Consider the following 575,053-nt stretch of genomic DNA (forward strand, 5'->3'; position numbering starts at 1 on the left):
CTATATCAACTACCACATCCCTACTAGAAACAAAGGATTATTCTGTACAAGGAAAGTAGTGATTGCAAATCTAACACGGAGGAGATGTCAGGACAAAATCTGCTTTTGAGGGGGAGTGTGTGACAAGGTGGAAATCTGTCCAAGTTAGGTATAAATAATTCTAATAATTTTTGAAAATAATTAAAATAACTTATTTCATGTGAACAGCACACACAAAACGCTGACGAAGGGTCTTGGCCCGAAACGTCGACAGTGCTTCTCCTTATAGATGCTGCCTGGCCTGCTGTGTTCCACCAGCATTTTGTGTGTGTTGTTTGAATTTCCAGCATCTGCAGATTTCCTCGTGTTATTTCATGTGAATATCATTTCATGTTGAGAATAGGAATACTACTTAAAGAACATGTAAATGTGCTGAAAATGCTGAGAATCTAAATGCAAGGTATTCTTCTAGAGCACTGAATCAGCATCAACTTGTAAGAGCTTGCATTCAATTTTCAGCACGCGATGGATTGCTCAAGCCTGCCAGAATGCCCGGTGAGAGCTAGTACACGCCGTATTCGTTTTATATAACATATGAACATAGCATATCAATGTTTCATTTGCCATATTCCTTTTTCAGGGGTACTACATATACATGGCATTGAGAGCTGAAGGTAGTCCTGAAGAAGTAACATACAGCGATGGAAAAAAAGTGATACACAATAGGAGGCATCATGCATCTTGCAAGTCAGATCTTACATGATTTAAAAAATGGTTTATGAAGGATGGATTGGTAATTTATTACAGTAATTGAAAGTGAGGAACTTGTAGCTATGGCGATGGTAAACAATAATATCTGAATGCGATCGCTAGTCTTTGCAGTGCTGCCCTACGGTTAGACACTTCATTCATGTAATGTATTTCTGTTCATGTAAATATGGAGAATTTACATATAATTTTCAACGTTAGAGTCTAAACCTAAGATTGCAAAGCTTAAAGCATTCTCTAGATGTGTTTGATAATTGGATGTTTATATTTGTGCTCCAATAAATTCATTTTCATTTCATTTGGAAGCATATTATGCCACCTGGCTGAATTGGAAATCTGTTCTAAATTTCACATTTTGGTAGTTGATAATTGCAAAACGGGGTGCTAAGTGAAACTATCCAAAATCTTAGAACATTAGTCTTCTCTTAGAAAGAAACAGCGCAGAACAGGATCTTCAGCCAATTGTATCAGTGCTGACCATCAACACCCATTTATTAGTATTTATGTGTTCCCGTCAACTTCCCACAGATACTACTTCTTGTCTCTGTAGAAGAGTGCAATAATTAGCACTAAGGTTAGGAGGTATGAGAAGTGGCAGTATATATGGGGCTAAATTTGCAGCTTTCATGCTTCAGTGCAAGTGCTTATTACAGTATTTGCCTGCACTAATTTTCCCTACCAAGAACTTAAATCTGAGTTGGTAACTTCAAACCTGATGGCATGAACATCGATTTCTCTAACTTCCGGTAATTACACTCCCTTCCTTCTCTTATTCCATTCTCTCTTAACCCTTCTCTTCTCAGCTGCTGGTCACATCCTTGTGGTACTTGTTCTCCCATGGTCTTTCACGTGCTGACCTACGTCAATTCCTGGTTGAGCTATGCGTTGATTTTAAAATACTCATTCCCCATCACTTTTCAAAAGATGCCTTTTCTATTTGGTGTTGTACCTTTTGCTGGCTTCAGAATCACAGTCACGTTTATTGTCATCGGTATGTGTCGTGAAATTTGTTAACTGAGCAGCAGCAGCAGTTCAATGCAATACATAATATAGAAGAAAAAATAAGTAAATCAATTACTGTATACATATATTGAATAGATCAAGAATTGTGCAAAAACCAGAAATAATATGTATTTAAAAAGTGAGGTAGTGTTCAAGGGTTCAACGTCCATTTAGGAATTGGATGGCAGAAGGGAAGTTGTTCTGAATCAGAGGTTATTCAGCATTCTGTACTTTCTACCTGATGGTAACCTGGGTACTGGAGGTCCTTAATGATAGACACTGCCTTTCTGAGACACTGCTCCTTGAAGATGTCTTGCGTACTTTGTAGACTAGTGCCCGAGATGGAGCCGACTAAACTTACGACCCTCTGTAGCTTCTTTCGGTCCTATGCAGTAGCAACACCCCACCCCCATACCAGACAGTGATGCAGTCTGTCAGAATGCTCTCCATGGTACATCTATAAATGTTTTTGAGATACCACATATCTTCAAACTCCTAATGAATTTGCTGCCTTGCCTTCTCTATAACTGCATCAATATGTTGGGACCAGGTTAGATCCTCAGAGATGTTGACACCCAGGAACTTGAAACTGCTCACTCTCTCCACTTCTGATGCCTCTATGAGGATTGGTATGTGTTCCTTCGTCTTACCCTTCCTGAAATCCACAAACAGCTCTTTCATCTTACTGACGTTGAGTGCCAGGTTGTTGATGCGACACCACTCCAGTAGTTGACATAATCTCACTCCTATATACCCTCTCATCACCATTTGAGATTCTACTAACAATGGTTGTATCATCAACAAGTCTTCTAAGATCATAGATCCTCTCAGGGAAAAGCAATAGCAGCAGCCAAGTCAGTGGTACTATCAGTGTCTGTCTTGTGCGGCAGGGAGGGTCAAAGTGTGAGTGAGTCATAGTCACAGGGTTCTCTATTACTCGTGGGCAGGGATATTTTTTTTTATGTGACCATGAGCTAGACTCAATGGTGGTGGATTTTCTCTTTGGCGCCAAAGTCAAGCATGTGTGGTCCATTTCCGACATTTCCCTTCCTATTCTCGATCTTGCTGTCCCTATCTCAGGAGACAGCTTTATCTACCGATGTCTATTATAAACGAATGGATTCTCAGATACCTGGACTATACCTTGTCCCACCCTGCTACTTGTAAAAATGCCATCCCCTTCTCTCAATTCCTCTGTCTCTGCTGCATCTGCTCACAGGATGAAGCTTTTCGTTCTAGAAAGAAGTCCTCCTTTTTCAAAGGGGCTTCTCTTCCTCCACCATCAATGCTGCCCTCAAATACATCTCTTCCATTTCACACACATCTGCTCTTACTCCATCCTCCCACCACGCTACCAGGGATAGGGTGCCTCTTGTCCTCACCTACCACCCCACCAGCCTCTGCAACCAGCACATAATTCTCTGAAACTTACACCATCTCCAACGGGATCCCACCACCAAGCACATCTTTCCCTTCCCCCTACTTTCTCCATTCTGCAGGGGTTGCTCCCCAGCAACTCCCTTGTCCATTCATCCCTCCCTACTGAACTCTCTCCTGGCACTTATACTTGCAAGTGGAAAAAGTGCTACATCTGCCCCTACACCTCCTCCCTCACTATCATTCAGGGCCCCAAACATACCTTCCAGGTGAGAGGACACTTCACCTGTGAGTCTGTTGGGGTCATATACGGTGTTTGGTGCTCCCAGTGTGCTCCTGTATATTGTACATTGGGAGACCGCTTCACCAAGCATCTACTCTCTGTCTACCAGAACAAATGGGATCTCCCAGTGGCTACTCATCTTAATTCCACTTCCCATTCCTATATGTCAATCCACGGTGTCCCCCACTGTCGGGATAAGACCACATTTAGGTTGGGGGAACACCACCTTATATTCTGTTTGGGTAGCCTCCAAACTGATGGCATAAACATCGATTTCTCAAACTTCCAGTCATGCCCCCCTTCACCATTTCATCCCCTTGTCCCTCTCTTGTTATCTCCTTGCCTGCCCGTCATCTTCCTCTGGTGCTCCCCCCCTTTTTTCCCTCTTTTTTCCATGGTCTTCTGTTTCTTTCACCAATCAACTCCCTAGCTCTTTGCTTCACCCTTCCCCCTCCAAGTTTCTTCTATCGTCTGGTGTTTCTCTCCCCTCCCCCCACCTTTCAAATCTACTCCGGCAGCACTGGAGAAACAAAAGCTGAGAAGTGTTCCAGCCTGAAATGTTGACCGTAGTTTTGTTCTTAGATGCTACATGGCCTGCTGAGTTCCACCAGCATGTTGTGTGTTGCCAGAATGTGTGGTATTCCTTCCTTGGCAGCTCTATTGCCTCTAATATTCTTATAAAAGGTTTAGTATACTCCTTAATAGTATTTGCCAAGATAATTTCATGGCCTCTGTATTACCCTCCCAATTTGAAATGAATTGAATTTATATTTAAATCTTACATCCGTCCCACAATGTAAGGGAGTAAAAATCTTTGCATTATGACTCTGTCACATGTGAATTTATCAGTCTGATGGCTTGTAGAAAGAAGCTGTCCTGTAGCCTGTTGATCCTGGCTTTAATGCTGCGGTCCTGTTTGCCGGACTGAAGCAGCTGAAACAGTTCATGGTTGGGGTTGTTGGTGTCTCCGATGATCTTCCAGGCCTTTGTTACATAGCTGGTGCTGTAAATGTCCTCAGTGGAGGGAAGTTCACATCCACAGATGTGTTGGGCTGTCTGTACCATTCCCTGCAGTGCCCAGTGATCAAGGTTGGTGCAGTTCCCATACCAGACGGTGATACGGCAAGTCAGGATGCTCTCAATGTTACCCCTGTAGAAGGTCTTGAGGATCTGGGGGCCCATGCTGAACTTCTTCAGTTGCCAGAGCTGGAAGAGGCACCACCATTCTTTCCTGCATTTCCTATAAACCTCTAGAAACTTATTTGATATCAATTTCCTAAATCTGACACCAAATTTCAAAGTTATCCTTTTATCATGATTCCCTAAACTTACCATCTTTGCCTGTAACCCTGCTGACTCTAAGCTCTATTCTAGTTGTGGTCTCGCCAATGCCCTATATAATTGGAGTATAACCTCCTTTTGTATTCAGTAACCCAAACAATAAACAATGACATTGTCCTGTTTGCTTGCTTTACTGCTAAGATTTTGCAGGTACTGAACAGATACCCTGATCCCTCTGCATCTCAAAGCTCTGCAATCTCCCATTTAGAGAGTTTAAGATTTCTATTTGTACTCTATGTACTTCATATTTGCTCATGTAACCTATCTATATTCCCTTGCACCCTTACGACTGCTTTATGTTTTCTACCTTGGAAACATAAGAGAAATGAAATTGAAATGTATTCGAAAGATACAACAAATCAAATTAATATTTTGCCTATTTACAATTAAAACTATTGAACCTTAAAGCTACTGTGTATCCATTGGATGCCTATAGCATAGCAATTTGAATTTCTTTTGCCAAGCTGAAAGTTTGCTGGTCATAAAAACACAACTGACATTTTAAACTTAAATTCACATTGGTATTTAACTTACTATGAACATGTATTTAATTGTCAGAATTAATAATGATTTCCTAATGTATCCTATATTTTTCTAATATCAAAAAGAAATCTGGGGTCAGAAGTCAGCAGTGGGGTTTTTCCACTTCTGACTTCAAAATGTAATATATCAGGCATGATCCAGTTCTTGTGAAGTGGTTAAATCAAAGTTGAGGTTCAACTCATTTACTGCATTGTCATCTACTCATTTAATGATAGTGTACACATTATAGCCCAAACGTTATGCTGCTTACTACTTTTATCAATAGAGGCAAAGAGAAAAGGCTTCACAAGAACAATTTATTTTGTTCATTCTAAAGTTATTACTAAAAAACTTAGTTCCTGTTGAACAGATTGAAGATTATTTTTATCCATTAAAATAATTCAGTCCTTTTAAATAGATAATTTTTCTATCCCATTGTCCTGTAGCTCTAAAGGTTTTTGCTTTACAATGGAATATTGCCATGCTTTTTCCAAGGGTTGGTCTGTTTCTTGTTTGCTAGCATCTCCAAGTCTTGACAAATTCGCTTTCGAGTGGTTGCTGGTTGAATTATATCATCAACAAAACCTGCAGAGAACATAAGCACGTAGAGTCAATTATCACTTAATTAATATAAAAACATGTTTTTCACACAGTTGTCATTTTCTCCTTCCCAGTTTCAGGAATATTAGAGTCCAAAGATTAACAACCGTTTACAGTGAGGAAATCAAAGATACTTCTGAGAAGACAAGTTCATGTTGAATATTTCTGGTTTCCTTATAACAATATAATACTTATGGCAGCTTTGTACAATTCCATCAGTCTCATTCCCTGTAACCTATTCTCCTCTCATGCCCATTAACCTCTACCTCTCTTCACCTCCTTCCCTCACCGACACCCTCCCCCCCCAAAAAAACATATTAGTGGCAATTTACAATAGATAAAATCTACAGGCACATTATTGGGAAGCAGAAGCACCCTGGGAAAATGTGCATTCTACACAAGAGCATCAAAGGTCAGAATTGAACACGAGTTACTGGAGCTACGCTAACTATTGCACCACTGAACTAGAATACTGGGAGGAATCTCCCCAAAAAAGTCTATTTCTTTTGAAATTTTCACAGTGGCAATGTTTAAAGATTAATCTTATGCATTTTTCTTTTATCTTTTTAGAAGCGTTCAGATAACAGATCAAGTTCAGCCTCTTGCGTGAAAGCTCAAGCATGTTCTTCTCAGTCTGCAAAGTTAAGTTTTGCCTTGGGAAAGTGCACAATAGAATTCAATAACAATAACTTTCTTCCATTTACTGAGTCACATTACACCTGGAAAACAGAATTCAGCTGATCACAGAAAGAGGAAGGTAAGAAAGTAGACATTTGTCCTACTCTGGGAGGTAGGGTTAATACTTCCCCCCCCCCACCACCACCAAATCATGGTAAATCAAGCAGCACATTGTTCCTCCATTCTATTTGAGATCTTATGTTTTAAATAATATGTTATAAATCTTCAAATAATTTGCAAGATATTCCAGAGCCTTGAGTTATTGCTGATTTGAGCACCTGTTATGAAATGCCTTCTCAGTTTCCAAACGTATTTGCAAATCATCAAAATCACCAATTTGGAAATTAGTGCAATGGAGGAACTTTAAAACAAAGCATAATTTTAACTTAAATCAATTCACCTAGTTACTATTAAGCAGATGAAGTAGAAAATATTCTAATTACAGTAAATCACTCAAGAAACCTAATGTATAAAAAGTTCCAAAAATAAACCAAAAGGAAAAAGTCTCATTTTTTAAAGTCTCTGAGGGCATGTAAATGAGTTCAATTAACAGCAGAAATTCCAAGGTATGGGCTGTCTTTGGCCAGGACCAGTAAAATAATCGTTTTCAAAACAGCTGTTGTTGGGCTTAAATTTCACAAGTATATGACCATACAAATTTAGGAAAATTGTAACAAAGAAAAAGCAAGCAGAAATTCTAGGTCAAATAAATTTAGAAAATTACTATACCCTCTCCGTAGTACTTGCCTCTAACAGCTGCAGGAAATGGATTTGCAAAAGTCTCCACATATTCCGCCTCTGCTTTCTCCTCATTTCCCTTTCCTTTGAAGATAATCTGCACAGCACCCTTTGAAAGAAAAATGTAAAATATCAAAATTTCTAATAGTAATAGTAGACATTAAGGAAATTAGATTCAACAACAGAATTCTGTACCACTGACATAATCAATCCTTTAACAGCTTGAAACTCAAATATTCAAGTCAATAACTAATTCCTTTCAGCTAATTATCTTCCCATAATGTACCAAGGAAATCTCTGATCCTGGGTAAGCTGCACTACAATTTATTTATTCCTGACACAAAAATAGTAGATTAAGCTAACTATAGGAGCTCAAATCAACTCATTTTGTTCTGTTACTCATTTATAGACTAACCGATGCATAAAAGGTCACAGTGGGTACCATCGTCCCAATGGGTATCGTGCAAGGTACACAACTCACCAACTTTTACATTACTTCGGATCAGATTTGGACTATCAATTTAGCCGTTACATTTTGAAAGGGTAATAGAGGGAAAAGAGGAGTGAAGCCTGCATTTGCCTCCATTCATTCTATTTTTTTTTGCAGGTAATTTAAAAATTGCTATTCAAGTTGCAATAGAACTACAATCATCTATTGGAGCTTCCTTGTCCCTTCAAATGTTGATTTGTTCAGAAGGAAAAAAGGATATTCATCATTTTTTGTAAAAGTCTAAAAGGATATTATTAACATGTAATGTGTTTGTCCAAGCAGGTAATTTAAATTTAATCGGATCAACTTTTACAAATTAGATCTCTAACACTGCGACAGATTTTATTGTGACTAATTATCCAATGAATAGATCTGGACGATCTATCTATAGCTTCAAAGCATGAATATGCAGTGATGTGACTTGCCTTTGCCCCCATTACTGCAACCTCAGCTGTTGGCCAAGCATAGTTCATGTCTCCTCTTAAGTGCTTGGAGCTCATCACGTCATAAGCACCTCCATAAGCCTGTCAAGGAAAATACATTAAATATGCAGTGCACCATTCAAAAAATAATGTGCAGTATATAGCAGTGTTAATTTATTATTACATTAGTACTAAAAGGAAATGACCAATAGGTAAAAGGTCACTGGGTCTTAGTGAATGTTGTTGATGGACTGGTATAATTTCCAATAGAAATAGGCAGACAGGTGATCCAATATTTTTATTGTATTCCTTTAAATATTTCTCTCTTCCCTCCCTCTGTCAGAAGGTATTGATGTTAAGATGCAAATTACAAAATAGAAATTCACAAGGTCTACCTCACATACATACATATGTACAGTTTAAATGGGACATACTCCACATAAATCCAATTTCCTGAAAGAATGAGTATTCAGCAAAATGCAACATTTGATTGATGGATAAAGTTTGTTCCCACTACAGAACAGTCCATTTATTTGGAACAGCCTAGTCTCTTGCAACTCTGTGCAGAGAAACACCAACAACATCAAGCCAGGTGGTATTCTGCACAGAATATGCTGAAGGCCGTATGGAAAGAGATATTGGATTGTGATTTCTGAAGGAGATTGCCAAAGTTACTTTATAGAATGCCTCTTCTCCAGGATTTGAACCAAGTTCAAAGTGTTACTTGGTGGTGGGAATGGCCCACCCATCGGATCTACTGTACACTGCTCAAGAGCCAGCCATTCATTTTATTTCCACAGGAGCTCTGTAAAACACTGTAGTGGTTGATGTTATATTTCCTTTTAAACAACTATATCATGCAAAATTCTGGTTTACAAGCTTCAATAGCGTGGTGGAGAAAGGAGAATCAGAAGCTACAACAATTTGCTGGAGGAACTCAGTGGAACAAGCAGCATCAGTATAAGGAAATAAAACCCTACACCAGAAGTTAGTCATGCAAAAAATCATTTCATCTGCCCAAAACTTGTTTTTTCCAGTCCACAAGTAAATGTTGTAGACTGACATTTCAAGGTGGAGATCACATACTGAGGGATGCACATAAACTGTCTAAACGCAAAGGCGCTGTTCAGGGTAATTAAGATGACAGGTTAAGGCCATCCCATTATCGGTCTAGGGCTTATTTAATCACAAGTACAGTTGGCCCTCCTTATCTGTGAGGAATTGGTTCGAGGACCCCTCGCGGATACCAAAATTCGTGGATGCTCAAGTCCCTTATTCAACCTGGCTTAATGCAATGGATCTTAGGACCCGGCGGCAGAGCTCTGAATCCGCAGTGTTTCTGTTCACAAAAATAATCACGATCACGATTGAAAATAAAGTGGAAATAAGCAACCAGAAAGAGGTGAAACGCTACTGGTCATTGGAAAAGTGTTAGGCTACGTCAGTTAACGATTGGAACAATTTTAAAGGATAATGTGAGAAAGGCTCTGCCCCGATGAAAGCTACAATTATTACTAAGCAGGGCAGTGGTTTAATTATTGGGTTTTGGGTTTTTGATCCTCCACATCAACCCAGCAAGATGGAGAGGGCACTCAGGAGCAGTTTGTCACTAGATCAAACACGGGAACTTTCGTTCCTGAGCCCAGCGCTGAAACATACGTTCTTAAGTGTTTTATATGCACAGAAAGGTAAAATGTATACTATATACTAAGACAAACTTTTGACTAACTGACACTAAATAATACCGGATGTACCTGTTCTGACTTACTTAGTAAGAGAACTTCTGATTTTCTTCCATCCCGATCCACGATAACCCACGCAAATCGTCCCGTATACTTTAAATCATCTCTAGATTACTTATAATACCTAATACAATGTAAATACTATGTAAAATAGTTGTTATACTGCATGTTTAGGGAATAATGACAAGGGAAAAAAGTCTGTACATGCTCGAACAACAAGTGTTGGAAGAGCACTTTCAGATTTTCGCGATTAGTTGAATTCGCGGATAAGGAGGGCTGACTGTATTATCAGTCTGGGGGATTTAGCATAGAAAATAAATGCTGGTTTACTGTCAAGCCTGTATGCAAATTGGACCAACATGGAATGGCAGATGTTGTACATGTTAAATAGAGTTCAAACTATACCAATGAACTTACTTTTTGAATACACTATTACATGATTGCAGCATTAAAAGTATTCTTTTGGGGGCAAAAAAGTTGCAATTTGATTAGCTGAGTCAAGCTTTAACACTAAACCCAAAATTTAGAGAAAAATATTCATGTTATGGGAGGGACATTTCCAATGTTGTGGCCAATCCACGTAATTGTAGTAGCATTCACTATGTACCTAGCAGCACAGAAATTCTTTGGCCAAAGCATTTCTGTTCAGTATCTTAAATTATTAAATAAATTTACAGAATTAACTTCCCAGCACTCCCAAATCAAAGTTTTTCAGATGTTGTTGTTGAGTAGTTCACCAAGCTGGCTTGTTGGCTTGCACGTGTTTCGTTACCCATCTAGGTAACATCAGTGCAATTTCAAATTAAATGCTGGTGATCTACATTGTTGGTCTTTTATGTGTTTGTGTGTGAGTCAGTGTCATTTCTATTGGTTACCGATTATGTAATCCAAGATTGGTTTGATAAAATCCAATTAGGTGATAATTGTTGTCCAGCCCATGTTAGTCACCTGTTATGTAGGATTAACATCATCCTCATTGATTGCCGAGTGTAATCAGGTGTGAAGTAGCTCTTGGGTCTGGACTATGACTTGACACTGAAGTGGGATGCAAACTGGGTTCATTTCAACGTGCTTGTTGATAGAATTCTGTGTGGAGAACAAAGCCTCTAATAATTCTCAGACTTATCATTGATGGGCTTGGCCTAGGAGAGTGGCATTGGTCCAGGTTGAAAAACATCTTTCATAGATGTTTTTGAAGTAGACCCTGTAGAACTCACACTAATCAGGCAGATTTACTGCAGACTTCCAACTTACCTTTCGAGTGATTACTGTAATTTTGGGAACTGTTGCCTCAGCAAAGGCATAAAGCAACTTGGCACCATGTCTGATTATTCCACCATATTCTTGACTGGTTCCTGCATGTAAACAATTGTTATAAATAAAATACTTACAGTAGACATTCCAATATACTAGATTTTGGTATAAGATTTTGAAAATGGACAATACTTGCTGTTTCCTATGGGATTTGCGCAGGAGCATATGATTAAAGATGTATTTTGACATAGTGTCCTTTACAGGTTATGCAATTTTTCTGTTCCTGAGAACTGCCTTTAAGTTGGTTTTCCTAACAGTTTTCCAGTAATCCTTATCATATCATTTTCCATGCCCTTGCCATAATTGTGTTTCATTATGCTATCACTATCTACAATTAAGCTAATGGAATATACTGTATCAAATGAAACATCATGAGCCTGAAATAATGCTTTAAGTGTATGAAAGGATTTGTATAAAATTGTATTTCCACAAGTCATCAATTCTTATACTAGAGCCCCTAAAACTGACATCACCTTCCCCAAATGATAGTGAATGATTTTTAAAGTCTTATAAAATTTGAAGAATGAAGTGCAAATTAAAATACTTCAGTTCAAGATAAAATGATTGACAGTAAATGGAAAATGGGATTAAGTTAGAGACAACAGAAATTACATTTAATTTTAGGAACAGTTGACACCGAGCCACAATATCTTAGCCTATTTTTACTTTCAGGTAGAGTTAATAATAAGTGGTTAAGTATTGCAACTTGAAGCAATCCAAGTGCTTTAATGTTAAATAATTTCTCAAAGAAATCGTGTTTCAGCTTCTAGAGAACAGAGCTTAACCAAGATATAGGCAAATTTACATCAAACTCCTGAATTCCATGCTCAAAACATGCAAACATCATGTTACACCCCAATTTACTTTAAAAATAAGCCGTACTTATTTTTCACTATAAAATCCAGATCAATTCTTTATGTAAAGGACTTTCTGAGGTTATCCAAGAATTACTAATATTCTTTATTCTAATTCTGATGCTGATGTGCAGGCCAGACATTTCCAATTTAATAGGAGGAAGCTATATTGTAGAAGGGGCCACGTGAATCAACACTGTAGTTGGACATTATTATGTAGGTGGTTCAGCATAAATGCAAAAGGATTGACATCATAATAGCAACAGTACTGCCATCATAATAAGAGCCCTTAGCTTCAGTTTAAAAATTGCCTGTGGCCATTTAAGTGAACTCCTGTACCAGTTGGCAACAGCTGCCATGCAATCTGAAGAGAAAGGTGCTTTTTATTAAAAAAAGAATGGAAATAAGTTTTGGACAATTGCTGTTTTCAATTTGAAAGCAGTGCATTGAAGTGCAGTAACAGCATACTGGAACAGCACTACAACATTACACTGTGTCCAAATTATCCAACAGGTTGATGAATAAAACACGAGATACCAACAGAGGATTGTTTCTAAATATATTAAAAAAAGAAATATGTTGGAACTTTTAAGTTGGATCATTAAAATCTGGGCCATTGTGTTCATCAAGTGCAGAAACAATGCTCTGAATCAACCTAGCAAGTATGTAAATCCACAAATTAGACACGACACAGCGTAGCACAGATATGCGTTTGTGGAACACAGTGGGAGTTTGATCAATTCGAGCAATCGTTGAACATGAAAATGAAACATTCTAATGGCTTATGTTATTTTTTATTTTTTACCTGGCAAGAATCCAGGCACATCCACAAATGTAATGATAGGGATGTTAAATGCATCACAGAATCTGACAAAACGAGCTCCTTTAACGGATGCATTAATGTCCAGACAACCTAAAAAAATAAAGTTATGATATAGGATTAATAATTTTCATTATTCCTGTTGTAGATTCAATTTCCAGTGAAGGAGAGAATATGAATAAAGTTGACTAAAGGGCAACAGAAAGGAAATCACTAGATGGCAAGAAACTTAGAATTTGAAGTCTAGTAAAGGTACAAGGAACAGAAACAGATACCAAACTTCAAGATTCTTTGCAAGTGCAAGTTATTACTTAAAAATCAAAATGTCTGTTCAGAAGATTTTCACTATTAAAACTGATATTATCAATACAAGATTCTCAGATCAATTAACCAGGTAGGTGCTGAGAGGATGATTCATCTCATGGAATCTAGAATTAGGGAGTGTAGCCTTAGAAACAATTAAGATGGTGTTTCATAATAAATTAAACAAAAAAAGTTATATCTTAATTCCTAAAAATTTGATGTTCTCAATTATTTGATTGGGCACTTCAGTGTAGGTTCCCTAAACTGAGAGCTGGAAAGCCATGGTGTGTCAACAAAATTCAAGAGAAGTCCACTGGAACCGTAGAAAGATAGTCACAACAGCAGAAGACATACAGTATGTTGTTCCTTGAGCTACATGGAATTTCAATGAAAAGTACAGAGATGGCAGAAATAGAGGTGAGACTGGGATGCATAATTAAAGTGACAAAGTTCAGAGTCATCCTTGTGGACTGAATAGAGACTTTGCAAAGCAGTTACTCCAGTTGTATTTAGTTTCTCTAATAACGAGTCCATGCAACTGCACAAATTGGAAGAGACAAATTGCCAGTTCACAGCAAGGAGTATTTGAGTTCCTGTGTAATATGGGAAGAGATGGTGGTGTGCTAATGTCACTAAACTACGTATTCGCTACATCACATACTCACCTGAAGCCACTTTAGGCTGATTACCCACAATTCCCACTGTGCCTCCATTCATTCTGGCAAATCCGATAATAATATTCTTTGCATAATTAGGCATGAGCTCAAAAAATTCTCTTTCATCCACAATCTAAAACAGAATTTCAAAAAGAGCTTTTTAAACTGTGGTTTGTGTTAAAGTTAATTCAATACTAGTTTGCTTGTTGTAAAACACTTTCACAACTTCAAACTATGTTCAAACAAAGTTGTGTAATGAACAGTATGGTCCTCATAAACCACTTCGGATACTGTTGGAGGGATGAAGTAGCAGAGTTAATTCACAGCAATCAGGTCACTGGCACGGAGTCTGGTCCTGCGACTCAGAAGGGAAGGTGGGGAGGGGTGGGGAGAGAAGATGCAAGCCATGGTGATGGGGATTCATAGTTAGGGAAACAGAAAGTGGGTTTTGTGGTCGAGAACAAGATTTTCAGATGATATGTTGCCTTCCGGGTGCCAGGGTCCAGGACATCCTGGATCAAGTCTTCAGTATTCTTAAGTGGAAGGGTTAACAGCCAGGGGTTGTGATCCATTTAAGTACCGATGGCATAGGTAGGACGAGTGATAAGGTTCTGCATAGGAGTTAGGTGCCAAGTTTTAGGAGAGGGCCTCCAGGGCTTTGATCTCAGGATTGCTACCCATGCCATGTGCTTAGCGAGGCCAGAACTACAAAAATAATACACTTTAACATGTGGCTAAGGAAGTGCTGTAGAAGGATTTTTGGATCCTTGGGTTCTCTTCCAGGGAAGGTGGGACCTGTACAGAAGAGTGGTTTTTGCCTGAAGTGGAGGGGGACTAACATCCCAGCGGGAAGGTTTGCTAGTGCTACTGGTGGGGTGTTAAACCAGAGTTGCAGGGCGATGGGAACCAGATTGCCTAAACAAATAGTAGAGAGGTTGAAGAGACAGATATTGTTAAGACCTCAGAAAAAGTCAAAAAATCAAAAGGTTGAGCATGGTGCGACTAATGTTCTGAGCTGCTTATGTTTCAATGCAAAAAGTACTGTAGGAAGGACAGATGAACTCAGGGCATGGATCAACACCTGGAATTATGATATTGTAGTGAGACTTGGTTGCAGGGTGGATAAATCAATTATTCTGGAGTTCTATTGTTTTAGAAGTGACAGAATGAGAGGAAGGGGTGGTGTTACTAGACAAGGAAATTGTCACAGTAATGCTCAGTATGGACAGATGTCTAGGCAGGCTTTATGAGTGGAACTGAGTAATAAGAAAGGTATGACCATGATAATGAGGCTATACTACAGACCACCTAACAGTCTGCGGGATTTAGAAGAACAAATTTGTAGAATGATCGCAGACTGTTGCAAGAAACAAGGCTGTTATAGTACGTGGTTTTAACTTTTCACATATTGGCTGGAATTCCCAACCTATGAAAGGACTGGATGGGATAGTTTGTGTCAAGTGCGTTCAGGGAAGTTTACTTAATCAGTACGTACAAAAAAGCTGGATGAACTCAGCAGGTCGGGCAGCATCTATTGAAAGGAGCGGTCAACATTTCGGGTCGAGACCCTCTCGACATGAAACGTTGACCGCTCCTTTCAACAGATGCTGCCCGACCTGCTGAGTTCAGCCAGCTTTTTTGTATGTCTTGATTTGACCACAGCATCTGCAGTGCAATTTGTGCTTACTTAATCAGTACTTAGAAGTCCCAAAAAAAGCATGTGCGATACTTTATCTCCCATTAGGGAATGAGATAGAAATTGTGTAGGGGAATATGTTGCATCTAGTGATCATAATGCCATTAGTTTCAAAGTATATATGCAAAAAGATAGCTTTGATCTGCAGGTTGAGATTCTAAATTGGAGAAAAGCCAATTTTGATGGTATCAGAAAGGATCTGGAAAGTGTGGATTAGGACCCATAGTTTTCTGGCAAAGGCATACTTGATAAGTGGAAGGCCTTCAAAAGTGAAATTTAGAGAGTACAAAGCTTGTATGTGCCTGTCAGAATAAAGGTTCAGGTAATAGGTTTATGGAGCCTTGGTTTTCAAGAGATAATTGAGGCCCTGGTAAAGAATAAAATAGTAGATGCATAGCAGGTATAGGCAGGTAGGAACAAATGAGATATGTAGTATAAGAAATACAAGAGAACACTTAAGAAATCAGGAGGGCTAAAATGAGGCATGAAGTTGCCCTAACTGACAAGGTGAAGGTGAATTCCAAAGGATTCTACAGATATGTTAAGAGCAAATGGAGCAAGTGACAAAATTGGTCCTGGGAATTTATCCGTAGAGGCAAAACAGATATTTACTCAGGAGATGAACACAGACTCGACAGAGGTGAGGCAAAGCAGCAACAAGGTCATGGACCCAATACAGATTACAGAGGAGGAGGTGTTTGCTATCTTGAGGCAAATTAGAGTGTATAAATCCCCAAGGCCTGACAAGGTGTTTCCTTGGACCCTGTGGGAAGCAAGTACAGAAATTGCAGGGACCGTAGCAGAGTTATTTAAATTGTCCTTAGCGACAGGTGAGGTACCAGAGGATACATAACATTGTTCCACTGTTTAAGAAAGGTTCCAAAAATAATACACCAGGTAGAAAGGTAGAAATTATAGGCCAGTGACCCTGACATCAGTAGTGGGAAAGTTATTGGAAGGTATTCTGAGGGGCCTGATATATGAGTATTTGGATATGACAGGGATTGATTAAGAATAGTCAGCATGGCTTTGTGTCTTGTAGGTTGTAATTAACCAATGGTCTGGGCGCAGGTCGATGGGACCAGGCAGTTTAAATGGTTCAGCATGGACTAGATGGACCAAAGGGCCAGTTTCTGTGCTGAACTTTTCTATGACTGTAAACCTGCTAGACAACTTTATACAAGTGACTACCAGGAAATTAGATTATTATGGTCTGGCTGAAGTCCCATTTAATGTCCAATGTTCTTCCAGGATTCTGGAAGGAAACCCAGTATGATAAACATGACCTAACAAATCCGGCAAATAGTGACCGGAAAGGTCCATATGTTTAAATTTTTTAAAAAACATTGATAAATCATTATATTTATCTGTTCTTCAAGAGTTGTAAGCACAAAACTAGGGGACAAATACACAAACAAAATTAAAGACAAGGGACCATTGGACTGTCTTCCACAAGAACTGGAATTTATGTTGCAACTACAGAGAATAAATCTGATCCTACAAGACCTCCTACATTTAGTGCTGAATACTGAACCTCAGGTTATCTTATTTGGGAGGAGCATGCAGTACTGCAGTTTCATAAAAATGATATAACAGAGGTAGTATCTGATCTTGTGCTTCTGCTGGTTCTTGAAACAAGTTGTCTAATCAAGTGTTTTTCCCAGTTCTGCCCCAGAACCCTGCAAATGTTTAAAATTCACTTAAATCATTTTTTTTAATGTGGTAGAGTCTGCCACTACCACATTTTGGGTTGTGCAATCCAGATAATGCATGACTTTGTTCTTTTTCTCCCCCTTGGTTAATTTAAACCTGCCTCTTATATTGACTTCTTAGCTTTATATTCAAATCTGTTGTATTAAAGAGTGAGATTACTTTTAGAAGTGCATTTATTTATCAGCTTCTATAGTTAAATTAACCCTAGATTAACCAAATACACTTTGCTCTTAAAAATGAGCTAAGTCTAATGATTTCCCAATCCAATGATGTTCCATAATAATTCTCTAAAATGTTCTCATTGTTCCACATGTTTTAATTACTTGGGTGTATTTGCATGTTAATCTTGCACTTCTGTACAGTACATTGCAATAAATACCAAATATACCCTCAAACTCACAAAATATTCTACTTTTCCTACCTGTCAAAATGAGCATTTTCAAGTTTGCAAACAATGAATGACCACTTAGATTTCTTTACATTCTCCTCCATGTTAATCAAGGTTTTTGTTTCAAGTCTCTGCAGGGATAATTGAACTCTGAAATTACAGCATTGTTGATGGTACCATGGGTGACAATTTTAAGTTATAACTAGACAATAGGTGCAGGAGTAAGCCATTTGGCCCTTCGTGCCAGCACCGCCATTCAATGTGATCATGGCTGATCATCCACAATCAGTACCCCGTTCCTGCCTTCTCCTCCTATCCCTTGACTGCTATCTTTAAGAGCTCTATCTAACTCTTTCTTGAAAGCATCCAGAGAATTGGCTTCCACTGAGGCAAAATGAGCTCACATAGATCCACAACTCTCTGGGTGAAATAGTCTTTCCTGAACTCCGTTGTAAATGGCCTACCCCTTATTCTTAAACTCTGGCCTCTGGTTCTGGATTCCCACAACATCTGGAACATGTTTCCTGCCTCTAGTGTGACCAATCCCTTAATAATCTTATATGTTTCAGATCCCCTCTCATCCTTCTAAATTCCAGCGTATACAAGCCCAGTCGCTCCAATCTTTCAACATATGACAGTCCCGCCATCCCGGGAATCAACCTCTCGAACCTACACTGCACTCTCTCAATAGCAAGAATGTCCTTCCTCAAATTTGGAGACCAAAACTGAATACAATACTCCAGGTGTGGTCTCACCAAGGCCCTGTATAACTGCAGAAGGACCTCTTTGCTCCTATACTCAGCTCCCCTTGTTATGAAGGCCAACATGCCATTAGCTTTCTTCACTGCCTGCTGTACCTGCATGCTTATTTTCAGTGACTGACGTACAAGGACACCTAGATCTCATTGTACTTCCCCTTTTCCTAACTTGACACCATTCAGATAGTAATCTGCCTTCCTGTTCTTGCCAAAGTGGATAACCTCACAGTTATCCACATTAAACTGAATCTGCTGTGCATCTGCCCAATCACCCAACCTGTCCAAGTCACCCTGCATTCTCCTAACATCCTCCTCATATTTCATGCTACCACCCAGCTTTGTGTCATCTGCTAATTTGCTAATGTTACTTTTAATCCCTTCATCTAAATCATTAATGTGTATTGTAAATAGCTGTGGTCCCAGCACCGAGCCACTAAAGTTACGCTGGAAAGCATCCCATTCTTTAAGAGGATGGAATAGTCAAACACAAATTTGCTGAGGCTAGATCAATGTGATGACAAGGTAGAGACTGGGCTTTCTCATCTATTGTAATGTAAATTAAGTATGGTCATATGTTGTTTTGCAAGTGCGAATACTGTATAAACAATATGACGTTCAACCTAAAAAGCGCTCACCGCATGGACAATATCCAACATATCGTATGCCTTTGTGGATTCAAGGGGAACCAATGTATCCAAGCTTGGTACCATCCTGTCACTTTATAAACAGAAAGAACAAAGTTTAAAAAAAAGATTTGTCAACCAATTATTTGTAGTATATATGGTGGTAAATTTGGGCTTCAATCATCATTGACAGTTGTGGATAAGCATTTAAAGTTTTCCACAAGGTTTTGATTGTGAACTACTAATGGAACATAGGATACCACACAAGAGAAAATCTGCAGATACTTGTGGTAGGAGCCCTTTGGAGATGACAAAAGTTGCAAAGAATGATGATTTGGATGTAGAGGCTCATGGGGTGGTAGATAAAGGCCAGGACTAGCTACGAAGTTTAATTTCACACTGCATTGCATATCAAAATTATTCTGCCACACTGTTTTTAAAAATAACTTCCTTCTAAACATTGATAAGCTTTATCTATAAACTGAATACTTCAAATAAAACTGTATTAGATCAGTAAAACTTAACACATTCATGGCTGCTGTCCTCAACAGATCCATGCATTTCTACAGATTCATCAATTTATATTGAACAATGGAAACCCAATATATCTGCTTCAACAATTCTGCTCTGTTCAAAATCAAAAGGATATTTTTCAGTCTTATAAAAATTTGGTCAAGGAGACAAGAACATAATGATAACCTTTGCCAATTCATTCTACATTAGTTCAATAAAACAAACACTCTGACTCTGAAACAATCAATTTCACCTCTAAAATCGTTAAATTCAGCCATAAAGGGAAAAATAAGTCCAAATATCTTACAGGATGTACGGACGTACTACAACACAGACAGCATACATGAGAAACAATTACTTGAAATACCAACTAAGCAGGTACTCTCCTTTTAGAATTTAGAGTTTCAGATTATTTCCAGACAATATCAATTTCTAACATATATAAAACAATTAAAAGAGATATCAAATCTAATTCCAACTTAGTCAATCACAAGGCCATCATCTTGTAATTTACAGTGCAGTACATCATTTTCAGTAGTATAATTCTATAATAGTTACCACCTTGCAGAAAATATACAGCACACTTGGGTTTAGTGTTCTGTAGTTGACACTTTGAACGCAAAATTTCAGATCCAAGAGACACATAAATTAGCGTCAGTTCAGAAGTTTGCCCAAAGTTATTGTCCAAATAAAAATGTGACTGTTATTGCATAAAGTTAATTTACAGCTAAAAGTAACTGAATAATGCATTTATAACAATTTTAGAAAAAATATTCATTTTTGAAATAAATAAAAATGGGTTCTTTGCAAAAATTTGTGATCCAAAAGGGTGCATAATTCAATACGGCCACTAGATGACAGCCTTTCATTTGTAAATAGAGAGGAAAGAAAGCACCATTCCATCAATTGGAGAATTCTCCCTGCAGCCACACGAGGGCAGACTTGGACATTTAAAGAGGAACAGTTGCAGTAAACTCAACACACAAGCATCTCTTCAGATGGAGATGAAATGTTCCTTCATCTTCCAGGCACACAGTTCCATTTTTGTACAATGGAAGATACTGTAATTCCACTGTCAGCCATGATATTTCTATTCAGACTACTTAGTAAGTGAAATATATCCAAATGCTGGCATTCTTTTGCACAATGTACTAACAAACAGTAATTGAATCCTCAAGTTGTATCTGCTAAGAGTTGTATCCTGGCTAACCGTTACCCAGAACAATATTTTCCAGCATTTTTCCCATTAATAAAAAATCTACTGATTCTTTTAAATAGCTTGTTATAAAGATGCAGCCACTGCTTAAATCTATACTTGTCCACAATAGAGTTGCATATAATGGCCTCTGCCGGCAGCTTAGAACCAGAATTAGATTTATTATCACCGGTATGTGTCATGAAATTTGTTAACAGCAGCAGCAGTTCAATGCAATACATAATATAGAAAATAAATAAATAACTCAATAACAGTATATGTATATTGAATAGATTAAAATTGTGCAATATCAGAAATAATATATATTAAAAAAGTGAAATGGTGTTCACAGGTTCACTGTCCATTTAGGAATCGGATGGCAGAGGGGAAGAAGCTGTTCCTAAATCGCAGAGTGTGTACCTTCATGTTTCTGTACCTCCTACCTGATGGCAGCAATGAGAAAAGGGTGCTGGGGGTCCTTAATAATGGACGCTGCCTTTCTGAGACACTACTCCTTGAAGATGTCCTGGGTACTTTGTAGACTTGTACCCAAGATGGAGCAGACTAAATTTATGAACCTCTGCAGTTTCTTTCAGTCCTATGCAGTCGTGCCCCCTCCCCACATGCCAGAGTGATGCAGCCTGTCAGAATACTCTCCATGGTACATCTATAGAAGTTTTTGAATGTTTTTGTCGACATACTAAATCTCTTTAAACTCCTAATGAAGTATAGTCACTATCTTACCTTCTTTATAGCTTCATCACTATGTTCAGACCAGGTTTGGTCCTCAGAGATCTTGATCTTGAAATTGCTCACTCTTTCCATGTCTGATCCCTCTATGAGGATTGGTATATGTTCCTTTGTCTTACCCTTCTTGAAGTCCACAATCAGCTCTTTCGTCTTACTGACGTTGAGTGCCAGATTGTTGCTGCGGCACCACTCCACTAGTTGGTTTATCTCACTCCTGTATGCACTCTCGTCACCACCTGAGATTCTACCAACAATGGTTGTATCATTAGCAAATTTACAGATGGTATCTGAGCTATGCCTAGCCACAATCATGGGTACAGAGGGAGTAGAGCAGTGGGCTAAGCACACACCCGAGGTGCACCAGTGTATATCATCCGAGAGGAAGAGATATTATCACCAATCCGCACAGATTGTGGTCTTACTGTTAGGAAGCTGAGGATCCAGTTGTACAGAGGCCCAGGTTCCGTAACTTATCAATCAGGATTGTGGGAATGATGGTATTAAATGCTGAGACATAGTCAATGAACAGCATCCTGACATAGGTAGTCTTAGGCCATCTGAAGAGCCATTAAGATTGCGTCTGTCATTGACCTATTGCGGTGATAGACAAATTACAGTGGGTCAATGTTCTTGTTCAGTCTAGTCATGACCAACCTCTCAAAGCATTTCAGCACTGTAGATGTGAGTGCTACTGGGTGAAAGTCATTAAGGCAGCTCACATTATTCTTCTTAGGCACTGGTATAATTGTTGCCTTTTTGAAGCAAGTTGGAACTTTGGCCCGTAGCAGTGAGGGTTGAAAATGTCCCTGAATACTCCCGCCAGCTGGTTGGCACAAGTTTTCAGAGCCTTACCAGGTACTGCATTGGGGCTTTCCACTTTGCGAGGGTTCACTCTCTTTAAAGACAGCCTAACATCAACCTCCAAGACGGAGATCACAGGGTCACCGTGTACAGTAGGGATTCTCCCTTTCAAATTGGGCATAGAAAGTGTCGAGTTCACCTGGTAGTGAAGTATTACTGCCATTCATGCTACTGGGTTTCACTTTGTAGTAATGTCTTACAAACCCTGCCAGAATTGTTGTACATCCGATATTGCCATCAACCTTGTTCGAAATTGTCTCTTCGCCCTTGAAATACCCTCTGCAAATCATACCTGGTTTTCTAGTACAGACCTGGGTCACCAGCCTTGAATTCCACAGATCTAGCCTTCAGCAGACCTTCAGCAGAACCTCCTGGTTCACCCACGGCTTTTGATTTGGGAATGTACCACAAATCTTTGTAGGCACACACTCATCCAAACAGGTTTTAATGAAGTTGGTTAACAACTGCAGCATACTCATGCAGATTTGAAGATGAATCCCTGAGTATGGTCCAGACCACCGATTCAAAGCAGTCCTGCAGGCACTCCTGTGTTTCCCTTGTCCATACTTTCTTGGTCCTCGCTACTGGTGCTGCAGTCTTCAGTCTCTGCCTATACTCAGAGAGTGAAAGTACAGACAGGTGATAAGACTTCCTGAAATGAGAGCGTGGAATCGTAGGGTAGGCATTCTTGATGGTGGTGTAGCAATGGTCCAGTGTGTTTACTCTGGTATTGCAAATGATCAGTTGATGGTAATTGTTTAGTGATTTTATTCAGACTGGCCTGGTTAAAATGCCCCCAAATGATGGTGAAGGCATTAGGGTGCGCTGTTTCATGCATTTTGATCCCATTGCTCAGATCATCTAAAGCCTGATTGACATTGGCTTGAGGTGGAATATGTATACTGCTACCAAAATTATCACGAACATTTCCACTGGTAGGTAAAATGGGCGGCACTTAACTGCGAGATATTTCAGGTCTGGTGAGCAGAATGGGGACAACACTGGTATATTTGTGCACCGAGGAGATGATCATGAGGCATACTCCTCCACCTCTGCTTTTGAGAGATCCTGACGGTATATACTGTAGATGATAACTTGATAACTATTTTAAATACTTTTACAAAGTTCATTTTGTCTACTTGGTCCATTGTGTACTGTATTTTTGGACAAAATGAAATACAGTGATAAGCTGAGTGACCTGAGTGCTGCTCTTATTCAATTCTCACTGCATGCATAATCTCAAACATCTCCCAAAACTGCTAAATGTTAACATAGTGGAAGATCACCCCATGATATTGCTTACAGGGAAAATACTATGCAATAAAATAGCTCAACTGTAGTTAACTATTTTAATGCTGAGGCCAATTATAGATATTTATTTCACACAAAAGAATAGCACAAGAAATAGCTCCATGATCCATTTTTGTTAAGCAGATCAATAGCACTGAGGAAGTATGAAATTCTGATCTTGCAATCAGAATGATGCATTATCAGAGTTATACATGTAAGCAGGCCCTTTGTTCCAACTTGTCATACAATCCGAGTGCCTATCTGCACTAGCCCTTATAGCCAAGTCTTGGCCCATATCTATTTTTTCGATCTATGTATCTGTCCAAATGTCTTTTAAAAGCAGTAAAGGCACCTGCCTCCAACATTTACCCTGGCTGTACCTTCCATATACCCACTAAGTACTGCTCACAATACTTCCAAGAGTGGTCTAACCAATGCCTTATAAAAGCTCAACATTACATCCTTGCTTTTATATTCTAGTTCTCTCGAAATGAATGGTAACATTGCGTTTGCCTTCCTCACCATCAACTCCATCTGCAAGTTAACCTTTAGGGAATCCTGCACAAGGACTCCCAATTCCTTCTGCACCTCAGATTTTCTGAATTTTCTCACTGTTTCAAAAATTGTCTATGCCTTTATTCCTTCTAGCAAAGCACATTGTGGTGATATAATGTGCAATGACATGCCAGTTCCTCGTTGGAGAGCACTGAGCATGCGCGGAGCTTGCCAGAATGTTTCAGCATGTGGCGTGGTTAAGATGTGTTTGTTTATTACTGTAAATAAAATTTTTCTAATTCTTCCAGAACATGATTCTTAATTGGTAATCCACGGTATGTTTAATAGAAATAACATAACATGGTGTCAGAAGTGCTTTTGGAAGAATAATATCGGAGAATTGAAGATAATCGAAAAAAAAGAAGAAAAAAGTTTGAACGGTAATTGGTGAAATGGAAGATTTACAACCCCCTCAACAACTGCAGTTGACTGGCAATGTAGCTGAGAATTGGAGAATACTCAAGTAACAGTTTGAGATATATTTATCAGCCATCAGAACTGATAGAAAAGCAGACAAAACCAAAGCGGCAATCCTACTCCACGAATCGGAAATGACCCAGTAGAGGTATACAATAATTTTGTCTTTGAAGATGGAAATAATTTCAATTTAAAGTTGATAATGGACAGATTTGAAGAATTTTGTATACCGAAGCATAATTTAATGTATGAGCAACACAAATTCTTCACATGTGCGCAGAGGGCCAATGAAACCGTTGATCAGTTTGTTACGGAGTTAAGAAAGCATAGTAGAATATGTGAGTTTGGATTGCTCACAGATTCTCTTATCAAAGATAGACTATTTTGTGGCATTTGAGATAATGCACAGAGAGAAAGGCGTTTGCGTGAGCAATATTTAAATTTTGTAAAAGCTTTCACGCTCTGCAAAGCTTCTGAGACCGTAATGTCGCAGGCTGGAGAGCTTTTTGTTGAAAACTGCAATGTAGATGCTGTAAAAAAGCATGAATATATCAAGAAATATAATAATACATCAACAAAAACCGATGGAGAGCAAGACGGCATTTGAAAAAAGTCATGTGATCGCTGTGCGCAGGAACACCATCCAAATCAGTGTTTCACATATGGAAAACTTTGTTACAGCTGTGGTAATATTAATCATCTTTCACGTTATTGTAGAAGTAGAAAGAACAAAAATGAAACAAGTAAATGCTGTGATTGAAGATGAATGTGAGGAATTCTATATAGATGCGCTTTATGAAAATGCTGACATGGAGAAATAAAAGCAGTTGCTGCAGTGTCTGATATGACCAAACAGGAGGCAATTGATGATGAGAAAAAGCAATGGCAGGAAGAGGTTGCTTCAATGCAAACGATAATGAAAGAGACACTGACAGAATATGAGATTCAGTCTAATCACCAGCTAGAGCAAGAAAACACACAGTGGGCACAGTATAAGCAAGAAGTGAAAGCACGTAATGGAATTGAGAAGTTTTATTGAAATGATGAAGTCTCAGCATAAGAAAGAGATTACACAGTTCATTAGATGAAGAAAAGAAGATTTGCATTTCATTACAAATGGAAGTAGAAGAAATTAGGAAAGATACTGTCCAAACAGAAGCAGGGAAGCAGATTGCTGAGGAGGATAGCGTGAACTGCTTACCTGAAATTCCAGATTCTAACCAGGAGATGTGAGAATATACCAAGAGGTTTAGTTGAGATACATGAAGAAAAGCACAAAGCAGAAAAGAAGCACAAGAAGAGTCATGGCATAGATAGCAAAGAGCCAACTTCAGAATTTCAGTTAGCTGATAAGAGATTTGTTTATTAGTTAACGTTGTTATTTGTTTTTCTTTTTAAAGGAAAAAAAGATATGATTCTTCAGAGATTTAGGCTACGTCCACACTAGACCTGATAAATCCGTAACCAAAGCTTTTTCTCTTCATTTTGACCCTCCGTCCATACTGAAAAGGCGTTTCCTCCCCAAAAATCGGAGCTTTTCTAAAACGCTCTCCAGTGTGTGTAAATCTGAAAATGTCAGTTGGGTGATGTAGTGTGCACGGGGTAACTGGAGCTTTTAAAAAATGCTATCATGATATACTGAAACAGGTGGTGGCAGCAGCGCTGCTTTTCATTTTTTTCCTGAAGGCAACCTCCAACACCACAACAACAATGGCGGACACCTTCACGCGTGTTGTTTGTCTACATTAATAGCTTGTTTGGAGTTAAACAAAGGTGTCTACCATGTACATACAGGCAGCATATCTAAGTACAAAAAGCACAATGGCGCCACGGAAACGGAAATAGTATATCATTTCCTCTTCGCTTGTTCTCTGTAGACGTGTCCTACGCATGTCCAGTAGGAGAAGATTTGCCCAAATATTCGTTTTAATGTGGACAGAGGTATTTTCAAATACACCTGGTGTGGACGCCTATCGTTTTTACGCAAAACCAGCGTTTTCAAAATTATCTGGTCTAGTGTGGATGCAGCCTTAGTTAACTGATGCAGAGACAAAACATGTAAGTAATAACAAGGAAACACAAGATCTGTGTCTACCACTTAGAAGGTCTATTTGTGTTTATAAACCCACAGAGAGACTGACAGAGACTTGTTGAATTATGTATTTGTTTTGATTAACGTTGTTAATTGTTTTTTCTTTTTAAGGAAGGGAAGATGTGGTGATATCACGTGCAATGACGTGCCAGTTCCTGATTGGAGAGCACTGAGCATGCGCGGGGTTTGCAGAATATTTCAGCATGTGGCAGGGTTAAGATGCGTCTGTTTATTACTGTAAATTAAAGTTCTCTAATTCTTCCAGAATATGATTCTTAATTGGTAACCCATTGTATGTTTAAATGGAAGTAACCTAACATACATGACCATACATTTTGCTACACTACATTTCATTTGGCACTTCTTTGCCTATTCACCTAATCTGTCTAAGTCCTTCTGCAGACTCCCTGCTTCCTCAATACTACCTGCCTGTCCACCTGTCTTCATATTGTACTCAAACTTGGCCCCAAAGCCATCAATTCCATGATCCAAATCATTAAAATATAAGATGAAAAGTGGTCCCAACACCGACCCCTGCAGAACACCACCAGTCACCAGCAGCCAACCAGAAAAGGCCCCCTTTAATCCCACTCTTTGCCTCCTGCTGGTCACCCAATCCATGCTAGCAGAATCTTTCCTGTAAAATCACATCTAAAGAGTAGAATCGAGTGCAAAGCGGAGTTTTACTTACCATGGATCTTGACATTCTCTTACTGGAGCTGGATCTTTGTTATTCAGTGGTATATAATTAAAAAACTCTCTTAAGTTCAATAAGGCATCAATATCATTTTCAAAAGCCCTGTGTGCAACACCTGCAGCATGAACAACTGAGCATTACTAAAATATACTGCTTAAAATTGGTCAAAGATGTATAATACTTTGAATAATATTTCAAAAGGGGATATTATTGCATCAAGTTAATATAGTTACTAAAGTTTAACTGTTAGACAATCTTTTAAAATCTAACTAATTACAACAAGGCGGTAAAGGTGGATACTGCACTGCATGAATTCTACTGTACAGGTTTAAATCACCATCTCATGTTGAGAGGCTGTTGGACATTCTGTCACAGAAAATTCCCATGATCAGCATAAGTTTCATAAGTTCAATTTGTCAATGCATCTTCTCAATCAGTTCAAATGCAACCCTGTGTTTATACAAAAGAATACTTTTGCTCTTATAGCTGACATAATAAACAACAACATAAAAATAGTTTCTGGGTTTGAAGGCGGGCTGCCTCAAGAAGCAGTGATGGAGCGTCAAAGATTGGAAAAGGCCGTTTCAGTTTCACAGTACTTATTAGCAAATAAAGGTGGCATTTTGACTATATTTTCTATTTAAATATCAGCACCTTTTTTAGTTTTAATCTAAAAACTGATCAGCGATAGTTTACAATTCATGAACTAAAATTTGCCATTCTGTATCACTACTGGCAATTATAAGTGGGGTGGTGTATCCAAATTGGGTTTAACATCTGTGAAGTTAATTATATTTTACTTTGCACATTTTTTCCTTTCTATGGTAAAGCCAGCCCCCCCAGTAAATCATTAAAAAACTCTAGTCTAAAACCTTCTCTATCTCATTGGTTTGGAATAATGATGACTAATTCAGAATCCAAATTAAATCTGTTGTACTAACACTGAATGTCAACATAAACACACAATACAGACAAGAAGTCAGAACTTGCTGATTAACCTAAGGCAGTGGCAGCTCAAGGACACTAGCACAGGAGCTGGTCATTTGGGCCTTCAAACTGCTCATCAATTCAATAGGATGATGGATGATCTGCTCTTGGCCTCAACTTTTCTTCAGTGATAGTTTCCCATCACCCTCAAATGCCCACTCTTTCAAAAACGTATCTACTTCCTCTTTAAGTATCTCAAATGATCTAGTCTTCATAATCTCTGGCACAGAGGATTAGAGAGAGATTTGCAACCCCTTAAGAACAAATCCCTGTACACCTCAATTTTAGACTACACTGCCTTAATTTTGCATTTATGTCCTGTCACTCAAGGTTCTCCCACTCAAGGAATAATCAACATCTACTCTACTATTTCCTGTCAGAATCTTGCATGTTTTAATTAGATAATCCTTTATCCTTTAAATCTCTATTCTTTTCGGTTTAATTTCTTTACTTATTCATAATAGGATAACCCACTGATCTCAGGAACTGGACGGCTGAAGCTCTTTAGAAATGCCAGTGCATCAATTCTTAAATTAAGGGACAAAAACTGCATGATATTCCAGATATTATCTCACCAGTATCCAGTACAATTGTAACAATATTTCTCCATTTTTAAGAATTACCGCCTTTTAATAAAGGCCAACATACCATTTGACTTCCTACCCAATTTTTGTACCTTGAGAAAGACTGCAGATAATTGCCTATTTTAATTTTTCCCCCCACATTACTCCATTTATAAAGCTTTTACCACTCAGTCAGCCCATTTATATCCTATTGCAGAGTCCTAATACCCTTAACTGCCACATGTCCTTCCACCCAGTTTTGTTTAATTTCATTAGCAAATTTCTACCCTTTATCCTTCTTCAAATCATAAATAAATAAATATAAATAAATTGGTGCCCAAGAATTTCCAACCTACAAAAGATCTGCTTATCCTAATATCTGCTATGGGATTTCTAAGATTCAATCCATGCTAATACCCCCCCCCCCATATCATAGCCCCCTATCAAATGCCTTCAAAAATTTCAAATACATTACATCTACTGGTTCCTCTCATCAACTTTGTTTGTTACATCCTCAATGATCAAATACAATTCACCTTTCATACAATGATGTGACTTGATTACAGTAAGGATCTCTCAATGACAAGCAATTTCTTCCTTGATTATAAAGTCCAGTGTCTTGCCAACAACAGAAGCTAAGAGGCCTATAATTACCCAGTTTATTAGTAAACAGTGGAACTATGGAATAGCTTTTGTGGCTCTCCATTCCACTTGGTGAGGTTTTGAAAAACTGCATACAATGGCACCACCATTGCTGCAATCACATCCTATAAAACCTTTAGATGCAGACTATCAAGACATGAAGACTTGTTTGCTTTCAGTCTTATTACAATCGCTATTAATATGCTCTTCCATACGATCTGAAACTAGCCCATAAGAAATCTTTGAGCTGTGACAGTGTCCCTAATGAAGACTGATGCAGGTAAGTATTGATATAAACTCATCAGCCATTTTATCATTGTCCATCATCAAGTCCCAGACTTGCTTCCTCAGGTCCCCAGTTACACATTAGCTACCCCTTCCTTTTTATAAACCCATAGCAGATTTTGCTGGTTGTTTTGATACATTTATCTGTTTTTCCTTATGATCAATTTTCTCTCTCATTAACTTTTGCTACTGCTTCTAGTAAAATTCCCCATCCTCTGGACCAACATGAACCTTTGCTTCCTTGCATGTTCTAGTCTCCTGATCCATATATCTCTTCACCTTCGTTTCCCAGGATCCTGTCAGAAAAATAAACTTGCACCATCCCAGACCTCGACCAGGGACAATAGTCTATTTTCTTGAAAGGCAAGAAATTGCTGTGAGAGATTCAAACCAAAGTAAAGTTCAATTTTCCCTACTATAATTTTTGCTTAAATGCTTTTAGTTATGTAGAAGCAGGTTTAAAGTTTAGGTGTTTTAGTAATTTGTATTTATTAAGCTCAAAGATTTTAATTGTTTAACTGATGAGACAATTTAATATTAAATATTATCACTCTTATATAGTTGCCAAAGTTTGTGAATCCTTTTCAATTATCTGTTTTTCTGCATTAATTATTCATAAAATGTGGTCTGATCTTTATCCAATAATAAACAAACACAGCTGCCTAAACTAATAACACACAAACATTTAATTGTACCTCTTCTCAGCAATACAGAGTACTGTACATCTTTTAAATAAACACAGGCTAGGGTGACGCCTTCAACAAAAGCTATTTGGAGTCAGGTGTTCCAATCAATGTGATGAGATCGGAGGTATGGATTTTAGAGGTGATCTGATTGCATGCACAATGCCTCTATCAAAACAATTTTCAGAGGACCTTAGAAGAAGAATTGTAGAGATGCACAAAGTTGGAAAAGGCTACAAAAGCATTTCTAAAGACCTGTGCAAATCAATCTACAGTAGGAGAAATAGTCTATAAGCAGAGGAAATTCACTGCTGTTGCTAATCTCAATAGGACTAGTCATTCTGCAAGGATCACACCAAGAGTACAACGTGTAATGTTGAAGGAGGTGAAAAAGATCCCAAGGGTAACAGCAAAAGACCTGCATAAATCTCTAGAACTTGCTAAGGTCAATGTTCATGTGTGCACTAAAAGAAAAATACTCCTTTCAGGGTGTTCATTGAAGAACACCACTGAGAAAGCCACTGCTCTCCAAAAAAAGCAAAAACTACCTAGACGTTCTACAACACTTCTGGGACAATGTTCTGTGGACAGATGAGACAAAATTTGACCTTCCTGGCAGAAATGCACACTGCTGTCTTTGGAGGAAATAGGGCACTCCATACCAACACCAAAACCTCATCCCAACTGTGAAGCATGGTGAAGGAGTATCATGATTTGGGGCCATGTTGTTGCCTCAGGGCCTGGACAGCTTACAATTGTTCAGGGAACAATGAGTTCAAAATTGTAACAAGACCTTTTACTGGAGACTGTCAAGATGGCTGTCTATCACTTGAAGCTTAACAGAAGTTGGATGATGCATCAAGACAATGATCGAAATCACAAGAATACATCAGCAACAGAATAGTTTAAAAAGAAAAAAAATTGTGTTTTGGAATGGTCAAGTCAGAGCCCAGACCTTAACCCAATTGAGAAGCTGTGGCATGACCTGAAGAGGCTGTTCGTGCAAGGAATCTCAGAGATATTGATGAATTGAAACATTTTTTTAATGGAGGAAAAGTCTAAACTTCCTCCTCGCCATTGTGAAAGTCTGATCAGCAGCTATAGGAAATGTTTGGAGATTATTGCTGCTAAAGGAGGTTCTACCAGTTATTAAATACAAGGGTTCACACACTTTTTCCAGCCTGGATTGTGAATAATTAAACGTGCAATAAAGACATGCAAATTATAATTGCTTGTGTGTTATTAGTTTAGGCAGATTGTGTTAGTCTATTATTGTGTCTTAGATGAAGATCAGACCACATTTTTTGGGTAATTAATGCAGAAAACCAGATTAAATGCAAAGGGTTCATAAACTTTTTCTTACAACTGTATATAAATAAAGTTAAAAGACTAGACTTAAGGAGTAAACAGTACCAACCTGAAGATCCTTCAACATGAGCAATGCAAGTCTCTGGTTCATTTGTTTATTTACTGTTTACTGTTATGGGTTGTTTCGCTAACTGAATAGATGGTAATATGGTTCTGATTTTTTGTAAATCGTAGAAAGACAAGTCCAGGAAAAAGTGGGACCATAGTTTTAATTTAAGTAATGATTAAGATGAAATATTGGAAAACTGCTGTGCTCACTTAGAAAGTATATCTTCAGGAACATCATCAAGATGTTTTCTAGACAACACAGAAAATGCTGGAGATATTCAGGTCAGGTAGCATCTGGAGATTGAGAAACAAAATTAACATTTCAGGTCAATGAACTGTCATGTTTCTCTCTATAGATGCTTTGACATGCATTATGTGCAGCATTTTGTGTTTTCATTTAAAATTTTCAGCATCTGCAGATTCTTTTCTAGAAAATGCAATGCTTTTTCTAATTTAATCAAATTATTTAATGTTCCTTCAGGGTCCTTTATAAAATACCTGTTATTCTGTATGGCAGAAGATGAATTCAGTAGTTCAGCACTTGCAGCACACTAAGAATTGACTTAAATGTCCCCAGGCAATAAATTGTCGATGGATTTTCACCTGCTTGGAATACAGCTACCAGCATCATTTTCTTTGCTCTTTAAAATCTTCTTTGCTGATATAAGTGTAGGCATTGGGAGTGATAATTACAAGCGTGTATCTGCTTTATACTTTCCTCTCAATTTTTCTCCCAGTAAATGCCCATTACTGAGATGAAGTTGGCTGATTTTATAATTTTATTTTATTTTAGAGATACAGCCCTTCCAGCCTAACGAGCTGGTGCCACCCAATTATACCAATGTGACAAATTAACCTACCAACCTGCAAGCCTTTGGTACATGGGAGGAAACTGGAGCACCCAGAGTAAACCCAAGTGGTGAAAACTTCTTATAGAGAGTGGTGGGAATTGAATCCAGATTGCCAGCAAGCGCAATGATACTGTTACACTAACCACTATGCTGTCATACTTGCTTGCTTTCACTTTTTTTTGAAATGCAAAACAATAACAGACATCCAGTGCCCGAGCCAGACTGGATTGAAAAAAGGTCAGAGTCTTAGCCATTTTCTTCCCTTGCTTTCCATTAACATTTCATCTGATCTTATTGCTTTATCTATCTTTAAAGATACTGAATTGCTTAATATTATTTCTTGCAACTAACACAAAATGCGGGAGAAACTCGGGTCTGGCAACATCTATGGAGGGTAATGAACAGTCAAAGTATGGACTGACACCAGGAAAGAAGGCAGGGAATACCCAGTATCAGAAGCTGGGAGAAGGCGGAGCACGAGTTGGCAGGTGATAGTGAATGCAGGTGAGGGGGAGAAAAGGGAATGATTAAGAGAAGCTGAGAGGTTATGGGTGGAAGAGGCAAAAACACTGATGAAGAAGGAATCTGATAGGAGAGGACAGTAGACTATGGAATAAAAGAAAGAAGGTGGAAAACAGGGAAGGTAGGTAGGTGATGGGCAGATTGTGAAGGAAGGGAGGGGAAAGAGAAAGAGAGGGTGGGGACAGACAGGAGTTGTTACTGAAGTTAGATAAATCAGTGTTGGTTCTGTCAGATTGGAGACTATGAAGAAAGAATAAAGTTTAAAGTAAATTTTAATTATCAAAGTACATATGTCACCATATACAACCCTAAGTTTCATTTTATTGTGGACATACTCAAGAATTTATAGAATAATAACCAGAACAGAATCAATGAAAGACCACCCAACTATTCAACCAGAGTGCAGAAAACAACAATGTGCATATAAAAAAACAAATAAATAAGCAATAAATATCAAGAACATGAGTTGGAGAGTCCTTAAAAGTGGGAACAGTTCAATAATGGGGCAAATGAAGTTGAGTGAAGTTACCTCTTTTGGTTCAAGAGCTTGATGGTTGAGGGGTAATAACTGTTTCTGACCTGGTGGTGCGAGTCCTGTGGCTCTTGTACCTTCAGCAAGAAGAGAGCATGTCCTGAGAGGGCAGGGGCGGTGGGGGGGAGGGGGGGGGGGAAGACATGTTCCTGATGATGGATGCTACTTTCCTGCAACAGCATTGCATGTATGAGGTTTTGCTCCTGTAATTTATGTCTGGCTTCAATTCCACTTCCCATCAGTGTGAGAATGGGAAATGAAATTAAAATGGTTGGATACTAGGAGATGCTGGTTGTTACTGCAGACAGAGCAAAGGTGCTCAATAAAGTGATCCCTCAATCTGTGTCAGATCTCACTGAGGTAGAGGAAGCCACACTGGGAGCAGCAGCTACAATAAGCAACCCAGAGCAGTAAAGTTCTGCCTTCCCTGGAAAGTCTGTTGAGAGCCTGAATAGTAGTGAGAGAAGTAGTGTCGAAGGAGGTCTAACACTTAGCATAGTGGCTGGGATAAATGTGTGAAGGGGAAATCAGTGTTTGTTGTAGGTTTGGATCATGGATAGTTCCACATAGCCAACAAAAGGTAGGCGTAGCTGGCACTCATACAAGTACCTGTGGCCACAACTTTGGTCTAGAGGAAATGGAAGGAGCTGAAAGAGTTGTTAATGGCGAGTACCAATTCTGGCAGGTGGAGGAGAGTGGTGATAAGGGAGAACGAGTTGGGTCTGTTATTAAGAAAACAGAAAGAAGCTCATGTGTCTAACATTATTTTTCACTGTTTAATACCTGCAGCATTTTTTGTAACTCCTAATCTACAATATCTGGATCACTCATTGTTTTTTGTGGTGACAGAAGTATATATTAATAACCATACCCTATCTTTCTACTTCCACAAACATTAATCCTTTGGATTTATAATTAAATTTTACTGTTTCACTCTCTAGATATTTCCAAATGGTGTTTAGGCTTTCTTTGGTGTTAACTTACCAGTACCATATTTTTGCTTCCCTGATTTCCTTTTTACTTTTGCCACTACACTTTGATATTGAAAAGCCATCCTGAAAAGTTTCACCAACTTTGAGAGTTAGAAAGAAATTTTCCAGATTTCTACCCATATTTTTTTTACATCTGCCTTTTCACCAAGACATTAGGTCAATAATTCCTGCAACAAGGATGGAATGTGATATATGTGTCCAGGAACGATTCCTGATACAATACGTAGACAGGCCGACTAGAGGAGAGGCCATCTGGTATCAAGTGTCAGATATTTTGATGGGTAAGCATCTCGGAGACAACTTGCACAACTCCCTGTCTTTACCACTGCCTTGGAAAGGGATTGGAGCAAACAGTATGGGAAAGTATTTAATTAGGGGTGGGGGAATTACCCTATTAGGAAAGAATGTGAGAGCATAAACTGGAGCAGATGTACTGCATGGAATGCACCATGGAAATGTGGAGGTTGTTTAGGGAGTACTTGCATGGGGATTATCAATAGGTTTGTCTCATTTAGGCAGGGTAAGGACAGTAGAGTAAAGGAATAATGGTTGACAAGAGATGTGGAACATCTAGTCAAGTGGAAGCAAAAAACTTACTTAAGGTTTAGGAAACAAGGATCAAGACAAGGCTCTATAGGAGGGATTCTTAAATGGGGTTCAATGGAACCCTAGGGTTCTGCAAGAGATTGTGATGAAAAAGAAAACGTTTTTTTTTAACTTCATGCATCATGCGATGCTAAGGCTTGCAGTGGTAGGTAGTAATCAAGCACCCCCATTAGCAATCTCGTTAAGAGTTCTCCCAGCCCAGTATGGCAGTGCATAGTAGACGGTGTTTATTTCTTCTGAATAATTTCACTGCACCAGTGCAACAACAGACACAAAAAAAGTCCATCTTTACAATGAAAACTACTTATCAACATGTGCTGGTGATCTAAATTGTCTTATTTCATCGTGCCTAGTCTGTGGCAAACAATTTACAAATGCAGCAATGGCTCCAGCAAAATTGAAAAGACACTTAACTACAAATCACAGCCATATGACAGGTAAAAGTGCTGATTATTTTAAGTGGCAATTAGAATCTCAAAACAGAGGAAAGCTTTTGTTAATAAAGTCAAGAAAGGTTCGCTGAAGTTCATTCTCTACTCAAAAGAGCATTAACAATTATTTTTGGATTATTATACCTACTGATCATACTAACGTATCATGAGCTGTAGATATACTAATTTTTATGCATGGATTCCCTGAGATCTGAAAATTATTTCAAGGGTTCCTCCTGGGAAAAAGGTTAAGAAGAGCTTAGAGAATTACAAGGTAGTGAGGAAAGAGCTGAAGAATGGACTTTGGAGAGCTACAAAGGGGCATGAGTAGGCCTACTAGAGTGAGGGTAGGACCAATCAGGAATAGAAGAGAAAAAATGAGTCTAGCTTGGAGGATATAGGTGAGAATACATAATTAATACTTTTCTTCAGTACTCACCAATGAGAGGGGCTTTAATGTTTGTGAGGACAACATAAGAGGCCAAGATGTTATTACATTTCAACATTAAGAGGACGTACTGAAACTTTTGAAAAACATTAGGATAGTTAAGACCCTGCTGCCATACAGGATATACCCCAGGTTACCACAAGAAACAAGGAAAGAACTGTTGGCAATGATCATAGCATCCCCACTGAATGCAGAAGTAGTAACGGATGATGGGAGGGTGAGAAATGTTATTCCTTTGTTCAAGAAAGGCAGTAGAAACATAGAAACATAGAAAATAGGTGCAGGAGTAGGCCATTCGGCCCTTCGAGCCTGCACCGCCATTCAGTATGATCATGGCTGATCATCCAACTCAGAACCCTGTATCTGCTTTCTCTCCATACCCCCTGATCCCTTTAGCCACAAGGGCCAAATCTAACTCCCTCTTAAATATAGCCAATGAACTGCCTCAACTGTTTCCTGTGGCAGAGAATTCCACAGATTCACTACTCTCTGTGTGAAGAAGTTTTTCCTCATCTCGGTCCTAAAAGGCTTCCCCTTTATCCTTAAACTGTGACCCCTCGTTCTGGACTTCCCCAACATCGGAAACAATCTTCCTGCATCTAGCCTGTCCAATCCCTTTAGAATTTTATACGTTTCAATAAGATTCCCCCTCAATCTTCTAAATTCCAGTGAGTATAAGCCTAGTCGATCCAGTCTTTCTTCATATGAAAGTCCTGCCATCCCAGGAATCAATCTGGTGAACCTTCAGGGATAACCTCAGGAATTATGGACTAATGAGCCTTACTTCAGTGGTGGGCAAATTATTGGAGAAGATTCTTGGATGGGATTTATGTGCATCTGAGGAATCATAGACTGATTAGGAATAATCTACATGGCTTTGTGAATGGCAGTTCATGCCTCACCAGATTGAATGAATTCCCTGAGGACGCGACAGAGCACATTGACAAAATAGTGGATGTGGTGCATATGGATCATAGTAAGGCATGTGATAAGGCTCTCCAAGGTAGGCCAATTTAAAAGACAGGGCATGGGAACCAGGATAACATGGTTGTGTGGATACAGTACTTACATGTCATTAGAAAGCAGAGGGTGGTTCAAAATGCAGCATATTCTGCCTGGAGGTCAATGACCAGTGGTGTTCTGCAAGGATCTGTCCCGAGTCCCCTGCTCTTTGTGATTATTATAAATGACTTAGATGAGGAAGTGGAAGAGTAGGTTAAGTTTGTAGATAACATTAAAGTTGGTTGAGTTGTGGATAGTGTAAAGGGATATTGTAAGCTATTGAAAGGATGCAGAACTGGGCTGAGAACTGGCAGATGGAGTTCAATCTGGAAAAATATGAAGTGATTCACTTTGGAAGGTCAAATTTGAAAGCAGAACACAGGGTTACAGCAGGATTCTAAGCAAGAGCAGAAACAGAGGGATTTGGAGTCCCAGGTCCATAGATCTCTCAAGGTTGCCATGCAAGTTGAAAAGGATTGTTAAGAAGACAATGGTGTGTTGGCCTTCATTAGTCGGGGGACTGAGTTCAAAAACCATAAGGAATGCCCTTGAACAGAAAATCTCAAAAACAGTAGTGGAGATGGCCTAATAAATCATAGGAAAAGCTCTCCCCACCATTGAACATATCTACATGGAGTGTTGTCGTAAGAAAGCAACATCTATCATCAGGACCCCTACCATCCAGGCCGTGCTCTCTTCTTGCTGCTGCCACCAGCAGAAGGCACAGGCACCTCAGGACTCACATCACCAGGTTCAGGAACAGTTATTACCCCTCAACCATCAAGTTCTTGAACCAAAGAGGGTAACTTCACTCAACCTACATGCCCCATCCCTGAACTGTTTCCACAACCTATGGGCTCACTTTCTAGGACTCATCTCATGTTCTCGATATTTACTGCTTATTTATTCAGTTTTTTTCTTTTGTATTTGCACACATTGTCTACCCTGTTGGGTGTGGTCTTTTATTGATTCTATTATTGTTATTGGAGTTATTGAATATGTCTGCAAGAATATGAATCTCAGGGTTGTATATGGTGACATACATGTACTTTGATAATAACTGTACTCAGAACCTGGAATACTGTGTTCAGTCCTGGTTGCATTATTATACAGTAGGAAGGACGTGAAATCTTTAGAGAGGGTGCAGAGATTTAGCAAGATACTGCCTGGATTAGAGGGCATATCTTGTGAGGATAGATTGAGTGAGCCAGGGCTTTTCTCTCTGGAGTGTAAAATGATGACAGACATTGCTAGAAGTATACAAAATTATGATAAAAATAGATCAAGTGAATAGCAAGAGACATTTTCTCAGGGCAGAAATGGCTAATACAAGGGAGAATAATCTTAAGGTGATGGGAGGAAAGTCTATCTAGGTAAGCTTTTCTTTAAAAAATTGTTGAGTGAGCGAGTGGAACTCAATGCTAAGGATGGTGGTAGAGGCAGATACATTAGGGGCATTTAGGAAACTCAGGCAGAAGGGATGATAGAGAAGTGGAGGGCAATGTTGGAGGGAAAAGTTTTTATTGATCTTAGAGTAGAACAAAAGGCTGACACAATATTGTGAGCCCAAGGCCAGTACTGTGCTATAATGCGCAAACACGAGGAAATCTGCAGATGCTGGAAATTGAAACAACAACACACACAAAATGCTGGTAGAACACAGCAGGGCAGGCAGCATCGATAGGGAGAAGCGCTGTCAACGTTTCGGGCCAAGACCCTTTGGAGTCCTGAAGTGAAGGGTCCAAAGTGAATCAGGGTCTCGGCCCAAAATGTCGACAGTGCTTCTCCCTATTGATGCTGCCTGGCCTGCTGTGTTCTACCAGCATTTTGTGTGGACTGTGCTATAATGTTCTTTATGACAGTATGATGGGGACTGAAGAGAACAGACTGCTTTCTCTTACTGAAGTGTTTTCTAACATGATTAATGGATACAGTTATTGGGTATGATCGAAAAACCCTTTATACAGCACCCTGCAAATAAGTCACATACCTTTTAATTTGTTCCTCAAGTTCCAAAAAATAATTACATTTTTAGATTAGAAAATTACATTAGAAAACATTGATTTGCAGTATTGTGCAAATACACCAAATATTTGGCATCTTTATAAATATTTCATCCTCAATCCTAGAGTTCAAGGACCCCACTCTGCTCAAGTCAGTAGTTGAATTTACCCCCTTCCTGAAAATAAGTGATAGAACATAATTGAAACAGAGTTACATCTTCCTCTTGCAAATTCTAGAGCAAGTTATTTTGTGCCACTGCAGTTAATTCCTAAAGTGAATAACTATGCACTAAATCTTAATCAGTATATAAATTCAAATGAAGTAAAATTTGAACAGATTCTTCAAACACAAATTTCCATAAAATGATCAATACTCAAAGGGGTAAATAAATAACAATCCCAATGCAGAAATTAAATAAGTTCAACCAGCACATTTCAAATGCAAAATATTGATCATTTAATACACATTCTACTTTCTAAAAATCATCTCACCTGAAACTGCAGTGTGGGTTTTTGCACCACCAAGGTCTTCCTGAGTCACATCCTCGTTTGTAACAGATTTTACCACATCTGGCCCAGTAATGAACAAGTAAGAGGTGCCCTGCAAAACCACAACACTGCTCTAATGGGAGTCAATTCTGATAAACAAATGAGCAGCATAAATTCTGTACGTGTATGTTTATTTTAAGAAAAAGACCTGGTACAAACAGAATTTTCTATTTAAGATCAGATATTTCACTTTCTGTTAAAGTCATATACTCACTTGATAATATGAAGTACTCCTAAAAACGAAGAAGTCAGTATGACTAAACCACAAAACATGGAGAAAGGTGTTTTAAAAGTAAAGAGCTGGGTGGATGACATCATTAATAAATTGGAGCCAGAAAAAAAAAAATCTGTTTTTACTCCAAATCAAATTCTAAGCCATAATTCAAAAGGAAATAAATTTTGTTGCTTTTCACAAAATACCCAATTCCCAAAATGTTACCTTTCCTTTGAATTCATGAGACAGTGGCACAGAGGCAGAAAGAAAGGTAACAATTACAGAAAATTATGCAAGAATTTCTCTAATTGCAGTTGCTATAGGGTTTCATGTTAATGACGTGAAGGACCAAGAACACACTTCCAAAATGACCCTCCAATCCAGGCCACTGCTTGGTGCATGGCAAAACATTTCATTTCTCCTTCCAGAAGCTACTTGGGGAAGTTCTGTGACTAACTGGCCAAAGGAGGAAGAAGGCCGTGTGACATTTTCACAGTCTGTCACGCTGAGGATCTTTGGTAACTTGTAGATTAAGAAACAGTGACTTTAGGCCATCCAGTCCTTTTGAGGGTAGTAGTCCCAAAAGCATTGACTTGAGGTGAAGCTATACTCAGCCCATCTGACTGGGTAGGCTCTGATCTTTCAGAAAAATTTGAAGGTAAGGTCTTGGCAAGAAGTATGTCAATCTACAAATGTATCATCAACCCAATCTACAAAACAAAGAAAGGAAAATGTACAAGTATCAGGAATACAACTGTTATGTACCCCGTAACTGGGTCACTTACCAGCAAAGATAGGGAGGTCCGTTGAGGTCTGATGGTACTATTTTTAACAGTATTTATTGATAAAAATACACAAAAATAATATCAATGCAAACATACAGATAATATACGTCGTCAATACTAAATTTAAAAGCGCAGGTATAATAGTAATTGATAAGGAATAGCTCTATCGTTGTCTAGGGGATAATGTGTTGTCCGATGGAAATATAAAAGTCACTTTAGTTCATTCAAGCTGCAGCTTTTTGGTTGGAGAGAAAGACGGGTTAAAACTTGCCCATTCCTTTTATGATGTCAATCCTTAGAGTCGTTGGGAGTTGATTTCCCCTTTGTTAGCTAAAAACCGTTCTTTCATGGTAAAGGCACACCGATTCCGGGGCAAATGGAAACAGACGCACGTGGCCTTCCCACCGGCTTTTGCTATTACGGGATCGCTAGTGTTTCTTCTGGTGCGTCTGAGGGGCTGTTCCCACAGACCCTCTTTTATCCTGACTCATAGGGTCTCAGATGTCAATCAGGTTGGGATGATGCAATCCCTCCACCAACCCCCCCCCCCCCCTCAGTTCATTGCCTGGGGGCTTCGATGCATCGTACAGGATTCAATACACAAGTCCGTTTCCAAGAGACAATAGCCAGTATCAATGGCTCCGTCTTTCGGAGGCCAGGACACATTCCAACTCTTTGTGGATTCTGCATGTCTTTCTCTCATTTCCTGGGTCTCCTGAACTGACTCAATAGTGATCTTGCGATTCTCAAAAAGAAGGGGGCTACCCTGCACCCTTCGGCCCCTCAGAGCTGTGGCACATTTGTAACACAACTCATTATTTTGCTAAAGTCAATAAGGGTTAGGCTAAGATCATCAACAACGGGTGCAGAGCTGCAAGAGGAGATGAACTACTGCAGTTAAAATGTTGGGATCCAATGCAGTCAAATCAAGAGTTCCCTCCTCCCCTCCAATCTTACACAATTGCTTTATTAAGCTCATTGCCATGTTGGTTAGTGACTACAGTTGCAAGAACAAGTTTGTGAATCCTTCGTAATTACCTGATTTTCTGCATTTACTCACAAAATGAGTCACAAGAATAGGCAAACACAATCTGTCTAAACTAATAGCACACAAACAATTGTACTTCTCATCAATACAGAGTACACCATTTAAAGAATCATAGTGTAGGTTCAAAAAAGTATGTGAACCTCTGGGGTAATGTCTTCTACAAAAGCTAGTTGGAGTTGGATGTTCCAATCAATGATATGAGATTGATGGTCTGGATTGTAGAGGTACCCTGCCCTAGCAAAAAGTCACACAGTTAGGTAACTGACAGAGCCTGCACTTCTCAAAAAAGATCTGTTTATATACATCATAGCTTGAACAAAGCAACTTTCACTAGACCTCAGAAGAAGAATTGCAGAGATGCATGAAGCTGGAAAAGGCTACAAAATCATTTCTACAGACCTGAGTGTTCATCAGTCCACAGTAGGAGAAATAGTCTACAAATGGAGGAAATTCACTACTTTTGCTATTCTCTTTAGGAGGGTCCTGCAAAGATCACACCAAGAGCACAACATGCAATTTTGAAGGAAGTGAAAAAGAACCCAATGGTAACAGCAAAAGACCTGACAGAAATCTCTAGAACTTGCTAAATTCTCTGTTCATGTGCCCACAAGACATAGGAACAGAATTAGGCCATTTGACCTATCAAGTTTGCTCCACCATTCAATCATGGCTGATTCTTTTTTCCCTGCCTTAGCCCCACTCCCCAGCCTTCTCTCTGTAACCTTTTACGTTGTGTCCAATCAAGAATCATTCAAGCTCTCTTTTAAATACACCCAACATCTTTTTTGTCGTGAATTTTAAGACCTCCACATCTGCCTGTGGTAATTCACCAGCCACAAATTCACCACCCTCTGGCTGAAGAAAGTTCTCTGTAACTGTTTTAAATGTATGCCCCCCTCTATACTAAGGCTATGCCCTCTTATCCTAGACTCCCCCAGCATGGGCCATATCTGTCTAGGCCAAGGGTTGGCAACCCGCGGCTCTTTCATCTCTGTGCTGTGGCTCCCTGTGACTTTGGAAAATAAATGATGAGTATTTAATTAAAATGTATTTTATGTTAGTTTGTTAGTTTTTGAAATGTAATTCTAAATTGGAAAATTATGGTGATCTTGTACAATCTAAATAAAACGTTTTTTGTCGCTATTAATATACGTCACCACTGCCAATGCCTGACAGCCGCCAGTGCGCGATTTCTTTTATTTTTCGATCCAAGGTAGGCTAACTATGGAGAATTCTAAAAAAAGAAAAGTGACTGAAGAAAACAGAAAGTTTAATGATACGTGGGCAGATTCATTTGCTTTCACTGCTGACGAGACTGGTTTACCGGTATGCTTAATATGCAATGAGAAACTATCAAACAACAAAAAGTCAAATGTCGCAAGACGTTTCCAGAATAAACACGCAGCCTTTGCTCAAAAATATCCGGATGGAGATGAGAGAAAAAAAAGTGGTTTCAGAACTGATGCGGAAGGTTGATCTGAGCAAAATCATTTCAAGAAGAGGATGAAGTCTGGAAAATCAACTACGTATGCTAGTTTTGCTGCCGCTCAGGAAATAGTCAGGCACGGGAAGCAGTTTACAGATGGTGAATATATAAAAGAATCTTTCATTAAGATTTCAGAACATCTATTCACAGACTTTAAAAACAAGAGTGAAATTGTGCAGAAAATCAGGGATATGCCCCTCTCTGCAAAGACTGAACCATAAAAATGGCAGAAGACATTTCATGACAGCAAATTAAAGACATCAATTCAGTTGTGGCCTACTTGATTGCCTGTGACGAGTCTAAAGACAAAGGTGATATTGAACAAATAACGCTGTTCTGCCGGTATGTAAACTCTGCCGGGCCACAGGAAGAAATGATTGAGTTGATACATCTAAAAGGCCAAACACGGGGGGAGGACATCTGTGAGGCTGTCTTGAATTATATAAGAGCCAAAGGAATAAAGACCACCCACCTGGTGTCAGTAGCTACTGATGGGGCACCAAGTATGATAGGAGCGCACAAGGGATTTGTGGCTTTACTGCAGAAGTCGCTGGACAGAAAGCTGCTGACTTTTCACTGCATCTTGCACCAGGAGGCACTGTGCGCTCAAACATTTCCTCCGGAATGCACAGAAGTAATGGATGTTGTCATTCAGATTGTCAATAAAATAATGGCAAAAAGTTTAAATCTCCGTCAATTCCGTTTGTTACTGGACGAGCTGGAAAGCGCATATTCTGATCTCCTGCAGTCCGGTGGCTGTCCAGAGGGGAGGTGCTGAAATGCTTTGTCGCGTGTCTGGAAGAAGTGAAAACTTTCCTGGGCAGCAAAGGGCTCACCTTTCCTGAGATGGAACAGCCAGAGTGGCTGGAAAAGCTACACTTCATGGTAGACATGACAGCGCACCTGAACACGCTTAAACAACTCTTCAGGGGAAAGGACGCACAGCCTTGCACATGTTGGAGGATGTTTTAGGATTCGAGTGCAAGTTGACAGTGCTTGCCAGAGATTTACAGAAAGGCACATTGTCTCACTTCCCTAATTTGAGAGAGTTCAAACAAGGTCACGACATGATAAATTTGGAGTATTTACATTCTGCAATCATCGCAATGCAAACATCGTTTGGGAAACGCTTCTGTGAGCTCAGAGAGGAAAAAAAAACACATTATCCTTCCCGGTCACTCCCCTAAGCATCGATCCATCCCTACTGAATACGACTGCATTGGCAGGTGTGAGTCAACCTGATCTTGAGATGGAACTGGCCGACATAGCCGACAAAGACATATGGGTGTCCAAGTTTAGACGCTTGACAGCAAACCTTGAAGATTGCCCGTCAGAAGGCCGTTCTTGCTCAGAATCACAAATGGAGTGATATTGAAAACCTCCCCAACCCGGACAAACTTGTGTTCGAAACATGGAATGCTATCCCCGACATTTATGTAAACATTAAAAAGTAAGCGCCTGGGGTCCTGTCGATCTTTGGATCCACATATGTATGTGAGCAGGTGTTCTCCAACATGAACTTTATTAAAAACAAACATTGCGCACGCCTCACAGATGACAGCTTGCAATCCCGTGTAAAGATGAAGGTGACGTCATACAGCCCTGATTTGCAGATGCTGTGCGCTGAGGTCCAGGAGCAGAAATCCCATTAACCAATTATGATAAATATTTTAATTGCCTATTATTTTACGTATATTCATATTTTTTCATTGTTCAGTGAAATAGTCCTTTTATTTTTCAGGTTGACAGCTGGCTGACGTTATTTTTGGTTTGCTGCTGGCGGACAATTTAAGTTCGGCGTTTTTCATAAATACAAGGAGGACTCAAATAGACATTGAGTATTTTACTTAAAAGTAACCTTCAACCCAACGTCTTTTTTTCGGAGTTCAAAATGTTTTTGTTTCATGCAGAAATGTAATTTCGTTTTCTCTGCAGGAGTTCATCGATTTCATAAATGCAACACATTATAGTTTGTTTATACATTGCATAAAGGCAAAAAAAAAAACGTTGTATGCAGTGTTATTTAATTTTAAATGTCAAACGGGTTTTGTGGCTCCCAGTGTTTTCTTTTCTGTGGGAAACGGGTCCAAATGGCTCTTTCAGTGGTAAAGGTTGCCGACCCCTGGTCTAGGCCTTTCAACATTCAAAAAGCTTCAATGAGATCCCCCCCCACCATACTTCTAAATTCCAGCACAAGATAACCATTTTATTCCCGGAATTATCCTTATAAACCTCCTCTGAACCCTCTCCAATGCCAGCACATCTTTTCTTAGATTAGGAGCACAGAACTGTTCACAGTACTCAAGGTGTGGCCTCACCAGAGCCTCATAAAGTATCAGCATCACATTCCTGCTCTTGTATTCTAGACCTCTTGAAAAGAATGCGAACATTGCATTTGCCTTCCTCACCACTGACTCAACTACAAGTTAACCATTAGGATGCTCTGCAAAAGGACTCCCAAACCCCTTTGTATTTCAGATTTCTGCATTTTCTCCCCATTTAGAAAATAGTCTGCACATTTATTTCTTCTACCAAAGTGCATAACCATGCATTTTCCAACATTGTATTTCATTTTCCACTTTTTTGCCCATTCTCCTAATCTGTCCAAGTCCTTCTCCAGCCTACCTGTTTCCTCAATACTACATGCCCCTCCACCAATCTTCATATCATCTGCAAACTTGGCAACAAAGCCTTCTATTCCATCATCTAAATCATTGATATATAGCATAAAAAGAAGTGATCCCAACACTAACCCCTATGGAACACCACCAAATATTACAGTATTCACTGTAAGCAGCCCACAGGACTGCAAGAGTTATGAGATCATCACCCGTGTCCTGCTGCAGTACCCTTTACATGCAAGGTATTGCGAGAGGACACATTGGACTTTCTGTCCTACAGGTTGTTTCCAGTGATACATAACAGAACGAATATCAATTTCTGATGGAAATCTTTCAATTCAGTGAAAGCAGTTCAATGGTCTTTCCAAACTCTGCTCTGAGTTCTGACATAAGGAACTATCCAAGACCTTGTGTTGTTGACTAGCATCATCCAAGGTAGATTCTGAGAGATATATTCAAGGCAAGATGATGCTTTCACAGAGATCCTTCTTGATGTTTGGTGTTGGGATGAGGGGCTACAATCTAATGCCTCCTCACTAAAACTGTTTTGCTTATGTGGTATATTTAGAAAACAAATTTGGTTTTATATACCACACAAATGACTGCAGCTTATGGATATATCGATTTTAAATATAAATATTAGCTTTATTTGTCACATGTACATTGGAACATATAGTGAAATGCATTGTTTGCAGAATGACCAACATAGTCTGAAGATGTGCTGAGGCAGCCTCCGAGTGTCATCACGTGTCCAGCACCAACATAGCATGGGCACAACCAACCCATGCATCTTTGGAATGTGGTAAGAAACTGCAGCAACCAGAGAAAACCCATGCAGTCACAGGGAGAACATAAAAACATCTCACAGAGAGCAGCAGGAACTGAACTCCATTCACTGGCACTGTAAAAAAAGTGCTTACTGCCATGCTACCGTGCCACCTGATATAAGAACATGACCTGTGCATGTATTTTTTAAATGAAATAACACTAACTCTGAAAAGTGGACATTGTCAAATCAACTTTGTTTGTTAATGTAACTCTCACAACAGGATGATGGGGGAAGGCAAGTAGGAATATACAAAATTACACATTAGCCATCAATTATTATTTTTTTTAAGTTTTTCTTCTGTTGCTTAGTGATTTCCACCATTACAAACTGAAACAGAACGGAAGTTTTCCTTGCAAAAGACAACCTTCAAAAGGCATACTTTTCCTTGAATTAAAGCATGTTTATGGGCACTCAAAGGAACCAGATTGCAGAAAACAGCAGCCAAATGTAATTGTTCTTTGGGGTACTGAGCTGCACATCCAGTATTATGTGCATAATTTTTTGTATAAATGTATGTTCCTTCTCTCAGAATAACTTTTGTTTACTTAAACCTATCCAGAAAATATAATGCAGCACTGAGCTAATACCAAGTAGTTCAGAGGATTTCTTGGCAGAATACAAAACAAAGGATTTCTATAATTGATTCACTAATTAATGCACATTACCTTCACCATAAATGTAAAGTCAGTTAAGGCAGGTGAATAGACAGCACCTCCTGCACAGGGACCCATAATCAGGGAGATCTGGGGAATGACTCCAGAGGTCAATACATTTCTCTGCAAAATATCAAGAACACAGTTTGTTAATGCATTACTTCTGGAATACAGTCTATAAGGCAAGCTGTTCATCAAGCAAGATAATTCAAATATTGTTCAGCTAAATAGCCATTAATGCTTACATAAAGAATATTTCATAGATAAGCTGACTTATTGTATCAATCTAAAAACATTACACAACTGGCAGCATATAAGAAGAAAGAATATTGAGGTAGCTGGCTTAATGCAATAAAACTGGCATTTTTAGTTAATACTTCATACATTTCGTAGATTAATAACAATGAAAATGTTATTTTCATAGCATCAGGCAAGATGGCAACAGTGATCAAAGACGACATTGTACAAGGAGCTTACAAAACTACTGGATACTTTTCTTCTGCTAAATATACTTCCTATTCTTCTAAACTGCAGCTGATTGCAGCCTGCAATTTCCCTTTTAAGAATGTATTTTTGAGCCAACTACATGATATGGTACTGCTGCGATCTCCTTGGGGAATCGACGTGGTGCAGCTCCAACCGTTGCTGTGGGGTGATGACGTCAATTCCTAATGGCAGACCACGAACCCGTGGTCAGCTCCATTACTCTGCGCTGATTAAACTATCAAGCAAGATTAAAACTGAAGAGGACAAGAGTGGAAAACAAACGGGTGTCCAGAGCCACCGGCCCGAGTTTGACCAATCTCCCTCTTGCTGCTGTCAGCAGAAGGTGCTAGAGACCTGGTTCCCATGCTGCAAAATTCGATTATCTCTGTGGCTCGTGCTGTGGACTCAAATTCTGTTACGGTTTTATGTTTAATGTCCTCAGTGCTGGCCATTTGTGCAAATGTTTTACTATTTGTGCAATTTAATCAAGGTGCTTCGGCACACAGCTGAATCTGCAGCCATTGACAGACAGAGTGCTGAACTGACTGACTCAGTGGCTGAGGCCGTGGCCATTGTCTCCTTGACTGCCATCATTTGCCTCAGTGCCTCATGGCTGTAGACTCACTTTAGGGGACTCTGTGGTTTGATGTTTAACATTCTGTGTGTTATGTTTGCTTTTTGTTGTTTGCATGATTTGTTTTTTTTTTGCACATTTGATGGTTTTGTTATGTGGGGTTTTTCTTTAAATGGGTTATATAGGCATTTCTTTGTTTTGTGCCTGCCTGAAGAAGCCAAATCTCAAGATTGTACACTGTATACAGTACATATTTTGATAATAAATGTAAATGTACTTTGATCTTTAAATGTATTTTGAAAGAGATCATAGTATAGGCAAAAACTCAAAGCCAAAGTGTGATCAAAACATGACTACATAGTTGGCTTCCAAAACCCAGCAATAGACAATAGGTGCAGGAATAGGCCATTCAGCCCTTCGAGCCAGCACCACCATTCACTGTGATCATGGCTGATCATCCAGTCAGTACCCCGTTCCTGCCTTCTCCCATATCCCTCGACTCCGCTATCCTTAAGAGCTCTATCTAACTCTTACTTGAAAGCATCCAGAGAATTGGCCTCCACTGCCTTCTGAGGCAGAGCATTCCACAGATCCACAACTCTCTGGGTGAAAAAGTTTTTCCTCAACTCCGTTCTAAATGGCCTACCCCTTATTCTTAAACTGTGACCTCTGGTTCTGGACTCCCCCAACATCAGGAACATGTTTTCTGCCTTTAGCATGTCCAATCCCTTAATAATCTTGTATGTTTCAATCAGATCCCCTCTCATCCTTCTAAATTCCAGCGCATACAAGCTCAGTCGCTCCAATCTTTCAACATATGATGGTCCCGCCATCCCAGGAATTAACCTCGTGAACCTATGCTGCACTCCCTCAATAGCAAGAATGTCCTTCCTCAAATTTGCAGACCAAAACTGAACACAATACTCCAGGTGTGGTTTCACCAGGGCCCTGTACAACTGCAGAAGGACCTCTTTGCTCCTATACTCAACTCCCCTTGTTATGAAGGCCAACATGCCATTAGCTTTCTTCACTGCAGTGAACTAAGAAAAGGGAAACCAATAGTCACAAGAAAATTCCTTTTTGTACAAGTCAACCTTCATTGACAACCTTGCTATTTCTCTTTTGCACTATTTTTTATTGTAACTTAGAATAACTATTATGCCTTACACTGTACAACAAATTTCACAAAATAGGTCAGTGATAACAAACCTGATTCTGAAAATTCCAGTCAACTGCTATGGCATTCCAATCCTTCAGTTTTTTTCCCTTAACAACTGGGGTGGGGCAATAGTGGCAGGATAATGTTATAAATAAGAATTGAGTAATTTTGGAAATATGCAAGTATCACATTATGTTGAAAACAAATTAAACTATGTGAAAAAAGTCTACGCTTCTCACCTGGATCACAAAAGTGGCAAACAAATATAAAACTAAAAATTTCCTAACTAAACAAAGCTTATACTTTGCAGTTCATTGCAATATAGATCCACATTACCAGCAAAACCTCTACATCATATTATAAAACTTTTATACTGACTAAATCATGTATCATTTGAGAGCAAGTAATCCATGGCTCTTTTATTGGTAAGGATAATTATCCTTGAATTTACAAATGATTCACTTAATAAATGCAGGTAAAATCTGTGTACAAAATAAAAATAGGTATTTTCTTATCGCATTGGAAATGAAACAAATATCATCTCTTTTTTCCTCCATTCTATTGACATTCAAATTTAAATCCAAGTAAAATGCAAAAGTAAACAAAAATGAATGTTATCATCTTTTGAGTTTTTTTTATTGCACATTGCTAGTCTCACCAGGAAAATATCAGCATAACCAGCCAAGGACTCGACACCCTCCTGAATACGTGCCCCTCCAGAGTCATTCAGACCTATAACTGGAGCTCCCACCAAGATAGCCTGATCCATAATCTAGAAAGTAAGCACATTGATTTATCAAACTGCATTAAAACTGACGGTCCAATATTTACATTAAATGGTTACATCTGCCCTCTTATTTATTATGGATGCATGTAATTTCAGTAGCAGATATTTCCTGCAGACTTCTCCTGAAAGGAGGCAAAGAGTGGGAATAAAGGGCCCTTTTCTGGTTGGCTCATAGTGACTAGAGGTGTTCCACAGGGGTCGGTGTTAGGTCCACTACTTTTCATGTTATATGATCTACATGACAGAATTGATGGCTCTCTGGCCAAGTATGCAATGATACAAAGATAGGCTGAGGCAGAGGTAGTGATAAGGAAGCAGGGTGTCTACAGAAGGACTTAAAACTGATTAGAAGAACGGGCAAAGTGGCAAATGGAATAGACTATAGGGAAGTTTATGGCCAGGCACTTTGATAGAAAGAATAAAGGAGGTGACTCTTTTCTAAAGGGCCACTAATTAGGGATACCCTAAAGGTTAACTTGAAGATTGAGTCGGTAGTAAGGAAGACAAATGGAATATTAGCAGTCATTTTGAGAGAACTAGAACATACAGTAAAAGCACGGATGTAATGCTGAGGCTTTATAATATATTGGGAAAACCACATTTAGAGTATTGCGAGCAATTTTCAGTCTCATATCGAGGAAAGGGTGTGCTGGCATTGGATAGGGTCCAGAGGAGGTTCATGGGAATGATCCCAGGAATGAAAGGGTTAATGTGTGAGGAGTATTTAATGGTTTGCTAGTGTTTAGAAGAATGAGGATCTCATTGAAACTTATTGAACATTGATAGGTCCAGATAGAAAGAACATGGACAGGATGCTTCCAATAGTGGGAGAGTCAGATTCAGAATACAGGGAATCAGAAATGAACAGAAATAAGGAGGATTTTTATTTTAGCCAGAGAGTGGTAAGTCAAATGATTCCCACAGATGGTTGTAGAAGTCAAGTCACTGAGTATATTAACAGCAGAAGCTGATAGGTTCTTGTTTAGTAGGGGGTCAAAGGTTAGAGAAAGCAGGAGAAGGGGTTTGAGAGGGAAAATAAATCAGCCATGATTGAATGGTGACCAGCCTCTGCCCCTATCTCTTATGGTTCTTTTCTTTTTGAAGGATTTTGTGTAGTTAGATTTTCCCAATTTATAAATTATGTATGAAAACATGCAGCACCTACTTGCAGAAAGCGAATCTAAGCAATCTTGGAGTTGTGGTTGGGAACAAGAAAAGCAGAACAGAATAAGACCTAAATTATCACATATCATATACTGCCTTAATTTAATTTAAAGTTTAGATCATTAATAATTTGAACATGTTTATTGCTCAGTTATGGGAAGAACTATCTGTGTAGCTCATCTTACTTGCAATCATATGTAGCTCTAGATCATATACAAAGAGCAGCTTCTTTATCTAAGGGTGTCAACAATTCAGAATGCAACTTCTACACACTTATCACTTTACCTTACAGATTTTTTGTGCATGAGCTCCTGACAAACTTCCTCCAAAGACTGTAAAGTCCTGGCAAAAAGTAAATAAAATTATTGTAAGTATTGTAAATGCATTGGATAAGTGGAAAATACATTGGTTTTCATAAAAGGTGAAATTAATTTGCTTTTAATGTTGTACAAAGTATATATACACTAATGCAATTTCACCTTTATTTAAAAACTTTTAACAGAGATATTTGCCTTAGTGTATGAACAAGAATGTCAAAAAATAAGTTTTTTAAGCAGGGATTAACTGAGACAACTTGTTTCAAAGTGGCACTTTTAACAAAGTATCCTAAAAATAGAAATCACTCAGGAACAAAAATTAGTATCATATTATTCTTTGAACAAAAGGGTAGGTTTTGAGGAGCTCTTAAGAGATATAGAGAGCCAGATATGTTTGGGGGTTTGGGGTAGTGTGGAGTCAGGTGGAATGTACCTTGAGAGTCTTGATAGCTGAAAGCACAGCTGCCACAGAAAAATGGGCAAAACAATAGAATTAAAAGAGCACAGATATTTGAAAATAATGGGGACTGGAATAGGTTAGAAATTAGGAAAGGTATATCCACAAGGTTTAAAAATAAAGATGAACTTTAAATTGTAAAGAAGACTACACAGTTGTAGATACATAGTAAACATCAGAATAAGGCAGAGTATTGCATCACCTTGGCAAATGGAGTATGAAACAAAGGAAGATGGCCAGAGGAACAATGGAGTAATCATGCATAGAGGTAGATATAACAAAGATGTAGGATTCATCAGGTAACCCTCAGCATAGAACTGATCCAAAGGGGTAAAAGATAATCTTGGTGATGGCATGTTCAGGGTCCAAAAGTCATGAGGTCAGAGTGTAAACACTCTGATTAAATTGCACACAATTACCAGGGTGAGAACTGGAGCACAAGTGAATAGAGTTTGTTACAAACAGAATAAAGTGTTTTTTTAAATAGTTAATCCACAATAGTAGAAATAAATTTTTGCTCAACTGGTACTAACTGCCCTACAATTCAGAAAAGCTAACAGGTTCAATACAGGTAGTTGTGTAGTTTAAGAACCAGAACACTAATCACAGAACTCAAAGGGTGGTGAGGCAATCCGGTAGCTGCATAAATGTTGTGAATAAAGGGTCAAATGTTAGAGATAGCTCAGATGCAAATAAATTGGGGATTAATGAAGCAACGGGTGAAAAGGAAGATAATACCAAACAAATATGCATTGCCATTGAAAAATAGGAAATGGCTATACTTAGACAGACTGAAAGCATTAATCCTGTTTCTGTGATTTTCTATTAGATCCAAATTAAAACGTTCAGGTACAGATTCTAAATAATAGCATGTAAAATAATAATATACTAGAGAGCAGTAAAATCAATAACAGCATAAAATCAAAGCATAAATATCAGGAAATGACAGAAACATTTTAATGTTGCCGTGGGCATATATGTAGATATTCACTTGCTCTTTTATTCCAGTAGTATCATACAAAAGAAAACTTATATTTTGTGGAGTCCCATACAATATCCAGTAGTCTTGGTTCATTTATCAAATTGATCAAAAGCTTTTAGGATGATACAACTCCTCAAGTAACAATACTTCTTGGAACGTGGGGAGTGAGGAGGAGAGAAGAATGACCCAGATCAAATTGTCCGGGGAACAGTCATTGCTGATCTTCTACGCAAGTCCAGAACTTCCAAGGCTTGGGAGCATAGTTAGAAAATCAGAAAATCATAGTTAGAAAACCTTACTTACTTTGCAACTTTCTGGCATCTAATGCAGAACCATTCTGAAACAAAATCCATGGTTTGTACCTTATCAATACAACATTCCCAATGACCAGGATTTTTCACTTCCATCGGCAAACACTTTCTGATCCTTTCCCCTGTCCCCCAGTCTCCATAACCCAAGGAAAAACCCTGACCCAAGGCAAAAGCTCCAATCCACTTTCATCTCATGACAATCATTACACATCAACATACAGCAAAGATGAAACTTGAAGGTACAGACTGGCATGCTATATCATTAAGGAAGTATTCAAGGCTATACTGGTAATACAATTGCACTGGTAGAAAGCTTATGTAACTAGACACAATGAAATTAAACTTGCTTTCATGCCTAGCCACAAGCTCAATGCCTTCCTTTACCATTTAAAACCTTCTACCCCCTCAAAAAAAAAAGGCACAGGGCACACTCTTCCATCAAATTTCATCAACACAAATCTCAATCCTTCATTCTTTTAACAAAAAGCAGCATTAGTTAAAGATGCACGAATGCCATGCCAGGCACTTGGGTAGGACAGGAGGTTGCAGTACAAAATCTTTTTTTTGGGGCCCCCAGCTCCCCCACCCCTATCCCTCAGCCACAGTGTGCAATACCATTTGGACACAAGAATTCCCCAGACTACAAACACCCAATTTACGTAGCGACTGTGCATATGAACAAGCATTTGTTACACCAGTGGGATAGATTTGCTAGCTGTTTCTGGTGTACGGGGAACTCAGTTTGCAGCAATATCCGAACACGTGATTAAAATGCCCTGGTTTAACTACACCTTGCCTTTGGTTAGCCAATATTTTATTCTGACTTCAGCTTACAAACAGTTCTTAGAAATGGAGCCCTGTTGAAACCTGGAGAGGGACCTGAATTTGAATGTGTGGTCACTGTCAGATAAAAAGGAGAAAAAAGTCCAAGCTTGCAAATTCTCAAAAAGGTAGTCATCTTTGTTGTACTCCCAATTAAGAAAGAAAGGTACCAATGAGAGCATTTATTTTAGTTTTCGTTACAATTCTTTAGATCAGGTTTCATGTTTCCTTCATTTGAGCTAAAGAGAAAAACATTACCAGTCATTGTTTTGCATTAATGCAACTTTGCCAACCTACTCTGTTCTGGACTACAGAAGAGTAATTGGGTGACAACAACTGTATTTTTTTCCCCAAATCCATTAGACAAATTAACATAAAAATTAACTAATGAGTACCCTTGTTTTCATCCGCAACCTAATGTAAATACACCAATTTCCCAAAATACAATTCCTCTGATAAAACCACCAGGCACCTGGAATGTATGTGTAGCCAGTCTACTTCCTGCATGTTGAACTTGACAGCAACCAGGATTCCGGATCAACTCCACCCTCGAGTGTTCTGAGCTCTTAAAGTACTATTAGTGTTAGTGATTCTTAATCTATTTAGGAAGAATATCAAGTTAAAGCATATGTATTATTACCTGGCTGAAGACATAAACAAGTCGCCCATTAATTTGGCCCTGACCAGTCACCACACTGTCACCAGGAAACTGAAGGATTCATAAATAAGAAAAAAATGATTAGTAAAAAATCATTTTAAATACTGCTAGACAAGGAAAAGTTAATTTACTTGCCAACATCTCTCTCATAAAACATTAAGAAATTGTGACCTTTAGACATAGGAGCAGAATTAGGCTATTCAACCATTCAATCTGTATCATCATTCAATCATGGACTATTTCCCTCATCAACCCCATTCTCCCCATAGCCCTTAGCACTCCATTTCTTCAGACCTCCAGATTCTGTTTCAGCATTTGAATGGATAAAGAAAATAACAACCGTCATACAGTATTTGCAGCCTCTAGCTGCCCCATTAAAGAAATGCACATCCTACATCAAAATAAATCAGTTCAATTTGAAGAACGAGCTTGATAAAGTTTCCTTTCCTTCTGTGCATCCAGAAATAATCAGTATAACAATCAGTATTATTCATTTACTCTTACCTATCCAAGTCAGAAACACACAGAAGCATCAATAGTAGAAGGCTAAGCTATAATTTCCTTTCAAGCACATTCCACAAAGAGGTAGCAGTGATTCACAGAATCACTTCTGCTCATTTTATAGGAACTATCTTAGCACTTCATTCAAGAATGTTCTACCATGTTCTTCAAAGATGCAAAAAAAATGTACTCTAACTCAAAAGTCAACAAATTTAGAGTGAGAAAATCAGATGGGAGGAAAGGTTCTTTATTATACTTCAAATTTCCACTGATTTATAGTCAAGTCGTGGAAAATATTTCTAAAATTTTTTCTGAAGCCATGGAGACCAGGCTTAAAAAAAAATTCACATCTCCAATAAGATTTTCCAGGACCAGCCAACTCCAGGACAAAGATTCTGGTTGGTTTAAAATACTCATTAACCAAAATTGACCAGATGTTGAAAAGAATTGCTCCTTAACCCTAAAACCAAAATTTAAAGATAGACAGACTGTTGCTTTTTGTAATGAGAATACAATCAGATTAAGAATGGGCCATGCCTTATCCAGACAATGCAACATTACCTTATTGTCTTCCATGCCCATACCAAAATCTGAGCACCTGTGTTCGACGAATTTATCATATTCTACGAAGGAGTCAGGATCCAGGAGTAGCTGAATACGTTCCCTGGCAGTCAGCTTCCCCTAGGTAGAGAAGACCATTATTACAATGTCACATGTCTAGATATTACGTTTCACTTTACTAGAGACATAAATGGATAAAATAGAAACAAAATATGAAGATTACCAATGCACTTTTACACGAGAAACTAAAGTTATATGTGTACTGTATACACAGTCACAAATATAGCACCAATACTCAAGCAGGAAATAAAAATCTACTTATTCTCACTATGGTACAGCTGCTAAACAAAGGTTACTCCTCTTCTCCTCACACAGATAATGCTGCAACTTTTATGGATTCAATCCCGGTCAATGTAAAGTTCGCATATTGTTCATGTGACCATGGGAGTTTCTGCTGGACTGCTCCCAGTTTCCTTCCAAACCCAAAAGAGATGTTGGAAGGTTAATTGATAACTGGAAATTAATAAATCACTGAAACTTAACATACAGGATCAAAAAACAGATCAACAAATGTTACATTGGCATTCATTCTAAACAGATTTGAGGACAATATAGAGATATGTTGCTCCAATTATATTGAGACATTGCAAGTTTCTGCCTGCAAGTTTTATGTACAGATCTGGTTTCGCCTACTTCAAAAATATAACCACAAGAAAATGCACTAGAGTTCAGTAAAGGCTCACCTGATTGAACCCTGGAATGAAAGATTTGCAGTCTAAGGAGAGATTAAACAGACTGGACATGTATTCACTAGAGTTTAGAAAAATGAAAATCTCATTGTTTATAGCCTGTCAACTCCAGTAAGAACTTCACAGTTATATTTTCCCAGCTAGGGTGCCCAAAACTAGGGGTCACGGCCTCAAAATGAGTCATACATGAGAAGAAATTTCTTCACCCAAAAGGGGATGAATCTTTGTCACTTGGGAGATGAAGGCTGTAGAGGTTCAGAGTGCATTTATGACAGAATGACAGTTTTTAAAAATATATATATTAAGGGAATCAAGCTTTATGGTATGAAAGCAAGTTGAATGATGAACTGCAATTTTACTGAATGGGGGTTGAGTGGCCTACACCTGCTTTTCACTTTTATGTTCTTCCATTTTTTATCTTTTACATGTACAAAGTTAAAATGCCACTATATAGTTAAATGTATTAGAAATTTATTTGAATGGAAGTTTAAGTCTATATGAACAATGCAAGTCTGCAGCTGAATAAAAGGCTTCAGAAGGCAGTGAAAAAAATGTTGTTAAGCCACCTGCATTGAAAGGTTTATATGAGTTAGCAGTAAAGCTGGTTAATAATACAATAGTCATTTATAATTAGAACTTACTATTCTTAAAATGGGATTACAGCAATGGGAAACAGCATTTGTTGCAGTAATACAGGATTTTTAGATAGTAATTTCAGTAAGAAATGAGCATTTGAACATTTTGTATACCCAAAAGAAATTTGCTTCTTACTACATTCTAAGGATTCTTTATGATGCATAGAACCTCTGCAAGGATTTTGATGTATTCTACTTGCTGTGAATGATTACAGCAGCTAAATTTGTTTTATTTACTGATAATCACCTGTGGGACAGATAAGTGAAGGATAGAGGGCAGAGGGCCGGAAATGTAGATTAATGTAATACTGTAGCGGTGCGCTGCACACAGCACTGAAATAACGACACGGAGTCAGTAAACTGCAGTTAAAGAAGATTTTATTCAAACTTTGCGGCTTTGCTTTAAAGCCTCCCTGATCCCGCCCTCCCCGGGCGAGGATGCTGTAGGAGGCACGTATTCACAGTCCCACGTGAGCTTTTCCCTTTGTTTATGAAGCAGACCTGGCGCCCTTTTGGGACTGGCCTTTATGCCGGCGCGCTGGCTATTTGTGAGCCGGTTCGAGTGTGCTAGGAAGTGGGTCGCCACAATACTACTTATAAAGCCACACATACAGATTTCACACAAAAAAAAAGAAATATGTCGAGGCCATTGAAGCATAGAAACTATATTAACTGAAACAATGGTCACTACAACTGCAGGAATTAAAATCCAGAATATGTACTGAATAGCATCAGACTCAGAGCAAGCAGATTCAATAGCTGGATCATGGTTTAACTGGTCATCTCCTCATGCTCACCATCTGCACTGTTCCTGTGACCATATTTACCATTTTGCAATTTCACAACTTCAAGTCACTTTCAGAGCTTGTTGTTGCCACTAGCTTATGAAGTGTGGGGATAGGCTTTGGTGGGCTGATCCCTAAGCTCTGCCTCTAGACTGCCGCAAAGGCTTGTTCATAAGCAGTGTATTACTAAAAACCTTTGTAAACAGTTCTTAAGTGTTTCTGCTAATCAGAAGTACTTAAAAACTTTTAAAATCTCAAAATAATATTTAAGCCAGTAATAGCTCTGTGCTTTAATAAATTAAAGTAATAAAATTAAAATCATTCGGTAATGGAAAGAAAGCAAATCATTTAGCATTCTTCAATCCAGGTCACCAGTACAAATGCCAGCCAAGATTGTTATGAAACTGAGGGGCAGATATTCAGCCCCTCAAATCAGCACATGCATGGTGTTACACTCCAACCTCCAATTTGTTCTCAATTTCCATATTGTGAAGTCATGAAAGTCAGGTACAAACAGTCATCAAATTGCAGCAAGCTAGAACTTTTTCCCAAGAACCACTAGCAATCATGTATCTAGCCTAATATGCTACATAAGAAACATCTAATCAAAACAGGAAAGAAAGAATTGTAAAGCAAAAATGTCTGAAGTTTCATTTGAAATGATGAGCCTTTGGGCGCGAGTCCATCACTGGAGAGACTGTTATTATGGATTCTAGCCACTCACAGTGGATTTGAACCTCCAGACAGCCAATTAGCAAAAAAAAAGGCTACTTCCCACTGAATTTTACAAGACACATCCTTTCTTTTCTTATGCAAAAAGGTCTAGATCTAGTACTGCTCATTGTCCATCCCTAAGGATCCTTGAACTGAGCCATTTCAAAGTTCATCACAAGGCAAACTGAGAATGACACATAGACCAGTCAAGTACAGATCTCTTTCCCAGACAGAAATAGTAGAACCAGATTTTTTTTTGTTTGCTAAATAACAATCCAGTAATTTCCGGTCACTAAATCCAGTTGATAGTTTCTCCAAATTTTAGATTATTTACCAAATTTAATTTTCACAGCAGCTCGGGTAAAATTTGAACTCACATATCTGAATTGTTAGTCCATCTTCTGGGTAACTAGTCCAATAATACAGATTAACTTTATTTGTCATGTGTACATTGAAACATCAAAATGAATCACTTGAGTCACCGACCAGCACAGTGCAAGGTTGTGCTGGGGGAAGCCTGCAAGTATTATCATGCTTCTGGTGCCAACATAGCATACCGTCAACTTACTAACACTACTCAGTATGTCTTTGGAATCTGTGAAGAAACAAGAACACAGAGGAAACCATGTGGTCATGGGGAGAACATACAAACTCATTACAGTTGCAGGAATTGAACCCCTTTGGCCACTGATATAAAGCAGGCCAACTGCCTCACTAGTGTGTTACCCAACACTACCATTTTTGTAGTACTCTGTTCACCTGATGGAACAATCCATGTACATACTCCCAGGCTTGCATTGTTGATGTCTGAAATTCTGTGGGAAGCACAGCAGCCATATACCTTGATTACTCTTTCCATTGTTCAAAGGTCAAATTTAATGTCAGAATGTATACAATATACATCCTGAAATGCTTAATCACAATGCATTGTGATTAAGATTGCTCTGATTTTCAACATCCTTGCCAAGTAGCTGCAGCAGATCTCTGTGATCTCTCTCAATTTTCTGCTTATCACTGCCTCAGTGGGGCTATATCAAGTATTCACAAAAAAATTATTTCATGGGTGGAACGTTTGTCACCACAGCCAGTAAGAATTGCCACCATTTCTATCTTGTTACAAGTCCAGAAAGCAATTGAAAGTAATCACAAGCCTCTAAAGGAATCAAATGAATAGGACCTTTTTAAATCAACAAAAAAAGTCTCCAATTGTCTAATGTTCAGGCGATACTTTTCCTTCACCATCAAAGCAGACTAGACTCCCAGGTGTTTTTGGTGGCCAGTACAATCTTGGGAAAATTGTGGATACTCTGGACTTCATTGGTTCCTCTCACTAGCACAGAGGATGAACATAGATATCATGAGGATGATGAAACACTAGGACCATTGTTGAAAGAAGAGATTCCACTGCTTATATCAGTTTCAGGATACCTCATAGTATGCACAAGTGGTTGCATGACCCAGCACCAGAACAAATGGAAAAAAAATCTAGTCAAAAACTCATGAGACGCCGAGACAAAAAAAAGCAGCAGTTTTGACAACTGGCATCAGCATCATATCCCAGCTGAAATAAGTGGTCAGACATGATATGAGGCTTCCCTTGTAAGTAATTTCTAAAAAATGAAGTGCAAAATCAGAATTCCCAAAGCCAACCCAAATAGCAGTCTACAACAGGGTTTTTCAACTGGAGTTCCGTGAGAGGTTGCTAACGGCTCCGCAAAAAAGTATTGTTTTTTGAACTTAGTGTAACATGCCACGCTAGTGCTCGCAGTGGTGGTTAGTGACCGAGCAGTCCCATTAGCAATCCCGTTCGAGGTCTCTCAGCCCAGTATGGCAATGCGCAGTAGGACTATATTTATTCTCAAATTTTAATGTGAGACAGGGGAGGCCGTTGATAATTGGTGGACACTGTATTGCACGGAGGGGGACGACAACAGGCTGTTAATTACTGAGCACTGTATTGCATGGAGGGAAAGCTGGTAGGCTGATGGTGAGCGCTTTATTGCATAAAGGGGAGGATGATAGGCTGATCATTGGTGAGCACTGTATTGCACAGAGGGGAGGACGGAGGCCTGGTGAGTGGAGTATTTCGCACGGGGGAGGGGGACAGTAGTCTTAATTGATGAGCACTGTATTGCATGAAGGGGAGGCCAGTAGGCTGATGGTGAGTGCTGTATTGCACGGAGGGGAGGCTAGTAGACTGATGGTGCCCGGAGCATTGGGAAATTTTCATTCTAAAGACAGTCTACTGTGGTGAGTTTTGAAGAACTGTGAGATGGAAGAGGCAGATTCTAGGCCTAGGCCTAAGGACAATTCTGATGTTAATGATGAAGAATTACTTCACTGCAATGAAGTAATGGAGTAAGCCTGGGTGCAAAGAGTACTCCTGGCTCATTAAGTGGTGCTGCAGCTGGAACCTCTCCACTTCCCTGAGCCCCCTCGAAACCCGTGGGATAGGATGGGGAGCAGTCTCCCTTGCAGATAGAGTACCGTGCCCTCCACCCCACCTGTTGAGGAGCACCTTGTCTGGATTAAACTAGACCCAAACCCTCAACAGCTCTCAGTAAAAGTTAGGCAGTTCTCTTAGAGCAGTGCAGTTGATGCTGTCCACTGGAAGCTGAGTGTCCTCCTGCAGGCAGTGTCCCCAGTGGAGAAAGTGTGTCACTGGAGCATGCCATTTCGGAGGGTGGTCGGTATATAGGTATCTCTGCAGGGACGTGAGGCAGAGAGCCGCCAGCACATTACCAATGACTGACCTCTGCAATTGGAAAACCCAGGACTGAAGCAGAGACCCAATGCCTTCTGTTGCCCCAGAAGAATTCCACAGTTCTCTTCTGGGTCCTGGATACAAAAGCAGTGGGCAAGACTAAAGTAATCAGCTGGTACCATATCTTTACAATGAAAGCTACTTATCAATGTATTTTACATGGACTGGTGAACCAAATTGTCCTGTTCCATTGTGCCCCATCTGTGGCAAACAAGTTCCAAATGTAGCAATAGCTCCAGCAAAATTGAAAAGACACTTCACCGCAAATCACAGCCACATAAAAGTGCTGATTATTTTAAACGACTCCTAGAATCTCAAAACAGATTACAGCTTTTGAAAATAAAGTCACAGTCAGTAAAGAGATTCAGGAAGCAAGTCACTTAGTAGCTTTAAGACCAGTTCACTCAATAATGTTTAAAAAGCTGTGTGAAAACCTGGACAAAGAACACACCAATCACCTGCTACATATGGAAATCCGATGGCTTAGCAGCAAAAGAGTTCTCAACAGGGTGCTTGAGCTAAAAGGTCAATTGAATTGCAGGAGTACTTTCAAGAAAATAATAGGTCAGATTTTGCTAAATGCTTTGGAGATGAAGAATGGCTGTAGAAACCAGCCTCCTTAACAGACATTTTTCATCATATGAACCAGTTCAACAAGTCTCTGCAAGGGTCTGGAAAAAAATGTTTTAACTTCAATGATGAGATTCTTGGATTTAAAAAGAAACTGAATCTTTAGAAAAACCATGCTGCAAAAAGAAATCTTGAAATGTTTCCACTGCTGCTTGGGCTTGAGAGTAAGGAAGGTCTCGAGTCTTATTGAAAACCACTGGAAGAACTGCAGAACAGAACTGTACAGTATTTTTCATCCCTTTCAACACAAGTGTATGACTGGGTGAGAGACCCTTTCTCTCAATCTACTGCTCAGTCTGAGAATTTGACTTTGACTTTGAGAGAAGAGAAAGAACTTTGTAAGCTGCAAGTTCTGGCTTTCTGTGAAAGAAGAGTATCCTGCCATTCATAGGAAAGCAATGAACATTTTGCAGCAGTTTTTAAACTTCTTACATGTGCAAGCAAATTTTTTTTCTTTTTTTAACAAGCATCAAGAGCAAGGACAACAATCATCTCCTTTCAGTTGAAGGTGAAATCCGTACATGCTTATCTCAAGTTTGACTCAGAACTGAGAAATTTATTACGTTTGCCTTATGAGTTTTTAGAATTTATGATAGAGAAAGGAAGCGATTAATTTCAAAAAAGGTAAACTAAGCTTTACCTGTTTTTTTTCAAGAAAGGTTGGCTAAAAATTCATTCTCCACTCAAAAGAGCACTGACAATTATTTTTGATTATATTTTAACAACTTTCTGATCACGCTAATGTACTGTGAGCTCTAGACTCGAGACCCTCAGACCTGAAAATAATTTCAAGGGTTCCTCCAGGGCAAAAAGGTTCAGCAAGGCTGGTAACACATTTCAAAGAGTTACCAAAAACATTAAATATCACTAATCAAGGCAGGGGAGCTCAAATTATATTTCTTCACATACTGTGTTGCAGGTCCACCTACACTCATTACCAGAATCAGGTTTATTATCACTGGCATATGTTGCAAAATTTGTTGTTTTCTGTCAGCAGTATATTAATTTTAAAAACTAGGTATATATTAAAAAAATAAGTAAGTGGAACAAAAAGAGAGGGGAAATAGTGAAGTAGTGTTCATGGATTCATCTTTCATTCAGAAATCTGATAGTGGAGAGGAAAAACCTATTCCTGAAATGTTGAGCATGAGTCTTCAGGCTACTGTACCTCCTCCTTGATGGTAGCAATGAGAAGATGGCATGTATGGGTGATACAGATTGATGCCTCCTCTTTGAGGGTGTGTTTGATGCTGGGGAGGTTGGTGCCCATAATGGAGCTGGCTGAGTTTACAACTTTCTGTAGCTTCTTCCAATCCTGTGGTGGCTGATCCATACCAGATGGTGATACAGCCAGTTAGAATGCTCTCCACATACATCTGTAGAAATCTGTAAGTGTCTTTGATGACATACCAATTCTCCTCAACCTCCTAATGAAATATAGCCCGTCATGCTTTCTTTGTAATTACATCGATTAGATGGCCATTAATGAATATCCCATTCAAATTACTGATGTAATACACTTAACCCTTCACACATTAGTGCAATGAGGTAAAAATAGTCACACAGCTATGATGAAAAGGATTGCAATGTAAACATTAAATATACAGGTTGATAATATGTAGTCATTATACGGTATACTATCTTGTTAAACATTAAGCTGAAACAAATTTCTATGTATTACTAATCCAGAGAGAAAACGTGAAATTGGCAGATTACTGCAAAGTGCATAACTTTTGTAGTTGTAATAAAGTCTATACTTCCTCCCGGTGGAATGTGTGGATTTTCCCTGGGTGCTCCAGCTTCCTCCCACAAAGCAAAAACATACCAGGAAGTTTGATTGTGACTGTAACCTGCCCCCTGGTGAGGGTTAACTGGGGTTGTAGAGTGTCTGGCTCAACGAGCTAGATAGATAAATAAATAAATAAATCTCGAGTGTGATTGTCATTTAAATCTACAGAAGACCATTAGTTGTTAGTAAATCACAATCAACATTGAGCCATAAGCAGATGCACAAGGTAATCTGGTTATCCTTTAAAATGCTGCATTCTTCCCTAAAGTCTACTTGTACAAGAAAGGCTGAACAACATGCTTTTATTTTACATTATTCCTTCTCTCAGATCAATACCTACCAGACTACACTTTAAAGTTGATATTCAGCCAATTAAGTCTCATAATAAAAGGAAGTTAAATTGTTTTAACAAGAGTAAAACAAACAATCTGAAGTATAAAAATTGAGTGCAACATCTATGGAGAGTGCAAAAGAATTAATATTTCAACTTAATGACCCTTCATAAGAACACTGTTCCAGGTTGCTGATTTTTCATCAGATTGACGTTTACTATGTTCTCACTGCCACAGAGGTTACATGACCAAAGTACTTTCAAACGTTTCTGATTTTATTTCAAGCTTTCTACCAATCACAATTTGTTGTTTTTGTTTCCCAGAAGCAAATCTAGAAAAGGGGAACAGTATAACAAAAATAAAACAGCTACTGAATCAGAGACCATGATTTGAAAAATTAAAAAAATTAAAATGCTAATACTTCATTTCAGCCATGCAAGCTGTCAGCATTTGGCCAAACAGTAATTTTTTTCTGAATCTATTGTTTCATGGGGAAAAGTTGCATAATATTAAAAGCAGTAATGAGAAGTATTGCAACTTTGATATAAAACACCGCATAGGTTACTTTCAATGATAATTATAGTTGCATTTAATTTCTGAAAGTCACTATAACATAATGGCAAAGCTCCAACTTTTCTTTCCTCTTCAAATTGAAGATACAGAAAGAGTTACAAGCATACAAAAAATTGAGCTTTGAGGAAATTATTATTATAATTTCATATAAACCCCTACAGAATATCAAAATACAGAAATTTTAGCAAATTCCATTTGCCTAAAACATACAGTCGGCCCTCCTTATCCACGAGGGATTGGTTCTGGGACCCCTCACAGATACCAAAATTCGAGGATGCTCAAGTCCCTTATTCAATCTGTCTCAATGCAGTGGTCGTTAGGACCCAGCAGAACCCCAGGTCTTATTTAACCTGTCTCAGTGCAGTGGATATTAGGACCCGGCAGCCGTAGTGTTTCTGTTCACGAAATAATCATGATCACGATTGAAAATAAAGTGGAAATAATAAAGCAATCGGAAAGAGGTGAAATGCCATTGGTCATTGGAAAAGCGTTAGGCTAAGTCGGTCAACAATCGGAACAATTTTAAAGTATAAAGTGAGAAAGGATCTGCCCCGATGAAAGCTACAATTATTACTAAGCAATACAGTGGTTTAATTATTGGGTTTTGGGTTTTTGATCCTCTACATCAACCCGGCATAGTGGAGAGCGTGTTGGGGAGAGGTCTGTCCCGAGTCCTGAGAACTTCCATTCCCGAACCTGGCGCTGAAACATACATTCTTGTTTTAAAACACTTGTTTTATATGCATAGAAAGGTAAAATATATACTACACACTAAGGCAAATGTTTGACTAACTGACACTAAATAATACCGGATGTACCTATTCTGACTTACTTAGTAAGAGAACTTTTCGATCCTGATCCATGATAACCCACGCACATCCTCCCGTATACTTTAAATCATCTCTAGATTACTTATACTACCTAATACAATGTAAATGCTATGTAAAATAGTTGTTATACTGCATAATGAAAAGAAAAAAAAAGTCTGTACAGGCTCGAACAACAAGTGCTGGAAGAGCACCTCCGGGTTTTCGTGATTCGCGGTTGGTTGAATTTGTGCATGTGGAATTTGCGGATAAGGAGGGCCGAATGTCTGTTATTTTTTCCCACCCAAATAACTGGTCATCAAGCTTCTTTCAAATAAGTAATTACAAACCCCATTTCCAGAAAAGTTGGGATATTTTCCAAAATGCAGTAAAAACAAAAATCTGTGATATGTTAATTCACATGAACCTTTATTTCACTGACAAAAGTACAAAGAAAAGATTTTCAATTGTTTTACTGACCAACTTAATTGTATGTTGTAAATATACACAAATTTAGAATTTGATGGCTGCAACACACTCAGCAGAAGTTGGGTCAGAAGCATGTTTACCATTGTGTCACATCACCTTTCCTTTTAATAACATTTTTTAATCCTTTTGGAACTGAGGATACTAATTGTAGTAGATTTTCAATTGGAAATTTTGTCCATTCTTGCTTGATATAAGACTTCACCTGCTCAACAGTCCGTGGTCTCCGTTGTCTGATTCTCCTCTTCATGATGTGCCATACATGTTCAATAGGAGATAGATCTGGACTGGCAGCAGGCCAGTCAAGCACACGCACTCTGTGTCTACAAAGCCACACTGTTGTAGCCCGTGCAGAATGTGGTCTCATTGTCTTGCTGAAATAAGCATGGACGTCCCGGGAAGAGACGTCACCTTGATGGCAACATATGTCTCTCTAAAATCCGAATATACGCCTCAGAGTCAATGGTACCTTCACATACATGCAACTCACCCATGCCGTGGGCACTGATGCACCCCCATACCATCACAGATGCTGGCTTTTGCACCTTTCACTGATAACAATCAGGATGGTCGTTTTCACCTTTGGCACGGAGTACTCGACGCCCGTTTTTTCCGAAAACTAGCTGAAATGTGGACTCATCTGACCACAGCACACGGTTCCACAGTCTTTCGGTCCACCTGAGATGAGCTTGGGCCCAGAGAACTCGCCGGCGTTTCTGCATAGAGTTGATGTATGGCTTCCTCCTTGCGTAATACAGTTTGAAGTTGCATTTCTGGATGCAGCAACGGACTGTGTTAAGTGACAATGGTTTTCCGAAGTACTCCCGAGCTTGCAAAGACTGAGCCTTTGATGGACGCTACTTTTATACCCAGTCATGATACCTCACCTGCTACCAATTAGCCTGCTTAATGTGGAGTCTTCCAAACCGGTGTTACCTGAATATTCTGTGCACTTTTCAATCTTATTTTAACTCTGTCCCAACTTTTGCTGCGTGTGTTGCAGCCATCAAATTCTAAATTTGTGTATAATTACAAAATACAATTAAGTTGGTCAGTAAAACTATTGAAAATCTTTTCTTTGTACTTTTGTCAGTTAAATAAAGGTTCACGTGAATTAACATATCACAGATTTTTGTTTTTATTGCATTTTGGAAAATATCCCAACTTTTCTGGAAATGGGGTTTGTAAAAATAGCTTGTGGCTAAACGTTTAAGTTTAACATAATACAAAGAAAATACCATTTTTACCACAAGGTGCAATACAAGATTGTGTGCTTAGCCCCTATCTTACTCGCTTTATACTTCTGACTGTGAGGCTAAACAAGCTCCAATGCAATATTCAACTTTGCTGAAGACACCACTGTCGTTGGCTAAACCTAAGGTGGTCACAAATCAGCATATAGTAAGGATATTGAAAAATCTGGCAGAATGATGCCATAACAACCTCTCAGTCAATGTCAGCAAGACAAAGGAGCTGATTATTAACTTCAGTTGGAGGAGACCGGAGGTCCGTGAACCAGTCCTCATCAGGGGATCAGAGGTGGAGAGTGTCAGCAACTTTAAATTCCTCGGTGTCATTACTTCAGAGAATCTATCCTGGGTCAGCACGTAAATGCCATTATGAAGAAAGCACAACATCTCTACTTCCTTAGAAGTTTGTAACGATTCAGCATGTCATCTAAAACTTTGACAAATTTCTATAGATGTTAGATGGAGAGCATACTGACTAATTGCATCACGACCTGGTATGGAAAAACCAATGCCCTTGAATTTTAAAAAATCCTACAAGAAGTAATGGATATGGTCTAGTCCATCATTGGTAAAGTCCTCACCATCACTGAACACATCCACATGGAGTGCCGTCACAGGAAAGCAATATCCATTATCAAGGACCCCCACCATCCATGCTCTCTTCTTGCTGCTGCCATCAGGAAGCTGGTACAGAAACCTCGAGACCCACACCACCACGTTCAGAAACAGTTATTACCCATCAACTGACATGCTCTAGAACCAGAGCAGATAACTTCAATTGCCCCATCACTGAACTGTTCGCACAACCTATGGATTCACATTCAAGGACTCTTCATCTCATGTTTTTGATATTTATTGCTTATTTTTCCCTTTTGTATTTGCACAGTTTGTTGTCTTTTGGTCATTGGTCGTTTGTCCGTTCTGTTGGGTGTGGGCTTTCATTGATTCTATTGTGTTTCTTGGATTTACAGTGTTTGCTTGAAAGAAAATGAATCTCAGGGTTGTATTTGGTGACATGTTCTTTGATCATGTTTACTTTGTGAAAGTTGACATCATTTCCAAATTGTTATATCATTTCAACCAATTAAGGAAAACTAAATAATGCAGAATTCAAAAGAAACGTTTTAATGAATTTAATGGAATACATCTCACATTAAGGAAACTTCATGCAGGAAAATGGCAATTTACAAAAAACAAATGAAGTAGAAACTAAGTCCCTTTTGATGAAGGAAAAATGCATTCTGATTTTTGCAAGACAAACTAGCTAAAATGTTAATTGACTTTACAAGTGTTAAAATTTAGTAATACAGTGGATTCTGGCAAACTGGGGCAGCTACTTATTTGGGACACCTCTTATGGGGAAAAAAAAACAAGTGAACAAGTTGACTGGAGAGCATGGGTCGGCTCAATTTCCGAGGCTCCGTTCAAAGCAGTGGCAGTCGGTGGCGCTGAAGTGTGAATGGTGTGGGGATGTTGGGAAATAGCGTAAGTTCAGGTGGTGGGGAGGATCTGCAAAAGGAACTGGAAACGGAGGCTCAGGGGAGTGCAGCTAGGCGGGAGCAGGTTGGAATGAAGTTGAATCTAGATCTGGAAAATGGAAAAGGAAACATAATATTGGAGCAATTTGAAGTAATGGAGAGGAAGGGCAGGATATTTTGGGGGAAAAAAAGGAGATTAAGATATTGTTTAAATTTGACCTGGATCAGTCTTCTTCTGTCAATCCCATTAAATTAACTAGAGTTGAAATCTGCTAAAATGGATATAGATTGTGCTTGTACTTTCAGAGGAGGTAATGTGTTAACAATCTGAAAAGTCAAGAAAGCACGAGAAGGCATTACATTTGAAGACTTTGCTTGGCAAAAAGATAGTATTCATGTTACCTTATAAAAATAGAGTTATTAGGGGGTGATGTTATGGGTGTTCCTGTGGGATTTCAATAGAAGAGGTTAAATCTCATTTATTGTGAGGTAAGGTTAAGAAAGTAAAGAAATTACAAGTAGTTGGAAATGGGGGAGAGGGATGGATAGTTTATCTGTATTGATTTATTTTGATGATGCAAAGTGCACTGATAAAGTTAGTTTAGGGTATGTTATAGTGTACAAGCTTATTTTCCTCTGCTCAGATGTTATAAATGTCAGAGATTCGGACTATTACAACAATTTTTAGGCTTAGCACATTTATATTTAGCAAATGACTTTGGCTACCAGTTATCGCAACTGAATATATATTGTGGATTTGACTTGAAGTGCAGCTCCAAACAATGGGTTCCTAAAAGTCATGAATCTCAGACCAGACAATGGTGATTAAAGTTCATTTGGATGTCTGTGGTGTGCGTGCAAATAGGGAGGTGTGAAGTTTCTGTGTAGTCTCAAATATGGTATTATCCATACTTTGTAAATATGGAGTTGTCCTTTGACGCGTAACACATAAAATACCGAGCCTCATGTTGGGCCAGAAAGACCTTTTGACTGATAGCATCTCCGTATGATCCCTAGTGTACCTTGTTCTGTCGATTAAAAAAGCTGCTTTGTATCTATCAGTACTTTTCTCCAGTGACTTCATTCATGCAACAACAAGGGCATGTTGTGAGAGTATGTTGTGGGAAACTAAGGTTCAGTACGTGTGGCAGGGAACATAAGTGTGAAGACTGTGGAGAAGGCGTGAAGTTTAACTGTTGTCATTGTGGAGAACATACTGCAACTTATAGAGGATGTGAAATGCTTCTGAAGGCAGCTGAAGTTCAACAGGTTAAAGTACAGTTAGGTGTGTCGAGTACAGGGGCCTTGCAGAAATTTAAACTGAACATTGATAAAAGTATTACCAGTCAGAGAATAGACAGTGAAGTAAGTAAATACATGTCGGTATCACAGTTGTCTTTCTAAAGATACATTACTAGTTGATAAAATGAAATTTGTGATGTTTATAATGAATGTGGTGAACTGAACTGCTCAGACATCTAGTCACACTAAGAAAATTAAAATTATGAAAGCTGCTGAAGTATCTTGGTATAACTGGTGTTGGGTGGGAAGCTGTAAATGCTCTGATGTATCTGTATTATAGTATACTTGTGAAGGTAGACACAATGGGATTAATAATATTGCAATGGAATGTGAGAAACCGGATTTCTAATGGTCATGACTTTAAAAAGTTTATTTCTGATCTGTCAAAGCCTCCTGATGTTATATGTATTCAGGAAACCTGGTTGTTACAACATTTGAGTCTTTCTTCGCAGGATTATATTGTAATTAGGCATGAAAGGTTAGTTGGTAGAAGGGGTGGTGTTGCCAGTTTTATATGGAAAGGGATAGGATGTAGAGGTGTGGATGTGAATGAAGCACATGAGGCACATTTAGGAGGTGGGATTTTGGTCAAGCAAATCGGGAGAAGTTTAAGGTGCACTGAAGAGTGTGCAGAGGCAATTAGGAGGAAAATAAGGTGTTTAGGAAAGTTAAGAAGTATTAATCTCTGTGACCTTATTATGTATAAAAGGGCACAGGCTGTGGTGAGGAAAGTGGTTAACGGTGAAAAAGATTTACTGGAGGTCATTGTGTGATAGCATTGGGAGGGACATTATGAGAATGTGAAGAGGGTAAGGGGTACGTGTAGAAGGGGTGGGCGAGGGGTAAGTGTAGCAAAATATGTAGACAGGATCAGGGAAAGGATACGTCACTGGGGAAGTGTAGTAGAACTGGGAAGAGGTAGCTAAAATAAGATGCCAGACAGCATGTGGCAACCACAAAGAAGAGGAACCTTGCGACCACAAGACAATGTGTTCGACAAAGTATTTTGACCTATATACTTATTTCGAGTGTTTTGCTTGCGTCCATACCTATTCCAAGTATTACGCTTGCGTCTATGCTTATTCTGAGTATTTTGCGTGCTTAGCTATGCAATAGCCAATCAATTGATGAATTTGAATCGGTAACCATATTTGCGAATGTAGTACCCTGCTTTTGGGTATAAGTATGACCTTTGTAAACCAACAAATTGAGAGTTGGCTACCTTACGCCCGAAGTGCGTGGGGCTGCAAAATCCTCTCTGAATAAAAACCATTTCAGAGCTAATTTCATGTCTCTGGTGTACTTCCTCAACTGAGCAGGTTAATAATTTCAGGTTGACAATTTGGTGAGCCGAGCCAAGAGCCAAATGGTTGGCAGTTCAAGATCCGGTGTAAGAGATTGGCGGGCAGGTACAAGCGGGTTGAGACGGAAGGGCCCTCCGAGAGATTTTTCTCGGTCTCTCTCTCCCTCCCGGACTCCCCATTCCGACCCCTTCGGCTCCGGCTGACCATCCTACAGCCTACACGGACCAAATGGAGAACCTCAGTTGGGAGACACGGATAACGGCCAAGAATTGCGTAGAAGTTGGGGTTAGAGGCCCCTGGTTTAAGAGTTTGGGGTTCAAGTCCCCTGGTATAGGAAGTGGGGTTCGAGTCCCTGCGTGGGGTTTGGGGTTGGAAGCTCCGGAGCAATACATATTTAATTTGATTAAGGTCTGGTTCCACCATCTAACTGAAACCGCATCCTGCCTTAGACTGGTTGTTAAGAGCAGAAATCTGCCACACGAAGGTCAGGAAACTGAAGTGGATGTGAGAGTAAGTTACCAAAATGGGCCAGACTCTGGATAAATCAGGACCAAATACGCCATTATGGAAAATGTGTAAAGAATTCCCGGAAAACGAGACATATTTATGGAGACTGAGCGCGCGGATGAATAAGAAGTTGGGGAATGAATTTTGGCCATTAGGTGGAACCTGGGATCTTGAGAAGTGTAAGCGAGCAGAGGGACTGGTGTGGCGACACAATGTCTCACAGAAATGGAAAGTTCTAATTACGCGTTGGTATACCGTGGCCAGCAGACTTAATGAGCGCTCCCGCCAGACCTCCTGGGAGGTGAATGCAAAAAATAGACCCATTAATGATAGTGACAGAAAACCCAGGGGCTGGCCGGTATTGAAGGCCTTATGTGAAATCTGTGATGAACAGCGTAGGATTGATGATCATAATGTAAAACTTGCTGATAAAAGGCCGGCACCGGGTATGACTGGGCTGCAGACCCTATTTGACCCTAATGAGGACACTGAGGAGGAGGGGCAGCAGGTCCCTTCACTTGCGGGGGCTGCGAATCCCATCCCGCCTGTACCTTCAGAACCTTCCGCTCCCCATGCCCTTGACCCATGATCGTCCCCCCCCCACCATGCACTCCCAACCCTAAGTCCACGGTTCACTGACCTCATTGCGGCCCGTACCTGAGCTAAAACCAGGAAAGGGGACACACAAGGTACTAAACCTGCTACCCCTAAGAACCTCATGGTTCGTAAATGGACAACAAGACGGCACCTCTATGTGGGTGACAGCCCTTTGATAGACCCCCAAGGGGACGAGCTTGACCCTGACTCAGACTCTACCACCTACCACCTCCAATGATGATACCTACCCCGAGGATAATCCTGACGCAGCCCTTGCTCGAAAGTACCCTGATTGGCCCTACTCCACCAAAGATCCAGGTAGATCCAAGTCCCCCCACCCCCCCCCCCAACCCGACAGATGCCAATGTGAGAGGTTCCTAACTCTCGTCACGATCCAGCCCAGGCTGAGGATGCTGTGCAAAATCCCTTAACAGTTTCTGTGTATACCCCCGAAGCCCAATGAAGTGCTGGTAGTGATGCAAGGCGCCCCGGACCCTGGAGCAATTTATTGAATATTTGCTGAGTACTATTAAGATCTACAGGGCAACCCCAAGGGATCTTTTTTGTTTCCCTGCATCAACCAGTGACGGTCTACTCTTCCAATGTGGTAACTGTCCTTCTAACCATGCACCAACTCAACATCTCACTCAGGCGAGACTCAGCCGCCATGAGATTGCTCTTATCCATAATCCGTTGCTGATGTTCGTCTATTGCACCACACTTAGCCCTGCTACATTTGTGGATCACCCGCCCCACCTTCTATCCGACCCTCTCCACTCCTGCGTAGAGCGAAACCACTTCCTCATTTCCCCACGGCCAGACCTCCAGGACATTGAGTTTGACAATCCGGACCTGATACTTGTGGACGGCTCGTCCTCTGTCTCCCTGGATGGTGTCCGGCAATCAGGTTATGCCATTGTGACCCCACACACCACCTTGGAGGCGGCAGCCTTCCACCCACCAGCCTCGGCCCAACAGGCTGAGCTTTTCGCCCTCACTCGCACATGCATCCTCGCCTCGGGTCAGACAGCAAATATTTACACGGATTCATGCTATGCATTTGGGGTCGCTCACAATTTTGGCACACTATGGGCGCAGCGGGGCTTCCAAACGTTGGCTGGCAAAAGCACTGCCAATGGCCCCTACATTGACAATTTGCTCAAAGCCATACAGCTCCCCGGTAAGCTTGCTATTGTAAAATGTGCCGCCCACTTATCCGATGACTCTCCCGTTAGTAAAGGCAATGCCAGGGCAGACCTGGCAGCCAAGCGAGTCTCCTCCTCTAAAGCAATAACTGTGGATTCGGCCCCACGCCTTCTGCCTGCCAGGCAGCCGGTTGATAGCCCAGGCATATCCGACATCGCGCGATTACAGGGGGATGCCCCTGCAGCGGAGATTGATGTTTGGAAGAAACATGGTTGTATTATTAATAACGCAACGGGCCTCTGGCAGAGCCCAGCAGGTCATATTTGTATTCCTGATACTCTCCTGCCTGTCCTGGTCGACCGCCTCCACTCTGACACCCACCTCGACAAGGAGGGAATGTGTATGTTGTTGTCAAAAACATGGTGGTCCCCCAGTTTGAATGAGGCAACGGAGAGACAGGCAAGAGCTTGCTTAATTTGCCATAAAGTAAACCCAGGTAAATCTATTAGATGTGATAAAGGGTGCACCCCAACACCAGCAGGACCGTTTGACACATTACAAATGGACTTTATTGAGTTACCTAAGGTGAATTGTTACAAGTACTGTTTAGTTATAATTGATGTCTTCAATAAATGGATTGAAGCCTTCCCTACAACGAACAACAAGGCTTCCACGGTAGTGCAAATACTGCTGAAAGAAGTTATTCCTCGTTTTGGTATCCCACAAAGACTCTCATCTGATAACGGTCCGCACTTCATTGGGAAAGTAAACAAAGAACTCTGCGAAATACTAAAGATTGAACAACAATTCCACTGTGCCTATCACCCCCGAGCCGCAGGAATCGTGGAACGTGCAAACCCTGAAGGATAAACTAACTAAATTGACCCTTGAAAGGACTAAATTGGCTTAAAGTCCTTCGCCTGGCATTGTATCATATGTGCATTACACCTCAAACCGGTACCAGGCTAACTGCTGGTGAAATAGTTTACAGGCGCCCAAATAAAACTCCATGGGGCAGTGACCAGAACTCCCCACCAATACAAGTAGATCTACAAATGATGGGCGAGGAATTGCAGTGTTACCTCAAGCACTTAACTTTGTCTCTCAAGTTTCTACATACTCGGGTGAAGGAAGCCTCAAGACCTGTTCCTGACAGAGAAGGCGAGTGGCAGGGAGCAGAACCAGGAGATTGGGTGTTAATAAGGAACTGGGATCGACCCAAGCTGGGACCCCAGTGGAAAGGACCGTACCAGGTCCTCCTGCAGAACCCCTCTGCTATCAAGATGAAGGGACAAGAACGTTGGATTCAACTGAGCGACTGCAAGCATTGGACCTCGGACCCGCTAGAAGCTACAGATAAATGAAGAGACTGATAAATGGACTTGATTGAACTGTTGTGTGTTTAAACTCCTTTTTCCTTGTGGTGCCACATCCTTGAAATTGTACTCTGGTAATGGAAGGTAGGATGCTCTTGGTTATCTATATTCTCTTAGGGATAGTGGGGTATAGGACAGAGGTTGAGGGACGGCTGGTTGAGGAACCAAAACCCGTAAAGAGATCGAAGGGGGACATTTCAAGGCAGAAAAGGGATTGGGGTTTCCCCAAAGGCCCCACCCTTGGAAGATACTCCTCGGGGTTTATAAGTGGTAACTAATTCCAAAACGTGCACAAGTGACTGTATGGCACTACAACCATCGTTTGCTATTCTCACCCCGCCAGTGTCTCCTCGCTCTTTACCATTTTCCCACACTGAGATCGTGCCGATTAGCACTTCCGATGTGCCCCCGCCAGCAAAACATTGCCTGAGGGAAAGAGGGTGGAACTCACCTATGACTCTTCCACGGCCCCTGTCGCGAACTGCCTATTTCCCCCGTCCATCAGTAAGCGGTCAATTCACGGACTCCTTCCGTGGATGAGAAAAGATCTCTGGTGGGAGGGGAATCCCAAACCCCCGAAGGGTGACTGAGTATATGAGAACTGTTACTTCGGAACAGGGTGGGGATGTTCAGACGTGTATGTCTCGAATGACGTCACCTGCCTCTCCAAGCCCTGTAGGAAAAGGGAGTGTCACCCCACCAAGGACCCCTTAGGGATCTCTTGCTCTTGCCATGAGACACAGTGCCAGCCCCTGACCCAGGGGGTGCAACTCCTTTGTGGGGAAGGGAACCGCAGCCACCTCCTGGTCAATGATCATGTATTCCCACTACCTGACTATTGCAGGGGTACCAAACGAGCGTACCCCTCTGCTGGTGTGGGAGAGTGGAGCGACGACAAAAACCTAAAGGGTAAAGGTTGCACTGAGACCATGTATACCCTCCCGGGGTATTTTTTCCTCCGTAATACCTCCCGGGGTATTACGCTTGTGTCTATGCTTATTCCGAGTATTTTGCATGCTTAGTTATGCAATAGCCAATCAATTGATGCATTTGAATTGGTAACGATATTTGCGAATGTAGTACCCTGCTTTTGGGTATAAGTATGACCTTTGTAAACCGACAAATTGGGAGTTGGCTACCTTACGCCCGAAGTACGTGGGGGTGCAAACTCCCCTCTGAATAAAAACCGTTTCGTAAGTAATTTCGTGTCTCTGGTGTTTTTCCTCAACTGAGCAGGTTAATAATTTCAGGTTGACAATTAAGCTTGGAGACATTTGGGAATGATTAAGTAAATGGAGGGGTTCATACGCATAATAACATTACAATATTGATTAAAGAAGATAATATGATTATTACTAAAACAGAGAAGGTTGCATTACTGGCTAGGTCATTTGCCGCAATTCATAATCAAGATAATTTAAGGGAAGAGGTTAAACAAGGTACCATAGTACCAAAGAACATTACAGCACAGAAACAGGCCTTTTGGCCCTTCTTGGCTGTTCTGAACCATTTTTCTGCCTACTCTCACTGACCTGCACCTGGGCCATATCCCTCCAAACCCATCTCATCCATATACCTGTCCAAGTTTTTCTTAAATGCCAAAAGTGAGCCCGCATTTACCACTTCACCTGGCAGCTCATTCCACATTCCCACCACTCTCTGTGTGAAGAAGCCCCTCCCCTAATGTTCCCTTTAAACTTTTCCCCCTTCACCCTTAACCCATGACCTCTGTTTTTTTTTCTCCCCTAGTCTCAATGGAAAAAGCTTGCTTGCATTCACTCTATCTATACCCATTATAATTTTATACAGCTCTGTCAAATCACCCTTCATTCTCCTACGCTCCGGGGAATAAAGTCCTAACCTATTCAACCTTTCTCTGTAACTCAGTTTCTCAAGTCCTGGCAACATTCTTGTAAACCTTCTCTGCACTCTTTCAACCTTATTAATATCCTTCCTGTAATTAGGTGACCAAAACTGCACACAATACTCCAAATTTGGTCTCACCAATGTCTTATACAACATCACCATTACAGTCCAACTCTTACACTCAATACTTTGATTTCTAAAGGCCAATGTACCAAAAGCTCTCTTTACGACCCTATCTACTTGTGACGCCACTTTTAGGGAATTATGTATCTGTACTCCCAGTTCCCTCTGTTCTACTGCAGTCCTCAGTGTCCTACCATTTACCTAGGCATGTGGATGGTAGGTAAAAGGTTTTAAGTGAATACCCTGAAGTGTTGGAAGCCAGCTGTAGCAAGGATAGTATTAGTGATGTTGAGTTTTCTTTGTGTAAATCTAAGAAGGCTATTAATGGTGCAGGTCAGACATTCCTAGGAAAGGATGAATATATTTAAACATATATGTAAAATTGATAACTCTCTTGAAATATTAATTTTTTAAAAATCATATTTGGAGGTTAGGCCTTCTCGCTTCCTCATGAAAAATGGCAGTAGTAGTGCCTATTCTAAAACCTGGGAAACCCCCATTAGCTCCTTCTAGTTATAGACCAGTATCTTTAATGTCCTATTTGTGTAAACTTATGGAACATATGGTAATAGAGCATTTGAATGATATTTTCGAAAAGAGAGGTGATATAGCATTTTATCAGAGTGGGTTTTGGGAGGGTAGAATGACATTGGATTCAATTTTACACTTGGAAGATGAAATTAGGAAAGCACAGGTGTACAAAGTACAGGTGTCCCTCGCTTTACAAGTGTTCGCTTTATGCCACTTCGCTTTTACAAAAGACCTACAATAGTAACCTGTTTTCGCATTACAAGGAGGATTTTCACATTTTGCGAAAGTTTTTCCCATATAAATTAATGGTTCTTCGCTTCACGCCACTTCGGCTTAACAAAGATTTCATAGGAATGCTCTACCTTTGTAAAGGGGGGGGGGGGGCACCTGTAATAGCAGCATTTTTTTGAAACTGATTTGAAACTATATGGTCAAACTCTTGAAGCGTCAGCGATAAGATTTCTAGGCATGTGGATGGTTAATAAGCTGACATTGTAGCACCATACCCGTAAAATAATTGATAAATGTAAAAGAGCATTAAATATTCTCAGGTGTTTATGTGAGTATTCTTGGGCACTACATGAAAATCTTTGTTGGCCATTTATATTTGTTTAATTAGATATGTGCTTGATTCTGGCTGTTTGGCTAATGGATCAGCTTCACCCTCAACTTTCAGATGTTTGGATGCGATTCAAACAAAGGCTTTAAGATTGTGTTATGATGCAGTAACACTGTCCCCCATTTTGGCTTTACAGGTTGAAATGGGACAATTACCCTTACAGTTGCGGAGGTTGAAGTTGATGTTAACATATTGGATTAATCTGAGCGGGCAAAGAAATGCCCTGTTAAAGGTGTGTTGGACAACTGTTGGGAACATCACAAGAAGAGTGTTTTTTTTTAGTTTTGGGTGGCTGGGTTCTTACCATGCTAGGAATATGGGTTTGCTGGATTGTGCAATATGCCCCACTGTAACTTTCTCAGTACCCCACCTTGGTTTTTACCAATTACTTTAGTTGATTTTAGGTTACATGATTTAATGAAGTCTAAGAATTCTGATATGCCTGAGAGTCTATTGGTTCATCAATACGTTAAGGAAAATTATTATGATATGTTAACCATTTTTACTGATGGATCAAAGGATAATTAACTGGGAATGATGGTGTGGAAGTTTTGTGCTTGAATTACAGGTAACAATAAAAAAATCTTATTTATCAGTGAAAACACTATTTATCAGTATATACAGCAGAATTGGTTGCCTTCATCTCAGGCTTACAGTGGGTGGAGAAAATTGTCCTTGCAAGGTGGTAATTTGTTGAGATTCTTTTTCAGTTTTGTTGAGTCTTAAAATTGGTCATTCAAGCAGGAGGTCAGATTTACTGTCGGAAGCTCGTCAAACTTTACTTCATAGTCAACATATCAGTTTACATGTCTCTTCTTATGGGTTCCTGCACATACAGGTGTTGTTTAACTCAAAAAGCTGTTAAAAGTTCAACTGAATAACCACCTTCCACTTAACAAATCAAAATCTAAGGGGTTGATAGGGTTAAGAATTAGGGGATTATGGCAAGACTTGTGGGATAATGAGCATAAGGGAAGACACTTTTACAGAATACACAAAACCTGGGTTGATGGGAGAAGGGGTTAAAAAAACGATTTCACTACTTCCAACAAGTCAGGAACTACTGAAGGATTTAAAGGTACTGATAATCAGCTTGAATGTTACAATGAAAATAAAGATCTGGAGGATACAGTTGTTGAAAACACTGTATGAAAGCTTTTGCCCTTGGAAGGCCAAGTCCATGGTACAAGTAATCATCACTAACTGGGGTCTTCCTTGGTTGCAGTGGATAACCATGTATTATGTGCTTATCATATCCTTCATTCTTCACAAAGCATTGCTGCTGGATCTCACTGTTGATCTCAACCATCCACTCCACTGGAGCTGACTTTTCATGCTAGGACACGCATGTCCCTACTTCATCGGGGTATGAGGCTCAGCAGTTATCCTCAACTGGTTTAGTCCGATGTCAAAGCAATCTGCCAGGGTGTGTTCGCCATTGAATGAAAATAACTACATAGAGCCACAGGTGAGAGCTGAGGGTCTGGTGGAGACAAAAGGTGAGTGAGCTGCTCCAGAATGGACATGACAAGCCCCTTCACCAGAGGTACACTCCCTCCATGGACACCCCATACACGGCAACATACACTGGATGAATTCCTCCGTCAATAACTATTAGGAACTAATACATGATTTTATAGTACTGTAGTAGCACTGGTAGTGTTCTAATTTGTTCCAATTTCGTTTAAATGCATAATTTGCTACTCAGTTATACCTTTAACTACAGGTAATTGGGGCAGCAGCAATTGGGCCAATATGTATTGGTTCCGATGTGCACCAATTAACTGCAATTCCCTCTATTCAGCATTACACATTATTGCTGATTCCATGGTTGACCATAGGAAGAATAATACTTTCCACTTTTAAAAAGTACACAAGTAACAGTTAATGTCCGGTTGAGTTTCCAACAAATAAAAGTAAAATTATCGATTAGGTGCATAATCACTTTATAAAGGAAGCGCTGGCCTATTGTTGGTGAAACCTTCGAATTCAAGAGGCGACTAAGTGTTAAAGAGCAGTAGCACACAGAAAATCACTAAAGTACGTTTTACATCATTATAAGGTCATCATAAACATGCCGGTACAATAAATGACGTGTGCAAAGTAAAGCAGTTGCGGAATACTGGTGAAGGGTGATCCACCTAAAAAGTTAACTTTTTTCCATTCTCTACAAATGCTGACTGGCTGAGAATTTCTAATGCTTTCTATTTTTATGTGCAACTCTTACACAATTGTCATAAAGATGCCTTTCAAGCAATGCAAACAGGAATAAATTCTTACACAGGAAAAGCAACTACCACCATACTTAGCAAATACAGCTAACTCAACATAAGCGATTAACATGATCAATTAATACCATCCAGCTTCTGACATTAGAAAGACTGCCTAGCAGGATATATGCACAAATAAACGGAACGTTTATAAAGGAAGGTAATATTCAAACATACGTCCCCACGAGGACTTCACGTTACTGCCGATACGTCAAACATACCCTCTTGTGTTGGGCATCTATCCGATGTTGACCTCCTCCAAGTATCGCCCTTTGTGATTTCCTCTCGATTCTCTCCTGTATGGTCAAATTGCTAACTGAGGACCACCGCTTCTGCTCCTCGGCAGTTCTGACCATCATGGAAACAGGTAACGTGTAGGTCCTAACCCGCAAGACGCGTGTCAGCGAGCGAGAGCAACCCAAAACAGACAACCCTGCCGCCATGATCGTGAATGGGGCTCCAGCTCCTGGCAAACCAGACTTAGCCCTAGACTCCCTACGTCACTTGGTTGACGGTCGCAGCAACAATTCGGTTTCTACACTGCAAAGGTGCCGACAACTTCGACCAATAAAATAGAAGAAGGCGGGTTCACATATATTGGCACGCATGGTATAGTAAGCAGACGGTACATGCGCATACTAAAATTTAAAAAGAATGCAGCGTTTCCAACAGGCGTTGTAGTTCTATGTGAAGCGTCGCAGTGACATTTTCCGCCCAGATTGGTCAACCAAAACTACAATCCCAGCATGCCCCACAAGCTCGTAGGCGAAGGACCTCCACGGATGCTCGTTATTGGTTACGTGCTGGTGCCCGCCCTACCAACCTCCCTATAAAAAGGAACCACTTGTATCTTTGCTTAGATATGCACCATGCAAAAAGCAGTGTGAACACTTGACAGGAAATTATTCCAAGTTATAGCTTTTATTGCAGCCACTGTACGCAAATAAAACTACAATCGATGATATTTATTTTGTAAGCATCGTCATAAAAAAGAGGATATTAGCAGGGGGAGAAACAAGAAATGAATCGGATCAGGCAATTGGAAAGGCGCTTCGCATTACCTTCTTTTTTCATCCAGTCACGTGACCGGCGCTCGAGCACTTTCCGTTTTTTCCTCTTTAAACGAACGTTTCCACCATTTAAATTTTTTTTGCAGCCCGTCGCCGCCGACCCCCGCGCCCTTATTCGAATCTGGGCAGAATTTAAACAGGGGGCGGGATATAACCGTCAGCGGGCAGCCCGCGAGGCAAGGAGAGTCGTATAGCCGTCGCAGCGAGGGTAATGGTGGCAATGTCGGGGCGGGTTGCGAGGGACTGAGCTGTGTGTGGTTGGCACGCTCATTCCTTCCCCCTACCCCACCCTCCACTCCCCTTCCCCCCCTCTTCTCCCTCCCTCGGAAAGGAGCAGGCGGCCCTCGCCGCCGCTGGGAGAGGGGAGCCGGGGGCCGAGCGGAGGCGAGTTCTCGCGAATGGCGAGAGGCGCGCGCCAAAGGCCCCCCGCGCTCGAGCCAACCGGATCGCGAGAGGGACGCGGAGCCCCGAGTCGGCGCGGCTCGGATGGAGAGGCGGCTCACGGTTAGTCGGCTCCAGCGCAGCACCGCCGCCGTGTTATTATGGCCGTGGCCGAGGAGCCGCTCTACCGGAGACTAGGTCGCGGCAGCGGTAGCGCCGCTCACACCCCGCTCTGTTAAATGGACATTGGCAACGCCGCGGAAACTGGGCGTCGGAGAAAAAACGATCGGAAACGCGCTCGGCGGCGGCGGCGGCAGCAGCAGGAGCAGCAGCAGCAACACAGCGGCCTCCCGGGCCGCTCCGACGCCGCCATGAATCCGGTGAACGCCACCAGCCTGTACGTGTCGACCTGCCGCTACATCATGCAGTGCGAGCCGCAGGAACCCGGCTCCTTCCCTGAGATCTACAAACTGCTGCCTTATCTACGCCAGTCCCTCTCCTGCTGTGTCTGCGGTGAGTGCTCAACGATGCAAAAGAAAAACCAGGCCAAAACATTGAAACCATGAAGGCCTTTTTTATTTCTTTTTCCAGAGACAGGGAACCGAAACATTCTATACAATTATATAAGCAGCTACGCGCTTTTCTGTTATTTTAAGCCTGTTTTTCTCCCTTCTCTATTTTCAGTGCATGTGAACACTTCAAGGAAGGGGTTGTGCATTGCACCAGAGGCCTGTTGTGTTTGCCATCAGAAGTTCGTCAGAATTTGGTTCTTTAATACCTTGCCGATGCAGATGGTGCAAGTTCAGTTGTAAATGTGTGCGTGTGTTTGTTTTGCTTTTGATCAAGTGCAAGTGGCGTAGTCGGCCCTTCCCCCGCCTTTCGCTTGCGCTCGTATATCCTTTCCAGTGCAGTTAAGATCATCATACACCGTCTACGAAGTAAAACTAGAATCAGCATGCTTTGTAAAAATCTGGTCCAGCAATCTTTGAGAGCAACAGTTAGAGCAAAGTTGTTGTTCAATTGGATATTAATGTTTAGGGTAAACAGTTTTTCCTTCCCGAGTTGGGTAAGATTAATTTTGCACTGCAGCAGAGGCCTGTACTGCCAAACCAGCCTTGTGTGATTTAATTGTCGAAGTCTCTGGTTTTGTTATTATTACAGTGAAGCAATTTAAATGATTTGATTATGTTGAGAATAACAAGTGGGTTGTATTTATTAATTGCACTATTGTGCAATGTGCACTCTGAATTTGCAGCCAAGGCCTGTAGTGTTGTCAAAGCTGTGGAGCTTTTCACCCACAGCTTGACCATACGAAATCGTTTTTATTGTAAGGCTTCAGTACGGCTTAAGCAATGACTGTACTGATTGATTGTTTTTCGTTGCAACAGGTCTGTGCTTTTTATAGTATCGATCACAAACACAATTTGTAATTTTCCTACAAGCCTGTAAGTACAAAGATAACATTATTTGAATGTCCTTTTTTCGCCGAACGCCCAATTTATTTTGCACTTTCTTTGTACATTTCTTTGTAATTTGAGATCTAGAGAAATAAGGTTGTAGGTTTGCGCTTTGCTGTTCTGTGGTTTGAAAACAAAAGTCGCCACGTGTTTGGAGAAAGGAATGGTTTCATCGCAGTGCAACAGTTTCTTAAAACGTGCTGCTGCTTTTTTGAGATTAATGGCTGAACGTGATGAGCATAATATTGCAAAGGAAAGTTGCTTTTCTCCCTTTTGCATTGACCAGCTATTGTTGCATAAACTAATTTTAAACGCTTGCCCCATTGCGTCGGCGAGAAGAAGTTATTTTTATAACCAGTTTATAAATACAGAAATTGTAATTCACTACATTCTGTGAACTAATTTGCAGAAAGCTGCAGATACGTTTCAGTCGTCTCACAATCCCTGGTTGCTGATGCATTCTCCCTAAAAGTAAACACGCACACGTGTTTCTCATGAAACTTCGGCCTGCAATGAAGCAAGTTTACCTTGTGAGGAACTCGATTCCAATTAGGTTCAGACACCGTCCATTATAATTTTGATATATTCTGAAGAGTATACTAACTGTCGCTGTATAAGATCTAAATGACATTGCGTGGAATGGTTCTTTTAGATACTTCATGAATGGTTTGTTAAACAGTACCCTCTCTAAGACGGTGTGTTTACTCGTATTTGAATGGATTGAACATTACATGATTGTCCTTCAGCATTTATGTTACACGTACAATTTTATTTTCCCTGAAATCCTTTTGTATTGAGATCTCTCCGTCTTTCACTATTCTTTGCCCAGGATTTTGTTTCCACCAAGGCGTACTGTCGCAGGTCTTGTGCTTAAACATTTTCACTCCCCTTTACAAGGTGGTTCTGTGGGTATTTTTGCTGTTTTGTCTGAACCTTTGCAGTCTCACCAAATGGTAAAAAAAAGCTGCACGACTGCACTTGCTGGAAATGCAGCAAATGGAGCTGCATCTATGCAGAAGTTCAAAGTTAATTTTTCAGATTCATGAGTTATTCATGTTTCTCTGTCCGCAGATGCAGCCAAACATGCTGAGTATTTTCAATACTTTCACCTTTCACCTCTGATCATCATTAGCTGTTTCTCAGATTCTTTTACTAAACCATTTGCTGAAATGTTATTCCATACTGATTGGGTCTTAAATGGCGACCTCTACTGCATTATTCTTTTAATGTCAAGGCAGGATATCTTTAAAAGTAAATAAAAGCCTTACAGCAATGGCTGTTTTGAATTCTTTTTGGGATAGTTATCTTGCATTATGGCTCCTGTAGTCTTGTAAATATTTCAGCATATTTTAATGTGATAAAGTCACCTTTAAGGTTGATTCCTATGTAGAATATTTGCATTAACATTTCCGATAGTGAAATGTTTTTAATTATATATGGGTATTTATTACAAATACTTCCTAGCATTTAAATTGTTTCCTAGACCTGGAAAACAGATGGCAAGGTATTTGTTTCACTGGTGCAATTATTATTGTAATACATAAACTATAGTATTGATAAATGGCAAAGGTGAATGGATGTCCAGGTGTGTGTGTTAGAGATAACGTTTATCAAAATAGTGAAAGTCAGATTGAGGAATATAAGTGGCATTCAGGAAAATATTTTTAATATAAATAATTGGGCTTGGAGAAAGGGGCCAGTGTATTGAGTGAAGTCTCATTGACTGAACAGGCTCGGGTGCTAAATGTGTTTTTGAGTTCAGGTATGTTTCCCGTGTTTCTGTGTAAATAGTTTTGTATACTTGTATATGTTGTGATCTTGAATAAGGCCAATATGATCTATTTTAGTCATTTACTTTCCCCTTTTAAATTCACTCTGGCGTCTGGCTTGTATACATTACAGTATCTGACATAACACTTCATACAACATATTGCAATTCTTTGTCCATAACTTCCTGAATTCATGGCATTATCAAGAGCAGTTAGATTTTGAGAAGTTCAGGCTTCTCTGTCCAATTCTCAGGTAAAGTTTGATTGAAAGGTAGTCATTTTTTAAAGGTACAGGAGAAGAGAGCCTTTCCCATTTGAAATATTTAATTTCCCTTCCTATCAAGAGGTAGCATCCCTAGCTTTAAGAATTAATTATGCAGAAATGAGCTAGATTTCTGAATTGAAGAGTGAGATGAAGAGATTGTGCTTGAAAAGAAAGTTCATATTGCAATACTGAATCCTTTGCATTTTAGTAGTTTATTTCGGTGGGGGGGGGGGAATGCTTGTTTAACATTAAGTTGGGTTGAGAAACTTCATCTCTTTGGTGTTTTGTTCAGGATAAGAAAGTGTAGAATTTGGAAATTCCGTTTCTTATATCATTCTGGGAGAGCATTCCCACTTCTGTTGAAAAAGTAGTTTTGTAAAAGATGGACTATTGGTTGTTTCTTGATATGGTTTGTGATTCTGCCTCATTGTTTGGGTGCTGAGCTCTGGGCAGAGTGCCAAGAGTCAGATCATTTAGTATGCATTATAGAAAATAGCAAAGATAATCTGGAAAATTTGTATGCATTGAGACTAAATCAGAAAATCAAAAGGGAAAATGTATCCAGATTTATATTCTACTGTTACGTCAGTAATTTGTTAAAAAAAAACATGTTTATTACCATTTTCCAGTATTCTAATTGGATAGATTTTTCAAAGACTTAGTATTGAGATGAAGAGTTAAATAGTCTGTGACAAATCGTTCTGATTTGCCCAATAATTTTCATACACACTTTAATTTTTGGATATCGTAAACAGATTTAGTGTCATCTAAATAAATGAGTTTTTGATACAAGTTTAAGAATTTGATATGTTTTTAATTTTTGTAATCAAAGAAAACTTCAGGTGCATTTGGTATGGAGTCTAGAGCAGAACCTAAGATGTAAAATCAACTTTGGATTTAATAATGACTAGTATTGATTTGGTTACAATTGCCATAATACATTGGTTAAACACTCCTGTAGGATTTACCAGTGGAGTAGATTGAGCTTAATTGAAATTGAAACTTTTACAGACCTGATGCTTACTTTGAATCACTTAAAAATAAATTTTAAGTAAAATAAAAAAGTTTAATTACTTGACCAACATACACACACAAAGCTGTAAAAACTCAGCAGGTCAAACAGAACTTATGGAGGGAATTAAGTTTATATACCTGTCAGCATCTTTGGAGAAAGCAGACTTTATATTTCAGGTCAAAGATGCTTCATCAGAATGCTAATATTAAGAGTACGGCTTGTGTTCTGGATTTCGTGTTTAAAATCATTGTGCACATACACTTGATTTATGGGATGATAACTGGATCTCCATTAAACTTTAATGATCTTTAATTTGTATTTGTTAATTGGATTCTTTCTGGTTTCTTGCTTTGTGGCTACCTGTAAGTAAACAAATCTCAAGGTTGTGTAATTTATACATTCTTTGATAATAAATATACTTTGAATCTTATATTTTTAATTTTAAGTGTGTTTTGAACTTTTAAGACCAGTAACATTCTTGTGAGCCATGTTACAACTCTAATGCAAATATATCTTTAATGAGTTTCATTGCTTATAACTCCACACAATGTCTTATTGCTTTTCTAATGTGTGATTTTTTTTTTATCTGAGTGGGTCAGAGTGAAGTAAATTTTTGAGTAATATATACATAATGCTGGGGGAATTCAGCAGGTCAGGCACCACCTATGGAAGCATTTTGTTAGTCCATAGTTGGGTGATTATTCTGTCAAAATTAACTGAAAATTTAAATGTTCTACAGTTGTTAGGTGCAGTATATATTTTTTAAGAAAATGTATATTGCATTTAACTTGAGCAGAACCTATTTTCTGCACTGTTCATTTTCAGATTTCTTTTAATAAGGAATCCAGGTAGGTAGGAGTACCCAGGGAACTGATATTACATTTTATCTCTGACCTGAATGGAAGGAAAAATCATACACTTCCAGTGTAAGTTACGTTGATTTGGTGATTCCAAGAATTGTACTTCAGACTCAATGGCAATCTTTTCACTGTGTAATTGTGGAATATTATCAGGTGTGAGTGAAGTTCTTTATAGTGCACATTTAACTTGCTTTATTGCAAGGTATGTTTTGGAAGGTGTTCATTGATAAGTGGGTAGTGATATTAGATAAGGTTAAAAGATGAGCATTACATGGCTTTACATCATTAAGGAAATGGTCTAGAGCAGGGGTCCACGGAACCCTTGGTTAATGATAAAGGTCCATGGCATTAAAATAAACTCTGGAAAGATTTCCTTGTAAATATATTTCATACCCTGTAGGATTCTATTGTAGACTACTGCAGTGCAAAATGCTATTTTGCCATGCATTTTCCTTTTTAAAATATATTAAAAGAAGCGTGCTATTATTTGAAATGCCTTGGCTTTTCATCAGATGAAGGAGAGAAATATATTGTCCTTATCTGATATGTTTAATAAAAACTATTCATTTTAGAAGGCAAATGTCAAGCAGTTTTGTTCTTTTATTAAGCAAGAAAAAAACTTGTAAATTACTATTTAGAATTTGATCTATGTCCAGCAGCAAGAGCCCATTACAGTAGTTACACTGTGTTAGCTTCTAAATTTATCCTTTAAAATTGCAATACTAACTTTTTTAACATGGTATGAGCCCTTGTACTATGATCAGACATTGATTAATTCATCTGTGATGTGTTTACTCAAGCAACTGATATGAAAGTCCCAGGGTGTTTTGGCTTGCCCTCACCAGGCCAACAATCAGCAGCTCGTTTCTATCCCTTGAGGAAAATTGCTTTTTAAAGAATTTTTCTTTCAAGTTTAGTATTTTCATCTTTTTTTGTATAATACTGCAGTCACTGGGTTTTGGATTTAATTTTGCACATCAAGCATGTTTAACAATTTGTGTAATTTTTTTTTTGTAAATTTGAAGTTTAGATGTAAATGTAAACAATTGCAAGTAAAATACCAGTCCCAATCAAGTTGGAATAGTAGTATTAATGGGTGCAATACTAATCAACCAATTCATATTTCTTTTTACTGAGATTTGTTTTTGAGTACAGTTAAAGAAATCTGCAAGGTCAGATCATATTCATAGTTAGCTGGTAACTCATTAAAGAACTTGGGGCTTCAGGGGTTTCCAGATTTCATTACATGCACGGAACTACAAAATGTGCTAGAGGTCAAAGGCAAATGACCTTTGGACCAAGTACAGGGTCATTCCGTAACTCACTGTGCTGCAAGGCTGGATATATCTTGTAACTGGTCTCACCCTCAGTAATGTGACAGGTATAGCTGGTATATCTAGAATGGCATCATTCATTAATCTTGTTAACTAAAATGCATGCTAACTTTTCAAGTGTTCTGAACTTATTTTTGATTTGTAATTTTTTTTAAATTGATGGTTTCTAAGTGTCTTGGTTAGAAGCAGAGAGAAGGTATTCTAATAGCTTGTACTTACGAAAGATTGTCAAGACAGTCTGCTAGCAGAATCTTGGGTTCCACTGCATGTGGCCCTGTTTCCACTTGGAAAGCACTCCACTTTGTGGGAAGACCTTACCAGCAATGCTGGCAGTGTACTGAGAAGTATACAGCCACACAAGGCAAGTATAACTACAGAGCTCATGAGCAGCAACTGCAAGTTACTATCCAGGTCCCATGGGAACCTGCCCAATCACTGAAACTGTCTTTTAAAGCTGATACTGAAAAATGTACAAGACTGTCTTTTAAAATGAACAAAGGAAAATGTTTACTTTAAAATGTTTTATTTGTCAAAGAATTGTTAATATATTCAAATAACCCATCCGTTTTCTTTTTCTTCGCTGTTCTTCCACATTTTAAATAGGCTAGTGTGTTCTCACGTGATTGATATTTGTATGCTGATGCAACTGTTTGATCATGAACTTGTACTAATTCCTCTCTTAAAGCCATCACACATCAATTTTTTTTAAAAAGTAACATTGAAAGGATTTCTCAGAAAATAGATGAGAAATATATATATTATTGTACTTTTTACAGAAACTTTAAAATTGTATTTAACATTTATCAACATTACTTATGTAATAATAATATTTTCTTTTGCAGGAAACCTACTGAAAGATCCAATTGCTCCTACAAACTCCACTTGCCAGCATTATGTCTGCAAAATGTGTAAAGGCAAAAAAATGATGATGAAGCCTTCTTGTAGTTGGTGCAAAGATTATGAACAGTTTGAAGAAAATAAACAGTTGAGCATTCTGGTGCGTTGCTACAAAAAACTATGTGAATATGTAGCAGAATCCCCAATTTCACAGCACCTCACTACAGTTATGGATGGTGCTCCTGACATCTTAAACCTGCTGCAAGAGGGCCTCTCATTGGATGAAGAGAGGCAAGGGACCGCTGCTTCAGCAAATGCTTTAAACTTATCAAATTCCCCAACCCCGTCAACCTCGGAATGCACCAGTGACCTGGAAATGGCATCAACACCACAAATCATTGAAAATATTCAAGACCGTGAGCAGGTTTCCAGTAATACTGAATTAACGTGCTCTAGTTTCAATGGATTACCTGGTTGCAATGGACTTTCTGTTGGCGAATTCACTGTAAATATTTCTTCTGAAAGTTCAGAAAGGCTCAATACATCCCGTACGGGAGAGGATTTCAAAAAAAGGGACATTTCTGACAATTTGCAGGCAGTCAACGAAGTAGTTTCTTGTAGTAATGTTGATGTAGTAGGTGTTGACATTTGCAGTTATGGTGAGGACATAAAGCCTATTGGTTCATTGTTACTTACTGGTGGACATGTATTTCAAGACTTGGAAAATGTTGCAAATGATCTAGATGCTTGTAGCAATTATTCACAATCGATATCTGAGGCTATTACACCCAATGGACCTCTCTTAGATGCCAAACCTATCTCCTTGCCTTCTAAAAGCAGTATTTTTGTTTCTAGCAATGCACCCCCTCATGGTATTCCCTGTGTAGCAGCAACGCCCAAAATTGTACGAATGAATCGGAAACGATCCCGGTCAGAGAGTGACAGTGAAAAAATTCAGCCCCTACCTATTTCCAGAATTATACATGGTCCGGCATTAGGGGCAGCAGCTCCCATTCCTGCCAAACGAGAGACCAAACTGTCCACCGAAACTGTAGTCACAGTGCCAAATGGGGGCACGTTAAAAGTGGGCAAATCCTTGCTTGCGACTAGTAAAAATGTTAAAAAACATTCAGAACATGGAACAAAGAAATCACACTCAAAAGTAAAGCAGGGAGCAACCAAATCTAAAACCAAGGAGAAGGTTCATAGCAGTGCTATAATGCCTGGTAGCCCATCAAAAATAGCATACAAAAAGCCCCCCGAGAAGAAGGGGTGCAAGTGTGGACGTGCTACACAAAACCCAAGTGTTCTTACTTGTCGTGGGCAACGTTGCCCTTGTTACTCAAATCGCAAGGCCTGTTTGGACTGCATTTGTCGTGGATGCCAGAACTCGTATATGGCCAATGGTGAGAAAAAATTGGAGGCTTTTGCCGTGCCAGAGAAGGCCTTGGAACAGACCAGGCTTACAGTGGGCATCAGTCTAACCAGCATCAGCAATGCGGTGCGAAATGCAAGCACGAGCGCAAGTGTCATCAATGTGACAACTGGGTCGCCAATACCTACTTTCCTAGCTGCCAGTCCACATGACGACAAAAGCCTGGATGAAACTATTGACTATCGATATGACTGTTAGATTGGAATCGATCTGGTAAACCTTAGGCATGCCCCTGTTAATGGGGATAACTACAACTTTAAGGCAGCTATAGTTCTATATTTGGGGAAAAAGAAACTTAGTTGAACTTGCCGTAGTGCTTTGGGTATAGATCACTTGAAGCAAATGTAAATCATCAGGTTTGCCTCCAGAAAACGGGAATATGCAAGTGGTTTATACTGAATGATCTTTGGCAAGAGGAATTTGACCTCATTGTTGCTGCTTATGCATTGTGCATAATCGCAAAAGGTTAAGGTGTAATTTAAAAAAAGAAAATGGTGAACTACAGTACGAACAGTTTAACAAAAACATGTAGAATATAATGTCACTTTTTATATGCAGATTATTTTTGTGTTCTCTAAATCAAAAAAAAAACATTGGTTTTGTTTTATTTTGGTAATGTCATTAGATGACCCAAGAATATATTTAAAACAAAATGCCTCATTATTTTCTAGTGTCTGCATTAGCATGGATCAGTTGCACAAAGCAAAACACTCCCATTACACCTGTGTAGTTAGTTTCAAGTAGAAATGGGGATGATACTTTAGGCACACATGGTATATGCTTTCTTCCCTCAGGTTTGCTTGCTGTATTATTAGAACCATGCAGTGCTAAATGTGTAATTTTTGTCATGAATGGTGGTTGCTGGAAGACCCCAACCCACTGTACACATGCACTTAGATGCTTACAATTGGAGACAGCATTGGACCTATGTTAACAACAGTATGTACAGATGAAGGTTATTGAGTTAGCTAAGTTGTGCACAAATGCTTGCTAATCTAGCCAGAAGTGTTTTGTGCAAGTGTTTCTCTAAGGTATGTGAAGGACTCATTTTACAAACTTAGAGGTGTACAATAATTTGATAACGTGCTGGATTTGTGCTGCAACTTGCCACCGTCTCCATTTGATGATACAGAATGCAAAGTGGTGAAAATTTAACATTTAACCCAAATGTGCATATTACAGCAGTGCCTCTGCATTACTTGTCTGCCTTTGGGTAGCATAGCACTTACTGGATAATCCTGTATTTACAAAGTGCACCTGTACCTTATAGTGACAGATAGTACTGCAGGTAATAGTTGATTATCAACATGCCTGACCAAAATAAACAAATATAATACATTTTAACCACACTGGCAAATTCAGGTTTTACATTGATATAAATCCAGTTGAGTAACCAAACAGATGGCACCTGTGACTTTATGTGCAATTTGTTGCATACTTCACATAAAGTTAAAATAAATATGTACAATAACATTCACTCAGGCAGTTCAAAAATGAGGGCTAGTGCATGTGCTCATCTCCCTCTGGTGTTCCTTTCATTAAAAGCAAAACAATATTTTGCCATTTATTAATATCTCATAACCCTATTACATGTGTCAATGTGGCTGAACTGCTTGTACCACTGTCCACCATTGTAATGATATATATAAAATTACTCCTCAGCCTCACTTATGGTTTGGCACATAGCATGCACAACAATGGTTACTCACATAGTGTAAATGTGCAGGAAAATTTTCACATACAGAAAGAGTTTGAATGGCACCTTTTTGTTTTTATAGTGTAGCTGGTGTCATTTCCTGTGAATGTGGTCAAGTAGCGTTTTGAAGCCATAGGAATAATGTGATGTTTTGTGTCCAGTCTGTATTTTTATTTTGTTTTTTTTTCTTTTTTGTTTTGCAAGAAGAATTGAAACTATTTTTGATAATGAGAGTAAATGGTGGAAAATGCTTCTTCAGTTTTCTTGTCTTTTTTTGGCACCTAAGGCACCTACATTTTTAAATTTTTTTGACATCCGTGGTAAATTAATGTCATAGCAAAGCTATGTTTTTGTATTTGTGTAATGTGATTTCTGTATGCTGACCAAAAATTCCATTAATCGAGTAGGTGGTTGATCCTAACTCTCGCATGAACTTTACGCTTGCTGTTCGAGCATTGAAAACAGATTCTGGTATGTAGCCACAAGAAGTCCGTGGAATCATTTCATGACATTTTTGCAAAGCTGTGAAGCTGTATTAACACTGTTGTTTTCCTGTTATCCGTGGTAAAAGTTGGTCCAGATTCCGTTAAGGAACCTAGAAAAAAATCCTTAATTTCTTTTCTAAATGATGGTATATTCATGCCGTTTTCCGGAACATGTATGAGAAAGTAATGAATAAATGCATTAGTTTTATACTACTCTGGTTTAGCTATATTCAGGTGCAATACTTTATTGGGAAAAAGATGCAAAGTATTTGTATTATAGTATACCTGATCAACTTAATTTTCTTATGGGCTTTGACAAGACTATGTTCAATTTTGTTCAGATTTGAACAACAAATTTGTACTTTGGATCAGTGGGAAACAAACTGTAGTTGATAAAGAACTTGATAAAAGTTGATAACAGTATAGAAATTCTTTAAAAGTCGATTATCACTATCAACTTTACTGTTTCTGTAAATTATTTTGTAAATTACCCAAATTTGTGAGCCGCAGGGAATAACACTTAAGAATTCTTAATAATTTGATAAATATCCTTAATTGAGGGCTCAGTCGAGTCACATCAGTTTATTTGGCTTGTGATATCAAATAGATCCTTTTTTGTGTGGTCTTGATAGTAAAGCTCATCCCAAAATATAAGGGCACACAAGACCATTAGTCTGGTGCACCAGTGCATGGGGAGAATAGATTAATTCTCTCAATTTCCACATGGGTTACAAGTTATTTCTTTTAAGAGGAATATTATTGTTCCATTAATCTTTAGTAGTTTTTCATGATAACCTGCATCTTAGCAGCATGTTACACTTTCCTTTTCAGATGCTAATTTTGCTATATTCACACAAGTGGGACTTCTCCAAAGTTCTATTTGATAATGGCAATCATTGTAACAATCTATTATGTGTAGTCTTTCAGTTTTCTAAAAAGGATGCATAAAAATACAGTACCCTAGGGAAAAGGCTTAGTTGTGTCTTCACAGCTACTATCTCAGCTGAATTAGTTTTTGCATACCCTAAGTTTAGTGGCCTTTTTGTTTTTTGAACTGTTGGAGGAGCTTAAAGCCCCTAAAGTTTGCTTGAGGTTATTTTTTTAAAGAATACTTGGGTGTGCAGATCAAAAGCAAATAACTTTGATGTTTAGAACAACAGTCACCTGTCCCAACATGGCCAAAGATAAATTGCTGGAAAGTTGAATTTTCTATAATTTTAAAGATGGCATTCTATGCTGTTTTAGTTAAATAAGCACAACTTTATTGAACTGCTAGCAATCTTGTTATAGTTACCTTGATTTTTAGATGCTAGGAGAAGAAAGAATAGGAAGTGAAGAACAAATGCAAATGGATGGAGTACCATCAACCAGATAAGCTTCTATCCTCCAGAACCAGCTTTGCCTCCTGCATTTTTAACCATGCGCTCATTTAAAAAAGGGGAGAAATTTTCCATTTATATTATGTAACAAGACTTCACTAGTCTGAGTTACGTTGAATAATATATACCAAGTCAGATGCAACAATGCCCGTTTCATAATGTATTTTTATTCTGAAAGCTGCAGTTTACTATTGTAATTGCTTACATTAAGTTACATCTTAAAATCCTACATATAATGAACTGGTACTTTTTAAAATGAACCATATTCTATAAATTATTGTAGACCTAAGGAGGTAAGTTAAGATTGTTAAATATACTGCAGTGGTCTGGAAGCTCTAAATTCAATTTTTATAGTTGTGTTACTCTACAGGAGATTCTGCTTTTGTATTGTCAGTGGATAATCTACATTTGTATCATGTGCTGGTAAATGAAGTTCCCTCACCATTTACAGAAAAGATAATTGGCAACTTCATTTACAAAAACAATTAACTGACCAGCTAATTGTTTGGGTCACCCTAAGGAAATGCAAGTTCCTTTTGTTGCACTATGTACTGTTTCAGCAGCATCTGCCTATTAGTCTTTTATATTTCATTTGTCTCTCCTTGTTTGTAAAATACCTGCATGAATAAGTCTATTAATAGTTGTGTGTGCTTGATTGCTCACCTTAATATTCAAAATGCAATAACATCTACTGAAGTTTTTGTTACTAAAATTAATCAATTTCCTTTTATAAACATGGATATTCTGAACAGCTTTACTGTTTATTAAGTAGCTATAAAATAGGAGACTATTTGCACATAGCAAGTTTCCATAAATAGTAATCTGATAACCAGATATTCATGGCTTTAATGGTGTTCCTTCAGGGTGAATATTGGTCAGGGTTCTATAGCTATTGATATTGGGAAATATTGCATCTGTGAATTTAAGGGGCAACAGTACAGTGTCAGATTTGAAAAGCAGGACTTTGAACAATACTCATGTCTCCAGGTAAGACATGCCTGTAACTTTTATACATGATTGTGAATGCTATCAATGAATTACTCTGTTGGCAAGCAACATTCTTAAATCAATGGCTAGGGCGTCAATTAATTGCCATCCAGCATATGGATTCTAGGTGAGCAGGATGAAGACTATACTGGATGAATTAAGTTTCTCTCACGTGGGCAAGGATGATGAATCCAGTGACGTGGAGCAGTCATATAAGAATAGTTGTTACATGTTGACAGACATTGGAGAAATGGATGTTTAATCCAATTTAGGGTTAGGGTTCTCGGCTTTTCAGCAATGTTGCACAAAATTTAATGGCTTGGAGGAAATGAAATGAGAACTAGCATTTCTTAGATCAATATGAATAGCTTCAGACTTGTCAAAGCTTGACATCTAGAATGAAACATTTATAAATCTTTATTATAAAACAAAATACATTCTCTCCATCAGTGTTTCACTACAATGGTAACGTGTCTTTTATACATGACTGAGATTTATTACAGCCATCTAGAGTGGAGGAAATTGGATAATTCAAAGCAGATGATGTAGTAACCTTTTATGCGTACATCATTTTTTGGGCCAGTCAGTGATGTATCAGCACTGGACTTTGCAGCACATGGTCCTGAGTTTGAATCTGGCCGAGTCCTAACCTCACAAGAAGAAAGCCCTCGCAATCTACTTCCGTATATTGTCATGAAAACCTTATGGACAACTACACTATCCATAGGGTTGCCATGAGTCAACAATGACTCAGTGGCACACAACAATTTTTTATATGGTTATCTTTCATTCATGTTTTCCTGAAAGTTTTGGGAGAAATTGCTGAGGTTTCAGTTTTTTTTTCCTTAAAACAGCTTTTGAGTGAGACAACATTGCTGAGCAATACGTTTGCCCTACCTGCAGCTCATTGGCATTTGCATTACTGTGAATAAATGCATGCAAAGGTGAACTTGACCTTGCTATCCTTAGTTATGTTTCATCTTGAGTTCAGTTGTAAACAGGACCCGATATCTGACTTGGCTTTTTTTTTCATTCTAATGACAATAATTTGGTGGAAGATGTTGTCTGGGTGAGGAGTGCTACTAAGGAATGTTTAACCCAGTTTTTGCAATCAGACATTGGTCAGAAATTGAACATCAATACATTACGTTGTTAAGTGAGGCTTTGGGCAGTGTGTGAGGTAGGACAGATACGAGGTGCTTGAAAGGCGAGTGCCAATATTGGTTGGATAGAATAAAATGCTAGCAAGAGTGGAAGTGCTTAAGATTGCCCATCACGAAGGAGAAGTTAAATATATTCCAAGATGCAGAGAATTGGTTATATTGGTGCAAATGGTTAGTATGCAAAGACAGTAAGTAATTCTGAATACTAATTTCTAGGAGAATTGAACACAAAAGTAATGAAATTATCCTTCAGCTATAAGTAGCTAGCAGTCTTACAGTACCAATAAAATATATTCATCTCCCTTGGAAGTTTTCATGTTTTATTGTTTTACAACATTGCATCACAGTGGATTTAATTGCTTTTTTGACACTGACACGAAAGTCTTTTTCTGTTGATCAATGTGAAAACATCTCTACAAAGTGATCGAAATTAATTATAGTTATTAAACACAAAATAACTGGTTACATAATTACCCACCCCCTTCAAGTCAGTATTTAGTAGATTCACCTTTGTCAGCAATTGCAGCTTTGAGTCTGTGTGGACAGGTCTCTATCTGGACACCGCAATTTTTCCCCATTTTTATGTACAAAACTGCTCAAGCTATCATGAGTGAACAGACCTTTTCCAATTCCAGCCACAAATTGAGGTCTTGACTCTGACTTGGCCATTCTAGGATATTAACTTTGTGGTTTTAAAGCCGTTCCTGTATGGCTTTGGCTTTATGCTTGGGGTCATTTGCCTTGCTGAAAAAACAAATCTCCCAAATCGCAGTTCTCTCACAGACTGCATCAAGTTTTCCTCCAGGATTTCCTTGTATTTTGCTGCATTCATTTTACCCTGTAACCTTATAGGCATGCCTAGTCTCCTTGTTAGAATAAGGCTAATGCATCTGAAGTAGTTCAGAAAAGATTTACAAGACTAATGCATGGATAGGTGGGTTAACACCGAGACTGAGAGGGGATATAATGGAAATGCAACACCCTGATCAGCCATAATTTTGTTAAATCATATGAGTACTACATTCTTTTTAACCAGTATTAATATTTGGAATCCTGTTCCTAACATTAGTATTGAACAACAAGAGTTGGCAGGACAGAAAAATACCAGATTTAATTTAGTTGGGTGATGGGAAAAAATGAAGGATTGGACTGATATTGTTGATTTAAGAAAGATTGTGTATGGAAGTCTCTCCAAATTACAGATGACTGCAAAAGTGATCTAAGTGAAAGCACTCAAAGAAAGTAATGATCTGATTTGTTACTTGTTTTTATATCAATGTTAAATATCAGAGTATGTATATGTCAGCATATACTATCCTGCATTTCATTTTCTTGTGCGCATTCACAGTAGAACAAAGAAATTCAATAAATCAATGAAAAACTGCACACAAAGACAGACAACCAATGTGCAAAAGAAAAACAAACTGCAAATACGGGGGGGGGGGGGGGGGGGGAGAAAATTAATAAATAATATTGAGAACACATGTTGTAGTGTCCTTGAAAGTGATTCCATAGGTTGTGGAATCAATTCATTGTTGAAGTGAGTGAGAGCCTGATGGTTGAAGAGTAATAACCTTTCCTGAACCTGGTGGCGTGGGACTTAAGGATCCTGTGTCTCATTTTCTGAAGGGAGCAGTGAGAAGAAAGACTGAATATCAATTGTGAAATGTAGTTAAAATTAGTCTGCTGTTTCTAAAAATGTCTATCTTGTGTGGAGTTTTTGCATTATGTCTGTTTTATGTCACTTTAGAGTTCTGTGCATTTATTTTTGTTCACCCCAATGCAAATGAAGTACTACTTCATTACATGTTGCAATCTGCTATGTAGGGTCTGTGTTCTATTTTGGTTTTGAGTTTATTAAGCTGTTTGTAAGCTTTTGATCGTTTTTCAGATGGTATGTATAATAACTAAGGGTGTCACAAATATTTTGTGCAGTTGTTTGGAAGTAATAGTGCTGTGGACTGTTTGAAATTATAGTCCTTTAAATGATTTTTTTCCAGGAATTTTTAGTAGAGTAAATTAGAATCATTAATTGATGCAACTTACTAAGCTAACAATTTTCTCTATAAAATTCTAATACATAATAATACATCTTAATGATTTGTTGACACTTCCAATTGCATGAGCATCTGTTGTGAAGTTACCATAGTATTCCATATGAGCTGTACTTTCCCATAATCAGTTTCAGATTATCTCATGATTCTCCACAAAGCCCCACATCTGGGAATATATATGGTCAACCTAGGAAAGTGAACTGAAATACCTGTGGTAACTGACTAGGAGTTGTAACTTACCTAGAATATTGCATTTCTCAAAATGCCCCTCCAGACTTGCATGAGTTTTAAAACAAAATTCCATTCTTTAGGGTAGCTGGTTACTTTGCTGTCACTACTCTTACAAATGTGTGTTTTCAGTTGTTTCTTCAGAACATGAAGTTTTGTCCCCTCATTACACGCATTTGCAGAGATTTGTCATATTGAGTGGCATTTGATACCACAAAATACCCTCAGATCAGATCAACTGTTGAACTGAATCTGTGGTATGTCATCCTTCCTGAATTACTAGTCTCCCTGAATGGCCTAGTGTTTCAATTTTTTGTCACAGAATGGAGGTTGATGTCAAAGCTCTACATCCCTTCCAAACCCAGAACGGAGGCAATTAAGGGCCAGTCACACTAGTAGATCTGGAGTGACATATAAGCCTAACAGGGCAAAAGCATGAATAAATTGGCATGTTTTATAGTCCTCATTTTTTTTAGATAATGAGGATTAGTTGAAGACTTGACCCACAAGGAAAGGTACATAACCAGCAGGTCTGGCTGTGCTTAAGTTGTAACCTGCTTCCAGCTATGTGGTGCCACTACAGGTTGGTTCCCTTCGCTGTAATGATATTGTAACTCGGTTGTAGTTGTATTTATATTCTTTCTACCATAGTTTTGCATTGTACATGCAGTAATTACATGCATTTGGTTTGCACTACTGTCTGCAAGTGATGTACACCGTACAAAAAAAATGACATCTACATAGAATTTACGTTTTCCATCCAAGCTACTTAATTACTTCAGTCCTGTGATTCTGAATTTGACTTTAATAATATTTAAGATTTATCACCCGACTTTTGTCCATTTTCATCAGAGAAGCCTGAACTATATTCTACGTTCATGTTTCAGAGCTGCAGCTATGCACTTAATGTTGCAGCTGTACAAATTTCCACAGACAGTGTGAAGGTAATAAGAAACTATGTATATATCTATCATCAGCTGACAAACCTTTGATTTTAATTTACCTGAAAGATGGCATGTCTGGCTGCAGTTTTCCTTGTAATATTTCGGTGGAAGCTTCCTTCCCTGAAGTCAGATTTAACAAGCACTCTTCGATACTGGAGGACGTGTACACCGGCGAGTGAAATTGTGATTTTGTGAGTAAACTTGGTGGCCACTTTATTAGGTATACCTGCTCCTGGACACCTGCGTATTAATAGAAATATCTAATGCCGATCTTTTGGGATTTTCACCCACAATCGTCTCTGGAGTTTACAGAAAATAGTGTGGGGGAGAAAAAAACAACCAATGCGAGGCAGTTCCGTGTGTGTGTGGTGGGGAGGGGAAGCGCCTTGTTAATGAGAGTTCAGGGGAGAATGGCCAGACTTGGTTCAAGCTGGCAGGAAGGCAACAGTAACTCAAATAAGCACGCGTTACAACAGGAATGTGCAGAAGAGCATCTCTGAAATCAACACGTCAAACCTTGAGGTGGTTGGGCTACAGCAGCAGAAGAAAGATGTACAGAAGGTGTTGAGTGGATAGAATGTAAATATCTCCAATCAAAAGAGGCTGTGGAAATGAACTGATAAAGTTATTGCTAATATTAATAGAGGTAGTTAGAAAAAGAAAGCAAGGAATATATAAAAGCTGTGAAATGCAGAAAATGCCAGATACACTCGTCTGTGAATGGATAACCTGCCACAGAATTGAATGTCCACTTAGCAGAGCATTCAGTTTGTAAGCGCCTTTGCGCTTCAGTTTCCCATGGCTTTAATTCTTCCCAATCTAACCTACATTTTGTGGTTTCGGCACTGCTTTAACAGGCCACAACATAACCTTGAGAATAGTATCTCATTGTACATTTTGTAACAGATTTCATATGGAAGACAAAGACATTTAAGAAGAAAATGTGGGGACAAAAAAGGAAGGGCAACTTTAAAATAATTTCAGTTGCTAGAGAAAAGGCACTAGTGCCGGAACAATAGTGTGGCATTAGCTCCAGTAATCTAGTTTTGATCCTCTTAACCTGGCCCCACTTCGTGATTGTTGTTTCGTATGGCAGATGTTTTTCTCTTCACACTTAGTCGTTTTTGTCAAGCCACTCCTCCAGCTCGTGACCGCATTGTTAGACCTCGGCAAAGCCTCTCTGATCTTGGTTGAGAGAGCATGTTTGGACCAGGTGGAGGATGCCCTGGATCAGGCTCAATATATATTGAGAAGTAGGTTTGATTCATGATGAAATGTGGGCCGGGAGGAGCAGACGCAAGCACGTCCGTTCGGGAGCCGGGGTTGGATCCAATTTCGTCTGGCATCTCATCCGCAACTGTTCCAACTGTCTGATGGAATCCTTGCAGCACGACGTCTACGTGTAGATCCAGGTTGTGGAGTGTCCCACTGTAGAGTATGCAGGTGCTCAAATTTACTTCCACATCCCAAATGTGTGCTGATGGGTTAATTGGCTACAGTGTTTTTTTTAATGGCCCTGGTATAGGTGTGTAGCAAGGAGATTCACGTGTATTTTAGCATCTAAGTAATAATTGCAGGGAAATAATTTGGGGGAAATGGTATTGAATGCTCTGAGCCTGCATAAAAAATAATGAAACCTGATTTTGATGTGCTACCTCAGCCCAAGTGCTTGCATACTACTGTGATTTAAAGAAGTAGCTGCACCGATGATGGGTGTGCTCTTGTAAAATTTCCAAGATTCCAGGAAGTCCCAGTGACTGGGAAAACTGCAAGTTGTGTTCAAGAAAGGCAACACAGAATTTTAGAATTTTTCATCTTTAAACTGAGTGTATTGCCTTAAATGATCTTACTGCCTTGTTCAGTAAGTCGTCAAGGAGCTGTCTAGCTTTTTCCATAATTCTCAACTTGCTAATTATATCAGTTAATTTAGTTACACTACACTTGGTACCTTCGTTCAAGTAATTTCTATAGTTTGAAAATAGTGAAGCCCACCGTTGAACCTCCCCCCCCCCCCCCATGGCATCTCACTATTTGCTGATCGCCAATCTTCTGTTAATAACAATTCATTGTCCCACCCCATGCACTCCAGTGCAGTAACCTTTTATGTGAAACTTTATCAAGTGTGTGCTCCTAAACCTGGCTGGCATTTATTCTTCAAGTTTATTGCATCCTCAGAGGCTCATGACCTGTTATCTCTTTAATAATGGATTTCTTCATTTTTAGTTTCCTGCTTTCTACCTACCACGATTCTTAAGTGGTAATGTTACATGCGTGGTTTCTCCAATGCTTTTGGAGAATGCTCTTTAGAGTCTAATGAATTCGGGAAGATTGCAACTGAAGAAGCCACTGTCCCAAAGCCATTTCCTTTAAGATGCCAGAACGTGTGATGGACTGGACTGTTTCCACGACATTGTAGGCACATCTGTTCAAGAGCATTGGTATTTCCATATCAGGCCATGATGAAACCAAACAAAATATTTCCCAGCACACAGCTATAAGAAGTTAGACCAAATTTTAAATTACCTGCTCAAGCTTGCAAACTTGTAAGAAAATAGGAGTGCAACTATGCTTTCTTTGTAATGGCACTTGTGTGGTGGACCCAGGGCAGATCCTCTGAAATGATGGTTGGCATCTGTCTTGAAGGACAATGGGTGATCATCATCACAAACCTGGGTGGAAGGTATGGAGATCCTGAGAAGCCCAGTCGTAAGATACCCCTCTTGGCCTCACCGATGTAGTCCAAAGGAAAGCTTATGAAGCAATGTGTTTGGCACCAGCTTGGCTGCAGGAGCTGCCGGAAGGATGTTTAATGATGTCCAGCTTCCTTGAGGGCTCTAATCTGGATTTGCTGTCTGGGTTTACTTCCATAACCTTCATTTACCCATAGCTGGGGATTTGGTTCACGAGCACTAGGACGTGTCCACACCGGTGGACCTGCATGCTATGAATGCAGGGGCCAGACCTTCTCCCTGTACTCTGTAGTTTAGCCTGAGTCCGAAATGGGCTCAGTTTCCACATGTTGCCAGTGGGGAGGCACTGCATGAGGCTCGCTATTGGAGAGGCTATGTGCTGGCCGAGAGAGTCTTGTACATTCAGCTCTCCTTTTTGTAAGATTGCTGGCCAGAGGTGGAAGCTGAAAGTGAGAGCGACAAGCACCACCCACTACACCACCACACCAGGTGCATCACAACAGCCATTTTGACAGCCGAAATGATAATACTGAGAAATTTAGGGTTGCTAACCCTCTCCACCTCTGATACCAATGAAATAGCTGATGGACCTCCAGTTTCCTCCTCCTGAGGACAATAATCAGCTCCTTGGTCTTGTTGACATTGACTGAGAAGCTGTGGCACTCCTCAGCCAGATTTTCAATCCCCCACCCCCACCCCATATGCTGATTTATTGCTACCTTTGATTCAGCCAACAACAATGGTGTCATTGGCAAACTTAAATATGGCATGGGAGCTGTGCTCAGCTTCACAGAAGTATAAAGAATGCAGCAAGGGGGCGAAGCACACAGCCTTGCAGTGCAGGTAAAAATAGTACTTATTTTGCATTACGTCAAACTTAACTTATTAAATAACCACAAGCTACCCAGTGGCCAACCAGACATTGGAAGTTTGGAAAGGGGGGGACTTCAATCAGGTCCACTGCCCGAGGATAAAAGACAGCAGCAGGTTGCAGCAATGTAAAAGAGCTTTGACCAGAGCCAGAGCGGCATCATCAGAGAAAGCAAAGGAAAGAAAAATTCTTTTTTGTCTCTGCTCAACTAAAACAGTAGAGATGACAGGCAGAATAGTGAAATGCTCCTCTTGCGGGATGTGGGAATGCAGGGAGACCTTCAGTGTCTCTGATGACTACAACTATGAGAAGTACATCCAGCTTCTAACAAACCACATTCAGGAGTTGGAGCTGGAACTGGATAAACTCTGAATCATTTGAGAGGCTGAAGCAGTGATAAGTAGGACACAGAGGTAGTTACACCCAAGGTGCAGGACATAGAAACTAGGTGACAGTCAGGGAAAGGAAAGGGGTTAAGGAGCCAGTGCAGAGCACCCTGTTGCCACCCCCATCAAAACAGATATATCACCTTGGATACTGTGGGGGCAGGATGAATGACATAACAGAGGAGTCATAATGGTTGGGTCTCTGGAATTGAGTCTGCCTCTGTGACTTGGAAGGGAAGAGGGAAAAGAGGCATGCTGTGGTGTTCGGAGATTTGTTAGTTAGGGGAATGGACAAGAACGAGATTCCCAGATGGTATGTAGGCTCCTTAAGTGCCAGGGTCCAGAATATCTCAGTTTGAGTACTTGTCATTCTTAAATGGGAGGGTGACAAGCCAGAAGTTGTGCTCCATGGGGGTACCAATGACATGGGTAGGATGAGTGACCAGGTTCTACATAGAGAGTTCAGAGAGCTAGATGCTAATTTTAAGGGTAGTACTTCCAGGGCTGTGGTCTTGGGATTTCACCCAAGCCATGTGCTAGAGAGAGACTAGAGCTAGGAAGATTATACAGTTGGTGTAGGAGGAAGGGTTATAAGATCTTTGGATTATTGGGCTTTCTTCCAGGGAAGGTGGGACCTGTATGGAAGGGATTATTTGCCCCTGAACTGGAGAGGGATGAATATCCTAGCAAGAATGTTTGTTAATGCTGCACAGTGGGGTTTAAACTGGAGTTGTAAGGGGGATGGGAACCTGAGTGCCAGAACTGTTAGTGGAGAGGTTGTGGAGGCAGATCTTGGTGAGACCTCAGATAAACTTAGGAATTAAAAGGTCGATCATGGTGTGACTAGTGTCCTGAGCTGCCTATATTTTAATGCCAGAAGTATCATCGGAAAGGTGGATAGTAGTGTTGAAGATGAGGTAGCTGGTTTGCAAACAAGGTCAATGTGTAGTGTGAAGAAGGTGTTGATCGGGCAAAATTGCAGTCAACAGGATGAGTTGCAATGTAAAAGGCAGACAAAATCAAAAATACAGGACTGAAGGTGTTATATTTGAATGCGCACAGTATACGGAATAAGGAAGATGAACTTGCAGCCCAGTTGCAGATTGGCAAATACGATGTAGGCATCACTAAACCATGGCTGAAAGATTATAGCTGGGAGCTTAATGTCCAAGGATACAAGGATGTGCAAGAAGTCAGAGGGGGCTGTGTTACTCTGTTGGTAAAGAATGAAATCAAATCATTAGAAAGAGATGACATAGGGTTGGAAGGTGTTGAATCATTCTGGATAGAGCTAAGGACCAAGAGTAAAAAGACCCTGATGGGAGGTGTATCCAGATACCCAAACAGTTGTAAGGATGTGGTCTACAAATTACAATGGGATATTGAAAATACATGCCAGAAGTGCAATGCTACAATAGCCCTAGGGGACTTCAATATGCAGGTAGATTAGGAAAATAGGTTGGTGCTGAGTTATATGAGGGGGAATTTCTAGAGAGCACATGAGATGGCTTTTTAGAACAGCTCGTGGTTGAGCCAACTAGAGGATCAGCTATTCTGGATTGTGTTGTGCAGTGAAACAGAATTCATTTGAGAGCTTAAGGTAAAAGTGCCCTTGGGGAAAGAGATCATGATATACTCAAATTTGCCGTGGAATTTGAGAAGTAGAAGCTAAAGACAGATGTATCAGTATTACAGTGAAGTAAAAGGAATTAAAGAGGCATGCAAGAGGAGTTGGACAGAATTGATTGGAAAGGAACACTGGCAGGGATGATGGCACAGCAGCAACAGCTGGAATTACTGGACACGATTCGAAAGGCACAGGATATATACATTCCAAAGAGGAAGTAGAGTTCTAAAGGAATTATAACAGAACCATGGCTAACAAGAGAAGTCAAAGTCAACATAAAAGCCAAAGAGAGGGCATATGATAGAGCAAAAATTAGAGGGAAGTTAGAGGATTGGGAAGCTTTTAAAAACCAACAGAAGGCAACAAGAAAGTAATTAAGGTAAAGTTGAAATATGAAAGTAAGCTGGCCAATAATATTAAAGAGGATACCGAAAGTTTCTTCAGATACATAATGTAAAAGAGAGGTGAGAGTGGATATTGGACCACTGGAAAATGATGCTGGAGAGGTAGTAATGGGGGACAAGGAAATGGTGGACAAACTGAATAAGTATTTTGTATCAGTCTTCACTGTGGAAGACACTAGTAGTATAGTAAATGTTTCCGGTGTCAGAAGGGATGAAATGTGTGAAGTTATAAATGTGGGAAGGATCTTGGAGAAACTGAAAGGTCTGAAGGTAAGTAATTCGCCTGGACCAGATTAGATTCTGAAATGGTTCTGGAAGACTGGGAAATTACACATGTCACTCTACTCTTCAAGAAGGGAGAGAGGCAGAAGAAAGGAAGCTATAGGCCAGTTAGTCTAACCTCAGTGGAGTCCATGATTAAGGATGAGGTTTCAAGGTACTTGGAGGCACATGATAAAATAGACCATAGTCATCATGATTTCCTCAAGGGAAAATCTTGCCTGACAGATCTGTTGGAATTCTTTGAAGAAATAACAAGCAGGATAGACAAAGGAGAATCAGTTGATTTTTGTGTACTTGGATTTTCAGAAGGCTTTTCACAAGGTGCCACACATGAGGCTGCTTAACAAGCTTTGAGACCATGGTATTACAGGAAAGATTCTAGCACGGATAAAGCTGTGGCTGATTGGCAGGAAGCAAAGAATGGGAATAAAGGAAGCCTTTTCGGGCTAGCTGCCGGTGAGTAGTGATGTTCCACGGGTCTGTGTTGGGACTGATTCCTTTTACATTACATATCAATGATTTGAATGTTGGAATTGACACATTGTTGCAAAGTTTGCAGATATATGAAGATAGGTGGAGGGGCAGGTAGTTTTAAGAAAGTAAAAAGGCTGCAGAAGAGCTTAGACACATTGGGAGAATGGGCAAAGAAATGGCAGATGGAATACAGTGTCGGGAAGTGTATTGTCATGCATTTCAGTAGAAGAAATGAAAAGGTTGACTATTTTCTAAGTGGAGAGAAAATGGAAAAAACTGAGGTGTAAAGGGACTTTGTCCTTGTGCAGGGTTCCCTGAAGGTTAATTTGTAGGTTGAGCCTGGGGTGAGGAAGACAAATGCAATGTTAGCAGTAATTTCAAGAGGACTAGAATGTAAAAGTAATATATAATGTTGAAACTTTATAAAGCACTGGTGATGCCTCACTTGGAGTATTGTGAGCAGGTTTGTGTCCTTTATCTTAGAAAGCATGTGCTGAGACCGGGGAAGGCAAGAGATTCGGGCTGAGAGTAAAATTGGATCAGTCATGATGAAATGGTGGAGCAGACTTGATGGGCCAAATGACCTAATTCTGCTCCTATATCTTTTGGTCTTTGCTATTGCTGATTGTGGAGATGTTGCCGATCCAAACTGGCTGAGGTCTGCAAGTGATGAAATCTAGGCTCCAGTTGCACACAGAGGCATTGAAGCTTATTACTTAGTTTTGAGGGAATGATTGTGTTGAATGCTAAACTGTAGTCATTGAAGAACTTTCTGATGTATGCATCTTTTGTCCAGATATTCCAGAGTTGTGTGAAGAACCAATGAAATGGCATCTGCTGTTAACCTGTTGTGACATTTGGCAAATTGGAGCAGATCGGAGTCATTTCTCAGGCAGGAGTTGACATGTTTCATCACCAGCCTCTCAAAGAAATACATCGCTGTTTCTGGACGATCATCATTTAAGCAGGTTACCATGTTCTTCTTGAGCTTCCATATAATTGAAACCTGCTTGAAGCAGTTGGGGACCTCAGACTTCTGAAGTGAGAGGTTTAAGATATTGGCAGAACATTGAAGCCAGTTGATCATCATAGGTCTTTAGTCCTCTGCCTGGTACCCTGTCGGGGTTAAATGCTTTCCTGTTCACCCTCCTGAAGGATGTTCTCAAAGACTGAAAACACAGGGTCATCAGGAGCTGTGGGAGTCCATGTTTTGGTGGTCAATGCAAGCATAAAAGGCATGTATATTATCTATGTCATTTGTTTTCACTTTGTAGGAGATGATTGCATTCAAGCCCTGCCATAGTTGTCGAACATCTTTCAGTGATTCAAATTTGGTCTGGAATTGCAGGTTGGCATATTAGATGGCTTTTGGAGATTGTATCTGGACCTCGTCAGGCTTGACTGTCACTGATCTGGCCCTCAGCAGATTATGGTTTTCATGATTCATCCAGGGCTTCTGACTGTGGAAGACTCTGAATGGTTTTGTGGGGAGACACTTGCCTGTGACTGTTTTTATGAAGTCTGTGACATTCGGAGTGTGACTCTAAGCTGTACCCTTAGCCGCTCTTCTGCATCCTGTGATCACCTCTCTGTTGTCCTTATCCCTGGAGTCTTGCTCTTTAGCCTCTTGTTGGCTTTTAGAGACATAACTCTCATCCCCTGCTCTACTCGCCTTATATTTATGATTGTGAGGCCAAGTTCAGCTCCAATGCTATATTTAAGTTAGCTGACAACACTACTGTTGTTGGCCAAATCAAAGGAGATGATGAAATCATATATAGGAGGGAGATGATGAAATCATATATAGGAGGGGTGCCAGAACATCAACCTCTCAATACCAGCAAAACCAGAACTAATCATTGACTACAAGAGGAGGAAACCAGAGGTCCAAGAGCCAATCCTCATTAGGGGATTGGTGGTGGAGAGGTTCAGTATTTTTTTGATTCCTTGGCATTATCATATCCTGGGAACAGTGTGTATTTAACATTTCAGTAATATTTGAGTGATCTTGTAAATATATTGTTTGATTAAACATTCTTTGTTTATATAATTCATTATGGTTATATGCAAAGATGCATGAATTGCATTCATTATGATATGAGCCTTGCTTAGAGTAAAAAAAACAAAGTTAGACTCACATTCCTAGCTGTGTTTTTGCTTTTCATTAGTTTTGTGTTTTGAAGTTACAAAACATAACAGTGGTGACAAGCAAGTTTTAACTGAACCCGAGACAACTATTTACCAGTTGAAACGCTGCACAATGTTCGAACTTTTTTTGATAAAATAAAATGCAGCATGCTTTCTTCACAAGAGAGAAATGGTCAAGTTTCTTTTTCTAAAAAAAAGTGCGGTCCATCTTTTTTTTCTTTACAATTGGAGAAAGTGAAGTCTTTTTTTAAAAAGGCAGGAAACCGTAGAATTCATGGGTTTATAAAGTGAGTACCCATGATAAAAATCATTTTTAAAAAAGAAAAGAGCAGAAGTGACCTGAATTACATGTTTGATTGCACAATAGATAACTGGATATTGTATATTGGATGGAATGTCAATTTTGCTGAGTGCATTGGATTTAAAAGCATAGTTTGCTTAGGAGTTTGACTGCTCCAAATAAACTGGCCGTAATGAGCTTTGCTGATGTCATGAAAGTAATGCAGGAACATTTAGAGCCGAAACCACTGTTGATTACAGAACACTTTAGGTTTCATAAGTTGAATCAAAAGGAAGGAGAGTCCATTTCAGCTTGTGTGGTTGAATTGGAGAAATTGTCTGATCATTGTCAGTTTAGTAATGGGCTTAATGATGTACTGAGAGATTGTTTGTGGAATCTTGTGAGAAAGCCTTCAAGAACTGCTAACTGAAGCACAACTTACATTTATAAGAGCAGTTGAAATGGCTGTATCAAGGGAAATGGCAGATAGATGCAACTGAGTTGCAGTCAGAAATGAAAGTGGGCATGAACAAAATTGTAATGTCTAACAGAACAGAAACCGGCCTTTCTGAACCAATTGTGTTACCACTGTGGCAGGGGCTTCCATGCACCAGACCAATGCAGGTTTAAAGGTGAATCCTGAAGAAAATGCAGCCAAGTAGGACACATAGAAAGAGCATGTCTGACAGACAAAAGTAAGTGAAGTGAACAGGTGTCGTGGTTTCTTGAAATAACCAGGAGACGCAGAAGATTCTTCGAGAAGTTTAACCCTTTATTTGCAAACAAAAGCTGAGACAATTAATGAGCGTGTCACTAATTGCCCACCGAGCCTAGTACACAGTATTCTTTATAGTACTTTCTTATCTCAGTTATATTAGCATACCCTCTTATCAACTGCACATTAGCTTCTCGATTCGCCACCAGTATTTTTGTTCAGTAGCTTATACTTGTTCTAGTGCCTTGACTCGTTTTCATACCATCACACCACTCCACTACCCTGTCTACCACCGTTATCTCTACATGCTTACTTTCACTGTTAGCTACATTCTTAAGGCACTGATGCATTCAATAGAACAGAGGCAATACAGAGATTACATTCTGGCCAATAAATTGGATACATAACAAATAACAAACACAAGGCTGGCCACACAACAAACAATGCAACTTTATTCTCCAATACAGGAAGAGAAAAAGTCAAGCTGCAGTTTCAAAATGAGCACTAATCTAAGTGCCACTGATGAAAAATCTGATAATAATGAGAGGGACACAGGACTGAGTAGCTTTGAGATCTTCTGTGAAAACTAACTGAACAAGCAATATGGCTTGCATCAGAAGTGAATGGCAAATTAATTAAAATGGAATTGGACACTCAGCTGTTTCAATCATTCCTCAAAATGCTTTTGAACAGCATTTCAAAGATACTGAACTGAAGCCTGCAGACACCCAGCTGAGAACTTTTACTGAGAAAATATCAGTCCTGTGGGAATAGCATTAGTAACAGGGAAATGCAACCAAAAAGCCATTTTGGTTTTCTATGTGGTTTTAAAAACTGGAGGGCCAGCATTGTGGGGGCCATATATGGCTGAGAAAGCCACAACTTGATTTCAGATCCATCCACCATTTGCATGCCACATCCCCTGAAATATAGCCAAATGAAAGTGAATTAAGAAAGGTATTGGACGATGCTACAACTGTCTCCATGCTCTACATCATGAACCATTGTCAAACACAGGGCAAACAGATGTTGGTGCCAACTTTTGTGCCTCCAGTTGGAAAGCATCTTGGCAAGTGCTACACTAGCCCCTACACCTCCTTCCTTATTACCATTCAGAGCCCTAAACAGTCCTTCCAGATGGGGCAACACTTCACCTGTGAGTCTGCTGGGGTTACATACTATGTCCGGTGCTCCTGGTGTGGCCTCCTGTATATTGGTGAGACCCGACGTAGATTGGAAGATTGCTTCGCCAAGCACCTACACTTTGTCTGCCAGAGGAAGCGGGATCTCTCAGTGGCCACCCATTTTAATTCCACATCCCATTCCCATGCTGACAGTTGTATCCATGTCCTCCTCTACTGTTGCAATGAGGCCACACTCAGATTTGAGGAACAACACCTTATATTCCGTCCGGGTAGCTGCCAGCATGATGGCCTGAACATTGATTTCTTGAAGTTCCAGTAATGCCCATTTTCCCCCCATCCACCACTCTTCACCATTCCTCATCCCCCATCCCCTTTTCCCTTTCTCTTCTTATCTCCTTGCCTGCCCATCTCCTCCTTTGGGTGCTCCTCCCCCCTTTCTTTCTTCCATGAGTGTCTGCCCTCTTCTATTAGATTCCAATCAACTTCCCAGCACTTTACTTCACCCCTCCCAGTTTCACCTATCACCTTATGTGTCTCCCTTCCCTCCCCCCACATTTTAAATCTATTCCTCTTTTTTCCCCTCTAGTCCTGCTGAAGGGTCTTGGCCCAAAACATTGACTGGGCTCTTTTTCATATGTGCTGCCTGGCCTGCTGAGTTCCTCCAGCATTTTTTGCGTTGCTTGGACCAAGGAAAGACTATGCTGCTCAGAGGAATTGTGAAAGTGACGAAAATAGTGGTCAGACTATAACAGTTTCGGTAGCATATCTGAGAAAGCTCCTGGTATGATAATATAGTTAATCTGCAAAATGTGGCCTGCTTTCAGGCTGAAAGAGAGTTCAAGGAACTTCAGGAAAGTTGCAAGGATATGGCTTCTTGAATATAAAGACCCAGAACCGTAAGGTTATTGCATGAACTTCAAGTGAGAGACAAAAAGCTACTTGTAAAAGTAGATGCAAAGACCAGAGCTCAGCTGGATGAATGGAAGGGTGAAAAGAAAGGAGGTAAAAATGAGATTCATCCGATGATGTTGTGGATGAGGAAACCAAGAGGCGAGATCAGATTGTAAAGAAAGCACGAGAAGAATTAATAAAAGAATATTCCAGTTGAACTAAGTGCACCTTCCCAAGATCAAGATGTACGAACTAGGAGAAGAAATGTTTTCAGAGTTGTCAGAACCACTTCCTGCGGTCTCAGAGTCAACTCCTTCAACCACCATGGAGGAGGCCCCAGAACTTGACAATGTTTTCACAGCCAGAAGTCTCCCCTGCCAAAGAAAGTCATTATCCAATAAGAGTAAGAAATCCTTCACAGTGACTTAATCTTCAGTCCTGGGTGGGACAATTTACTCTGCTGTGCCTCTCTATATAGAAATTGTAATATATAGTATACAGTATGATATATGTAAGTTGAAATGTATTCTCTATTGAGTTGTTTACAGCTAAGAATGAAGGAGTGTTGTGTATCTAGTATTTCAATATTTGAGTAATCTTGTAAATATTTGTTTATATATTTCATTATGGTTATGTTAAAATATGTGAATTTCATACATCATGATGCCCACGAGCCTCACTTAAAGTTAAAAAAAAAATGAGTTAGACTCGCATTCCTGCTCTTTTCTTTTCACTTTAGTTTGTTATGGATTAGCAAAACATAACAACCAGCACATAAGTGCCATTACAAAGCAGGAATGGCATTGCCTCTTATTTCTGTAGAAAGTTGTGTAGATTTGGCATGTCATCTATAACTCTGACAAACTTCTACTGATACATAGAGAAGAGTATTCTGACTGGCAACATCTTAGCCTGGCATGGATGCACTAATGGCCAAAGATGGAAAAGACTATGGAAAGTAGTGGATACAGCCCAGTCCATCACAGGCAAAGCCCTTCCCACCATGGAGCACATCGACCAGGAGCACTGCCACAAGAAAGCAGAATCCATCACCTGGGACCCCACCATCGTTCTCACTGCTACCATCGGGCAGGAGGTACAGGAGCCCGTACCATCAGGGTCAGAGACAGTTGTCACCCTTCAACCATCAGGCTCCTGAACATGTGCGGATAACCTCATTCACCTCAAAGCTGAACTGATTCCACAACCTATGGATTAACTTTCAAGGACTGTACAGCTCGTGTTCTCAATGGTATTTATAGTATTTATTATTTGTATATATATTTATAGATTATCTTTTGCATTTTAGTTGTAAGTCTTTATGTATAGTTTTTCATTGATTCTATTGTAATTCTACTGTGGATGCCTGAAAGGAAATGAATCTTGGTGTAGAATATGGTGATATATAGTTGATAATAAATTTACCTTGGACTTTGTACCACTCTACTCTCCCTTCACTCATGACTGTTAGCTGGGCACTGCTCAAACGCCATCTATAAATACGTGGATAGCACCACTATTGGCAAAATCTCAAATGGCAATGATGAGATGTCTGAGAATGAGGGATTGGCTGGCAGAGTGGTGTTGCGACACAATCTTGCACACACCATCAGCAAGGCCAAGGAATTGATTCTAGACTTGAGAGAAAGAGTGGGGAGAACACACACCAGTTCCCATTGAAGGATCAGCAGTGGAAAGGGTGAGTAGTTTCAAGTTTCTGTATGTCAACATCTCAGGATCCATTCCATGTCCAACACATTGACACAATCATGAAAAAGACATGCCAGTGGCTATGGCTCATTAGGAGTTGGAGGAGATTTGATATATCATCAAAGGCTTGCAATTTTCTGCAAACGTGTGGTGGAGCATATTCTGACTGGTTGCATTAACACTTGATATGGAGTCTCAAATGTGCAAGATCTAAAGAGGCTGCAGAGTGGTTAGAGTCAGCCAGCTACATCATGGACACAATCCTTCCCACCATTAATGACATCTTCAAAAGACAGTTCCTCAAGAAGGCATCATCCATCATTAAGAGCCCCCACCATCTAGGACATGCCTAACAGTGGGGATTAGGTACAGGAGCCAGAAGACTCGCACTCAATATTTTAGAAACAACTTCTTCACCATGAGATTTCTGAATGATCCATGAACACTACCTCAATATTCTTTTGTGTATTTTACTTATCTGTTGTAGCTTGTACTTGATGTCTTGCACTGTACTGTGCAGCAAATCAACAAATTTCATGACATTTGCCAGTGATAATAAACCTGTTTCTGATACCTAGGGAAACTTAAGTTTTTCTATTTGCTTGATGACTGTCATAATCATTTCTCTCTATATTTTGTTTAGTCATCCTTTGTTTTTTTTAAAAGTCTCCAAATCCTCCAACAAATCACTAATCTGCAGCATTGTATGCCTAGAACTTCCTTTGTTGGATACTAATGGTATGTCCTTGTGGAACATTTCATTGTACATTGAAATATCCTTTTAAATCTCTAACATTACTTAAATATAATTATGCCTTTAATCTAGTTTTCAAGTCCACTTCAACCATCTTATCCTTCATGGTATTGCATTTGTGTTTATTTAAGGTTAGGTTCCTAGTTTCAGACCCAAGATTCTTGTCTTTTTAAACTGAGTTTGCAATGGTGCCTCACCATGGTTATTCTTTCCTTGGGGAATTCTTGCTATGAGAATATTAATTAATTCTGTCTCATATTGTGTTGCTTAAGAAACATTCCGAAATACACTGTATAGAATCATCCTCTTGCCAATCTGGTTCTCCCAATCTATATGATGATTAAAATCACATGATTACTTGCAGCACCGGGTCTCGGCCTGAAACATCAACTATCTCAGCCTCACCTTCTGAGTTCCTCCAGCATTTTGCGTGTATTGCTTTGCTTTTCCAGCATCTGTAGACTTTTTTGTGCCCATCATTTCCAGATTACACCCTGTCCTCTAGTGTGGCTGGTGACAGGGGATCTATATAATACTAATGACTTCTTACTCTTGCCATCATCATAACTTATTATTTCAGTAATTTCCCTTATTAGAGGTTCCTCTATCTTTTCCTATCTGCCTCTCATTCTAAAATATAAAATATCTTCAATATTCTTGGTCAACTTGCAACCCCAGTTTTGTAAAGCTATTAAATTATTTCCATGTAGGCATATGTATGTGTATTAATGTGTATGTATATATATCACATACTCCCACATCTTGCAAATATTGTGTGCATTCAGATAAAGAACATGTACTTTTTGCTGTATCTTACTCTTTTTGTTTACCCGTACTCTAAGATCCTATGTTCCTAAGATCTGCCCTTATTGATAAACTCTGGTCATTGTTACTTCTGTCATTTCCTTGAATTCCTGCCTTCCATTTTCTCTTTTCTTCCCAAATACCTATCTTCTGAATCATATCTTCTATTTCAAACATTTCCTTCAACTCTCAGATTCCAAAGAGGCTGACTTATGAGGCAACTTTGAACTCCTGCTGTCTAAATTTACAAAACTGAGACATGATATTATTGAAGCATAAGCTTTTGAGCAGATTGATAAGGATGTTTCAACTCTTGGAGGGTTATGAATCTCTGGAATTCTCTACCCTAGAGAACTCTTCCTCCTCTCCCATCAGATGTGGGACGTGCAGGTACTGAACGGTTAGCTGTTTTACGTAATACATCTCAGAGTACAAACAATTCTCTATTAAAACATTTTATAAATATTGTTGAAATAAGAGTAGGAAATTGGGTTGCATAATTAATACATGACGACCATAAGACATTGGAGCAGAATTAGACCATTTGGCCCATTGAGTCTGCTATGCAACATATGCCAATGCTTGACTTTTCTAGACTTTGTTCTTGTGTGGATGTGTTTCATTTCCTTTAGTAAATAATGACTGTTGGTTATAATATTGGGTTAATGACAATTGCTGTGTCCGATTTTATTTTTGTTGCTTTATTGGAAGGATGGGTAACAGGGAACTTGGTTAACTTAGTATTGCATACATCTGATCCCTTTAATTGGCTTATCAGATGTGTTGACCATCCCAAATTTAATGCATATCACTGGAGAAAACTGATCCTGTTACTATTTTCCAAATTATTTTAATACTGGAAGTGAGTATTTTCCCCCATCGATGTTGAGCTAGCCAACCTATAATTTCCTGTTTTCTCTATCCTTTTTTTTAAAGCCGAAGGATTACAATATCTACATTACAATTCTTAAACTAATCTAGAGGTCAAAGAATATTGGAGAATATCCATTGAAGTATCCACTATTTGTAGGGTAACTTCATTATGTACTGTAGGGTACAGTGAATTGAAAAGAAGCTTAAACATGAGGGAAGAGATTTGAAAAGTGGAGTTCAATGGCCAGGATGTCGGGTAGATACTTCTGACTTTTGGCACTTTCATCACAGACCCAAGGTGCATAAGGTTTTGCTTTCATCATGTCAGGATAAGCGTCATCATGGAACATTAAAAAAAATTCTGCAAGTGAGGGAACCAAACACATGTGGAAGAAGTATGAGATGGAGGTTGTAGGGTAGGAGTTAGAATTCCTGCATACCAATATGTCAGAGGATCTAGCCTGGGACTGACATGTTGATACAATCATGAATAAGGCACACCGATGGCTGTATTTCAATAAGAGTTTGAGGAGATCTGGCATATCACTAAAAACTCTAGCAAATTTCTACTGTTGTATTTTGGAGAAAATTCTAACTGGTTGCATCACTGCCTGGTTTGCAAGCTTCAATAAATGGGACTGAAAGAGGTTGCAGAGGGCTGTAAACTTAGCCAGCTCCATCATGGGCACAAGGCCACCCACCATTGAGGATATATTCAAAAGGCAGTGCCTTAAGAAGGTGACATACATTGTTAAGGACTCTCAACATCCAGAACATGCCCTCTTCTCATTATTACTATCAAGGAAGAGGTAGAGGAGTCTAAAGAAATACACTCAACATTTTTGGAACAGTTTCTTCCCCTCAGATTTCTGAATGGTTCATAAACCCATGAATAATCCCTCACTATTTTTATGTATATCTTTGGTAGTAATTTCTGTGTTGTACTGTACTGCTGCAGCAAAACAGCAAGTTTCATGATGTATGTTCAGTGATAATAAACCTGACTTTGATCCTGAATTTATGATTAGTATTGTTAAAGGTAGTGATCTACAGATTATTCCTTGTGCCAGGAACCAATGAAAAAAGACTGATGTACTGATGACATGGCACATAAGGGAGTTCTTCAGATTCTGGGGCCATTGTGCTGTGGAGCATATGTTAGTTGTTCTATGGTTTAGTGGTATGTCGTTGTCTATGACACCAATGTTCCTGTTACCATGTTAACATACTACGGGAGCAAAGCTAAAACTAATTTGGTATGGATTTGGGCATCCTGCTGCAGAAGTTAAATGAATAAATAAAAATAAGGTATGGAGAAGGCACACAGAAACAAATAGTTAAAAAAAAACTAATGAAAACCTGAAAAGAAAATAGGAAATGGTGCAAATAATCAGCAAGGTCGCTGAAGGAAGAAATGGGACCTACAGTCTTTCATCAGAAGTGGGAGGATTCAAAGTGAAACGAGGTCTAAGTTGCACAGTTGGCTGGTGAATGATGATGGACTGGAAATGAGACTAAATTACATGAGTGGTTATAACATTAGCTGGAAGTTTGTAAAGGAGTGATTTAAAGCCATTTTAAGGAAAGGTATGAAGGCAATCAAATCAATCCTAATAACAGGAGAGGAGAGAGAAAAATGTAATGTGGGAAATGTGAGAACTAAATTGTTAAATTTGAATTTGAGTCTTGAAGAAATACATTGAGTTGAAAGACAAATAGTTATGTTTTGGTCTTGCTTTGAACTTTGTTTATGAACAAGCTAAAGACAAGTTAGAATTGGAGTGGAATGGAGAATTCAAATGACAGGAAACTGAAAGACACTGTGTCATTCTTATGGACCAATCTAAAGTGTTGTGTGATATGTAATACATTCCTTGTTTCTGTCCTCTCTGGTTTCACCTCTGCTAGAATGTTCATAACTGTCAGTTGTGCTTTCTATTCTGACAGGTTTCATCACATTTAAAAAAAAAATTCTCTCAGAATTATCAATAATTCTTCCCTTTCCCATCTTTTGTGCCCATTTCAGGTAAGAAGTTTGTGATATGGATACACTGAACATTCATGCACTACCATATCGGCAATTCTCTGCTTCTGTCAGACCTGTTCTGGCAATGTCATCTGTTGCAGTATTGCTACGGATATGTTGTTTCCTTTATTTTAATCTCTGCCATATGTCTATTTTTTGCAGTCACCTCATGTGCCAGAACAAAGGTAGTTTTCTTCTCCTTGTCTTCAACTCCACTTTTTGATAGCTCCAATGTGGTGCCATCGCCAGCTACATCTCTCCCTTTCTGCTTTTGGCATTCCTGTGGTCTTGTTCCTCTGTGACACCTTTCATTTCCATCAATGCCCTCTACTGTCCTGGTAGAATCTTCACGAGAGATCTCTTTTATCCTGTCTCTTTCAACCAGGGACCCAAACTCTTGTTTTGGCTAAGGCAACAATTTCACCCTGAGCTTCCTGTGTTCTGTTTCTTTGATTCGCCATCCCACACCCATTCTGACCCCTCTGTTTTTAATCACCTTGTCTGCTCCATTGAGGTTCAATGCAAGATCGACCATTGATGTATGAACAGTACCCCATCTTCCAAGTTAGAAATATTAGAGGCTTCAAGATTAAACAGCAAATGCTATCATTCCAGATAATCAGCCATTACAATTCACATTTCTAGCGTTCAATTTTCTCTCTTCTGTACTGGTATTTAAGATTTCATTTTTTTATATACTTCAAACATATAATTTGTTATTTATTAGCCTTCATTGTTATTTTAAGAGGACCCCTCCCCACTTGTTTCAACCCTATCAGAGATCTTCCTTCTGCTCTTTCAGTCCCATCCCACCCACCTTCCCTGCAGCATAAACTTGCTTTGATTGAGATCCTTTCCAGTTCTGATGGTCATTGACTTGAAATATTTCTGTACGCATTCTCTCTCCACAGATCACAGTTGAACTATAGATTATTTCCAGTATCTTCTTTTTCTGTCATGCATAAATTGTTGGGCCAGTTATTACAATAGTGTTGAAGGGAGTATATTTTCAAAGATGATGGTGTGTGACTTAAAAGAGAACCTGTAAATGATCATGTTTTCCCCTAGGTGGTGGAGGTCACAGATTTGAGAGCTGTTTTTGAACTAAGCTAAGCAAGTACCTGCTCTGCATTTTGTAGATGGTATCTATAGCCACGATGCATTAGTGTCGGAGGCATTGTTTTGGATGATGTGTGGATACCAAGCAAGCCAGCTGCTTTTGCTTCTTATTTGATGCTGTTGATCTTCAGTGTGATTGAAGCAGCACTTTGAGCATTCCGTTCATAGTCCTGCATGTCTTGTAGATGGGGGTGATGATTAGGTAGTATTGTAGGTGAGTTACTTGTCACGGGATACACAACCTTGGAGCAATTGTATCTTCAATATTGTGTCTGTCTTGATTTCATTTCTGGAGGAATTTTCCTTTCCACGATTGATATGATGCAATAAAAACTTGTGCAGTCTGGAGATAATCATGGAAATTTCATGGTCACTCTACACTAACTATGCACTACAAGGCCAGAAATTTTTGAGTGTCTGCTTAGTAGTTGAGACAATACACTCAGTGATAGTGAAAGGTGTTGTCTGAAAAGTATGAATATTGTCTGTGAAGAGAATTTGCAACTCGTCTCAAAATTTGATATTTAAAAGGCGAGCACATACGCTGGGATCAAGTGCCCTTGACCTTGTACCTTTTACCTTTTAACAAATAATTTTGTTAAGCTGTCCTTGTATTACAGAAACAAGGGTTCAGGTATAATTCAGTGGGGCAATAGTCATGAGGTATCAAATAGATTACTCATGTCTAAGCTTTTTATCAATGATTATCAAAGCTGGATCATTTTCCTCCCTTCAGTACTGTACTGTAAACTAATGCTGCACAGACAACTGGCATTCTGTTTGTGTTCAAAAAAATACTCTGTGTATTTTTAACATGACGTTCACCATGTTAGAGCCATATGTTCCATTGTGAGTTGATTTAGTAGTATGATGTTTTCAATCACATATACAGTATATTTAAAAAATAAATATTGAACAATCATACTGACTTTTATATAAAATGTTGCTGCATTTCAAATTCTTGGAACTAAACATAAATATGTATATAAGATGAGATAAAACTTTATTTATGCCGAAAGAAATTATTGTCGCAAGGTTGTTCAGTCAGAAATATATACTTTAAAATACAAAACGTTAGCTTTGAGGTATGAAAAAGAATACAAAATGTGCATTAAAAAGTAATAGTACAAAATACGTGTGCAATGGAACCATATACTTCTGTACTTAAGGAGTTGTAGAGTCTTACAGCCACAGGGAGAAAGGGACAAAGTGGTGCACCTTGGTGGAATCAATCTGTTAACTAAAGGTGCTCCTCTGTTTGTTCAGTATGTCATGGAGGGGTTCATAGCTTCTGCAGCATCCTCCTCTTAGACACAACCGCCAGGGAATCTAGTTCCACCTCCAGAACAGAACCAGCCTCCCTGTTGAGCTCATTGATCTTCTTGGCATCAGCTGCTCTCACCCTGCTGCCCCAGTATACTGCCTCATAGAATGGAATGCTGGCCACCACTGAGTACAGAACATCTGCAGCATAGTATTGCAGATGTTGAATGACCGGAGTCTCCATGGGAAGTACAGTCGGCTTTGTACCTTGTACAAGAGCCCCTTTATTTTCAGTCCAGTCTAGTTTATTGTCCAAGTAAGTTCCCAGGTATTTGTAGTCCTGGACAACTTCCACTTCTGTTCCCTTGAAGGTAATGGGAATGCAAGGTGTTTTCACCTTCCTGAAGTCCACTACCAACTCCTTTATCTTACTGGTGTTGAGCTGCGAGTGATTCAGCTCACACCACTCAACAAGAGTCCCACACTCTTCAGTACTCAACTACAGAAGTTGAGTACAACTACCAAATCATCTGAAAACTCTGCAGGTGGCAGGACTCTGAGTTGTATCTGAAGTCCGAGGTGTATATAGTGAACAGGACAGTCCCCTGAGGTGCTCTGTGCTGATAACCCCAATATCTGATACACAACCCTACAATCTCACAGACTGTGGCCGCCTGGACAGGTAGTCTGTAATCCAGGACACTAGCATCTCCGTGATCTTACTCCCTAGTAAAGCAGGTCATACGGTGTTAAAAGCCCTGGAGAAATCAAAAAACATGATTCTCACAGTGCTGCCTGGGTCATCCAGATGGATGTAAGCCTGTTGAAACAGGAAGATAATGGCACCCTTGACACCAATATGTGGTTGGTAAGCAAACTGCAGGCAGTAAGCAAACTCCTAGATAGAGTATAGCAAATATTCGTGTAGGTATTTGAATTATTGTGTTTTGTATTGACCTGGCCTTTAAAAATTGTAATTAAAACATATAACATCGTTGACTGGGATGTTCCAGTATATTTAATAATTAATCCTTATTCAAGGAATTTTCAAACTGATGATCATATTAAAAAAATATTCAAGATTCATTTAAAAAAAGTAACTTACCAATAAAAGCAAAATAATCTAAATAGGATTAATTTGATAAAAATGCCAAAGTTGTGAAATATTTTTCTCTGGCAAAATTCACAAATAGTTACTTCTTTACACCATTGTATACAAAGTTCACTGCAGTGGAATTTATCTTTAAGGAACCTGAAACTTGTAGAAATTACATAGCTGTAAATTACCAAACCACTCTTCAATCCCTAGAGTCGTATTATTTCCTCAACATGCAAATAAAAGAGTAAAGAACCACAGCATTAATTTACAAAATGATGCTAGTAGTATTTAGTACACAATATAAATTTCAACATTCAATATTTCTAATAAATAATGTTTTTTTCTCAGAACTGGATTAAGAAAGTTTCCTCAGAATACCAATTATCAATAGTATTCATAGTGCATGTTCATATTTTCTTCTTAAGTACTAGACATGCAATTCTTCTAAATTTTAATTTTTTAATTTTTATTTAGTATCCACCTCAGCCCAGTTTCTGAAAATCAACAAGTGGAATCTAATCAATGTTTATATATTTTACTTTATGTATCATTGTAATAGATAATCAAGTGTTCAGCTTTTGTTTACTTCTGCTAAGTCAAATTGTCCCAATAAGTTCACACTCACAGTTATTAGCAAATACACAAAGTTGTTGCACACTAGTGGCTTGTATAAAATTTAAATAAGATTGCAACTGATGTAACATTGGTCAATGTAATGATGTCTCTCGATGAGTGTGGTGCATTCATTAGAAGCAATTGTCCCAACTAAATTTAACTTGGTGGAAGAAAAATTATAAACTAATGTAACTTAATGAAAAGGGCAGTTTTGGTCTTTCAAAAATAGGCTGCTTTAGTACCCATTATGTCCTGTTATAGCATCTTGTTCCCTGTGAATGCCTGCGCTGTAGATTACTTAAAGAATAATGCTTGTTCGGAACTGAAAATGTTTCTCTTTATACAATGCTTTTCCTTTTATCAAAAACAAGAGAAAATCTGCAGATGCTGGGGGAACTCAGCAGGCCAGGCAGCATCTATGGAAAAGAGTACAGCTGATGTTTTGGGCTGAGACCCTTCATCAGGACGGGAGAGAAAAACAGATGAGGAGTCAGAGTTAGAAGGTGTCATTTTATGGAGGTTCTCAGAGAGCAGAGGAAAGGAGGGGTGAAAAGTTTGAAGAAGCTGCTGCACCTGATCAAAACAACTGGAGACAGGTTTGTGCAAAAGTGACTCACATCAAGACAGGACAACCGAGGGAGGATGGTATTTCTTTGAGACAATATAGGTGCAGTTTTCTGCTGGGAGCTGCAGACCTATTAGCAGCTTATATCTGCAGAATGTAATCAGATAATTCTTGTGTACGTAGCAGGAAGCTTGACCAATTGGAAAAGAACAGAGGTGAATCTGGCTGGTGCTTTGCAGTTGCTATGACAACAATTTCCTGCAGTCACACCAATACTGGCAAAGCAGTATACGGGTTGTTATTTATGGTTAAAATTAACTTAATTTAAATTTCACAGGTGAAAGCACAAAGTAGCTGTTTCATTACAATAAAACTACTGCATTAATTAATGAAATGGTAGCCAGATTTCATAGCAGAATTTCTCAAGAATAACTATTAATAATCTTCAAATGCTTGACCACATCTGGTAAACAACAATTTGGTAAATGTACATGCCAACCTTATTTGTTATGTACTTAAAATACGAGGAGAAATTAATCAGAAATGACATTGGAGTCATAGTCTGAATCTGTTCAGCACCGAGGGCCTTTAAAATAGCATGATAAAAATATTCCCATGGAAAAAAATCAACTAGAAAATGCAGACCTTTAAAATAAATGGCAACAGTATATAGAAATTACAAAAGGACAAATACTGTTTCATGCTGAAATTTTGTAGTGTTTCTGAAATTATCTATGGTGCTATAGAAAAACACAAGTTCAGCCATTTTGATTTTGGAGTCACCTGACTACTTCCATGCAACCCCTAGAACCTTCCCCATTTCCTTCACATTTATCAACATAAACGATACAAAATATGACATGATACCTACAGCACAATAATATCTGTATTACTCAGCACGGGGCATGTTGCCAATGTATTATGTCAGGTACTTCATATTAAATATTGTGCTCAATCTGGAATGGTAGGTGGAAATTTCAGGGAGATGAACAGGGTTGCTGACCTGAAATGTTAACTTATTACCTCTCCACAAATGCTGTCTTATTGTGTGTTTCTGATGTTTTGTTTTTATTATAATTATTGTATTTAAGGTGAATAATTTCTGTAATGCACAAATATTGCGCCACACGGTCATGGGCATCAGTTTTCCTAGTATGAGCTACTTACTGTGCGAATTTGTATGATGCAGATTATGAGGGCCCTCATAAGTACTCAGTGACCTGAGTCAGGACAGGACAGGCATTTTCATTAGCAGTTTTACTGCTAATAATTTTCATAGAACCTTCATTAATTGTATAAGTGCTGGGTAACTGTGTCTAAGATCAACTTGACCACATTGTCTTTTCTCCATAGACAAGAGAATCTCATAGTTGGAAAGAACTTCAGCTAAACATGCAAGCAGATTGCTTACATCTAAGGTAAAGGTTGGAGGTTTGATGTGTGTAGTTTATAGTGTATATGCAGGAAAATACTGCACAAGTAGAGTATGATTTTACTTTATTTAATGACAGTTACTCTGTAGATCAATTTCAATCTAGTCCAGTTTAGATGTTAGATTAAATAATTGTTAGTATGAATATTTTGCACCTCAAAAGTGGTCATTGAGTGACTAAATGAAACTTTCACTGGTCTAATGTGAATTAGGAGCTAACATAGTCCACCTGATTCAGTGGGCCCTCTCTGCCATTTAATAATATCATAGCCTACCTAATTATGGTATCAACTATTCATTCTTGTCTAATCAAGCTAATTATTCACCCTCTTAATAATTATAATTTTATCTCTTGCTTTAAAACGATGCTTCCACTGTCCTTTGAGAGAGATCCCAAGACACAACCTGCTCAGTGCAACTTCATATTCTTCAAATGCGATCCAGAGGTCTAGATTCACCCATAAGAGGATCCTGTTAAGCACCAACATGGCTTGTACATTTCAGTCAAGTCCCCTCTCACTCTTCGAAAATTTATCAGTCGCAAATCTAGTCTATCTAAATCCATTCAGATACACTCAGGGGCCACTTTATTGGGTACCTGGTCGGTTGCCCTGTAGCCCATCTACTTCGAAGTCTGATGTGTTGTCTTCAGAGATCCTCTTCCGCACACTGCTGTTGTAACGCGTGCTTATTTGAGTTACTGTCTCTTTCCTGTCAGCTTGAACCAGTCTGGCCATTCTCCTCTGACCTCTCTCATTAACAAGCCATTTTCGTCTACAAAACTGCCACTCACTGAATGCTTTTCTCTCTCTCTTTCTAAACTCTAGAGACAGGTGTGAAAATCCCAGATTAGCAGTTTCTGAGATACTTAAGCTGCCCTGTCCGGCCCCAAAATCATTTCATGATCAAAGTCACTTAGATCACATTTCTTCTCCATTCTGATGTTTGGTATGAACAATGAATGTCTTGACAACACACACACAGGACAGTCCTGCCGAAGACTTTTATCCTGAAATGTCGACTGTATTCTTTTCCTAGATGCTGCCTGGCTTGCTGAGTTCCTCCAGCATTTTTTGTGTTTTGCTAGAATTTCCAGCACCTACAGATTTTCTCGTTTATGAACTTCTTGACCATTCTTTTATGTACTGAGTTGCTGCCACAAGCCTGTTAGTCAAATAACTTTCTGAACTACAAACACGTTATTCCTTAAGTAACAAGATCAACACCATACAGATAACCCAGAGTAGTTTCATCGATGCCCCATATAACTGAAACAAAACTGCTTTTATATTAATTTCCCTTAACAATAAACAGTAACATTTCATTTTCCTAGTTACTTGCTCTACTTACACACAACCCTTTTGTGTATCATGAACAAGGACTCAGATGTGCCACATTGCATTTCTTACCATTTAGATAATATGGCCTTATTCCTCTGTGTAATGGACAATAACCTCTGATGTGGCACCTTGTCAAATGCCTTCAGGAGATCTTGGTTATCCAATACATACACGCAGTGGCCATTCTATTAGGTACACCTGCTCATTAATGCAAATAGCTAATCAGCCAATTATGTGGCAGCAATTCAATAAATAATAGCATATGGACATGGTCAAGAGGTTCAGTCGTTGTTCAGGCTAAACATCAGAATGGGGAAGAAATGTGAACTTAAGTGATTTTGATTCTAGAATGATTGTTAATATCAGACTGGGTGGCCTGAACATCTCAGAAACTGTTCTCCTGGGATTTTCACACACAACCATTCTGGAGTTGACAGAGAATGGTGTAAGCAGGTCAGAGGAGAATGGCCAGACTAGTTCATACTGATAGGAAGGCGACAGTAACTCAAATAGCCACTCATTATAACAGTGGAGTGCAGAAGAGGTTCCACTCCTTTATTAGGTACACTCCTGTACAACATAAAGAACTGCAATGGGTCAGAGAATATTTCCCTTTAACAAAACCATTTTCATATTGGCTGATTACCTTCCTAAAATATTTTCTGTTTAGCTTCTAACATTTTCCTATGATATATTTTGTAAACAATCATATTAATATTGATAGAAACTGCAATCATCTGGAACTTTAACTTACATTTCTAATTGTAAACTTATTGTTCTGCATTCATATAGTTACCAGGAGAGAACAGACCCTGAGGGGTTGCTGCAAGTGTCACAGTGCTTCAGCTGGGCAAATGGGAAAGCTTTTTCTTCCCTAGTTGCTACCTAATGTCTTCTGGTTTAAAAATTAGATTTACTGTAACAATGATGCCTTTAGTTGAATGCAGATACAAATGCAGTGAACTGAATATTTTTAAAAAATACCATTAAATTTACTAAGAAACTTGCAACCTCTTTAAAATTTCTTTATTTAATTTCAAAAAGTGTATGCAAAGCCATGCTAACACAAATAAACAGCTTGTTTCACACCAATGATTATTTTCAGCAACCAAAACCAGCATATGTTTTATTTTAAAACATTTCCATGTTTTAAAACCATTAATAATTACAATAAAAACTTGCGCAGTTTGAGTTGTTTACAGTAGATCACACTTTTCAGAGATGGCGCCATTGATTTTGCATAGAGCAAGAATTACTGTGAAAAAGAAATGTCAACTTTTCATCAAGTTAGTCATTTTGGACAGACTGTGTTACATCTGAATAATGCATATTTTAACAATAATTAAAAAAAGGCCCTCTTACCTATAAATAACACTGGAAAGTGTTACTTAACTATGGTGGAGCTTCTCACTTAATATACAAATCTGTCCAGTTCAAAGAATAATTTGAATATTTAATCTCAATCTCAGTCACTTTCCATTGCTTTTTAACATATATAAAAAGAAAACCCTGTAAGGTAGTTTATAAATTTACAAAGATTCTACTGCTGAGGTTCCTATATTTGCAAACCACGCTGAATGAACAAACAAATGTCAGACATTTTGGCTTATAGTCTTTATATTACAATACTTACAGAAATAACACGTCTCCTATGTGTGTATACTTTAATTCTCTAAAACATTAAGGTTATAAATAAGGCACATTTTCAAAACAAAATGTTAACAAGTAAATGGCAGTTGCAGAATATAGTCTTTGTATATTTTAATGAGTTTCACAAACAGGAAGTACAGATGTAAGCTTTCTAATTAATTTAATTGTTTCTCACAAGCACTGTGTTGAAAGGGAAATGCAGAATTGGCTGGCAAGAGGTCCATGTTTTTGTGGACCCAACACATTGACCAACTTTGGTTGTGATTATTTTGCATACCTCTGCTGAAAATTAGTCTAATCTGGTTAATGGTATAAATTAATGGCAGTAAGCAAGTAAGGGTTATATGGGAAGGTTTGGGGGGGGGGGTCCTCCTTTAACTTAAAAATAAAATGAATATTGACACATTTCATGTTTGGCTTTGTAGCTTCCCTCCAGATTAAGGTCCTAAATGATTTGTATCCTGCTCATGATTTAATAAAAGCATGCAGCTTATGAAACTATAAAATCTATTTGCTTTTGCAAACAAAATAACTTGGAGTTTTCATTGCACATAAGGAAAATAAACATCCGCAAGATTTGTGACAAATTAAAAATTTCTAGGATGTAGGCTTATGCTAGCTAATCTGTATAATACCATAATATTAACTGTGATAATGCAATCAAAATATTATAAATTATAATCCAAAGCACAATCCAAGCACATTGCCAAATCAACATGCTACATAGTTGGTTATCAAAGGAACATACTTTCCTTTGTTATCTGCCTTTTGTTCTTTTGGGAAAATACTACATTTGCCGCTTCTGGCTTTGTTGAATGGAGGAGGTTTAACTAAACCCAGGGCAGTAAGGAACAAGTTCAATGTTATGTGGAGTTCAAAGGATAAGGCTTCATTGGTAATGACTTTGATAATGGCACATGACATACCAGTATACCTGCTTAATATTTAGTATTTATCCAAGATCACCACCCAAAGTTACAATATACAATCATCAGGACACATGAAATACTAGTACACTGAAAATGTTTGTGTTCTTATATGCTTAGGCTGTTTGGTATTCCACCTGCCTAGAGCTAAGAACCAAAAAGTGAAATTTTACATTGTTAATTTTAAATGCACAAAACATCTGTTTTTTAAATTCACTCCACAGAAACATCTGTACATGCTATCTGTGATATTGTATGCTTAATTCTCAAACACTATGGTGAAAATTTAAGGAAAAACAATTAACACATTTCTGAATACAGTAGATTCTGGTTAATTGGGCCATCAGTTAAGTGGGGGAGCTGCTTATTTGGGACAACTCTTACAGAACAAGAAAAACTAATTGAGAAAATAGCTGGGATTCCCTTTGTCTACTTGGGACACTATGCTGCTAAATTGGGACAGGAGACTGCTGCCGAACAGTTTCTAACTAGTGTCACTCACATGCACTTGTGTGGCCATCAGACACTATAGAGCAAAGTTTTTAAATAGCATCAGTTGCATGCTTTTGTGTTCAAAAAACAGTAATTTTTGTAATTGATAGAAATAAGCAGTTAGACAATTCAGAACTGCTTTGCTCATTGTGGTTTCAAGCATTCAAGCTTGGAGATGCCAGAAACAGACAGGAGTCAAAATTAAAGTTTCACTACTTCCAAAAGTTAGGAACTAACTTCAGATTTTGAAGGTATTGGCAATCATCTTGATTGTTACAATGAAAATGAAGATTTGGAAGATGCATTCTTCAAAAGCACTGTATGAAGGTAGAACATCTACACTAGATGTTAGATCTGCACTGTGCTAATTTACAATCAATCAAAAGAATACACCAGCGTACGCTCATTGAATTTCTCCGTCAGTAACCAATACAAACTAAAACAGGTTTTTAGCACTGTAGTAGTTAGGTAGTGTTCTAATTTGTCCTGCATTTCATGTAAATATATTATTTGTTACTCAGTTAAATGGTAGTTTGTCTTTTTATATCTTTTTAACTATTTCCATGAAACTTCGGCTAATTGGAGCTGCTGCTTAATTGGGCCAAAATGTACTGGTCCCAATGTGTCCTAATTAACTGGAATCCACTGAATTTAATAAATGAGTGGTACGGCTGAAGACCCAAATTAAATGGTCTTAAGATAATTTAAAGTTTCCATACTGCTTTCAATTCATTTTAAGTAGACAAAGTCTTTATATAAGTGAGACTAGAACAAAGTACAATCAAACAATTTGTCCTATATTCTAGATGAAAGAAAACAAATTATACTTTTTGTCCAGTCATCCATCTTATCTTAAAATGTTGGGAATCATAGTTCTGCTGAACTCCAAAATAAGCAAACAATTAAAATATCAAATAATTCTTAAGAGTCCAACAATTTGTCATGAAAGATAATTATGGTTGAGTAATCAGTTATTTATGAGATTTCTTTTGTCTGCTTAAATCAGCAACATTGTAAATTACTTTTAATACTTTGTTACTAGTAGCACATGGAGAAAGTATTATTACTTGTCAAACATTGCTTTTGTACTGTACTAAGCCAATGGTATACCACAATTTCAAAACAGTAGTTTTGTATTCATGCTACAATTTAAAGTGACAATATTGTTTATTTTTTTAAAAAACAGGTTTTTGGTTTCTGAACAAAAGCCTCCTGTGTGCTGGAAAATAAAAGACTTCCCACTGTTATTACTCTGTGGCCAAAATACACAATGGTTGTTTCTGTTATCCTAACACCAATCCCTGTATGGAAATATACATTCTTCCACTTCACATACCACTGTGACCAGCATTACCATTTCATTAAGAGTTTGTACTGTAGCTACTAACCCATTTGAAGCAAGAGAAATAATTTACCTCTCCTGTTGTTATTGCTAGGAATATTTCCAAACACTTAATTGTTAATGTTGTAACTCACAAATTCATAATTCTTTAGATATAATTAAAAGCACAGAGCCTGAAGTAGTCCAGTATGAACACTTACTGCTGTTCTCTGAATTTCCTGCCACTTGTTTTGGTTGAAGCATTATCCAGTCCATGTGTTATAATGCTCATTTAGTGGAATGAAGTAGTTCAGTTAAAAGAAGATCCTCAGCCAGGATATCAAATTCTTTCACCACCTCAGAATCACAAATACAATTCCCGAACACATGTTCAAATGTATAATTTTGAGTACACTATACTCATTTGATACTATATGTTATGATGAAGATGATTAAATTTCACTTTCATGGTTATTTTTATCCATATGTTTGAAGATGGACAAGAGAATCTAGAGTAACAAAGAGCATAGTGCCCTGTCTTCCACTGACCATCAGCTGTGTTCTCATGATGTTTACCTCTCCTGAGCAAACATCCTATTCAAAGGTGCTATAATCGCCGACCAGCGAACCAGAATCAGGAATCCCACAATGAGCCCTGACTTCAGTCACAAAGTAGCAACCAGCATAGCCTCTGTAAACAAAAGCTTCCAGTATACTGTACTTTCATGCTATTCCATGCAAGAGTAGAACAGCCATGGAAAATGCCACCAAAAGTCCTCGTGTCCAGAAATTGAAATCCCTTTGATTGTATATTTTCCAAAGCATATTAGAAAATAATTAAAGTATTTGCTCATGCTACTGCGAAGTAGCATTTGATTGGCAATTAATCTAATCAATATTTTCTTACTTGAACATTTTACTAAATGGTAACATGAAAATTGAAAAATTTTTTTTGGATTTGTAAAACATGCAATGCATATACACACCCATGTAAAATTCTTATATTAATATCTAGCTGGAAAAATTGGAATTGAAATATTAGTGAAATAGTTGTATAAAACTAAAATTGAGTAAAATTGAAGTGCGTACCAGTAAATAGAACAACTTAGTAAGAAGTGCAATTCACCAAATGTTGAAATGTTTTGTGATCTACTTACACAACCTTACTCCTCCTTACACAACCCTAGTGGATTTACAGTTTCCATCTATTGTCAATAATTTGCATCAAATATAGAATAACTGAACTCTATCTGCACTTTCCAATAAAACCACTTCAAAAAATTTTATATTTCTATTTAAATAACAAACCGTTTCTTACTTATTTTCTGTGTGTACAGAACAAACAACTAAATCTAATTCCTAGGGAACCTTATTTATGCATTCTAGGTTAAAATTTAACCTGAGAGATGATGTGAGCTTGGCTCAAAGCAACTTCTCAATTAACTCTCACTGGGTTAAATTCCTGAAATAATGACCTGTGTGGAATTTTATGATAATCTGTTTGCCAGTTGGTTTCAACAGAGATTAGATCTTTCCAACACAAGTTTGTTCTTATATATACCAGATGTAGAAAACACATCCCATTCCATTGATTAAAACAAAAGAACCTGGAAGAGACAAGCCAGACCCTCTACTAAAATGAATTAAGTATTGATTACAGCATGCTTTTTTGCTTAAACAACAAAAAAAAGTACCTCTCAAAAAGTTCCATTTGCGATTAGATTTTAGTGCTTAATCTATAATTTTCTCCACGACTATGTTAATACTTCAATGGAAAGATAGACAGGCAATAAATTAACGTCAGTGGTCTGTAGTTAAATTGGTGTTAAGTCTACATCAAAGCTTGTTCTATTTCGCTTGCTAGTAAAGGAAGCTCAATTTCCATTTAAAGGCATTACTGCAGTTCTAGAATTTCAACTGCAGAGGCTAAAAATAATAATTCTCAACTAAAGTATTTTTGATTAAAAAGGGAGTGCATTGTTCCACCGTTAATTCTAAAAATGTATTATAGTTATGTAATATTATGCTAATTGCCATATTTAAATCAATTTCTGAAGTTTGCTCATGTAACGATGAGGGAAAGTGTTTTAAACATCAATAGAGATAAATAGTTACTCAAGGTTATGACAGTATAGTAATTCAATTAGTGTAGTAGAATCTAAAAGCCTATATCACTGACCCAGAGTTTGTGTTTAAAGTTCATTCTGGCACTGAGTGAATTTAAATTACTTAATTATATCTGAAATGAAAAGATTATCACTAAGGCTGACCACAAAATGACTGTTGTAAAAAATCCTCATTCACCAATGTTCTTCAGGGAAGTGTCTGTCCTCGGACTGATTCCAAGCCCTTCAAGGACTAACTGCACACCAGTCTAGGCGTAATGAGGGAGGAGTAATAAATAGCAGCCAAGGGAGTGATATCATTCAGACTTGCAGCTTGGTCACATTTATAGAAACCACGTGTACCTCATATCCATTAATAAATTGTAAATATGATTATATTGTACTTGTTCAAAACAAACTGTGGAAGACAGATGGCGACAATCAGAAAGACAATTTTTTGTCAGGGTTGGTAAACAGCACGTATAAATAAGCCACAAAATTGCAGAAAATGAAAGGGTTTACTCGGGTGGAGATGAAGGGTGGTGTGAGGAAGGTTCACTCAAGTATAAATAAATAGATATATTGATTTGCAGGAAAGCTGCTCAATAGCTTTATATTTGAAATAAAAACACCGAAAACGTTCAAATAATAAATGAAATACAATGGATTCTGGTCAAGTAAGCCATCGATTAATTGGGGCAGCTGCTTATTTGGAACAACTCTTAAGGAACAAAAATAAACAGAGAAAATAGCCAGGATTCTCTTTATTCTTCACTATGCCACTTAATTGGGGCAGGAGATGATCAGTAACGCTCACTTGTGTGGCCGTTAGACACTTGCTCATAGCGAACAGCTGGGTCAGTTGCATGTGCTTGTGTTATGTTTTCCATTTGGGCCAACAGACACTGATTCAAAAAGCAGTAATTTTTGCTTTTTTTTTTTCCCTTGACTTAAAAAAAAATTGATATCCTTACCAAGATGAAAAGATTTGACACTAGCTAAAAAAATTATCCTAATAGACCAAATTAAAAGCCATCTGCCTGACACCAATCATCATCAATTGGGAGAGATAACTGCAGTGCCAAAATCTGCAACTGCATGCTTGATACAGCAGTAAGATAAACTGTGAGAAGAATGGGTATTACGCAAGAGAGAACAAGAAACATCCCAAAAATGAAAGCATGAAGGTAAAGATCCAGATGTTGAAGTGGCTCTCAGTCACCAGTAACTGGATGCAGTGGACCAAGGTCAAAAAACAAGTCAGAGGAGCTAGCTAAGAAGCTGGGGCAGGAAGATTTTAACACAACAGATGGCTGGCTGTCCCGATGGAAGTGAAAGGAACACAATAAATTCAAGAAAGCACAGAGCAAAACAGGTAGTGCTGATGCTGTAAGTGCAGAAACATAGAATTCTACAAATCTCCCCAACTTGCTTCAAAAATGTGCAGATAACATCTACAATACCAATGAAGCAGGCCTTTTAAAAAAAATTGTGCCATGTTGGATGGTTCTCTTTGCTACAGACTGGTAACACTATCAGGTTCAAAGAAAGCAACAGATTGCAAACTATGTTTAACCTTTGTTTAAGGGCTTGAGAATGGAGTTTACCAATGGAGTACTATGCTCATAAAAACGCGCGAGTGACTTCCAAACTTTTCAGAAAATGGCTGATGAGTTGGGATTTGGGGCTACAGCAGAAACCAAGCAAAATTCTTCCGCTTGTTGACAGTTGTGCAGCACGTCCTAATGCAGAATATTTGAGAAACATCCAGCAGGATTTCCTACCTGCCAACACCTGGATATGGAAATGATAAAAAAAAATTAAAGATGTATCATGGAAGGTTGCTGAACCACATTCTCAAAGCAAACGAAGATAATCTAATGACATCTTCTTCAATGGCTAAGGAAGTGAGTGTAGGGGATACCCTTTTTCAGGCAGCATAGTTTATCAGTGACATTTGGAGAGAAATAAGCAGTAAGACAATTAAGAATTGTTTTGCTTACTGCTGTTTCAATCATTCAGACTCAGCTGCTGGAAACGGGTGGGAGTAAAAATGAAATGATTTCATTACTTGAAAAAGTTAGCAACTACACAGAAATTGAAAGTATCGACAATCATCATGAGTGTTACAATGAAAATGAAGATTTGGGGGACGTAATGGTCAAAAGCGTTGTATCACAACATTAAGGTGGGTGGGGGCGGGGAACATGAAGACAACTGATGAAATGACACAACTGAACCTGAGCTAGTAACTACACAGGATGCCAGGGAATTTGTTGTTTATTTACATCACTTCATGCAGGAAGGCAATGAAGAAAGTCTATTATCTGCACTAGGTATCTGTGCAGATTTTGTTCAAAAGAATACATTGGTGTACACTCGCTGAATTCCTTCATCAGTAAACATTATGAATTAATATACAGGTTTAAAGTACTGTAGTAGTTTTGGTAGTGTTCTAATTTGTTCTGCATTTCATTTAAATACATAATTTATTACTCAAATAGTTGTTTGTTTATACTTTTTAAAGTATTTACATGAAACTTCAGATAATTAGGGCAGCCATTTAATTGTGCCAAAACATATCTGTCCTGCTGTATGTAATTAACTGGAATCCACTGTATATCAAGTTATTAACCATTCCTTTCTTTCTGCATATTCTGACAGATCTTCCATTTACTCACAGCATTTTCAGTTCTCTCCTTTTATTGAAGGTATCAAAAACCACGAAAATAATAATGGCTGAGAAGATATTTGAGAAAATAAAATGTAAATAAAAAAATAAACAAATCATTGTTTCCATTCATGTTAATTTGTCACCCTCAAAACTATCTTGCTAAAATTATTATGTTTAACAATTAGGTATTGCTTGACTTTATATTGTTAAAACATCAGTTTGCAACCAAACCCAGAATCTTGTACCTGCTGGACAGCTGAAAGAAAACTCATTAAAACTGAAATGTCTTTAGCCTGAAACCCTAACTCTATTCCTCTCTCCACATGTTGTGTGTCCTGGATTCAGATTTATTTATCTATCACAAGTACATCAAAGCATATGGTGAAATACACTGTGTTAACAACATATACAACCTCAGGATGTGTTGGGGGCAGCCCTTAATTTTGCCTTAATTTACTGTTTTATTTAATTTTCTCAATTATGACAGTGATATCAAGTTCCTACTTGTCATTTATGAAACAGGTAGCTGGCCCATGCTGCAGAATATCATGGGCTGTAGTTAACATTTTATCTCCTCTGCAGTGATAATAATTCCCACTAGAGTCAAGAAATTATGAAATAGCAGGGAGCTATGATCAATTTGAACCAGATCATGAAATAACTGATCTCCATAGCAGAGACAACTGGAGTGCATTAAAATTGCAAATTCAGAAAGCTTGGTACTCAGTGGATTGAAATAGACAGGGAATATATCACATACAACTAAAAACTGGATGAGTGAAAAAGAAATGACTAGACATGCAACATTTCAATTAAATCTGCAAAGAAGCTTGGTACACAACATAAAAAATCAAAATAAAAGTAGGCTACATCAAAAAACATATGCTCTGTGTTTAACTGACTCAAATTTTCCATACTCTTCACCCTGTTACCTATTTCTTATTAGCATCTGCTTTCTTTACAAACTGCTGTTAATATTCAAACAGGAGGCACCAGTTTGGCTATAAAATGATTATTGCATGGTTTGAAGAAAGAAATTCCTTGGACATTGAATCTTTTATCTGCATTCAAAACCACATGAAACCACCTTTGAACAAATGGACCATTGCAGTATCAGAAATTGGGAGTGCAATAAATATTTAAACTCCACGGCTCAATAGTACGCGAATATTAGAATGGATGTTAGAAGGAGCCAGAACAGGGACCATGATAAAGGCTCAGTGATTACTTGAAAAACAGATCAGAACTAACAGCAAGGCAGTTGGCCGTACAAGTCGTTTTGTACTGGTCACCATGACAGTGTAGCTCTTGCAAGAAAACAGCAATTCTCACTTTGTTGAAGCTCCATTAAACTTGTAAACATTTGAAAGGGAAATTGAAAGCAGGCTGCTCCTTTAAGTTTATTATCTTATAACCAATGCCAGTTTGATTCTATGAGATACAATGCATTATATCAAATGTTATTCCAGTGAAAGCATCGGGGATGATGATCTACATGAAATGTCTACATAGTTAATAGTAGTATTGCCAATCTGTGTAGATAACCTATATATTCAACAATTACTGCCTGCTGTCAATGAGAGCAAAATATAATCAGATCTTGAGAATACTAATGAGAGGAAAGAAAGGAATTCTTAATAAGGGACAGATTAAAGGGTGACTTGTCCTGCAAAGATGGCAATCCTGAAATATGAAAGAGAGGGTTGAAAAAAGAGAAACAAAGAACAACCATAACTAAACAGTGTCAAATGCAGTGATGATAGCTAATAAAATCCACATATAACACTGCATTTTAAGACATATTGCACAGAAAATATTTTTTTCATTTTGAATAAAGTCCATTGCACACAGTAAGCATGACTTTGTTCTGATATAAAATCTAGCATATTCTCTTCAACAAACAAATAAACCAACAAAAACTATAAACAATTTCTTTACACTACGCACCCAACTGGGTGCCAGTCAGTCTTCAAAGTTGGTGTGTACTGGTCACCCTGACTGTCCAGCAGCTAAGCATGCCTTGACTTATGTTGGAAGGTCGGAAATGACAAGCTTATCTATCTTGTTGTTGAGTTCTGGGGCAGTGGACAGTTCGTCTGATTCATAATCCTCTTCAAATGAGCTGCAAGAAAGAAGCAAAAGACTGAATTAGAATCCATCCACAGGATAATAATTTTGTACATTATGATTGTAAAAGGAGACAATACATGGTTTAATCCTACAGGTTTCTGGCAAGACTGAGGGGGAAATGGTGGGCAAGTCTCCAGAAATATTCTAACAGAAAAGTTGACATAACGTGGAGGAGTCCTTTTCTAAACATGCAGACCAAGTTTCGATTCCATCAATTTCAATCTGCTAATCTTATTTTAAAACCTAAAACATATTGTAAAATTAACTTTCAAAAGTTTTGTTTTGCATTTATCCTTTGGAATCAGTAAAGTCAAATGTTAAGATTCAAAAGCAATGAATTAAGATGATTTTCTCTATAACACCAGGTGGCATTAATAGAATGGCTAATGTAGAATGGCACTTACCCTTCCTGTAACTGTTCATTGGCAGATTCCTCAGCAACTAAAATTTCATATTCTTCAGCTGCATATTTGTCCCAGTCTGAAGGTTCTGGACCATCACTGTCAATGTCCTAAAAGGAACAAAAGGCAACAGAACATAGAACATTACAACACAGTACAGGCCATTCAGACTACCTTTAAACCTACTTTCTAAAATCAATCTCATCATTCCCTCCAATTTTCTGTCATCCATGTGTTCGATTATCTAAGTGCACCTTAAATATCCTTAATGTATCTGCCTCTACCACACCCCTGGCAGTACTGTCCACACACCCAGCAGTCTTTGTATAAAAAACTTACCTCTAACACCCCGCCCCTATACTTTCCTTCAATCACCTTAAAATTATTAGCTATTGCTGCCCTGGGAAAGTTCTCTGGCTGTTCACTTGAGCTATGCCTCTTATCACCTTGTACACCTCTAGCAAGTCACCTTTCATCCTCCTTCAGACCAAAGAGAAAAGCCCTTGCTTGCTTACTCAATCCTCAGAAGACATGCTCTCTAATCCATGCAACATCCTGGTAAATATCCTTTATACCCTCTCAAAAGCCTTCAAATATAACCTACCAAGTGAATCACTTTACAATTCCCCAAGTTGAACTCCATCTGTCACCTCTTCGACCCAGTTCTGCATCTTTTTAATGCCACACTGGCAACCTTCTACACTATCCATAACTCCACTAACCTTCACGTCATCTGAAACCTTACTAATGCATCCTTCCACTTCCCCATCCAGGTCATTTATAAAAATCACAAAGAGCAGGAGTCCTGGAACAGAACCCTGCAGAACACCACTGGCCAATGACCTTCAGGCACAATATGCTGCATCTACAACCATCCTCTTTCTTCTGTGGGCCTACATAAATATATTTTCTGAATGAATCTACCATGGGAAACCTTATCAAACACTTTACTAATATCCACATACGCCACACCACTGCTCTACCTTCATCGATGTACTTTGTCAAACCCTCAAATTCAATTTGGCTTGTGAGACCTGCCCCTCACACAGCTATGCTGACTATCCCTAATCAGATTATGTTTCTTCAAATGCTTGTAAATCCAGTCTCTAAGAATCTTCTGTAATAATTTGTTAACTTCTGAAGTAAGACTTACTAGTCTATAATTCCCAGGGTTACCCTTACTCTTGAACAAAGAAATAACATACCCCACCCTCTAATTATCTGGTATTGCTCCTGTGGCTAGTGAGGATGCAAAGATCATCACTAAAGATGCAGGATTCTTTCCTCTCACTCCCGCTAGTAACTTGGGGAGTTCCTTCTGGCCCCAGGGACTTATCAATTCTAAGAATTTTCAGAAGTTCCAGCACATCCTCTTTCTTAATGTCAATGACTATCCACAGATTAAATCCTGACTTCAAAAAAAATGTATATAGTTTTAAAAGTATACATACAGCGCACTAAATTTATATATTAACAAGCAAGCCTACATTAATATACTATTAAATGTGCTAGAAATTTTGGAAACTTTCAGTTTAGGGGGAAAAAAGCAATGAATAATTTAATCAAGAAGTTAATGTTATCAAAAAAAGGTACTTAAGGGTACAAGTTTACACTAGGTTATAATTACCCCTTTTTTTTCCCTGTTGTAGATGTTACTGGAAAGCAAACTAAAAATGTTGAGAGACTGAATACGGGAGTTGATGTTGTGTGATATGCTTCCAGAATAACTAAATTCCAAGTCGAGAAAAGTAAGTTTGGTTCTTTATTACAAAACCAGCAAAGACATGATCTTATAGTGATAGAAAAACTTACAAAAATTACCGACATCGCAAAAGTAACAAAGTAAGGACTCCAATTATCATTCAACAATTAGCAAGAGCACCACTGGAGACCTAGGATGTGAATCACTTCCCACACAAACAGCTCATAGCTCAAGTAGCTGCCTTTACCAAAATATAGCCAGTTTGTCACCTGTGGGTGCTTGGATTGGAAAGATGAACAACATAGAATAATACAGCACTAGAACATACCCCTTTGCCTAATATGTTATACCAGGCTAATGTAACTAGTAAATACCTAACTAAACTAATTCCTCTGCTTACACAACAGCCACATCCCTCCATATTCAAATGCCTAACTAAGGACCTCTTAAACATCATTATCGTATCTGCCTCAACTATCACCCCTGGTAGTGCCTTCTAAATCACTCTGTTCAAAAAATGTTTCATGCAAAACTCCTTTGAACTTGCCCCTTATCAAATTAAAGGCATACCCTCTGGAATTAACAAGTATTATAGTAATAAGTATTATAACAAATTAGAGTTCTGTCGGATACACTAACCTGGGGACCACATAGTTAACCCTATGTATCTGTTCAGAGATACTGCCCAGTAACAGGCCCTTCTGGCCCAGGCAGCCTGTGCAACCTAATTACACCCAAGTGACCGATTAAACTGTATGTCTTTGGAATGTGGTAGGAAACCGGAGCGCCCAGAGGAAACCCACACGGTCACGGGGTGAATATACAAACCGTGCTGCTAATCTTGACTAAAATTCCAATGCTGCCATTACACTTACCCTTTCAGTTTCATATATCAGCGCATGATAAGGACCAATCAGTGGAATCAGTTTATCTATCAGTGTCTGCTGAGGCATCAGCTACTTGTGTCAACAATCATTCTGCATAAATCTTGGTAATGATTGCCAGCAGGTTATGAGAGCGTTCATTTACATGCCAAGTAGTATGACGAATATTCTTATAATATTAAACAAACTACCTAGCTTCTGCTTTCTCAATAGGTACAGATCAGAAATAGTCTCAGATGCTCAAAAGCATTCTCTGTCTTCAACTTAAATGCTTTTTCTTCTCTATTGTTAAGTTACATTGCACAGTTGCCCCATTCATGGTTACCTTCTGCACAGCAAATGGATCTCTCTGTTCATGGTCCAGATACTTTTCTAAGTTGAAACAGGTGTCATAAAAAATGTGGGCCATTCGGCACCTCTTTAGATCTCTCATGGTTATTTTACCTGGAGTGAAAAATGATAATTAAAATAAACCAGGAAAACATTAGTAAAACTACAAATATATTTTCATTAACAGATCACTTGCAGCTATAGTCTCAATCTTGGCACTGCATTTTTTCACCCATTCATAAAGTTGTCAATAAATTTCCTCAGCTGACAATAGGACGTTTTTGAGCGTCCATGTTTAGGTGAAATGGTGGAAATGTTCAGGAGAAAATCCTTTTTTTCCCTGAAAGTAGGACTGGCAGAAGATGTCAGTAAATAATGAACAACACTGCAGCTAAACTTGATCTTATACTCATTCAATACTGATATATGTAGGGCTACAGCAACTGGGTTGCGGATTATAGAGTGTAGGCAGAAGGATTAGTTCAATAAGGTGCTTAATCAGTTCAAGCACAAATATTGTGGGTCAAATGGCTTTTTTAAGCTGTACTTTTTCTATGTTCTAGAACATAGAAAATAAAACAGTACAGCAGCAGAAAAGGCCATTCAGCCTACAATGTTGTGCCAAACCAGCTAAAAAGCAAATCAAAGACACTCAAACACTCATTCCTTATACCTACACCATGTTCATATCCCTCCATCTTCCTTACATCCATGTGCCTATCCAAATCTCTCTTAAAACCCTCTAACATATTTGCCTCTACCACCACACCAGGCATCCACTCTGGGAAAAAAAGCTCCAACCCTCACCACCCCCCCCCCCCCCACCTTCAATGCATGCCCTCTGGTATTAGCTATTTCAACCCTGGGAAACAGATATTCCCTGTCTGCTATACTTATGCCTCTCATAAAACCTCTTTCCGATCTCCCCTCAGCCTCCGGCACTCCAGAGAAAACAACCCAAGTTTATCCAGCCACTCATAATAGCTCATGCTCTCTAAACCAGGCAGCATCCTGGTAAACCTTTCCTGCACCCTCTCCAAAGCCTCCATATCCTTTCTATAGTGGGGTGACCAGAACTGTAAGCAATACACCAGATGTGGTCTAACCAGAGTTTTATAAAGTTGCAATGGAACCTCTTGACCATGATGAGCTACTGGAATAACAATTCCAGCTAACTCTGGTCAAGGTGGAGCCAGATGTGATGTTGTGGTTCAGATTTTTTGGGCACCACTTGATGAGTTAGGATCAGATTAAGAAGGGGGATGAAGGAGTGTTAGAGGTCAGGGGCAAGAGCCAGTGCCCATTGTGATCATGGCTTAGATTTACTTGTTTTTCTTGTTGGGGAACAGCATGGGGAGTTAGGGGTCAGGTTAAGGTTTAGGGACAGGAATGAGAGAAAATGAAGAGTAAGGGGCAAGAGCTGTGTTTGGAGTCCACATTGGAATGCTCAGCAGTTGAAGGTCGTGATGCCAGTGGTCATGTCAACAGGCGCTTTGGAAACCAGCAATTTCTAGGTCACTGAATTCAAGCTGTAGGTCCATACGAGTGGGGCTCATGATGACCAGTGACCTCTAGGCCACTGGAATTAGAGGTCCAAGCAAGTCCAGAAATCAAGGCCCAAGGCACTTTGTAGTTGAAGGTCAACAACCCTGAACTTTAGAGTGGTCGAGGCCTGAAGGTGAAACCCATCATCAACCAATCCTGGGGTCAAGACTCAGAGCTCAGTGAAGTCCAGAGGTAGAAACCCCCAAAGATTTAATACTGAAGTCAGCAAGTCTGGAGGTAGAGGGCAAGTCCAAGCAAGATACTGGAGTTTGGAAGCCTGATATCTGCATGTCTAGGAGTCCAGGTTCAAAGACAGGCGGTTGGAGGCCTGATATCTCCATGTCTTGGAGTCCAGGCTGAAAGGTTGGAGGCCTGATGTTATGGAGTTGGAGGCCAGTGTGTGTGATGCGTGAGAGGGTGGGAACGAGGCTTGTTTTGCTGTTGCTGACTGATTTTGTTCTGTGTTGTGCTTTTGTTGTGTAGAACATTTCAGGCATGCAATGTTGGCACCAGAATGTGGGGCAATACTTGGGCTGTCCCCAGCATATCTTGAGTGTTGGCTGTTAATAAAAATGACACCTTTCACAGCAGTGTTTTGATGTTCATGTGTTAAATAAATCTGAATTTGAATTCAGCAGTTGAGACTTCAGTCATGTCTACTTGACTGTAACACTACCACAGCAATGGAGCACCACAGACCACCTCAAGTACTACAATAAACTTGTCTCAGATTGTGTCTTTTTTTTCTGCTGTCTTTTTTCTACTCTCTCTTTACTGACTCGTATAATTTATGTACGATTTATACTCTGTTTTTGATTCTGCTGGAAGCAAGTATTCATCACACCTGTACATCACTGTACTGGGGCAGGTGGCTTGATGTAACTCGTCCACAGGATGTTGCTGATGAGGGATGGTCCACAAGCATGGAATAAACAAGGGATCCACTTTCCCTCCATCAGTCATTAAAAGCCTGCATATCTCAGTAAGTTAATCTGGCCAGGAAGTAGTATTTAAGAGAGAAAAGGTTTAGACTGAACACAGCACAGTACTCATCCCATGATGTTCTGCCAACCCTTTAACCAACTCTAAAATCAATCTGACCCTTCCACATAGAACATAGAATAGGACAGCACATTACAGGCCCTTTGGCCCACAATGTTGTGCTGACCCTCAAACCCTGCCTCTCATATAACCCCACCACCTTAATTTCCTCCATATACCTGTCTAGTAGTCTCTTAAATTTCACTAGTGTATCTGCCTACACCACTGACTCAGGCAGTGCATTCCACGCACCAACCACTCTCTGAGTGAAAAACCTTCTTCTAATATCCCCCTTGAACTTCCCTCCCCTTACCTTAAAGCCATGTCGTCTTGTACTGAGCAGTGGTGCCCTGGGGAAGAGGTGCTGGCTGTCCACTCTGTCTATTCCTCTTAATATCTTGTACACCTCTATCATGTCTCCTCTTATCCTCCTTCTCTCCAAACAGTAAAGCCCTAGCTCCCTAGCTCCTAGCACATAGACTTCCATTTTCCTTTCAGAGAGCATAGAGAGTAACGCTGTTCACAGGAGAAGTAAATACAGTATGCTGGGGCGCCACAGTAGTGTAGCGGTTAGCGCAATGCTGTTACAGCACAGGGTGGACGAGTTTGGTGTTCAATTCCAGCATCATCTATAAGGAGTTTGCATATTCTCCCTGTGACCACGTGGGTTTCCTCCAGGTGGTCCGGTTTCCTCCCACAGTTCAAAGGCATGCTGGTTGGTAGGTTAATTGGTCATTGTGAATTGTCCTGTGATTAGGCCTGATGGAACAGATGGCTTTGCTGGCAAGTTTGCAGTTGATACGAAGATTGGTGGAGGGACAGGTAGTGTTGAGGAAACAGGTAGGATGCAGAGACTTAAGACAGATTAGGAGAATGGGCAAGAAAGTGGCAAATGAAATACTATGTTGGAAAATGCATGATCATGCACTTTGGTAGTAGAAATAAATGTGTGAACTATTTTCTAAACAGGGAGAAAATCCAGGAATCTGAGATGCAGAGGGACTTGAGAGTCCATGTGCACAACACCCTGAAGGTTAACTTGCAGGTTGAGTCAGTGGTGAGGAAGGCAAATGCCATGTTAGCATTTATTTCAAGAGGTCTAGAGTACAAGAGCAAGGATGTGATGCTGAAGCTTTATAAGGCATTACCTTGAGAATTGTGAACAGTTTTGGACCCCTCATCTCAGGAAAGATGTGCTGGCATTGGAGAGGGTCCAGAGGAATTTCAAAAGGATGATTCCAGGAATGAAAAGGTTTTCATATGAGGAACATTTGATGGCTCTGGGTCTGTACTCACTGGAATTCAGAAGGATGGGGAGGAGATCTCATTGAAACTTTTCAAATGTTGAAAGGCCTCGACAGAGTAGATATGGAAAGGATGTTTCCCATGGTGGGAGAGTCGAGGACAAGAGGGCACAGCCTCAGGATAGATAGGCTCCCTTTCAAAACAGAGATGTGGAGAAATTTCCTTCGCCAAAGGGTGGTGAATTTGTGAAATTTGTTGTCATGTGCAGCTGTGGAGGCCAGGTTGTTGGGTGTATTTAAGGCAGAGATTGATAGGTTCTTGATTGGACATGGCATCAATGGTTACGGGGAGAAGGCTGGGAACTGGGGTTGAGGAGGAGATAGAGAAAAAGGATCAGCCATAATTGCATGGCGGAACAGACTCAATGGGCCAGATGGCCTAATTCTGCTCCTATGTCTTATGGTCGTATAGGCTAGGGTTAAATAGTTGCTGAGTGGGGTGGCTTGCTGGGCTGAAAGGGTTTATTCTGCACGGTATCCCTAAATAAATAAATAAATCCAAGTGAACAGAGAGTAGAGAAGCTTCAAGTTCTACTCTACCACTGGAAGCAGGATAAGCAATGCAGGGAGAGGTTAATGACCTACTGGTTTGTAATCTAGAGTATAGACAGGAATGATAAAAATGTTTACATAGTTCAAGTAATCCTCTGCTTAAAGTACATTTTGAAAATGTTGTGCAGATGTATAGGAGCAGAATAACACCATTTGTCCTATTGAGTCTGCTCTACCATTCAATCACGGTTCACTTTCCCCTGTAACCTTTAATACCTCTACTAATCAAGAACCTATCAATCTATGCCTTAAATACATTCAATAACGTGCCTTCTGAGGCAACAAGTCTCACAGAATCAGAACCTTCTGGCTGAAGAAATCCCATCACATCTCAGTTTCAAAGGGAGGGATTGCCTAAGAAGACTAAAGGGAAGAAGGTTTATTTAATGTCCATAAAGATAATGTGATAGCCTAGGAAATATTAGAAAATCTTTTAAGAATGCTTGCATGAGCATTACTGGATACAAAGCACATACAAGCACCGAGCCTGGTGCCAAACCAGTATATTGTAAAACCAAACCAGTGTCACATTCAGTGAAAATTGAGAAATCTCATCAAAGCAGTGCCAGGCAAACTAGAAATGAATTGAGAGTGACTGGATTATGTTGTAAACCAAGTCAGCAGGACTGTTATATCAGTGGACTACCATAAACTGAGCCTTAACCAAGTGATTAGTGTCAAAGTCCTAGTCTGCCCAGTGTCTTCTCTATTGCTGATTGTGAAAGACCTACCCTGATTTAATCTCAATCTTTTCTCATCAGTATTCAAATTTCCACTTAGCATTACAGCTGAGTTTTTCCACCAGTATTTTTCTCCTGCAAGAAGTACTTGTTTATTTGTTTAAATACTTCAAAAGGTGAGTTAGCAGAATTGCTTTTATTTGTCTCCCACTGAGTTGTTAGGATGTGAACCTTAATTTTGTTTCCACTGAATGAGGCCATGACAAACCCAAGTGCGTTCAAAGTCAGTGCACCATGTGCTGCTCTGCTGGGATGAGTCTTGTGATAGTATGTGATGTTACGTGACACCTTAACAAGAAGTTAGCTAAACTTGTCTCTTCAAGACATTCTTAGAATTGATACTTTTTTTCAGTTGCACTGTTAGAAGATCGATGATATTAGGGATTTAATAAATGTTTGATATGGTTGCACCTAATAATACAATCAAAACACATAAGGCAGGAATTAAGGCAATTAGTCTGACACCATTTCTTTGGGTAATACCTTGATTCTATGCTCTGCTGACATGCATGATGCCCCAAGACTGACTTCAATCCATTCAAACAATAGAAATGTTGGTATAACACATACAACAGGCTGGAGGAACTTAGCAGGCCAGCCAGCATCTATGGAAAAGATTTCCAGCACCTGTAGATTTTCTCGTTTGTGGTAAAAAATAATTGTTGATGTTTTTCTGACAAAAATCAAATGTAAATTCTTTTTTTTAATTTTTTTATTTTTTTTTTATTTTTTTTAAAAAAAAACGCTTCACGAATTTGCGTGTCATCCTTGCGCAGGGGCCATGCTAATCTTCTCTGTATCGTTCCAATTTTAGTATATGTGCTGCCAAAGCGAGCACATCAAATGTAAATTCAATAAGTGTAGTCCACACCCCTGTCAAGAGTTGGCTTTTGTCAAACTTCATGCACTATCATGGATTTTTCTCTGATTGTGTGTTTTATTCTTCAGTCTTTTTGCTACTCTCTCTTTACTGTTTTTTTATAATTTATATACTGTGTATTTTCCATACCTACAACCCCGTGGTGTAGATGGAGGTAAGGCTTTCATTGCACCTGTACCTCACTGTACTTGTGTAAATGACTTGTCTTGACTTGCCTAGACAATGTTGTTGTTGAGCGATGGTCAACATATCAAACCCCTGTCAGTGTTTCCTACCTCCAGGAAATAAACATCATTTGGTCCACTTTCCTTCCATTGGTCTTTAAAGGCCTGAGCATCCTCAGCGAGTAAATATCAAAACATATTTCTTAACCTTGTGGGAGCAGGATAAGCTACAGCAAATGGATGCTCTGGCACTAAATAGTGAACTTCAGTACATAATTTCTCCTGTTCAATACTGGTATTTATATGTAAATGGGTGAATGAGTGTTGTGAATATTTAACAGTGTCATATAAGTAGTGTAAGAACATGCTAGTTGTTAATCTGCAATGATGTGAACACCCAAGGTTTAAAGCTCTTGGCAGCTCCCCAAGACTGTGATAAATAGCACCTATAAGTATTACAAGTGTTTGAGGTAACCGGAAAATGAACTCAGCCTTTAATCACTGTGTCTATGTGAAACACTTTTCCAGAGGTAAAACAGCATGCTATATTTGCATGTAAATATGAAAGGATGTTATGTGGGTATGTAAATGTGATGACATCATCACGTACGTGACAAAAGCACAAAGTACTTGGCCTCAGTATGAAATGAAGCTGACACCTATAATTTGAAGCTCCACAGGTCATTACAGATAGCTGTGCAGCACCAAGCTCGTAGACCACTTCTAAACAACATTGTTAGAACACTGGTTTGAAATCAAACTCGCTATACCAGGAACTGAATGCTTTCAATAGCTCTCTGAAACAGTAATATCGTTTCCTAGAAGGCAAGAAAGGATATATTTTCAATTGAAAGACAGAGGCATTTGACCAACTCAGTGGAGAAGCTGTTACTTATCACTCTGCACTAAACCAGCAAAAGCTGGTTAAAATTACATAATTTAGTCACACTTAACATACTTCAGAAACAAATGGTTTAACCTTTATAAATCGTCATTACATTAGACTATTATCCATTTTCACCACTTCTACAAATTTGATGAAAGTTGGCATCTGTTTCAAAATACAGGTGAGGGACATAGGACATAGAAAATCTACAGCACATTACAAGCCCTTCAGCCCACAATGTTGTGTCGACCGTGTAATCTACTCTAGAAACTGCCTAGAATCTCCCTACCGCATAGCCCTCTATTTTCATAAGTTCACATATGACACACATGGGATAAAAAGAAGTTAATTACTAAAACACAAAGTGGCATTTATAATATATCAGAATTCAAATGTTCAAAATACATTTATTATCAAAGTACATATATGTCACCATGTACAACCCTGAGATTCATTTTCTTGCTGAAGTACATGGTAAATCCAAGAAACGTAATAGAATCAGTGAAAGGCCACACCCAACAGACAGACAAACACTGTGCCTAAAAAGAAATAATAATAATAATAAACAATAAATATTGAGAACATAAGATAAAAGAGTCCTTGAAAGTGAATCCATAGGTTGTGGGAACAGTTCAGTGATAGGGCAAGTGAAATTGAGTGACGTTATCCTTACTGGTTCAAGAGCCTCATGATTGAGGGATAGTAACTGCTTCTGAACCTGGTGATGTAGGTCCTGAGGCTCCTGTACCTTCTCTCTTATGGTAACAACGAGAAGAGAGCACATCCTGGGTGGTGGAGGTGCTTGATGATGTAACTGATTTCCAGTGACACCATTCTGTGTAGATGTGCTCAATGGTGGGGAGGGCTTTGCCCCTGATGGACGGGGCTGTATTCATTGCTTTTTGTAGGATTTCCCATTCAAGGGCATTGGTTTTTCCATACCAGGCTGTAATGCAACCAGTCAATACACTCCACCACACATCTACAGAAGTTTGTCAAAATTTTAGATGTCATGTCGAACCTTCGTAAACTTCTAAGGAAGTAGAGGCACTATCATGGTTTCTTCATAAATGCATTCATGTGCTAGGTCCAGAACAGGTCCTCTGAAATTATGATACCTAGGAATTTAATGTTGCTGACCCTCTCTGCCTCCAATTCCCTGATGAGGACTAGCTCATGGACCTTTGGTTCCTCCTTCTGAAGTAGGCAGTAATCAGCTCCTTGGTCTTGCTGACATTCAGCATTAAGCTAATCATTCATTACCACTTTCACAACAGTAACTACCAGTTTTCCAAAACAACGTTCCAGGAAAACACTGATATTGAAACATATTCACTCAATTATGGTTGACTATTCATTTTCTGAAGTGCACTCCCTTCGGAATTTTGCTCCCTGCTAACAGAACAAGATTTACAGAAGTGCTCAGGTGATGCAATTACTTACCTTCACACTCTGGTTTTACTAGATCCAGCATCTGACAGAGGAGATCGTGGAACGGCAATGGCTCGATACCCATTCCCTCCATTCGTTCACATTGCTCTTCGTAGAAGTATTCTAGTTCATACATGGAGAGCACCCCATCCCCATCAATATCCATGGCCCGGAACCAGTATTCCATGCTGGAAGACAGTGAAAACAGGTCCTTACTACCTTATATGCAATTGTTCAATGTTAGAAGTTATTTGCTTCATGGTCAGAAATTCTCTGGGTTCAGGTTCCAATCCATAAAGTGAAACACAAAAATTTAGACTCATACTCTAGTGCAATACTGAGAGAGTACAGCATTGTCAGAATGTTGTATTTTGGCAAAATGTTAAGCTTAAATCCCATACTCTCTTTCACACAAATGCTTAAGATCCTACGGGAGAATTTTGATGCAGCTAGGGAATAATTTCTGGTATTCTGCCTAACATGTATTTTTCAATGAGTAATTTGATAGATTACCTGGTCACTAGCCTGGTGCTGCTTCTGGGAGCTTGGGAACATTTTTTTCTGCACTTCTATTGGTGACTACACTGAGAATGTATTTCACTGTGTGTGAACTGCTCTGGGATGTCCTGAAGTTCTAACTGTAATTACCAAAAGTTTCCTTTTATTAATATGAATTAATTTTGCCCTAATCTGAAAACTTTGTTAGGGAACTTTGTCGCTTAATCTTTAGCAAAACTTCATTATTATTGCCTAACAGCCATTTTCCCCATTCTCACTATTTTCCTATTGATGAAATCCATTTAAATTTTTAATGAGTTAGAAATACAGCTGGATTTAAGGTTAAGATTTTTATAGCCCTTGTCTGATCCAGGATAAAATGATGTGAATTAAAATTATAACGGGTATTCACTGTGCTGGGCAAGGGGGTCTTTTTTTTTTGCCAAGCTCAGCTTTCTATACACAGCAGTTGACACTTGTAAAGATCAAAATGTTGTTTGTGAATACGTTAAACTTCCTACTTATATACTTTGTTTAGCTGCTGGTTTAGCTGCTCCAGGATTGTTTTCAGGCAACCGACTGGCAGGCCCTCTGTGAGCCTCATGGAGAGGACATCGATGGGCTCACAGAGTGCATCACTGGTTACATCAACTTCTGTGTGGACTGCAATGTTCCGGCAAGAACTGTCCTTTGTTATTCAAATAACAAGCCATGGGTAACAAGGGACATTAAGGACATCCTGAATGCTAAAAAGAGGGTATTTAGAGATGGAAATAGGGAAGAGCTGAGGACAACACAGAGGGACCTGAAAGCCAAGATCAGGGAGGCTAAAGACAGGAGGAAGCTTGAGTGGAAACTCCAGCAGAACAACATGAGAGTGGTCTGGAGTGGGGTGAGGACCATCACTGGGTTCCGGCAAACCAGCAACAGAGGAGCTGAAGGCAGTGTGGACAGGGCCAACGAACTTAACCTGTTCTTCAACAGATTTGACACTGTGGCCCCTGCCCATCCCCCACATGATTCATCTGTTGTCAGCCCTCAACCAACATATACTCCACTCTCCCCTCTTACCCCTCCTCACAGCTCTCGTGACTACACCCCTCCCCCACCTGAAACCACCACAGTGGGCTTCACAGCTGAACAGGTGAGAAGACAGCTGAAACGTCTCCACCCAAGCAAGGCTGCAGGCCAGATGGTGTCAGCCCCAGGGTGCTCAAAGCCTGTGCCCCCCAGCTACGTGGAGTACTTCACCATGTCATCAACCTGAGCCTGAGTCTCCAGAGGTTTCCTGTGCTGTGGAAGATGTCCTGCCTCGTCCCTGTACCAAAGACGCCGCGCCCCAGTGGCTCCAATGACTACAGACCGGTGGCATTGACCTCCCACATCATGAAGACCCTGGAGAGACTTGTTCTAGAGCAGCTCTGGCCTATGGTTAGGCCACACTTAGACCCCCTCCAGTTCACCTATCAGCCCCAACTAGGAATTGAGGATGCCATCGCCTATCTGCTGAAACGTGTCTACGCCCACCTGGACAAGCCGGCGAGCACTGTGAGGGTCATGTTTTTTGACTTCTCCAGTGCATTCAACACCATCTGCCCTGCTCTGCTGGGTGAGAAGCTGACAGTGATGCAGGTGGATGCTTCCCTGGTGTCATGGATTATTGATTACCTGACTGGCAGACCACAGTACGTGTGCTTGCAACACTGTGTGTCAGACAGTGGTCAGCAGCACTGGGGCTCCACAGGGGACTGTCCTGTCTCCCTTTCCCTTCACCATCTACACCTCGGACTTCAACTACTGCACAGAGTCTTGCCATCTTCAGAAGTTTTCTGATGACTCTGCCATAGTTGGATGCATCAGCAATGGAGTACAAGGCTTCGGTGGGAAACTTTGTCACATGGTGTGAGCAGAATCATCTGCAGCTTAATGTGAAAAAGACTATTTAGCTGGTGGTGGACCTGAGGAGGGCTAAGGCACCGGTGACCCCTGTTTCCATCCAAGGGGTCAGTGTGGACATGGTGGAGGATTACAAATACCTGGGGTTACGAATTGACAATAAACTGGATTGGTCAAAGAACACTGAGGCTGTCTACAAGAAGGGTCAGAGCTGTCTCTATTTCCTGAGTACACTGAGGTCCTTTAACATCTGCCGGACGATGCTGAGGATGTTCTACGAGTATGTGGTGGCCAGTGCTATCATGTTTGCTGTTGTGTGCTGGGGCAACAGGCTGAGGGTAGCAGAGACCAACAGGATCAACAAACTCATTCGTAAGACCAGTGATGTTGTGGGGGTGGAACTGGACTCTCTGACGGTAGTGTCTGAAAAGAGGATGCTGTCCAAGTTGACTGCCATCTTGGACAATGACTCCCATCCAGTCCATAATGTACTGGTTAGGCACAGGAGTACATTCAGCCAGAGACTCATTCCACCGAGATGTAACACTGAGCATCACAGGAAGTCATTCCTACCTGTGGCCATCAAACTTTACAACTCCTCCCTAGGAGTGTCAGACACCCTGAGCCAATAGCCTGCTCCTGGACTTATTTCCACTGGGCATGATTAACTTATTATTATTTAATTACTTATGGTTTTATATTGCTTTATTTCTTCACTATTCTTGGATGGTGCGACTGTAATGAAACCCAATCTCCCTCCGGATCAATAAAGTATGTCTGTCTGTCTGTTATAAACAGGAGCCAGTCTTCAGTTCTAAATGTAAATGGAAAGCAGTAATAAGTTTGAAGTTAAAAACACAGCATTGAAAACATAAGAACTGTCCATATAATACACTTGCTGGCTTCAAGCATGTGAGCTAACTGCTGAAGAGGTGCAATATAAGACAGTGGGTAATTTAATTTGGCTAGTTTCAAATCAGACAACACTATCTAAGCTGTTTAATTCAAGGAAGCTTGTAGCCAACATGGATAATATCACTTAGCTATTTAATAAGTCTAACCCACTGATTTTCACAGCTACCTGGACTATACCTCTTCCCACCCTGTCACTTGTAAAAATGCCATCCCCTTCTCTCAATTCCTCTGTCTCAGATGCATCTTCTCTTAGGATGAGGCTTTTCATTCTAGAATGAATGAGATGTTCTCATTCATAGAAAGGTGCTTTCCTTCCTCCACCATCAATGCTGCTCTCACCTGAATCTCCTCCACTTCGTGCACATCTGCTCTCACTCCACCATGGATAGGGTTCCTGTTGTCCTCAGCTACCACCCCACTAGCCTCCGCATCAGGCACATAATTTTCCATAACTTATGCCATCTCCAACGGGATCCCACCCACCCCAAGCACATTCCCCCCCCTTTCTGTTTTCCTCAGGGATCGCTCCGTATGATTCCCTTGTCTATTCATCCCTTCCCACTGATCTCTCGCCAGAACTTATTCTTGCAAGCAGAACGAGTGCCACACTTGCCCCTCAACCTCCTCCTTTATTACCATTCAGGGCCCCAAACAAACCTTCCAGGTGAGGCGACACTTCGCCTGTGAGTCTGTTGGGGTCATCTACCATATCCGGTGCTCCTGTATATTGGTAAGACTGACATTCATTGGGAGACCGTTTTGCCAGGCACCAATGCCCAAAAAATTGGACCCCCCCCCCCCCCCACCCCCGGTGGCCACCCATTTCAATTCTACTTCCCAATCCCAGTCCAATATGTCAGCACGCGGCCTCCTGTACTGCTGTCAAGAGACCAAAGTCAGGTTGGAAGAACAACACATTATATGCCCTGAAGGCATGAACATTGATTTCTCAAACTTCCAGTAATGGGCCCCCCCCGCCACCTTCACCATTCCCATTCTCACCATATGCCCTTATATCACCAACCTCTGGTGCTCCTCCCCCTTCCCTTTCTTCTACGGCCTTCTGATATCTCCTAATAGATTCCCCCTTCTCCAATCCTGTATCTCTTTCACCGAACGACCTACCAACTCTTTACATCATCCGCATCCCCTCCTTCCCTAGTTTCACTTATTACCTACTCTCTTGTACTTCCTCCTCCCCTCCTCCACCTTCTAACTCTGACTTTTCAGCTCTTTTTTCCACTCCCGATGAAAGGTCTCAGCCTGGCACGTTGACTGTTTACCCTTTTCCACAGATGCTGCCTGGCCAGCTCAGTTCCTCCAATATTTTGTGTGCATTATTTTGATTTCCAGCATCTACAGACTTTCTTTAGTTTGTGATAAGTTGGAAAGCTTGCCAACTGATGGACCCAAGTGAATCTGCAGATGCTGGAGATAAATAAAAAACACAAAATGCTGGCAGAACTCAGCAGGCCAGACAGCACGTATGGGAGGAGGCAGTGACGACGTTTCGGTCCGAAACCCTTCATCAGGAGTGAAGTAACATGGGATGGTCGAGGGGGAATAAGAAGTGAGGGGAGGGATGAAGTAGAGAGCTGGAAGTGATAGGCTGGAGGGAAATGGGCTGGGGGAAGGTGGAGAATTATGGGAAATAAAAGAGAAAGAAAGGTAGGGCTGAGGGGCAGATTGTAGTGAGGGGGGAAAAAGAGAGAAAGAGAACCAGACTAAAATTATAGGTAGGGATGGGGTGGGGGGGGGGCAGAGGTATCAACGTAGTTCTGTGAGTTGATGAAGTAACATGGGATGGTCAACCCCTGCCCCCCCCCCTTACCCCATCCCTATCTATAATTTTAGTCTGGTTCTTTCTCTCTCTTTTTCCCCCCTCACTACAATCTCCCCCCAGCCCTACCTTTCTTTCTCTTTCATTTCCCATAATTCTCCACCTTCCCCCAGCCCATTTCCTTCCAGCTTATCACTTCCCAGCTCTCTACTTTATCCCTCCCCTCACTTCTTATTCCCCCTCGACCATCCCATGTTACTTCACTTCTGATGAAGGGTTTCGGCCCGAAATGTCGTCCCTACCTCTTCCCATAGATGCTGTCTGGCCTGCTGAGTTCTGCCAGCATTTTGTGTTTTTTTACTGATGGACCATTTGTTTAAAAGGTATTCAAAAGAATATCATGTGTATGAAGTCACGCAAGTGTCAGAGAAATAGTATAAATTTTGAGAGAAGTTCAGACGTTTTAGGAATGCTAATAAAACGACAAGAAGCCTGACAGAAACAGTGTGAATTAACGTTCATCCCTCTGCCTTTGAATTCTACAATGGATGACTGGTTTGTCTGCCACTCATGGGTACATTTGCCTTTTTAGCTTCTTGGAATTACACGTGTTTTGGAATTCCTTTTGTGTTTTAGAAATGGTTTGTAATTTGGAAGTCTTTAATAAGACAGAAATCTCCTGAGTTTTAAATGTGTTTCAAGAACGTTGTTTGAAGTTAAATGTGTATCACCAAAGATATGTTTAAACTATTTTGTTAGCCGGTAGGGAGGGGGGCCCACCGTTCAAACAGCGGATATTGGCAGCTAAGCTTGATGTGGAGGATAAACATGGAAGTGAATTAGTCTTGAAGATTGGGTAGCTACAGTATAGCCTCCCTTTAGTGAGAATACCCGTGGCTATATATATCCAATAGGGCTTAAGGTCTTCATCTGAGTTTAGAACTTCGTGATCAGCAAACTCAATATCATCACAAACTGACCTTTTGTTTAAAGTCACTAACAGGAGTTTATTACAATAATCACGACCTGCTCAACAGCATCATGGAAACGGAGGAAAATGGAAACAGAAGTAGACTATTGAGCATAGAAGTTAGAGTACTGCTTTGCAGTGCAAGTGAGCTGACTACAATTGTGCATTCCTCTGGGTGCCCTGCTTTCTTCCACATTCCAAAGACGTATAGGTAAGTAGGTTAATTGGTCACATGGTATAATTGGGCAGCGTGGGTTTGATGCGCCATATGCACCTGTTACTGTGCTGTATCTATAAGAATACTAAAAACTTGCTGTACCATTCAATGTACTCATGGTTCATCATCTTTCCAACTACGATACTGTCGCTTTCTCCCCATACCCCTTGATACCGCATGTCTAAAAACTACATCTTTCTTAAATATATTCAATCACTCAGCTCCCACATTTAATCATCTTTTTGCTGAATAAATTTCTTCACCTCCCAATTCAGTTTTCCTACTGAAAGTTCAAAGTAAAATTTGTTATCAGAGGACATACATGTCACCACATACAACCCTGAGATTCTTTTTCTGCGGGTGTACTTAGCCCATCTATAGAATAGTAACTGTAAACTAAACATCAGGAACTGTAAACAATGTGCAAATGCAGATATAAATAATGAGCATGAAATAACAATATAACAGAGTCCTTAAATGAGTGTAGCTATCCCCTTTTGTTCAAGAGCCTGATGGTTGAGGGGTAGTAACTGTTCTTGAACTGGCGATGCAAGTCCTGAGGCACTTGTACCTTCTACCTGATGGCAACAGTGAGAAAAGAGCATGGCCTGGGTGATGAGGCTCTTTGATGATGGATGTTGCTCTTTTATGACAATATTTCATTTTGATGTGCTCACTGATTGCAAGGGTTTTACCTGTGAGGTACTGGGCTGAATCCACTAACTTTTGTAGGATTTTCCACTCAAAGGCATTAGTGTTCCTCTAGCAGGCTGTAATACAGCCAGGCAGTGCACTTTCTACCAAGCATCTATAGAAGTTTGCCAAGGTTTTCGATCACATTCTTGAGGAAGTAGTGCTGCTGTTGTGCTTTCTTCGCAATTTTATATGACGGGTCCAAGACAAGTCCTCTGAGATAGTGGCACCCAGGAATTTAAAGTTACTGACCCTCTCCACCTCTGATCCTCCAATGATTACTGGCTTATGGACCTCTGGGTTCCCTCTCCTGAAGTCTACAATCAGTTCCTTGGTCTTATTGACATTGAGTGAGAGATTGTTGTTATTACACACTCAGTCAAGTTTTCAGTCTCCCTCCTGTATGCTGATTCATCACCCCCTTTGATGCAAACCACAACAGTAGTGTCATCAGCAAACTTGTATATGAAGTGGATAACTTCCCACTTATCCATATTATTTTGCACCTGGTATGTATTTGTTACTCACTCAACTTGTCCAAAGTACCACATTGTCTCACCCAGATAACATAGCAGAAACAGTACTGTTTACTGACAACTTCTCAAGTTCAAATAAGGATGTGCAAGAAATACTGAACTTAACAATGAAGTCAATATCTCATGGACACATAATAAAAAAGTGTAAAGATACTAAGAGTCGGGGAAAATTACCTTGTAGGATTCTTTTTATCTTCTTCTGAAAGCAGAAACCATACAAAATCAGCATAGCTCATTCGACCTTCTCTCTGAACACAGTTTCCCCTGAAAATAAAGGAAACCAGAGCTATCTTAATTACCCAAATCAAAGCTGAAGTCTCTTTTCAAAAGGGAAATACAAAATGGGTCTTTAAAAAAAAACTAAAATCTCCAATCTATTCTCAAGACCAGGGCAGATACACCTGACTTTATAGGGTAAGCTCCTTACAAGCAAACTGATAGTCTTTGCACTGTTATAATCTCCATTTATGATCACTTTATGCAAGCAACAGAAAATCAATTTGATTTTCCTTATTGTTGACCCACCAAGTCGGGCAGCAGGCTGCCCCCTCATATAAAGTGGCCACAAGACTTGCAAAGGTTTTGGAAAATCAGATGAATGTTACCCCTGCAATATTACTATATAAATGATTATGTTTTTATTCCTCATATCAAATGGATTAAAAACTGTTTTAAAACAAAATAGTTAATCATTCTTTTTAAATGGAGAGATCCACTACATAGAGAAATGTGCCATACCGTTGACCATGTGCATGGACTATCAAGCACCCATTTGATACAGCCTCCTTTACCAGTACTTGACCTGCAGCTTATACCTTGGCAATTCAGGGACTTCATGAACTTCGACAGTACCTGCCTCCACCACATTTTCAGGCACTGTTTTCCACAATGCAACCAATTCTAGGCAAAATAATTCTTCTTCAGAGGTCCTATAAAATTATTTTGCCTCATCTTCAACCTATACCCCCAAGTCTTTAACACCACTGTATGGAGACAAACTGCGTGTGATCTATCTTATCAATGCCGGTCAAAATTTTGCATTCCTCTATCAGGGTTTCTCTCATCCTCCTGTTTCATTCATGCATATTTATTAATTACCTTCTCAAATAACACAATGCAGCTCCATCACAGTAACACTCTCCATTTTGAACTCATTCAATGAAAAACCTTAATTATATTAAAAAGATGTTATACTTACCTTGTGACTGCTCCAGAGAATATCCTTTCAATAATTCTATTAGAGATGGCTGTGGAGAAATAAATAAAAAGCCAACAGTTCATATTTTGGACACTGTGGGCATTAAATATTTAGGCCTTCAATAAGGGATGAAGAGCTCAAAAAGCATCTCATCATCATTCAAGATTTAAGATTCTTTAATGTCATATCCAGTGCACAAGAGTAAAGAAGAACAAAGTAATTGTTATTCCAGATCTGATGTAGCACAAAACACAGCAAGTTTAAAAAAACAACACAATAATAAAAGCAAACACAGTAAGTATAAATACATTAAATTATTTATATAAATGGAGTGACTGTACGTCCATAAAGTGACGCTATTCTGGATTTAAAGTGACTGACAGGAAATGCTAAAGAAATGGTGGTTGGGAGTGTGGGTTAGTGGGTGGAGGTGCAGATCAGCCTTACTGCTTGGGGAAAGTAACTGTTTTAGAGTCTGCTGGTTCTGGCTTGGATGCTATGTAGCCTCGTCCCTGATAGGATTGGGGCTTGGCTAAGGCAGGAAGCCCAGTGGGCTGGCCTGTACGGGAATACTGAGAGAGAAGGCAGCTTCAGCTCACATCTTTAATGGACCTATCTGTATGCAAACAAAAAAGGACAATGGTGACTTTATCCTTTCATAGTTTTAATGCATTTAAAGTTTATTAAGTAGCATTTAATCAAAAATCAGTGGTAATAGTTCTGGCTCTAATTTATTTTGACAGCATGGCCTGTCTCACATAAATCTTATAATTAATCTTCACAGCACAACATTAAGGCTGACATTTTGAACTCACTTTGACTTTCATCAAAGCTCTCAACTAAGCTTTTCTTCAAACATTTTAAGCATTGATATTGGGTTAATATTTTTAACCAACAAGTCCACGGTGCTGATTGTGGGTAAGAGGTTAAACTATTTACCAAAGGTTTTCCTTATTCAGTTAATAACTGAGAGTAAAATAATGGCTGAAATAATTATGCTGGTACTCCATTGGCAGATGTTCTGGATTAAAAAAGAGAAATTCACTGTTTCATCTGTCAGACATCATTGGGTTTACCTGATACTATAGTAGACAGAAAAAAAGGAAGGAAATTAAGGCTAAAACTTGCAATATTTCCTCAGAGATTTAGCAGAGAGTTTCAATGAGAGCTAAAATGAAGTGACTTCAAAATGTCAACTGTGAAGCTGCATTGTAAAGATTAAACTTGAGGATTTATATCAGGCATCCTGTGCAGTCAAAATCAATTTGAGTCATAGTCATTATCACTGATTCCTTGATGAACTGTTACTTGTTAAAATTAGAATGCATTAAAACAGGGAAAGAACAATAAATGAAAAACAATTATTTGTTTAAATTACTGTTAGGTATTTTCCAGAAGTGATTTTCTGGCTTTTATTTCTTTTGTGATTTTGTTGATATTAGATTCCATTATTAAACAGTTTTATTTTTATTTATATTTTAACTTCTTAGAAACGTTGTTGTGAATTCATGCCCTGTCTGTGGCACTAACTGGAATTTAAGAGGCAGAGCACAATATATAGATAATTGACATGACATATATAGCATCACTGACTGGGGATAAGTACTGTATTTATACAATTTTCCTTCAGAATGAGAATTCAATTAAAAGTGCGAGTGGAGGCAAAGTTGTTTTATTCGCTTAGCTCTTCTGTTTTACTTATTTAGGAATTCAGTGTGGAAAACAAAGTTGCCACAAACTCTAGCCAAGCCTTGAATGTGCCTATTCACATTATATTACCCAAGACTTAAGAAGTATGTCTGATAGAGAAAAGGCCATTTATCCAAATAAATGTATTTCATCCAGACCCCATTTTTATTAGCCTAGTACTAATTATGGTGGAACTTCACCATAAACAGTTACATTGTGATAAAAAAACTCTAAAAATATTGATTAAAATCATCTTAATTTTGTTCCAACTGTGTCACAAGGTTGCTTTATTGATATGGAGCTTGCCAGGGAAGCTGTACGACAGGGGTCCAAGTCTTAAACATATGTGAAGGCCAGTTAATTTTAATTCCTAATTTCTGTGTGAGCTGGAGTGATCAGAAATGGACCTTCAATCACTCCCCCAAAGAAAATTTCAATCCTCCTTCTTTACCACACCCTCCTCCCCCCATTCCCTCTTCTTCACCACGAGCCACAATAGTCTTCCATCCTGCCTGATGATTATTTATTCAAACCTCTTTGTTATCCTCATGGTATATTGATACCAGGTTTAGTTAAGATCTGAAGACTGAACTATTTAAACGAACTACATTCAGTTAAGCATTTCAGGCCTGTGTTTGAGTTTTAGAAGAAAATTGGTGGTCACCCTTCCAATCTCAAGCTTGCCAGGTTAAAATTGGAGTTACTATATTTTGTTAAAAAAAAGCAAATCACCTTGAGCTACAACTAATAATCCATCATCTAAAAATTGTACTGAATCTGGAGGCAAAGACAATGTGATCTCAGGCAAGATTCTGATGAGCAGTCGCTGCATGTGTGACCATACTTTGAACATTGCTCACTACTATCAAATCAAACAGAGCAAAAATGAGTTTCATAGTTGGAAATAAAATAGAAGATACAGCAAAACTGTAACAGCTAAAATTTGCTCAATAAAATTTTAAAAGGTCTATGAATATATTTAACTATTACACAGAATAATAAATAAAAATTAAGATAAATTGTTATGTCAGTTACAGAATTGCTTACCATGGTCATTGTGTCTGGCCAAATCCTTTTGGTCAACAAAGAGGTCATGGTCAGTGTCTAGTTCCCAGAATTTACAGTAAATAACATAGAAATGCTCATAAGAGAAGTAGTCCGTAATTTGGTTTATGTCATCCTCTTCCTCTAGGAGGGCAAGAGTCTAAGAAAACCAAGTGACAAAAGGCAAATATTAGCAACAAATCAGTTGCCTATAATTACACTGATCCTGCATGGCTTGCAGACTTTTAGACAAAGGCCTAAACTTTCTACCAGTAGAGAATAACCAGTGAGGAGCTCTCTGTGGGGCAAGTCATCTCTGATATCCATACCTGCATATTATGGTATGGAAGCCTGAGATGAGCTGGAGTTCAATGCCAAGATTCCTGCTTCAAAGCTGGACTCACCGAGAATCCTGCAACACTAATACCCCGTGAAGCCAGATACAATGCATGCAAATGAGTTTCCCACCTCATTTGAAAAAGTTAAGTGTTCTGGGAGACTTTCCTAGTTTAACTTAATGATTTATAAATAAGCTTATACCATATGAATGTGCTTTAGGTAAAATGATTATTTTAGACTTTTCAACAATTTAGAAGTTCTTTATTGAAGTGTTTTTGAACTATTTTCGTGAATCTCCATTAGAAAAAGCCTAAGCTGTTGAAAGGCCATCAGGGCAATACAAGGACGAGTCTCAGAATCGGTTCTGGTTGATGAGTCAGCTGTAACAGGAAGATTAAAACCCCACAGAAACACAAGGATGCATAAATAACTGTGGAAATAATGTAGGTGGCAGTTCAGAGTAGTGGACAGCGCTGGGGGAAGCATCACCTTGTTTTAGTTAGATAACCTCTTTGCCGTTCTAATGCAATTAAAGACAGATTTTCCAATCTCTTGTTCTGGAATGTGATTTTTAAAAGATCAACTATAGGATTCTAAACCAGCCACCACAGCTGATGTGGATGGAAAATTCCAAAACTGCTCAAATTAACACTCTGGTCATATAAAGCAGACGTTGTTCCTATACTGTATACATTTCCCACATTGTCTTATGATGTAAGAGACAATTCCACTTATCAGAGCAATCACATTCTACTTTCCACATTCTTATGACATAGGGGACAATTCAGTCTATCAGAAAAGTCACATTCTTACTACTTATTTGTTGGTAAGGTATTCACTCTCACATGCCTTGATTCTCCTATCACCCACCTGTACTTGGGATAATTTATCCTAGCCAATTAACCGACTAAACAGCATGTCTTGAGGAATCTGGGAGGAAAATGGAGCACCCACATGAAATCTTTGCAGTAACAGAAAGGACCTACAAATGCCACAGAGAACAGCAGACTTTGGGTCACTGAAGTGGCGATACAGCTGCACTACTTGCTGCAACACAGTGTCATACCTTGCCATTTGTTGTATGATTTCAAAAACAGTCAGATAGTAACAAAAAAAAACAATCATTCTTGATTTACTTTCTTGCTCCATTTTCTCTTCCTCAATCTGCTCTTTGGCCGCCATGGTAACCTAGTGGTTGGCACCACGGTACTACAGCTCAGGGTGTTCCAGAGATGGATTTCAATTTCGGTGCTGTTCTGCAAGGTGTCATCTTACACCCTTGCGCTGGAATTTGTGGGTCTTCTCTGGGATTTCTGCTCTCCTCCCACAGTCTAAGGATGTACCGGGTAGGAGTACTGGTTTTTGTAAATTGCTTTGCAATTAGGTGGGGGTTATATTGGGGTTGTTGGGGGTTGCTGGGGCAGCTTGGCTCGAAAGGCCAGAAGGGCCTTCTCCACGCTGTATCACTAAATAAAATAATGCTACCATCCCAAGCTTCTCATTCTGCACTTGATCTGAAACTACAGTCGCCCACTGTAATTCTCCATCTTTCATGCTTAAAGCCACATTGGTTAAACGTCTATCTACACTGTTAGTTCTATTGTTTGCAAAGTGTTGGATATTCCTATCTACCCCATCCACCTCCCTTCCACCCTTCCCACCACCCCCACCCCAAACTTTGTCTTGTTCTATGGGCAACAGATTTTAACAGTGCACAAAGGCAAATCAAAAGGGAACTCTTCAAGTTCTGGGCCAACATGCTTTCAAATAAAATTTGTGTTATTAGACAAGATCATAATCTTAAAATGATAATCCCTTGCAACATATAAGCATCAAAGATATTTGCTCATTGTTTATTTCTGCAGATTATACTTAAATAAACACACTACCAATATTTCTCACTACACAAATGAATGAAAATTGACCCTATTTATGAATAGGATCAAACACTGAAAGGACAAGTTCAGACTCAGAAAATCAATGACTATATGGAGCATAGCAGACTCGATGTTGTAGGAGAAAATGCTACATGAATACACTTAAATATATTGAATTCTGAATATTCTTATTTTACCATTGGGATTTTGTAATCTAGAATATTTTTTTAATCTATTTGTTGGGTAATCCACCAAATATGGAGGTATCCAGGATTGGGCAGCTGAGTTAATAAAGTGACCTCTTTTTGTATAATGTAAAAAAGATCATCAGAGGTATCCAGTAGAAGAAATGCTGTGATGTTACACACACTTCCGCATTTTTAGCTTTTTAGGTTTTTTTAGGTTCTCAACAGTGTTAACTCGCCGGTCAGCCTGACAAATTGTGAGAAATCTGGATCGTTACATACTTGTAGGAAGTTGCTCTTCCTTAGTTCTGTCAGAGTTATCTTGCCGGACCAGGATCTGTTGACTGTATAGAATATTCTCTGTATCACCTATGGAAAAAAAAAGCACAAATAATCCTCTGTGTTGATTCCTGGGAGATAAGGGAAAGGGCAAACAGGCCGCAGTTCCACCTGGTAGTTTAGACAGCTTTCCTTTAAAAATGACAGCGTAGTCTTGCCAACCTCAAATGCCACTCGATTTGTCTGATCTCCAAGGAGAAATTACCATTCTATATTAAATCACCTCACTACGACTTGTTAACAAACTAGATTAACATTATTCATGTACATTACAGAAACCAATGACAAACTATGTGCTTAATAAGGACAGTCATATGATAGATGTTAGCTCTGAACACTCTCACTCTTTCCGTGACATGCTCATTTTGAAATCCCTAGCACTTACTCATGCATACACAAGTGGCTGCCGTTGTTAGCCCCTTGCTTTTTTGAGAGGTAGTCATATGAATCTGAATTTTTTTCTAACACTGGGATCTAAAAATCCCTCCCTCCTCTTCCTCCTCAGCTGTCACTGAAGGGAACTGCTTTTTTCTGATGCTGGCTATTAGTAAACATGCACAGCATTTAAAGGAAATGAGAGAAAGGAAAAAGCAGCAAGTTTAATTCCCTTGCAACAATGGAAACCAAGGGCAAAAGTGGAGAAATCAGATCATGGGATACCTGCAAGTAGTCTTTTTCCTAGTGGTAAACTCCTAACTGTCAATGACAAAAACAAACTGGTGGGGTGAGAAACCATTTGTTTCCTTTAGTTAGTATAAATATTGTTTAAACAAAATCACCTTGTTTATAAGAAATTATTCCCAATTTAAGAATTGGATGCTGACAGGCCACAACAGATAATAGTTGATCTTGTCATCTGTCCAATTCTATTCTTGAACTACAAGAATCAAAAGTGAAGCACATCAAACTACCGTTCTCTCAAACTGCCTATAGCATTCGCTGAAAAAGTTACACAGCAACAATACAATGCAGTGAACAAATCGGTGGAAAAAAAGAAATATGTTGGCAAGAGCAATTCATAAATAAATATACTTTCATTTAAGACTACATAATACCACCAATATGACTTGCATTCATCTCCTGTAGTCACTTGGCTGAAAATTATAGACAATGACTACATGCAGAATGAGCTCACAGCTTAACAAAGACATATATGTGTAAAAGCACAGCTTGGATGAACTTTAATTCCCAACCTTTTTTTTGGAAGGGTATATCACTTAGGAACAATGTTGGTTGTAGCTGGCTCTCAAAGACACATGACAAATTTTAAACAACATAATTGCTCAGTTAGATAGGCCTCCAAGAGGACTATAACCTTGCTGTAGGGTTCAGCTGCTTGCGTGCCTCAATAATCTGGCTGGAGTCAGGGCTCTTGGTAGGGTCACCCATGCCAAACAGGTCAAAGGATAGAGATCAGACTATTGTTCACTGGTCCTCCAGAATTGGGGGTTCAGCTCAGGCATACAAACCTTAACTAGTAAAACAATACAGCTGCAGAAATATCAATGAAGAATCCTTCTACATCTGAGTGTGATGGTATTCCTGGAACTTGCTTGACTGACAGTAGTGACAACCGAGCTACTGACACAACGAAAAAAGCCCTGAACACCACCAGTGATGGAGGACCTTCACTACTGTCCTAAACACCAGCGGCTTAACAGGTAGATAGGTCAGTCAGACAATACTAAATATTTTTTCTAATAAGGAGTGTGCTAGAAAATTCATGGAAAATAAGCATTACAATGGTAGTCCAAACCCAAACAAGAGAAAATCTGCAGATGCTGGAAATCCAAGCAGCACGCACAAAATGCTGGAGGAACTCAGCAGGCCAGGCAGCATCCAGTCCTGCCAAAGGGTCTCAGCCGAAACGTCAACAGTACTTTTTTCCGTAGATGCAGCCCGGCCGGCTGAGTTCCTCCAGCATTTTGTGTGTGTTACTACAATGGTAAAGTACTATCACTGAGTATTACAATATATTGAGGTACCCTGAACTTAATATAACAATAACCAATATTGTAGTTTGGATATATTTTATATTTATATTTGACTTATTAAGAAACGCATTTTCCATTCCCTTCCCCTGACAGCACTCTTCCAAGGCCACATACCTGAATAGCCAATGTTGGCAGCACACACTGTTGATCAGCGATTGAGAGGAATTATTTAAGCACAGCCTGGTAAAGACTGCTTCACTGTGGAGCACTGTGATTCTATAGGGTCAAAGATTAAAGCTGTACCATCTGTATTTTTAATCCATAATTAAAGAGAGAACTTAAGATTCAGACTGGTGCAGTCTGAGTGAACCAAAATAATGTTGAGTGAGTAGTTCAATTAAAATCAGGTAACATTTACAGAGCTGACATGCATATTGTAAGACTGGACATCAATGTATAAGGTAATTTACATTTCAGGGATTCCACTGTGCTGGCCTCGTTCTAGGGTTTGACTTTTCAGGATCATATTTGTGCCCCTTGATCATGCACAACATTCTGCCTCAAAGAAATGTTCTCAATTTTACTTTCAAAAGGGATGGCATGATGATAATGTTAATGCTAAGATAACAAACAGAAGTAACTTGCCCAATGGCTCCCCACTGAATTACTCTTATTTCCTTCAAATTTATCCGAACATTGAAATGGAAAACTTTACTTAGACTATTTTTCTTTTAATGTAAGGATCAGTGGTAATATTTTGAATTGGCAGCACAATGAAGAACACTCTCAACATATTCAGAATGCAGGAACTATCTCAGTGCCAATCAGGAAGTAGATTCGAACACATTAGTTTTTAATCTCTTTGCATAGAAGAACCCTTAGTAAATATTGCCATACTCTTTGGGAACAACAATGACTTCAGTGAGCATGGGGGAAGGGTGGTGAATTACATACCACTGAGTTGAGAACTTCAAGTTCCTAGATGTAAACATCAACAATTGTCCTGGTACATGCTATGGCATAAAAAAGCAGACCAGTGCCTCTATTTCCATTGAAAGCATCCTATCTGGATACAAGACTGCTTGGTACAGCAGTTCTGCCTGTCAACTGCTTTGCTCAAGACCACAAGGAATTGCAGAAAGTTATGAATACATCATAATCCATCACAAAAACCATTCTCCCATTGACAGCCTCTACTTCCTACTGCTTTGGGATAAACAAGGAACCCTTCCATCCTGATCATACTCTCTTCTCCCCTCTCAAGATAGAAAAGCTTGAGAACATGTACCACCAAGCTCAAGGAAAGCTTCTTACCTGCTGTGATAAGACTCTTAAATGGACCTTTGTGCAATAAAGTTGAACTCTTGTCATCTCAGTCTACATTATCGTAGCCCTTGCACCTTATCTGTCTACCTACACTGCACTCTCAGTAACTGTAATACTGTATTCTAAAATCTGTATTTCCTTTTGTACTAGCTCAATATACTTAGTATAGTACAATCAAAAGCATACAACCAAAAGCTTTTCACGTCCCTTGGTTAAAGTGACAATGATAATCCAGTTAGCAGTAGCCAAATATAATAAAGTGCTGTCATTGGAGAAAATGTTTTTATTGATATATGATAATCAACAATAGGGAAATCAGTTAACAGTTGTCAGAAAGAGATGTCCAAAAATCTTGGAAACTCCAGATTTTCTTAAGGACTCCCTTAGAGACTTCAGAATACCGCAGGGATTCCTACAGGGAATAGGAACCCCACTGTAAAAACGATGATTTGGAAGGGCAGCATATCCAACTTGATATTACCGTGGTAATGTATCTTGAATGGAATTCAGGTGCATCCTTCAAAAACGTTAGCCCTGGATGCGTATCCACAATATCCTGAGAAAGACATTGAAAAAGTATATAATTAACTATTGCATTTTGATCATTCTACCTAGCAAAATTAACATTATTCATACATACATTATAGACCTCGTAACATACAGACAGGCAGACATACTTTCTCTCTCCAGCATGCTATGATATTAGATTAGATAATGGCTTATCTGCAATTCAAAAGCATCATATATAGCTTCTTCTTTTCCTTAATATACTTCACCAATAAAATTCTTTCCATCACAATTTTAAAAGTTTTAAGCACATGAGGGTGGGCGAGTTTGAAAATCTGGTTGGCTGGCATCATACCTATAACCTCTCAACCACTGCTTTAAATATACAGGTTTACCCCGCTATTCGAAGGTACAGCATTCCTATGAAACTGTTTGTAAGCCAAAATGTCGTAAATCTAAGTAGTAATTACCATTAATTTATATGGGAAGAAACTTCTGAGCATTCCCAGACCCAAAAAATAACCTACCAAATCAAACCAAATAACACACAAAACCTAAAATATCACGAATATATAGTAAAAGCAGGAAATACACCCTATATAAAGTAGAAATATTGTATGTACAGTGTAGTTTCACTTATCAAACTTGGGAAGACAGCGAGCCAAAATCGATTCGGAGAAAAAAAATCAGCACGTACACACTTGTGCAAACAACCGCCTGCACAAGGCTTCACGGTCAGTGCAGTCTTTCTCGGGGTAAACACATGTATAAAGCGGGCGTCCTTTTTTCGTAAAAGCGAAAATCCTCTTTGGTTAGCGAAAACAGGTACTAATGTAGGTCTTTCGTAACAGCAATCTGTCGTAAAGTGAATGTTCGAAAAATGGGGGCCACCTGTACTCGATTACTTGGCAACATCCATCCATGGCTTTGAATTCCACAGATTCACCACCCTCTGGCTGAAGAAGTGATAAAACTGAAGAATTTTGCTGACCCTTTTCACCTCTGATCCCCCGATAAGGACTGGCTCATGGACCTGCAGTTTCCTTCTCCTGAAGTCAATAATCATCTCTTTGGTCTTGAATGAGGGGGAAATTAACAGGCTGGCTCGACAAAGTGGATGTTGTTTTGCTTGACTTTTCAGATGGCCTTTGACAAGATGCTGCACATGAGGCTGCTTAATAAGATTAACAGCCCATGGTATTACAGGAAAAATCTAGCATGGATAGAAGACTAGCTGATTGGCAGGAGGAAAAGACCAGAATAAATGCAGCCTAATCTGGTTGGCTGCTGGAGTCAAGTGGTGCTCTGCAGGGACTGGTATTGGGACTGCTTCTTTTCACATTATATAACAATATTTTGGATGACAGAATTGACGGCTTTGTGGTCAAGTTTTCAGATAATACAAGGATAGATCGAGGGGCAGATAGTGTTGAGGAAGCAGGTAGTCTGCAGAAAGACTTGGACTGATTGAAGGAATGGGCAAATAAGTGGAATATTGTGTAGGGAAGTATAAGGTCATGCACTTTAATGGAGGAACAAAGGTGTAGACTATTTTCTGAATGGGGAGAAAATTCAAAAATTTGAGGTACAAAGGGACTTGGGAGACCTTGTGCACGATTCTCTAAAGGTTAATTTGCAGGTTGAAGGCAAATGTAATGTTTCCATTCACTCTGAGTGGGGATTAGAATTTAAGAGTAAGGATGTGATGCTGAGGCTTTATAAGGCATCGGTCAGACTGTACTTGGAGTACTGAGAGCCGTTTTGGGCCCTTATCCAAGTAAAGATGTGCTGGCATTGGAGGGAGTCCAAAGGATGTTGACAAAAATGTTTCCGGAAATAAAAGGGTTAACATATGAGGAATGTTTGATGACCTGTACTTACTGGTATTTAGAAGAATGAAGTGCGATCTCACTGAAACCTATTGAATATTGAAAGGCCTAGACAAAGTGGATATAGAGGATGTTTCCTATAGTGGGCATGTCTAGTGGGCACAGCCTCAGAACATCCACAGAATGTCAGAACAGAGATAAGAAGGCATTTCTTCAGCCAGAGGGTGGTGAATCTGTGGAATTCAAAGCCAGGGATGGATGTGGCCAAGTTATTGAGTATATTTAAAGCAGTGGTTGATTGATTCTTATTTAGCAAACACGAGGAAATCTGCAGATGCTGGAAATTCAAACAACAACACACACAAAATGCTGGTGGAACACAGCAGGCCAGGCAGCATCTATAAGGAGAAGCGCTGTCGACGTTTCGGGCTGAGACCCTTCGTCAGTCATTTTGTGTGTGTGGTTCTTAGCTAGTCAGGGTGTCAAACGTTACAGGGAGAAGGCAGGAGAATGGGGCAGAGAGGGACAATAAATCAGACATGACTGAATGTGGTGACTTGACGGGCTTGGTGGTCTAATTATGCTCCTATATTTTATAGACTTACGGACACATTAAATTGAGAGGAAAGGCTGCTGTAAAACAGGAAAGTACTTCTTTGTCGAGAAAGTGATTACGGTTTCTTTATACCAAAGAAACATGTGTATTTCACTGCAATAATACCACAGTCATTTTGCAAAGTCTGAACAAAAGAAGTGCCTACATGTACAAGAGGTAACAGGAGAATACTGAATGGCTCCTCGTACTTAATTCTTAGTTAGATCAGATCACAGTTTATTTTCCATTCCAGTTCTGTTTTCCAGCCTATTCCTAAATGCCAGATTTCTCAGTTTCTAAAAATTAATATCTATCTTGAATTGCAATATATTCAGTATCTGAGTTTCTCTAGCTCTCTGGGATAGTTTCAAGCAATCACAACCTTTTGAATGACAGAATGTCATGACTTTAGGTTAAATATTGACCACCAGTCTGGGTCTACACCACCCCCCCCCCCCCCCACCGTTTAGAACTCCCTAGCGATGAGAAACAATCCTTCAGCATTTATCTTTTCAAGCTGTTTCAGAATTGTACGGGCTGCAATGAGATCTATCATTCTTCTGAGATTTTAAAATCAATTAACAACCCTCTATCAGTCACAATATGTACTTTTAAAAACATTTATTTATTTTTGTTCATTGAGATACAGCATGGAGTAGGCCCTTCGAGCCACACCACCCAACAACCCCCGCTTTAACCCTAGTCGAATTATGGGACAAATCACGAAAACCCAATTTTTTTATTAAACAAAATATACTTTATTCAAAAATAAATTATATACAATAAACCATTCAATGACTTTCCATCCTTTACAACTGTGTTCATTGCTGTCTCTAAATTTTCACACTTTTTGCCACCCACATGGCACTCTGTTATTCCATATTTACATACACTTGTTTAGGGGTATACACCCTGCCTCCCCCCCCCCCCCCCCACTCCCGTCAGAGAAGAACCCTAGACTGTGGTCCTTCCCCACCGGACCCTTGCGGTGGTTGCACCAAGTTTGAGTGCGTCCCTCAGCACGTACTCCTGCAGCCGAGAATGTGCCAGTCGGCAACATTCCCCCACGGACATCTCCGTGTGCTGGTAGACCATCAAGTTTCGGGCCGACCAAAGAGCGTCTTTGACCCAGTTGATGATCTGCCAGCAGCACCGGATGCTGGTCTCCGTGTGCATCCCCAGGAACAGCCCGTAGATCACAGAGTCCTCTGTTACGCAGCTGCTGGAGATGAACCTCGACACTGTCCCTTCCATCCTACAATAACCAATTAACCTACCAATCTTTGGACCATGGGAGGAAACAGGAACACCCGGACAAACCCAAGTAATAACAGGATGAATGGAAAACTCCTTACAGACAGCGGTGGGAATTGAACCTGGGTCGCTGGTACTGTAAAATGTTGTGCTGTGGCGACCCATTTCCTGGCACATCCGAACCGGCTCACAATTAGATAGCCTACGGGGGTTTGCGAGCACAGAGCTTTGGAGCCTCTGCGCCACGGGGGGCAGGTTGAGGGAGGCTTAAAAGTGAGGCCGAGGATTTCGAATAAAGTTTTTTTCCTTCGACTGCAGTTACCGACTCCGTATCGTAATTTTAGCGCTGCATGTAGCACACCGCTACAATTGGTGACCCCGACGGTCCAAACGATTTTTGGACCAGAAATGACCGACGCCGCCTCTGTTCATGCGGTTTCGTTGAAACTGCCGGGTTTCTGGACACAGCGACCGAACTTATGGTTCCAGCAAGCCGAAGCCCAATTCCACGTTCGCCAGATCACCTCAGAAGACACCCGCTACTACTACGTGGTGAGCTCCCTCGACCAGGACACAGCGGCCCAGGTCGCGGAGTTCGTACAGTCGCCCCCGGCAGACAGCAGGTACACGGAATTCAAAGCCCTGCTCTTCAGGACTTTCAGACTCTCACGGTGCAAGCGGGCTGCTCGTTTACTGCACCTGGACGGCTTGGGCGACAGACCTCCTTCGGCTTTAATGAATGAGATGTTGTCTCTGGCCGACGGACACACACCCTGCCTCATGTTTGAGCAGGCATTCCTGGAGCAGCTGCCCGAGGACATACGCCTGCTGCTGTCCGACGCGGATTTCAGTGACCCCCGGAAGGTGGCAGCCCGGGCAGACTTGCTGTGGAACGCCAAAAAGGTGAGCGGGGCGTCCATCGCACAGATCTCCCAGCCACGCTCCCAGCAGCAAACCAGTCCAGGCCCGGCCTCAGAGCCCACCAACCCCCGGCCCAATGAACACTGGTGCTTCTACCACCAGCGGCGGGGCGCAGAAGCCCGCCGTTGTCGCCCGCCCTGCAAGTTCCCGGGAAACGCCAGGGCCAGCCGCCGCTGATGGCTACAGCGGCTGGCCATCGGGATAGCCTCCTGTATGTGTGGGACAGAAGGTCGGGACGCCGGTTTTTGGTCGACACTGGTGCCAAGATCAGCGTTTTACCTCCGACGAGTTATGACACCCGCAGCAGGGCACCGGGGCCCCCCCGAGGGCTGTGAACGGCAGCACAGTAAGGACCTATGGCACCCGTCAGGTGCAGCTACAGTTCGGCTCCAGCCAGTTCACGTGGGACTTTACACTGGCCGCCGTAGCCCAACCACTTCTGGGTGCAGATTTTTTGCGGGCTCACAGCCTACTGGTCGATCTGCCCAGGAAGAGACTGGTACACGCCGAGACCTTTCAGACGTTCTCCCTGGGTGCAGCCCAGTTGCCAGCCCCTCACCTCGGCTCCATCACACTGTCCGACAACGACTTCACCAGGGTCCTGGCGGATTTCCCATCGGTTCTGGCACCGCAGTTCACAGCGGCCATGCCCCGACACGGCGTACAGCACCACATCCCGACCAAGGGACCACCCCTCCACGCCCGCGCTCGGCGGCTTCCCCCAGACAAGCACCGACTGGCGAAGGAGGAGTTCCAGAGGATGGAGGAATTGGGGATCATCCAGCGGTCCGACAGCCCATGGGCCTCCCCTCTGCACATGGTGCCCAAAGCGACGGGAGGCTGGAAACCGTGCGGCGACTACCGCAGGCTGAATGAGGCTACCACACCGGACCGCTACCCTGTGCCGCACATTCAGGACTTTGCAGCAAACCTGCACAGCGCACGGATCTTCTCCAAGGTAGACCTCGTCCGAGGGTACCATCCAATCCCGATGCATCCTGACGACGTCCCCAAAATGGCTCTCATCACCCCGTTTGGCCTTTTCGAGTTCCTCCGCATGCCGTTCGGCCTGAAGAATGCCGCACAGACGTTCCAGCGGTTAATGGACGCGGTGGGACGGGACCTGGACTTCGCGTTCATCTATTTGGACGACATCCTCATAGCCAGCAGCAGTCGTCAGGAGCATCTGTCCCACCTCCGTCAACTCTGCGCCTGACTGAGTGAGTACGGTCTTACAATCAACCCCGCCAAATGCCTGTTCGGACTCGATACCATTGACTTCCTGGGCCACAGGATTACTAAAGACGGGGCAACCCCTCTGCCCGCTAAGGTAGATGCGGTCCGCCACTTCCCCAGACCCACCACGATCAAAGGCCTTCAGGAATTCATAGGTATGGTCAATTTCTACCACCGCTTCCTCCCTTCAGCTGCCCGGATCATGCAACCCGTTCGCCCTGATGTCGGGTCCGAGCAAGGACATTACCTGGGACGAGGAGTCCGCCGCCGCTTTCGTTCAAACGAAGGAAGCTTTGGCGAACGCCGCAATGCTAGTGCATCCCAGAATGGACGCCCCTACCGTCCTCACAGTGGACGCATCTAACACGGCAGTCGGTGGGGTGCTGGAGCAACTCATTGCAGGTCGCTGGCAACCCCTGCCGTTTTTCAGCAAACACCTGTGGCCACCCGAGCTCAAGTACAGTGCTTTCGACCGGGAACTGTTGGCGCTCTACCGGGCAATCCGGCATTTCAGGTACTTCCTAGAAGGTCGGCCCTTCACCACGTTCACAGACCACAAACCGTTTACCTTTGCGTTTACGAAAGCATCCGACCCCTGGTCGTCCCACCAGCAACGCCACCTGTCCTACATCTCTGAATACACGACGGATGTCCGGCACGTCTCGGGTAAGGACAATGTCGTGGCGGATGCGCTCTCTCGCCCTACCGTTCATGCTCTTTCCTAAGGGGTAGACTTTGAGGCACTGGCAGAGGCACAGCAGGCAGATGAGGAGATTCCGAGTTACAGAACCGCAGTCTCCGGTTTGCAGCACCAGGACCTTCCCGTAGGCCCTGGTCAGAGGACCCTACTCTGTGACGTCGCCACCGGCCAGCCCCGTCCCGTCGTCCCGACAGCCTGGAGGCGCCGTGTTTTCGACTCCATTCATAACTTGGCGCATCCCTCCATCCGGACGACTGTCTGGATGGTTTCCAGCAGGTTCGTTTGGCACAGACTCTGCAAACAGGTCAGTGAATGGGCCAAAACGTGCATGCACTGCCAGACGGCTAAGGTGCAGCGGCACACCAAAGCCCCACTGCAGCAGTTCCATCTCGCCCACCGGCGTTTCGACCACATTCATGTGGATATCGTGGGCCCCCTGCCAGTGTCGCGCAGAGCGCGTTACCTCCTGACTATCGTGGACCGGTTCACAAGATGGCCAGAGGCGGTCCCGCTCACCGACACCACCTCCGAATCTTGTGCCCGAGCCCTGATCACCACCTGGATATCTCGCTTCGGTGTACCGGCCCACATTACCACTGACAGAGGCACCCAGTTCACCTCCAGCCAGTGGTCAGCTATGGCCAGCCTTTTGGGGACTCAGCTGCACCACACAACTGCCTACCACCCACAGTCGAACGGGCTAGTGGAGCGTTTCCACCGTCACCTGAAGTCGGCCCTCATGGCCCGCCTGCGAGGAGCCAACTGGGCGGACGAGCTTCCCTGGGTCCTACTCGGCATCCGCACAGCGCCCAAGGACGACCTGCACGCCTCGTCGGCCGAGTTGGTATACGGCGCGCCCCTGGTCGTCCCCGGGGAGTTCCTACCAGCCCCACGGGGGCAAGAGGAAGATCCCGCAGCAGTCCTGGGCAGACTACGCGAGAAGCTCGGTAACCTGGCCCCCATACCCACTTCACAGCATGGATGGAACCCGACCTGCGTACCCAAAGACCTGCAGAACTGTAAGTTTGTGTTTGTACGAAGGGGCGGGCATCAGCCACCGCTACAGCGGCCATACGAGGGGCCGTTTACGGTGCTCCGGAACAACGGGTCCACGTTCGTGCTGGGCGTTGGGGGGAAAGAGGAGGTTTTCACGGTGGACCGTCTCAAACCGGCCCATGTGGACCTGGCACAACCGGCCGAGTTTCCGGCACCTCGGCGCAGAGGCCGACCTCCCAAGCAGGTTCCGGCCCAGACTGTGGACATTGGGGGATGTATCGCCGGTTCTGGGGGGGGTTATGTGGCGACCCATTTCCTGGCACATCCGAACCAGCTCACAATTAGATAGCCTACGGGGGTTTGCGAGCACAGAGCTTTGGAGCCTCTGCACCACAGGGGGCAGGTTGAGGGAGGCTTAAAAGTGAGGCTGAGGATTGCGAATAAAGTTTTTTTCCTTCGACTGCAGTTACCGACTCCGTGTTGTAATTTTAGCGCTGCATGTAGCACACCGCTACAGTGCCAACCATTATGCTACCTATATACTGAATGTTTTCTGAAAATCGAGATAACTTCCAACTACATTCCCCTCTATGCAGCATGCTAATCATGTTCATCAATCTAAAGAGGATTGATGAACATGATAATGCAACCTCTCATGCATAATGCAATGGTGACACTGTATAATCATAACAATAGTACTTCCATAATAATGAATACATCTTGACTGGACAGAAGTTTACCATTTTCTGTCTCCTCTCATTCTTGAGAAGCAGTGCTACATTTTCAGCTTTTCAATCTGTTGAGACATTCTAAGATTTAAAAAATGCTGATAAAAGTTCAAACAACATATCCAGTTTCTCTGCTGCTACCTCTTAGAATGCTTAGATGTAGAGCAGAGTACCTAGGAGATTTGTTGGCATTTAGTCCCGTTGGTTTTTTTGAATACTTTAAAAATATTTCCCGAAATTAGTTATTTTAACTTCCATTCCTTTGGCTCCCTTCCTTAATTGGAGTGTATTTGTATCATCTGTTGTCAAGAGATACACAAAATACATGTTGAGAAACTCAATTTTACACCTAAGTATTCAAGCATCCTACATACATACAGCATTTTACTTAATAGAAAAACTCTTACAATTCCACATTATTGAATCATCCCAACTTCTTTTAATATTCCTTCTATATTTTCCAAATATCTAATTTCAAACTTCAGTCCCCTTGCAATCAAGCCGCTGCAAAAGCTACGAATTCAGACATTTGCGTCTTTACCTAACTTATTATAAATGGTCCTTGTAATGAGAAAGCAGTTTCCATCTTGACCTTTTTATATTTTCCCCTTTCTACACTAAACTTAAAAGCTTTCCCCCTCCTAACATAATTGGCTCATCAGTATCTGATGGACTGCGATGCTCTTTCCACTTTTACACCCTTTATAACCTTCCTACTTTTTAATTTTAAAGGCCTAACCACAGCCTTATTTACTCAATTCATTCTATTTGAGTAAATATCTGATATATTAGTTTTTTGCCATAAAGGATGGTTAACCCAAATAAAACTTAATTTTTCAGTGGCATAAACAGACAAGCTCTAAGGAAAGGTGAAAGTACCCCGAGGTTCTGTTCCTGCCCGTGTCCCATTTGCAAACTTATCTGAGTTGTTAAGTGTGAGTATCTCAAGTAGAACAATAATCTTCCGGAGGAACTCAGTGGGTTGAGCTGCTTCTGTGAGTGGGGTGGCGGGGGAAAGAATTGTCGATACTTCTAATCAAAACCCTGCATCAGGTCTCTGCAGTCTCACGTCTCCTTATCAAAACTGGAATTGGACAAAGAGTCAGTTCCATCCACAAAAATCCATAGAGAAAACAACTGTTCTCCCTGCAGGCAGGAAGGTCTATCAGGAGCCAGCAGGCGGAGAGCTCCACCAAGTTCTCCCATGTATTCTACATTTAAAAATACAATTACTTTCTTTCTCACTGTGCACTTAATATTAACAGACTGTTGTACATTAAGCCTCTACTGCCACAGCAGAAGCCTTCAGTATATTAAGTATCTCTGATACAGAGTTGCTGAGTTTTGAGGAGAGAATAACTGGTGAACTCCTCCATGCAGCAGGATAACACAAATCGTTGGTCAAATTAATAACTGAACTCTTCCTCTGGTACGCTGCAGGAACAAGTAAATTTGTGGCTCTTTTCACTAATCTATTCAAACTTCTCCAATGCCACCAACACTCGCATGCCCTCACAACATTGCAAATTCATCATTTAAAACTTTTGCAATGAATATGGCTGTGCTTGAGTAGGTGATACTTAGTTTACATGATTCTGTACAGCTAAAAATAAATTGGATCACTATTATTTGGTTACAAGCAGGGCAAATTTCCTTTGGCAAAATTTACATTACAAATTCAGCTGCTAAGCTATTTTAAATATAGTTACTTAACACTGATGTTATGGTAGCATGTTTTTCAGTTTGCAATACATAAAGCGAGTCTTAACTCTATGCAAGATAATCTCAGAAACATTAAGAATGTGATTCTGATGAAGAATAATCCTATTTACCGTAAATAACTTGTGCTATGTTTATTAACAAATGATAAAGTAGATTGATCCTTATAAACAAAAATTATGGAATTTCATTTCACATGAGGAAAAATGGACAGGTTTGTATGTGTTGGTTTTAATTGTATCCAAGGTATTAAACTATTTGCATAATCTCATTAAGTGCCAGTGGAATTAGTAACTTTTGAGTTAATTGCAACTCCACAGTTCATTTTTGATAAATCAAGAAAGCTCTATACAAATCATTTTATTCCTCTCATGGATATGAAAATCTCCAGCAAGGACAGTATTAAATACACATTCCTAATTCCCCTGAAGTGATTGGGACTAGTAAGGTGTGCAGGTAGAGAGAACTAAACAGAAGACCAGGGTGCATGGATCAGATGGGCCAAAGGGCCTGTTTCTGTGCCGTGGTGCTCTATATCGCTCTATTCAGTTGTACCATTACTGAGGCACTTAAGAACTACACATGGTGCTGTGCGTCAGGTTTCAAAAATAGACCAATTCCTTTCTTGATTTCCTGATAGCATTCTCTGAAGGACATTACTGAACCAGATTGGTGTTTATTACTAATACAGTATCTGCAGACTCAAGTGACTTCTTCCAGTTTGTGCATGAAACTGCTTATTCTTGTTCACTTATGTCTTTCTTCTCTTTTCAAGGTTGCTGGGGTTCTATCGGAGTCCGTGATGTACAGTTCAAACAATGGTTCCTCGCAAGCGGAGGGTTTTTGAACTGACTGTACAGCCTTAGGCTTTGCCTTGTCCAGGAATGACCGGGAGGACAGAGGAGGCTGTCAAAAGAAGGCCCTTGTACTCAAGTGATTCCTCTCTCTTTTAAAGGTGAGTGAGAGCCTGTCGGTCCTCAAGGCGGGGGGGGGGGGGGCGAGGGGACTTGGAGATGTGACGCAGAGGATTGTAACATTGGAACAGCAAGTTTGCTGGTCTCCGCTCCCATTGTTGCAGGACCGTCTTCTCTCTCCCTCACTGGAGTGAGAGAGAGACAGAGATAGACACCACCTCACCCACCCCCCCCCCCCCAAAGAGCTGGATTTTGGACTGTGCTTTTGATGGACTCTGTATCATCGTCTCTTTGGGGAGCTTTTGCTGTTATTTGCATGGTGGGAGGGGTTGGGTTGGAGCTTCTGCTGGCGTGAGTTGGGGGAGTTGATGCTTTTGCTGTTGCTTCTGCAGAGGGCAAGGAGAGGTGGGGTTTAGGGGCTTTGATGTTTCTATCATTTATTCTATGGGGTTTGATGCACGTCTGTGAAGAGTATGAATTTCAGGTTGTATACTGTATACATTCTCTGATATTAAGTGAACCTTTGAGCTCTTCTGTTGGGAGTTGAACTGATGGCTATGGTTAGGTCTCGTATTGGGAATTGAACTCATGGTTATGGAATGTTACTCCAGGTTCTGGATTGCTACTTTAAATACTAAAGTAAGAACACTCAGGTCCGGTACTATCTAAGTAGAGAGAAACAATATTAATGTTTCAGGTAAATATGTCTTCATCAGGTATGATCACAAATGATCCCTTGAATTTATAACAACATACACAAAAAATGCTGGAGGAACTCAGCGGGTCAGGCAGATTCTAAGGAGGGGGATAAAGAGCCGACGGCTCAGGCGGAGACCCTTCATCAGGACCCATTGTGTGCGTGTTGCTCTGAATTTCCAGCATCTGCAGAATACCTTGAAATTACAGTTCAACAATTTGCTATTTCCAGCAATACTGGTTTTCATTACAGATTTCAGCATCGATTTTGAATATAAATTCTATACTGCTTCTCCCATTAGATTAACTTCCCATGAAGGCAGGTTGGGAATTTGCACTCACATGAGTGATGATGACAAAAAATAATTAGATAATTCAAGACAAAGATCTTCGAAGTGAGATGCATTTTTTTAGCATTTTATTCCGTTGCACCTTCAGTCTTACATTCTTACTATACCACCCATTTGTTCAGAATGATCACTAGGAACCTTAAACACATTGCCAAAGTTCTAGACCTAGTGTTCTACACCCCTTTGCAAATGGATCTCTGACTTCCTGACCAAGAGGCAGCGATCAGCAAGGAGAGGCAACAATATCACCTCCACAATTATCCTCAACATTGATACTTCATAAGGCTGCATATTTGGTTCCTTACTATACTCCCTTTTCCTCACGACTGTGTGACCAGATTCTGTTCCAACTTCATTTACAAACTTGCAGATGACCGCCATGGTCTCAAACAATGATCAAAAATGAGACAGAATACAGGAAGAAGACAGAGAGCACAGTGGCATATGTCAAGACAAGAACCTCTTTTTCAACTTCAGCAAAATGAAGGAGCAGGTCACTAATTTCAAGAAGTGGGTTGGAGTACTCACCCCTGTCTGTACAAGTCGGTGCTTGACTGGAAGTGGTTGAGAACTGCGAGTTTCTAGGTGTAAATATCACTAACAATTTGTTTGTCCAGCCGCATGGACCATCTGGCAAAGAACGCATCCACTTCCTCAGAAGGCTAAGAAGATTTGGCACATCCCCGATGACTTTGCAATGTTTACAAATGCAACACAGAAAGGGATGTAAAAGGGATGAATTGTTTGGAGTTTGTAAAATGTGTGCAGGATAGTTTTTTTGCAGCAATACATAGAGGTACCAACTAGAGAAGGGGCAGTGTTGGATCTTCTGTTAGGGAAAGAAATAGGTCAGGTGATGGAGGTGTGTGTTGGGGAGCACTTCAGGCCCAGTGATCACAAAGCCATTAGTTTCAATATAATTATGGAGAAGGATAGGACTGGACCCAGGTTTGAGATTTTTCATTGGAGAAATGCTAACTTTGAGGAGATGCAAAAGGATTTTGAAGGAGTGGATTGGGACAATTTGTTTTATAGGAAGGACGTAATAGAGAAATGGCGGTCAATTAAAGGTGAAATTTTGAGGGTACAGAATCCTTATGTTCCTGTTAGGTTGAAAGGAAAGGTTAAAAGTTTGAGAGAGCCATAGCTTTCAAGGGATATAGGAAACTTGGTTAGGAAAAAGAGAGATATCTACAATAAATATAGGCAGCATACAGTAAATGAGGTGCTCGAGGAATATAAAGAATGTAAGAAGAATCTTAAGAAAGAAATTAGAAAAGCTAAAAGGAGATACGAGGTGCTTTGGCAAGTAAGGTGAAAATAAATCCTAAGGGTTTCTACAATGATATTAATAGCAAAAGGATAGTGAGGGATAAAATTGGTCCCTTAGAGAATCAGAGTGGACAGCTATGTGTGGAGCTGAAAGAGATGGGGGAGATTTTGAACAATTTTTTTTCTTCGGTATTCACTAAGGAGAAGGATATTGAATTGTGTAAGGTAAGGGAAACAAGTAGGGAAGTTATGGAAACTATGACGATTAAAGAGGAGGAAGTACTGGCGCTTTTAAGGAATATAAAAGTGGATAAATCTCTGAGTCCTGACAGGATATTCCCTAGGACCTTAAGGGAGGTTAGTGTAGAAATAGCAGGGGCTCTGACAGAAATATTTCAAATGTCATTAGAAACGGGGATGGTGCTGGAGGATTGGCATATTGCTCATGTGGTTCCATTGTTTAAAATGGGTTCTAAGAGTAAACTTAGCAATTATAGGTCTGTCAGTTTGACATCAGTGGTGGGGAAATTAATGGAAAGTATTCTTAGAGATGGTATATATAATTATCTGGATAGACAGGGTCTGATAGGAACAGTCAACATGGATTTGTGCGTGGAAGGTCATGTTTGACAAATCTTACTGAATTTTTTGAAGAGGTTACGAGGAAAGTTGACGAGGGTAAAGCAGTGGATGTTGTCTATATGGACTTCAGTAAGGCCTCTGACAAGGTTCCGCACGGAAGGTTAGTTAGGAAGGTTCAATCGTTAGGTATTAATATTGAAGTAGTAAAATGGATTCAACAGTGGCTGGATGGGAGATGCCAGAGAGTAGTGGTGGATAACTGTTTGTCAGGTTGGAGGCCGGTGACTAGTGGTGTGCCTCAGGGATCTGTAGTGAGTCCAATGTTGTTTGTCATATACGTTAATGATCTGGATGATGGGGTGGTAAATTGGATTAGTAAGTATACAGATGATACTAAGGTAGGTGGCGTTGTGGATAATGAAGTAGGTTTTCAAAGTTTGCAGAGAGATTTAGGCCAGTTAGAAGAGTGGACTGAACGAAGGCAGATGGAGTTTAATGCTGATAAGTGTGAGGTGCTACATTTTGGTAGGAATAACCCAAATGGGACATACATGGTAAATGGTAGGGCATTGAAGAATGCAGTAGAACAGAGTGATCCAGGAATAATGGTGCATAGTTCCCTGAAGGTGGAATCTCATGGATAGGGTGGTGAAGAAAGCTTTTGGTATGTTGGTATCTTTTTTGTAAATCAGAGCATTGAGTACAGGAGTTGGGATGTAATGTTAAAATTGTACAAGGCATTGGTAAGGCTGAATTTGGTGTATTGTGTACAGTTCTGGTCACAGAATTATAGGAAAGATGTCAACAAAATAGAGAGAGTACAGAGAAGATTTACTAGAATGTTACCTGGGTTTCAGCACCTAAGTTACAGGGAAAGGTTGAACAAGTTAGGTCTTTATTCTTTAGAGCATAGAAGGCTGGGGGGGGGGGGCATGATAGAGGTATTTAAAATTATGAGGGGGGGTGGATAGAGTTGACGTGGATAGGCTTTTTCCATTGAGAGTAGGGGAGATTCAAACAAGAGGACATGAGTTGAGAGTTAGGGGGCAAAAGTTTAAGGGTAACATGACAGGGAATTTCTTTACTCAGAGAGTGGTAGCTGTGTGGAATGAGCTTCCAGTAGAACTGGTAGAGGCAGGTTTGGTATTGTCATTTAAAGTAAAATTGGATAGGTATATGGACAGGAAAGGAATGGAGGGTTATGGGCTGAGTGCGGGCCAGTGGGACTACGTGAGAGTAAGCATTCGGCACGGACTGGAAGGGCCGAGATGGCCTGTTTCCGTGCTGTGATTGTTATATGGTTTAAAGCATTCTAGCTTGGAATGGCAACTGTTCCGCCCACTAATCAGAAGAAATTGGGGAGAGTTGTCCTTCATACAAACCAGCCTTCCATTCATTGACTATCTGCATTTCCAGCTGCCTGGGGAAAGCAGCCAGTCTAATCAAGAACTCCACCCACCCAGTCACCCTCCCCTTCTCCCACTGGGCAGAAAATACAAAAGCATGAAAGCATGGACCCCCTGATTCAAGACAGCTGCTATCCTGCCGTTATTAGACTCTAGAGCAGACCCCTCAGATGCCGAAGATGAACCCCTGATCTCCCAATCTATCTCACTGTGGTCCTTGAACTATCCTTTCTCTGCTGCTGCAGCACTTTCGCCTGCACTGTATTTTGCTTGACTTTCACAATGTACTCATAGCTGGCAGAATCTGACTGGAAAGTGATCAAAGGTTTTTGGTATCTTGGTATATGTGACAATAAAAACCAGTACCAGTGTTAGATTTATTATGTGTACCATCACCTTAAAGCCTCATTTTGGTCTGTGGAGCTCTGATGACAGGTGCTAGGAAAGTATTTGCATTCATTTTCTTTCTCCAATTTGGCTGCTAACACTTCGTCAATAACCTTGTGAAGTGAGGGCTCACCTCAAGTGTCCATGTGGGATGCTGCTTCCTCATTTTTTAAAATAAGATGAAAAGCAAAAATTTGTTCTCATCAAAAATTAAACTAGCCTGTGTAAAATTTTGGTGAGTATTGAAGCAAAATAACCTTGAAGGTACAACACTAGTTGCTTTGGAGAAGACCTTCTGTGCGAGGAGCCAACAGGGATATCTCCCCCACAGAGCTCAAGAGAGTAACTTTATAGTTCATTTGCTCTGCAGGTCAAATGATGCGTCAGAAGTACTCACGACTGCACTTTTCCATGCTCAGTAGTAAACATTTGTTTGTTAACAATTTTGTCAGTTGAAGAAAAGATCTCCAAGTCATTTTGATGGCTTTAAATTACATTAATTATCTTGTAAAAGTATCTTCCAATCACTAACAAGGCAATTGTAGCTCAAGGCGATAACGTTATTTTTTTAACCTAATTTGTATTTCAGCGGAACTCCTGCTGTGGTTGGCATACTAATCACTGACATGCTTTGCTTCTGGCGTTTTCTACACTCTCCTGTGTCAACATACCACTTTGGACACCACATTGTATTTATGTCCCAAATGAATGTGGTTCCTCCAGAGATCTCAGGCAGAGTTGCTTGAATCAGTTCACATACTGGGATGAGAGTTATTACACTGTTTTCTTGACATGCAGGCCAAATTTCTCTTTTAAAGCTATGTTAGGCATGACGCTGATCACTGTCAAATTCCACTTTCCAAATTTTCAGCCCCAGAAGTCCAAAGTAAAAACTCAGATACAGCAATTCTGTCCAAAGTTGAAAGGCAATTTGAAAATAAATTACACAAGGGGAATACTTTCAACACCTAGTTCTTACCAACTCTATTGATAACAATAAATCTCAATGAAATGCAGAAATATATATGGAAATATAATAAATGGTTGTAAAGTATCAGCTTTCGTCCCATATTCCTATTTTTTTTTATAAATGCTGAGAAAAGATGTTGTTTGGCATTATATATTTGTTTGTAGGATGTGGCAATAATATCCATTAATTAGCCTTCAAATGAATGACTTGCTTAGCCTTCTCTTAGGGCAGTTAAAAGTAAACCATATCATTGTACATCTGCATCATTTCAGTCCGAATGGTCATTGAGGGCAGATGGATGTTAGTGAACAAGATTAGAGATTGGCTCCCCAACCCATATCTGACAGGATTCAACACCAATACACAAGGGTCACGTTGGGTATGATAAAAATTATTACCCCTCGGCCACTGATAGTATCAGGCCAGTTTGATTCCTCATTAAAAAAAATCATGCAAGTTTTCAGTGTGATAGTGGGAATACTGTATGTTTCCCATCATATTGAAAAATGTGGGGAGTAAGCTAGGTAATAATTCATTGAGTTGCTTGTGGCTCAGTATCAGGTCCGGTACCCAGGGTCTCTCAATCGCAGGTCCAAGCCTATGACCTGAAGCCTTGGGGAGAATGCTAATACAAGCTGATCACAGGGTGATGGAAGTTTCAGTCCAAGCATATTCACTGTGGCACTGAGGGAGGATTGGATGGGTCTTTAATGCTAACTGTGGTAACCTTTTTCCAGGGAACTCCTTCACAGTTCTTGGACCAAATGTACATTGTACAAACCCCATTTCCAGAAAAGTTGGGATATTTTCCAAAATGCAATAAAAACAAAAATCTGTGGTATGTTAATTCACATGAACCTTTATTTAACTGACAAAAGTACAAAGAAAAGATTTTCAATAGTTTTACTTACCAACTTAATTGTATTTTGTAAATATACACAAATTTAGAATTTGATGGCTGCAGCACACACAACAAAAGTTGGGACAGAGTTAAAATAAGATTGAAAAGTGCACAGAATATTCAGGTAACACCGGTTTGGAAGACTCCACATTAAGCAGGCTAATTGGTAGCAGGTGAGGTATCATGACTGGGTCTAAAAGTAGTGTCTATCAAAGGCTCACTCTTTGAAGCAAGGATGGGTCGTGGCTCACCACTTTGTGCCAGAATTCGTGAGAGAATTGTTAGTCAGTTCAAAAGGAACATTTCCCAAAGCAAGATTGCAGAGAATTTAGATCTTTCAACATCTACAGTACATAATATTGTGAAAAGATTCAGAGAATTCAGAGACATCTCAGTGCGTAAAGGGCAAGGTCGGAAACCACTGTTGAATGCGCATGATCTTCGAGCGCTCAGGCGGCACTGCCTAAGAAATCGTCATGCTACTGTGACAATTATAGCCACCTGGGCTCGGGAGTACTTCAGAAAACCATTGTCACTTAACACAGTCCGTCACAGCATCCAGAAATGCAATTTGAAACTGTATTACGCAAGGGGGAAGTCATACATCAACTCTATGCAGAAACGCCAGCAAGTTCTCTGGGCCCGAGCTCATCTTAGATGGACCAAAAGACTGTGGCACCGTGTGCTGTGGTCAGGCGAGTCCACATTTCAGCTAGTTTTCGGAAAAAATGGGCATCAAGTTCTCCATACCAAAGATGAAAGCGACCATCCTGATCGTTATCAGCGAAAGGTGCAAAAGCCAGCATCTGTGATGGTATGGGGGTGCATCAGTGCCCACGGCATGGGTGAGTTGCATGTATGTGAAGGTACCATTGACTCTGAGGTGTATATTAGGATTTTAGAGAGACATATGTTGCCTTCAAGGCGACGTCTCTTCCCGGGACGTCCATGCTTATTTCAGCAGGACAATGCCAGACCACATTCTGCATGGGCTACAACAGTGTGGCTTTGTAGACACAGAGTGCGTGTGCTTATCTATCTCCTATTGAAAATGTATGGCGCATCATGAAGAGGAGAATCAGACAACGGAGACCACAGACTGTTGAGCAGCTGAAGTCTTGTATCAAGCAAGAATGGACAAAATTTCCAATTGCAAATCTACTACAATCAGTATCCTCAGTTCCAAAACAATTAAAAAGTGTTATTAAAAGGAAAAGTGATGTAACACAATGGTAAACATGCCTCTGTCCCAACTTTTGTTGAGTGTGTTGCAGCCATTAAATTCTAAATTTGTGTCTATTTACAAAGTACAATTAAGTTGGTCAGTTAAAACCATTGAAAATCTTTTCTTTGTACTTTTGTCAGTTAAATAAAGGTTCACGTGAATTAACATATTGCAGATTTTTGTTTTTATTGCATTTTGGAAAATATACCAACTTTTCTGGAAATGTGGTTTGTATATGTTGGAATAAGCAAGATTTCCCCTCGTCCGCCTGGCTAACTGATTTTACCCTGAGAGAGCTCATTTCCATTCATCAGACTGTGTCATGTTTCAATTAGCCAAATTCATATTTTGTCCCGAGCAGACTTCTAAACCAGTGAGGCTCTTCCTAACTGTTTAATATTATACAGCACACCGATGTTTTAGGTGTGACAGAGCAACTGGTAGGATTGGAAGGGGTGTTCTCTTTTTATAAAGGAGGACATAATACCAGTGCTTAGAGAGGATATTCTTGAGGGATCATCTAACAAGGCCATTTGGGTAAACCTATAACTAAGTACAGCTGCAATGGAATTTTGCTGATAATACTACTGTTGAAGGACAAATCACTTGTGGTGACAAATCGCCATATAGGAGGGAGATTGAAAATCTGGTTGAATGGTGCCAGAACAACAAACCCTCACTCAAAATCAGGAAAACCAAAGAACTGATTATAGACTACAGGAGATGAAATCAGATGTCCATGGGACAATCCTCATAGGGGATTGAAGGTGGAAAGGGTAAGTAACTTTAAATTCTTTGGCATTACCATATCAGAGGATCTGCCCTGGGACCAGCGCGTACATACCATCACAAGGCGGCACAAAAGTGCCTCTACTTTTATAGAAGTTTGTGCACATTCGGCATGTCATCTAAAACTCTGATGAACTTCTATGGATAAACAGTTGCGAGTATCTTGACTGGTTGCATCACAGCCTGGTGTGGAAACACCAATGCCCAAGAATGGAAATGCCTACAAACAAGTGATGGATACAGCAACCTATCCCAAGCAAAGCCCTCCCACCACTGAACACATCTACAAGGAGCACTACCATAAGGAAGTAGCATCCAACATCAAGGACCACACCATCCAGGCCACAATGCTGCCATCAGAAAGTAGGCACAGGAGCCTTAGCTCCTACACCACCAGGTTTAGGAGCAGTAATTATTCTTCAACCTTCAATGTGGTAACAAAGGGGATAGATGAAGGTGGGGCAGTGGTGTCGGCTATATTGACTTTAAGGACTTTGAAAGGGTCCCATGTGGCAGGCTGATTGGGGAGGTGAAGTCACACAGAATTCCAAAGGAGCTAGTGAGCTGGATTTACAAACAGCAGAATGATAGGAAGCAGAAGGTGACAGCTGAAGGTCAATTCTCTGACTGGAGGTCTGTGACTAGTGGGATGCTCGGGGGTCAGTGTGGGGACTTCTGTTATCCATTATTTATACAAATTATTTGGAGGCTGTACTGTACAAGACATGATCCAGGTCTGCAGCAGTTGCTACCTCATTGGCTCTTCACTCAACCCTGGAACTTCTGGATAGCAAAGATGGATACTTCAGGATATTCTTTATTGATGACAGCTCATCATTCAATGCCATTATCCCCCTCAAAACTAATCAATAGCTCCTGAATACCTCCTTGTGCAATTGGATCCTTGATTTCCTCACTTGCAGATGCAGTCAGTTCAGATTGGCAGCAACATCTCCTCCACAATCTCCATCAACACAGGTGCACCAGAAACCTCTGTGCTTAGTCCCCGCTCTATTCAGTTTACACTTACTGACTGTGTGGCTAAGTACAGCTCCAATGCCATATTCAAGTTTGTTGACGACACCACCACCACAGGCCGAATCAAAGGTGGTGATGATTCAGGATATAGGGGAGAGACTGAAAATCTGGCTGAGTGGCACCATTACAACAACCTCATATTCAATGTCAGCAAGACCAAGGAGTTGATTATTGACTTCAGGAGAAGGTTCATGAGCCAGTCCTTATCGGAAGATCAGAGGTGGAGAGGGTCAGCACCTTTAAATTCCTGAATTATTTCGGAGGACCTGTCCTGGGCCCAGAATGCAAGTGCAATTGTAAAGAAAGCATGGCAGCACCTCTACTTCTTTAGGAGTTTGCGAAGATTTGGCGTGACAGCTAAAATTCTGACAAACTTCTATACACGTGTCGAGAAGAATATCACATCCTGGTATGAAAACACCAATGTAATTGAATGGAAAAATCTTACAAAAAGTAGAAGATACAGCCCAGTCCATCGCAGGAAAGCAGCTTCCCTACCACTCAGGGCATGCTCTTTCATCGCTGCTGCAAGCGAGAAGGTGGTACAGAAACCTTGACTCTCACCACCAGGTTCAGGAACAGTTACTACCCCTCAACCATCAGGCTCTCGAACAAGGGGATAACTTCATTTGTTCCATCATTGAAATATTCCCACAAGCTTTGGACTCACATTCAAAGTCTCTTCATTTCAGGTTTTTGATATTTATTGATACTGTATTATTATTATTTTTCTTATTGAATTTGCGCAGTTTGCACATTGGGTGAATGCCCAAGCTGGTACAGCCTTTCACTGATCCTGTTATGCCTATCAGTCTATTATGAATTTATTGATTATGCCTGCAAGAAAAGGAATCTTAAGGTTGTATACGGTGATATGTATGTACTTGGATAATAAATTTACTTTGAACTTTGATTATCAGGCTTGCTGATGATATGAAATTGAGGGGGGGTTGTTGTTTGAAGCAGATTAAAATAAATTACAATGAGGTCTTGATCAGTTTGGGGAACGAGGTAATGAATAGCAAATAGATTTCAACTTAGTTAAGTGTGAAGTGATGCAATATGGACACTGAAAGCAGGATAGACCAATACAGTGAAAGGTGGGTGGTTACAAGGTTGTGGAACAGAGGGACCCATGAGCACAGGTGCACAGTTTACTGAAGACAGCCATACAAGTAAATGGCATGGTGAAGCAATTACTTAGCATGCTGGCCCTCACTTATTGAGGCGTCAAGTTTAGGAGTAGGGATATTATGTTGTACTTATACAAATCCCTGATGAAACCACACTCAGGGAATTGTATGTAGATTTGGTCACCCTGTTATAGGAAAGAGAGTATCAAGCTGGAGAAGGTACAGCAAGAAATTTACAAGGATGCTGCATGGACAAGTGGGCTAGAGGTTGCCCATGCTGGATCCTTTATTCTTTGGAGTGTGGGAGAATAAGAGCTGTCCTCATAGAAGTTTATAAAATCATGAGTTGTATGGTCATAGTCTTTTCCCCAGGGTTGGATAGTTCAAAGCTAGACAACAGAGATCCAAGATAGGAGGGGAGACCCAAGAGGCAGCTTCTTTACACAGAGGGTAGTGAGTACCCGGAATGAAGAGGGGGTCGAGGAGGGTACAATTGCAACATTTAAGAAGCATTTGAATAGATACATGGAGAAGAAAGGTTTGTAGGGCTATGAGCCAAAAGTGGGCTTGCTATGGCTAGCAATGACCAGTGGGGCTGATTAGCCTGGCTCTGTGCTGTTGACTATGACTCATTCATCTTTTTTACCAAAGCTACTGGCACTAGTATTTAAACAAAATAATCCAAGTGTTTAAATTGTAGAATAATCACCCAGGTCTCTACATAGAACTGCTCTAATTTAACTGCTATACTGTTACATTTCCAAACTGAAGCAATAGTCACAATAACATAGAACAACAAATTAAGAATAGAGGAGAAGATACACAGAACAATGAGTTCAAAAAATTGTTCCCTTAAGACACAATACAAACTTAAAATTAACAGGTAAAACTTCTGATGTATGAAAGGCAACTCAAAATGAGAGATGTACAGTATTTAAAATCTGGACATTATCACTACCACTAATTATAGTGCTTCCTTCATATTAGAGGGGAAGGAAACATTGGCTAATTTTGTACACATTTATCAAAGGTATTTTATGGGATGGATGCTGCAACTTATAGGATCTTATAGCTATTTTAATTATAATCATTGGCTAGTTTACAACTAAACACCTGGTGTCTTTCCAATTATTAAAGTTACAATTTTCTGGGCAGTCTAATGTGTTTGTAGTGAAACAAAGGTGGGGTAATATACAACATGGTGCATCTTCAAATAGAATTGGCTACTGAAAAAAATAAACTGCACAAAGCCTAATGTCACTTATAAAAGTGATAAAAAGGAATTTCAAGATTCCTCTGGCCTTCAATTAAATTTTGGACACATTGCTTTTGGGGGACTAGAGACTAGTAGAGTTAGTGTTAAGAAAAAATTGTAATAAATGCCCAAGAGGGTTTGTTCTTAATACCATCCTTCAACTTGGGAGTCTGTTACTCAGAAACAATGGAAATACTACTGGTGACCAATCTTATTGTAATTGGTCTAACACAAAACATTTTTCAGCTCGAGGAACAAGTAGGCTGTTTTGTGCAAAAGCCTGGTCTACCTAATGGTCTCCATTTGATCAGAACATGCAAGGCTATCTCACTCTCATTTCCAACTTTTGCAATTGAAAAATAATTGCATGTTGTATCTCTCCATGGCTACACACAATTCAAATATTGGTTGTGTTGGTTCCTTAGAATGTTATCTGTAGCATACAATGGATTCTTTCACTCTCCACCTTTTCATGACATTACTATCATAGGCAGGAGAACCAATAGCTACTTTGTATAAATAGAATAATATTATGATGTAACTGTTTCAATGTGAAGATTTAGATTCCTACAATAGCACCACCTGCTGTACAAAATGAAGATAAGAGCCGTAGCAATTGGCAGCAACTGATAGCTGGAACATTAACCGATCCTGATAACCTTTGATTATACCCAGGAAAGCAGATAGTCTGGTAGCCCAAGGAGTGCCAAGAACATGCAATTTCTTGTAATACTTCAAAGTTCTTATTACTTATATAACCAAGTGTTCAAAGTTTCAGGGAAAAAAATAGTTTTAAGAGCAAAAATGGACAATTTGACAATCACACTTTCCATCTCTCAGTCCATAGTTTTCTAGGATACAGTTGTTTAAGTGCTCATCCAAGTACAATTACAGTAAATGTGGATTTTACCACCAGACTCCAGATTGGGTGAGAATTTTTCCTCAATTCCCTTTGATGATATTTGATATAGGTATACGGTAATTGATTTACTTAATTATTATTATTATTTTGTTTTTCTTCTTCTATACTATGTATTGCATTGAACTGCTGCTCCTAAGTTAACAAATTTCATGACATATGCCGGTGATAATAAACCTGATTCTGATTTATATTAAGATTTTAGCTACCCATTTCCTACATCAATTAGGCCTAAGTGTGCAGTGCTTCACTTTAGAGATTAATTCAAGGGTTGCACCCAAATTCCTATCAGCTATTTTAGCAGTTGTTAACCCATTTTGTTAATGCAGGGGTTCTTAGATGGAATGTCACTCCAAAACCTCCAGCAGTTACTCTGGGTGCAGAGTGTTGTTCCTCATACAAGGCCCAGTGCTCTGTACCCTAAGGCAATCGGTCTGTATCCCAAGCCAATCATGGGATTCAGCATGATAGTGCCAACCGGTTCACCTCCATCTGGACTATGATGCCAATAAACAGAGTAACTAGATAGAGGTACGTAAGATTATAAGAAGCACAGACTAAGTGGACGACTGATGCCTTTACCTTAGGGCAGCAATGGCTAATTAGGGGAGATATCAGAGGTAGGTATTTATATTACAGAGACAGGCATAAGTGTTGGGAATACACTGACAGGGGTGGTGGTTGAGCCTGATGCATTAGGGATATTTAAGAGACTCTTAGATAGGCACATGGATGAAGGAAAAATGGAGGGTTATGGGCTATGTAGGAGGGAAAGGTTACATTGATTGTCGAGTAGAGCAAAAGGATGTGTGCCGACGGCTCTCACTATGTTGTACTGTTCTTAAAAAAGGTTGCCATCATCACCCTGAACCTGCACAATAGTGGTCAAAATGCTACATATATTAAGAATGTTAATGCATACGGTTTAACCTTTAATATTGTGAAGTCTTGAGCTGCACTACCCACAAATACATGGGCAGTCCTCCTGCAAAGTGTTGGAGGACTCACAGGAAAACGCCAAGTCACACTGCATCCTCACTTGGAAATGTATGCTCCCTTTCCTACCCGCTTGCTCATTCACTACTTTTGAACTTATCCATAAAGAAGTTCAATCACTCATTAACGATTTTCAAGATCATATTTTTTTTATTTACTAATTAAAGTTTGGTGGTGCACTGGGTAGATCCACAATTATGGTTAGCAATCTAAAGGTTAGGATTTAGTCTACAGTATTTAATATTTGTGGAGACACTTAACTTTTAATTTTGCCCAGGAAGATACATCAATGAGCTAAACTGCTAATGTGTTTTGTTAGTCCTCTACTTCATAGGGCTGGCCAGTGTCCTACTATCTGAGAATGATGATCATCTGATGGAAGTCTATTTTCTGAACAAAACTTGCCAAGGAGGCTTTATGGCTATGTTTTGCTTGTAAACATGTACAATTGTATTGCTATTTGTGACCCCAACGGTTGGAAACTTTTACAATGAAGTAGTTCATGTCACTAGCAGCCTAAAGAAAACAGTTAAGCATTATGGATCTGTAAACTAGTTGAAGAAAATAACTCCTATGCTTTTCCCAAGGAAACACTGTCCTAAACAATAACAGAAGCAGAGTACAAAACAGCGTGACCCAAAACAATTATGTCTGTCCAGCAGGTTTATGAATGATTAGTTCCTGCAAAGATTTCCTTACACTTTCTAAAAATATTTTGGTGCAGGACTAATGAGGAGTGATACAGTGTACATCGCATACTTAATAGGAGCATTTGGATTTAGATCTATGATTAACAAGACTTTCCATGAAAGAGATCTTTTTCTCAATTCACCTTTACATGTCTGCTGTGGACTAATTGAGACTGCTTTTTTACCATAGATAGTCAGCAACTCCATTACATTTTATGGTGCAACAACCAGAAAGATGAATGCATCTCTCCCTGAAACAGACTCACATTAAAAAAAAAGAAAACTGAGATCTTCCAATAAGTTTCAATACTAATCCTTCCACAAGTAGAATACAGTATTGTTATGTCAATTGTTTGTCTCTTCATTGCTGCTGCTTAGCTGAACTTGCCTACTGTTATTTGTTGTTTTACATCCCTTAATTTTGATTGGTTACTCACTGTAAATATTTTAAGCGGAATTTAAATAATTCACATATCATTCACAGCTTTGAGGAGATAATAGTTGAACATTTAGTTACCCAACTTGATCTAAGATTCAAAGAGTTAATGAATGAACCTAAAGTACAACAACCAGGTACAGGTACAACAGGTTATTAATAAGGCAAATGAAATGTTGGCCTTCATTGCTTAAGGGATTGCATTCAAGAGCATGGAGATCATGCTGCAACTATACAGGATACTGGTGAAGCCGCACCTGGAGTATTGTGTGCAGATCTGGTCTACATACTTGAGAAAGGATATGCTGGCTCTGGAGGCAGTGCAGAGGAGGTTCACCAGGTTAATTCCAGGGATGAAGGGGTTAACCTGTGAGGAGAGATTGAGTAGCCTGGGACTATACTCTCTGGAGTTCAGAAGAATGAGAGGGGATATTATAGAAACATACAAAATTTTGAAAGGGATAGATAGGATAGAAGTAGGAAAGCTGTTTCCATTTGTAGGTGAGACTAGAACTAGGGGACATTGCCTCAAGATTCAGGGGAGAAGATTTAGGATGGAGATGAGGAGAAATTGTTTTTCCCACAAAGTAGTGAATCTGTGGAATTCTCTGCCCAGGGAAGCAGTTGAGGCTTCTTCACTAAATATATTTAAGAAACAGTTAGATAGGTTTTTACATAGTAGGGAAATTAAGGTTTTATGGGGAAAAGCAGGTAGATGGGGCTGAGTTTACGGACAGATCAGCCATGATCTTATTGAATGGCAGGGCAGGCTTGATGGGCCAGGTGGCCCACTCCTGCTCCTATTTCTATGTTCTTACGTACAAATTATTAGTTCATGAAATTAAGTACCCATTAGCAAAGATGAGATGCAAGAATAACAAGTGATCTAACAGAGAGCTTCAAATCATGAAGTGTTTCCTAACTCTAAGCTCATATCTGGGTGGCTTTTTTTTACTACATCCTTTTAATATTGAATTTTCCCCAGATAGAAGTCGTTTCTCTTTATTTAACGCATCAAATAAAATTGTACCGTTCAAAGTTCAGTGTATACAACTTAGTTCGTGTACAATAAATCTGTGAGCCCTGACTAAGAAACACTTCCTAAATTACAGTACTCACAACTATACTCACTTGCACATCATTGAGATGTTCCCACAGCCAATTATTTTACTTTAAGGATTCTTTATCTTGTTATGTCATATTCTTGTTATTTCTTACTATTTTGTATTTCTATTTGCACAGTTTATTGTCTTCTGCACTCTAATTGATCTTTCATTGATCCTGTTATTGTTAATATTCTATAGAGTAATTGAGTATGCCCAAAGGAAAATGAAATTCAGGGTTGTATATGGTGACATACATGTAATTTGATAATAAATTTACTTTGAGCTTAAACAAATACTTCTGATTTGATTTATCTAAGTACATGCAGAATTGTAGCAATAGCTACAATCCTTTGCCCTATAAAGCCCACTGATTATTAAGTCCAGCATTCCATTACTCAGTTTAATTGTTCTTTTTCACATACCTATCAATGGTAACACATAGATCCATAAGAATGGACTTCCAAGTCTCTCTGGATCGACATACCATTTGTTGGTTTTCCACTATTCAGCAGCTGCACTAATGTTTTAAGAACTACCGGGACAAGGTTACATTTACATATATATTGAAATCCATTTTCTGAAGTTTTAATAAAGCTTTGCTCCTTCAATGTTGCTTACAACATTGTTTGTCAAGAAACTTTCCCTATAATGAATGGCAATGATTCCAATCGAGTGCAGTGAGCACCAACCCTAATTCTACACTTGTTATTCCACTTGTAGTGAACTTTTCAGATTTGCGGTTTCACTGTATTTATACATTTCATGGTTAGACTTCTGTTCCAAATACTTCATCTAACCACGTAAAATAAACACAAAGTTAAAGAAACTTCTCGTATCTTACAAAATAGGTAAGGCTTTGATTTTATTAAATGCTGTATTGCATTGAAAGAGGAGAGACACCAGTATACAGACCTGTAGAAGTGGGATGAAGTCTTCCTGTTCTAGGTAGTCACAGCCTGGTTTGGCAAGAAGATAAACAAACTTAGATGCATCATCATGACAGCTCTGTAGTATTCTGTGGAAAGATAACCATTGAGTTTATTACCCAAGGGCAATAAAGAATCCATTTCATGTGCAAACATGAACAAAAAGCATTTGCCCAAATCTACTCTTTTCAAACTACTAGTATTTTTGTCTATATTCTATATCACTCAACAATTTGACACAATTCTGTTTTAAAGTATTTCATCCAAAAATATATTATGCAGAGCAAAGGACTAGGACCACTTGATTGGTCCATATCCTTTCTCTTACATTCAAGTAAACCTACACATTACAGTTTCTACTGTCTCCTGCAATGATCATGCACTTAGTAAATGCAAGTTCTTTTTCAGCACCAACTACTGCTTTTTAATTAAGTTCAAGTTCATCATAAAAATAACACATTTTTTCTCTGCTGACTTCAAAGCAAAATTACTTCCACTTAAAGCTAGATCTTGAAAAACTGAATAATGCACTGCTATAATTTTTTCCACATCTCAGCGATGTGATGTTGAAATGAACAAGGAGATGATTGTCCAAGTTATAAAACATTGGTCAATCTTTAGTTGCAGTACAGTGTTCCATTCTAATATTAAGAAAGCTGAGATAGTGCCCGAGAGGTTACAGAGAAAGTTCACCAATATGTTGCCTGTAATGTGGCACTAATTATGAGAAGACACTGGAGAGAAATTTGTCTGGTTAAGAGAGTAAGAGGAGTCACCATGAAGGAACATAATATTATGAGGGGCATCAACAAGGTAGACTACCAACGTCTTTTCCCTTATTGTGGGTGAATAAAACTAAAGGGCATAGATTTACAGCAGAGGGCAAGAGAATTAGAGTGGATCCAAGGAGAATCTGTTTCGTCCAGAGACAAGTACCTGGAATGCACAGGAAAGAGTGGTGGAATCAGGAGTTTCTAATAGCACTTAAGGTGGTGGTGTCTGGATGAGCACTTGAATCATCTAGCTAGATGGATAGGTTCCCAATGGTTAGCCAAACGACCTGCTTCCATGCTGTCCAATTCCATGACTCTCAAGTTTTGAACCAAATGAGTAAAGCAGATTCCTGTTAATTGGGACATATTGGGACCAGTACCTTATGGACCAATGCAGCTACGCCAATTAGCTGAAGTTTAATGGAAATTGTTAAAAAGGTATTAAAAAATTACAAAACTACCATTTAACTGGGTAACAATTTACGTATTTAAAATACAGAACAAGTTTAAACACAACCGATACTACTAGAGTACTAGAAAGCTGTGTGTTAGTTCCTAATAGTTACTGAAAGAAGAATTCATCCAGCTGTGTTTTTTAGACTGACTAGACATTAACAAAATCAGCGCACAGTGCAGATAATGAAACTGCCTTCACATATAATACTTGGCTTTTGCAACTCCATTGACCTAATCCTCAATTTTATTTGATGATTGCTGATACCTTCAAATTCTTCATAGTTCCCAACTTGTTGAAGTAGTGAAATAGTTTCATTTTCACTCTTGGCTGTTTCTGCCATCTCCAACCCTGAATGCTTGAAAGCGCAGTGAGCAAAACAGCTTAGAATTGTCTTACTGCTTATTTCTCGCCTATCAGTGACCAAAATAACTGCTTTTTGAACACAAACACACACAACTGCTGCTATTTAAAAACTGTTTGCAATAAGCATAGTGTAGTGTCTAACCGCCAAGCAAGTGTGTGACTGCTACTGATTAGAATCTGTTTGGCTATAGTCTTCTGCCACAATGAAGCAGCATAGTGTCCCAAATAAAGGAGAGGAATCCTGGCCACTTTCTCGATTAGTTTTTGTTCTTTAAGAGCTGTCCTAAATAACCAATGGTCCAATTAATCAGAATCTACTGGACTCAGTATTATAGTAGATGGGTATGAGAACTCAGTGGTAACAGGAAAGCATTATATCTGCATTGTCATGTCAAGTCAAGTTTGGACTATATAGAACTGCTCGACTTATACCAAACAGTATTGTTTACAATTAAAACATTTGGAAGGCCTCAGTGTGTTCCCATTACTTAAACTAGATGAACAGAACTGAAATGCTGTGTCATCTGTGTAAGGTAGCATGGGAAGGTGATTCACCATTTGATTACAAGTACACACAAATCAGTGTTTTGTGAACAATAGAAAGCAAACAATTTTCCAAAGCCCAGCAAGGGTCAAGCATGTGAATAGGAAATAGACTGGGTAAATTAACCATTGCTTGACACCTTCTGTTCATTTTCCACTAGTTTAAGCAATGAGCTTCAGTTTCCCACTATTTACATTCAACTTCATTTTGAATGTCTTGCACTTTTTATTCTAATAAACTAAATTTCCAAATAAGCATAATATAGAAAAAACATTCTAATATTAGTCTGAAAAACACATACATTTTTAAACTTGTGCATTCCTTAATAAATTAAGTAATACACTGGATGTACCATTAGTTCATGAGTTAGAGCAATGTACTGAGGGAGTAAGCACCGTGATTTCATTGGAAACCATTCTAAAGTGCATCAAAGAAATATTACCAAACAAAATGAGACACTAAACTATGCCTTACGACCAAAGTTTTAATCAGAGGCATGATTTTTTTTTGGATTGGAATTCCGAGATTGGGATCTTGGCAGGTGATGATACCAAAACTACAGTGATTAAGATGGGAGTTCAGAAGAGCTCATAACACGAGCATGGAGATTTCTTGGACTAAACTTCAGGTCACCTTCATAGGTTTTTCTACATCAGAGCAGCTATATTAATAAAAGTTGTTTGCATTGATATGACCTTCTCTGGCAAGTAGTCAGGACTGTACTTTGATGCAATGTTAAGTGCTCCACTGCCAGAAATACCCCTTTCATAAAACCCCAGTGCAGTTTACCCTCTTGGTGATATCCTTTGAAGATCAGGCAACTTCTCCTTGTAGCTTGAACTACATTTACTCTCAACCAAACATCACAAACAATAACTGGTCATTTTTGCCCATTGGTGTTTGCAAAACATTGCTCAGACATGTATGCAAGAACTTTTTTGGCTCCACAAACACTGCCGGCTCTGCTAGATCATGAAAATAAAGAGCCTTTTTATGTGGAAGTGAGGTTGGCATATTAATGTATACTGGTGAGTGTAATAACCGAGTTTAGGACAGAAATAACACTCACTTTCTCCATATGGCTATAAATGGGTGCACAGAGACAAATCCTGTTCGTTCTCCACCAGCAGAAATGAACATGGGGGCCTTCCAGTATAAAGGACATCCACATGCCTAGAGAAACAAAAGACAAGCCAGTAATATCACTAAAGGCCTACATGGAAATTTCTAAAACATCACAACTGGGACATATCTAGTATCAGAGGCGTAACAGTCATACTACACAAAAAGTGGTCCTTCTATCCATTGAGTCTATGCTATCAAAGCATTGATTTACACCAATTCAATTTTATTCTCCCCAAATTTCAATGAATCATTTCCAGATTCTACTAATAATTTACATACTGGGGCAATTCACAGTGGTTAATTAAACTACTAACACACACACAAAATGCTGGAGAAACTCAGCAGGCCAGGCAACATCTATAGAAAAGAGTACAGTCAATGTTTCGGGCTGAAACCCTTCGGCAGGGCTCCTTTCCACAGACGCTGCCTGGCCTGCTGAGTTCCTCCAGCATTTTGTGTGTGTTGCTTAGATTTCCAGCATCTGCACATCTTCTTGTTTGTAATTAAACTACTACTTGTACATCTTTGGGAAGTGGGAAGAGAAAAACCTCACACAATCACGGGGAAAATACCACACAGACAGCAGCAGAAGTGGTGATTGAACCCTGGTCTCTTCAGTCATGAGGCTGTAGCTCTACTGGCTTTGCCAATGTGCCACTCCTTAGGACTGCAACTTGGATTTCCTTCCATAAAATATTTAATGTGTAAAACATTGTAAAAAAAAAAATCCTTAAGGTGATAAGACTGGGTTTCATAGCAAGTTGATAACATTGCCCAGGGAAGGGCCCCCACTCAGTAGCACACTATTTAGTGGAAATTGTGTTCCACAAAGCTTTTCAAGTAGCATATTTTGAAAACAAGAGTCAAACCAACAGCCACTGTTATATAGCACAATTCGTACTACTGATGAAAGATAAATTTATAGTCAAATTTCCATTTGCTCTCTACATTTGATTCAAAATAGTCCAAACCATGAATTCAACCGGAGAATAATTTTTATAAAAGAGGAAATAGTTACGTTATAACTCCAAAACATAAAACTAATCAAAAAAGAAAACACAGAACCGGGAATAAACGTGTGTACTTCACTTCTGAATTTAGTGAGGCACATGCTTATGACCTAGTTTGTAGCTGCATCCACTACAGGCAGTCCCCAGGTTACGAACGAGTTCTGTTCCCGAGTCCATCTTTAAGTCAGATTTCTATGCAAGTTGGAACAAGTACATCCGATATTACTAAGTGTCAGTTATTTAAACATTTGTCTTAGTATATAGTATATATTTTATCTTTCTATGCTTATAAAACACTTAAGAAACGTATGTATTCCAATAATTAAACCACTGCGTTGCTTAGTAATAATTGTAGCTTTCATCGGGGCAGGGCCTGTCACATGCTCCATTATTCTCACTTTACCCTTTAAAATTGCTCCGATTATTGACCAACTGTAGCCTAAAGCTTTTCCAATGACATTTCGCCTCTTTCCAAACGTTTTATTATTTCCACTTTATTTTCAATCATGATCGCTTCCCATCAATGAAACAGAAACAGTGTGGGCGGCAGGTCCCAAGCTCTGCCAGTTCCTAAGGACCACTGCACTGAATTCCCCAAGCCCTAAACTACACTGCACTGAGACAGGCTAAGTGGGACAAGTGGGGGCTGTGCAAGGTTTGGGTATTTGATCCTCCACAATATTCCATGTGAGAATTTAAACTGGAGGTGGCAGTGCTTTTTTTTACGAGGCCAAGTTGCAAGCTCGACATCAACCCGGCACGGATGGACAACGCACTCGGGAGTGGTCTATCACTGGATCAAACTCGGGAACCTCTGTTCTCGAGCCCGGCATTGATCTCACTGTGCCACCAGCCGACCGGAAAAGGGAGGGGGGGGCAGGGTCAGGGTGAATCTTGCTAAGAAAAATTTAAGCCAAATACAAAGTTACACACTCAACACAGTGTCAACGGCAATGACTTAAAATGGCGGACGGCGTTCTCCTTCCTCAGTTTGTAAGTACGAGCTGTTCTTAAGTCAGATGTTCATAACCCAGGGACTACCTGCACTACCAAGAAATTTGTGCCTATGAATGGTCCGGCAGAATCTACATGAATCCTCTGCCAGGGCAATACAGGCCAATACCAAGAATGCAAAGCACTGCTCCTGGCATCTTCTGGACGTGCTGTCATCCTGAACATTGCACAGTAAATTGCTCAATCTGCTGATCTATCCCAAGTCACCAGACAAAGCTCCAAGCCAAGCTCTCATTTTGACCACGCCTAGATGACAGGCATGTAATTCATCCAATACTTCAGCTCTCAGCCTGGATGGTACAATAACTCTCAATCCCCACATAGGACAACCCCCATCAATGGGAAGTTCATCCCAGTGCTGGTAAAAATAGGGAAACTGGAATTTCAGCTGCACTTTCCAGCCATTTTTGGTGGCCATGTAGACCTGAGACAGTGTGGATCTTTTCTGGTTTCCCTTTGGATCATCTCTGTTGTAATAGGGAGACTTCTGATTTGCATTAGGGAGAGTTTGTCAGGAGGAGTGTCCTCTTTTGTAAATTTTTCAGCTGTGTTCTTTTCCAATCAGGATTTCCATGATTAGCTGTCCTCTTAAATTCCATCTTGTAACTGTGTCCTCCAGGAAACAGAGCCCACCTCTGCAGCTGTGAGAGAATGTGATGCAAAGGCTATGGGGAGCTCAATTCCATCATTCACAACATGTGAAATGACTACACCTATAACAAGGCAAGATGTGACATAACAGCTTCACTGGATGATGTGGATAATAACACGTGAGTACAGTGTCTGACATCACCATTTCCTTTGTGATTTGGAAAGCCATCTCACACTGTTTTGTCCATTGCCATTTCTGCCCAATATGTCAATTACTATTCAGGTTCAGGGGGTGGAGCACAGCAGCCAACTTTGGTAGAAACCTGTTATAGTAATTGACAAATCCTAAAAAGGCGTGCACCTGTGACACATCCTTTGCCCATGGGGCATCCACCATTGCTTGAATTTTCTCAGCATATTTATGTAATCCTTGAGCATCAATGGTGTGACCACAGTAAATTATGCTTGATGTAAAGAATTTACGCTTGTCGTATCATGCTCTGAGCCCATAATGCAAACATGAGGAAATGCTGGAAATTCAAGCAACACACACAAAATGCTGGTGGAACACAGCAGGCTAGGCAGCTACCTGAACTATTCCTCTTCCCACCCTGTCCCCTGCAAAAATGCCATCCCCTTCTCGCAATTCCTCCATCTCCGCCTCATCAGTTCTCAGGATGAGGCTTTTCATTCCAGGACGAAGGAGATGTCTTCCTTTTTTAAAGAAAGGGGCTTCCCTTCCTCCACCATCAACACTGCTCCCAAACGCATCTCTCCCATTTCACGCACATCTGTCCTCACCCCACTTAGGACAGGGTTCCCCTTGTCCTCACCTACCACCTCACCAGCCTTCGGGTCCAACATATAATTCTCCGTAACTTCCGCCACCTCCAACGGGATCCCACTACCATGCACATCTTTCCCTCACCCCACTTCTACTTTCCGCAGGGATTGCTCTTTATGCGACACCCTTGTCCATTTGCCCCCCCCCTCCCCCCGTCCTTTCCCACCGATCTCTCTCCTGGCACTTATCCTTGTAAGTGGAACAAGTGCTACACTTGCCCTTACACTTCCTCCCTCACCACCATTCAGGACCCCAGACAGTCCTTCCAGGTGAGGCGACACTTCACCTGTGAGTCGGCTGGTGTGGTATACTGCGTCCGGTGCTCCCGATGCAGCCTTTTATATATTGTTGAGACCCGACGCAAACTGGGAGACCGTTTCGCCGAACACCAATGCTCTGTCTGCCAGAGAAAGCAGGATCTCCCAGTGGTCACACATTTTAATTCCACATCCCATTCCCATTCTGATATGTCTATCCATGGCCTCCTCTACTGTCAAGATGAAGCCACACTCAGGTTGGAGGAACAACACTTTGTTTTGGAAGAAGGGTTCAAAGTCCAAAGCCTTTTGTTACTGTTTATGGCGAGAAACACTTTGGACCTTTCTTCCATCTTTATCTGTAGGTAGGCCTCTGCAAGTCCACTTTGTTGACATGTTTTCCTCCTGAAAGGTTTGCAAAGATATCCTCTATGCTGGGCAAAGGGTATTGATCTATTTTCAGTACTGGGTTGACAGTGTCCTTAAAATCACCACAGATCCTGACAGACCCATTCCTCAGTACTTGTCTTCATTCACTTTCAGTTGACTCTATTGCAGGAGATGTGGCAAGCAAATGGTGGATGGATTTCCAATCAAGTCGTAGCTGTCTCAGCCACTCCTTATCACACAATGCTAGTCCTTCTGCTTTTCATACAAGCCCAATGTGGCTTGTTGGTTGTTGTATTTCACTGTTATGAATGTCACGCCCACAGAAGTTACCTCTCCTCTAGTATAAATTCTTAGTAGGATATTTGTAGGCTTCAGAATAGGATCTCTGAAATGCCATTTATGTACCTGCAGGTTCTCCTTCTCCCTCACTAGTAAATTGTAACTGTGGGGTTCGGTTGGAATCACAGCCCTACCTAAGAGTGACTGGAGAGTTTTCTTGAATTAGTAAACAGTAAGGTGATGATGGAAAACCTGACAAGGGTCAAACAACATGAGAATGCACCAAAATTGTTAGTACTTTCCATTGGAACAGACAACTCATCTATATCACAACAGAGTGTTTACATCAAACACATTTCCTGAGGGAGTACCCGTGGCAATGAATGAATGAATCGATGGCTTCAGTTATAAGGAAAGGAAATTTTCTTCAGAGCGCTGGGGGGCTGAGGGAACGACCTTAAAGAGTTGTATAAAATCATGAGAAGCACAGATAAAATGAATGGTTACAATCTTTTTTTAAAAACCAAGGTACAGAGTCTAAAACATGTGGATTTAAGGTGAGGAGGACAGATTTAAGAGAGTCTGGTGGAGGGTGGTATCGGGGGACAATATTTTAATTCAAAGGGCGACGGGTTTATAGAATCAGTTGCCAGAGGATGCCGCAGAACCATGTATAATTACAATGTTTTAAAGAAATTTAATCAGATAGGAAAAGTTTAGAGGGAATTGCAAAATGCAGACATATTGCACAGACATCTTGGTAGCATGGGTATTAGGGCAGGTCCAAAAGGCCTCCGTGTTGTATGTAACAATAACTACAACTTTCTTGTAATCTGGTACAGGTTCAATATCCTTTATCTGAAATGCTTGGGGCTGTACACGTTTTGGTTTCTTTCCAGACTTTGGAATATGTAGTAAAACAGCTTGGGATTTTCATCATTTCCAACTCTGAATTTATGCATGCGCTCCCGGTAAGCAGTCTTTCTCTTCCACTTGTTCACCACACATATGTACTAAACAGTAAAAAATATTACATCCCATTAATATAATGTGTGCAGGGTAACAAAAGCAACACAGCAGACCTGGGAGAATACCTGAATCAGCTGTTGAACCAACAGACATGCAGACTTTCAGTCTCCACCTACGACGCCATGGCTTGATTCAAAGGTTACAGCACACAGTATCCGTATTTTAGTCTTTTTTTTTATTTTTATACCTCACATAAAACCTATCAGCATTAGATTTTCATCAGCAACAATCTCAGCAAACTCAATGAATTTCTCTGCTACTTTGTGATCAGCAGATGCTTTAAAAATTTAATGCCGTGCTTTTTATAAATTTCTGCAACCAGGCTGCTGAATATTCAATTACCTTCGATTTTCAGTTTGTTATGATAGATCTTCGCTTATTTCATGATAAAAATACCATTAAGTGGGATATGTTCACTCTGACAAATACTTTTTCAATACTTGAGAGATTCATTTTTCACTTTATGCAGTATTTTTCTATTTTTCATTAACTTCTGTTCTTGTGATGTCACTTCTCAGAACTGTCTGTGAAACCTTCCCAGCAACTTATGGTATTTTCTTTTTTGTGACGTCACGTCAGCGCTCAAAAAAGTTTTGGATTTTGGAACTCTGGATAAGGGGTACTCAACCTGTATCCTGCAATGGACTTGTAAATGTTTGAAGGGGATGAATTGATGATCACTCTCCACGGCTTCAAGGCCCTATGTAGGTAGTCCATGTCTCAGAAGCGCTGACCAATAATTGTGAGGTACAAGGCGGATTTAAGGGTTTCATCCTCACAAACACAACTGAAGAAAATGGCAAATGGAAGCTGCCCACACCTCCTCATCTTAGTAGGAACATTCAGCAGTGGGGGACTCTGTTGTTTAGTAGGGAACAGCAACCAGAATCAGACAAAAGATGGAGATAATTTCCTGTGGATAGGAAACTGGAGGACACTCCACAGACTTCAATGATGGAAGGCATTCACAAGGTCAACAAAGTGCAGGTAAAGTATGAAATGGTTTCCTGAATTTCTCATGGAGATAATATCCATTGGGTCTCCAAATGGACAGAATCCACACTAAGATTCAAGGAGAAGCTCCTCAGTGACAGGGAGGAGTAGGCCAAGGAGGGCCCGGCTGACAATGATCACTGTAACAGACAGCAAGTAACTCCCCCTGCTGTTACTGTGCTTGAATTTGTCTCCTTTCTTGAAGATATATTTGATGCAATGTCTTCAAGCTAGAGTTCCAGTCTCTGACAAGGGAAATCTTGTTTGACAAATCTGCTGGAGTTCTTTGAAGAAATAACAAGCAGGTTAGACAAAGGAGAGTCAGTGAATGTTGTTCATTTGGATTTCCAGGCCTTTGGCAAGGTGCCACACATGAGGCTGTTTATAACGATAAGAGCCCATGGCATTATAGGAAATATAACTGCACAGATAAGACGACTGGCTGACTGACAGGAGGCAAAGACTGGGAATAAAAGAGGCCTTTTCTAATTGGCTGCCAATGACTAGCAATGTTCTGCAATGATATTGGTGTTGGGACCATTTCTTTTCATGTTATATGTCAATGATTTGGATGACAGAATTGATGGCTTTGTGGCCAAATTTGGGCATACTATGAAAATAGGTGGCATGCTGAGGAAGCAGGGAGTCTGTTGAGGAAGCAGAGAGGCTAAAGGGCTCAGACAGACTAAGAGAATGGGCAAAGAAGTGGCAGATAAAATATAGTGTGGAGGAGTGTATAATCATGCACTTTGATAGAAGGAAGAAAGGTGTATACTTCTTTTAAATGGAGAGAAAAATCAAAGGGACATGGCAGTCCTCATGCAGGATTTCTTAAATGTTAGCATTCATTACAAGAGGACTGGAATATCAGAACACGGATGTAATGCTGAGGCTTTATAAGGCATTGGTTAGATCGTACTCGGAGAATTCTGAATAGTTTTGGGCCCGTTATCAAAGAAAAGGTGTGCTGGTGTTGGAGAGGGTTCAGAGGAGGTTCACGGGAAAGGTCCTGGGAATGAAAGAGATAATATGTGAGTACTGTTTGAGGGTTCTGGGCCTGCACTTGCTGGTGTTTAGTAGAATCAGGGTGAATTTCATTGAAACCTATTGAATATTGAAAGGCCTAGAATGTAGGACCAGAGAGCAAAGCAGAATGGAGGGGTATCCATTTAGAACAGAGATGAGGAGGAATTTCTTTAGCCAGAGGGTGGTGAATCTGTGGAGTTCATTCCCACAGATGGATGTGGAGGTTAAGTCACTAACTATATTTAAAGCAGAGGGTGATAGGTTGCTAATTAGTCAGGAGTCAAAGGTTACCAGGAGAAAGCAGGAGAATGGGGTTCAGAGAGAAAATAAGTCTACCATGACTGAATGGCTGGCCAAATAGCCTCATTTTGCTCATATGTCATATGGTCTAAGTTTTAGAACCTCAGCAGTAATATTACATTCTCCTGAAACCCATTTACTTTTCACCTGTCATACAGCCTTTGAAATCTCGTCAGTCAAGGGTGGGAGTAGGTTACTCAAGTAAGCAAGCTATTGTGGATGCTGTACATTTCTGGTCATAACGCAATAGTTACCATGCCAGTAACTAGCAGTACAGATACCAAAGATGAGACTAAATGACAATATACATCACAAAACGGGCAATTCACTGTTCTCCAAGATAATAAGAAATAAAAATTATTAGAGTAATTTCTTTAAAATTTGGAACAGCCAGAGAGAAAACAGTGTCATTGAAACAATGAACACTGTAATTTTGTCATCACCTCTCTTGAGAGCCTTTGGTGGATTTTCTCACAGGTGAGGGTACATCTAAAGAAGCAACAAACTGATGGCCTGAGATGGAATGATTGATAAATTGACAATTGGGTGACAAATTCAATTTTTAGCTCAAATGAATGCAGAGAAGTATGTAAAAGCTCAACATTTTCCAGTGTTTTCAGTATTTTTGGTTTCTATTTCAGATTTCCAGTCATTTTGGTTGTTTGCTTTTTGACTTTGAATATTGAATATTTCCATTTTGAGATTAGTGACAGTGTATATTGCAGAAATCCTAACAATACTGACATAAGTAGCCAAGCTATCAAGTAAATAAACCCACTGTAAATTGGCGGCCTGCTTCATTGAGCACCTCTGCTCCATCTGCCACAAGTGGGCCTTCCTGGTGGCCAAACATTTCAATTCTGATTCCCATTTCCATTCTGACATGTCCATGCTCGGCCTCCTGGAGGAGCAACACCTTATATTCTGCCTGGGTAGCTTCCAACTAATGACATGAATATCGATTTCACCTTCCGGTTAAAAATTCCCCCTCACCTTCCTCTATACCACACTCGAGCTTTTACATCTTCTCACCTGTTTATTATTTCCCCCAGGCCCCCTCCTTCTTCCCTTTCTCCTATGGTCCACGCTCCTCTCCTCTCCTCTCAGATTCCATCCTTTCCAGCCTTTGACTTCCCTATCCACCTGGCTTCACCTATCACCTTCCAGCAAGACTGCTTCCGCTCCCCCCACCTTTTCATTCTGGCATCTTCTCTCTTCCTTCCCAGTCCCAAAGAAGGGTCTCACCCCGACACATTGACTGTCTATTCATTTCCACAGATGCTGCCTGACCTGTTCAGGTCCTCCTGTGTTCTGTGTAAGTTGCCAAGCAAAGAACAGCCTTGCTTCCAGATATGTAGGGAAAAAAGTACAGCGGATAACAAAAAAAAATCTGCACATCACATAGCCATTCAGAGACGTTTCTCCCTACCTTTGCAATTTTTCCCATCTCATAAATATCGCATTTTTCATCCTCTAACTCAGCAAAGGCTGCTTCAATCTTGGCAGTGGTCTCTTCGTGATTACTGTTAGCACTTGGAAGTCCCTTAGGAAAGTAGAAACGTGGAATGTTTACTGATGCTGGAGTGCTGACAACAACTTTGCTTGAAGGTTGAGGACTGGGCGTCACGTTTGTTACAGTAGGAGGAGGTGTTCCAGGTTTCTTTTCTTTATTACTTTGGACCTGTAAAAAAAATGGAACATGCAGCTTAAATTCTGCAAAGGTTTCCCGCAAAAGATGCTGCAAAAATTGTTTCACAATTCACGCAAGTTGACTCGTTTCCTTTTTGAATGCCTCACTGTTTCTAGTAATGAGGTATACAACTTGTGATAAGTGTCCTCATCTCTGGACACAAGGTGGGGGGGGGGGGAATAGTTTTAAGAAATCCTGTCTCCCCATCTAAAACTAAGACTTCACCCAAGCAACTTTTCATTAATAGGCAACATTTAGCTCTCAAGGTGTTTGGTCTCTGGCGGGGTGAACAATGAATAAACCAAAAGTAACTAAATTAGTACAGTTCCCAGATATGGGCTTTTGTTTTATAATGTTGCCAAAGTGCACTCCTTTTTGTAAACAAACAGTATCCTCTCAATAGGTGAGGAAAACCATAGGAGATTCACCACCAATCTTACAAAGTCCAAAGAACGTGTTCCTGTTGAGATTGCAACATGTTCTGTTCCTAATAATTCATAAAACCCACCATTCTCATAGCACTTCATTAAATCCTATCTTTTTTAGAACTTACATTTCTGGGCTCTTTTGGAAGTAAATTACGTATACATTTAATACCAAAACAGAATCCATCGTTCCTGCATTGATACTGTCAAGTCAATTTCCCTCAGGATCAATAAAGATGTCTGTCTGTCTGTCAAGACAACAAATACTATATCTGATTTGATGGAAGGGATGAAATTGCAATGCACTAATTAACTAAGAGAACCTGCAAAGTAGTGGAACATAATTTAAATCACTGAAATGGTTCTACAATGCATCGCTGTGATTCAGGTAATTCCCGACAGTTTTAAGTAGCATCATCATCAGGAACATCAGCCACCCATGTCAACCTCTATTCTTACTGCTGCCACCAGGAAGGAGTACAGGAGCCTCATGAACAGTTATTACCCCTCAACCATCAGGCTCTTGAACCAGTGAGGATAACTTCATTCAACTTCAGTCACCACAGCACTCAACTACAACCTATGGACTCACTTCCAAGGATGCTTCATCGCTTCAACAGGCTCAATTTAATGTCAGAGAAATGTATACAATATACATCCTGAAATTATTTTTCTTCTCAAACATCCACGAAAACAGAAGAATGTCCCCAAGAATGAATGACAGTTAAATGTTAGAACTCCAAACCCCCCAGCTCCCCCCTCCCACGAGTAAGCAGCAGCAAAGCGATGACCCCCTCCCCCACCGACAAAAAAGCATCATCGCCCTCCTCCAAGCACTCAAGCATGCAGCAAAGCATCAATGAAGGCACAGACTTGCAGTACCCCAAAGACTACTCGTTCACCTTGTAATTCGACGTAACACAGCCTCTCTCTCTCCCTAATAAGGGAAAAAGAGGTGTCCCTGTTTCACAGTGAGAGGGGAGACGTAACAAAACACTGGTTCTTGATATTTATTATTATTTTCCCGTTTTGTATTTGCAGGCTGTTGCCTTCTGCATATTGGTTGTTTTTCATTGATTTTATTATGGTCCTTGGATTTACTGAGTATGCCCACAAGAAAATTAATCTCAGGGTTATATAAATATATATAAATAAAACACCTTGATGAAGTATTCAGCCCCAACAACTATTTTGAAATTTTACTGTCTCATTTTCTAAATTTAAAATATATTGAAGTAGGAATTTTTGAGCTAATCGACAAAACATTGAACTGCTGCTGCTAAGTTAACAAATTTCACGTCACATGCTGGTGATAATAAACCTGATTCTGATTCATGTCAAATGAAAAGAAAGACTCCAAAACCTGTCAATAATTTACTAAAAATTAAAAACCAAAATTGTGAAGGTTGGAAGATATTCATCCCCTTTGTAATTACTATGCTAACTTTCCTCAGGTGAAATACTGTGTATTATCTGACCAAATCGACCAATCTGTTGATGTAGAAAATTGGAGGATCACCTGCTTTCAATGAATTCGTAAGAATAAATAGCCCCTCTCTCTGTAAGGACCAACAGTATGGTAGATTTTCAAAAAGACCAAACCAAAATGAAGACAAAGGAGCATTTAAGACAATTCAGCGAAATAATAATAGAGAAACCCAAACCTAGGAAATGGTACAAGACCATCTCAAAGGCACTGAAAATACCTCGGAGGTCAGTGCATTTTATCATGGAAAAGTGGAAAAAATATGAAACCACAGCCACACTGCCTACGTCAGGGCACCCCTCTAAACTTAGTCGCAGAGAAGAATGGCACTTGTAAGAGGTGGTACTGTGACGCCAACAGAATTGGAATGAAGGTTTAATATCACCGGCAAGTGTTATGAAATTGGTTAACTTTATGGCAGCAGTACAAAGAAACACATGATAAGTAAATACAGAGGAAAAAAATCTGAATTACAGTATGTCTATTAAATAGTTAAGTTAAAATGAGTAGTGCAAAAAAAAGTAGTGAGGTAGTCACTCTGAGTGAGCTGCTGAAGTCAGTTGCTGCAACTAGAGATGAAATTAAGGGTACGTACTTACGGAAGAGTGGCAAGGAAGAAACCCTGACAGGAAAAAAAAAACCCATCTTTGCCCATAAAGACTTTTTGCTAAGTGTCACTTAGAAGATACTGTAAAGATGTGGAGGAATTTCTTGTGGTTGTATGAGGCTAAAGTGGAAATCCTTGGCCTCAACACTAAGTAGTACGTGTGGTATAAATCTAATGGCTGCACATCAGGCAGGTAACACCAACATACTGTAAGAATGCAATAAGTAGCATTGTGTTATGGGGATGCTTTTCAGCAGCAGGGACTGGAAATCTAGTCAGCATTGACGGGAAGATGAACGCTGCTAAATACAGCGATCCTGGATAAAATGAATTTGCTTGCCTCCACCAGAAAGCTTAGGGGAGGAAATTTGTCTTTCAGCAGAAAAACAACACAAAGCACATGGCCAGAGTCACCATGGAGTGGCTTCAAATGAAGAAAACTTATTGTTTTTCAGTGTTTCAGTCAGAGTCCTGACCTTAACCCGATCAAGCAAGACCTCAAAACTGCTGTCCACCACCACTCCCCAACTAACCTGGCACAGCTTGAACAATTACGCAAGGAGGAATGGGCGAATCTTGCTCCATCACATTCTGCAAAGCTAATATAGACTTATCCATATACACTACTGGTTGTAATAGCAGCGAGAGGTGGTTGAACTAAGTACTGAACAAAGGGGAATGAATACTTTTGAATTGCTGACATTTCTGTTTTTGAGTTTTTAAGTTTTTCATGCCCTAATTTCCCCCATTTTTGGGCTCTACTCTGAAAAAAATTCTCAGTTAACTTCATCAAAATCCTTGGTTGTATCACTCATTTATGTGAACAAAGGTTGGGGGCTGAATACTTTCATAAGTCACTGTATATACTTCAATAATAATTTAGTGTGTGTATGTATGTGTATTTATATATAAAGACAAGCCACCTGACTGCTCACATCTACTCTGAGATTCAATATGATAACAAGATCACAGCTGATCCTCTATCCTCAACATTACTTTCTTGACCTAACCCATAATTCTCATTTCCTTTTCAATTATTTCTCCCCTGAAGTACCCCTCTTCTGCCCATTACACTGCTGGCATCTGGAGCAGCAGTGAAGGTCCTCCATCACTGGCAGTGTTCAGGGCCTCCTTCATCGTGTGACTCACTCAAATTCCGGCTGGAGACTCAGGAACACCTTCACACTCAGACGTAGAAAGATTCTTCATTGCTGTTTCCGTAACAGTTTTGTTTGACCAGTCAGGATTGTTAGCCCTGAGCTGAACCCCCCCCCACCAACCTGGAGGACCGATGGACCATTCTTAGTCTGGCTTCTACCCATTTGGCATGGGTGACCCCACCAAGAGCCAAAGCATAAAGCCCTGACTTCAGCCAACACAGCTCTCCAGGTCATTGAGGCATGCAAGCCTCCAAACCACAAAGTCCTCTCCCAGGCCTCTAAAATGTGTAACTCTGATATTACTCTTTCTACTCATACCTCATGCTTAAAAACAACAGGCAAGGAATTTTAATGTTCTTCCCCACCCCACCCCCACTTAGTGATCATCCCAAAGTCCATGAACTGAAGATACTGTCACAGATGCAATTTAACTGAGTTAAGTTAAATTGTTAACTCAAAAACTTAAAAAGTTAACTCAGTTAACTGAGTTAACTGAGAACAACAGATAAAGAAGGAAGGATATATTAATAACGAGAAACGAAAAACAGGTGCACGTCCATTCTTTACAATCCCGCAGGCTAAACAGCCAGTTTCTGCAACTGTTAATACGATGCAACACTGTACGTGACCTTACTCTGCAGGAAGTTTTTAGCAAAGGTAACCTTTTTATGTGTGACAATTCAATTATATAAAGGCACAACAATCAAATAAGTTATATTTAAATACTATCACATGCTAATATCACTGTTGTCACTCAAAATTTTCCACTTCCGAAGACTTGCCCTTTTAAACAAGTTTGTTTCATTTCGTAACTACAGCTCCGACTACAAAAACAGAGAAAAAAAGACCTGAAACATCCTCCTTCCACAAAAACTACCTGACCTGTTGAATGTTTCCGGCATTTTGTTTTAAATTTCAGATTTCCAGTATCTGCATTTTTGCTGGGGATCACGGAGGTGACAGACATACAGTAAATGTTGTGGATTTGTTCCCGGCGAGATTCAAGTGGACGTGGCAATGGAAGAGCGTGGCTTTGAGGATGTCACGCCTCTTTTTAGGGTGTGCACGAGTGCAGCAGAAAGTGCGAGAGCAAACCACAACAAACCAGAGAGCAGCACAATCACTGGGTTCAGTCTACACTGCAGAAAATCAGTGACCCAGGGGCAAGCGACTGCCTGCCTGTGATCTATCGCCTCCGCCACAAGTACAGATCCAATATATTTCTCTGGTCTTTCTTCAACACGGCAGGCTTTTACAAAGGGGAAAAAAGGATGGATTTGCGGGATTCAATCCAGCGCGAATAAAGAATCAGAAATCTCCCACACAAAAAAATCTGTTCGCTATATCCATGCAAACAGCTGAGGCCAAATTTAAAAGTGGAAGTCGCATAAAACCCATCATAAAATGCCCTTTTAATTATAAACGATAACAGCAAAAGAACTTATCTATGCATCGTCATTGACTCCTGAAAAGGAGGAATGAAACAGTTCCACGGACTTTTAACCCTTCAAGAACGCACTTTACACTTCCACGCACCTTTTTTCTTTCATATAGCATCTGCAGAAATGACTGACTGTAATAAGTTTCGGACGCAAGACATTGTGAAGAATCAAGAGTGTGAACGCATCGGGAGCCTCGCGGACTTTGGGGGCGAGGCGCCACTCCTGCGGCTTGCTGGACTCGGGGCTCTGACAATGTTGCTCATGCCCTCAAGGGGTTAAACATGAATGTACCGAACCAGGTGCAAGACCAGAGCAGGACGTGCTGGATCTGAGCTGCCACTTGTATTGCCCCTAACGTTGTTCGTTCACTCCCTAACACATTGCTCTGCAGACCACTCATTGCCTAGGCAAGATTGAACAAAGAAGCTAAGACCACCACCACCACCACCCCCCTCTCAGGACCCCAGTGTACTACAAAGATGCCTGAATTGAAATTTGGCTTTGACAGGCCCCGACGTCGCTAATTGCCGAAGAGACGCCAATTACACATTTACGGGAAAAATAGCAACTGCAAAAAAAAGTGTCAGACATTTCAGCGTTACTCCAATAACACTCTTTGTGGGAACGTTCCTTTTACTCTCACAGTCGGCAGACTTTTAAAATTCGAGCCTGGCTTAATTTAACAAGGACTGCTTAATTTAACTTCTCTTTTCGGGTTGCGCCAAAGAGTTCTTAAACTAGTGTATACAGGGGTTATCCGGTGAGTTTTGTGGTTTTGCATTTGAAATTAGAAATGCAGTATTGTAGAATTGTTATTGGCTGGGGAGGCCCTTTGACTCATTGAGGCTATGCTAGCTTCTCTTTAGTCATCTTGTCAGTCCCATTTACCTGCCTATTCCATTGCAAATCATTCTTTCCAAATACTATCAAATCCCTCTTTGAAGCTGAAAATTGATTTTGTCTCCCATCACCCCTACAAGCAGTGAATTCCAGCTCCTTACTAGTTCAGGAAATGGTTTTTCCCTCAGTATATTATTTGCTTAGTCAGAAGAATAAGTAAAAGTAGTAGGGTATGAGGTGGTGCTTGTTCTACCATTCAAAAATATCATGGCCAGTCTTTTACCTCAGCACCAATCACCATCCAGTGATTCCATTTTTAGACCCAAAAATGTTAACATTTGTTATGAATATACCCAGTAGCCGAGCCTCTCTTAACTTTATAATGCCAAATATTCAATATAATCTGGATTAAGAAATTTCTTCTCATTGCAGACATTATCCTTTATTTTCTGCTTCTAGACATTCTACTCAGGGAGGCATCACCCTTGCATCTAATTTATCAGCTCTATAATAACATTTCTTATTTTTCTAATTGGAGGGCATGTTGACATTATATGTACAATTTTTCCTCAAGGGTCAACCAGGTGCAGTCTTGCAAGAGCCCTACACAATTCCGGTAAGATATATCTACTATTGTGCTGAAATGCTCCAGAAATAAAGGTACCATAACATTAATTTTCATAATTGCTTTATTTAATGCAAGTTAACTGTCAATGATTTGCGTACAAGGACACCTAGGTCTTTTTGAACACTAACACCATGCGTGTCAAACCATTAAAGAAAAACATATTTTCCTCTACCAAAGTGGATTACTTCACAGTTTTCCACCTTGTATTTAGTCCTGATGGTGCAGTGTCAGGAGGATCAGATGATGATTCTTTCAGTCCCTTTAACACACCAGGGCCGCAGTTTATTTACTTAAAGATTAGGCCCTGCTGGCCCAATGAGCCAGTGCCCAGCAACCCACCTATTTAACACCAGCCTAATCACAGGACAATTTGCAATAGCTTATTAACCTACTGACCAGTAAGTCAGTGGACTGTGGGAGAAGTACCCAGAAGAAGCCCACACAGTCACTGGGTGAACATACACACTCCCTACAGACAGTGTCAGAACTGAGCTCCAAACTATGGAGCACCCCGAGCTGTAAGGAGGTTGTATCATGAAGAGAAAATCTGCAGATGCTGGACATCCAAACAACACTCACAAAACACCGGAGGAACTCAGCAGGCCAGAGAGCAGAGTACAGTTGACATTTTGGGCTGAAACCCTTCGGCAGGATGTATGTTCAAAGTTTGTATGTTTTCTCCAGGACCATGTGTGTTTGCTCCGGGTGTGGCATCCAGTTTGCATGCTCCCTTTAACACACCAGGGTCTTGGTTCTTGCATTCCTTTTGACACACCATAGCTCCAGTTCCTGCACTCCCTTTGACAAACCAGGGTCCAGTTTCAAGTGCTTCCTTGTGACTCACCTCATTTTGTTTCCCATGCTCGCTTTAAGCTTACTGAGTTGAGTGGAAAATTTATACAGGTCGAGTACTCCTTATCCGAAATTCCAAAATCCAAAAAACCCAGAAATTTTTGAGTGCTGACAATGACGTAACAAATGGAAAATTCCATCAGGCACTGGGAAGATTCCCAAGCAATGTGCAGCTCTCCATGCATCAAAGATAGTTCTGAGAAGTGACCTCTCATAACAAATGAACAGAAGTTCATGAAAAATAGAAAAACTGCATAAAGCAATAAATAAAGATCTTGATCATGTATTGAAAGAATGAATTTGTCAGTATTGGAGTGAACGTATGCTACTTTATGGTATGCTGCTCATGAAACAAGCAAAGATCCAGAAAACTGAAGGTAATTGTGAGTATTTGGCAGGCTACTTACAGAAATTTAAGAAAAGGCACGGAATTAAATATTAAAAGTTTTAAACAATTTTAAAGATTGAGCATCTGCTGATCATGAAGCAGTAAGTTTGTGAAGATTATCACTGATGAAAATCTAACACCAGAACAACTCTATAGTGCTGACTGTTCTTATATGTTACATTGAACCTTTAAAGAAAGTAAAATACAAATATGGTGTACTGTAGCCTTTTAATCAAAACATGGCATTGTATTGGAGACTGAAAGTCTGCATGTTTGTTGTTGTTTGACAGCTGATTCAGGTATTCTCCCGGATCTGCTGTGTTGTTTTTGTTAACCTGCACATATTATATTTTCATTATATTAATGGGATGTAATATTGGTAAGTAATAATTATTCTTGTTAAGTACACATGTGTGATAAACAAGTATAAGACGAAGTCTTCTTAATGGTAGCATATAAATTCATAGTCGGAAACGATGGTGTTCACAAGCTATCTCATTACATATTCCAAAATCCGAAAATATCAGAAATCCGAAACCTTCCGGCCATAACATTTTGGACAACGGTTACTATATTCATAGCTTAATATATGATTATTTTAAATTTAAGGCAAAATTAGAGATATTTCTCTGTGTGTTTGTTCAGTTTATGATGTATTTAAAATTATGATAGTTGTAGCAATTGTACAGCTCATATTCACTAGTCCTGGTAGACAGGTTACACTCTTTACAAACTGTGGCAACTTCCAATTGAGTATATGGTTAAAAATAATGGTTTTTGATTAAAAATAAGTTTTTGCTTACAATTTGTACGTAAAAATGTCTTCTCCATTATACATGTCAGAATGGCTTTTATCCATTGCTTTGTATTGTCGTTTTCAACCAACCTAATTTTTTCCAACAATATTTGGGTATAAGCATTCTTCTTAAGGGGGAAAAAGCACTTACACTTGACAAAAATATTACTGGGCAAATGCTGACACCAGAAATTAATTTCATAGGCTGATAAATTAATTGTGCATATCTGGCTCCAAGCTAGGATTGATCCCTTCAAAGTGTGGATAGGCAGGAGAAAGGGAACTAGCATTTAGATGTATTTGAAGTTTCAAACCTTTTCTTAATTTTGATTAGGTTTGAATATGTAACTTTGAATATGTGAGCTTTGGAGTGTATATTATTTTATTCTGAGCTGTTGCTTGTGAAACAAGTAGAGGTAAAGAGAGTTTTTTTATTTGGGGAACAAAGGGTAGTTCACTAACAGGTGTGCCTTCTAGTCTGGTTGACACTGGACAGAAGCAATACTTCCCTTTTTCAGCCAAGGACAAGGGAAGGGTTTTTGTTTTGGCAGCAACAGATGAGGAAGAGCTTGAACTGCATGCCTAAACAGAAATGGCCAGCATTTCACTCGTTTACATGCTGCAAACTTCACCACGGCCATATAATACTATTGTCGTCCTACTGTCTGGAAAAGTAAACTCACAAATCAATCTTGCATAGAATTTGCAAGATGTATATTATTCACTTACTGTATATGCAAACTATGTATACAAATTATAAATTTATTCTTCTCTAACTTCCAATGTCACAACATTGCTTCTCTGTAAAAATGACAGAAAAACATATAGCCTCCTTCAGAGTCGATGCCTCCAGAAGACACGGTACATCATTAAAGACCCCTCACACCCTCTCCATGAACTGTTTGTTCTTCTGTCATCAGGCAAACATTACAGGAGCATCAAGACTAAAACCACAAGGCTACTAAACAGGCAGTCAGACTGCAAAATAGCTGCTCTACCTGACTCTGCTTTGGACACTTTTAACTTGCACTGGACACTTATACCTTGATTTTAACCGACATGTGGCTGTTGTGTTTTACTATTTATTGTTGTTTTTGTTATGTTATGATTGCACTTGCCCCTGGGAAACGCTGTCTCATTTTGCCCTGCAGAGCTGATATATGTATGGTTGGAATGACAATAAAGTTTTTGAATCTATGAATCTTTGAACGAATAATATGTGAAAAGGTCTTCAACTGAGGAAGGGCTTTCTTATCCAAAATAAGTTGAGCATTCTGAACAGTTACTGTTGATGCACAGGGGCTCAAAGGCATGGATAACCAAAAATATGAATGACCTTTTCTTAGGAATCAGGGATATAATGTAGCAACATTATATCGCTCTTTATTTTTATAATTTATTTATTTTATTTTTTATTATATTTGCTCTTTATTATTACTCTTGCTCTTTATTTTCTTCCCTTCTTCTCCTTCACTCTCTGCCCAGGAGCCAATAAGTTAAAATACAATTTGCAATGCAATATTAAAATGAACCTTCCAACTTTTTTGGATGAGGCCAACTCTGGAAGGTTAGCTTCTTGGAGGGACTCAGAACATAGTTGTGACTCAATGCCAGCAACTACCTGTTGCCCCTTAATCCTGTGCCATAGAACAGAAGACCCATTCTCATGCCTTAGAAGCCCTGTTGCCTCTGAGTCAGTTTTGGAAGTTCTGAGAATTTACCGGTTTACATTGGATACAAGCTGGGGTTAAAATCTAGTCACTGCCCACCAGTTAGTTTTCACTGAGCTATATTTAACCTAGCACCTGCCACACACTTCTTCCCAGCTTCAGCATATTCCTCTGCTTGAAAGATGTGATGACGTTATTTGCAAATACTGTGGTGATGTCACATTTTGCAAGTACTGGATATTTCAGGTTCAAATGCTGCAAATAACTAGGTGCTGTGTGACTTGTTTGGTCAGTTGGGATTCTCCAACTTAACTTGGGCATAAAATGGGCCAATTCCCATGTAAGTGCTTTAGCTGCCCATTTCCGTGGAAGACCCACAAATAGCACAGAAAAATTAGAATGAGTCTGCAGCACAGAAATAGAATGCTGACATTTGTGCACCACATAAGCCCTCTCACCTTGGCAATCGTAGGAGTTATGCCCTCTTTGTTAAGGTTTTAATCTTGTTCTCATTAGAAATTGTCCACCATATTTTGTGTATCTGTTTGGTGCAATGTACCCAGTTCTTTTCTCAAGTCCAGTGACAGGTGAAAGCAGGCAGGACAGAAGTAATAGCTGGACATGGAATGTTTGTCCTGTTGCTAATAAATATTCTTTAGCATTGTTACTAGCACTAACAGATGGGACTTCTACATTAACAGACACAGAGAACAATGTCAGACTATTATTAGCAAGCGATCTTTTAATCAGTTATCTCTGCTCATTCAAATTGTGGATCAAATGGATACAATATCTTCACCTTCAGTGCAATCTCCTATGGAGTTTACACATTCACTCTGTCGCTACGTGGGTTGCTCTGAGTACTTCCATTTCCTGCCATATGCCAACGATGTGCAGGTTGATAAGTTAATTGGTTTTTGTAAATTGCCTGTAAAATGTAGGTAAGTGCAGTACTTATGGTAGAATAAAGTGCAATTAATGAAAATGAATGCTTGATTTGGATTTGGTGGGTCGAAGGACCTGAAAACGCACTCTGACTCTATGACAAAATAAACTGCTATTTCTTTAGTCATAATATGATAGACATTTACCACATCTGCTCTGAGAGGAACTGTTAGCCTTTGTGTCTCTGATTTGAAGGTTCCAGGTTCAAGTCTCACTCCAGAAACTCAAACATAACAATTGAAGTAGACACTTGGATGAGTGCAGAGGACAGCAGCACTGCTGTCTATCACGTAGATCTTAAATCAAAGCTGTCCAGATTCCATGATATCTCCTCAAAGAAAACCAGACACTTTCTCCCCTATACCTTCACCAAAACATATTCTCCATTAGTCATCACTAAGACAAATTATCTGACCGTTGCCACACTGTTTGTGGAAGTTAACTGGGAGCTATATTTTTTTACATTACAGCAGTTGATACAACTTAAAACTGTTTCACTACAAAGAGCACAAAAGTACTTTTCCTTCTTTTTAACAAAGGATTTATTACAGTTATTTTTAAAATATCTTTCAGAAACACTCTGCTAACTGTTTTGCATAATGTGTGAGGAAATGAGTCAATATATATCAAAAGTGTAAAAAGGTAAAATTCTACTTGTGATGAAGTCTATAACTTGAGATACAGACCACAGACGCCATCATAAATTCTGAAGTTTAAAGTGTTATAAATTAATTGGGTGGTGTCTGACAGAAGTTTACCTATGGATTTCTTGCAAAAAGCTGATGATGTTTAAAATTAATTTATTTGAGAATGGAGTGTAGTTTCCAGTTAGTTTCTAATGCTTTCTAATATCATTTCATACTGCTTAAATTGATGCAATGGTTTTTAGTTGTAAAAAACTGACAAAAATAATTTGTCAGTTTCAGTATTGTGGAATTGATTGGCTTCTCCATTGTTCTTACTAAATATAATTATAGATAAAATGCAGAAGCATTTTGTTAAAAGCAAATATATTTTTAATTTTAATTTTAATTTAAAAATCACATAATTCTTAGCTGATGAATTAGTGCTCCTCCACATTGAAATACAGATACCAACAAAGACACAGACTAGGTATCTGTCACCTCAATCTGTAAAGTCATATTTCAGCATATCCCTTGTTCTGCTATTATTATCAAGCCAAGGCAACAATCTTGGTCCAATGAAGAGTATCGAAGGGCATGGCGGGAGCAGCACCAGACATATCTCAAAGTAAGGCGACAGCCTGCTGAAGTTGTAACCCAAGAGCACATTCATACTAAACAATAAAAACTGCATCTAATAGAGAGAGAGGAGCAATCTTAGGTTATGAGTGAAGTTTTTCAGTCCTTACACGTATAGATATGAAATGCATAGAAAATTAAACAGCCCATGGGAAAAGGAGGCTCACGATTTCCCCACATGTAATAATCTGCATATTAAAAGGGTTGGAGGGTTTGCAACTATGTTCACCCAGAAATACTCAATAGATAATGGATCCAGGTTTCTTTCTGAGATCCTACCACCACAAAGCCTATCTTTGGACAACTTGATTTACTCCACTGTGATGAATCTGCTGAGAGCACTGGAAACATCTATAGAACAAGGTAAAATTCTAGCTGTATTGCTGTAGACCTGTTTTCCAAAACCAGCCACACCTCTAGTCAAAGTTTTGTAATGCAAAACTGGCATCTGTCGAAAATTGGATAAACCTAATCAATGTACTCCCAATCTTCATCAAACTGGTGTTGTAAACAGTGCCATCAAGTGGCACTTATTTAACAATAACCTCTCGTGAATGCCCAGTCTGACTCAGCTCCTGACCCTATCACAACCATGGTCCAAACATGGGTTAAAGAGTTGATGTTCCAAATTTGGCAGGAACTACCCTTAGGCAGCATTAGTTCTGTGGTGCACTTGAGCTTTTGGAGCTCAAGGATCTTGATAGTAGGGCACTCAGTGATAATAACATGATATAATGGAAAGGGTAGATAATTAGAGTCTCTCCTGTCAAAGGTGATCAGTGCCTGGCAGTTCCTTTAGGGCAAGTGTTACTTCAAACTAATCAATCTATGTCTGAATGTTGCTAGGTCTTGTCGTATGCAGGCAGGTTCTGTTCATTTGCTGCACATGAGGTGGAAAGGAGGTCTTTGAAGAAGACTGTTGGTCCTGGGGAATTTCCCACTGATCTTCTCCAGTGATGACCTGAGGCTGTGATGATTTCCCATCAACAACCCAATAATCTTTCTTTCTGCCTCATTTGATTTCAACCATTGGAGTGTTTTCCCATCGATGCTCAATGACCAGGGCAGGAAAACCCAAACCAGGAACACAAAGATACATAAAGATTAGCTGTATTTGTCGCATGTATAGGGAAATATTGAAACATACAGAGAGATGTGTTGTTTGTGTCAATGCTCAACACAGTCCAAGGATGTGCCACCAGGATGGAATAGTCTCCTCATGTCTCAATGAATGCTGTTCCAATGGCCACGAATGTCATCACAGGACAGTGCAATTGACATCCCCCCCAGGACCCTAAACATCCATTCCTTCTGTAATCACTGCATGGTGGTAGGATGTACACCATTACAAATGAAAAAATACATTTCCGATTTATTTGCCTAAAATACTCTGGAAGCACCTCCCAAGCTTGCGATTGCCGCTCGCAAGGGCAAGGCTGACAGGTGCAGAGTCCCCTCAGTCACATTTTGTACCAGTGGCAATGATCTACACTTTAGGTCATGAGGCTCTGCAGAGGTTTTAAGGAGTTAACAGAGAGCTTAAGAAACAAAATCTCAAAGGTAATCATCTTTGGATTACTCCCTGTGGCATTCACCAGTGACTACAGAAACAGTGCAGCTGACGTGTTTGGAGAGATTATACCTAAGGGAGGGTGTATACTCTTGGGGCACTGGGACTATTTCTTGAGGAGGTACAGTCACATCGCTCCATAACAGAGCCTGAACCTATGTCCTTGTGAGAAGAGGCTCTGCTACAGTAGCAGTTAAAAATTACTTTGGCAGTGGGTGGATGGCTAAAAAAATTGGAAGAAAGATGTAAAGGGCATTGAGATGGATGAACTACATTTTAAATGCAACCAAAGTAAGTGCGAAGTAGGCTTAAGGTACATTCTAGTGACCACTAGAAGCATATTAAATACTGATGGTGACCACAGGTGCAGGTAACACTGTGGGATGATTACATTGTTCCAGTATCAGGGATTTATCTTAAAACTAAAGGCAGGAATGGGTTATAATTATTCTTGGACATAAAATGTTCACGAAGCATGGGGAAGTGAGGAAAGGGAGAGGTATAGCATTGATTAAGCATTGACCACATAATAGGCTTGTCATCTAGATTGAAAGATATGGAATAAATGGGGCTGCAGCAGCAGCATGGACAGAAAATTGATTAACTAACAGGAGTCAAACACTGGCAGTGAAAGCATATTTTTCAGACTGAATGGGAATGTACGGTGGGATCCTACTTTATTAATATGTATTGAGGATTTGAACCTGGGTTTACAAAATACAATTTACACATTTGTAGCTGACACTAAGCTAAAGACCTAGGGAAATGCAATGAAATTAGTAACACACTTCAGAGAATTATGTATGGATTGGTGAAATGGACAGGTGGGTGATTAATGCTGAGCAATATGAAATGTTACAGTTCGGAGAGATGAATGAGAAAAAGCAAAACAAGCTAGAATCCACAATTTTTAAAAAGTATATGAACAGAAATGTACGTGGTTATATGCTCATAATTCATTGAAAGTAGTGGGGCAGGTTGAGAATGATTTAAAAAATAGAATGCTGGACTTTATAAATAGAATATTGAGTACAAGAACAAAGAAGTAATGTGAATCTTTATCATACACTTGTTATTGCCACAGTTGGAGTACTAACACCAGTTCTGGGTCCCATGCTTTAGAAAAGATGTTAACTAATATGGTTTCAGGAATAAAGGACTACAAATTTATATGGATGGATTGGAATAGTTGGAAATGTTCTTCTTAGATAGAGGCAGTTGCAAGGAGATCTGATAGAGATATTTAAAATCATGAAGGATATCAGCAGTGTGGATAGAAGTTATCTATTTCTAGAACTCAGAGCATAAAATGAAGGTAACAGATAAAATAAACAATAACGCAAAAAGAAAAAGAAATTTTTGTATCCAATGATTGGGGCCTGCAATGCATTGCCGGGGTATTAGTGGAGCCACGTTCAGTAGTAGATGTCAAGAGGATCTGGATGCATATTGAAAGGAATATAACTTGCAAGATGATTGGAAGAGGGTAGGGAAGTAGGCCTAGCTGGTTTACTGATGCACGGAACTATACAGACTCAATCAACTGAATGGCCTCTTTCCAGGCTGTAATCAATCTGCAGGTGTGTAACTAAAGAAAAGTGAAGGTAGTCTCTGTTACATCTTTAACCTCAAGTGTCAGACTTGCTTTACAGCCAACGAAGTTGTTTTGGAGCATAATGACATGAATAAGTTTAATTACTTAGTTCATTCTAAACAGCATATCATCTCTCCTGTTCTACTTTGAGGTAAACAATTATCAATTTCTCCTTTCCCTCCACATAAATAACAAGGAAATACTAAGTGTCAAGAAGGTAGAAAGAAGTTTCAGTATTTTAATCTTGTGTTGAATAGTTTTAGCAAAGAGCACAATAACTGTATGAAATTGTTGGAAGTGGTCCATACAGGGTTAATTTACCCTTACTAAGCACTAATGTTTCTGTGGTTAGAGTGCTAGAGCAGCAGGTGCTGCTTTTAGCTTTCCTGTCAGTTTATTGGAACTGGACAGTTTCCATGCAGGAAACATGTGTCTAGAAAATGGATCACATAGCATCACATTCTTGTCACTTGGTGATTCAAATTCTATGAAAATAAAACATAATTTAAAACTGTGGGCATTCTGCATATAGCGAAGTCCACCATTTCCCTTCTGGAAAACTGATGCAGTGCTACAAAGTTGTGATGCACATCTAGACATTGCTTCTATAATTTTCATTATTGATATAAAACTGTTGTCATTTGAAGACCAGTCACATAGAGTTAGACCTCTGCAGCACCTTGAAGTCTGTTCCATCATTTCTCAAAGGGCAGGTCCTTTTTTGAAATGGAGACTTGGTAGGTTCCTGTTAAGTAATTTCCTGACCTGACACCTTCACTGGATTCCCCCATCATTCCCAACATCCTCCTCTCTCCATCCCTTCCCAGAAAGAACAGCCAGCCCCCGATTCCTTCCAGTCCAACTGTGAATTCCATAGCACCTGCATTCCACCATTATTCACTAACTGTAACTGGACCACATAAATTTTACAGAGATTGAGCCTGGGTCTACTTACAAACGAGTGAGTCATCGCCAACCACAAGGCAATGCAAGAGCATTATGGAATTCTCTCAATTGTCTAAAATGAGTGTAACTCCATTAATACTCTGGAAGCTCAACAACTGTAAAAGGTAAAGGACTCCATTCACTACCTTAAGCATGCATCTCCTTCACTATCAGCATATGGTGACCACGGTACAAACCTTCTGCCATTTACACAATATCATAGCCCTCCAGAGTACTTCACTAGCATTTGTTTTAAATTTGAAGGCATAGGTCCAGATATTATTCAGTGCGGGAAAATGCATGTAAGACCAGTGACCAGTAGCCAACACGCACTATAAAATTAAATTGTGAGAATCAAGGTGAAGCAAGCAGAAGAATTCAGCCAGTTTATGGGTCACTGGTTGCAGGAAGAAGAAGAGGTGGGGAGCTAGACTTGTGGGGATGAACATCAAATTTTACATCAGGGTAGTGAGGATAGATGTGTTGCCATTGAGGTGGCTGGTAGTGGTAGGAGATATTAAGTTAGGTTATGGCAGTGGGAGAACAAGAGTGAGATTGACAATGAGGAGTTGTATATCACAGAATTACATAGAATGGAGGCAGGCCCTTTGGCCCAATTGGTCCCTGCCAACCAAGATTCCCCACCCAAGCTAGTCACTTCTTCCAGCATTTAACACATTACCTTCGAAACCTTTCCAATCCAGATACCTGTTCATTTGTCTTTTAAAATTTGTTATTGTACCTGCCTTAAACACTTCCTCTGGCAGCCCATCCCACAGGAGCCTCATAGATACATATGTAAAAATGTTGCCCCTCATGCTCCTCTTACATCTTTCCCCTCTCACCCGAAACCTCAACCCTCAGGGTGGAGGAGCAACACCTCAGATTCCGTCTGGGTAACTTCCAACCCGGTGGCATGAATATTGATTTCTCCTTCAGGTAAATAAATTCCTCACCCCCACCTCCTCTATTCACCACTCTGCCCTTTTACCTCTTCTCGCTTGCCTATTACTTCCCCCTAGGTCCTGTCTTCCCTTTCTCTTATGGTCCACTCTCCTCTCCCATCAGATTTTTTTCTTCTTCAGCCCTTGACCTTCCCCTCAACCCCCAGCTGGCTTCACCTATCACCTTCCATCCAGCCTCCTTCCCTTCCCCCCCCCCAACCTTTTTATTCTGGCGTCTCCCTCTTCCTTCTCAGTTCTGAGGAAGAGTCTTGACACAAAACATCAACTATCTATTTCCATAGATGCTGCCTGCCCTGCTGAGTACCTCCAGCATTTTGTGTGTTTGTATCCCTCCCTCTAGTAATTGATTCCCCAACTCTGGAAAAAAAATGGAGTGCATTCACCTTATCTATGTCCTTCATGATTTGATATATAGGACCTCTATAGGATCTAAGGATTGATAGACGCGGAGAGGTGATCCTATGGAGAACTTCATTCCAAGGAAGGAAACCCTAGCCTGTCCAACCCCTTGCTATAACTCAGGATCTTGACTTGGCTTGGCAACAACTTTGGAAATCTCTTTTGTACTCTTTCCAGTTTAATAATGTCTTTCCTATAGCAGGGTGATCAAAACTGAACTCAATAGAACATAGAACATAGAAAACCTACAGCACAATGCAGGCCCTTGGGCCGACAAAGTTGTGCCAAAAATGTCCCTACCTCTATTTTTCTAAGCTCCATGTACCTCTCCAAAATAGTCCAAGTGCAACCTCACCAGCCTTCTATACAACTGCACTATGACCTCCCAGTTTTTATACTCAGTGCCCTAACTGATGAAAACCAGCATGCCAAAATCTTTTTTCACTAACCTGTCTATCTGTAACTCACTTTCAGTGAACTACGGACTTGTGTTCTAACGTCCTTCTGTCCTACAACATTACCCAGGGCCCTGCTATTCACTGTAAACGTTCTACCTGTACTTGACTTTACAAAATTCAACACCTCACACTTAAATGAATTAATCTCCATTTATCATTCCTTCGCTCATTTACTCACGTGATCAAGATCCTCCTGTAATTTTTGGTAACATTCATCATGCTCTCCATCCTTCCTATTCTAGTGTCATCTGCACACTCACTAACCATGCTTGTACATTCTTATCCAAGTTGTTGATATAGATAACAAACAACAATGGGCCCAGTATCCACTTCAGAGGCACACCCCTAGTCACGGGCCACCACCATCATCATCTACTTTCTACCATCAAGCTAATTACATATCCAGTTTGCCGGCTTTTTCTGGATTCCACGTGATCTAACCTTCTAGAGCAGCCTACCATGTGGAACTTAATCATAAACATCATTGAAGTTCACATATAGAATGTCTTCTACCATGTTTTTACCAACTTTCTTAGTCTCCTCATCAAAAATCTGAGTCCGGTTTATAAGATATGATCTCCCAAGCATAAAACCATGCTAACTACACCTAATCAAACCCTCTCTTTCCAGATTTACATACTTCTATCTTATCTCCTAGAATGCTCTCCAGTAACTTAACTACACAGATGTTAGCATTATTTGGCCTATAGGTCCAAGGATTTTCTTTGCTATCTTCTTAAAATAAAGGCATATCATTTGCTACTCTCTAGTCTACAGGCATGTCACCCTTGGCTATTGATAATGCAAATATATCAACCAGGGCTCCTGAAATTTCTTATCGAGCCTGCCACAGTCTTCTGGGATATACCTGAACAGACTTTGGAGATCTGTCTACCCTTATATCTTTGAAGACATCCAGCACCCACTATACTGTAATGCAGGCTATTCCCCAAGACCTCTCCATTTACTTTTCCTAGATTCCAAAGTCTTCATGTCATTTTCCATGGTTAAAAAAAAGGAGAAATATTAATTTAGGACCTTGCCCATCTCCCGTGGCCGCACACAAAGTTATCCTATTTTGTCTTTTTAGGATCCTGTTCTCTCACTAGTTATTCGTTTCCCCTTAATATAATTTAAAAATCTCTTTGGATTGCCCTTAATATTCGCAGCCAATGCTACTTCATACCCCCTTTATTAACCTGATCTCCTGATTTCATCCTTGAGTACCCTCCTGCATCCCTATACTCTCTCTAGCGTTTGCTTGTATGTATATTTATTAACCGGGAAGGGTAGATGGTGAAATTAAAAGGGATCAACAAGGTGATTCCAAGTGACAGTGTCATTTAGACTGGATCAGGCAGGTTCCTTTTAAGTCACAATAAGGCAGGCCTAGGTAGCATGGTGTAGGTTTTGTTTCCAGCACTAGATGCGACGATGCAGCAGAAGCAGTAACCAGGGATGCATTATAAGCTCTTGGAGGCATAGTGACTGTCTGAACAACTCCCTGCTATGGAGTGTTATGTGTGTGAAGGCCTCAGAAGCATTCTGGCAAACTCTGCAAATGGTGCAGTGCAGTAGGTCCTGATTGCATTTAGCTATTGGGATTTTTTTTGGTTAAATTCATTTGCACAGTGCAAATGTGCTTTGCAAGCTGCTTATTTGGGTGCTGAAGCTACAGTAGGTTAGTACTTATTTTAAATTTACCTTAATTTTAGGAGCTAAACTGCAAAAAATTTATAAAAATCGTATTAAATATGTTTGGCATGGATACTGCAATGGGGTAGTTAGGAAAGCTCTATAAAGGGCAGTCAGAACTACCCAACATATCTCCGGTATCAAGCTACCTGCTATCAAGGACATATACACAGAAAGGTACCGGAAAAAGATCAGTAACATCAGGAAAGACCCCAGCCATTCTTCACATGGGCTGTTTGTCCTACTCCCATCAGGAAGGAGTCTTACGTAGCAGACACCCCAGGACCACCAGCTTCAAAAGCAGTTACATTCTCCAAGCAGTAACACTGATCAACCCTAAAACCCTGCCCTCCACAACCCCACCACCACTACTTTATTATTTCCTGTGCACCCTAGCTGTCTCTGTGTCAATACGCAACCCAGTGCACACCAGGACAGTATGATATGGAGAGCAAGCTGTTGCCCTTGCGACAGGCTCCCCTCTCCACGTAGCTGATGAATCCAAGGTAGTGGCCAGGACTGCAACAGCAACATCAGAGGAGTTGCCAGCCAGTGTGATGCACCATCAATAACTCACTCTGAGACGTAAAGGCGAGATATCGGCTTTTATTGACTGGAAGAAGGAACCAGCAGTGAGTGACCATCATACTACATCCTGGAGACTGAGGCCGAGCGTCAGGCCTCAGATCGCCTTTATACAGGGGTCTGTGGGAGGAGCCACAGGAGCAGTCAGCAGGGGGCGTGTCCAGACAGGCACACGTAGTTCACCACACAGTGTTGAACACAACACTGTAGGACTGACTGCCTTAGGGACTCGAGCTATGGATTTTTCCTCAGCCTGCCCCATGAGTGGGTATAGCAGCAAGGCAGCAGAGGTTTGGGATCAGAGTTTTCCGTCTGCTATATGAGCTACCAACCACAGCTGACGAGACCCATCTGCCCGAAGCGAACTGGTTTTCCCAGTGGAAATAGTCACTTCGCAAATTTCTTCTTTACAGCAACATGAAAACTTTTGATAAAAGAGGAACAGCTTGTATTACTTAAAGTAGTAAGATGACACCTTTAACATATGTGGCAAATAGTATTTTAAAATTCCATTCAACATTTTATTCTTGTCTAAAGATCTGCAAAATGTTATTTCCAAATCCAAGCAAACTCCATGTCTCAATATACCCTGTTCTAGAAGTTTTAAATTGATTGTTTTCCTTGGGATAATTGGGTTAATGTTGTATCAAGCACATTGATTTGCTTAGGAGCAGTGAATATTGCTAGAGTTAGGAACTATAGAAGAACCCGTATAGTTTACCTCTGTTTTTTATACAATCCATACTTAGCAACCATTATTCCCTCAGCATTTTCATTATCACACCTTACCAGCTATAATAAATATGCTTGGAGTTCTTCCGAATTTTCCTTGTTATTTTAAAAGGAATATATTAGCAAAAATATACCCTCAGATCTTCATGCCCTTAACCATAACATTTCCATTTCCTCAAAACTTCTTACAATCCACAATCTTCAGAGTTTTAAAATGTGAGCTTGGCAAATCCTGGTTGCTACTTTGTAATTTACTTCATTCATTTTACAATTTATTTATAGATTTAGTAAAGCTCTTGCTTCCTTTTTAAAAATTGCTACAATCTGTATTTTCTTAGCACACACTGCTATTCATAACCAAGCTCTCTAAAAGTACTTCAGAGCTACTTGATTGGCAGGATTAAGTGCTTTAGAAGTTCATGGGCTTCAATTTATACAAAATATTAAGGGATAGGTAGTTGGCAGTAATTGTTATTAATGGATGGTGGACAACCTGAATCAGTATCCATAGCTCCCATTCACCCATATGTCTATCTCTTCCTAATGGATCTTAGGTCCCTAATTATTCAAAAGGATGAACAACATTATTCTTTACTGAGTACATACTGTATTTTCTCTGTCTTTTCAACAGATCTAATTTTTTTTGCCATTTACAGAGAATTTGCTGCCAAGTGTACGCTAATGTGTTTGATGTGCCATTAACTCTACCTTGTCAGACTATTTGTCCAACATCTGATATTGGATGAGTAGACTTCTCTGACAAAGTGATAGGGGAACTAGAATCATCATCTTTGGTACCAACACAAAGCAGGTTTGCATTCCTCTCCCCAGAAACTGTCTGAAACTGATCAGACTTTTAGGACTCTGGTATCATTTGACCTAAGTTCCAGTTCATATAACAATCCATTATTAGGATTCCAATTTCCAATTTCCATAACATCATCAAACGTTATCCATGCTTTTATTTACCTACTGATATCACGTATGCCTTTGTTACCTATTAATGCAATTATTGCAAGGCACTCCTGGCTGGTCTCCCTTATTTTACCCTCCACTAACTAGAGGTCATACAAAACTCACAAATTGGCTTATTAATTATCACTACAATGACACTTATCCTAATTTTAAAATTCCTCCTGGATCATGTTCCTCCACATCTCTGTAATTCCTCCTGCCCTATAAACATTCTAATATTGGCCACTTGAGCAAATTAATTAATCACTTCACAATTAACAGTTAGATGCTGAACACTGGACCTAAACTTTTATGCCAAACCATCTCTCTTTTCTCCTTTAAGACCCTCTCTAAAACTCATCTCCTTGACCAAGCTTTATGCCATCTGCCCTTGTATCACCAAAGTGACTTATTGCCAGAATTATATATTTTTTGGATAAAACCCCTGCAAAGGGCATTGGGATATTTTGCTGGATGAGAGTTGCTATATACCGCCCGTTGTTTTTGATAATATCTCTGAGTGACTAGATGCTGGTGCACTGGATGACCGTCCCTCCTTGGACAAGTTTGGAAAAACTAAAAACACCATTTACCTCAGAACAGATTTGAATAGTAAGTCCTGATGACATTTGGAGAATTGACTTGCAGTAAAGATTGATGCAATCAGACCAAGAGTTAATGAGCATATATTCACCATACTCAGTGAAGACATTTCTCCTATTGCTCTGCACAGGACTGAAAGAAGCTGCAAAGGGTTATAAATTTAGTCGGCTCCATCTTGGGTACTAGCCTACAAAGTACCCAGGACATCTTCAAGGAGTGGTGTCTCAGAAAGGCAGCGTCCATTATTAAGGACCCCCAGAACCCAGGGCATGCCCTTTTCTCACTGTTACCATCAGGTAGGAGGTACAGAAGCCTGAAGGCACACACTCTGATTCAGGAACAGCTTCTTCCCCTCTGCCATCTGATTCCTAAATTGACAATGAACTTGTGAACACTACCTCACTTTTAAAATATACATTATTTCTGGTTTTTGCACAATTTTTAATTTATTCAATGTACACATACTGTAATTGATTTATTATTTATTTATTATTATTTTATGTTTTACTTCGATATTATGTATTGCATTGAACTGCTGCTGCTAAGTTAACAAATTTCATGACACATGCCGGTGATAATAAACCTGATTCTGATTCATCTCAGTCTGAAATGAATAACCTCTTATTCTGATATTGTGACCTCTGGTTCTAGTCTTGTCCAGCAGGAAGAAACATTCTCCCTGCATCCAGCCTGTTAAGTCCTGTGCAAACCTTACAACTTTTAGTGAAATATCCTCCCATTCTTCAAAACTCTTCAGTATGTAGCCTAGTCCACTCAGTCTCTTCATATACAACAAACACAACAGTTCTGGAACAGCTATTGTGAATCTTGAGTGCCCTCCCTCTATGTCAAGTATATCCTTTTTCAGATAAGGTGACTGAAAACTGCATGTTTCCATATATGGAAACTTCCATATCCGATCTCTCATAATTGCAGTAAAACATCTTTCCTCCTATCCTCCATAAGAATGGCTGATATATTGTCATCTAATTAAAATTCCAATTTGCTCGCTACACCCATTGACATTATGTGACTTGTTTACAAAAACACTTTCAAATCAACAATACTCAATCTCTCACCATTTAAAAATACTTCGCTTATCAGTTCTCTGACTGGCATAAGGCAGAAAGTGTAGGAAACCGGAGTCCAGTGAGAGCTTGAATTCTGCCTCCATATTGTTTCATGATGCGCTCGCTGAAGCTAACGTGCATGGCTTGGGTTAATTACTTGACCCATTAGTTTTGGAGATACTGCCATCTTACACATCAGGTAGAGAGCAATAATATGTCTACATGCTTCTTGGATATTGTGTTGATACTTAAGATTAAATCAGTAAGAAGATGGAGTAAAAGCATACCATCATTAAGGATTCTTTATCTGTTCACTCACCTAAGGGTTGTCTGTGTATGTGCGTACATTTGAGTGATAGAGAGTGGAAGAGTATTTTTCTGTAACTTTTTCAACATGAGAAAATGTCATTCCATGTGATTGTGTAGATATGTAGATCTATCCACATGTTTTTGTCATTCAGGTCCTTCGGCCCATCTAGTCCATGTCGAACCATTTCAACTGCCTTCTCCCATCAACCTGTCACTGGGACCATTGCACTCCATCTCTCTACCATCTATGTACTTATCCAAACTTCTCTTAAATGTTGAAATTGAGCTCACAGGCCCCACGCGCTGGCAGCTCATTTCACACTCTCATGACCCTCTGAGTGAAGAAGTTTCCTCTCATGTTCCCCTCAAACTTTACACCTTTCACCCTTAACCCATGACCTCTGGTGTAGTCCCACCCAACCTCAGTGGAAAAAGCCTGTTTGTATTTATACTACCTATATCCTTCATAATCTTGTATACCTTTTTCAAATCTCCTCTCAATCTTCTACATTCCAAGGGATAAAGTCCTAACCTATTTAATCTTTCCTTATAACACAGGTCCTCCAGACCCGGCAACATTCTTGTAAATTTCCTCCGTACTCTTTCAACTTCATTTACATCTTTTCTGTAGGTAGGTGACCAAAACTTCACACTGTACCCCAAATTAGGCCTTATCATTGTCTTATTCAACTTCAACATAACCTCAATACCTGGATTTATGAAGGCCAATGTCCCAAAAGCTTTCTTAACAACCCTATCTACCTGTGGCACTACTTTCAACAAATTATGGACCTGTATTCCTAGATCCCTTTGTCCTAAATCTCTTTCTCATCACCAAATTAGATTCGGTGATATGGCAGGAATGTCGGTATGTTACCATCAAGCTATTGTGTGACTTGGAGTGGCCTTGCACATACAGGTTATCCCATGGGATTGCTGCCCATGTTTTGGTAGTGGAGGTTGCAGGTTGGAAGATGATGTGCACATTAGTGCACTGCATTTTGAAGATTGTATGCACTGGTTCCAAGGTCCAATGGAGGGAATTAACATTTAAGGTGATGAATAGGAAGAAGATGACACAGGCTTCTTTAGTGTTACTGGAACTGCATTTATCCAGATTGTTGGAAAGGATTCCATCACTCTCTTGACTTTTGCCTTGTGGGTGGTGAAAAGTATTTAGGGAGTCAGAAGTGAGTTACTTACAATATGATACCTGGTTCCTGATCTGATCTTGTATTCACAGGTTTGACATGGTTAGCACAGTTGTGTTTCTGGTCACTTGTAACCCCCGAGAGAAGAGGAATGGTAACTTTAATACTGGGTAGGCAGTTAGATTCTCTTGCATTGTGATTCTCCCATACTGTAAATTCTATGATATGAATATTATTTGGTCTGTAACAGTTTATGTTTGATTGTTGTCCAGATTTTGGTTCATTAACTACGGGTGACCTTTGCGCGATTTGCAATAACTAGCTGCCATAAAAATCACTAGGTAAGCCCGCACCATTTGTAATGTTTAATCACTAAGGATTGAACAATTGTATGTGGGTTATTTCAAATGTTATACATTGGATTATACAGTCGATAGTTAACTAACGGATAAAAAATGCAATTGATTTCCATTTCAAATAAAGTTATGGAAAAAATATACATTTGTCTATCTGGATAGCATACTTACCCTTAACAGAAACAGAATCAAGTCATTCAGAGGGTTTAATAAATATTTCTTCCCAATCCAATTTAGGAATTCTGTCAGTTCTTCGAAGCAACATCTATGGACATAGTCAGTTCTAATTTTGGTCAAAACACTGTATCTGCTTTATGCTTCCATAAAGCTGTCATAACAATGCAAGTTGCTTGGGTATTAGCAATACTTCCACTACTGAGGCACATGACAGGAAAGGTCTGCTTTCCCTTACAGAACCATATTGTTGTCAGCCAATTTATGACTGGATATGCCAGATGCCATATATGTGAATTTAAAATTAACTGAGGAGGCAAAGGAAAACTAGAAACTTCAAAATATTTTTCAGAAAAGATAGATTTATATAATAAAAGGTAACTTCCCAATTATGCACTGAATCAATTTCTGAATGCTTCTCACCATAGATCTCCAATTACAGATAATTACAGATAGCTTCTGTCAGCTTTCTGGGGTCACAGTTAACCAAAGAGTAGCTTCTTTTTTTAAAAGAGTCTAAGCTAGTAAGATTCTGCACTTCTCCAATTTAATCCACCCTTCTAACTGAAAGCCCTTGTCCTTTAGTCCAAGTCTCCACTAAATACTGGTGAGCCCCACTAATATGTGTTGTAAATAATGACAATGTTATCGTTATGGTGGTATACTTGTGAGCTGGGAGCATAATTCTAAGTGTCTGATCCATGGTAGTACAAGGTTAAATAAGCATTAATTATTTCAGCCTAAAACACGTAACAGTTAACATCAGCTATATCTACATTTGAAGTGAATGAGAATAATTTTGTATTGAAGATGAACAGTTGCTATTATAACATATAATGTTTGTTTTTGTTAGGGCTTTTAGCAACTGAATTCTTCAAACAGTATTTTTTGCCACCTATGGTACAATTTAGAACTTGGCTACTTGATAGAAGAAAAGATTAGAAATTTGAAATACATTTTGGGGCAGCAGGCCCTCTGACTTCCCATATTTGCTAGCAGAAATTGCTGGATGATGAAGAAAATTTCTCATTTATATTAGATTCCATGAACACAGATCGTTATTCTTTTTCTGGAACTATTTATTTATTCTGGAATTTACCATAATTTTATGTTTTTGCACCGAATTGCTGCTGCAAAGTAACAAATTTCACATCATATAAGCCAATGATAATAAACATAATTCTGACTCCAGCCGATCTGAAATCAGGGTTCATTGAAATAATGCCCGAATTTCCATGAACTCTGCTTCTGGTCAAACGCTTAGATTGGATTTAGTCTGTCACATGGTCTACATTCACACAAGTCCATTCCAATGTTCTCTATTAGAGATTTCATTCAGAGTGTCGTACACATAGTGTTTAGTCTGGATCAGACCCCATTTAGTGTGGACTCCAATCAGTTATGTGGACAAGGCAACCCTTCAGGTGTCTATTGCACATTGCATATTGTGCAGAATCTGCACTGAATTAGTTAAGTCTGCCACATTTAAGATGGAGAATAGATCTGTATTGTTTCTCAATCTATAAAGAATTGAAGACATATTGTACTTATTTAATTCGATTTTCCACATGGTTATACATATACACGTTAATATGCTGAAGACTCCCTTTATGATGTAGTCTATAATGGGGTAGAGTGCAATTTGTTGCACTCTGCATACCAATCAAGGCAAACATTATCTAGTTACACACACAAAATGCTGGAAGAACTCAGCAGGCTAAGCAGTATCAATGGAAAAGAGTAAACAGTCGATGTTTCAGGCCAAGACCCTTCAACAGTATTACCTTATTATGAATTATATGGTTCTGTTGCCTCTTCAGGCAGTAACAAAAAGATTTCACTTTATAGGAAACAGATTCATGAGAAATCTGAAGTGTTTGAAGTTCTAAGCCTGAAAAAACACTTCACGAATTAACCTGGCTACATACATAATGGGTTTGGCGTAATTTTTATTTGATTTAATTCCCGTGATCCATGTTTTTAACTGTCAAATATTCCTGGGGTTATAGTCAAATTTAGACTCTATTTTTGAGTGAAACATTCTGCAAACAGATGCTTCCATTTTAATAGGAAGTTTCACCTGAGCAGAGCTTTGAAATAAGTTTTATTGATCTAGCAGCAGCCTCCATTTACGATAGCACTGTTGGATAAGTACTTAAGCTTGAAAATGTGAAGTTTATTTCATTTTGACTGGTAAATTAATTCCCTTGATAGGACTAGAGAACACAGCTAAAAGATATACAACCGAGTAAGAGGGAGATTAGATGAATTTTCATTGTTATGATTTGGAATACACTATCTGGAAGTGTGGGGAAAGCAGGTTCTGCATCAGCTTTAAATATGCACAAATATTTGAAAAAAAGGAGAATAATTTGCAGAGCTTTGGGAAAACAGTGGGAAGATGAAACTACCTGGCTCATTGAAAGGGCAGCACTGACATGGAGGCTGAATGGTGTTATAATAATGCAAAGGACAGCAAAGAAGCAGGGAAAACTCTAGCCATAATTAAAAGATACAATAAGCAAATTTAAAAGTGGTGGATGATGCATAAACAGCTGGAACTAACCAACTCCTAATGATTGCCAGCATAGTTTTCATGAAGCCTACCTTTGGACCCTCTAGGGATGACTCCTTTAAATGTCCCTCTGTAGAGCAGAACACAGACAAAATCTAGAGTATTTGAAATAGTATTAATTTAAATATGTATGGAAAAGGCAACATACTAGCAGAAGGAATATTGAGCCCAACCCCCTCCCTCAATGCTCAACCTAAATGATGTCCATATATGGTTAAGGTTAAAACTGGAAAAATAATTGCAAACTACTTTATAAAAGCAGCAATCAAAATGCACAATCACTCTCTCTCCTTTCTCTCTCTATCCCCCTGGTGAAAGATTAACCTGTCTCAGCATTTTCAACCTGATCTTGAATTTGTTGGTACTAATGCAAATAGCTGTCTCTAAAGATTTTCATATACTAATAGCAACTAGCAAAGAAGACACCGTATAACCGGAACAGAACCAAGAGTCAAGGTATTGAGAATTGTTTCAAACCTGTGCTTGCTGGAAAGATTTCAACCTCTTCTTGAATCGTGATGGCAAAACAAAATCACAGCCACGGGCGAGGAAAGCAAACTCTCCTCGTAAGTCAGGGTCCCTTCGCAGAGAAGTTTCCTTGATCATCATCTTGTTTAATAATACTTCTGGTGTGTGTATGTGTGAGTGTGAGACTGTCCTTTAGTAATGCAGTAACTATGGACTGAAAAACAGTTCAGGGTCCCTGTTTACAGAAAAAAGTGAAATTTGCCTTCTTGAAAGACTGCACTCTTGTCTTTATTTCCACAGAATGACAATGTCCATGCATTGTACTTCAGCACCGTGGGTCAAAGTCCAGTCCTGACATTTAAACAATTTAGCATTCTAGAGCACGTCTCTCGGAGTTTAACTGCTGTGTTGCGCTCAGCCACATGACCTGCAAGGCAATCTTGCCTAACGGAGGACTTCACCACAATTGATCTGTCCAGGACTGTGGATATGAGTGCATTGTGGGAAGGGAAGAACCCTCTACCAGAAGAGCTAAAGTTAGCACTTGCTGAAGAAGACCCGAAAATAATCTAGCTTGCTATGACACTGTTTACACTAATAGCATCTTAATTTAAACTGTGAGGCATGCACTTCAATAAATCACATGGGTTTCACAGTAACCAGTTCAACGCCAAAAAAAATAATCACAGCTCAAGAAGTCATTTGGAACATTTCACAAAATAACAACAAACAACTTTACAAAAAGCTGGTTTGAGAAAAATTGTGGCAAAATTGTTAGGGTTATTTTTCAGACATTGATGTGAGCAGAAGAGCCTGGTGCTTTCACAGTTTTTTTGTTTATAGACAATTGATTGCCTGTGGGAAACTTTCTAACCTTTCTTCCCCTTTCTCCCTCTTGCTCTGCTGTACCCACTCCCCCGCCCCCCACCACCAGCCCAATGTATAAATAACTGCCTTACTTGCTGCTGGCACCGAGTCATGACATTCAAGTTCCACACCATTCCCTGGTTACTCCACTAATCAACAGCAGCTGTTTGGAGAATAGCAAACACATCAGGGATCCTAAGGAGAAATATGTTTGAACTTAGCTACGTCCTCTCTGTGGACAGCTTTGTATTGTGGGCAACTACAACATTTATTATCAAATTTTGGAAAGGGTCACATGAAGATGTTAAATCTGCTTGCAACATGGAGGAAGACCATCAGCTTGCTGCGGTGACAAAGAGCAGTGGGAATTTAAAAAAAAAACAGCTGTTCCTGCAATAGCTAGACAAGATACAGTACCAGTTTTAATACTCTTGCACTGTTGGAATGTGCACCTGGATGGTATTCAGATAACATGCAATTGGTACTTGTCAAACTTGAACTATTCAACCATACTTTTCCAAAGGCTATTATAAGGTTCTGTCCTATGCATTACTTCCAATTTGAGTTACTAAATTTTGGTTTTGATTTGTTTGCAATAATATTTCTTTATTATATTTCAATGGACCCTGTTTATAGCCAATGCTCTGGGCTGGATTTGGCATTGACTCGATTCAGAATCAAAGTTGTAGCCTATGCTATACTGAAGTATCCACTCTAGTGTCAGAATCTCAGAAACACTTCCACAGAATAGGAATAGCTGGAATGCCTCTGGAGTCAGGAGGAGATCATCTGTTACCCAGAGAACCTTTAGGATGCATTTTGATCATGTTGATTTCTGGCAGTACTGGGGATTTTCACTTCCCCAACCCCCCCCATACAGTTTTATTTAGACGTGCAACTGTATAGCTATAACATAAATTCAGCAGTTTGGTACAAAGTTTCAACTTTGTGAAGAGAGTGCAAAGCAATGAATGCAGAGAATAAAAAGTTTAGGGCAGATTTAGTGGAGGTGTTCAACATTACAAAGTACTTGGATGGCTTTAATAAGGAGAAGCAGTTTTTGCTGTTGTTAAGTGGTTTGGTCACTAGGGGGCATAAATTTAAGGTAATTGAGAGAAGCATTGGAGAGTGGATGGGGGAAATAATTTACATCACACACATTGTGATGATTTGAATCACAACACCATAAAGAGACATGGGAGCAAATTCAACAATGATTTTCAGAAAGCACTAATTCCCTAAACCACACCAGTTTAAGAGAGTTAGTGCCGGCAATGTCCTCTTATTAATAAACTGCACAACCAGTATTTTACTGAATATTTCTCTTTCTGGAATAATTGTTTCTCATATAAACCTGCTGAATACATACCATTTAATGCCAAAAATATTATTTTCGAAGCTCTTCCATTTTGATTTCCATAATTCATATGTCATAACAATTCAGTGTGGTAATAATTTTCAACCTATTTCTTGAATGCAAGATACTGTAGTCTGCTGGTAATTAAACAGCCCAGATAGTTGACATTTAACATAATTGACATTAATAGGTGAAAAAAGAGCAAGATCTATCCATTACCCCTTCTGCCATCCTGTTAGTTGCAGAATAAAAGGATAATGGGTTTGTCAATTGATGATGTGGATGAACAATCAATATGGATTTTTTTCTGATATTGGTTATGACTATTATAGACATGGAACAAAGATGGAAAGTAGGTTGAGAAGAGCAGTTTTTAAATAGCGTCTGTTGCATATGCTTGTGTTTAAAAAGCAGTTATTTCTGTCATTGATAGTTGGTGAGAAAAAAGCTGAAGTCAATTCAGACCTGTTTGCTCTCTGCAGTTTCAAGCATTCAGTCTTGGAGATGCCAGCAATGGCTGTGAGTGAAAATGAAACTATTTCACTACTTCACCAAGTTTGGAACAATGAAGAATTTGAAGTTATCGACAGTCATCTTGAATGTTACAATGGAAATGAAGATTTGGATGATAGACGATGTTTGGATACATCGGTAAGGTATGAAGGTAGCCTATTATTTATGCTAGGTGTCTGCACTGATTTTGTTCATTTACAGTCAATCAAAAGAATGCGTACACTGGATGAACTCCTCTCGCAATAACTATTAGGAACTAATACACAGCTTTAAGGTACTGTAGTAGTATTGATAGTGTTCTAATTTGTCCTATATTTCAATTGAATCAACTGGCACATTGCCTGATGCATTCTCAGAAATCATTGGCTCATATGACTCAGTTCGTAATGATCCTGATTTCTCACCGTGGGTGCCATTGCCCATTAAAAACACTCCCAAGCTCACAGTGTGGTTAATGTGCACAATGTATTGCATCAAGTGGAACTGTTACTACCAGAAGTAAAAGATACCTTCTCATTTCCTGCCCTCTATATTGTTCGGACGCCTAGCCTTCCTATGAAATGATATCTCATTAAGAATCATCATTGAGATGAAAGGTAGTTTAGCACCAAAGGAAGTTTTTAAAGCTTGATAATATAAAATAAAAAGTCAGATTTATTTTATTTTACATTACCAAGCCTGTGTTAAACCATTTAAAAAAGCCTTTCCCTTTAAGGATTTTAAACCCCTACATCTATAAAAAGATTCGACCTATGCTCAGTTGAACTCACAAACCAAGATTATAAAGTAGTTTTAAATTTCAGGCTTCAGATTCTCCAACTATAAAAGTAATTTTGCTGTCGTAACAACATCATATTAGCTCATTGTCATGTTAGGAATATTACTTGTACAGTTGGAGGAATGGAAGGTGTTTTTAATCAGTCATGTTCGAAATCATTAGTTGACAGCTGTTGTATATATACTTAGAACAAAGGATGCATGTTACAGATCAACAGACGTGCTTTGCTCTGCCAGTCACGCTTAACCTCAGAAGTATTTAAGGAAATTGAATGCGGTCAGCCAGCAGATCTGACCTCCAAAGGGAGGTGCATAACTTTCTTTAACTTAGTGACAAGGACATGCACTTTCAACACAGCAGGTTGTTTGTCGTCACTGAACGGCAAGGCAAGTGTCTTCACTATCTTCCAACGAACTTGAAAGAGGAATGTCAGTACTTCCAAGGCCTGGTCGTATCTCATATTTTTAAAAAAACATGTTTACAGTCTTTTTCTTCTCCAGCAACACTTATGGGTCATTTTAGCAGCACAGGGACTGTGAAAACACTTTAGCTGCTGCGTGCATCTTTGATCTTTTAACTTTTCCACCAGTTTGAATCACCTCAGGTTTTTCCACATTATGTTCCTTCTGCATGTCTTCATCCATTCACCTATCCTTAGTGGGATTACATTTTCTACTTTCCCATCTGTGGAAACCATTCCAGAATCTGTGGAATATTGAAACTTGGCAACCAGAACATCCATTATGTCCATAGCTACCTCTTTTACCTTGGGATGCAGGCCATCAGGTCCTGGTGATATATTGGTTTTCAGTTCCATCAATTATTCTATTGAATTTAATATTTACTCTTACTAATTTCTTTCAGCTCCTAATGTATTCTGGACCTGTTGTTTTCCACTTCTTGTGACTTTTTTTCCAGAAAAAGAGAGTTGAATGGCAAAGAGACTGAATGAAGAAAGTCCAGACCTAAGGATCAAAACAGCCAATATATGTGCACATGGGGCAATAGTAGTAAGGTTTATAAGCAAGTCAGAATTGGAGGAAAATGGATTCCACAGGATTGTGGGGGTCTAGAACATAGAACAGTACAGCACAATACAGGCCCTTCAGCCCACAGTGTTGTGCCAACCCTTAAACCCTGCCTCCCATATAACCCACTACCTTAAATTCCTCCATATACCTGTCTAGTAGTCTCTTAAATTTCACTAGTGTATCTGCCTCCACCACAGACTCAGGCAGTGCATTCCACACACCAACCACTCTCTGAGTAAAAAACCTTCCTCTAATATCCCCCTTGAACTTCACACCCCTTACCTTAAAGCCATGTCCTCTTGTATGGAGCAGTGGTGCCCTGGGGAAGAGGCGCTGGCTGTCTAGTCTATCTATTCCTCGTAATATCTTGTATACCTCTATTATGTCTCCTCTCATCCTCCTTCTCTCCAAAGAGTAAAGCCCTAGCTCCCTTAATCTCTGATCATAGTGCATACTCTCTAAACCAGGCAGCATCCTGGTAAATCTCCTCTGTACCCTTTCCAATGCTTCCACATCCTTCCTATAGTGAGGCGACCAGAACTGGACACAGTACTCCAAGCGTGGCCTAACCAGAGTTTTATAGAGCTGCATCATTACCTCACGACTCTTAAAACTCTATCCCTTGACTTACGAAAGCTAACACCTATAACGTTTCTTAACTACCCTGTCTACCTGTAAGGCAACTTTCAGGCATCTGTGAACATGTGCCCCCAGATCCCTCTGCTCCTCCATACTACCAAGTATCCTGCCATTTACTTTGAATCTGCCTTGGAGTTTGTACTTCCAACGTGTACCACCTCACACTTCTCCAGGTTGAACTCCATCTGCCACTTCTCAGCCCACTTCTGCATCCCATCAATGTCTTTCTGCAATCTTCAACAATTCTCTACACTATCCACAACACCATCAACCTTTGTGTCGTCTGCAAACTTGCCAACCCACCCTTCTACCCCCACATCCAGGTCATTAATGAAAATCACGAAAAGTAGGGGTCCCAGAACCGAGCCCTGTTGGACACCACTAGTCCCAACCCTCCAATCTGAATGTACTCCCTCCACCACGACCCTCTGCTTTCTGCAGATAAGCCAATTCTGAATCCACCTGGCCAAACTTCCCTGGATCCCATGCCTTCTGACTTTCTGAATAAGCCTACCGTGTGAAACCTTGGCAGATGCCTTACTAAAATCCACATAGATTACATCCACTGCTTTACCCTCATCTATATGCCTGGTCACCTCCTCAAAGAACTCTAACAGGATTGTTAGACACGATCTACCCTTCACAAAGCCATGCTGATTGTCCCTGATCAGACCATGATTCTCTAAATGCCAATAGACTCTATCTCTAAGAATCTTTTCCAACAGCTTTCCCACTGCAGGCGTAAGGCTCACTGGTCTATAATTATCTGGACTATCCCTACTATATTTTTTGAACAAGGGACAACATTTGCTTGCCTCCAATCCTTTGGTACAATTCCTGTGGACAACAAGGACATAAAGATCCTAGCCAGAGGCTCAACAATCTCTTCCCTCGCCTCGTGGAGCAGCCTGGTTAATATTCTGACAGGCCCCAGGGACTTATCCGTCCTAATGTATTTTAACAACTCCAACACCTCCTCTCCCTTAATATCAACATGCTCCAGAAATTCAACCTCACTCATATTGTCCTCACTGTCATCAAGTTCCCTCTCATTGGTGAACACTGAAGAGAAGTATTCATTGAGGACCTTGCTCACTTCTACAGCATCCAGGCTCATCTTCCCACCTTTATCTCTAATCGTTCCTACCTTCACTCCTGTCATTCTTTTGTTCTTCACATAATTGAAGAATGCCTTGGGGTTTTCCTTTACCCTACTCGCCAAGGCCTTCTCATGCCCCCTTCTTGCTCTCCTCAGCCCCTTCTTAAGCTCCTTTCTTGCTACTCTATATTCCTCAATAGCCCCAACTGATCCTTGCTTCCTAAACCTCATGTATGCTGCCTTCTTCCACTGACTAGATTTTCCACCTCACTTGTCACCCATGGTTCCCTCACACTACCATTCTTTATCTTCCTCACCGGGACAAATTTATCCCTAACATCCTGTAAGAGATCCCTAAACATCGACCACATGTCCATAGTACATTTCCCTGCAAAAACATCATCCCAATTCACACCCATAAGTTCTAGCCTTATAGCCTAATAATTTGCCCTTCCCCAATTAAAAATTTTCCTGTCCTCTCTGATTCTATCCTTTTCCATGATAATGCTAAAGGCCATGGAGCAGTGGTCACTGTCCCCCAGATGTTCACCTAGTTTAAATCAAGTTTAAACCAATTTAAATCTAATCTACATATGTGAACAATGCCTGACCACATCAATTCTCAGCAACATAAATTTCCACTATTGAAATATTGGAAGACCAGAGCAATTACCTAATATCCCAGCCACAAAATCTGTTCCCTAACTGTTTTCTTCATCATTCTCCTTTGCAAATGTGAGTGTGCAAACATAGCCACTGAAATTAATTGATGCTGGGACCACATACGTGTGTCAACATTAAGGCCATCTATTCAACCTTTATAACTGCCTGACACCACTCTTCTCCGGTTCTGCTACCAAAACAATCAACTGTGACTTTTTCCCTCCAGGTGTGAGAATTTTCGAATGCATTCCAGGCTGCCCGCTAATCTTCTGGCTTCAATAAACTTGAGATCATCAAGTATATTGCAACATCCAATTCATTCTCCTTGGATTAAGCAAACCTTGACTTAAAAATCCTTATTCTTGCAAACACCTTCCTTCTGCCACTCTGATCTGATTATACTCGTTTGAGAACAACTGCTGCATTGCGTGCTGTTCTGTTCACCATATTTTAGGAAGAACGTGTGAAGGAAAGATTGCCAGAATGATTCCAGCAATGAGAACTGCCACTTTGATCTTGCCCACAGCTTCATTACCATTGCCCAGTTCCCCTTGCCTTTATTGGAGTCCAGACTTCATTTTGTGGAGTTTTTGTGTGTTTGAGTATCTATATGGGGAGTGTGGAGATGGAGGCATTGTTCAGGATCATTGGTCTTTTGAATGTCGTAGGGGTCAGTGGGCTATTGGCTTAAGTATCATGTGTGTAAAGGTAATTGCTCCACACAAGTGATAGGTAACATGAAGCTAAATACCTGTGGTTTCCTGTGATCCTCGATTACAAGTTTAAGCTGTGGTTGTTTTTCTTAGAACAAAGATGCTGTGGTTGTTCTTAGAACAAAGAAGGTTCAGGGGAGATCAGTACAGATAGGGGTTTTGAGGGTAGCTTTTCTTATTAGCTTTAGCTGTTCCTATCATCAGGAAGGGATATAGATTTGGGATGATGGGTAAAATGTGCCTGTGTGGACAAATCTAAGCAGATTGGTTATGATTAGGAACTCTGCCTAAAGGTGCAGTGAAAAAAGAGTCAGTTAGTGCTTTCATAAAGGGACTGGCTAGGGACTTGAGGGGGAATAAGAAAGACCATCCAGCTCATTGCATTTATTTTGGAAAAATTAAAAGAGTGCCTTAGATTTTTATGAATGATAGAACAATTCTGGCCACAGCTGTAGTTAAGTAAAATGCAGTACTCAGCAAGCTCCTCCAAACAGCAGTGTAACAAAGTACTTGAAAAGCAAGGACCCAGCCCCTTCCCAGTCACTCTCTCTTCTCCCCCTCCTGTCAGACAGGAAGTACAAAAGCTTGAGAGCATGTACCACCAGACTCAAGGACAGCTTCTATCCTGCTATAATCAGACTCTTGAAAAGACCTCTCAAATGCTAAAAGATGACATTTTGATATACTTCAAGATATGCACCTTATTTATCTAAATATGAGAAAGTCTACAGATGCTGGAAATCCAAAGCAAGACACAGGGAATGCTGGAGGAACGCAGCAGGTCAGGCAACGTCTGTGAAAATGAATATATCGTCGATGTTTTGGGTCAAGACCATTCTTCAGGACTGAGAAGGAAAGGGGAAGGAGGGGAGGGGGAAGGGAAGGAGGCTACCTGGAAGCTGATAGGAGAAGCCAGGTGGGTGGGAAAGGGAAGAAGAAGGGAAACCCAGTGAAAGTGATAGGCGGGTGAGAAGAAGTAAAAGGTCAGGCTGCGGACTGGGTCCCCTCCTCCTTCCCTTTCAGCTATGGTCCACTATCCTCTCCTATCAGATTCCTTCCTCTCCAGCCTTTGATGTTTCAACAATCACCTTCTAGCTAGCCTCCCCCCCCCCCACCTTTTTATTCTGGCATCTTTCCCCTTCTTCCTCAGTCCTGAAGAAGCATATCAACTCGTAATGCTGACTATCTATTCATGCTGCCTGGCCTGCTGAGTTCCTCCAGCACTTTGTCTGTGCTACTTTACTTATCTATCTCACTGTATTTTCTCTGTGACTGTAACACTGCATTCTGCTTTCCTTTATCCTACCTGGGTGTACTTGGAACTTCTGGATGCACGTGCTTTCAATGGCAGGACGCAAATAAAAGCTTTTCACTGTAGAATGGTACTTGGGATGTAATAAACCGATACCACTTCCAGAAGATCTATTTTACTGATGTTAGGAGAGATAACACTGTAAATAGCAAATATTGGAAAGATCCCCAATGATCATTTCTATCTGCCCAAGAGTATGGACTGAAATGCAGTGGAGCACTTCTTTTATGCTGGCCTGGAATTTCAGGCTGGGTTTGCCGCTTGTGTTCCTGAAGCTCTGGCACTGATACACCGCTGGAAGGGTATTGTGTGCTGGAATCTGCAGCAACACACAAATCACTGGAGGAACTCAGCAAGTCAAGCAGCACATGGTGTCCAGGTGAAGGGTCCTGACCATCGTTTCCCTCCATAGATGCCACGTGTCTTGTTGAGTTCCTCCAGTGCTTTATGCTGCTGACTTGGGGTATAGTGTGTGGTGGGATTTGTAGGGAAGAGCTAAGAGCTGTTGGCATATTTGACCAATCCAGTGAAATCGTATGGATTTATTCTATAGAGAACCCTGCCTGGTATTTGCAGAATTTGCAACAGATTTGATTACAAATAATTTCCCTACATTTTTTTACCTGATATCTTCCCTTAGTCTCGGGGTCAGTTTTCTGCTGCCAGTTTCTTAGTCAAATGGTGAAGACAGATGATGTGAAGGAAGTGGCCCTGATGCTGGATGTAGTGACGGTTCAGGTGGATGGAGTTGGTAGAACCTGTTGGCCCCCCTCCCTCGTGAGCTACCACAGTGGAGCACTTGTCCCCCGCCTGCTGGCTTGATTGAAAACTGCATCCTGCTTCTGAATATCAATTATTCATTGTATGCAAATGAATATTACTGGCAATTTAAGAGCTCATTATTTCTTTGGTGAAAACTCTTTATAATCACTAGAGCTGTCCTTTCAGAGATACTATAATGTAGCACAACTACCGGAGAACATATATTTCTCACATCATTGTGTGTTACCAGCTTGTATCAAATCCTCTAACAGTCTTCTGCATGTTGCAAAGAGAGCTATTCAGACATGGGTACATCGCTGGCTCTTTCAATCATCTACCCAACTTGTCCCTCTGTCCTATTTGTTCCTCTGATGTTTAAGTCCATTCCAAACATCAAGTAAGTACCCATCAACACTAAGCCCATGTACCAGCACTTGGTCTGTGGCCTCCGTTGTCTTAACCTACGTAGGTAACACTGATGTATGGTGGACAGGGCAGGAGGCACAAAAACAAAGAACTATGTGAATTGTACTACCCCAAAATCAAAGACTAGGCAGACTCATCCGACACAGATCTTGCATGTACAGTACGTCAGGATGAGCCACAGGATTTGGGGAAGGCTTTCCAGTAGAAACATGAGATACTGAAGGGTGAGCCATGACAAATTGGCATCATAGAGATGGTTCCTGCTGCTTCTCCATCTACCTTATGTTTGAAAGATCAAAAGTGCTGCCCTTCATGAGTAGTTCTGATTCACCCTGATCATCATCACCTCGCACCTCACTATTTACCTGCACTGCAGCTTCCCTGTGGTTTTTACACATTATTCTGCATTGTTATTGCTTTACTTTGCTTTGCCTCAATGCACTGTGAATTAATATGGACAGTATGCAAGGCAAGCTTTTTTGCTCTATCTTGGTACATGTGACGATAATAAACCAATACCAGTCTCCTGATAGTGAACTAGTCTGCAATCTAGCCTAGAAGCAAGATTGTACTAGATTGTTGAGATTCTTCAGCAATTTGATTGTTTTGCTTTGGATTTCCAGCACCTGCTGACTTTCTTAAGCTTGTGATTTGAAAACTTCCACACTGAATTTCAAATCCACCCCAACACCACTCTCTGTAATTCATTCTGGCCAAGAAAAAAATGCTCTGAGACATCAGCACTATACAGTGGTTCAAATTGCGAAGTTGCCACCTCATTGCTCCAGTAAACCAGGCTCACTCCTGACCTCAGCAGCTACCTATAGGGAGATTTCGCATTCTCCACATGACTGAGCAGGTTCTCCCAGTTCTTCCCACATTGTAATGACAGGTGGATTGGTAATTAACAGTTGGAAATTTCCCCTGGTGTGTAGGGGCATGATGAAAGCTGAGGGCAGATGGGAATGCAAGGAGAATAGGTGAAAATTATTCAGGATAGACTCAATGGGCAAAAATGATCTCCTTCAAAGTGTAGAAGGAAGTGTAGAAATACCGTGCTCCAATTCAACTGCTACATCACAAGCAGCTATAATCCCATCCACCTTCTAACACTGCCAAAACAATTTTCTGACCATACTTTCAGTTATCAATGTTGCTATCATTGGATAACACAGTAACGTAGTGGTTAGCACATTTTACCTGGGTTCAATTCCTGCAGCTGCCATTAGGGAGTTTGTACGTTCTCCCCTTGACCACATGGGTTTCTTCTGAGTGCTCCGGTTTCCTCTAAAAACATAGTGGCTGGTGAGTTAATTGGTTGTTATAAGTTATCCTGTGATTAGACTAAAATTAATTCAGGGGATTGCTGGGTTGCATGGCTCAAAGACCCAGAAGGGTCTAGTCTGCCCTGTATCTCAATCAACCAAACCATCACTCAATCAATAAATAAATATTTAGTTATGTGCTCATCTCAAATGTTGTTTGCTAAAGACACCCATTATAGCGCCTGTGTACACACTCCCTCAGTTGTCATCTTCTGGATAGATCACAAAACTATTTATTTCACTTCTTTTACATCTCTTTTCCATCTTGAATGTGTTTCTGGAAATGCTGGAGCCTACAATTTGCAGTTTGGAGATCATTTGGGTGATCCAGTGCTTTGTCATCTCCGAAGGACTCCGGAAGGCAGCGAGCGTGAGCCTGAAAGCGACAAGGCTTTGGGACGGGGCACGAGCTGATTTTCGACTCGATTTTGCTAAAGCTTCCATTGTTTGCTGATTAAAGCAACAAGGGACATTGAAACATCAATGTGAATGAGGAGGGCAAGTGCCTGAATTTGGGAATTTTGGGGCAGATGTTCTTGTTGTGTTTTGTGTGGGAGTTTTCAGGGTTGATGATACTGTTGCCGTACTTTTTAGTGCAGGGGTGGGGGTGGATTGGCTGCTTTTCTCAAAATGACTCCCTTGGTTTTTCTTTATTTTGTGGCTATCTGGAGACAAAGAATCTTGAGTTGTATGCTGCATACATACTTTGATAACAAATGAACCCTTGAACTTTTGAATGAATCTGTGATGTTAAAAATGCTATATAAATACATAAATAGTTGTATCATTGTTGTATAAATTGTTGAGACATGACGGTTATTAACAGATATGGGGTTAGTGCTGTCCTGATGAAGGATTTTGGCCTGAAATGCCAATTGTTTATTCAGAATCAGAATCAGAATCAGGTTTATTATCACCGGCGTGTGACATGAAATTTGTTAACTTAGCAGCAGCAGTTCAGTGTAATACATAATCTAGCAGAGAGAGAGAGAGAGAAAAATAATAAATAAAATAAACCATAATAAATAAACAAGTAAATCAATTACATATGTTAAATAGATTTTTTTAAAATGTGCAAAAACAGAAATACTGTTTCTTAAAAAAAGTGAGGTAGTGTCCAAAGCTTCAATGTTAATTTAGGATTTATGAATCGGATGGCAGAGGGGAAGAAGCTGTTCCTGAATTGCTGAGTGTGTGCCTTCAGGCTTCTGTATCTCCTACCTGATGGTAACAGTGAGAAAAGGGCATGCCCTGGGTGCTGGAGGTCCTTAATAATGGACGCTACCTTTCTGAGACACCACTCCCTAAAGATGTCCTGGGTACTTTGTAGGCTAGTGCCCAAGATGGAGCTGACTAGATTTACAACCTGCAGCTTCTTTCGGTCCTGTGCAGCAGCCTCTCCATACCAGACAGTGATGCAGCCTGTCAGAATGCTCTCCCCGGGTACAACTATAGAAGTTTTTGAGTGTATTTGTTGACATGCTTAATCTCTTCGAACTCCTAATAAAGTATAGCTGCTGTCTTGCCTTCTTTATGACTACATCAGTATGTTGGGACCAGGATAGATCCTCAGAGATCTTGACACCCAGGAACTTGAAGGTGCTCACTCTCTCCACTTCTGATCCCTTTATGAGGAATGGTATGTATTCCTTTGTCTTACCTTTTCCGAAGTCAACAATCAGCTCTTTCGTCTTACTGACGTTGAGTGCCAGGTTGTTGCTGCGACACCACTCCACTAGTTGGCATATCTCGTTCCTGTACGCTATCTTGTCTCCATCTGAGATTCTACCAACAATGGTTGTATCGTCAGCATATATGTGGATGGTATTTGAGCTATGCCTAGCCACACAGTCATGTGTATACAGAGAGTAGAGCAGTGGGATAAGCACACACCCCTGAGGTGCATCCTTTCCATAGATGCTGCCTGACCTGCTGAGTTCCTCCAGCATTTTGTGTGCATTAATCTGGAGTTCCAATGTCTGCAGAATCTCTTGTGTTGATGAATCTGCTGCTTGTTTTCGCCATTGACAAAGGAAACTCAGATGCTGAGTGCCTCAGAAATGATGCAGAACTAATGGAAAATTTGCTACTGGCCAAGATTAATTTCATCTCTGTGAGATCAATTTCTATCTACGAGATCATCAGGCATACAATTGCACCAAATGACACAATTGCCAACTTGAAGAAACCTCCCATTAATCTTGAGATTTAAATGTAAGCAGTTTCTGATATTAAGGGATGTACAAAGACTCAGGCAGGACATATTAGCCTACTGTGGGCTTGCTGTGTCAGAGAAACAGACAAGGGTCCATTGATATTAATCAGAATGGGCATCAGACATGCAAATTGGGCACCATAGCGATCTCAGAACATATTTATCAAACTCATTGAGTAATTATTTTGTCAGAGCAATTCTCAAAATTGAAGGATTTGACTCTTTTTTATGATGATTGGGTGGAACTGAGAAAAGGGGTGCCAAAATTGACTATTAAGAAGAGAGTCTGTACAATTCTGCTTCTTGTCACCAGTCTGCAGAACAAATCAGCACCTTTCCAATGAATGAAAATTTTGAATGTTAAATAGGTAATGTATTGACTCTGTTACAGACCAAGTGCAGGTAGGCTTGACTCAGAGAAAAAAATACTTCTCCCCCTGTTTGTGGTATCAAGTAAAGTGAGTCACAGTGTCAGAATTCAGATTGAGATGAAGAGAAAGTTCTTCAGTTAGACTGATTAAAACATATGGAATTCCTGATAATGGAAGGCTGTGGAGGCTAGATTGCTGAATATATTTAAAGAGATGGAAGGATTTGTAATTATCAGAAGCATTAAATGGTATGGGGAGAGAACAAGACAAGACTATTGAGAGTAAGATCAGCCCTAGTTATATTGAATAGAGAAACAGTCTGAGCAGTCTGAACCTACTCCCATATTTCTGTCTTTCTACAGATGTGTTGTTGTACCGTGTTGAGAAATTTGTGTAAGTACATCAAAGTTATTCCAATCATCACCACTGGATGGAGACAGAGATTTAGATTGAGCGCAGCATTCTTTGTCCTGGTTTTGAACACGGTAAAGATTAATATGCTTAACTGTTAACCCTTTGTGTCCAAAATTTCACATCCTTAACTACTATATCCAGCCTTTAACAAATTGGCTATGTTGAAAAGCAAATTTCAATACTTAACACTGATGCAAAATCATAATACATGGTATATGACATAGAAAGTACTACATGTCAGCTTATTAACCGAGATATCTATAAACTTACTATTTCACATTATAACGTAATGAGACATTGCTTTACCAACATCATTAACGATATAGAGCTACAATTTGGCGTGTTTAGTGATTGAAAATATTAATCATGTTTAATTGTGTAATCATAAAAAAATTAACTAGTTGCATTAACCATGTTGTCAGATCATAGGAGACCAATATTTTAGAAGAGTGCGAAAGACAAAGGAAAATGCCTGAGTTGGAAGGTGGCGAGTGAAGGGAGATTGAGAGTGGGATTGAGAAAAGAGATTGGGGGTAGAGAATAGGTGTTGGGTTGAGCAGGCTGGGACCTTATTCACTGGAGTGTAAGAGAATGAGGGGTGATCTTATGGTGGGGTGTAAAATTATGAGGGTATAGATCAGGTGAATGCACACAATCTTTTCCCAGTGTTATGAAACCACGAACCAGAGGCCACTGGTTTAAGGCGAGAGGGGAGAGATTTAATAGAAACCTGGCGGTCAGCTTTTTCACCTAGAGGGTTGTCCCTATGTGAAGGGGCTGCCAGTGGAAGTAGTTGGCCAGGTACATGAACAACATTTGTACTAGGCACTTGATCAGCTACAGGGATAGGAAAGGTCAGAGGGATATATGTCAAACGAGGGAAAATTGGACTAGCTTAGATGAGCATCTTGTTTGTCGCTTTGAAAGGCCTGTTTCTGTGCCGTATGGCTCTAACTCCCATATTTTCTACATTAAATATTTATGATTAATAAGGCTTGGTTACTGGATATTAAACATGTGTCTTTAATGATGCTTTAATTACCTTGATTGATATTGCATGCAGAATGTTTCTATTCTGCACTGCTGGTTGCTGCTAAGTCTTCAAAGTAAAAAATCTGTGACATTTACAAGAAATATTAATTTATACAATTCTGGGATCATTTGTGCTACAATGTGCAATTCTGACTGATCTACCATCGCTCATTCAGTGACTGCATTCTCACCACTGGGCCAGAAGGTATTGAACACAATTCTCTCAGCAAAGCTGAGGATGCTGAGCAGAGTGATGCTGCATGCTGACGGCTAAAATAGTCATCCTGAGGTGCAATGCTAAATCAAGGTCCTGTCTGTTCTTTCAGACACGTGTGACACTGATTTGAAATGGAGCAGTGGATGTCCCTCAGTGTCCTGGCCAGCAACAATCCTTCATCTTCCGTCTGGTTGTCTGCCTCCGTGCTGCTTGTGGGAGGCGTGTGCATGATGGCTGCAGTGCTTTTTTCATTAAGTACACTGGAGCAGTATTTGTTGGCAATGAAGTGCATTATTTAAGTGCCAGTTCTTCCGTTCTGCTGCCTCATGTTTAAGTTAAACATTGCCCCATGCAGTGGTAACTCATTCAGCTCCCTTGTGTCGCAATGTAATGTGAGTCAATGTGTTTGCCTGTAAAACTCTCCATCCCCGACATAAGTTGTATTGCTGTTGAAAGGTGGTGGTGGGGGAGGGGGCTGAGGTTAATGAATTCACTCAGAAGCAGAAGAGAAATTAGTGGCAAGAGACATTCTAGGAGGCACTCTGTAGCAGGTTGGTGATTGAGGAGAAACTAAGAAGTAATGAGACTACCTACTGAGTGATAGAAACACACAAGAGATTCTGCAGATACAGGAAATCTTGAGCAACACACAGAAAATGTGAGAGGAACTCAGCAGGTCAGACAGCATCTATGAAGGAAAATAAATAGTTGACATTTTAGACCAAGGCACTTCACCTGGACTGGAAAGGAAGAAGATAAAAGCCAGAAGAAGAAGTGGGGGGAGGGGTGGTTGGGGAGCAGGAGCAGCTGCCAAGTGATAGGTGAAACCAAGTGAAGAGGAAGGTAAGCAGGTGGGGGATGAAGTAAGAAGCTGAAAGGTGATAGGTGGAAGAGGTAAAGGGTTAAGTAAGAAGGAATCTGATAGGGGAGGACAGTGGACCAAGAATAAAGGGAAGGAGATGGGGAGCGGATGAGCAGGTCATGAGGATGGGGAGGGGAAGAAAAGCCCACTAGAATTAACGGGAACATTAACAGGTTTGGAACAGAGGGGAGTGGTATGAGAAGTTAGAGAAATCAATGTTCATTTCATCAGGTTGAATATGAGGTGTTTCTCCTCCAACCTGAATTTTGCCTCATTGTGGCAGTAGACCCAGATGGAATATGCTTCTCACATCATTCCCTTTCAACCCCGCCTCTCCCACCCATCCATCTTCCCCCTCGCCTGTACTCACTCCCCTCCCTCTACTTTCTTCTTCTGGCTTCTGCCCCCCCCCCCTTCCCTTCTAGTCCTGATGAAGGGTCTTGGCCTGAAACATCGACTGTTTATTTCCTTCCATAGATGCTGCCTGATTTGTTGAATTCCTCTAGCATTTTGTGTTTGTTACCAACTGAGTAAAATATGTTGGCTAGAAATATTAGTATGTTAAAAAATCAGAAGATGAAGGCAGGGATGAAAATGAGCCTCAGTAATTAAACTAAAGTAAAACCAAGTTGAAACCAGTAAGATATAACTAAAATCTTCTAATATGCTTAAACCTTAAGTAAATTTTATCTCAGTGCCAATATGTTCCTTATACATGAAATACCGACCTAATCTTTTTTCTGGTCCATGCAGAGCTAATTAGAAATATCTTTTGAGTGTTTCCAATGCATTGGATAGGACAGAACTATTGGAGTTTCCTGTTGAAAGCCTTGCTGGTATTCATTATTGGAGAGCGGACCACAAAACCAGAAGAGGAAGCTAAACCACTTGGCTCACAAAGTTGAAAATACTCTGTATCAGAAGGTCACCACACACATGAACATTATTAGAGACAAGATTGATTAATTTTGACCACAAAATCTTTGCAGATGTACTTCAGAGCCTCATCGCAAAAGAGAGTCGGAGTCATGCCTACTTACATGAAAACCATCTTTGTTTGCATTTACAATTTTACCCTGCTTTGTCTGTGGAATTCCTTGTGACCTTTGTACATAGAGCCATAGAGTCATAGAGCTCTACAGTTTAGAAACAGGTCCTTTGGGCCAACCTTATTGAATTTTGATCTTGCCTAGTCCTGTTGACCTACACCTGAACCATAGCCCTATCCATGCACTTATCCAAACTTCTCTTAAGTGTAGCAATCACCATTTCTGCTGGCAGTTCTTTCCATACTCACACCACCTTCTTAGTGAAGAAGTTCCTCCTTAGGTTCCCCTGAAATATTTCACCTTTCATCTTTAACCTATGACGTTAGATCCAGTCTCAACCAAACTAAGTGGGAAAAGCCTGCTTACATTTACCCAATCAATACGGTCATAATTTTGTATACCTCTATCAAATGTCCCCTCCCTCTCCTAACCTATGAAGTCCTAACCAATTCAGTCTTTTCTTTCACTCAGAACCTTAAATCTCAGCAACTTTCTTGTAAATATTGTTTGTGATCATTCAATCTTATTGAAAGGGTTCAATAACCTGTAGATAGGTAGCCAGAGCTGCACACAATAATCCAAATTTAGCTTCACAAATGTCTTAGACAACTTCCACATTACATCTCCCACTGCCTGGTAAGGAGACACCAATGCCCTAGAACAGAATAACCTACAACAAAGTGGTGGACTCAGCCCAGTCCGTCATAACAAAAGCTCTCCCCACCATTGAACACATCTACAAAGAGCACTGCCACAAGAAAGCAGCATCATCAAGGACCCCCAACATCCTGGGCCTGCTCTCTACTCGCTGCTATCAACAGGAAGAAGCCTTAGGTCCCATACCTCCAGGGTCAGGAACAGTTATTACCCTTCAGCCATCAGGCTCCTAAACCATTGTGAATATCTTCACTCTCTATAACACTAAACATTGAACACAACCCCTGGACTCACTTTCAAGGACTCTCCAATCAATCATGTTCTCAGTTGTGTTTATGTATTTATTTGACTGTTTATTTATTTATTTACCCATTGACCTATTCATTTATTCAGCTATTTTTATTCATCTATATATCCAACTCTTTATTATTACTTGTGTTTTTTTGTACCTGCATAATTTGTTAGTCTTTCTTTGTGTGTGGTTTTTCATGAATCTATTTTAATTTATTCTACTGTGAATACCTATAAAAAAATGAATCTCAGGGTAATATTTGGTGATATATATGTACTTTGATAATAAATTTACTTTGAACCTTGAATTTCAAATGGGTTTGTCTTGGATGTTGTCTTTTATCCAGCCATATATTTGACTTTAGTTAACAAGACTTTTCATTCTGTTCATGGTGACACAATGTAAGAAGTAAAAAATGTGAATGGACTCATTGGCCTCATTGAGTCTGTTCCACCATTCAAGAAGATCAGGCTGCACTGAACTTGACTTATCTCTATGTATCTGGTTTTAGGGTATTGAACATCTCTGAATGATCATTGAGTCATTTGTCTATTTCTCATAGATGTTACAAAGTACCAGACTGGAACCAATATCCTGGTTGGGAGATACTTGAGTACATTGGGAAGGGACAGAACCTTGAGCAATAGAGTGATGATCAGGTGATAACATAGTAGCCAATGACAGCAAATATAGTCATTAGGGTAGGCAGGAACATAGTAAATGGAGAGGAAAGAGCATTTGTTTAAACCATTTATTTCAATGTAGGAGGCTTGATATGTAGAACTTGGGGGATGGATTTGCTTTGGGAATTGGGATATTATAGCCAGGGCAGGACTGGCAGCTCCAGGATACAAATACTACAGGTGTGAAAGAGGTGGAGGTAAGAGTGGACGGAGAGTTGCCTTCTTGATGAAAGAAGAAATAACAATGGTCCTTTGAGAAGATATTCTGGGGGGAGGGGTTGGGGAGATCTTCCACTGAGGCCATATGGCCTCATAGAAAATAGAAAGGGAATGGCCACTCTGATAGAATTGTATTATACAACCCCAATAGACAGTGGGAATTGGAAGAGCATATGTAGAGAGATTGCTGTTTGTTGTAAAAAAATAGGGTAGTAGTAGTGAGAGATTTGAAGCTTCCCCAATACGGACTGAGTCAGTCAAGATTTGGATGGAGTGGAATTAGTAATATGTGTCCAAGCAAACTTACTGGATCATTATATAGTGGGACCTATTAGAGTGGGTACAACACTGGATCTTCTCCTGGAGCGTGAGGTAGGGCAAGTGCTGGAAGTATCTGTTGGTGAGCACATTGGGTCCAGTGACCATGATTCTATTAGATTTAAAATAGTTAAAGATAAAGATAGCGCTGGCTCACATGTTAAGGTTCTGAACTGGGGGAGAGTAAATTTTGGAGCCATTAGGTAGGATCTTGTGGTAGTTGACTTGGGTCAGATTGTTTGCAGGGAGTAGAGTATCTCTCAAGTGGAAGGTCTTTAATAGTGTGATGTCAAGAGTTCAGGGGCAGCATGTTCCTTGTCAGATAAAGGGCAAGGATTGCAGGCTTAGGAAACACTGGTTGACAAAAATATTGATGTTCTGGTTAAGAAAAAGAGGAAGACATACACAGTGCAGAAGCATTTGGGAACTGGTGAATCTCTTGCTGACAACAAGAATTGTAGAAGTTCACTTAAGGGAGAAGTAAGGAGAGCAAAAAGAGGAAACAGGGATCGGTAGAAAAGGTGAAGTAAAATCCTAAGAGATTCTATGGATATTAAGGGTGAAAGAACAACCAGGGGAGAATATGTTCCCTTAAAGATTACCATAGCCATCTGAACAAAAAACCAAAGAATAGTTTTAATAAATATTTCTCTTTAATTTTTGCCATGGGGAAATTGATGAAAGTTGAGGAAAGGGGAAAAATGAGTGGTGTTGCTTTGAATTTTCTGGAGGTGATTCTGAGGGACAGGATCTACCAACACTTGGACAGATAGGATCTGATTGGGGCAGTCAGCACAGCTTTGTGTGAGGGAAGTCATGTCTGACAAGTCTCGGAGTTCTTCAAGGGGTAACCAAGAAACTAGATGACAGTTGCGCAATAGATGTTGTCTATATGGACGTTAGTACAGTATTTGACAAGGTCTGTCATGGCAGGCCAGTCTGGAAGGTTAGAACATAAAACCATAAAACATAGGAGCAGATTTAAGCCATTTAGTCCATTGAGCCTGCTCTGCCATTCCGTGATGGCTGATTTATTATCCCTCTCAACATCATTTTCCTGTCATCCAAATTATTGACACATGATGTGAAAAGAAGCAGCTCCAACACCAACCCCTGAAGAACATCAGTAGTCACCGGCAGCCAAACAGAAACGTCTCCCTTTATTCCCACTGTTTGCCACTTCCCAGTCAGCTGATCTTCCATCCATGGTAATATGTTTCCAGTAATATCATGGGCTCTTGTTTAGCAGACTCATGTGTGGCACCTTGTCAAACTCCTTCTTAAAATCCAAATAAGCAACATCCACAGACTCTCTTTTGCTTACTCCCCAAAGAATTCCAACAGATTTGTGAAGCAAGATTTCCCCTTAAGGAACCCTGCTGACTTCAGCCTACTTCATCATGTGCCTCCAAGTACCCTGAATCCTCATCCTTAATAATGGACTCCAACATCTTATCAACCTCTGAACTCATCTAACTGGCCTATCATTTCCTATCTTTTGCCTCCCTCCCTTTGTAAAGAGTGGAGTGATAACTGCAATTTTTCTTTATAGATGCAGAACTATTCTAAGATCTAGTGATTCTTGAAAGATTACGTGTCCACAATCTCTTCAACTACGTTTTTCAGAGCCCTGGGGTGTAGCTCATCTGATCCCGGTGACTTATCTACCTTGAGACCCTTTAGATTCCCAATAACCTTCTTAGCAATAGCAACTATATTTATTTTTGCCCACTGACATTCTTGAATTTCAGCTGGTGTCTTCCACAGTAAAGACTGATGCAAAGTACTTATTAAGTTTGTCTGCCATTTCTTTGTTCCCCATTACTACAGTACTGTGCTAAAGTCTTAGGCACATATATAAAACTGGAATGCCTAGGACTTCTGCATAGCACTTCAGTAATTTTATGTATTGCACTGTACTGCTACTGCCAAGAAGCAAATTTCATAACATAATGTGAGTGATGACAAACGTAATTCTGATATGAACTTCCAAGAGTAGGAAGGAGGCAGGGAGAGGGGAATCATGGTTGGGAAAAGGGGAAGGGAGAGTGAGGAAGCAGAGAGCACCAGAGAGATATTCTGTAATGATCAATAAACCAATTACTTGGAATCAAATGACCTTTCCTTGTGTCTTAGGGCTGAGTGTGTCTGGACCTGTGCCACCCTCGCCCCTGACACTCCACTATGCTGCCTGTCCCATATACCTCCCTTAGCACTCCACCCTTGCTATTCCCAGCATCCTTTGCTCCTGCCAGATTTACAAACTTGCTCTCTGCTCTTAGGCACCCAAGCTATATAAATGTGCCTACGACTTCTGCAGAGACCTGTACCTCTCCAGCATCATTTACCAGGATCTGATATCCACTCTCACCTCTCTTTTACTCTTTATACTTCTGAAAAAAAACTTTTTGTATCCTTTTTTATTATTGGCTGGCTTACCTTAATATTTCATCTTTCCTCACCTTATTGCTTTTTTAGTTGCCATCTGCTGGTTTTTAAAAGCTTCTCAGTTCTCTAGGTTCCAACTGTTTTTTGCTATATTGTATGCATCTCATTTGCTTTTATGCTGTCTTTGACTTCCCTTGTCAGCCAAGGTTGCCTCATCTTCCCTTTAGAATACTCTTTCCTCTTTGGGAAGTATCTATCCTGTGCATACTGACTTGCTCCCAGAAACTCCAGCCTGTTCTGCCATCATCCTTGCTAGTGTCTCCTTGCAATCAAATTTGGCCAGCTTCTCTCTCATGCTTCTGTATTTCTCTTTACTCCACTGTATTACTGATTCTTAGGATTTTACTTCTCCCACTCAAACCTCAGGGTGAGTTCTATCATATCATGATCACTGCCCTCTAAGGTTTCAATTACCTTAGGTCCTTAATCAGATTAGGTTTGTTAACAGCACCCAATCCAGAAATGCCTTTTCCCTTGCGGACTCAAACACAAGCTGCTCTAAAAAAACCTTCTCATAGGCATTCTACCAATGTCATCTTTTGGGATCCAGCACCAAATTGATTTTCCCAATCTGTTTGCATATTAAAATCCCTCCTGACTCTCATAACATTGTCCTTATTACAAGCCTTTTCTATCTCCCATTGTAATTTGTAACCCACATTCTGGCTGATGTTTGGAGGCCTGTATATAACTCTCATTAGGATCTCTTTACCTTTGTAGTTTCTGAATTCTACCCACTAAGATTCTACATCTTCTGATCCTATGTCATCACTTTGATTTCATTTTGTACCAACAGAGCCATCTCATCCTCTCTGAACCTACCTGTCCTTTCACTGCAATGTGTATCCTTGGATGTTAATCTCCTAACTATGATCTTCTTTCAGTACGACTCAGTGAAGCCCATAACATCATACCTGCCAATGTCTAAATGCTCTACAAACCATCTACTTTATTCTGTTTACTGTGTGCCTTCAAATATAATACCTTCAGTCTATATAGGTAGTGGGAACTTAACCCCACTACCTCTGCGGTCTATGACCATCTAAAGCAGGGTTTCCCAACCAGGGGTCCATGGACCCCCTTGGTTAATGGTAAGACTCCATGGCATAAGCATGTTGGGAAACACTGGTCTAATCCATGCTACTGCAAAGATGAGGCTACTCTCAGGTTGGAGGAACAATGCTTCATATTCTGTGTGGGTTTTCTCCAAACTGACAGAAAGAACATCAATTTCTCTAACTTCCAGTGACTTCTCCTCTTTTCCCTTCCCTCTTCTTCCGTTCCCCATTCTGGCTCTCCTCTCACTTCTTCTCTTCTCCTTCCTTGTCTATCACCTTCCTCTGGTGTTCTGCTTCTTTTCTTTTAATCTGTGGTCCACTGTCCTCTCCTATCCGATTCCTTCTTCTTCAGCCCTTTACCTTTTCCACCTATCACCTCCCAGCTTCTCACTTTGACACCCTCCTCCACGCATCTACCTTCCCCCTCACATGACTTCACCTATCATCTTCTAGCATGTACTCATTCCCCTACCCATACCTTTTTATTCTGGCTTCTTCACCCTTTCTTTCCAGTCCTGATTGGCCTGACCTGCTGAGTTCCCTCAGCATTTTGTGTGTGCCTTTCTGGATTGCCAGCATCTTGTGTTAATGATTTGGCTCACAGGCTTTATTCAATCAGTGCATTGATTATAGGACCACACACAAAATGCTGGTGGAACGCAGCAGGCCAGGCAGCATCTATAGGAAGAAGCACAGTCGACGTTTCAGGCTGAGACCCTTCGTCAGGACTAACTGAAATAAAAGATAGTAAGAGATTTGGAAGTGGGAGGGGGAAGGGGAGATCCAAAATGATAGGAGAAGACAGGAGGGAGAGGGATAAAGCTAAGAGCTGGGAAGTTGATTGGCAAAAGGGATACAAGGCTGGAGAAGAGAGAGGATCATGGGACGGGAGGCCTAGGGAGCAAGAAAGGTGGAGGGGAGCACCAGAGGGAGATGGAGAGCAGGCAAGGAGTGATTGTGAGAGGGGCAGAGAAAGAAAAAAGAAAGAGAAAAAGGGGGGGAATAAATAAATAAGGAAGGGGAGGAGGGGTATTAACAGAAGTTAGAGAGATCAATGTTCATGCCATCAGGTTGGAGGCTACCCAGATGGGATATAAGGTGTTGTTCCTCCAACCTAAGTGTGGCTTCATCTTGACAGTAGAGTCATTGATTATAGGAGTTGGGGAATTACGATGCAGGTACAAAAGACATTGGTGAAGCTGCACTTAGTGTATTATGTACAGTTTTGGTCACCTTGTTATAGGATAGACGTTATTAAACTAATGAGAGTGCAGGGGAAAAATACCAGGAATTTGCTTGGAACGGGGAGGGGGGGGCTTGAGTTATAATGAGATGATGTGTAGATTAGGACTTTATTCTCTGGAAAGTAGCAGGTTAACTGATGACTGGATAATGCTATATAAGGTCATGAGGGGCACTGACAGGGTGCAAGTGTTTTTCCCAGGGAGGGGTTGATAATAACAACAAGGCCTTTGGTTTAAGAACAGAGGTGAGTGATTTGGAAAGGTCATCAGGGTCAACAACTTCCTGTAAAGGGTGGTGTGTATTTGGAATGAGTTGGCAGAAATAATGGCTGAGGTAAGCACATGAGCAACATTAGAGGAGGCTGGGCATGTGGGATTGGCTCACGGGGGGAGCACGGTCAGCATAGGCAGGTTGGGCCAAAGGGCCCGTGTCTGTCTCGATGCCTCTAGGAACAAAAGACCGGTGAAACTAACAGCAGTAAATCTGGCCACAGTGAGACACATGCAAGTACATCGCTAACAATACTATGAGCATTGTGAAATATGCCCACATTCAAAAACAAGTAGTTTGATAAAGGTAATAATTGGTCAAACACTTATTAAGGGTGGGGGGTCATTATTCAACTCCTCCATGTGTACAGTAATTTAAAATAATTTTGCAATCCGTTGTGTATGACTTGTCATAGTTTTGAGGCTAGTGTACCTCAGTGACTCAGAGGGCTCTGCCGGCTGGAGTCAGGGCCTTGTGCTTTGTCCCTTGGTAGGATCACCTATGCCAAACAGGTCAAAATGTGGAGTCCAGACTATGAATGACCCACCGCTCCTTTGAACTTGATGTTCACCTCAAGGGCTAACAACTTGTTGAGCTTATTCTGAGCTTTATATCAATAAATAAATAAAACTGCGAGGAAGCCATTGTCACGATGAAGGAAGCCCTAAATACTAAGGCCAAAATTGCTAAGGACAGACAGAGATGCAGGACCTTCATTGCTGTCCTAAATGCCAACAACATGTGTTACAGGCAGTAAGTAAGTATTATCTAATGTTGCTAATGTGCCTAACTCAACCACCAGCTTATTCGCAATACACACCACCCTATTTTGAAGATGCTGACCCACATCTTTCCAGGTATACAGTTGCTCTGTTCCAATGCCTGTCTCACAAGCTATGCTCTTGATTATGGTTGGGTGGTGCTGTAGAGCTGCTTTGCTGCTGTGCTTGCTCACGCCATTGCTGCTCCTGACTGTTCAAATAAGTGCTTGTAATGAAAGTCATATTTTACAATGCCATACCTTATTACACCATGCAGACACAAAGATACCTTAAACTTGAAGTGCTTCATGTCTATACAATTCAGTGGAGACATGTAGTCCTATTATTTCTTGTTTGTGATGAAGTTTATCTCACTTTTCTTTTTATCCCCTGCGGAAGGTTGTTAAAGGTGCAGGTTGTTGATCAATATGTGCAGCACTCCCTCTACTAGGCTACTAGGTAACTCCCCCAGCTCATAAACTTTTCTTCTGACCAATGCTTTCTAACCCCAGACATGCATCCTACATACCATGCAGCAGTAAGCTGCTGGTAACCTTGTGATCAAGGATCACCAGGAACTAATTCAATAGTATACCCTTCGTCCCACAAGCTTCCACAGCCATAACATTAATCATATTCCTGCATTTGGTCTTCTAATTGGTCTGTAATGTCTACAAGCCAATCAAGCACACTGGAGGAGTAGTATGTGTCACTGTGATCAGGGTAATACAGCTCATATCCTGGTTACTAGACATCCAATAACTTACACACGTTACTGAAACCTCAGAGGAAAACACTGCAGAGAAATTTCACCCCTCACATTGAACATTTACAGGTTTAAACTCCTCACTACGTACATATCGCTTATACTGTATGTACACTTACACTGGATTCTGGTCAGGTCTGGGTATAGTGGTAAGAATAAGTGATGAACATTGGCAGAGAAAGGCTTCACTGGGTTGACCTTGTTAGATATAGCATGTAATTATTTGAATTCCACTTATTTCTCAGTTAATTGCATAGTTTAATGTGATTGGGATGCCATCACAGGACATTTTGTTGGCCCAGGAAGACAGATCCAATCAATCACCAAGTCAACTCTAGAGATGACATGGGGTTGATGGGACTATTGGATCTAACTGAAGTTCTGTAATGTGGTTAACTGAAGGGATGCTGTTGCTTGGTTCTGATTGTTTTAAGTGAGTGTATAGCACAGAACATGGGTACTCCATACACACAAGTAAATCAGTAATTTGACACTGTACTTTATAAATGTTGTTGTAGAAACAATAGCATGTGATATGTACTGTAACTTCAGTCATGGACAACAAAAAGGATGTTGCCCAAGTAGTTCATTTATAGACATACATATAATGGTAGAGCAGACCCACTTCTGAAGTGAAGTCACCAAATTTCTTCAGCACCATAATTCAACTTCTTATTATTTTGTGACTGTGTAACAGCTAAATATTCTCAACATTTTTGCTGCACATAGACATAGAGAAGGCTGTAACTTGCTGATTCAGAATCATACATAGTTCATTTGAAAGCTGATAATAACTTCAGAAGTTGATTTTGTTGTGTATTTAATAGATCAGTAAAATGGAGCAATATTGTAAATATATTGTTTGATTGTTTAAGTAATTCATTATAGTTATATGTACAAAGTACGTGAATGGCATACTTGATGACGCTACTGCATCATTGGCATGCACATCACTTAAAAGTAAAAACAAACAAGTTATCTCCTGGATACTGTATCTTGTTTTCCTTTCAATTAGTTTTTATGATTTAGAGTTACAAAACATAACAGATTTAACTGCCAAGGTAATAAACACAATAAAGTGCAGGCAATCATAAGTTAAGCAGATTGCTTACAGACAACCTTATTTCATCTATAACAGTTAAATCATCTAATTGTGCCATATGTCATATTCTAATAAATATGTGTATAATCCTCTGACCAAGGTCCTTTATGCATCATATGGTATAAACAATATATTGGAGATACCTTATTCACCAGTTAATGGACACAACTTCTAACCCTTTGAACCTTCTCTAAGTCAAGTGACTTGGGTTAAATTCCTCATTAGCGTTCTGCACGCCAGTGAATATTGGCCTCAATCTTTCCAACTCTCATCAAGACTACAACATCTAAACCATAGTATATACTCCCAGGTTGTGTTGTTTTCATTAATCTCATAAACTTTCAACAATGGAAGGGATTGATTTTCTCTTTCAATTACATGTTGCTTAGTTAGTCATTATAAACGGGTTCCAATGTTACTTGCAAAAAGAATGCCTAAAACTGCACTCAATGCTTGAATTTCAATCTAACCAGTGCCTTCCATTATCAGCTCTATATCTTCCTTGAGTAGTAAGAATCTTGAATCTCTATTTTTTTATTTGTAAACTTGTTTTAAAGTGCTTTTAAAGATTTTGTCATTTAGGCTGTACGCCCACTCTTTGTGCCTTTCCCTAAGTTATACCGCTTTATGATTGTGGTGTATTGAGAAAAGAAAGTAGTGAGGCTTGGTCACAATAGATTTGCTCAACTGCATAACTAAATGCAGACTGAATCCAACTAAAATATAACTGGATTAAAAATAATGTGGATTATCAAGTTTTTTTCCTTGCTAAGAGTTGTCAACAGGAACTGGGAAAGATGTCTCTTACCTTATTCCTTGAAAATGTATTATGCTTAATAAGATACACTAAATAATTAAATAATGCTATTGGAATACATTGCAAACTGGTTGACTTGTCTTTATATATTTTTTAAATAAACTAATTACACACTAGACAGTTAAAGCCTTCCACCTGAAACTAAATTGAATGGTGCTCCTTATTTAGCCACAGCTTGCCTGCACTAAGTAGTTTGGACAGTTTCTCCCTAGGTGTGATAGTGAACATTTTCCTGACTATGTAAAAAGAATGTTCACCAGATGTGGTTTATGACCTTAAATCAAATATGTATAGTTGTATGATTAGTTTATTTTGGTTTGTCTCTTTCATCAGATTTTAATAGTTTACATTCTTTTTTCCAGTTCTTTTCCTGCAATTTCTGGACGTATTGTATGGGTTTACCCTTGAAACACTATTGCTCCTCTTTGACTGTTGGCATAAAGATACATTTTCAATTCTATTACCAATACTGTTTCCATTTTGAAAATATTTTAGAATAAGTTTAGATTTGATATATGTATTATTAGTTTCAAAGTAGATATACTTACAATAGGTAAAAGCCCTTGAAGTTTCACATGCTGGTTGATGTAATGATAAACTTTTATTATTGTTATATCCTCTATTGGCTTTTGGGAAATGAAAGGAGCTGAGAGATCATTTTAAGAGCATCTCCATCAGGAGTGACTTTTCAAAAATGTTTCATCCTTTCTGCATGAAATTGACTTTAGAAAAGACAAAGTCAATAAGTGCTCTTGGGTGTTTCTATATAACATAGGTAGTTGTTAAGAAATTATCTATAACTGATTTCATTGATGACACTACAGCCTAGAGAGTACTTCAATGCCTCTACTTCCTATGAAGACTAATGATATTCAGTATCTCCTTAATGATTTACCATTTTTTACAGATGACCATAGAATCCATCCTGTGGATGTGAACACTTATGCAGTTTTGCAGATGCTGAAAATCTTGAGCAACACACACAAAATTCTGGAGGAACTCAACAGGTCAGGTAGCATCAATGGAGGGAAATGAAGAATTGATGTTTCAGGCTGAGACTTTCATCAGTATTGACTTTCTGATGACAGGTCTCAGCTCAATTCAGCGACTGTTCATTTCCCTCCATAGATGCTGCCTGACCAGCTGAGTTCAACCAGCATTTTGCATGTGTTGCCATGCACACGCCATCATAGCTTGGTATGGCAACTACCCTTCCCAAGACTGCAAAGACCTGCAGAGAGTTGTGAACGCAGCCCATTCCATCGCCCAAATCAGCATCCCTTTCGCTGACTCCATTTACAGTTCACACTACGAAGTGTAGATGAAAAGCTGCAACATAATCAAGACCTCCCCCTACTTGATCATTCTTTCTTCTCCCTTTCTTATTGAGCAGAAGATACAAAAATCTGAAAGCACATACATAGCACTCAATAACAACTTCTATCCTGCTGTTATCAGACTCTTCACCAGACCTCCTTACACTAAAGGCGAACTCTACGTCTCCCATTTTTTCTTGCTATGGCCTTTCAATGTCTACCTGCACTGAAGCTGCAGCACCACTTCCTGCATTCATTTTTCTTTAACTACCTGCATGATCTGTCTGGATGGCATGCAAATAAATCCTTTTTACTGTAAGTTGGTAAATGTAACAATTATAAACCAATATTGTCTAGAATGAAAAGGCAAACTCCTGATTTACCTGGGAAACTACAACACAGCAATAAACTATAAGTCTCTGACTTTCTAGCTCTTTTGCTCTACTTCAGTTGATTAAGTAAATGATTTGAGCCCTGGGGAGCGATCGCAAAGATCTAAGAGTCCAGTGTTATTCTCAAAAAGGGTCTGGCTGTATTCCATCAAGAGACTATCTGCTAAGTAAAATGGAGTTAAACAAATTTAAGGAAAAGATACAGAAATGGAATCCAGTGTTTAAAGGTTCAGGTGATGTTTTTTGACACAAAGACTGACAGTTTGTCACCCTTACTAGTAATCCATTAAATATGTTTACAGTTGATGTGTGTATCTCACTTGTGCACAACTTCCTGAACAACAATGGCTCTAACCTTAGTGGGGACTTGATTGCCTGCTCCTCAACCCTGGTTTATGCATGGAAGTGAGGTGAAAGTTACAGTGGGATGCAGAGTGATGCTAGCCCTTGAATATACTGTGAAAGCTTTCTGAAGTGGTTAATGTCAGCTGGTGCACAAAGATGTAATAACACATTGCATGTTCCTGAGATTCGGAGGCATTCAATACCATTCTGAACTCTTACCTAGATCCTAGGCAGCTGTTTCCTCCATTGAAATCAAAGCACGAGGACTTTCTCCTTCAGGTCTAAACTGGAGCAAGCTCTTCCAAGGACTTCCCCAGCTTGCTTGCTGGGAGTTGCTCTAATGTCATGTTTCATTGTGGGATGCGATGAGTGTGGTCTTGAAATCTCTGGAGTATGCCTGCAGAAAGCTCAGGATTTTCCCTTTGTGCGTTTAGGCACTATGTGGGGAATTACCAACAATCATGCATGTTATGATATATTTAATAAATGAAATCTCTTGGGACGTTTTTCAATATTACAGATACCATAAAAAAGCAATTTGTTGTTAACAATCACACTAGCACCACCAATTGTTAATATTTAAGAACAAGCCCTTGGAAATATCAACTTGTTAGATTTAGTCAAGAGATTCTTGTAGTAAAGATGATCCTTTAGCTCCAACATGTGGAAGAAACAGTTACTGCCCCTCAACTATCAGGCTCTTGAGCCAAAGGGGATAACTTCACTTGTCTTCAATTGCCCCATCATTGAAATGTTCCTGCAACCTATGGACTCACTTTCAAGAACTCTTCATCTCATGTTCTCGATATTTATTACCTATTTATTATTAATATTTTTCATTTTGTATTTGCATAATTTGTTGTCTTTTGCACATTGGTTGAATGCCCAAGTTGGTGTGGATTTATTGAGTATGCCCACAAGAAAATGAATCTCAGGGTTGCATATGGTGACATCTATGCACTTTGATAAAGAACTTTGACGGTACTGGAAAATTACCACAGGAGCTGCTGTGCATTGTCAGCCTTTAGCCTGATGCACGCCAACAACAGTGTATGTGTTGCCTGATTCTTATCTGATGTTGGCACCTAGTCAGTTGTTCATTGACTTACTGCATCACCTCTAGCCACTAACATAAGCACCAGCTCAAGAAAGTGTTTAGGATTAAAGACAGTTTCACCTTCTTAAAGGGAAGTTATATTGTGGCTGCCGATGTGGTGATCAGAGGTCAGTGAGATGGCAGATCTAAACTAAAAGAAGGGTAACTGATTTTCCAACACAGCATTAAGAGTGTTGGCTAGAAGAGTGCAGACAAAGATTAATGTCTTTGATGTACAGTGAATCAAAAAACCTCAAATATAACTGGGTGAAATAACAAAGGGAAGGGGTAGGTGTGGAGCCAATGCAGCAAGTACATCCTGGATCAATGATATAAGCAATTACAACATTGTTAAGATTAGCAAATATCACATTCCATAGAAACACACACAAAATGCTGGAGGAGCTAGCAGGCCAGGCAGCATCTGTGGAAGTTTCAGGCTGTGACCCTTCTTCAGGACTGAGAATGGAGGGGGAAGGCACCAGAAAGGTGGGGAGAGGTGAGTGAAGCTAGCTAGAAGGTGGAAGGTGAAGCTAAGTGGGTGGGAAAGGTCAAGTGCTGGAGAGAAAGGAATCTGATAGGAGAGGAGAGTTGATCATATCAGAAAGGAAAGGGGGGGAAGGAGCTAGGGAGAGGTGATAGACAGGTGAGAAGAAATAAGAAGTCAGGCTGGGGAACAGAAGAAGAGAGGAGATGAAGGGATTTTTTTTTACCAGGGGAATCAATATTTATGCCATTAAGTTGAAGGGTACCCAGAATATGAGGTGTAGTACTCCATCCTGAGGGTGGCCTCATCGTGGTCAAGAGAAGGCCATGGACTGACATGTCAGGACAGCAATGGGAATTGGAATTAAAGTGTTTGGCTACCAGGAAGTTCTTGACGAAGCGGACCTCCAATTTACAACGGTTCTCACCAATATAGAGGATGGCACATTGGGAGCACAGGACTCAATAGATAACCCCAGCAGATTTGCAGTTGAAATGTTGCCCCACCGGGAAGGTCTGCTTGGGGCCCTGAATGGAGGTGAGGGAGGAGGTGTATGGGCAGGTGTGCCACTTAGACCGCTAACATGAATCCCAGGAGGGGGGAGTGATCTCTGTGGAAAGTGGAGGGGTAGAAGTTGTGGAGGTTGATGTGTTGGATGTGTAGGCTCATGAGGTGGCAGGTAAGGACAAGAGGAACAAGAGACGGCAGGAAGATGGGGTGAGCACAGGTGTTCTGGAAATAGAGGAGATGCAGGTAAGGATGCCATCAATGGCAGAGAAAGTGAAAGCCTGTTCTTAGTCCCAAAAATCACATGGTGCTCAGTGCATCACTACCCCACAGTTTGTCAGCAAACACTATCAATCGGAGCTGGGAACAAACTTTTGAATGCCCCCAACACCTTCATATACTTGCCACCCCAAGTCTCACAGCATCACACTGCATTTCAACCACATCAATTAAACAATTTTCCAAAATATACAAATTCATCTTTTTGCTCGGTGGGATAAAATGGTGTGGAACTAACAATGTAGCAAAATGAAAGTAGCAACTGCTTGTTCCAGCAATAAGGGCCAGCTTGTAGGTGGGGCTCATTGTGGACAATGCTTCTGGAAGAGGCACTACAGGCCTCAGTGGCCACTTTATTAGGCACACCTGCTCGTTAATACAGATATGTAATCAGTCAATCATGCGGCAGTAATGCAACACATAAAAGCATTCAGATATGGTCAAGAGGTTTAGTTGTTGTTCAGACCAAACATCAGAATTGGGAAAAAATATGTTCTGAGTGTCTTTGACCATGGAATTTTTGTTGGGGCCAGCAGGTGTGGTTTGAGTGTCCCAGAAAATGCTGATCTCCTGAGATTTTCACACATACCATTTGCTAGAGTTTACAGAGGATGGTGCGAGAAACAAGATAAAGTCCAGTGAGTAGCAGTTCTGATGAGAGAAGTCAGAGGAGAAAGGCCAGACAGGTTCAGACTGACAGTTACTGAAATAACAACGTAACAACAGTGTGTGCAGAAGAACATCGCTGAATGCACAACATGTTGAACCTTGAAGTGGATAGGCTACAGCAGCAGAAAACCATGAACCTGCATTCTGTCTCCACTTTATGAAGCACAGGAGACACCTAATAAAATGGCTACTGAATGTATAACAGAAATCCCCAGGAAAGGTGGGCTAAAATAGATTCTGAAAGGCTCGAGAGTGCATAAAATTACATTAAATTAGTGAAAGAATAAATTGAAACCTAATTGTTTTTGTTTGCAAATACGCCTTCATCAAAGTGCATCCATTTATATTCAGTGATAAAACTAAAGGCAGGGCAGAAAAAGTAATTTTACAATGCTACCTGTTTGCACCTTTCTCTAAATCAGGAAGTTGGACTCAGATCCTCCCTGTGTGTTTTAATGACCACAATCCTCTATCAGCATCAGCTTTATCTGGGAATCCCTCAAGTTCCTGACTCCAATAAATTTAAGTAAAATTCAAGGTCAATGTTTGTGGCAGAGACAGTAATTCAAAGAACCTTTCAGACCATGGTGTCTGTTTCAGCTCTTTGAAGAGTGCTGTTTAAAAGTAAATTTAGCATCAGTGAGAGACCTGTATGCACTATGACTCCACCCAAGTTTTATATGTATTGTAACTCAGTTTACCAGTATTATTGTTGCATTTTACAGGACTAAAAACTAATACCCTCATTGACTGTTACAGAGTGACAGATCTTTGCATACCAATACTTTAACCTGGTGTTATACTGTGATACATTTCAACCCATCAACAAGGTATTGTGGTGTTTTAATTGGCAGATCTGTGTCTACCTGTATGTTACTTGAAAGTTATAAAAGACAGACCTCTGCCCAACTCCTCTCCCCCAGTGTTTTGCAGCCACATACTTGAGCCCCTCTACATTATCCAGGGCTACGTGGTGATGGACCTGCATCCTTTAGTGCTATACCCCAGAATTATGGTCAGGTGGTCGATGACTAAACTGGCTCCCACACCAGGCTGGCCTGGTGAGGAGGGTGGCTAGACACCCTGCAGGACGAAAAACAAGACCTGTCAAAGGGCGGATGAACCCTCTCATAGGGTCAACGGCTGTCTAGCAAACACGTGCCGTGAAGCGTGGAAAGGGCAGCCCTTGCATCGAAGCTTGGTCTGGCCATTCACTGCAACAGATCTTCCCCCAGCCGTCTTGGACCCAACCGTGCTGCTGGATCCGGGAGGGGATGGCGAGAGGGTGGGTCTGGACCTGTGTAACTGCCTACTCACCTAAAATCCATTCACGCACACGCTGTTCCTTCCTGAGGAGTGGGGTATAACTGACTGAAAGGAACCATCTTCATCCTATGGGATGGATAGCCAGAGAGATGACCCCAGAATTTTACAAAACCAGTGTCCAATCATATAAAGACAGACCCATATCCACTCATACTGTACCCCAATGTACCCACAGTAGTGGACCTATGGCCAACAGTACTGTTACCTAACCTGAATAATTTCCAAATGCAGCAGTTGACAGTCTCCTCAGTGCCACATCATCACTGTTAACAATCATGGGAAGCAGGCCCCAACATTAAAGTATTTTCTCCATAGTAGACCAGGCTGGAGAGCAGAGAGCTTGTGCGTGGTTGGGTGTAGGGGTAGAGGAAGTGGTCGCAGCCACATGCTCACACAGGGTTTGGTCACACTCAGCTCCTCTGTCCTGCCCTGATGCTCATTTTCATACCCAAGCCACTGTCAGACACTTTTTCACAATGCAGAACAGATATTGGTCGTAGCAGTCAAACTAATGCAAGCCACTTACTGCAGAAGCTGATCAAACTGGCAGGCACACAAGCAACATCTATGTCCTAATAGGAACTGCTTAATTCACATATGAATTACTCATATGTGAATGGGCTTTGTTCCTTGTTTTATTTTGACTGAGCAATACTGGCTGTAGGTGCACATATTACTCAAGCTCCAATCATTAGTAAAGAATTGAGTGTTGCATATATTGATGCATCACAGATGTGAACGATACTGTTAAAACGACCTCCATGCCGACCTGAATTGTGCCCGGAACCAGGTGGTCCATTTTCTCAATGTACAAGTCATTCACTGTCAATCATGCTCAAACATGCGTAAAATACTTTTTTTGTAAGCTCTAATGCATTAAAACAGCGCAATCTTCAGTTGTAATTCAGGATAATCCTCACATTGTGTTTTCCCAAGCCACCACATCACCCTGGTGTAATGACTTGGCTCAGCCAAATAAACAGGGAGATCCAGAGCCAATAAGAGAGTGAAAGAAGTGAAAATTCCTTTCCTTCTCCTCTGGACCAGAGAAAGGGTGGATCACATTGGCCATCTGTTTGATTTAAACATTTATCATCAAGCTATCCAAGTAATCATTCCTAGCTACAGTAAGCAATTTCAACTAAGTCATGCAGTAAAGCCCCATAGATTTTGCTACGATAAAAATATCCTGAAGCTAGTCCTTAAATCTATAAATATTTGAAAATAATAAAGCCAGCTCTTTTTTGAATGACTTTTTTTGTTTTCCATGGCACACTTGGTTTTGCTGGCAAGTCAATAGCCAGTTACTTTGTTCTTAAAAATTCCTTTATTCCTTTCCTGGTAGAGAGCCCTGGCTGGTTTGCCCCTGCATCCTGTCAAAGATTAGATACAAGTTAAAAATTATATTATCAGCTCATTAACTAGACTTTTTATGCAAGCCAAGAAATAACGTATTGAAAATAAATGCATTTATTAGAGTCTGAAGAAAAAGACAGCAATTCTGTCTACAGTTATTTGGTGTTAATGGCCTTTTCAACAAAAACACTTAATTGTAATTTCTTTTTATGAAAACATAATCATTGATTCATGGGGATAATTAGAGGTGGCAGGAAGAAGATTCGTGGTTGGGCGTGGTTAATATGTTTTGAGAAATTATGGTTTCAATTTAGGTGGGATGTTGGGCAAGGCCTTTGAGACGGAGAGGAGTGGAGGGACTGGGACCCTGAGAGAGAGGGTTGTGTGAGTAGTGGGCCTTTACCTGTCAGGTTCCTAGTGCCAACAAGCGAATTGTTTGCCAGCTCTCTTTTGTCATGCAAGTACAGGTCTCAGAAGTGTGAAGTCTTTCTTTGTATGAGTACCCGTGTTTAGCATGATCAGTGAACACACACTTTAAACACTATAGAAATGGTTGTCGATATGCTTTGTTGAAAACCATTGCGTGTGTTTAGCTTCTTCTGTGCTTTAGCACGTCAGTCACACAAAGGGCCTGAAATGAATTTGCAGATTTTGCAATCCATGTGGTAAATCTCAGTTTTCAATAGTATTTTTTTCGCTCAGAAAACCATGGTGTTATCTATCGATGCACTATCTAAGTGTAGTTCTTTCTGTTGGAGTGTGGATGGAGTAATCCTCTGCCTAAAATGTTACAGTAACTGGGACTTTCCAACGGAACAACTGTAACCAGATTGTTCACACTTACCAAAAATTGCCCTAGCAGCAGGAATATTTGATTTATAGCTACTCCTGTATTATCCATGTTGGAAGTCCCCGTTACCATGGTAATTAATGAGCTGCTTTGACAGGTGCAGAACGCTCACAGACGCCTTGACAGCACAGTCCTTACTTCAACTGATGCTGCCTCATCTGTGTGGGTGCATGTATGTTCAAATTGAATGCCTGAGTTTCCACTTATCTCTAAAAAAGCTCAATTGTCCTAACTATTTTGCTTTGCAATGCTCTCTTGTGGTGAAATCGTTATGAACATAGATTGTTTTGAGTTTTTTTAAATGCAGCATCATCTGTTCTGCTTATTCAACTGGCAGTTGGAGCATTTGTTGCACATCTGTGACGGAGTGCAGTTGAGCAATGGCATAGGTTACATGCTCAAGCCCTGGCCAAGAAAATAAATGCAAGATCCTTTGACTCATGGGAGACTGCAACTTATGTCTTCAGAGTAAGATGCAACTGCAAAAAAAAAGATTCTGAAAACATCTGACTGAAAATTTCAAAGTTTTCCCGCTTAGCTGTCAGTCACATATCTTGTGACTTTTTGACGCTGTCTGTTCCTCAGCTTTCTGAAAAGTGATTAGGATGTGGAGCTCACTACCAAGTGGAGCATTTGGGATGAATCGTGCAGTCGCAGATGCTGAATAAGTAGATGACGGAGAGGAGAAGAGCAGTGTACACTGTTAGGGAGAAGAAAAGGTGGGACAGAATGGGAGGAGGCATATCTTGTGTGAAGTACAAGTGCTGACTTGGGCTCATTTTTACGTTGTCAGTTTTGTGTCATGTAAAATATGAGACACAGTCCTCTCTGAATTCGTCAAAATGCTCACAAATTGGATTGACGCATCTAAAACTCATGCCCATTTCAATCCACAGCACAAACTCATGAACTTGACTAAAAGGCACTCTGGAGTGTTGTGAGGGAAGCTCCATGTAGATTCTGATGGGACTACACTCAAATGAATGCTGCTTTCAACCATTTCCCATACACTGACCTAAAGAGGGAGGAACCTCTTAATGGCATAACTTCCATGCCCGAGAGGCAACATCAATACAAAGTGTGGCCCATGGAAGAGAGAAATCAGATAGAAGGGAAAGGGAGAGATCTTGTAAGTTTTTTACTCAGAGAGCTGTGAGTGCGTGGAACACCCTGCTGGGGTGATGGTAGAGGCAAACGCTTTAGGGGCTTTTAAGAAACTCTTAGATAGGCACATGGATGATATAAAAATGGAGGGTTCTGTTGGAGGCAAAAGTTAGATTGATCTTAGATTGGGACGATATCTTGGATTGAAGAGCCTCTAGTGTGCTGTAATATTCCTTGTTCTATATGCCTAGTCTTAATGAAAACCTCTTGGATATTCTTTTAGTGGGATAAATATTAGGAGAGTTTTAAAAACAGAAAATGCTGAGGATATACAGTAAAGTGGAAAAGAGTTAACATTTCGGGTTAGAGCTTTAATCAGAACAGAAACATTGAACTGAAATGGTCATTGCCTTGGGAGAAAGCCACTGTTCGGGCGAGGAACCAGAAAACTCCTTAAGCAAACCGTGAAAAGAACCTTTTCAGAAAATGGTTACTCCTCCTGGAATGAGAAACCTTGTTAAATTGAATGATATGCAAATAAAACTTGTTCTCAACAAAAATTGTCAATATGAGCCATAGGTTGTGTTGTAGCATCTGAGAAATGATAATTCCCGAATGCTGTTTTTAAGAATTTTATGAGTAAATGACATCACTTTCATTTTTCTAAACTTGGGTGAGTAAGTGCCTAGTCTGCTTAATTTCTTATCCCGTGATGAATCTTGAAAGGGGATCAGATTGAGATCAGTTCAGTGGCACTGGTTCTTCCCTTTGTATGTTGTTTTCAAGTAGAAAAGAATGGGATTCTTACTTTAAAATACTAAAACAATACATCTTTGTCTTACTGTCTCAGCACAAAATTTATTAAAACCATTATGGAACAGATTGGATTGTTAAGAAGCAGTTACAGCATCATAGATTAGCAGCAGCTTTGCAAATCAGTTTCTTCTCGTAAATGTGATCCAAAATGGGGATTTAATTTAGTTGTCAAATGCATACAAGGCAATTTTTCATGGCTTCATGATATAACTTGCACAGGTAATGAGAGTTGGGAGCTTCAGCAGGAAGAAGTGAGAATGTGTAAGTCTGGGATAGATCCTCTCAAGTTGCAATTGTTCATTAAAAAATCATGCTTTTTATTCATTCAATGAGATACTGTGTAGAATAGGCCTTCCGGGCTCTTTGAGCAATGCCACCCAACAATCCCCCAATTTAATTCTAGCCTAATCACAGGACAATTTACAAAGGCCAATTAATCTACCAACCTGTGGGTGTTTGGATCGTGGGAGGAAACCCATGCAGTAATGGGGAGAACGCACAAACTCCTTATGGGCAGTGGTGGGAATTGAACCCGGGTCACCTGCACTGTAGAGCATTGTGCTAACTAACCACTACGCTACTGTGTCGCTGCAATGAAAATCTTATTAACATAACAGCAAGCTGTTGTATGTTGCCTGTAAGTGTTGTTAATGCAAAGAATTGTTTATAGAAGTGGCACAGATTTTAAACACATGAAAACATTGTTCTATTCAATAGACATACAATGTCCATTCTTTGGGAAGTTACTGAATACAATCTGACTTCAGTTGCAGCAATTACCACTTAACACCTTAGCAAGTAGGAAGTGAGGCTCTTTGACTCCCCTACAACGATAATTCACCCGTAGCTTGATAGTTTCATAACTTGCAATGTGTAACTGTGTAAAAGTGGTATGTTTGCATACACAAACATGTTCATCAAACATTCTTATTACTATTCAGGATAAAAGGATATATTCCTCTACTGAACAAAGTGTGTGGTTTAAATACTAGCCTCAAAACCCAAAGGGGATAGCTGGTGAGAAAAAATTCCATTGAAAGAATAGGAAATAAAAGAGTCTCTTTTATCTTCCATGTGCACAGTGACTGCAACTAATGCCTCTATCATTTGAAAGAACATAACTCATCCTTCACCAATACTGCTGCTTTTCCAATATACGCGCAAAACATGACGGCAACAATATGAGCAAAGTTACCTGCTGTCAAACTCAGTTTAAAAGATCTAAGATAGTCTTCCTCACCATGTACCTCCTCAACACTTTCGAGACACAAGGGACTGCAGATACTGGGATCTTCAGCAATATATAGTCTGCTGGTGGAACTCAGTGAGTCAAGGAAGATTGGTAAATGGATACCTGGAATGGACCTGATGGGACTAATGAGGGGTTTCAGCCCTAAACATCAACAATTTCTTTCCTGTCACCTATACTGCTTGGCTTGCTGAGCTCCTCGAGCCTATTGTGTATTGTTCCTCAAAGCCTTTCTTCACTTAAGCTTTTCCTTGTCCAACATAACTGTTTAATGGTATAATTATATATCTCTGTTGCTCACTGAGACTAATATGCTGCTTTTTTTTACATCACATTTGTGATCTGAATGTTGTGGACTAAATGATTAGAGAGGAATGTGCAAAATATGACACATTTTGGAGGTACTGCATATAAAAAGGTGGCTTGTTTGCTCACTTTGCATTTTTATTTTCATTAGGGTATTTGTTCATTCACAGTATTGACTCACCTCCAATTAAACATTTATTATACTTTGTTACAGAATTACCCAGCGTGGAAGTAGACCGCTGGCTCATCGTCCACACCAACTGCCAATTACCCATTTATATTAATCCTATACTAATCCCACTTTTTTCTTCCTACATTGCCATCAAGTTCCTTCAGGTTCCACCAGTCACCTATAATGGGGACACTCTCAGCATCCAATTCATCTACCAATCTATGAGAGGCATAGATAGGTTGGATAGTCAGTACCTGTTTCCCAGAGTACCAATACCAAACACCAGAGGACATATGTACAAAATTAAGGGAGGGAAGTTTAGGGGAGACATCAGGGTTAAGTTTTTTTACACAGAGGGTTGTGAGTGCCTGGAATGACTTGCCTGGGATGGTGGTGGAGGCTAAAACATTAGGGATATTTAAGTGCCTCTTGGACAGGCACATGGATGAAAGAAAAATGGAGGGTTATGGGGTAGTGTGGGTTTAGTACTATTTTTTAAAGATTATATGGGTCGGCACAACATGGAGGGCTGAAGGGCCTGTACTGTGCTGTAGTGTTCTATAGTTCTATGGTTCAAACCACAGACTTTTCCATTCCTGTGGAGGAATCCCATATAGGAACAGGGAGACCATACCCAAAGTCAGGACTGAACCTGCAGATCTAGTTGTGCAACTGCGCCCTCTTGCTTATACTAGGAAATAGTTTTAAGTACCAAATAAGATGCTGGAATTTTAAAATCTGCTGAATATTAATAAATACTAGTTGCACTTTATAGTGCCTTAAATGAAATAAAACAAGGTTTGCAACAAAGGTGAAAATGCAAGAAGTAGACTTTAGAACAGGCCATACTTTGACCAGCACACACCAGATGCTGGAGAAACTCAATGTTACTCTGGACCTCCAGCATTTTGCTCTGGATTTTCAGCATCTTAGGGATCTCTTGTGTTTCAAACTTTGACTGAAAAATTTGGTCAAATGTTTTAAAACAAAGTCATAAAGGAAGTGAGGAGCTTTAGGAAAAGAATTCCAGAGCATAATGCTATGAGGTTGATAGTTTGACATTCAGTGGCAGGGAGGCATAACAGTCCAGGGTTGCTGGAATGCAGGGATCTTGAAAGGTTTTAGATAGTGAGGCCATGGAAGGATTTAAATAATATTAAATCCGGACTAAACCAATGTATGTCCATAAGCATAGGGGAAAACAAGATATTGTGGGCTAGCAGACATAGTTAAATATGGATGAGTCAAGTTTTGGGATATGGTGCAAATTGGGAATACATTGGAACAGTTAGCTCTGTAGTGAACAAATGCAAAGAGGAAGGATTTTGGCAGAGAAGCAGTATCTCAATACGTATATAATTTGTTGAAGTAATTCAACATTTGAATATTCTAAATATTGATTTGTCTATTTTTATTCATTCATGTTGATTCATCTAACAAGCCAAACCCAATTCTGTAAATATTGACATCAACACTACAGTATTAGCATTAAGAAATCATTTGTATATAATTCCAAATTCCCAAACATAATGTGACAATGAAAGTATGGGTTATAATCTGGTAGAGTAATTTATTTTAAAGGCCACTGTCAAGATACCAATTCTGTAATATGTTCTCAATGACTAAGCGAAGGAGTTGACCTATGAATATTAAACAGTCTGACGATGTTATGGTTAAAGGTATTATTGACAGGTCAGGAGGGCAGAATCCTGTTGATTACCCTGCACGCAACTCACTGCAGGTTGACTACTAAGATCTTTATGCCCTCTTTAATCATAGGCATAAAGCATGCTAAGAGGCTACCAGCGTAAGTTTTCATAACAGTGCATGCCAGAAATAGATCACATTTTAAGAAGGCATTCTAACATGAGTAATAATCTTACGGTTTGTACACTTTGATCTTCATAGTGGTGATAGGTTTTCAACCTCTTCATTTAGACCTAATCTATTTTAGAGACTGAGTTAGAGAAGCTAATTAAATGGCTGGAAGTCCTTAAGGATCACAAACTATATTTTTCTACATTGATACACTGAAAACTTACTGGAAAGTATATTTATTTCATCCTTGTTGATCTTTGCAACGTAGGTTGATCAGTGGAGACAGGACATTGAAGTCTGTATGGCATGAGTAAAATGTCAAGAGGAGAAACAAATGCAACTGATTAGCACAAACCTAGTTTTATTTTCAGTATTCATTCAAGGTCAAACTGTGCTCCAAAAGCTTTAGTTTATCTCTGCAGGGAAGAAATGTATGTTGTGTGACTTGTGGACCATCATATGTATCACTGATGTTAGGAAAAATTTAGACCCGATACAATTAAATGCCAGGCAATTTCATGATGTTTCCATGTTTACCTACAGGTTATCCTCAGTTCATTTATCCATGGTTAAGCTGCTTTTCCATGTTATTTGTTTGTAGCCTTGCATGGTCTAGATTGTTACTTCTGTGGCCACCTAGTCAGTCTGTAAGACATCTCATTCATCTAATACACATGAACCATGTACTTTATCTTAGAAGTCTTTCAACTCTTACTGAGGGGTCTGCAGTGGAAAGGATAAACAGCTTCAAGCTCCTGGGTGTTAACATCTCTGAAGATCTATCCTGGGTTCAACTTATCCATGCACTTACAACGAAGGCAAACCAGTGTCTATATTTCATTCAGAGCTTGAGGAGATTTGGTATGTCACCAAAGATTCTAGCACATTTCTACAGATGTACGTGGAGAACATTCTAACTGGCTGCATCGCCATCTGGTATTGCGGGGGCCAATGCACAGGATTGGAAAAAGGTGCAGAGGGTTGTAAACTCAGCCAGTTACATCATGGGCACAAGTCACCTTACCGTCAAGGAAACCTTCAAAAGTTGATGTCTCAAAACGGCAGCACCTATTATTAAGGACCACCACCACCCAAGATGTACCCTCTTTTCATTGCTACCATCAGAAAGGAAGAAGAAGAGCCTGAAGACACGCACTCAACATTTTAGGAAGAGGTTACAGCTTCTTCCCCCTCTCCATCAGAGGTTTTTAATGGTCCATGAACCTATGAACTCTACCTCACTGTTTTGCTCACATTTTGCACCACTTAACTATTGTTATATATTTTTTACTTTAACTTCCAGTAATTTTTTATGCATTGCACTGTATTGCTGCCACAAAACAACTATTTTCACAATATATATCAGAGATAATAAACCTGATTCTGATTCAGCCAGGTAGAAGAGACAACCTATGGAGAATATATCCACTGCTTCTGAAATGCAGCTCTGATAATTTTGATCAAGATTAAGATATGATTATTTTTCCTATGAAAAGTAGAAATACAAACTGTTTACTAACAATTGATGGTAAAACATTAACACCATAAATATACAATAAAAATTGGAAGTTTAATTTAATTTTTAATGTCTGTAGTAAATATTGGTAGAGAAATTAAAAATTTGTACCATTAATTTTGAAACATGTTTGTAGTGGGCACTGCTAATGAAGTAATATTATGTGAATTGTAAGGATAAATGAGTTTTTTTTTAACTATCAGCAGTATTCTCAGTTTTAATGCAGAAGATGGCAAGTTTTAGAAACTGTCATCATTATACTATATGGATCTCACCTGTCCAATGGAAAACAATGTACTGAGGAAATCCACACAGAAAAAAATTGTACCTAGTCAAAATTTATTTTGTAATACAGTAGAATAGTGTAGTAAAAATAGTGTAGTGTGTAAAAAACATAAAAATCCTCACAGATGCTGCAAAAATTTGTTCACCCTGAGGTCTAGGTGTCATTCAGAATCTATAAGTTATGAGGACTATTGTGCAATATACAGCCTACCCAGTTTACAGAAGACCTGACTTACAGAAATCCAAGTTTACATAAATTGTGGCATAAAATTTTAAATAAGTTTTCACAACAGTAATAACATTTATGATGGTATTAAAAGTTATGAAGTATTTAGTGGTATTTATGAATGACTGGATACTACATATTCCATTGGTTTAATTATGAGTGACTATTCAATAGAATGAAAATATTATAGAAGGTGTACATCGAGTGATAAAGTATGGGTGTCTAGAGGTAACAAATGTTTCTGACTCAGGGAAAAACAGTTTACAGATAGTAGACAGAAATAGAACCCTTATGTAACCTAAAGTCTGCCTGTTTATTGATGTATTTCCATGTTACCCGATGGCTGCAGTACACATCAAATGGATATATTCAAGATCCAGTGCTCTATTTATTCAACTGTGTTGACATACTGTGCTGCTTACTACACTGAGCCAAAAAAGAACTGAAGAAATGACACAACTGAAATTCCTCTACTAACAGCTGCCTCCTTCAGCAACATTAATGGCATCAGTGGGATTGCTAATCGGTCTAAAATTAAAACACGGCTGAAAAGTAAACACAATACACTTGACCAGAGGGATTAAGTTATTGGTTTTTAAATTGGCAATCAGGTCCTGCCAATGACCAGCTTCTCCCACCCCCACCCCCCAACCCCCCGCAACTAGGATGAGCTAGAAGTGTGATGCAGAGTGCACAATTATAAGAAGGAACAACCTTTACCTGATATTTCATGAAAATGGAGAATGGTATTTGCAGGGACAGTAAAGATACTTCCTCTCTGAAGTAGAGTGCAGAACAAAAATGATTAGCAAACTTTAGATGAAGTAAGTGATGACAACCATCCTATCAAATGTTCTGATTGTGGACCATTTTTTCTTGAATGAAAGAAACAAACATTGCCTTCTCCAATCAAAAACAGATGCAGTATTCTTCATGCAGTGTTTATTCATTTCCATTTTGCTGATAAATAGTTGCCAAATAGCATTTGATTCTCAACTTCACTGGTACTGATCTAATAGCACAATGATATTTCCTTGGAAAGCAAAAAGCTGCAGATGTTAAAGATATGAATAATAAAGACAGAAAATATTGGAAATACCAGCAGGTATCGTTTCAGGGTGACAACCTTTCTTCAAGTTTTGTTCCAGTTTTAGTATTTTTTGACAGCAGACCTTCCAAGTTTGATCAGCAGTTAAAGAACAATAGCATATTTCAAATGCTTCAAGTGACTATATTTCAAGTAGTCAAATACTAGACGTCTGCCTAATAAATACAGATGCAAGTACTCATTTAAGATCTTGCTCAACTCTTTCAGCTCCTTTTGGACCATTTTTGTCCCTTGCAAGCCTTTTGACTTTTGCTCTTAATACATGTATCTATGGAAGCTCTTGGGATTCTCCTTCACCTCTAATGCCAGATCAACCTCATGCATTCTTTTAGTCCTCTTGATTTCCCTCTTAAGTGTTCTTTTGCATTTCTTATACTCCTCAAGTACCTCATTTGTTCCTTTCTGCCTATACTTGCTATGCACCCTCAAAAGAAAGTACCCTAAAGCTGTCAGCCTTGCCTTTTATTCTAACAGGAACATAAAAACTTTGTACACTCAGACCCTGCATTGCGTGGATTTGTTACAATGTGGTTAATTGATTCTTTATTGAAATCTTAAAAAATAACAAAAAAAAATTCATTCTAAACAACACTTAAAACTTCTCGAGTGGCAGCCATTACAGTAAACATTCAATCAGCCAATAAGAGCACTTGACATACACTCTGAGCCACTCCCAGCCAATCACATATTTGTTCAACCTCTGCCTTTCCCGTGTGTGTAAACGTTCTTACTCACTCACCAATTTATTCCATTTTTTCACCCATAATGTCTTGAAAACGGCCTGAAACTTCCAGTGAAGGTGGTACGTCTGAGGTGACTCGGGAAAGCAATAGCATTGGTGTGAAACTGAAAGTGATACGGCATTTGGAAGCTTGTGAGTGTCAGGTTAATGTTGGTGTCTCTTTGAAATTTGCAATGTTCATTGACAGTGACTCTGACTGGGAGCGGAGCTATAAGACAAAGAGGGGTGTTCTCGACATGATTTCCTACTACTGAGAACTGCTTCTTGAGTGGAAACTTTGGAAAAGGCGGTCAAATCTCGACGCCTGCTTGAAGAAGAAGCCACAATTAGAGGAGGACCCTCAGTCTGGTCCCTCCTCTGAGATGTGTCTGCTTCCCTCCACTGATGTACAGGTTAGGCTGACCTGCGTGTTGGGTACTCCACAACTTACTGTGGTACTTAAAGTAACATCTCGGGTTTGATTTTTTTAATTATCAGGCACCCATGTCCATTTGCGTAATGTTATTCTGTGTTCCACCTCTGAGGAATGCATCCTCAGTGTAAGGTAGGATCTGAGGGAACTCTCAAGACTTCACCTTTGAAGGGTATCCACACCTTTCTGATGCCATTAAAATTTTGGTCAAGATGACATCCTGCTGCACTGTCCGCTAAGGTTGTGGCTTCGACTTATTTGTTCTTTTAAGTTCATAGGGATGGTTTTGAGGTAGCACAGGGAGTTAGAGAACAGGTTATGTTTTATGGGCAGAGATGATGGGACTTAGGGGTCGGGGCATTAAATGAAGAGAGGGGCAAGAGCTAGTGCTAAGATCTAGACCAGTGATCCCTGGTCAATGGCAGGCCCTACGGTCAAGGGCTGGTGACCCCCTAACTTGCCGAGTCCTGGGTTCAGAGGACTGTGCGGGCTGGGGGCGCGAGGACTAGTGGTGAGTCAGCCAGTTGAAGACCCGGTGGCATGTCCAGAAGTTAGAGGACAGAAGTCTGCAAGCTGGAGGCCTGTGAGGCTACCAGCCTGGGCTGAGTACTGTAGGTTGGAGGTCTGTTGTTGTCTGGTCCTGGGGTTGGAGGCCTGTCTGTGTATGTGAGTGGTGGGAGGATGGAAAGAGGCTTGTTTTGCTGCTGTTGTTTTTGTTTTGTGTTGTTGTTGTTGCTCGTGTCATCTGCTGAACATTGTGGGCAGGCTATGTTGCTGCTGGGATGTCTGGCAACCCCTGCCATTTACCCCCAGCCCATCCTTAGATTGTGTTAGTTGTTGATTGTTGGTTGATTATGTTGGTTGTTAATGCAAAGGACACATTTCACTCTATGTTTCAATGTACATGTGATTAAATGAATTGAACTCAATCTGAAATCTGAAACTGTCCTTTCTTCAATTTCGAATCTTAACTTGAGTATCCTCCATTGTTACCTTGAAGCTAATGGAATTATGACAGTGTGTTCACCTACACACACTTCTTCACCTGCTCTGTCTCATTCCCTAATAACAAATCTAGTATTGCACTCTCTCTAGTTGGGACCTCTATACCTCATATATTGATTAAGGAAACTTCCCTGAACACACTTGACAAACAATAACCCATCCAGTCCTTTAACAGCATGGGGACCTCAGTCAATATGTGGAAAACTAAAATCACTTTATTTATTAATTAGTTTTGCAACTCTCTGCCTCGCTCTACAAATTTGCTCCTGTAAATCTCGACTACTGTTGCGTGGTCTATAATAACACGGTCATCCCTTTCTTATTCCTCAGTTCCATCTATTTAATCTCAGTAGATGAGCTCTCCAGTCTGTCCTGACTGAGCACAGCTGTGAAATTTCCCCCGAAGACTAATGCCACTCCTTTGATATCTCCCTCCCTATCATGCCTGAAACAATGTAGCCCTGGAACATTTTGCTGCCAGTCCTGCTCCTCCTGCAACCAAGTCTCACTAATGTCTGCAGCCTCATAATTCCATGTGCTGATCTATGCTGTAAGCTCATCTGCCTTACCTACAATACCTTGCATTGAAATAGATGGAACTCAGAGCCCCACATGCTCTATCTTACACTTCTTGTTTTGTACGTCATTTTCCTAGTGTAATTTGATATCAATAAAATTGATAACAATAACTCAAGAAGATGCAGTGCAATCATCAGGAATTTATGTCTGTTAAATTTATCTAAAACACTGAAATCATATAGCATATGGTTTTTGAAAGATGTATCCTGGTATTTAACTTTTTCTCCAACTCCATGTATGTAAAAGTTTAAAATATTGGAAATAATGGGAATATTTAGTAAAGCTATGGCTATGAAAGTCTCTGCCTCATAATGAAAGACAAATTAAATATGCATATAAATTTGATGTACAGTGTCTTTGACACAAATGATTGTCAAGCACGAAGTGGCGAATAATCCTAATAAAATCAGATTTAAGACTACTTATTGGATGAAATGATAATATTCCTTTGAAATGGTCAAAATATTATTACTTATTCCAACTCAAATGTGTATATTTCTTCAGCTATGAGTAATATTCTTTGATCAATTTCATTTGAATTTTTTTCATGAATTTAAATGAAAAATTAAGCCATTGAGCTGATAAATCACATTTTCAGAATCCATCAACTTTGAGCAGATTTACCTCTTTCTTTATTTGTCACAGGATGACACATACAATTATAAAGAATGATTTTAGAATAAATTGAAACTTTGTCCATCACTATACTTAAGTAGACTTTAAGCCCTTCCATGGTTCTGTGAGGGATGCATGGTCTTTCACTTGGTGTATGAGCAATCAAAGAATTATCATTGTGAGGCATCTTATAATGTGTGTAACAAAGCATTTCAAATGTCCTTTTAACTAAGTGTCCAAAATGTCCACGTGTATAAGAGACAGAGAACTGTTCACATAGAGGAGGCTGCATGTTGGAATATCCCTCTACTTCCCTCTCATTATATGAAAAATAATATACTCTGATGTGAATAGTGAAATATAAAAGCAAATTTTTATGCTGGCTGTCTTTCAAATTCAGGTTTTAATTCAAGACTTAACACAATGGCACTGCTTTGATTAGGCTGCTGCAAATGAAGTTGAAATTTGCTATTAGAATATGAATTGATTAGAGCCTAAGAACTGAACTGATAACAGTTCCAGCTCAGCTACTGCACAGCCTGTATACCATTTAATGTCCTTCTCACATCAATGTAGCCTAGTTTAATTTTCAACCACATCAAAGAGAAGAAATACTCTTTTTAAAAACAAAAGTTCAGAATTTCAGATGTGGTTGCTGATGCTTTTGTTTAGTTCTCAGATGGGAACATTGCTGAAAGGCTAGGATGTAATTCACATCCCTATTTGTCACAAGAAGGTGCTGATGGCATGCTTTCTACTTGTGCCATAGTTATTATACTACTAAGTCCTTTAAGTCCTAAGTCAGTTAATAGCCAGCCACTGTGGTTGTCTAATGGAGTCTAATATAGCCAGGCTTTGTCAGCCGCTTCCCTTTCCTATGAGGTTAGTGACCAGTTAAGTTTTTACTACAACTTAGTTGCGTCACGTTCACTTATACCGAAAGCAGCTTTTTGTCCGTGAGTCCAAAACTGAAATGGTGGTTTTTGAAAAATATCCTCTGGACTGTGAATTCAGTTTTTTGGATTATTGACATCAGTAATATATCTCTAGGATCACTGTGCTTTTTGAAAGTCATGTATGAAACTTTCTGCAACAAATACTTAACTTTTACATAACTGCAAGTTTGTACTTTCACCATTTTGCAAATGGTGCAAATATGTCTGGTGCACATTATTCCCTTTTTGAATTCTTGAATGATCAGATTTTTGTATTCTGCTATAGCAAAACTTTCGATCAGGTTGTGATCAAAACTTTACAATGGCTAGCAACATATTCAAATATCATAGATTTCTTGAATATGCCCACTTGGCTCTTTTTTAAAGAGGTTGATTTACTTTGACACAAAATACAAAAGGAGATTTTCATTTGAAACAATCCACCAGGTGGGAGTGTGACAAGTGAAGATTATCTTGGGCTAGAACTCAACATAAGTAAAGGACCATTGGCAGCTCATCTGCATTGCTGAAGTAAAAGGAAATGGAAACTGAGTGGGTCGTACAATATATATTTTTCACTCCTGTCCAATTCCAGTTTCACCCCTGCCATGTTACCCACCACTAGACACATACTAACTTGCCTTTTTCCCACTGTCTCTGGGACATCTGTTCAACTGCAATTAAATACCATTGAACTGTTCTTGAACTGTACTTTTACATCTTTGCCTATCATTTATTTGGAAAATGTGCTGAAAGAGCTCACATGATTTTTCAACCATATTTTATGCCTGCCAAGTTAAAATGAATTAATCTGAATCTTTAAGATTTAGTAAGATGAAAATTTAGACTAAACTTCTGGATGAAATCTTTCTCATTTGATCCGTTCTGTGGAACAACATTGCTTATGACTTCTGTAATCTGAAAGTTATTATCAGGAATATTGTAACTATCAATAAATTAAGAACTATTGGTCTGAAATCAAAAGAATTCTGTCATGTAGCATGAAGAAAGCTAGCTTGCTCCTCACTTGCTTGACATTGCCACACTTAAAGACCAAGGCTAAAAACTTAAAATTATATCCATGCCACTAGTTTTGACAGACATAAATTGCTCAGCATATTCATATGGTTAAAAATGACATCTAATTGAAAGAGGATCTAATTATCACAAATTAAGGAAAAGGAAATCAAAAATTATCACAAATGACAAGGAAAGAAAGTCAAAGAAAGGATTTGGATGTGATCGTTTGTGAAAGGGCAAATCCCTCCACGTAGCCTTGAAGTTAAAACAATAACACGGCTCATGATCCTTTTGATATTTACCATGTTGAATATGTGAGCCATTGAAATGAACTGACAGAATGACATCTAAACAGGAATGCATATGGCATAAAACAAGAAACGTGTGCAGTTTGACTCTTACCTTGATCACCTCTGGTGTTTGTTGAACTGATAGGTATGAGCTTGTGTCTTTAGCTGCGAGTGGCTGTGTTGAGTGTTGAGAGTGCTTTTTGCAAGATTCTGAAGCTTGTGATAATGTATCTTGGAGTATCTGCATTACTTCTTTTTCTCTTGCCAAAGTACCTTTATTACTCCCACGATCTACCAACTCCTGAGCGAAACCTTCTATACTTTCCAGGATACGCAAAAGCAGGGCAGCATCATCTGCTTCACTTTTATTATTTGTATTTACATTGGTTCCTTTAGTGGGAGAAGGTAATAGTGCAGTGTCGTTCTGTGACTCTTCTCTGTGTTTATTTCCAGACTCAGTGGTCAAAAAATTGAATTGTTCTGATTGCTGACTATAATCTTTCAAGTCAATGTTATTGTTCTGAGAAGAATCACATTTCTGCCTGGCTTCTATTGTTTGAGAAAATAATTCCAAATCCATCAGTAACTTTTCAATATCTTCTTGTTGGATTAACTTATCATTTTCTGTTTTAGCTTTGGAGGGTTCAATAACTTCAGGGGTTCGATTGACCTTATTGGAACACTTGGGAAAGTCAGAGGCTGCGCGGACACAGGATTTACTTTCTCCCATGTTATCTCTAACTGCAAACCCTGCATCTCCTGGTCGTCTACAAGCATCTGCAGGAGAGAGCTGCTGTTGAGGCTCAAGACTTCCGGACACTCCGATATTGAAACAGTCTTTCCCTCTTGATTCTTGGACCAATACTTTGACAACATCGGAATCCTCCTGAATATAAAGAGGTTCCATGGACATCTTAGGAACATTGCCACTGTTTCTGGGCAGAAACGAATCTTGAGCGGAACAGCTATCAGTGTGATTTAGTGGAATTATGTGAGGTAGAACATGAGTTTGATTTACAGCAGTTGAGTTTTTTTGTTGGGTACCATTGTTTTGAAGATTACCATTAGATGAAGGCCTATGGACATTTTCAATAGGTTTCATGTTACAATTGGTGGCTCCGTGGACTACTGGAGAAGGAGGTAGATTGGTAGATAGGGATGAAGACTGGACAACATCCTCATATCGGGGTGGTTGATCATTCCCAAATGGAAGGTATGGTATTTGCTGCAAACTATTCAGGCTGTTAACCAACTCAGCAAAATCATGCTGATTATCTCGTCCAGATAACCCATGTTCAAGTTCAAAAGGCAACTTCTTCAGGTAGCTAGAAAGTCTTGCCATTACATCTCTGTAGATTAGGTCTGGATTGTTGCTGGCATTACTGTTATCATTGTTAAGGGACTTGCTCTTAATGCATTGCTTAATAATCTCTGTGCATTTTTTCAGGTCTTCAGAGCACTTCAGCAGAATATCCAGGCAAACCCTTATATCCTCTCCTGAGTCAGAACTGTCCGGTTTGTGTCTTTCTAAAATCTTAGCAATTAAGTTATTTTCTGAGAGATTTTGGAAGTACAACTGTGTGGCGTTGCTGATATTTTGTTTGTGCAATGTATTAAAATTTGCCTCTTTTTCCTCAACAGTCGTTTTCTGTGCAAAACTAAAAGGAGGGCAATTCTCATTGCTGCCAATATGGTTGTAAGTTACATCAAAGTCTGTAGATTTTCTGCTGGCCATATCTGGTTTTACTTTCCTTCCTTTCCTGAAGGTCACATGACTTGTGGGACATTTCACCTTTTCAAATGCAAACTCTTTGATTTTTCCACTTGCCAGATTTATGGTATCACCAGTGATGTCTTTGAGACTCGATAAACACTGTGTAGCCATTCCCTTTTTGGCCCTGCTAGTTCCAGGCAGGAGCTGATGACTGTCCACTGTGGCTTCAGCAGGAGTGGCCGTGCTTTCAGCACTTGAAAACTTGTGGGTCAGGTCCTGAGCTCCTGCAAATCGTAGGCTAGATGAAGGCTGGACTGTAGGAGTCAACAGCTCTGAACAGGTGGCATGATGGACCACATTGCAATTGATTCCAGCAGCATTCAGAAAGGCTTGACAGGAGCCATTACAGTAGTGTACAGTATGCTGGAGATGTTGATCTATTATGATACTGTTATAACAGTTCACAGTGCTAACAACGAGCTTGTACGTTGCTGCCATCGCACAGAATAACTGGGGAAAATTTTCCTCCAACTGCTTATCACAATATGACTAATAATTTCTGGCTGCAGTTCTGCTGAAACACTAAATTGATGGCACTGAGGCTTCTAGCTGTGTCATTCTCAGTCAGTACCTGAATATCCTTTTGAAGTCTTTTTTGGGATCAAATCAGGTTGTTAATGCAGATGCAAGTTCTAAGTGGTTGGCTCTTACAAAGCTTTTGAGGCTTGCAATGATAATGAGCAGTCAAATTGAAGCTGCTATTATCAAGTCAGCCAAAACGACAATAGTCTGACGATCTCGTCATCTGTCAGTGTTGCTCTCTTCACTCAGGAAGCTGATGCAAAGTTCTCTGCAGCCAAGGCATCAGTTGCCATTCTTACGCTTTGGCTATTTGGCCTAGAGACAGGCCAATCGTAGCATCTGAGCTGCATCACATCAACGAAGAGACATTCAAGTGTAAAGTGATGCTTTGGGGGGGGGGGGGCGTAGACTCGCCTGCTGAGTTTCAAATGTGCGCAGCAGATGTGCTTCAAAATTCAACAGACATGTTCACTGTCAATAGCTTTCTTCCTGTTCTCAAGCACCAACTGAAAGAGAGAGAGAAGCGACAATGTGACTCGTGAAGCTATGAACACGACATAAGAATAAAAATTGAATTTTTTTTTTCATTATTTAATCCATCACAACTAGACAATCAGAATATAATATTAGTTATGTGAGACATCCATTTACTCTGTAACCGTAATAAGAAAAATATGGTTATTTGAGTGCACAGCTTTTGGTGGTGGGGAGTAGTGGAGGTAGTTTCTTTGCAGCTACTAAGAGAACAACCTCAGCAAAACAATGTTTGAAAATAATTAACTATAGTGTTGGAAGAATCCATTCACATTAGCACTGACAACAAGAACAGGAGACAGAAAAGAAGGGATTCCCATAACTGATTTGTCCCTGCTTCCAATCAACACTGAGTTATCTATTTTATTGTGTTAATAAGCATGAAATCATCTGGCCCGGGTCATTGCTCATTGTCAAATTGCTGCTGATGTGAGGAGAACACATTTCCTCTCAGCTCCTAACAAAACCCCTGAGGGAAGCTGTGAACCCTTCTTTACCCTACAGATAAAAGCATGCATCCAAATGTGTCAAGTGCCCATTGAGGCTTTGTCCACACTAGACCGGATAATTTTGAAAACGCCGGTTTTGATAAAAACGATAGGCGTCCACACTAAGCGTTTTTGAAAATACCTCTGTTCACATTAAAACGGGTATTTCGGCGAATCTCCTCCTACTGGGCATGTGCAGGACACATCTACTGAAAACAAGCGACATGTTTGGTGTCGAATCTCGCCGTGAAAGACATGGTGCGTGTTTGTCCAGTTACAGGCTAGAAAAACTTAATTGCCAAATGATGGACTGCTGTTGGCTCTCACGCAGGAGGACTTAAAACTAAAAAAGCATATATTGGAGTGTATGGAGGCAACCGACAGGGAGTTCACAGACAATAAGACCCGGCTGACGACGAACATTGAAAAACTGACTAACTCTGTTGCATTAATAAAGTCCCTTGTTAAATGTATAAAACATGTCTGCATCAGTATTATCTTGTATTTCCGTACAATGTTACATTAGGCTGTTATGCATCTATTTTCAGAGAAGTACTTGCATAAATAGGTAAACTACCTTCATACGAGCAAGGACAGAAAACAGAACAAAGTGAGCATACTCATTTATTTAGTAAGTTATGGGTCAAAGTATTTGGTGAGTACATTTCCAACTCTTCTGGCTTCAGTCTCATTGCCGTCTGTTCTGAAATTGTTAAGTTGCGTTCAAGAAAACCATGCCGCCATCTGTTCTGGCACGTCATGACAGCGTTTTTAGATTTCTCCAGTTACCCTGTCCACACTGCTCTGCCCAATCCGGTGTTTTCAAATTTATATACTTTGGAGGGCGTTTTAGAAAAGCTCCGTTTTCAGAGGAGGAAAATGCCATTTCAGTGTGGATGGAGGGTCAAAAGCTTTGAAGAGAAAAAGCTTTGGTTACAGATTTATCTGGTCTAGTGTGGATGTAGCCTGATTCTGTAGGAACTAATCTGAATGAAACCATTATTCATGCTTCACATTAGAGCCAGTGAGGGAATGGTGCTAAGTAATGGTTGGGTGCTGGAGGTTCCAGCTGTAGAGAACTACTGAGCAGCAGCCACAAACCTTGTGTCATGTTGATACCAGTCAGCCACGTGCAAATTAAGTGATCTTTCGTAACTCCAATAGTGACAATTTGTAGTTATATAGCCCCTCAGTCAATGAAATGCTGCTCAGCAGCATAATTAATTAAACAACTGACAATGTGCCAAAGGAGATATAAGGATAGATGTGCCAAAGCTTGCTCATAAAGGTGATTTTTAAGCAAATTCCTAAAAAGGAAGAAAGCAATAGAGAAAAGAAATTCCAGATAATGGGACTCAGGCAAATAAAGGCACGGCTGTCAGAAATGGGTTGTGAACGAAAATAGAGAATGGGCAAGCAGCCAAAATTTGGCTACTGTAAAGTTCTAGGAAGCCGAGAGATTAAATGCCATTCAGGAGAATACCGTTAGATGTGATCCTGACATAATTGCTGGTGGACTGCTCCAGCCTCTGGATTTAGTCCTTAGAAATTGTATTGCAGTTAATATCTGGAGCTAAGCTCTAATTATTTTGGCATTTTAACCAGGCAGGCTAACTCTTAAATCAGATACTAAGTTAAAAGCATCCACATTAATGGGTTTAATTATTTAAATTCAAAGGTGATATATGCTTATGGAGACCAAATCTTCCCAACATTTCAGTACTTATGGGAATAGTGTAGATGCTGACAAGATGGTCAGCATGTCGATGGTGCACTGTACAACTTCATGACTAAAATTTCAGAGCAACATTAAAAAAAGTGATTTTGAACTTCTGGGTGTATATTTTAACACTATGTTAATTAATTCTAACTTTAGCAGAAATAAAACCTAACGGTACATTTCTTCAAGTTCTAAAGGTTAAATAGTGCTGGCCCCACTGAGGCAGTGGTTTTCAAAATTATCAGAACTAATCAGCTTTTACAAAAAGTAACTTGCTCAATTTAATCTGTTAGGGACCTTTGAGTACTACATCAACTGTACATTCCTGAATCGTAAATAATAATATGTTTTGGAAGATTGGAAATGAAAAAACTGCAAAAATGATACAATAAAATTCACTATCCACATAGCTCTGAGTCTGTGCAGTTTGATGTGGACCATTTCTACCCATTGCAATGTGTAAGTCATTTTGAGGCAACAGGTCGGAAGGGCTCAGCTGTAGTTCATCCATTCCCACAGAAGTAAGACTTGGATTTAAGAGGTGAGCGCTGGCTTAACGTTTACCACCACATCTGTCCACATGCACTGTATATCACATGGTCCAACAGTGGTACATAGTTTAGCTGACGTTTCCTCAGAATAATACGAGGTTTTCATCTTACAAACTCTGTGCCTGCCCAGTCCTGACATAAGGCTAGAGATCTCATTTGTTTCAATAGAAGCAAGAGAAAGGTAAGCTTGAGAGAATGCAGAGAAAATCACAAATTGACGAATTGACAACCACACCAGCTAAGAAGTACTACCACATACTGCAATGTGTAGGACTTTAATCAGAAACCCATGTTTACAGTGCAACTCTCATAAGTTAATAACTTGGTATAGAACTTTCCATTTCCTGACAAGGAAGCATGCATCATGGAGTTTTACCCATGAATCTTTCCACAGATTGGTCTTCGCTAGGTTTTCTATTACTCTTTAGCCTTACAGTCTTTCCAGCTCCCCAGCACCAGCCTGTGGCCTCATTGCAGAGGACTTCACCCAACAGCCATTGTCACCTATTATTCCCTGCCACACTCCACTTTGTTGTGATGCACAAGCTCAATACCTGAATCCAACACTCAAAAACCCTATTTCAGAAACTACTCCCCTGAAATTGTACCCCTTTATATAAACCTGTACCACGGTGCAAGCAATCAGCTGCATTTCATGATCCATATGCCACCCACACCCCTCTGTTAACTTCGCAATTAGCAACCGCTACGTTGAATAACACATTAGAAGGCATAGATCAGCTGCTCATAACCAACTTAATGGTGCCAAAGTTATTAAGATTACACACATTATAAATAGATTCTTCTTGGAACCAATGAGAGGGATGGAATACATGGTGCTTATGTGAGTTTGAAGCCAGAAGTACAAACATACTAAAGGATACAATTAAAGGAAACGTTTGACCTTTTCAAGAAAATATGCATTTCAACTAGCAACTCTTCTTAATTCTTAGGCATTTTTTCCCTGTAAAATGCATTCTATTCATCACACTGTGCCTTCTGTTGATGCACTGGATATGATTTGTTAAGGAGCAGGAATTAAATACAAAAATAAGAGAATATAAACATGTCCTGAACCCAGGCAACTCTAATACTGATCTAGAAGAATGTTCATAATGTTGATATCTGGAGACAAGTAACTAATCATTAGAGAGTTGCACCTAATCGCTCTTAACACAATGGGCGATATAGAATTAAGAAAGTCAACGAAAAATACTGTAAAAAAATGAAAAGGTGACAAATTTGATCCCTGCAATGTGATTCTTGCACAAATTTGGTGAAATTAACTTAAAATCCAGAGAGTATTTTATCTGGGACAAGCTTTAGTTTTTAAATATTTTACTTGAATCAAGCATTATTTAGTGAAAAGGAAGCGAGTTCACAGAATTAAGTTTTCTTCCTGTATTGGGACAATAGCTGGGTGAGGCATGTACTTAAGTGAAACCGACAAACCCCAGAGTACATAGAAAAATATTTTGTGAATTGTTTCTTGGAAACTATTCAAAAACTGATTCTTGGATTGATTTGGGTGTATCTAACCATTAAAATTATAAGGCCATAAGACATAGGAGCAGAATTAAACCATTTGAGCCACTGAGACTGTTCTGCCATTCCATCATGGCTGATTTATTATCCCTCTCAATTCCATTCTCCTGCCTTTTCTTGGTAACCTGACTAATCAAGAACCTATCAACCTCAACTTTAAGTTACCCAATGACTTGGTTTCTACAGCCACTCCACCCTCAGGCTAATGAAATTCCTCCCCATCTCTGTTCTAAAGGCAGATCCTTCTGTTCCGAGGCTGTGCCCTCTGGTCCTAGACATTCCTATTATCGAAAACACCCTCTCCACATCAATTCTATCGCCCTTTCAATATTCAATAGATCTCAGTAAGATCCTCCATCATTCCAGCAAGTACATCAAACATCCTCAAATATTAACCCTTTCATTCCTGGGATTATTCTTGTGAACCTCCTCTGAGCCCTTTCCAATGTCAGCTCATCCCTTCTTAGGTCAGGAGCCTAAAACTACTAACAATACTCCAAATGTGGTCTGACAAATGCTTTTTCAATCCTCTGCTTTACATTCTTGCTTTTATATTCTAGTCCTCTAGAAATAAATGCTAACATTGAATTTGCCTTTGTTACCACTAACTAACTCTGCAAGTTAATCTTTTGGGAATCCTGTACAAAGACTCCCAGGTTTGTTTTTACCTCTGATTTCTGTATTTTCTCCCCATCTAGAAAAGAGTGCACCTTTATTACTTCCACTAAAGTGCACGACTATACACGTCCCTACACTATATTCCATCTGCCACTTCTTTGCCCATCCTCTTAATCCCTCTACAGACTCCCTGCATCTTCATCCCTACCTGCCCCTTCACCTACCTTTGTATTGCCTGCAAACTCGGTCACAAAGTTATCAATTCCATCATTCAAATCATTGACAAATAACTTGAAAAGAAGCAGTCCCATCACAGACCCTGCAGAACACCACTAGTCATCAAAACCACCATAAAAGGCACCCTTTATTCCCACTTTTTGCTTCTTGACAGTCAGCAAATCTTCTACCTATGCTAGTATCTTTTCTGTAATACCCTGGGCTCTTATAATTTCTAGCAGCCTCATATGTGGCATCTTGTCAAAGACTTTCTGAAAATCTATCCACTGAAATAACATCCACTGGCTTTCCTTTGTTTATCCTGCTGAAAAATTCCAAAGAACGCCAACAAATTTGTCAGGCAAGATTTCCTCTTAAGGAAACAATACTGACTTCAGCCTATTTTATCATGTGTCTAAGTATCTCATCCTTAATAATGGACTCCAACATCTCACCAACCACTGAAGTCAAGCTAACCAACTTATAATTTCCTGTCCTTCACCCCCCTCCCTTCTTAAAGAGTGAAATAACATTTGTTATTTTTCCAGTATTCTGGAACCATTCCTGACTCTGGTGACTCTGATCACTACTGATGCCTCCAAAATCTCATCAGCTACCTCTTTCAGAAACCTTGGGGTATAGTCCATCTGGTCTAGGTGACTTATCTACATTCAGATGTTTCAGCTCAGCTTCTAAGCTTCTCATAAGTAATAGCAACTGCCCCCTGACACTCTTGAATTTCTGGCATACTGCTGGTGTCTTCCGCAGTGAAGACTGGTGCAAAGTAATTATTGAGTTTGTCTGCCATTTCTTTGATTCCCCTTACTAACTCTCCAGCATCATTTTCCAGTGGTCCAATATCCATTCTTGCCTCCCTTTTACTCTTTATATGTAGGTATCTGAAAAAAAAACTTTTTGTATCCTCTTCTGTATTATTGATTAGCTTACCATTATGTTTATCTTTTCTCTTATTGCTTTTTTAGATGCCGTCTGTTGTTTTTAAAAGCTTCCCAATCCTCTAATTTCCACTAACTTTTGTTACAATGTACAGTCTGTCCTCTCTTTGCTTTTATGTTGTCTTTGTCTTCCCTTGTTAGCCATGGTTCAGCCATCCTTCCTTTAGAATACTTCTTCTTTGGGATGTATCTATTCTGTGCCTTTTGAATTCCTCCCAGAAAATCCATCCAAATGACATTCTTCCTTCATCCCTGCTAGTATGGTCCTCTCACATGCCTCTGAAGTTGTATCACTGTAATACTGATTTTAGTGTCTCCCTTTCAAACTGCAGGGTGAACTCTATCATATGACGATCAGAGCCTTTTAAGGGTCTCTTTACTTTATGCTCCCTATGCAAATGTGATTCATTGCACTCCGCCCAATCAGAACTGCCTGTTCTTTACTGGGCGCAATGACAAGCTGCTCTAAAAAGCCATCTCATTTGTATTCTACAAAACATGGATACAGTATTTGCAACTTTTGGATTTGTGCTCAGATTTGACACACATCAGTGGACTTTATCTGGTGGTTTGACAAGTTATGTAAGTTTTAAATTGAAATATGTTAGAAGCCAAAGTGAAATACAATCTTTCCACAGCACAAAAATGTCATATTATAGAAGAGTCAGTCAGAGTTTGTGGCTATTATGTAAAGAGATGCAGATGTAGAAAACTAAAATATTATGCTGCTGTAGGAAGAGATGCATATCTGAACAAAGACTTAAAGCACAATTATTGAGCATAGTTGAAACATTTTAGACAACACACTCTTGAAGCTTCTTCAGTGGAAGATGAAAATTTATGAAAAATTATTCAATTGCTTATCATTATCTTTATTAACATGTTAAATAATATCAAAATAATTTTGTTTTAAGCAAACATGTGATTGCATACTTTTGTACTTGTTCAATTTTGAACATCCATGCAGTTTAGATCTGCATTATATACAGCTTCAACCAGAGTTCTTACTTCTGAGCACTCTTAGTGGCAATATTGGAAAAATTTATTTGGAGAACTTCTGAGAAGAAGACTTAACCACATGGTCACAAGCATGGAGGCGTTCACTGACTTGATAGCACTTGAATAGGCTTGAGATACATGCCACCCTAGGTTAAGAACATCTGATTTATGGATATCCCCTTCATGTTGTTACGTCCGTAGCCCCCTCCTTTGTGAGAATCGCCAGATCACTGTTGGGTTGAGTCAAAAGGGGGCCCAAGACATGAGGGGGAGACGTGCAGGATGTCACGTTTCTCCCCCCCCCATAGCGATGTAAAGCTACGGGACATGGCCATTGTCTCTTGGAGACAGATTTGTGGATTGAGATGCTCTGCTACGTGAATGCCCTCGGGCAAAGCGGGCTGGTTGAGGGAGAGATTGCATCACCCCCAACCTGATTGACATCTATGATCCTGCAAGTCAGAATAAAAGAGGGGCTGTAGGAACGACCCCTCAGACGCACCAGAAGAAACGTTAAGCGACCACGTAACAGCAGACGGTCATCGGAAACCAAGCCACGTGCGTTCAATTCCGTGGCTGGAATTGGTGGCTGAAACCTCAGAAAACGGCTTTTTAGCTAACAACGGGGAGACCCGCTCCCCTGACAACGGATTAGCATCATAAAAGACTTGGGCAAGTTTAAACGCCTCCCTCTCTTAAACCCAAAACGCTGCAGCCTGAACGAGCTAATGACTTTTATATTTCCATCGGACAATACATTATCCCCTAGACAACGATAGAGTTAAGTTTTATTGGTTATTGTCATACCTGCGCTTTAGATTTAGTATTGACGACGTATATTATCTGTATGTTTGCATTAATCTTATTTTTGTGCCCCTTTATCAATAAATACTTTTAAAAATAGTACCATCAGACTTCAACGGACCTCTCTATCTTTGCTGGTAAGTGATCCAGTTACGGGATTTCATAACAATGTGAACAAGTTCCCGTAATATTATTAAGTTCAAAAGTCTGATGTATTATATGTATGTACATATGTTCCTACAAATGACAGAACTTGTTTTGTCTTTCTTTCTTTCTCTCACCACTTTCAGCAATTGTTCTTTCTTTATCATTATTATCTGTGTTTGATGCCAGTCACTGCCATTCTGTGGAGATATAGTTACATATCGAGTGTTTGTTTTGCGTTTCTTCTGCTGTAAACAAAATCTACTTATTGACATGTTAAAAATGGAACCTGCTCATTACCCGGTGTAGGCCTCTATTGAAAAATGCTGATACCACTTGAACAATGTCTTGGCAGGAGTGTGTACCTTCCGGTTAGGGGAACTGGGAGGACAGTGAGAAGCATTCAAATGGCCAGAGCTTGAATTTTAGTAATTTACGCATGTTAGATATTAGAAAAAGAGATGAAGGAAAACTGAAGGAAAGAAAATAAAGTGAAGTTGTTGCAAGTGGAGGACAACCTTGCGAACTGTTCAAATCTAATGCCGGTGGAATATCCTCAAGATTTGCAGCTGTTGTTGCTGACAGGAACTTTACTCATGCTTGGAAAAGTGGCTTTCCAGAATAAATGGACCGTAAAGATTTTATTTCCTCTAACATGACTGTATTACTGTTGAGGACACCTGCAATTTTTAAATATTGCTAAATAAATCCCAGATGCACAGAATGAAAGCATGCTAAGACAAAAAAAAAGAGAACATGTATACATGGCAAACTAGTTTCAGTGTTCTTTATTGCATATGAATAATATCACTGTAGGCCATATTGGCTTATCCGGTCTTTCCTATCCAGCTTCTGCTGGGAGTAATCTAGAACATCAGATTAAACTGAGGATTGTATCCCACAGGCTGCATACTGCATATTATTTAGTGACCTCCATCACTAGTTGCAACAGGCTGACGAGTCATTTTTCTCACCAATGTCTGGAGATGAAAATCATGTTGAAGGCTCTAATGATTGAAGTGTTCCAAACTGCCAACTTAAGGAATGTGTGCAAAATGAAAATAATCTGCTAAAAAAAATAGCTGTACTGATATAAACAGTTGATGGAAAGGACCTAAAATATTGGCAATTCATAATCCTACACAAATGAAACACTGAGCATGATTATCTCGAATTGCTAAAATTAATTTCAGGGTGCATGGTAGCATAGCAGTTGGTAGCATAGATGTTACTACAGCCTGGGGCATTCTGGAGTTTGGAGTTAATTTCTGACAACATCTGTAAGTAGTTTGTATGTTCTACCTGTGAACTGCATGGATTTCCTCCCACAGTCTAAAGAAGTACTGATGTTTAGGTTGATTGTTCATTGTAAGTTGTCCTGTGATTAGGCTAGTGTTGAATACATGGGTTGCTGGGTCTGGTGGCTCATTGGTCTGGAAGGGCCTGATCTGTGCAGCATCTTTAAATAAATAAATAAACAGACAAATCAATGATAAGCAGAAAGTTAATATAGGATTGCGGGGTATAGAGGCACAGATTCAGAGCTTCAATTGCGGTCCCAGTTTGCAGGGAAAACATCAGACTGAAGCTTACAGATTCAAATCTGGCCCAGGGTGGACCATTTGTTTTGCATGATGTGACAGCTTATCAGGTTTTATAAATAATCCTGCTCTCGCCCACTGAAACTACTAATGCTGGTTAGAAGCCTGGTGAGTTAACAGAGCTCAGATCTCTTCAGTGGTTGACTGCAGATAGTGTACTGTGTGTGTTCACAGGAATTCTGCATTTCCCCTAGCAAAACAAATGTGGTTTGCCTTATGTTTGTGCTTGTACTTAGGCCTTTATTTAGTAAAGGAGGTCTGAGTGCTGCGGTAGGCTGGGAATTGTTCCATTTCACCTGTGGATTTGAATTCAGTCCAGACAGCTGGGACTGAGTTCTTCGACTGTTTCTCTCTTTGCTAGTTGTTAAAAGAGGAATTAAACCTAGTGGTGAGAGTTATTACTTTAGTTTATTTTGTTAGTTATTTAAATAGCGTGGACGATATTCTTCTCTTGAATGACAGAAATGTTACGGCCGTCACCATTTTAAATACTCAGGAATGTAAAATACCACAAATCCTTTGCCACAACTATTACTGTCAGCAAAAGCATTTCTGTTTCTAACATATTAAGGGCACTGAGAGCTTTGAGCACAGGCATGTCTTCAGTGATTAACTTCTACTTTGTTATTGTAGTTACTCATCGTAGATTCCCCCTTGGTACCATGTAGTGAGTCATCTGAAGAGAAGATGGCCACAGGAGATTCGTTTCTGTAGAGGTCACCAATATGGAAGCATACTCCCTTCTGCCTTCCCCTGTCTGGACATGATTGGCATTCCAACTAACATACTAAACAACCAGCAGTATCCACATCCTGTCAGATTTTTAAAATAAATGTACTATTATTTACAGCGCAACAGAGAAAAGTACAGCAAAAAAGGATCAGAAGCCTGGAACATTGAATTCCGGAGGCATTTTTCCTGTCTGTGATTGGAACCGATATTTTAGGTAAACTGTGTGATAGAAGAAGTGAATGGTTCATGAACAGTGTGATATGAACTATCTATTGTTTATAGATAATTGGACCTTCATGTCCACAATAAACAGTAGAGACTATAATTACACAATTCAAAGGTGCTTATGAATAATTATTGAAAAATAATTTTATTACGGGTATATGGAAACATCAATGATTTTTTGATCCCAAAAGACAAAGCAGTGGTAGGAAGGGCAGAGGGCTTTATACTGTACAAATCCTGAATTGAAAATATGTTTAGAGTAGCAAGGTGGTGGTGTTGTGATAGTCAAAGGCTAAAGGCCCAATTGCGACCTGGATCATCCCTGTGGTTAGGAGTGGATGGAATGAAATACTGAGGACCATGCTGTGTGGGAAGAAATCATACACTTTTGACTCAAACCCTGGGCAGATCATAAAGGATCATATGGAGGATGAGGTAATTAGGAGAGTAGGGAGACTTCTACAGAGGATTTAGGTGACATGTGATCTGGGAGGGGATCTGCAACTAGAGTTTGTGTGGAAGATATTAAGGTCTGAGATCATGGCTGATCAGACTCGAAAACAGCTTCTATCCTATTGTTATCAGACTCTCGAATAGACCTCTTGTTCCTTGCCTTTTATTTGTCAACCTGCACTGCACTTCCTCTGTGATTGCAGTACGCCAGCACCAGCAACTCGGGTTCTATTCTTGCCACTCTCTGTAAGAAGTTTGTACGTTCTCTCCATGACCGTGTGGGTTTCCTCCAGTTGCTCCAGTTTCCTCCCACAAGCTGTGGGCATGCTCAGCTGGCGCCAAAAACATGGTGGCACTTGCACATCCCAGCACATGCCCGACTGTGTTGGTCGTTGAAACAAATGATGCAATGCAATGTATGTGTGTTGCCCTTAAGGCATTTATTTAACTTTATTACATTTCCGCTTTAAATAATTTGTTTGCAACTATTTCTAGTTAAAGTTCATTATCTGTGATGTATCACGGCATGTGATGACGTCACCCCCGGTTTCACCGTGTCTTGTGGGTAAGTTCCGGTTTGGAGAAGGTGGAAAGGTGGGGGCCGTGCATGTAGCATGATCGTGAAGAGCTCTGTGTCTATCCACAAAAAATATTATAGAAGCAATGCTGTAAGTTCATATGACAGTATTTGAAGTAAAAATATTAATGCGGATTCTGTTAAAGGAAGTGGCGGTTGGAGTGGCGCACAGGGCGGGTTTTCAATTTCAAATGAGAGGGCGGCTTGAGCCTGGCGGTGGTTTGACGTGACCCCTCCCTCCCCTGGGCGGCTGAAGACACTCGCTAAAAGAAAAGAGCGCGTGTGGTCTCAAGAATGAAACAGATGATGTATATATTTTGTATTATTTTATCAATAGTTTTCACCAAATGTTAATGTGGAAGAGTGAACAGTAAACAGCTAATCTTACTGCAACTCTGTCTTCATTGGCTCCGGTTTAACTTGGTGTTTAGTCAGAGTTTCAATACACTGCACGAGAACACTACAGTATGTTTCGATGTACATGTGACAAATATAGCTAATCATTCTTTCTCTTTTATGATGTTCTGCATTCAGCTTTGATTGACTGCTTTGATGTAATTATGTATAGAATGATCTGTTTGATGGTACGTAGAGCAAAAGCTATTCATTGTACCTCAGTCCATGTGAAAATAATAAACAAATACCAATTGGGTCTGGTGCAAAGTAGAAAATTAAATTTGCAACTTGAATGATCTTTTTTGTCATCAACACTGTAATCCACTTATTATTAACTCTGACAAATATGTTATATAATTGTATTTTTCTTTAGGAAGAGAAAAGCTTGGTCAGTAATGTTGCAACTGTGGTAAAATCCAGTTTTACTGCAGTCTGCTATTTTCCATAGCCCATAAAATTAGTATTCAAATTTGGTGCAAACAAAACCCTCCAAGCTACTGGTGCACCGTATGTAGAATCTAATTAAATTTACTTAAATCAGCTCCTAAAAGTCTTTGTACTTATGCTGGCCATTTTAACATATACATTATTCAAGGGTCGCTGATATTTCACTTTTTTTTACCTTCTGGTTGATTTCTCATAAACTGAGAAGTTTGTATTAAAATTTACAGTAATAACCTCTAATGTATTAGTCCAGAATGATAACAATTAAGTTACTATCTCTCTTAATAGAAGGCAGGCAAGCATCTGGGAAATGGCCCACTAATCCTATATTTATAGTACTATTTATTTTGTTTTATTGAGATTTAGTGTGGTATAGACCCTTTGAGCCTCCTTTCCCAGCAACCCTCAACTTAACCTTAGCCTAATCGAGGAACAATTTATAAAGACCAATTAACCTACCAGTCCGTATGTCTTTAGACAGTGGGAGGAGACTGGAACACCAAGAGGAAACCTACAAGGTCACGGAGAGAAGACACAACCTCCTTACAGGCAGAGGTGGGAATTGAACCCAAGTTGCCTTTACTGTAAAGCATTGTGCTAACCACCATGCTACTGTGTCACCCCAAGGAAATTTTTAAGGGAAGTTTAACACCATAAGATATATATGCTTTAGTACATTCTTCTACTCTCCGGTTAATTTGTCACTAACCATCTATCCAGAACTGTTCTAAAGGTATGAATCAGAATGGCGGTGCAGACTCGAGGGGCCGAATGGTCTACTTCTGCACCTATTGTCTATTAATTAACATAGTAATGCCATGAAATCATACAGCAATTTCAGCACATCACCAACAGACATTAAATCAGGAAAAGAATCCTTTGCTTGCCAAAGCTGTCAATGGGCTCTAATAAATGCAAAACATTTACAACAATTTGCAAAAGACTTCTTGAACCTGTCAAAAGTTGCAAATCCAATATTCATTGTTAGGAGCTATTCTGTAATACCATACCAATATTTGAGTTGCATGAATTGCTTGTGGAGTTAACAGCGATGTTGTGGAAAGGGCACTTTAGTGGCATTACAACACATGTTTAAACTGGAAAATCGTGACTTCATCCATTGCTAACTTTCCAGCTTGCAATCAGTTTAACATTTTGCCAGAATGAGTTGGCTTTAGGTTGTAGGTTTACACCTAACAAGAATGGTTGTGTTTGCCCAAACGAGGCATTTCCAACTCTTGGACAGAATGATTTCTCCAGCAGAGTAGATTAGATTCAAGAGCAATTGTGTGTTGTGACATGAAGCTCCTTGAACCATTTGTTCTCCTAATTTAGAAAGGCAAAACTGATTAGTTTGTATTACAACAAGATCCATGAAGAATGGGTAATATTAAATACATCAATCAAGGTGGAAAACACATTCCTTTTTAAGCAACAAAGAGAAAGATTTTGCTGAAATATGTAGGGTCAAATGACACATATTAATCTTGTGAGTAACAGATATGCAAGTTGGAAGTTACTGTGTTGCACAGAGGCCCCCAGCCTGGGGTCCACAGACCTGTTTGTTAATGGTAGGGGCTTGTGACATAAAAAAAAGGTTGGGAACCCATGCTTTAGCATTTCAAAAAAGGCATGCCATGTGATTTTTCTGTCATTCATGCATTTGGGCATTAGTTGTCTATTAACTTCCTCAGAAGGAATAGCATACAAATATTCTTTTAACAAGATATGCTGGATTTTAGACTTAAACATTTGACTTTATCTGCTTTGTTTTAAGAATTTGTTTTTTCTCTTAAATTTTTAAATAATTGTTCATTTTCTTTAAACCATTGATTAGTCTAAAAAGTTTTGCTATGCCACAGAAGCATTGTGAAATATTGCAAGTTATTGACTGCTGGAAAAGCCAGAGGTTGTTAGTTACCTGACAGTTTTTTCCCTACATGCTGGGCTTTAAATGTGAAATACACCCAACCCCACCCCACACGCATAATTGGTCTTACAGGCAATAACCCTGTCACTAGGGCCTTGTCACTACTTCCCAGCAAGTTTCTGCTGCAGGATGCAAATAAGTTTGGAGTCAGTCTGGCAACTTGCCACTGACTGCAAAATTTCTGCCATAGAACTCATTGTTTTAATTTATCATTTTCCCCAGTCCTTACTGTATTTATTTCTTCATTCTTAAATCTCATTGATTGAGGAGAAACATGACTCTCAGACATCAAGATGTCTGTCGTTTGCAATGCTGTTAATAACTTTTGTTCTCACAATCCTGTGTGTAAAATATTACCAAAGATAAACATGCATGAACAAATCTGACTAATGGTACGGGCTTGAAAATTTGGTCCATACTGTTTCTAATTTATTCTTAGCAGGACTCCGAAATCTCCATGGCAACATTGACAGTTTAATGCCGGTTTTAGATTTGGAACTTCCTGAACATTCTGAACATACAGATCAGAGAAAACAGAGATGACAATTGAGAAAGGAAGCCATTTGTCAATATGCACTATTATTATATTCATACTGAGATCCAGTTACAGTCATCCAGTCTTCTGTACCTTCATGAGGTGGACAGTGCATACCGAAGCTTACAGGACATATTGACAGTTTTCCTAGGCAAAGTATTTTATTTTTATTGAATAGTACCCAAAGTAAATTTAGGCATTCAGCACTGGGAGCAACAGTTCACCAGTTTAATTGGACTTGGCTCCATTACACCATGATGCACTATTTCTTCCTGTGTTATATGGAACAATATTGCATAATACTATATAAAACTGACAATGTAATGGAGAGAAAAATTAAGCATTTAACATTTTTCTCATTCCAAGCTGCCCACAGCAGAGGCTTAAAAGAATAAACAAAAATAATTGAAATTACAGATAAAGATCTTTGGGTTATTGCACCAAAAGCGCCACAGCCTCTGTCTCCACCATAATAATGTCATAAAATTCACAAGCCTGAACATTGTGTACAGATGAAAAATCATAGTTAAAATACAATAGTTAGTTTAACTGCATTAATTACAGAAGTAAAGTTTTTGTGATATTCAGATAAAAATCAGAGTATTAGCCCGAAATACTGAAGGCTGTTTAATTTCACAAATTGCACCATGAAACAGTGCCACCATTCCATGGTTAAACACTTGCTGACTGTTCGTCCAGCAGTCAAATTCCAGCTGGAATGTGTTTAACAATGCAATGCAGAATGGATAACTAAACTGCAGTGACTCCGCCAAGGGCTGAGGGATGTGGAAATCCCGGTGGAAACAATAGAATAAAGTTTTTGCTTTTGGAAAGTGAGACGGTAGTCTGATGGGGTCACTGGCAACACAATGGCAAGAGAGTTGGGAGCACATTCTCCAGTTTTACGGATTGATGTGCCAGGGATTACACGACCTAACCTAACTTATAAAGGGTAAAGCTTGTGCTCAAATAACTCTTTTCTTTGGGAAATAGACTTAACTTTCTGCATGTATTAGCATTAATATATCACTATGTGGATAATAAAGCTCATCACTCAAGTGAGCAGCTACAGTAACAAGCACACATCAACACACATAGTCTCTTCTTTTGCAAGCTGAAGTCACTAGGAACTGCAGGCTGATGGGCCAACCATGTCACAAGTCTACCTCCTTTGGAAGAAAATATGGTTCTTCGATGGGGCACATTGTGGACAGCCATAAATTTCCGGAGTTTCTGACAACGTCCCTAGAGAACCACACATATTTCTCAGTGAGATTCAGCCAGCCTTTCCCTACTGACAATTGTCTGCTCTATCTATGCAATAACATTCACAGAAAAGCATGCCTCGTTTCCTCACTGTCTTTGCAGGGACAAATATGGATCAGGAGGTATGCAGCTCTCTCAAAGCTACATGAGGAGGAAGAGGAGGTGACGGACGAACAGGTGAAGCATCAACATGAGGAGTCAAGTTGTTTAGACACTGTGGCTCAAGCCAACTTGATCTTCCTGGCTTCATGGAGACCACCTGTGTAGCCACAGGCCACATCTGACTCCATGCAGCACCAGATCATACACAGGCACCACGATCAGTAAGAATCTAGAGCAGTGGGCTGCATTCCTTGAGGAGAGGTAACTGAGACTGGTGGCCATAAGAAATAAGGCTCATGGAGAGGTCTGAGAAAATGTAGACTACCTTCTAGATCCAGGTAACTATCTTTTGACAAAGGTAAATATCAATGATGAAACTCTCTAATGCCTTTTAAGGAGTCAGTAGAGCCTTGGATATTAAAAGATCAGGACCTCAAACCTGGTACGTATGCAGGATGGCAGTGATCCTCCCCTTCAAAAATCCTTCTGTGGTTTGGACTGCCTCAAGCAGGCACATCAAGGCATTGGAAAGGTACCACCAACGCCAATTTCACAAAATTCTCCAAATTAACTGGAAGGATAAGTGAAGTGATATCCTTTCCCAGGACTGAGGCTCAAGTTGCACTCATTGAACTATGTTGAGCAGATCATACTATATGCATGCCCACCACCAGATTCCTGAAAGAGACACTTTTCATTTAGGCAAACCGAGAAATAGATTCTTTCATGTACTCAAGGTTTTCCTAGAGAAATGCAACATCCCCACCACCTCCTGGGAATCATGAGTAAGCAAAATGGAATAGAAGCATCTGGGATAATATGGAGAACCCTAAGGTCATACACACGGTAGCACTGAATAAGCATCAGATGCAGCAGGTCACCTCATAAATTATTCACCCACTATGGAATAATCACACTCACATTTGGTTTCCTTTCCCAAATAAGGGTGGCAGGTTAGCCTACTGTGGAAAGAAGAGTTATATGTGTTCCCTGTGAAGATGGTATGGATTGTTATTAGCTCTTCTTTTGGTCTACTACAAGGTGGACATGGAAGTGGAAATCTTTCCTACTGAGGATGAGCTCAGTATTATCAGTGGGTAACCTGTGGGCATTGATATCTTTTAAATTGAGAACCAGCTGTATTAGCAAATGAATGCACCTACTCTGCCAGCTGAAAATAAAAATCCTTAAAGAGAGCAGAATGTTTGAAGTAATGAACAGAAACCTGTGAAGTTTGGCATAGAACTGTAGCAGCGACCTGGGAAAACCCAAGGATTCAGAAAATAAAAGTTGTTCTGATTTTCTGGGACTCAGCTTGCCTAACTTCACGCAGGATGACAAGAAAAAGTCATGTCATAGAATCTGACAGCATAGAAACGGAACTTTCAGCCCATCTGATCTGTCCTGAAACATTAATCTGCCTAGTCTTTTCAACCTGCATCCAGGTCATAGCTCTCTGTACCCTTTCCATCCATATATCGATCCAGGTTTTTCTTAAACATCGAAATCGAGCTTCCATACACCACTTGCACTGCCATCTCATTCCACACTCTCACTACCCTCTGAGTGAAGAAGATTTCCCCAATGTTCCCCTTAAACATTTCACTTTTCACACTTAACTCATGAACTCTAGTTATAGTCTCACCCCACCACAGTGGAAAATGCCTGCTTGCATTTACCCTAGCTTTACCTCCCATAATTTTACATAGCTCTATCAAATCTCCACTCAATCTTCTCTGTTCCAGGGAATAAAGCCCTAACCTACCCAACCTTTCCCTATAACTCAGGTCCTCAAATCTCAGCAACATCCTTGTAAATTTTCTAAGTATTCTTTCAATCCTATTTAGATCTTTCCTGAGGGTAGATGACCAAACCTGCAACCATTACTGAACAACATCTTATAGGCTTCAGCAACATCTTATACAATTTTAACTTAACATCTCAACTCCTGTACTCAACACGTTGATTTATGAAGGCTAATGTACAAAAAACTTTCCTTACAACCCTATCTAGCAGTGATACCACTATCAAGGAATTATGGATTTTTATTCCCAGATCCCTCTGTTGTACCACACTCCTCAATGCCTTACCGCTCACCATGTAAGATCTACATTGGTCGATCCTCAATAAGTGAAATCCCTAACACTTGTTTGCATTAAGCTCCATTTGTCTTTTTTTTTTAGCCCATTTTTCCAGACAGTCCAGATCCCCCAGTTCTGGCATCATCCGCAAATTTGGTGATGCAATTTACCATATCATCGTCAGGATTACTGATATAGATGACAATCTGAAATGAACCATGCACCAGTCTCTGTGGCACACCACTAATCACAATCCTCCAGTCAGAGAGACAACCAACTGCTATCGCTCTGTGGCTTCTCGCATGGAGTCAAAGTCTAATTCAATTTACTACCTTATCATGAATGCCTAATGAATGAACCTTCTTTACCGAACAGCTATGTTGGACCTTGTCAAAGGCCTTGCTAATGTTCATGTATACCATATCTACTGCCTTGCCTTCATCAGATTTCCTGATAACTTACTCAAAAGTTTCTATAAGTTTGGTTAAACACAACCCACCATGCACAAAGCCATACTGACTAACCCTAATCAGTCTCTGAATATCCAAATATTTATATATCTGTCTTTTAGAATACCTTCCATAATGTTCCTTCCATCCCTTTTGGCACCATGCATAGATTACCAAAATGACCAATTTTGCCCTTTTCTATCCTTTTGCTCATAATATATCTGTAGAATCCCCCAGGATTCTCCTTCTCCTTACCTGCTAGATCAATCTCATGTCCTATTTTAACTCTCCTGATTTCTTTCACTTGCATTTCTTATCCTCCTCAAGAACCTCATTTGTTCCTGCCTGCTCTGCACCTCCTTCTTTTTCTTAACCAGGACCGCACTATCTCTCAAAAACCAAGAATCCCTAAACCTGTTATCCTTGCCTTTTATTCTGACAGGAACATAAAACTCTGTATTCCCAAAATTTCACCTTTGAAGGCCTCCCACTTAGCAAGAACACCTTGGCCAGAAAATAAACTGTCCCAATTCACACTTGCCAGATCCTTTCTCCAATTTAGAATCTCAACCTAAGGTCCAGACCTCTCCTTTTCCATAATTACCTTGAAATTAATGGCTTTATGATCACTGGATGCAAAGTGTTCCCCTACCGAACTCTTGTCACCTGTCCTGTTTCATTCCTAAATAAAGATATAGTCTTGCACTCCCTGCTTGGGAATTTATGTACCGATTAAGAAAACTTTCTTAAACAAGTTTTACAAATTCTCTCCCATTTAACCCTTTCATAGTATGAGAGTCCTGGTCAATATGTGGAGAGTTAAAATCATCTACTGTCACAACCTTATATTTCTTACAACAGTCTGCAATCTCTCTACAGATTTGCTCCTTTAAATCCCACAGGTTGTTGGATGGTCTATAATATATAATCCCATTAAAGTGCACATACTTTCATTTCCTCAGCTCTACCCATAAAGCCTCACTGGGCGATCTATCCAGTCTGTTCTGACTGAGCTCTGCTGTAACGTTTTCTCTGACTCGCAGTGTCACCCCTCTTGCCCTGTCACATCTAAACCACCGGAACCCCGGGCCTTGAATTGCCAGTCCTGGCCCTCCTGTAACAAAGTCTCACTAACGGCTACAACGTCATAATTCCACGTCCTAATCCATGCATTAAGGTCACCCACCTTTCCTACAATAGTCACTGCTTTGAAATATATGCAGCTCAGGACATTAGTTCCAACATGCACCACCTTTCGATCCTGACCTTGTACATAGGCTTAATTACATTTTTCTCCACAAGCTCTCTGCTATTTGTTCTGGTACTCTGGTTTCCACCCCCCTGCAACACTAGTTTAAGTGACCCTTCCAGTCCCCCATCCCCCCTGCCTCCCCCTACTCGGTAGCACTAGCAAACCTTCCCACTAGGATATTAGTCCCCATTCAGTTCAGGAACAAACTGTTCCCTCTGTATGGGGCTGATTTTGTATCTGCATTTTCAAGGTCAAGTCATCCAAACTCCCATATATGAATAAATTTTGCAGATACTTGCAGATGTGATAAGATAGAGTTTGAAGGCAAAGATCTACAAATTTGGAGAAAACAACGCAAATAAAATATGGTCCAAAGCGTTGCTAAAATGTTAGTGATAGAACACGTTCCAGTATCTCCTTCAGAGAATTTAATAGACTGCAAAATGGAAAATGATGCCATTAGATGTGATAATTCCATTAACACTTTATCATTGCAAATACTGTAGCTCTGGTATTAATTCTATCAAAAATCATTATGGGCAGACATTGTCACTTAGTGATCCACACTGGATTTCATTTTATTCAGTCTCTACTGTGAAGGGATCCAATATCCAGGGCTATTCTGAAATTGCTAAAGCAATTATTCCTGTGTTATAAGGCTGAATAGATAAAAGTTTAGATCAATTAAGGCAAGTGTTTGCTGATTTATTACTAAAGAAATACAAACATGATTCTTGGAGACAGTTAAATGACCTTCAGAAATGTTGATAAGATGAGAAGGAAAAATGGATTAAGTTTGTATGATGCTGACATGTTGATATATTCCCTGCAAGGAATTCTCAGTATGCTGATAGCTTTTGGCAATAGTTTAAAGTTGGCTTTGCTGAAACTTATTAGCCACTTTACAATTAAACTTCTAAGGATTTGCTGAGTGTCTGAAAAGGAATCTTTGCTTTGAAGGCAATGAGGAGAAAATAAAAATTAATTCTGAAACCCATTAATCACAGCTACAGCTGCAATGGATCCTGATATTTTTATAAATTGCTTAAATTTTAACGTGGTTAAAATTAGCCACAAGTTAAAATAAGTAATCAAATAAATAGTCAAATTGGCACTGTCTTTTAAAAGTGGCCGCCTGCTTCCATTTAAAAAGAACCATCCCTCTACTTGCCATTATTGCAAAAGCTGGCAAAGGATGAAGGAGTGATTATTGATTGCTGTACATTTGAGTTGTACTTGGATCAGCATTGGTGGAAAGGAAAAAATACTTCAATATTTTAGACTTGTGACCTATCACCCAGGAGAACTGATTCTGAATCCAGCCCAAATAGTCACCACCAATTCAGTTTTAAATGCCAATATAACACAATTAAAGTTAGAATGTGAAGCTCAATAATTATATTTGTTTAGAGTTTAAGCAGGTTTGTTGAGAACATACATCCTGCAAATTACCATATGACATTAGATGTCATAACCTAGTCAAAGAACTTAGTTAAAGATGGAACACAGATTTGAATAAAAAGAGGAAAGAAGATTGAAAGATCTGCTATTGGGGACAGGGCCAAGGATTTACATCCAACTGCTAAACTGCAAAGAAATTATCATCCTCTAATTGACCTTGAATCTCTATAGGCAGAATTCACCTCTTACTGACCTCAGGATTTATTTACAATAATTAATCTTGTGGCCTTAAGGGGCCAATTTTCCACTTAGCAGCAGAATGATACATTTTTTTTTACAAAAATAAGCTGCTCATCCTCCTATTTTCCAAGAATTGTTCATTTTTATGTGGTTTCAAAATATTATGTAAGCCACTTTTTTTATTTTACAAATAAATTGTTGCAAAGTGTATGATTATGTGATACTATATAAAGAATTAATAAAAATTCAATTATTTTCAACTCTGTAAAAGGCCACCACCATTCAGCCAGTCCAGTCACTGCTGGCCACTAACAGCGATTCACTCACTACATTCTCCTTCCTTATTTTCCTGGAGACCGATAACTGATTCTCTCTCACATACCCATCAACTCTCATTGGATTTTTTGTCATGTGTCTACAGGAGGTGTTGTAATGTGAGTATTATTAAAAGTAAGTTAATACTAATCGGGCAGCTGTTGATAACAAGAGGTGGGATCCGGGGTTGGCGGGGTTTTTACTTCCGCTCTTTTTACTCCCAGTATGCATTGTATATATTTCCTCCACCCATGCCGCATGAGGTACCTGGAAGCCTCGGTATTGTAAATATCATTTGCCGTCCCAGATAAAGATGCTCTTTTGGCCATCAAGTTGTTGAGTGGTCTTTTTGTAAAGTAGAAGTTACCACATGTTTTTGGTGATGAGGTAAACTGGTTTTGTGGATGGATTGGCCTTGTTCCGAACAGGAGCTGTGAGCGGGCGAGGAGCCTTGTGTTCGAATGGCTACATTTGGAAACATCAGTGCGTTTGAGGAGCGGACTCAGGACTGGCCGGAGTATGAGGAAAGGTTGGGACACTTTTCTGTGCTAATGGAATTACTGAGGAGGCTAAGAAGTGCTCTATTCTCCTGAATGTGTGTGGGGCAAAGACATATGAGTTGATAAGGAACTTAGCTACACCGTGGAAACTGGGAGAAATTCCGTACGACGAACTGGTCAAACTTGTGGGGAACCACCACTATCTGAAGCCTTCGGTGATAGTTCAACAGTTCAAGTTTCACAGCCGTGTCTGGAAGCCAGGTCAGTCTGCGGGTGATTTTGTGGCAGAGCTTCGGCAGCTGTCGGAGCATTGCGATTTCGGAGCCGTGTTGGATGACATGCTCCGTGACAGATTAGTATGCGGCATTAATAATGACGACACACAACGCCGCTTGTTGGGGGAAACCCCACCGTTGACTTTCAAGACAGCCCTAGAGATCTCCCAAGACATGGAGTTGGCTGCTAATAATGCTAAGGACATCCAGAAAGGACGTGGGGGGGGGGGGGGGTCGCAGTCAGCAGCAGTGCACCAAGTCCGGAGGGAGACTGGTAAACAGGCAAAGCGGGTGGAATGTTTTCGGTGTGGAGGAACGCACTATGCAAATGTTTGTAAATTCAAAGATACTGTCTGCCATGCTTGTGGCAAGAAGGGACATTCAGTTAAAAAGTGCAGGAGCATAAAGGGTGAGGTTAAGCCTGGGCAGGGGAAAGCTCAACAGGCTCAGGCAGCCACACACCACCTAGGAGAAGCAGACGAGGAGGCAGCGTGTGTCTACAACATGTTTGGGGTGGAAACGGATGAGGGACCACCTGAACCATATTATGCCACAGTCACTGTCAGGGGAAAGGACATTAAGTTTCAGATTGATTCAGGGGCTACTGCATCGGTCATTAGTGAGGAGACCTACAGGAGGACATGGGGATCCAACCTGCCTCCCATCAGACCATCTAAGCTCAAACTCAGGACCTATACAGGGCAGCCCATACCTCATTTAGGGGTGTTACATGTGGATATTTCAGCCGGGGGCCAGAAACTGAAGCCAGGCTGGTGATAGCTAAGGACAGTGGGCCCAGTCTTTTGGGCCGCGTTCGGCTTTGCAAAATCCGGCTCAGCTGGCATGCACACATGACGGAAGAACAAGACGTGCAGCGTGCAGATGAAGTCACCGATGGCAACGTGAGTGGCAGACATTGTCCAGACACATTTGAGGGTGAGCTTAGCGCAGTTTGCGGCTTTTCAGCCTATTACAGGAAAAATTGAAGTTACCCCCTCGGCACTGAAAGCCAGCATGCCACTTGTAGTACGGCGAAGCAGTGACCCAGCTCTTGTACCACCTGCCCAATTACAGCAAGGTGCATCTCAGCCTGATGATCCCGCTAACAGGGACCTGCGTGTGAAGCCAATCATAATAGTAGCAAACGGGGCACCCACAGACGATGTAAGAACAGAGCCACCAGACAGGCATTCAGAAAGCACTCTAAGTTATTTGGCAAAGAAAGTAGAATTGTCTGGAGACAGCAGTCCCCTGGGAGTCCATGTGGTGCCCTTTAACTCTACGCTGAGTGGAAGATTCCTTGGCCTGAGTATTCATGGTATTGAAGAGAACAGCCATTCAAGAAAAAAGAACCTGCTCCAGGAGAATGAATGTGTCGTCAAAATCAATGACTGTGATTTAACAGACAAGACCTTTGTTCAAGCACAAGAGGTTTTCTGAAACGCTTTACAATTTCCTGCTGTTGAACTCCCGATAGTTCCAAATTATAACAAGGAACTCTATGAAAAATTTGCAATTGGGTCTATTCTGAGCCATGGTCGTGACGATGATTCAAAAACCAAAGTTCCTTCTTCAGTGCATTCCAAAGCGGGTGGCAAACTTGCAGATGCTGTTTATCCCAATAATGCTGAGAATAGCCTGCCACAGATTTCAAAGAAGCTCAGTAGTCCAAAACAGTTAAGGAGCAATGACCACTTAATGCATACTAGGAAAGCATGTCCACCAGTGACTTTGCTAGAGGGAGAGACACTGGCAAAGGGGGCAGAGTCCCCTGAACAGGATGGACATCCTCATGTGGACACACAAACCCCTCTTGTGTCCCCAACACCAGATCCACCCAAAACATCCTCACCAGCGGTGCCTGCTGGGTCACCAGGGGTAGTGCGTAGATCACAGCACCCTCGCAAACCTCCTGACAGACTGAATCTTCGATTAGATAGTTTCTTTTGTTGCTAGATTGAATGTTGAATTTGCCACTTTTTTTTTTAGATGTTTTTATATTGGTAACCTGTTGCTAACGATGCCACTGTTTTTATTTCCCAGTTCTTCTATATTTGGTGAATGTTGGCTTTTAAAGGGGGAGAAGTGTTGTAACGTGAGTATTATTAAAAGTAAGTTAATACTAATCGGGAAGCTGTTGGTAGCAAGAGGCGGGATCCGGGGTTGGCAGGGTCTTTACTTCTGCTCTTTTCACTCCCAGTATGCATTGTATATAGTTCCTCCACCCAGGCCGCACGAGGTACCTGGAAGCCTCGGTATTGTAAATATCGTTTGCTGTCCCAGATAGAGATGCTCTTTTGGCCATCAAGTTGTCGAGTGGTCTTTTTGTAAAGTAGAAGTTACCACAGGTGGGATATTTTACATAGTATCATAGAGTGGTACAGCATAGATGCAGGCCTTTCTTTGGCTTACCATGTCGTTACCAACTATCATGCCTACCTGTACAAGTCCTATTTGCCCGCATTAATTTTGCATCACTTATGCCTTCAAGTAATGGTCTAGATGTCTTTTAAATGTAATTACTGTTCCTGCCCCCACCCTGGGTACAGCAGGCAGTTCACTCAAGATAGCTACTAAGGTGCGTGTGGAAAAAATCACCCTACAGATCCCCTTTAAACTTCATTTCTCTCACCTCAAATGTATTCCCTCTAGCAGACATCCCACCCTGCAAAAACTCATTTCAGGGAGGTAGCACCACCATTTCAGGGAGATAGTACCCCCGCCCTCCACAACCCCATATCACACCCCCCCCCCCCTCTGGTCAACCTCCAAGGGTGTATGTAATACTTTGTTTAGTGATTTTGTCTAATCTGTAAACCAAGTTGGGTATATGCAGAAAATGTGACATTAAAATATGTGCTTATTATGTTATATCATGCAGTTTAAATAACATTAGCTATGCTAATAGACAAATGACACCTGTTAAACTCACCTCAACATGTCTTTTACATTTTAACCCACCATGGGCAATAGAAAAGTCACTGTTGCAAACAGTGGAGCGAGCAACAACTGTCATTATTTTTGACCCCTATGAGGCAGGGGTACACTTGAGTGTAGTGTGGGGTGAAGTATGTTTTGTATTTTCTTGTTTGAAAACACTCAGCAAACCAGTAAACTGAACTTATGGAGAGAGAGAGAGGGAGAGGGAGAGGGAGAGGGAGAGGGAGAGGGAGAGGGAGAGGGAGAGGGAGAGGGAGAGGGAGAGGGAGAGGGAGAGGGAGAGGGAGAGGGAGAGGGAGAGGGAGAGAGAGAGAGAGAGAGAGAGAGATATTGATTGTAAAGCCCGCCCACGGAGAACACTGATAGGTCTACTTAGCATGATGGGAGACCAACCAGGATGTTCCCTCTCGCTCTCGCTCTTCCTCTCTCTCTCAAAAAAATCAATTTCTGGGACATTGTATATAATTTATGGGCATCAGGGAGCCGCTATCAATATGCAGGAGACTCCCGGAACTTCCGGGAGAGGTGGGATGTCTGCTCTAGTTTTAGACACCTCATCTATGGGAAACATACACTGGCTATCTACCCTATTTATGCCTATCATAATTTTATATGTCTCTTTCATGTCACCTCTATTTTCAGCTTCCTTTGCTCTGGAGAAAACAGGTCCAACTTATTAGCAACATACACAAAATGCTGCAGGAACTCAGAGTGTCAGGCAGTATTTTTGTAAATGAATGAACAGTCCTGAACCCTTCTTCAGGGCCCAGTCTATTAGGGTGTAAGTCCTTCAATCTAGACAACATCCCTGTGAATCTTTTTTGCACATCCTCTCCTGCTTGGTCACATGTTTCCCGCAGTGTAGTGACCAACTTAATCAACTGGCTTGCAATAAACCATAAAAACCACAGGAGGAACATACATACTCTGCAGGGAGTGAAGTTAGTACTTCAATATCATTCTGCCCATCTTTTCATTCAAATTTTTACACTCTCATGTCTATTATTAGCAACAGTAAAATACAAAATTAAACAATTTTATTAAAATATTTGCATTTAAAAAGCAAACTCACCTAAAACACATTATGGAAAACAAACACAAAAGTCTGTAAAAGCTGGAAATCCTCCTCTTTCACTACCATTCAGGGCCCCAAATACTCCTTCCATGTGAGGTAACAAACCTGTGACTCTGTTGGGATCATCTACTGTTTCTGGTGCTCCCAGTGTGGCCTCCTGTATATAGGTGAAACCCAACATAGATTGGGAGACTGCTTCGCCAAGCACCTATTCTTCATACACCAGAAAAAGCAGGATCTGCCAGTGGCCACTCATTTTAATTCCACTTCCCATTCCCATTCCAACATGACAGTCCATGGCCTCCTCTACTGTCACAATGAGGCTACACTCAGGTTGGAGGAGCAACATCTTATTTTCTGGCTGGGTAGCCTCCAATCTGATAGCATGAACATCAATTTCTCAAACTTAAGATAATGCCCCCCCTCCACTTAACTATTCCCCATTTCCTTGTCCCTCTCACTTTATCTCCTTACCTACCCATCACCTCTCTCTGGTGCTCCGCCCCCTTTTCTTTCTTCCATGGCCTTCTGTCCTCTCCTATCAGATTCTCCCTTCTCCAGCCCTGTATCTCATTCACCATTCAACTTCCTAGCTCTTTACTTCTTCCCCCACCCCTCTCTGCTCCCGGTTTCACCTATAACCTGTGTTTTTTCTTCCCCTGCCCCACATTCTAACACTGACTCCTTGTTTTATTTTTCCTGCTGAAGGGTCTCAGCCCGAAACGTCAACCGTACTCTTTTCCACAGATGCTGCCTGGCCTGCTGAGCTCCTCCAGCATTTTGTCAGTTGTTATGGAAAATAAAAATTACTAGTAATTTCCTCATTTTAAATTTTTTCTCTTTTCTATCTAGAGATAAACGGACACAGACTTTGCAGTGGATCTGCTCAGTCTAAGTACTGATTCCCCAGGTTAAATGCTGGAGGATTTAAGCTAACCTGTGTTCTGCCACTGGGATCACATAGTGACAGAGTGACATAGTGCTTGTTCATCTGTGCCAAAGTCTCGAGCCTGACAGTATGTGAATATGTGAATGCCTGCATTTCACCACAGAGTGGTCAGCAAAGCCCAGCAGAATTCTGATCATTCTCCTTTCAGTATTTATTCATATGTTTATCTGTTACTTCCCATTATTACAGACATTAATGTACAATTTGTTGTAACTGTTATTTGAAGTGTTTATTTGGCCATGATGTTGCTGCAAGAAGAGAACTAGGCTTACTCTCCAAAGTTCTTCTGACAACTTGGGGCAGAATGTTTAGCCTAATGTTATTACAGTGGCAATGATCACCGACCAGGGTTTGATTCCTGCTGCTGACTGTAAGATGCTTGTACATACCCATCGTGTCTGTGTGTGCTTCTTCTGGGTGCCCTGTATCCCTGCGCATTCCAAAGACACACAGTATGGATTAGGGTTATTGAGTTGTGTTATTATGTTGACACGGGAAATCTGGCGACACTAGTGGCCTGCCCAGCACAATCATTGTTGATTTGATTTGATGCAAACAATGCATTTCATAGTATGGTTTACCACAAGATGTCTATTACATTTAGCCAAGAGCTATTTGTAGTAAAGTAGGACCATTGTGGGCGGTAAAATATGTTTATTGGGCTTACGTTATCACATTGGTTCAATGCCTTACAAAGAGTAACACAAATAAATAGGCTGGTTTTCAAATTTTTTGATTAAAATAAACATGAATGGTTTTTAGTACTCTCCTCCTCTATAATTTACGCAACCACTACTCCCAATAACTAACTCCTCACTCTAACTAACCTTCTCCATCCTTCCTAGGAAAATTATTCCATTATTGCTAATTGCCATTGTAACTTAAGAGAAAATAGGACTGTTATTTGTGAGGACATTTTGAATATTTCATATTAGCCTTTATATATCTTGGCAGTGTTTATCAGCACTATGAAGAATTTTGCAGTGGAACAGAGAAATGTGATTATAAGAAGATTATCTTGATTTACAAAGGTGCTGCATTTGTCAGTACTCATGGAGAAGGTAGGCTAAGTTTTGCTCTATGAGGACAGCTGTATAATACTCTGTTATGCCCAATGCAGTTCTCTGTTGCCGAGGTGAAATTGTGTCCTTTCAAGGTACAGAAGTATAATAGGTGAGAGGGAACAAATTTTTACGGTGTAATTCTGAGATCTGACATTAATTTTTAAGTGAATGTTGCCATGGTGATTGTGGCAATTGTGAAGAATTCATTTATTATTGGTTCTGCTTAAGACAGAGTTGGCTTCCTTTTTGCATTTTAACTTCTCTTTGTCGAATAAAAGCCTCAAGTGCTTGTCAAATTTAGCTCCAACATGGAACTACCCGTCATAAGATGGTATCTTCAGTATCTGGAGAGTAATATCTAGTACAAGTTGTAGAACTCATCAAAAGTATACTGTAGATATCCCTCGATAACACTTATAATGAAACAGGATCACAGGATATCACAGGGTATCAAACCACAAACTGAAAAGCATTTTGCTTCTGTTATAGCAGACTTCCCTTAAGAATCACAGGCTTTAACTACAGTAAAACAAACTGAGGAATGACATACAGTAAGTAAATTCATTAAAAGACTGAAGCAATTGTGTCTCATTACCTGGTAATCTTGGAGAATCCTTAAATTTTTATGCATATTTTTGATTCAGAAAAGTGCTCATTTTACAACCTTAATAAAAATAATTGCTACCTCCATACGTGTCTCCACTTTCCGTAATTCCTTTAATGTTGCTCTCTCCCTTGCCATACCCATTCCCCTCTTTTACTTAGATTAGATTGTGAGGACACGCAGTCCTCGTTTATTGTCATTTAGTAATGCATGCATTAAGAAATGATACAATGTTCCTCCAGTATGATATCAACACAAGACAGACCAAGCCTAACTGACAAAAACCACATAATTATAACATATAGTTACAACAGTGCAAAGCAAAGCCGTAATTTGATAAGGGCAGACCATGGACACAGTAAAAGAAAGTCTCAAAGTCCCAACAGCCCATCATCTCACGCAGACAGTAGAAGGAAGAAAAACTCTTCCTGCCATGAACCTCCAGTGCTGCAAAACTTCCCGATGCAGCCTCTGGAAGCTTCTGACCACAGCCAACTCTGAGTCCGTCCGAAAACTTCCAGCCTCTGACTCAGCCCTCCGACACCGAGCACTGAGCACCATCTCTGCCGAGCGCTTCAACCCCGGCACCGGCCGCCAAGCAACAGGCAAAATGGAGGATTTGGGGCCTTCCTTCCGGAGATTTCTCCAATCGCACAGTAGCAACGGCAGCGAAACAGGCATGTCCGAAGTTTCACCAGATGTTCCTCCGTGCTTCACACGTCTGTCCCCATCAAATCAGGATTGTGCACGGCCCCTACTTACAGATAACAGATATTCATTCCTGGAGTGGCCGTGCATGCTATCTTTGTGCATTTTTTTAGAATTAAGTTAACCTGGTTGTTCTCTTTATTGGAAGCCAATAGTTACAAGTAAACTTTTAGCTACTTTCTTGTTGACCCCCATGACTTGGTGCATTATTTCGCTCTCATTTTCAGACTGCTGGGATGTTTTAAAGCCATCAAAAAAAAGGGGCAGAGATTGTTTTTGGAGCCATAGGCTACAGTTAGAGAACTGCTGGAGAGAGGAGTCCGAGAGAGACAAAAAGAAGAGAGTGTGGCGGCTCTTTTCCTAGCGTATGCGAACCGACTCACAATTAGATAGCCTACGGGGGTTTGCGAGCACAGAGCTTTGGAGCCTCTTCGCCATGGGGGGCCGGTTGACAGAGGCTTAAAAGTGAGGCTGAAGTTTTCGAATAAAGTTTTTTCCTTCGACTGCAGTTACCGACTCCGTGTCGTAATTTTAGCGCTGTTTGTAGCACACCGCTACAATTGGTGACCCCGACGGTCCAAACGATTTTTGGACCAGAAATGACCGACGCCGCCTCTGTTCATGCGGTTTCGTTGAAACTGCCGGGTTTCTGGACACAGCGCCCGGACCTATGGTTCCAGCAAGCCGAAGCCCAATTCCACGTTCGCCGGATCACCTCAGAAGACACCCGCTACTACTACGTGGTGGGCTCCCTCGACCAGGACACAGCTGCCCAGGTCGCGGAGTTCGTACAGTCGCCCCCGACAGACGGCAAGTACACGGAATTCAAAGCCCTGCTCCTCAGGACTTTCGGACTCTCACGGCGCGAGCGGGCTGCCCGTTTACTGCACCTGGATGGCTTGGGCGACAGACCTCCATCGGCTTTAATGAATGAGATGTTGTCTCTGGCCGAGGGACACACAGGCCTCATGTTTGAGCAGGCATTCCTGGAGCAGCTGCCCGAGGACATACGCCTGCTGCTGTCCGACGCGGATTTCAGTGACCCCCGGAAGGTGGCAGCCCGGGCGGACTTGCTGTGGAACGCCAAAAAGGTGAGCGGGGCGTCCATCGCACAGATCACCCAGCCACGCTCCCGGCAGCAAACTAGTCCAGGCCCGGCCGCAGAGCCCACTAACCCCCGGCCCAATGACCACTGGTGCTTCTACCACCAGCGGTGGGGCGCAGAAGCCCGCCGTTGCCGCCCGCCCTGCAAGTTCCCGGGAAACGCCAGGGCCAGCCGCCGCTGATGGCTACGGCGGCTGGCCATCGGGATAGCCTCCTGTATGTGTGGGATAGCAGGTCGGGACGCCGCTTTTTGGTCGATACTGGGGCTGAGGTCAGCGTTTTACCTCCGACAAGTTACGACACTCGCAGCAGGGCACCGGGTCCCCCCCTGAGGGCCGTGAATGGCAGCACAGTAAGGACCTATGGCACCCGTCAGGTGCAGCTACAGTTCGGCCCCAGCCAGTTCACGTGGGACTTCACACTGGCCGCCGTAGCCCAACCGCTTCTGGGTGCGGATTTTTTGCGAGCTCACAGCCTGCTGGTTGACCTGCCCAGGAAGAGACTGGTACACGCCGAGACCTTTCAGACGTTCTCCCTGGGCGCGGCCCAGTTGCCAGCCCCTCACCTCGGCTCCATCACGCTGTCCGACAACGACTTCACCAGGGTCCTGGCGGAGTTCCCATCGGTTCTGGCACCGCAGTTCACAGCAGCCATGCCCAGGCACGGCGTACAGCACCACATCCCGACACAGGGACCACCCCTCCATGCCCGTGCTCGGCGGCTTCCCCCGGACAAGCTCCGACTGGCGAAGGAGGAGTTCCAGAGAATGGAGGAATTGGGGATCATCCGGCGGTCCGACAGCCCCTGGGCTTCCCCCCTGCACATGGTGCCCAAAGCGACGGGGGGCTGGAGACCGTGCGGCGACTACCGCAGGCTGAACGAGGCTACCACACCGGACCGCTACCCTGTGCCGCACATTCAGGACTTTGCGGCAAACCTGCACGGCGCCCGGATCTTCTCCAAGGTCGACCTTGTCCGAGGGTACCATCAAATCCCGATGCATCCTGACGACGTCCCCAAGACGGCTCTCATCACCCCGTTTGGCCTCTTCGAGTTCCTCCGCATGCCGTTCGGCCTGAAGAATGCCGCACAGACGTTCCAGCGGTTAATGGACGCGGTGGGACGGGACCTGGACTTCGCGTTCATCTATTTGGATGACATCCTCATAGCCAGCAGCAGTCGTCAGGAGCATCTGTCCCACCTCCGTCAACTCTGCGCCCGACTGAGTGAGTACGGTCTTACAATCAACCCTGCCAAATGCCAGTTCGGACTTGATACCATTGACTTCCTGGGCCACAGGATTACTAAAGACGGGGCAACCCCTCTGCCCGCTAAGGTAGATGCGGTCCGCCACTTCCCCCGACCCACCACGGTCAAAGGCCTTCAGGAATTCGTAGGTATGGTCAATTTCTACCGCCGCTTCCTCCCTTCAGCTGCCCGGATCATGCGCCCCCTGTTCGCCCTGATGTCGGGTCCGAGCAAGGACATTACCTGGGACGAGGAGTCCGCCGCCGCTTTCGTTCAAACGAAGGAAGCTTTGGCTGACGCCGCAATGCTAGTACATCCCAGAATGGACACCCCTACCGCCCTCACAGTGGACGCATCAAACACGGCAGTCGGTGGGGTGCTGGAGCAGCTCATCGCAGGTCGCTGGCAACCCCTGGCGTTTTTCAGCAAACACCTGCGGCCACCCGAGCTCAAGTACAGTGCTTTTGACCGGGAACTGTTGGCGCTCTACCTGGCAATCCGGCATTTCAGGTACTTCCTAGAAGGTCGGCCCTTCACCGCGTTCACGGACCACAAACCGCTTACCTTTGCGTTTACGAAGGCATCCGACCCCTGGTCATCCCGCCAGCGACGCCACCTGTCCTACATCTCTGAATACACAACGGCTGTCCGGCACGTCTCGGGTAAGGACAATGTCGTGGCGGGTGCGCTCTCTCGCCCTACCGTTCATGCCCTTTCCCAAGGGGTAGACTTTGAGGCACTGGCAGAGGCACAGCAGGTAGATGAGGAGATTCCGAGTTACAGGACTGCAGTCTCTGGTTTGCAGCTCCAGGACTTCCCCGTGGGCCCAGGTGAGAGGACCCTACTCTGTGACGTCGCCACCAACCAGCCCCGTCCGGTCGTCCCCGCAGCCTGGCGGCGACGTGTTTTCGACTCCATTCATAACTTGGCGCATCCCTCCATCCGGACAACTGTCCGGATGGTTTCCAGCAGGTTCGTTTGGCACGGACTCCGCAAACAGGTCAGTGAATGGGCCAGGACGTGCATGCACTGCCAGACGGCCAAGGTTCAGCGGCACACCAAAGCCCCACCGCAGCAGTTCCATCCCGCCCACCGGCGTTTCGACCACATTCATGTGGATATCGTGGGCCCCCTGCCAGTGTCGCGCGGAGCGCGTTACCTCCTGACTATCGTGGACCGGTTCACAAGATGGCCAGAGGCGGTCCCGCTCACCGACACCACCTCCGAATCTTGCGCCCGAGCCCTGATCGCCACCTGGATATCCCGCTTTGGTGTACCAGCCCACATTACCTCCGACAGAGGCGCCCAGTTCACCTCCAGCCTGTGGTCAGCTATGGCCAGCCTTTTGGGGACTCAGCTGCACCACACCACTGCCTACCACCCACAGTCGAACGGGCTAGTGGAGCGTTTCCACCGTCACCTGAAGTCGGCCCTCATGGCCCGCCTGCGAGGAGCCAACTGGGCGGACGAGCTTCCCTGGGTCCTTCTCGGCATCCGCACAGCGCCCAAGGACGACCTGCACGCCTCGTCGGCCGAGTTGGTATACGGCGCGCCCCTGGCCGTCCCCGGGGAGTTCCTACCAGCCCCGAGGGGGCAAGAGGAAGAACCCGCTGCAGTCCTGGGCAGACTTCGCGAGAAGCTCGGTAACCTGGCCCCCATACCCACTTCACAGCATGGGCGGCACCCGACCTGCGTACCCAAAGACCTACGGAACTGTAAGTTTGTGTTTGTACGAAGGGGCGGGCATCGGCCACCGCTGCAGCGGCCATACGAGGGGCCGTTTACGGTGCTCCGGAACAACGGGTCCACGTTCGTGCTGGACGTTGGGGGGAAGGAGGAGGTTTTCACGGTGGACCGCCTCAAGCCGGCCCATGTGGACCTGGCGCAACCGGCCGAGTTTCCGGCGCCTCGGCGCAGAGGCCGACCTCCCAAGCAGGTTCTGGCCCTGGCTGTGGACATTGGGGGGTGTATCGCCGGTTCTGGGGGGGGGTTATGTGGCGGCTCTTTTCCTAGCGTATGCGAACCGACTCACAATTAGATAGCCTACGGGGGTTTGCGAGCACAGAGCTTTGGAGCCTCTTCGCCATGGGGGGCCGGTTGACAGAGGCTTAAAAGTGAGGCTGAAGTTTTCGAATAAAGTTTTTTCCTTCGACTGCAGTTACCGACTCCGTGTCGTAATTTTAGCGCTGTTTGTAGCACACCGCTACAAGAGTACAAAGAGAGAAGTGTTACAGGCTCCATTTTATATCTGCACCATCTGAAACAAGGATTCAGGAAATGAACTCCACATCCCATTTTAACTTTGCACTCTGGTGCTTACAGTTTCATCTTTCATAAAAAAAAATAGCTGTTGTAGACATAAATCAATTTAATACTTAAATTAATTCATAGCACCTGAAGGCATTTTTTATCAAAATTAATCTTTTCAAGTCTTTCAATAGTTAAAAAATGCACTGTTCTTAAAAGCCATTCATTGTCAGAAATGTTTCAAAGCAGCTCAAAGGAATTTGACAGCATCAATGCTATCTGGGGGTGGGGGTCTCCGGATCCACCATCAGATGCTTTATGGTTGCTCACAGCTCTCTTTGCTTTGCCAATGGCTGCATCAGTGAGACCTCAGGGGCATCAGGACAAGTACAGCCAGGGGAATAAAGCTTGGGCGAGCAAGTTGAACTGTGGCCCATCTGAACAATAAACATTACAGTCACCCTTGGCACACACACAGTCTTTCAAATTGCAAGAAACACAAGGTAGCTACGTTGCCTCTAATGGGAACTAAGGGACTAGAAAATCTTTAGATGCTGACAGTCCAAAGCAATGCACACAAAACGCTGGTCAGGCAGCATCTATGGAAAAGAGTATCAGTTGATGTTTAAGGCTGAGGCCCTTCATTAGGACTGGAAAGGAAGGGGATAAGTCAGAATGAGAAAGTGAGGGGAGGAGAGGAAGGAGCACAAGATGGCAGGTGATAGGTGAAACTGGGAGAGTGATCTCTCAGTGGCCACCCATTTTAATTCTACTTCCCAATCCGATGTGTAAGATCCATGGCCTCCACTCCTGCTGCATGAGGCCACACTCAGGTTGGAGGAGCAACACCTTATATTCCAACCTGATGATATGAATATCAATTTCCCAAACACCTTATGGTCTTATGGTCTTTCCAGTAATTGCCACCTCCCTTCATTCCCCATTCCTGTAAGCCTCTCTCACTTTATCTTATTACCTGCCCTTCACCTCCCTCTGGTGTTTCTCCCCCTTCCTTTTCTTTCATGGTCTTCTATCGGCTTCTATCAGATTCCCCCATCTCCACCCCTTTATCTTTTTCACCAATCAACTTCCCAGTTCTGTACTTTACTCTTCCCTCCCTCTCCCAGTTCCGCCTATCATCTGCTGCCTTGTACTTATTCCTCCCCTTCCCCCCACCTTCTCCCCTTCCTTGCTGTTCCTGATTAATGGTTTTGGCCAGAAATGCCAACTGTTAGTCTTTTTCGTAGGTGCTGCCAGGCCTGTTGAGTTCCTCCAGTATTTTGTGTGTGCTGCACAGAATTAAGGTGCAGAATTAATCTACAGCTGTGATTTCCGCACCCAAATCCAATTTAGCACTCCTCAACATTTTAAAGTAGGGAAGAAGATAATTATTTTGATAACCTTTAAATCTTGCATATGCCATTTTTCTCTTTGAAAGATATTTGGTGGGGATGGGTCTAACTGTTTGTTTTGAACCATCTGCCTGTCTGTTTATGTGTATTTCTTAGTGCAATTCACAGTGCTCATTTACATAAGAACATAAGAAATAGGAGCAGGAGTGGGCCATCTGGCCCATCAAGCCTGCTCCACCATTCAATAAGATCATGGCTGATCTTGCCATGGACTCATCTCCACCTACCTGCCTTTTCCCCATAACCCTTAATTCCCCTATTATGCAAAAATCTATCCAACCTTGTCTTTACTGAGCATGAAAATGAGCATCTCTTCTTGTAGTCTGCTGCAAACTTCAGGATCCAGACATGGGAAACTGTATTTAAGAAGACTAGATGTAAATAATTTTACTCCAGGAGTACTGAAGTATACTGCAATCAACCCCCTTGGCAGTGGTATCTACGTGAATGTACCAACAAGGTTTATGGCGTTGCCAACACAAAATTTCTTCCCAGAATCAACTGAATTACAGATAAATTGTACCACACACTGTGCACGAATGTAATGCAGATTTCTATTTATATTATTATAGAATGTTCAATCAAAAATTGGGTTTAGGCATAAAATACCAAGAAATGTTAATATTTAAATATCATTCAAATGCTAATGGCTGTAACATTTTCTTTGGACATGAAACAATGCAAATCGAACAATTCATCACAGGCTTGTCTATTCAATGTCGCTGCAGTTTTTAAATTTTCTATTCAAAGTGACTGCACAGCCACCAATTGATTTTCTTTTCAGCAATAATTTACTCTGTCCTCATTGCTTCCACAATAGGGAACAATTCAAATCTAACTTCTTACAACTTTACTTATCAGAAGCTCAAAGCTTTCCAGAAATAATTAACAGGAAGAGGGATACAGCTTAGATTTTAATCTCAGTATTAGCTCATTCCATATCAAGAGAAATAATTTGAAATGTTCTACAAAGCCTAACCCTAACAAGTTAGCCTTACAAACCAGCAATGTGTCAAATTTATAAAAGTAATAAGATCATCAAACCTGGTAGATTCATAGGAGGAAGCTGAGATCAGAGTGAAGACCTTCTGGTTATATAAAAGTTGATTATATAAGCCCATCAAAGAGGAGATAGATACGTTTCTAAGAGAGATCCAATGCCCTTCAGGACCTAATGACTTAGAAACATTGCACAGTTCATCCAGGAAACAGATGTATATAATTATTCAGAACTCCAGTGTCTCCTGGGCATCCAATTTTTGAACTTGATTTCTGCAGCTTCAGTCACTGACCCCCAAAGACAGAAATCCAAATTACATTCAGCTGCTTAATGACTGATTAGAGGTTTATTTGCGACATAAGGAAAATTCCTTGAAAAGCTTAAACTTCACCTGCAATTTGAGTAAATTTCAGCAGAAGCATTTAAATGCCAGTTGGTTTGAAAATGTGACTCAAAGCATAATTGATTTATTTGCAAGAGTAAACTCTGAGTGTTTCTGCAGACCAACAAATATAAAAATGCAGCCAATGAACGAAATGCTCGTTGCAGGGTTGGCAATACCCTGGGACAACTGGCACCGGAGGAGCTTATAAATAATTAATGCATGGAAACTCTTCCTTTGAAATAAGCAGTATAATTTGTTTACAGTAACAATATTGATACCTTTGTTCCGTACACAACTATTCACTGCTATCCTGATTAAGCATTTTATTCCCAAGTGAAGTAAAAACTTGTTGGAGATTAATGAATGTGTTTGATCTACATGCATATGCACATGTACAGTGGTCGGAAACCTTCAAAGTAATTTAAAGTTCAACTTTTAGGCAAATCCAGAGCGAGATTTCAACAAATCTAGTTCAAGCAGCTGACAGACAATATTGCAGGAATCCTTTCTGTATAAGGCTTTGTGCAAAGTACTGATCAGCATTTTGGGAACTTAAAATACCTAAAAACCAAGTGGATAGATTTACGCAGGGAAGTGACCTTCCATTGATTTAGTAGCAGATTGTGAAAAATCCCGGGTAAAGTTGTAACATTGTGCTATTTTTAATGCAGTCAGAGTTACAATGAACTTGTAAGGAAATGCCTATTAAAAAGTATATTCCTACATCCTAAGAGTGATTTAAGAGGCAGATGAAATGGGGACTGTAGGACTTTTTCTTTTCGTGCAAGATGTTTGGATGGGCCAGCTGTCCTTTCTCATCCAGAGTTATAGCACACAGAGAAAAAAAAATCTTACATACAGTAAGCGCATTCATTATTTCTGGAAGGACAACCATTATAAATATGTTCTTCTCTAGTAACATAAACCACATATAATGGGTTGATCCATGGTGATTTGTCTCATTATCTTACTTTGGTTAACAAGCATATGAAAATACCAAGACATTTTTAATAAAGTGTATCCTTTATTCATTAAATGTGCTGAAAAAGGATCGTGAAAATAAATTGTTTAAAGCGGGGTTTCCCAATTAGGTAAAATCTAAACATGATATTTGATAATTGGACAATCACAGAGAACAAATTTTCCCTAAAATTAGAGTTCACCCACATGTGGTAAATGGACACCAGGTTTTAAGTTACTGTCCAAACTGGAGACCTGCAAAAATAAAGAAATTGGGGGAAGCTCAGTAAACTAAATTAGTGGCTTTTTTTCACTCTGAATCCTTACCTACACGTTTCCTGTTAGCAACTGCCAGCAGAGTTTGCATTTTTTTCCTATATATTCACTGAATGTAGACACTACTGTCAATGCGAGCATTTATGGTTTTCTCTAATTGGCACTGTACTGAGGAGATATCAGCGGGCTTAGCAGAGTGATTGCTGCACCTTGTGCTGGGAAGGGAGTCAACCCTTAAAGAACATTCTCCATGACATTCATGGTATGCCAGCATAATAGGCTGTCATTAGTTGACAGAAAGAAATCTCCTGTGTAAATGACATCCGCAAGAAACGTTGTGATGCCATGCTCTCCATATAGCTTCATGCCATTGTGAGGTATTGACTAAAAGGGCCCGCAACCACAACAAATAGAGTGTTGCTGTTGCTGCAATCATTCTTGTAAACGCACATGGGGCAGAGAAAAATGAGTCTGGCAGAAGGTGAGGGAAAACACTTAATTATAAGTTTAATTGCCATTCAAAGCCTATTATAACGATAAAGCTCTTTGTGAGTGTTTATGGTGAGAAACACTTTGGACTCTTCTTCCATCTCCATCTTTAGGTGGCCTCAGCTAAGTCCACTTTGCTGAAGTATTTTCCTCCAGAAAGGTTTGGAAAGATATCCTCTATCCATGGCAGAGGGCATTGATATACTTTTGATACTGGGTTGATGGTGATGTTAAAATCACCACAAGTCCTGACAGACCCATTCTTTTTGGCTCCTGGGACCTCTGGTGTTGCCCATGGGCTCCAGTCAACCTTGGAAAGAGTTCCTTCAGTCTCAATGCGATCTAGCTCACTGGCTACTTTATCAGCGATGGTCTAAGGAACCGGACATGTGGATGGACATGGAGATGTTGAAACAACACAATGATAATTATACAGAGGGCAATTGAGAACAATAATCATTATCTCACCACAGATTCTGAATAAGCACTGACAATATTGTTGGTGTCAGGGGGTTGGGGGTGGAAGGGTGTTGATGGTGAAGGCCTGTATATTGAACTGTTTTCTATCTATTTTTGAATGAGTAGTACACATTAACGATAGAAAATCAGTTTTTCCTATCCAAAGCCAGTTTGGGGATTGATGAGAAAACAGGTTCAGCTTCTACGGGATTTGAGGAGGAATTGTAAATAGACTTGTTAGAAGGGAACATGAGGAAATCTGCAGATGCTGGAAATCCAAGCAACACCCACAAAATGCTGATGGAACACAGCAGGCTAGGCAGCATCTATAGGAAGAAGCACTGTCAACGTTTCAGGCCGAGACCCTTCATCCTGTTGCTTGTTAGAAGGGAAGATGTGAGGAACTTCACTGAGGTAAAGAACTGAAATAAAACCAGAAAATGCTGAAAACAAGCAGTAAGTCAGGCAGTGTTGAGAGAGAGAGAGAGAGAAACAGGATTCCAATGAGGTCACTGAAACATTAATTCTATGTCTCTTTTCGCAGGTCTTGCTTAACCTACTAAGTGTTCCAGCATTTCTGCTTCAATTTCAGATTTCTAATTATGCAGTCTTTTTTTTTTGCTTTTCAGAAGATGTATGAAATGCAGGAAGATAGAAAACAGTATCATACTTATGTCAAACAAGGTAACTAATGTGGAAAGAGGAACAATCTTCAATTTCATAACATTGCGGCAAAATGAAGCTTTTCTGATTGAATTGAGTGGAGCTGATTATTCCAGTTGTGCAGGATGCTCATCTGCTGTGGCATAAACTATCATGTACTACATTTCATTTCACATTAGGGTTGCTGAAATATTAGTGTGAAAGAGGCTGGTAAGCAGTCTGGGTCAACAGGTAGAAATATCGTTACCCTTTCTAGATAACATGGAGTTTAATTGCTTGTTTGTTTTTCTTTTGGGCTGCAGTTTTAATGCTGGTCAATATTTGGTTGGGTTTGTGATTGTATAACTAAATATTAACTGGCAATACGATTTTTAACACATCTCCGAGTGTCATGGAAGGGCTGTGTTTGTACCTGGAGGACCTGGATTAGTACCAAAGACAACAGGAGGATGCAGGAGAAGCTGGGAGAAAAGGGAGAAGAAGAGGCCGAATCTACAGCGAGTCTTTAGGGAGTAGTTCTTAGGTGGCTTTGTTTGATTGTGATGTCTGTACTGAGGCAAGTCCCTGGCTTGAGTACTGAACTGGCACATTGATGGGACTTCCTGTGAATTTCAGATGAAAGTGGGTCACTGAAGTATCTTACGTCAGGAGGAATAATATACCAGGAGCAACAAACAGTCTGCTAGAGGAACTCATCTGCAGGAGGAAAGAAATTGATGCAGAGTTTCAACTTGAAACATCAACAATATATCTCCTCCCTATTCTGCCAAGATGGCATCCACTTTACTGGCAGCAAATCCTGTGCTAATCCAATGTGTTGTCTTCATTCCAAACAAACTGTCATGGTATAGGCTGATTGGTGGTCAATAAAGAATAGTGAAGGACTATAAAGAATAGACTCATGTCTCCTGGCTGACTCATGGCAGTTTTCAACAATTGAACTGTGGCCCAATCAGTAAACAGGTTTCATTAGCAAGGGCAAGTGGAGTGGCCATTGTGTGAAAGGGCCAGTGATAGAGAGGGAGGCTTTGGTTTTGGCTTTGGCTCATCAAGCTTAGCCCAGTTCAGGCTTGAATGAGGTCAATCTTCTTCTTCTTCTTCTTCTTTATTCTTTATTCCTTGTCTGTTAGAACAGAGATAGTGCAGTGAAAATGGCTCCAGGAGCTGTGTTATGTTTTTTTTGTGTGAGATATGGGAATTCTGGGAGACCTTTAGCCTCCCAGACAACTACATCTGCACCAGGTGCACCTAGCTGCAGCTCCTCGGAGAATACATTAAGGAACTGGAGCTATAGCTTGATGACCTTTGACTCATACAGGTGACCAAGGAAGCTATAGATAGGAGCTACAGGGAAGTAGTCACCCCAAGATTGCAGGAGGCAGGTAACTAGGTGACTGCCAGGCGAAGAAATGGGCAGCCAGTGCAGACTACACCTGTGGCTATTCCCCTCAATAATAAGTACACTGTTTTGGATACCGTTGAAGGGGATGACCTACCTGGAGGAGCCGCAGTGCCTGGGCCTCTGGCACTGAGTATAACACTGTGGTTCAGAAGAGAAGAGAGGTGAAGAAGAATGTAGTAGTAATAGGAAATTCCTTAGTTAGAGGATTAGAGAAGAGATTCTGAGGATATTTTGGAGACACCTGGATGGTATGTTGCAACCCACGTGCCAGGGTTAGGGACGTTTCACATCAGGTCCATTGCATTCTAATGGGGAAGGATGAGCAGCCAGAAGTCTTGGTACATATTGGCACCAATGCCATGGAAAGGAAAGGTGAGGAATTCCTGAAGTGAGCTTTTAGGGAGCTAGGTAGTAAGCTGAAAAGGAAGACAGCCAGAGTAGAAATCTCTGGACTTCTACCTGTCCCAAATGCCAGAAGGTAAGAATATGAGCATTTAGCAGATAAACGTGTGGCTGAGGAACTGGAGCAGGAGGCAGGGGTTCTGATTTCTGGATCATTGGGATTTCTCTGGAGAAGGTATGAGACCTGTACAAAAGGGGTGGGACTAGTACTCTTGTGAGCAAGTTTGCTAGAACTGTTCAGGAGAGTTTAAACTAATTTGACTGGGGGATGGAAACCAGAGTGATAGGGCTGAGGATGGGGCAGTTGGCTTACAAACTGAAGCAATGTGTACTGAGACTGTGAACAGGGACAGGCTGATGACAGGGCAAAATTGCTGTCAATGGGTTGAGTTGCAGTGTAAAAGAGGGACAAAACCAAAGAGGGTGATGAATTCAGGACTGAAGGTGTTATATTTGAATGCATGCAGTATATGGAATAAGGTAGGTGAACTTGTAGCACAGTTAGAGATGATCTTGTGGGCATCACTAAATTGTGGCTGAAAGAAGGTTATAGCTGGGAGCTGAACATCCAACGGGACATAAAAAATGCATGTCAGAATGGCAAAGTTACAATAGTCATGGGGGATTTCAATATGTAAGTAGATTGGGGAAATCTGGTTAGTGCTGGTTTACAAGGGGGGTGGGATTTGTAGTATGCCTTTTAGAGCAGCTCGTGGTTGAGCCCACTATGGGTTCAGCTGTTCTGTAATTTGTGTTGTGCAATGAAGTGGGATTGATTAGAGAGCTTAAGATAAAGGAACCTTTAGGGTTCAGTGATCATAATATGATGGCATTCATCATGCAATTTGAGAGGTTGAAGCTAAAATCAGATGTATCAGCATTGCAATGGAGTAAAGGGAAATACAGTGGAATGAGAGAGGAGCTGGACAAAGTTGATTGGGAGGGGTCACTAGAAGGGATGATGGCAGAGCAGCAATGGCTGGAGTTTCTAGGAGAAATTCAGAAGTAGCAGATTAGACACAATCCAAAAAAGACAGGATGATGCAACCATGGGTGACAATGGAAGTCAAATCCAACATAAAAGCCATATAATACAGCAAAGATTAGTGGCAACTTAGAAGATAGGGAAGCTTTCAAAAACCAACAGAAGTCAACTAAAAAAGTCATAAAGAAGGAAATGAAGGAATATGAAGGTAAGCTTAAAAATACTAAAGAGGATACCAAAAATTTCTTGAGATATATAAAGAGTAAAAGAAAGGCGAGAGTAGATATAGGACTGCTGGAAAATGATGCTGGAGAGGTAGTAATGGGGGGGGGGGGGTCAAGGAAATATTAGAGAAAATGAGTAAGTATTTTGCATCGGTCTTCACTGTGAAAGACAATAGCCATATGTTGGAAGGTCGAGGGTGTCGGGGGCTGAAGTGAGTAAATTTGCCATTACTAGGAAGAAGGCCCTTAAATGACTGAATTCGGTCCACAAAGCTGTGTTGAACATGCCCTTACTATAGATATTACGCAGGGATACCCATAGCCCTCTATTTTTCTAAACTCCATGTACCTATCCAGGAGTCTCTTAAAGGACCCTATCATATCTGCCTCCACACAACATTGCTGGCAGCCCATTCCATGCACTCACTACTCTGTGTAAAACTTTACCCCTGACATCTCCTCTGTACCTATTTCCAAACACCTTAAAATTGTGCCCTCTCCTGGTAGCTACAAAGCCCTGGGAAAAAGCCTCTGACTATCCACATAATCAATGCCTCTCATCATCTTATACACCTCTTTCAGGTCACCTCTCATTCTCTGCCACTCCAAGGAGAAAAGGCCGAGTTCACTCAACGTGTTCTCATAAGGCATGCCTCCCAATCGAGGCAACATCCTTGTAAATCTCCTCTGCACCTTTTCTATGGTTTCCACAGCCTTCCTGTAGCAAGGCAACCAGAACTGAGCACAGTGGAGTCTGACTAGGGTCCTGTATAGCTGCAACATTACCTCACAGCTCCTAAATTCAATCCCATGATTGATGAAGGCCAATGCATTGTATGCCTTTTTAACCACAGAGTCAACCTGTGTAGCTGCTTTGCGTGTCCTATGGACTCAGACCCCAAGATCCCTCTGATTCTCCACAGTGCCAAGAGTCTTACCACTAATACTATATTCTGCCATCATATTAGACCTACCAAAATTAACCACTTCACACTTATCTGGGTTGAACTCCATCTGCCACTTCTCGTCCCACTTTTGCATCCTGTCAATGTCCCGCTGTAACCTCTGACAGCCCTCCACACCCCCAACCTTTGTGTCATCAGCAAATTTACTAACCCATCCCTCCACTTCCTCATCCAGGTCATCTGGATCAGATGGTTTACACCTAGGGTTTTGAAAGGGTTGGCTAAAGAGATTGTGGAGCCACTACTGATGATCTTTCAAGAATTCTGGCATGGCTCCGGAGAAATGAAAAATTGCAGATGTCAATCCATTGTTCAAGAAAGGAGAGAAACAGAAGAAAGGAAGTTATAGGTCATTTAGTCTGACCTCGGTGGTTGGGAAGATGTTGGAGCTGATTGTTAAGGATGTGGTTTTGAAGATGCATCGTAAAATAAGCCAATGTCAGTATGGTTTCTTTGAGAGAAAATCTTGTCTGACTAATCTTTTGGAATTCTTTGTAGAAATAACAAGCAAGATCGACAAAAAGGAGAACTGATGGACATTGTGTACTTGGATTTTCAGAAGGCCTTTGACAAGGTGAAACACATGAGGCTGCTTCACAAGTTATGAGCCATGGTATTATAGGAAAGATACTAGTGTGGATAGATAATTGGCTGATTGGCAGGGAGGCAAAGAGTGGAAATAAAGGAGCCATTTCTGGTTGGCTGCCAGTGACTAGTGATGTTCCACAGGGTTCAGTGAAGGGAATGGTTCTTTTTTCATTATGTGTCAATGAATTGGATGTTAGAATTGAAGGTTTTGTGGCCAAGTTTGTGGATTATACAAAGAAAGATGGAGGTGTGGTAGTTTGAGGAAGCAGAGAGGCTACAGAAGGACTTAGACAGATTAGGAAAATTGGCAAAGAAGTGGCAGAATACAGTGTTGAGAAGTGTATAGTCATACACTTTGGTAGAAGAAATAAAAGGGTGGACTATTTTCTAAATGGAGAGAAAATTTTAAAATCCAAGGTGCAAAGGGATTTGGGAGTCCTCATGCAGGATTCCCTAAAGGTTAATCTTCAGTTTGTGTCAGTGGTGAGAAAGGCAAATGCAATGTTTGCATTCATTTCGAAATGAATAGAACATAAAAACAATGATGTAATGTTGCGGCTTTGTAAGGCACTGGTAAGGCTTCACTTGGAGTGTTGTGAGCAATTTTGGGCCCCATATTTAAAAACAAATGTGCTGATATTGGAGGGGGTTCAAAGGAATTTCACAAAAATGATTCCAGGATTGAAAGGCTTATCATACTGTATGAGGAGCATTTGATGACTCTGGGCCTAAACTCAATGGAGTTCAGAAGAATGAGGAGGAATTCCTTGAAGCATATCAAATGTTAAAATGCCTGGATAGAGTGGATGTGGAGAGGATGTTTCCTATGATGGGGAGTCTAAAACTAGAGGACACAACCTATAGTAGAGTGTTGTCCATTTAGAATGGAGATGAGGGGGCATTTCTTCAGCCTGAGGCTGGTAAATCTGTGGAATTCATTGCCGGAGGTGGTTGTGGAGGCCAAGTCAACAGGTATTTTTAAAACAGTGGTTGATAGATTGTTGATTACTGAGGGCAGATTCTCAGTTATGGGGAGAAGGCAGAAGATTGGGACTGAGAGGGAGCCATGATAAAATTACGGATCGGACTCCATGTGCTAAATGGCCTAATTCTGCTCCTATATCTTATTTGAGAGATTCTTCACCCATCAAAAAACCTTTAGCAAGTGTGCAGATCTATGGTTGTCTGCTGATTTGGAAAATAAAAGAGCACCATTCTTGTTTTTACAATCCCCTTGAGGATATTGAACTGATTTAGTCTAAGTTTCAAGGGCTAGAGTTTTACCATTGCATGTCATCTTGTTCCAGCACAGGTATTGGCTGACAGAATTTATCCTCAAGAAGATAAATGGAGCCAGGATAACCCCTATTGACATCAATGGATCTGGGGTTGAGAGGGTGAATAGCTTCAAGTTCCTCGGCATAAACATCACTGAGGATCTCAGCTGTATGGTGAAAAAAACGCAACAGCACCTCTTTCACTTCATAAGGTCGAAGAAGTTTGGTATGGGCCCCCAAATCCTGAGGACTTTTTACAAGGCAAACACGAGGAAATCTGCAGATGCTGGAAATTCAAGCAACACACACAAAATGCTGGTGGAACGCAGCAGGCCAGGCAGCATCCATAGGGAGAAGCGCTGTCAACGTTTCAGGCTGAGACCCTTCATCAGGACTAACTGAAAGGAGAGATAGTAAGAGATTTGAAAGTAGGAGGGGGAGGGGAAAATGCAAAATGATAGGAGAAGACCGGAGGGGGTGGGGTGAAGCTGAGAGTCAGAAAGGTGATTGGCAAAAAGGGATACAGAGCTAGAGAACGGAAAGGATCATGGGACGGGAGGCCTAGGGAGAAAGAAAGGGGGAGGGGAGCACCAGAGGGAGATGGAGAACAGGCAGAGTGATGGGCAGAGAGAAAAAAAAGCCTAAATATATCAGGGATGGGGTAAGAACGGGAGGAGGGGCATTAACAGAAGTTAGAGAAGTCAATGTTCATGTCATCAGGTTGGAGGCTACCCAGCAGGTCTATAATATGTTGTTCCTCCAACCTGAGTGTGGCTTAGCTTTTTACAAGGGCACAATTGAGAGTATCCTGACTGGCCTCATCACTGCCTGGTATGGGAACTGTACTTCCATCAATCGCAGGGCTCTGCTGAGAGTGGTGCAGACAGCCCAGCGCATCTGTAGATGTGAACTTCCCACTGTTCAGGACATTTACAGAGACAGGTGTGTGAAAAGGGTCCAGAGGATCATTGAGGACCCAAGTCAACCCAATTGTTCCAGCTGCTACCATCCGGGAAATGGTACCGCAACATAAAAGCCAGGACCAACAGACTCCAGGACAGCTTCTTCAACCAGGCCTTTAGTCTGATTAATTCATGCTGATACAATTATATTTCTATTCTATATTGACTGTCCAGTTGTACAAACTATTTATTACAAATTACTATAAATTAGATGTCGCACATTTAGATGGAGACGTAATGTAAAGATTTTTACTCCTCATGTATGTGAAGAATGTAAGTAATAAAGTTAAGTCAATTCAATTCAATATCACCCTATTCTTCTGATCAAGAGTGATGAGGAAATCTTAACTGCCCAATGAAAACTCTAGAGTGTGCTGTCCAGGCCTCTAGCACCTATCTTCAGCCGCAAAGTTTTCATGTTAACAGTCACTGGGAGCTGGCTGTCTGTAAGTCAAGTCAGAGATACACTTTATACTGGAACTCGTACATACAGCCAATGGTAAACTTCCAAATGAATTACTTTAAAAGAGAATGAGCTCTTAGCGTAAATTTGAACAGCTGCCTGGGACACTGTTAACAAGATTGTGCCATGTTTCCCACCCACTGCATTCTTGTTTGTGGTATGATTGGATTTATAGGGCAATCATCTTCTATGTGGATCTATTATGATTTTAGACAAATGCTTACTTGTATTGCAGAGAAAATCAATGCTCCCAACTGCACTTTCATTTAGCAATCTAAAGGCTCACAACTATTACAAAGTGTTTTCACCTTAAACTGGATTGAACTGATTTATTGCTGCACCCCGCTGAGCTGATAAGAAAGACAGTTCTAAATTACATACTTGTACTTATGACATTTGCTTTTCTGGGAACTGGAAGTTGTAATAAGAATGCTTCTAATGAAAGCATTACAAATAATATGTAAAGCAGGATGACATTGCCTTTCCTAGCACAATAATAGATCCAGTATGCATGCACAGAGAGCACAGTGACCTATATTATTTCTTGCCAACTTTTTTTTTACAAACTATTCCTTTCGTCAAGGCACAGCCAGCTGTGATGCTTATAGGCCAGAGGTCACACTCAGTGACGCACATTTGGGTGGCAAGGGGCCAGCCGGGGATGTCACAAATCCTGCAGGGTACATGGAGTCAGGTCGTGGAGAGAAGATGCTTCGAGGGAGGCCTTCTTCCAATGTAACTGCAATGACAGAACACTTAAGTGCTAGTTTGTCCATTTGTAGGGGATATTTGAAAATTTGTCCAAGTCCAATAAATAGAAGTCCAATGGAATATTCTGTCCAGAGTGCCAGAAAGCAGCAGGCCTTTGGAAAATGTTTATCAAGATAACAAGTTACTGTGAATTTAAAACAAAATAAGTCAAATCTTTAAAGTTTTTTTTTGCTGAAAATCAGGCAGAATCACTCACCGATGATGGAATTCTATTTTTATTTTAAAATATTCTGGTGTTTTCTTATACTTTCACTTCTTACTTGAGAATGGCATTCTTGATTTCATATATTTATGAGCAGTTATTCTGCGAAGCAGTCTATGAGATCCCAAAAGGGAACATCAAGACATCTGTTATAATTAAACCCTCAGCTTGTCTTTTCCAAATGAACCACTCCTACTCACCCCAAATCTCACCCTTCATTTACTTGAGTTCCAAATGGGTGGGGATCTTAGCCTCCTGAACTTCACAGGATGGCTGACAGCCAGCAGCCTCCTTACACCCACTCTTAGTAAAAAAAAATCCCTGGCTGCTCAAATGTTAACAAGGTTCAGCTGTCAGAGTCTCCTTAGGCAATTATCCTGCCTATAGAATGGTGTTAAAATCCCCATTAAGTACAAGTCTTTTGAATGTTATTAAACCATATAGAAGTGCCCCACTGAAGACTTTTTGATTTTAGTTTTTAATTAAAAGTAATTCTAACAACAGAAAGTTTTCCATTTTATGGTCTAGGTTCCCATTCATTCATGATAAGGTGATATTAGTTGCAGTCAATATCAGCTCACAATGAAGGAGTGGGACAAAGCTGTACAGAAGCAGAAGAAACACTGTATTTTTTGCATTTAGTGAGTTCCATTAGGTCACACAAAAACAAACTCATGCTGGGAAAGCCAAAGACTTGCCTTCCGCTTCACTTTTTTCTGTTTGTCCTTATGCAGTGACTGACATGAAATAATTAGAAAGGAATCCAACTAGCACTCACACTGAATGGACATGTCCTAGTTTGCATAGAACATAAGCAGTACATGTCAGATGCTTCCTTTATAGTTACATACCCTAGATGCATAATTTTCAGTCAGCCATAGCTTGAGCTTGGGTAAGATCATTTGTGACAAAAGGACTCCAGCAAATTAATTTTAGACTTGGGCAAAAACTGAGGTTCTGATTTTGTGGGGGGTTTTTTGCACTAATGTTATAATGTTACTCCTGGTGAATATTCATGTATTTCTACATAAATCCATGATGTTTTCCTCCTCATAATGCTAAGTGGACCATTACTGCAATTCTGTACCACTTTAAATATAATTCAGTAAGACTGTTGTTCAGTATTTAGTAACCCTCCACCAAGGATTAAATCACCCAAGTACAAAAAGCCAATTGCCATTTCAATGATTTGTCTTCAATAAGTTCATAATTGTTAAATACTAATAATTGAAATGAGTCAGGTTGAACAGTAAATGATTGAAGCTGCTGATCAAACACAATTTTGTTTTATTAACAGTTCTCATTTCCCCGGAGGTAACAGTGGGAGATAATGGAATTCTTTATTTGGCAGCTGTTTATATAACATTTGCTTTTAAGTTCTATTTCTTTTTCAGAGCTTTGTGTCATTAATGAATATCTGCCCCTCCCTGTGGTAAAGTGGCTATCCTCCACTTGCCATCTCCCTCAGCAACCCCACTGACCCCACTTACACTCTGAGCAAAGAATCACAGTGAGAACTTGATTCCTGGTATCCACGGGACTCCAGTTTATTTTATCTGACACTGCTATGCCAGACAAAATAACAAAAGATGAAAAATAGACACATTTATGCCGACTCTACATTGAATTTAAAAAATTTCTGCCTTAAAAGAAATAAGGTGGAATCAAATTTGACACAGATTTTTCTGGCTTGTTGACCAGTAATAATGCCAACTCCAGATATTTTCTATTGAGATGAATCATTGTGTGGTTTATATGTGTGAGAAATAATGATTTACATGCATAGTGGCCTTCTGCTTTTGAAAAGATAATGCTGGAAATGGAAACCTGTTTGTTGTTGTGCTGAAGATAAGTCACCTGTGTTTACTGATATTGAATAATGGAAAACTATTGCAGAATCACCCAGGAGAATGCTTCAATTCTTTATACAGTGCCATGGCAGTCAAACATTCATTTGTTGCATCCAGAAGTGCAGCAACCCTTCCATATTACACATTTGATTGTAGAATGGGTATTGAATCTATACTGTTCTGAATCAGTGCCAAGATTTCTTCCCACTGACACCAGAACAAAGGAGCAGTTAAGTAAAAATAAAGCTGAAGTGACAGAAATATTCACTTACACAGTGTGTCTATGGGAGGTACGGTTAAAGATAACTGTTGCTGAACAAAAGCAGACTTGGATGAGATCACTGGAAACACACACTTTGAATAACAGACAAATGTGAGGTAACTGTCTCACTGTCATATTGTGCAATGTAACTCTTTATTGAGACTGCTCATCTAATTTCTAATGCAAAGTTAAGGAACAATACTGAGAAATTATTGCTAAGAATAACAGATACCCATGTTCCATGTAATGGGTGCTATGGGATCTTTACTGTTCCTGAACCTCAGTGAAGTTCTTTTTCCAAAGGGAAGTGTTTGTACTCTTTGAAACACGAAGTCCCCCCTGCCTCCTCCCCAAATTCCCTTCAGATATTGTTTCTACTGAAGAATTTTGTTGACAATTTTGTCACTTACCAGGAAATTATGAATAATCTAACAGTCTACAATGAGTTTAAGGAATTGAAACAGACTCCATTTAGCTGATGGCATTACTACTGGATGTTTCTTTCAGCTCTGACATGCTTGAACACGTCATCATTAAGAAGGAAGATGTGCTGGAACTTTTGAAAAACATTAGGAATCATAAGTCCCTGGGGTCAGAAAGGTTATACCCCAGGTTACTATCGGAAGTGAGGGAAGAAAATGCTGTCCCTTTGGTGATTATTTTTGCGTCCTCACAGGACACAGGAATAGTAGCAGATGATTAGAAGGTGGCCAGTGTTACTCCTTTGTTCAAGAAATGGAGTAAATATAAACTTGGAAATGATAGACCAGTGAGACTTATTTCAGAGGTGGGCAAATTATTGTTGAAGATTCTTAGAAACTTGACTTACAAGCTTTTGGAGAAGTATAGTCTGACTAGGGATAGTCAATACTGCTTTGTGAGGAGCAGATCATGCCTCCTGGACCCGATTAAATTCTTTGAAGATGTGACAAAGTCTATTGATGAAGGTAGATCAGTGAATGTGGTTTGTATGGATTTTAGTAAGGTATTTGATAATGTTACCCTTGGCAGGCTCATTTAGAAAGTCAGGAGGCATGACTTTCAGGAGGAAACTTGACTGTATGGACACAGAATCGGCTTGCTCATAGAAGGCAGGGAGTGGTAGGAGACTGAGTATATTCTACCTGGAGATTGGTGAGCAGTGGTGTTGGGCAGGGATCTGTTCTAGGACCCCTGCTCCTTGTGATTTTTGTAAATGACTTGGATGAGGAAGTGGAAGAGAGGGTTAGTAAGTCTGCAGATGACACAAAGGTTGTTGGTGTTGTGGATACCATGGAAGGATGTTGTAGATTGCAGCGGGATATTAACAGGCTGTTGAGCTGTGTTGAGATGTGGCATATGCAGTTCAACGTGGAAAGGTGTGAAGTTAATTCTCTTTGGAAGGTTGAATTTGAAGGCAGAATACAGGGCTAATTGCAGGATTCATGGCAGTGTGGGGAATAGAGGGAGCTTGGTACCTATGCCCATAGTTCACCCAAAGTTGCTGTGCAAGTTGATATAGTTGTTAAGAAGGCTTATGGTGTATTGACCTTCAATAGACAGGGAATTGAGTTCATGAGCCATGAGGTAATATTACAGCTCAATAAAAGCTTAGTTAGACCGCACTTGCAATATTGTGTTCTGTTCTGCTTTCCTCATTATGGGAAGAATACAGAAGCATTAGAGAGGATGTAGAGGAGATTTACCAGGGGGCTGCCTGGACTCGAGGGCATGTGTAGGTTGAAAGAGCTAGGTCTATTCTCTCTGGAGTGAAGGAGGATGAGAAGTGACTTGATTGAAGTATACAAGATGATAGGAAAAGTAGATGGAGTAGGCATAAATTTAAGCTGATTGGAAAATGGTATAGGGGGTGTCAAGCGTAAGTTCTTTTAACACATAGTGGGTTGGGTGTGTGGAATGCCTTGCAGAGGGTGGTGGTAGAGACAGATACATTAGTGGAATTTAAGAGATTCTTAAATAGGCACATGGATGATAGAAAAATAGGGGGCTATATAGGAGGGAAGGGTTAGATTGATCTTAGAATAGGTCAAAAGATCAGCACAATATTATGGGCCAAAGTGCTTGTACTGTGCCCTAGATTTTGAAGAGTATAGTCTGAGGCTGTTCCTATATTGGAATCTGGAAGCTGTAAGGCATGGTGCCTGGACCTTTAGGGGGATGCTTGTGAAAAAGTGAAGGAATAGAGGACAGGATCTTAGTAACTCCATTTTTTATCTGCTTCTCCATTCCTTGCAATCCCCATCTTCCTCCTGTGTCTAGTGTTCTGTAGCTGTCTCCTCCACCCTTGTAGGGGTGCTGCCACCAGATAATGTATTGTAAGCTCAGGAAATAATCTGAGTATGCCTTTATTTCTCGATGCCACATGGGGTGGCACTACCATGTCTAGAAAAATGTGTAAAGATTTTATTTTATAAAGATATGTATGAGCACTTGCTGTACCAGCTAGCCCGTTGGAACCCATTTCATCCTTATTGCATCATAACTACAGGTGTTCTGTTTTGGCTAGACTATTTCATATGACATCACCATATTGTAGGATATTCTCAGGAGAACAGTGTGAATGCAGATATCTTTACAGCTCCTATCGTGATATGATTATGAAGTGAGATGTGAGCCGACTGGACTGGACCTCCAAGATGAAATCATCTTGGCTAAGAAAAATATTGAATTTCCAATAAGAAACAGTAAAATGTTTTTCAGTAAGTCTCACCTCATTACTAATTGGAAGTTAGCCTGTTTTTTTTTGTTTATGCAACGAACCACGGCTTTTGCAGATAAGAGTTTGCTTTGAGCTCGAGGGTGAGAATTCAAAAACACTGTAAGCTATAAACAATTTCTTTACATTCTCTTCTAACTACAGTCATGAGCAAAGACTGAGAATTCTGCAACTACAAATCTACTCTCAAAGGAAAAAAGTGTAAAGATGAATAATATAACAACATTGTGAATTTTAACTCAATAATGGGCACAGTGTGCATACATGGTTAAACAAGAGAAACCCTTTCTCTGATAGCACTGGACAGCAAAAACATTTTTGTTCTGAATATTTTTTGTGGATAATTGTGAATATAATTTGTGGATTTTGTGCTGCTGATCATGAAAATTGCCATGAAATTGCCCTATCACACATTTTTTTACATTGCCTATATTTGTTATTTCAATTCATAATTCAAGTCAACTAAAACGTTACCCACCATGAAAGCTGAAAAGTTTTTTATCTTGTCCAGGGCAGATGCTACATGGCAGGACATGCTTTAGGAAGGCTATAGATTTTCATGAAGGATTTTACTACTTGAAACAGATGTCACCCAGAATAATTGATGCCAAGATTAAGGATGCCATTTTTGTTGGTTCAAAAACCAAACAGGTTATCCATGACAGACAACTTGAAGTACCTCTAGTGGGACCAGAGAAAATCGCATGGAAGGCATTCAAGGATGTCGTTGAAAATTTTCTAGCTAACTACAGTGCACCAAACTCCAGGCAGCTGGTTGGCAACATCCTTCAAGCATACAAAGCCATGAAGTGCAAGGTTTCACTAAAGATTCATTCTCTGCATTTCCATTTAGACTTCTTCCCTGCAATTCCTGGTGCTGTCAGTTACAAGCATGGTGAAAGGCTTCACCAGGACATTGCAGTCATGGAGAAGTGGTATCAGGGCAAGTGGAATCATTTCATTGCTGCTGATTGTAGTTGGAAACTTAACTGAGAAGTCTCAAAGTACAAATAAAAATCATCAACAAAGCTTAGTTGTACTATTATGAAAACATCAGCCCTGTTATGCAATTAATCATATTATATTCAATAAAAGTTAATTTTTTGCTTCTCTAAATTCCTATGTGATACAAATAGTCTGAAATTATATTTGTGTTCAGCTTTAAATGGTAAACCATAAACACAAAAAAATTCTGAGGAAGCTACATTTTTGTCCAGTGCAGCCAGTGATTATAACAATGTTGTTTTCAGCTGCTGATTGGATGTGCTAATGACTGTCACTGGTAAAGTCATTTGTTCCATATCAAAAAAAGGAAGGTTGTAAATTCTCTTTGAAGCTTAATATATACAGATGTTCAATGCTAGGCCGCTTTGAGTTTTATATGTCACTTCAGTAGCCCATTGCTCTGGTTAACACCTACAGCGCAATGTGGGTGAAGACAGCTTTACCAACATATACAGTATTAAGGCAATGGTGAGGGTTTAGATCATATTCTACACTATACAATGTTACTGGGAAGTCCCTGTTATTCAAACAATTAGCAATGGAGCTAAAAAAGCTAAAGCAAATATACTCAACTATTGGCAATTTATTGCTAATACAGCTGCAAAAATTGAACCTAAGCAAAGAATTGTGAAGTGAACATCCATAATGAAAATAGCTGACACATTCAATTTTTGTTCTGGTGGTTCTGTGAATCTTGTGAGCTTTTTCATGCTTTGGAATTTGTTACCTCTTGCAATTAACATCACACACACATGACCACATAATATTTCAGAGAGAAAGGTTTGCTGAAAATATGAGTTAATAAGACATGCCTATAAACTTTATAGTTACCTTATTAAGACAGCTGTGTGCTTGTTCCTTCAAACAACAGCTGTGGTTCATTTACAGCAATCTCATCTCTGAGAGAGATGAGCTATTTCAGAGTTCTAAGAACATAAATCTAGGTTGACACAATTCAGCATTGAATGAGTGCTGCAATGTTGGAAATGCATTTTCAGATTGACAATCTAAATTCTCTGGGAAGGATAGAAAAGATCTCATTACACTATTTCAAATATCCATTCTTCAATCAGCATTAGTACTGTACTGTAAATTATTGGTAACATAAATCAAAGGTCATGTTACATTGTTGATTGTTTTGTGAGCAAACTGGCTGCTGTATTACTAATACTGTAACAGAAAATTAGATATATGCGAAAGAGTATTGGAAAGACCTGGTGGCAAGGAAAGGCACTATCAAGATGCAAACTTTTCTTTAAAGCATTTTATTCCATCCTAAAACTCTTGTGCCAAATAGTTACAAAGATTTCTGATTATGAATATTGTGGGATTGTTTCTGATTCCATTGTCCCTCTGTGAAAAGAAGGGGTGATGTTGAGGGAAAAACCAAGTGTGAAGTAAAGAGAATAGAACTTTCACAAACCAAGACCTGCCCATTGAATGTTAAGCTGGGCTAGCAATTGACTTTTCTGCACCTGTATGTATAAAGTAGGAAGTGGTTTGGCTTTACAATTCAAGTCTTTCTTTGTCATAGAACTATAGTTTCAGTTTTAAAGGGGGAGTGTCCATTCATACAAGGGTTTAACCAAATATACACACAAAAACAAACTACTTGCTGGCTTAGAGAAGGAGCTTCCCAATTATTGACTCCACTAACCCAAGAAAAATTTCAAAGCCTAGATTTTTATGGATCAACAACAATACTGGCCAGGTGGGAAAGATACAGTCAATTCAGTTTCGGGAGTAAAGTAGCGAAAATCTGGATGTGGAAGGGTGTGGGAATCAGGCTAAGGGGATGAATTAGGAACTACAATGCTGCTTGTTAGTCAAGATTTCCCATTTGACATTCAGAAAGGGTAAGATGAGAAAACATAAACCAATCCTCAGAGGAATCAGAAGTGGAGAGAGTGAGAAATTTCAAGATACTAAGTGTCAACATCTCTGAGGACCTAACCTGGATGCAACATATTGATGCAGCTATAAAGAAAGCAAGACAGTGGCTAAATTTCATCCAGATTTTGGGAAGATTTGGTTTGACAAATAAAACACTCAAGGACTATATTCTGACTGGCTGAATCACCATATGGTATGGGGGTTGTGACTACTGCACAAGGTCAAAGTAGGTTGCAGAAACCTGTCAGATTAGTCAGTTCCATCAAGGGTACCAGCCTCCGTAGTATCCAAGACATTCTTCGAGGAGCGGTGCCTTAGGCATCCATCTTTAAACAACCCCATGACCCAGGACATGCCTTCTTCTCACTGTTACCATCAGGAAGGAGGTACAGAAGCCTGAGGGCACACACTCAGTGATTCAGGAACAGTTTCTTCCCCTTAGCCATCCGAGCTCTAAATGGACATTGAATTCATGTACTCCCTCATGGATTTTTTTGTTTGTTTTATTTTGCACTACTTAGTTTAAATTAACTATTATATATATATATATACTTACTGTAATTCACTTTTTGTTTCTCTATTTTGATTTATCACATATTTCATTGCACTGCTGCGGTAAAGTTAACGAGTTTTATGATGTATGCCAGTGATATTAAACCTGATTCTGATTCGCATCTACGTAAAGGCTAATTGTCACACAAGCATTGATATGAATACCATTCTATTTAAATTGAGAAATTGTACTGCAAAGAAGTGAGAAAAAGCTGTTAGATATTCAAGATGGATAAATATGCCTTAATCGTGGTTAGTTTCCCTTCAGAGGCCAAAACTGCCCAGAACTGATGGGCACAGCGATGAATAAGCTCTTTAAAATAAATTTCATTCTCAGACTTGTTCCAACCTCTTCAGGTAATTTAAAAATGATTATTTTTTCTTCACTTTTTTTCCTGGCATGAGGTAATGGTATAGCTGAGGATGCAATCAGGAATATAAATGAACCATTATGTCTACCCTACTGACAATTAGATGTCCAAATTATTATCCAATAGTTCCTTAACTTCTTATTTTTTGAATTTATGTCTTGCTTGGAAATAAATATCCCTGATATTAGATTTTAAAATGATCGTTTTATAGTTTGACAGACCATTCAGTTTAACATATTAGGGATTAATTTTACTTATATTTAACTATCTTTAAAACAAAAACACATAACATCATCTCCCAGTTGCCCTGTTCAAAGAAAGAAGAACTTGGTTTCATGATAATTTTCCACAAAGCTCCAGCTGGCTTTCTCCTGCAGGTCACCTATCCACAATACTTCTCGTATATAAAGTACTGTACAAACTTTGACTATCAAGCCAGCTGTGACTTGATTGGCAATGCCCTGAACAGTATTGAGTTTTCTACCATTAGTCTCAATGAAATCATCTAACAGCTGGTGAGGCAACCAGATGTCAAATTTGTCAAAGATTTTGAATATCAGTCACAAATATTGAAAGGCATTCAAGAACTATTAAAATAATTGTATTATAAAATTATTTAAAAAATATTTCAAAAATTTAAAAGCATTGGGAAATGATTAAAATATATAAAGACAACTAAATTAAATGCAAATTAAAACTATGTAAGTTACCCCTTTCCCTCATGGCCACCGTTCCATTGAAATGAATGGATTTGCTGAACAGTTTAAAGGGAAATAGGAGAGCTTACTGTCATTAGTGCTGGGAAACTGCGTAACTTTGCATTCATTGTTGGAGTCCCGCATGAAAGCACAATCAGGATTATGGGTACAATTAGCTATGCTGTAGTTTGGAAATGTGTTAATGTAATCTTGCATGGATGTCTGAAACATGTTCACCGTTATGGATTTAAAATCCAATACTTCCACATGGAACAGTCAGCTTTTGAATGGTAATTTCAGTTTTGAACCTCTGAAAGATTCTGAATCTTTCATAGGTTCAGAATATTCTGAAGCTCACTTTAAGCTAATGATGTACTTAAGAATTCTAGTTAATACTGTAATGCGAGGAAATATGTCATCCATTTTGTTCAATGATCTGCTCTAAAGATATTAGGTAAGAAATAACACAGACTAGGAGATGAGCAGAACTCTTTATTGAATTGCACCAGGATGGAACCCAATATAATATTTCATCCTGAATGCCAAATTACTGGCAGTGTGGTACTCACTCAGTACTGAATTGTCAGCTTCATTTGAGGGCACAACCCTAAATAATGAAGCTGAACCCATGATCTACTGTTATATTCTGTAAGAATAAATAGACAGCTTCTTTATTTAGCCTGAGTACTTTTTGTTGTCCAATATCACATGCTTGCACACTATATTCTGTATGCAGAGAACTTTTGTCATTGTCAATACACACAGATTAATTGTGGAAGAATAAATATGTTGTTGAGCATATTTAATTAACAAGCAGTGCTCTAGCAAATGACTAAGATATACCAAATACCTTTAAACTAATGTATCTATTATTCAACCTGATGTTCTCCACAATGCAGACCTCAAAGGTTCTAAAGCTCAAAGGTTCGTTTACTATCTAAGTATGAATGCAGTATGCAACTCTGAGATTTGTCTTCTCCAGATAGCCATGAAACAACGAAATCCATGAAAGTCGTTCAAAGAAAAACATTGAACACCCCCCCTCCACAGCATCAAAAAACTTACAAATCACCCCAAATTTAAATCACAACAGCAGTAGGAGCATCAAACCCCACCCCCACACAGAAAAAACAAATTGATGAAGTGAGAAAACATCAAATCCCAAACCCCCTCTGCACAAAAAAAAACTTACAGGTCACAACAAAAACACAGAATACAAAAGACAAAAAGATATAAAACTCATGATTCTCGGATCAACAAAGTTTGTAATTATTGTGAGTCTAGCTTTTTCCTGTTGTAACAAGGCTACAGCATCCACCATGTATTCTGACCAGATGTTGTTTAATTTTTTTCATAGCTATAGATGTTCATTCAATAATATATGTGTAACAAGACCTTATACACATCATGTGTTTTATCGATTTTGCTTCCTTACACTTGTGCACTATTGTTCTACCTGCTTGCAAATTTTTCCAGATTCTGACATCCAAGATACCTTTGTTGAAAGTGCTCAGTAATACTGTTGTTTACGGATAGCCCAAGTGCTCATAAAATATCAGAAAACTGCAGATGAGGGATATCTGACATATAACCAAAAAATGCTGGAAGTTAATGCTTCAAGTCAAAACCGTATTTAGACTTAAAACTCTAACTGTCAAATTCTAACTAGCATCCTTTCCTAATGTGTGCTCTATATACTATAGAGGTTAAATATAATTTCTTTATAAAACCTCTGGCAAAATCTATCAGCAAATTTTTCTTAAATCCTTGCTCCACCACTGGTTATGTACTTCCTTCAACTTGCATTAAAAAAACAATTCTCACTATTTGACAATTATCTTGTAAAGTTTAGATGAGCAAGGTTTATTGGATTAGGTGGAATCTGAAGTGCTCTAGATGTGTTGGATCTGATAAATGCATCTTGACATTTATCTTCTCCAGATAGCCATGAAACAAAGTAATCCATGGAAGTCGTTCAAAGAAATGTGTACATTGGAAACATTTAGTACACAGATATGGATGAAGTTTAAGAAAAAATGCATTCTTTTGGAGGCAGACGTCAGCAATTGGCTCAATATGAAAGTTAAAGCTCAGAATAGAGTTGTACAGCATAGAAGTGGTCCTTGTCGCCTCTGAGTCCACACCACCAACATGCACATGTTTATAACAGCTGAATTTTATCCTACTCACAATCCCTTCAATTCCTCTTAGAAACAGTCAGGGGAAATCTATTTCATCATGGGGGAACATGTAAACTTCACACCAACGGCACCAGAAGTCAGATTACTGCACCTGTAAGGTGGCAGTTCTGCTTGCTATGATGCCCTGCTGGCTGGAACAGAAACGTGGGCTAGGCACCCTTATCTTGATTTAGTGTAATTTTTTTTGTGAGTTCGCTGGTAATGGACATCACTGTCATTTTTAGCATTTATTATCTATCACTAATTGCTAATCATCTTGTGGCTTTGGAATCCTCTACAGGCCAGAACAAGTAAAGATGTTAGATTTACTTACCCCTGCAGGAGACTCCACAGCTTCCATACTGGTATGAGAACCAATAGTTTAGGCTGCTGGATGTTAACCTAATAATATAACCAGTGTGTAGTTGCTTGCAGAGTACTGTTCACCCTTGCTTTGTTCTGCAAATGTTGGGACAGAATGCTTAGACTTGATGTGGTCATATTGGGTATAGTTGGCATATATGTGAGGATGACTCTTGTTTTGAAAAGATGCCAACACAGAAGAACATTTGAGAGGTCAAGGATGGAACATTGGACTCAGCAGAAGTCCTATTTAGTGTTCCTAAGTGAATGGGGAAAACTAGGACTGGAACCACAATAGACCAGTATCGTGGAGGGGAGACAATGCAAGAGAAAGGAATGCAGGACCAGATTAAAAGGCTGGAAAAAAAATCGGCAAAGAGGGTAATAACATAACTGTTAGAACAATTTATGGGGTTAGCACATGTAGCAATGAACTTTAACTGACTTCAGCCACTAGCCTTCAGATTTGAATATGTATTGAAGATTAAATTTAAAATGCAGCTTAGTACAGCAAAATGTAGGCCAGGCAGACCAGAAAACAGGCACTTAACTGATTGTCTATGTATGCATGAACCCAATCAACATCCCATTGCATGGATATGACAGTAAATAACACTTAGTTTGGGTGTAATGGTGGAAAGATCCAGGCATTTGAAACTGTTAAATGTATTTCAAAGGAAGCATTGTAAATATGGATTTGTTTGAAATGTCTTGAATATTCTTTGTTCTTTTGCACATAAAATGCCATATCGCGCAAGGTCAAGTAGATATCTTGCTCAGAAATGGTCTCTCTCTTTCTCTCTCCTCTCACACTCTCTCTGTCTCTCTCTCCCTCCCTTTCTCTTTCCCTCTCTCTCTTTCTCTCTTTTGACTTCAAAGGCAATCAGCTTGTTTGTGATATTTCATCAAATAAAGAGATGCTTCATAACCACTGTGGTGAACTATGTGCCTGTCTGGACACGCCCCCTGCTGACTGCTCCTGTGGCTCCTCCCACAGGCCCCTGTATAAAGGCGATCTGAGGCCTGACGCTCGGCCTCAGTCTCCAGGACATAGTATGATGGACACTCACTCCTGGTTCCTTCTTCCAGTCAATAAAAGCCGATATCTCGCCTTACGTCTCAGTGTGAGTTATTGATGGTGCATCAACCACCAGAACTTCACTCTGGTGGCTTCATTTATGCAATAACAGTAACAGCCAATTGCATGTAATTTTTGATATTCACTGAGTGTTTTGTAGGAAGCAAGTATTGCAGAGGAAAAAAAACTGTATTCTTGCTCATAATGACCAAGATCTCACTGCTATAGCATTGTGAATGAAGACAGACTCTGCCTTACACTATCATATCTGTTACATTGTTTATCTTACCAATATGCACTGACTTCATTTGGTATAGCAGCAAGCAAAAGTCAGCATGATGTCAATGGAATGGACTTGAAAGAATATTTCATGACACACATAGTGCAACAGCCTTTTTCAAAATATTTAAGGCAACATCTTGCTGGTACTTGTGAGTTCCAAAATATTTTCCTTCTAATACCCATAAGGACCTGTGGTTATTCTGAATAAACCAGGAAGTGGAATTCATTGTTATTGGATTAGATTATTGCAATAGATCTGTATCTTCTGGGAAAGGATTATGGCCAATTTATACCAGGGGAATGTTATGCAGTTGTCTAAATTACTGTTATTTTCTCCCATGAGACACTCCCTAATTATTTCTGGTGAGAAGTAAGAATGTGTCAGAATTGAAAAGCTGCAGCACAGGACAGTGTGGGTGTCTAGGGATATTGTGACAGACAGACCTATTTACATCAAGCTGTGATATAAATGCATTGGGTAATTTTAATAGGAATCTGAAAAAAAATTCCACTTGCTGATAGCTCAAATTTTGTCTGCATCTGCATTTTATTTTAGATTTTCTAATACTAAGCAGGATAATTATCTGCAATAAAACGGTTAATTATACAATGGGTAATCTCTTCACATCCAAATGATCTTTTCCATTGGAATTCTATTACTAGAGAAGTTATGGATGGGGATTCTAATACACCAGTGAAATTAAGCAGAACATTGAAGTAAGAATGGCTGTTTAGCGCAATCAACCTCATTCAAATAGGTCCTGGATAGTCAGGGTCAAACATTGTTTTATATCCTTTAATACCCTTAAGATTTGTTGGTACCAGTCTTGAAAAAAAGAAACATCTTACAGTGAGGCCAAAATTCCTTTAAGAAGCTAGAACTAATTTTATTGGAATAGTAACAGCTACAGAGGTGCCATGGAGAAGAGTCCAAGCTGAGCTATAAAATATTATTACTTTATGGAAACTGAGCCCAGGCACAGGGGAGGACAGATTAAATGAATCCACCCGCTCCTGTACTAATATGGGAAAAATAGTAGTTATATACTGACTCATTTCTCATCAACTAACACATCCCAGCATTTTCTGCAGTAAACCTTATAAGGCTTACAAAAACAAGAGAACTCCCATGACAAAATTAGCATTTTTTGAAAGTGCTATAGCCAGAACTGCCTGGGCTCTGCCTTCTTCATTTCATTGCCAGTACACTAAGAAAGCGCCTGATAACAACGCTGTGGAAAAATAACATAGTGCATGTCAAACTGATTGGTGCAATTGTGCCTTTACAGTTAATTACAGTGCAATTGGCCATAATCCTTTCCCAGAAGGTACACATGGATTCTTTGGGATGTTGGTATATATGTTTAAATATAGAATTGCATTGAATGAATGTTTCCAGCAAGGAAAGGATGCATATTCAATTTGATGTAAAGGTTAACATATTTTATTTGAATAAACACCCACCCAGCCAGTGATTTTGGGTTAAATTCAATTGCATTCATTCCTTTTGGCCTACACAGGATTCTATTTGTAATGTGCCTGTAGCCAGTAGTACAAGAAGACTTTGAGCTATATCTTTCAGACATTTAATCAGTGAAACATGTACTTTATACTTGTGCTGTTGCATGATTGTCAATAACTGTAAATTAATACCTGCATTTTCTACAACCCTTTCTGTAATGAAGAATATGATGGATATTTTGCATCTTTAAAGGTTAGTTCATTTCTAGCAATGATTCTAATAACCTTGTTTAACTACTTGAAGTGGAGGGCCATAATCGGGTTTTCCAAGTTGTTAACTAAAGAGGAGCTTGACTCCATGCACTCCATCGGAGATATTCCCTGACAGGGAGCTAATGCATTAGCTCTGTATTTGCCAAGAACATGAGTGAGAGGTGGAGAAACCTCTATATCCATAGCCTTGCTATGTACGATGATGGGATTCACATAATTCTAAATGCAGTTGCAGAAATGAAGGATAACTTAAAACACGTGAAAAACAGTGGGATGCAGATACTGATATGAGGAAGAAACCATTTCACTAACATACTTTGCTCATCTAGTCCTTCAGAAAATAGTTGTGTTGCATAAACACACTTACATATTCCTGCTTAAACATTGTTATTGAATGTGGCTATGATAGAAGGTGGAACATTTAGAATATGAACAGTGTCTTATGAAAGATTAAATCCTTGCTGATTTCATTCCATCTTGTAATATGATTTTCAAGTGTTCTTTCTTGGTAACAAAATCACTTACTTTCCCAAATCTTCTCCTCTCAGATTGCTTGGCTACAGAAGTCTCTCTGCTGGCTTAAGTTTTCATGACCAGGCATAAAAAGATCTCATTCACAAATGACAGATCAGAATTATTTCAGCTTCTTCAATATTTCCTCTTCACCTGGATATTGAACTTTAAACCCATTTTAAACTAAAGAAGAATGCATTGAAGTTACAAAGCATGGGCAAACATACTTCTGTTTGGAACTTTGCCAGTACGAAAATCACCAGCAAGGTCATTTTACAGCCATACCAAGCTATTTGTTTTATCATAGATAATCCAACTTGACCACGGCCATATAGTTAAGCTGAAGTAAAGACAGGTAATTGGGAGCCCATGTTTTGTACTTAAAATTCATACTTTCTGTTGTGTATTTAATATTTGAATAATCTTGTAAAATTATTGTTTGATTAAGCATTCTTATTTGTTTCAACAATTCATTGTGGCCTATATGTATAAGTACATGAATGGCATTTGTTATCACACCACCATATGATATGTGTGTGCCTTGCTTAAGGTAAACATGAAATTAAACTCACATTTTGGACTTCCGTGCCTTCCTTTGAATTAGTTTAATGCTTTGAAGTTACAAAGCATAGCAGTGGCAACAAGGTATTTTAAAAACAAATCCGAGATGGCTGCCAATCTGTTGTAGCGAAGCAAGACGTTTGAACTAAAAAAAAATGCAGCGAGGGACAATGAGTGAAAATTGCAGCCCAGCACGTGCAGTGAAAGCTCAGTTAAAAAAAAACGAGGCAGCATATGTTCTTCGGAAGGGAAGACATGATCAAGTTTAAAAAAAGTCAGAAATCAGAAGAATTTACAGATTCATTAAGGTTGTGTACCAGCTGATGATAACCATAAAAAAAGGAGCAGAGATGGCTAGCTGCATCAGAAAGACTGGTGTGTTTGATACGACACGAGATAGCTGGCTCATGTATACTGAGCTAATTGAACAGTACTTTGAAGCAAAAGGAACAGTCAATGAGAAATGAGTATGAATTTTACTGAGAGCACAGGATTTACAGATATACAGTTGGCTTCGAAGTTCAACTGCTTCAACCAAACCAGCAGGAATGATCTTTGCTGATATTGTTAAGTAATGCAGGAACGTTTCCAACTGAAACCGTTGTTGATTGCAGACTGCTTTAGGTTTCATAAGTGGAATCAGAAGGAAGGGACGTCCATTTCAGCATACATAATTGAAGAGATTTCTGAGCATTATCAGTTCAGTAATGATCTTAATGATGTACTGAGGGATACTTCATTTTGTGGAACCTTACAAGAAATTATTCAACAATGGCTCCTTACTGAAGCACAACTTACATTTAAAAGAGCAGTTGAAATTGCTGTTTCAATGGAAACCGTAGACAGAGAGTTGCAGTCCGGAATGAAAGTGAGCGTGAACAAAATTGCAATGTCTAAACAGAAACCTGTCTGGTTGAGCATATTGTGTTACCATTGTGGCAGGGGCTCACATACACCAGACTAATGCAGATGTCAAGGTGAAACTTGTAGAAAATGCAACAAAGTAGGACACAAATAAAGAGCATGTCAGGCAGGCAAAAATAAATGGATTGCACAGGGAAGATAAAAAGGTAAAAAGTCAAATTGCAGTTTTAAAAAGAGCACTGATCTGCATGTTGCTGATAATGAGGGTAATGCAGGACTGGCTAGCCTTGAGATTGAGAGGAGATTTTGAGATTTACAAAGTCTTAAGACACCCATAGACAAGCAATCTGACTTACTCCAGACGTGAATGGCAAATTAATTAAAATCGATTTGGACATTAGCTCAGCTATTTCAGTCATTCCACTAAATGAGTTTGAATGGCATTTCAAGGATACTAAAATGACACCTGCAGATATCTAACTAAGAATTTAAACTGGAGAAAAAATAACTCCTGTGAGACTGACATTCATGACAGTGAAATACAACAACCAACAAGGCACATTGAGCTTGTATGTGATAAAAACAGATGGACTAGCATTGTGAGGATGTGATTGGCTGAGACAACTGCAACTTAACTGGAGATTCATCCACCATTTGCACTAATGAAGTCAACTGAAAGCAAATTAAGAAATATACAGAATGATACCTCAACTGTCTCCATGTTGAACAGCATGAACCACTGCACAACAGAGGACAAACAAGGTGTTGTGCCAACCTCTGAGTTTCTGGTTGGAAAGCATATTGGACAAGGAGGGCCATGATGCTCAGGGGAAGCACAAAAGTGACAATAGCTCTGGTCTGACTACAACAGTTTTTGTAGCAATGTATCTGAGAAAACATCTGCTATGTTAACCAAGCAGTTAACTGTGAAATGTGGCTTGGTTTTAAGCTGAAATTAGTTCAAGTAACTTCAGCAATGTTTCAAGCATTTGGGTTTGTGAATCTACTCTGCATGCATTAAGATTATTGCATGAATTTCAAGTGGGAGACAAAAAGCTGCTTGTAAAAGTAGGTGCAAAGAACAAAGCCCAGCTGGATAAATAGAAATCCAAAAAGAAAGGAGTCAATATGAAAACAAAGTATTCATCCGATAATGTTGTGGATGAGGAAACCCAAGGTAGAGATCAGATTGCAAAGGGAGCACTAGAAGGATTAATAAATGAATACTCCAGTGAACTAAATGCATCTTCCCAAGATCAAGATGCACAAACCAGAAAGAAGAAAGTGGAAAGTGAGAAAAAGAAAGACAAGTTGAAAATGACGGATGAGATAGAGAGAAAGAACATGAGAAAGAAGAAAGAGAAAGGCATGAGAGAGAAGAAACGTGAGAAAGAAAAAGGTACCAGGGTTAGGAGAGAAGTAAAGATTGAAGTCGACACAGAGAGAGTAAAGTGCAAGTAAGGTGGCTACTGCTGTTAGAACAACTTCCTGCACTCTCAGTGTCAACTCTTACAATCACCAGGGAGGAGGCCCGAGAACCTGAGATCTGGGAAGATCTCACCATTCAGGCCACGTCTCAGTATTATCCTACTAGAGTAAGAAATCGTCCACAGCAATTAAATCTTTAGATATGAATGGGACAATTTACAATTTACTAAGCTGTGGATGTCTGTATATTATAGTTACATTATATAAAATGACGTGTATATATCTGAGATGCATTCTCTATTGAGTTGGAGTTTACAGCTAAGCAGGGAGAAGTGCATATTTAATATTTAAGTAATATTTACCTAATTTTGTATTGTTTGGCTAAGCATTCTTATTCATTTCAATTATTCATTATATGTTTTATGTATAAATGCGTGAATTGCAAACATCATCACACTACCACATGACACATGCATACCCCACTTAAAGTAAACTTTAAGCTAGACTCACATTTTGGACTCTTGTGTCTTCCTTTGGATTAGTTTAATGTTTTGAAGTTGCAAAACATAACACTTTCTGCCATGGAAACTTGTTTTAAAAACCTCATATTTCCCATAGTTGTCCATCAGTGGGTTTCCTTCACATCATACTTGGCTACCTTATGGACCAACTCACAGAGAATGATGCACTGGTGAGTGTACCATTCCAGTATTAATGCATCAAACAACAATCCGTATGGTAGACACTGAACTAGGTGAGTGGTTTAGAGATGAAGGAGATTTAATATGATACACTACAGCTGCAGTAGCCAGTCCTCGAGTGGACTTGGGCCTAGATTTATATTTTGGGCCCGATTGAAACTTCTGGAATGACAGAGTGGGGCTTGGCCCCAAGAGTTTAAAACTAACTGCTCCTTATCTGATTTAAGCACTGAGACAGATTAAAAAGATTAAGGCGTAGAGGCTGAGGGCTAATATCGAATCAGTGTCCATGAGACTTTACACACCTCAGCGCTGAACTGACTCTGCAGCTGTGGCCTGCAGCCATTGACACTTGCCTGGCACTGAACCTGGCTCCATGACTGGCCTGTAGCCATGAAGCTCCTGGATCAGCTGTAGCGCTGAACTGGCTCCATGGCTGTGGACTCAGTTTCAGAGAATCTGCGGTTCATGCTATGTGTAACATTTCTTATTTAGTTAATTATTTGTATGATGTGTTCTTATATTGCAAATTGGACATTTGGCAGTCTTTGTGGTGTGGGCTTCTTCTTGTGGACTCTATTGTGTTTCTTTGTTTTATGGTTACCTGCAAGAAGATGAATCTCAAAATTGTATATGGTATACATGCCTCTATAATAAATGTACCCTGACTTGAATTTGACTTTGTACAACTGCTGACATTGGCCTTCCTCCATATCAAATGTTTCTGATGAAAGTGGCACCCGAAAAGAAGGTATGTTTCCAGAAGGATTTTGGACAATAGTCAGCCTGGTGTGGCTTCAAGCATTTCTCTGTTTCTCTAAGTAAGATAACTGTACATCATGCTTTAATGTTGATTGAAATGCCTGATAACAGTATGCTACACAGTACATGCTATAAGCATGTCTGTACCAGTTGATGACATTTTCCAGTCATGTATTATTTATGCTCATTTTACTGTAAATGCATCAAACTTATAGCAATCTCCTGTAATGTCCTTATCTATACACTATTTGGAACTCAGCAGAGGCATGAAAAAAAAGTCTAATCAACCTGCATTTAATGTTTCAGTAATGATTACATCTTGTTTATGCTCCAATGCCTGTCTATAATTCATGAATATGCATTTCCCTCTAGCGTTTATCTATGTGTGCAAGTGTTTTCATGTGTGTGCATGAAGATAAATGTGATAAATCATTTATAAATGCAAATGCATGACTAAATTTAAATAAAAAGTAAAGAATCATAATTTAATGCTGATGAAAGCTATGTGGGGTGTTTCGTATAAATCATGTAAAATTACTTTTGTGCAGCTGTATTACCTACTATAGACATGTAGAATTGCTAGGCACGTTAGATTACCTTGATTGGACATTTGCAAGCACTTCTAGATGTTGGCACAAAACCCATACTTTCTGGCAAATGGAAAAGCTAGTGGTAAGGCTACACTTTATTAACAAAGCAAGATACAGCTTGTAAAACAGATTTCTCGCAGCCTTGGCACAGACATGAAAAGCTAATTCCATTCCCTCATGCTGACAGTGGCCCAGACTTTGATGTGTTGGTTGAAGGATTTGGCTGGCAAGGCTGATGACAGAATGAAAATGAAGTCAACGAAATCAAGTTTGACTGATTAAAGTTAATAAGGTATATTCTGGGGTCCTCTTTCCCTTGCACAATATGCTTTTATTCAAGCATCCAGCTGTTTGTTTGGTCCTTTTGCTTCAGTCCAATCATGTTAAAAGTTCTGGTGAATGAAACACATGTATATCAAGAAATATTCAGCCATCAAGCAGTGATTGTGGAGATAAAAAATCAAGTTAATATTTCAGGTTGATGACATTACTCATCAAACTGAAACAATTACTCTGTTACTCCCTCTACAGATGTTGCATGACTGCTGAATATTTTCTGCTCTTCTCTGTTTTACCATGTTTTGCTTTTTCTACAATTGAGAAGTGTTGGAATAGTATATTGTAGCATTTCCTGTGTGTACAGAACTGTTCTTATTGGTACCATTCTGCTCTGCAGTAAATGCAACATCTCAAAAGCTGGCACATATATTGAACTTTCCTCTAACTTTCAGGTTTGATTAACAACTATAATCTGTTTTGAACATTACTCGGAACCTTCGGTAGGCTCAAGCTCAGAATTGTATCTGCTCTGGAATAGTAAGGCCATTGCAGCAAAATTCTCTGACCTCAAAGCGTAAGTGATATGATGAAGTCCACGCCCCACCTTCCATCAGGAGGGAATCATTGCAAGAGAGTCCAAAGGACAATGGAACCAGATTCTCCTCCTTGTAAAATACGACCCCTCCACCTTCTATTGCCACCTTGACTAGTTTAACATCCAATATGCTAAGCAACTAATATGTTTGCAAGAGCCAATATTGCATAATGGGTTATTTGGCCTTTAGTGGCCTATTTTAATCTATTTTCTATTTCTATACACTGTGTGTGCATCAGTCCTTGAGTTCTGACATGCCTTGAGCCTGGGCATCGCACTATAATAAGAAGGATTTTAAAAAATGTCCTGTAGGTACATCTCTAATCTGTACCTATCAGCAGAATAATTTTGCAGAAACTCTGTTTGTGGGTGAGAATCAGAATCCAGGTCTGGTTTATTCACTGGCCATAAATCCCTTTGTTTATTTTGCAAACATGTCCACTCTGTGGCTTACGGATATTTTTGCAGTATCTGATTTTAAAATCAACTATCCACAAAGTATCACCACAAGCTACGCTTTTGGAGGATCTGTTGTAATGATGGACTTATATCGTGTACTGGTAATTTATAAACTGTTCTCTCAGTATTTCACAGAATGCATAGCCTGTCACTGTACATGCTTTCACATTCCTTGAAGTCACAAATAATCTGGGTGAAGCTGAACCTTGCAGCATTGAAGATGAATTAAGTTTCATGTGCCTGGAAACAACATATGAATTGTTCCAGTGATACAAACCTAATTACTTGGACAATTTCAAACCTAAAATTTATCAGTGTAGACACTGGTCTTAAAGCACTGTTTTTTTGTGATATATGGTTCATTTTCAATTTCAAGTCATTTCAGAAAGACAAGGCAAGAAACATCACTGGCGGAGAAAATTAAAGAAAATATCAAAGCGTATATTAAGGGGAAGAGGGTAATAAGGGAAAGAGCGAGACATGCTGAGCCAAAAAACTTGTTTTTGTTTGACTCTTGTTAGTATACTGAGCACTGGCAGTTCAATGCAACAAGCCATTTCTATACCCTGCGTGGGCATCAGTCCTTGTTCTGAAATGCCTTGAGCCTGGGCATGGTGCTGTAAGTGAAGGGTTAGCTTACTTCCCAATTGAAAGCCATTCTGCTGTGCTGCTCACTGATTGGCCCGTTTAATGGATGGAGCAGCTCTTTCCCATTGGTTGCGTTGTGCGTCACGGTATTGGTTTCAGTTCTGGATGCCTCAGGAGTATAAGAATAGCATGTGCAAGAGACTCCCTCTCTTTTCTTTGTCTGCGAGTACTCATCTTCACACTGAGGTTGCGACCAGTGCTTGAGAACCATTGGGAAAGTGCTCAGACGTTGGTGGCCCTATGCACACAATTAGTTAAATATCTATTTGTTGAATGTTCAGTTTTGTAGTTGTGTAACTTGGGGAGACTTAATGAAGTACCTGTTGAGTTTGAAGTATTACTGAATGTCTAGTGTTGTACTTTTTGTAACTTAGGGTGACTTAAATGAGTACTTGTTTGATTTAGATGTTTGGTTGAGTGTTCTACTGCTTGTCTGTAAATAAACGTTTAATGTGTTCAATCATAATCCATGTCTTATGCTTCATCCCCACTGGACCTTCAAATATGTTTCCATATTACAGGCACCTACTGAATGAAATATTATTGGAAATTGCCTATGTTGAGCTAGCCCCTGGAAACAGCAGGGCTTCCTAATTTCATTCCTTGGCCACTGTACATGGTACCAAAAAAGCCAGGAAAGGGAAAAGTATTGAGATGACGTCTGAAATCGCACTGCTAGCAGCTTGTCACAATAATTGGGATGTTTAGTTTCTTAAAAATGCTATGTTTAACTTCGGTCTATATTAGTACTTATAATATGTAAATGTTATAAATAAGATACTTAAGAAAATCTTGTCAATATGGTCAATACAGCTACTTGATAACTGTGAAGTCAATTAGGCTGCAGTGATAAATATCTATAATTTTCTGGCTGCAGGGAAGAGAACCCATATTTCACTTTGTCATTCATCCTTAACTCTGGGAGCATTTTTGCTTCTGAAAGTCAACAGTTTAGATTTTACCCCAGAGACTTAAAAACAAAACTCCACCTAGCCTCCAGGTTAGTACTGAGGGAGCTCTGCACTGTTGGTATTGTCTTCTTTAGGATAAGACATTAACCTAGGACCTTACTTGCATTCTCAGATGGCCAATAAAGACTGCATACTTTTCACTGAAGATCAGGGGGATCTGGCAACTTGCCTAACACTGAGCTCTTAACAAACATCACTAAAACTGAAAGCTGTTGTGTGTGGGATCTTGCTGAATATGAATTGTTTGCCGAATTTCCTTTTGTTGCTGCAATGATGTAAATCTCACTGTATGCGAAATGCTTTCGGGCTTCCTTATATGGTGAATGATGTTAGATGGATGCAAGATAGTCACTTTATTAAAGTTTGCTTTGTCTGATAAAACAGTGTGAAATATTAAACTTTGGCATTTGAGCAGTAATGTTAAATCTGCCTGAAACCTAATGAGTGATAGATTGGATGGTTAAAATAGGCTGCACATCCAGTCACACTGATCCGGCTGACTTTACTCAGCAGCTGAACAAATGGAAGAAGCAGTCCTTTAATCGGCTGATGCAATGGGATATCTGCTCTCATCCTGTTAACTTTATCATAATTGGATGCAGAGTCTGAGTAAATATCTGCAAAAATATTTTGATACTTAGTATAGTCTGGATCTGGCTCAATACAACAAGGGCCCATACATAAACTGGACATCCTGAGCTGTGGTCAGAGATAAATAACAGTGGCTTGATCATATCTGTCACAAGTTTATATGCTACAAGTAGCCATTTACTCATTTTGGAAAGGTGGCTCTGCTACCTGGATGTCTGCAAACCAAAACTTTGGACCGAATCCTTTGGACCACCAGCAATAGCCCCCTGACACCCACGTTCTGCTCCCACTCTTTGGCCAGATGTGACTTCCTGTCTGTTGGGAAAGACTTTGGCAGGGAAGAATTAGTCGAGCTTTGGTTGGTGGGGGCGCACAGGGGATTACATTGTCCTAAGATTATGTGGCTGAGTGCTGCTTTTTATCATCTACCCACTTACTTGTCGCCTAGCCCATGTGAAAATTAGTTCACATGGATGTTATTAATTTATACAAAAGTTGTTTTTATATTTACTGCTACACAGCTTCTTCCTCCATTTAAAATAGAAGCTTCAATCCTTTTAACAGAGTACACAACTTCCAATAATTACAATCTTCATGAAATATGGACTATTGTACAGCAGTACAATTGCTTTTTTGGTAAGATGGCTGTGCGCTTGGATGCAACGGCTTCTACAGGGTCAGAATTATTGAAATTCTGAAATTACCAAAATTTTTGTCGTTTTTAGTCATATTTTTTATGACAGCAAGACCTTGCTGGATGTTAAGAACTTAAAGTGCTGCAGGTGTACCCCATTGGTGAGGTGCTCATTGGCAGGGTAACTGAAAGAGTTGGACTTAGTGCAGATTGTGACACTACCAGTGACAGAGGGCTGTCGGTGTGTGAAGGAGGTGTGCAGGCGAAGATGAGTGATCATCTTAGTCGCTTTTCTTGTGATCACAAGGCCCTCTTGGACGTTGGTATTGTGTAATGTCACAAGTGCAATTCATTGGTGTATTGGTGAATGGTGTGGGTGGATGGTGGGGAGCTGTGTGGCCTCAGTCGTAGCGATGACTAGTCCTCAAGCTGCAGTGTCGGCTGTATTTAGTCACCCAGGGGTAGGCAATGGAGGCACGGTGTCTATGCTGTAGTTGCTACTGCCCCTCAGCGTTAGCTCGGCAGAAGACAAACTGTAGACTGCTGCAACATTCGTGGACTCAGGGACTTTGGCTAGATATTTTTTGTGTGACTGCATTTTACTGCTGTCTTACATGCACTTGCTATTTTATATATGCTTGCTGTCTTATATGTGCTATATGTGTCTTGCACTGTGTATGACTGTTGGCCCTGGAGTAATGTTGTTTTGTTTTGCATATTCATGGGTATTCATGTATGGTTGAATGCTAACTAAACTTGAACTTAAACAGTGAACTTACAGTAGCAAGTAAGGGGCTGCTGGTTTCAATTGACATACATGCAATTCCTAATTTCTGTTGCAGCAAGGTTACTGGAATGGAGAATATCATTATACCATTAATAGTCATTCATCTTACATTGCTGCACAGGTTGTTTGCTGGGAGGCCGAAGAACAGATCATCATTTCTTGCTATTGGCCAATGATGAGTCAAGACAGGCCAAGAACTGGAGAACAAAGGGACAACCAAGTCCAAACAAAAGCTTGATTGTTACCAGTCTCATTGGTTTTTGTATCAATGTTTGACAATCTGTCAGGGAAATCTGAAAACTGCCAAAAACAACAAGATGTATTGCAACTCTGCGTGACCACTGCATTCAAGGGATAGGTTTCACACTGGGTTTTTTTTGCAACTAGAGCTTATTCAAAACTTCATAACCTTCTTGTCAAATTATGAAAGCAGATGCCTGAAAATAAATAACTCCATATCAAGTTGAATTCACAGACACAAGTACATACATTAAGCACCAGCAGTACCCTGAACATTCTTCATACACAATCACACAGGATCTTCAGATGTAAAAAAGAAATCTGCTGTTTCTCTAGAATTGCAAGCATGTCGAAACTTAGGCTCGCCTATGTAAAATCTCAATTCTGAGGATGACCAATCAGCTCTTGATGTTGACCTTTTGCCCACTAAGGGTGCAAGGGCCTTTCTTAATTACTGTGAAACTGGTGTTGAAGGCTATTATATGGCAAAGCAATCAATAAGAAATGACCATTCAGCAGCACTTTACTATTGTAAGAGCAGTACGCAGCACTAAAAATTAGACCTGTTTCAAAATCCCAACACTGAACATAATGCCGTATATGATCCATCCACTGAATAATTACAAATAAACTAGCAGATGTTTAAATAGCAGAAGGCTCATTTTCTTCACCCCCCCTCCTTTTAGTACAAGTTTCATGTCCTGATTATTTCACTTGATTTCTAATTCAGCTCTCACTCTAAAGCACACTTGCTCCTTACAACTTCAGTGAGTTAATTCAACTTTTCTATCTTCATGAAATGTGAAAATAGCTGCCAAATATCCCTGTAGAGCTCTTAAAATCTCTAAATTTACTGCAATCAGGTGTAGTAGCATGGAAATTAAATTTGCCTGTGCTGTGTGAGCAGCAGACATTGATATTACTGTTGTAAAACTCTACTGGGAGCCATGCTTAATTTGTGGGGAAATGCTTGGCAATCAGGATAATGGATCCCATCCATGTTATTAACTATATTTATTTGTACTTCCTCCAAGAGGACCACAACTTTGTCATAGGGTTTGGAGGCTTGCATGCCGCAGTGACCCAGAGAGCTATATTGGTTGGAGTTAGGACCTTGTGCTTTGATTCTTGATGGGGTCACCCATACCAAACAGGTCAAAGGGTGGAGGCCAGACTAAAAGTGGTCCACCAGTCCTCTAGGGTCGGAGGTTCAGCTCAGGGCTAACAACCCTTACTGGTCAGAAAAAATTGATATGGAAACGGGCCATAAGTAAGTTATTTGTACTTGTGTGAAGCTTATTACTGTTTATAATACACCTTGCCAATGTTTAAGATGCCCCTTCAAAGGTGGTCATTCATTAACTTCTGTGCTCCAAGGAGAAAAATACCAATTTGTATTATCTTCTATAATCTTGCATTTCATCCATCATTCTGGTAAATTGACTCGGCTTCCTCTTCATGGCAATAATTTCTTTTCTGTAAGTTGAATGATACCTACTGGCTTACTTTGGAATGTAGGAGCATGTAAGAGGAAGATAAGAATAACTATAATGACTAATATTGAGGAAACTGGTCTACATGAGATCATAGTGCAGTCAATAATAAAGAGGTAAAGAAGAAGGTTTGGGACCACTTTGGTTTCTTTACTCATTGTAAATTAATCGGCAGTGTAATGTCTTTATTTCTCACACCATTATGGATTTATATGACAAATTATGTGCTTTCTCAATCTACTGTGTCTCCAGCAGTGGTTTGGAGCATGGTCTTTAATATTCATTTTCTATTGTACTTTAGATTCTCTTTAATGTCACTACAATAATCAAAAATAAATTTATGTTTTTCCTGTGAATACATTATCCATGTACAACAAACTGTACCGTGCACTTTTTAGGACACTCTTGAGGTGGGTTATCAGCTTTAGCTGGGATCTCTAGCGGAAGAGTTGAATCAGGGCCAAATTAGTCCTCCAAAAAGTAGGAGAGAAATTCAGAGTGGAAGGAACAACCTGGCACTATTTAAGATTAACACAAGATTATAGAAGCGGGTGATTCACCGCTTCCTCTGTTTGCTGTTTCTTCGTAAGGGCTATCCAATTAATCCTATTCCCATTCTCTTTTTTACAAGTTTCTGTGAACGTCTATTTTAACTATATGGCCATTTCTATTGTGAAGATACTATTGAGCCTGCTTCCATTACCCTTTGAGACTATCAGTTCCAAACGCTAATAAATTACATCAAAAGAATATTTTTCATTTCCTCCATTGTTCTTATGCCCATCACCTTCAAATAGAGGGTTTGCTTACAAACTTACCTGACAATTAAAACAATTTTTTTCTCATTTTGTCTATCAAAACTCTGAATATTCTTGAAAATCTCCCTTAATTCTACTCTTTACCTCCTCTGCTTGAGGCAAAACAACCACATCCTTCCAAATCTCTGAAATCTGAATATTTTCTTGGTAGATTTTTCTCTACCCTCCCCAAGGCTGCATCATTCTGAATAAGCAATACACCAAATTGAAAGCTACCCCAGCTGGGGCCCAACCACTGATTTATAGTACTTATATACTCTAATAATCAATTTCTTTTAGCACCAGGAACAGTGGAGACTACTGTCTCCTTTGTGTCTGTTACAAATTTGAGGAATCTAATCCAATTGAAAGACTACATAAAATTTAATAAAAGAAAACACAAGTGCCAAATTATTAAGTGGCTTGAGAACTTTAATCTTTTACAAACCAGCTGCTGTTATTCAAATCATCTAATGTTTTCCAAGCTCAAGCTTAAGCTGTCATTACATGTGATAGATGATAAGTTCCACAAAGATTCCACTATGTAATCAGTTCTACTTAAGAAAATACAATTTTATCTAAAGTTGGATTGGATAATCTTCAGCATTTCAAAAGGAAGACATCCCTTGGCCCATCTTACTTCATTCATCCAAAAATAACTTACAATACCCCCACTTCTCTTTCCAGTTCCAAACTATTCACCTCCATTGCTTCCCCAGGTATTTAGTTTGAGCACCCAGTCATTCATTTGTGACTTCCAGACATCAGTTCTAGATTTCATCTTAGGTTTGAGATCCTGTGTCCATTTGCTGTACCCATAAAATACTGTTAGAAAAAAATTCTATTTTATCTATTTCAAATTGCCTTTAGCCATGAAGAGGTGATACACTTAACATCACTTAAAAATGATAAAAAAACACAAAAAGTGCTGGCAGAACTCAGAAGGCCAGACTGGATCTATGGGAGGAGGTAGTGACGATGTTTCGGGCCGAAGCCCTTCATCAGGAGTGAAGTAACATGGGATGGTCAAGGGGGGATAAGAAGTGGGGGGAGGGATGAAGTAGAGAGCTGGGAAGTGATAGGCTGAAGGGAAATGGGCTAGGGGGAAGGTGGAGAATTATGGGAAACAAAAGAGAAAGAAAGGTAGGGCTGGGGGGAGATTGTAGTGGGGGGGGGGGAAGAGAGAGAAAGAGAACCAGACTAAAATTATAGATAGGGATGGGGTAAGGGGGGGCAGGGGTATCAACGGAGGTCTGTGAGTTGAATGTTCATGCCGGTAGGGAGGAGGCTACCTAGGCGGGAGATAAGGTATTGCTCCATTGACCTGTGTGTGGCCACATCTTGACGGTAGAGGAGGCCATGGACAGACACGTCGGAGTGGGAGTGGTCTGTGGAATTGAAGTGTGTGGCCACAGGGAGATCCTGCCACTGCTGGAGGACTGAGCGCCGGTGTTTGGCGAAAAGGCCTCTCAGTCTGCGGCGGGTCTCCCCAATGTATAAATGGCCACATTGGGAGCACCAGATACAGTATATCACCCCAGTTGACTCGCAGGTGAAGTGGTGCCTCACCTGAAAGGACTGTCTGGGGCCTGGGATGGTGGTGAGGGAAGAAGTGTGGGGGCAGGTGTAGCACTTCTTCTGTTTGCAGGGCTAAGTGTCTGGAGGGAGGTCGGTGGGGAGGGATGGGGAGGATGAATGGACAAGGGAGTCGTGTAGAGAGAGATCCCTACGGAAAGCCGAGAGTTGGGGGAGGGGAAGATGTGGCTGGTGGTGGGATCCCGTAGGAGGTGGCAGAAGTTGCGGAGGATTATACGTTGGATCTGTAGGCTGGTAAGGTGATAGGTGAGGTCTGGGGTACTCTATCCCTGGTGGGCTGGCAGGGGGATGGGGTGAGGGCTGAGGTGTGTGAAATACGGGAGATGTGATGGAGGGCAGAGTTGATAGTGGACGAAGGGAAGCCCCTTTCTTTACGAAGTTACGTTGTTTTCCTACAGCAAATTCTCCTTTTTTAAGCAATAGTTTTTGTAAAACAGAATCATAAAAATATAGTAAGCCACTTCATTATCTATGGATAAGCTTAACACTCATCTCCATACCTTGAAAAAAATGACATTTTGCATGGGTCAAACTCACGATGGTCTTGCTGATAATTCTGAAGAGAAAGCACATAATAAACAAATTACTTTGGCTCTGAGATTTTAGCTGTAGCTGAAAGAAAAATAAAAAAGGACAGCATATGTTATATGGAATATTGGCCAACCTCTCCGATGGGAAAATGGAATACATCCATGACAGAGCCGTAGATGGGTTTCAGTTGCAACTCAGGTGCCCTCCATAAACAATAGTATAGATTTGATGTATGCTGGTCTAATGAAATGAAAATCTATTGATCTGATGCAGATTACATCACTGGATGTAGAAAAGTACCATAGGCCATTTACTCTGATGTGCTATGGAAATACAATGTGGCAGCTGACCTAAATTTGTCGAGAGAATGAATGCGTTCTTTGACATTAGCGTGCTAATAATGACGATTTGATTTTTTTCATCACTTAGTCCTAAAATCATAAATTTACAGGAGTAAAAACTCTTTCTTTTAAATCTGAACCAAATATGTGTGACATGATGAAACAAGCATGTTGATGCCATTTCTGAAATTCAGTTCCAATGAAGGACAAAGAATGAATTGGTAACCAAAAGTGCCTTGTGAATAAATACTATGATTAAATGTCACACTTTTAAGAATGCACTGAATATTCTTTCACTGTTTCAGTGTTACTAATATTTTTTCATTTTGCTGATATTTGTATTTAATATATATGTTGTTAAAATTTGTAATTAATCTTTCCAATCCCATTTAGAGCTGTTATTTATATCTTCTGATGTCTCAGTACGAGCACCCATTGAAATGAAAGTCCCCGATCAGTGCAAAAATGCTATGCTCAGCTAGGTATCTCTGTATTTCTGAGTTAAGGAAAATTTATTCCTGTTTTCTGTGTGGTTACTTGTGCAGGAGAGTTGATCTGTGTAAACATCAGTTGCTTATAGAATTAGCTTCAACTGTTTTGCTCCAGGTGGTCAAAGACCCAACCAAAATGAAAGCAAGAGAATGAACAATATTGGAAAACCAATAAATTTCAGTCCTGATGAAGGGTCTCAGCCCAAAATGCTGATTGTTTATTCTTGTCCATAGTTGCTGCCTGGCCTGCTTGTGTTGATTTGGATTTCCAGAATCTGTAGATTTTCTAGTGTTTTGGAAAACTAATGGTGTTCCTAAGCTCAGGTCCATATGATTCAGGGACAAATCAATAAACAGAATGTGAAATAATTCAACTCCCCTGAGTTCTAACTCTACATATTTGAAAAACAATAGAAGCTGGGAATTGCATGAAATGTTATCCCCAATCATGAATAAGGACAACTGAGGATTGTTGGTGAGAGAAAACTATATATCTCTGTATGCTTAAGCACAATATATGATACAAAACTATGGGTTATGTACGTGCATTCTTTGTAAACAGAGCGTGGATAGGAGTAGCCATTTTTCCAGCTTCCATGCTAAGTACAATTTCCTACAGAAATGACTGCATTCCTAATTGATACAATGAAACACAATATTTAGCCAATATTAAAACATATGCAGTTCATTCACAAATCCAGTTAAAGGCATAATACATCATTAGTGCAGTCAACAAAGCAACTTATTTATCTCTGTTTCTATTTCTTGCTTCAATTCTGTTAACAGCCACATAAGACAATTCACACCTATTTTGTGAAACCTCTGCACGTCTTGAAGGTATATGAAATGCATTTTTGGTGATTCTAATCTCCTCCTCCTGAAATCAGGCCACATTCATATTAAATACCCATTTGGTCACAAATCTGAAACTAGAAATCTTAATCTCCAGCGTTTATTAGAGCCATGTATTTCACACATTTTCAGCATAGAGCTGGGAAGCTGAGAGAGTGTAATACTTTAAGTACAAATTCCTTTCCTAGCAATATAGTATGTGCCTGACCTCTTGAATACAAACTTGTTTAATAATCTATGAAGAGGCTTTTAAATTGTTCTTTTGGGTCTTAGGTCTGCACTTTTTGTTCTATCAGAGAAGCACATGTTTTCATTGTCGATGATGCACTTAAACTTTGATAAAATTTCAGGCTTTGGAAGATCCAGTGGATTATAAGTGCTCAGTTTCCAAAAGAAAAAAAATTCAGGCAACACTGGATCAGGAAAAATAAATATGGCGTAAGGGGAATAAACTTAGAAGGCCATGAGCCTCCATCAATGATCCATATTAGATTGCTACACAAGCACAAATTACACTGATTAACCAGTGACAATGAACATTGCATACAGTTTTGCTTTCAACAAAACAAATGTGAAAGATAAATACATAAACTTTCATCTGTGTTTTAGTGTTCCCAAGCTCCATATATCAAAAAGTAGTGCCATGGAAAACCACTGGCATGTCATCTTACAGAGGAGATGTTCAACTGCTCTCTCAGATGAACATAAACATTCCATGGCATTATTTTGAAGAACTTGGGAGCTATTTGCAGTGTTTTGGCCATTAGTTATCCTAAAACTAACAGGTTGTATGACTAATATGATATTCTAATTTGTCAGCGATTTATCTGCACATATTATTAATTATATATCCTTCACTGCAATTATGACCACATTTCAAAAGCATTGTCTCTAAAGTACTTTTGGAAATTCCGAGTTTGTAAAAACAAAAGCCCATTGTAAAAAAACCAATTATGTACAGTATGTAGCCAATGGTGTAGTGGACAGCTCAGCTCTTCTAATGATCTGTGGAGTCCTTTCAGCACTTCATTTTTGTACTCCAGATTCCAGCATCGGCAGTCTCTTACTTTTTCAGTTCAATGCTTTTGATGAACTTTGGCAGTCAACTTCAATTTATCTCTGGGGAGAAATGTGATGGCTGAGACTCAGTTCCATGCATTGTGAGAGGGTGGATACTCACCAAAAAGTGCATCTATGGAGAATTTTCAGTGTGACAAATTCCAATAAAAGTAGGCACATCAATGAAATACCTGAAACTGTCAACTCTGTATCTCTCTTCACAGATGCTGTCTGACTTGTATGTATTTTTGATTATGTTCTGTTTTACCTTCAGCTTTCTGGCGTTTGTATTTTCTCAGTTTTCCATTTTCTAGAAGAACTTGTTCAATTTAAAATAAATAGATCTTTGGCAATGGTTAGAAATGAACCATGATGCATCATTAACCTGGTTTTCAATCATTCTGATTTCCTTTGCCATTGACGCTGATGAAGAAGATCCCTGGGCATGATGTGTAAATTGTTATGGACATGCAATTATATGTTTTCTGCTACCACCAAGGACCAAGTTTACTCCAGGTACCTATATTGTAGGTTAAAGACATCACTTTAGAGCCTATAGTTGTGGATTGAAAAAAAAACACTACTTCAACTTGTTATATGCAAAAGTGTACCATTGCTAGAGCAAACTCTAGACAAAATGTGTAGCTTATGTTTGCTACTCTGGTTTAACATACTGCCTAGTAGAATTCTGAAAATCAAATCAGGCAGAGTGTCAAATGAGTGAGTGACAGCAGCATTAGACAGCAGTTAGACTAAAATTATCCTTCACTTTTGTTCTGATGTGTTGCTGAATCACATGTCTGTCCTTCAAGTCGACAAACAACCACAGGGCATAATATGAAAAAAAACGGTTCCATTCATGTCCTATCCAAAATTCATCCTCAACCACTTGCTGTCAAAATAGATTAAGTTGTCAGTCAGCAAATTTGTTATTTGGTGGCTAGTTTATACAAAATTTTTCATAATTAATTTAATAGTATGCTGCAGTCAGATATTCTTACAGTATAGAAAGGTTATAAATAAATGTACTTGCCCTTTTAACACTCTTCCCTCTGAGGAAATCATTTGGTATAGTTTTAGCATTTTCTAAAATATTTTAATTTAGATTGTACAAATACTCCTGAGAATATCATTAGTCAATTTATTAATGTGTACCTGACAAATGTGTAGAAGTGTAAAATATTTGCAAGTATTCTACAAACTGGCTTGTTTTATCAATGTTTTTATAATAAGTAATTTAATGCATCAAAATTGTTTGCATGTGGATTTGATTTACAATAATCTGAATGCAATTATGAATTTATGGAAAAGTTAACTGTATGGTATATTTTTACTTAGTCTCTCATGTGGAACATTTAGCATCTGGGGTTAATAAATTACCACTAGCTTTCTGTTCTGTTCTGTTCTACGAGTTTTTATTGCCGACTGAGGCAGGACTTCATACTTATGGTGAGAAATGAATGTGTCTAACATGTGTGGATGATATCATACCTCAAGAGCAATGAGCTCATGAGAGATACTTTACATTGCACAGAAGTAATTTCTAATCTATGACTGTGCTGGATGCTGTTTTTGCATGACTGCTTAATGTGCCATAACAATTCATATATAGGCTGCATTAAAATTAGTTTACCTTGGGATTTATACCTCAAGCAGGCCTCAGGTTTAAGGCCTCTATGCAGAGAATGCCAGTCTTTGATCACTTGGAGAATGAGTTTAGAATGCAACATAAATTTAGTTTTCCTCCTCCTATCTATTCTCTCAAGACTACAATTCCCCTTAGCTAAGAACCTAGGTAGAAGTGAAATTCTCAAGCTGTTAAGTCTGAGTATGCTCCTGACTTTGAAGAGAGGCATTCAGATCAATGTGTGAGGCTACACAAGTCCCTCTCTCAAACACCTATCCAGAGCAAAAAAGAAAGATCAGCATTTTAGTACTCTCCCTCTCTTCCCTCCAAACTTTTTCACTTTGTTACATTTTCTGTATTGTCCTATTTTATTGATTTTGATAAATTTAGAACTTTCTTGAACTCTCTTTTCTTCTTTTTCTAGGCTTACAGCTATGGAAGCCTCTTTGCCTTCTGCTTCCCCCCACTCCTGAGTGTGTAAAATTGAAGCTTGGCCTATGAGATCAAAGATTACAAAACTTCCAAAATTAACTTTTTTTAATATTGTGATTCAAAATTGCCGTGCCTGAAAGTTGATTGAATGGCAACATTGAATAAAAAGATATTGAATAGAAACTTGAAAGGAATAGTTACAAGCCCATATGTAAAGACATACAACTGGAACTATTCAATAGCACTTGAAGGAGGTGGCACGCCTCATGGAAGTAAAGAGTACTCCAGTCTATGTTATTACTATCCAGATTATTCGGACGTCTGGAACAACTTTTGCCACCTTCTGTGGTCCTGCAGATCACAGCTCTTTAAGCCATTATCTGAGAATTGTTTAAATATTGCGCGAGTTTCTGCTCTGAAACTCTTCATTCATTTAACTTTACTGTTGATAATGTAGCTATGATATGCAATGCTGAAGAACCACCTTCCTTGCTCTATAATTCTGAGTAGGATTCTGTGCTGCAGCACAATCTTGAAATAATTTTCATTGCATGTGACTCCTTCACTAATAAAGGAAACCACATAATCACCTTTCCAATAACATCTGTTATCCATAATATTACACGCAGATGACAGTGCACACATCCTATACACAGGTTCCTAATACTATACAAAACAGAACATCATGAAACTCAACATTCACTTGTCTTTGATCTTAATAGTCTTGTATAAAACAGCTGGGAAAAATAACCTTTCTCTTTCCAGGTGTTAGGACAATAGCACAGCTGCATAATAACTTTGTACTTCAAAGGAATTATTGGTTTTTTTTTGAAAAAGAGAATGAAATGATCCATTACGTGCAGTAATCAGAAGGTAAATTTGTTTTAAAAAGTTACGATGATGACGTAATTTAACCTATGGAGCTCAGGGAATCTTTTTCTGCTATGTGATCCATGTGTAAGAATGGTATACAAGCAGACATTTAATGAGCTCTCCTGTACTCTCTGGGTATGGAATAAAAGATTTAGAGAAAGCAAATGTCTATTTCTGTATTTGGATTGCGACATGTTGATCTTCCAGACATGTCTTGGAAAATAGTTCTTCTTCTTGATTCTCTGAGAAATTTATCAAACATTTACACAAAGTGACAAGTTTAACATTTCTCTAAAACAAGAACACAAAATGCTGGCAGAACTCAGCCGGCCAGACAGCATCTATGGGAGGAGGTAGTGACGACGTTTCGGGCCGAATCCCTTCATCAGGTGTGAAGTAACATGGGATGATCAAGGGGGGATAAGAAGTGGGGGGAGGGATGAAGTAGAGAGCTGGGAAGTGATAGGCTGGAGGGAACTGTGCTGGGGGAAGGTGGAGAATTATGGGAAATAAAAGAGAAAGAAAGGTAGAGCTGGGGGGAGATAATAGTGAGGGAGGAAAAAAGAGAGAGAAAGAGAACCAGACTAAAATAATAGTTAGGGACGGGGCTAAGGGGGGGCACGGGTATCAATGGAGGTCTGTGAGTTGGATGTTCATGCCGGCAGGTAGGAGGCTACCTTGGCAGGAGATAAGGTATTACTCCATCGACCTGCGTGTGGCCTCATCTTGACGGTAGAGGGGGCTATGGACAGACAGGCCTAGGTAGCCTCCTACCTGCCAGCATGAACATCCAACTCCATTGATACCCATGCCCCCCTTAGCCCCGTCCCTAACTATTATTTTAGTCTGGTTCTCTTTCTCTCTCTTTTTTCCTCCCTCACTATTATCTCCCCCCAGCTCTACCTTTCTTTCTCTTTTATTTCCCATAATTCTCCACCTTCCCCCAGCACAGTTCCCTCCAGCCTATCACTTCCTAGCTCTCTACCTTATCCCTCCCCCCACTTCTTATCCCCCCTTGACCATCCCATGTTACTTCACACCTGATGAAGGGATTCGGCCCGAAACGTCGTCACTACCTCCTCCCATAGATGTTGTCTGGCCGGCTGAGTTCTGCCAGCATTTTGTGTTTTTATTTATCCCCAGCATCTGCAGATTCACTCGTGTTGCCTTAACATTTCTCTGTTTATTTTCTTTTCCCAAGAATGTTTGATTTAATTGGATATTTCTTTTTCCTTTCCTTCTGCAATCCCTCATCAATCTGGAAATGGTAAACAATTTGCTTAACATGTCAGTAGAGGTCAAAATCAACCAATTAACGGCTGTGGGAAATCCTTCTTCTCAATGCCTCATTCAATTACAACCATTTGGAAAATGGGAGTTTCCAATGGGTCCTTAGCAATATAGCCTGGATGCTTATAAATAATAGACACAGCGCTTTGGTCTATATATTTTTTTATTCTGTTAGACTTCCCTGTGGTTGTTTTTTGAATATTGCCATGTACAGGGAAAACAAAACACAATGCAGATGCTGGCTATCTGTGATAACTATAGAAAACACTGAAAACACATTGGAGTGTCAATGTAAAGTGAAGGCTTTCCATTTGCAAAGAAGGGTCAGTGACCTGAAACATTAATGCTGTTCCTCTTTCCGCAGATGCTGCTTAACTTTGACTATTTCCAGCTTTTTCTATTTTATTACTGATGATGTATAGGAATATCCTAAAAATATGCCCTGTCTCTTGTTCATTTAAAAATGAAAGACGAGGACAGAGGGAAAGAAAAGTAAACATTAAAAAGGATTGAAAGGAGCAGGGAAGTAAAAACTCTTTTGCAAGGAGTAACACGTGCAATGCAAATGAATGTTATCAAAAGTCCACCTGTGTTCATAATGGATACTTAATGCATGGTTCATTTACAGGTGGCCCCAGCACTATGAACATGATATGTGCATGGTGCAACAGATGTCAGTTCGTAGGTTTATACGAATTTAGTTCTATCACCATAGGACATTTACACAGAAGAAGGATTACAATACACAGGACCTCTGCATCAGAGTAAACTAAAGAGGATCGATCTGCCTGACTACTGCTTGGAGACACATATAACCAGGCCTCCCTTCAGTTCTCTGTTTATCTTCTGTTGGAGAACCACATGAGCTCCACCGTCTACTGTGCAAATCATGACCCAAGACCCCCATCAGTCTATTAAATTCATTCATAACACCCGATACTTCAAATCAAACCATGAAATCCCAATCCTCTCTCTTCATGCTCTAACACTTTTCTTTCCTCCAGTAAATTCTTCACTAAGTGTGCAACCTGTTGCAATCTCTAAGTAACTGGGGAGTGAAAGACTTTCTTGTGCACAGATCATGAAAATGTTTTATCCACCAACACCTTGGCCCATATGTGCAATAGAATCTAACAGTAATGTCAATTGTCCACCATGCATTCATGGTTCAATGTGCCTTTCACAGTGCAAGCTAATTTCTAGCCTGGAATTTTGTTTTTTGCCAAATCACTAACGATATAGAATTACATCAACTTATGCAAAGTTAATTTGATGCAGACAGCCTTTCCACATGTTGATGCTCTACAGCAGGGTTTCCCAACCTTTTTTTATGCCATGGATCCTTATACAAGGGATCCGTGGAGCTCAGGTTGGGAAACCACTGGTCTACAGCAACCTCTAACCATCATACTTCATTAAACCTCATCTGCAACTCCACTCCTGAAGCTGGCCCAAGAGCGCATGCATGTTATTTCTCTCATCTATACTACCTGGTGAAAGTTGTATCCCATAACAATTCTTTAGGGGAAATGTTTCTTTCGAATTCCTTTCTGGATATATTAATGATTATCCAAGTGTTCGTCCTCTTGCATTGCCTGCCTTCACAAACCATTAATAGCAATGTTAATTTCCTACAGACCGCTGTTAGTTTTCTGCAATTTGTTGTTGATTTACTAAAACATGCACTTTGAATCAAAATATCACTATGGTTAAATTATTTCCACATTTACTGTGTGTGTACCCAGACAAAATATGTAGGGAATCTACCAAAAGGATTGCCAGGAAAAGTATAATGAAGATATGGCAACTTTGAATCTTAAAAGCTCAAATTACCTGAGAAATCTCATCCATATAACATGCACCAATTAAATCTGATGAAAAACAGGGATGCCACCCAACCTGAAGTGGAATTCCAGATATCTTGTTTCTATTACTGATCCTTCGAAATAGGTTTTATTGACTTATATATCTTCTTGTACTCTGTATTCTTCTATGTAGAATTAATAAAAATATTGAAAGAGAAATAGTTTCTGAAAAAATAATCAGGATATCTGTCATATCTTTGATTTTCCCGCCTGGTCTGATGCCTGCATCCACTGGTTTCAGCAGGAGTAATGGACTACACAGGAGAAATGTGGTTGCACAAAACTCCAAGAGGCCACTGCAGAAAGCAGGCGAAGCCTGTGGGACTTCAGAGCCTCCCTGTTTAAGTTCAGTCAGGCAGAGCATAATAAAATGGAAGGCGCCATTGTATCATAACCTCAGTATTAGTTATTGCCTTTAGACATGAAACAAATCAACAAGGGAGAGTGGCGGTTGGAAATGTAATTAACTATTGCATTTGATATGAACAGAAACAACCTGGGCAGGCAGTAGAGAGATCTTGCTAGCTACTGATGCAAATACCTCCCCATCAGAACTCTTTAGTGTAATATTGTATTTAATTTAAAGCTCCATTTTATGGCTTCCTTCTCTTCTATTTAAACTACCCTGCTATTATTACAGTCTCCACAAAACACAGCAGAGACTTTTGAAAAATAGCTTTATAAAGGGAGTCTGCAGTGGGTAATGTTAATAATAAATGATGTCTAGACAACGTAATGAAGAATGCTTCAAAACGAGTCAGTTTTTTAAACATGTGAGTATAATTAAAAACTCCTGTATCTTTGCTCAGTAAGCACCCAGTCTTATTTTGTTGCATTTTAATTAGTCAATGTGAGTTAGTATCAGGACTTGAAGGTAGCAATGTCTGCTCTCATTTAGTCTCAGACATATGGGTGTGGGGCCAGCTCCAATGAGCCAAACAAAGTGCATTGGGGAAGAATTAAACCTTTGCCTCCAGGTGGAAAACTGTTAATAGTGACTAAAGATTGATTCATTAATCCTCTTGCAATGGCATTGCAAACCCAGTGCCCTTCACCCGGCAGTAACCATGCCACCTTCTGGAACAGACCAAGCATAAAGTTTAAATATAAAAACTGGACCAATTCAAAGGAACAAGAAATTCGAAAAAGGGTCTCTCTGATTCTTGGTGCCTGGCCATCATAGTAACCATTCTGGCTGAGCTTATTCCTGTAACTCTTTCCTCTTCTTCTCAGGCAATCTCTCAGGACGGAGGATTGTTTTGCTTACAGTGCCTCTAATGCACTTTCCATGATATCTTTTGAGTGTTTTGGGCAAGAAACAATTTTCTGCCATTGCAGTGAAAGAGACATAAAAGCACCTTTATTTTCATCTGTTTTGATCAGGTGAATATGGAATGTAAGATCTTGTCTCCATTGGTTCCATTCGTGAGAAAGGTGACAGGCCCACATTTCCTGTGGCTCACATGCCTCAGTTTATCCACTGGATGCATACAGTAGTTAGAGTCAACCAAGGTGCCCAAATTTCAGTTTTATATACCAGCACCTCACAATATCATGCTCTAACATATTGGAAGATAACCAGTAAGTTAAGTGAATGAAGTACTTTATAAAATCAAAAAGACTTGTCAGGAAATATGCATAATTTTTCCCAGGGTATACAGTTCAAAAGGGCATACAGTTGATGTCATCTAACTCTACTGCTTCATTGACTTTATAGGCCTCTGAATAGTATTGAATAGGTTTTCAATGAGATCTGTTTACCCTAAGTACCATGAGAAAACAAAAAGCTAATATAGGTATGTTATGTGAGTGTAGAACCATTTCATTTCAGGCACTGTTTGCTTTGGCATCAAATTTTTAACCTTCATAGCAATTACCAGCTGAGTGTGTTTACTTCAAATGTTCAAAAAGAAGCTGGATGACTTCATAACTGTAGTAGTTGATATAAAGTGTGGCAAGTAATGTTGGATTCATGTCACTTTAAAGATTGTAATCAAATGCTCTGCACATACAATTTTAAGGCTTTGGAAAGTTTGTCAGCCTTTTCTTTTCTCCTGTTTTAGTTTGTACACCACATGCTGCCTACTATTCAGAGGCCTATACCTAGCTCCCAGGGTTTTTTTTTTAACTATGCAGTTTCTTCACTTTAGCCACACATCTTCTCATCCTATGTCAATTTTTGCTAAGGATTTGGTTTCACTTTAAACTAACAAATTGATATATTCACTACAGTAGCACAGTGGTTAGCACAATGCTTTAAACTACCATCAACCTGGGTTCAATTCCTGCTGCTGTCTGTAAGAAGTGTTTACGTTCTCCCTGTGACCACATTCATTCCCTCCAGGTCCTCCAGTTTCCTCCCACAGTCCAAAGACATACCAGTTGGAAGGTTAATTGGTCATCGTTAATTGTCCCATGACTAGGCTAAGGTTAAATTGGGGACTGCTGGGCGTTGTGGCTCGAAGGGACCATTCAGTGCTGTATCTCAAGAGAAAAAGAGGTTTACAAGGATGATGACAGGAATGAAAGAGTTAATATATGAAGAGTGTTTGATATTTCTAGGCCTACACTCACTTGAGTTCAGAAGAATGAGGAGTGAAACGTACCACGTATTGGAAGGCCTAGATGGAGAGGATGTTTTCATTAGTGGGACAATCTAGGATCAGAGGGCCCAGCCTAAGTATACAGGAGCACCCCCCTAGAACAGAGATGAGGAGGATTTTGTTTAGGCCAGAGGGTGGTGAATCTGTGCAATTCATTGCCACAGACAGCCATGGAGGCCAGATCATTGTGTATATTTAAAGGCTGATAGGTCCTTGATTAGTAAAGGCTTCAAGTGTTATGGGGAGAAGGCTGGAGATTGGGGTTGGGAGGGGAAATAAGTCAGCCAAGAGGAAATGGCAGAACAGACTTAATGAGCCCAATGGCCTAATTTTGCTCCTACAGAATGTCTTGTGGTCTTACGAAATTGTCTTATGAGGATGCAAATATGGAACAATGAAATAAAATATACCTGGAAGTTGTGAACAAATTGATTCTCAAGCTTGTCTTATTGGAAAGATTAATGGCCTGTGTCTCTAATAACTGTAATATAGTACTTTCATAGCAGCTTTCATTATTGCCTAATGCAAAACATGATATCAGGATTGTGTTGTAATGATTCGGACATCATCAACAAATAGGGGAATGTTCCAGATCAGTAAGTAAGGTTTGGTTATACAATTCTTCTTTGTTTGGTGCTCTATTTATTTTATTCAACACCAGAATGTTGTATTTGGATTATTTTGATTAAGTGCAATGAATTAAACCTGAGTATGTATGCTGAAAATGAATGTTTGCAATATACCATTCCAGTTGTACCTCCAAACAGATGCATTAATTGTAAAAACTGATTAAAGCCCAGCAAGTATACAGTATTCACTCCTCCTGCTTTGAGTAGAGTTAAGGTCAATATATGTTTTAGGGTAGTTATGTAGTGCAGTTACTGTATGTTTTGCAACTGATTGTTAACTGCCAAGGGAGATTTTAACATGTAGGTCGATTGGGAAAATCAGGTTGGTAATGGATCTCAAGAGAGTGAGTTTGTTGAACACCTATGAGATGGCTTTTTAGAGCAGTTTGTCGTTGAGCCTACTCGGGGATCAGCTATACTGGATTGGGTGTTACGTAATGAACTGGAGGCGATTTGGAAGCTTAAGGTAAAAGAAAACTTAGGAACCAGTGATCACAATATAATTGTGTTCAACTTGAAATTAGGGAGAAAGTAAAATCTGATGTAGCAGTATTTCACAGAGCAGCAATGATGTGCGTTTCTGGGAAAAGTGAGGAAGATGCAGGACATATGTTTTCCAAAAATGAAGAAATACTCAAAGGTAAAATGGTACAACCGTGGCTGATGAGGGAAGTCAAAGCTAGTGTAAAAGCAAAAGAAGGGGCATACAACAAAGCAGAAATTAGTGGGAAGATAAGAAGATTGGGAAGTTTTTAAAAACCTACAGAGAGCAACTAAAAAAAAATCATTACAAGGGAAAAGATGAAATATGAACTCAAGCTTGCAAATAGTATCAAAGTAGAGAGTAAAAGTTTTTTCAAGTATGTTAAAAATAAACGAGAAATGAGAGTGGATATAGGACTGCTAGAAAATGAGGCAGGAGAGATAATAACAGGGGAGAAGGAGATGACTGATGAACTAAATGAGTACTTTGCATCAGTCTTCACTGTGGAAGACACTAACAGTATGCCTGATGTTGTAGAGTGTGAAGGAAGAGAAATGGGTGCAGTTACTGTTACAAAAGAGAAGGTACTCAAAAAGCCAAAAGACCTAAAGGTACATAAGTCACCTGGACCAGATGATCTGCACCCTAGGGATCTGAAAGAGTTAGAGTTAGAGATTGTAGTGGCATTAGGAATGATCTTTCAGAAATCACTGGACTCTGGCTTGGTGCCAGAGGACTGGAAAATTGCTAATGTCACTCCACTCTTTAAGAAAGGAGGAAGGCAGCAGAAAGGAAATTATAGACCAGTTAGCCTGACCTCAGTGGTTGGGAAGATGTTAGAGTCAATTGTTGAGGATGAGGTGATGGAGTACTTGGCGAAATGGGATAAAATAGTACAGTCAGCATGGTTTCCTTCAGGGAAAATCCTGTCTGACAAACCTGTTGGAATTCTTTGAGGAGATTACAAGTAGGATAGATAAAAAGGGTGCAGTGGATGTTGTATATTTGGACTTTCAGAAGGCCTTTGACAAGGTGCCACACATGAGGCTGCTTACCAAGTTAAGAGTCCATGGCATTACAGGAAAGTTACTAACACGGTTAGAGCAACGGCTGGTTGGGGGGAAGCAGTGAATCGGAATAAAAGGATCCTTTTCTGGTTGGCTGCCAATGACTAGTGGTGTTCCGCAGGGGTCGGTGTTGGAACCACTTCTCTTTATGCGTATATAAATGATTTCGATGATGGAATAGATGGTTTTGTTGCCAAGTTCGCAGATGATATGAAGACTGGTGGAGGGGCAGGAAATGTTGAGGAAACAGGTAGGATGCAGAAGGACTTAGATAAATTAGGAGAATGGGCAAGAAAGTGGCAAATAAAATGCAATGTTGGAAAATGCATGGTCATGCACTTTGGTAGTAGAAATAAATATGCGGACTATTTTCTTAATGGGGAGAAAATCCAGGAATCTGAGATGCAGAGGGACTTAGGAGTCCTTGCGCAGAACAATTTGAAGGTTAACTTGCAGGTTGTGTTGGTGGTGAGGAAGGCAAATGCCATGTTAGCATTCATTTCAAGAGGTCTAGAATGCAAGAGCAAGGATGTAATGCTAAGGCTTTATAAGGCACTGGTGAGGACTCAACTTGAATATTGTGAACAGTTTTGGACCCCTCATTTAGAAAAGATATGCTGGCATTGGAGAGAGTCCAGAGGAGGTTCACAAGGATGATTCTAGGAATGAAAGGGCTATCATACAAAGAACATTGGATAGCTCTGGGTCTGCACTCACTGGAATTCAGAAGGATGAGGGGAGATCTCATTGAAACCTTTTGAATGTTGAAAGGCCTAGACAGAGTAGATGTGGAAAGGATGTTTGCCATGGTGGGAGAGTCTAGGACAAGAGGGCACAGCCTCAGGATAGACGGGTGCCCCTTCACAACAGAGTTGCAGAGAAATTTCTTTAGCCAAAGGTTGGTGAATCTATGAAATCTGTTGCCACGAGCAGCTGTGGAGGCCAGGTCGTTGGGTGTATTTAAGGCAAAGATTGATAGATTCTTGATTGGACATGGCATCAAAGGCTACGGGTAGATGGCCAGGAACTGGAGTGAGGAGAAGAAAAAAAATGATCAGCCATGATTGAATGGTGGAGCAGACTTGATGGGCCAGATGGCCTAATTCTGCTCCTATCTCAAGTTCTTATGTCCTCAGTCATCATTTGAGGGCTATGAAGATGATGTGAGGTCCTGCTCCCTCTGAACACATAACAATTGCTATTTGTCTCTGACAGGGTACTTTCCAAGCAAGCCATTATTTTGATTTTACTTCTTACGTTTTCCTAAAAGTGGGTGATGAAGAGATAATCGTTAATGAGGCGGTCAGTAATGCATTTCAGAAAGATGTTAACAAATATAGAATGAAGAGATAATTGGCACATGAAACTGAGTGGAGAAATGTGAGTAGCATATTTTGGTACGAAAATTAGGAAATTCATTCCTCAGATAGTGTTGACGGACTGAAGAATCTTGATGCTCAAGTACACCAGTCAATAAAGATTGTGCCAGCCGTGAGAAAGGCCATGAAAAGGAACTTGCATTTATTTCTAGAATTGAAAAGTAGAGAAGTTATACCAGACATATCTTAAACCTCCATTGAACCACATTTAGAGATTGGTGTACAATTCTGGATGGTATCTCAGGCGAAGATCGTAGAAGTACAGAAGATGTAGTAAGGATGACACGAGTAAAGGTATGCATGTGGGAAAGAATGAACAGATCGAGAAAAGGAGGATAAGGGATGACCTAATAGAGGTCTTTAAAATTATTAAGTGTTTTGATAGAGTGCATACAGAGGGAATTTTTCATTTATGAGGAAGGACATGTCTTGAGGCCATAATTACAAGGCAGTCAGCAAGAAATCCAATAGGGAATTTAAAAGGAACTTCATTATCCAAAGTATGGTGAAAATATAGAACTTGTTACCAGAGAGAGTAGTTGAAGTGAATAGTACAGCATTAAAGGCTGCTGGGTAATCATATTAGGGACAAGAGGATAGAAGGTCACAGATTTAATTTAGGAAAGGTGAGAGGATGCTCAAGTGGAATATGCTGGCATAAATTGGATAGACAGAAGCACTTGTTTCAGCACCATACTTCCTATGCAATCCTGCGAACTAGGTAAAAATGTGACTATAAGACCAGGAGGTGAGGAGGAATTTCTTTAGTCTGAGAGTGGTGAATCTGTGGAATTCATTGCCTCTGTGGAGGCCAGGTCACTGGGTAGAAGATGATAAATTCTTGATTGGTGAGGGCAGGAAGGGATATGGCGAGAAGGCAATAGATGGGGGCTGAGAGGGAAAATGGATCAGCCAATGGTAGAATAGACTTGAGGGCCAAATGGCCTAATTCTGCTGCTATATCTTATTGCCATCCATCAATATGTTGTGCCCAGCACAGACCCATCGGAATTGTTGATGAATAGGAACATGAATGTGTTCACCCTTTCCATCATTGATCCATCAGTGAGGACTGGTGTGTATTCTCCTGACTTCTTCCTAAAGTCCACAACCTATTCTTTGGTTTTACTGATAGTGCTTCTGCCTGTTTTGCTGCTGAATTTTAGGGCAGCAATAAAGCTCCTCCATCTCTGTCTGTGTTCAGGAAACCCTTCATCATGTCAGTAGTTCTTCTTCACTGCTGTCAGTCATGCAAGTCCTGGGTGGAGACTCAGATATGGAAGAATTCTTCTTTGCTGTTTCCATAACAATTTTGTTTTACCAGCCAGGGTTGTTAGCCCTGAGCTGAACCCCAAACATGGAGGACTGGAGGACAACTCCCAGTCTGGCCATTACCTTTGACCAGTTTGGCACGGGTGATCCCACCAAGACCCAAACCATAAGGCCCTGTCTCCAGCCAACATAGGTCTCTGAGTGCAACATTATTCCTGATATTGATGGACTCTCAAAGGTGGTATACCAATGGCTCTACTTCAGTTAGAGTTAGAGTGGATTTTGAATATCACCGAAGACTCTTAAAAATTTCCATGGACGGAGAGAGGTTGATTCTCTCCCAAGTATGAAGGCTGCAGTACACAGGATCGAAAGAGGTGCCAGTCAGCTGGTTGGCACAGAATTTCAATATGTGGCCAGGTTATGATGTCAGCTTCCAAAAGAGAGATCATATGGTCATTGGTTGTTGTGAGAATTCACAGAGACATAGTGTTATTCTCCCATTCAAAGTTGCATAAGAGGGATAGAGTTCTTTGGGGGTTGAAGCATCATTGCCATTCATGCTGTTAGGTTTGCCTCATAGGAAGAAATGGATGCAAAACTTGCCAAAGCAGTCATACTGTCTCAAACTTCATACAGAATTGACTGTTTGCTCTCACCATGGCCTTCCATAGGTAACTTAAAAATAACTTCACAATATTTGTGTGACTTAAAGCTATTTTTCTATATTTGGACTGACAAAAAGCGTTAACCATGCTGCTTTGAGTTCACCATCAGAAATTTACAATATCCATCTGTGCAACGTCAACAACTTTGGTTCAGGAGCTTGTGGAAATCAAAGCTAAGGAGTTTAAATGCTGCTTAGAGAACATTACTCCATTCCTAATGTGGTACTAAATTATAATACGCTTTGTGGAATTAATGGTTATTTTTTTGAAATAGCTGACATCGACCAAAAGTAGATTGATGGCTCTAAGCTTGCATTGACCTTGTGTTTCCCTGTGTCTTTTAAGACCCATGACTTGAACGGTGGTTGGGGGTGGGGGTGAGACTGGTGGTAGTTACACTGCACTGAAACAGCTGTAAACTATAACTTGTTGCAGCTGGTACCAATACAGCAAGCTTCCTGCTTATTAAAACCAACTTCTCAAAGTCTTGTAGCTCCCATCTGGTCTGCAAAAGGGGCAGGATTACAAATTTCAGCTGCATCCATTTGATTCAGTTTTCTTGATTTCTGAATTCACTTTAAATGTTTCATCGCTTGTCCAAATAATGTTGCTGCTGTTCAAAGTTATAGACAAGTATAAATATCTGCAGTTAGCCTCCAATATTTATGAAGTGAAACACACCCACAAATTGCAGTAAAGATTTGGAGGTGTTAGGCTTTTTTATTACTAATTTTTTATTGAAACACCAACAAATTACATTCAATACAAACAATTGCCAATTACATTTTGACTGTTTAACCCAGCCACCCCCCAACCTTCCTCACCATCCCCCCTCTACCCGCTCCCCTCCATCAATCAACTGAATAGTAGTGCATACACAGACAATGCATTCCTATTTTAACAAATATCTTTTAAGTTAGATATCAAATTTGTCCACATTAAGATTGAGTTTGGTCGCGCATCATTTACTCTCGCTGACGAAAGTTCCAAGTAAGAAATGTCCAAAAAGCTCCGAAGCCAGTGAGTATTTAAACTCTCATGGGCAGGTTTCCAACGCTGCACTACAATCTTCTTAGCTGCAGTCAGGCCTGCCAGCCAGACTCTGCATGTTTTTTCCATAAGGGAAAGGTGGGAGTCATCACTTAGAAGATGTACAGCGGGTCCATTGGTAATTGTATCCCCGTTAGTTCTGTAAGAGTACTGATAACCTTCCCCCACAAACCAAACACCCCTGGACATTCCCATACAATATGTATAAAAGAGCCAGCGGTTCTGTGGGGGCAAAATGAGCAATATGGGTCAGGAACCAGTCCCATTTGATGTCTAATTCTTGGTGTTAAATATGCTCTATGACAAAATTTCAAGTGTATATACCCATGATTTGGGTTTTTCGAAGCACCGGCAGCATTAGCCCAAATCGCATCCCAGTCTAAGTCTTGTCCCAATTCAGATATGTTGTTATCCCAGGCTTTCATTCCTGGTGTGGGCATATAATTCTGGGAGTTTAATTTATCATAGATATATGACACTATCTGTCCTGGAGCACCCTGTATCCACCTTAAAATGGGATGATCATTTAAATCGAACCCCCAGGGAGTAAGGTGTCTCTCCCTCCCCAGATTACGGTTACAAATGAGGTCCGCTACTTGGGTATTAAAGTTAACACTTCCCTATCATCTGTGGCTAAAACAAATTACTCTTAAATTTTGAAAAATATAGAAGAAAATATTAATAGATGGAGACACCTGCCAGCATCAGTCCCAGCCCGTATATCGGTAATTAAGATGAACATCTTACCCCACATTAATTTTATCAGCTCAATGATCCCACTTGCACCTCCAGCAGGATATTGGCAAACATTGGACTCCTTACTATGATGCTATGTTTGGAACGGTAAACGACTCAATACGAAGTGGTCAGCTCTACAATTCAAAAAGCCAGATGGGGGATTGGCATGCCCAAATTTTAAATTGTATCATAGGGGATTTGTATTAAAAAGTCTTAGCTATTGAATGAAGGAGGATAAAGTTTCATTATGGAAAAATATAGAACAAGAGCTAATAGCACAAATAAAGTTGAAGGTCTTTCTCCTTATAGGTATCTCTACCAAAAAGTGTGATTTGTATTATGGTCCAATTTTAACCCATATGCTACAAGTTTTTAGAACAGCAGAAAAATTCCTAAAATTTAAAAGCGTATGGTGCAAGTCATCTCCATTATGGAACAATAATCATTTTCTATCTAGGGGGAAACCATTCACTAACAGAACTTGGGAGGATAACGGTATTGCTACTCTTCAAGTTATTAATGGGGCAAGTACTATCCTTAGCTTTCAAGAACTGATATCTCGATATAATATTGATAAGCACACTCTTTTCTTCTACTTTAGAGTAAGATCAGAGGTGTTAGGCTTGTAAAGATATCAAATCGAAATATTGAAAGAAGTAACGACATGTGTATGCTCAAGCTTTAAAATGAATAAAACTAATTCAAAGTTTCAAAGCTTCATTTTATCATCAATGTACATATGCAGAATACAACTCTGCAATATGTCTTCTCCAGATTGCCATAGAATACAGAGAACCATATAAGCAGTTGAAAGAAAGATATCAATTCTTCCTGCAAGCAAAGAAAAAGAAACAAAAAACTCACAAACCTCAAACACCCCCAAACCCCCCCTCACACAAAAACTAACAGATCATCCAAACCCTCAGACTGCTGAACTGCAGCAAGAAAGAATGGTCGAGAACATGAAATAAATATAGTACTGAGTGAGGCCCATATGAACTACAGTCCAATCCATAAATCTCAGAACTTCAAAAACATCTCAAAGAGCATCGGGACCCACCAACCCCTCCGAGGGCAGTTGGTACTTTCATATGCTCTCATTAGAATCACAGCTTAAGGTGCAATTATGAAGAAAGCACAACAGTGCATCTACTTCCTTAGGAGTTTTCAAAGATTTGGTATGACATCTAAAATTTGTACAAACTTCTACAGATGTGTGGTGGACAGTATATTGACTGGTTGCATTGCAACCTGGTATGGAAACACAATGCCTTTGAATGGAAAATCTTACATAAAGTAATGGATACAGCCTAGTCCATCATGGGTGAAGCCCTCCCCACTATTGAACATATCTGCACAGATTATTGTCGCAGGAAAGCAGCATTCCCACCATCCAGGTCATGCTCACTTCTCACTGCTACGATTAGGAACGCAGTACAGGAGCCTCAGGACTCACACTACCAGGTTCAGGAACAGTTATTACTCTTCAACCATCAAGTTCCTGAAGCAGAGGGGATAACTTCACTCAACTTCACTTGACCCATTAGAACCTATGAACTTACTTTCAAAGACCCTTCATCTCATGTTCTCAATATTTATTGCTTATTTACTTTATCATTATTTCTTTCTTTTTGTACTTGCACTGTTGGTTGTCTTTTGCACACTAGTTGAATGCCCAAGTTGGGACGGTCTTTCATTGGTTCTAGTATGATTATTATTCTATTATTAGATTTATTGAGTATGCCTGCAAGAAAGTGAATCTCATGGTTTTATATGGTGACATATATGTACTTTGATAATATATTTACTTTGAACATTGAATTGCTTCAGAAAGAAGTTTCTTTTCCTTAGGCTGAGTGACTCAAGGCAATGCAATACAAGCAGTTATTCAGGGTCAATCTTTGCTTTAGAACTAGTATTGAGAAAGATTACACATTTGACTAAGTAGAGGATATTTCCCATTTATTAGTTAGAGAGTATAGGTACCTAAGTGTGTGTCTCCCATATCAAGTTTGTGTTTATATAAACTTCCAATAGCATGTATTGCTTATAGTTAATCTGTTAAGACTTCACAGGTGTGTACCAAATGTCCAACCACTTCAAAAACTAAGGAGGCATGTACATGACAGTTCTTATATGTCAGAGAAAGAGAGATAATCCACATTAAACAAAATATGTGAGGAGGTATTGTATATATACTGATGTTGTTTTGTGCTAACTAGAACAGTGATCAATGCAGATTTTTGTAAGAGCTGCAGACTGGACTTTGAAGAAAAAATATTATTTGAGTTGTTGCCATTGCATTTAAGTGTGTAGATGAGAAACACAGATACTTGTTTCCAAATTGGGAACTGCTGAACATCCTACAGCTGTAAGTTATGTTGTGAGCTGCAGAAGTGGCTGAGGTAACACTGGCCTTCTAATTCTTGTAATCTAAAGGCATTACTTTCATATTCCAGATTAGAGATTGTGAAACAATAGCTGTTTAATGATACCTTGTGATTATATCTCATAACCAGATCACTGGGAACCATTCTCTCCAGAAGATAAAGAAAATCACTCTTTCAACTGTTAATTATTTTCTGAAGAACTTAATTTATACCTTCTTACTTAGCCAACAAGTACTTGACAGATAAGAGATTTAAGTAATAATTTCCAAGGCAAAAATTATGTGAAAATACAATTGGTTAAAAATTAATTGAGCATGCTAATACATGAAAAGTCCTAGAAATTTACAAAGAAAAAATGTTGAGACAAATTATGATAAGAAAATGTATATGAAGCAACACATACAATATGTTGGAGAAGCTCAGCAGATTAGACAGCATCTATGGAAAAGAGTGAACAGTTGACATTTCAGGCCAGGACTTCTCTGGACTTTACATATTATGATCATCTTATTCTAAGATCAGCTTGCTTCAGTTATATGATTGTGAGTTTAAGACCCACTTCATGATTCAGAACACATAAACACAGGTGGCATTTCTGAGTGGTACTGAGGGAAAATAGTGTAGTTAGAAACACCATTTTCCAGCTGAAATGTTAAATTAATTTTAAATTAAAGCTCCATCTATCATCTCTATATGGCAGAAAAAAATCTGACGGCATGATTTGAAAAACAACGGAATCACCATAGGCAGGACATTTAGTTATATATTTAACTTGTTATGTGACTTTGATTGTATGTTTATTATATTAACATAAAGATTGCATTTTAAAAATAATTATTTATTAGCTACTTTCACAGTAGTTGTGCCATGATGTTATAATGCATCAAGTACTTTGGGACATCCTGAAGTTATGAATAAAGTACTGGAATTGTTAATATCTTGAGATGGTGAGGATAATGTAACTGGCATGATGAGATTATGTAGTAAAACAGTTGTAAGGTCAGGTGTGGTATTTACTAAATAAGTAGGATGAACAAACTGCTCACCAGCTTTAAGGGCAGACAAGGAAGAAATTATTTTTGGAGATCTGTATTGTCAACCTATTGCCCAGAGCCTAGAAAATAATAATGTGTAATGCATGAAAGGTAATTTGTCCTTTTGTGATTCATTAAGATAAAGTCCCTTAAATCAAATTATGCTGATACTTGTTAGAGAAGCTATCGGGTGTTAATGCAGCCTCAAGGTAATTTCTGTGGGTAACTAGTCAACATCCAACAACTGACCTGTCAAATCTGTCACATGGATTAACCTGCTTCACCACCTCCTCAGCAATCCCACAATGATAGGTACATTTGTCTATAATAGTATTAATAAAAGTTCAAGTTCAAAGTTCAAAATGAATTTATTATTAAAGTACATATACTTCACCATAGACAATCCTGAGAATCATTTTCTTGCAGACATACAAAATAAGTCCAAAAAACACTGTAAAATAATTGAAAGGCTGCACCCAAAAGGACTGACAAACAACAAATGCGCACAAAAAAAAGAACTGTGCAAATAAAAAATGAGAAAAAAAGTAATAATAAACAATAAGCAATATATATCAAGATCATGAGGTGAAGAGTCCTGGACAGCAAATCAATAGGTTGTGGGAACAGTTATGTGATGAGGTGAGTGAAGTTGAGTGAGGTTCAAGAGCAGCATTATGGTTGAGGGATAATAACTGTTCCTGACCCCACTGCTGTGGGTCCTGAGGCTCTTGTACCCTCTTCTTGATGGCTGCAGTGAGAAGCATGGCCTGGCTGAAGGGGGTGCTTGATGTTAGATGCTGCTTTTCTACGACAATGCTTTGTATAGGTGTACTCAGTGGTGGGGAGGGATTTACCCATGATGGACTGGGTTGTATCCATCACTTTCTGTACGATTTTCCATTCAAAAGTGAAAGTGATTACTACATTATCTTTGTGGATTCAAGTATCTATTTCCACCACAATCTGTATTTCTTTAATTAGAAATTCCCTCATTCTGCCTTTACAACCAATACAGAGGGACAAACCTGTTTTAATAAGGAATTTAGAAGGGCACGCTGGAAGTAGCACCAGCTGTATAAAACAATGAGGTGTCAGACTGGGGAGACTTGAAACTGTAATGCATCATAGCCAACTAATGCATTATACAATGAGGTTAAGCAATCCCGCAATCAACAATTCAGATCAAAGATCTGGAAACAGCCACAACCACATATGAACAATGGTACATAGTTTAACAGAAAATGGTAGTTAGTGACTCCAACAAAGGTTCAAGGCTTAATTTTTATTATCAAAGTATGCATGCAGAATACAGCTCTGAGATCGGTCTTCTTCAGATAGCCATAAAATATAGAAAACCATAGAAGTACTTGAAAGAAAGACATCAATCCCCTCCCCTGCACAAAAAGGAAAGGAAACAAAGACCCCAAACCCCAAGCCCCTCAACCCAATTCTCGCACAAAATCTAATGGATCACCCAAACCCCCAGCCAATCAGTGGACGAAAACATGAAAAACATAGAACTGAATGTGGCCAATATGAACTACAGTCCAATCCATTACTCAGAATTTTGATAACATCTCCTAGAGCATTGGGATCCAGCGATATCACCGAGGAAAGCGCCTCGAACCAGCAGCCCCTTTGAGAGCAGAGACATGAACCAGAGGCCCCTCCAAGAGCAGTGACCCGAACCAGTGGCCCCTCCAAGGGCTGACATGAACCAACTGCCCCTTCGAGAGCAGAGATATGAACCATCAGCCCCTCGAAAATAGAAACATGAACCAGGAGCCCCTCCAAGGACAGCGAAATGAACCAGTGGCTAATCCAAGGACAGCAATTCAGAACCAGTGGAAGTTTCCTTCCATAATGATATTGGGACATGCCAAAAAAGTGGTGAAGATTTTGGTATTTGCAACCAGAGACAAAGTAGAAAATTGCCCACAATACATCCTGTTCATAAAAATCAGTATAAATCCAGCTTGGCTAATTACTAGTCACTCATTCTATACAAGATCATCAGCAGAGTGATTGACGTTGTCATTGATAATGCAGTTAATTAGCATGTACTCTCCAATCATGTGCTTTCTGATGCTGATTATTGATTTTACCAGGACAATTGGCTTCAGACCTCAACTCAGCCTTGACCCAAACATTGGTCAAGTAGCTGAATCCCAGAGGTTAGTAGCAACCATTGCCCTTGGCAACATGAGAGTATGTGATCAACTATGGAATAAAGCAGGTCTTATAAGTTTGTGTCAGTAGGTATGAAGGAGAAAAACATTCCAGTGGCTGGGGTCCTTATCTTGCACATGGGAAGATAATTGTCATTGTCAGAGATGAACTACCTCAACTTAAAGTGGAGCTTGGCTGCAGGAGTTCCTTAAGGCAGTCTTAAACCAACCTTCTTCAGATACTTCAGCAAAGAAATTTCTTCCATCAGAAGTGGGGTTATTTACTAATGATTGTTCAATTGTCCAGTACCATTTACAATCCTCAAACGTAGGCTGATAATTGGCAGGTTACAGTCATAAGAACATAATTAAAAGGAGCAGGAGTAGTCATCTGACCAATCGAGCCTGCTCTGCCAATCAATACGATCACAGCTGATCTGGCCATGGACTCATCGCCACCTACCTCCCTTTTCCCCATAACCCTTAATTGCCCTACTGTACAAAAATCTATCCAACCTTGTCCTGAGGTAGCCTCCACTGCTTCATTGGGCAGAGAACTCCACAATTTCACCACTCTCTGGAAAAAGCAGTTCCTCTTCATCTCAGTCTTAAATCTACTCTTCCAAATCTTGAGGCTATGTCCCCTAGTTCTAGTCTCACCTACCAGTGGAAACAACTGTCCTGCCTCTATCATATCTATCTCTTTTGTTATTTTATATGTTTCTATAAGATCTCCTCTCATTCTTCTGAATTCCAGTGAGTACAGCCTCAGGCGACTTAATAGTCGGCAGTCTAAACCCCTCATCTCTGGAATCAATCCGGTGAAACTCCTCTGCACCACCTTCAAAGCCAGTATATCCTTCCTCAAGTAAGGAAACCAGAAATAATGTCCATCTGTTCCCCTCTATCCACTGCGCTCGTTATATACTCGAGCTGTGCCACAAAAATTGCAGAAAAGGATTTTCTTCAGCAAGTGAGTATCTACTCACCTAATTCTGATAGTCAGAGCATTATCATCTTTGTATCCTCCAGGGTCACCATTGATTATAAGCTCACCTAGATCAGTTAATTAACAAGAATGGCAAATTAAATATTCTGCAGAAAACAACTTGCCTTCTGACTGCCTAAATCTTTTGAAAGTTCAAAGTTCAAATTACTTTTTAATCAACCTACATATATGTCACCATACACAATCCTGAGATTGGTTTTCTTGTGAGCATCCTCAGCAAATCTATAGAATTGTAACTATAAAAGGATCAATGAAAGATCAGCCAGAGTGCAGAAGGCAATAAACTGTGCAAATGCAAGTATCAATAAATAGCAATAAATTATGAGATAATGAGGTAAATGGGGCCGTCATAATATGCTCGGCAGAGGATGGAGCTCGGAGAAGCTGTGCCAAAGGGGATGGTCATCGGCTTGGAGGTTCAACGGACTTAGGTCGCTTTCGTTGTGTGCTGCATCTGCGAGGCTGAGTCGGGCGGTGCCTTGCAAGTCCATAGCGGGGGTATTCCCTTCTGCCGCCGGCGTGGGATGGCGAGTCTGTCGGGACCCTGGGGACTTGTGGAAACTGTGGTGATTCCTTTTGAACTTACAGTCCTTTAACATCTTGGGCTATTTTTATTGTGCCCATAGTCTTTTTTTTTATCAATTATGCTATTGTTTGCACTGTTGTAACTATATGTTGTAATTATGTGGTTTTGTGCAGGTCTTGTAGCTTTAGTTTTTGGTCTTGTTTTTGTCTGGTGGATTTGGAGCTCCTTTCTGGGAGAACGCGCTAGACGGTAGCGCGATATTAATACGCAGCAGCCTCTCCGGACTCTGGATTGGGGATTGCCAAATATTAAGTGGATTTTCTAGTGTAGTCTGTTTTGTCATGTGCTTTTGTGATATCATTCTGGGGAAACGTTGTCTCATTTTTTAACTGCATTGCATTTGTGGTTTCTAAATGACAATACATTGAATCTGGATCTGAATCTGAAGCACCACAAAGTAAGATCCACTATCTAATCAGAAGATTGATGCAATAGTCTCTACATGCCTGGATGAGTGGAACTCTAATAGCTCTCAGGAAGATCAACAACCTGCAGAACAAGGCTGTCATCAGCATCTCCCCAACCTATGACCTGTTCTGCCAAAGACAAGCTCAGTACGAGAATATCACCAGTTGCACAGACACTCATTGGCCACTTTATTAGGTACACCTGTAAGCCTGCTTATTAATGCAACTACCTAATCAGCCAATCTTATTGCAGCAACTCAATGCATAAAAACATGTGGACATGATCAAAAAATGTAATCAAATTGATGTTGACCGTGGAATGATTGTTGGTGCCAGATGGGGTGGTTTGAGTATCTGAGAAACTCCTGATCTCCTAGTATATTCACACAAAATAGTCTCTAGAGTTTACAGAGAGAAAAAAAACATCCAGTGAGGGGCAGTTCTGTGGGTGAAAATACTTCGTTAATGAGAAAGTTCAGAGGAGAATATCCAGACTGGTTCAAGCTGACAGGAAGGTGGTGGCAACTCAAATAACCATGTGTCACAACAGTGATGTACAGGAGAGAATTTTTGAATGCATAACACATTGAACCTTGATGTAGATGAGCTACAGCAGCAGAAGATCACAAGCATGCACTCAATGGCATCTTTATTAGGTACAGGAGGTATCTGATAAAGTGGCCCCTCAGTGTGTCACATATCACTGTGCCCTGGTGTTCCTAAAGTGTCAATGAATCTATATCTTGGAACTCTACCCTAACCATTGTATTATTTATTTCATCAGAAGTGCTGCAACAGTTCAAAAAGGTCTTCACCACTGCTTCCTCAAAGGCAATTGGGAAATAAATGCTGGCTTTGCTATGTGTCTCAATAAATACAAAAGAAATATACAGTGTTTTGATGATCTGCACTCATCCATCAATGATTTGAAACTGCAATCAGCACTGGTTCTGATCATCCATTTGGGATAAACAACAGAGGTAGGAGAAACATCATGTGAGTGATTAGTTTGGGTGAAGGGGAGTATTCCTTCCCTCAGCAGTATTGTTCATTTCCTTACATCCATCTCAGAAGTGGAACTATTTTTGTATAAAAGTGAACAAAACTATTGTGAAAGAGGTTAAAACTTTCTCAAGAGTGCTGTGATTTGGGAGTAAAAGAGGTTGGAGGAATCAAAGAGTTTGTTGAAAAATGGAAACTGAAGATAGAATTTCTTAATCTAAAACAGGATTAATTTCCTTTTGTTTACAGTAGTGTAGATCAAAATTAACACAAAAGAACTTTGGTTTCAATACAGGACAGAGCAAATCAGAAACAATATATCACCTCTTTTACCTGGACCTACTTTCTTTGTTGTCTCCAAGGCAGGGAGAATAGTCAGAATTTCTGATTCAGTTCTGTCCTTGTTCCATGTAAGAATAATCCCTTACCCCCGTTATCAACTGAACTGCAAATTTTTCCCTTCCAGATATGTACCCAGCTCCCTTTTGAAAGCTAGAATTAAATTTGCCTCCATCCCTGGCTGTGCATTCCACAGCCCAGCCAGAAGCTGTGTAAATAATATTTCTTTATGTCACATTTTGGTCTTTCTCCAATCACCTTCAATCCATGTCCCCTTCAATGGGAATAATGGTGGATCACAAGAAATCATTGACAGCTGTGGACATAGCTCAGAACACAATGGAAACCAGGCTCCCCTCCATGTAGTACATCTACATTTCCTGTTGCTTCGGTAAAGCAGGCAAAATAATCAGAGGCCCCACCTGTGCTGGAGCCTCTGATCTCTTCTCCCGCACTTCCCAATGGGCAGGAGATACAAAATCCTGAAAACCTATACCACCAAGCTCAAAGATAGTCTCTAACCTGTGTTCATAAGGCTACTGAGTGGCCCCCTAGTACAATAAAATGGACTCAAACTCACAATCTACCTTGTACTTTGTCTACTGGCACTGCATACTGTAACACTTTCTCTTTGCATTCTGTTACTGCTTTCCCTTGTCGTAGTACAAAGTTTTCCACTGCACCTTGGTACATATGAAAATAATAAACTAACTACCTCTATTTAATCTCTGAGGGAATGAGAAGTAAATATGCAGCGCACATACCAAAGAAATTAACCTGATTGAAACCATCCTTTTTAAAACAATTGTAATATGATTGTACAAACACCTGGAATTCCTTTGTTAGTTCACTTGTTCAGATATAATTTTAAAGCAGTTACTTTAGGTTTCAACCTTCAAAGATTCTTTAAAAGTATAGTTTTTCCAGATAGTGCTTCAAACACTTTGAGATAAAATAAGAAAAATTATTATTGGTGAACAGTGATATTTGCATCTAGAGATGAAGGAAAACATAGTGATGCTATTTGGGCTTTGGACAGGTTCCTTGTTAGAAACTTCCACTGTACTGGAGCCAATACTACATCTGTCTGCAGTAAAAGTCCCATTAATAGCTACTGTATTCTAGTAGGATCATTGCCATCCTTGGTAAGTAAACATAGAAACATAGAAAATAGGTGCAGGAGTAGGCCATTCGGCCCTTCGAGCCTGCACCGCCATTCAGTACGATCATGGCTGATCATCCAACTCAGAACCCTGTACCTGCTCTCTCCATACCCCTGATCCCTTTAGCCACAAGGGCCAAATCTAACACCCTCTTAAATATAGCCAATGAACCGACCTCAACAGTTTCCTGTGGCAGAGAATTCCACAGATTCATCACTCTCTGTGTGAAGAAGTTTTTCCTCATCTCAGTCCTAAAAGGCTTCCCCTTTATCCTTAAACTGTGACCCCTCGTTCTGGACTTCCCCAACATTGGAAACAATCTTCCTGCATCTAGCCTGTCCAATCCCTTTAGAATTTTATACGTTTCAATAAGATTCTCCCTCAATCTTCTAAATTCCAGTGAGTATAAGCCTAGTTGATCCAGTCTTTCTTCATATGAAAGTCCTGCCATCCCAGGAATCAATCTGGTGAACCTTCAGGGATAACCTCAGGAATTATGGACTAATGAGCCTTACATCAGTGGTGGGCAAATTATTGGAGAAGATTCTTGGATGGGATTTATGTGCACCTGAGGAATCATAGTCTGATTAGGAATAATCTACATGGCTTTGTGAATGGCAGTTCATGCCTCACCAGATTGAATGAATTCCCTGAGGACGCGACAGAGCACATTGACAAAATATTGGATGTGGTGCATATGGATTATAGTAAGGCATGTATCATAAATACGAGAAAGTCTGCAGATGCTAGAAGTCCAGAGTAACACACACAAAATACTGAAGGAGCTCAGCAGGTCAAACAGTACCTAGGGAAATGAATAAACAGTTTGCTCTTTGGGCTGACATCCTTTTTCAGGGCTGAGAAGGAAGGGGGAAGATGCCAGGATAAAAAGGTGGGGGAAGGAGAAGCAGGATAGATGGAAGGTGATGGGTGAAGCCAGCTGGGTGGGAAAGGTAAAGGGCTGGAGAGGAAGGAATCTGATAGGACAGGAGAGTAGACCATAGGAGAAAGGGAAAGAAGAGGGGACCCAGGGGGAGGTGATAGGCAGACAAGAAGAGCTTAAAGGCCAGTGTGTGGAATAGAGGAAGAGGAGTGGAGGAGGTGAACATTTTTGCTTGGTCCCCCTCCTACTTCCCTTTTCATTTCCCGAGGTGCTACTTGACCTGCTGAGTCCCTGGAGCATTTTGTGTGTTACTGTCTGTATCCATTAGTTGTTGCTGCGTCTTTATCTATATTTCTAGCCTACCTATCAGGGAACAAAGGTCACGTTTGGGAAATGAAGTAGTTGGAAGTTACACCTCTAAATTAAAGTTTCCCACTGAATCTCACTGCATTGAAGTGTGAAATGATTTTTAATCTTTGTTCTTTCATCTTCTAGTTCTAGCATTTCTCAGGTTATCTGGCATAATCTCTGGCATGTGACCAGCAACCAGGGAGGAAATTGTATGCAATTGTGGTTTGCGTGACCATGCCCTTGTGAGCGCAGGAAACTTTTAGCTGAAAGTGGCATGTAATGCCGCGTTACACAGGGTTTAACATTGTGCAAGGCCTCTTAGCAAGAAGGTTAATACTTTGTATATGTAAAAAGATCATCCTTGACATAGAAAGATGCCTCTTGGCCCATCGAGTCCATGCCAGTTCTCAGTGTAATCCCATTCCCCACTTACTTTCCTGCAACCTTTTCTGTTACACCTTCCCCACTAATTTTCCTACACTTATCTTAAACTAGGAAGAGTCTGCAGTAGTAATCATTAGCCTAGTAACCAGCAGATATTTGGGATGTGAGAGGGAGCTAAAGTACGTGGAGGAAATCTAGGTGGTCACAGGAGGAACTCCACACCGACACAACCAGCGGTCAGGAATGAATGTAGTTTCTGGAACTGCACGTGTAACTGCATTACATTGAAAATGTGCTAAAGGGCTGGCGATGGTGGAGCTGACAGGGGCAAACAGCAGGCCTATGGTTTACAGTGTGAGGACAGGGAGGTTAAAGTGAAGAGATGATAGAGGTTTAACCTGGAAATGCTGGGCCATCTGGGACTGGAAATACAATTGGGTTGTGGAAAGGGGAAGGTCAGGGTTGTGGTTGGATCAGTGTCTAACCTTGGGGAAGTTAGAAAATTGAAGAGGGAACCCCTACCATCAGTGAGGGGGAAGTGGCTAGAGCAAACTCTGAAGGTTTGAAGGAAAATTCTGAAGGTTGCACCTACCGAAGAGAAAATCAATGCCATAAATTTGATAGTTGCAGAACAGTAAAGCTTTATCCCTTTTATTATAGACAAACAGAATTTAATCATCTTGATAAGACAGGTATCTGAATTAATCAATGAAGAATTTTGTACAATTGTTATCTCATTGCATTACGGAGTATTTAACACCACTGTACATGTTCCTCATCTTATGTGCATGGAGATCCTAAGGGGCACAATTCATAAGTATGTGATTTATGTATAAATGACTAGTTCATATTTAGGGACTGAAATTTAGATTAAATTCTCTTGTGTTCCATTTGCTTCACTATATAGATAATTTTCTACTCAATGCTTTACAAAATATTGGAAAATTAATTCCCAATGAGAATTTATCTTTCAAATCCAGAAATGGTGTGAAGTGTCGGATAAATGTTTGAGAAATGATTTCATTAGTATACTCTTTTCAATTGATGTAAATGTTAGAAATGTATTCACAATTTTTAATGTTGCTTTGGATCCAATATGCTTTTTATTTTTTTACAGTGGTTTAGTTTTGTTTACTTTTGCCGTTCAGGGATAGAAATGAAAATCCAAAGACTAATACTTAGGATATTTCCTCCTGCTTGGAGCCTAGAACTTGCTAGCTTGCCTTAGGCATGTAATTTGGGATGCAGATAATCTGTAATTTCTTTGGCCAGATATCCAGTCTTTAAGTCTACTCCTGACTGAGATTGATGGGTTTTTGGATATTTATAGAATCTAGGAATGTGATGTTTAGACAGCAGAGTGGAGTTGAGATGGAGGACCAGTCATAACTTTCATGAATGGTAGAGAAGACCTGAGGGGATGTATGACCTTTTTCAGCTTCTATTTATTACACTTTTACATTTAATGAATGTGGGGAGAAGGCAATGTCTGCAGGAGCGAGGCGTTCAGCTTTCTCAGTATGGTACCGGCTTACTATAACAGAGAAGGAGTCCATCTGGTCTGTGCTAGCTCCCAGTACAGCAATCCTGTTGGACTCATACCCCCCACCCCTTCCATTCATCTTCCTGTAGCATGGCAACTTATTCTTTTTCATATTCTTATCAAGTTATTTTGATTCTTTTCCCACTTACTTAGCCAAGAAGTAATTTACTGCGGACAATTAGCCCATTAGTGCATCTTTGGGATCTGGGAGGAAATTGGAGCAATCAAGACAAATCCATGTGTTCACGGGGTAAACGTGCAAACTCCTTATAGACAGCATTCAGGATTAGGAGCCATCTGAGTCCCTAGAGCCATAAGGCAGCACTGTTAACTGCTTCAACCCAGCGCCATTCCCTCAATCAGCACCTCCAAAACTGAAATACAATAAGCTTATTATACTGTTGTTTGTGGGAAGCACAAATTGCCTGCCATGAATCTTACACTACCCCAGCTGCAGCAAGGTACTGATTGTCATTAGTCATGGTGGTGACTCTGTTATCGTTACAGCTGCAGTTATGTGTGCACATGGAACATGTTTCACTCAAGGTTCTTGTCTTCGCTCTGTTGATTGATATAATTGACAACAGATATCTACTTGCCGTTGAAGCACTTTTAAGTCGTGTAGCAGGTGAAGTGGAGGCTTACAGTGTGCCTGGCTTCCAGCTGCCAGAATTTGGCATTTGGTCTCAAGCACAGAATATTGCAGTAGTCCGATATATATTAATCTTATAAAATCTGCAAATGCTTTACAAATGTTCCAAAAAGGCCGTTGTTTCAACAAGTCAGCTACAGTTGTCCAAAGGAACTTGTAAGTATCTCATTAAAGCTAATTGATCAGCAGGTGGTATTTGAATTTATTTTATATACTACATATGTGTATTTAGAATTTATTATATAGATCAGAAATGTGTACTTTGCTGCCAAAATTAATTATCCAATGTACAGGAGAAGCACGGGTATTCACTCTCCTGTGACAACTAGATAACTTTAATTTAAGGATAGTAGAAACCCCTAAAAAAAATTGTGAATAGCTATTTAAGTCAGTTCTCAATTTCACATGCAAGCCTGAATAGGGAACCCAAAGGTTGTCTATACAGCTCAGGGCCTTGATATTTTTTTTTCACAGAGCATAAAATTACCAGGTATTTTTCAGCATATAAACAGATGAACTTGTCCTTTCGGTCCAAGTCAGTATTAATGCTTGTTATGAACTTGCTCCCATTCTTCTTCATTCAACCTCAACAATATGTCCATCTAGTTAACTTATCTTCATTAACCTTTTCAGCTGTTGTTTAAAATGGCATTACATTCCCCTGTTCCTTATAGTTTTCAATTAATTCCACCATATCCCCAAAATTTTGATACAGCTATAAAGAAGGCAAGACAGCAGCTATATTTCATTAGGAATTTGAGGAGATTTGGTTTGTCACCTAAAACACTCGAAAACTTCTGTAAGCATACTATGGGGAGCATTCTGCCATACTGCATCACTGTCTGGTATTGGGCGGGGGAGGGCTACTACACAGGACCGAAAGAATCTACAGAAAGTTGTAAAATTAGTCAGCTCGATCTTGTGTATTAGCCTCCGTAGCATCCAAGACATCTTCAGGGAGTGGCATCATTAAGGACCCCCACCGCCCAGGACATGCCCTCTTCTCATTGTTACCATCAGGAAGGAGGTACAGAAGCCTGAAGTGATTCAGAAATAGGTTCTTCCCCTCTGCCATCTGATTCTTAAACGGATATTGAACCCACAAACACTACCTCACTTTTTAAATATGTATATCATATCAGTTTTTGCATTGTTATTAATCTATCTAATATACACATACTGTATATACTTACTGTAATTGATTTACTTATTTATTTTTTCTCTATATTATCATGTATTGCATTATACTGCTGCTGCTAAGTTAACAAATTTCACGACATATGCTGGTGATATTAAACCTGATTCTGAATCTCACATGAAAGCTACAATGGAGTGATTTTAACAGGGTAATTGTCCATTAAAAAAAAATTCACATCTACTTATGTTGGCCATGGTGGATTTGAAATGTGAAGAAGGGTGTTGGACCTGAGTGGGTTGAGGAAAGAAGGATGGAGATGATCATTTTGTAGGACTGCCCCTATGGATCCTTACCCCACCCCTCCCCACCCTCCATCTTGTGGATTCTGAACTGCTTCTTGCTTTGGGATAATCTTGTCAGAGCAATTGAATGTAGACACAAGTTGCTATCTATTATGCAAAGTGCCAAGACCTGCTGGAGAAGCAATCTGTAATTCTGTTAGAATCTATGTTTCAGTCAGCTAGTTTGACTGGTTTGGACCAGTTAGAGTTGAAACAAATACACTGGGCTGGTAGGGGTGGGAATGGAGGGGGGGGGGGCAGACATCAAAGAATAATGTGGGTTGTAGCCTTGAACCAGAGCCAATAAAAAGGTGATAAGGGTCAACCAACTGATGTGTATCCAATGACAGTGGAATGCTACATTTGAATTGTTAAGGAATGCATTTCAAAGTGGACACTTCAATTGCATTGTCAGCGATAAGTCTTTCTGGAGAATCGCCATTGCGAGGAAGAACATTCATACTAGGGGTTGGGAGAAGAATGAGATCGATCATGTGGCCAGTGGAGGTGTCCTGTTTCAGTGTTATAAATTGGAAAAGTGCTCTGAGTGAGCACTGGTACGAAGGAAACAGCAGAATTCATGTTGTAAGTTGTTGGCCCAGATCACCATAACTACATTGTTGTTTATGCAGAGACAATAAGGTGTGAGCTTCGATTAGTTAAAAGTTACCTAACCTAGATCTATTGACAAATTGTCAACACTTCTGCTTTCATTCACTGCCATCTTAACTGGCCTTTCCTTTAGATAGCCGAGATACTCATCTGAAAGAAGCAGGAGCTCAGTATTTCATGGAGGTTGGGCCCTTCCCATAAAATGCATATTTTAAACAACATGCACCATCTGGAAATCCTACAGATGATAATCAAGAGCAGGACACATAGCAGAACTTAATCCTGCATCAGTTTTAGCCTAAATAAAGTGTCTTCATTACTCCAGTGGGATCTTATATATAGAGCAAACAGGTTTAATATTTCACTCAAACAACGGCACCTACAATGATGAAGCTCTCCCTCAACACAACTCTACTGAAACATCAGCTTGAATTATTTATTCAAGTCTCTGAAGTGGGACTTGAGCAGATGATCTTCTGATTCATGGATGTGTTACCACTGGAGCAAGCTAATGGTTTCCATCTACAGACTATTTTTTTTCCACATTACAACATTGATCGTTTGAGTATCACTTATCTCCAACTTTAATAATATTTCGGAGCAGGATGCATGGCTCCTGACTTCTCGTACCTAGTTATTGTCATGATTCCAAACTGTTCTCATGTTAATAAACTATAAGAATACTGGTTACCTTATGCTAATAAATCTGATTAAAAAGCACAAACCTGATCTGTGCTGAGAAAGAATTCTTCAGACATTTTTTGTGCTTTTTTGTTGCTCTTAGTTTTAGTCAGCAGCCAGCCCGTGTAAGCTCTATGTAATAGGCCAGTTCTCCCTTTAGGTAAAGCAGAATGTTCATCCAAAGTTCACTGTGTCTTATCACATCATTTTTATCCAGGCTATGTTTATATCATTGTGATCCACAGTGCTGTCAAGGCAACCTAATAATGTGCTGCTTCAAAATGTTACTCATGTAATGCATCAACACTATTAATACAGCACACTACTAAAAAAACGTGCAGGACCTTGTGATAGATTTTCTGCATAAAGAGGTTCAAAGTGATCCATTGCCTAACTCCTAAACATCACCAGGTCTCACCATTCAAATGGGCCATGATTTGTTTACAAAACATCATTGATTTCAAGACAAGTGGTGCTATGAACGTCAACTGGAGCCAGCACAAGAATTAGTCAGGCGTCCAATCACACTTTGGAATTATGCCCACTACCACTCTCTGATCTTTCTCATGCAACCCTATATAGACTACAGCCCAGTGTTTATGTTTGCAATCTTTCATACGCTTTGGTGTGTGAGACTGGAAATTGAAAATCATCGGGCTATTTGATCACAGGAGGGACACCAGAACCAAAACAGTGTCCTTTTCTTAACTCTGTACCTCTACTCATCTATTTTCCAAGAGAATTATATATTGATTAGGAATGGGATGTCTTGGATTTGCCACCCACCTCCCCCCTCACGCTTTAGATTCTAGGATGAAAAGCATAACAGTAACTAAATAAAAGCAACAAGTGCTGCAGTTGCTCAAAAGGTCAGAATGAAGTGTGAAACAATGTTGGCATGTCAAGCTGTTCTGAAAAAAGGTTTCTTATCCAAAACATTTAACTTTTTTCTTTCTTTTCTACTTCCACTGAGCTTAGAGTACCTAGTGGTTTTATTTCAGATTTTCACCACCTGCAGTATTTTGCTTCTGAGGTATGTCCCGAATTTTGCCTTAATAACTCAACACAGACTCACCTGGGAGTTTGCTGGCACGTATGACTCATTTTCATAGTGGGATTTATACGGTTTCTAATGTCAGGAGCTCAGTTTCCTAACTGGAGCCATGCAGTCTCTGGTTGATGAAGAACATGCAGTGAAATTACTGGTCTATTTCAGTTCTCTTAAGCATCATGCTTTGCTTAAAATTAACCCAGATGCAAATTGCAAAACAGCGTGCATGGAATATGACTCAAATTTCTTTAAAGGGGCAGTGCTGTGGGGTGAAACGGTACAAACCTGTATGTTTCTTCCTCAAACTCATTTACCTGGTGTAATATAGGTGCTAATTATAACAAGTTAGAAGTGAAATAACTAATATCCAATTTGCACAGCACTGATCTAACCCCTAAATTCATAAAATCCCTTTATTCAGATGTCTTTCTCTATGTTTATTAAGGGCCCCACACCTGTTTAAGGATCTAGCCCATAAATGAATTAGCAATAAATGAGTGAAATTCCTGAGAAGCGAGAGAGCAGGAGTTGTTCCACAACTCCATAGCAGTTTCCTTCATCCTGTGAAACATTCCATTGGGAGTCATGATCAGCTGCAACAGCTAATGCACCAAGTGTCAATTAAGCCCAAGGAACAGATTCCAGATTTGAGCCAGAATTGACCTGGATACTCTGATCAGCATGAAGATATATTTGTGAATGTCATGAGAATTTCAAAAGAACAGAGCAGAAGCCACCTCTTATGGACTCTCCTCAATGATCACCTCCTGCATGTTTCTCTGTCTAAATTCACACGGTAGGCTTATTCAGAAAGTCAGAAGGCTTGGGATCTAGGGAAGTTTGGCCAGGTGGATTCAGAATTGGCTTGCCTGCAGAAAGCAGAGGGTCATGGTGGAAGGAGTACATTCAGATTGGAGGGTTGTGACTAGTGGTGTCCCACAAGGATCAGTTCTGGAACCTCTACTTTTTGTGATTTTTATTAACCGACCCGGATGTGGGGGTGGAAGGGTGGGTTGGCAAGTTTGCAGACAACACAAAGGTTGGTGGTGTTGTGGATAGTGTAGAGGATTGTCTAAGATTGCAGAGAGACATTGATAGGATGCAGAAGTGGGCTGAGAAGTGGCAGATGGAGTTCAACCTGGAGAAGTGTGAGGTGGTGCACTTTGGAAGGACAAATTCCAAGACTCAGTACAAAGCAAATGGCAGGATACTTGGAAGTGTGGAGGAGCAGAGGGATCTGGGGATACATATCCACAGATCCCTGAACGTTGCCTCACAGGTAGATAGGGTAATTAAGAAAGCTTTTGGAATGTTAGCTTTCATAAGTCGAGGGATAGAGTTTAAGAGCCACGGGGTAATGATGCAGCTCTATAAATCTCTGGTTAGGCCACACTTGGAGTACTGTGTCCAGTTCTGGTCATTTCACTATAGGAAGGATGTAGAAGCATTGGAAAGGGTACAGAGGAGATTTACCAGGATGTTGCCTGGTTTAGAGAGTATGCATTATGATCAGAGATTAAGGGAGCTAGGGCTTTACTCTTTGGAGAGAAGGAGGATGAGAGGAGACATGTATACAAGATATTAAGAGGAATAGATAGAGTGGACAGCCAAAACCTCTTCCCCTGGGTACCACTGCTCAATACAAGAGGACATGGCTTTAAGGTAAGGGGTGGAAAGTTCAAGGGGGATATTAGAGGAAGGTTTTTTACTCCGAGAGTGGTTGGTGCGTGGAATGCACTGCCTGTGTCTGTGGTGGAGGAAGATACACTAGTGAAATTTAAGAAACTACTAGACAGGCATATGGAGGAATTTAAGGTAGAGGGCTATATGGGAGGCAGGGTTTAAGGGTTGGCACAGCATTGTGGGCCGTAGGGCCTGTACTGTGCTGTATTTTTCTATGTTTTATTAAATCAATTGAATCAAAATGGAAGTATTGCATTGCTTATGCCTGCCCTAAATACCAAGAGCCAAATATTAAGTAACATTTCAGACCTCATTCTTTCAGTGAAAAACTACTTCAACATGTATTTACATACTTAAAAGTGTAGCAAACCCAAATTCTTTCATCAAGTGATTTTAACTTAGGGATAATCGTTAAACTCCCTTAGAGAGGGAAGTGACTGCTTTGTTTTGGATGACCATCAGGTTGACATAAGGTGTCTTTACTTAGCATGATTTTGTTACTTTTATTTAAGTAAAACAGCTTAAAGAGTTGGATAGCTCTTACAAACTCATGGCTGATTATTTTGTTGGCACAACTTTCTTGCCAGAAAGAAAATGAATCTAAATACGCATGAGCGAAAGTTTATTCAACTCACACAAAGAAAAGGACATTCAGAACTCAGAGCATAATTTTGCTGCCTGCTCAGAAATGGCATAAAATCCATGCTGCATGTGGAGGAGAGTTTTATTAATGAACAGAAGATTTGTTAAATCAATGTAAAGAAAAACAGAAGGGATGAGATAACATTAGCTGGTCAGTAACCTTTGTCAGAATTTTCTGTTGATCTTCTACATTTGACATTGCTTCAAAGTGACAATGACATTTTATGGATTAGAAATTCCAAGAAATTTCTTATCATTGGCACTTTACATATTTCTGTGCAAGTTATTTTGGTTATTTGATTCCCTTTTCATCATAGATTAAACAACCACTATTTTGAAGATATGGAGCTAGAGTCAATTGTTAACATTGTTTGGAGGTAACAGTTTAATTATAGACCTCAGTCTCTGATTGAATTATTTAGTTTAGGTTACGTCATGCTCTGTACATAACAACTTACATAATGGGCTATATTGTGCTTGAACTGGTTCACCGTTCTCCCCCCACCCTCTGCACTATTCCCACTCCCATGCTTTTTGCAGCCAAAAGCATGCAGCAAAAGCAATAGGACTTTTTGCAGTCCTATTGTCCTGAACGATATTGCAGTTATGACCTTTCCATGAGGCAGAGCCATCAATGAGTGCCGAGCAGACCTTGGTTAATGGGCTGATGCCCTTTTGATGCTTGCTGCTGTCAAAGGCCTTTTTAACTGTTTTAAAATTGCTGATGATCAGAAATATTGCGTAACAACTTAAAAGGAATTAAGCAATAAGAAAGGTTCAAGTTAAAAGTTAATAACTTTGGTCTGGGTCTGTCAATGACCTGCATGATAACATTGTTAACTGGATCAGCAAATTTGCAGATGTCACCAAGATTGATGGTGTAGTGGACAGGGAGGAAGACTGTCATGGTTTGCAGCAATATTTGGACCAGCTCGAAAATTGGGCTGAAAAGTAGCAGATGGAATTTAATGCAGCCAAGTGCAAGGAGTTGCACTTTGACAGGACCAACCAGGGTAGGTCTTACACAGTGAATAGTAGGGTGTTGAGGATTGTGGTAGAACAAAGGGATCTGGGAATACTGGTCCATAAATCATTGGAAGTGGTATCACAGGTTGATAGGGTTGTTAAGAAAAAGGTTTTGGTACATTGACCTTCATAAATCAAAGTATTGAGATGGGGTGTTATGTTGAAGTTGTACAAGACATCGGTGAGGCCTAATATTAAGTATTGTGTGTAATTTTAGTCACCAGCCTACAGGAAAAATATAAATAAGGTTGCGTGAGTACAGAGAAAATTTACAGGATGTTGCTAGGTCTGGAGGACCTAAGATATATAGAAAGATTGAATAGGTTAGGACTTCATTCCTTGGAACATAGAAGATTGAGAGGAGATTTGATGAGGTATACAAAATCATAAGGGGTATAGATAGGACAAATGCAAGCAGGCTTTTTTCCACTGAGGTTGGGTGGGACTACAACTAGAGGTCACGGGTTAAGAGTGAAAGATAAAAGGGTTAAGGGGAACATGAGAATAAACTCCTTCATTCAGAGGGTCATGAGAGTTTGGAATGAGCTGCCAGCACAAGTGGTGCATACAAGCTTGATTTCAACATTTAAGAGAGGCTTGGATAGATACATGGATGATAGGGGTATGGAGGTCTATAGTCCTGTACTTGTTGATGATACTAAGCAACATAAATGGTTCAGCAGAAATTAGATGGGCCAAAGGGCCTCTTTCTATGCTGTAATTTTCTATAACTCTATGCCTCTAAGTTGTTTATGTCATACAAAATAATATGTATATTCTAAAATAAATATATGTAATAGAACTTAGTTATCAGATTAATATTAAAATATGTAAATAATTAAAAATACTGACATGTACAAATCTTTCTCAATCGAGCTGGTGCCTTATCCATCTGAATAGGGCAGCCCTGCTACACCCATAAGGGCCAGTGTAAATCTGAGGGGGCTAGAGGTAATGTATGTATGACACCCTCAAGTGAAAGGATATTTGACATCTGCCTCTGGACTCAGTACTGGGTCTGGCAGCAGCTTGAGGGGGAGCAAATTCACCAGCATCTGATCTCCAGTTCCTTCCTGACTTCTGCAAGCATGTACTTCAGAGAAGAGCTGGAGAGTGAAAAGCACTTTACTAGAAGTTTTCGAAGGACCCACCAGTAGTTGGTGAGTAGAACATCTGATCATTGTGTAGAATCAGTTTAAATCAATTGGTTTGGAAGCAATGCATAATAAATGTTTTTTGTACTCAATCAATCAGCTGTCATTCTGAGAAAGTAATACTCCTAGCAATTCTCTGTTGGCACGTCAGAGTGTCTCAGGGATTGTGGTCCAGGCTGGGATTTTTGTCAGCATCTCATTCCTGATCCAAGCATGCTAGCTTCAAATCTGTCCAATCCCCCAGGCCGGGGGTCGGCAACCCACGGCTCCAGAGCCACTTGCGCCTTTTTCATCTCTGTGCTGCGGCTCCCTGTGGCTTTGGAAAATAAATGGTCAGTATTTAATTAAAATGTATTTTATGTTAGTTGGTTAGTTTTTGAAATGTAATTCTAAATTTGAAGATTATGGTGATCTTGTACAATCTAAATAAAACGTTTTGGCGGCCCATTTCCTGGCACATCCGAACTGGCTCACAATTAGCCAGCGTTCAGGCTAAGGGAGATAGCCTACGGGGGTTTGTGAGTACGTGTCTTTTGGAGCATCTGCGCCCATGGGGGGGGCGGGTTGAGGGAGGCTTAAAAGCAAGGCTGTTTAGTTAGAATAAAGTTATCTTTGACTGCAGTTTACTGACTGTGTGTAACACACCGCTACAACGTGTTTTTATCGCTGGCTGTCCAGAGGGGAGGTGCTGAAACGCTTTGTCACGTGTCTGGAAGAAGTGAAAACTTTCCTGGGCAGCAAAGGGCTCACCTTTCCTGAGCTGGAACAGCCAGAGTGGCTGGAAAAGCTACACTTTTGGTAGACATGACAGCGCACCTGAACACGCTGAACACAGCTCTTCAGGGGAAAGGACGTACAGCCCTACACATGTTGGAGGATGTTTTGGCATTCGAGCGCAAGTTGACAGTGCTTGCCAGAGATTTACAGAAAGGCACATTGTCTCACTTCCCCAATTTGAGAGAGTTCAAACAAGGTCACGACATGATAAATTCGGAGTATTTACATACTGCAATCATTGCAATGCAAACATCGTTTGGGAAACGCTTCTGTGAGTTCAGAGAGGGAAAAAACACATTATCCTTCCCGGTCACTCCCCTAAGCATCGATCCATCCCTACTGAATACGACTGCATTGGCAGGTGTGAGTCAACCTGATCTTGAGATGGAACTGGCCGACATAGCTGACAAAGACATATGGGTGTCCAAGTTTAGATGCTTGACAGCAGACCTTGAAGATGTTGCCCGTCAGAAAGCCAGTCTTGCTCAGAATCACAAATGGAGTGATATTGAAAACCTCCCTAAACCAGACAAACTTGTGTTCGAAACATGGAATGCTATCCCCGACATTTATGTAAACATTAAAAAGTATGCGCTTGGAGTCCTGTCGATCTTTGGATCCACATATGTATGTGAGCAGGTGTTCTCCAAAATGAACTTTATTAAAAACAAACATCCTGCACGCCTCACAGATGATAGCTTGCGATCCTGTGTAAAGATGAAGGTGACGTCATACAGCCCTGATGTGCAGATGCTGTGCGCTGAGGTCCTCGAGCAGAAATCCCATTAACCAAGTATAATAAATATTTTAATTCCCTATTATTTTACGTATATTCATATTTTTTCATTGTTCAGTGAAATAGTCCTTTTATTTTTCCGGTTGACAGCTGGCTGACGTTATTTTTGGTTTGCTGCTGGCGGAAAATTTAAGTTCGGCATTTTTCATAAATACAAGAAGGACTCAAATAGACATTGAGTATTTTACTTAAAAGTAACCTTCAACCCAACGTCTTTTTTTCAGAGTTCAAAATGTTTTTGTTGCATGCAGAAATGTAATTTCGTTTTCTCTGCAGGAGTTCATCGATTTCATAAATGCAACACATTATAGTTTGTTTATACATAGCATAAAGACAAAAAAAAGTTGTATGCAGTGTTATTTCATTTTAAATGTCAAACGGGTTTTGTGGCTCCCAGTGTTTTCTTTTCTGTGGGAAACGGGTCCAAATGGCTCTTTCAGTGGTAAAGGTTGCTGACCCCTGCCCCAGGCCCATAATTTGAAACCTGTCCAATCTGACCTTCAACGATTCAACGGATTTCCCATTTTATGCTTTTAGTGATAATTCAACCAGTTAAGATCTTAATGAGGAAAGTTCACCTTAACTGGTGGGTTTAAAGCAGTCTCTTGAATTGTGCCTTCTGACATCTGCTTCCCCCTTCCCCATAAAGTGGCAGTTGTTATGTAAAACATTTATATTTATATTTTATTTTATTCAATGTCTCTCCCTCAGCTTAAGTCCTCATTTGAAGGTGGAGGTACTCAAACATAAATTCCAGATGTGTAGCACGATTTGTTTTGCCTTTAATCAGTTCCTTATCTCTTTGAACTTTCACCTTTTGCCTCTGCTCAAGTGTGGAATTGCAGAGCTGTGATTGAAGGAAGAAATTAAACTGCTATCTGAGGTAATCGGCCATTTTTTCCTGTACTTTAGTGCTGAAATCCTTGCACATCCTGAATTCCCACACATCTCCCACTTCATCACAGATCATCACATATAGAAATGCCATGGCATGAAACACTTCAAGTTAGTTGCTCATGCTGTGTTACTCTTGCACTCTTACTCTCCCATTCGAATGACCCAGAGGATTTCCTGTCTCTGGGCGTGAGCTAAGGCTACATATTTAATATTACTGTTTCTCCTCACCAAGTGTCCAACTGGCAAGCCCACTGTACACTCTAAAAACAAACAGATTCATCTCGATAACATTTTTATTTATACCTTTCTGTAACACTGACTTTTTTGATAAATAAACTTTCCTATCTACGGAAGCTCCTGGTAATTGAACTAAAAATATCTTAAAGTAAAAGTTGTTTAAATGATGCTAGAGTCCCAAGTACTTTCATGAGCTGTGAACTTACTAATAAACTCAAGGGATCTCTGTGGATGGAAATAATTCCAAAATATCAATTTTTGTGATTTTGCTTCTTTTCATGGTGTGATTTTCCAGTCAACCCACACCATGCGTCCTGACAGTCTCTGTGCGCCACAATCTATCCTCTGATTTACTTTATTCTATCACTGAATAACTTTATGTTTAACACTCTTGGTGAGATACGTGAAACAGCTATTGTTTTATCTCTATTCAGGCCTGTTGATGACATGTTGATGATAGTCTTGTAGCTGCATCCTGTTTTCCTGTAGTCTAGATGGTTTCATCAACTGTGGCACCAATTCCTACTTTGCTCTCACCTTCACCTGGTCCATCTTTGACTCTTCCCTTTCTTTTCCCATCTTCTCTAACTCCTGGGTTAGTTAGTGAGCAGTACCCACTGAAACGACTAGGGTCAACCTTTCTCTATTCCCTCACCACTTCACTCAACTTCTCTCCATTATCCATGTTTCTCCTTCCAAGCTTTTGTTTATATGCTTCAAGCTTCCATACCAATGCTTTCAAATTATTTTCATTTTACCATAGTTACCATTTACCCCAGTCATGATTAATTGAGCTCCCAATTGCTTCAGTTCCATTCCCTTCTATTCTGTTCTCAGCTCTGTCCTCCTACCTGTATTAATGATAAGGCTACCGTCTTCCAACTTCCACATTCAGCATATTGCTCCCAGTAAACTATAACATGTCCACTGTGATTCAATGTTGTAAAACAATAAAACATGAAAACTTCCAAGGGGGAGGGTGGGGTGATTACTTTTTATAGGCACTGTACCTTACAATGGGCAATTCAGTCTCTCAGACCTGTCTCTTGCTTGGAGTCCTTCATTCTGAAGTGACTGCTAACATCAGGACATTTTGGTCTATTCTTCCATTCTCCATTAACACCTTTTCACAATGTGGCTCAGTGGATGCCATACCTGCCACTTTATCAACTCCTTCCCAATCATTCAACAACCTGAACTACAAGGGGTGATTGATAAGTTCATGGCCTAAGGTAGAAAGAGTCAATTTTAGAAAACCTAGCACATTTATTTCTCCTACATTTAGACACTTAGTCCAGTGGTTGTGGAGCATACAGATCCCTTCCTTGTAGAAGTCGGTGTCTCGGACCTCCAGAAGTGGTCCACAGCAGGGGTGATTGATAAATTTGTAGCCTAAGGTAGAAGTTGATGGGTTATTAACTTCAAACTTCCTGCATTTTCACTCAAAGTGTTGAACTGCAGGTGCATGTAACAAGAGCTATATAACTCACCTCCTTCTCTTGCTGTGGACCTCTTGGAGGTCCAAGACTCTCTCGTTACATGCACGTGTAGTTCAACTCTTTGAGTGAAAATGCAGAGGGTTTGAAGTTAATAACTCATCTCCGTCTGCCTTAGGCCATGAACTTATCAATCACCCTTGGTGTGGACCACCTATAGAGAAGGGATCTGTGTGCTCCACAACTGCTGGACTAAGTGTGTACATGTAGAAGGGGACTATGTTGAAAAATAAATGTGCTAAGTTTTCTAAAATTGACTCCTTCTACCTTAGGCCACAAACTTATCAATCACCCCTCATATTTCAAGTTTACAATGTGAATCAATTGTGCTTCTTCTAATTTGGAAAACCATATTTGCTGCTCATGTTCTTCAGTTTCCTCTACATTGGGGAGTCGAACTCTAGTTCCAGAACACATCTTTTTAGTCTACAATGGTAACCCTGACCTTTCAGATGCCTGTTACTTTAACTCCCTATCCCTCCCCATTCTGACAACTCTGCCCAGATCTACTTATACTGTCCCAACTATTTCAGATAATCAGTAACTTGAGCCTTTAACCTCAGCTTTCACGGTTGTTTTTCCTCTCCCTCTATCCTGGTGATTTTCAGATTTTATTTGTATCCTCCTTTTTACATCTTCTCTAGAATTGATTATTCACTAGCAACACAAACAAGACACTGAAGGAGCTCAGCAGATTAGGCAGCTTCTATGCAGGGAAATGAACAGTTGATATTTTGAGCCAAGACTTTTCAAACAGAAATATTGACCATTAATTACCCTCCGTAGATGCTGCCTGATCTGTTGAGTTCCTCCAGTGTTAGTGCAAGTTGTTCCATATTTTTAGCATCTTCAGTCTCATGGCTCCTCATTATCCACTAATCATTACCTCCTTCTTTTAAGTGCCAGCACCACCATCTGTGCCATCCATGCCTCCTGATGCCCATGGCATCAATAATCTTTGTCTTGTTCTCTTGCAGCACCCCATCCCCAACCCACATGTGTGTCCATAACTTAAGAGATTAATTTTATCTTTATCTTTTCCTGTTTCAGATGGAATTCATCAACTTGAAATATTAATTCTCTTTTCAACTCTGCAGATTCTGACTGCTTCAACAAAGTCTGAATTTAATGCTTGTTCCCAAATGTTTGCCAAAGCCAGGCCCGACCTATGTACAGATATGAGTGCAGGAGATGTATGAAGTATCAGAATCTCCATTCAACATATACTCAAAAAGAATTTCTTATGATCTTTCACCCAGGACAAATTCAGTTTGAATGACTAGGGCCCATTATCACAAAGACTAGAACTTATTATTCATTCATGTTTTCAATTTCAATTCAGCTTAGTCAACCAATGGGATTTTGGTTCTTCACCACACTTTGGAGTCCACGTAGTACATCAGGCAGAGTTTCCAAATCTATTTTGATCTATTCTGAGATGTTTCATGCTGAGAGCCAGAAATCATCACATGTGATGCAATACATCATCTGATAAAACCACATAAATGACTTGCTACTGACCAACAGCTGGGCAGGCTGCAGTGGGCAAGAGGGGAATCTGAATCAGTTTGAGTTAGGTTTTGGCTTCATGCATGGGTTAAATAATCCTCATGGTTATTTTACATGTTTGGGGTACTTGCACTGACCTATTGGAGAATTGTCTGACTAACACCAGTCATTCCCTGTTACCATTATATTGGTTCATGATTTGTGTTATGAATACAAGTGAGGTTAATAGTGCTGTTAGTACTGACTAAATTGCAGAACAATTATGTGAGTAGACACATGCCATGCTATGTTGTTTGAGTTGTAGTTTGAATCACGCTTCTTCTACAAACTACACTATTTTACTAATAAGCTTGCCATTGAAATCAATTCCAGGCCATGACATTGAGGCTCTTACATATTAATTACTGTTAAACAGAGAAAAGTAAGATAGAACCAGTGCAGTGATGTATAAATGAACATTTAATTACGTGTTGAGTCATAATTATTCCCAAAGTCTTCTTGAGCACTGAAATTTTGATTTTGCAAGTGTGAGTCACTCATCTTCTGATTAATAATATTGAATGTATAAGAAATTTTTGACTGTCTCTTTCTAATAATCTGTCCAACATTTTGATGGTCAGACAAATAATGAAAAATATAGTATACACTTATTGTTTCCACATCTGTCAGAATCCACTTCTTATCATTCAAATGCCAAAGACAAATATTCAGATGTTAAGGTTTAGTCATAGTGTAATAGAGAAATAAACTCATATAGCTTATAGTTCATGTAACAACTTGGGTCACATCCTCTCTAAAGTATAATATCACTCAACTGACTGATTTGTCTAATATTCCTTACATGGAAAGAATATGCAGTTAGTTCTTGCTCAATTTTTCAGGTTCATTAACTTTTCGGAGACTAATTAATTTTCTAGTATGGTTTGATATTGCTGGAAATGTAATTGGCTAGTTGTGTAGTCATTATTCTATGAGGGTGAATCTTAATTGATGCAGTACGAGTCCTTTATAGATCAAATGCAAATCTGGCTCCAGAGATAACATTTTGACAACAGCTTTAAACAAAATTTAGTAAGAGAGCACTTTAGTAAATGTGAAAATCTCTTTTTGTTTAGGCTAATTCCTTAACATATATTTATATTGTAAACTTCTGTGGTATCTGACAATTTATCTTCCAGTATTAGGTTTTCCAAGGTCACTGAACCACGTGTAAAATAAAAGGCATTCAGTTGGGACCAAATTAACCAAAAACCATTAATTATAATCTTCACTTTCATTAAAGCTAAATAAAAAAGGAAGCAGCCAAATATGCGACTGGAAATTATTGACAAAATGTAAATGTTTCAAATTGCTGCTAGAAACATTGGCTGTCATTTCTGAATACAAATTTTCAGCTCACATCGTTTCTTATCTTCATACTACTGGACACACCTAATGCAGCAACAGAGCTAGTTGACAGTTCTCCCACCAGTGTTCATTAACTGAATCAATCGTATAGGTTAATTGCTGATTGACTTCTCCTGGCTGTGCAGACAATCCTACAGGCATTTAAAGTTTCAAATTTCAAAACTCCAGGAGCAGTACAGCAGGCTGAAGGATATTTCACTAGTTTCAAAGCTTCTTTACACCAACTAGTTGCACACAGATTGTACATCTAGTATGAAGCCTTCATTTTGGAGCAGTCTGCACTATCAAGCACATTTGAGCCATCAAGGAAAACCAAAAGGAGGCTATTGATCAAAGGAACTCTCTGCTGATGGTATCCTGCAGGCCTCACAAGTGCTTATGCAAAGAAAACCATGTTACCCTACAGTCAGTGCTAGTGCAAATCATTAATATGCTACAACAACGTTTCCTTTAAATTGTCAAGGTTATGCAGAGCAAGAGTCAAGATTCTTTGAGGCTTATTGAATGAGGCCATGTTGCCCTGGTGATGAGACTTATCTCACCGTCAGATTTGGGATGAGCAACTGAGAAGGAGGAGGAAGCAATGAGGCAACTTGGAATGGCCGTCTTTCAAGGAATGTGGCACCAGTACCCACAAACCCAATCACTACTTCGTTGTTCACCAGCAGTCACTCTTACCTGCCCTCCCTCGCTATGCTTCACAGCTTTTGATTTGTCATAATGGAAAGATAAAATCTGTTACAAGTAAACTTTGAAAAACAAATCAGAAAGGGAGCTGATCAACTCTTAATGCTGGTCTTCGAGATTCTGGTGTTAGCCAGTCGTTCTAGATGTGTTACCTCATGACCCCAGCATGTTTTGTGATGGACCACATAGCTCCAGTGTTGAAGGCTGCTTATGACCTCAGATGATGATCCTGAGGAACTCTGGAACTGGAAAGCCTCTCCTTGAAGGGCTGTACGATACTCACTATGGGCAACAATAGTTGGGATATCTCGTTGAGGCATTAGCAAGCACAATGTGGTGTGGTGGAGATGGAGGTTAAGCATAGCACGTAGAAGATAGAACAGTATAGGGATAGTACTAATCAACACATGCATTATCAATAACTCTAGGAGACTGGAAGTGAACGATAGGCTTTTATTAACAGTGAAAATGGAGCATGACCATGTTGGAGACTGTGGGTGGAGCAGTGCCCCAATCACCTTTATACAGGGGTCTGTGGGAGGAGCCACAGGAGCAGTCAGCAGAGGGGCGTGTCCAGACAGGTATACATGGTTTACCTCAAACCCATCACTCTAAGATCAATCTAACCCCTCCCTCGCACATAGCCTTCCATTTTTGATGAATCTATGGACGGGGACCGCAAGACCCTTCTGTTCCTCCACACTGCTAAGAATCCTACCATTAGCCCTGTATTCTGCCTTCAAATTTGAATTTTCAAAGTGAATAACTTCACACATTTCTGGAGTGAACTCCATTTGCCAGTTCTCAGTCCAGATCTGTACCATCATTGTCCCGTTGTAACCTATGACAACCTTTTATAGCATCCACGACACCACCAACCTTCATGTCATCTGAAAACCTGCTAACCCACCCCTCCTCTTCCTCAGCGGTCATCTATACGCTGATCAAGGGTCTTAGCCTGAAAAGTCAACTGTACTCTTTTCCACAGATGCTGCCTAGCCTGCTGAATTCCTCCAGCATTTTGTGTGTGCTGCTTGGATTTCCAATGTCTGCTGATTTTCTCATTTATATCATCTGTTGGGAGGAGTGATATTAGATGATAACACCACTCTTCAGGTGTTTCATTTGGTGACTGCCACCAACAATTATTCTGGCACTGAAAATAAAAATGCTATCATATTAAGAATTTAGATTTCCAGTCAAAGTGTTACAGAAAAAAACAACACCTTTTAATTTGTACGGAATGGCATCAGAACTCAGCTTTGGATTGATGAACTACACGACATGAAGGGATGCTGATGCAAAAGTGATCATTGTTTAAGGTGAAACGCTCCACGGGCATGATAAATGACATGATTTAAGATTCTTTAAAATATTCCTATGGCATCTTCTTATTTAAAAAAAAGCTAGACTTTGCCTCATTTGTTATAGTTCTCAAAATGATTCCTTGTAAATGTATCATGTTGGATCATTGCTTGAGTTAATAAACCTTAATTAATTCCAGACAGCCGGTAAGCAAACAAATCTCAAGTTGTGTAATTTATACATTCTTTGAAAATAAGTGCGCTTTGAATCTTTGAATTTCATCTCAAATTCCAAAAAAGAAATGTTTAGGTATACTATTGATACTGAATGAAAACAAATCACATTTTTAACTCACGTTCCATTAAGTGATACTTTCATGAATTTAGTCTTTCTTTAAACAAGTGAGAGGAATAAGGTCATAACTAGATATCCATTTTGCAGAAGTTGTAGATTCTGAACCATCGGGCATCTGCTGCATTGGTCTGGAACATCTGACCCACTCCCTGTTTCTGGAGCCTCTGGCCTCCTGTCAAGTCCAGACTCACCTGTTCTTGCATGAGGTTCCACTAACTAATTTCATCAGAACTCTGCTTCAAGTTGTTTCAGGGGAAACATTCCACAGGCATGATTAATAGCACAATTTAAGCTTCTTTAAAACATACATACATTTTTTTAAGGTAGCCTAGACTGTTTCTCCAGTCTCCAAAATCAAACACACCATTGACTTCTGAATATTACAGTCATTAATGAAGAGAAGTATTATGATCTCACAAATTTTTGTTTCTTTTGTTCCACGTGCAATTTATTTAGAAGTTTTTCCAAAATATAGGTAAATTTTGAAGAACATTTAAAACCAAGGTCCTTGAAGCTGTGGATGAGCAGCACATATTGTGACACCGTTGTGCTGCCTCATTATCAGATTAGATGTTTACATTGAATAAAAAAATGAATTTCACAAAGTAATCAGTTTAAGATAAGTCAAAGCATTGTTAATGGAAAAACCTTCTGAAGGTTTTCTCCACACTGTCAACTACCTAGTCAATTCTTTTATCATGGGCAAAATTCAATATGGTGCATACTGGATACAAGTTCAAACCTCTAATGTATATACTCTGTGGCCACTTTATTAGGTACACCTGTCCACCTGCAAATATCTAATTGGCCAATCATATGGCAGCAACTCAATGCATAAAAGCATACAGACGTGGTCAAGAGGTTCAGTTGTTGTTTGGACTAAACATCATAATGGGGAAGAAATGTGATCTAAGTGACTTGGACTGTGGAATAACTGTTGGTGCCAGAGTGGGTGGTTTGAATAGCTGTGAAACTGTGATTTCCTGGTATATTTTCCCACAACTGTCTCTGGGATTTACAGTGAATAGTGTGGAAAAATAAATCCAGTGAGTGGCAGCTCTGTGGGTTAAAATGCTATATTAATGAGAGAGCTCAGAGGAGAATGGCCAGATCGGTTCAAGCTGACAGGAAGGCAACAGTAACTCAAATAAACTCAGGTTACCACAGTGATGTGCAGAAGAGCATCTTTGAATGCACAACATGACAAAACATGATGTGGATGGGCTACAGGAGCAGAAGGCCACACCTGGTTCCACTCCAATACCTAATGACATGGCCATTGTGTGACAATAGACAATAGATGCAGAAGTAGACCATTTGGCCCCTCGAGTCTGCACCACCATTCTGAGATCATGGCTGATCATTCACTATCAATACCCAGTCCCTGCCTTGTCCCCATATCCCTTGATTCCCCTATCCATCAGATATCTATCTAGCTCCTTCTTGAAAGCATCCAGAGAATTGGCCTCCACCGTCTTCCGAGGCAGTGCATTCCACACCTCCACAACTCTCTGGGAGAAGAAGCTCTTCCTCAACTCTGTTTTAAATAACTGACCTCTTATTCTCAATCCATGCCCTCTGGTACTGGACTCTCCCAACATCTGGAACATATTTCCTGCCTCAATCCTATCAAATCCTTTAATTATCTTAAAATTCCAATAAACTTTGTGTGTATTACTAAAAGCAAGGACAGAACACTGAGCTCTAGAACCACACTGATTACAGCCTTCCATACGCAACAACAGTGCTCAGCCATTGTTCTTTTCTTCCTGCTCCTGAGCCAGTTGGGATATGGTTTGCTAATTTCCCTTTCACCCCATAAGCTTTATATTTGTTTTAAGTAGCTTGCTATGCAGGCCTTGTTGAATTCATGTGGATGGCATTAAATGCATTGTCTTCCTTGTTATCTCCTCAAAAAATGCAATTAAACTGATTAAATGTGACCTTCCCTTAACAACTCTGCATCTGTCTTGTTATTGGTGGCATTCCTAGAGTCATCAATCAATTCACAGAAGCCTACTTTCATTGTGAAAGTCCTTGTATTGTTCAAAGAACTATTTCTCTCGATTAGCTCAAAATCTTATGGACATTATTGATAATTGGCCATTGGAAGTAAAGAGAGAAAAATGATTTGAGTGCCTCTTTTGCATTTCCACCTTTGAGTGAAGATATATTCTTATCACCCAATTACTACAGTGCCCTAAATGTTTGAGTTGTTTGAGAGCCTGCATTTACTGCTGCCAATTTCCCAACAATTAACTCTTGACAGCAGGGAAGAGTTTGGCAGCATGATGGAAACAATTCCAAACACTGGAATGCAGAGAAGATGGATTCCTGGCAAGGAAGGCAGGAGGCCAGACAGGCAAGTAGGGAAAGCAACTGAGGTTGGAACTGCTGTGTGGTGAGAGTAAGAGCTTAACCAGAAATATGTAATGTTTCATTACTTATCCACCGATTGCACAGAACTCTGATAAATTATTGTATTCAATTAGAAGATAGAACAGTACAGACCCTACAGCCCATGATATTGTGCCAACCAATTAACCTACTCCAGTCTAATGCTTCCCTCCATATTTCTTTCTTACATGTGCCAATCTAAGATTCTCTTAATTGTCCTTAATGTATCTGCCTTAACCACCACCCCTGACAGTGTGTTCCATGCACACACCTCCCTCTGTGCAAGAAACCAACTTCTGATTTCCTCCCTATACTGTCTCTTGATCACCTCTTGTATTAGCCATTTACGCCCTGGGTAAAAGGTGCTGGCTGTCCACCCTGTCAATGCCTCTTGTCATTTTATTCACTTATATCAAGTCACCCGTCGCTTTCCTTTGGTCCAAATGGCAAAAAACACTAGCTTGCGCAACCTTTCCTCTTATGACATGTGCTCTAATCCAGGCAGCGTTCTGGTAAATCTCCTCCACACCCTCACTAAAGCTTCCACATCCTTCCTATAATGAGGCAACCAGTACTGAGGCAATACTCCAAGTGCAGTCTAATGCTATAAAGCTGAAACATTACCTTTTGGCTCTTGAAATCAATCTGTCTGCTAATGAATCTAAACACTCCATACACCATCTAAACCACACTATCAACTTGTGCAGTAACCTTAATGGATCCATGGATATGGACCGTGAGACTGCTCTATTCCTACAATACTGCTAAGAATCCTGCCGTTAACTTTATATTCAGCCAAAATATTTGACCTTTCAAAGTGTATCACTTCACACTTCTCCAGATTGAACTCCATCTGCCATTTTTCAGCTCTGCATCCTGTCAATATCCTGTTGTAACTTACTATAGCTTTCTACATTATCCACCTCACCAACCTTCATGCCATCTGCAATGTTACTAACCCACTCTTCCACTTCCTTATCCAAGACATTTATAAAAGCTGCGAAGAGTAGGGGGTCCCAGAATAGATCTCTGCAGAACACCACAGTTTATTGACCTCCAGGCAGAATACTCTCCATGTACTATTACCTTCTATGGGCAAGCCAATTCTGAATTCACACAGCTAAGTTTTGCTGGATCCCATGCCTCTTAACTTGCTGCTTGAGCTTACCATATGGAACCTTGCTGAATGCCTTACTAAAACCATATACACCACTGTTCTACCATCCACAAACAAGAGAAACCCTGCAGATGCTGGAAATCCGAGCAACACACACGCACACAAAATGCTGGAAAAAAGTACAGTCGATGTTACGGGCTGAGACCCTTCAGCAGGACTTCTTTCCATAGATGCTTCCTGGCCTGCTGAGTTCCTCCAGCATTGTGTGTGTGCTGCACTGTTGTACCTTCATCAATTTGTTTTTGGGTTAGTAAATTAGTAAATTCAAGGTCACCACCTTTTTGCTGTCAGAACAATGCAATGTATTACAAGCTGAATTTCAGATTAAGAAGCAATTCAAGTCTTATCTATTCTCACCACCGTTCAAGTCCTTTTCTAACTGGCAACATCAAACTCAGTGCATCTTTAACATATAGAATTACAAAGAATACCCACGTTAGATTCCATGAGTGATGAGTATCAGTATCATGGAGCACTCTTATCACGAAGAATAAGAACACAATTCAACCTATTTATACATTGAAGGGACAAATAAATGCATTTACTGACATTGAAAAACATTAATACATAATGACAATGCTGAAATTCATTAACTCTTGAACTCCCATAATATTCACCTGCTCACTCTATTATGAATGTTGAACTTGGGGCAATAGTTTTCACACCACAGCAGATAAACTGTAGACACCACTGAGCTGATCCCGTTTGCAGACTGGTATACCGTCAGGCTGCCAGAAAGAATACTCCGAGGTTCTAACATGGATGGCACAAGATAGGCAGTAACCCAAATAACTCTGGTACAGCTCTCAGAGACCATTCTAACCCCTGGATTCCTTAGGATAATTTGAAGCTTGCCTTTTAGAGGACAAGTTGTCGCAGCCTTTTTAAACTTGTAAATGCATTTCTATAGATGTCACAGCTCTTCATTTACACTTCAAATGCTTGCGGTCTCAAAAGATTGACAGCCCTTCAGAGGAGCATTTTGTTAGTCAGACTATCAATCTGCTCTTTCTGGGCCTCTATCACCTCAGCTTACATTTTAACAGTTTGCCTATTGTATTTCCTCCCCCCGCCACACACACACACACACACACACACACACACAATATGCAGAGTAGAAATATGGAATCGGCCACTTCTGGAGGCCTCTCTGAACAGAATTCAGAATCAGAATCAGGTTTATTATCACCGGCATGTGATGTGAAATTTGTTAACTGAGCAGCAGCAGTTCAATGCAATACATAATGCAGAAGAAGAAAACAAAGAAAAAACCCAACAAGATAAAATAATAATAATAAATAAATAAATGTAAATCAATTACTGTATACATGTATTGAATAGATTAAAAGTGGTGCAAAAAACAGAAATACTATATATTAAAAAAGGGTTCAATGTCCATTGAGGAATCGGATGGCAGGGGATTGACTTCTAATACTCAGACCACTTTTTCCAGGAAGGACAAAGGCAGAGTTAGGGGAATGACATGAATCAAGCGAAAGCTATTTATTTATTTATTTATTTATCTATCTATTTATCTATCTATCTATCTATTTATTTATTTATGTATGTATGTATTTATTTATTTATTTAGAGATACAGCGTGGAACCAACACTTCTGGCCCCAAGAGCCACGCTGTCCAGCAACCCATCTATTTAACCCTAGCCTAATGACTGGATAATTTACAAACACCAATTAACCTACTAACCAGTACGTCTTTGGACTGTGGGAAGAAACTAGAGCACCCGGAGGAAACCCATGTGGTCACAGGGAGAACATATAAACTTTCTTAAGATGGACACTAGAGTTGAACTCTGAACTCTGATGCCCTGAGTTGTAAGTGTTGTTCTAACTACTACGCTACCATGGTAGAAAAATTATTCAGTCTATCCTGACTATCAACCATTTACATGGATCCTAGGCGGTAAGATCTGGGAAAATGTCCGGACCCTCAAGAACATATTACCAAGGCAATGGAGTTGAAGTACTGTTATACTTAAAGCAAATCACTCCCCAATTTCACAAAATATGGTTTATATAATGGCAATTGTTCCTTTAAATGATATTAATGATTCAAAGGTATTTGAATAAGTCTTCTTAAAGAAAATGTAGCTAATCCAATTAGACCAGTTTGACAATGAAAATGATTCATTCTCTATAAAAATGCCTTGAGTGACAGTAAAATTTAAAAACAGCACAACATAAGAAATTTGCATCTGAAATAGAACGTTTTGACTGATTTTGTTCATTGATAAGGACCATATTTCTATCAATAATACCAGCTCATTCAAGATGGACAGATACACCTAGTCTCAGTGAGATTTGCAAATCCATGCTAACTCAGATTGTCAGCACTTGAACTGCAGCATCTGCCTCACTTCCAATCGCCAAGTAAATGGTAATTACTTTTGCTGGCACTGTTATTACACAATGCATGAACTGACGTGTACAATACTTATTGGTTTGCTGCTTGGAAAAGATAAGGCACAAAAAAATTCTTTCACAGTGACTGGCCCTGATTAACATTTCAGTAATCTGTGACAATTTAAACAGTAACAAACCAACACAGAGCTTTTGTCTGAGGTCCATGTTACTGTGAAAATATCAGACTTAAACAAAAAAAAAATCCAAGTTTAGTAATCACTTACTGTGGAGTTTGTTTTTCCTCCAAGTTTCCATGCTGGTGCAGAAAGGCATTTGACTGTCTTTCAGTGACACTGAGAACTTATTCTCAGATTGGCCCGTGCTGTTGACAGGACCACACTAAGTTCTGGAAATAGTGTGGAAAATAGACAGGAGCAAATGGCATGAATTCTTTGCTCTGTCTTACCCTATTTACTTCACAAGTGCATTTATATATACTTCTGTTATTATTTATATAATAACTTTTTTTATAGAGTATGTTTCATATAAACGAGGTAGTTCACAGTACTTTACAATGGGATAAAGTGTAAATATGAAAATAAAAGGCAAAAAGATATTCATTAAAATCAAGGTTAAATAAATAGATTTTGAGCTGGTATTTAAAAGTGTCGACTGAGTTTGCATTCCTTATAGTTTTAGATAGTGAATTCCACAGTTTAGGAGGGCAGTTCAAAAAAAGCTGACCTTCCAATTATCTTTTGAGGGAGATTGTTTAAATTTAAGCGAACATTGAAATTAGATCTGAGAGCTTGAGCAGGATTATAAAATGAAAGTGATTCTGTGATGTACTCCTGTCCCAGACCATTGAGAGCTTAAGAACAAATAAGAGAACTTTAAAATAAATTCAAAAAAATACAGGAAGCCAATGTGTATCTATATATATAAAATGCATGCACAGATTTTGTCAACATTTTCCAGTAAATATTATCCCCACATGCCCCAAACCAGATCCCCACTCCCAAAAGAAGAGAATTTTTATACCTGCCATCAAGTTACTTGTACCATCAGTGTTCCTGATATATGATATATGCACTTCTCTGTGTCAGTGTTTCTGTTGAGACCTTGACTCTGCTCTGCTGCAATGTAATTATGGCTAAATTTAATGCAACTTCATCTCTGCACCTCAGTCTACCACTGGTAACCTTTCAACTCTTTGTTTATCAACAAATAATCTACCCCATGCCATAATTTGTTTTAAAGACTCTGCTTCCACTGTTCATTGAGAACAAGTTTCAAAGAGTTATGATCTTCTCTCAGGAAAAGTAAATCTTCTCATTTCCGCCATAAGGGGGTAGTTTTTCCTTTTAAATTGGCACATGGCCAAGTAGTTAAGGCGTTCGTCTAGCTATCTGAAGGTCACTAGTTCGAGCCTTGGCTGAGGCTGCGTGTGTGTCCTTGAGCAAGGCACTTAACCACACATTGCTCTGTGACGACACCGGTGCCAAGCTGTATGGGTCCTAATGCCCTTCCCTTGGACAACATTGGTGGTGTGGAGAGGGGAGACTTGCTTGGGCAACTGCTGGTCTTCCATGAAAAAAAAACTTTGCCCAGGCTTGCACCCTGGAAACTTTCCAAGTTGCAAATCCATGGTCTATCGAGACTGATGGAGGCCTACTACTACTTTACTTTTAAACAGTGTCCCCCAGCTTTATATTCTCCCACAGGAGGAAACATCCTCTCCACAGCCATTCTGTGAGGAGCACATCTGTTTCAATTATAACCACATTTGTTCTTCTTATCTCCAACAATACAAATTCTTCCTTTCTTTAGAAAGAAAACTTGCACCTTCTGTGGTATAAGTCTGATAAAGATCATATAAAATATGATCATAGAGTACAGACAGCAGGTGAGGGATTAGTTAAAAATCAGCACAGTGTTGAATATTATTTCATATAACCATATAACAATTACAGCATGGAAACAGGCCATCTCGGCCATTCTAGTCCGTCCCGACGCTTACACTCACCTAGTCCCACTGGCCCGCACTCAGCCCATAACCCTCCATTCCTTTCCTGTCCATATACCCATCCAATTTTACTTTAAATGACAATACCAAACCTGCCTCTACCACTTCTACTGGAAGCTCATTCCACACAGCTACCACTCTCTGAGTAAAGAAATTCCCCCTCGTGTTACCCTTAAAGTTTTGCCCCCTAACTCTCAAATCATGTCCTCTTGTTTGAATCTCCCCTACTCTCAATGGAAAAAGCCTATTCCACGTCAACTCTATATATCCCCCTGATTATTTTAAATACCTCTATCAAGTCCCCCCCTCAACCTTCTATGCTCCAAAGAATAAAGACCTAACTTGTTCAGCCTTTCCCTGTAACTTAGGTTTATTTAATTAAAATTTAACTGATTTCAGATCAGGTAAATTGGAATAGATTCTAAATGCTGAGATTTTATGGTTTTCAGCAGCTGTGATGCTGAGCAAAGACCAAAGGCAAATACACACAGAAAGGATGATGAGTTACCTTGACCTCTCCCCAACTAGAGACTGGCTGCTTCACAAGGTTGGTTAAGAGCCTGGAACCACAGTTAGCCATTGGAGTTAATTGAAAAAAAACCAAGAAACTACAATAAAGTACATTCAGTGCTCTCCCTTAACTTGTTGAACAAGAACACAGGTTTGAGAGAGGAATGTCTCCTCTCGATGCTATGTCCATTGGTATCATAATTAATGCTGTAAAGAATAGGCGTTGCACGAAGTTTGAGCCAGATAAAATAAAATTTGTTTCTGAAAAGAAAAGGAACTAATAATAAACCATTAGTGTGGCAGGGAGAAGTGAGGTGCTTCATTGAATTGGGTAGAAATGATTAAACCAGGGGCACCATGAACTGAAGGTGTCAATATGAATCAGTGGTGAAATAGTCATAGATGGAAGAGTTTTTTTTGAGAATCCTTGACACTGATGTTAAACTGCATTTTTTATGCAGGCATCTGTGACAGGCAGTGGGAACAGACTCTGATTCAGGAAGCCTACAAATACTGAAGAAAGTTATGCTTTGCCAGAAACTCAGGCCAGTATTTTTAAAATGCCTAATTTTTCCTACTGCTTTGTGAACTCTCCAGAGGGCAAATATCCCTGAGCTGAAAATTACAGTCGCAGATTAATCACAGTAAACGGTTGAGTTCATTTGTCTAGTAAATAAAATGGGAAACAACTTGACAAGTTGATTTGAGTCTAAGCACAGCTGATAGATACACTTAATGACAGTTTAGTGCATTGTCATTGTGACAGCTTTAAAACAAAGACAATGCAGGAGCATGAGCTCATTTTAATTTAATTTCTATGGAACCGAATGAAAGCTAGATTTTATTCATTTCAAGTTTAGCGATCTTAACATGATGAACATTAATCAACAGTATTGTATTAAACAAAGTACTTCACAGTCTCAGGGTCAGACCAACGAGTGGTGCAGCTGATGGAATACTTATGAAGTGCAGTGACTGTTGTAAGAAATGTGGTGGCAAATTTTGCACATCGACTCAAACAACAACATGCTACTGATTGAATAACCCTTTGCCATCCCAATTGGATACATTTGTCTTATCTTCTTGGTATTCTTTGCTATCGAATGGGCTTTAAGCCAAGAAGATTGTGTTCCACATGTAAAGCTATTAAATTGGAAAGTTCAACATCTAATCATAAAGGAAATTAATTACAAAAGTGATCCTTTTGAAATAAAGTGAAAGTATCATCCTTGCTTGTTTGCTTGTTTTGGTTAAAGGAACTTGGCTATTCCCATCCATATGTGTTTGTAAATGTAGCTGTTATGGGACAACTAAACCAAAGCCAAGACAAACCAATTGGTGCTTGCCTGCAGACTGCAGCACTTGTGTGACAGGCCCACAGCATCACTGATTGCTCCAAAATTCGAATCTTTTATTAGCAAATAGCAAACTTACAATTAAGCATTATTGAGCATTATCTCAGGGGTCAGCAAAAGATATGCCATCCGCCAGTCCCAAGCTACAAAATGCCGTGAAATAAGCAAGAATACATAGCTTATTCCCTTTGCTTTGACCAGGCCTCCACTCGTCTGAATAGTATCCACAATAAACCTAATAAATGTGGAACACAGGAATAAGGCTCCTACTGAAGCCTTCAGTCACGTGCATTGGTGACTAGAGGTGCTACTTTTAATTGAATGTGCAGCTTTGACTCTGAAATACATGTCTGACCAAATTGCAGATGCAGCATACAAACGTTTTTGGATGTAAAACAGATTAAAGCCATGTGATTTTCCTTTCCATTTCCACTGAATGTTAGAATTGGATCTATTGTAAAGAGTGATTACTCTGTCTGAAAACCTCCTTGTTTCCAGTGTCACAAAGGAAATTTTGTTACCCAGGTTAGCTGGTGAATGCAATTCTGCCTGACTCATGACCACCGGGCCAGTGGTGATACAAAGGTGGCCGTGATCGGTGGTCTGGGTGATTCATTCTTAAGGAGAAGTAGTTGTCAGAACTTAGGAAAGAGAGCAACACAGAGAGGAACAGACCTTTTGGCTCATGATGCCCAACATGGTGCCATCTTAACCTAATTCCTTTCACCTTCACCATACCACTCCAGTTCTATTTACAATGGGCTGGCAGGTACTGGAATTATGTTGTAAATGTCTTTTGCAAATACCTAAAGTATTACACTGTAGTGAGCTGGCTCTGTGACCTCCATCAGAGAACCTGTAAGACACAGATGAAGGACACTGGAGATACCAATGAACATCAAGCACATGGGTTTTTAGTTGTGTAAATTGCAGATAGTGAAATAATAAATGCACATTGGAAGCACATGGCAAGGCAGGGAGGAGCTGTGAAATGAGTGTAAGAATGGAATGTGAGGAGCGTGGACTAAGTCAGGGGTCAGACGAGAAATCTCAAATCCATGCCCTCCAATCAATCGACTTTCCATTCAAAGCTTCTAAAAAATTTTCTGTTTTTCTGATCTATTTTTTTCCTTTTTCTTTTCATTGACAAAACCCGGTGTTGCTCAAAACTTCCTTCTTTCATTGGCAGGAGGTGGGAAAATCCTTTTACTCATGTCTGTCAGCCTGTTTACTTTGCTGTTCACCAGCCGTCTGTTTTTTCTTTCATAGCCACATCTCCTCCGTAGCTGCTTCCATTGCTACCATTGCTTCTGGCTATCCTTGACCTCTGTGAAATGTCTACCACTTTTATTTCCTTCCTTTGCCTCCTTCCTATACAATGGAAAATTTCTCTGGCCTACGAGATTAATTATGTTTCACTTTCCATAGTATGCTCAGATACTGAGTATTTTCAACAATTTTTGTATCCATTTTGGATTTCCAGCATTTGCCATATTTTGCAATTTGATTAGCATCTAAGCACCTTGTGTCTTCTCACAACTTATTCAGTAGATAATGACTCACATTCAATATCTGTTTCTCACTTCTGACTTGCCAAGTTATTTTTCTCCCTGGAATATCTATTACAGCTGGAATTTATCTGATTATTTAGTAATTAAGCATTCAAACAAAACTCCTTTCAGTGCTATTTTAATACAAATGCTTACTTATTTATTTTCAATAGGTTACAATTAAGCACTCCTGTGTTTTGTGAGGTTGGTGTCTATTTAATAGAGGAACTTCTATGTAAAGTCTATTACAGATGTTATGGTAATCATAGCAGTGGTACTGAATGTGCCACCTGATACTCTGCTTGACTTGAATCAGTATCAGACTTCATCATGCAGAATAAGTAGATTGGATTCATTATGCTATTATGAATCTCTTCTGAACAGGATTAGATTTCTGGAAACAAGATGGGTAGTTAATGGAAGTTACAATGAATAACACCTTCCATTATAGTAACATCATCAAGGAATTTAAATGTGCTCCAACATTCTTCTATAAAAGATGTCATCACATTTTATTATCACAGCCAACTAATATTTGTACTGCCGATAATGAGTCATGGCACTTCAAAGCAATGATCCTTGAAGATTTCATTCTTGTTAACTCACTTATCTTAAATGGGTAATGATTGTGAAAACTGCAGTTTAGTGGAAGTGCTATTTTCCAGAGAAAATGTGATGTGAAGTCTAGTCTAGATAAAAGACATACCACTAATTTTGTGTGAGTTGATCAAATATTCCCACACGATCACCAACCTCATCGGCTCTGGTAATCTCCCATCCACTGTCACCAACTCATTGTTTCTGTATCCTGCTCTGTGTGTTTCTTTCTCCTAGCCAAGATCCACCAACCTAACTATTCCTGTAGACCTGTTGTTTCTGCCAGCACCTGCCCCTCTGAATGTGTCTACATACCTTGACTCTGTTTTGCCCCTCCTCCCCCCAGTTCTGACCCTTCCCACCTACCTCCATGACACTTCACATCCATCACTTCAATACCTTTCAGTTCCCTAGCCCGGATCACCTTATTTTCACTATGAACATCCTGTCCCTATACACTTCTATCTTGCATCAGTAAGACTTCAAAGCTCTCTGCTTCTTTCTAGATAACAGAACTAACTAGTTCCCCTTCAACACCACTTTTCTCTTGGCAGAACTGGTTCTCACCCTCAATAATTTCTCTTTTGACTTCTCCCATTTTCTCAAAACTAAAGTTGACACCATGGGCACTTGCATAGGCCCCAGTTATGCCTGCTTTTTATTAGCTACATGGAACAGTCAGTCTACGTTCCAAACTGGTAACCACTCTAGTAACACTCACTACTTCTCCTCTGTTACATTGACAGCTGCATTGGTGCCACTTTCTGCACCAATATTGAGCTTGCAAATTACACCAACTTTGCCTCTACCTTATCTTGAAATATAAGTGTCCATTTCTGATACTTCTCATCCCTTTCTAAATCTCCCTGCCTCCATCACAGGAAACAAACTTTCCACTGACATCCACTACTGTCTTTTACAGTTATCTCGACTACACCTCTCCCAACCCTGTCACTTGTAAAAAGTGCTATTCCCTTTTCCCAGTTCCTTTGTCTCTGCTGCATCTGTTCTCAGGATAAAGCTTTCCATTCCATCACAAAAGAGAAGTCCTCCTTTTCAAAGAACAGGATTTCCCTTCCACTGCCTTTGATGCTGCCCTCATCTGCATCTTCTCCATTTCCACCTTCCTAGTGCCATAACAGGGATAAGGTTCCCTAGTCCTAGACCTACTGTCCTTACTGCACTATTTAAATCCACAAAGAGATTATTCATCACGTTTAAATGGTAAAGAAATGGGCTCTGGCTATATATGAGCTGTGAATATACACTCAGAGACACTTTATTATGTACTTCCTGGACCTTATAAAGTGGCTACTGAATGTAAGTTCACAATCTTCTGCTGCTGTAGCCCATGCACTTCGGTACAATGTATTGCATGTTCAGAGAAGCACTTGTGAACTCTACTGCCATAACACATGACTATTTGCGTTGGCATCGCCTTGCTGTCAGCCTGAATCAGCCTGGCTATTCTCCTCTGACCTCTTTCATCAACAAGGTGTTTTTGCTCACAGTACTGCCATTCATTTGGTAACTTACTTTTTGCACCATTCTCGATCAACTCTAGAGACTGTTGTTCATGAAATTCCAAGTAAGTCAGCAATTTCTGAGATGCTCAAACCACCCCATCCAATAGCAATAATCATTCCGTAGTCAAAGTCACTTAGATCACATTCCTTCACCATTCTGATGTTTGGTCTGAACACCAGCTGAAACTCTTGACCATGTCTGCATGCTTTTAAGCATTGAGTTGCTGTCACATGATTGGCTGATTAGGTATCTGCATTAACGAGCAGGTATACAGGAACACCTAGTAAAGTGGTCACGTGGTGTATGTTCTTTAAATGATGTTTTAAGCTGTTATGAGATTGGGTCTTCCAATTGTGGACATTGTGGGACGACATACACCCAAAGTCATATTTCAGAATCAGAATCAGGGTAATTATCACTGCCATGTGTCGTGAAATTTGTTAACTTAGCAGCAGCAGTTCAACTTGATACGTAATTTAGAAGAAGAAGAAAAAATAATATAACAATAATAATAACAACAACAACAACAACAATAAATAAATAAATAAATAACAATATATGTATATTGAATAGATTAAAAGTCGTGCAAAAAACAGAAATAATACACGAGGGGTGATTGATAAGTTCATGGCCTAAGGTAGAATGAGTCAATTTTAAAAAACCTAGCACATTTATTTTTCAACATAGTCCCCTCCTACATTTACACACTTAGTCCAGCGGTCGTGGAGCATACAGATCTTGGATCTCCAGAAAGTATCCACAGATGTGTGATTGATAAGTTCATGGCCTAAGGTAGAAGGAGATGAGTTATACAGCTATTGTTACATGCGCATGCAGTTCAACTCTTCGAGTGATTATGCAGAAAGTTGAAAATAACATCTCCTTCTACCTTAGGCCATGAACTTATCAATCACCCTGATGAGTTATTAACTTCCAACTTTCTGCTTAATCACTCAAAGAGTTGAACTACATGTGCATGTAACAAGAGCTGTATAGCTCATCTCCTTCTACCTTAGGCCACAAATTTATCAATCACCCATGCTGCAGACACTTCCTGGAGGTCCAAGATCTGTATGCTCCACGATCGCTGGACTAAGTGTGTAAATATAGGAGGGGACTATGTTGAACAATAAATGTGCTAGGTTTTCTAAAATTGACTCCTTCTACCTTAGGCCACAAACTTATCAATCACCCCTCCTATATTAAAATAGTAAGGTAGTGTTCATGGGTTTAATGTCCATTTAGGAATCGGATGACAGAGGGGAAGAAGCTGTTCCTGAATCGCTGAGTGTGTGCCTTCAGTCTTCTGTATCTCCTACCTGACAGTAACAGTGCCCCGGGTGCTGGAGGTCAACAGTGGCTGGATGGGAGATGCCAGAAAGTAGTGGTGGATAACTGTTAGTCAGGTTGGAGGCTGGTGACTAGTGGTGTGCCTCAGGGATCTGTACTGGGTCCAATGTTGTTTGTTATATATATATATACATTAATGATCTGGATGATGGGGTGGTAAATTGGATTAGTAAGTATGCAGATGATACTAAGGTAGGTGGCGTTGTGGATAATGAAGTAGGTTTTCAAAGCTTGCAGAGAGATTTAGGCCAGTTCGAAGAGTGGGCTGAATGATGGCAGATGGAGTTCAATGCTGATAAGTGTGAGGTGCTACATTTTGGTAGGAATAATCCAGATAGGACATACATGGTAAATGGTAGGGCATTGAAGAATGCAGTAGAACAGAGTGTTCTAGGAATAATGGTGCATAGTTCCCTGAAGGTGGAATCTCATGTGGATAGGGTGGTGAAGAAAGCTTTTGGTATGCTGGCCTTTATAAATCAGTGCATTGAGTATAGGAGTTGGGATGTAATGTTAAAATTGTACAAGGCATTGGTAAGGCCAAATTTGGAGTATTGTGTACAGTTCTGGTCACCAAATTATAGGAAAGGTGTCAACAAAATAGAGAGAGTACAGAGAAGATTTACTAGAATGTTACCTGGGTTTCAGTACCTAAGTTACAGGGAAAGGTTGAACAAGTTAGGTCTTTATTCTTTGGAGCGTAGAAGGTTGAGGAGGGACTAGATAGAGGTATTTCAAATTATGAGGGGGATAGATAGAGTTGACATGGATAGGCTTTTTCCATTGGGAGTAGGGGAGATTCATACAAGAAGACATGAGTTGAGAGATAGGGGGCAAAAGTTTAAGGGTAACACGAGGGGGAATTTCTTTACTCAGAGAGTGGTAGCTGTGTGGAACGGGCTTCCAGCAGAAATGGTAGAGGCAGGTTCGGTATTGTCATTTAAAGTAAAATTGGATAGGTATATGGACAGGAAAGGAATGGAGGGTTATGGGTTGAGTGCGGGTCAGTGGGACTAGGTGAGAATAAGTGTTCGGCATGGACTAGAAGGGCTGAGATGGCCTGTTTCCGTGCTGTAATTGTTATATGGTCTTTAATAATGGACACTGCCTTTCTGAGACACCGCTTCTTGAAGATGTCCTGGGTACTTTGATGGCTAATACCCAAGATGGAGCTGACTAAATTTACAACCCTCTGCAGCTTCTTTCATTCCTGTGCAGTAGCCCCTCCATACCAGACAGTGATGTAGCCTTTTCACAAATCCTCATTTTAATAGTGGGAAGACTTCCGGCTGTAGGTCTACAAATTCCTATTTGGAAATGTAGCTTTGCACCGAGAGCAATCCATTGTGGCTCAGCCTTCAGACTCGTCAATTACGGATAATTTAAGGATTTATGTTAGTGATGCAATGCTTTGGTTTATTTGTCGATGTTTTTTATTAGAGCAGACTGGATCAAAAGATAATGTACACAACCCTTATATAATTTATCAAAAATACATTCAAAGTGAATGCTTCACTACAAACTTGATGATGGGAAATTAGCTCTGAACAGGAGCCAGTCCTTTTTGCATCCAGAAGAGCATATAATTGCTAAAAATTGTATTGCCTTTTCATAAGTGTTTATTTCCCATGAATCTAGTATTCAGTATTACAGATGTACAAGAAACAATCTGTGAAATTGCATGGCAATAGTCCCAAATATAAGCCTGCTTAATGCTGAATACTACAGTGTGACAAATCCACAGAAATGATTAAAGGGAAATCTTTTCTAAATTCTTCATCACAAGAGAAGCAAATCTCACTGTTGGAAGAACCTCCATGCATCGCTATAATTTTACCTTTCCTTGTAATTAGATACAGCATTTTTATTCATTTGTTCTGAAGAAGTGATTTTACTTTATAATGAATACTTACTATGAGGCAGAAGAGTCTTATACACACCAAAGAAAAAATAAACAAGCAATGCTGGGTAAAGTATTCCTGGTTGTTGAAATTCAGTAAATATGAGATGTTTATTCCAGACCACTGTTCAGGTTCTTCCTGCTGAGATATGATGGAAATAATGACATCATGAGGGATGTAGGAGATCAGGGCGAATATCCTTGATGGTTATGTGCACAGGAATGTGCGTCCAGCTGCAGCTCTTCTCAGATTGCATAGATTGGTTGGAGAGGCTATTCAACTCACTGAGGAAGAGACAGGAGACAGGAAGTTTTCAGGGAGGTGACTGCATTCCAATTCCAGCCAGACAGTACAATGCAGGAATCCCCTATGGGTGGACAGCCTGGAACAGACTCCCTAGCAAGCATACTGTTTTTGGATACTGTTAGTGTGATCGCAACACAGTTGGCTCTGTCTACAGCACGGTAGGTCAGAGTCAAGGCTAGTGATAGGGGAGTCCATAGTCAGGGACGCTGATTAGTGTTTTTATGGCTGTGAGCAAGACTGCAGAATTCTGCCTTGACTGCCTGACGCCAGGGTCAAGGACGTCCTTGAGCAGGCACAAGACATTCTGAAGAGAGGGTGAGAAGATGGAGGAAGTGATCCATATTGGTGCAATCGACACAGACAGAGATAAGACAAGAGGTGAGGCCCTGCAAAGGGAGTTTGGCAGAAGGTTAAAGAACAGGACTCCTTGGGTCTTAAACTTCAGATTACTCCCTGTGTCATGCACCAGTAATGGTAGAAATAGGAGAATAAGGCGAATAACTATGTGGTCAAAGAGCTGATGCAGACAGGCAGGCTTCAGCTACTTGGACCATAGGTTAGAGGTGGATTGTATGAGAAGAATAGGTTCTATCCCATCTGGAGGGTGACAAATATTCTTTTGGGGAATTTGTTAGTTCTGGATGGTTTGAATTAGTCTGGCAGGGATTGAGATCTAAAGTAGGAGAGTAACATATGAAAAAAGTGGAAGCAAGTATTGAGGTTAAAGCAAGCAAGTCTGACTGCAGGCCAGGTGTGGAGGGACGGGACACACAGAAGCGTGAAAGACTAAACCTCAATTACTTTAATGCAAGCAGCCTTACAGAAAAGGCAGTTGAACTTAGAACATAGAACAGCACATGGGATTGTGATATGATAACTATTGTGGAAACATACTTGAGGAATGGGTGGAATTGGCAGCTCATTGTTCCAGAATGCCAATGCTTTTGGCAGGACTGACATGGAAGAGGGGGCATGGAACTGCAGTATTGAACAGGGAGAATATCTTGGCGTGACCCAGGAGGAATCCCAGAGAGTCTATATAGGTGGAGCTTAAAATTTAACATGGGAATAACTTTGGTGGGATTGTGCTGTAGAGCAATGGAAAACAGGAATATATATGCAGAGAAATCACACATAAATGGAAGATTAATTAAGTTGTGTTGGTAGGTGACTTTAACTTCCCTATTATTGAGAGGGAATGCTTTATTGCAATTTAAATTAATTCAATTTAAATCACTATTGAATTGGAGATAATTTTTGGAATAATGCACCCCAATCCCTTGATGACACAGCCCACACCATCATGATTTCTATACTATACTACACTATGACTCTATAACTAAGCCTATTGTTGCTTGAAGTTTCTCAAGAATTGTTGCAGCTTGCCTCATGTCTATGGGAAGGGAAAAACTATGTGGTTTAAGTCATTACTTTTCCATCCTTTCTCTTATAAAAGTAGTAGCTTTGATACATGATATTTCATAGAAACTGAAGTAGGGCAAAGGTACTTGATGCATTTTAGTCAGAGCCACTAAATGTCATCTGGAAGTGTGCAGGTATTTTGCAAGACTGCAGACCAACGATGGAGACGAGTGGAATGTGAGATTAGTGGTACTATGGACTACAGTACTACTACATACACAGATGTAAACTTCTCATTGATGCTAAGACCAAATCTAAAAGCAATTTTACGCCTTTAAATTCCATGATCATGCGTTCCCAGTTTTAGACGGGTCATCACAAGGTCAGGCAATTTAATCCCAGATTTCTGGAATACTACTTCTTTCTCTTACTTCATTCATCTGTTTCTTTAATGAAGGCACGCTGTTCTACAAACTATTTTCTCTTGACAATCATTTCCAGTCATTGATCATTCTCTTATCCAATGGGGTACATCTGCCTGAATTTGACTGATCAAGGGAGGTGATTAGAAGCAAATTGTTCTTGTTTATGACTTATCAAATGATATATTAATATTGGCTTTTGGATTTTGAACAGTTTCAAATGGTGTTCTTTTACTCTTTAGTTTAAGAAGTGGGACAGAGCAAAGATGCAGCTATCTTAATGAGAAAGCCAAAAGGTGGTATTAATGAAAATCCAAGCTGGAAGTGCCACAAAGACAGAAAGGTGATTCAATTTACCATTTTTAATTATATACAAAAATTATCTCCTTTTTGACTTTGCTCATTAAATACTGACACTTCTATTTGTGCCATCAATACATACAATGATATAACAAACAGAGAAATGTTTATTAAATGGAAATATTTGACATATTTATACAGTAGTGTGTTTCATTATGAATTTAACAAATACTTCTGAAATGTAATGCCTATTTTGAAGATTGCAATTAGTTTTTATTTTGATTCCTGAGCATTAAGGTGAAGTAGTCTACCAAGTACCCAGGACATCTTCACGGAGCGGTGTCTCAGAAAGGCATTATTAATCACCACCAGCACCCAGGGCATGCCGTTTTCTTATTGTTACCATCGGGCAGGACGTACAGAAGCCTGAAGGGAAACACTCAGTGATTCAGGAACAGCTTCTTCCCCTCTGCCATCCAATTCCTAAATAGACATTAAACCCGTGAACACTACCTCACTTTTTAAATGTATATTATTTCTGTTTTTGCATGATTTTTAATGTATTCAATATATGTATACTGTAATAGTTTGATTGTTTGATTTTTTTATTTTCTTCTATATTATGTATCACATTGAATTGCTGCTGCTAAGTTAACAAATTTCATTTCATATGCTGGTGACAATAAACTTGATTCTGATTCCGAAGTGAATTTAACTTGGCAACTTGTACCAAAGGAAATATCAGGAGCAAGTGGAATGAGTCCACTGTTTTTATTTAGGTTGCAAGATAGAGGTGAGAAAGAGAAAAGCAGAAAGAAAGAGAGAAATGAGAAGAGAGGAATTCCCTGGTAATGTAGTAATTAGTAAAGAATAATCCTCTCACTGACAAAGAAAGATGTCCTCAAATATCCAGCGGTATCTATTGCACAGATTTCTCTTTTCTGATACTAGTTGCAATCACTCATGGCTTTTGAGGGTTGTTGCTGCCCCACGAAGTGATGTCTTCAAACAAAAGAAGATGCAAATACATTGAAATACATGCAAGCACGCAGACATCAAGACATGACGTAGGTATTTCCATTTGTTAACTGACAGTTTAACTGACCTTGAAACCTATTCAGTAGATTTGATGGCAGCTGAGTATCAAAAATAGACCTAAATTAGTTTCTATATTCAACATTATAAAATTTGAAAATAATTATTTAAGAGAATTAAACATCAAACATAAAATAACCTTTTTTTCAGAGGCAAGTAGATGGTTATGGGATAACTTTTTCTCATATAATATCATATTTTTGAGGGTTTTGGCAGTCATAGTTTTCTGTCAATGTTTGAAGATTTTGTCAGTTAACCTATTCTATTGACTGAATAAGGTAAGTTTTTAATCGCATACCCAATGGAACAGCAACTTCTGAATTCTCATTTGTGTGCACCAGAAATTACCGTTAGATACAATTGATTCTGATAGGCTTGTCATTAGTCACTAATAGAAATTCCATAATTGAACGGACTCAAAGTTTTCTCTCTATTACCTAATTCTGTGCAATGTGCAACTTCCTTTCTGCTCTTGACACATGCAAGTGAAGGCTAGCACTGGAAGTGGTTATTGAGGTATACCTGTAGTTGTTTAATACAGCTGAGCTTCTTTGTTTCTTAGAATTACTATGATGGTAGAAATGATTCACTTATTACTGACCCAGGTTATGGAGTCATAGAGTAATTGAGAAGTACAATGCAGAAATAGACCCTTTGGCCCATCTACTCAATGCTGAAACCATTTAAATTGCCTATTCCCATTGACCTGCATCAAGACCTTAGTCCTCCATGCTCCTACTATCCATGTACCTATCCACACTTCTCTTAAGTGTGCAAATCAAACTTGCATGCACCATTTCTACTGGCAGCTCATTCCACAATCTCATGACCCTCTAAGTGAAGAAGTTTCCCCTCAAGTTCCTCTTAAGATTTTCAGCTTTCAACCTTAATCCATCTCTGGTTGTAGTCCCACCCCTGGCCTCCGTGGAAAAAACCTGCTTGCATTTACCCTATCTATACCCTTCATAACTTTGTATACATTGATCAAATCTCTAAATTGTCTGCTTTCAAAAAGAATACAGTCCTAAGCTATCTAACCTTCCCTTATAACCCTTATAGCTTACTACATCTATTTTGAAATGAACAAAAAGATACATAAAAATAAAGAATATGAGCCGCATGAATTCTTGGATTTATGTCAGGAAGGAATGGATTTATCAGCTGGTGCTATTTTCACCTCCATTCATAGACCAGTAGCATCATTAGGCAACATGGAGCTAATTGTTACATATAATTGTGTCCAACAGTGCAAATAGCACTGAATCTCATTGTTAATGATGAATTATTTTATAGCCATGATAATATAAGTGCATTTAAACCATGCTGCACCATGCTAACAATGAAAGCACGAATGTGTTAGTACAAGACTCTTCAGCATCTGCTAAAGATTAATAAATTCATTGTTGATATTATTCCACATTACACCCCCCTCAAGGGAAATGTAAAGGAAGTCAAGAAAAATGAAATCACAGCTCAATTTTAAATACACTTCTTCCCCCAAGGACCACATCAGGATATCTCAGCTTTTCAATAATTCATTAAAGTTTCTTCAAATTTTGTGAAATTTCCATTATGATTCCCCATGGAAATGGCTATCCAACCTTAAAAATGAGCCAAGTATAAAGAATATCAAACATATATATACTTATTACATTGTTGCATTCTTTTTTGGATCCACCTGAGGTGCTAGATTTGTAGTTTTCCTGCAATAATTCTCTGTGAACAATTCATTTGTTGATAAGATTATTAAGTAACCTACTCCCTAAACTTTGCCCGTATATTCTCCATACCATTCATTAGGCTAGGAGGCTAATGATTTAATACAATACTCTTTGGTTTGGGGAGGTCACTCAATGCCTGGTAGTTAGTTAGTTTTATGAAAGCATGAGGGACTTGACTGATTTAGGTTGGAGAACAGTGAAAATTCATTGGTGGAAGTACTACTTTCAGCTGCTAGCATTCTGCAAGGTGCTGGGTGCTTACAGCAGTATTTCTCCTCTTTTTGTCCATTATACTTCTCTGCTGATCATCAATCAGTATTCTACATCATTACAGTATTTATTAATTTGATATATTCACTAATTTGCTCCATGGATTGCACTGGCTCAACATTTCCTCAAGTTAGCATGAGTGGACATCTCAAGTCAGTCCACGGCCTCATCTTGTGCTAAGATGAGACCATCCTCAGGGTGGAGGAGCAACAGTTTATAATCCATCTGTGTAGCCTCCAACCTGATTGCATGAATATTGATCTCTCCTTCCAGTAAACAAGTTTTACCCCCCCCCCACCACCATCTTCCTCTATTCCCCAATGTGATATTTTACCTCTTCTCACCTATGCATTACTCCCTCTGGGCCCCCACCTTCTCCTTTTTCTCCTACTGTCCACTCTCCTCAATATCAGGTTCTTTCATCTCCAGCCCTTGACCTTTCCCATCCAACTGGCTTCACCCATCACCTTCTAGCTGGCCTCCTTCCCTTCCCCCTACTTTTTAATTCTGGCATCTTTCCCCTTTCTTCCCCAGTCCTGAAGAAGAGTCTCAGCCTGAAACATTGACAGTCTATTCATCTCCATAGATCTACCTGACTTGCTGAGTTCCTTCCGCATTTTGTGCATGTTGCTTTGGATTTCCAGCATCTGTAGTCTTTCTTGTGTTTACTGTATGAGTGACAAATGCTGGTCTTGCCTCTGAAGCCCACAGCTGATGACAGAATAAAGATAGAAAGTTCACACAAGAAAATGTTTGGCCAATTTCTGGAGGAAACATGATTAAGCCATTGCATATTTTTTCAGTAGGTGCTTTTAATATTCAGAAAACTTCTCTTAAATAAGCTTAGGCCAAGGTTTAAGAGGTTCCTCCTCCACACTACTTGCTTGGAGTTGATGACAATATATTTCAAATTGTTTCTCTAATATCTTCCTGGAACTATCTGAGAAAGGTGCCCAGAGCAAAACCTGGTGACTCAGAATACCACCAATGAGACAATGATGACAGTGTCCTGATGCCAGAGTATTGCCAGTTGGCAGTCTAATTTTTAGTGTAAATACTGTAGTCTCCATTCTCCTCTCAGAAACACTCACACAAAATGCTGGAGGAACTCAGCAGGGCAGGCAGCATCTATGGAAAAGAGTATAGTGGATGTTTCAGGCCGAAACCCTCTGGCAAGACTGGAATTGTTCGGATTTCCAGCATCTGCAGATGTTCTCTCCTCTCAGAAAGCTCATTCCTTCAGCTTTTGACACAAAAGCTTATGCTTTAAAGATTTTTTTGTGGGTGGACCTGAAGATAGCTCAGAAATAATATTAGACTTCCCAAAATTTTTAAGATTCACTTGTATATTTTTAAAATAGGGAAGAAATAGATTTAGGAAATATTTTCTGAGCAAGTTACAAGTTTTATTGAAACTTGGAGCTTTAAATTTCCATGACCTCACCAACACCTATGGATATCAGAGAGAGCCCCAAAAGGGAAACATGTAATGCCAAGTAAGTCACTTGTTCAACTTGGATACACTTTGTAATTTAAAGAATCCAACTGTTCTGGCACAATCATTATCAGGCTATCACAGTTCCAGCAACTTTCATTAAAGTGTCTGTTTGTCCCCTCTGGCATCCATTCAATGATTGATTGTAGTCTAGGTGCAGGTTTACCGATCGTTGTGGGTCTTAGCTCCATCATTAGTGCCGAAAGTTCATGGTATTTTGACCATTTAAAAACTTGGTTATGCGTTATCTGGTTATGCAATATCAGCTTTGCTTCGTTGGGTACAACAATGTGATATAATAATGACTTGAACTTTCATCTTATCTACAATTTTGTTAATGTTGTCCTGTCCTTGAAGACAAGATATTATCATCTGCCATCTGATAAAGCTAGGCAGTGAAACTGTAGTGCATGAAGAAAAGTCTTTGTTCTTTTCTTCCTTTATTCCTGCTTGAATTTGGTTTTTATTCCAGTTCAGCAAAGATTCTCAATCTCACGCTTCATCCAGGGAACAATGAAAACCTCTGTTCAAGCAACAAATGCATTGAATGGCAAAAACACAGCAGCATGTTGTTCACTGCAAAATAAAAGACTTCAAAACTTGAGCTGCCTTTTATGACTGTTATGAATACTCCAATAGTGAACAGAAACTGTGCACAGAAACTTGTCTAAAGAGTAACATTTCTTTCATCATTTGTAAAGTGACACTGTTGTCAATTTGTTTTGTGCTACAGATAAAAGATGGTTTCTGATGTGAGTGATAAGAAAGTTTAAGTTACATACTATGCTAGAGCTGACAGTCATATTAAAAATGGATTATAATTTAGTGTTGAATGCTCACTTCACATCCATGTGTTTATGAATGGCTGCCTTGCATGCCTCAATTCCAAGAATTAGCATCCAAGCCGCCTCCACCATCAAATTTCCTCGAACTTCTTGAATTCCTCTAATGCTATCTTCTTCTGCCATTGAGTGATGTAAAATAGGCCAAGTTCCAATGTCATGGGTACCTAGTTATTTTCCACTTTGGAGTTTCAGACTTATTCTCAGATTAAATTGACTCAAATGGAAAATGTGGACTAATGTCTGCAAATAAATCAGTGTTGGCTAAGGTGAGCTCAATGACTGATTTTGGTCAGTTTAAATTTGTAACAGGATACTTGTGCTACACAAACTGATTATTCACTATCCTTTCCAGTAGGCTTTCATGTATTGAATGTAAGACAGGAGTGAGTAAGATTGGTATAGAATAAATGTGGTTTGTTTTAAAAATTGCCGTCTGTTGTCTTAAAGCTTAGTACTGTCCAGATAGTGAGGTATAGATTCTTCTAGTGATCTGATGAGCTTAAGTGCATGCTTTGATTCCATGCATGTATTTTGTGTGACTTATTTTGCAATAGTACTAACCTTCAAACTCCTTTTATACGTAAACAAGAAGCCAAGGTTCACCTTCCTGAGCAGAAGACAATAACAGTTTATTCCTGGCGTTTATGATTTACAGGTGTAGATATGCATGAACCTTAGGGTTTGGTTTTGTATCTCAGAGCTGAAGCTTCTGAAATGAAGATATCAGAAGAGCCTTGCTATTGGAATCAAGCAAACACTTTACAGAAGTCCAAAGAAGTCCCACAGCCGGTTTAGCAAGGTGTTACTGAGAGGAATCAATACTACCTGTGCTACAAAGGAAAATTTGAGCAAAATATGTATAAAGATGGCAGAGTAGACTGTGATAATCTTTTTCCCAGTATAGAACTTTCTAACTCAAGAGGTCATGCTCTTAAGGTTAGAGGGGGAATTTTAAAGGTGATGTAAGGGGCAAGATTTTTATGCAGGGAGTGGTTGATGCCTGGAATAGACTAACAGGGAAACAGATGGTCTTTTGGTGTTTAGGAGGATTTTATATAGACACATAAATATGAAGGGATATGGATGACACTCATGAGGAGGACATTTTATTGGCACCAAGGTCAGCACAAACTTATGGGCCAAATGCCATGCCCAGTGCTGTACTGTTCTATTTGCTGCCCCTGTGAGAGATCACAGTGTCTTTTCGTGTCAATCTGCACATCCAAGTATGCAAGTCGTGAATGTTTCCTGATAACTACTACTTAGGCTGCTTAGGAGTAGGCCATTTAATTGGTATGGCATGGGCTAGATGGGCCAAAGGGCTTGCTTCTGTGCTGTACTTTTCTATAACTCTAACCTGTTACTTATTTTCTCCTGATCCAAAACATTCATATAACTTCACAGTCTGTTTAATGATTAGCATAAACAAGAGAAAATCTGCACATGCAGGAAATCCAAGCATCTTGATTAGCATATATGACCTTAACGTATCCAGAATACAAACACAAATGGTTACAATCTGAAACTACGTTTTAAGTGTTCTAAAAATTTAAGACACTTGAAATGATAAAGAGGCTTTACATAACATAGCCTTTCAACAGAAGCAAGTTGTTTTATCGACTTACAGTGTGAGATGTTGACAGGCACACAGTTGTCACTTTCTGTGGTGAAACTTGCAATATCTCGCTAATTTACTGTATGCAGGCTAAAGCAATATTCAGGCATCCAAAATGCATGAGAGCCAATTAAATAACCGATGCTGACAAATCTGAAGAAAGGAGCTCAGGCTAACAGAGCACAATATCTTTCTCCGCCAGGAAACTGACTCAAGTACTTGTGAAGTGCAAATCCTAATGTAGTGTAGGACATGCCAGTTTTACACAGAAAGTTCTCCTGGGCACAAAAATGCCAGTGACCTGATAATCTGCTAGAATGATTTTGACTGAGAGTGTAATATTGTGAGGACACTGAAGGCAACTCTGCTGCACTTGTTTGAAAGGTTCTTCAGAAGCTTCGACAGCTACCTGCCTCGAAAGCTCCTTCAGCCAAGACTTCAGGCCCTGTTCTTATAAAGAGGAAGATCTACCGTAAAAGTCTCTTGAATTTGTTTAAAATATACTGGAAGCCCTGGCGATTTACACTGGATGTGTCCATTGGAGATTAGAGATTAGATTTTGTTTCACATACATTGAAATACCGAAGCATAGAGTGAAATGTGTCGTTCTGCATCAGTCTATTGATTATGCTGGGCAGCTTGGAAACCTCACCACACGCCCGGCACCAATATAGCATGCCCACAACTCACTAACCCTAACCGTGGAAGTAATCCAGGGCACCCGGAGGAATCCTGTGAGGTCACAGGAAGAACTTTTAAAATTCTTATAGGCAGTGAGGGGAATCGAACCACAGATGGTGATACCGGTGCTGTAAAGCAATTGTGCTCATCGCTATGCTGCTGTGCCTCTCAGTGTAATTATCTGCATCTGTTTAACCCACATTAAATATCATTTAGATCAGGGTAACCTGCAGACCCTTTACTCCTTTGGCTTTCCTGTGTAAATCCATTTACAATGCCTTCCACCAATGTTCAGGCTGAGTTTATCGTGGACTCTAACACGTGAGCCACTCTCTGTCTTGATTTCAGCATGTTGGAAGATCAGGCTGAGAATCTTTTTCCCATCAGAACCATGTCCAGATATACCCTGAGAGTGCTCAGCCACAGGAGAATGCTCAACTTAGTCTGCTGATCCCACAGGTAGGTCAATTTAGATGAAGAGGAACGTCGAAAATAGATGGGACTAGTTAGCTACAGAGTAGTAACGCATCATTGCTGGCCAAGCCCTCTCGAGACCTTTGACCCCAAGGATCCCATCTGGCTTCCTTGCTGCTCCACGTGAATGACACACAATACATTTTGAAGCATAGCACAGAGACAACACAGCAGCTATGTACACCCACTTATTATTCCTAAAATACAACAACGTGGTCAATTTGAGGTGCCATATTCTGCTGCAGTTCAGTGATGGACAAACTGGAGGGAACTGATCTGCTGTAACATTATCCTGTTTAACACATCAGGTAGTACGGCACAGCATTGTGGGCCAAAGAGCCTGTATTGCGCTGCAGTTTTTTATGTTTCTATGTAAAGTTAACAGGCTGAAATCGCTGATATCTTCTGCACACCTGCAAAAATCAGTAAGAAACTGACCTTTCTCTTGACTGCCAGTGCCAACCCATTAGAAGCTGTGGGTAGGTTTCTATGAGACCTAGGACACAGCTTTGCATCTCCCTCCCTGCTCACTTCATGAAGCTATTGTTATTCACTCAGTGCAAGCTAGCTGTGCCTAAACCTGCTGTTAACTTGTGTGTAGCCAGGCCACCTCTTGTGCTATTTAATACGCTTGGCAATGTTTCCTTCTCTATTTCATTGAATCATGAGAGGGCAAGATTGAATTGAATTGAATGATCTTTATTGTCATTATATATAGGTACAATGAAACTCTGTTTAGCTTCCTCTCAGGCAATTAAATAAACATAGAAACATAGAAAATAGGTGAAGGATTTGGCCCTTCGAGCCTGCACCGCCATTCAGTATGATCATGGCTGATCATCCATCTCAGAGCCCTGTACCTGCTTTCTCTCCATACCCCCTGATCCCTTTAGCCACAAGGGCCATATCTAACTTCCTCTTAAATATAGCCAATGAACTGGCCTCAACTGTTTCCTGTGGCAGAGAATTCCACAGATTCACCACTCTCTGTGTGAAGAAGTTTTTCCTCATCTCAGTCCTAAAAGGCTTCCCCTTTATCCTTAAACTGTGACCCCTCATTCTGGACTTCCCCAACATCAGGAACAATCTTCCTGCATCTAGCCTGTCCAATCCTTTTAGAATTTTATACATTTCAATAAGATTCCCCCTCAATCTTCTAAATTCCAGTGAGTATAAGCCCAGTCAATCCAGTCTTTCTTCATATGAAAGCCCTGACATCCCAGGAATCAATCTGGTGAACCTTCTTTGTACTCCCTCTAAGGCAAGAGTGTCTTTCCTCAGATTAGGGGAACAAAACTGCACACAATACTCTAGGTGCGGTCTCACCGAGGCCTTGTACAACTGCAGTATAACCTCCCTGCTCCTGTACTCGAATTCTCTTGCAATGAATGCCAACATACCATTCACCTTTTTCACTACCTGCTGTACCTGCATGCCCACTTTCAATGACTGGTGTACAATGACATCCAGGTCTCATTGCACCTTCCCTTTTCCTAATCGGCCACCATTCAGATAATAATCTGTTTTCCTGTTCTTGCCACCAAAGTGGATAACCTCACATTTATCCACATTAAATTGCATCTGCCATGAATTTGCCCACTCACCTAACCTATCCAAGTCATCCTGCATCCTCTTAGCATCCTCCTCACGGCTAACACTGCCGCCCAGCTTTGTGTCATCCGCAAACTTGGAGATGCTGCATTTAATTCCCTTGTCTAAATCATTAATATATATTGTAAACAACTGGGGTCCCAGCACTGAGCCTTGCGGTACCCCACTAGGTACCCTGCCATTCTGAAAAGGTCCCGTTTATTCCCACTCTTTGTTTCCTGTCTGCCAACCAATTCTCTATCCACATCAATACCATACCCCCAATACTGTGTGCTTTAAGTTTGCACACTAGTCTCCCGTGTGGGACCTTGTCAAAAGCTTTTTGAAAATCCAAATATACCACATCCACTGGTTCTCCCCTATCCATTCAAAAAGTTACATACTCAAAAATTCTATAAGATTCGTTAGACATGATTTTCCTTTCACAAATCCATGCTGACTTTGTCCAATGATTTCACCTCTTTCCAAATGTGCTGTTATCACATCTTTGATAACCGACTCTAGCATTTTCCCCACCACTGATGTCTGGCTAACTGGTCTATAATTCCCTGGTTTCTCTCTCCCTCCTTTTTTAAAAAGTGGGGTTTCATTAGCCACCCTCCAATCCTCAGGAACTAATCCAGAATCTAAGGAGTTTTGAAAAATTATCACTAATGCATCCACTATTTCTTGGGCTACTTCCTTGAGCACTCTGGAATGCAGACCATCTGGCCCTGGGGATTTATCTGCCTTTAATCCCTTCAATTTACCTAACACCACTTCCCTACTAACATGTATTTCCCTCAGTTCCTCCATCTCACTAGACTTTCGGTCCCCTACTATTTCCGGAAGATTATTTATGTCCTCCTTAGTGAAGACAGAACCAAAGTAGTTATTCAATTGGTCTGCCATGTCCTTGTTCCCCATGATAAATTCACCTGTTTCTGACTGTAAGGGACCTACATTTGTCTTAACCAATCTTTTTCTTTTCACATATCTGTAAAAGCTTTTGCAGTCAGTTTTGATGTCCCTTGCCAGCTTTCTCTCATAATCTTTTTTCCCTTTCCTAATTAAGCCCTTTGTCCTCCTCCGCTGGTCTCTGAATTTCTCCCAGTCCTCAGGTGTGCCACTTTTTCTGGCTAATTTGTATGCTTCTTCTTTGGACATGATACTATCCCTAATTTCCCTTGTCAGTCACGGGTGCACTACCTTCCCGGGTTTATTCTTTTGCCCAACTGGGATGAACAATTGTTGTAGTTCATCCATGCGATTTTTAAATGCTTGCCATTACATATCCACCGTCAACCCTTTAAGTATCATTTGCCAGACTATCTTAGCTAATTCACGTCTCATACCTTCAAAGTTACCCTTCATTAAGTTCAGAACCTTTGTTTCTGAATTAACTATGTCACTCTCTATCTTAATGAAGAATTCCACCATATTATGGTCACTCTTACCCAAAGGGCCTTGCACAACAAGATTACTAACTAACCCTTCCTCATTGCTCAATACCCAATCTAGAATGGCCTGCTCTCTAGTTGGTTCCTCAACATGTTGGTTCAGATAACTATCCCGCATACATTCCAAGAAATCCTCTTCCTCAGCACCCTTACTAATTTGGTTCACCCAATCTATATGTAGATTGAAGTCACCTATTATAATTAGTGTTCCTTTATTGCACGCATTTCTAATTTCCTGTTTAATGCCATCCCCAACCTCACTACTACTGTTAGGTGGTTTGTACACAACTCCCACCAGCGTTTTCTGCCCCTTAGTGTTATGCAGCTCTACCCATATCGATTCCACATCCTCCAGGCTAATATCCTTCCTTTCTATTGCGTTAATCTCCTCTCTAACCAGCAATGCTACCCCACCTCCTTTTCTTTCCTGTCTATCCCTCCTGAATATTGAATATCCCTGGATGTTGAGCTCCCATCCTTGGTCACCCTTGAGCCATGCCTCTGTGATCCCAACTATATCATATTCATTAATAACTATCTGCACATTCAATTCATCCACCTTGTTACGAATGCTCCTGGCATTGCCACACAAAGCCTTCAGGCTTGTTTTTACAACACTCTTAGCCCTTATACAATTATGTTGAAAAGTGGTTCTTTTTGATTTTTGCCCTGGATTTGCCTGCCTGCTACTTTTACTTTTCACCTTACTACTTTTTGCTTCTACCCTCATTTTACACCTCTCTCTCTCTGCACACATCCCTCTGCCACATTAGCTTAAATCCTCCTGAACAGCAGGACTTCCTTGACTTATTTCTATTTTCCTCTTCCTCGACCCTAACACCTTGGTTTCCTTCCCCTTGCCAACTCAGTTTAAACCCTCCCTAACAGCTATATTAAACAATCCCGCCAGGATATTAGTACCCTTTGAGTTCAGGTGTAACCCATCGTTTCAAGATAGTAATAAAAAAAAACAGTATTAAGTAGATAAGTGGCAGAAAATACATTGCAACAGCTCCAGAATATCACAGTAATGCACAAAGTGCCGTTAGTGCAAGTATTTGAGTCCTTGTGTATGCACGTGTGTGTTCACAGTTTCAATCATCGTTCTGTGGGAGTGGTGTGATGGAGGACACAGCTCTGGGGTAGAAGCTGTTCCTCAGTCTATTTGTTCTGGCTTTTAGTGTCCTGAACTTTTTGCAGTACGGCAGCGGGTCAAACAGGGAGTGGCTGGGGTGTGTGGTGTCTCTGGTTATGCTGATTGCTGAAAGCACTCAGCATAGGGTTTCAAGGTCTAGTAGCAAGAACGTGGAATATAGAACAGCACAGCACAGGAACACGCCCTTTGGCACGCAATGTTATGCTGAACCAGTTAAATTAATCATTAAATGGTTAACTAAACTAATCTCTTCTGCCCACACAGTGTCCATATCCTTCCATTTTCCACACATTCATGTGCCTATCCGAATGTCTCTTAAAAGTTTCTAATATTTCTTGCTTCTATCTAGCAGGCAGCGGATTCTAGGCACCCTCCTCTCTCTCTGTGAACAACATCTCTTTTCAATTAACATGAGCACTGCCCAACCACTCCTCACACCCTGCATTCTGATAGAGGCAGGTTATCAGCTTAGTTTTGGTGACTAATTCTAATGATCCCGGCATCTAAGAGAGTTACCAGTTCGTACACTTGTTTGACTCTTCCGCGGATGTCAATGTACTAGGTGGATAGCACCACTGAAAGTCAGATGGCACTCTTTAGAGCGAGCTGCTCCTCATCAGTAAGTGGTTTGCTGTGTCGGTGAATGACGCTGAATTGAAAACAATAGGATCCAAGGCTTTTGGAAGCTCCAGAGGAACAACATTCTTTCTCCAGGCTTCCAGGAGATCTTTTCATAAAAGATCATCTTTGAATAAAAGGAAGTGAGAGCAGATAGTCTTGTATGTTGACACCAGGAACAAAACCCTGAAGGACTACAAGGAATTTAGTGTGAACGCTCGAGGCCAGTGTTTGCTTCTTCAAAAGTCATGCTCTGTAGAATATGCTAGGGGCAGGTACATAGAGTACCTGCCTCTAGCATTCCCAAATTCATGACACTCGCATCACTAAGTTCAAAAGAAAGAACATGTATGCAATTCATTAGCACTTACTATATCCCATTCAGAATATCCCTAAGCTATTTCCATTTAATGAAGTACTTTGGTCAAAGTTGTCATGGATGAAGTACAGAGACAGCTTCTGTGCTGCATCTGCTCTTAAACAACAGCCGACTAATGCCAGGTAAACAGCTCAAGAAATATTGATGAAAGGATATCCATTGGCTAAGATGGCAAGGTTAACAGATACTAGAAAATCAATATAATGTGGATACTGAAAGTTCCAAATAATAAATAAAAACACTCAGATACTTGGGCAGTTTCTGTGGAGAGAGAAACGGTTAATCTTTTATCAGTACAGGGAGCAGTTGGAGATCAATATGTTTTAAGATCCGGAGAAAGCCAGCAGAAAGAGATTTCAGTGGAAACATAAGAAAAGGTCTACGATAAGGTAGAGGCAGGAGCACCTGAATGGCAGGTGGTTCTAGGGCAAGAGGAGTCATAGAATTATAGAGCACTACAGCATAGAAACTGCCCTTCAGCTCATTTCTTCCCTGCTGATCTGTTTTTCTTTTCTCACTAGGAGCAGAATGAGTAAACAAACCCTTAGGAGGCAGTGATCATAATATGATAGAATTCATCCTGCACTTTGTGAGGGAGAAACTAAAATCAGATGCATCAGTATTACAGTGGAGTAAAGGGAATTACAGAGGCATGAGAGAGGAGCTGGCCAAAGTTGATTGCAAGGGCATACTAGCAGGGATGACAGCAGAAAAACAATGGCTGGTGTTTCTGGGATCAATTTGGAAGGCACATGATAGATTCGTCCCGAAGAAGAAATATTCTAAAGGAAGGATGAGGCAGCCATAGCTGATAAGGTTGTCTTTGTCTTCCCTTATCAGCCAGAAATGAACTCCCAGAAACTCCAGCCATTGCTCTACCATCATCCCTGGCTACTGATCAGAAGCCTTTTTATCACATTCATCAGGGACGTTATTTTTTTCAGTTTCACAATTCTACCCACAAAGATCTTACATATTTTGATGCTATATCATTTCTTTCTGGCCTGCTTCTAAGTGGTTTGCTCCTGCATCAATTCCCTCTGCTTCAGTGGAAAAGTTAAGAATATCTGCAAAACCTTCTGATGTTGGACTGGTGAAAGAAGATGGAATCCAAAGGAAATCATTGAACAGATGACACCAATAATCTCCCTTATACAACAATTGAGAGCAAACTGCCAGATGAAGTGAATATTTACAACGCTAACATGGAAGAAATCCAACACATAAACGTTCATCGTCATGGTTACCTTGACAGCCTATAATGTTTGTTTTTTTTTGTGTTGCAATTGTAGCTGTAGCAGCTGCCAAATTACAATCAGGGCATTTTTATGTGAATTCAAATTTTTCATGCATTTCAGTTGCTGAAAGAAAGAACAGTAATTCTGCACATACTTGGTGATATGACATGTTGTTGGAAGCCCTTCTTTCCCTTCAATGTCCTGGTCTGCTTATTTCATTTCCATGTAATAGTTCAATTGTCCAATTTAATGTGGCTATACCTGGCAGCAGCTGGTTTGTACAGCAGTTTCATTTCCCATATTTGTGGACCTCAAAGATGCTGTATACAATACAAAGCTGAGATTGCCAAAATCTTATTGACTGGAGCCAGAACTGCATTACTTCAAATTCAATCAATCTCCCTTTGATTTGCTCAGTTCAGCAACTTTTTATTTTACAGGGGTGATGTTTTCTTTGTCAGTTCTACCAAGCATCTTCAATTTTAGTTTCAGGGAATTATGGAATCAACCACATCAAATCAGCTCTGACACCATTTTGATATTTATCATTCTCCTTCCTTGTATTCATATCATAGAAAGGAAACAATACAAATGCAATGATTTTGAGGAAGGGATCCATGAAATTCATAAGATACATTCCAACGTTCAGTGTGCCAAAATAAAATGTGTTATCTATTAGCTATTTTAAGACTGTATTCAGTCTACAAGAAGCTAAAATCCAAATTCAGAATATATTGTATTACATAATCTTTCAGAAGGACTTGGTTTTAACAGATTGCCACTTACAGATTAATCCGGTTGATCAAAATGTGATGTAAAGAGAGGTAGTGGAACTAACGTATATAGAGTGAGATAAATATTTTTGCCTCTTCCATCTCCATATTCAGGTAAGAAAGAAAAATCAAAACTTTATTTATCCTTTCACTGATTATCCTTAAAGACCAGGGGAGTAGCTTTATTATGTCTGAGGACATTGAGCAATGATGCACAAAAACATTTTGAAACAGTACAAAGCAAAGTGTTTAACTCCCAATGACTCAAGGTCAATTTCAGATGGCTACTCTGGATGAGCACAGGATAGCCTAAGCAATTTGTGTCTTATGAAAGATGACCATTTCTGGGACAAAGAGTTGCACAAAAAATGTTTTACTTACCTTCCTTATCTGTCAAAGACTGAAGTCTAATGATTGCACAGAAGCGAATCAAAGAAACAGAGCTTGTATTTAGTCCACATTGAGCTCAAAGAGCAAGCTGTTCTCCAGGAAACCTTCTACAATTGCTGGGACCATTGCCCTTTCAGGAACCTTTTAGGAAGAAAAATCCCCAGTTATATCAAAATCAAAAGCCAAAATATTCAAAAAATTTCTATAAAAAATCTATGTCACTTAATCAGAGCTTTGTATAATAAAAAGGCTCATAGGAAATTACAGGAAACAACAATAATTTAAAATAAATAATAGACTATATTAAGGGAGGCCAATCTTGGTAGAAAATCTTTCTCTGGCCAACAACATGGTCACTAATTACATCAGGGAGTAAAATTGATCAATATGATCACTTAGTACCCTTACTAAAGGCATTTTTAGTTTGTTTCTTTCCTCTGCAGATAGAACAGGGGCTTATATAGGAGAACTATTCCCAGAGAGCTGGCAAGCGGACATTCTCATATGTGAGTCTCGAATATGACTGTTGACATGACAATAGATAGCATTGCTAATCTGAATCCCTTTATCCGTATCCCTTCAGAGAGAGTGAGAAAAAAATGAGTAGCCAGATAGAGAAACTGTGAGGAAATTAAGTGATGAGGCTTATCACAACTTTCCCAATGCCGGTCTGTTGTTTACCCTCTTTTACAGTCAATTGTTGTAGATCTCTCAAGTTACTACAGGTTGAATTCACTCACTAAATCTATGACCTTTGATGAGCCTGTAGAATGCCAGATGCCACGTTTATCCTTTGTTACATCAAAACAGCCCGTCTAAAACAAGATCTCTGAATCAAATGATTCATAGTAGTGGGGACATGGTAACAAATAATATTTCACTTATTCTTCTTAGGTAGTCCTTCACAGTCAGCAAAAGCTTGCTTCTCTTCTATATGGGCACATGGATGAAAGAAAAATGGAGGGGTACATGTGAGGGAAGGTTTAGATTGATCGAAGAGTAAGTTATAAGGCTGGCACAACATTGTGGGCTGAAAGGCCTGTGCTGTGCTGTCATGATCATGTCTTTTCAGTAGAAGATGACTATGTGCAATTTTATAAAAATCTGGTATAGCTATTGCACTCTAGTTACCAGATGGTCTTGAAGGAGTAATGCCATGGTTCACTGGCAAGATGCCTGGAGATCAGGCTCTGTTGTAAACTCAGCATGCACACTCATGATCTTTTCCTTTTTCTCTTCCTCATTTCCCCTCTCTCCAACACCAACTCCCCCTACTCTAATCTCCTCCCTGCTTCAGTCCCTCAGTCCCCCCACCTCTTTTTGCTTATTGCTTAAGTTGAAGTCTTTAAATAAAGCATTTGAGTAGGTCTAAATTGTTAATTTGGATAGCTTTTGAAATAATTTGTAGAAAATGTTATTAATTTGCAGTGAAAGATGCTAGCAGTAACAGGAATACACAATGATTCATGCATAATGTTAATATTAAAGTGCTTATTCTAATATCATTTATTATGTCTTTGTCCTGTAAAATAGGTTATAGCACATTTCACTTAATAAAAGCTGTTTCAATTTAAATGTTTTTGGCAACCCACATTTAGCAAAGAAAAGGAACATAAGTGGTGTCCATTATGGTAGTTACGGCAAGGTTCTAAATGACAGAGATAAATAGTTTTTCTTTCATTAGGCTACCTAACATCATGCTGGAATTTAATCACTAGAGAAAACAAGAACTAAAAAAAAGCATGAAGCTAAATTACTTTCCGAAACAAACATGTTTTTCCAATTTTTCCAATCTAGCTAATTTGCTAATATTGCACAGTTCATGGCTATCCCTAAGTATTCCAAGGTAACTGTTCACAACAAGGTTAAAACTGCAAGGACTTTTAACTAGAAATAGAATCTGCAAATGTCATTCTACCATGATTCACTTTCAACGAAATATAGAACAGGAAGGAGAACTGGGGACTTCATTTAAGAAGAATGAAGATTGTGATTTTCCACCCAGGCTCTTTGTACCTGAATCACTAAGCTTGTAATCCTTCCAAACAGAAAATAAGAATAATGTTTTTTAATTAAAGACTAAAAAAGAAGGATGAAATGGAGCTGCAGATGAGAAAGTATTAAAATTGCTTGAGTCAGTGCAGTTCTATGTGGCTATGGAAGACATTGGATATGGATCTTATGATGCGGTGAGAATGGCGTTTTGAGGAAGACTGAATATCACGGAGATGTCTGCAATGATATTGCTGATATTACTGTATTCTGACAATGGAAGGACTGTTTTTCTTACCTTTATTATTATACTTCATTGCTTCAGTCATCTGACGTGTATAGACATCTTAACAACTTAGTGCTCTTGTTATTCAACGTTTTGAAGCAGCTAATTAATTATAAGTAATTTTAATCTTAAATGTCATTAATTTAGCAGCAGAACATATATGCTACTGTGCTCTAGCCGCTGTGCAACTTTTGTACCACAGAGAGCCTTTCTTCCTCTATTCTGATTGATTTTAATATTTATATAACAACACCTCATTTAGTTCATAGCTTGTTGGTTATGGACCAGACATACTGAACAAATCTTTTTGAGAATTTAATATTTATCTCTAACATGTAAATTCCATGTTGGGTTTTGTTATATCTGTAGAGTCATAGAGCACACAGCACAGAAACAGGCCTGTCGGCCCATCAAATCTGTAGCAAACTATTATTCTGCCTAGTACCATTGACCTGCACCTTGACCATGGCTGTTGATAACCTTCCCATCCTTATACTTATTCAAACTTTGCTTAAATATTGAAATCAAAACCGAATACATCACTTCTGCTGGCCACTCATTCCACATTCTCACCACACTCTGTGAAGAAACTCCCCCATAGACACTTAACCTGTGACTGTAGGAGAATTGAGAGGTATCAAAATGAATCATTATGTTTGCATTACATGTATGCACAGACAGCTTTCAGCCTTATGTATTTTATAATTGGTGTTAATCGGAGCTTAGGAGAGACAATGGCGCCTAACGGGGACTCCTTTGCTTGCATCTTCAGAAACAGCTCTATTTCCATCTTTAATATCTCTATTTTTCCCTTTCAGTGTTCTTTTGAAGACCCTGACCTGGAGTTACATGCTGACTTCAGTTCTTTGTGGGAATAGACCCGATGTCGGAGTCTCATGACTCTCTGTTATTCGATATGCCAAGTTCGCAGTCTAGAAGATTAGCTCACCTTCGGAGTTCCAGGATTTCAGTGTGGAAATCGTGGCAGATGCAAGATATCTGGCTGTGCCCAGAGACCCAAGTTCTTTGGGCTCAGAGCTCAGAAAAAGTGATGCTACAGACTTTTAACATCGTAAATCAGTGAGTTGTTTGTTATGTTTCCCCTCTCGCCTCTTTTTCCCTTATGAGGGAGAGAGAGACCCTGTGGTATGACAAATTACCGGGTGAACGAGTAGTCTTTGGGGTACTGCAAGTCGGTGTCTTGATGCTTTGCTGCATGCTTGAGTGTTCGGTGGGGGGTGCCAATGCTTGTTTTTGCTGGTGGGGGAGGGGGAATAGTTGCTTTGCTGCTGCTTACACATGGAAGGGGGAGCTGGGGGGGGGGTGGCTTTGGGGTTCTAACATTTAACTGTCATTCATTCTTTGGGACACTGTTTTCGTGGATGTTTGTGAAGTAAAAGTATTTCAGGATGTATACTGTATACATTCCTCTGACATCAAATGTACCTTTGAAACCTTTGAAATTTATTATTGCAATGATAATTCAGTTAAATTTTACCACAATGGTGCAATGGATATTAATAGGTCAGGGACAAATATTTCTGACATCAAGAGATATGCTGTAATACATACTATAGCAAGATGCATCAAAGTCTGCTACTTGTGGATACATCAGGAACACGAAGTGGAAAGAATTCAAGATTTCTCAAGGTTAAAAATCAGATCAAATATGATTTTGTGAAAAGTAAAGTGAAATTCCTAAATGACTATACTGAATGTTGAGGAGTCTGTTAGATAGGATAAGGCATAAAACAAAAATCTTGAATGTATAATAGGATCTCAAACCAACAGAAAGCCACAATGAATAGGGAATTAACAGGAGTGATTAAATTAAGAAAATTAAGAAGGGAAAGAGGGAACACGAATAATTATTAGGAGGCAAAATCAAGAAAACCTTTAGACGTTTTACAGATGTTTAAAGGAAAGATGGTCATGAAGAGTAGGATCTATTGAAGACCAAAATTAATCTCAATGTACAGGTGTATGACTTGCATGTGTATTACTTTATCCCAAATGCACCTTATCAAAACTTCTCTGAATTATATTCACACTTTTCTGTTCTATTGATTACATGCATTCTTGCAGTTTAAACTTCCCTAATCTTTTGTATCAATGAATATATGGAGTTTGAAGCACATCATCTCAAATGTTCCTGAAAATCCAAAGGCTCTTAGAAATCACCTGGATGGGGACCTGAAATGTTGCAGCCTTCAGCTCAAGAGCTGGCGAATGGAATAGCCTAAAGAACATTTTTTCCCCGCAACATTATGAACACGACGGCAAATAGCTTCCTTTTTTGACATAAGTTTGAATGAACTTTTGATCATCATGGGGTTTTATTAAAGATATGATTGATCATGCCAGCAAATATAGACAAGCATTGAGTAATTCTATTTTCACAAGAGTTCCGTGTTTTTTAATCACTTACGCTCAATGAGAAACCAGAGCCAAGAATTCCAGGTGTCTGAGCATAATATTTTGTTTACAACAAGTTAAACAACCCAGTAAAAGGTTTTATTGCTGATCCACCAAGAAACAATGTTTGCTGTTCATGGCAACATATTACCACAACATCTCAGACCCACTAATGCAGGGGTTCTTAACCTTTTTTATGCTATGGACTCCTTTGGCAGTCCGATGAAGCCTATGGACCCTTTCTCAAATAATGTACATAAATACAGAAAATAAAGTACACAGGATTACAAAAGAAACCAATCATATTGAAAAGCAGTTTTATTTGTTTGATAAATCTGCAAATAAATACATAATCTGCATGTTAACTAACTGAAATGTAAGATATTCAAGAAATTTGTATGTCAAGTAAGTAAAATTGTAAGCTTTACAACATATCCAATGTCTTAGCACTTTTAATGGCTCTTGATACTTGGATAGACATAAGGATTACAGCAGTAATCCTTCCTAGAATTTGGCTACTGGTGTGCATGGAGTCATGTGGCTCTGTGGAGAGTTAAGAACTCTCATTTGAACTGCGCAGTTTTGTAAAAGTTGAACAATAGGAATGACTCTCCTCCCTCTATGCATTGATCAACATGCAATTGTAGACAGGGAATAATGGAGAGCAACGTTGACGACGGTGTCACAAATGTGAGAACACGTGACTTCACTGTTTGGTGGCTGAGCAACTACTAGATGCAGGGCAGCCTGATAGCTGGCCAGCTATATAACACAAGTGTCTGCAGACAAGAAGACTGCAATCACATCTGACCTAGCAGCAGGTCTAGTAACTACTGTAATGTTGAAGTAGTGATTGGTGAGCTGTAAATTATATTTTGAGATATTTGTAACTGTAATGTGATACGAAAATACCTATGATTTCTATTGGTGATATTGTCACAGGTACTGCTAATGCTACTGTGGTTTGTTGCCTATATTCATAATCGACGGAAATGCTAACTTTCAGTTAGAAGTTAGTGAAAATAAAGATGTTAATTTTTTTTCCCATCCAAGTTCACAGACCCCCTGGAATCAAGGGTCTGTGAACCCCAGGTTAAGAACTCTTGTATGAAAGGAACAATTAATGTAGTGTCCTATTCCTTATCTGTGATTTCTGTTTGAGGATGTGTACATGTGTATCAGGAAAGGACAGGAAACAATTGCCACATTCTTCATAGAAGGATGAAGACAGGAAAATACCAGAAGTTCCCACTTCAGTGAAATTGTAACCATTGTGTAAACACTGTTGGGAAAGATTGGATTTTATTGGAGGGAAAAACTAATTCTGCTAAAATAACTACTTAAATTTCCTTTTGGTCATGTTAAACTCCTATTGTGTCAAACCAAAACTACCAAAAAACTAAACTTCCTTACGTCTTTAATTTTACAAGATAGAACAGAGAACATAGGACATTACAGCACAGTGAAGTCAAAGTGTTTTGCTGACCTTCAAACCTACTGTAAGATCAATCATACCCATGGCTCTTTCAAAGCCATGCTTTTTCCCCATCATCCATGTACACGTGTAAGATTTTCTTAAATGTCCCTGATGTACCTGGTCTCTACCACCACTCCAAGCAGGGTGTCCCACACATCCACCACTCTCTGCGCAAAGAACTTAACTCTAACAGCCTCCCTATACTTTCCTCCAATCACTTTAAAATTATGCCCCCTCAATTTAGCCATTTCCACCCTGGGAAAAAGGAGCTTGCTTTCCATGCTTTCAATGTCTCTTGTCATTATATCTCATTGTCTAAGGTTATAATAATATTGTAGTGAGTTCAAAAATTATGTGATTCTGTTGACTGATTGTAATGGGACATGAAAATTAACACTATTCTATAGAAACTGTCATTGTTCTTCATTCTTGATTGGGTGACAATGCAGTTAAGGTCTGGAACTTCCTGCTGCAGGTCAATTCTGAAACAGGGAGGAAAGTCTGATGCCACAATTTTTGCCATCAATTTTAATAATACATCTTGTTATTAGTGAAATTAATTCAAAGGCTGAACTTTACAGAAGGAAACTTACTTAACAGAAAATCTCATTTCCTAATTTACATCATTACTTATTAACAACTGCTTATACTGTATTAGTTAAAGCTAATTTTCCAAAAATCAGGTGAGCTTGGTTTGTAGTGCTTTCTACAGGCAATAGTACATGACCAGGTTGCAATTGTTCATCAATGCTTCTTAGCTGTAAACCACTTTACATCATCCTGATGTTGTGACTCGAATTGGATATTTAATTTTCTATTAAGGATAGCACGGGCTGCTGTTCATCAGCACCACTTCTGGTGGCTAGTTTTGGATCATCCATTAGTTTTCCTTGGAAAGTTGCTTATTTGAGGCTGATTAGTTTGAAGACGGTGGTCCTTCCTGTAGTGTCATGTCCAGTCCTTCCACTGGTACAAGAAATGACCACACATTATGTATCTTAAGGCCTATTAAGCTTGACAATGATTTTCATGCCCCCATTGGCCACAGGAATAGTAGCAGCTGATTGGAGTCTGACAAATGTTATCCTTTGCTGAAGAAAGGAAATAGGGATAACCCTGGGAATTATACTCCTTAGCTTCACAATAATGTAATGGGAAGTTAAGAGTTCTATCCACAGGGGTCACAAACAATTGTTCTTGAAAAGTTAAGACTGTGGCTTTACAAAATTTGATCATTAACTCTTATTCCAACTAGTTCAGAAGATTCCATGAATATCAAAAGAAATGTTGGACTTTCATTAGGAACATATTTTTATCTTTTTTATCATGTTCTCACAAAAATTCATAACAAGTTCCAACAATATCTTGGTTTGAATTTTTTCACTAATTAACAGATCTAACTTCTTTAAAACTACTCCGTTAAAGTTTATCCAATGACTGAAGCCAGTAGCCTTGAGGATCCTTGTATTAATCTGTCCATTAACTCATTTCAAATGATACTCTGTTTCAATGTCTTTGATTGATACAGGATAATCAAAATCCCATTTTAAGCCTCCCACCCACTGATATCTTTAAGTAAGAGAAGTCACTCCACAAGTTTGGTACGTTCTGAGACATCTGCAGCGGCAAATCAGATCCTTTCTTTCTCTTTGTTCCACCACATAGCTTCCTTAAAGTCAGCCTTGTGAGTTTTCCATGCATTGAAAATCAGCAGCTTTATTCCATCAGTGGAATGGTGGTGTTGCTATGAGATTACCACATTGATTTACAGAGAACTGGACTGACAAAGCAGAGACCTAAGTTCAGTTCCCATGTGGGTTCTTGTTGAATTTCTATTTAGTTAAATATGTGGAATAAATAAGGAAAACTGGCCATAAGTAATAAGATCTAAAAACTCACCAGACTATCATAAAAACTCACCATTCACTAATGCCTCCAGAGGAAGAAGTTTACTAATGCTAGCCACTCTGGTTGACATGTGGCTTTCAACCTTTCAATGTGGTTCGCTCTTAAATTCCCTCTAAAATGAGCCAGCAATTCACCAAAGCTGCTATGTGAAAACAAAGCAAAAAAAAAGAATTGAACAGGAAGACCATTTAGTATCTGTTAAGGCACTACATTTCCTCTCAGCTCAGCTCACCTTGCAATGTCCTATAGACATCTACTGGCTGGCAGTTAACTTGGGAGAGCTGTTCCACCAACTAGTCAAGCAGCAGTCTGACAGTGTTGTACTCACATTCTATTACCTACCTTACAGGTAACGTGTCAGATTCCTTGATTACCATTTCTGGGTAAGTCTTGTTCAACCACTAGGAGAGACCTACTTACCTCGTTATTGTTTACAGGGAGCAGTCAGAAACTCCGGGTGTCCTTAATGTTGATTCTGCTCCTTAAAATGACACCTCCTACAAATGACCAGGTGCTGTGTCTCTCCGTGGCCGACATGAGAAGAACCCTGTGCAGGGTCAACCCACGGAAGGCTGCTGGACCAGCCAACGTTCCTGGTAGAGAGCTCAGAGGATGTGCAGACCAGCTAGCAGATGTTCTCACTGACATCTTCAAAATCTCCCCGAGCAGCGCCACTATTCCAATGAGCTTCAAGGCCGCCATCATCGTCCCTGTGCCGAAGAAGTCCTCAGTGTCCTGCCTAATGATTACCGTCCTGTTGCACTCACATCCATCATCATGAAGTGTTTCGAGAGGCTCGTCATGAGGCATATCAAGACCCTGATGCCCCCCTCACTGGACCCCCTGCAGTTTGTGTACCGTCCCAACCGCTCAACAGATGACGCCATTGCCACCACCCCCCACCTGGACAAAAAAGACACGTACGTTTGGATGCTGTTTATAGACTTCAGTTAAACATTCAACACAATCATCCCTCAGAAACTGATTGGAAAGCTGAGCCTACTGGGCCTGAACACCTCCCTCTGCATCTGGATCCTAGATTTCCTGACTGGGAGACCTCAGTCAGTCCGGATCAGGAGCAGCATCTCCAACACCATCACACTGAGCACGGGGGCTCCCCAGGGCTGTGTGCTCAATCCACTGCTGTTCACTCTGCTGACCCACGACTGTGCTGCAACACACAGCTCGAACCGTATCATCAAGTTCACCGATGACACGACCGTGGTGGGTCTCATCAGCAAGAACGACGAGTCAGCTTACAGAGAGGAGATGCAGCAGCTAACGGACTGGTGCAGAGTCAACAACCTGTCTCTTAATGTGAACAAAACAAAAGAGATGGTTGTTGACTTCAGGAGGGCACGGAGCGACCACACCCTGCCAAACATCAATGGCTCCTCAGTAGAGATTGTTGTGTGTTTCTTGGAGTTCACCTGACGGAGAATCTCACCTGGTCCCTCAACACCAGCTCCATAGCAAAGAAAGCCTAGCAGCATCTCTACTTTCTGCAAAGGCTGAGGAAAGTCCATCTCCCACCCCCTATCCTCATCACATTCTACAGAGGTTGTATTGAGAGCATCCTGAGCAGCTGCATCGCTGCCTGATTCGGAAATTACACCATCTTGGATCACAAGACCCTGCAGTGGATAGTGAGGTCAGCTAAGAAGATCACTGGGGTCTCTCTTCCCGCCATCACAGACATTTATACTACACGCTGCATCCGCAAAGAAAACAGCATTATGAAGGACCCCATGCACCCCTCATACAATCTCTTCTCCCTCCTGCCATCTGGGAAAAGGCAACCAGACTATGTAACAGTTTCTTCCCCTAAGCTATCAGACTCCTCAATACCTGAAGCCTGGACTGACACCTTGCCCTATTGTCCTGACTATTATTTATTGTAATGCCTGCACTGTTTTTGTGCACTTTATGCAGTCCAGTGTAGGTCTGTAGTCTAGTGTAGCTTTCTCTGTGTTTTCTTTTATTACGTAGTTCAGTCTAGTTTTTTGTAATGTGTCATGTAACACCATGGTCCTGAAAAACATTGTCTCATTTTTACTATGCACTGTACAAGCAGTTATGGTTGAAATGACAATAGAAGTTGACTTGACTTGACCTGACTTACGATGTTTTATGGTATCAGATCAAATAGGAGCAAGAAACCCCCTCCTAATTGCCACCCACTGTCCTCCTTCAGATAGTTAATCAGTGTCCCACACTTTTGAAGAACATCTTGGAAGAATCAAGGACACGGAATATTCTTTGGATGGGGTTCTTCAATATTTATCTCCAAGAGTGGCCTCAGCACTGACTGAGCTTACAGAATCTTGATGGGAATAGCTTCCAGAGTGGATCTGCAGCAGAAGGTGAGTAAAGATTAACCCATAACCTCATCCTTACCAAATGTCCCATGGCAGATGCATCTATCAAAAACAGCATTAGTAGAAGTGATCATCACTCAGGGTTTGTGGAGAAAAAGTTCTCATCTTCACACCATGAGTGATCTCCAGCTGTAGAGTGACATTCTACTTATACTTAATGGGTTAGACTCATTGATTGTGCAGTCCACTACTTATACTTAAAGGGTTAAACTCATAGATAGTGCAGTCCAAAACTGGCCTTCCACGAGGTTCTGTGGACTTCCATTGGTCGCATATATTATCACAATCTGAAACATCATGGCCTTTACAGAGGTTTGACTGTGGTTCATTCAGGAGTTAGTAGAGCATCAGATGCATCTAGAAATGAGTTTCCAACACAGAAAAACTGAAGTATAGGACTAAATGCATTCTAAAAATCAAAAGCACCACACAATTGGTAGTCCTAGATGATAGACAGTTATCAGTCGTGATGAAGGTCTCAGCCCAATACATTAACTGTTCATTCCTCTCTATAGTTGCTGCCTAACTTGCTCAGTTCCTCCAGCATTTTGTGTGGTTCATAGCTCAGAAGTTCCAGCACACCCAGCAGTGGATGGTGGTGAGCAATTAAATAGTTAATGGGAGGAGAAGTTTCCAAACAGATCACCATCCTCAATAAAAATAGATGGTGCAGAACAATCTGGCATGTGAGTACTAACGATTAGACTGAAATAATTGCAACTGTGTTCAGCCAGAACTGCTGCATTAATGATCCATCACAGCTTCCTCTGGAGATCCCTACCTTCAACAAAAGGCAGTCCTGAGTCAATCCAATTCATTCCAGCCAATATCAAAACATGTTTGCCATCCCTTAGAACAGCAAATGCTATCGAGAATTACAAAGCCGTGGCTGTATTACTGAAGATTTGCTCTAGTCCTGCCCTCCATAATTAGCCATACTTTGAGTTAAGTTGTTCCAGAGTGATCACAACACTGTCATCTACCTGACAATGTGTAATATTGAACAAATCCAAACCAGCTAATTTCCATCCAATCAGACTGCTCTTAATAATCAGAAACTGATGGAATTTTACATCAACAATTCTCACAAGCAGCAGTTCATTACCAGCAACTTATTCATTGATGTCCATTTGGCTTTGGGTTTCACCAGGACTACATGGCTGCGCACCTTACCACAGTCTTGGTTCAAATGTGTACCCAAATGTTGAATTGTTGGAATGAGATAAAGAGTTCCTGCTCTTGGCATTGAGGCTACTTTAGGAGATCAAACATCCGAGCCCCAGCACATTAGAGTTACTCACAACAGCCTTCTCTTCTGTGTCATCAATGACCTTCCTTCCAACCTAAATTGAGAAATGAGGACGTTGGCTGATGATTGCACAAAATTCACTTTCTTTATCAAATGAAACTGTCTGTTCATCAAACATAGACAACATTCTATGAATTCTAGGCTTATTACTGGAAAGTAACTGTTTTGTCACAAGAGTGCCAGGCAATGATTATCTCCAATGATGAAAGCATCCAACTACATATAATTTGCATTGAGTGGCTTTACTATTATTAAGCCCACTCTAGCAATAAATATCACGGGGCTTATAATTGACAAGAGACTCAACTGGATCAAATATGCAACTAGTGTGGCTAGAGAGCCGATCAGAAGTCAGTATCCAGTGGTGAATATCTACCTTCTGACATCCAAAATCCTTTCTAGCATCTACAACTCATGTCAGGAATATAAATAAATTCTCTGTACTTGCTTGGATGGGATTCATTCCAAAAGCTCAGTAACAAAGTGATCCATTCTGTCATCATAAACTTTTATTGCCTGCATTACTGGCTCACAGTGTTTGCAGCAAATGCAATCTATAAAATAATCTGAAGGTACTCATCAAGATTACTCTGAAGCATCATCCAAATTTGTGACCTTGACTACCAAGAAGGACAAGGGCTTCAGACTTCTGGAGACTCCACCTACATGGTTGCACACCATCTGACCTAGAAATAAACTGCTGGTCCTTCTTCATCAACGAGTCTACATCCAACTCAACAGCACTGTGGAATTATCTCCACCAGAAAGACTGTCATGGTTCCAGAAGGCAGATCACCATCACATTAAGGGAAATTATGCAATTAGCACTGACTCTGGCCACATGATTAATTAATAGAAATACGAATAAATCCCTTTTACTTTGTTGGAAGCAGCATTAAACACCTTGATGTCCCTTAAGAATACTGTGTCAAAGATGGCATCCTCTTGATTCCATCTTTGACGCTTTTGCACCATCTTCTCTTTCATAAGCATAATAGCCCAATGTAGCCATATTTAAAGTGAAGCTCATCACCCATCCACTTCCTTTATGCCAAATGCCTTGAACATGATAATCAGCCAGAGATTCATATAACACAGCCAGGCTGCTTCAAGCTGCAAGTTGGAGTCCTTCATATGCTGCTTGGGATTCTATAAAATTGGACTGAGTTTCTCAGCCCACATTTAATGACACTGGACTAGCATCCAGAAATATAAATGACCCATCGTAGATACATGAGTTTGAAGGTCATGCTGACAGATGTGAAATTTAAATTCAAGAAATTCTGGAATAAAATGTTGCTATTGTTATCATCGGCCACCAATCAACAGGATTTTGCCACAAAGGCTTGTTAGCTCTGAACCAGTCTTCAGGAAGACACTTTACATTCCTTGCCCATTCTGGCCTCCATATATCATCAATGTGATAGAGTCATTGCTGCATGTCTAATTCAGGGACAGTTATAAATGGACAGTAAAGGCCCCACCTTGTCATTCTAGCACAGTATTGAATGAGATTTCCTGATCCATTGTCACCCCTACCCAGTGATGCCTCTTGTCTCTTGTCTTGTAAGGGCAGGATGACCAGCCTTGTCTTTAACAGGAAAGATGAAATTATGTAAGAGGACAAGATTTGAGCAGAGCATGAGGACCAGGATAGATTTGTAGGGCTGAATGGCCAGATTTGGCTCTGTAAGCGTATGGTCACTCTTTGTTTTTCCTTCACATCTTGTGACCTTCCATTTTCAAATTGTTGATGCTTTTGTACCAACCTTTTCACAACACTAATCAGTAATCCTGAGGGGAAAGCTATCTAGCATATGATTTTTGCTGAGAAGCAATTGTTTAACACTGTTCTAATACTGGACCTTACCTAGTATTTTTGTATTAGGCATAAACCACGGCACAAAAGTCATAACTTCCCAGGTGCAGGCATGGTCCTGTTAAGCTTGCTCAGAGTCCTATTCACACAAATTAATCTCACCAAGTATTTGAATTAAGCAAGTGTAGGCAGGCAGTAATCACAATCACACAGAAAATGCAAAAAAAAAGCTCTTTACCACTTCTGCTGCAAGCTACTTCGAGAACGTGAACAGAATCACCCTCGAGTTATTAATCATATCAGGCTCATAAAATACAAAATGTAATTAATTCCTTTCAGATATTTCCTCAGAGATATTCAACAGAGTCTGATTACGACGACCTTTGGTTCTCAGCTCACAGCTCCTCCCACATGCTGTATCTAACTCCCTCCTCTCTTGTCCTTCACACACCATTACACCCACCAGCATCTCCACACTTTCACAAGGATGTGTCGCCAACAGCTACAACGCATATGGCAAAACAGATTGCAACCCAAGCCCAAGAAAAGCCAAAGACATCTGAAGCATCCTGATCAGGCTTGTGCTTTAGAATTAACAGTTTAGGTCTTGGCACATGTTTAATAACCCAGCACTGAACTGACATGGATAAGAAATAAACAATGAGGACGTTGTAACTTGCAGATGCCCTTTATAACATTCATTATCTAAGCAATTTATCTGGCTATGTTCTGAAAGAAATATTTCGTCAAGAAACCTAGATAATAAATAGAAAAGGTGGAAGTTTCAACATATCATAAACAGAACATAATTGTTAAAGGGATACTATTATTAAAAATGTTTTTCTCAAGTGAGGAGAGAACCAATGATATATGTGTGCCTACTTCATATTGCTGGTGTTATCCACAAGTATCCTAGTTTGTGCAAAAGTTTATTAATAAAGGGGAAAAGGTTTGCATTCAAATGAAATCAGAGCCACTTTAACTATCAGATACCAGGGAGTTAAGTAAATGAAATACTTCTCCTTAAGTGAGGGTTTCAGATAACATTTATAAATTGCTTGGACTACACTGTTGCTTTTTACGATGTTAACCGAACCTCCTTGATTAAATTACAGTCTTGAAACTAGATGTTCAATTATTCTAAAAATATATTTATAAATATGTAAACTTACTGCACACATTAAGTTACACAATGTTGTGCACTGCAGAGGAGCAAGAACATAGGATTCTAGTCTCTGCTGTTTCGCTAAAACTATGTTGTGTAAATGGAGATTCCTCACGATGTGACACAGCAAAATCAGACTCAACAGTGCTAAGTGTATTAGCATATTGATCTGTGCATAAGGTGACAGCAATAAGAAATCCCGGATTTATGTAAGTAACTGAAGTACATTCGAGTCTTTAACCATGTAATTGTGCAGCACTGCCTTCAAATCAGAACAAAACTATTAACAAAGCTCAGCATGAAGCCTGCTCCTACAATACTGCAATAATTGTAACTCAGCACAGCGTGAGAAAGAAGATTTAATATGGTACGGTCATTGGCACAAGTAGGTGGAAAAAGAATAATTGAGTTTCTTTAATAACATCTTTACAAATTAGAAAGCAAGTTACCTCTCCTCTTTAATTTTGCATTTAAAATCTACATCTTCCAACTTCATTTTCTTCTTTAGCTTGAACAAAAGTAGCCCAGAGCAATAAGTATAAATATCATGCTATTCTGAACCCTGCTCTGCATTGATTTTCACAAAGGATTTCTTCATGGTCACAATAAGCATAAGCGAAGCTGCGAGTCTGCTCCAGCTCTTTTTTTATAAAACAGTGACAAGCATTCATCTGAAGTAAGTATAAAGGAGAAAGCTCACAGATCATAAATAAGCACAGTGCACGTACCCTTTAACTTTCAGTGGTATCCTTCCTGCTCAGTTGATGAAGGGACTACAGTTTTTTAAAAAGAGAAAAGACTTCAGACTGCCCCTGCTGTTGCTTCGGAACTTTTACTTTCTTTTCTGGTTGAGGTGTCTGTATAAAAGGGAGGAGCAGACTTCCACTGACAACCTCTGTGGGCTGACACATAACACTGCTGAAACTCTTAAGTCATTCCATTCTAACTGTGAGAATCATAGACAGGCAGGCAGATGCCGTAGAGGAGAGCTCTCCAAAGGAACTCTGGATTGTGGTCATGGTAGGATTGGGGGATCTCTGGGGGAGTTAATGACAACCAACCAGTGTATGGAAACTTTGGAACGACACTGAGAGCATTACATGACTTGGCTGGAGATATGCACTAGGATTTAAAAACCAGTTTAGGGTGATCTATTACAAACAATTCCAAAAGTGGCTTTCAACAGATCAATCCAAAACGTATGGGCAGATGTACAGTATTTCTTTTTAACTCTTTGAGGCAAAGTGGCCAGTTTTTAATGAGAATACCATAACAGATTTCTCTTTAGATAGCCAAAAAATTTAAGTTATCGTTTTTTCTCTTCCAATTTTCTTTCCTGACTTTTCAGAGCAATGCATCCTCTGCTAGCCAGTAACTTAATCATTCATTAGGTGTGCTTGCTAACATCTTTTTCAACTACAGGAAACATCCCAACAGAAAGTTTTGACATAACACATATTCTTTCCAGCATATGCATATGGGTAGGGGAGGATAAAGGGGAGCTATAGGCTTGTCAGGGGAGGGGTGGTGAATAAGGGAAGTGTTGGTTAGTAATTTGGAGTAAGAATGTAATTTATTTTGATTTGTCAAGGGAAATAAACTTTATCTGTTGTACTATTTCATGTAAAAATCAGAATCACAATTAGATTTAATATCACTGGCTTATGTCATGAAATTTGTTAACTTTATGGCAACAGTCCAATGAAATATATGACAAATATGACAATTAAATATAGATAAAAATTGAATTATATTAAGTATATATGTGTGTGTGTGTGTGTGTGTATATGTGTGAGTCTATTATATAGTTAAGTTAAAATAAGTAGTGCAAACTAATAGAAATAAAAAAGTAGTGAGGTAGCATTCATGGATTTAATGTCCATTTAGAAATTGGATGGCAGAGGGGAGAAAGCTGTTCCTGAATTGCTGAGTGTGTGCCCACAGGCATCTGTACCTCCTTCCCGAAGGTAACAGTGTGAAGAGACAATATCCTGGGTGGTGCCTTCCTAAGGTTATCTCCTTGAAGTTGTCTTGGATATTATGGATAGTGATGCAGCTGGTAAGAATTCTCTCCACATTTTTACACAGGTGTGTTACAATATATGATGAAAACGATGAATCATATAGCCAATTACAGAGACTGAATTTGGGATCCTTGAATTTCTTTTCAAAGTAATATGCATTTTCCACTGAATTCAGTCGTGGCGGTGGGTGCAGTTGGTAGTGCTGATGCCTTTTAGCTCCAGTGACGCAGGTTCGATCCTGAAACATGGAGGAGTCTATGAGGAGTCGGCATGGTCTCCATTTGAATATCTGGATTTTCCTGGCGCTCCAGTTTCTTCCCACTGCCCAGAAACACAGTTCATCAGCCACCATTGAGAACCCCTCATGTGTAGGTGAGGGGGGTGAAATCTGGGAAGGAGTTAATAGGAATGAGGGGTGATTAAAGTTAGAATTGTGTAGAATGAGTGCCAATGGCTGTTTGATGGTCACTTGGACTTAATGGGAAAAGGGACTGTTTCCATGCTCTAAAACTGTAGGACATAGAATAGTATAACACTGGGAATGGCCCTTTGGCCCACAATGTTCTGCCAAATTAATTAAGCTAATGACATTTAATCCCTTTTGTCTGTACATGGTCCAAAACCTATCATTTTCTGCATATTCACCGTCTGCTTAAGTGCTTCTTAAATAGCTCTTTCACATCTGTTTCCACTACCACCTCTGACAGTACAATCAAGCACCCATCACTCTCTGTGTAAAAATCTGGCCCTGTGCATCTTTGAACTTTGCCACTCTCACCTTAAATGCATGCCCTCTAGTATTAGATATTTCCTCTCTGGAGAAAATGCACCAGCGAACAATGTGACCAATGGTGATGTTCTTCAATCAGTTCACAAAATTACTTCTTTTACTTCCTTTACTTTTCCTTTCAAATAATATTCAGCTCCTGTTGGAGCCTGTGATCCACAGTGTGTTTTCAGGCCGATTGCTGTCTCTGAGGGAGTTTGGTGAGTTTTCAAGCGAAGTATGCCAAGAACCCTGGAGACAGGGCACCAGACCATGATCGAGTCCATTCCTCACTGACCTTACTGATTAAAGCAGTGACGAAGATTGAAATCAATGAGGGAGAGAGGAGAAAGTGAGCGGGTGTTCAGAGCCGGTTGCCTGCAAGTGACCGGCCTCCCTCTCTTGCTGCTCCCGGAGGAAGGTGACTGCATTCGATTTGCCTCATTCTCCCTCTCGCTTGTTGCTGCCAGAGTCTTGGGTGTTGTGCAAAGTTTAATCGATGCGATTTGCAGACTGGACTTTGTAGTCCATGTTATGATGTATTTCTGGTTTTTGGGGCTCCTTTTTTTGTTGTTATTTTGTGCAATTTTGATGGGTGTGGTCTGGCTGAGTGGCTCGCAGTCAATGAACAACGCAGCACAAGACTGAACTGAATACTCCTGGCCTGTCTCGTTGACTCTATGGTTTGTTATTTCATGTTCTGTGCTTTTCGCTTGATTTTTGCTGCTTGCACAATTTGTTCTTTTTTTGCACATTGCAGGTTTGATGTTTTTCTTTGAACAGGTTCCATGGTTTTCTTTGTTTTGTAGCAATCTCAGGATTGCAAACTGCATATATATTCTTTAATAATAAATGCATTTTGAACTTCGGATCTTGAATCTTTGAACACTGGGAAAGAAGATACTAGTTGTCTACTCTGCCTTTGCCTCTCATAATTTTATAACCTTCAATAAGATCTTCCTCAGCCTCTGCTGATTCAGAGAAAATAACTTTAGTTTGTCCAACCTTACTTTATGACACATGCTGTGTAATCCAAACAGTATCCTGGTAAATCCCTTCTGCAATCCTCCCAAAGCCTCCATATCATTCCTACAATGGGGAGATCAGTACTGAATGCAATGAACTTTTGTGAAGTTGTAACATTGCTTCCTATTGTATGACAATTGCATAAATCAGAGGTTTGCAGTAATGTAGGTCCAGGATGTATCCTGACTAAGGTAAATAACATGTCCATTTGTATAAGCTAGGAAATGCTCGATGAATGGAGACTGACATAATGATCAACAATATACTCCAGATCAGTCGTGAGCTTGTGATTTACTGTATGCAGTGTTTTAAACATTCAAATTTCAGTGTTCAAAATTCAATGTAAATATATTATCAAAGTGCATATACGTGACTATATACAACCCTGAGATTCATATTCTTGTGAGCATTTGCAGAAAAGACAAGCAATGTGCAAAAGACAGCGAACTGAGCAAATGCAAAAAGAAATAATAGTAATAATAAATAAATAGTTATGCCTGTCAAGAACATGTGATGAAGAGTCCTTGAAAGTGAGTCCATAGGTTGTGGGAACAGTTCAGTGATGGGGTGAGTGAAGTTATCCCCACTGGTTCAAGAGCCTGATGGTTGAGGGTAATAACTGTTCGTGAAACTGGTGGTGTGGGTCCTGAGACTCCTGTATCCTTCTTTCTGATGACAGCAGCGAGAAGAGAGCATGGCCTGGGTGGTGGGAGTTTTGATGATGGATGCTGCTTTGCTGTAACAGCTCTCCACGTTAATGAACTCAGTGGTGAGGAGGGCTTTAACCATGGTGGACTGGGTTGTATCCACTATGTTTTGTAGGCAGTGGTGTTTTCATACTAGGCTGTGATGCAACCAGTTAATATACTCTTCACTACTCATGTATAAAAGTTTGTCAAAGTTTTAGATGACATACAGAATCTTCACCCACTTCTAACAAAGTAGAGGAGCTGTCACGCTTTCTTCATAATGGTACTTCAGTTCTGGACCCTGAACAGATCCTCTGAAATGATAACATTGAGGAATTTAAAGTTGCTGACCCTCTCAATTTCTGATCCCCCATTGAGAACTGGCTCGTGGACTTCCAATTTCCTCCTCCTGAAGTCAATAATCTGCTTCTTGATCTTGCTGACATTGAGTGAGAGGTTGTTGTTGTGGCACCACTCAGCCAGATAAAATCTCGCTCCTATATGCTGATTTGCCACCAGCTTTGATCTGGCCTAAGACAGCAGGGTCGTCAGCAAATTTATATATGGTGTCGGGGCTGTGCTAAACATCGCAGTCATATGTATAAAGCAATTCTGAGGTCAGTTTGGTTCATATGTAGAGCACATAGTTTAAAAATATGGATTAATTCCCATAATAAAGAAGGGCTTATCCTGGAAACAGTTACAATACTAGAAGAATATTTGCCATTGAGAAAAAGAGTTACTCTTTAGAACTAGCTGCCATGTTGTGTCTGAGGGGATGAAAATACATGGCCTGAAGTTTGATTAGCTATTACACTACTCTATTGAAAATACTCTGGTCAAGACTTTTTGCTCATTTTGAAAATCATCTGAATGTAGGGCATTGACTTTGTCACTATATATCCTAACATCTTACCCTGTAATGGAATATAAAAGAACTGCCAGTGATAATCTATGCTCTCCTCCCACATTTCCCAATCATAGACAATCAGTGAGATGTTAGAAGTACTGACTAATTTGATTCAAAACATTTCCACCATTGTGTCACTCAGCGGCATTGCATTTATACAGACGCGTCTCTGGAGTGAAACAGGGTGACAAGCAGGAAAAAACATTGCCAAGTCTTTTTCAGAATTAGAGTGATGGATAGACATGGGTTTGAATGATATTCAGTTCTTCTGATCCAAAAATCAGATGAAAGGCTATCTTTGTAACCTGCAGAAGTTCTTTATGTTCTACACATTGTTTAGTTTGTCATGACACTTCCTGTACAAGAAGTGTTAGTTTCCTATGGTGAAGCTTTTGGGATTAACAATGAGTTTTCACTGTTCACAGGAAATATCAAAGGAGTCTCAACTAACTGGCTGACAGTGGCAAAAATCAGTAGCATGTTGTTGAACATGATTTTTACCCTTTTGACAAGGCAACATAACATTGAGATTCAGACCCGAAAGCAATTTCTCTTTACTTGGTCTTGAAGAATGATGGCAAAACCAAGCAAGAACGACAGAGTTCAGTGTATTCACACCACACCTGACTTTGCACAAAATCACCAAATCAAGAAAGCAGTATAGGTGAGGCTTGCTTTTGCAACCTGTTTCAGGTGGTTTGATTGTGTGCAATGGTGTGCAATAACAAATCAGCCTCTATGGATGGAACAGCTGAACATAAGATGGGCATTTAATTTGCTATCCCCTGTTTTACATTGTTCCACAAAGCTAAAATTACCATGGTTTCACAGGAAGCTAGAATTTCTGATTTCTGTGTCATTTACACATCACGCTGGCTTAAGTGCCAAGGCTAAATGGCCTTTACTTGTACTGTTAATTTCTGTGATTCTAGGGGGGCTTAAGTGAATATTTTTCTGTTCAGGTGCATCGTATTGCTTGAATTTTCCTTGTTTTCCCTTTTCTCCTTTAGTTGTGCACAGCTTCAGTATTGATTAACATCTGTTCAGAAGGCACTTTAATGATGTGAGGTAAAAATGCTGCGTATGTAATTTCAAAATAATGCCAAGGAGGAAGTGTGAGAGGGTCAAAAACATATGCAACTCAGGAAAGCCTGAATATTGGTAACTTTGCCAAGACTGAGGTAAACAATGAAGAAACGATGAATAAAATGAATGTGACTCTATAATCCAACATCCAATTTCCCCAAGAGTGAAAGTGAGGTGTGATATCACTCCATAGTTCTAGTTGCAGAGGTTAGTGAAGGCGGTTGCCCATACTTGTTGTTTGTTTGGTATTAAAAATGGTTGCTGGAATTTCGGATGATTTTATGAGGGGCTTTCTTTATTTGAACAAAACAACATCATTATCTTGTATTTATTTAAGTGCATCAAGATAATACAACATGGGGAATTGGGACGTAAGATACCACTGTTCTCAAAATAATTCTTTCATGGACATATGAGGGGTGATTGATAAGTTTGTGGCCTGCGGTAGAAGGAGTTATACAGCTCTCTTTACATGCATGTGCAGTTCAACTCTTTGAGTGATTATGCAGAAAGTTTGAAGTTAATAACTCATCTCCTTCTACCTTAGGACACGAACTTATCAATCACCCCGATGAGTTATTAGCTGATGAGTTAACTGATAGTCTGGTCGTACCTTATTCTAATACGTGTAGTGTTCACCCAGTTCTAATGCACTATGTATGCATTATCCTAGTATGTAGAGTATGATGGATCTTCCTTTATAGCTTCTACCAGATGGAGCTAGATAGCGTTGACTGAATTCACTTAGAAAGGAAATTCACTGCCTGCCTTTGCTGGGAAAACAGTCTGTGAACTTACTGTATAATGTTTGAAGCAGAAAATGTAAACAGAAGATAGTCACTGATGGTATGCAGCAGGGTGATGGGTGTCCAATTATACAGTATGTTTGGCCATGATTAAATATATGAATATGGTTGAGACGATGATTTGTTATATTCATGAATTGTGTGCAAATGGGTGTTGATATCATTGCTAAAAGAAGAAAAGTAGCATGGGGGCTATGGTAGTATTGAAGAAGAGTTCTAATTCTTTTGCTATTGGTAGGGCAGAGTTTAATAATTATCCTTAATTGTTCTTCAGAATGGTGAGTTACCTTGACTGCATCTGTGCATGTTGTGAAGCTACACCCACATTGTTGTAAGGTAGTGAATTGCTGGATTTTAAAGGGTTCCTAAAATTGTGTCCGATTAATAAATGACCCACGGCAGTGCTGCCTTTAGTGTTACAGGATGTGGACATTGCTGATTTCCAAATGGTGCAAAGATATTTGACTGTTGTCACTGATGATGCACAATGGATCAACATTGGACTGAGGGAGAATCCTATTTACAGCATTAGGTGAGGTGAAAATTGCATTGTTGCCATGTTCTGGATGTTGTCAAATTGCTTGATTGTACTGGGAGCTGCTCTCACATCAGCAATTGGAGAATATTCAATCACACTCCTGAATTGTGCCTTTTGGGTTGTGGGAAGCCTTTTCAGAATTGCATTCCACAGTGCTTCTGAAGCCACAGATCACATAACTGTTCCAGAGAGGTTTCTCGTCAATGGTGAGCTCTATCCCACTTACCCCAGCCACAGGGTATAGATATTACGGCACTAAATGATTGTTATGCCATTGCATCTCAAGAGGAGATGGTTAAGCTCAATTTTGTTGGAAATGGACATTGTATAGAAATTAGAATGAATGTTCTTTGTTATGAATGTTCTTTTTTATGTATCAGCCCTGAACTTAATCTTATCGAAGCTCAGAATGATTTATCCTCTGAGCCTTGTTGATTGAACACAGGCTCTTGACCGGAAGTGAAAACCGATTAAGGCACGCTCGCTCCTCTTGCTTCTTCTTCCTGCTGTGAAGCCAGAGGCAAAGACCGCTTGATGACTTTGTTCTACAGAACTGAGCAAACAAAGAAGAATGGATCCCTTCTGAGATATGCTCAGAAGTGCCTCCAGATAGATCCATGAATTTAAAAGCTTTATGAGTTAAAAATCTCACGTTGATAATCAGAGTTAGAGCAAGGACTGAAAATGATCACATAATATTTTCAACAGGCAGCAGAGGTCATCAACAAAGAAGTCTCTTATAAAACATATATTCGGGTTGATTTTATGTTTATGGTTGCCTGGGGTAAATTGGATCTGCAGACTATGTGTTCCTTTCAGAAAGAAAGGAAATGGAAACTGGACAGTTTCTATAATAGCTGGCTCAGTTTTACAGCCAGAAGGCAAATCGAGAGCCTTTTGCATTTGCTGGGTTAGCACTAAGTGTTTCTAACCTTGAGTAATAAAGCAACTAGAAAATATTGAGAGAAGTACATTCTACATTTTCTGTCTCTTTTAAGAAGCAGTTGGATAGGTACATGGCAGGGCAGGTCTTGGAGGGATATGGCCTGAATGCAAGAAATAGGGAAGAGTTCTTGAACACCGTAGTCTGGGTGGACAACTGGGGCTGAATGGCCTGTACCCATGCTGTACTCTTCTGTGAGTCTGTTATCCAGAATTATTCAGCACCATATCTTCCACTAGACAAATTGCCTTGTAGGTTGGCATGGAGATGTTGTGTGGAGAATTGTATGAATGTATCTGAGTGGCATCCCCTGTGAATCCATGAATGCAACAAGTACAATACTTCCACAAATTTTGGACCACTGTTTGCGTTAAGTCAAAAAATGTCAAACTATAATTTTAGACTCAGGTTCAGGATGACTCTTAATTAGACCAATAATGATAAATTATAAAATGATGTTTCACTGATTAATTCTGGTGACATTTCAACCCACAGTGATATTATTGCAAGAAAGAATCTGCAAACATTGGAAGTCTGACAATTCCCCACAAACAGGTAATTGTAGCTCCTTTTCCTCCAAGAGTGCCACAACCTTGTCATTGGTTGGAGGCTTGTGTGCCTCAATGACCCAGAGAGCTATGCAGGCTGGAGTCAGGGCTTTATGCAGGGTCACCCATGCCAAATAGGTCAAAGGGTAGAGGCCACACTAAAAGTGGTCCACCAATCCTCCAGGTTCAGGAGTTCAGCTCAGGGCTATCATCCCTGATTGGTCAAACAAAACTGTTGCAGAAACAGCAATGAAGAATCCTACATCTGAGTGTGATGGTATTCCTGAGTCTCCACCCGGGACTTGCATGACTGACACCAAACTGAGAGCAAGCTACTGACACAATGAAGGAAGCCGTGACACCGCCAGAGATGGAGGACCTTCATTGTTGTCCTAAACGAAAGCAGCATGATGGGCAAAAGAAGAAATAGCTCCTTTTAGGCCATGCTTAATCTCTAATAGCCAAATTCAAAGAGCTGGCAGCAAGGTTCGGCAGATTGCCAATCTATTCAAGAAAAGAAAACAGTATGATGCATTCCAGAAACAGGAAAGGGAGTGTTAACGAATGTAAATAAAATTTTTGTGCAGTTGAGAAGTGATGAATGGGAGTAACAGTTTGTTTTACAAATAAAAGTTTTTGTCATATTATTTGGATGAAATTCAATTCTACACTGCATTAAGAATCAGAGATACCAATGGGCCTGAATGCTTTTCACTGCTATTGTGTAAAGTAGGAGCTATAATTCGACTGTTGAGAATAAGCTTCTGGTTCAATATTTTCCTTTTTGACTTTGTGCCTGATTTTACATTTCCAAATACCTATCTTGTTTGCAAGTATTATTTAGGTGTGCATTGTGATCTCTGCCACAATAAAGGAGTATAGGCTTAGATCACTAGTTTACCGATATGCTAGACTTAAATGGGTTGATAAAGGTGACACAAGAATTGAAGGTGAGATGTTTGCTGGAACGTCAAAGATAATCCATTGAACTATGTGAGAAAGAAGAGTGAGTGAAGAAATACATTTGAAAATAAAGAAATATTGAAAAAGAAATAAATGCTTACTTAGATTTGAAAGCTGGGAAAAGGTATGTGAGAGCAAGCAAAAGAGCATTGGAAAAAATGAGAATGTAACTCTAAGAATTGTTCACCTGCCAAGCAAATGATCTCAGAGATTCAAAGATTGAAATGCATTTCTTTTTTGGTGTTCACTTAGGATCAAGGGTGATTTTCTCCCATTATGGTTCTTTGGTGACTGAACCCCAGACTCTTCTTGATAGAGTGAGTGGGTGAAGAGTTTATGTGGTGGTGCATTCTTTCCTCTCTTATTTCTGGGCTCCTGTGCAGTCCTGAAGTGTGGATCAAGACTCTTAGTAGCATCCCAAACACTTCAGTTTGAACAGTTGCAGTGTGTGAGATTCCCAGTAGTCAGTGGAAATGCTGCATTTAGTAAAGAATGTTCAAAATCTCTGACTGTAAAAGTTATCTTCCAGATGTTGACATCTGCAATGCTGCAAATACCCAGAGGATTGAATAATATGCTCTTTCCATCCATCTCTCACCTTATTTTTCTTCCAATCTCCCAAAGGGAATGCCTTCCATGGCTGTGTCTCCTACAGCTAGGCCCTGACCTCCTTCACCTGAAGGAGAGGTCTGAACTGTGCTCCTCCGCACAAAAGAGAGATCAGATCTAAGCATCACGGAGCTCTCCCAGTACAAGCTAATCAAATGTTCCAATTGCTTTCTGTGTAAGTGAGAAAGTACATACTGAGCAGCAGGATAAGAAGTGTGTATTACACAGCTCAGTGACTACCACTATGGCTATTTTATGCCTAGCATGATAGGGAAACACCGTGACTCATTCCTCGTGTTGGAAAAATAAGGAAAGAAAAGCATGCATCATTAACTGAGTCATATAGCACAGAAAAGCTTTCACACCCACTTGCCAGTCAATAACCTTGCCCTTTACAACACAGAAAAATTGTTGTGTTTAAAATTGTGTTAATATTAGCAGCATTATTATTGGCTACTCTTTTAATTAAAGGTCAAACTACCTCTTCTATTTCATTTCTTCCTTCATGGATAATCTAATGCTGAGACATTAAAAGGTTTTGATATGTAGATAAACAGAAACTGCTTCCTGTGGTGGAGGTCTGAACAAAGGAACAAAACTTTAAAATTATGGGGCTGGGCCATGAAGGGTGATGCCAGAAAGCACTTCTTCACTAAAGGATGGGAGAAATCTGTTCCCAAATAAAGCAGTGGAGGCTGGGTCAATTTTAAATATATAAGTTGTGATTGTTAGATTATTAAGGAAATATTAATGTAATTTTATAGTCCAAATGATAGGAATTAAAATGATTCACTTCACATACCAGAGAAGATCTGCAGATGCTGGAAATCCAAGCAACACACACAAAAGGCTGAAGGGACTCAGCAGGCCAGGTAGTGTCTTCAGAACAGAGTAAACAGTCGATATTCTGGGCTGAGAGCCTTCATCGGGATGAAGGGTCTTGGCCCTTAACGCCGACTGTTTACTCTTTTCCATAGATGCTACCTGGCCTGCTGAGTTCCTCCAGCATTTTGTGTGTGTTGATTCATTTCACGTATCACATTTGTGTACATGCATGCATACCCTCTCTCAATAAGGCAGAGATTGATAGGTTCTGAATTGGACAGGGCATCAAAGGTGCCTGGAACTGGGATTGAGGAGGAGAAAATAAAAGGATCAGCCATGATTGAATGGGCCAGATGGCCTAATTCTGCTCCTGTGTTTTATGGTCTTATAAGCACATCGACCTTCTCACAGCAAGTGCACAGTGAAGTACAGTTACTCTTGCTTCCATCTTCCCCCTACAATTTTCTGAATAAACAGAACAATAAATAAATGATTATATATACAATCTGTTCCATGTAAATCTCACTGTTTTATGTGGATTCTTTCTCATTATCATTTGTTATAGACATCTAGCACTGTTTGATAAATCCAGACTATAATGTGCTGCGAGGATTAGATCATTTCTTTAGCTTCTGACATGCCAGTCTGAACAATGCCAGGCAATCTATAAACAGGGCTGTTTGTGAAAATAGTAACCCACTTCCAAATTGCTTCCATCTTTAAACCAATAGAAGTTTCTTTGCATAGTGAAGGGAATCATGTGTGGTAAGTTTCTGACTGTCCCATTGTAAAACCCAGCAACGGAGTGATAAATTGGTAAGAAATTCCAAGAATTTATTTATTGATTATGTGAAACAGAATTACAAACATACTGGTAGAGAATGCCTTTATGATTTTGCAATCCATAGAAACAGAATGCCAAAAGAACGTCCTTGGGTAACACACACAAAATGCTGGAGGAATTCAGCAGATCAGGCAGCTTCAATGGAGGGAAATGAAAGAGTCGACATTTCATGACAAAGTCCCGCATCAAGGCTAGAACAGAAGGGGGCAGAAGTCAGAATAAAAAAGGGAGTGGAGGAGAGGGAAGTTGGTTAGGTGAATGGGGGAGGGATGATGTGAAAAGCTGGGTGGAAGAGGTAAAGAACAAAAGAAGAAGCGATTTAATGGGATAGGATAGTTGACCACGGCTTGAAGGGAAGGAAGTGGGGGAGATGAAGAGAAGGAGTGAAAGGTCAACCAGAATGGGGAATGGGGGAATTTCCCCAAAACAAAAAGGGAGAAAAGCAGGTGGGAGGGAAGCAGAGATAAAATATGAGGGGTTGCTCCTCCAAGCTGAGTTCAGCCTCATTATGGCAGTAGGGGAGGCCATGGATAGACTTGTCAGTATGGACATAAAAAGTCAACTTGGCTGGTGCAGAGGTCAGAGAGAAGTTGCAAGCTGAAATGATCCCTCAGTCGGCGATGGATTTCATTGATATAGAGAAAGCTGCATCAAGAATATGAGGCACATAAATGACTCCTACAGAAATGCAGGTGATGTGCTGCCTCACCTGAAAGGACTGCTAAGGGCCCTGAATGGTGGTAACAGAAGCAGTGTAGGGGCCTGTATAGCACTTGTCACATTCATAGTGACAAGTGCCAGGAGGGCAATCTATGGGGGATGAATGAGTGGACAAGGGAGTCAGGAAGACAGTGATCCCTGCAGAAATCAGAGAGAAGAAGGGAAAATCCCTCTGTACTTTCATTGCAGAATTAGGACCAAACCAATGTGGCCTTTTGAAGTAGGCCTTTCTTCACATACAGATTCTTTTGCTTGGGCTTGCAAATGCATATAAGCCATTTAATTAAACATAGAATGTTGTACCTCTGGGAATGAACCAAAAAAAAAGGGCAAGAAAGATAGAACAGGTCACTAAATGTCTCAAACAAAGTCTGTGCCTTGATGGTGTGGAGAACGAGATTGACAACTTTGCTATTTGATTCCATTTTTTGCCTTTCAGCATCCCTTTAACAGAGCCTATGGCAAAACTAGATTCTTTCTGCTGCTGTTCCCTATGCGTGATCCGACCTATGCATTTAGATTAGCTAATTTAGGAGCTTGGAACTTGATTACTACAGAATGTGCATTATGTATTATTGCGTTCTTAATAGCAGCCTGCCTGAAGGAATTGCTTCAAATAAACTGCAATCCTCGCCTTTCCTGTGGAAAACCTATTTTATTATTGTATTTTGAAAACATAAAAATGTTCTTTCCCCTTTCATTCATTTGACTTAAGTGAATCAAAAAAGATGGGATTAGTGTAGGGATGTGTCACTGAGGTAAAGGATAATGCAGGAATGAGCACAAGGGACCCAAGAGCCTCTTGGACTTCTACTTCTTATGCACAATTTGCAAATTGAAACTTTTCGTTTCCTGGCATTTGTGAAACAGCCTTTTCTGATAATATTTATTAATTCACTTGGAATACTGCAAAACCACTCATTTTTGAACAATTACTGATATAAATATCAGCTATATCTCTAATTAAAACTCAAACTCCATCTATGAGGAATAAGATTTCACAAACACTAAAGAGATTTTGATCTTATAATCTGATTTATTGTTATTAGTTGTGTTAAATATCAGTACATTGGTGCAAGTATCTTTGCTTTTCTTTGAAATAGTGTGGTAGTATTTTTTGTGTTCAGCTGAGAGAGCAGAGATGCCTTTAGTTTGGTATAGCATCCCCCACTACCACACTGAAGTGTCATCCTAGGTGATATGAAATTCTGGAGTAGGGCTTGAATCCACAGACTTCTGGCTCAAAGGAAAGAGTCATTAAATCATCAAGGCAAAGTCGATAAAGGAAATAATATGATGCCTTTTACTCAGTCACAAAAACAACTGTGGACTCAACAGAAAACTTATTTGGAGAAAGTATTTGGGAAAACAGACTGATGGGCATGGTGAGACTACTTCAGAAAAAATAAGTGTTATAATGTCTACCAGCCATTTCTGATTCCAAAATGTTTTTTCAGTTTTCATTTTCACTTCCTTTTTGAGTTAATTAAAATCCCACTCTTGGTGCTGAAATTGCAACAGCAGTGCTCAGAGGGGTGAAGTAATTATTGTTTAATGCTTGTGTTTCATTCCTTTACTCAAAATAAGCAGCATAGCAAATTAATGAACTTGCAAAATGAATAAGTAATGCATTAACATCCCCATACAGAAGAAGCTCCTGACATTTTGCAAGGGTGTTTAATGAGGACAGATTTCATCTACTCTTGGTCGATGATGAGTTTGAATACACTGTTGGCTACTTCACTGAACAATTGCTGTGCAGTTTTTCACCACAGGGGTATTGCAGTCAGACTGCCTTCAATGTATTTGAATGGTATTATTATGGTTGTTTACTTCTGAATTAAACCATTCCGTACAGTGAAGGATTATGGTTCTATAAAGTGTTGTAATTGTTTTACAAATCATGTAACATAGAATTACAGTTGACATTGACAGATGAGTTCCCACAGCCTTTTTTCCAGGGAAAGTGAACAAAAACTATAGGGCGTGAGGTGAGAGGGAGAAGATTTAAAACGGATCTGATGAGCAATTTCTTCATGCAAAGAGTGGTGAGTATATAAGACCATAAGACACTGGAGCAGAAATTAGACCATTTGGCCCATCGAATCTTCTCTGCCGTTCAATCGTGGCTGATCCTTTATATCAGCCTCTCCTCAGCCCCACTCCCTGACCTTCGTCCTGTAACCTTTGATGCCATGTCCAAGCAAGAACCGATCAAGCTCTGACTTAAGTACACCCAATGACCTGACCTCTACATCTGCTCACAAATTCACCACCTTCTGGCTAAAGAAATTTCTCCACGTCTCTGTTTCAAATGGACACTCCTCTATCCTGACATTGTGCCCTCTTGCCCTAGACTCCTTCACCATCAGAAACATCCTTTCCATATCTACTTTGTCTAAGCCTTTCAACATTTGAAAGGATTCAGTGAGCTCCCCCTCACCATTCTAATTTCTACAGAGTACAGACTCTGAGCCATCAAACGTTCCTCACATGATAACTCTTTCATCCTCAGAATCATCCTTGTGAACTTCCACTGAACTCCCTCTGATGCCAGCACATATTTTCTTAGATGAGCTCAAAACTATTCACAATACTCAAGGTGAGGCCTCACCAGTGCCTTATAAAGCCTCAGCATCACATCCCTGCTCTTGTATACTAGACCTCTTGAAATGAATGCTGACATTGGATTTGCCTTCCTCACCACTGACTCAACCTGCAAGTTAATCTTTAGCGTGTTCTGCACAAGGGCTCCCAAGGCCTTTTGCATCTCAGACTTTTGGATTTTCTCCCCATTTAGAAAATAGTCTGCACATTTATTTCTACTACCAAAGTGCATGACCATGGATTTTCCAACATTGTATTTCATTCTCTTGTCCCTTCTCCTAATCTGTCTAAGTTCTTCTGCAGCCTGTTTCCTTAACACTACCTATCCCTCCACCAGTCTTCGTATCATCTGCAAATTTGCAAACTAAGCTATCCATTCCATCATCTAAATCATTGATATTCAGTATAAAAAGGAGCGATTCCAACTCTGACCCCTGCAGAATACCATCCGTCACTGGCAGCCAACCGGCAAAACATACTTTTATTCTTACTCGCTGCCTCCTACCAATCAGCCAATGCTATAACCATACCAGCAGCTGTCCTGTAATGCCATGGGCTCTTAACTTGGTAAGCAGCCTCATGTGTGGCACCTTGTCAAAGGGCTTCCGGAAGTCCAAATGTACAACATCCACTGCATCCCTTTTATCTATCCTATGTGTAATCTTCTCAAAGAATTCCAACAGGTTTGTCACACAAGATCTTCCTTTAAGGAAGCCATGCTGACTTTGTCCTATTTTGTCTGTGTAACCAAGTACTCTATAACTCCATATGGAACAGGTTGCCAGAGAAAGTAGTTGACGTAGATACAATAGTGACATTCAAACTACTTTTAAATATGTAAATGGATAGGAAAAGTTTAGAAGGATACAAGTCAAATATGGACACATGGGATTTGCTTAGGATGGCATTTATGTTGGTCAGCAAGTATGAAAAATAATGTTTTCATGCTATATTACTCTATGAATCTACATCAGATAAATCTCCAGGTCAGATACTCTATCTGTAGTGAGGAACCTGTACTCAGCCAGCTTCAAACAAATAATAAAAAAATGAAAATAAAATTCAAACAGAATTTCCAATCTTCAGGACATCAGGGACTGTTGTGTACTTTGCTTCACAGAGACATGGCTCAACTCCAGCACTCTGTACACTGCACTCCAGCCTTAGGGCTTCACCTTCCACCATGTGGACTGGACAGTGAAATCTGGTAAAGGTAAAGACGGTGGAATCTGCTTCATTATTAAGTCATCATGATCCAGAAGCACGATTGTTCTGCTTCAGTCCTGCTCTACCAACCTGGAAGATCTGGTGGTCACGTGTTGTCCATTCTATCTGTCGAGGAATTCTTCGCCATGTATATTCTACCATTGGCAAACATCAAGATGATCTTGGAGTAGCTGAGTTCTGTCATCAACAGCCACAAGACAGTACGTTCTACGGCCTTCCTAAACATTGCGTGGGATTGTAAAGTCAACTTGAAGAAGTCTCTGACAAAATGCCACCACCATGTCACCTGTGGAACCAGAGGAGCCACTGACTTGATCACTGTCATCAAGAATGCTTACCGTCCCACCCCATGCCCACGCTTTAGTAAATTAGATCAACTGGCTGTTCTTTGACTCACAGCATATAGCAGATACTGATGACCACAGCTCCAGTGGTGAGATCTGTGATGGGAGGTGGAGAAGCACTTACAAGGCTGCTTTGAACTGGTGGACTGGACAACATTCGTGCATTCATCTTCTGATCTGAATGAACATGCAATGACTTTGTCAAGACATGCACAGATGATGCCTTCATACAGAATTAACCCAAACCAGAAGCTGTGGACAAACCAAGAGATTCGCTGTCTACTGAGTTTAAAAGTTCAAAGTAAATTTATTATCAAAGTATATATATGACACAATATACAGCCCTGATATTTATTTTCATGTGGGCACATGCAATAAATCCATAATAGAATAATAACCATAATAAAATCAATGAAAAATCTCACCAACGTTAGCATGCAACCAATGTGCAAAGGACAACAAACTGTGCAAATATAAAAAGAAAGAAAAAATAATAAATAAATATTGGGAGCATGAGACAATGAGTCCTTGAAAGTGAGTCTATAGGCAACAGAGGCACTGCCACACTTTGAAATTTCACTTACCTGCTGGACCCAGGGCATATATTCTAAAATGATGACAGAGGAATTTAAATTTGCTGACCCTCTCCTCCTCTGATCCCCTGATGACGACTGGCTCATGGACCCCCAGTTTCCTCCTCCTAAGGTCAATATTCAGCACCTTAATCTTGCTGACATTGAGCGAGATGTTGTGGCGCCAATCAGCCAGATTTTCCATCTCCCTCCTATATGCTGATATGTCACCACCTTTGATTCAACCAATGACAGTGATGTCCTCATCAAACCTAAATATGGCACTGGAGCTGTGCTTAACCTTACAATTATAAGTATAACCTGAGTAAAACAGGGGGTGAAGCACATCACCTTGTCATGCACCTGTGCTGATGGTGATTGTGGTGGAGATGTTGTTTCCAATCTGAACTGAGTGGGGTCTGCAAGTGAGGATCCAATTGCACAAGAATGTATTGAGGCCAAGATCTTAAACATTGTTGATTTGTCTTGAGGGGGTGATGGTATTGAATGTCAAGCTGTAGTTGATTAAGAGCATCCTAATGAATGCATTTTTGCTGTCCAGATGTTTCTACAGCTGACAGGATCTCACTGGCTCTGCAATCAGTTTTGGAGCACCTAGACAACAGCAGTGCATACGTCAGACTGCTGTTTATTGATCACAGCTTATCTCCTCAGTACTGATCGATACACTTCAAAACCTGCACCTCCTTCTACAGCTGGATTATTTCATCCTTATTGCGAGACCACAGTCAGTGTGGATCGGTTTTAACATCTCCTCCTCACTGAAGAAGAACTCATTTGCACCTCAAGGATGTCTGTTTAGCCTACTGCTCTACTGTCTCTGCACTCACGACTAAGCAGCTAGGCACAGCTCTTATACCATCTGTAAATTCTCTGATGATGCCACTGATGGCAAAATCTTAGACAGTGACAAGGAGTGAGATAGATTATCTGGTTGAGAGGGGTCACAACAAAAACCTTACACTCAATGTCAGGAAGACCAAGGAATTGACTGTGAATTTCAGGGTGGGGAAGTCAGGAGAACATACACCGGTCCTCATTGATGAGTCAGTGGTGTAAAGGGTGAGCATTTTCAAGTTCCTGGGTGTCAGCATCTCAGAGGATCTGACCTGGACTCAACACGTTGTTACAATCACAAAGATGGCAGGCCAGAGGCTCCACTTCATTAGGAGTTTGAGGAGATTTGGTATGTCACCAACAGCTCTCGCAAATTTCTACAGACTTACAGTGGTGAGTATTCTGACTAGTTGCAATACAGCTTGTTGTGGAAGTTTCAGTATGCAGGAATGAAAGAGGCCACGGAGTGTTGTAGGCTCAGGCAACTTCATCACAGTCACATTCCTCTCCAACACTGAGGGCATCTTCAAGAGTCAGTCCCTCAAGACGTCTGCATCCATCACTAAGGACCCTCACCATCAGGACAATGTATCAGAATTTATTTTAATTCTTATGTCTTGCACTGGAATGCTGCAAAAACAACGTATTTCAGGACTGGTAATAATGATGCTGGGAGGGTTTATTTCACCACTTTTCTGGTGTGTTTGACGCCTTCCATAATGTGCTGGGAGGGACAGGAGTTTCTGGGTGAAGGGAAAGATACTTAGTGACAGTGGCAATGCAATAATTGCATTGGAGAGCTGAAATTTCAAAGAAAGAACACGGATGACCAAAGAAAATGCAATTAAACTTATCTTCAACTAAGAAGGTCATGTTCAAGTTTCAAGGTTGTGATTTCAGAGTAAAAACCTGGCCAAACCTCAATGCTGAATGGGGGGAAAAAAATCAAGTTATCAAGAAGGGTTGTCTTTTATATGAAAAGTCAAAATGATAGCCCCATAATGTAGCCATAAAAGATCTAATTGGATTAATTTTAAGAACAGTAGAGTGTGCTGGGCTATATTCACTGGGTTGCTCAAAATCCTTTGAAACAACTTCTAAACCATTTAATCGGCAGTAAATCATAGACACAAAAGGTTTGGCAGATGCTGAAGGTCTTGAGCAACACACAGAAGATGATCAGGCAACATCTATGCAGGGAATAAGCAGTCAACATTTTGTACTGAGATTTTCCACCTGTCCTTTGGATTGCTGAAACAATGCAAGGTATTTTCGCAATGCAAGAGGCTCGTTGTGCTTCTTTATGGGTACTCATTGGCATGGAGAACTTAGCAACTTGAGCCCAGATATCTCTTATTACAATTAACTCTCGTCAGTTCTGAAAATTCAATCCAGTTCTAGAGAGAGCAGCATGCTGTTTGTGATGAGGTAGGTTCATGCTGAGCTCCTCATAATGGCTGTGAGCCTGAGGCTTCCATGTCTGTCAGTACGTCACAGGCAATATAAAGATGTTTCTTTGTTTTAATCCTTCATATTTCCAAACGGGTCAGGTAAATTCCAATTACAGAGACTGAATATTTTTAAAGGTTCATTCACACTCCACGCAGTTGAAACATAAAACCATCTCTTGGCTCCATGTGACGGCCAACAGCTGCTTTTAAAAATAAATTATGAAGACAAATACAAAAACAAACAGATCATAATAATTTTAAACATTTCCAAAACACTTATCATGGAAGTAATTATTTGGATATCTTTTTTTTCATTCAAGATTTAGAATATAAAGATTGTTTTAGTTTACAAGTTAAGTATATTCATAGATAATTTAATGACAATTACATTGCTGAAATCATTCTTTCTGAGTTCATTAGTGCTTTTTTGGCAATAATTATGCAGAGCCCTGATTGACTGTAGGAACAACATTTGCTGTTTTGCCCCACGGCAATACAAAACAATAGTTAATTAACCCATCCAATGAAATGTGACATGACTTTTTAAAGAAATTAAACATGAAAACCAAGGTTTTCAAGAATAGGGTATGCTTTTTAATGAGCCTTATCCTTTTTGATAGACTTCATTATTGCCTTTTTTTTTAATAATCATCTCTTTAAACATTCATTTGCCCTCAAAGTAGATTGGAATGTGAATGGGTGTGCTTTGGACCTTTCTCAGGGGTTAATTAGACGGAGGGGATGTGAGTTCGGCATTGGCAAAGACTGCTCAGTGTGTGCTGGAATTGGTCTGACTGCTACCGTTGTGAGGTTTATTGTTGGCATATCTCAGTGTGATTAGGAGCTCCTTTCTGCCTACAATTCTGAAGATTAAAATGAATTTGATTTCAAGATCTTCTAATTCTGGCAAAAGTTCATTGACCTGGAACTTCACCTCTTCTCTTCTCTTTCACATTATAAATGCAATGTGACTCGCTGAAAATATCCAGCATTACTTGGTTTTTACTCCTGCCTCTATCCCCATTAAAAAGGAGGCTTGTTAATACTTGTTAAAAATAACTTCACCTTTGCTGTGTACTTCCAAAACTAGCTGGATGATGCCACTGCAGTGTTAAATTTGTTATTTGTTCAAGGTGTGATACGGGTGGCACAGTGGGACAGACAATAAAGTTGCTCTCTCACAGCTCCAAGATCGAATTGTTACTAACCTCTTGTTTTGTCCTCATGGAGTTATTTTATGGGAAAAATTAAGTGAGTTAGAGTAGGATTAATGTGGAAACTGTTGTTTGACTGTGTAATGCACTCAATGGGTCAAAGGGCCTGTTTTCTTGTTGTTTTTCACACTGACACAATGACTGTAACTATCTGTGTCAAATCAGTGAACAAAGTTTTAGACATTAGCTGCATGGAAATAATTCATAAGGAGAATCAAAGTGCAGGTGATGCAAATCATGGTTGAAATTCATCACTAAGATGGCACTAGAAGGTGACAACTCATTGCACACTGTTCTCTGCAGATTCACTCAAATAGCATCAGGTTTAAATGAGGATTACTGCTACATTATGAATCACCCAAGTTGATGTGTGTATCACATGTCATTTCTGAACTTCATTTTCATTGTCTTAGTGATAGAGATTCCTTAAACTTGATATTATTGAGGTCTTGACATTCCTCCATGTAATCATGATAACTGGCCATTATACTCTAGCTAAAGCTTTATGAGATTATCTTTACAGACTTTGGACACTTGAACTTTTACCCTCTTCCCAAATCTTAAACCCAAAAATAACATTTTGCTTCTTAAGTTGGCAATTAGTTTGTAATTTCTTCACTCCCACTCAAGACAGTTAAGTAAATGTACATAACTAGTCAGTTCTGATGAAAGGTCATGATATATGAGATATTAACTCTTGTTTCATTCCCACAGATGACAATGGTTTTTCATATATTAAAATAAAAGAAACAGCAGAACCGAACAATGAATGCACTAGAACTAAACTACAGGACCATCAATATCTGGAAATGGCCCTGATAGGGAACAAAGCTACAAAGACATAATGTGCAAAGACAATTGGCTAGAAATGACTTATTACTAATTTTTCAGGAAGAACACTTTCAATTTCACCATCAGCATTTATCATTAGCAAGAAGTACCTTTGGTAGATTGGGGAGCCTAAAGCAAATTCAAAATTATTCTATCAAATTAATGATGCATGATAATATAATAAAGCATCTAATATCCAGGAAATATTGTTTGCATTAATAAAATTTCCATTATAAGAGTAATAATTTAAAATGATATTTTCTTTTCTAATTTAATTCTAGTTACCACGAAATATTTTTAGATTTCATGAAGATTTAAATATTTCAGATTCAGAATAGCACTTTATTAAAAGTGTCCTCTGTAATAGGCACTGTCCTCTATTACAGTGCCCACTCCACAATGGAATGCTTGCCTATGGCCCTGTGGAGGGGACAATAGATGGGACTTTAATTAATGTGTATGCAAATCTCTTCATTCAAGAATATCTTTTAAGTATGGTAGTACCTTCAACTCTATTTAAACATCTCTGCTGATACACACTCCAGCTCCTATTTACTCTTTATTCAAATAAAGGAAAGTGCTAACTAATCAAAAATAGGAGAAAATCTGCAGATGCTGGAAATCCGAGCAGCACACACAAAACACACACCTGCTGAAGGGTTTTGGCCTGAAACATCAACTGTACTCTTCTCCTAAATGCTGCCTGGCCTGCTGAGTTCCTCTTGCAATTTTTTTTGTGTTGAAAGTGCTAACTAAGTTGCATACAATGAAGGTAAATGTTTCCTTCATTTTTATGCAGCTCCTGGGGCCTTACCTATGGAACCTGTCCTCTAACATGTCCTGCTTTATCCTCCTTTGTTCAGTTCCTTCCCACCGACATCCATGATACCTCATGTGCTTCTTCTTTTCTCTAAAAAAAAATATTTATTTATTAAATTTTAGGAAATTACAAGAATAAATGTGATGATAAAATAGTAAGAAAAATAATATTAACCCTCCCACCTCCCCTTAACCTTTATCTAAAGAAAAAAAAAGAAAGAGAAAGATTGTCTGGATATCAGAAGATCCCCACATGCTCCATGGAGTTCAAAATAATTTTAATATTTAATTTTTCTTTCCCCAATTATTTTGTAATTTTATCTTCAAAGGACCTATGTATCTAATCCTATATTTTGTAAGTATGGGAACCACATTTTCAAAAATATATCATATTCATTTCTTAGATTGTATGTAATTTTTTCAAGTGGAATACAACTATGTATTTCATTATTCCAACAATCCATAGTTAAATATAAATCAGACTTCCAAGTAACTGTGATAGCTTTTTTGGCTACTGTCAATGCAATTTTTATAAATATTTTTCTGATACTTATTCAATTTAAGTTTCGGTATTATCCCTTCAATGTCTCCTAATAAAAATAATACTGGACTATGTGGAAGTTGTACTCCAGTAATTTGTTCCAATAAAAGTCTTAGATTTATCCAAAATGGTTGAATTTTAAAACAAGACAAAGTAGAATGTAAAAAAGTATCAATTTCTTGATTACATCGAAAACATTGGTCAGACATATTTAAATTTAATCTATTTATTTTCTGTGGTGTTATATATAATTGATGTAAAACATTATCTTATATTAATCTAAGTCAAACATTTATTGTATTTCTCATACTATCAGAACATAATCTTGACCAATTTTTTCCATCAATTTTAACATTCAAATCAGATTCCCATTTTTGTCTTGATTTATGAATTCCTAATTTAATTGTCTGTTTTTGAATCAAATTGTACAAGATATAATTTTTTTAATTTTTCCTTTCTGAATTAACATTTCTATTTCACTAGGTTTTGGCATTAACATTGTTTGACCCAGCTTTTCTCGTAAATAAGCTTTTAATTGAAAATAACAAAAAAGAGTATTATTTGATATTTTATATTTATTTTTTAATTGATCAAACGACATCAATATACCTCCTTCAAAACAATCACCTATATATTTAATCCCCTTTTGGAACCAGTTATGTAAAAGTTTATTATCCATTGTAAAAGGAATAAGCCTATTTTGAACTAAAGTTCTTTTTGCTAGTAAAGATTTCTTTATCTTATCGTCCATATTTACCTTATTCCATAAATCAATCAAGTGTCTTAATATAGGAGATTCTTTTTTTTCCCGTAACCATTTGGATTCCCATTTATATATAAGATCTTCTGGTATGTTTTCTCCTATCTTATCTAATTCTATTCTAATCCATGCCGGTTTTTCTTCATCAAAAAAGACGCAATAAATCTAAGTTGATTTGCTTTATAATAATTCTTAAAATTTGGAAGTTGTAACCCTCGTAAATCAAATTTACATGTCAATTTTTCCAATGATATTCTTGACATCTTTCCTTTCCAAAGAACTTTCCTTACGTATTTATTCAGTTCTTGAAAAAATTTCTGAGGTAATTGTATTGGTATAGTTTGAAATAAATATTGCAATTTAGGAAATATATTCATTTTTACAGCATTAACTCTACCTATTAATGTTATTGGTAACATCATCCATTTATCAAGATCCTCTTTTTTTTAATAATGGCAAATAATTTTGTTTATATAAATTTTTTACATCATTATCAACTCTAATACCTAAATATTTTATCCCATTTATTGACCATCGAAATTGAGTTACCAATCGACATTGATTATAATTTCCTTTGGTAAGGGGTAAAATTTCACTTTTATCCCAATTTACTTTATACCCTGATACTTTCCCATATTCTTCCAATCTAAAAGATTATCTTTGCAAAGATTGCATTGGGTTTGTTAAATAAATCAAAACATCATCAGCATATAAATTAATCTTATATTCTTCTTGATTAACTCTAAAGCCCCCAATGTCTGAATCTGTTCTAATTAATTCAGCTAATGGTTCTATTGCCAATACAAATAAAGCAGGTGATAATGGGCAGCCTTGTCTAGTTGACCTTGTTAAGCAAAATGGTGTTGAAATCTGACCATTTGTAACTACTTTAGCTTGAGGATTAGTATTTAAAGTTTTAATCCATTGTATAAAACATTTTCCTAACTCATATTTTTCCAATACCTTAGATAAAAAAATCCCATTCCAATCTATCAAATGCTTTTTCTGCATCCAAAGCAACTGCCACACTTATTTCCTCTCTTTTTTGTGCCAAATGAATTATACTAAGTAACCGGGTTATATTATCCATTGATTGTCTGTTTTTAATAAAACCTGTTTGATCCATATGTATTAATTTTGGTAAATATTTAGATATTCTAGTAGATAAAATTTTTGCTAGTATTTTATAATCTGTATTCAACAAAGAAATAGGCCTATATGATGTTGGTTTCAAAGGATCTCTATCTTTTTTTGGCAATACAGTTATGATTGCTGTTAAAATTGTGGGAGTTTATGCATTCTTTCCATTTGGTATATTAATTCCATAAAAGGAGGAATTAATAAATCTTTAATTTTTTTTATAAAATTCAGGAGGAAAACCATCTTCTCCTGGGGATTTATTACTCTGAAGTGATCCTAAAGCTTCTTCAAACTCTTTTAATGTAAAGGGCATATCTAATCCTTTCTGTTCTTCCAAATTTAATTTTGGAAGGGTTATTTGTGATAGCAATTTATCTATCTCAGCAATCTTATTTTGTGATTCTGATTGATATAGTTCAGTATAAAATTTTTTTAAAGTTTCATTAATTTCTAAAGGTTTATAAGTAACCTTATTTACACTTGTTCTAATTGCATTTATTGTTTTAGAAGCCTGGTCTGTTTTCAACTGTCAAGCAAGAATTTTATGTGATCTTTCACCTAATTCGTAATATTTCTGTTTAGTTCTCATAATTACTTTTTCTGTACGACATGTCTGGAGTGTATTATATTGTAGTATTTTATTAACAAGTTGTCTTCATTTTTCTTCGGTCGTATATCTTTGAGATTCTTTTTTCAACTTTATGGTATCTTTTTCCAATTGATCTATTTCTGCTGTGTATTCCTTCTTAATTTTAGATGTATAACTTATAATCTGACTCCTTAAATATGCTTTCATCGCTTCCCATAATACAATTTTATCCTCAACTGAATCTAAATTTGTATCCAAAAAAAATTGAATTTGCTTTTTCATAAAATCACAAAAATCTCGATATTTTAATAAAATTGAATTAAATCTCCATTATAGATCGATTCCTCCTTATCCATCATTATCATTGTCATTATCAAGGGCGAATGATCTGACAATATTCTTGCTTTATATTCCACACTTTTCACTCTATCTTGAATATTTTTTGATAATAAAAAAAATCAATCCTTGAGTAAGTTTTATATCTATTTGAATAAAATGATTAATCTCTTTTTCTTGGATTAATTTTCTCCATATATCAATGAGATTTAAATCTTTCAATAATGATAAAGTTAGTTTTATTACTTTTGATTTTGTAGCAACTTTAGTTGATCTATCCAAAACTGGATCTAAACAAAAATTAAAATCTCCACCTTTTAATACTTTATCATGTGCATCAGCCAAGTTAAAAAAAAACTTCTTGTATGAATTTTGCATCATTTTCATTTGGTGCATAAATGTTCATAAAAGTCCATAATTCTGAAAAAATTTGACAATGTATAATCATATATCTCCCCACAGAATCAATTATTACATTTTGTATTTTAATTGGTAAAGATTTATTAACCAAAATTGCAACTCCTCTCGATTTTGAATTAAATGAAGCTGCAATGATATTTCCAACCCAATCTCTCTTTAATTTCTTGTGTTCTGTTTCTGTTAAATGTGTTTCTTGTAAAAAAAATGCTATATCTCCTTTCATTTTCTTAATATATGTTAAAACACTTTTTCTTTTCACAGGTCCATTAATTCCATTAACATTAAAACTTAAAAAATTAAGTAAATTAATCATTCATAATACTTTCAGAACTCTTTAAAATTCTCCATGTTGCTATGAGTCTCCCCCCAACCATCCAGGCAAAAAAGAAGAGAAATAGAAGAAAGATAACTAATATATAAGAAAGAAAACAAAATACCCCCCCCACTAATGTTGCGAATAAAAAGAACACAACATTACACCCCCCCCCCATTTTACGGGTCATGGCAATCGCCATGATTATACACGCGAAAATCGCAGCCATAGATCAGGAGCTCCTCCAGCTCCCCTGCAAAAGCAAAAAAAAAGAAAATATATCAGTGAAGAAAAAAAAGAAAATAATTACTGTCTCTACTCCCAATTAATACTCCTCGATTATTTTTTTTTCTTATAAATGTCCGTCAAGTCCAACCTTGCTTCAGTCTTCATCATTAGTCCATTTCATTTCATTTCTATAACTCTTTACTCCTCTTCATGGATATCAGGTAATTCTTGTACAAATTTCTCCGCTTTCTGGTAGTCAATGAAAAATCTTCTTTCTTCGTTATCCAGGAAAATTATCAATTTTGCTGGGTAGCTCAATAAAAATTTATAGCCCTTTTCCCATAAAGATTTTTTCACGGGATTAAATTCCTTCCGCCTCTTCAGAAGATCGTAACTTATGTCTGGATAAAAAAAAACTCTTTTCCCTTCTATTATCAATGGCCCATTTCTCTTTTTAGCACCTTGAGTAGAAAGATCATTTCTTTATCTTGATACCTTAAGCATTTTATCAAAATTGATCTTGGATTTTGATCTTGTTGAGGTCTTGGTCTTACAGCTCTGTGTGCTCTTTCAATTTCAATTACTTGGCTTCCTTCTTTCATTTCGAAAATTTTTGGAATCCATTCTTGAAAGAATTTTATTGGATTTTCTCCCTCTGTACCTTCCATAAGACCAACAATTTTGTTATTATTTCGTCTACTAGAGTTTTCAAGCGCATCTATTTTTTCCAACATCCGTTTTCTTTCTGTTGTCCAGGCAAGATTATTGTCTTCTATCTTATCTATTCTTTCAGTGTTTTCTTCAACTTTTACTTCCATCTCTTTAACTTTATTATCCATCTTCTTTTGTTTTTCCACCACATTATCGAATGTATTCTGCATCCTTCTTATATCTGTTCTTATAGCTTTTAATTCATTGGTCATATATATCAGGATATCTTTTATGTCTCCTTCCATCTCCTCTTTCTTTTCCTCTTCTTTTTCCTCTGAATTTTCCAAAGAGTCTGATTCTACTTCCGATTCACTGCTAGTCATAGTTGGGATTTGTAGTTTTGTTAATATCTGTCATTGCATACTTTCGCGCATGCGTTGTTCTTGCCGTTTCTTCTTAGAGACTGCCGACATTGCTGCAACTTCCTGTCCCGCATCATCAGAAGTGCCATGCACTTCACCGGGAGGAGATCCAACTTGAGTCCGAGGCTTTGCCAAGACAGTTAGGCCTTTTTCCCCGCCGATTTGCGCAGTCTTCGAAGTAGTAGCTTTCTTCTGTTTCAGTTTAGGAGACATATCAAAAGATAATCCTGAGTTGCTTATAAATAGTTTCTAGTAGGTATTTGTTAACACTTCTTCATTTAAACCTTATTTCATTACTTTTTACGAGGGAGCTGGATTCCCAACGTCATCACGTGACGCCCCCCCCCCCCCATGTGCTCTTCAACCATTTTTAGTTCCCTGGCCTTGATCATCTCATTTCCACTGATGATGTGCAGTCCCTATACACTTCCATCCTACGTCAGAAAGGCTTTAAAGCTCTCCTCTTCTTTCTAGCCAACAGACCACTCTCCTCTGCCTGGTGGAATTGATCCTTACACTCAACAATTTCCCTTTCACCTTCTCTCACTTTCTCCAAAACGAAGGTGTAGCTATGGGCAACTGCATGGCTTTGGCTTTGCCTGCATTTTCATTGGCTATATAGAGCAGTCCATGTTCCAAGCCTCCACTGGTAGTGCTCCCCAACTCTTTCTATGTTGCAATGACAACTGCATTGGCGCTGTTTCCTGCACCCATGGTGAGCTTGTTAATTTCATTAACTTGGCCTCAAACATCCACTCTCCCTTTAAATTCACTTGGTCCATTTCTGACACCTTTTTCTGCCTTCTCAATCATGATCTTCATCGTCAGAGACAGACTGTCTACTAATACCTTTATAACCTGCTGACTTTTACAGTTATCTTGACTATACCTCTTCCCAGCCTGTTACTTGTAAAAAGACCATACTCTTTTCTCAGTTACTCTATCTCTGCTGTAACTGTTCTCAGGATGAGGCTTTTCATTCCAGAACATCTGTCCTTCTTCAAAAAATGGTTTTTCCCTTCTTTTACCATTGGTGCTGCCCTCACCTGCATTCCGACATGCCAGTTCATGGCCTTCTCTACCGCCATGACGAGGCCACTCTCAGGTTGGAGGAGTAACACCTTATATTCAGTGTGGGTATCCACTAATTTGATGGCATGGACATTGATTCATGCATTCAGCATGAACACTGGTAATTTCTCCCTCTTCCACTTCTGTTTTTCCATTCCTCATTTGGCTCCTCTCTTACCCCTTCTCTAATCCTTACTTGCATATCACCTCCCTTTGGTGCCTCTCCTCCTTCCACTTTTTCCATGGTCCAGTCTCCTCTCATATCAGAGACATTCGTCTTTAGTGCTTCACTTTTTCCATAAAACCATTAGACCATAAGATATAGGAGAAGAATTAGACCATTTGGACCATCGAGCCTGCTTCACCATTTCCTCATGGCTGATCCATTTACATTTCATCGTCAATCTCCTGCCTTGTCCCTGACTAATCACGAATCTATCAACATCTGCCTTAAATACATCGAATGACTTGGTCTCCACAGTAGACTGTGGCAATGAATTCCACAGATTCACCACTCTCTCGCTAAAGAAATTTCTCCTTATCTCCACAAATGGCCTGCACCTACTTTCTATGTTTCTATGTTCCAAATGGATGTCCCTGTATTCTGAGACTTGCACTTTCATCTGAGACTTCTCCACCACATCCTGTCCAATTCCACTCTATCAAGGCCTTTCACCATTCCATAGGTTTCAATGAGGTGACCTCTCATTTGTCTGTAGTCTGGTGAATACAGGCCCAGAGCCATCAAACGCTCTTCATATGACAAGTGATTCAATCCTGGAATAATTTTCGTGAACCTCCTTTGCACCCTCTCCAGTTTCAATACATCCTGTCTAAGATAAGGGGCCCAAGTGGAAGGAGGAGGGGCACCAAAGGGGGAGGGTGATATGCAAAAAAAAAATAATTTCAGGATGTATATTGTATGCATTTCTCTGACACTAAATGCACCTATTGAAACCTATTGAAGTCTTCTCCAAGTGAGGCCTCACCAGTGCTTTATAAAGTCTCAACATTACATCCTTGCTTTTATATTCTAGTCCTCTTAAAATGAATGCTAACATTGCATTTGCCTTCCTCACCATTGACTCAACCTACAAATTAACCTTTAGGAAATCCTATATGCAGACTCCCAAATCACTTTGCACCTTGGATTTTTGAATGTTTTCTCCATTTAGAAAACTAATCTATCCTTTTATTTCTTCTACCAAAGTGCATGATCATACACTTCCCATCTCTGTATTCTGTCTGCCACAAAGTCATCAATTCTGTCACCCAAATCACTGGCATACAATGTAAAAAGAAACGGATTCAACACAGACCCCTGTGGAACACCGCTAGTCACCGGCAGCCAACCAGAAAAGGCTTCTTTGTCTCCTGCCAATCAGCCAATGTTTTATCCATGCTAGTATCTTTCCTGTAATACCATGGGCTTTTACCTTGTTAAACAGCTTCATGTGTGGCATCTTTTCAAGGGACTTCTGAAGATCTAAGTACACATCCATTGATTCTCCTTTGTCTATCCTGCTTGCTATTTCTTCAAAGAATTCCACCAGATTTGTCAGGCAAGATTTTCCCTTGAGGAAACCATGTTGATTTCAGTCTATTTTATCAGGTGCCTCTATGTACCTGGAAACCACATCCTTAACAATTGACACCACCATCTTCCCAACCACTGAGATCAGACTGCATCTCTCCCTTGAAGAGTGGAGTGACATTTGCAATTCTCCAGTCCTCTGGAACCATGCAGAATCTATTGATTCTTGAAAGATCATTACTAATGGCTCCACAATCTCTTTGACAACCTCTTTCAGGACCCTGGGATGTAGACCATGTAGTCCAGGTGACTTACCTACTTTCAGACCTTTCAGTTTCCCAACACCTTTTCCCTAGTAATATCAACTTCACTCACTTCCTCTCGAACTTCCAGCATCATGCTAGTGCAGGGGTGGGCAAACTTTTTGACTTGTGGGCCACAAAGGGTTCTAAAATTTGACAGGACCAGGAGCAGATGGATGGAGTGTTTTGGTAATACACCTCATAAGAGAAAATAAAATATCATGGGATATGTAGAAAACATGTGCTTTAATTTCAATTGAAAATGAACAAATGCATTACAACAAAATATCTGTCCCATGGTATTTAGCTATTTATTGAAATGACTTTTAAAACACTGAAAATTAAATGAATAAAATACAGCTTTTTGAATAGTAACAGTTATTATTTTAAAGCACTGAAAATTCTGTTATCCTTCAAGATATTATCATCATCACTCTCCTCCTGACTGTCTTTATTTCAAAAATGGTAGGAGATGCAGGTCTACTTGTCCTGCTCTTTCTTATTCAATTGTCCCCTGTGCCAAAACTCAACAACGACCAGTACAAGGACAGAACAGTGACAGCGCACCAGTATGCGGAGCACGTTATTTGATCTGGAGCGCATTTTTTATTTTGAGAACGCACGTGCACCTGCGCACTACTCATGTCCATCACTTAACAGAAATGACATGTAACATGTAAGGCTTATTGAAAAAAATATTTTCAAATGCATTTTTTACATAACACAACGAAGAAACTTATTTTTTAATTTCAGTGGGAACAGTGTTGTTGGTCTCCCTTTTTAGCCAGCGCATCAAAGTCTGGATTTAGTTTTGTTGTGGCGATTCTCAGGATGGATCTGAGGTGTTGGTCAGTTAACTTGGATCTGTGGCTGGCTTTGTTGATGTTCATGACGCTGAACGCCTGTTAACACAAATAGGTCGAGCCGAACAAAGAGTAAAGCGCAAATGTGGAGTAATACGCTGCACCTCAACAAAGGTCAATGTAAATAGAGTGCGTCATCTATTGGGAAAATGCCAGAATTGCGGGGAAAAAACGTTAACAAGGTTTATTAATATAATTTCATCAAGTTCTGCGGGCCGGATTAAAAAGCTTAACGGGCCGCATATGGCCCGCGGGCCGTAGTTTGCCCATGCCTGTGCTAGTGTATTCAACTGTGAAGACGGATGCAGAATCCTGTTGCAGCTTGTCTTCCATGTACCTCTCCAACATCATTTTCCAGCAGTCCGATATCTACTCTTGCCTTTCCTTTGCAACTTATATACCCTTTGATATCTTTTTTAATATTATTGGCTCGCTTGCCTCCGTATTTCATCTTTTCCTTCTTAATGACATTTCCTCTAACTTCCCATTAATTATTGCTATATTATACAGCCTTCTTTTGGCTTTTGTGTTGCCTTGATTTCTCTTGTCAGCCATGGTTGCATAATGATGCCTTTAGAATACTTCTTTTTCTTCTTTGGGACGTATCTATCTTGCACCTTCTGAATTCCTCCCAGAAATTACAGCCATTGCTGCTCTGCTGTCATCCCTTCTAGGAGAGGCAACAGGACTGGACGTGAGACTCCTGGACAGGACAAGGGAATCCCAGCATCGGGCTGGGCGAGGTACTCCTGGGCTGGGAGAGGCACATGGACAAGAAAAGGACACAAAGCCATGGCTTGGACAGGACAAGGTTCTTGGACATGGCTAGGACTGGACGAGACCCTGAAGTTTTGACTTGGTCAAGGAAGAGACAGGAATGCAGAGCCTTGGTCGAGGGAGAGACAGGAACATGGAACACAGAGTCAGGACCCCTCCTCGGAAACCAGACATAGGGCCAGGACTCATTACACAGCATGCAGAATACGACAAGATGGATCCCAACACTAGGTAGCAGCAAACGGCCAGACCTACCTAGCAAAGGTATGGACACAGAAACAGTTCAAAACAATAGAAGACAGTTCCTATCTTGCTCCGGTGGTTGAACTTGACAGCAGTGAAGGCAAGGCTACAGGAGGAAGGTGACAGGAAGGGATACAGATGGGGGATTTAGACAGGAACAGCCCAGCAGCCAGAGGCTGAATCCTGAAGCTATTTATGAAGCCAGCCCAAACGCGAATCAGCTGCTTCAACAGAAACTGGGGAAAACCAGAAAACCGGGGATAAGGAGCATGGACTGGACCGTGAACCAGAATGAGGATTTCACGGACTGGACCATGACAGATACATATAAAAATTGCTTCTTCCTCACAAATTGCAGGGTGAATTCTGTCATCTTACGATCATTTATCCCTAGGGGTCCCTTTACCTTAAACTCTTTAATCAATTCCAGTTCACTGCACAGCACCCAATCCAGAATAGCTAATCCTCTATTGAGCTCAACCACAAGCTGCTCTAAAAAAGTCATTATGTAGGCATGCTGCAAATACTCTCCCTTGGGATTGAGCACCAACCCGATTTTCCCAATCTACCTGCATACTGAAACCCCCATGGCTATCGTAACATTGCCCTTTCGACATGCCTTTTCTAACTCCTGTTGTAATTTGTTGTTCACATCTCTCCTCAGTTTGGAGGCCTGAATATAACTCCAATTAGGCTCTTTTTACCCTTGCAGTTTTTAGCTCTACCCACAAGGATTCTACAGCTTCCAATCCTATGTTGCCTGTTTCTAAGGATTTGATTTAATTTTTTAATCGCAGAGCCACCCCATCCCCTCTGTCAACCTGCCTGTCCTTTCCATAGTTAAGCTCCTGTCTAAAATCTTCTTTTCAGGCATTTCTCAGTAATGCCCACCACATCATACCTGCTAATCTCTTACTGTGCTACAAGTTCATCTACCTTATTCCATGTACTGCATGCATTCAAATATAACACCTTCAGTCCTGTATCCATCCCCCTTTTACACTGCTCATCCCATTGACTGCAATTTTGCCCTATCATCAGCCTGCCTTTGCTAGCAGTCTCACTATGCATTGCCTCTGTTTGTAAACCAACTGCCCCATCATCAGCCCTGCCACTCTGATTTCCCTCCCCCCTGCCAAATTGGTTTAAACTCTTTCAAACAGCTCTAGCAAACTTGCCTGCAAGAAAATTGGCTCCTCTCGGGTTCATGTATAACCCGTCTCTTTTGTACAGGTCTTACCTTTCCCAGAAGAGATTCCTATGATCCAGAAATCGTAACCTCTGTGTCCTGCTCTAGTTCCTCAGCCACACGTCTATCTGCCAGATGTTCCTATTCTTATCCTCACTGGCAGCAATCCAGAGATTACTACCCTGGTGGTCCTGCTTTTCAGGTTCCTACCTAGTTCCCTAAAATCTCTCTTCAGGACCTTTCATACCTATGTCACTGGTGGCAATATGTACCAAGACAGCTGGCTGCTCACCCTGCCCGTTAGGAATGCCGTGGTCCCTGACCCTCGCATCTGGGAGACAACATACCATCCAGGTGTCTCTTTCATGTCCACTGAATCTCGTCTCTATTCTAAATATGGATCTCCTATCACTACTGCGGTCCTCGTCACTTCTCTTCTCTTCTGAGCTGCAGCACCAGACTCAAGAGTCAGAGACCTGTCGATGTGGGCCTCACCCCACCCGGGATAAATTTCCCCCTCAACAGTATCCAGAACAGTATGCTTATTACTGAGGGAAATGGCCACAGGGGTACTTTGCACTGTCTGCCCATTTCCATTCCTTCTCCTGACAGGACCCAGTTACTTGCCTCCTGCAGCCTAGGGGTGACAACCTCTCTGTAGCTGCTATCTTTCATTCCCTCATTCTCCCAAATGAGCTGAAAGTCATCGAGCTTCAGCTCCATTTCCTTAACACGTTTTCTGAGCAGCTGCAGGTCAGTGCACCTGGTGCAGGTGTGGTTATCTGGGAGGCTGTATGGCTCCCAGAATCTCACACCTTACACAGAGAATGTAACACTGTCCTCGGAGTCATCAACTATGCCCTATCAGATAGGGAATGACAAATAAAGAAGGATAGGGAAGATTTACCAGCTATCACCTCTCAACTTCTCACTTCATACACCCCCCTCACGCACCTATCATCCCCTTCACCTGACTTCACCTGTTCCCTGCTAACTTGTACTTGGTCCCCTCCCCCACCTTCTTATTCTGACTTTCTAACCCCTTCCTCTCCAGTCCTGATGAAGGGTCTCAGCCTGAAATGTCAGCTGATTATTCCTTTCCATAGATGCTGCCTGACCTGCCAGTTTCCTCCAGCATTTTGTATGTGCTGCTTTGGCTTTCCAGCATCCACAGAATTTCTTGTATAAAGGAAAAGAATCAATTTGCACCAGAGTCTGAGGGTGCTCTACTCCTGCCTTCCCCAGGAATGGTTTCAATAAGTGGCGCCTATTGGGTGCTCAGTGCTCAGTCTGGCACCAGCTGGGGCCTTGCCACAGGCAGCGGTTCCCAGTTGCACTATGGGAGATGGGATGTGGAGAGGTGCAGCAGGGTTGAGAGAAATGTACCTTGAACTGATCTAGTAGGCGTACTAAGCGTATGTTTCCCTTGCATTGTAGATTGGCAAAAAAAAACAGTCCGACAGAAGATAGTGATATTCATGAATATGTAGAACACGTGTAAATGTTTTCAAAAGTATTCTGGACAAAATTTCAAAGTGGGGATGCCTGTCTTAATAAATGTTATTGTAAATAAATTGCAACATAGGTTAAAGGAAAACGTGTGTGAAACAAGATTTAAGTAAAATTGAGAATGTTACACAATATTGCCAAAAGCAATTACAATCTCAGAGGATTAAAGCTGTTAAGAGGAATGGGGACAATACTTCTGTGAGACTTCCCAACTGCCCCACTTTTGCCACTGTAATATGGTATGTTACTTTAAAAGTATTCCAATAGTTCTCCTATACATTTTGAATATTATTTTAACTTTTAGTCTTGTTTTATATTTAACAAAATTGACAATAACCAAATTTCTGCTAATCATTACCACATTAACTTCTGCTTAAAATTTCACTGTAAACTCCGGTTTTAACATTACCTGCTTTATACATGTATCGCTCATGTGACCTGCTTGTGACTGGAAATTTGTGTTTTGAACTATGTAGTTGTTTAGATAATTCTATTTTAAATGTGAAATAAATTTTGTACAAGCTTTGTAGGCCGAAGGGCCTGTATTGAGCTGTAGGGTTTAAATTCTAAATGGGGATTACAGTTCTTTGATCTAACAAACATAGAAATGGAACTGTGGATATGATGGAGTAAAATATGGGGATACCTGTGAGGGGTAGATTTTGTTTGCGGACAGCCTGGCCACCAGGCTTGAAGGTGCCCTTGGGCCAAGGCAATTTTGATAATAGTTTCTGCCTCTACTGCCTCCAGCTCCATTGACTACGCAGTTCAATTAATCCGCCCCCGAAATGTACTTAAGACTTCGTACAATTTTAGTTCTGCCCGTTGTAAAATGCCACCTGATGTAAACCTGCAAGTAATTTTGTTTTAATGGCTTTTTCTCCTGATCTGATACTTCAAAAAACTATTGGAAAATTTTAGTGCATATGTGATGTGTGCCAATCATTTCACAACTGAGGTGGTGCAGCTACCTTCCCTCCTGTTCTGCTCAAGCGTCTGAACCTTTTTACCTTAACAAAAGCCAGCATCCTTGCAGCCAATGCACTGATTCTTGTTATGCTTTTGGAGAAGCCCATGAAAGTGGACAATTAAGTGGGTTTCTCACCTCTTCGGAACTTCGATAAAGCATAGTGAACCAGCTGTGAACCTTTTCCTGTTTTTAATTTCTCACTGCAATTGTTATAAACTATGCAGCTCATAATAACAGGATGAACAAAATAACCAGAGGGAACATACGAGCTGACTCCTTTACTAAGGCAGCAACAGCAGATCTTTATGGTAACCTAACACTCCAGTGTGACCAGGCTGCCAATACTTTCCAGATCATATTGATGAACCAGTACAATTACAGCATGATGCGTCAGAGGCTGAAAGGATTTGACTAAAGCACTGTGCAAAACTATAAAGGATGATGGGTAAAATCGAAAATGAGAGATTCTTCACTAGTGTAAGAAGAATAGCAGCAACTATAAGATTTGCCAGGGACATAGTCCTGAAAGACGCTGCTGTTATCTGCCACCGCTGGGCCCTCCCCCAGGAATTCCTATGTGATTTCCAGTTACCTAAATCTGTGGTTTGTGATTATGCATTTGTTATTTTGTTATGTCCCTGGGTAAAGCTTATCCAACTCAGAGAAATGATGCCTTAACTGTTGCTAATTTTTATTATGAGATGTTATCCCTAGCGTTGGGATTCCTAAGAAAATCTCAAGTGATAATGGTTCTCACTTTATTGGTAAAGTTATATAGGAGAAGACAAATAACTTTTGTATTGTACTCCAAGCTGCAGAACAGGCATATCACGGCATGAGATAGTTTTGGGATGTCCCATACGCTTGACAGTCGCCCCCCTTTTTTTAATTAAACAGATGGACACCCATATTATGAGTGGAAGCATGTTGCATTAATGTATAGCACTAACAAAAATTCTTAAAGATTTCCATCAACAGGTACATAAAACCAAGAAGATCATGGTGGCTACAGAGTGCTACACACCAGAGGGAAGATTAGGTACAGGTGAGAGCCTATCAATGAAAAAACAGCCTGGAGCCCTGTTGGGAAGGTCCATTCCAAGAGCTGCTCACTGCAAATACCACTGTGAATATCCAGGGAAAGCAGATGTGGATACATGCCTCATACATAAAGTCAGCAGTGCCACCGAACCCCGGAACGGGTGACCCAAAGAACGCTGATAGTAAGGACCGATGGACTGAACTCTTGAACTCTGCTATTTGCTACTCTAAGTAATCGCTATAAGTTTTGGATCAGCAGGACGCCTATTATGTTGTGAAATTTGTTGTTATGTGTCAGCAGTACATTTCAATATGTAACAATAAAAACTGTAAATTGCAGAAAGGAATATAGAGTGGTGCTCTGGGGGTGTGGTGGATAGCACGCCCCAGCATCTCTAGCAGCTAGCGCTTGTCTTAAAATGCATTTGTGGGATTATGGTAGGATGTTCGAGTTCATTTGTTATTACATTTTAGCTCGGGTTATACAGTTCTTCACTTGTTTGTTTGTGGGTCACCGACTGAGTGGCTCCCTCCCCAGGTCATTGCATTTGCTCTGTCGTTGTTCTTGTCCCAGTGAAATGGCAGTGGAGATAGACAAACTTTTCTCATCTGTCATCATGGACAAAGTGCTCACTACTATATTTATTTATTTAAAGTTAAATTAAATAGCTAGTGCAAAAAGAGATTTAAAGAGTAGTGAGGTAGTGTTCATTGGCTCAATGTCCATTTAGAGACTGGATAGCAGAGGGAAGAAGCTGTTCCTGAATTGTTGAGTGTGTGCCTTCAGCCTTGTGTATCTCCTCCCTGATGGTAGCAATGAGAAGAGGACGTGTCCTGAGTGATGGGGTTCCTTAATATTGGATGCCAACTCTTTGAAGCATTGCTCCTTGAAGATGTCCTGGATGCTGTGGAGATTAGTGCCCATGATAGAGCTGACTGAGCTAACAGCCTTCTGCAGCTTATTTTGATCGTGTGTGGTGGCTCACCCCCCCCACCTGCATACCAAACGGTGATATAGCCAGTTAGAATGCTCTCTGTGGTACATCTATTTAAATTTGTGAGTGTCTTTGGTGACATACCAAATCTCCTCAAGCTTCTAACTGCATAGATGCATAGATATGTTAGGCCCAGGTTAGATCCTCAGAGATGTTGACACCAAGGAAATGAAATTGTTCATCCTTTCCACTTCTTCCCCCTCAATGAGGACTGGTGTGTATTCTTTCATCTAACCCTTTCTTAAGTCCATGAACAATTCTTTATCTTACTGACGTTGAGTGCAAGGCTGTGCTGTGCTGTGACACAACTCAACTAGTTGGTATATCTTGCCTCTGTACTACATCTTCTTGTCACCATCTGAAACTCTGCCTATAATAGTCATGTCGCCAGAAATTTATAGATGGCACTTGAGCTGTGCCTAGCCGCACAGTCATGGGTGTAGAGAGAATAGAGCAGCAGGCTAATCATACATTACTGAGTTGCGCAAGTGTTGATTATCAGCAAGGTGGAGGTGTTATTTCTGATCTGCCCAGACTGTGGTATGACGGTGAGGAAGTCGAGGATTCAGTTGCAGATGTACCTCATGACGCTAATACTCCTAATACTCCTAATCCCTTTCTTTGCTTTAGTTATGAATATGCATCATGTACTAACTGGTTGGGTTGTTGTGTGGGCTGTAGAAAGGGCCAAAAAGGGCCCATACATTCAGAAGGTGGCTTGCCGAAGTGTTTATACCCCTATATCATAGTGAGTATGGTTCCATATTTTACATTGATAATGAAATTAGAACTGTAAAAGGAGAACGGGACTATACTGCCTATAGCAATGACTCTTGCCAACGTAACTGTTTTGAGGGATATACCAACCTATTTACAATGATTGCATAAACCCACCACCCCCACTGCTCCGAAGCTGCTTCATGGGGATGGGGTGAAGTATGTTAGTGCAACCATCGAGGGATGGGACCAGACTTAGGTAACATTACGTGGAATGACCCTCTGAATCCCATTAGCATTACCTACCCGGTATGTGGCTGACAGGCATATCACTGGCTGCCAGTGAAAACGTTAGAACGGCTAAGCCTCCCCACTCCCCCCCCACCCCCATGCACAAGCAACAGCAAAGCAACGACCCTCCCCCTCCCCCCACCCACTTCAGCAAAATAAAGCATCAGCACCCTCCACCCACCAAACAAGCAGTAGCAAAGCCCCCAAGGAAGACCATGAACTGCAGTACAACAAAAGCTTATTACTCACCCCAACAATTCAAAATGCCACAGGTCTCTCTCTCCCCATTAAAGGGACAGAGTGGTGTCAACCTTTCACAGCGAGGGGGGAGGCCTAAACAAAACAACTCACTGATTTACGATGATAAAGTCTGCTGCATTACTTTTCTTCCCGAGTTCTCCAACTCCAGCATTGCAACAAACTCTCTACCACCTATGAGAGAGCAAGAGAGAGCATGCGATTTGCCGAGAACAGCTGATGTGCTGTTCCCAGTGTTCTATTTTCTCCCATGATGCTTCAGTTGTCGGCACCAGCATCGAGTCAGTTTGTCCACAGGGCTGTGATGCCTCGGAACCCCAAAGGCGCATCTGTCCAGCAATATTAGCCTGGGACGATTGTAGTCATGTGAAACCTTTAAAATGAGATCCCTGGAGACACCTCTGCAAATTACAGTTGATATGGGCTGGGGTGACTGCGGCATTGTCTACTCAAACATCTGTAGTGAGACTTTTCCAGGAAGGTCTCCCTAAAACCTAGTAGTCATTTATATAACAGACAGACAAGACAAGCTAGGAATAACAGAAGGATGTGAAATACACCCAACAACTGAGGGATAATTGCTTTACTAACTTCAAAATATCATTGGTTGTCAGCTTGAAGTTCTGATTGACTTTTTACACCTTTGTAGTGAATGGTGATTGATCTTGCATGTAAGGAATTCAACATACACAGTATAATTTGCCAAATGATCAATGTCCGTAAATGATAAGCCAATTCTGTATAACAATAGCAGTTTTCTGTTCAGACTTTAGAACAGTTTGGGGGACAGGGGCCATGCTGTTCTCTTTCTGCACATGTGAAATAAAAAGAATGCTTAGTCACAAGAGTGCTTGTGTTCTGGGCACAGTTACTTTAGTTTTTTTATATTATTTTGTTATTATCAGTGACGATCAATTCAGATCTGGAAGTCTCAGATCAGTCTTTTTAGACCTCATTTAAAACTGGAAATGCTAACTTGATTTCATACTGGCTCAGCTGTGTCTTGACTAGGTGCTGTGATTTATCAATTCTCTAAAGTAAACTGTTGCTTGTTATTACGTGTTGCGTACTGCCAACCTTTAACTAGGGTATTAAGAATTGCAAGGCAACAGGTAGTTCTTATATCAAAACTGGATATATATCCACAGACAGGCTTGGTACCCAGGCGGTCCTTATATCAACCTACAGACAGGCTTGGTATACAAAAGATAGAATATTTTTTTGCAAATCTCAACCCGGGCAGCTGGAAGCAAAAGTTAGTCAAATTCATTAACGTTCTCCTTTCTGTACAAGGTGAATGAATAGTCAAAGAAACCACCACTAGGTACAGGCATGTTGAAAAGGTTGTAGTAACCGTTGTCACAAGAGTTCAGTATAAAAGATGACTCAATGGAAACATAAACTCTCCACTGATCAGATTAAGTTGTGCAAGTAGTGACACTTGGGGTTCATGCATAGCTTCACCTTCTCAAGCAACTTTATGATTTAAGCTTATTTCAAATAAACAATGGGAAGGGTCAGGTATAGAAATACCAGAACAAACTATGAACATATGAGATTTGTTATATATTTTAACGTGTGTGTGTGTGTGTGTGTGTGTGTGTGTGTGTGTGTGTGTGTGTGTGTGTGTGTGTGTTTGTGTTGTAGCTTATGGAATTTGTAAAACAGCGATTGATGAATATCTGTCAGGTCGGGTGACAATTTAACCCTTTCTGAATTCATAGTATGTGTGGTCTGCAAAGAAATGCCTGTAGTGGTTTGATACCTGGATTATTTTGGAATTCAGGCTTATATGTGATCATTAATTTATTGTGTAAGCCCAAGGAATGTTGTGTATTGTGGCCATTGTAAGATTAGTGAATGAGATAACAAGGAGTGACCATTAAAATGTTTAATTCATTTATGAGACTGTGTTAATAGAAACTTGTTTGAACGAAAGAAGGAAAGATGGTGGCACTGGATTCTGCAGGCCCAGATGACAGCTGTTGTTGGAGGAAGTCCCCTGCACTCGAGCGATTCATCTCTCATTTGATAGAAAGTGAGAGCATGCACATCCTTGAGTCGAGTGGTGGGGGTGGGGGGGGGTGTTGTTTGGAGAAGTGATGCAGAAGATTATAACATCAGAATAATGAGTTGCTGGCCTCCCCTATTGTTATTGCAGGAGTGACCACTCTGGAGAGAGAGAGCCTGTCTGAGATACCGGGCTGCTGGTTTGTGGACTGTAGTTTGACGGACTCTGGATGGACCAGTGAATTCTTTGTGAGCTCAATGTACTGTGTAAGCCCAAGGAATCATGTGTGTTGTGGATTTACTGAGGTTAGTGAATGAAACAAAGAGTGACTATTAAAATACTTAATTGATTTATGAGACTGTTAATGGACATGTATGTTGTTGTAATGAAAGAAACCAAAATGTGTTAATGGATGAGAGCAAAGGATTTGTCTGTTTCTTGACGACTTTGTGTTTGTGAAACATATATAAATGCAATATCTTCCCAGGCTTCATTGGAATTTCATCTAAACTGGGATTGTGGTTAGTGCCTGCGACCAAGGGGCGGTTTCAGGAGTCAGAATTGGAGTTCCCTGGACAGCGACAACCAAGTGAGGACTATGAATCATGAGCCAAGAAAACTTTGTGATGTACTAAGTAATCTTCTGTGTGGTTTGTTTGTGTTATCTATTTTATGATAATAAACTAGGCTTAAATTATGTTATTGTGCTTGTGCGTGTGTGTGCATCTGCACGTGTGTGTTCTGACTTGTGTTTTGTAGAAGTACTATGGCTTTAAGAGTTATGGACTTTATATTTCTGTTTATCATCACAGGTTATGCATTTCCATAAACTGTGTGGAGTCTGATGAAATTCTGTTGTATTTCAGCATTTACAATACTCATGATAGATGAACTATGCCATAAGTATGTGAAGAAAACTACCACAAGGAATTCTGCATAGTAGGGCAAAATAACAATAGATGAATAATTTATTAAAACTTGGTCTTGGTTTACTTGCACTTAAGAAAAATTTTAAGCTGAGTCAAGTCAATTTGAGATTTTAATATTCTTTCCTCCAATTGGATTCATTTTCTATTCAAATGTAGATTTCAAATGTACATTTAGTTGCAGTTATGACTTTGGGCTTAATGTTTTTGATCCATTCAGCTGCACATTCTTGATGTACTCTGTAAATACTCTTGTGTTTTCCTTTTTTTAAACTTTTTGCAACAACATTTTTATTTTATTGAGGAATTGGCACTTGTGGCTTGAAGCTGAACATTCATCTGGATGGTGATTGTATTGAGCAAGATGAAAAGCGTGATCCTTGGTCTCGCTTCGGTGTACTCCAGCAGGGAATATCAGAAGCAAGAGCAGCGCAGACTGTAGCAGAGTGATGACTAATTGGCAAACGCTTGATGGATAATTCAAGCCACTTGTCGGACATTCAATGAATTATGTCAATTCTTCCTATATAGTGGAAAAATAGATGTGCGTACTGGGGCTGTCTTAGGCAATTGAGAAGGAAAAGGCAGAATCAATGATTTATCAGTGTTACCATGGAAAGAATGTTCTTGTCGTTCAAACAGATTTACCTGCCAAAATCACAGAAGCCCAATTTTCCATTGTGACTGAATGGACATCTGTGTGGCCAGTTGCTTTTTCTTCGAATGGTGCAGTGGAGAATTGAATCAGTTTCAGACATCTGTCTTTCAAAAATATAAAGACGTATAAGCTCAGCACCCGAAGTATCTGGTAAAATTTCTGGGTATGTTACACTTAAGGGAACATTATGAATCAAGTATGCAACAGATAGAATGTGTCATGAGACATCTGTGAAGCATTGGTATTTTATGAAGCTACTGATAGCATTTTACATCCAGCCAAAACTTCTCTACCCAGAAAAATTGTCCTTTTTAATTTTTGAATCAGTAGTATTTCAGAATTCATTTATCCAATGTATCTGCACTATTGAAATGGAAACAGTTTTCATACCTGACCAAGCTTTCATGTAATTGGATATCTAACAGCATAGAAGCAGACAAATTAAGTCATCGTAATTTTCCTGCTGCTAACTCTTCAGCTGGGTTCCATAATTTAATCTAGTTCCCTCACCTCAGACCCATTCTATTGTATTCTTCCTTACTAAAACACTGCTAATTCTTTTTTTTAAATTATACTACAGTTTCTGCCTCTGTGACCTTTTGATAACAGATTAAAAAGCTTACCATATCTGCAAATTGACCAAACATATTCCTTCCACTTTGCCCCAGTTCTAGATACACATTGTTTCACAGAACCTGATTTTGAAATTTAGGACGTTTCATTGCAAAGTTTTCTGAAGATAGTCCATAAGCTTCAATCTATTAAAAATAGTTAAAGGCTGTCTTAACGGCAGAGGAATGGCATAGAAATTCTTGAAGCATCAACAGTGAAAAACATGACTTGCACTTCATTCATACAGATCAATTAATTACAATAGTGTATTGAAGTAGTACAAGGGAAAACATAACAGAAAGCAAAATAATCTGTTACACTAACGGAGAAAATGCAGTGCATGCAGATAAAAGGTGTAATGTAATAATGAGGTCGATTGTGAGGTCAAGTGTCCATCTTATCGTACTAGGAAATTGTTCAATAGTTGCATACAGGCTGGATAGAAGCTGTCCTTGAACATGGTGGTGCTTACAAACTTCTGTATCTTCTTCCCAATGGGAGGGGAAGAAGAGGGAGTATCTGGATGGGTGGAGTCTTTGATTATGTTGGCTGCTTTACCAAGGCAGCAAAAAATATAGACAGAGTCCATGGAGGGGAGACTGGTTTCTGTGATGTGTCCACAGTCTCTGCATTTTTGTGGTCACAGGTGGAGCAACTCAAAAGTCCAATTTAATGTCAGAGAAATGTATACAATACACATCCTGAAATGCTTTTTCTTTGCAAAACATCCATGATACCAGAGAAGAGCCCCAAAGAATGAACGACAATTAAACGTGAGGACCCCAAAGTCCCTCCCAGCACCCCCCACATGTAAGCGGCAGCAAGGCAACGATACCCCCCTCCCACCCTGCAAAAAAAGTGCACCCGCTACCAAGCGCAGGCATGAGCTAGGCGATAGCAAAGACACAGACCTTGAAGTTACCCCAAAGACTATCACGTTTCATCCAGCATTTGAGAAGCCACAAGTTCTCTCCCTGCATGACCAGAGAGAGGGAGGTGTCGCCATTTTCACAGCGAGCAGGAGACATGACAACAACCCACTGGTTTATGATGTTAAAAAGTCAATTTCATCAGTTTTTACGAGCTCTGTGCCCGAAGATTGCAAAGACCTCAGGCCTTTGGGCCCACAGTGAAAGATTTTCCAGCCTCCCTGATGACACATGAGCGTCCTGCCATAACACCAACCCTCGATCTGCCCTTCTCCAGAGCACTGAGATCTTAGGCTTCTAAACACGGGTCTGACTCTCAGGCTGAACCCTTGGCATGCTGAACAGCTGGTCCTGAAACCCTGAGAATGGGTCCCATTCCTGCAAAGAACCGAAGTCTGCGTGTAACTCCAGCTCAGGATCTTCAAAAGAACCCTGAAAGGGAAAAATAAAGATATTAAGGATGCCATACCAGGCCATGATATATCCGGATAGGATGCTTTCTATAGTGCATTGATAAAAGTTAGGCAGAATGAAAGAGGACATGCCAAACTTCTTTTGCCTTCTAACGAAATAGAGTGCTGGTGAGCTTTCTTACCTATTGCATCTGTGTAGTTGGACCAGGAGAAATTATTTATGATGTGTGCTCTGAGGAACTTGAAGCTCTCAACCCTCTTAATCTCAGGACCATTGATAGAGAGGAGCATGTGCAACTTGCTCCTTCCTGAACTCAATGACCTGCTCTTTTGTTTTGCTGACATTGAGTAAAATGCTGTTGGCACAACATAATATCATTGGATTCTCTATCTCCTTCCAGTACTCCAACTCATCATCATATAAGATGCGGTCTATTAGGATGGTATAAATCAGAAATTTGGAGATGAAGTCAGAGCAGAGTCCAACCACACAGGTATGAGTGTGCAGGGAGTAGAGCAGGGCAAAGGAGACATCCTGGTGGGGCACATGGGTTGAGAATAATTACAGGAGAGGTATTGCTGCCTGTCCTTATTGATTGTGGTCTGTTGGCAAGCAGCCAAGTTCAACTATTTCAGTTGCAAAGGGAGGTGTTGTGTCCTGGGTCTGGGTGCTTGGAAAGAAGTTCACTTGGAATTATAGAATTGAAGGTGGAATCATAATTGAAAAAAAAAACTCTATTGGAGAAATCATTACTGTCCGGATGCTCCAGTGCTCCAAAGGTGTGTTTGGGGAAAGGAATGTGGTGCCTGCCATGGACCTGTTTGAGTAGAAAGTCAATTACAGTGAGTCACGGGTGTCTGGGAGGCAGGAATTAACCTGTTCCTCGACTAGCCTGTCGAAGTCCTTCATCATTACAGTGGAGTAATGGGAATTACAGAGATGTGAGAGAGCAGTTGGTCAGAATTGATTGGAAAAGGACACTGGCAGGGATGACAGCAGAGCAGCAATGGCTGGAATTTCTGGAAGGAATTCAGAAGGCACAGGATATACACATCCCAAAGAGGAAGAAGTATGCCAAAGACAAGATGACAAAACCGTGGCTAGCAAGAGAAGTCAAAGCCAACATAAAAGCCAAAGAGAGAACATAAAATGGAGCAAAAATTAGTGAGAAGTTAGAGGATTGGGAAGCTTTCAAATATCAACAGAAGGTAACTAAAAAAAAATCATTAAAGATGTAATACAAAAGTAAGCTAGCCAATAATATTAAAGAGGATAGCAAAAGGTTCTTCAGATACATAAAGTGTAAAGGAGAAGTGAGAGTGGAAATTGGACCTCTGGAAAATGATGCCAAACAGGTAGTAATGGGGCACAAGGAGATGGCAGGCAAACTGAATAAGTATTTTTCATCCGTCTTCACCATGGAAGATACTAACAGTATAGTGGAATTTACAGATGTCAGAGTCATGAAATGTGTAAAGTTGCCATTACTGGAGAGAAGGTTCTTGGGAAACTGAAAGGTCTGAAGGTAGGTAAGTCACCTGGACCAGTTGGTGTATATCCCAGGGTTCTGAAAGAGGTGGCTGAAGAGATTGAGGAGTCATTGGTAATGATGTTAAAGCATCACTGGATCCTGGAATCATTCTGGAAGACTGGAAAATTGCAAATGTCAGTCCAATCTTCAAGAAGGGAGAGAGACAGAAGAGAGTAAAGTATAGGTCAGTTAGTCTGACCGCAGTGGTTGGGAAGATGTTAGAGTTGATTATTAGGGATGCAGTTTTGGGGTACTGGAGGCACGTGATAAAGTAGGCCGTAGTTAGCATGGTTTCTTCAATGGAATATCTTGCTTGACAAATCTGTTGGAATTCTTTGGAGAAATACCAAGAAGGTTAGAGAAAGAAAGATTGGTTGATGTTGTGTACTTGGATTTTCAGAAGGCCTTTGACAAGGTGCCACACATGAGGCTGCTTACAAGCTATGAGCCCATGGTATTACAGGAAAGATCCTAGCATGGATAAATCAGTGGCTGACTGGGAGTAGGCAAAGAGTGGGAATAACGGAAGCCTTTTCTGATTGGCTGCTGGTGACTAGTAGTCTTCTACAGGGGTCGGTGTTGGGACTGTTTGTTTTCACGTTATATGTCAATGATGTAGATGATGGAATTGGTGGCTTTGTTGCAAAATTTGCAAACAATATGAAGATAGGTGGAGGGGCAGGTTAGTTTTGAGTGAGTAGAGAGGCTACAGATGGACTTAGATATATTAGGAGAATGGGCAAAGAAGTGGCAGATGAGCGTTGGGAAGTGTATGGTGGTGCATTTTGGTGGGAGTAATGAAAGAGTTGAATGTTTTCTAAATGGAGAGAAAATACAAAAAGAAACTGAGGCACAAATGGACTTGGGAGTTGTTGTGCAGGATTCCCTAATGGTTTTTTGCAGGTTGAGTCTGTGGCGAGGAAGGCAAATGCAATGTTAACATTTATTTCATGAAGACTAGAATATAAAAGAAAAACTGTAATGTTGAGACTTTATAAAGCAATGGTGATGCCTTACTTGGAGTATTGTGAGCAATTCTGGGTCCCTTATCTTTGAAAGGATTTGCTGAAACTGGAGACGGTTCAAAGGTTGTTCACGAAAATGATTTTAAGTTGAAATGGGTTGTCATATGAAGAGTGTTCAATGGCTCTGGACCAGTATTCAGTGGAATTCAGAAGAATAAGGGATGCCCTCACTGAAACTCATTGAATGGTGAAAGGCCTTGATAGAGTGGATGTGGAGAGAATGTTTCCAATGGTGGGAGAGTCTAAGACCAGAGAACCCAGCCTCAGAATAGAGGGGCATCCCTTTAGAGCAGAGATGAGGAGGAATTTCTTTACCCAGAGAGTGGTGAATCTGTGAGAATCATTGCCACAGGTAGCTGTGGAGGCCAAGTCTGTTTGCATATTTAAGGTAGAGGTTAATAGATTCTTGATTGGTCGGGACATAAAGTGATACGGGGAGAAGGCAGCATTTTGGGGCAGAAAGGAAAAATGAATCAGGCATGATGAAATGGTGGAGCAGACTCAATGGGCCAAATGGTCTAATTCTGCTCCTATGTCTTATGGCTTATTGTCTTACAATGGTGGACGTCAAAGTCACTGGCAATAGTTGTTGAAATATATTTTTGTTTTTATTAGATGTTGTGATGAAAGTGGTCTCCATAAAGCATGTTGGCTCCTCAGGCTGAAGCAGGGAGTGGTGAAAAATATCTGCAAATACCCCCGCCAGCTGATCTGCACAGGATCTAATTTTACATCCAGGGACAGAATCCGGACTAGGTGCTTTCCATGGATACATTCTCTGGAAGACTGATCTTACATCTGAGAGGGTGGCTATTGGTTCAGGTACATTGGAGGCAGTTGGGGTGATATTCCAATCCCCTGCTGTTCAAAAAGTGCATAGAATCAGTTAGGTTCATTAAGAAGAGATGCATGGTTATGGGGTGATGCTGCTTCAGTTTGTTTGGTGGCCCATTATTACATGTAAGCCTTACCACAACTGATGGCTGCTCTGGGACTGAATTTGGACTGACAGTAAGTCATCAGTAAAGTCACACGAGAGAAGGTACGGGGATTGTATATAATTTTCTGATTTGTTGCTCCTTTCCACGCCTTGTGGTGCATCAGGAAGCAACCTTGCTGTTTCTTTAGCATTTGTCTGTTTTTTCCGAGGCCGAGTTGCTAGCTCAATGCTCAAACAGCATGGATGGAAAATGTGCAAGGAGCTTGCTTGATTTGAACCCATAACCACTTGCCTCGCTGTCCTGTGCAGATGCCACTACACACCAGCAGGCAATTTTTCAGATTTGGCAGGAATTAAATATAATGATATTAGTGTTGGTCTGAATCACTGGGCCAGCTTCATTTATAAATTATGGGTGAGCTGCAGGTACAGTTCTGACCTTGGTTTGCAGATGCACCATTTGAGACCAGAGAAATGAAGATTTGGAGAAGCCTAAAGGAATTTTAGACTCTTCCAAAATTCAAATGAAATTTATTATCAAAATACATCACTGTCTGGTGGGGGTGGGGGGAGGTGGGGTGGCTTCAGCACGGGACTGAAAGATGCTGCAGAGGGTCGTAAATTTAGTCGACTCCATCTTGGGTACTAGCCTACAAAGTACCCAGGACGTCTTCACGGAGCAGTGTCTCAGAAAGGTAGCGTCCATTATTAAGGACCGCCAGCACCCAGGACATGCCCTTTACTCATAGTTACTATCAGGTAGGAGGTAAAGAAGCCTGAAAGCACACACTCAGTGATTCAGGAACAGCTTCTTCCCCTCTGTCATCCGATTCCTAAATGGACATTGAACCCTTGGACACTACTTCACTTCTTAAATATATATTATTTCTGTTTGTTGCATGATTTTTATTCTATTCAATATACATATACTGCAATCTATTTATTTATTTATTATTATTATTCTTTTGTTTTGTTTTTTTCTTCTATATTATGTATTGCATTGAACTGCTGCTGCTAAGTTAACAAATTTCATGTCACATGGCGATGATAGTAAACCTGATTCTGATTTTGATATACGAGGGGTGATTGATAAGTTCGTGGCCTAAGGTAGAAGGAGATGAGTTATACAGCTGTTGTTACATGTGCATGCAGGTCAACTCTTTGAGTGATTATGCAGAAAGTTTGAAGTTAATAACACATCTCCTTCTATCTTAGGACACGAACTTGTCACTTTCTGGAGGTCCAACATCCATATGCTGTTCGACTGCTGGACTGAGTGTGTAAATGCAGGAGGGGACTGTGTTGAAAAGTAGATATGCTAGGTTTTCTAAAATTGACTCTTTCTACCTTAGGCCACAAGCTTATCAATCACCCCTCATATATGTCACTACACACGACCATAAGATCCATTTACTTTCAGGCATTCTCAATAAATCCAATAGCTATAATAGAATCAATGAAAGACTGCAACAATAGAGCAGAAAACCAGTCTGCAAAAGACAGCAAACCGTGCAATTACAAAGAGAAAGAAAAAAAAATGAACAGATAAGCATAAATATTGAGAACATGAGATGAAGAATCCTTGAAAGTGAGTCCATAGGTTGTGATGGGGCAAGTGAAAATGAGTGAAATTATCCCCTCTGGTTCAAGAGCCTGATGGTTGAGGGGTAATAACTGTTCCTGACCCTGGGGGTGTGAGTCCTGAGGCTCCTGTACCTTCTTTCCAATGGCAACAGTGAAAAGAGAGCATGGCCTGAATGGTGGATATTGATAACACTTCATGTAGGTGTGCTCAATGATGGGGACATCTTTACCCTTGATGGACTGGGCTGTATACACTACTCTTTGTAGGATTTTACATTCAAGGTCATTGGTGTTTCCATACCAGGCTGTGATGCAGTCAGTCACTATAATCTCCGCCAGACATCTATAGGTTTGTCAAAGTTTTCAGAATCCAATTTAATATCACCTGCATATGTCATGAAATTTGTTGACTTTGTGACAGCAGTACAATGCAATACCTAATAATAGAAAAAAACATGAATTACCTTGAGTGTATATATAATAGCTTAATTAAATAAGTAGTGCAAACATAGAAATAAAAAAGTAGTGAGGTAGTGTACATGGGTTGAATGCCCTTTCAGAAATCAAATGGCAGGAGGGAAGCAGCTGTTCTTGAATAACTGAGTGTGTGATTTCATGCTTCTGTACCTCCTTCCTGATTGTAGCAATAAGAACAAGGCATGGCTTGGATGATGGGGGTCCTTAGTGACAGATGCTGCCTTTTTGAGGCATTGCTCCTTGAAGGTGTCCTGGATGGAAGGGAGGCTAGAGCCCATGATGGAGCTGATGAAGTTTACAACTCCCTGTTTATTTCTTTGGTCCTGTGCACCACCCACCATACCAGCCGTTTATGTAGCCAGTTAGAATGCTCTCTGTGGTATGTTTGTAGAAATTTGTGAATGTTTAGGTGACATATCAGGTCTGCACAAACTCCTAATGAAGTATAGCTGCTGTCATGCCTTCTTTATAGCTGCATTGATATGTTGGGTCCAGGTTAGGTCCTCAGAGATACTGACACCCAGAAACTTGAAATTGCTTACTCTTTAAACCTCTGATCCCACTATGGGGAGTGGTGTGTGCTCACCCTTCTTACCCCTTCTGAAGTCCATAATCAGTTCTTTGGTCTTACTGATGTTGAGTGCAAGGTTGTCATGCAGAATCTTCGCAAACTCTTAAGGAAGTAGAAATGTAATTGTGGCATAAGTGTGGAATCAAGTTTGGTAAGGTACCAAACAGATTGTGAAGGTATCTCAGTCTCCATTTATTTTGATCAATCAGCATGTTGGGGGAGGAGTATTCTGCTCTCCTTAAACATATTGATATCCAGGAGAGGACTAGAGGAGAGGTTTAACATGAAATCAGATATGGTGATAATAAATTACTGACAGCAATGAATGAAGAAAGCTTATGCCCTCACCAGGAGGTTTAGGGAAAGAAATTTTCTTTATCACCTTTCCTTGGATCTGCTCTTCAAGGTACAAAATGTACTATGGCTTCCTGCTCATTCTTATTTCCCTAATGTTGTCTGTTAGTGGCAGGTTACCTTGCTTCACCTTCTTTGTGCTTTGCAAACTAATGATCTTGTACATCCTTTCATTTCTACCATCGTACATCTAACTATTTCACCTTTCTATTCGAATGGGAATTCCAAAGATTGTATGAAACAAAAGGGACAGGGGGTATGAAGAAGGGACACATTGAAACTTTTGTCCTGTAAAAATAAAAGACATGGAGAGTATAAAGAAATTATGAAAATGGGGGCTTTGCATTATCATTAAAAAGCATTTACTTAGAAATGTTACTCCTGCTAATGAAAGGCCATGTAATATACTTGCAGTGGAATATACTGAATTGTTCAGAGAATAAAAATGAGGAGAAAATGACAGTGCCACAAAAGGAAAAGACATATTATCTGGTGGAGCAACTCTCTCTAACGAGGGGCCAGGATGCAGATCACAGTACCCCAACACTTCCTGGAACTGAAAAATTTGTTGGACAGTGTGAATAGTTGCTTTCACTAACTGACTGCATATCTGTGAGTTTCTGATGCATGGCAAAACAATTTCACACGATATAGTTGATACATAGTTGAACCACGTTAGATCCTGCATTTCTCCTTTGTCAGAGGTTGTGATCTCCATCATCAGTATTTTCACTCAATTTCACAGTCTTCAGCACTTTAAACTGGTTAATGTATGGCCTGGAACCTGAATAAGTTTAAATATATCCTTGTAAATTAGTGGGTAATGTTAAATTACAGATATAATACACATGAGTACAGCTGCTGTTCTGAAATTTAGAAACACAGATACAAAAGTCATTTCATCATTCTATTAGAGCATGGCTTGTATCTTAAACATATCTGTGCAAATAATGAAAAAGCTATCTTAATTCAAATAAATTCATCAAAGGCTTTCTGCTTCAAATGACCATTTCTGATGTTCAATACAATGCTTGTAAAAAATCTGTAAAGGTCCACCAATTAGTGGAAAGCAGTAAGAACTGATTTCTGCCCAATTTCACAGCCCGCTGCACCACCAGCTGTGCTTAAAAATGGCTTTGAAGGAAATAACATTGATCATTCAGCTGCTTGCTATGAAAACAATATGCATTTACCATCCCAAATGCTGGTCATGCTGCTGAAAGAAAAAGAAAAGCCACAAATAAAATATATTTTTGGTGCAACATATTACATTCAATATTTTTCCAGTTAGTATAATGGACAAAAAGGATAAACATAAATTAAAATTTTGTTTTAAATATGCACTATATTGATACCAGTTTTTAAAGAATTACCTAGTTTAGCTTATGCTTTAATCGCCTAGAATAAAATATTAAACAAGAATATCTGCCTGTCTAGAACAGATTATAAAACTCAGTTGGTAGGTAAGCACTTACGGATCCTCTTAGGCATGGTGGATGCAGACTAATGTGAAACAAAGCTCTCTGCCATTATGGAGGATTAAAAATTCTTTATAGAGAATACAGGAAAAGGTAGTGAAAGACAGATGTTTCACAAATTTAACTGAGCTAGATTTTGGAAATGAAAAGAAATCGAAAAGATTGCTTTGTCATATTGATCGAGTGTTCTTATAAGTTATGGCCTGATTTTAAGGTCAGGAAGCACTTGTGTATGAAGAAACACACCTGCAGCTGAAGAAATTGACTGTGAAGCTTTAACACTCCCTGAAATGGATAGGAAGTTGACAGAGGCTTCTTGTGGGAATCTCATGTTCAGGAAGGGGGAGCTTCAGGTTAGGGAGGCTTTAACAGTCATTAAGAAGCTTAAAAGAACACTCCTATATTCCCAGGACCAAAAAGTGAACAATAGCATTGAACTCTTTCCAGCACCCTTTGAAACAGATGCACTTTTGCCTTGGTTGGCCCACTGAGAAGTTTGGCATATACTTCAGCTAATGGTGAATTCAAATTTCCATTATGCCCTTGTATATGTATGAAAAAAAACTCCATCATCTTTGGCCTTGTTAACTTACCTCCTGCTAATGAACAGAGGCAAAATTAATATTCTGATTGAGTGTGTGTTTCTGTGTGTGTGAGAGAGAAAGAGATGACTTCTGCCTGCAGATAGTTTCTACTGGATGACAAAGGATTAAATTCACTTTTTTAGTACATGTAGTCATCAGTAAGTTATAGCTAATGCTTCATTTAATCTTCTTGTTTGAAAGCAGAGAGTTTTGAATGATCAAGCAACACACACAAAATGCTGGTGGAACGCAGCAGGCCAGGCAGCATTTATGGGGAGAAGCACTGTTGACTTGTTGACGTCAGGACTAACTGAAAGGAAGGATAGCAAGAGATTTGTAAGTAGGAGGGGGAGGGGAAAATGTGAAATGATAGGAGAGGATTGGAGGGAGTGGGGTGAATCTGCGAGCCAGAAAGGTGATTGGCAAAAGGGATACAGAGCTGGAGAAGGGAAAGGATCATGGGATGGGAGGCCTAGGGAGAAAGAAAGGGGGAGGGAAGCACCAGAGGGAGATGGAGAACAGGGAGGGTGATGGGCAAAGAGAGAGAAAAAAAAGGAGGAGGGGGGGAGAAAAACTAAATATATCATGGATGGGGTAAGAAGGGGAGGAGGGGCATTAACGGAATTTAGAGAAGTCAATGTTCATGCCATCAGGTTAGAGGCTACCCAGCCGGTATATAAGCTGTTGTTCCTCCAACCTGAGTGTGGCTTCACCTTGACAGCAGAGGAGGCCATGGATAGACATATCAGAATGGGAATGGATGTGGAATTAAACTGTGTGGCCACTGGGAGATCCTGCTTTCTCTGGCGGACAGAGCGTAAGTGTTCAACGAAACGGTCTCCCAGTCTGTGTCGAGTCTCACCAATATATAAAAGGCCACACTGGGAGCACCGGATGCAGTATACCACACCAGCTGACTCACAGGTGAAGTGTCCCCTCACCTGGAAGGACTGTCTGGGGCCCTGAATAGTGGTGAGGGGGGGAAGTGAAAGGGCAGGTGTAGCACTTGTTCCACTTACAAGGGTAAGTGCCAGGAAGGAGATTGGTGGGAAGGGATGGGAGGGGCAAGGGAGTCACATAGGAAGCGATCCCTGTGGAAAGCAGAAAGGGGGGGGGGAAGGGAAAGATGTACTTGGTAGTGGGATCTCGTTGGAGGTGGTGGAAGTTATGGAGAATTATACATTGGATCCGGAGGCTGGTGGTGTGGTAGGTGAGGACAAGGGGAACCCTATCCCGAGTGGGGTGATGGGCGGACGGGATGAGGGCAGATGTGCGGGAAATGGGAGAGATGCGTTTGAGAGCAGAGTTGATGGTGGAAGAAGGGAAGCCCCTTTGTTTAAAATAGGAAGACATCTTCGTCCTGCAATGAAAAGCCTCATCCTGAGAGCAGATGCGGCGGAGACGGAGGAATTGTGAGAAGGGGACGGCATTTTTGCAAGAGACGGGTGGGAAGAGGAATAGTCCAGGCAGCTGTGAGACTCTGTAGGCTTATAGTAGATATTAGTAGATAATTAGTAGATGGAGACAGAAAGATCAAGAAAGGGGAGGGAGTTGTCAGAAATGGACCAGGTAAATTTGAGGGCAGGGTGAAAGTTGGAGGCAAAGTTAATGAAGTCAATGAGCTCAGCATGTGTTCATGAGGCAGCACCAATGCAGTCATCGATGTAGCGAAGGAAAAGAGGCGGACGGATACCTGTATAGACTTGGAACATGGACTGTTCCACAAAGCCAACAAAAATGCAGGCATAACTGGGACCCATGCGGGTGCAAATGGCAACACCTTTGGTTTGGAGGGAGCGGGAGGAGCCAAAGGAGAAATTTTTGAGAATAAGAACTAATTCCGCTAGATGGAGGAGAGTGTTGATAGAGGGGAATTGGTTAGGTCTGGAAACCAAAAAGAAGTGGAGAGCTTTGAGACCTTCCTGGTGGGGGATGGATGTATATAGGGACTGGAGGTCCATGGTGAAAATAAGGCGGTGGGGCCAGGGAACTTAAAAATCATTGAAAAATTTCAAAGCGTGAGAAGTGTCTTGAACATAGGTGGGAAGGGATTGAACAAGGGGGGGATAAAACAGGGTCAAGGTATGCAGAAATGAGTTTCGTGGGGCAGGAGCAAGCTGAGACAATAGGTCTACCTGGACAGGCAGGTTTGTGGATCTTGGGTAGGAGGTAGAAACGGGAAGTGCGGGGTGTGGGAACCATGAGGTTGGTGGCAGTGGATGGGAGATCCCCAGAGCTGATAAGGTTGGTGATGGTATAGGAGACAATGGCCTGGTGCTCCTTAGTGGGGTCATGATCAAAGGGTAAATAAGAGGAGGTATCAGAGAGTTGTCGCTGTGCCTTGGCCAGGTAGAATATTGAGTTTTGAATGATAGCAGTTTTCTAGTGTAGTAGAGTTTACTGGTACTTTACACAACTTCTATCAAAACCTGTTAACTTTCATGGAGCATTGAGGTATAATTTCATCAGTGTTTGTTTTTCTGGCATAAGTATGTACGTTCTGTAGCATTTGCAGTACTTGAAGTACTCCATATCTTTCTGTATGATTGGACATCTGCCCTGGCTGTTAGTATCTTTCCCAGGATCAAAATTCAGAAGGATGCAATTGTCCTGTGCCTATTGCCCTGGCAGCAGTTAATTTGTCAGGTCAGGCTCATTCCGTTATTTTAGCATTCTAACGTATTATGTGATGCGAGATCACCCAACTCAAGTGTGAGACTGCAAACCATGCTGTTGGTTCAAATTGCCAGCAAATCTGGAAACAAGTTTAAACCATCCTGAAGAAATGTTTTGGTCTGAAATGTCAACTTCATTTCCATAGAGTCTGCCTGACCTGCTGAGTTCCTTCAGCATTTTGTCTGCATTGGCCTGGATTTCCAGCATCTGCAGAATCTCTCATGTTTAAATCTTGTGTCCCTTTGTACTCTGGTTGCTCCATAATCAATTACCTCACAAATATGGAGCCCTTTACATTTTTTAAGTTCTCCTTCTACTGCCTTAGATATAATATAATTACACTATATATTCCTAGAAAACAAACTTAAGAATGATCATAGAGAATATAGAACATGAAGTGACAGACACCATTTGGTTCAATATGTCTATGCTGGTGGATAAAGAGATATTCCTGTTAATTCCACTTTCCATTACTTGCTCCATGGCTTTGCAAATGCATATCTAAGAGCTGTTTAAATATTATATTTGCTCCTGTCTCCATCTCCCTTTCTGGAAAAATGGTTCCAGACACTTTTCACACCGTGGTTGTGAAAAAAAACACTCCAATTCCCTTGTTGATTACTTTAAATCTAATTCTCACTTGACTGCTCTGCTAAGATAAACAATTAATTCCTACTTGCTGTAGTCATGAGTATATATCTCTGTTAAAGGCACTTTCTGCCTTCTCTATTCCAAAAGAAAACCCTAACCTATCCACTCTATTTTCTTAACTTGCTCCACTTGCTCAGTAGCATCAGCAGACACTTGTGTGGATTGAATTCTACTTTCAATTTTGATGAATCCATTGATATCCTCCTGTGTTCTATATATTACCTGTCACAGTCAACTACAAATATATATATATTTTTTCTAACACCTGTACATTTCTTTATCATCACATCTGAATTAAAGCCTACATCATAAAAAGAGTTTAGGAGCAGCAAGAGACTGCATATTGAGCTCCGTAGAGCCTTGATGGAAACAGCTTTCTGGTTACAAACACACCCAGAAACCAGTATCTTTCCTTTATGCCATTGGAACAATGTTGAATCCAATTTGTCACTCTTGATGGAATAGTTATCCATGTGGGACCTTGCTGGAAATGTGCCTGAAACCTGTGAAGGTGATGTCACAAGCTCTGCCCTCCCTCTTACCTTTATAAGAAAGAACATCAAGCAAATGCATTAGATGTGACCTTCCCTGAATAGGTTATTGCTGACTTATCTTGGTTGTTGAGTTTTAATCCATGTAGTACCCATTCTATGATTCAATGAATTCATAGTTATAGAATCATTAATTGTGTAGAAGGAGGTCCTTTGGCCCATCTTGTTCATGCTAGCTTTTTACTAAAGCCGCTCACTAGGTATGGCAACCCCAGCCCTTTCTCTGTAGCCTTGTAACATTTTTTCTGCACCTTGTATTTATATCCAGTTTCCTCTTAACTTGAACAATGCAATTAATCTCCAACATATATGCCAACTATGCAGTCTAGATTGCAAACAGCCCTTGCAGAAATTAAAGTTATTCCTCATGTCAATCTTAATTCTTTTTTCCTCTTTTTCATATCCATGTCCTCTTTTCTGTGTCCCTCCATTAAAAAGTACAAATTCAGTTCAAATACCTTATTATTATATATACTGATAAATCTCATCTCAGTCTTCTCTTACTCAAAGAGCAGTTCCAGTATCTCTAATCTATCCTCAAAGCCCTTTATGCTCTCTTTGACTTTGTTCCACAACGGTCTGTGTTGGGACTGCTTCGTCTTACTTTATATGTTAATGACTTGGATGTCGGAATTGATGGCTTTGTTGCAAAGTTTGTGGATGATAAGAAGATAGGTGGAGGGGCGAGTGATTTGAGCACGAAGAGAGGCTTGGAAGGACTTAGGCAGATTAGGAGAATGGACAGATGGGCAGTGTCAGGAAGTGTATGGTCATGACCTTGGTAGAAGAAATAAAAGTGTCGACTATTGTCTAAAAGGAGAGAAAATTTAAAAATCTGAGGTGCAAAGGGACTAGGGGGAGTCCTTGTGCAGGATTCCCTAAAGGGTAATTTGCAGGTTGAGCCGATGCTGAAGAAGGCAAAAGCATGGCGAGGCCTCACGTGGAATGTTGTTAGCAGTGTTGGGCCCCTTATCTTATGTGCTGACACTGGAGAGTTCACAAAAATGACTCAAGAATTGAACGGTATATCATATGAGAAAGCATTTGATGGCTCTGGGCCTGAACTCACTGGAATTCAGGGGAATTATGGGTAACTGCATTCAAACCTATCAAATGGAAAAAGGCCTTCATAGTTTGGATGTGGGGAGGATGTTTATTATAATGGGAGAATCCAAATCCAGAGGAGACAGTCTCAGAACTGAGGGGCATCCGTTTAGACTGAAGATGAAAAGGAATTTTTTTAGTCAGAGAGTGCTGAATCTGGAATTCATTGCCACAGGCAGTAATGGAGGCCAAGTCTTAACATCTCTTTAAAGCAAAGGTTGTTGGATGCTTGACTAGTCAGGGGATGAAGGGGTATGAGGACAAGGCAGGAGACTGGGGCTGAGGGTGAAAATGGATCAGCCATGATGAAATGGTGGATCAGACTCAATCAATATTCAATGGCCAAGTGGACTAATTCTGCTCCTATATCTTAAGGTCTTATGGTCTAAAACATGGAGGAACCGTTATGAATCACAGCCCCCAATGGTCCTGTGATTTCTGTCTCTGTGGCTAATGTGTGAGCAGCCTTCATGATGATAAACTGACAAAAATCAAAAGGCCCTGATGACGTATCTGGCCAAGTACTAAAGACTTATGCTGATCAATTGGCTGGAGTGATCACTGAGCTCCTTAACCTCTCACTTCAGCAGTATGATGTACCCATCTGTTGTCACTTATACCAGTGCCTAAGAAGAATGTAGTAACCTGCCTCAATCACTATTTCAACAGTGATGAAGTGTTTTGAGAGGTTGTTGATGAAACTTATCAATTTCTGCCAGAGAAGTGACTTGGATCCAGTCCAATTTGCCTACCAGAGCAACAGGTCCACAACAGATGTCATCTCATTGGCTCTTTGCTCAACCCGGTAACATCTGGACAGCAAAGATGCATTCATCAGGATGAACTTTATTGACTACAGCTCAGCATTTAATATTGTTATCCCCTCAAAACTACTCAATAAACTTGAAGGACTTGGCCTCAATACATCCTTGTACAATTGAACCCTAGATTTCCTCACTTCAACACTTAGTCAGAAGTAGAGGCACTACCATGCTTTCTTTGTAATTGCCCTTACGGAAGACCTATTGGTGTTATCATTTCAGAGAATTTGTGATGGGCCGAGGACAGATGCTCTAAAATGATAACACCGAGGAATTTAAAGTTGCCGACACTCTCCATCACTGATCTTCTGATAAGGACTGGCTAATGGATCTCTGGTTTCCTCCTCTTGAAGTCAATAACATGCTCCTTGGTCTTTCTGATATTAAGTGAGAGGTTGTTGTTGTGGCACCACTCAGCCAGATTCTCAATCTTCATTCTATATGCTGATTTGTCACCACCCTTGATTTGGCCTGTGAGGGTGGTGTCATCAGCAAAGTGCCATGAAATATAGGGCACAGGACCACTCAAATCAAGAAAATATTCTGAACATCAGGGTATTCAATTTCCATGGTATATTTCTGATATCCTGCCATAATATCATCAATAACTTGACAGACAACCTAGAGCAGACACCTTGTTTAATGGTATTGGTCCATGGCATTAAAAAGGTTGGGAACCCTTAACTACAGATATGACAGCAATAGCCATAATAATAATAATAATAATAATAATAATAATAATAATAATAATAATAATAATAATAATAATAGCTGTTCTGTTTCTTTAAGGGTTTCTCCTGTTTCCCATTGAATAGCACTGTTAGGAATTTCAGGGGATGTTTCCTGGATCAGCAGCAGTAGGCATTAACTACCTCATGTTAACGATATTTGTCTTTTCTCATCACAAAAACAGCAGATTTAGAAGCAACTGAATGGATTACTCCTCAACAAGGAAAATGTTTGCATAAGCTTTGACAAACACAATGGATTAATGGATTCTATGACTGTAACTATTTTTCCACCGAATCTCACATCAATGAACAGAGCACTGCATTTGATGCAAATAGCAGCTGTCACAAAAATCAGGAAAACACTGTGGAAAATTAACCATGCAGCCCAGAATGACATGCCACACATTAGCAGGAAGTAGTCTGAAAATAAATGCATAGATAGAGTTATAATGGAAGGATTAAAAAAAATTCTTCAGCAGCAATACAAAAGTCAAATGCACAGGAAGCTCTAAAATGTCAGAAAAAATTCCAGCAGTTACCATTTAAATAATAGCAGGAACTGTTAAATAAGTAATCAAGTTAATAATATCTCACTTTGATACCAAAACCAATTTCTATGTGATTATTACTTAAAGTAAAATATCATGGGATTGGGGGTAATATTCTGGCATGGGTGGAGGATTGGCTTTCTAACAGAAAACAGAGAGTTGGGATAAATGGTTTATTCTCAGACTGGCAGTTGGTGACTAGTGGTGTTCCGCAGGGGTCGGTGTTGGGACACCAACTCTTTACAATGTATATTAATGATTTGGAGAAAGGGACTAAGTGCAACGTATCGAAGTTTGCTGATGACACAAAGATGGGAGGGAGTGTAATGAGTGCGGAGGACATTGAAACCCTGCAGGGGGACATAGATAGGCTGAGTGATTGGGCAGACATTTGGCAGATGAAATATAATACTGACAAGTGTGAGGTCTTGCACTTTTGCAGGAAAAATAATAGAGCAAGTTATTATCTAAATGGAGAGAAACTGGAAAGTGCTTCTGTGCAAAGGCATCTGGGGGTCCTGGTGCAGGAAACACATAAAGTTAGTATGCAAGTGCAGCAGGTGGTCAAGAAGGCCAGTGGAATGCTGGCTTTTATTGCTAGGGGGACGGAGTATAAGAACAGGGAGGTCTTACTGCAGTTGTACTGGGTATTGGTGAGACCACACCTGGAGTACTGCGTGCAGTTCTGGTGTCCATAATTAAGAAAGGACATACTGGCTCTCGAGGCAGTGCAGAGAAGATTCACTAGGTTAATTCCGGGGATGGGTGGGTTGATGTATGGTGAGAGGTTGAGTAGATTGGGACTCTATTCATTGGAGTTCCGAAGAATGAGAGGCAATCATATTGAAACATATAAGATTGTGAAGGGGCTTGATCGGGTGGATGCGGGGAGAATGTTCCCAATGATGGGTGAAACCAGGACTAGGGGGCATAATCTTAAAATAAGGGGATGCCATTCCAGGACTGAGATGAGGAGAACTTTCTTCACTCAGAGGGTAGTGGGGCTGTGGAATTTACTGCCCCAGAGAGCTGTGGAAGCTACTACACTCAATAAATTCAAAACGGAGATAGACATTTTCCTGGATAAAAATGGCATTAGGGATACGGTGAGCGAGCAGGTAAGTGGACATGAGGCTAGGTTTAGATCAGCCATGTGATCTCCTGGACCAGTTTTCGATAGCCTGGATGGGTCGGAGAGGAATTTTCCAGATTTTTTCTCCTCAATTGGCAAATCGTTTTTTTTTTCCCGGGTGATCACATGGGTTTGGGCGGGATGAATAATAAAATAAAATGGGTGGCATGGTGCCCTGTTGGTTGGCACTGTTGCCTTGTGGGATTCGGTGAAAACTAGAGTTAAGATTAGATCAGCCATGATCTTGTTGAATGGTGGAGCAGGCTTGAGGGGCCGATTGGCCTACTCCTGCTCCTATCTCTTATGTATGTTCTTATGTGATGGTTACACATATTTGCACTGAACTAAAACATGGTGATTTATACAGTAAACTGTACATTTTCACTAAATTGAGAATACTGAACTAATGTATAGTGAACTAGTTCCACAGCCTATGCATTCATTTTCAAGGACTCTACATCTCATGTTCTCAATATTATTTATTACATATTTATTTATTATTATTATTATTTTGTTTTTCTTTTTGTACTTGCACAACTTGATGACTTTTGCACATTAGTTGGTTGTCTTTGCTGTGTGTAGCTTTTTATTGATTCTGTTCTGCCTTTTTACTGTAAATGCCCGCAAGAAAATGAATCCCAGGGTAGTGTACAGTGACATATATGTACCTTGATAATAACTTGACTTTGAATTTGAACTTTGAGAGAATTGCCTTTTATAATTTGGGCCATAACAATTCCTCTAAAATACAAAAAGTATTTGTAGTCAAACCATCCTTGACCAAAAGCAAACGGATTATATTTCAGAGTGCAGTTTTCCCATTTAGTACATAGAAAGGAGGGAGTGAACACAGTATTTTCTATAATGGGGCAATTTAGCTTCAGATTTCTATTCTGCTATTACAATATTGCAGATGGTGGAAATTTGTAACCAAAAGCAGAAAATACAGCAAGGTACAAGAATTAATCAATAGTTCAAATAACATTTGGCAAAGAAATATGAGAGTTGACGTTTCAGTGTATTTCAGACCCTGAACCATGAGGTAGTAAAGAGAAGTGGTAAATTCTTGCTCAATCATTCCTTTTGCTACTTCCTCTGCTCCCTTCTTAATCCAACTCTGAACTTGTTCAAAGCCTATTGCTTTTAATGGAACTTACTTCAAAGTTCAAAGTAAATTTATTATCAAAGGAAATACACTACCCGGAGATTCATTTTCTTGCAGGCATTTGCAGTAGATACAAAGAAATACAAAAGAATCAGTGAAACAAAAACTACACACAAAGACAAGAAACTGCAAATACAAAATAACTAATAATAATAATAATAATAATAATAATAAATAATAGTAATAAGTTTACAAAGAAAAATAAATGAATTGACAAATTTCAGAAAATATTACCTACATTTGAATGAGCTTAGGTCAACACTACCTAGGACAGAAGGAGGAAGCCGAATAACAGAAGTTAAAAATCTGTCCAACAGTCAGATAAAACTTATAAGAATGTATTTTCATCAATGAAAACAGGGTTCAGCACTCCATGTAAACATATGGAATTCTGATAAGAAGTACATACCACTAAACTTAAAAGAGAGCACAACTCAGAAAAATGAAGAAATTATCACTATTGAAAAAAATCAACCAATGGAAGAGCATGACCCTCCATGGAAGACATTCCCATGGTCTGAACAGACTAGATGTTGACAAGGAAGTGTTGAACACCTGGCTCAGTGTTGGAGACCTCTTCCCAGAAACAGAGGGGTTCCTGGAAATATAGGACCAGGTGGTTAACACAAAAAAATGAACAAAATACATAATAAAGGACCAACAAATTCAAGATGATAAAATGTCGAAAATGCCAAGAGAAACCAGAAACAATCCAACACATTACAACATCCCGCAGCAGTTTAACTCAATCTGATTACTTACAGAGGCAAACAAGTGGCAAACATCATTCACCAAAATCTTGCTTTAAAATGCAAACTCATAAAAGAATCCATACCTTACTATAAATACAAGTCTGGTCCAGTTTTAGAGTTAGAATTGTACATTTTATATAATGACCGATCTGTTGTTATAGATAGGACAATCCATAATAACCATCTGGATATAACGATACAGGGTAAACCAGCAACAACAGCTTACTTAATAGGAAATAAAGAGGAATTTGTAACACTTTGGAATATGTACACGGTATACATTGTCCCAACACTAATATCTACAACTGGTAGCAGGCCAAATCACCACACAACAGTGTTAAGCAATTTGGCCTACACAGCAATATTTATGTAAACCTCCAGAAAGCCGCAATACTAAACACCATTAGAATAGTCTGCAAGTTCCTTGTAATTGAGAAATGAGTGTGCTTGGCTCGTGCCTCAAGCTTTACCAGCTTGAGCTGAGAAAATATTTTTTAAAATATAATAATAGTAACAAATAAGTAATAAATAATAAATACAAGAGATTTTGAAGATGCTGGAAATCCAAAGTAACATACAAAATGTAAGAGGAACTTGGTTGATAGGCAGCAATTATGGAAAGGAATAAACACTTGACATTTCAGGCGAAAATCCTTCATCAGGACAGGAAAGGAGGAGGAAGAATCCAGAAGGTGGGGGAGAGGAAGAGGTAAATCTGGCAGGTGAGGGGCAAGATAGGTGGGTGGAACAAATATTAAAGAAGGAGCAATCCCTGTGGAAAGTAGAGACTGGGTGGATGTAAAGATGTGTTTTGTGGTTGAAGATGACGTAAGTTGCGGAGAATAATGTGCTGGATTAGGAGGCTCATGGGGTGATAGGTGAGGACAAGAGGACCCCTACCCCTGTTAAGGCAGTGGGAAGAGGGGATGAGAGTGGATGTTCAGAAAATGGAGTAGATGTGGGTGAAAACACTCTCAATTATGGAGGAAGAAAAACCCTGTTCATTGAAGAAGGACATCTTATAAAAGATATTGGTAGACAGCTTGTGCCTAGAAAGATGGAGAAAGGGAAGAGAGATATCAGAAATGGAGCAAGTAAATTTAAGGGCAGGGTAGAAGTTGGAAGCACAGTTGATGAAATTTATGAGCTCAGTACGGATGCATGAAGCAGCATCAATGCAGTCATCAATGTAGAGCAAGAAGAGTTGAAGTGCGGTATCAGTGAATGTTTGGAACATAGACTGCTCCGTGTAGTCAACAAAAAGGGAGGCATATGTGGGGCACATGTAGGTGCCCATGGTTATTCCTTGGGTTTGGAGAAATTGGGAAGAGCCTAAAAAGAAATTGTTGAGGGTGGAGACCAGTTCCACCAGAAGGACCAGGGCCATTGTGAAGGGGAATTGGTTGGGTTTGTTGTTGAGAAAGAAGTGGGGAGATTTAAGGCCTTTTTGACAGGAGATAGAAGTGTATAGGGACTGGACGTACATGGTGGAGAGGAGGCAATAAGGGCCGGAGAATTGAAGTTAAAAGCATGTGAAGTGTCATGGATGTAGGGGAGAAGCGACTGACCCAAGTGGGAAAAGGGGGCTATCTGGATGCAAGTTCAGTGAGGGAGGAGCAGGCAGACATGATGGGCCTTCCTGCTCAGTTAGGTTTGTGGATCTTGGGTGGGAGGTAGAAACAAGCAATACCGGGTAAAGGAACTATGAGATTAGTGGCAGTGGATGGGAGACCTTCTGAGTAATAAATAATACTGAGAACATGAGTTGTGGAATCAGTTCAGTGTTGAGGTTAGTGATATTATCCCCCGCTGCTTCAGGAGCCTGATGGTTGAAGGGTAATAATTGTTCCTGAACCTAGTGGTATGAGACCTAAGACTCCTGTGCCTCCTTTTCAATGGTAGCAGCAAGAAGAGAGCATGGCCTGGATGGAGGAGGTGCTCAATGGAGAATGCAGTTCTTATAGATATGCTTAATGATAGAGAGGGTTTTTCCTGTGATGGACTGGGTTGTATCCAGTACATCTTGTAGGCTTTTCCTCTTCTTCACTTAATTATTTATTAAAGGAAATTTCTTTCTCTCTTTCCACATGTTCTACTTGATTTTCAAAGATTAGCTCTATTTGTCACATATACATCGGAATATACAGTGAAGTGTGTTGTTTGCAAAACTCTGACCACAGCAAAGCTTTGGTCTTTAGGAGATAGCTGCAACCTTAATTTTAAGTAGTCTGGGCATTAACAATTGTTGGAAATATGGTGTAAAAGTGTATTGGTCTAATCTTGGGCAGATTGGAGGAAGGCTGTGGAGACAGCTATGATAAAATACCTCTTACTAACCCTATCAGTCAGAGAGTATGGATGTTTCAGTGTTTCTTCGAGTGATCAAATCCACTGTGCATGCAATATATTGTATTCAATCAGACAGGAGGCTACTAGACTCTTTCTCTCAGTCCTCCTGTCATAGTCAGACTACTCCATGTAATCAAGTTCTCACATGCATTTAATTGAAATTTCAGTTCTATTACCTTGATATATCCCTTTGTTGCTCCAACTTGACAGTTCATTCAGCTGTTTATGTCTAACATATGAACAAAGTCAAATATTTAGAATTAAAGTTATGATATAGTAGAAAGCTGTTTGGCTGATCACGTTGCTGCTAGTTTAAAAGGAGCCTAATCCCCCTTAGACAGAAGAGAAGTTTTAGAAATCATGAGCAACTCACACAAAATGCCGCAGGAACTCAGCAGGTGAGGCAGCATCAGTGGAGGGAAATAAACAGTTGATGTTTTGAGCCGATACACTTCATCAGGTCTGGAAATGAGAAGGGAAGAAGCCAGAATAAGAAGTTAAGGTGGTAATAGCAGAACATCTGGGAAATCATGATTTAATCAAACAGGGACAGCATGGTTGCAAGAAGGGCAAAGCACAGAACTCTTTGAGGATTTGTCAGCCAGAGGGGATGGGGAGCTATTTACTATTTAATTGTTTAGAAATTCTGATGATTTAACCACTGACTCAATGGGCCTCATTTCCTGCCCCCCCCCCTTTAAAACTGACTAGAACATCATTACCAGGTTCTTTGCAAACTCACCAGGGCTCTGTATCCAGTATTCCTTTCAAGCTTGGAGAGGCCACTCTCATGATCCTTATAAACTCACCAGGGTCCCAGTCCTCAGTCCTTTTGAATTTTCAGGTCCCCATTCTAATCCTTCCTTTAAACTCCCTGACAGCAGCTCACATTCCCTCTTTACAGGCAATGGTTTTGTTTCATGTGCTTTCTTTAAACTTACGTCCCTTATTGGAAAGTTTATTGACCTCTTTGTAACATCCAAAATAAGAAATTTACTGTGTAACATCTTAAAAAATTTAATATGGGCTAGGGTATTAATAATCTAGTGACACCAAAGACCAGGAAGTGACAAATCATTGAAGATTTATTATAGAACTACGCAAGGAACTCCACAGCCTAAGCTGAGTTTAAATGGACAAAGTTTATGATCAAGATCTTGAGGTCCTTCATCTGATGAATATCCAGATGAAGGGTATCAACCTGAGACCCTCTGAATACCTCCAGCTTCTTGTATGTTGTGACAGATTCCTATATCTGATGCTTTGCTGTCTCTGAAGGTGTTCCGTGAGGTGTGTGACCTTGAGGCCAGGAAGCCTGGGGATAGGGCGTGAATCCATGATTGGGTCATTTTTCACCGAGTAGGATTGAAATCATTGAGGCAAGTGTGGAAGGCGAGTGGGTGTTCAGTGCTATCTACCAGCCTCTCACTCAGTGCTGCTGGAGGAAGGTATGGTGATTGTCATTATGTTATTACTGATCCACAGTGACTGTTGTCTCCCTATGGGGATGTCAAAGATCCTATTGTAGAAGGAGGTACAGAGGCCCAGGCTTTGAACCTAGAGGAAGAATATTGTTGAGTTGTAATTGCTATACAGCAGCTTGATGGCTGTCTAGGTGCTCCAAAGTAGAGGCATGGAGCTTGCACCCACTGTTGACTTGTCCGTGATAGGTTCATTGCAATGGGCCCTGTTCCATGCTCAGGCAGAAGTTAATTCTAGCCATAACAGTTCATCACAGTAGATGTGAGTGCTACTAGGTGACAGTCACTGAGGCAGCTTACCCTGTCTTGTTGGGCACTGCAATTGTTGCTGACTTTTTTGAAACAAGTGTGAACCTCAATCTGCAGCACTGTGATGTTGAAGATGTCTTTGAATATGCCAGATATTTGGTTGGCACAGGTTTGCGGTACCTGGCCAGGTACGCTGTCAGAGGTCAGGCACCATGTGAGGGTGTACCTTCCTTATTGCACTCTATGCGGCCAATTTTTACACCAACTGAAGTGTCATTATTATGCTCCCTATGTCTAAGTCTAAATCTTACACAGCCGATGTAGTACAAAAAAGAAAGCGACTAAGTAATGACCTCCGTGGAACACCATTGATAACTTTACAGTGACAAAATCACCCATCCCCTATTACACTTTACTTTCTTACTAGACCATTTTTTACATCTGACTTAACAGTCTCCCCTGGATCCAATGGTCTTTTATCTTCTGACCAAAATGTATTTTCAATCTTTTAATTTAAAATTTTAATTTTAATCCCTTTTTTTGTAATTACAAATAGTAATATCCCACAGGTCAGGCAGTATCAATGGAGAATTGAAAGTCAGATGTATTTTGGAATTTCTCAGCCCTTTTTCAATTATAAAAGATTTGTAAACAAAATGAGTTCTAAAATAGGATGGAACAGGAGTAAAAGGGGTAGGAGATATCTGCTAAATGGTGTGATATGATTTCCACTGAAATGTGCAAAACTTTGCAGAAACATTGTTAAACCACTCACAGGTCATAATTTATAGAGTCATAGAAAAGTACAGCATAGAAATAGACCTTTCAGCCCATCTAGTCAATGCCAAACTATTTAAGCTGCCTTGTCCTGTCGGTCTGCAGCCGGACCATGTACCTATTCAAGTTTCTCTTAAACCTTCAAGCCAAGCTCATGTGTACCACTTGAACTGGCAGCTCGTTCCACACTCTTATGACCCTTTGGGTGAAGCAGTTTCCCCTTGTGTTCCCTTAAACTTTTTCACCCTTCACTCTTAACCAATAATCTCCAGTTGTAGTTTCACTCAACTTTAGTGGAAAAAGCCTACTTGAATTTACCCTATCTATACCCCTCATTATTTTGTATGCCTCTATCAAATCTTCTATGTTACAAGGAAAAAGTTCTAATCTATTCAGTCTTTCTTTATAACTCGGGTCCTCCAGCTCAGGCAAAATCCTTGTAAATTTTCTCTGTACTCTTTCAACTTTGTTTACATCTTTCCTGTAGGTAGGTGACCACAACTGTACACAATTCTCCACATTAGGCCTCACCAATGTCTTGTACAACTTCAGTATAACATCCCATCCACTGTACTCAAGATTTGGATTTATGAAAGCCAATGTGCCAAAGCTTTCTTTACAACCCTATCTACCTGCACCACTACCTTCAATGAATTATGTTTCTGTATTCCTTTGTACTATAGCACTACTCAGTGCCCTACCGTTGATTTTGTGAGACCTACCTTGGTTGGTCCTACTGAAGGGCAACACCTTGTCTACATTAAACTCCATCTGCCATTTTTCAGCCCTCTTTTCCAGTTGCTCTGGATCCTGCTGCAAGCCCCGATATTCGTCACAGTCCACCACACCCCCAATCTTGTTATCACTGCATATTTGCTGATCCAGTTACCACATTAGCATCCAGATCATTGACACAGATGACAAACAACAACGAATCCAACACCAATCCCTGTGGCACTCCACTAGTCACAGGCCTCAGTCAGAGAGCCAAACATCTACTACCACTCTCTGGCTTCTCTCACAATGCCAATGTCTAATCCAATTTACTACCTCATATTGAAAGCCATACAACTGAACCTTCCTGACCAACCTCCCATTTGGGACTTTGTCAGATTTCTTGCTAAAGTCCATGGAGACAACTTCCACTGCCTTGCCTTCATCAACTTTCATGGTAACTCACTTGAGAAACTCTATAAGATTGATTAAACACAAACTACCATGCACAAAGCCAAGCTGAGTATCCCTAAACAAACATTGTCTTTCCAAATACTCATATACCCAATCCCTTAGAATATCTTCCAATAATTTTCCCACTAATGATGTCAGGCTCACCAGCAATTTGTTTCTTGTTTTTTTCAATGAGCCTTTTTTAAACAGTGGAACTACATTAGCCATCCTCTTATTGTCCAGTACAGGATGATTGAAATGTCTCCGTTGGGGCAACCTCACTTCACTCCCACAGGGCCTAAGGGCACACCTTGTCAGGATCTGGGGATTTGTCCACCCTGATTTGGTTCAAAACAATACCATTCACTTTTGAAAGTCTCCCTCCTACCAAGTACACATTTGCCAGAAAACAGCCTGTCCCAATCCACAGTTGCTATATCCTTTCTGATGCCATCAAAATTGGCCTTACTCTAATTTAGAATCTCAACCTGATGACCAGACCAATCCTTTTCCATAATTACTTTGAAACTAATGGCATTTATGATCAAACACAGACTTCTGTCACCTGCCCTGTCTCATTCCCCATTAGCAGATCAAGTATTGGACACTTTCTCATAGGGACTTCTATGTACTGATTAAGAAAACTTTACTGAACACATTTGACAAACTCTAACCTATCCAGTCTTTTTACAGTATGGGGGTCCCAGTCCATGTATGGAAAGTTAAAATCAGCTACTGTACTAACCTTATGTTGCTAGTAACAGTCTTCATCTTCACTACAAATTTGTTCCTCTAAATCCCGTGGACTGTTGAGTAGTCTAGAATTAACCCCATTAACGTGGTCATATCATTCTTTATCATCAGTTCCACTCATAAAGCCTCACAAGACAGGTTCTCCAGAAGGGCCTGTCTGGGTACTGCCATGACATTTTCCCTGACTATGAAAATCAAATTAACTGGACATTCCTTTTCCAACTCACTGATCTGTCTTCATGATTGTACAGATCTAGCAGTTTGTGTGGAGAACATGGGGTATCCAGGGAGGTGTAGCATCTCTAGTGAAGGTGCTCATCGTGTCCGTTCTGGGACAGCTTGCTCACCTTTAGTCCTCGATCGGACACTCAGCTCTCACCTGTGGCTCCAAGTAGCTGCTTACAATTGACAGCGGCCTCACCCTGGTACACCACCGCGACAGGTGGGGTGAGGGTAGGTGGTGGCTATGGTGACATCACGTGCAATGATGTGTCAGTCCCTGATTGGAGAGCACTGAGCATGCATGGGGTTTGCCAGAATGTTTCAGCATGTGGCGTGTCTAAGATGTGTTTGTTATTTCTGTAAATAAAAGTTCTCTAATTCTTCCAGAATATGATTCTTTGTTGTTAACCCATGGTATGTTTAAATAGAAGTAACATAACATGTTGTCAGAAGTGCTTTTGGAAGAATAATACGGGAGAATCGAGAATTGAAGATAATTGAAAAAAAAGAAGAAAAAAATTTGAACAGTAATCGGTGAAATGGAAGGTTTACTACCCGCACCAAAACTTCAGCTGACTGGGAATGTAGCTGAGAATTGGAGGATCGTCAGGCAACAGTTTGAATTATATTTATCAGTGATCGGATCTGATAGAAAAGCAGACAAAACCAAAGCGGCAATCCTGCTCCATGAATTGGAAATGACCCAGTAGAGGTATATATTAATTTTGTCTTTGAAGATGGAGATAATTTCAATTTAAAGTTGATAATGGACTGATTTGAAGTATTTTGTATACCGAAGTGTAGTTTAACGTATGAACGATACAAATTCTTCACATGTGTGCAGAGGGCTAATGAAACAATTGATCAGTTTGTTACGGAGTTAAGAAAGCATAGTAGAATATGTGAGTTTGGATTGCTCACAGGCTCTCTTATCAAAGATAGACTATTTTGTGGCATTCGAGATAATGCACTGAGAGAAAGGCGATTGTGTGAGCAATATTTAAATTTTGAAAAAGCTTTCACACTGCAAAGCTTCTGAGACCTTAATGTCGCAGGCTATAGAGCTGTTTGTTGAAACCTGCAATGTGAATGCTGTAAAAATGTGTGAGTATATCAAGAAATATAATAATACATCAACAAAACTGACGGAAAGCAAGACAGCATTTGAAAAAAAGGTCATGTGCTCGATGTGCGCAGGAACACCATCCAAATCAGTGTTTCACATATGGAAAACTTGTTACAGCTGTGGTAATATTAATCATCTTTCACACTGTTGAAGAAGTAGAAAGAAGGAAAATGAAATGAAACAAGTAAATGCTGTGATTGAAGATGAATGTGAGGAATTCTGTATAGATGCGGTTTATGAAAATGCTGACATGGAGAATATAAAAGCAGTTGCTGCAGTGTCTGAGATGACCAAACAGGAGGCAATTGATGCTGTGAAAAAGCAATGGCAGGAAGAGGTTGCTTCAATGCAAGAGACACTGAGAGAATATGAGATTCAGTCTAATCACTGTCTAGAGCAGTGGTCCCCAACCTCCGGGCTGCGGACTGATACCAGGCTGCGAAGCATGCTGGGGTGCAGCGGTAGCTGGAACACACCCAGCACATCTTTCAGAAAAAAGCCAAAATAAACAAGCTAATTAATTGCACCTAATTAGGTTGTTTATTTCGGCTTTTTTTCTTAAAGATGAGCTGGGTGTGTTCCGGCTACCACTGCACCCCAGCATGCTTTGCAGCCCAGAGGTTGGGGACCACTGGTCTAGAGCAAGAATGCTCACAGTGGGCACAGTATAAGTAAGAACTGAAAGCACAAGTAACAGAATTGAGAAGTTTTATTGAAATGATGAAGTCTCAGCATATAAAATGGATTACACAGTTAATGAATGAATTAGATGAAGAAAAGAAGATGCATATTTCATTACAAATGTAAGTGGAAGGAATTAGGAAAGATACTGTCCAAACAGAGGCAGGGAAGCAGATTGCAGAGGAGGATAGTGTGATCTGCTTACCTGAAATTCCAGATTCTAACCTGGAGGCATGTGAGGGTATACCAGAAAGGTGAGATACATGAAGAAAAACTTAAAGCAGAAAAGAAGAAGAAAAAGAAGAAGCACACAAAGAGTCGTGGCACAGATAACGAAGAGCCGACTTCAGAGTTACAGTTAGTGATTTGTTTATTGGTTAATGTTGTTACTTGTTTTTCTTTTTAAGGAAAAGAAGATGTGATTCTTCAGAGATTCGGTTGAAGGATGCAGACGAGACAAAACAAGTAAAGAATAACAATGAAACACAAGATCTGTGTATACGACTTAGAGGGTCTACTCATGTTCGTAAACCCACAGAGAGACTGATAGAGACTTGTTGAATTATGTATTTGTTTTGATTAACTTTGTTAATTGTTTTTCTTTTTAAGGAAGGGAAGATGTGGTGATATCACGTGCAATGATGTGCCAGTTCCTGATTGGAGAGCACTGAGCATGCACGGGGTTTACCAGAAAGTATCAGCATGTGACGAGGTTAAGACATGTTTGTTTTATTACTGTAAATAAAAGTTCTCTAATTCTTCCAGAATATGATTCTTTATTGTTAACACACGGTATGTTTAAATAGAAGTAACATAACAGTGGCCTCGTTCCCCAGTCCTAGTATGTGAAGTCAGCTCTGGTGGACTGGGTGGATGAAATCTACAGTGAGATCCAATGACCAGGAATGCTCCATGGAGAGAGAAGGGCATGAAAAGGTCCTCCACTACAATCAAATTAGATCCCAGTTTGTGATGCTCCTTCGTATCACTGCACCTGGACTTCCAAGGTCAAGAGAGTGGAACTGCCCCAGTGCAAAGGCTTTTCCACTTTAAAAACTCTCCGGCACAGATTTCCTGCCATTGTCGGACATGATGGGCAACCACCATAGAGAACATGCCTTTATTACATTCTGTCAATGAATGGCAGAAAGCCACAGCAAGAGTTGAGGTTCAATATGGTTATTGCAGTCAGTACCATATTCTAAGCAGCAATGAGTAATTTGTCTTTATTAGAGAAATGGTCAAATTTAGAAGTGCTATGTCAAAGCTACAAGAAACAGGGAAGAAACAATTCTCGAGTATTAGTGATTGAAGGCTTTTTTGGATAAACTTAATGTTGACGATTTGACTTTTATTTAGTCTATGACGGTTGCCTAGCACACCAGACAGGTCAGAGTCATTTTTCACAAGGCAATACTTGCATGAGGCAATCTGTCATCGGTTTGTACTATAAGTCTGTGGGAGTTATAGTCTCCTAAAATAGTCTGGTGTATTAACAAAGTTAGGTTTGAGGTTTTATGAATATTAGTCATTTATTAAACAAGCAGAGGGCCCAAGATGATACTCTTCAACTTTCTATATTCAAACGCTCTATTTCAGATGTGAAGGAGGCAGGATCAATTGTGGAATCCCAAAGTTTCACAAGCTTTCACAAGGACCCTCAAGGATTTTTTGTAACACGAACAAATTGCTGGAGGAACTCAGCAGGCCAAGCAGCATCTATAGAGAAGAGTACAGCCAACATTTCGGGCCGAGACCATTCAGCAGGACGAGAGAAAAAATGATGAGGAGTCAGGGTTAAAAGGTGGGGGGAGAGGAGGGAGACACATAAGGTGATAGGTGAAACTGGGAGGGGGAGGGGTGAACTAAAGAGCTGGAGGTTGATTGGTGAAAGAGATACAGGGCTGAAGAAGGGAGAATCTAATAGGAGAGGACAGAAGGCCATGGAAGAAAGAAAAGGGGTGAGGAGCACTAGAGGGAGATGATGGACAGCTAAGGAGATAAGGTGAGAGAGAAAAAGGGGATGGGGAATGGTGAGGGTGGGGGTGGGGGGTGGGACAGTACCGGAAATTCAAGAAATCGATGTTCATACCATCAGGTTGGAGGCTACCCAGATGAAATGTAAGGTATTGTTCCTCCAACCTGAGTGTGGCTTCTTCATGACAGTAGAGGCGGCCATGGATAGACAGATTGGAATGGGAATGGGAAGTGGAATTACAACGGGTGGCCATTGGGAGATCCTGCTTTTTCTGGCAGACAGAGCATGGGTACTTAGCAAAGCAGTCTCCCGATCTACGTCGGGTCTCACCGATATACAGGAGGCCACACCGGGAGCACCAGACATGGTATAAGACCCCAACAGACTCACAGGTGAAGTTTCGCCTCACCTGGAAGGACTGTTTGTGGCCCTGAATGGTGATAAGGGAGGAGGAGTAAGGGGCAGGTATAGCACTTATTCTGTTTGCAAGGTAAGTGTCAGGAGAGAGATCAGAGAGGAGGGACGAATGGACAGATAGTCCCGTAGGGAGTGATCCCTGCGGAAAGCACATGGAGGGCAGGGAAAGATGTGCATAGTGGTGGGATCCCATTGGAAATGGTGGAAGTTGTGGAGAATTATGTGCTGAACATGAAGGCTGGTGGGGTGGTAGGTGAGGACAAGAGGAACCCTATCCCTGGTAGGGTGGTGAGAGAATGGGTTGAAAGCAGATGTGCGTGAAATGGAAGGGATGTGGTTGAAGGTGGAAGAAGGAAAGCTCTTTTTGGAAGAAAGAAAACATCTCCATCATTCTGGAATTAAAAACTTCATCCTGAGAACAGATGCAGTGGAAAGGGAGGAATTGAGAGAAAGGGATGGCGTTTTTACAAGTAACAGGGTGGGAAGAGGTATAGTCCAGGGAGCTGTGAGAGCCAGCGAGTTTTTAAAAGATATCAGTAGATATGCTGTCTCCAGAGATTGAGAAAGGGGAGGGAGGTGTCAGAAATGGACCAGGTAAATTTGAGGGCAGGGTGGAAGCTGGAGGCAAAGCTGATGAAGTCGATGAGTTCCACATGGGTGCAGGAAGCTGCACCGATGCAGTTGTTGATGTAGGCCACCAGTGTAGGCTTGGAACATTGTCTGTTCCATGTGGCTGACAAAAAGGCAGCATAGCTGGGACCCAGGCGAGTGCACGTGGCTACACCTTTTGTTTGAAGGATGTGGGATGAGCCAATGGAGAAATTATTAAGAATGAGAATATGTTCTGTTAGGCAGAGGAGAGTGATGGTGGAAGAGAACTGGTTGGGTCTGGTGTTCAGAAGAAAACGGAGAACTTTGAGGACCAACGTATAATTCGTAACTTCCACCACCTCCAACGGGATCCAACTACCAAACACATTTTTCCCTCCCCCCCTTTCTACTTTCCGCAGGGATCGCTCCCTACGCAACTCCCTTGTCCACTTGTACCCCCCCTATCCCTTCCCATCGATCTCCCTCCTGGCACTTATCCTTGTAAACAGAACAAGTGCTACACCTGCCCTTACACTTCCTCCCTCACCACCATTCAGGGCCCCAGACAGTCCTTCCAGGTGAGGCGACACTTCACCTGTGAGTCGGCTGGTGTGGTATACTGCGTCCGGTGCTCCCGGTGTGGCCTTTCATATATTGGTGAGACCCGACGCAAACTGGGAGACCGTTTCGCTGAACACCTGCGCTTGGTCTGCCAGAGAAAGCAGGATCTCCCAGTGGCCACACGTTTTAATTCCACGCCCCATTCCCATTCTGATCTGTCTATCCATGGCTTCCTCTATTGTCAAAATGAATCCAAACTCAGGTTGGAGGAACAACACCTTATATACCGGCTGGGTAGCCTCCAACCTGATTGCATGAACATTGACTTCTCTAACTTCCGTTAATGCCCCTCCTCCCCTTCTTACCCCATCCCTGACATATTTATTTGTTTGCCTGTTCTCCATCTCCCTCTGGTGCTCCCCCCCCCTTTCTTTCTCCTGAGGCCTCCTGTCCCATGATCCTTTCCCTTCTCCAGCTTTGTATCACTTTCGCAAATCATCTTTCCAGCTCTTAGCTTCATCCCACCCCCTCCGGTCTTCTCCTATCATTTCTCATTTCCCCCTCCCCCCACTACTTTCAAATCTCTTACTATCTTTCCTTTCAGTTAGTCCTGACGAAGGGTCTTTGCCCGAAACGCCGACAGTGCTTCTCCTTATAGATGCTGCCTGGCCTGCTGTGTTCCACCAGCATTTTGTGTGAGTTGTTGTTTGAATTTCTAGCATCTGCAGATTCCTCATGTTTGAAATTTGAGGACCTCCTGGTAGGGGATGGAGGTATATAGGGACTGAACATCCATAGTAAAAATAAGATGCTGGGGGCCAATGAACTTGAAGGATTTTTTTGTGGTTTCTTTGGAATAATATACAAGGCTATAATCCTGGAGTGAACGAGGCCCTTTGATCCACTGTGTGCATGCTGACCAGCAAGTAGTAATTGATAGTAATTCCATTATCAGCACAGATGTTTGTAGCCTTCTATGCCTTGACGCCTCAAGTATTTACCTAATAATTGTTTGGAATTGTGAGAGTACCTCTCTCTACCATGTCCTCATTGCTTCAGATTGCAACCATCTGCAGTGTGAAAAAAAATTCTCAGATCATCTCTAAATTTCTTCCCCTTTTCTCTAAAACATGTACATTTTGAGGAAGTGTTTCTCTTTTTCTACTCATTATCTACTCTTTTTCATAGATCATTCAGTCCACTGCTTATTGTAGTATAACAGAGACTTCTGTAATGTATTGTGCTGGTATTGGGTTTGCTGTCTGCGAAGCTCTGAACTCAAGCAATGACCTTAAGCCCTATCTGATATAAATCTCTATGGGTATCTTCATTAAAGGGAGGTTATACTGTATCCACCTGCTCTTCAAAGACTACATCACTTCCCTGTTTATCTTTCACGGTGAATTTAGTTGCCAATACCCAGTATTTGAGTGGTGGGTCCCCCATCCCCACTACCAAGGAGAAGATACTTCCAGCTAACGAAGTAGGTTAAATTCAGTTCATTTATTTTTAGTGATACACATTTAAATTTACATAGAATTCTTAAGGCACATTTAAAACTCTGGAGGATTTTTATTTCATAAAAGATTCCAAATTACAAACAATTTCTAAAATACAAAGGATTTCTAAAACATAGGTACAATTCATGCAAACTAAAAGGATATATTGAACAGTTGACCATCGGAGAAATCGAATGCAGAGGAATGGATTCTAGTCAGCCTGACTTTCTGTTATCGTTCCTAGACACTTCCTAACAAGCCTGACTGCTCTCTAACATTTATACTGCTTTTCCTATTTGGTGCTTCATCTGCATCTGATGTTTTTCAATTACATTTGTCTGGCCAGGTGAATTCATTGTTTAATTAAACTGAAGCTGACCCCATTGGTTTTCCCCTGATTAAATAATAGGCCAACAAAGACTCTATTGTTCTCTTGTTTATGACAAGAGGCTGAGAAAGGAATATTTGTTGGAAGTTTAACTTACTCAAAAGCAGCTCTTTGATCCCTGGAAGAGTCAGCTGGTGTGTTAGAAAGCTGAGCTTGGCAAAAAGCCCCTCCTGGCCTGGACAGTGAATATCTATCACAACATCAGTGTTGACCACACAATTCCACACCTCTTAGATGTAGCTAATTTTCTGAAGGAACTATGACTTTGTTTCTTTGGTATCAGTTGAGGCATTGGGATTATTTTGCCTTTGGGTTAGAAGCACAGTTTCAGTTACTTGTCTTTGTGACCTAGACTGACACATCAGTCCAGTACTGCATAGACAGAGGTGACAATTTTCAGCAAGCTGTTAAATTAAAACTCTGTTTTTCCCTCTTATTGGATGTACAAGATCCTGCAATCCATTTTCAAGGAGGAACGGGCTGAGCTCTCCCTACTTGATCAGCTGTTTATTCTCATGATATTTCTTGTAAGACCTTGTTATTTGGTCATTCAATGTACATTTCCGCACATTACAATTGTGACCAGCCTTCAGAAATACTTTCACTGCCTTGTTAAAGAATTTCGGGTTGTCTGCAGGTGATGTTGACATAACATACAGTACATTACATAGAAACAGAGCATTCAATTCAGTCCATTAATGCTAGCTTCCTGCTGTCTTTCCCAATCTAAATCTATCAGCATGAACTTCCATTTCTTTCTCCTCATGTACTCTCCTTAAATACTTCTTATTTATTTTCCATTTTGAAACCTCCCAGTGGTGTTTATTTATTTACTTCTGGATACAGCACAGAATAGGCCCTTCCAGCCCTTTGAATCGTGCCACTCAGCAATCATCGACGATCCCTGATTTAACCTTAACCTGGTCATATTGAGTTCCACACTGTCTCCACTCTATGAGTAAAGAGAAATTCCCGATTGTATTTCTTACCATTTAATAATGACGGCCTCCAGTTGTGCTCTCCTTGAAGCAGAAATGTTCTCCCTGCATTCACTTTTTTAAAAAATAACATGTATCAATTTAATGACCATAAGACAAAAAAAATTCCATATGCTGGAAACCTGTAATAAAAGTATTTTATATTAATGTTATATAAATGAAGTAAATATTAAGTTATTGACCTATATTGTTATTGTTTTTCTGTCTCCACAGATGCTGCCTAAACTGCTGAGTGTTTTCAGCTCTTGTTTTTAATTCCATTAGTTTCAATGACCCATACTAGGACACTCCCCAGGCTTATTTTCTGAAGGGGCATGAAACCCATTCTTCCCTGAAGCATGTGCTTTTATTTCTAAACTTTGTAAACTTTTTTCAATACCTCTGTATCCTTTTCATAAACTGTAACCAAATCTCTGTATCCTTTTCATATTCTGTAACCAAACCTATACGCAGCATATTAACACAAGTTGTTTATTCAGCACAAAATCGTAGGCCGAAGGGCTTGTGCTGTGCTATCATGTTCTATGCTCTATGGATTATTTTAACAGATAACTTTTACTTTTAACATTTGTCTCAAATGTTTTTTTTATCCAGCAGCTATTGATTTAACCATCCACATTACCACTGGTCGGATGATTCAAATGCATTTTGATAAAAGTTGCATTTCAGCAACTTACCAAAGCACCTTTGTCAACACTTCCCAAACAAGATCCGCCATGCATAATACAATTCCTAAATTGAATTGGGTAATGAAACGTAAAGAGCACCTTTGCCATATGGACTTGTGAGAAGGTGGGCCAGCGCTTGAGTGGTAATGTTAGCTCTGGTGAACAGAGACATAATGTCCTTTGAATTTCCTCTTTCAGTCTTAGAACATTCAGAATTCTTCTTCTTCAGGATGAGGGAGATTAGGGAAACTTCCAGTGTCCCTGATGCCGGACTCTGTGGAAGGTATGTCCAGCTGCAGCTCCTGACTGTGTGAAGGAACTGTATTTGCATGCTGGATCATCCAGAATGTTGGAAGTATTATAGTTAAAAGTTTCAGCAAGATGTCATACCTAAGGTACAGGCAGAAAGTAGTTTGGTGACCACCTGTTAAGGAAAAGGATGAGGCAGAAAGTGCAGAATTCCCCAATGGCCTTTCCCTGTAAAAGCAAGAATACCACTTTGGGTACATTGGGAGATGACTATTCAGGAGACAGTGGCAGTAGATGGATCGATAGCAGAGGACTGGCTCTTAGGCTCAGCAGGGAAGGGTGGCAGCAGACAGGATTATTGTAATTGGAGACTCGATAGTTAGAGTGCTGACAGGATATCCTGTGGCCACAAAAAGGACTCTGAAATTGTGTGTTACCTCTTTGGAGCCAGCATGCAGGATGTCCTAGAGAGCTGTAAGAATAGTAGGATAGTAAGGATGTCATAGTAGGTGACTTTAACAAATCTAGACTTGGAATGCCATATGGGCCAAGAATTTGTTAAGTGTATTCAGGAAACTTCCCTTGGGCTATATCCAGAGGGCCCTACGAGGGAGAAGGCAAAGCTCAGCCTCATCCTAGGTAATAGGGTATGGCAGGTGATGGAGGTGACAGCAGGGGAGCACTTTGGGACCAGTGATTATAATTCTAATAGTTTTAAAATAGTTATGAAAAAGGACAGAACTGGTCCATGGGTTCAAGTTCTAAATTGAGGTGAGGTGAATTTTGATGGTTTGAGATAGGAGCTTGTAAAGGTTGCTTGGAGTAAGTTGTTTGTCTGGACGGCAGACAAAGTGAGATCGTGAGAGAAAAAGGATCCAGTGCTTTCCCAGTGTATATGATGTCTAAACTCTTCTCGCTCTAAGTAAGAACTGGAATTAGATTGTAAACAAGGTGGGAGAGCAGAAACTTGATTGGATGAGGACTAGCCAATCAGGAGGAATGGACTATGGGGGTATAAATACCACTAGATTAGATATGCCCAGTCATCATCTCTGATGAAGATGGCAGAGTCTGTCATCAAATTGTTGATTATAATTGATATCTGTACCTGGCTGAAAGCCTGAGAAAAGTTTATTCGTTGAGATAGTGAGCTCCAAGTCTGCATGTTCCTGTTAAGTGAAGTACAAGGCTGGCAGGAGGGATGTTGATGCTTTGGCCAGGAAAACGAAGGTTGGTATTGGTCAAGTACAGGCTGCTGGGATCAAGTAAATCCCTGCGGGAGTAAAGGAAATAAAGACGGCAAAAAAAGGAGTATAAGACAGCTTTGGTAGAGATGATTAAGGACAATCCAAAGAGTTTTTTTAAAAGTATAATAAGAGAAGAAGGGTAACTAGAGAGAGAATAGAGCACCTCAAAGATCATATGGGATATCTTAATGTGGAGGTGCAGGAGGTGGGCAATGTCCTTAATGAATATTTCTCCTCTGTTTTTACCGTAGAGAAAAACATGAAGAATTTGGAACTCGGAAAAGTAAATTGGGAGGTACTGGGGATAGTTCACATTGCAGCAGAGAAGTTACTGGATGTCTTAAGACATATGAAAGTAAACAAACCTCCAGGTCCAGACCAGGTATATCCAAGAACACAGTGGGAAGCTGGGGAAGAAACTGCAGAAGACCTGTCTGAGTTGCTGGTAGTATGGAGGGTAATGAATGTTATGCAGCAAAGGAAAATGTTTTTCTTTGGAAAGACATAGGTTAATTAAGGGTAACTTTGTGCATGGAAGATCATGTCTTATGAACTTGATTGAGCTTTTTGATAATGTGAATGAGAAAGTTGTTGAGGTCAGAGTGATAGACATGGTTTATATGGATTCTAGGGAAGCCTTTGATAAGGTTCCAAAGGGTAGGAAGCATGGATTCAGGGAGAGTTGGAAAACTGGATCCATAATTTGTTTGATGGTACAAAGCAGAGGGTGGTGGAAATTTGTTTCTCATACTGGAGACCTGTGACTAGTGGTGTGCCTCAGGGGTAGGCGCTGGGCCCATTATTGGTTGTTATCTATATCAACGATTTAGATAAGAATGTACTTAACAAGACATGGTTAGTAAGTTTGCAGATAACACTAGAATAGATAGTATAATGGCCGATGAAGAAGTTTATCAACATTTCAGGAGATGTTCTTGACCAACTGAGTAAATGAACTGAGGAATGGAAATTGGAGTTTACTTTGGATAAGTGCAAATGGAAAGTCAAATTCAGAAAGGACTTTCACAGTGAATGGCAGGAGCTTGCAGAGTGCAGTAGAACAGAGAGGCTTTGGGGTTCAAGTCTATAGTACATTGGAAGTGGAGTCACATGTAAGCAGGATGATGAAGAAGGCATTTGTCATGCTGGCCCTCATGTCATTGACTCATGGTTTTGAGTATAAAAGGCATCACTACACATGGAGCAGGCCATAGCCTCATTTCATTGTAGAAATGAGTAAACACAGTGGGACCACAGACACAAAGCCAGGCATCACTGAGCCAGAGCAGGCCACAGCCTCAGTTCAGTGTAGAGCAGCAAGCAGAACAAGGCAGAACCGGCCCATTCCTCGCCTCTGATCATGACACCCTGACCTTTTCAATCTTGTCTATCCAAACATCAGGCTGTTCCTTGTACTCGGACGGCTCTGGGGCCTGGACCCCGTTGCCACGATTTGGCCTGTACCTGACCCTTCCAGTTCAGTCCAGCACTTAAATTGATCAGGCATGTGACTTTCCTTGCTCACACCTCCGCTTGCCTCGACTATGCCCTGCCTTTGCTTCCACCTCCTCCTGTCTCTGCTCATCTAGCCTCGCCTCTGTTCACCTCTCCATTGTTAGCAGTGATTGTTATTAGTAAAGTGTTATTAGTAAGTTGTTTACTAGCTTTCTTTGTTTTGCATTTTGCTGCTGATAAGTAGTCACTGGACTTCACCAGTGCCATCTTAAGCTGGAAAGTTTACTATGTTAAAGTTTAAACATGGTTTTTATTCAAGTGTAGAGTTCCACACAACTTACTTAAGTATGTATGTAACTACAAAGCTGCAAATTGTATACAGAAACTAGCAGAAATTCACTCTGTTTAGACATTTTCTGTGAATCAAAAGCCCATATTTTGTTGAAGTATTCCACTACTAACAACTAAATATCATCATTGAATAAATGAAAGGATATTTCAGGTTTTGATCTGTTGACTCTTGCATCAGTGGTTTGAGTATTGGGGCCATTTTTTTGGGCAGTTGAAACTATCTCAGTCAATAAATCTCTATCACAAACATCATACTCCAGGTGATTAAAATTCTTAAGAGGTGACACCCTTCCAGCTGTGAAAAAACATGATTGCAGCATTCCATCTGGACTGAATTACAGTCAGGAACTTTATACTTCGTATTGTGTGTGATTGTGACATCCAGTCATGATACTACTTCCTTATCTTGTACTAAATGTGTTCACACAATAAGTGAAATTGTTGGAATGGAAACACTCAACAGGACAGGTAGCTTCTGTGGAGTGAGAATCAGAAATCACATGATTTACTTATTTATCTTTCAGGAGAACGGTCTCCCTAGCAAGGTCAGCTTTTGATGCCCATCGCTAATTTTCCCTAATGTGAAGGAGAAGATGATCTGCCATTTATAACTTCTGCAGCTCTTCTGGTAATGATAGCCACACAATGACCTACCTTGCCCACACTTTTTATTCAGATTAAGTCACGTTGATCATCAATTTCCTCACCACTGCAGCAGTAGAGATATGAGATAGGGATTTTACTCATGGAAGGTTTACTTTATTAACTTGTAAATCAGTGAGTTAGGGATACGTTTTAATGCAGCAACAGGCACAGCAATTTCTGGCTCTCCATAAAGGCTGGCTGCTATTGATTTAACCCTTGTGCTGATCGGAATTCCACTCAATAATCCAAATCACTTCATCAACAGAGAGGTCTTCCATTCAGTTAACAAGGAAGCTGTCCTTTGCGGTCAGTTCACTATATCCTGGTAACACTCATATATCCTTGTGGAGAATAAGCTGCCAGACATCTTTGCAGAATGTGACTGCCTGGTCGAAAGAGCGACCCGGTCTTACCCAGTTTCCTCAGCCTAGTGAGATTTCCTGACACTGAGATAAAGACAGCCATCCGAGTCTATTTATCAATCTGCAGAGTGCATTGGTGCTCTCAAGATCCATACCTCCTTCAATCCGGGGGTACCTGCCAATGGTGTGTTGAACGCTGCACCATCATGGCTGTTTGGGAGGAGGAAGAGCAAGGAACTCTGGATCCACAGGAGGAAAAAGAGACAAAGGATGATCTTTGAATTGGTGCTATGAGTTGTCAGGCACAATAATGCGTTGTGTCAGTCTCCATTATTCTTTCAAATTCACCCTCAGGCTCCCATTCTCCATCTAGCATTCTCTCTAGCTCCTTCCCTCCTTACAGTTGCCCTTCTTGGTCAGTTCCCCTCTTCATCATCTCCTTTGTTTCTCTGTTCTATTTGTTCATCTTCTCATGAGAGAGGACACCTCAAGGGTCTGTGGATATCATGCAAAGAAAAAGAGAGGATGCTGGCACTTAAAGAATCTGGCATTGAGGCCCTCATTTGAAAGGGCTCTGCTATGTCTGCTGGAAGGAACTGAATTGACCTGCTGTCATCAGAACACCCCAGTGTGGACTTAGCGCCCAGTCTGCTCTCTAGCTCTTGCAGTTCCATGGTCCTGTTTCCCTCCACTGCACAATGTCTCATTCCTATTGTTGGCCACCATTACCTAAATGGAGAAGGAAAAAGACCCTAGTAGACCTGTTTCGTGCTTCTGCTTTAATGCCTAATCCCCAGGGGTGGATTATGGGACTGGAATGTGTATGTTGGAATGATGATGGGGGCTGGACAGGGGGAGTGGTGTACACTCGCTCTTCTGCTGTGTACCTGGCTCCTCTGAAGAACAGGAGTTTCAATCTCTCATCTATGACGTTAATGAGCACCTATAAGTTGGGTAGGCTGATATGACAGACACTCTTCCTCCCCTGCCACTAATACATGTGCTGTTGCTAATGTGCTCACTGAGGAGCATAAGACTATAAGTCATCGGAACACAATTAGGCCATTTGTCCCATCAAGTCTGCTCCTCCATTCAACCATCTCTGAATTACTTTCCCTCTCAACCACATCCTCCTGCCTTTTCCATATCCCTTGATGCCCTTACTAATCAAGAACCTATCGATCTCCACCTCAAATATACCCAATGACTTGGCCTCTAAACTACCTGTGGGACTGAACTCCACATATTCACCACTTTCTGGCTAAAGAAACTCCTTTTCAACTTGGTTCCAAAAGGACATCTTTTCATTCCGAGGCCCTGCCCTCTGGTCATAGACTCTCCCACTAGTGAAAACATTCTATTTAGATCATTCAATGTTCAGTTGGTTTCAATGAGATCCTCTCTCATTCTTCTAAACTCCAGTGAGTACTGGCCCAGGGACATCAAAAGCTCCCTGTATGTTAACTCTTTCATTCCCAGGATTATGCTCATGAATCTTCTCTGTCCTTCCCCAATGTCAGCACGTCCTTTCTTAGATTAAGGTGCTCAAAATTGCTGACAATATAAGGCTTATAAAGTAAGATAAGATAAGCTTTGTTTGTCGCAAAATGATGTGTGACTAATGCCTTATAAAGCTTCAGCATTATATTTTTGGGACTGTGCCTTTAAGCACAGATGACCTCGCAGAACGAGCGTGCCAGTCTGCTGACTGAGGAATGTGCCTCACGAAAGCACTGACTCTGTCTCAGCTCGTAAGTCCTGCTGAAAACCTTATGCTTTTATCAGTGTTCTAGACTAGATTTGCAACTGTTTTGCCAGCAAGGATTGCAATTGTGAGCGTGATTTGAATCATACATTTGGTATATCAGAGCTAGTAAAGTCAAATTTCTATCCATAAATTCATAGAAATTGCCATTATTGTGATTTTGATCTTAGCCAAGCTGTTAATGGTTAACACTTTATAGTAAACTTCCTCTCATAAGAACCAAGATTAGACAAATTTTGACTCGAAATCTGTATCACTTTCACACAGGTTAATTTACCGAGTCGCATGAAAGGTACATTAAAAGCAGAGGGAGACTTGATTGCTCCTTTGCTGTATCATTTGGTGGTGAGTAATCAGACAAATCATGGAATAGGGAGAGGTTCTGAAAAAGGTTATTATTCTTCTCTGAAACAAGTAACCAAATGTATTTAATGCCAATCTGTTAAAGTCTGATTATGATGTACTTAAACAATAGTTAATTAATAACAGGATTGAACTTCTTACAAAGGAAGTTTGAACTTTTAAAACATGTTATCGTTAAGCCTTTTGGGCTAAATAAGGTTCTTCATCTTGTTAGAGACTTTTAGGAGAATTGTTGATTCTATAAAAGGCTTTGATCTGAAAACTTGATCACAGTCAAGAACCCTCTAACTAACCCCTAGAGATCTCCATTATGATATTATATTATCAGTAAAGAACAAAATGAATGTACAAGTTGCTGGAAAAATATGCAGGGGTTCCTATCTGTAACTTTAGAGAGTATGATTTTGGCACTAAATCTCTTAAATTATCCTCAAAGTGATTATAAATTCCCTTTCTTTCAGGTAATGAAAAACACAATGTGTGCATTCAGACATGCAAACAGGATTAACCGGAAGCAGATTACAAAAGTATTGGCTGAATCAATTGCTTCAGTGTTGAACTTTGCTCATTAAGTGTGAATATCAAGCAACACAATTGAAAACATCATTAATCCTATCAAAGTCACTAACATGAACACCTACAAATGGTTGCTCATTACATTTTAAGTCATACCTCTAATATAGTTTCCAACCAACTTTGTCTCACACCCAAGAAAATATTTTTCTACTTTTAACATTGGGCACTGTATTTATGTTCTGGAACCAATCAGTACTTTTGTCTATGAAGCAAATCAACATCTAGCAGGTCTTTTAAGCCTAAATAATATATTTATCAGCATTTACATGAATCCTTTTCAGGAATAAACTGAATTCAAGCAGATGGAATCATTAAAACAAACAGCAGCTTTTATTCAGTATGAGGGGAAATGTTGCACTCACCCTCAAAATACTGTGGGAAATTCAAATTAACAATTTGTTAGGAATACAAATGTCAATACACATGCATTCATTACCAGTAACCCCCATGATTTGCACCAGCACTCAACCCCTGCAGCATCCATAACCACGTATTGTAATCACTTTACCAGACAATAGTCTAGCACAGACTTAAACACACAACCCACTGGATCAATACTCAGGGCAATCACACAGCATGCAATAAAATCATTCCAGGTCGCTACCCCGCAGTGAAACCCCCTGGTGCCTTTGGCTGCATAAGTCTACACAAGACAACCTCTGGCCCCGTCAAACTCGTGAGATGGAGGCGCTCTCCCACCCCAAAGCCCTCATTGTGTGGATACTGTGTAGTTTGTTACCCTGTTACAAATTAGTGTCACAAAATAACAAGACAGTACGCCTCATACGATTAACAGATTATATTTCTGAATCTTAATTTGACTAAAGGTTAGTAAGGAAAAGAATGAAAAAAGAAAAGTGCCCATTTTATTGAGACAGTCAAATGTGCACGAGTTGGAGCTCAAAGTTTCTCCAAGTCACCAATCCCCAATCGATCTCTGGCTTCATTGAATCACAGACCCACTTTGGGTCCCGCTACAGGTTCTTCTCTCTTGCCTCTTCCCTCTTCATCCCTTCTCGAACCGAAGCCCCAAGCCTGACCTTAGTGTCCCTCACCAGAAAAACCTCCCCTTAGTTTGACCATCCAAATTGGATGGCACACATTTCTCCTCATCGCTTATCTTCAACAACAACTCGAACATTCTGAAAACAGAACAGACTGCTCTTACAGAACTGCTAAATAAAATAAGTACAGCATAACAGTAAAAATATGAACGAGGTCATTACGTATGTTTCTTGTGGTGGAATGATTGTAATCAGGAGTACTCATTGCTCCATCGGCAGTGTTATAGTGCATCATTCCCAAAGGTCACTCTCTATTGTTTCAGTTTTCTCCTCTACATAGATAAAATATGGTTAACAAACCTTCAGCACTCTCTCTCATCCAGCACAGTCACCGCACATGTCATTAACCAGTGATTGACCCTCGGTCTCTAGTTCATGACAAATATTCCCTTTGTTCCCATAAACCCTCCCTTCTGTACAACATACAACTTGTTTTTATTTCTAATTTCTTCTGAATTTGTTCAGTTTAGAAGTCTTTAGCTTGAAATATTAGCCCTTTGTAGAAGCTGCCACACATACTCAGTATCTCCAACTGTTTTCTAACTTTTTTATTATGTTTCTTACATCTGATCATTTTTATTTTTCATATGCTGATGGTCAATGTGTTAAATTTATTTAGTATTTGTCTTGTTTTGTTTTTGTTTTTGGATTTTTTGTGGATAAGGCAGCACAATATCCAATTGAGTCAGATTGACGAAGAGATTCTAGTTCTGGAGGTCTTGCCTGCAAGAGTGCAGATTAGTTCATCATTGCAAAGTCCAGCAAGTACCTTTCTTGTGTAAGGTCCGGTAAAGATAGATGTTATGTAAGCACTCGATGTATTGCAAGTGAGAAACAGACTACCCCGACACTTTACAAATCATGGACGGAGACTTCAATCAGACTTGCTTGAAAAAATCTCTGCCCATGATCATGAACATATCACCTGCAATACCAGGGGTCTTGACATAGTCAACCACAGCTACACTACGATTCGGAATGCCTACCATTCCAATCCTGGACTGTACTTTGGAAATCTGATATTCTGGCTCTCCTTCCCCTTCTGGTATACAAGCAGAATCAGAATCAGAATCAGGTTTAATATCACTGGAATATGTAGTGAAATTTGTTGTTTTGCAGCAGCAGTACAGTGCAATGTGTATTAATAATAAAACTGTAAATTACAATAAGAAATATATTAAGACCATAGATTATAAGATATAGGAGCAGAAGCAGGCCATTCAGCGCATTGTCTGCTCTGGCATTCAATGATGGGCTGATCCAATTCGTCCAGTCATCCCCATCCCCTGCCTTCTCCCCATACATTTTGATGCCTTGGCTAATCAAGAACCTTTCTATCTCTTCCTTAAATACACCCCACGACTTGGCCTCCATAGCTGCTTGTGGCAACAAATTCCTCAGATTTACCACCCTCTGACTAAAGTAATTTCTCCGCACCTCTGTTCTAAATGGATGTCCTGCAATCCTGAAGTCATACCCTCTTGTCCAAGAATCCCCTATCATGGGAAATAACTTTGCCATATTTAATCTGTTCAGGCCTTTTAACATTTGGAATGTTTCTATGAGATCCCCACTCATTCTCCTGAACTCCAGGGAATACAGCCTAAGAGCTGCCAGATGTTCCTCATACAGTAATCCTTTCATTCCTGGAATCATTCTCGTGAATCTTCTCCGATCCCTCTCCAATGCCAGTATATCCTTTCTAAAATAAGGAGGCCAAAACTGCACACAGTACTCCAAGTGTGGTCTCATAAGTGCCTTATAGAGCCTCCACATCACATCCCTGCTCTTATATTCTATACCTCTAGAAATGAATGCCAACATTGCATTTGCCTTCTTCACCACCGACTCAACCTGGAGATTAACCTTTAGGATATCCTGCAGAAGCACTCCCAAGTCCTTTTGCATCTCTGCATTTTGAATTCTCTCTCCATCTAAATAATTGTCTGCCCATTTATTTCTTCCACTAAAGTGCATAACCATACACTTTTCAACATTATATTTCATTTGCCACTTCTTTGCCCATTCTTCTAAACCAGGGGTGTCAAACTCATTTTAGGTCACGGGCCGAATTGGGCAAAAAGCAGCTTCATGCGGGCCGGATCAGTCGGGTGCGTGCGAACGCAGCTTTCATTGCCTCCATTTTTTCAGCCTGTTCTCATGTGTCTCAGTCTCTGCTATAACTACAAAGTGTTTCACTTCACAAATTCCATTTCTTATGAAGAAGACTGCTGAGCAAGCATTATTTTTATGATTGGTATTAACTTACAATCATAGGCTTCATATCGCCGGGCCATTAATAATTAAAATAATAGATCTATCTAAAATGATCTCGCGGGCTGGATATAATTGTACGCCGGGCTGGATATGGCCCGCGGGCCTTGAGTTTGACACCTATGTTCTAAACTATCTAATTCTCTTTGCAGGTTCTCTGTTTCCTCAACACTACCTGCTCCTCCACCTATCTTTGTATCATCGGCAAATTTAGCCCCAAATCCATTAATCACATAGTCCAAATCATTGACAGACATCATAAAAAGCAGCAGTCCCAACACTGACCATTGTGGAACTCCACTGGTAACCAGTAGCAAGCCAGAATAGGTTCCTTTTATTCCCACTCTCTGTTTTCTGCCAATCAGCCAATGCTTTACTCATGCTAGTGTTATGATCCCAGCCCCCTCCTTTGTGAGAATCGCAAGAGCGCCCGTCGAAGGGGGGGGGGGGGTCAGTAGACCCAGTCGGAGAGAGAGAGAGAAACATGCCAAATTGCAGGTCCCACCAGGGATACAGAATAAAGACAACAGCGACTATTGTCTCATGGAGACCACGTGAAAAGCCCTTGGGCAAGGTGGGCTGATTGAGAGAGAGATTGCATCATCACAACCTGATTGACACCTGCGACCCCGTGAGGAAGTATAAAGGAGAGTCTCAGGGGGACAGCCCCTCAGACGCACCAAGGAGACATGAGAGTGTTCCCGCAGCAGCGGGAAGCCATTCTGAAGGAAGACACGTGCGTTAGATTCCGGGATTGGAATCTGTGGCTGGAATCACAGGAAACCACTTTAACTAACATCGGGGAGAGGAAACCAACGCTCCCCCGATTTCACGGAAGATTCATCAAGACTCGGCAAGTTCTTTCTCTTCTCTCCCAAACTCTCTCTCTCGGTTGCCCCACGCAAAACCCAGCGATTTTCCAAGGGCTGAGGCCTGCAGACTTTCAGAGTGACTTTTATATTTCCAACGGACAATCTATTAACCCCTAGACACCAGCAGAGCTCACTTCTTAATGATGATTATCACTATACCCGCGCTTTAGATTGAATGTTGACGATGTGCACTATCTGAATGTATGTATTAACCCTACTTTTGTGTCCCTTCATAAATAAAAACGTTTGAAAATAGTGACACCAGACTTCAACAGACCTCTCGATCTTTGCTGGTAAGTTATCCAGTTACGGGATACGTAACACTAGTAACTCCCCTGTAATTCCATCGGCTCTTATCTTGCTAAGCAGCCTCGTATGTGGTACCTTGTCAAAGGCCTTCTTAAAATCAAAGTACACCACATCAACTGCACCTCCTTTGTCTACCCTGCTTGTAATTTCCTCAAAAAATTGCAGTACGTTAGTCAGTCAGGATTTTCCTATCAGGAAGCCATGCTAGCTTTGGCCTATCTTGTCATATGCCTGTAGGTACTCTGTAATGTCATCCCTAACAACCGATTCTGACAACTTCCCAACCACTGATGTCAGGTCAACATGTCTAAGGTTTCCTTTCTGCTGCTTCCCACCCTTCTTAAATAGTGGAGTAACATTTGCAATTTTCCAGTCAACATGTACAATGTCAGAATTTATCGATTCTCGAAAGGTCATTGTTAATGCCTCCGCAATCCAGCTACTTCCTTCAGAACCCAAGGGTGCATTCCATTAGGTCCAGGAAATGTATCCACCCTCAGATCATTAAGCTTCCTGAGCACCTTCGCAGTCGTAATTTTCACTGTGCATACTTCACTTCCCTGACACTCTTGAATGTCTGGTATACTGCAGTTGTCTTCCACTGTGAAGACTGATGCAAAATACACATTCAGCTCCTCTGGCATCTCTGCATCTCTCATTACAATATCTCCAGTGCCATTTGGTATTGGTCCTATATCTACCCTTGACTCTCTTTTACTCTTTAAATACTTAAAAAAGCTTTTAGTATCTTCTTTGATATTAGTTGCCAGCTTCCTCTCATAATTCATCTTTTCCTTCTGCATGACCTTCTTATTTTCCGTCTTCAAGTTTTTAAAAGCTTCCCAATCCTCTATTTTCATTGTATGCCCTCTCTTTTGCTTTGGCTTCCTTGTATGCCTTTTCTTTTGCTTTTATTTTGGCTCTGACTTTACTTGTTAGCCATGGTAATGTAGTTCTTCCTTTCAAAAATGTCTTCCTATTTGGAATATGTCTGTCTTGCACTTTCCTCATTTTCGCAGAAACTCCAGCCATTGCTGCTCTACTGTCCATCCTGCTAGTACCCCTTTCCAGTCAGCTTTGGCCAGTTCCCCACTCATACCATTGTAATTTCCTTTATTCCATTGAAATACTGACACATTGGATTTTAGTTTCTCCTTCTCAAATTTCAAAGTGAACTCGATCTTATTGTGATCACTGTTCTCTAAGGGTTCCTTAACCTTAAGCTCTCTTATCATCTCCAGATCATTGCACAACAGTCAATCAGGCACAGCTGATCCCATAGTGGGCTCCACAACAAACTGTTCTAAAAAGCCATCTACAAAAAAGACATTCTACAAATTCTCTCTCTTGAGGTCCAGCACTGACCTAGTTTTCCCAATCCACTTTCAGGTTAAAATCCCCAGTGATTATCATGACATTGCCCTTCTGACATGTCTTTTCTATCTCCTGCTGTAATTTATAATGCACACACACACACACACACACATACACACACACACACACACACACACACACACACACACACACACACACACACACACACACACACACACACACACACACACACACACACACACACACACACACACACACACACACACACCCACCCCTGCAAAAATGGGAAAAAAATGAGGTCGTGTATATGGGTCTATTGTCCTTACAGAAATTTGATTCTGAAGGGGAAGAAGCTGTTCCTAAAAAGTTGAGTGTGTCTCTTCAGGCTCCTGTACTTCTTTGGTGCTAGTAATGAGAAGAGGGCATGTCCTAGATGATAGGTGTACTTAATGATGAATATTGCCCTTTCAAGATGTCCTTGATGCTGGGGAGGCAAGTGTCCATGATTGAGTTGAAAATTTACAACTTTCTACAGCTTTTTTTCATCCTGTGCAGTGACCCCTCCATACCAGACAGTGATGCAACCAATTAGAATGCTCTCAGTGGTACATCTGTAAAAATTCTTGAAAACCTTTAGTGACATACTAAGTCTCCTCAAGCTCCATGTCTTCTTTATGATGTGCATCAATTTATGTGTCCAGGATAGATCTTCAGAGACATTGACACCCAGGAACTTGAAACTGCTTATCCTTTCCTTTGCTAATCCCTCAATGAGGACTGGTGTGTGTTCCCTTGACTTTCCCTTCCTGAAGTGCATAATCAGTTCTTTGGTCCTACTGAAGTTGAGTGCATGGTTGTTGTTGCAACACCACTTGTCACCATCTGAAGTTCTGCCAAGACACTAGAGGAAAGGACGACAAAGAGCAGGTCATGGAAGGGAGAGGAGTGGCTTCAAGATTGCTTCAAGTTGATGAACTGGGCCATGTTCAGGGAGTCATCAGAGGATCTGAATGAATACGCCATGGTTATCACGGACTTTAAAAAGATGCTCACGGATGAGTGGGTCCCCATAAAAACATTCAATCTTCCCCAACCGAAAGCCCTGGATGAATCAATCTGCTGAGGACTAGACTGTTGATATTCAGGCCTGGCAACCAAGAGAAGAATGAAAGGTCCAGATACAACCTGCAGAAAGCTATCTCACTTGTGAAGTGGCAAAGCTGGACCACAGAATGATTCTTGACAGCTGTGGTAGGCTTGAATGTTGTCATCTCCTATAAAGTGAAACATAGTGACATATGTTATACATTTTCACTTCCAGATGAGCTCAACGCTTTTTATGCTTGTTTTGACCAACAGAACATGGAGACACCTGCACAAACTCCCTTAGTGCCCAATGACCATGTGTTTTCAGTCTCTGAGGCTGATGTGAGAGCATCCTTCAGGAGGGTGAATACATGGAACGCATCTGGCTGAGTACTGAAGACCTGTGCTACTCAACTGGCTGGAGTGTTTACTAATGTCTTTAGGCCCTCACTTTGGCAGTCTGAGGTACCCATGTGGTTTAAGCAGGCTTCAGTCATACTGGTTCCTAAGAAGAATGTGGTAACCTGCCTAATGAGCATCGTCCAGTAGCACTTACATTTGCTTTGAGAGATTGTTGATAAAACTTATCAATTCCTACCTGATAAATGACTTCAATTTGCAGGTCAATAACAAATGCCATTTCACTGGCTCTTCACTCAGCCCTGGAACATCTGGACAATGAAGATATATTTATCTGGATACTCTTCATAGACTTCAGCTCAGCATTCAATACCATCATCTCCTCAAAACTAATCTATAAGCTCCAAGGTCTAGGCGTCAATACCTTCTTATGCACCTGGATCCTTGAATTCCTCACTTAACACCTCAGTCAGTTTGGATTTGCACTAACACCTCCTCAACAATCACTATCAGTGCAGCTGCACCACAAGGCTGAGGGCTTATCCCCCTGCTCTACTCACTTTACACTTACGAATGTGAGGATAATTACAACTCCAATGTCATATTTAAATCAGTCAACGACACTGCTATTGTACACTGAATTAAAGGTGGTGATGAATTGGTATATAGCAAGGGTAGCAACATAGTGCCGATGAACCACGATGACGTTCTGCTGGCTATGTAAAATACTTCTAAAACCTCTTTTGAATTACTGTCATTGCAAAGTAAAACATGTAATTTCTCTCTAAGCAATGTACGTTTAAATTAACTTAATGACTTACAAATTTCACAATCTTCTGAAGGACTCAGTGGCCAAGCAGATCATCACCACGGCCAAAAATGAGATGGCAGGGGTGGTCTCCAAACTAGGCTGAAATGCAAAGGGATGAAGCTTTTTGAGACCAAAACTGAGAATCTGAGGGCAGTTATGCTGTATCAGAGAGAAATGAGAGATTGTTGTGCTCCATGTCTAGGTGAGACATGGCTTTCACCCAGGGCACCAGATTCAGCAGTCAGACCAGAAGGCTGCTTAGTTTGAAGAATGAATTGAACTGCTGATTTGGAAAAGACAAAATGTGGATATGTGTGTCTCATGATAAACTCTTGCTGGTGCTCCGACGTGGTGGCTTTGTCAAACTCATGTTCCCCTGACCTTGAATGCCTACTGGTCAAATGCTGTCCATTCTATGTAGCTAGGGAGTCCTTACCTCAAATGACATACCACCAGTGGCTGAGTAAAATCAAGGGCTTGACACTCTGCATGATGTCATCTCCAAAGAAGAAACAATTAATCTTGACGCATTTCAAATCATAGTCGAGCACTCCAACCAGGCTAATTTGAAGAAAACCCTGCCTAATTATCAATAACCTGCAGCACCAGAGCTCCCAACACATTACCATATAACCATATAACAATCACAGCATGGAAACAGGCCATCTCGGCCCTCCTAGTCTGTGCCGAACCCTTAATCTCACCTAGTCCCACCTACCCGCACTCAGCCCATAACCCTCCACTCCTTTCCTGTCCATATACCTATCCAATTTTACCTTAAATGACACAACTGAACTGGCCTCTACTACTTCTACAGGAAGCTCATTCCACACAGCTATCACTCTTTGAGTAAAGAAATACCCCCTCGTGTTTCCCTTAAACTTCTGCCCCCTAACTCTCAAATCATGTCCTCTAGTTTGAATCTCCCCTACTCTCAATGGAAACAGCCTGTTCACATCAACTCCATCTATCCCTCTCAAAATTTTAAATACCTCGATCAAATCCCCCCTCAACCTTCTACGCTCCAATGAATAGAGACCTAACTTGTTCAACCTTTCTCTGTAACTGAATTGCTGAAACCCAGGTAACATCCTAGTAAATCGTCTCTGCACTCTCTCTAATTTATTGATATCTTTCCTATAATTCGGTGACCAGAACTGCACACAATATTCCAAATTTGGCCTTACCAATGCCTTGTACAACTTTAGCATTACATCCCAACTTCTGTACTCAATGCTTTGATTTATAAAGGCCAGCGTTCCAAAAGCCCTCTTCACCACCCTATCTACATGAGACTCCACTTTCAGGGAACTATGCACAGTTATTCCTAGATCTCTCTGTTCCTCTGCATTCCTCAATGCCCTACCATTTACTCTGTATGTTCTATTTGGATTATTCCTGCCAAAATGTAGAACCTCACACTTTTCAGCATTAAACTCCATCTGCCAACGTTCAGCCCATTCTTCTAACCGGCATAAATCTCCCTGCAAGCTTTGAAAACCCACCTCATTATCCACAACACCTCCTACCTTAGTATCATCGGCATACTTACTAATCCAATTTACCACCCCATCATCCAGATCATTTATGTATATTACAAACAACATTGGGCCCAAAACAGATCCCTGAGGCACCCCGCTAGTCACCGGCCTCCATCCCGATAAACAATTATCCACCACTACTCTCTGGCATCTCCCATCTAGCCACTGTTGAATCCATTTTATTACTCCAGCATTAATACCTAACGACTGAACCTTCTTAACTAACCTTCCATGTGGAACTTTGTCAAAGGCTTTGCTGAAGTCCATATAGACTACATCCACTGCCTTACCCTCGTCAACATTCCTCGTAACTTCTTCAAAAAATTCAATAAGGTTTGTCAAACATGACCTTCCACGCACAAATCCATGCTGGCTACTTCTAATCAGATCCCGTCTATCCAGATAATTATAAATACTATCTCTAAGAATACTTTCCATTAATTTACCCACCACTGATGTCAAACTGACAGGTCTATAATTGCTAGGCTTCCTTATAGAACCCTTTTTAAACAATGGAACCACATGAGCAATACGCCAATCCTCCGGCGCAATCCCCGTCTCTAATGACATATTAAAGATCTCCATCAGAGCTCCCGCTATTTCTACACAAACTTCCCTCAAGGTCCTGGGGAATATCCTGTCAGGACCTGGAGATTTATCCACTTTTAAATTTCTTAAAAGCGCCAGTACCTCCACCTCTTTAATTGTCATAGGTTCCATAACTTCCTTACTTGTTTCCCATACCTTAGACAATTCAATATCCTTCTCCTTAGTGAATACCAAAGAGAAGAAATCATTCAAAATCTCTCCCATCTCCTTCGGTTCCACACATAGCTGACCACTCTGATTCTCTAAGGGGCCAATTTTATCCCTCACTATCCTCTTGCTTTTAATATAACTGTAGAAACCTTTCGGATTTACTTTCACCTTATTTGCCAAACCAACCTCGTATCTTCTTTTAGCTTTTCTAATCTCTTTCTTAAGATTCCTTTTACATTCTTTATATTCCTCGAGCAATTCCTTTACTCCATGCTGCCTATATCTATTGTAGATATCCCTCTTTTTCTGAACCAAATTTCTAATATCCCTTGAAAACCATGGTGCTCTCAAACCTTTAACCTTTCCTTTCACCCTAACAGGAACATAAAGATTCTGTACCCTCATAATTTCACCCTTAAATGACCTCCATTTCTCTATCACATCCTTCCCATAAAACAACTTGACCCAATCCACTCTCTCTAAATCCCTTCGCATCCCCTCAAAGTTAGCCTTTCTCCAATCAAAAATCTCAACTCTAGGTCCAGTCCTGTCCTTCTCCATAATTATATTGAAGCTAATGCTATTGTGATCACTGGACCTGAAGTGCTCCCCAACACATACATCTGTCAGCTGACCTATCGCATTCCCTAACAGGAGATCCAACACTGCCCCATCTCTAGTCGGTACTTCTATGCATTGTTGCAAAAAACTATCCTGCACACATTTCACAAACTCTAAACCATCCAGCCCTTTTACAGAATGAGCTTCCCAGTCTACGTGTGGAAAATTAAAATCTCCCACAATCACCACCTTGTGTTTACTACAAATATCTGCTATCTCCTTACACATTTGCTCTTCCAACTCACGCGCCCCATTAGGTGGCCTATAATACACTCCTATCAGTGTTACTGCACCTTTCCCATTCTTCAATTCCACCCAAATGGCCTCCCTAGAGGAGCTCTCTAATCTATCCTTCCAAAGCACCGCCATAAGATTTTCTCGGACAAGCAATGCAACACCTCCTCCTCTGGCCCCTCCTACTCTATCACACCTGAAGCAACTAAATCCAGGAATATTTAGTTGCCAATCACACCCTTCCAGCAACCATGTTTCACTAATAGCTACAACATCATAATTCCAGGTATCAATCCACGCTTTAAGCTCATCCACCTTTCTTACAATGCTCCTAGCATTAAAATAGATACATTTAAGATACTCTCCATCTCCTCCTCTCTTTCCATCCCTAACAATGCATTCAAATTTATTATCCTTTTCTTTCTTCTCCCCTACATCTTCGGGCTGAGCACATCCCTTTTCCATTACCTGCCTTTCCTCCCTCACACACTATTTACTTGCTCCACTGGTGAACTAACCTCCTCTCCCATAGTCTCCTCAAATAGTCTCCCGCCCCCCCCATCTTACTAGTTTAAAGTCCGCCCTGTAGCCCTAGCAAACCTCCCCGCCAGGATATTGGTCCCCCCATGATTCAAGTGTAACCCGTCCTTCTTGAACCATTGTTATACTAAGATAAGGAATGCCTAGCATTCCATGCCCAGACCATGTTTTGGTAAATCCGACCACTTGGTTGTCCTGCTACCTGCATGCAGGAGGAGGCTAAAGAGCGAAGCTCTGAAGTTTAGGACAACGAAGAGGTCATAGTGGGAGGCAGAGATGTGGCTATGGGTTTGCTTCAATTCAGTGTTCTGGACTGTGTTTAGGGACTGATCTGTGGATGTGTGGACACATTGCCATGGACTTCATTAAAGCAGTTGTAAATGAATGAGTCACTACAAAATCAATCTTCTTCAACCAAAAGCCCTGGATGAGCTATGAGATCCACAATCTGCTGAGGATCTCATAAGAGGCATTCAAGTCTGGTGACCAGGAAAGAGACAAGAGATCCAGGTATGATTTCTGAAAGCCATCTCACAGGTGAAGTTACAATCCTGAACTAAACTTGAGTCGATGAAGAACGCTGGACAGTTGTTGTAGGGCTTGAACACAACTATCTCTTATAAAGGTAAATCAGGTGACATATGCAACAACAGGGCTTTGATTCCAGAAGAGCTCAATGCCTCTATGCTCACTTTGATTGACGAAACTTGAAGGTACTATCACTAACTCCACTCCCACAGACCCAGTGATCCTTTGATTTCAGTCTCTGAGACCTTCGTGCGAGCCGCCTTCAGGAGGGAGAAACCATGAAAAGCATCTGGCCCAGATCATTATGGTACACAACCACACATGAGGATGCTTAAACAAGCTACAAGCCCATAGTATTACTGGAAAGATAAACCAGTGGCTGTTTGGCAGGAAGCAATGAGTTGGAATAAAGGGAGCCTTTTCTGACTGACTTCCGGTGACTGGTGGTATTTTACAGGGATCTGTGCTGAGGCCAGTTCTTTTTATGGTGTACTGTATGTCAATGATTTGGACAATGGAATTGATGGCCTTGTTGCAAAGTTTGCAAACAATATGAAGATAGGTGGAGGGTAGGTCGTTTTGAGGAAGTAAAGAACCTAAAGAAGGGCTTAGAGATCAGGAGAATGGGAAACAATTGGGAGACAGAATACAGTGTTGGGAAGTGTATGGTTATGCACTTTGGTAGAAGAAGTAAAAGGGTTGTTGATTCTCTAAATGGAGAGAAAATACAAAAAAATGTAAGTTGTTCAGGATCCCCTAAAGATTAATTTACAGGTTGAGTTTGTGGTGAGGAAGGCAAATGCAATGTTAGCATTCATTTCAAGAGGACTAGAATATAAAAGCAAGGATGTAATGTTGAAACTTTATAAAGCACTGGCAAGGCCTTACTTGGAGTATTGTGAGCAGGTTTGGGCTCTATATCTTAGACATGATGTGTTGAAACTGGAGAGGGTTGAAATGAGGTTCATGAAAATGATTCCAAGATTGAATGGCTTGTCATATGAAAAATGTCTGATGGCTCTAGGCCTGTATTCACCTGAATTCAGAAGAATGGGGGTGATCTCACTGAAAATCTATTGAATGGTGAAAGGCCTTAATAGAGTGGATGTGGAGAGGTGGGAGAGTCTAAGAGCAGAAGACACAGCCTCAGAATAGAGGGGCATCCTTTTAGAATGGAAATGAGGAGGGATTTCTTTAGCCAGGGGCAGCCGGTATGTGTAATTCTTTGCCACAGGCAGCTGTGGAGGCTAAGTCTTTATGTATATTTCAGGCAGAGGTTGATAAATTCTTGATTGGTCAAGGCTTGAAGAGATATGGGGAGAAGCAGGAGACTGGGACTGAGAGGAACTTTGGATCCATGATAAAATGCCGGTGGGCCAAATGTCCTCCTTCTGATCCTATACCTTACGGTCTTATAACTGATTGCACTAGCCTCCAGGGTTTAGATGCTTTGATTTTCTAGAGTAGGGATAACTGGTGCAGTCCCTTTAAAGATTCAGACCCTCTGCTGTGTAGTTAAAATGTCAATAATGTTTGAGTAATTTATATATATATAAGTTCGACTAAGCTTTCTTGATTTAAATAATTACAGGTTATTTGTAAAATATGTTAATTGCCTATATTGTCAATTTACCATGTGAAACATGTGCGCCTCACTAGAAGAAACGACGAAGCTACACTTGCTTTCTTAGACTCCCTGCGACTTCCTTTGAATTAGTTCAATGTCTTGAAGTTACAAGACATAACATTGGTCGCAAGGTATTTTAAAAATGAGCCAAAGATGGCTTCCAACCCGTTAAACAGAACGAGATGTTCAAAATATCTTAAAACGCTGTGAGGAATGTCAAGTGAAAAGAAAGAGACAGAACACCCACAGACAGGTAGATTTTCATTTTAAAAACCAGAAGGGAAGACATGATTGAGGTTTTTGAAAAGAAAACTCAGATAACAGAAGTATTAAGGGTTTATAAAGAGTGAGTAATAGATGATAATAATCACTAAAATTAGAAATGGCTGGCTACATCAGAAAGATTAACGTGTATGACTACACAACGGGTAATTGGCTCATGTATACTGAGCTATTGGGACAGTATTTTGAAGCAAACGATATAGCCAAAAACCAAAGCAGAAATTTTAGTGATTACTAATAAAATTAGAGAGATAGATAAAGTGTACTCAGCAAGACCTAGTGTAGACTTATATAAAGAAAGGTTTGAACTCCAAGCACAATATGACTTGCTTTTGATCTTCCCCATTGAGCAGTAAATTTTAAAATCTAAAAGTCATTTTTATGTATATGGTGATAAATCAGGTAAACTGTTGGCTAGTCAGTTAAAGACAAATATGGTCAGAAGACAGATTTTGAAAATACATAGATCAGACAGAACTGAAACATTAGACCCTTATGAAATTAATAAGATATTTATGGATTTCTATTCTAATCTTTATAAATCTGAATTCTCTGATAATATTATTATTATGAATAGATTTTTGCAAAAATTAAATATACCTAAAATTTCTACTCAAGATGTTAGTGTACTAGATGCACCTATTAAACAAGAGGAAATAGCCAAGGCTATATCCTCTATGCAATTAGGGAAAGCACCAGGACCAGATGGATATACAGTGGAATTTTATAAGACCTTTAATGAAATGCTTACATCACATCTTTGTCAAACTTTCACTGACTCCATATCTTCTGGGAATCTTCCAAAAATTTTATGAGCCATCAATTTCATTGATTCCTAAAAAAGGAAAAGATTTGTCTGAAAGTGCCTCTTATGGACCAATTTCCCTATTGAATGTGGATTTTAAAATTCTATCGAAGATTTTAGCTAATAGACTTGAGAATTTTTTGCCTACTGTAATGTCAAATGATCAAACTGGATTTATTAAAAATAGGTATTCACATTTTAATATTTGAAGATTGTTTAATATTATTTATTCCCCCTCAGTCAAAGAATCTGAATGTGCGGTTTCTCTGGATGCAGAGAAAGCTTTTGACAGGGTGGAATGATCCTATTTGTTTTAGGTTTTGGAGAGGTTTAACTTTGGTCCGGGATTTATTTCCTGGATCAAACTGATTTACCATGCTCCGATGGCTGCGTTTATAACTAACAATCAAAAATCTCCTTATTTTAGATTATATAGAAGAACTTGTCAGGGTCGCCCTCTTTGCCCTTTATTATTTAATTTGGTTTTAGAACCACTTGCTATTGCGCATACGGATTCTAACTCTGTTCAGGGTATTAAGAGAGGGGATAAATTACATAAGGTTTCGAAATAACCAATGAGAAGCAAGTACCAATTTTTCAAAGTGTATCAGGTTTAAAGGCATATAATTTGCTTCAAAGTTTGACTGTGCAACCAAACCTACAGCAATTAACTTTCCTGGTGTTGTAAAAGACTTAGAACCAAAGCTATTGTTAATGGCAGAACACTTTAGATTTCAAAGCAGAATCCAAAGGAAATGTAGCTCATTTCAGTGTATGTGGCTGAATTGAAGAGACTGTCTGAGCATTGGGAACTTTGTAATAGGCTTGATCATGTACTAAGAGATGTTTAATTTGTTGAATCTTACAAGAAAACATTTTAATACGGCTCTTAACTGAAGCACAGCTTACGATTAAGTGAATAGTTGAAATAGCTGTTTCATGGAAATGACAGATAGAGATGCAATTGAGTTGCAGTCAGGATCAAAGTGAGCATGTACAGAATTGCAACATCAAAACAGAAACTGGCCTGGCCAAACAAATTGTGTGACCATTGTGGCAGGGGTTCACATACACCAAATAAATGCACATTCTAAGGGAAATTCTACAGAAAATGCAACAAGGTAGGACACATACAAAAAGGATGTTGGCTAGACTAAAATAAATGGACTATAGAGGGAAGAGAAAATGCTAGAAAGTCAAGTCGCAGTTTCAAAAAGAGCACTAATTTGATGAAAAATCTGAAAATTATGAGAGTGACTCAGAATTGTGTAGCCTTGAAATTTACAGTGAGAATACTAACAAAGGGCAAGCAATATAGCTTATGCTGGAAGTGTACGGCAAATTAATCAAAATGGAATTAGTTCAGCTGTTTCAGTCAATCCAACAATTGGCCTGCAGATATCCAACTAAGAACTTTTACAGGAAAAAAGGTAAATCATGTGGGAATGACATCCGTAACTAAGTACAACAATTAACCAGCCACAGCCTCATTGTGTTTGTATGTGGTTAAAACAGAAGGATCAGTAGGTGGTGGGGGGGGGGGGGGGCTGAGACAATGAGACAATTGCAACTTGATTGCTGATCCAATCACCATTTGCAAGCCACATAACGTGCAATGAAATTATATGAAAGCGATTTAAGAAAGATACTGTCTCCATGCCGAATATCATGAACCATTGCCCAACAGAGGACAGACAGGCATTGGTGGCAACATCTGTACCTCTCGTTGGAGAACATATTAGACCAAGGAAGGATTGTGCTGCTCAGAGGAAGTATGAATGTGATGAAAGCTGTGGTCTGACTACAACAGCTTTTGTAAACAACATATCTGAGAATGCTTCTGATATGTTAATCAGGCAGTTACTTCTGAAATGTGACTTAGTTTTAAGGTGGAAAGGAGTTTGAAGAGCTTCAGGAAAGTTGCAAGCATTGGGCTTTAGTGAGCATAAAGAATCTGCTACGTTTGCATTAACGTTATTGCATGAACTTCAAGTGGGAGACAAAAAGCTGCTTGTAAAAGTAGATGCCAAGACAAAAGCCCAGCTGGGTGAATGGAAGGACAAAAAGAAGAGTTAATGGAGATATGAAAACAGATGATGTTGTGGATGCAGAATCCATGACAGAGATCAGATCGTAAAGGGAGCAATAGAATGATAAAGAAGATAATACGCCAGTGAACTACATTAATCTTCCCAAGATCAAGATGCACAAACTAGCAGAAGAAAGGTGGACGCCACTTCCTGCAGTCTCAGAGTCAACTCCTACAACCACCATAGAGGAGGCCCTAGAACCTGAGATTGTTTTCACAGCCAGAAGTCTAACCTGCCAAAAAGATCCTCCTTGTCAGGAAAGACTTTATCTCACAAGAGTAAGAAATCCTCTACAGCAATTAAATCTTAAAGCCTGAATAGGACAATTTAAAATGTACTCTGCTGCAGATGTCTGTATATTGTAGTTGTATTATATAGTATACTGGGTATATAGTTGAGTTGCATTCTCTATTGAATTGGAGTTACCTAAGCAGGGAGAAGTGTCGTGTATTTAATATTTCAATAATTTTTCAGTGATGTTGTGTATATATATATATAGTTTGATTAAATATTCTTATTCATTTGAATTAGTTATGAGTTATTTGTAAAAATTGATAATTGCCTATGTCATCATGCTACCACCTGATACGTGCACGCCTCACTTATTGTAATCTCAAACAATTCCTGTATTCCCACTTCCATTTGAATTAGTTTAATGTTTTGAAGTTACAAAACATAACACCCACTCTGCTAATTGGAGGCCATGTATTGGCGCCCAGATTTGGATACTTAAAGAGCACCTGAACTGCTCAATCGTCAGCTCAGGTTTGGTTCTGTCTGTGATTCCGTTTAGGATTTATGTCTCATTTGGTTTCTCATCTAGCCTTGTCAGGTTCTCATCAGCATTTAGTCAAGAACCCTGCTCTCATCTCAGTTTCAAAATCGTGTATCGATTCTGGTCTCAGATGCTCCAACACTTGGGTCCTCACCATTCTTGCCTAGGCCTCTCATCACAG

At 40.0% G+C, this 575,053-nt stretch overlaps 3 protein-coding genes, 4 long non-coding RNA genes and 1 other non-coding gene across 11 annotated transcripts; 5 read left to right on the forward strand and 3 right to left on the reverse strand.

The window, feature by feature from the left end:
* Positions 1 to 5,575: 5,575 nt before the first annotated feature.
* Positions 5,576 to 82,196, reverse strand: pccb (propionyl-CoA carboxylase subunit beta). 2 transcript variants are annotated; one of them, XM_059948898.1, is made up of 15 exons: positions 82,058 to 82,196; positions 56,365 to 56,484; positions 55,285 to 55,353; positions 52,041 to 52,097; positions 50,463 to 50,576; positions 47,598 to 47,708; positions 39,893 to 40,001; positions 27,432 to 27,552; positions 19,080 to 19,161; positions 13,899 to 14,022; positions 12,916 to 13,023; positions 11,197 to 11,297; positions 8,204 to 8,302; positions 7,298 to 7,397; positions 5,576 to 5,857 (listed from the first exon to the last, which is right to left on the reverse strand). In XM_059948898.1, exons 2-15 carry the CDS (start codon positions 56,383 to 56,385, stop codon positions 5,736 to 5,738), a joined length of 1,338 nt encoding a protein of 445 aa, XP_059804881.1. In that variant the 5' UTR covers positions 56,386 to 56,484; positions 82,058 to 82,196; the 3' UTR covers positions 5,576 to 5,735. The 2 variants fall into 2 exon arrangements, with proteins under 2 accessions (XP_059804881.1, XP_059804872.1); XM_059948889.1 differs by lacking the exon at positions 82,058 to 82,196 and adding an exon at positions 81,218 to 81,491.
* A 485-nt stretch (positions 82,197 to 82,681) lies between these two features.
* Positions 82,682 to 93,813, forward strand: LOC132380188 (E3 ubiquitin-protein ligase MSL2-like). Of its 2 annotated transcripts, XM_059948884.1 has the most exons (3): positions 82,848 to 82,960; positions 83,836 to 83,892; positions 89,990 to 93,813. In XM_059948884.1, exon 3 carries the CDS (start codon positions 90,052 to 90,054, stop codon positions 91,615 to 91,617), a length of 1,566 nt encoding a protein of 521 aa, XP_059804867.1. In that variant the 5' UTR covers positions 82,848 to 82,960; positions 83,836 to 83,892; positions 89,990 to 90,051; the 3' UTR covers positions 91,618 to 93,813. The 2 variants fall into 2 exon arrangements, with proteins under 2 accessions (XP_059804858.1, XP_059804867.1); XM_059948875.1 differs by lacking the exon at positions 83,836 to 83,892 and having other exon boundaries at positions 82,682 to 82,960.
* Positions 93,814 to 120,641: 26,828 nt separating this feature from the next.
* On the forward strand, positions 120,642 to 136,378 carry LOC132380225 (uncharacterized). The gene is made up of 2 exons (XR_009507705.1): positions 120,642 to 124,514; positions 126,661 to 136,378. It is a non-coding gene; the product is annotated as an uncharacterized LOC132380225 (long non-coding RNA).
* On the reverse strand, positions 126,878 to 470,396 carry ppp2r3a (protein phosphatase 2, regulatory subunit B'', alpha). Of its 2 annotated transcripts, XM_059948908.1 has the most exons (16): positions 470,165 to 470,396; positions 454,679 to 454,828; positions 369,291 to 369,346; positions 287,941 to 290,630; positions 207,362 to 207,613; positions 198,144 to 198,247; positions 194,924 to 195,026; positions 166,944 to 167,018; positions 163,146 to 163,232; positions 160,466 to 160,622; positions 157,730 to 157,778; positions 156,706 to 156,795; positions 149,039 to 149,214; positions 140,479 to 140,597; positions 137,571 to 137,677; positions 126,878 to 137,158 (listed from the first exon to the last, which is right to left on the reverse strand). In XM_059948908.1, the coding sequence occupies exons 4-16, from the start codon at positions 290,038 to 290,040 to the stop codon at positions 137,062 to 137,064; spliced, it is 3,516 nt and encodes a 1,171-aa protein (XP_059804891.1). In that variant the 5' UTR covers positions 290,041 to 290,630; positions 369,291 to 369,346; positions 454,679 to 454,828; positions 470,165 to 470,396; the 3' UTR covers positions 126,878 to 137,061. The 2 variants fall into 2 exon arrangements, with proteins under 2 accessions (XP_059804891.1, XP_059804899.1); XM_059948916.1 differs by lacking the exons at positions 287,941 to 290,630; positions 369,291 to 369,346; positions 454,679 to 454,828; positions 470,165 to 470,396 and adding an exon at positions 236,736 to 237,405.
* Positions 146,400 to 146,503, reverse strand: LOC132390643 (U6 spliceosomal RNA). The gene has a single exon (XR_009510962.1). It is a non-coding gene; the product is annotated as a U6 spliceosomal RNA (small nuclear RNA).
* On the forward strand, positions 236,603 to 280,421 carry LOC132380230 (uncharacterized). The gene is made up of 3 exons (XR_009507707.1): positions 236,603 to 236,714; positions 239,433 to 239,606; positions 279,793 to 280,421. It is a non-coding gene; the product is annotated as an uncharacterized LOC132380230 (long non-coding RNA).
* Positions 331,084 to 338,166, forward strand: LOC132380215 (uncharacterized). The gene is made up of 2 exons (XR_009507703.1): positions 331,084 to 335,608; positions 336,930 to 338,166. It is a non-coding gene; the product is annotated as an uncharacterized LOC132380215 (long non-coding RNA).
* A 70,720-nt stretch (positions 470,397 to 541,116) lies between the features above and the next one.
* LOC132380221 (uncharacterized) lies at positions 541,117 to 553,851 on the forward strand. The gene is made up of 3 exons (XR_009507704.1): positions 541,117 to 541,751; positions 543,254 to 543,558; positions 553,773 to 553,851. It is a non-coding gene; the product is annotated as an uncharacterized LOC132380221 (long non-coding RNA).
* Positions 553,852 to 575,053: the final 21,202 nt, after the last annotated feature.

The sequence above is a fragment of the Hypanus sabinus genome, chromosome 2 (assembly GCF_030144855.1).
Source record: "Hypanus sabinus isolate sHypSab1 chromosome 2, sHypSab1.hap1, whole genome shotgun sequence".
NCBI lineage: Eukaryota > Metazoa > Chordata > Chondrichthyes > Myliobatiformes > Dasyatidae > Hypanus > Hypanus sabinus.

Excerpts from the sequence above, each read along its gene's own strand:
- pccb (XM_059948889.1), bottom strand. The coding sequence starts at position 81,439 with ATGGCGGCAGGGTTGTCTGTTTTGGGTTGCTCTCGCTCGCTGACACGC. Across the intron at positions 50,577-52,040 it reads ATGCACAAAAAATCTGTAAG|ATTATGGATCAGGCTATCTT; the intron begins GTAAAGTGATAA and ends CTTACTTTCTAG. Across the intron at positions 7,398-8,203 it reads TTGCAGTAATGGGGGCAAAG|GGTGCTGTGCAGATTATCTT; the intron begins GCAAGTCACATC and ends TTTCTTTCAAAG.
- LOC132380188 (XM_059948875.1), top strand. The coding sequence starts at position 82,687 with ATGGACATTGGCAACGCCGCGGAAACTGGGCGTCGGAGAAAAAACGAT. Across the intron at positions 82,961-89,989 it reads CCTCTCCTGCTGTGTCTGCG|GAAACCTACTGAAAGATCCA; the intron begins GTGAGTGCTCAA and ends TTTCTTTTGCAG.
- ppp2r3a (XM_059948908.1), bottom strand. The coding sequence starts at position 290,040 with ATGGCAGCAACGTACAAGCTCGTTGTTAGCACTGTGAACTGTTATAAC. Across the intron at positions 195,027-198,143 it reads TTTATAGCCATATGGAGAAA|AATACTACAGAGCTGTCATG; the intron begins GTGAGTGTTATT and ends ATCTTTCCACAG. Across the intron at positions 167,019-194,923 it reads ACTTCATCCCACTTCTACAG|GATATTGTGGATACGCATCC; the intron begins GTCTGTATACTG and ends TGTCTTTCTCAG.